The 576716-nt window shown below is 40.2% G+C and overlaps 20 protein-coding genes, 4 long non-coding RNA genes and 1 other non-coding gene across 65 annotated transcripts in view; 13 read left to right on the top strand and 12 right to left on the bottom strand.

Moving 5' to 3' along the window:
* Positions 1-4445, bottom strand: part of peak3 (PEAK family member 3) — an 8023-nt gene extending 3578 nt beyond the window's left edge. The window contains exons 1-3 of the mRNA XM_037769647.1: positions 3828-4445; positions 2072-2220; positions 277-827 (exon numbers count right to left, since the gene is read on the bottom strand). Of these exons, the coding sequence (XP_037625575.1) occupies positions 277-827; positions 2072-2220; positions 3828-3892 (765 nt within the window). The 5' untranslated portion in view covers positions 3893-4445. The remainder of the gene's footprint in view (positions 1-276; positions 828-2071; positions 2221-3827) is intronic.
* A 6180-nt stretch (positions 4446-10625) lies between these two features.
* On the top strand, positions 10626-14611 carry org (oogenesis-related gene). Its single transcript, XM_037768896.1, has 6 exons — positions 10626-10785; positions 10872-10925; positions 11006-11225; positions 13851-14008; positions 14276-14380; positions 14479-14611. Exons 1-6 carry the CDS (start codon positions 10726-10728, stop codon positions 14524-14526), a joined length of 645 nt encoding a protein of 214 aa, XP_037624824.1. The 5' UTR covers positions 10626-10725; the 3' UTR covers positions 14527-14611.
* Positions 14612-18404: 3793 nt separating this feature from the next.
* On the top strand, positions 18405-96599 carry lingo3a (leucine rich repeat and Ig domain containing 3a). 3 transcript variants are annotated; one of them, XM_037770479.1, is made up of 5 exons: positions 18405-18477; positions 53862-54509; positions 73137-73235; positions 73363-73493; positions 93732-96599. In XM_037770479.1, the coding sequence occupies exon 5, from the start codon at positions 93783-93785 to the stop codon at positions 95613-95615; it is 1833 nt and encodes a 610-aa protein (XP_037626407.1). In that variant the 5' UTR covers positions 18405-18477; positions 53862-54509; positions 73137-73235; positions 73363-73493; positions 93732-93782; the 3' UTR covers positions 95616-96599. The 3 variants fall into 3 exon arrangements, with proteins under 3 accessions (XP_037626407.1, XP_037626408.1, XP_037626406.1); XM_037770480.1 differs by lacking the exon at positions 73137-73235; XM_037770478.1 differs by lacking the exons at positions 73137-73235; positions 73363-73493.
* Positions 88904-102546, top strand: LOC119488650. Its single transcript, XR_005207000.1, has 3 exons — positions 88904-88917; positions 102262-102271; positions 102466-102546. It is a non-coding gene; the product is annotated as an uncharacterized LOC119488650 (long non-coding RNA).
* A 3448-nt stretch (positions 102547-105994) lies between these two features.
* On the top strand, positions 105995-167634 carry atp8b3 (ATPase phospholipid transporting 8B3). 4 transcript variants are annotated; one of them, XM_037770981.1, is made up of 32 exons: positions 105997-106460; positions 114680-114798; positions 132061-132206; positions 139014-139265; positions 139474-139562; positions 139843-139907; positions 141768-141859; positions 142024-142137; positions 144756-144854; positions 145492-145553; positions 147201-147273; positions 147526-147596; positions 149419-149510; positions 149649-149807; positions 152274-152362; positions 152447-152640; positions 152722-152930; positions 154499-154530; positions 155365-155521; positions 155867-156055; positions 156202-156314; positions 158178-158345; positions 159061-159172; positions 159301-159376; positions 159455-159578; positions 161118-161304; positions 161427-161650; positions 162703-162786; positions 162912-163136; positions 164785-164923; positions 165195-165325; positions 167222-167634. In XM_037770981.1, exons 6-32 carry the CDS (start codon positions 139883-139885, stop codon positions 167453-167455), a joined length of 3474 nt encoding a protein of 1157 aa, XP_037626909.1. In that variant the 5' UTR covers positions 105997-106460; positions 114680-114798; positions 132061-132206; positions 139014-139265; positions 139474-139562; positions 139843-139882; the 3' UTR covers positions 167456-167634. The 4 variants fall into 4 exon arrangements, with proteins under 4 accessions (XP_037626912.1, XP_037626909.1, XP_037626910.1 ...); XM_037770982.1 differs by having other exon boundaries at positions 139474-139566; XM_037770984.1 differs by lacking the exon at positions 164785-164923 and having other exon boundaries at positions 105995-106460; positions 167222-167352.
* nfil3-4 (nuclear factor, interleukin 3 regulated, member 4) lies at positions 113490-121023 on the bottom strand. The gene is made up of 3 exons (XM_037770986.1): positions 120814-121023; positions 115045-115134; positions 113490-114943 (listed from the first exon to the last, which is right to left on the bottom strand). The coding sequence occupies exon 3, from the start codon at positions 114902-114904 to the stop codon at positions 114161-114163; it is 744 nt and encodes a 247-aa protein (XP_037626914.1). The 5' UTR covers positions 114905-114943; positions 115045-115134; positions 120814-121023; the 3' UTR covers positions 113490-114160.
* Positions 124002-127462, bottom strand: si:dkey-172o19.2 (nuclear factor interleukin-3-regulated protein). Its single transcript, XM_037770985.1, has 3 exons — positions 127391-127462; positions 126215-126749; positions 124002-125538 (listed from the first exon to the last, which is right to left on the bottom strand). Exons 2-3 carry the CDS (start codon positions 126738-126740, stop codon positions 125138-125140), a joined length of 927 nt encoding a protein of 308 aa, XP_037626913.1. The 5' UTR covers positions 126741-126749; positions 127391-127462; the 3' UTR covers positions 124002-125137.
* A 2381-nt stretch (positions 167635-170015) lies between the features above and the next one.
* Positions 170016-196809, bottom strand: onecut3a (one cut homeobox 3a). The gene is made up of 2 exons (XM_037771346.1): positions 195509-196809; positions 170016-174825 (listed from the first exon to the last, which is right to left on the bottom strand). Exons 1-2 carry the CDS (start codon positions 196557-196559, stop codon positions 174533-174535), a joined length of 1344 nt encoding a protein of 447 aa, XP_037627274.1. The 5' UTR covers positions 196560-196809; the 3' UTR covers positions 170016-174532.
* Positions 178601-193007, top strand: LOC119489140. The gene is made up of 3 exons (XR_005207104.1): positions 178601-178872; positions 179112-179197; positions 192377-193007. It is a non-coding gene; the product is annotated as an uncharacterized LOC119489140 (long non-coding RNA).
* A 31512-nt stretch (positions 196810-228321) lies between the features above and the next one.
* On the bottom strand, positions 228322-231383 carry foxq2 (forkhead box Q2). The gene is made up of 2 exons (XM_037770675.1): positions 230006-231383; positions 228322-229028 (listed from the first exon to the last, which is right to left on the bottom strand). The coding sequence occupies exons 1-2, from the start codon at positions 230516-230518 to the stop codon at positions 228654-228656; spliced, it is 888 nt and encodes a 295-aa protein (XP_037626603.1). The 5' UTR covers positions 230519-231383; the 3' UTR covers positions 228322-228653.
* A 3734-nt stretch (positions 231384-235117) lies between these two features.
* On the top strand, positions 235118-250915 carry pias4a (protein inhibitor of activated STAT, 4a). Its single transcript, XM_037769968.1, has 11 exons — positions 235118-235253; positions 237808-238189; positions 238311-238395; positions 238499-238540; positions 239476-239566; positions 241056-241184; positions 243550-243655; positions 244346-244419; positions 244558-244718; positions 246618-246769; positions 247523-250915. Exons 1-11 carry the CDS (start codon positions 235227-235229, stop codon positions 247786-247788), a joined length of 1515 nt encoding a protein of 504 aa, XP_037625896.1. The 5' UTR covers positions 235118-235226; the 3' UTR covers positions 247789-250915.
* Positions 250916-255752: 4837 nt separating this feature from the next.
* map2k2a (mitogen-activated protein kinase kinase 2a) lies at positions 255753-269487 on the top strand. The gene is made up of 11 exons (XM_037770117.1): positions 255753-256442; positions 257577-257787; positions 259288-259434; positions 259600-259677; positions 260569-260620; positions 264442-264566; positions 265147-265360; positions 265475-265539; positions 265654-265715; positions 267136-267181; positions 267297-269487. The coding sequence occupies exons 1-11, from the start codon at positions 256354-256356 to the stop codon at positions 267405-267407; spliced, it is 1200 nt and encodes a 399-aa protein (XP_037626045.1). The 5' UTR covers positions 255753-256353; the 3' UTR covers positions 267408-269487.
* Positions 269488-270843: 1356 nt separating this feature from the next.
* LOC119488925 lies at positions 270844-287014 on the top strand. Of its 2 annotated transcripts, XR_005207058.1 has the most exons (4): positions 278744-278753; positions 281515-281518; positions 284741-284745; positions 286797-287014. It is a non-coding gene; the product is annotated as an uncharacterized LOC119488925 (long non-coding RNA). The 2 variants fall into 2 exon arrangements; XR_005207059.1 differs by lacking the exons at positions 278744-278753; positions 281515-281518; positions 284741-284745 and adding exons at positions 270844-270855; positions 274993-274996.
* An 18-nt stretch (positions 287015-287032) lies between these two features.
* Positions 287033-297831, top strand: zbtb7a (zinc finger and BTB domain containing 7a). The gene is given in 5 exon segments (XM_037770220.1): positions 287033-287038; positions 290370-290885; positions 290887-290934; positions 292555-293480; positions 296199-297831. Coding segments are annotated over 5 exon segments (1932 nt in total). The 3' UTR covers positions 296635-297831.
* A 21712-nt stretch (positions 297832-319543) lies between these two features.
* tcf3b (transcription factor 3b) lies at positions 319544-364790 on the top strand. 11 transcript variants are annotated; one of them, XM_037769628.1, is made up of 22 exons: positions 319544-320007; positions 323058-323154; positions 323383-323455; positions 325841-325913; positions 335409-335482; positions 337344-337416; positions 337921-337961; positions 338197-338329; positions 340125-340171; positions 347935-348034; positions 349403-349503; positions 351603-351729; positions 351878-351936; positions 352994-353069; positions 353663-353724; positions 354566-354751; positions 355896-356007; positions 357071-357209; positions 357528-357581; positions 359128-359369; positions 359490-359641; positions 361263-364790. In XM_037769628.1, exons 3-21 carry the CDS (start codon positions 323453-323455, stop codon positions 359633-359635), a joined length of 1848 nt encoding a protein of 615 aa, XP_037625556.1. In that variant the 5' UTR covers positions 319544-320007; positions 323058-323154; positions 323383-323452; the 3' UTR covers positions 359636-359641; positions 361263-364790. The 11 variants fall into 11 exon arrangements, with proteins under 11 accessions (XP_037625556.1, XP_037625553.1, XP_037625550.1 ...); XM_037769625.1 differs by lacking the exon at positions 323383-323455 and having other exon boundaries at positions 349406-349503; positions 351633-351729; XM_037769622.1 differs by lacking the exon at positions 323383-323455 and having other exon boundaries at positions 349406-349503.
* Positions 329557-350260, bottom strand: LOC119488198. The gene is made up of 3 exons (XR_005206892.1): positions 349972-350260; positions 338412-338416; positions 329557-329566 (listed from the first exon to the last, which is right to left on the bottom strand). It is a non-coding gene; the product is annotated as an uncharacterized LOC119488198 (long non-coding RNA).
* Positions 364791-366231: 1441 nt separating the features above from the next.
* On the top strand, positions 366232-371415 carry LOC119488814 (cytochrome b-c1 complex subunit 10-like). Its single transcript, XM_037770746.1, has 3 exons — positions 366232-366370; positions 368778-368917; positions 371016-371415. Exons 1-2 carry the CDS (start codon positions 366309-366311, stop codon positions 368896-368898), a joined length of 183 nt encoding a protein of 60 aa, XP_037626674.1. The 5' UTR covers positions 366232-366308; the 3' UTR covers positions 368899-368917; positions 371016-371415.
* A 2238-nt stretch (positions 371416-373653) lies between these two features.
* mbd3b (methyl-CpG binding domain protein 3b) lies at positions 373654-384585 on the top strand. Of its 6 annotated transcripts, none has more exons than XM_037770741.1 (8): positions 373683-373808; positions 379000-379071; positions 379657-379816; positions 380395-380532; positions 381055-381145; positions 381782-381959; positions 382399-382551; positions 383267-384585. In XM_037770741.1, exons 1-7 carry the CDS (start codon positions 373795-373797, stop codon positions 382544-382546), a joined length of 801 nt encoding a protein of 266 aa, XP_037626669.1. In that variant the 5' UTR covers positions 373683-373794; the 3' UTR covers positions 382547-382551; positions 383267-384585. The 6 variants fall into 6 exon arrangements, with proteins under 6 accessions (XP_037626672.1, XP_037626669.1, XP_037626670.1 ...); XM_037770742.1 differs by having other exon boundaries at positions 373699-373808; positions 379003-379071; XM_037770739.1 differs by lacking the exon at positions 373683-373808 and adding an exon at positions 377040-377438.
* Positions 384586-385767: 1182 nt separating this feature from the next.
* On the top strand, positions 385768-408598 carry si:dkey-110c1.10 (unconventional myosin-Vb). Its single transcript, XM_037770738.1, has 35 exons — positions 385768-385937; positions 386742-386852; positions 386968-387136; positions 389223-389367; positions 389531-389687; positions 389768-389911; positions 390011-390092; positions 390231-390338; positions 390657-390769; positions 390893-391161; positions 391291-391372; positions 392764-392904; positions 393128-393259; positions 393972-394055; positions 394145-394267; positions 394348-394445; positions 394539-394625; positions 395332-395652; positions 396628-396784; positions 397455-397694; positions 397806-398015; positions 399136-399229; positions 399341-399489; positions 399593-399796; positions 400164-400264; positions 400375-400489; positions 401382-401487; positions 403207-403335; positions 403941-404092; positions 404394-404483; positions 405233-405365; positions 405458-405755; positions 406921-407095; positions 407189-407269; positions 408078-408598. Exons 1-35 carry the CDS (start codon positions 385911-385913, stop codon positions 408237-408239), a joined length of 4989 nt encoding a protein of 1662 aa, XP_037626666.1. The 5' UTR covers positions 385768-385910; the 3' UTR covers positions 408240-408598.
* Positions 408599-410565: 1967 nt separating this feature from the next.
* Positions 410566-467120, bottom strand: unc13a (unc-13 homolog A (C. elegans)). 16 transcript variants are annotated; one of them, XR_005207036.1, is made up of 46 exons: positions 466604-467120; positions 460155-460184; positions 459496-459595; positions 457133-457250; positions 455792-455915; positions 454839-454909; positions 454515-454569; positions 453827-453856; positions 453127-453322; positions 451166-451285; positions 448823-449641; positions 447821-447914; positions 446797-446843; positions 446552-446630; positions 444270-444275; positions 443945-444019; positions 443620-443839; positions 442594-442821; positions 442193-442334; positions 441224-441393; positions 440957-441072; positions 439786-439949; positions 439493-439646; positions 438136-438204; positions 437676-437765; positions 437209-437343; positions 435203-435336; positions 434958-435043; positions 433879-434005; positions 433664-433760; positions 432720-432863; positions 432527-432604; positions 432218-432295; positions 431152-431240; positions 430890-431036; positions 429659-429782; positions 428411-428416; positions 423838-423867; positions 422116-422172; positions 421910-421990; positions 420405-420552; positions 419494-419550; positions 414657-414749; positions 413856-414015; positions 412119-412617; positions 410566-412006 (listed from the first exon to the last, which is right to left on the bottom strand). XR_005207036.1 is itself a non-coding variant. In XM_037770720.1 (45 exons), exons 1-45 carry the CDS (start codon positions 466623-466625, stop codon positions 412329-412331), a joined length of 5499 nt encoding a protein of 1832 aa, XP_037626648.1. In that variant the 5' UTR covers positions 466626-467120; the 3' UTR covers positions 410566-412328. The 16 variants fall into 16 exon arrangements, 15 of the variants coding, with proteins under 15 accessions (XP_037626648.1, XP_037626652.1, XP_037626653.1 ...); XM_037770720.1 differs by having other exon boundaries at positions 410566-412617; XM_037770724.1 differs by lacking the exon at positions 444270-444275 and having other exon boundaries at positions 410566-412617.
* A 2973-nt stretch (positions 467121-470093) lies between these two features.
* On the bottom strand, positions 470094-477131 carry hmg20b (high mobility group 20B). Of its 4 annotated transcripts, XR_005207060.1 has the most exons (10): positions 476278-476299; positions 476092-476196; positions 474549-474749; positions 472927-473047; positions 472732-472784; positions 472583-472643; positions 472186-472401; positions 471638-471770; positions 470643-470775; positions 470094-470207 (listed from the first exon to the last, which is right to left on the bottom strand). XR_005207060.1 is itself a non-coding variant. In XM_037770976.1 (9 exons), the coding sequence occupies exons 2-9, from the start codon at positions 476170-476172 to the stop codon at positions 470763-470765; spliced, it is 879 nt and encodes a 292-aa protein (XP_037626904.1). In that variant the 5' UTR covers positions 476173-476196; positions 476983-477131; the 3' UTR covers positions 470094-470762. The 4 variants fall into 4 exon arrangements, 3 of the variants coding, with proteins under 3 accessions (XP_037626904.1, XP_037626902.1, XP_037626903.1); XM_037770976.1 differs by lacking the exon at positions 476278-476299 and adding an exon at positions 476983-477131 and having other exon boundaries at positions 470094-470775; XM_037770974.1 differs by having other exon boundaries at positions 470094-470775.
* A 4529-nt stretch (positions 477132-481660) lies between these two features.
* On the bottom strand, positions 481661-491048 carry LOC119488168 (elongation factor 2-like). The gene is made up of 13 exons (XM_037769537.1): positions 490896-491048; positions 489175-489389; positions 488067-488248; positions 486846-487054; positions 486429-486607; positions 486121-486226; positions 485573-485825; positions 485261-485456; positions 484759-485125; positions 484299-484652; positions 483992-484174; positions 483709-483841; positions 481661-482222 (listed from the first exon to the last, which is right to left on the bottom strand). Exons 1-13 carry the CDS (start codon positions 490896-490898, stop codon positions 482029-482031), a joined length of 2574 nt encoding a protein of 857 aa, XP_037625465.1. The 5' UTR covers positions 490899-491048; the 3' UTR covers positions 481661-482028.
* Positions 485913-485980, bottom strand: LOC119489155. Its single transcript, XR_005207118.1, has one exon. It is a non-coding gene; the product is annotated as a small nucleolar RNA SNORD37 (small nucleolar RNA).
* A 40636-nt stretch (positions 491049-531684) lies between the features above and the next one.
* On the bottom strand, positions 531685-534148 carry rxfp3.2b (relaxin family peptide receptor 3.2b). Its single transcript, XM_037770466.1, has one exon. The coding sequence runs from the start codon at positions 533292-533294 to the stop codon at positions 532089-532091; it is 1206 nt and encodes a 401-aa protein (XP_037626394.1). The 5' UTR covers positions 533295-534148; the 3' UTR covers positions 531685-532088.
* A 13068-nt stretch (positions 534149-547216) lies between these two features.
* Positions 547217-557226, bottom strand: creb3l3a (cAMP responsive element binding protein 3-like 3a). Of its 2 annotated transcripts, none has more exons than XM_037769010.1 (10): positions 557070-557226; positions 555949-556065; positions 555543-555786; positions 553272-553411; positions 551923-552033; positions 551716-551822; positions 550880-550948; positions 550590-550674; positions 549504-549597; positions 547217-547742 (listed from the first exon to the last, which is right to left on the bottom strand). In XM_037769010.1, the coding sequence occupies exons 1-10, from the start codon at positions 557076-557078 to the stop codon at positions 547426-547428; spliced, it is 1293 nt and encodes a 430-aa protein (XP_037624938.1). In that variant the 5' UTR covers positions 557079-557226; the 3' UTR covers positions 547217-547425. The 2 variants fall into 2 exon arrangements, with proteins under 2 accessions (XP_037624938.1, XP_037624939.1); XM_037769011.1 differs by having other exon boundaries at positions 553272-553405.
* Between the last annotated feature and the right edge of the window lie 19490 nt (positions 557227-576716).

Here is a 576716-nt window from a genome sequence, read left to right as displayed (position 1 = left end):
GATGTCTAGCCTGGTCTTCCTGTTGCAGTTGTGACACCTGATGTCAGTTTAGAGGAAGTGTTTCTGGTACCGCAAGTTGGTGTGACAGTTGCCAATCTCGATAAAGATCAGGTCTGTATTGTGTGCAAAGTGCATGTCACTTTGTCTGCCCACAATTTTGAAGGGCAACGTGTCTGCAAGTGAATATAGTGTAGTGGAACAGAACATTTTAATGCATCATGCATTATCACACAGAACATGCTGTAAACTAGGTGGAGTGAATAAAAGTAACATTACCCTTAAACCAAGCATCCTCCCTGGGAGCTTGGGGCTGTGCACGCTGTAGTAAACCGTGTCTCCGACCTGCTTTGGCTCGCTGCCCTCAAAGAGCAGGAAATCCTGAGGCTGGTATGAGCTGACGTCCCTCTCCGTGGCCTCTCCCTGCAGCAGGATCCCAGCCTCCACGCTCAGCGCCATGCTCCTCAGAAAGAGTAGATGTCGATGCTGGATCCCCTGAGAAACAACCCTCTGGTCGTCAAATCTGCTGAAGAGGTAGGGCAGATGTTCGTCTGGGGTGTCAAAGGTCAGCTGGGAGAAGGACAGTAAGGGGACGGAGCTCCCGCTGACTGGTTTAAACTCTTCTGTCTCCTCTTGGAAGCAGGTGTCGGGTATGGGTGCCAGCATGTACAGGGGGTTGTCAAAGTTTTGAGGGTGTCTTTGGAGTGGAGACAGGGGAGAGAGATGGGGCACATTGGTGCCAGGGAGGGAGAGGGTGCGAACTAACCTCTTCTTTGGAACAGGGGGCGGGGTATCATCGGAGAAAAATCTTACCTTGTGTCGGGAGGGATCTGAGCAACACAGTGAGAGAGATTTAGGTCAGACAGCAAGAGCAATGAACATGCAACAGTTTGGAGAGTCTGCATCCACAGTCGAGTTACACTTGTCTGTATGAATAGTCTGCAAGTGCACCCGATTCGACTGTAATCAGGCCATTAAATAGGCGTTAGCAGTCGCTATAAGCACCATATATGGATGTATATAGATGTGGGTCATTAGGGACCTACTTCACCTACTACGTTGTGAAAGTGAAACTTAAAAGCAACACATTCTAACATGTTGTAAAATTGAATAATATGTCACTTTTTGAATGCAAACAAAAAGGCTTCTTCAGGTTTACACAACAAAACTACAACTTCTTTAACTTTAGGAACAAAACCACAACTTCTTTAGGTTTAGACAACGAAACAACAACTTCTTTAACTTTAGGCAATACAACTAAAACTTCTTTAGGTTTAGACAACAAGACTACAACTTCTATAAGGTTTAGACAACAAAACAATATCTTCTTTAACTTTAGGCAATAAAACTACAAATGATTTAGGTTTAGGCAACAAAACTACAACTTCTTTAGGTTTTGGCAAAAATAAAACCTGAGTTAAGTTGTGGGAAAAACATTGTTTTTTGGGTTAAAATAATTACGAACACAGAGACAACTACCCATTGTTGGTTTCACACAGGATGTGAACTCCGGTCTCCTGTGTTTTGTGTCCCATCCATCGTCCCTGACCTCTTATCCTTATGGAGTTTCACGCTGCCTATACTACAGCGCCTGACTTACGCTTCTGCTCCTGTCATAATTACTACGGTCGCTAGAGGTCTCTGTCGTCTTCTTTCATACCTTTTTTCAGTGATCTACCATGAGAATAGATGATAAAACCTACTAGTGGGTGTAGTAGGCCCCTATTGATCCACATCTATGGGGCTTATAGCGACTGATAACGCCTATTTATTAGACAGTCTCATCGGCTGGCAAGTCATTGTCATCTGCCTGTTATGGAAAGTAAGAGTTTCAGATGGTTACTTCCTCTCTTTCGGTTCTCACAAGAAAGACGAACTGAGAAGACTGAACCACACATTATTGTAAGGTATGTCTCTTTCCATCACACTGAGCTGTATATACATCAGTGATGTTTCCAGAATTGGGGAACTACACAACAGTAAATAATGCAGAAAGTTACATGACATTCGTGACATTTAGATCATGTGAGTAGTTTCGCTCACCTAAACTCACTTCATCATTCTGTGAACCTACCGTAGCGCTGGTGTATGGGGCACTGGGCTGCGTGACAATCAGTGGGTTCGAAGACGTCGTTGTGTACGTAGTTTGGATGCTGTAGTCCGACAGGGCTGCTGAGCATCACACAGTCAGACTCCATACTGGAGCATCTGGAGGAAAGACTCCTGTAGAAGAAGAAGATACACAGAATAACAAACACCATTTAAGTGCAGGGTTCTTGACATGACCAGGGTCATTCCTGTTATGCAACATCAGCCTCATGAAATAATATGGATTTTTCTTTTCTTTTTTTAGCATTATGTAAGAATAGTGACACGTTCAACTGTCAGGAAAACATATTGACCAATCTCAGGCACTCCAATAATAATCCTTATGGGTAGACTGGTTTATACTGGTCTATAGACCTAACAAGGTGGAACATTTTGAGCTAAGTCAGCCATAGCTCTGTGAGTGATCCAGGTTTATCTAGCTAACCTTCTACACATAAACAGAGCTTTTATAACTATATCAAATGTTTTCAAAATGTTTTTGATCGGACCAACTTTCTTCATAATTTAGCCGAACAGGGTGGAACTTTAAGAGTGTGACAAACCGATTAACATCATGAAACATGAAGTAAAAGTTTATGCTCATCCTACTTTACTCCTTCGAGTTCTCTCCCCAAAACATTATTATCACTTCTTGAAATGTTCTTAATGGAACTGTAGTCTTTCTGTTTTTTTGGAGGGGGAGAACTACTAACTAACAGGGTGGAAAATGACTTCAGGGACAACGCAACTTATGATTTTTAGGTTATAGTGGGCTCAGTTTTAAAGCTACAGTGAAGATACTGGCATCATATGAAACTAGAAAAACCCAAGGAATCCATTGGTACCAACCTTGTCATACTAGCTTGTTGAGAAGGAGTTAAATAGTTAAATAACACTCCAAACTTACACTAAATTTTGGCGAAGAAAAATTTGCATAGCCATTTTCAAAGGGGTCCCTTGACCTCTGACCTCAAGATATGTGTACCAGTGAGGGTTTCTGGACAATATTTGTTATTGTTTTGTGTTGTTAATTGATTTCCAGTAGTAAATATATACATACATTTGCATAAAGCAAACATATATGGTACATTTTGAACAGACAAAAAATGTATGATTATATATATATATATATATATATATATATATATATATATATAAATATATATATATATATAATATATATATATATATAAATATATATATATATATTATATTATATTAATCACATTATTTATCTATATCTATATAGATATATATCTATTATATGATGTTTTAACATGGCAACAAGTTAATTAAAGAATATTTTGCGCATTTTATAATTTTATGGCTTATAGTTCTTGTAGAAGTTGATTATTTTGCACTAGAGACATGGTAAAATCAAGCACAAGTACCACAAAAGTTGTTTTAAAAAAAAAAAAAGCATTTTTAATGTGCATTATTTTTTGTTTATGTTATAAAGAAGACCTTAATCTACAATTTAAGCCATTTGTTATTAATATTTGACATGTTTTAAAGAAAATATGAGGAAGCAATTCATGGGGACAGAAATGTTGCTGCATAATAGGAATGACCCACCAAATAAATTATATTTACATGAAATATCTGTGCAATCTACTTTTATCCCAATTAAGTAAGATCTTTTAATGAGGTTTATGTGATTATGAATTAGACCTAATTTAAACCCAATAAGAGAATCTGTAGAATAATCATGAACTTCTGAAGAGACAGTTTGTTGGTCTTACCTGTGCTGTTTGACAGGCAGCGCTGGTGGCTGTTCCTCCGCTCCGCTGCCAGGACCAGACGCCATCAGGAACCTACAAAGTTATAGCCTGTTCCTCGTCCTCTCTAACAGTTCACTGCTGCCACTGAACACAGTGTGTGTGCAGTTTACAGGTGGCTCACTCAGTGCCTCTCTGACATACTTCCCGTTTAGCTCAGTAACTCCCTCAGTCTCTTTTTCTCTGTGTCTTTCGCTCTCGTCTGTGCATGTTTTAAAGTGAATTTTCTGCTCTTGATATCTTTTGCATTAATCAGCCTGAGCTTGAGGTTGGAACCGGAAAAGTGGTGTCTGTTCTGAGGGTAAAACATTTCTCTGAGCTAACCTCAACTTTGACAGAACGGGGAAGAGCAGCTACAGCAAAGCCTCTTCATTTTGCACTCTCTTACTCAGTTGATCTACATTCGCCATGTGTAGCCTCAGCATGAACTTCTCTCTCTTTTTGGATGATGCAGTTTGAGCCTTCACACATGCAATGCCCTCTGCAGGGCTCGATGCTCTCACGTAGGAGTGTTTGCTTTCACTGACTTTAGAGGAAAGGTTCCATATTTAAGCAGATAAATACTGAGATGAGTTAACAAGTCAATATCTTGCACAACTGGGGGATTTTAGACAAATATTTATAGTTTCATTTAGTGAATGTAAATTATGTATGTCATGTAAATGATGACATATAAGGAACACTTCTTTTAGGAAGCATTACTATGAAAAATATCAAAGCCATCTGCTTGTGAGGGAAGCTGTGCAGTGCATTTTTTAAGTTAGTAACACAAAGAAACACTTCATCGATCTCTGCATAGAGAGCTCTTTTGCTCAGGTCAGAGGTCAGTCTTGCTGATGAAAATAGTTTTGATGGCAAAAAGTCATAATAATACAATTATTTATTTATTTATTTTTGCATTTATTTTTTATTTATCTTATATTTATTTTTTATAAAAAAATAAAAGGGGCAATTAAAGAGAAGAGTAAATAAATAAGGGAATTAATACAAACATAAATAAATAAAGAAGCAAATTAAAACAGAAATATAAATTTATGTCACATTTTAGCAATTAATAAATGGCTACATTTATTTTTAATATTATGTTTGCCACATTTCATGATATATTTATTTATTGAGTATTTTTTTATTTGTTCATTCATTTTTTATTTTGGCAGGTTTATACCTCAATATTTGGTCATAAATCAAAATAAAGTGTTTGACAAATTGAAATTTTGACTTGATGATGGCGGATGGAAATCTATCTAATAGACAAATAAAAATGTGCACCTCTCGAGCTGCTGCTAGCATGGCTAAACATGCTGCCATAAATGGTGAATATGTGGAGAAATACAGCCTACGAAGCATCTTGAAATAATTAGGAGCATTAATATTCATAATCAACAAAGAAATCAGGTCTCACATCATAATGTGACAGTGTGAGAAAAGCCTTATACATAAGTATAAACCACTGACAATAAGTGACCCAATTTCAGATATCCTGATAGATGCAGTGACACCTGTGTGATGTCAGTGATACATAGAAAACAATTATATAATATTCTTATGTATGAGTGCTGTCATTATTTGTGCTGTTGTGTTACCTAGAGTCTATTATTGAGGCGGAGCATGCACTGCTGAAGTACTTGCATCCCAGAATGACTCACACATCATCTCTGTTAAACGGATGTCACACTATCAGTTCTGCTATATTTACACCACAACAGTCACCGTTTCATTGAAAAACATGATGACAATGTGTAAACACGTTGTGACTGACAATGATGTGAACCCCAGTGTATTACCAAATCTAAAAACTGCCTAATAAGGAGCTTTTGTCATAGAAAATCTGCTTCTTCAGGTGTAATGCTTCTCCCTATATGAATCAAAAAGAATCTGATTCATGTGAAAGGGATGTTAAGCACTTGATGGACAAATGTTTTACAGGGGAGAAAAGACAAACTGGTGATGTTCATCAAGCAAACATGTCAAATTCAAAATATGAAGAAGCCAATCATTGCTTTTGAGTTCTCTGTCAATATAACAAGAGAGAGCTACTATGACTACCGGACGCCAGTAAAATGCCTGCCTAAAAAGTGCCGTAAAAAAGTAAAAAAAGTCAAACAAAACTATGTATATTCTATTGCCACATTCTACTAAAATGGCCTGTGTTGAACAATAAAATATTATATAAAATATAATAAGCATTTCCGTCCAAAGTAGCGGCAACGGCTGTTGTAAAAAAATAAATAAAACAAAGTTTTGTCTATTTGCTTCTATGCTCTTTGCTTCTGTTGCTCCCTTTGCACTCAGCGGCTCACGTTGCCGCAGTCTTGGAAAGGGAGGAGTGAGCGGAAGGGTACTCAGTTGGTTGTAATCTGCAACCACCACTAGGTGCTGCCAAATCCTACACACTGCACCTTTAAGCGGCGCTGGATTATGTGTGTTACAATATTAACATTATATAAATATTCCATTTTTTTTTTAAATATCACGGTTATCGTCAATACCGGCATATTGCGACACCCCTAATCTATATACTGTGCATCAATTAGTCAACAGAGGTAGGTTGAGGTTGCCAGTTTATTGGAATAAATCCTACCATCATCATGAAGGTTTGGTATTTTGTATTTTGTTCACCCAATTTATATCATTGGGTTAGGGTCACTGACAGTAACTTAAATACTATAAAACACTTCTCAGTATAACTCAATATAGTTAAATACATTTTAATGGATCAAAATTACAAAACTAGATTTTTCTCTCTCTTTTTAAAGAATGCTGTTAGTGCTTTAAATGAGAGCGGAAACCCTTATTTGGCTTAAAGCATTCATGTAAATGGACTTATGTCATGCACATAAACAAACATGGCGAGTGATTATAAATTCAGACCACCTTATATCATCTATTCTTGTGTTCAGGGCCTCATTCTTGTGTTTTCATCACCCTCCACTTAGAGCCGAGCACTCTGCATTATAATGATATTCACACACTAAATATCAGTGTGTGGGAGTGTTGAGGTAGGCGGCTACGAAGAGGATGTATTAGCCGACCATCATTAAGGGGCCTCTCCACTGCAGCTCTTCATATGCTAAGGAGCAACAACTGCTCGGTTTCTCTGCCTTGAGGGGCGAATCAGCACACATTCATGCAAGTTTACAGTTCCGACTAACTGCGGAAACTCTACAGACGTATATTCAACGAGGGGCTGAATAGGAGCAGACGGCTCGAGAGTGAGTGACATTTAAGATCCTGAAAGCGGTGGAGGAATTCATTAACCTTAAACCTTATGGCTGATAGGAAGTATTCACTCTCTGCCTGTTATGAGAATCTTAAAGGTGACCCTCCGTGCTCCTCAACAGAGTTGCAAAACAAACTTCTGGTAGACAAGAAACAACAACTTTGAAATAACATAAGACTGTGAAAGACTCAAACTAGGGCTGTCAAAGGTAACAAGATGATAACGTATTAACGCAAAATTGTTTTAACGCCACTAATTTCTTTAACGCATAAACGCAATTCGATCTGTCGGTGGTTGTTGTGGGCTCAGTTTTAAAGCTAGAGAGGAGATCCTGGCATCATATGAAACTAAAAACCTAAGGAACCCATTGGTACCAACAATGTCATACTAGCATGTCGCGAAAGAGGCTAAATAACGCTCCAAACTTACGCAACATTTTGGCGAGGAAAAACGGTCATAGCCGTTTTCAAAGGGGTTCCTTGACCTCTGACCTCAAGATATGTGAATGAAAATGGGTTTTATTGGTACCCACGAGTCTCCCCTTTACAGACATGCCCACTTTATGATAATCACATGCAGTTTGGGGCAACTCATAGTCAAGTCAGCACACTGACACACTGACAGCTGTTGCTGCCTGTTGGGCTTGATTTTGCCATGTTATAATTGGAGCATATTTTTTATGCTAAATGCAGTACCTGTGAGGGTTTCTGGACAATATCTGTCATTGTTTTGTGTTGTTAATTGATTTCTAATAATAAATATATACATATATTTGCATAAAGCAGCATACTTGCCCACTCCCATGTTGATAAGAGTATTAAATACTTGACAAATCTCCCTTTAAGGTACATTTTGAACAGATAAAAAATGTGCAATTAATTTGTGATTACTCATGATTAAACATTTTAATGGATTGACAGCCCTAGCTCAAACATAACACACACAACATCGCAGCAGTCTGTTGAAGTTGGTTTATTTTTTTAAAGTGACAATTGGTACATTTTTCATGATTTTCACAGCTTAATCAAAGTGACATTTTTGTCTACTGACACAAGACAAAAACTTTGTATTTCATAAGAAAATTGATGGGAAATTTTACATGAATAAATGCACAATGTAAAGTTAAGTTGTATTAAAGCACGTGGCATTGTTACAAATCAGTCCCATGATTTCATTCCTAATGGCGGGAGGTGAATTGTTTCCTTATGACCTCGTAGAAGCGGCGTTTGCGTTTGCCGTCTGGGTGTTTCGGCGTAGAAGAGGATGAAACTGTAGCGTTGATGGAGGAGGCAGAAGAAGCTTCTATCTCTCCCTTTACTGATTCTTTATTCTGTGAGTCTGTTAAGTCTTTAGATGCCATCTTCTTGTCTCCTGACAGGTGAGAGGAGCTGCCTTTGTTGTCTACTGTCCTCGTCACTGGACAGGATGCAGTCTCCTCATCCTTGTTTGAGCGCCGTAGCCCAGCTTGGCAGAGAAGAGCCTCCTCGCTGGCCATCTGTGGGCTCTGGCTCAAGGTGACGAAGCCGTACGGGGTGGTGACTTTGGTTAGGTGAGGCAGGGAGAGGGCGGCTCTGCTGGCGGGGTCCATGCAGTGCTGGGCCTCGGCGTCGGAGCAGGGATAGGACACCTCCCTCTGAAGAAGAGGTCTCCTCTGGGTGAAGGGGTCAGAGACACTGCGCTCAGCTCTGCGGTCTGACAGACCCAAACTGAATCCTGAGGATGATGAGGATGATGAGAGCGTGGAGTAAGCCGCCAGCGAGGCAGATAAAGATGACTCAGTCCCAGAACTCCCGACATCTGACTCTGCATCCTCTGTCTCTTTGTCCAGTGATCTTAAGCTGTTCTGCACAGACAGACTTGGTATAGTGAACTGTGGGATGCTGTCAGGTGTCAGGATATTTGGATAAACGCTCTCCCGGCTTGTCTGGAAGTCTGATCCAAAAGAGCACCCGAGGGACTTTGCACTGCTGGTGGCCCACAAGAGTGCACGGATCCCTGCGCTGCTGTGTCTGCGTGATGTAGAGAAATCATCTTTGGTTCCACTGCAAATAGCTCCGATGCTGAACGTCCTTGTGACTGTGTCCTTCTCCATCACTGTCTTTTAGTTGTAGATGGCAAGAGGACGGATGACAAGCAGCTTTTATACGTCCCTACTTCCCACAGTGACATCAACAGATACGTAAATGTGACGAAAGCCAGAGGCGGAAATGGTTCCCAATTAGGGAGCTCGTCAAGTATGGAGGCATAATGATGGACCTCTCTCTTAATAAACCTCTTCATATGCTAAGGGGCAGGCAGAGATGCAGCATCTCCCTGCGTCATGCCGCAACATGTTGCTAATTTTAGGGAACTAACCATTTAACTTAATGGTTTCGGATATATAGTATGTTAGTATGTTAGTATGTTTGCGGTTGCAGTAAGGCTGCAACTATTGACTATTTTCATTAATGATGAATCTGCTGATTTACTATTCATTTACAGTCACATAAGACTGTTTTTTTGTATGTTCTGTTTGTTTTATTTTTGTTTGTATTATGGGGAATTCAGTGCTGTTTCTGTTTTGTCTGTATTATATCTATATGGTGTAAAATAATTAAAAAAAATAAATAATTAATAAAATAAGATAACACACTACCTTAAATTACATAACATTATGCCAATAATATTTGACTAACCTATAACTCTTAAGGATTGCCATTTAAGAAGGATATTCAAATTTAGTAGCCTAATGGCTTAATAAATATTATATTCTATTGTCATATTCTACTAATTCTACCATTCTGAACTTTAGTCTATTTAAAAAAAAAAAACTATCTCAGTTCTTATTCTGCATTATATTCAATATTTGACATTTCTTAATATCTATATCTCCTACATTTTATTATCGAGCACTATATGACTTTTTGCACTATATTCACTTTTTTAATAGTCCTGTATCTCAGCTGTTACTCTGCACTATATTCATTGTTAACAGTTTTCTTCATCTGCTGGTATTTTTATATCTGGTATATTTTGTATACTCTGTACCTTGTACTAGTAACTTGTGCCTTTTTACTAACATGTTTTGCACTATGGAACTGTGATGCTGGAAACTTGAATTTCCCTCGGGATCAATAAAGTTACTATCTATCTATCTATCTATCTATCTGTCTGTCTATCTATCTATCTATCTATCTATCTATCTATCTATCTATATATATCTATATATCTATCTATCTATCTATCTATCTATCTATCTGTATGTCTGTCTATCTATCTATATATCTATCTGTCTATCTATCTGTCTGTCTGTCTATCTATCTGTCTGTCTGTCTGTCTATCTATCTATCTATCTATCTATTACAAATAAAATAAGCGTTTTCAGTCCAAAATGGCGGCAGCCGCCCTTGTCAAAAAAACACCTGAGTTTCGCCTCTTCCAAACTGGTCACGTGACCTCCATCTCGCGGCGTTTTGCAGGTTTAATTGACGGGATTCGTTCATTGGTCCGCTCTGATTGCAGCCAGGTGCATTCGTCCCTGTTGATTGGCTAAACAGGTGCAACTTCAGGGTACATTTCACCCTCCAGAACCAGCACACACACAGAGAGACAGACTGCAGTCCTTCAGCTCCTCTTCCTCACCTCAGATCCACCAGCAGCAGGATGACTTGTGAGATCCAGAGAGACTCCGTGGAGCTACTGGAGCAGCCCGAAAACACTGAGGTAAAGGTGGACGAATCAAAGCTGTAGTCTGTAGCTGGTTAGACTACAGGTTGTGGTAGTTCTCACGTGTCTTGTCTGCTCTGTAGGAGGAGCTGGTTGTGAGGAGAGGCGGCGTGTTCTGGCTCTTCAGCCTCGTGGTACGACCAGCTTGTTTACTAACGAACCTGTTTAGAGCTTTTACAGACAAACCTTTAAAGTGGCTTGTCTCACTTCACAGGGCCGCACATACCGCGGGTTCTGGTGGGTGTTGGGTTACCGGCAGCAGGAGAAAGCAGCAGCAGCCGTCGGTCCGTCGTCCTCCAGTCCAGCCCGGCAGAGCCTCGCCGGACGGAAGCGCCTCCACCGGGTCACCAGAGTCCTGCTCTCCATCCTGCCCCGCTGGATGCAGGGCGCTCTGGGCTACCCGGTGTCCAGCAGCATCGGCCGCACACTCTCTCCAGGTGAGGCAGCTGATGGTGGATATTTATGATTTTCATTAAGTTTAACACTTTTATTTTATTTTTTCCATTTTGTTTTTCCTTTTATTTGGTTTTATTCAGACATTTGCAAAAACACTTAATTAGATACTACTACTACTAATAATAATAATAATAATAAAAAAAATTAAATGAAAGGAGTGAGTTTGGGGAAATATACTTTTTCCACTCCTTCCAAATTTCCTCAAATTTAGTTTCTTGAAGCCTCATTGAGAAAGGAATTCTTTCCATTAAAAAGATTTCATAAATTACATCATACCAGTTCTCTAATGATGGGGTATCTGGTTTAAGCCATTTCTTAGTAATTGCTTTCCAAATAAGTATTTTGTTTTAATATTTGTAGATGTTGAAAGTAGAAGACCCAACAGGAGTTTGTCCCACTTAAAAACTGTTTGTACCAAATATAGTAACTAATTCTGTGTAAATCTTACACCAAAAGGACTTTAGTTTTGGACAGGCCCAAAACAGGTGATGGTGGTTAGCTACCTGGGAGCCACAGTTCCTCCAGCAGCTGGAAGAGCCTGAATGATGAGACTTCTGAACAGGTGTAATAAAAAATCTACTAACAGTCTTCCAGGTTGAGCTCGATATCTTCCATTGAAATTCACAATATTGTAACCAACTTCTTCTGGAATGCAGCTTTTAGTTTTGTTCCCATTTTTGTGGTACTTGCTATTTCGGCCTCCTGAAGTCCTCTATATATTCTTGAAATTACGTTAAGCCCCAAATCTGTTTTATAGGCACTTATAAAAACTTTCAATAGGTTGTTTTTGAATGCCTTGTGACTCTCTAACATAGAACTGTTTATGTGATGGCGTACCTAAAGAAATCTAAAAGAGTCGCTATTATTTAACCCATATAGTCTTTTCAATGTCTGAAATTCAGTCAATGTCCCCTTGTTGAAAAAGGTACAGTATGAGGATGGGCCTCGATTAGCCCAACCCTTATAGCTTGCATCCAATTTAGAGTAACACTTTTCAATATTATTTTACATGTGTGGTTTCTCCATCAGGGGCCTGTAATATGAGCGACCAGTCATGTGTTTACAGCACATGAAACTGATTTCAGAGGATATGTTGAGTGATCCCTAACTTATCCAACACTTATGCATTTCAGATATCAATTGATCTATTCTGATAATTTATATCAGTTTTAGTGGACAAAACAACCCATTAAAGATGTTGCAATGGATATTTATGTCACTTTAGAGTGAACACTTTAATTCTTAAGGTTATTAGAAGATGTAAATGGTTGAATAGAAACCAAAGGATTTGCAACAAATGTAATGCCAGTTATTTGGGAGACGAGTATCATATTAGAATGTAAATCTAACTATAGAGGTATTTGCCAAAATATTATTTAAATCATCCATTTGTTTAAAGGGACTGACTGTAACCTCTTACACGTATAAATCAATCTGGGTCGGTGTCCCATGTGCGCTCTCGTGTGGCTACGCTGTTCAGACTCCAACACAAACTACACGGAAGCACCAAAACCGCAAAGTTATATCTAGTGAAGCCCGTCTTGCAAAACGGTGTTGGACGCGGGGGACACCGTAGCTTTGGTCTCCAGGGCCGGAGTCTCTGCTGTACTCTGCTGCCTGCTTGCCTTCACTCACACACCGCGCTCGTTCTCACTATTTCACTACACACTACAGAAGAGTTTAGCTCTGAGAATATCTAGTGAATGTACAGTGGACGTTTGTGCAGAAATAAATACTGCAGCTCCTCCAGACCAAACGAGGTTTCCCGTGTCTTGTGAAGTGACGGGGCTCCGCAGCGAGAAACGTTATCATCTCTGACCAAAACTCCAGTGTCTCCCCTGTTCCCTCCGGCCGCGGTCAGGAGGCTAAAGTAGGAAAAGCCAACATTAGGATCATCATTGATTCATGGAGAGACATTCATCTGGTCAGCTAACATTACTGCCAAGCAGGTGAAATATAGAGTGATATTGTGCTTTTAGCTGACGTGTGTCGCCTCACTGTTTTGCGCTATGCTCGTTCATGTCTATGTAGCGCGAGCAACAGGACGCAGACTTTCGTTGACTTAACGGCAACAGGTGTCGCTGTTGACGAGCATTTCTGATTCTTACAAACAGTCCCTTAAGTTAATTTTGTTACTGCAATCACATAAGACAAAAGTTATTTGTAAACTAGGTGCCTTTTTTGAAGAATGTTCTTCCTTTGTTTAAGTAACATATGTTATACTTTAGCTATGCCGTGTGCCATTGTTTTGTTATACTTTGTTCTCCATACTATGTGATCTTGGTCCTGAGCCACATGACTAAATGAAATGAGAGAATTTAAGGCTTTTGAAAATGATGCTTACTTGTAGCACTAATTAAGATAGTCTAGGTGAGGCTGATCATCAGTTTCTGACTGGGGAAAACACACCACTTCATTTGTTAACAAATCTTTCAACTAGGTTTCTGTTACTAAGCAGGGCCAAAACATACCTTGTTCAAGGTATCCAACTCCACTGTAACAGTGCATAGCAGTAGTTTTGCAGTAGAAGTATGATTTACGTTTTTCGAAAGGTATGAAATATTGTAGAGTCCTAATTTCTAAAAAATGAGCTTGTTTCCAAACAGAAATCCAAGTCTCTCCTACTAAACCTTGTGGAAAGGGCAGCAAGCGAAAGCAGGATGAGTTGGATGAGGAGGATGACGAGCAGAATCAGACCTGGGTGGAGGCGCTCCATCAGGAGCTCGTTGACGACGAAGGCCTCGAGGAAGATCCTAACTATGAGGTTGGTGCTCGGGTTTGAGGCAGCAAAATACCTCAAAGACATATGCTGTTTGGTGAAGATGTTGTCTCTAATCTGAAGGGACATGGAGGTATATCAGGGTTTTTATTCTCTACATTACCACATGTTCAGTTTCGAGTGGTAATGTGTTCACACTTAAAAAATACTGAACACCTGCAATAATGCAATAAATCTTCTACTAAACTATTTAAACTCCTTTTGACACAACATGATGGCGCTGTCGTTATCCTAATGCTGACCGTCTCTCAGCCCAGTACCATAGAGACTGAGAGTGAAGAGTACCGCTCGCACAACAGCACAGAAAGCGACATTGAGGTTGAGGAGAAAGGCGTGGTCATTGAGGACGTGAACACGGTAAGATCCATGAAGGTGCAAAGTTTAAGAAAAACAAAACGTGTGAATAATGTGGAGATGAGTGATGCACTTAACTTGACTTTGTTTTGTGTTTACAGAGTGTTGAGATGTCCTCTCCATCTGAAGTCTGTAGCCTGGCTGTTTAATGTGTCATATTGACAAAATGATGTATTGTTCCAGTGTTTTTGTATGTTTATATATTAATTCAATAAAACTGTCCTTTTGCCTTGACATTGCTGTGTTCTCCCACTAGATGGCAGTACAGATTTTTCTATTTCACAACTGAGCAGACTCAAAGTGTGAGGAAATTAATGTTAATACCATTATTAGTATTTCATAGGTTTGTTTGAATGCAGCTGGTGCTAGTTCATTTTTAAAATGTTTGGTATTGCAGTATTTCTCAAATTATTCAACTTTGTGGTTCTAAAATGTTTAGTGGGTTTCTGGAACCATCTAATTTGACTACAGGAATAATATAATACATGTTCACCTAATAATTGCTCTGCATTTGTTCCATTAAACTTGAGATTTTTTTTTTATTTTCACCAGTGTGTTTATGCTACCTGCATTAGGCAGATTACAGCTGTGCATATGACCACTGCCACGAAGCATCTAAAAACAACCCTACACTATAAGCGTGGAAGTCTTCAGCACACAAAGCGCACACATCCTCATTAAGCTAAATGTCTAAATAGTCACATCTGAAGTTTTTAAGATGCAGACTTTCAACCACTATTTGGCTCTAATGAATACAATTTACTGGAGCAAATAAACTCCCTACTGAAGGCTAACAAAATATAAGGTCACAAAGTTGCTTCTCGTACAATAAGTTGGCTGTTCAGAACAGCATTTAAGTATGTGTCCATTTTGAAGTCTAGTTCAGACCAAAGAAGCCATAATGAGACTGATGTAGAGTCAATGTGTGCTAAAAACTGACTAAAATAAAAGTGTGAGACAGGTTTAGGAGTTAATCATCAGAGGAGAATTGCTTCTGATGTACACAAATCCTTAAACTCTCCAAATGACGCAGACCTCATTCACATTTGTCCAACAGTGTCTCATTTTGTAGTCTGATGTGCCAACAAAACATCAGCTTGTCTTTTAATGATCGTGTATTTGGCCTCAGAGAGCAGCGTTACATTCAACTATAATATGTGATAGTTTTTGAATATAATCTTTTACATTTTCATCCCTAATGCAAATATATAAGCATATATTATGTAGGGGTGATGGTGGATATGGACCAAGGTTAGAATAGTTTTGAATTTTCTATTTTTATTCTAGTTTAGTTGGTTTTCAGTGTTTGCTAGTTTTAGTTTAGTTTATTTTTTTCAGAAATTATTAGTTTTTATGTTTAGTTTTACAGTAGTTTTTGTTCGGGCCAGGTATGTCTCAGAAGTAGCTACAGGAATGGCCTTAATGTTTAGTCTTTGCACTATGTCAGTGTCCGATGTGAAGCAATTGCGTCATAGCGCCATCTCCTTGAAGGTCAAGTCCGTTCAGTTTCTGGGGTTCAATGTCACAGGAGTTTTTTTCTGTAGTGATATGTTATAGCTATAAATTTAAAACTGAAATGAATTTTTGATTCATTTTTATTTTATTTGTATTCGTTTTGAACCAGGCAATATTGTTTCAGTTTAGTTTTTCTTAAAGAATATAGTTTTTATTTAGTTTCAGTTTGCTGACAATATTTTTCACTGCTTATTTCTGTTTCAGTTTAGTATAATAACCCTGATCTGGACAGCCAAACATATAAGTACTGTTGACTTGAAACCATATCACTGTGACAGTGGGTGAACCGCTGCTATTTTTGACTTTAAGCCTGCGACTTTCAGTTGTTTGACCCGAGTTCATCCAAGCAGTAAAGGAGTGTTTTCACAGCGCTCACCCTCCCGCCGAATCTGTGCTGCAGGTGAGGGGTGAAGCTGCTACCCTGTGGCTCTCCTGATGACTGACATCAGGAGAGGATGTGGAGAGAGTAATCTTGTGCTGCCCACAGAGTCGTACCTCTTCTGTCCACCTGGCACACATGCAGTGTCTCTGTTCACTGCTGAGTGCGAGCTGTGTTTATGGGAGTAGGTGGCAGGCTGCTGTGAAGAGCCCCACGAAACCCTCTTGAAAATGACCTGAAACAGCGCTGCAATCAGCACCCGCTCTCCCACGCTGTAGCTGGAGCAGATCAGGGTTATGAGATAATGCTGCTCTTTTGTGCATCAGTCTGTTATTGCTGCACATGCACAAGGTTTCTGCTGTTTAGATGCAAATTGTACACTTCAGGAAGAATGTGAGAGAGGAACCACTGTGTGTTATTATTGTTATCAAGGAAGTTAGAAGGGGAACTTCACAGATTTTAAACATAAAGGTCGGTTTATTAGTCATGAGGAGTTCTCAGACCGTGAAAACATTTGTATAACGTTCGCTGTGGCTCTGGAGGAGCTTCGTCACGTCTTAGTTTGGAGACAGAAAAACCTGCGTTACAGAGTGGAAGTTTTGAATTTGAAAGACGTGGGTGTTTACCAAGCAGGGAACGTCTAATGAACAGATGCTATTGAGTTGCATTATGGTAAAAGTAGGATCCAGACCCATACTGGGGACTAAGGGGACATCTGCTGCCTTTTTTTCCTGCAATTTTGACTATTCTTTTTTAATCTTGTGTGTTGATTACCCAACTGTATGAAAGTGCAATACTAAATCACTGTAACGCCCCCTTTAAAGGATCACTGTGTAACATTTCAGGAGATCTATTAGCAGAAATGAAATATAATATTCATAACTATGTTTTCATTAGCGTATAATCACCTGAAACTAAGAATCGTTGTGTTTTCATTACCTTAGAATGAGTCGTTTATATCTACATTGGGAGCGGGTCCTCTTCACGGAGTCCGCCATGGTGCTCCGTCATGTTTCTACAGTAGCCCAGAACGGACAAACAAAAACACTGAGGCTCACTCAAACTGCGGCAACATGAGCCTCAAAGTGCAAAACCGTGGTATCGCCAGCCGCCGTCTCACTTCCGTGGCTCCTAAAGTAGTGTTATTATGGAAGGGATGGCCTCTGAGCGAGGCGAACGGCGTTACCACGGTTTTGCACTCGGCGGCTCACGTTACCGCAGTCTAGGAAAGGGAGGAGTAAGCATAGGGGTACTCGGTTGGTTGCAATCTGCAACCACACCACTAGATGTCGCCAAATCCTACACCCTGTACCTTTAAGACAGCAGTAAATGAAAGGCATGTGAAATAGCACACATAGTATGAGCCATACAACATGTTTCTAGGAGAAAATAAGAATATAATATTTTAAAGTACTTTTAATTGAACTTTTATTTAACCAGGTAAGTCCCATTGAGATTAAGATCTAATTTTCAAGGGGACCCAACTACATGTCAATCGATTCAAATATCAATCACGATTAATCGCATGACCGTCCATAGTTAATAGTGACTCATCGCAAATTAATCACACATTTTTTATCTGTTCAAAATGTACCTTAAAGGAAGATTTGTCAAGTATTTAATGCTCCTTAACTTTGACAGCCCTAGAAATAATAATTACATAATACACAAGTTAAAAAAGCATTGTAGGTGCCATAATGTGGATTTCTAAAGTGAGTTGTATAATAGCCTTTTGATAAATGCTTCTTTCTGATACTTATACGTATACGTATACTTTTAAACTTCAGAGAGGTGTCTGAATTGCTGGCGTGTCTGTTGCAACCATAGCTAAATTACATAAAATATTGCCAACATAACAGGAAAGTCATCACCTCTGACTTTCTCAACAAACATTTAACATTATGAGATTCCTCAGACTGTATAGCGCTGTATGGTGTCTGAGTTAAGTTCTTTGCTCTGTGTGTTTGCGTGATGAGAGTTCAGAGTTTAAATGAGACTAGATGTAATATAAGTGGAAAGTGATTCAGATGTTGACTCCGAGATGCAGCTTCCTTCAATTCAATTAACTCCTGAAAACACTTGAAGATGTTTTGACAGTGAACTTTGTCTCTCTCTCTTTTTTCTTTTCCTCTCAGATGTTTTTCACCTCCTGACGCTCAGGTGCAAAGGCAGCCGCCACCTCGCTGAAGCAGCAGAGCGCACACTGGTATGAATTAAATGCTTGATGTGTGTGTGTGTGTGTGTGTGTGTGTGTGTGTGTGTGTGTGTGTGGGAAGGGCAGCAGCAGCAGCAGTGAGAGACGGATACAGAACAGGAACTGCTGGTCTCTGGGGGTTCTCGTGGCTGTCTGTACGTTTGAAGGGTAGACTGCTCAGCGGAGGCAGCGATAGAGAGCATCGACCTCTATCTCTGGTGTTTGTAGCCAGCTGGAGACCGCTTTTAAACCAAAAGAGCTCCGTCTTTGCCTTTCAACATGCAAGGTGAAACACAGAGTCTGGAAGGGGTTATAAATTTCATGCACAGTCCCAGGTGTGCTGCAGAAGAACAAAAGGCTGCCTGCCTCATGCGGTGAATGTTGTGGAGGTCTGTAATGGATGGCTGCATGCAGAGTGATGTGTTGAGATGATCAGTTTAGATGCAGGGTGGTTATGTTGCAGGCAGCAGGGGAGCTTCATATTATTTTTTGGCTGGACTGAAGAGGGCCAGCCCTACAAACATAAAAGTCTGTCACTGAGCGATGGAGTTACACGATTGGTTGGCCGAGTGTTGAAGTTTCCTCATTGGCTGTAGCTCCTCATTGCTTTTAGACAGTTACCTCTAGTCTTGTAAGGCAAGAGCCTGGAAGACGTTCAAATAGGCAGTAAAATAAAAACCCATGATTGGCATCGTCAAGGTAACGTGATATGTCGCCGCAAAGTGCTATCCCATTTGTATTTAGACCATTTCAAGCCCTTTGCAGCCTCAACTTTTTATAAGGTGTCGTCAGTCAAGTCCCTGAGGGTTCAGGGCTTAAGCCCTTAGGGGGGGTCATTGGGATTGGGCCTGGCTCTAGAGAGAGCCATTTGCGTTTTTTACGTTACCTGAAGGCCACCTTAGTTCTCCAACACACTTCTGAAACTGCGGTAACGTGAGCCGCAGAGTGCAAGACCATACCAGCTGGCGTCTGACTTCTGTTGCTCCTAAAGTAGCGTTATTATGATAAGGATGACCTCTGAGTGAGGTGAACGGCGTTACCACGGTTTTGCACTCGGCGGCTCACGTTACCGCAGTCTTGGAAAGGGAGGAGTGAATGGAGGGGTACTCAGTTGGTTGCAGTCCTTTGTTTACCTTATTCAGGGGGACGTCTCAACGCAGCGCATCCCCTAGTGTCCTTGCCAGACCTGGTGGGCACGTACCGCTGGATTTAACATAGACATGACCACTGACTATTTGTGTAACAATTTAGCCACAAATTCACAGACTGATCATACACGGTCCAGACATATGCTCGGTTTTGACATCTTACCTGATCCAAGTGAGCAACTCTAGTGTTGATGCAGCACAGATTGTTATAAAAAGCTCTCTGTCAACCACCCAGAGGCTGGACAGACACGCTGCAGAGCCACAACTAGGACTCGACATCGGCTTATTGTCACCTTGAATGAATGGCAGCAGGTGCCGGCTGCTCCCCATGCCCCCCAGTCTGACCTGCAGGCTATTATCTGCTGCATTACAATGTGACTCCGTAATGTCAGCCAACAAAAGAGCTCAAACTCACTCCCTTGCCTCTAGCTTTTCCACCGCAACCTGCTTTACCGCCCCCTCTTTACACGGTCATGCGGCGTGTTTCGCTTTACCTCCAGCCTAATGACCAGCTGTCCCCGTAGATTTCAGGAGCATCCATCATCCTCAGAGAAGTAGAGCAGGAAAAGAGGCATGAAAAATGAAGCAGACAGATGGAGCCCTCAGTTAGTCATACACTTTGATGCTGAGGACAGTGAGGCTTCTAAAGTAACCTGCATGGCAGTCCGATGTTGTGCAATCGATGTTGATTTAAGCACTGTGGAGTGAGTGGACTTCAGGGCACTGTCTCTCAAAAAATCAAGTTTTCAGAACAAGACAGAATCGAGTCAATCTGTTTTAGAGATAATTTGACAGCGTTTTTCATTTCCTTAATGTTGGTTTTATCTCTTCAAATAGTTTTACATGATAATCTGATGCTCTGAACTACCACAGGCCAGCAGCTTATCCTCAAAGTCCCCCCTGAGCTACCCGGCAGCTTTACCTCAGCTTCTCATCTGGACGAGTGTATTTTACTTCTCACCGCGCTCCTTGATCAATCCAGCAGGATTTAAAGGCTTTGCTGCTATCTGTGATTGTGTTTGCCCTTGTCTGTGCAAAGGTCGCCAACACCTCTGACTCACAGAAGACTGTGCAGAGCTCTCAAAATGTGTTAGGTCAGCTCCTGCTGATGCTGAAGAGCAAATCCATTCACATTTTTATGATGCTGTTTTGAGACGCGGCCCAGAGACCGGCGAGGTTCGTAACAACCGACGGAGCCGAGGCATTCAGACAAACCGTTAGAACAGTTCAGTAAGTCAGACGGCTTGTAAATATTTATTTACAGTCAGGAGCTGCAGTGCATCTGATTTGTCTGACCTTCGACTCTCTCTTGTTTATTTTGTTCAATTCTGTCACTTTGGGTCTTTCTCATTTCCCCGATTTTGTGCCTCCTCGCTCCTCGCTCCTCTGGCTTGTGACCCGAAAATCAATCTCAGCGCTCCATCTTGAAGGACGTCCCAATTTCTAAAATGCATCTTGAGGAGAGAGGAGGCTTGCAGGAGGAGCTATGAGAGAGTGTGCACGGGGGTATTCTTTGCGGATGTCTTTTTGGCACCCCCCAGATAAAACAGGCGTGACACATTCTTGGAGAGAGGAGTGGTGGGAGTGGTCAAATGTCAATCATATAGGTCTCAACAAATAGCTGTATGACTTAAAGGTTCTTTTTGTGTGTTTTTGATTGCACTGTTTTCATAGTCAGCTTATGAAATTTATTTTTCAAGTTGAAATATGGAGCTTTTGCACATTGTTGCCCTCTGGTGGTGAGGTGGAAGATTGTTTGGAAGCTTGTTTGAATGAGCCACTTTTACTTTTAATACTTCAAGTACATTTTCCTGATTATACTTGCATACTTTTACTTAAGTACCTAGTAAAAGAGTATTTTCACATTGTAGTATCAGTATTTTTTACTTATTTTTATTTATGTAAAGGATCTGAATGCTTCCTCCACCACTGGAAGACTCGGGTCATGTTTACTCTGGTTATCAGGCTAATTCTGCCTGGGCTTTTGCTGATCTTGGTGTTTGCAAATGTAGACATGGTGTGAAACCATTCCCAGGGCGGCAAATACCGAGGCATTGTCACGGCCGTCAGCGTGTGATACCGCCGCACAAGGCACCCTTTAGCACCAGTATGAGACTGACCGGGCTGTCCATTAACTATAATGTAAACCCATCCACGGCAACAGCTCAGGGAAAGTGCGCTGGGAGAGTGGTTACGTAGTTTGAAGAGCAAAGAGACACGACGGCTTTCATCCAGGAGACCGGTGTCCCATGCGTTAAGTTTCACTTTCACGTTACAATCTGCTGTTCGTTCGTGTCCCGTGTTCACAACATTCAGTGTCATTTTCACTGTGCAAATGTAGTAGTTTTAAGCCCGACCATGTAGTTTTTTCCTAAAAACAAAGTGGTTTTGTTGCCTAAACCTATAGTAAAGGGGTGTGATAAAGCGGCGCTATGTGACGAGTTGGGAGTGAGAATGTGTTTGTGAAACATACACTTCCAGTTATGTGGACAGATTTTATTGGACAGGAGCTAAACGACAAACTGATCCATATTTCTTAAAAGCAGAGTGTGGAGAATTGCTTCGACATACGGACGGAGAATAAATATTTTCGTACCAGATTTAATTAAGCCTGTGACTCAGAAAATACGTGGAATAAAAATGAAGTTTAAATTGACATTTGCACCAGAGAATGTCTTGAAGCTTGTTAGTCTAGCACACGAGTTTAACTTCTGAAGTCCTTCCAAACTAATCAACTGGGATGACTCACGTTCACCTGATCTGTTGGTGTCTTAATCATGAATACTGAGCAGCAGCAGCAGCAGCACTGTAAGCTGCTTTGGATGAGACCGTCTGCCACATTCTGCAGCAGATGTAAATGTGAAAATACTTAATATCTGAATTTATATTGAACACTTCCAGATAGCTGAATCTTAGCTTAGCTAGATAGCTTATCAAGTGTTTCTTATTTACAAAATCTTTGTGATTTAACATAAAAGATGGAATTGCTCTATATGTGGTAGGAGTATACAAAGAAGTAGTATAGAAGTATTAACAGTAAAGTATGTTTTGATTAAGTATTGATGAATATATTGATAAACTGTGACATGTTATTCAATGTAGGTGGTATAATATGCCTTAAACTGTACACTTCAAAGTATAGAAAATGCATAACATGTCACAAGTATGAGTGAGTTCAAGTGTCAAAGCTTGAAAAGTATAAAATCTTCTAACCTGCAAATATAAAGTGTCAAGTGTCAGCACCTCAGAGCTGTGCTGACAGCAGGTTCAGCTGTTGAATAAAGACACTTTGGCACTTTAGTTTCCACCTTGTGTTATCTTCAACTGCAGCAGAGGTCGTGCCTGCAAACGTGCTCATAGCTTCTAAATTTCGATCTCTCAGCAGGTTTTAATCCCAAACAATCACTTCACCAGCTCATTTTGCTGAGTAACGGGCAATACTTTCACAAAGAGATAGAGAGAAGAACGCTTCAGCTGGAATTCAGGATTTTATTTTTTAAATCAGTTTACACAACCTCGTCGCATACTGACGCTTTGTCAGACCCCTCGGCATCACTTTTTTGGTCGCAGTTAACACGTAATTAATGTTGTTAATTATACAACAACTCTTACTTAGGTTCAGGCAACAAAACCACTTAGTTAGGTTCAGGTGTTGGTGTCCCGTGGGAAACTAAAAGTAACGTTGACTTATTTGTCACTTCACTCTTTATCGTCGGTATCGTCAGTCCCGTGAGTCACGTGAGTCGCTAGTCAGTGACGTTAACGTCAACCACAACCGTTTCCTAACCCTAAAACTAAGTGGTTGTGTTGCCTGAACCCTAACTACCTGTGAGAAAGGAAGTTTATTTTGAAAGGACACTATGCATGCAACGAGCGTATATTGGAACGTCCTCCTTGGTCCGTCGAAAAGTAACGTAAGAGGGGTACCCTGTGCGTTGGTCTCTGATGCCGAGTGGCGGTATTTTACGTTTTTTTTTTATTTTTAATGATTTTGAAAAGGTTATGCATGCTTTTATCACCACACGTCTTGATTATTGTAATGCACTTTACATTGGTGTTAGCCAAGCGTCTTTGTCTCGCCTGCAGCTTGTTCAGAACGCGGCAGCTCGTCTTTTAACTGGCACACGTAAACATGAGCACATCTCCCCTATTCTGGCTTCACTTCACTGGCTCCCTTATTATTAATATATAAATTGTTAAATGGTCAAGCTCCAACTTATCTCTCAGACCTTTTAAAACCACATCTTTTATCAAGGACACTCAGATCCACTGAGCAGTCGCTTCTGACTGTCACGAGGTCTAGGTTGAAGCTCAGGGATGACCGAGCCTTTTCAGTTGCAGCTCCAAAGCTCTGGAACACTTTGCCTCCATAATTGTACTGCACTTTGGTCAACTTTTGATCTTTTTAAATGTGCTTTATAAATAAATTTGGATTGGATTGATGAGTTGGGAGTGAGAATGTGTTGGCCCTTTGTGTCCCTTTCGCTCTTTAAACTACCACAGCTCTTTCCCTGTGCGTTTACTGTTACTGCGGATGGGTTTACATTGTAGTTAATGGAAAGCCCGGCCCAGGCGACGTGGTGGTTTACACTCAGATGTTTCTTATTCACAGCAGAAATGTACAAAGTGGAGTTGTTGGTCAGAACGTGATTAGTTTTGAATTTAATTTCATGTTTGGGGCGGTGAAGCGAGTGGACCGTCTTTGGCCACTCGCGCAACAGCTACATGCAGTTTCTACAGTGTGACTGGTAACTTTCTCAGTCGACCATATCGGTTCCTCGAGTGACGATGGGAAGGCAGCTGCTTCCTCTGACCCTGCCATCAGGGCACCCACCTGTTCACATATTGTGTGTAGACAGAAGAATTTCATTTATGAGATCACTATGATCTTCTCAACTCCGATCATTCACCAACATGCAAGCAAGATTGGTGTATTTATTATCACGAGCAGTTTGCTGCCATTCAAATGTCCTTGACTTTCTAGCACAGCAGATTGTGATGATGATGATGATGATGATGATGCATTATCCTGAGTGAACTGGGAATGGAAAGCATTGAAGTAGTAGCTACATGAGTCTCAATAGCTCTTGACTTAAATTGTCCATCTATTAGTTTGCAATGATGAAAAACAGGAAGGCAGTGGTGGAAGAAGTATTCAGCAATACCAAAGTGTAATTAAGTAGCACAAAAGTGTCAGTGTTATACTGTTATGTATTATTGATTTGTGAATACTGAAGCATTAAATTAGGCTATAAGTAGCATTTTAATGTTGCAGCTGGTCGAGATGGAGAAAATTCGTACTACTTTGTTATGCTGCTTGGTAGTTTAATAATTAATAATACATCCTATTCCATAAAGTGGTCATATATTTTGTATGTAAAAGCTTAAAGCCCCTGCACACCCATTAGTCCACTCACACAGGCGTTTTTCACGTATGTTGCCTAGTTAGACATCTTGTCAGGACAGTGTGCGCGTCTATGAACTGTACTTAATTGTGCATCTGGTGATTTTGTTGTACTTTTTGGGCGGTAAACTCCACCATGTTATCATTATTATATCCAGTAACACTCTGTTACTTTGACAATTTCAGGGTCGTCTTGTCCACTGTCTGTCTTAACGGGAGTTTGATGGACGGGAGTGGCACACAATGGTTATTCTCTACTAAAAGAAGACGAATGCGACTTCAGGTAGGTAACTCCTATGTTGGTTCATTTATATATTGTGTTTTACTTAGCTGGCTTGTTAGCCATTAGCAATCCTACATTCAGGTATTGGCTGGTTTTGTTCAGAGTTGTAGAGAGTGTGAATCCTGCTGCTGTTTCAATGTGAGGATGGGACTGATGTCTCTGTAAGCTAGCTGTTAATGGTCGGTAACCTCCACATCTGTCAACTGACTGCTCATTAAAACACAATATCTGATGTCAGAATAGAATTAATTCTGCAGTTGAGTGATTAGTAAAGTAATGTAGGCTACTGTAGTTCATGACTTTTTCAATGAGTCATTATTTACAACTGTTAAATAAATGGAGTGAAGTAAAACATGACAGTATTTGCCTCTGTGGTGGAAAGTATACATTTACTCAAGAAAGTTAATGTAGGCCTACTAGGCTACTTAACAAATTTTAGTATATTATTTCCATTTCATGTGACTTTATAGGCTACTTCTACTCCATTACATATTCAGAGGAAAATATTGTAGGCTACTTCACGTTATCTGACGGCTTTAGGTACTAGTTGCTTTAAAAACGAATAAACTCAGAAAAAAAAGTTTGGAAACTTGTGTTTGATGGATTATTTCTCTGTTGTTACAATGCTAATTGGCATTGTATTTTACATCGTTGGAAAGCCTGATTTGTATACTTCACAATGATGTCCAACTTGTAAGGATCATGCATTTGTGGGATGAGCAGCACAGCTGATTATGTGGGTAGCGCCCAAAGTAAAATTTGCCAAAATGCTCTGCCAATACTAAACAGTGTATTCTCGTGTTGGTATTGACTCTTGTTTTGAGTTGTTTGGTGGATTGGATGATTGAACTCTCTATCAGTAACAAGGAACAAACAAGACATATTGGCTATTTTACACTTTATTCATTTAATACACCGTCATGAGCCTCAGTAGCGGTGGAAGACCAAGTCAATACCAACAGGAGAATACACTGTTTAGCATCGGCAGAGAATTTTGGCAAATTTTACTTGGGCGCTACCCACATAATCAGCTGTGCTGCTCATCCCACAAATGCATGATCCTTACAAGTTGTACATTATTGTGAAGGTAAATAAACAGGCTTTCCAACGATGTAAAATACAATGCCAATGAGCATTGTAACAACAGAGAAATAATCCACCAAACACAAATTTCCAAACTTTTTTTCCTGAGTTTATATAAAACATATGAAGAACTTAAAATACGATGCACTGTATAAGATTAAACTACCCAGCAGTATATTAGATAATTTGTCAATTATTTAAAAAGAAATGACCAGCAACTGTTTTGATAACTATCAGTTGTTAGTAGCCTTAGAAGTATGAAATAATTTTTTATTCAAAAAAACATTTCATTGTTTCAACTTCTCAAATGTGAGGCTTTGCTGCTTTTTCTTGTCTTAAACTGCAGTAAACTGAATAATTATGAGGTTTGGACTGTTGGTTGGAAAAAAAACACATTTTTAAGATGTCACTTTGAGTTCTGTTTCATTGTGATGGGAATTTCTCTCTTTTTTTCGTATGTTTTACAAACCAAATAATTAATGGATTGATCAAGAAAATAATCAGAAGATGAATCCATATAGAAAATAATCATTAGTTCGAGCCATCTATATAATAGTAATAGTAAAAATGAGCTCCAACTCAAGCAGCTATACGAATAAAGCGCTGTAAATATTGTCTCCTGAGTTAATTCCCACTGTTGGAGAATGTAAATACTGTATACTGTTGGTAACTGTGAATGCTGAGCACACAAAGGCAGTGAGAGACAGCAGAGTGTGAGGGCAGCGACAATATAAAAAGAATTAGATGTGATATCGGGGACCGACACAAGGAAAAGCTTTTGTGATTACGGGATTACGAGACAACATTGGAGGAACATGTTTCATTCAGAGGTGTGAAAAGTAACGTTGATCCCTGTCGTCTCTGCTCAGTTTGACAGTGAGCATCTAGTGCGAGGACCAGCTGGTTCTTTGATGTGATTTTTTTTTTTTTGGATGTCTTACATATTTTACATCACACCAGAGTGTTTTTAGGCCAGCGATATTCTCCTAAATCCCCCACTTTCCTGTTCCCTCTGATTACTGTCTGTGACAGCAAAGAGACTTAAGCGCTCCAATTACCAGCTGTCCAATTAACCCGTATCTGTCTGCTGTTTCTTCTTGTTGTTGTTGTGGTGAAACTGTGTCTCTTACATGAGTAGAGTTTGTGTCGGTGATGCTGGTTGCAGAATGTAGGACAGTAAATAAAAGGATGGGGGGGCTGTGATGGGGAAGAGGCTGAAGGATCCACTGCAGAGGATTTTACCAGAGCTTCAGATTTTCTGGCTTATGAAAACAGTATTTATTTTGCGGTTATATAACCTGATGTATCTTGCAGAAATTACACATTCTTGTTGTAGCTCTCTCTGCATCTCCTCGACACCGAGGTTGTTTCGGCACGTTGTTCTCTGTGGTTTCGCTGTCTGCTACCGTTTTGTTTGTCATTATGTTTTCCCCCGCAGCTCTGTGTAGTCCTGCACTTTTTGAGAATGTGCCAAGCACAGCTGAGTGACAGTAGTGATAACATGCAGTGAATGTTAAGCTTCCTCTTAGTCACAGGGAGACCTCACACACACGCACACACACACACACACACACACACACACACACACACACACACAGACACATACACACACAGACAGACAGCGAGTGAGTCAAATACTAAACCTGCATCTTTGATGTGCCCACTGGCACTAATGAGATTTGTCATCTTTTCCAACAGAATGACTGCAGTCATTGTTCGGTGTTCGCGTGTATCCCCACATGCAGACACACACACACACACACTGGTAAGAGTTAAAGGTGCATGCTCCCTAGCTGCAGCCTTTGTGTCTGCAGCTTGTTTGACTTCCAATCAGTGATTCAGCTCATTTCAAACATGAATTTCCCTCGTGGCTGCAGAGCAAACAGTGACTATGTTTACATGCACACTAATATTCCAAACATGACAATATTCTGAATTTAATACGGGTCATGTAAACAGCATATTCCATTTTGGGATTTACATATCATTACTACATACATAATGTATATATATATACATATACTTCTAATGCATTAATGCAACTTGCATTTTTAGGTCGTAGCGGGCTCAGTTTTAAAGCTAGAGTGAAGATACTGGCATCATAAGAAAGACAGAAAATCTAGAAAAATTGTAGAAAACCTAATGAATCCATTGTTGCCAACCATGTCATACTAGCTTGCCACGAAGGATGCTAAATAACGCTCCAAACTTAGGCTGCATAATGGTGAGGAAAAACTGGCATGGCCATTTTCAAAGGGGTCCCTTGACCTCTGACCTCAAGATATGTGAATGAGAATGGGTTCTATGGGTACCCACGAGTCTCCCCTTTACAGACATGCCCACTTTATGATAATCACATGCAGTTTGGGGGCAAGTCATAGTCAAGTCAGCACACTAACACACTGACAGCTGTTGTTACCTGTTGGGCTTGTTATGATTTGAGCATATTTTTTATGCTAAATGCAGTACCTGTGAGGGTTTCTGGACAATATTTGTCATTGTTTTGTGTCATTAATTGATTTCCAATAATAAATATGTACATATATTTGCTCACTCCCATCTTGATAAGAGTATTAAATATTTGACAAGACCCTTTAAGGTACATTTTGAACAGATAAAAAATGTGAAATTAATCGCAATTAACTATGGATAATCATGAGATTAATCCCGATTAAATATTTTAATCGATTGACAGCTCTAGTTTTTTTTCAAAGTTTTCTACTGGTGCTGGAGTTGTTGGACTCTTTCATTCCTTCAACCAACTTCTTGAAAAGGTCGGAGTTGCGATATTTGCATATATCCAGAAACCTGTTGATATTCAAGTCTTTCATAATGTTTAAAAGTAGGTGCGTCTCTCCTTCTTTTCTTTCGGTCATGCAAAAACCCCAATTGAGATGCATATTCTGAATGTGCTGTTTATATGTCCAAATAATGCTCCTAAAACCTGATTAATATCGGCATATCCCACGTCTTAATCGGAAAATGCTCCATTCGGAAAAGGCCTAATTCAGAATATCCAAAAGGACTATGCTGTTTACATGACCCGTATCAAATTCCCAATATTGTCATTATTCATAATAATAGTGTGCATGTAAATGCTGTCAGTGACACAGGACAAAGACCGCCTTGATTTTGAGTTGAATAGATGAATACAAGGTGAAATGGAGACAAAAAGATACAGGTACGAGCAGCACACTGTGTGTTATCGATTTAAGTGGTATATTAATGTTTCCCTCAGACCTCCTCAGGCTCCTGTCGGTGTTGATGATATCTGTGATTGGTGAGTCAACAGGAAATTAAACCACAGAGGTAACACCTCATAGCCTCACCAGCACTTCAAGGCTGAGACAACTCGAAGGGCCACAGAAAATAACATTTCCACACCGGCGTGCTCTTTTTTTGTGACATATTTCTTTAGAAACCCTACTGTCTGGAGACCCCAGCGTTTAATAGGTTTTCATTTCTCCTCACCTTGGCTGTCTGGCTGCTGGTTATTGGCCACAGTGAGTTTATACCTCCGATCCTTCAGAAGGTTTTTCAGCTGTGTGATTGATTTGACTGTGAAAGGCCATGAAGGGCAACAGCCTGTTTGGCCTCTTCATTGCCCGCGCACTGATGGAGATTTAGAAAAGAGCCTCGGTGTTATTTGAATTTGAAATGAGAACAGAAGTGAGGCACGACGCACAAAAAGACTAAAGCATCCAGAGTGAGCAGAGACTTGTCAGGGGTGAGTGTGCGCTTTTTAAAAAAACTGGCTCGCAGAGAGAGAGAGAGGGAGATATGCAGCGATTGAGAGTGGCGTCAGAGTAGCTTTGTAGCATTAGTAGCAGGAACAGAACCTGGCAACTGTAGATGTGCTACTTGGCTCCAGCCTCCTTACATAACATAAAAAGCAGGAGGAGAGTAGCCAGAGGCCTGCGAGCACGGCTGATGAACTGCTGGGCACGGAGCGCTCCTCTGATACCTGGAGGCACCAAAGCGCAGGCCACTTGACAGGTCTAAAAATAGGCAGGAGACGAGAACAATGTGGTGACAGAGCGAGCGAGTGGGAGTACAACGGAAACACCTTTTTTTTGGTCTTTATTGCCATCTCTGTGAAGTGTACTCGGGGGCCAAAGAGGAGCCTTTTGTGTGGCTTTGATGGTAGCTGGAAATAATTTCCTGTTGACTCATGAAGCTGAGTTTAGTTTGTCGCAGCGCCCCGCTGTGATGCCTTCTATTTGCACCTTTAGTGGTTGCATAACTTTTGATTTATAGGGGTGGACTTCCCGTCTTTTTCCACTCTGTAATCCCCCTAAACTCTTCCCCCTCGCTTCCTGACATTTTGTACTGATGTTTGTGTGTGCATTGCAGCGCTGAGCTTAACTCTGCCTGCCACCCATCCTAATCTGCTCTCCTGGCCTCAGAGCTAACAAGCTTAAAGAAAAAACAGAGCAGTGGTCAGCAAGAAAAATCAGCCCGGCTGTCACGGATATTTTCACCCTGCAGTTGACCATCGGTGCTGAAACGTGTGCGTGGGATGCAAATGAGGAGGTGCATGTGTGTCTAACCCAGTGGGCTACCTCTGGGGTCTGAGAGGTGAAGCCAATGCAGAAGTAAATCGGGATGTTTAATGCTATCGGTTAAACGATTAAAAAAAATATTCAAAATCAAATAAAAAAGCTGAGCAAAACTCAGAAGTGTGGCTTGTCACTTAAGGGAGAATAGCTTGTCCACCTTAACAGCCCACCTCAAGTGAGTCTGAGGCGACGTTGCAGGATACCTACAAATTCATCGACAAATAAACTGTGCACACACTGCGCTGCTACGTTCACAGCTATAACGGCACCGGCAACCCCACACTCATCGCCGCCACACAAACACGGTCTGTCGGACACTCGCTAACTTTACTCTGACCACCTCGCAGCTAAACTAAATGATGCGGTGGAGACTTTTACTGGAAAAGTGGCTGCATGTATCCTCGACAATACACGCAGCGTCGTAGCTGCTACAGTAACTCTCCCGGTCGGGTGAACTGGGGACTCAGTTGTCTGTTTTGCACATGCACTGCAGCTGGCACGGGGAATAATCGGTTAACGAGGGTCGATTATCGGTCAGGAAATTCAAAATTAGCATCCCTAGCCTAAAACTTGCATTCTTACTAACAGCCAACAGGGTGCGACTCCTCTGGTTGCAAAAAGAAGTCAGATTGTATAGAAGTCTATGAGAAAATGAGCCTACTTCTCACTTGATTTATTACCTCAGTAAACATTATAAACATGAGTTTATGGTCACAAGCGCTAGTTTCAAGTCTTCTTCAATACAGCATGATGTTCATTTAGTAATTTATGGTCCTATTTAGAGTCAAATAGACCATAAAGCAGGGGATGCTTTAGGGCTTGGCTACCATGTGATTGACAGGTTGCTACCACAGCATTTTCCCGTCTGGGAGTTGACCCTCTTGTGTCATTTCTGGTTGCAAATACCAGGACGGCGACAGCCAAATACCAAGACGGCGACGGACAAAATGCCGAACTGGTGGCTTCAAAACGGCAGTCCACAAACTAATGGGTGACCTCACAGTGACCTCTTATATGCAGTCTTTGGTTCAAGAATACTTTTCCTATTGCACAAGACATTCTGCATATAAATATAGCTACATATATCAGCTGCAGCAGTACATTGTGTTATAAGTTATAAGCAGAACATCAGAGGCCAAAGAGAGAACATGATCTCTCTGCTCTCTATAAGTAATTTAAAAAATCCAATTTCTGAAATGTACACTTACTGATAACTTCTTCTTTTTTTTTTTTCACTTCAGCAAAGCCAGAGCATGGAAAATATCTCCTTTTGTATTCCTCTAATTGGTTTTTATTGTATCTTTTTCGTGGTTCATTCGCTTGTAGCATGTGCAGTGATTAGGATTCCTCTTCTTGTCTGAGCTGTTAAAACCGGCTGGAAACCACAGCAAAGAGAAACATAACCCCAGAGCTTTCTAATCCACCCACTATCCTCTGCTCTGACTCCATCTGCATACGATGTGGGAGGCTATTGTGTGAACTGCCTGATCTGATGCCACATTAAATATGGACAACGCACACACACACCTCACACACATAACCACTTTAATAAAGGTACCAGAAGTATAATCAAGACCCCAAATGAAAAGGAGCAGGGAGAGATTTCTACATGTTTTTGCGCAATTTACAATCTGTTTTGTACTGCCGGCAGTTCATTGTTCTCTGGGTAGATCTGCAGTAAAATGTTTCCTAACGAAAATAAAAAGCTTTTGTTGTTATTGCACATGTGCAACAAATATGGCTAGAGGCTGAAGATAGCACTTTGGGGATGTTGATGTAGTGTAATATAGTTTGGGGACAATATTTCTGCTAGCTTTTAATTTGATGCAGCATGCTTTTCTCAATGAGCTTACATAAATGTGGTAGAAAGCTCAGCGGAGTCTTTATGAGCAATTGTTGCCTCCAGCTGCGTGCAAAAACTCTGCGTTAATGTCTGATTTTGTATGTGCATTTATATATCACGCTTGACCTCACCGATTCAAGTACGAGCCACAAAAATGCCAGAAAGTTGTGACAAAAATACGGCTTTACTCTCCAGCTCCTCCCCCCCAACTCCCCTCACTAACACTAAGCACTCTGATGATTTCTAACTTACTGCTCAATATCACTATGACCAAGCTCCTATAATCCCCTCTGACACGTTCCACAGGCTGCATATTTTAACATCAGAGTTGAAGTTATTTTTGTCTGGGCTAAGAGGTTGCAGAGTGTGACATCACATCACATCTGCAGCTGAGATTCTCTGAAAGAGGAAAACACAGATTCACGAGCAATGAAGGGATGCATTATGATCCGCATTTTGCTTGTGAGTTTTCACCGCCATGCATTAAGAAATCCATATATTTTCGTTGGCTTATCCGGCCTCCTGCTGGTGTTAAGCAGTTTAAAAGTATCTCAGTCTTAGGGTGTTTTTTTGTAGTAAAGGTGGAAATGAGCTGCAGCAGAGCGAGGCTCAGTAATCCTGCCCTCTGCGCCTTCCAGCCACACACTCCTTATTTACTCCTGACAGCTTCAAATTGAAACTGTGATCACATTTTCCACACTGTTCCTCTGCCACGCTCACTTTTAGAGGCGACCAGCCTTTACACACTGAAGGTTTTTTTTCCCCCTCTTGTTTCTCTCCCTGTCTCTCCCTCCTGATATCTCTCTTTCTCCCGTCTCGCCGCATGCAAGGCTGGCTTCCTTCCTTCAGGGATTCATCAATAGCTGACCGACCCTGACATCGTTTTTGTTTTCCGTGAGTCCTCCAGCCTCTCTCTCTGTCTCTCTCTCTGGATTGAACAGTCCATTTGTTAAGACTGAAGATAAAAAAAAAGACAGATTGGATTTGAGATTGGATTAGGAGAACAGAGAAGGGGAAGAGGTGGATTAATCAAGGCCAGTGTGTTTCTCTGGGTGACAGCTACAGACAGTTCTGTCATTACCGTCTGATAAGATGGGAGCAAAGGCTCCTGCCTGGCGAGTAAATATAGGCTGTTTGTCTGAACTCTCTCTCTCTTCTTGTTTGTACTTCAGCGATAGTAGATTTATCTGAGGATTGCCTCCAGGAAGAAGGACATACAGAGTCATTGTATGAGAGTCGGCTAAAACCTGCAGGAACTCTCTCTCAGTTCAACCTTTTAGATTTAATTCAGTTAGTTTTACTGGCATGGTTGCACATAATTCAACTTGTAGACTCCAGTGGTACACAGTAAGAGTGGATAATACATTAAATCCATAGACTGGAACAGATGGCTCTGTCTGAGCACACACACACACACTTAAAGGGCAAAGACATCTAAATCCCAAAATGAGCTAAAAAGTAATCAATAGCTCCCTCCCCCTTGTTTACTCACTGAATAACCGTCTCGATACACTCCAAACACACACATTCAAGCTTAAACTCACACACAAAATGTCACTGGTGTCTATTCACATCCTCCCTGTTAAATGGATGACTGAGGGCCCACCTATAGCCTGCAGCCAGAGCGTATACATACACAGCGTAGCCGTGACAGCCAGGCACTTTGTTTGAGTCCTGGCTCTGTGCCCAGACTCGCTCTACCGTGATGTTGTGGGCAGCACATCGAGCGCTTGGCTGGACTTCACATTGCTCGTTAGCCGCCCCAGTGCCACACAGGCCAGCAAGCAGAGAGGAACATGGGAACCCATGCTCGGGCCCAAATGGACTGCAAGACTCCTTTTCTGCTCGTGTGCTCCCATATCGTTATTGCTCACTAGGGATGTCACAAGAACTGATACTTAGGTACCAAGTTGATGACAAAATTCTGAAAACGTGACTTCTCTGCAATAGGTACGGGGGATCAGGGCTCGAGACTAACCTCACCCCGTCGTCCCAGGGACAATAGAAATTTTCCCTGATAATGCTGCGTTGTGAACAACCAATCCATGTTGAAATCGGCAGGAGGAGAGTTAGTTAACGTTGTCTGTTAGCAGCCGGTGGGCAGCACAGTGCTGCTTGGCTAAATAACGGAGCCAAAGAACACACTTTATATTGCCAAGAAAAGAAAGTCAATTGTTCGTTCCATTGTAATGTCAGCGCCCAGCAGCAGATCTACGCTTCCGCCATTTACGACTGAAAGCGACTACCAGATGCCAGTAAAACGTCTGCCTAAAAAGTGCCGAACAAAAGTAAAACAAAATTATTTATATTCTATTGTCATATTCTACCGAAATGGCCTGGTGAACAATAACATTTTATGTATATAATAACCATTTTCAGTACAAAATGGCAGCAGCAGCTGTTGTCAAAAAACATCGGAGTTTCGTCTCTTTGCTTCTATACTCTTTGACGGCAACAGAGGCTGCATTGAGTTACATTATGATGCATTCAGGCTCTATTCAGTAAATGGGTACTGGGCAAAGGTGAATTATAATATCATGATGTGTTCAAATATAATTTTGTTTTTGGTGCTAATCTTGAGGCGGATCATCAGGAATTAATAATAAATTTGCAAAAACCAGTGCGCAAACATTAATAAAGGAGTGTAGGTTGAAGTGCTTTGGATTTATTGTTTTGTTTTTGTTTTTTACCTTGGTATTGAATTGGGTATCGAGAATCGTGGAATTTCACTGATATTGGTATCTATTACTAAATTTCTTATTAAATTAAATTAAATTAAATTAAATTAAATTAAATTAAATTAAAATAAAACAAAAAGACATGTTTCTAAAAGATTAGATGGGGAATGTATCAGTATCATCAGTATCTCTCGATAGCAGGTAGAATGAACGCAGAGTCTTTTGTTTTGATAGGACCCTTTTTCCACCAAAATTAGTGCGTATATGCAGGCTTTTTAAACACGGGAAAACCTGCTAAAATAGGTGATCGACTCCATTGCCCATTGCCAGTAGACAAGTAACCTTTCTGTTTTTCTTTCTTCTGGTATTCCACATTTGACGTCATGAACACGCCTGAAAACAGGACTAGCAAAGAGTGAAGATATTACGGTGACTACTTCTTTTTTTGTATCTGTTACTTATTCAGTCTCTCTTTCAAACTCTCAAACCAGAGTTGGTGATTGTTGGAACATTGGAAAGACTAACAACAACAGTTCTGATGAGTTTTATTTTGTTTTCTGTCGAGTAAAGAAAGAAGTGTTTTTTGCGACAATCGGCGACGTAAAATTACTGTTTCTGTCAATGGAGTCTGGTGGCACAAGTAACGGCTGTTTCTTTTCACATCTAACTCTGTGAATTAAGGGTTTATTTCGACCAAACTAAAGTTGGTGATGTTGGAACAGTGGAAAGATTAACAAAGACGCTTTTGATGAGTTTAATTTTGTTTCTGTCGAGTTTGAATGAAGTGTGTTTCGATGATCTGCGAGGTAACATTGCTGTTGTCTGACTGGAGTCTGGTGGCTTTGCGGAGAGTATAATAATTGTAGGTTTTGTACATTAATACATTATAATAATTGTCAAAATCCCTGTTGATTTTATTCAGTATATCTTCACCTCAACGTGCGCATCTTGCCGGAAAGGGGGCGAAAATTAGCGTGCCCACCCGGATGTCATGTTTCCATCACTGCAGATAAATACCCGTGACTGCTGCAGAGTCATTTGTCCCGGGAATGAATGCTGATTGTAACCTTTCCCACTAAAGACAAAAGCCAGATGTTAGTGGGTGTTGGTGTATTTCTTGTCCAGTGGGAAACGGCTCTTTAGAGTGTGTATGTTACTGTAGAGGTGTAAATCTCAGTGGAAGTCATGTACATCTTGTGTGTCAGCGAGAGCAGATGGTACAAATATAACACAATAACACAGAGATGAATATGCATTAGCAGAGGCCAGGCATCTCAATTTCACTTCAGTTAAAAGAAATGTGAGGTCATCAAGCCAGATGTATCCGAGGCAAAATGAGCATGTGGAAAAAGATGAATCTATAAATAACACTTGATTTGCAATTAGTGATAAAGTCCCCATGAAATGAAAAATACATTTTACCAGTTTTAATCCTGTGTTAATTGTTCATTTATCTCTTGTTACATGAATCAATCAATCAATCAAACTTTATTTATATAGCACCTTTAAAACAAGACAAATGCAGTTCAAAGTGCTGTACAGACGATTGACAAAAATATAGAGTGTTAAAAATGTATTTAGAGACTAATGCACACCAAAACAACAAATATAAAATTTCATTGAATAAAAAAGCAATAAGAGATGGGTATTTAAGATAATAAAAGATAAATAAAATACAAGGAAATAAAAATAACAATAAAAATAAATAAATACAAATTATGAAACTACACAAAATAAGCAGATTGTATTAAAATAATAGAATTTTAATAAAATAAAATAGAATAAAGGAGATAATAATGATCAGCAATAAAAAAAGTTGATTAAATAAAATAGAGTAAAATAAACACTATAATGATGATGATAAATAAAATAAGTATTAAAAATAAAAAAACATAAAATTTTAACACTAGACAAGGCAGCTTTATTTGTAGAGCACATTTCAGCAACAGGGCAATTCAGAGTGATTTACACAAACATTCAAGAACATTGCGACAAAGTGCAAAAGAACGTTAAGACATAATTAAAACAGTCATAAAAACATAAAACGTTAAAGAAAGATAGATAAAGGAAATAAAAAACAAGTTAAAAATAAAAGTTAGAATAGAAGCTAAAATAGAGTATAACACACGAGTAAAAGTTCTAGTGCAGTATAAGATAATTATTTGGTTTAATAAAAGGCAGCAGCAAACAGGAAAGTTTTAAGCTTTGATTTAAGAGAACTAAGAATTCATTCATTTTTAGCGGCCCAATCAAATCCGAATTATTTGATTTAAATCCCTCTTGTAACTGTACACCGCTCAAAAATTCTACTTCACAATACAGCATATAGAGACGCTCTAACTTCCCTTTCATGGGGACTTTAAAGGCTGTTTTCTTTGCCAACTTCACTTTTAACATTCAATAACTGTCAGCAGTGAGAAACAGAGACTGCACTGCTGAAATGTCAAGCTTGTTGCTTTAATAATGACACAGGCTCGTATTGCCAAAATAACCATTGTGTCATGCTCACGCCGCAAATGTGCATGTCAAATAAAGAAAGAAGCAATTAAAGAAGACTCCCGGTGACAATACCTCGTTTAAACCTCATAAGCATTTTGTTTTCATTTCCCCCGTGTATAAGCAAAATACCATCCTGTCTCTATATGGCCGTGCTTTGTGGATTCAAGAGTGAGATTAAGATGAACGCTCTACCCCTTTTTGATTTGATATGATCCATGACTTCATGTAGCTTGGAAATGAACATCCAGCTGTGCATTGTCTGTGAGATGTGTGTAAAGTCAGCATGATGCAGTTTCCTCTGCAGATAATGCATCTTATTTGTTCACGGTCTTTCATAGCGGTGCAATAATCTGAGCCATTTTTAAATGCCACGTCCGTCTGCTCAGACTTGTTTGTGTGAGAGAGAGAGAAAGAAAGAGACACAAGGATGATGATGACCTGGAGCTGCCAGTCTGTTAAACTGGACTGGACAAATAGTTTTTGACGTGACATCGTATAATTAAATATAATTTGGTTTGCTCTTCACTCGGGCTGTTTATTTATTCTGTTGCTTCCATGATCTCAACATTCCTGCAGCTTACTGTATGTTGCTTCCTCCTCCTCTTCCTCCTCCTCCTCTTCCTCCTTCGCCTCGCTCTCTTTATTTCTGCCAACCTCAGCTTCAATGAGGCACGAATCCGTGACTGATTCTCACCTGCACCTTCATTTGCTGCCTCAGCTTGTTAGGGGCTAAAAGCTTTATATGATGGATAATCTCAGCTGTTGTGTATTATCCTTGAGTTGCGGTCATGTTTTTTTGTGTACTATATCATTTTGGTTTCCCACAACAGTACAACCTTTCTATAGGTTATTGCTTACAATAATCAATAGATCCATAGGATACAAATGAAAATAGAACAAAAATAGAAAAATAAATGTTTCCAAGAATAAAAAGATTAGCTGGGGAATGTATCATCATTATCTCTGGAGGGCAGGTAGGATGGACGCAGCAACGGGGTCCTCATTCCGCGTGTCATAAGTAAGCATTTTAGCCTTTTTGCGTGTCATTTGTACACCACACAGATGTCTGCAGTTAGATTTAGGCAACAGAATCACTTAGTTAGGTTAAGGGAAAAACATTATGGGTGGGCTTCAAATAAGAAAGTAAACTAAGTCAAATACATACGGAAACAATGTAACACAACTACGGAAAATACGTCACACACGTCACTAAAAAAACACGTGAAAATCGTCACATGGCAAACGTCGCTGACGTAAATTTCAAAATAAAACGCCAGTCTCAAACACGTTGGTTAAAAGTTCGGTGTGTGTTGGATCCATCCACTTCCCCTCCCGCCTACCATAAGCGGTCTTTCTTGCTTTTTATACTACGTCACGAGCTCTTACTGTAGCATTTATAGAGTGCTGCAGGGATGACGTATTTTTGTATGCCAACCAGGAAGTTAGCATCGCCCTGGTTCCCTCGACAAAAAGCCAATGGGATTTTTCCACTGGGTTTTGGATTATTGCAGAAAATAAGTTCTGTGGTAAACAAATGTTTATGATACTTACACGTTTTGTTCAGCAAGATAATCTCCACAAATGAACACCACTTATATGATTTTTGGAGTGTGAACGCAATCGTCAGAAGTAAAAAGCTAACGTTAGTCTATAAACTACATCACCGTTACATGAGCGCGAGTATAAACAACGAGGCTGTAAAGGCGGAGGAGTCGGCATGATGATGTTTAGTAGTCTCATTTAGCCACTTGTTAGCAAACCGCCTTTTTTAAGACACTTCAAGGCTTCAAAATTCGCAAGTGGAGTATTTACTGACGTATTTTATGTCGTAGAACAAAACGTTAAAATCTCTTCATCTTGTGTTAACACAGACCGTATTTCAGTCATCTAACTAAAAACCCATTAACTTCTAGACGAGGGAACCAGAAATGCTAAAATTCTAACTCATTTCCGTGTTTTAGGACTCATTCCTGTAGCATATATGCGTTTCCATTGCAGTCAATACAGGATACATGGTGTACAAATGACACGCTGGAATCAAGAAAGGCGTTCTTATTGCATGTTAAGTGCTTTGCACGTTATCGCAGCATTCATAAGCCTTTTCATGCGAACAGGCTGATTTTTTCCTCTTCAGTGTGATGACTAATTTCCAGCTCAGCGTCTTTAAACTAACACTCCAGTATATCTCTCCCTCACCCTCTCTTACATACATACACCATCCCTACATTTTGTTTAAAATTAAACATTCATTTAACTTAACTACGACTGTGTGATAAATAATTGCTGTGATTTAATTAGCTAACCCAGCAGGGGAATTTACTCATCTACAGGGTTTGGTTAAGTCCCGAAGCCTCGACTTAATGAATTCATACGCTTCCTCATATACTAGAAACAGCATTCACACCTGCTACTTTCTTATCGCCACGAGGCAACAATCAATTATTTAACATTTCATTGAAGCTGCCTGCGTGGCTCTGGATCTGTCAAGCTCAGCTCGCCGTCCCGCTGTCAGCTACACAGACTTGTGCACTTATGCAGGAAGAAATTAAATACTATATTTGTACGTCTGTGTTTAATCAGAGATCTGTCACAAATGTGTCCTCGTGTCACTCTTGGTTCCTCTCTCCCTGCTGTCGCTGTGGGTGTTTATATGCCCCGTGTGTCCCTGACATTGGCAGGAAGCTGCTGGGGTTATTCATGTGACGCAGTGATGTGTGCAGACTTGGAGAGATATTCCACTTCCCTTTTGGGAGGCGTTGACCCTCAACACTAGAGGCCGGAGACCGTCTCTCAAGTGCAGCGCCGACCTCTCACTGTAACACGGCTGACATTGACCCAGAAACACGCAGCTTGCAGTCAGATTTATTCCACTATTTTGTGTGTGTGTGTGTGTGTTGTAGTGAAGAAGAGTGTGGGCAGTTTCATCCTTTAGGGGTTGAACATTTTTTATTTCCCATCCCTGCAGGCTGGACTGTAGCGAGCGATGTGATGGACAGAAAATGTGAAAGTGGGTTAGACAGATATATCTGCTCTCTCAGTGTGTTACTAAATCTATTATTAAAATAGACTTATTACTAATTGAATTTTGGCTGTTCGTGGTTGCCCAACTTCAATAAAATGGAGCAACAGAAAAGAGAAGAGAGAAGTTAATTTGCACGGCTTTAAGGTTGGGACTGAAGTTTCATGTAAGGAAATAAGGGCTGTATAACAGGGTTTTCCTACTGTGCTTTTCTTTAAGGTGAAAAGAAACCAACTACAGTTGATTATTTATGGTGTTTTAGTTTTGGAAGTACAGTCTAAAATCAGGTATTTGAAAAAAGTATTGTATTGAACTGGTTTTGGAAAACAGTTAGAGTAGCCCTACGCTTATATTGTACTGTTATATCAGTTATGAAGATGTTCCATTCAAGTTTGCATTGATCGTCTTTTACATCATAAGAACTTTTTTAATAAAGAAAAGATGGTCTTCACTAAATTGCAGAAAATCATAATCGCCTGGAAGCCAAATTGGTCCATTCACAGTGACCACATGGAAGTAACTGTTCTTCAGAGGTGCAGTTTTTATATAATCCTAAATTGACTCAGTAATATTTAAGACAAGTACAACTAGTTGAAGACATTCTTCTACTTTTTTTTTTATCCTAGTTTTATTATAAACAATGTAAATGTAAATTAATTTGAATTTGTTTTATATATTTTTCCGTCTAAAACCCATTGTGCATATCTTGTTCTTGTTCGGGTCAAATTGATCACTATTAGCGGATGATTATTATAACCAAATTTTTGTTGTTGTGCATCATTTCTCATGCAGATTACCTTCTAATTAACATTTGTATATTTATTACATGAAGTTATGAAACGGACCGCTTTGCTATTTACTGGCTCGTTGAAGATTCTTCTGCCTTTTCCCTCACCGAGGATGAGGCTTTGCCTTTTTTTAGGCCGGCTCTGCAGCACGAGCCCCTTTGCCGGGGCTCCTCGGTTGCTCACCGTTAGGTGGAGGGAGACGGGCGCCGGTCTGCATGTGTGCTGCAGAGCCGGTTGAGGATCGGCAAAGTTTCACTCTGGGGGCATTGCGTGATCAGGCATTATCAATCCACTTGATGAGGGTGAATAAACCACAGGTGCTTTCCCTAGGAACATTCATTTTTTATTCAGAGAAATTCCTTTTCCCGTCATGATTTCAATGTGCACGCAGCATCAGCCTCAGGTGTCCAGCCGGAAAGCAGATGGTCCGAGAAGCAAAGTATCAAAGGAGTAAAGTAAAAATAAAAATAAAAATTCAACCGTTAGTCTAACATAGTTTTAAAATATTTTTCCATACATTGTCATGTATGAAAAAACCCAAAATGAACACTGTAAGTGGATTACTTGATTACATAAGCAAATTATTCCCAAGCTTTATGATCCATATAAGTTGTAACCGTGATCACTATAAGAGGTTTCCACTGTGCCATGCACTACATACCCAATATGTGTACTATCGTAGCATGTATGCACTGAGCAGTAATTTATGTCTTCACTTCCTGAGAGCCTCCCTGCCAATTGGAGACGCGTAACCATGGTAACCCATGCCAACCTCATGTGACCAAACCAAAGTCTGAACTAATTTAAATATATATATTACACCTAGTAAAGTGAAATCTTATACTTACACTTAAATTGAAGCGTTATTGACGTTAGAGAGTTGTCCGTCAACGTTTGTTATGAACGTTGTCGTCACTACCGCATTGCATTGTGGGATATTTATGCCGACGTAGTGTCCAGCGTTAGTATACTGCAATATTTCACTAGACATAGTATGCAATTTGCCTATAGTAAGGTTTCGGACATACTGAAATATCTCACATACTGTTTTAGTGTATTAAAGAGCATGTTAGTATATTGTCCTGGCAACCTACCAGGAAGCATCCCTCCTCCCTCTCTTACATGTGAGGAAGGGTCGCTTCAGGGCCAGTATGGACATTACAAATGATTGCAGTTTTTTACCTTGGCCTCTGATCTTTCTTCTCCTTCTTGTAAATTACCACCACCAACTAGTACCAAATATTTACTACTTCCCTCAGAGATCCACTCATCAAAACTCTGCTTTACATGTAAAGCACCACTAGGGGTCAAAACACCAGGGGGTGCCTTTTAAGATGATGTTCAGACTCCACAGCACAGAAAGCAAGAAGAAGCCTTTTTAATCATCACTGTTATTCCCAGTGGAAAGTTAAAGCTGCGTACCTTTCTAGTTTCTGGCTGCGCTGATTTGCAAAAGCGGTCTGACATAACGTGAGAAGTCAGAAGCTGCTCGAGGCCCATGGCCACTGCAGTCTCTGGTTCCTGTTGATGTAAACACCGCTCTAAGAAAAGAAAGTGTGTAATTGCACACAACACAGTCTCTTTATTTACTCGAGCAAATCTGGTCTCCTGCCCACATCCAAAAGAAATTTTGGTGTGTGTTTGTTTTTAGTCTCCAGAGTTCCTCCAAGCCGTCTCCTCTCTTCCTCCTTGCTGCTTCCCTCTGAGTCCCAGCGGGTGCTGCTAGCCTCCCCTTTTGGTCTTTTATTCACTTCATCCTTCCCTCGCTCCCCACAGATCAGTCTTCAGGCGGGAGGCAGACGTCCCCTCTTTGCCTCCTCCTCCCTCTACTCTCTGCTCACACATTTCTCCTCTCCCTTTGGGTCTTTGGGCTCCTTTCCTCTTAGAGTCACCACTAATCCAGTCCCCTGCCTTCTCTATATCACTTTGTTTTTCTTCCTGCTTCGGCGGAGCTCCGGTGAGTCACCAACCTTTGTCCAAGCCGGCGGGTGTGGGACTGTCCAGCCTACGCTCATAATAATAATAATGTCACGCTAACACTGAAGCACCAGCATATTACTCATCCTGCCTCTGCCTGGCCACAGCATGGAAATCCTTACTTCAAGTCATCACATCATATTAAGAAGAAAAGTATTTAAATAAGCCTGTTCACACATATCATTTACACAGAGCCATGTAACGGAGGAGACATTACAGTGAGCAGGACATTGAGTCACAGGCTGTAAAGTTAAATTTAGCAGAGACCTTAATGAATCATTTGTTTATAGCCACAATAATTAATTGCATCATGTTTCTAGCTTAAAATTTCTTTCACGTCTCATTTGGTTTTGGCTTGTATTCTGATGATTCCTGCATAGTAGAGATGTCACGGCGAGGAAATTTTCCCACCGGTTATTAACTTGTGACAACACCGGTGTTGCGATTACACCGGACATTTTACGAGAAAAGGCACTCAACATATGCAGAGCGCTTACTTTGATCTTTAACGCTGGATGGCTGTGTGTCTGGCCTCTACGGTTGAGCTTTTGCGCTGCGCACACCAGCTGTGAACACTCCGTCCTCCACACGCCAATTGCCTCAATAACCAGGACCGGCCCTGGCCCTTTTAGTGCTCTAGGCGAAATTTTGGATTTGGAGCTAGGGTTCAAACCCCCTAGGACCTTAACTCTACCACCGCAAACCGCAACACACGTCATACATCACAATGGGTTTAACACAAAAATAAAGATTTTTATTTTCATAAATAACTGTATTTATTATAATATAAATAAAAAAATGGTCTCTGATATTGTTGGCTTAAAAGTAAGGTCACTACAATGAGAGTTACAGGGGTGAAAGTGTATTTCTTTCTTTATTTCTTTCTTTCTTTTTTCATTGGGTGTCAAACTCATTTTAGTTCCACATATTGGCCCATGTATAGTCCAATTAGATCATAAGTGGGCCGGACCAGTACAGTAAAACCATTGCATAGTAATCTATAGATAATTCAGTGTAAAGAAGTACAAGTGCATTCTGAAATTGTTCACAATTAATGACAAATCCATTTAAGAGATCATGAACAACTGGAGATGTCTCGCTGATCTCTCTGCTAAGATGAAAAACAGTTTCCTCAATCCTTCCAACGATTCATTTATCTTCTCTGTTCTTAGTTTTCCTGGCAAGTTCTTGAACTTTCCATCATGATGAGTCTTACAGTAGTTCCTTGAGCACTGAAAGGTGCTGTGAACACACCAAGCAAACCGGCTTCCCATTTATCTCTGTGAAGAAATAAGAACTGGTCCATTTTTCTTAGAAAATCCAACACTCTGATTCCACTTTTCTCCTTTTTGACATTTTCCACCGGCTGCTCCTGCATGAACTTGACAGTGTTGTCACGTAGCGTAGCCTGTACGTAAGCATGTAGGATCTATAATAGCGTATCGAGCATATCCTACTACTCTTATTAGGCCATCGTAACCCCCAAATAGGAATAGTAAGGAATTATTGACTTCTCTGCAATTCTTACACTTTGCAAAGTCATCCAACGGGCCAGATTTGACCTTTTGGCGGGCCGGTTCTGGCCCCCGGGGCGTATGTTTTACACCCCTGCTTTATAGCATTGAGTATAAATCCGAAATATCATCAAACAGGTGCTTTTGCTTTTCGCTTTGACTCAAAATCCTCCGCCATCATCTTGTCTGTCAACACTCTTGTCTTGTGTGTGTTTTTCTATAAAAAAAAAAGCGAAACGACTAATTGGTGTATGCCCAAACCCCGCGTAACACCGGTAACACCGATTACCGCAGCAAGCCTACTGCGTAATGCGTTTCACATGCAGCATTGTCACTTAATGTCTGTCCTCGTGAAGCATGTCCTCCTAATCGCACCGCAGATAGCACAGAGGAGAAACCAGCAGCTCACCACACCAGCAGAGACAGGTGCTTTTTGTGCCTACTTTGTGTACATCCGTGCTCGTGGTGTGAAGAATGTACTTGCTGCCTGAATATGTCGGCGCCGTTAGTGAAGTACATGTGCCACCTCTGAGCTCGCCTCACCCGCAGGGAGTCCGAGGCAGGGAGACGAGCTGAGCAGCAAAGATTACTCACGCAGCCTTTTTCACGGCTGCAGTGAAGATCTAACACTGTGCTCGCATGCCTACTCACACACACACACACGCGCACACACACACGCACACACACACACACACACACACACACACACACACACACACACACACACACACGCAAACACACGCACACACAGACACACACACACACACACACAGACACACACACACACACACACACACACACACAGAGCTTGTGGAAGTAGTGCGATTGCTCTTTTCGTCGGCGGTTCACAGCTGCAGCGGTCTGGCCGGTCCAACGGCAGCCAAAGGCCAGATGGGCTCAGCACGGCACTCAGTGTAAGGCTGCAGGACACACTCCTGAACACACACTGGTGTGCATGCAAAGCAGGTATGACACACATGGATGCACAAAAATGTGATGCCTCATGCACACCCATTTCTAATCTAATTTTATTCCTGTATCTTAATTTTTTATAGTTTTAACATTTGGTTTTGACAAGTGCAAATAAACGTTGTAACACACAGTGTCGTCATAACGTCACGTGACAACGTCGTCAATAAAAATAAGCCGACCTTTGGTTTCACACGGGACACGAACGCCGGTCCCCTGGGTGAAAGTCCTGTGCTTCTTTGACCCATCACCCCTTCCTCTCTCCCCACCCACCCTTAGCGGATTTTCTCGCAGCTTTACAGTAATAATTTATACAATTCCAAGACTGTTTAGGGACCTCATGCAGAAATTCAAATACACCATTTTAGAATTGGTGAAAATAACACATTTATACTGCGAGGGGATTAGCATAAAGTGGGCATGTCTGTAAAGGGGAGACTCGTGGGTACCCATAGAACCCATTTTCATTTACATATATTATTCTTTTTTTTAAATTATATTCGTCATACATTCTGGTACATACATGAAATTTGACCTCTAAATTTAACCCATCCTTAGGAGCAGTGGGCTGCTGTGAAGCGTCCGGGAAGCAGTTTGGGGTTCAGTGTCTCGCTCAAGGACACTTAAAAAGGATTAAAGGACGACTCGCTCTACCCACTGAGCTACAGCCGCCCAGATATATTAACATATACAGTATATATATATATACATATATTGAGGTCAAAGGTCAACGGACCCCTCTGAAAATGGTCATGCCAGTTTTTCTACCCAAAATATAGCGTAAATTTGGAGCATTATTTAGCCTGCATAGTGCAAGTCATAATGCAAGTATGACATGGTTAATACCAGTGGATTCCTTTTTAGTTTCATATGAAGTAAGTCAGTATCTTCACTCAAAATCGATACAGCGTTTTGGAGAATCGATACAGTATCGCAAAACATAATATCGCGATACTCATGTGTATCGATATTTTCTTACATCCCCTACCTACTAAACATCAGCACGTTAGTATTGTCATTTTACAGCCTCACAAAGCTGCTGGTATGGCTGTAGACCTTTTTATTGTGAGATAAACAAGACATCTTCAGGCTTGTAAACAATTTGATAAGGGAACAGCACATTTTGCTTAGAGCTGCTTGCACCTCATATATAAAACACTGTTACTGTGGGTAGACATAGCTTCACTTTGAAAGGTCACAGGCCACCAAACTAAACACTCACGTCTTGATGTTTTCTACCATTTACAAAAAAACAAACAATTCTATTAACATAATGACATTCATATATTCATATGCTGTTGTTTTTCCGCCCCCCAAATACTCTCAAACTCACCCACTCGCTCTCCGAATTCTGTCAGAATTACTTTTCAGGAAATGTAAAGTAGGCGTGTGCCACATCCCACTGCTGTGCTTCTCTTTGTCCTCCATTCACTTAAAATCTTTCCTCCCTATGTTTTGTTTTGAGTGAGTGGGCGTGCATTAATGGTCAAAACTGCTTTAATTTGCTCAAGGCCATTAGCTTGTTGTTTGTCTGTATGAGTGGGTGAGTCTTAGTGATTTAACACTGGCAGAGGGGTGAGGGGTTTGGTAAGTCTTTTCTAATGACCTTCAGTCAAAGGATAGGGGTTAAGCTTAGAGCTACAATGCTGTAGTAGATAACTGTTTTGTGAAGCTCATAATGTTTTCCTGTTTAGACCGTGTTGATAGTGTTAAAGTGTTGATGGTCATTTTTGAGGCTGTGATGTTGTTAAAATGTCTTTCATTCAGTGTTGATGAGGCTCTACCGGTGACCACTGTAGTTTTCATTCTATTAAGACTCACTTTTAAAGGCCATTGCCAGTTATTTATTAAAGCTGACACACACTGTACTGCTGATTGGTATTCAACTTAATGTGACTCACTTTGGTAGCTGCCGTTGTTATTGTGATTTACTGTAGTCGCTGCTTGAAGTGCTGCTGCACCAGTTGCAAACGCTGCAAGATTAATGATGTGAAGGGGAAGATATTTCACTAACACTACAAAGCATTTTTTATTGGGACAGTATTTCTGCCTGTTCAGTTAATATTACCATCCATTCATATGTCTACAGAGCAGACATTAACACCAAATCAGATGATCTAGTAAAATCAAATATATTGGTATCCTATATAACATACAGTAGTAGAAATTTGAGCTACTCTCTATTGTCCACTCAGTTGCGTTTTTGATCAGTTAGTGGAGGAGTTGAGAGTTTGTGTAGGTAGAAGAAATGTTATACCTACTACAAACTCAAATCCTTTATAAACGTATTTATCAAGACGCCAATTACATACATTAATTTTAGAAATATTCACAGCAAATATAAAGTATCAAAAGTGATACTACTTACTCTAAAAAAGTGTTTTTTTGTTTTGTTTTTTTTACAATATTGCCATCCAGGTCCCAATTAGTAATTACTGCAGTCTGTTCTCCTCCACTGTTCACACTACGAGAGACAAAAGCAACAAAACGGCCAGCTACATTGTCACCGAGTCGCTGTTGAAGTGTTGCTGTTGAAGTGTTGCTCTTACGGCATTTTTTGAGAAGGGTGAAACAGGGTGAAACAAGAACATACGATGGTTGATGCTTCACCGCTTCATTGGAGCGCTAAAAAAAGTTGAGACCAGCCTGTTGACAGGAAGTCAAGTGACCTAGTATAAAGAGCGACAGAGTCCGCGTATGGAGGCGGTCGGGGTGGATGGATGGGTCAACAAACACATGCCGCTGTTCATGTCCAATGTGAAACCAAATGTCAACGTTGACTTATTTTACCTTACTTTTGTAACGTAAGTTACGTACTTCACTAACGGCACATATGTTATGTAACAAATGCAGTTATTTTACGTAACAAACATACTTATTTTAACCCAAAATTAAATAAATAAAAGAGGTTGATCGCCGTCATGTCCCTTCAGTCTTCCCCCGTCCAACACAGTGGCCGGATATTGCTTATCCAGACTTCTCTGCAGATTTGATTGAATCCCGTTAGGCTAAGTGTCGTCTGTAAATAACCAACCTGTTAATAGCCAACTGTTTGATCTATAGGCTGAGATTTAGTTGGAGACGACAGTCTGATGCTGCTACAACGTTAATTTATGACTGTATTACTGCAGCAGCCTCACACTCAAGCTAACGTTAGATAGCCATGCTAGTCACTGTCACTAGCATCATTTAGTGATTCACCACACTGACAGTGAATATTCACGTATCGTATGTGCCTCAGATCTCAGTGTGAAAGCCTCGGTTGACCCGCTACACAACAGCTTTTCACCATTTCCTCTCCTGTGACAGCAAGTTTCTTTCCCCCAAAAGAGAGCGCAGCCTCTGTGATGACGCCATGCTGGTCTGGTCTATAGCTTGGAGCCATAAAGACCCTCTACTCTTTGGTTTAGTGTTATTACTATCACCGGTTTGTTTAAAGTAGAAGTTTGGAGACATGTCTCGACTTCTTCTCTTTACTCTGTTAGCGTCTATGAGGGACACGGATTGGGGCGTGGTGGTCATGATAGCCTACTCTGGATGACGTGTTACTGAACTGATGTTTGTCAAGTGACCTTCATCAGGTAGAATTCATAATGTCAAGGAGCATAATAATACTGTATGTGGTGCTGCTTGACATGTGAATTTTACCAGATGAAGGTCTGAGGACTGAAACTTTATTGATAAAATTAGTACAAGTGATCAACAGTGTGCAGGGTGTTTTTGTTTCTTCACAATATTTCCCTCTGAAATGCTGTGGACTAAACACAAAGTATGTACCATCACTACAAAGCTGTACTTAATGACCGTACTTACATAAATGTACTAAATTGCTTTATATCTCTGCCTGAGTACCACAGTGTTTGGATCTCAGGACCATGACTGACTTTTTCTTTTCTTTTTTTGTAACTCAGCCCCTCACACCCACACAGAGAAAGCGAGGGTAAGCAGTACTTTCAATTTGACAAATGACTATGGAGCCCTAGAGTTGATGTACAGCCTTTTCAACCTGCACAGCAGGCAGGTACATTGCCTTCATGTTTTATGTATAACGTATTTATCAACACCCACCCCCTCAATTCTTCTGCAGAAATCCTTGAAAATATTAAGCCAGAAAAACCCCAGGAACCCAGAGCGGACTTGGTTTCACTGCCTCCCTCAGGTCTGAAGCACGGCGGGAGGCATGGTGATTATTACTGTGCTGTATTATTATAAAGCTGCCTCAGAGCTACTCAGCCAAGTATTGTATCCTCCACCTCACAGCAAAGCTTGTACCTGGAAATGGTTGAGGGGGAAATGACATTCATGAAGGTCGTTGTACTACGGGCTGTTGCAGCACAACAGTTTGGCTTTGAAAATGCAATAACCACTGGCAATACTCAGATCCTGTAGTAAAAATTCCCCCCTGTATTTTCTCTGTTTTTAATTTTTCATTTGGAGAGTGACACCGTAGCGTTCAGAGACCACACATGCGAGCCTGCAGCACAGGAACGCTCCATTGTGGCTTTTTGAGGACAGCAGATAGGATGAAACATGGCACAGCCTCCATTTTCACCTGGATATGACACTCCTGCACTGCCTCGGGCTCCGATTTATGCTCTCTTAAAAAGCTGCAGTGAAATGTAAAAGATGTGTGAGGATGCCGGGAGGAGGAGTGCGAGTCTTCCCGTCCTTGTCGCCATCTGAGTCTTTTCATTAAAGACACTCCGAGCACTTTAGTTAAGAATGAATGGTGTGGGGGGGAAAGTGCCCAGTCTGCTTGAAACTGTAAATAAATCTCTACATCTTTTTACTTCACACCTACTTGATATGGTAATGTGATCTTATTGACTGTTCTTGTAGGCTGGAGTGTATTTTGTGTGGTCGATAATAACATCAATATACTGAATGTTTTCTTCTTGTATAAGAAAATATTTTTGGCTAACAGTGTCTTGTAAAAATAATTCTACATTAATGATGTAGTGGTTCCAACAATAAATATCCTTAGAAAGAAGCGCATATGACCTGGAGGTTACAAAACAACTTCTTGGAAAAGTTCGACTGTCCACAGGATTCGTCCTTTCCACACTTCTCATTCATTTTTATTAACGCAGCCGTGCAATGCATTCTGGCAGCGTTGCATTTCAAGAGACGGATCGTCACGTTCACTGCTCCTCATTTGCATAAAGTTTGATGTCTAGGCTACTTTATGCAAGTCAGGAGCGTGCTGCGCGACTTGACTAACCGTTGTCGATCTAAAATGAAAACATATTCAGACACTGCATGGCTTATTTCTCGCCTACAATGTTTTCGGAAACACATTTCGGTGAACTATTTTCGTAATTTGTGAGAAAAAAAGTTTCCAAACGAGCCTCCATGTTGGTTCCGGTTCGAAAGCTGGGAGCAGCAGCCCATGGAGGGAAAACGGTTATCCAATCAGGTGCCGAGTGGCAGCCCATCAAGCGTCCAATGCTGGGAAGCGAGGCGATCCATGTGGACACTTACAGTACCCGCAATCAATTAGTCGACTAATTGTCGCTTTGGTCTTAGTCGACTAAGATTTCTTTAGTCGATTTGTCATTTTTTATGCTTTTTTCATGCTGAATGACTTATTTTCTAGAAACTTATGAGCACATCTCTGGTAAACACAAGATTTAAAGTTGTGCTTTTGTATGATTCTTTGTGGAGAAACTCAGTTTTACAGATCTGTCGATTAAATCAACTAATCCATTTGTCGACAAAGTCGTATGAGTGTTAGTCGAGAAGAAAATGTTCTTTGCTTGAGAGCAGCCCTAGACTAAACATGTTGCCTTTTAATAGACAAATTGTTTTGGCTTCAGTCCCATATACTGTAGCAGGGCAAGAGCTTCTTTCTACACTCCACCATAAAATGAAATACAATCCACCCCTCAACAGCCTATAACGGTTTCAACCAACTGGCACAGCTCACCACCACCCTCTCTCCACTTTCACTGCAGTAGGAGCAGCTGTTGCTCAGCTGGTAGACTGGAGTTGGTGGTTGGCTGTGGAGTTGGTGGTTCGATCTGCGGCTCCTCTTTTGTGTCCTGGAGCAAGACACTGAACCCCAAAGTGTGTGGGTAGGACATAGATTCAAAAAAGCTCAAATGAATGTAATATAATGTTGATATCACTGAGTTGATGTATCGAGACTTCTTTTCTCTGATGGTTGTCTAAAGTCATTGAATTGGTCCGGGCAGGTTGAGGAGAAAGTGGGTTCAACACTTCCCTTCAGCTCTGTGGAACGTTTAACGTCTTTCAGCTCATTGTTTTTGTTTTTACGGCCCACAACTTTACTATTTTGGTTCACTCTCTGTTTTCAGTTGGGGGAAAAATACCATACTAAATACCAACTGCTCGGCACCACACAGCAGACAGACAATGTTAGCGACTAGCTGGTGAAGAAAATAGGGCCTTCAACAGTGAAATAACCAGATATTTCCCCCAGGAGTTCATAGAGACCAAAGCAGAGCTAAATAGAGAGTGTTCCACTGAAACACAACTTGACATGAATGCTAATGTTTCTCTGTATCTGTTATATGTATAGATACGAAACAGTTTGCTACCATTCATCACATCAACTTTATAAAGTGTTAATATGTCAGCGTTGGGTTTTTGACATTTCCTTTAACCCCGCCTCCCGATCACTCGGTCTCCGCTCGCTCACATGAACGGCAGTTCATTATGCCGAGGAAAGTACCTTTTAGGAACTAATGATTTAAAAAAAAATCATCAAATCAAATAATAATCATGATTATTAAAAAATGTTATAATCCGCTGATGTACAGACATCTCGTTCCCTTTTCTATGGGAAAACTTATTTTTGGGTCCAATGTCTTGTCAAGAAGGTAACCCGCAAATTGCAAAAATTAGCAAAAATGTGCAAAAACTCTTGCAAGACACGCCCGACAACCTATCCTAACCATAACCATTCAAGGTCAATGCCTAACCTTAACCATCTTGTGAGAGTTTCGCAATTTGCATGTTACCTTCTAGACAAGACCCTATGAAAATTGTCTCCAAAGCCCGGTGCTTCCTGGGTCGTGTCTAGACTGTTACCCTAGATTTGCAAAAACAAACTTGCAAAAACTGTCACGAGACTCGCTGCTCGACGACTCATCCTAACCTTAACCATTCGAGGTCAACGCCTAACCTCAACCGTCTTGCGAGAGTTTCGCTAACTGAGGGATACGATCTAGACAAAACCACTGAACCCCAAGTTGCTCTCTGGGCGCTTTACAGCAGCCCATGGCTCTGAGATGCTGAGGATAGGTTAAATACAGAGGTCCAATTAAAGTTTTTTTATATGAAATCAAAATGTTTTGAGAAAATATAAAAAAAAAACAAATTTTGAGATTAAATCTGCTTTTAAGAAATACAACTAAATAAATAGTGAGGAATAAAATTGTTTCATAATAATAATTCTGTTTAAATAATATTGAATTATTACCAAATCTGTTGGTACATTTATACATTTCTCTGCATTTATTCAGATATTTATTTTATAATTTATTTAAATGCATTTAACTGTCCCATCCAGTGTGTCCCTGCAGAGTATTGTGAGTATGGCCACCACCTGAAAGCTAAAGTGAGCTGAATTTTTAAGTAGAGAACTCATCTTCCTTTTTTCCCCCACAGGACGTGAATGCAGCACCAAACAGCCCGAGTACGAGAGAGAGATAGAGGGAGAGAGGGAGAGAGGGAGAGAGAGGGAGGCAACAGCGCAGATGAGCCCCAATGAACAGCACAGCAGCCGGCTCCTCTTTCAAACCAACACACACACACACACTACGCTCCACATCCCACACACACACACAAATGCCAGGACACTCATACACATGCAATCCAATAACGAGAGCACCGTCAGTCCGAGCTGCCTGCCGCTGTCGGTGGCAGCCCTCACCGCTTCTCAGAGACACAAAGCTGGAAGCCCGTTGTGAGAGGAGCTCCTGCTGCCGTCCTAGCACAAAGGAGAGGAGAGCGGAGAGCCAGAGACTTCATTTGGGAGGAGGTGGTAGATAATTCAACAGCAGTGCCGGGAGGAGAAGAAACAGAGAGGAGGGAAGGTGAGTGAATGCGGTCCAGTCCAGCTGCTGTTGCTGCTGCCACTGCTGCTGGAGGAGGAACAGGAAGAGGAGGAGGAGGAGGAGGAGGAAGCTCAGTGTCTGGAGAGACTGGAGGAGCAACATTATCCTGCACAGATAGTCAGAGCAGACGGCCAGCAGTGATCAGAGCACCTCCAGGCTTGCAGATGTGGAAGGAGCGCTGTGCAAGTTCTAGTCCTGGGTGAGCCAACTTCACATACACACACACACACACACACACACACAAACACACACACTCATCTGGTGGTCCACTTGATGTGCTGTCTGACACTTTGACACACCAAAGCGAGATCAGAGCAGAGAGATCATGCACATCTGGGTTAATCTTGTGTGCTCCTTTCCCATGCTGCTGCTGTCTCTTCCCTTTCATCCAGATCTCAGAGGTCAGTCGAGTCTCACTTAAACCGATGACCTGACGAGCGTAAGATTCAACCCTGTGATCATCGTGACACTAGTTTACCCCCTCAGCCTCCTCTCTCACACTGTCATGGTGCAGTCCCGGGTGATCGATTTGCTCTCTAACTCAAATGGACATCGGGTCTCATTATCTCACACCGCCTGTGCTTTTTCTATTGTCATCCTTGAGATTTTGCATCCGTGCGAGCACAGCCGCTCTACGTGCATGCATGCATGCATGTATGCGTGTGCGTGTGTCTTTCGTTACTCAATTAGCTTTTAATGATCTAAACGCGGGGCAGAAAGGGGAAGGCAGCCTTTGATCGATCCCTGCAGTCATCTCAGTGTGAGAGGCTCGGTGCCTGTCGTCGGCGTGACACATCTAAGCCTCTGCCTATGTTTGCTGAGCCCCTCTCCCTCTCTGCTCCGGCTTTCATTGTGCCTCTGTTCAGTTCTTAGTGCCGTTCTAGAAATAAGCTGTTTTTAGAAGGAAGGTTTGAATACAGTTTTTCCGCTTTAATCTCATTCTTTGTCTGTCAGGGACGATGGTTTGCCACTGTCCCGGCTATTCTTGCATACATTAGCCTACATACATTACAAAAACATGTCACTAAAAGCTAATTATAGTTGAGATCGTACAGTTGTCTTTCTGTTTCTAAGGGCACTTTCATGAGCCATCTGTTTGGCTAGTCCGAATCAGAGTGAAATTGAAACTTTTGGTTTGTTTTCTATTTATTCTGGTTCAGTTTCACAGTGCACAAATTAAAGCAGACCAAAAAACAAAAAAATATTTGCTGCTTATTGGAGCAAATGTATCTTTTTCGTCTGGAGAGCTGCCACTTCTACGCAGGGAATCACAGACTTATTGAAATATTGCTGTCAACGTTTTTTTTTCCACTTTGACTCGGCACTGATCGACTGTGCGAACGAATCCCCTCTCCTTCAGTTTACTGCTTAATGACTTTATAGGCTAAACGTCACTATTTTTGTGGACTTTATTTTAGCATATTCTGTATGTTCTCTTCAATCCAGATGTCAAGCAAACATCACGTCAGTCCTCTCCACTCATGTTAACCTGTAACAAGGCGAGGTGAAAGGAGAGGCCTCGATTAACAACTGTAAAGGGAAACTTATTTTCTTGTCCATCTCAACAAATGCCCGCACAGGCAACCTGCGTTTGGGTTGGTTGGAAACGGGCCGCGACCGCCTCTCGCAAGCGGTCTCAGACTGGTTGTTTTGGTCCGCACCAGAGTGCGATTACAGCGTTCACAGCTGTCCGAAGGAACCGCACCAGAGTTTCATTAAAATGGACTAAAACGGTTTGTGAAAGCACCGTTAGACAATTGAAAATAGAAATGCACTTGCTGTGCATTTGATGATGGCCACAACTGTAATGGTTTTTCTTAAAGCAATTTTGAGGGCACTAGGAGACAAACTAGTAGGGGTGTAAATCAAAAGTTTCATCATGATACGATATTATACCGATTCTTTGGACAACGATACGATATTTGCTGACATCCCAAAGTCTGTCATGATAGGATTTTGATTCAGTTCAATTCAGGGACCTGCGATCGATAGGAGACGATATCATATGACTATTTAACACAGTCGATAACATTTATATCAACTCACAAAAAGCAACTAAAATATGATTTGACTGTTTTCATTTCACTGTCAAGGAAATGGTGACACAGACGTGCCATGGGAATTTTAAAACAAAGGAGTATCTTAAAGATGATATGTGTCAATGTTTTCACTTTGCGTCAATGATATTGGATCAAGATGTCAATTCAATTCACGGTCAAAGCCTTAAACCCTTTGACTACCAGTTCTGGCAATACTTTTAGTGTATCCCTTCATGGGGCATGGAGATTTTTTACTAATGTCACTGCTCTCTTATTGTGCATCTTTTAATTTTTCATTGCCGGTACATTTCTGTAGCTTGCTTCTTGTGTGCAGTGACTGAGGCATCAGCTGGTTTGTTTACCGTCCAATTACCTTAACGGCCCACCTTAAGCGACCCTGAGCCGAAGTCGTGGCTAACTTCGGGGCTAACCCCTTCACTAAACAGACCGTGGCGAGCAAGACACGGGAACTTGGCTTGTGTCTTGTTGTGACGTTTATTCACCGACAGCCTAAACCGTACACACACCGCACTGCTATACTTACAGCTTAACGGTACTGTTAACGTCATACTCACTGGCGGAAATCCTGATCAGACATTTATCCTGTGAGATGATTAGGTAAAAAGTTGGTGTATGCACCTCATGGGGGGACTGGATGTTGATCTAGATTGTGGGCAGATGTTGCTCAGGAGGTAGAGCGGGTTGTCCTGTTTGTCCTGTTGTTTTTAAGCAACTGAATCCAAAATTGTTTGTGCTGGCCTACAGGGATGCCATTGGGATTAATGAAAAGCACATTGTAAAGTTCCAGTTTAATACCATTTTTGTCTCATCAAATTTAGATTAAACATTGTGTCTTTTGTCGTCTCCTGGATTCCCACCTGCTCGTCAAGAGCCACAGTAGCTGCTACTGTCTAAAAATCAACAGGAGAAAAGCAGCATTAAAGCGAATGCAATTATACAACAGCACTTAATGGCACCCGAGGTGCCACTTAGCCTGCCAATCTGACAGATTTATGTGTCAGTAATGAAATGTCTGCTGACAGGTCTATGTGGCCCAGAGTGCATTGTTGAATCAGGCCTGTTAGTCTTGTCCATTACTACTCCTACACTTACCTTCTCATTTTGATGCTTTTCTGCTGCACATAAAGCTGTCAGCCGTGCTCAATAGTGACATTACCTCAGCTTAACGCTGCCAATGCCCAGCCTCATTGTTTTCAACTCTGGAGTATTTACAAGGGTAGTAAAGCAGGGATGCATCCGCTGTCAGCAAGAAGAGGGCATCGCTGGTCTTACGGAGAAGGGAGAAGTGAAAGGAGCCCCTGTGAGTGGCTGTCAGATACCTGCAGGCACGCTGACATGTCAGCTGTCGCGGTTAAGAAGTCCAGCTGGAGCGATCATGGGCCTGTGTACGCTGGCCGTCCTCCCACTCGCAGACTGCTGTAATGCCATTATAGATGTTCAGATGAGGATGTAACCTTAATGCAGAGCTTAGAGAGAATTTGGGCATTACAAGTATTTTATTTCCAAACATGATTGCTTCATTTGACATTTTTCGTGACGATAGAGGCTGGCTGACCTCGTTACCTTAGAGCAGCGGTCACCAACCTTTTTTCGTCAGACGAAGTGACTCAGGCCTTTTTTTTCCTTTTCATCGACGGCCAGTCGTGATGTTTCGAAATGTGCTCATGGATGTGGATTTTGTTTAACTATTCATGATAGAAAATGTGGATATAAAAGTGGGATTTGCAATATCTTTTTTTATAAACTCAAACTGTCAATGTTTAGGTTGGTTTAAGTTTGCATTCGTATTACTACCACTTTTATCCTGTACTCTTAGCTAACTATCAACCATCTATCAAGGTCTTTTAACCATTTATCCATTACTTTTAGATAACTGTTTCTCTGCTCACTTGCTAACTAGTTTTCTCGTACTCTGAATTGCAACATGTGGTGTCCAGGTGTTATAGCTGACTCAAATAGGGCTGCAACTAACAATAATTTTGTTGATTATTTTGTTGATTATTTTCTCGATTAATAGATGAGTTGTTTGGTCTATAAAATGTCAGAAAATGGTGAAAAATGTAAATCAGTGTTTCCCAAAGCCAGAGATGACGTCCTCAAATGTCTTGATTTGTCCACAACTCAAAGTTATTCAGTTTACTGTCATAGAGGAGAAAAGAAAACAGAAAAATATTCACATTTAAGAAGCTGGAATCAGAGAATTTTTACCTTTTTTTTCTTAACAAATTACTAAAACCGATTTAATCAAGTATCAAAATAGATACCAATTAATTTAATAGTTGATAACTAATCGATTTATTATTGCAGTTCTAGACTCATAACATGGATATATGCTTTTTAAATTACATCATAATTTCTATTTAATCAAATTAGTTGAGCTACTCCACAATCTTACCACGTAACCCCTGGCAACTGCAGAAGTAGAACCTGCGGGTGCAAGTATCCCTCGTTGGCAGTCACTGCCGTAGAGAACGATTAGCAGCGTGACATTAGAATCGGCCTGAGTCTGTAAAAGACATTTAGTATTACTTTGTGAAATTAGACTCAAGTATGTTTTTCCAGGGCTCAACGGAGGAGTCGACCATTCTGGAGAAAGTTTGTTGATATTAGAACTGAACACTCAATAAATACCCCCTCCAGATTAACCGTCCCTCTCACTCCCACTACCTTTGCCTTTATACATCTATGGCCTTCCCTCTGTCCTGTCTTGTGTACGAGCATGAACGCCTTCTGTTGCTGATTGGCTGGAATAGTGTTGTGTGGCTTATTGCGAGCCACTTTGTTTCCCATTTACAGAGCCAGGGCCGCGTATGAACCACAGACTGTATATAAGACGTGGACGTAGTCACCGTGACGTCACCCATTAGTTTGTGGGCTGCCGTTTTGAAGCCTGGAGTTTGGCATTTCGGCCGTCGCCATCTTGTTTTTTTGCAGTCACAAAGTGACACGAGAGGATGGAGCTAAGTACAGCCGAACGCTGAATTAGACATTTTTAGGCGACCAAAACGGTTATAATTAACTTTAATGAACTGAAAACACACCGTGAAAGGGTTAAAGCTCGAAAAACACGGACAACTCCCAGACCGGACAACGCCATGGTAGCGACCTGTCAATCACAAGGTAGCCCCGCCCTAAAGCATCCCCTGCTTTATGGTCTATTTGACTCTAAATGGGACCATAATTTACTAAATGAACATCATGCTGTATTGAAAACTTGAAACTAGCGACTGAGACAATAAACTCATGTTTACAATGTTTACTGAGGTAATAAATCAAGTGAGAAGTAGGCTCATTTTCTCATAGACTTCTATACAATCAGACTTCTTTTAGTAACCAGAGGAGTCGCCCCCTGCTGGCTGTTAGAGAGAATGCAAGTTTAAGGCACTTCTTTCAGCGCACACACAGAACCGACAGCTAGCAGACTGTGACGAGATATCTATAGATATAGATAAATAGAGTTTTAATTCAGAATCATGCTGCTGTTCTCGGGGAAATAGGCTGAGGCTCTGGACAAATTATTTCGGCAGTGCATTCTGCAGTTTTTCACTGTAGTGCCATTTATTTAAATGACTCTAATGGAGCCTCTAGTAACTACAGAATACTTCTGTTGTGTGAAACCGACAGGATCAAAGCCAAAGTAATACGTCAACCCAGTACAATATAGCAGACTAATAAAAGTGCTCTGATGTTGAGGAGTCCATTTATCTTCTGCTGAATGTTTTTGAAGGAAAAAAACCCTCTCAGAAAAAATGTCTATAATTCAACACTATATGAGCTTGCATACATTTTTAGTTGCAAAACCTATTTATAGATTGTATGACAGAGTACACACCCTGCCATAGTGCTACAGTATCATCCAGCACAAGCACTTATCCAAGCTCTGTGACCATTTACATGTACCCGGATGGTTGTCTTACACTTTTCTAATCTACCTCTGAATGCTTTTCCCCAGTTCACTCCTTCTCTGTGTTCCGTTAGAAGTCTTCTCTAAACTAAATTGGCTCGTTTAAGCCGATGATAGGTCCTGTGTGATTTTACTGGACCGGCTCAGGAGGACTGAGATGAGATAGGAGGCAGAGGGGTGAGAAAGAGCAGTTTCTGCTCTTTGGATGCTGCATATTTTATGTTTTTCGGAGGTCTCTGGATGAAAGAATGTGTGATGAGATGACCGTAGCATTACATAAGTACTAAAAGGGAGGCCAGGGAATCTCAGGAATGTAGGTAGGCAGTGGTTACGCACGTAAGAGGAGTTCAGAGTCTACACTACATCTTTTGCTTCTTGCATTTTCATTTTTTTTTTGCCCAGTACTCCACAGGACTTCTTAACAATATGAAGCAACAGAGACAGTCCTGGTTATGTTCATTTACACTTAACACCAAGTAAAGCGTTTGGTGTGAGTGAGCTGATATTTGAAGTCCTGTAATGGAGAGCAAATTGTCTCCAACACTGAGGATGAAGTGTCGGGTATTTGGGGAGTTTATATACTTGTCACTCTCTCCGGCTCATTTCATTTTATGTATTTCTATTGCTGCTGGCAGCTTGAAGTGCTGCGACCGTCCAGCCATAAAACAATATTCTCCAGTATGGATCGACCACCGTGACTGAGTGTGCTGGAGAAAATGGAGTTCGAGGCTTCTGCCTGTGCTGTGCCCTCATCAGGAAGGAGGTAGCATCCTTACCAGTCCACGGATTACATACTGCGTTGTATTGTTAGTGCTGACACAAGATTGACTGATTTTGACTGAAGTGGGCTACAGTTTCTCATGAATAATCTCCTTCAATCCTGTCTGGGAGTTGTTTTCATTTTATAATTCAAACTTAAAACTGAAATAAAAAACATTAAAATATTGTGTTCTAAAAAAACAACAACAAAAAAACATGTTCGTCGTGACTCAACAGACTCAGTAAACCTACGGGGAAAGTTCCTGCCCTGTCGCAATCCTAACGAATCCCTGCAAGCCAGAGGAAGCAGATAACAAAGGGAGTAAAGGGCATTTGTACTGCAGTATGTTCATTACATGCTGCCCTATTAGCTCATGTGATCCCTGCAGCAGCCAGCATTATCTCCACTAACTCACCTGTACCACAACAACGCTCGATCCTTAACAAATTGGTCCTCAGTCAAAAGCGCTTCAGCTGCATCAGCGAACAGTACGATTCAATTAGATATAACCTTACCTGTCTTAAGTATAAACAATGAGCACTGAAAGGTTGTTTTCATCCTCTCAAAAATATCCTGAGAGCTATTTGTTTCTTTCATCAGACAGTTTTGAGAAATGCTTTGCTGCTTCAAATGATCGTGAGAGCTGCTGAACTTATTAAGACAGTTTGTTTTATTTCCCCTGAAACTGTCACACCATTAGCTGCATTTATATTTTGTCAAAAAATATAGTCCATATTTTAAAAGAAATTAACTTGTGGATAAAAGTGTATATTTAGAGGAACTTTCAATCACTAAAAAAAACTTTTATACTTGGTATAAACCAAGTGACAGATTCCAGGGATTTTATTGCTTACTATTAGGGCTGTCGATCAATTAAAATATGTATTATTTTATATATATATATATATATATTTCAGGATTAATTGCATGATTCCCCATTGTTTATCACAATTAATCGCAAATTGATCACACTTTTTTTAACCTTAAAGGGAGATTTGTCAAGTATTTAATACTCTTATCAGCATGGGAGTGGGCAAATATGCTTGCTTTATGCAAATATATGTATATATTTATTATTGGAAATCAATTAACAACACAAAACAATGAAAAATGTTGTCCAGAAACCCTCACAGGTACTGCATTTACCATAAAACAATATGCTCAAATCATAACATGGCAAACTGCAGCCCAACAGGCAACAACAGCTGTCAGTGTGTCAGTGTGCTGACTTGACTATGACTTGCCCCAAACTGCATGTGATTATCATAAAGTGGGCATGTCTGTAAAGGGGAGACTCGTGGGTACCCATAGAACACATTTTCATTCACATATCTTGAGGTCAGAGGTCAAGGGACCACTTTGAAAATCACCATGCCAGTTTTTCCTAGCGTAAGTTTGGAGCATTATGTAACCACTTTCATGCCAATCTAGTATGACATGTTTGGTACTAATGGATTCTTTAGGTTTTCTAGTTTCATGTGATGTCAGCATCTTCACTCTAGCTTTAAAACTGAGCCCGGTACAACCTCTGAAATATCGGTGGCCCGTCCGATTTTTAAGAGGTTAATTAAAAATCGCAAGTTGCGTTAATGCGTTAAAGAAATTAGTGGCGTTAAAACCGAATTTGCGTTATTAACGCGTTAACTTTGACATCCCCAGTTTCTACTTGATATAAAATGATAGATTCTTGAGATATTATTACTTTCCATGCTTCCTCCCAGCTCTGTTATTAACCACAGTCGTAGCAGCTGAACCCCGGCAGACAAGGCTCGCTGTGAAGAACCAGCTGTGTCCTTTGGGTTGACTCAAGTTACACACATCTTTCATGCCATCTCTCCGTGGGCCCCGCACACCAGATAGCTCTTTAATCAGCTCTCTTCAATTATGTAATTATGAAGCAAGATTGGATTAACACACGACATGCAGTGTGTTTCTGTTGTAAGACAGACTCCAAGGTCTCCGCTATGACACACACACACACACACACACAAACTCACCGTGATTCATTTTTCTTTGCCTCGACCCTGAAACGTCACACGCCTTTTGTGACATTTAGACAAAAAACTGTGATTGGATTGAAATGTAATTAAATTCAGATGCCTGTAGCTGCACACACACACATATAGAGTATATGCACACACTCCTCACCTCACCAGCCTCTCCTAATTAATTTTAAAGTGCTTGACGATCAAAAGAAGTATTTCTTTTGTCATAATCCCCTCAGTCCTTAACCTACTAATGACTCCGACTCAAATGAGAACTTTTCGTGTTGTGGTCAGATGCACTTAACACCGTACGAGGGTAATAAGCACATGATTAATTAATCATTCCTCTAATGGGTCCTGTCGTCCTCTACGGTTAACAGCGTGTTGGATTCAGCTGACGCATTCATATATTCAGGCGTTTGTGGGGTGATGGTGCATTTAGATCAACATTAATGTGATTGCTTGTGCAAAATAACATCTGTTTTTTTGTTCATCTCAAATATTGTCTGCTCCTGTCACTCCTCCTCATTAAGAAATTGGTCTTTGAACCCAGTGACCCTATTTTAGATATCCCAGTGAGCCGTCTGTATAAGTGAAGATTAAACATTCATGCCTCTTTGCATCTTCATATCAGCCCATAACCTCTCAACGCTCCCCCTATCTCTCCGCTCTGTGAATCACGCTGTCAGAACTAAAGCCGACTTTTATCTTCCTTTTCAGCCGCTGAACATAAATCAGATAATCAGTTGATCGAATCATTTTCCTGAAGTGGAGATCAGTAGAACAGAGGGATGAGAGGGAGCTGCTCAGTGAGGCCGCTCTCTCCGTTTGACTTCACTTGATTTGCCCTCTCTGTTTGTTGCTTTGTGTGTTGCTTTTTTTCCAAGCTTGCATGTGTGCTTGGTTGCTTCCTGGAAGAAGAGAGGCATGAAACTGGAGAGTAAAAAGTATTATAAGGGAAATACGCTTATTTGTTATCTGGAGTTAGGTGAGAAGATCATGTCTGTATGGTATGGTATATATTTAGCTACAGCAAGCAGCTGGCTAGCCTATGCCTAGTTCACACTACATGACTTTAGCCCTGATTTTCCGCTCTCAGACAGCTTTTGGAGCTCCCCCACAAAAGCCCCAGATCAGAGGCAAATCGGTGTTGAGCTGAGAGACTCGTCGACGCTCTCCGATGCCTCACAGACACATTCCAGATAGCTAGCGTGCTAAATATCTGGACCATGGATGTATTAAGAGAACTGGATACAGCGTTGGAGGCGGGGCCCCGTTCATTCCTATGAAAGTTGCTCAGTGGCGCATGAAGACAAAATGGCTTGACTTCCGCCTGGAAAAGTACCCGGATCTTGGGCACATGGAACATGCGCAGTAGCGTCCGCTCGGTCACATGACTCGGTCACGGGGGTCCCAACGTCACGCCGTCGTCACGGCTTGTGGTCCAGCCTCGGTCTGGGTCTCATTCACATAAACGCAGGAAGGGAAATAACTCTGGATTTAGCTATTAGTGCATTTTACATGTTTTAAAACCAAATGATTTACATAAGGGTTATTAGAGTGTTCGTACTGGGGAGTTTATTTACCTAAAAAAAATGATCCCCTGAGTTACAGATGTCTCTTCCCCAATGGAAGTCTATGGGAAAAAGTATTTTTGGGCTCAGTCGCATTACGTGACGGACACGGAAGTTGCAGTACTGCCATTTGGCCACTACGAAAGTCGGGATCAACGACCGGCGCTCTTCCTGAGGGCTTGATCTGGACCTGTCGGGGACTCTGGCCTCGAACTACAGCCAATGAGAGTGCGACACACGGGTTGAAGTGAAACCCAGTGGAGGAGTGGGAAGGAGGGGTTGCCTGTAACAATAGGAACTTAATGTTTGTGCTGCATTTGCAACACAGAGCAAAGATGTTGTTGCACCTAGAGGAATAAATAGAAAAAAAAAGCGTGGAAAAGGGCCATTTAGTGAACACGTACCAACGACAACATCAGCAATGTGTCTTGTGTATGGTATCACATTATTTACCATGTATTTCTCGCATGTGTTTTCGTGACAAAATGTAGTTTGGAGCCCTCATTGGGGATTCCTCCCGGTGAAAGATTTTGTGTGTGACCTCCTGTCTCCGGTCAGTCACGTAATGTGAAAACTATGACTTCAATACTCCCGATTGCAAGACGGCAAGTTGTGTAGTGTGAACAGTACTGCGATCTGCTGACTTTGAAAGTCGTGTAGTGTGAACTTGGCTTTAGCTTATTTTAGTACAAAGGCTGGAAACAGCTTGCCTGGCTCTGTCCAGAAGAAACAAAATCTGCCTACTAGCACCTCTGAAGCTCACCAACAAACACATTGTATCTTGTTTGTTTAATGCGTGCAAAAAAACGTAGTGTGAAAAGGACAATTTGCTGTTTTACGGAGGGTTATGTGCTGGACTATTTCTTGCATTAGCCACACGTGTTCAGGCTACTGTTGCACACAAGCGTTTTCTTTGGTGGAACAAATTCTCTTCAACACCAGCTGACATGTAACTACCGACCTACTGCGAGCTAACTGCTACCTGCTTAATGCATGTGAGAGATCATTTATATCATCACTTGAGATTTTGAGTACCAGAGGTCAGAAATGTACTGTTGTACTTACTGTGTTCATTAGTGCTTTTCAGCTTGTAGCCTGAAGGTGTTAAGGCCATCTGCCAGCTGACAAAAGGTGTAACACATTACTTCATTATGGAGATGTTAATTTGAGCTGGGCTGCTATCTTCAAGTGACCTTTTAGTTTGACGAGAAACAGAAGTGTTTCCACTCTGGGTATTTGGTGAAAATGTTGAACTTGGCAGCTTGATGATGTTGGTGATGATTTAAATTAATGAACGTGCCTATTAATTAATACCAGTCCAGTGTGAATAGTGTATTTGGATTAGAGCTGCAACGATTAATTGATTAGTTGTCAACTATTAAATTAATAATCGATTAATCGGTTTGAGTATTTTCTTAAGAAACCACCTTCCACTTTCTTAAATGTGAATATTTTCTATAGTTTCTTCTCTCCTCTATGACTGTAAACTGAATATCTTTGAGTTGTGGACAAAACTAGACATTTGAGGACGTCGTCTTGGGCTTTGGGAAACACTGATCATCATTTTTCACCATTTTCTGACATTTTATAGACCAAACAATCGATTAATAGAGAAAATAATCAACAGATTAATCGGCAATGAAAATAAAGGACCAGTGTGTAACAATTAGGGGGATCTATTAGCAGAAATGGAATATAATATTACTAACTATGTTTTCTTTAGTGTATAATCACCTGAAAATAAGAATCAAGTTTTGATTACCTTAGAATGAGCCGTTTATATCTACATAGGGAGCGGGTCCTCTCTCCACGGAGTCCGTCATGTTGCATTGCCATGTTTCTGCAGTAGGCCAGAACGGACAAACCAGTCGATAACGTTACTCGCTCCTTTCGCCGCCGCTCTCCCTCTCTTGCTTCATCACTCACTTCTCACATATACACGCGCTTTAAACACTCTACTCTTACAACAACTGGCTCTAGAAAGGGCCATTCGAGTTTTCCCGTCGGCCACCGTAGCTCTCCACGCTTGGCACACGGGAGAAGTTGTAATCTGCAACCTCACCGTTAGATACCGCCAGATCCTGCACACTGTTCCTTCAATCCTTAGTTGCAGCCCTAATCTGATATCCTGACAAGCTAATACAGGAAATCCAATGGCATATTTTTGGTTTCATATTGCAGGACCAAAATCATTTTATCATTTTATTGTGCAGGCATGTTTGTGCATTCAAGCATATGAGAAATGAGTCGGTCCCTTAATGCAGCCCAGAGAGGGGGCAGCATATTTTAAGCCTCCCTTTTGAAAAGGATGTCAACGCCTGGAAGAAAAGCTCTCCCATACTTTGTTTCTGCATCATTTGAACTAATAAATCTGCAGCTGCATGTGTGTTCGTGTGCAACCGTGACAGATGGATGTGATGAGATTGTGCTTAACGGACCTCTTCTTCCCTCGCCTTCTTCCTCTTTGTTTTCCCCTCTCTCTCTCTCTCTCTCTACTCATGAGCGTATGGATTCGGTTTGCTTGACAGAGGTGTTTCATCAGAGGTACTCTGCTTTGCTAAGGATCTTTTCTTTGAACTGACTTCCAGCTGTGGCCAGTTTTTACTGTACTGTTGTGTGGGGCATCGTAGAGGCTGTGCTCTGCTCGGAAAAATAGCTGGAACACTCTGCTCGGTCCATTTTTATCTGTGGAGGCGGATTGCATGCTGTTTCTGAGACGTATAGGGTTATGGTTGTCAGTATAGATCACAATCTGTGGATCTATGTGTCTATGAATATCTCTGTGCATATGAACATGAATGTGTCCCGTCATATTCCCTCAGTTTGACTGGTGTACTTCCTGATCTGTGCCACACTTTGAGGTGATGAAAACAAGCCGCTCCTGGCCTTCAGGGTTATGAATTTCTCATGGGAGACAGTAGAGATGCAGTGAAACGGTGTTGCACGGGGCTGACGCTCTTCTCGTCTCCACCAGCCTGTCATTGGTTAGGGCTGATTTATTCATCTTTTTTTATTTTTTTATTAGAAAAACATTGATCGTCCTGCCTGCGTGACAGTCGGCCTGCAGCACGCTGTCAGAGCTTACCTCATCTCGTTCAAAGACAACCCCGCCTGCTTTCCTTTCCCTCTGTCCCATATAGTGTACACCCATAGCTTTTCTTTCAAAGAATTTTCTTTTCACCCTCCCACTGCCTCTCGCTTTTGTCTCCCGTCAAAAACGTCTCATCAGAACCACTTTCGGTGGATCTCTCGGTGTCGGGAAGGCGCCGGCTGCATGTCAGAGTAAACACTTTCAAAAGAGGCTGTGAATAATTTCTACGTCAGGATGTAGCTGCGGTTGTGTCTGTTTGCATGGACGAGGCTTTTTTTTTTTATTTTGGTGCGGTGCGGCAGTGTGTGTTTCTAACTCTATCCAGCATGCTGTTTCATCCCAGTACATCCGATGCTGAGTTCCTGTGTGATGTCAGAACAGATCTATGTTTAATGCGCAGGCAGGGCCCAATTACTCGGTGCCCAAGGCTGTACCTAGAGACTTTAAAAGAGGCCCCTTTGCATGCCAGATGATGTCATAATCCGCCTCAGATTTGGTTGGTGAGATGGCGTGGCACAGCGGTCCCCCTTTAAGGACACTGTTTGCTCATCCCCTACTCTGGTTTTGTGGACATTTGCTGTTTGCTTTGGGGGTAAACTCCCCCATGACGAGTTATTTGAGGCCCCTTTCTTTTTTATTTTATTTCAGAGAATTTGAGATTCTCTGTGAGAGAGAAGGAGCATCAACACCCCTCCTCTTTGGTGCCTCTTCATCCCTCTCTTCCTCCTGGAGGCCTTTAGGGAGAGCAGCTGAGTCACTCTCTCCTCCCTCTCTTCATCCTCAATCTGCTCTTGCTCCTCCTTCCTCCACCTTCCTTCTGTTTTCTCTCACTAAGCCTCCGTCACAGGAGCTGACAACCTGTGTCATTTGCCAAGGTTCACTTTTAACTCCCTGCAGAGCCTCAGCTGAGCGAGTGTATGTGTGTCACTTTTTTTTGCATTTAGCAGGATTTGTGTGTGTATATTTGTGATTTTTTTACTGTCAGCCTGCCTGTCCCCCTATTAGACGCTGCTATTAGTCAGAGTTGTAGCACGGACAGCAGCAGCTCCCTCGCTGATGGAATCTCTCTTGAGTTGAGATTTACGCCAGAGAGATAAGAGAGTGCGGCTGTCAACCAGCAACCATCCGATGACACACACACACACAGTTACAGTCTATGTTCCTCTGAAGTGCCTCACTTTCGACAAATCCATTTCTGCGGCTCTCCTCCTTCCATGGCTCTGTCAGGATGTATAATCCCTCATCACCTTCCCTAAACCATCTTGCATCTTGCTTTCTGTTTTCATCTGTCATTCTTCTCTTGCTTCTATTTTCAATTTATTATTGCATAGCCTGCTGCTTTCTTGTGTCTAATAAATGTTTGAAGGCATTCCCGTTCTCTTTCTTCTCATATTGTTGACTCCTTTGTTGTTGTTTTTTCCACGGTCAGCACCTTCATGCATGCTGTTCTTCTCTGCCACCTCTTCCCTTCTCTTCAAACTCTTGACTTCTTGCCTTCTTTTAACAAGAAGACTCGTTGTTGCATTAGCTAATCTCTCAGAAGACATGGCACAGATACGGGATCTTACTACCTCTTCTACTTCAGCTCGTAGCTATAAACAGGCAGCCCTGCATTATTTAACCGCCACAAAAAGAAAAATAGGATACATTTGTGATTTAACAAATGAATGATTATCTCCGCCGCCGTTTTCTGTGAACTGCAGAGCACTGAATGTGATATTGATGTTTTTTTAGATTAATCAACAATTAGCTGCTGTGATGTGCCACGAGACTCTTTCTGTGTCTCTGTGCCGTGAGAGCAGATTCAGTGCCAGCGTTGTTGCTGGAGATCCTTTAATTGCTTCCGAATTCTTCCTGTAATTAACACTCTTGGATAATTACGCCAGAATCCCAGACATCGCCATTCTCACATTATCGGGCTCAGCGCGGTGGGATGGAAAGCATGCACATGAGTAAGCAGACACACACACAGTATGCAAGATTCGATTATTTACTTCTCTTTTCCCTGAAATAAGTAAAGAGATTCCATTTGTGTCTCACAAACGTGGTCACATTTTAGCCGTGGCTTGTTTTCGACAGTCAGTCACCCCCAATTCAGAGCTCGCCGTCTTGACTGCAGCGAGATTAAAGCTGAGTGGAGGGGAGATGGGAAGTGGACCGGGCAGTGTGGCAGTTCCCAACGGCAACAGGATTAGAGGGTGGGACAGTGAAGTAGGCCATACAAACAAGGCTGAGCTGAAATATGGACAGCAGACCATAACATGGACAGAGCTAGATGGCCCAGTACATTTGATCAGCATGTCATTATGCTGTAATCCCGGGCCAGCCACGGTACTGGGCTGGCTGCATGTGTGTCACACAGGGATCGTTATTGGTCAGGGACACTTGTGGATATTGCTGTTTGCACCAAGACTTTGACCACAGATGTACCCTGTTTGATCAGAAAGTGTATTTTGGTGCAAGATTGCTTTGTGTCAAAAATTAAGAATCTAGATATACGCTTCCTTTTTTAACAACCAGGGCTGTCAATCGAGAAAATATTTAATCGCAAATTAATCGCAGATTTTTTATTTGTTCAACATGCACCTTAAAGGGAGATTTGTCAAGTATTTAATACTCTTATCAGCATGGGAGTGAGCAAATATGCTGCTTTATATAAATGTAGGTATATATTTATTATTGGAAATCAATTAATAACACAAAACAATGACAAATATTGTCCAGAAACCCTCACAGGTACTGCATTTAGCATAAAAAAAATATGCTCAAATCATAACATGGTAAACTGCAGCCCAACAGGCAACAACAGCTGTCAGTGTGTCAGTGTGCTGACTTGACTATGACTTGCCCCAAACTGCATGTGATTATCATAAAGTGGGCATGTCTGTTAAGGGGAGACTCGTGGGTACCCATAGAACCCATTTTCTGACTCATATCTTAAGGTCAGAGGTCAAGGGACACCTTTGAAAATGGCCATGATAGTTTTTCCTTGCCAAAATGTAACGCAAGTTTCAAGCGTTATTCAGCCTCTCTCTCGACAAGCTAGTATGACATGGTTGGTACCAATGGATTCGTTAGGTTTACTATTTTCATATGATGCCAGTATCTTAACTATCTAGCTTTAAAACTGAGCCCGCTACAAGCTTAAAATTGCAAGTTGCTTTAATGTGTCAATGAAATTAGTGGCGTTAAACGAATGTGTGTTAAACATTATTATCGTGTTAACTTTGACAGCCCTATTAAAAACAGGTTGACAGTTTACATTTTATTTTAAGAACTTTGATTTATGTTGTTTGTATTCATTACAGAAATGCAAGAAAGACAGAAAAGAGATGTGTCTTCTTATGGTAGTGTGGGTGTTGCTCGAAGCTTTGTTGCCAGGTGTTGATTGCGGAAAAAAGTTTGTCTTTGAAGGAGCAAAACATTTCAGCTCATGAAGACCTGTGCTCTGCAAATTTAATGGCCTATTCTGAAGAGTGAGAAGGGAAAAAATATTTAAAACAACCTCTTCATTTTTGCTTTTTTTGCCATTTGAATTAGGATGTTCAGATGATCTTCAAAAATGTCCTGTAAGAGAGGACAAAAAAAAAATTATCCAAATGAAAACTGATGTTGTGTTCACTTATTTTGAAGCCGATATTAGTTTTCAGGAGATGATTGATGGATGTTGACGACCATCTCAGAGGCAGAGGGGATTAAACGAGACAAACTACATGAACTGACATGATACACACTAACTACACAGCACCACGGTTCCTCGCTTTTCAGTGGAAATGACGAGCCTGTGCTGCTCCGAGTCGGTGAAGACGGATGAAAATGAGAGAGCCGAAGGAGGGGTCAGGAATGCCAGCGAGCATCATGTTACAGTTAGAAAGGCACAGAAAGAAGCCAGCTTCATCTTTCTGCTCATGATGGGCTTTAATGACTTATTTCACATCAGCTCTTTCAGCCTGAATACTAACTGACACTAAATGTAATTAGCATATGTACGAGGAGCTGACAAAGCACATGTTGCAGTGAGCTCTAACAAGTACTCAGGAGGTAACATACTGTACGTATGTCTTCACAGTATGTCTGCCCGCCTGGCTATAATCACAGAGGTCCTCTCACACCTTTCAATTCATCTTTTCCATCATATTCTTGTTTCAACACTGCCTAAAAAAGTGTCCACCTCTATCTCGGTTCTTAAAGGAGTAGTTCGACATGTTGGGAAATACGCTTATTAACGATTTGCCGAGAGTTAGATGAGAAGCTCAGTACCACTTTCGTGTCTCTTAGCTTAGCTTAGCATGAGGACTGGAAACAGGGAAACATTACAACAACGTAAGTGATAACCCCAAATTATGGGGTGAAGCCAAAATATCCTGGATACTGGCGCTGCTATGTTGTGATCTTGACGTCATTTCGAGCCAGTAGTGATCAGTGGGGGGGCTGCAGCTGCGTTATCGAGGTCCCGCCCACACACCCACCCGAGCCAATCACAAACCAAGCACGGCCGCAACTTGCTAGCGTGAGACACCTAGCTGCAACAACTGACCATAATATCTCTAACTGCATTTATGATCAAACTGACACATGTTCTATTACACAGACTTGTGATGGTTATGGAAAGTTAAAGTTACATCTCCTCTCATACAATACTGGAGCCTCTGGCTCCACGACTACTTCACTCAGAGCAGCTGTCGATCACAGCTGTCTCACCCTCTTTTTATAGAATCAAATAACTAATTAAAACCAAACTGATCAGAAAAATGAACACTTGAACAAACACCAGCGTGATCAGAACTACCTAAAATGACAGAAACCATGTTTGGGAAAATGTATTTGATGTGTACTTTGACTTTTTAGTGTAACCCATGTCCCGTCCACTAACATAGAGGAGGCGGGCTTTATGAGCTAAACTGCAGCCAGCCGCCAGCGGGCGCTCGAGATGTTTTGGCTTCACTTTTGGGGATCTGTCATGTCGTCCATCTTTATATACAGTCTGTGGTCCCAGCCAGGAAATAGTCCAGCACATAAACCTCCCCTAAAACCACAATGTGTCATTTTTACACTACACATTTTTTATATATATAAAACAAAGATATAACATGTCAATTTGGGAGCTTTAGAGGTTATAGGCTACTGCAAACTTTGTTACCTTTACATTAGAGCCAAGATTGTTGTTTCTCTTTGTTTGCAGTCTTTGTGCAAAGCTAAGCTAACCAGCTGCTGACTTTAGCTTCTTATTTACCGTACAGACATGTGGTATCAATTTTCACAGCTAAGCACATTTCCCAAAATGTCAAACTATTCCTTTAACCCCCCCGTTGGCATTTGTGCTGGTGTACCGTAGCTCACTCCGCCTCAGGGCTCCATCTTCCTCGGCTTTCACCTTCTTCACTTCCTCTGTTTCCCTGCTCACCTTCAGGTTACTCTGGTGTCATAACTCTGGGTGGCCGCTCTGTTGCAGGTCCCGCCAACGTCCCGACAACCAAAGTCACCTCCACAGTGTACAGTATGTGTTGACACTAGACAAGCTGTGCGTGTTTCAGCATTTCAGTGAACTTGGGTAGGTGACTTGTGAACATGTGCGTTGAAGGTGAAAAGCCTCTGCAGACTCAACTTTCAATGTTGTGTTAGAAGGTTTGTTTTATTTCCTGAACTTGTTTTAACTTTCATAACGTTGTCTGTTTCAGTCGAGTTGAGCTTAGTGAGGGTGGTCCGTGAGCTGTCATCTTGTCTGTCATCATCAGTCGTCTTGAATCGCTGTAGCTGTCCTCCAAAACTGTCAGCATTGATCTGCTAAAGGACTTCTTGTATCCCATGAGTGAGTTACAGTTTCAGCTGCAGTTACGTTCATGCTTCAGATCCACTTTGAAATATGATGAATTTGTTTCTTTGAATTTGTCACAGATGCAGCTACAACCACTGTGACATTTCTTGGATATTATAGAGTTAAACTCTGTCCTGCTGGTCCTATATATTTTAGGTTGCAGCGGGCTCAGTTATAAAGCTAGAGTGAAGATACTGACATCATATGAAACTAGAAAACCTAAGGAATTCATTGGTACCAACCTTGTTGGTTCACCTGTCGCGAAGGAGGTTAAATAACGCTCCAAACTTACACTAAATTTTGGAGTGGAATAACTGTCATACCTATTTTCAGAAGTTTGCCATGTTATGATTTGAGCATATTTTTTATGCTAAATGCAGTACCTGTGATGGTTTCTGGACAATATTTGTCATTGTTTTGTGTCGTTAATTGATTTCCAATAATAAATATATACATATATTTGCATAAAGCAAGCTTAATAATAATTTTGCTATTAATTTGCAATTAATCGCGATTAACTATAGACAATCATGCGATTATTAGCGATTAAATATTTTAATTGATTGACAGCCCTACAAATATTATAATGTGTGCAACAATATATTGTTAAAAGAATATAAATGATAGCATTGCTAATAATTAGTAAATATTAATTACCATTTAGTTTTTTGTGAACTGTAAAAGAACTATTAACTAAGTTTAATTAACTAACCAATTACCATTTATAAATGACGTTTCCACATAATTTCCACTGCCCCCCAAATGGCAAGCATTTTTTGTTGCAGGTTCAAGCTTTAGTAGTCATCCCTGTTTCTATTATTTGGTTTGATGAACGCACTTGCAAGAAGACTGAGTAGGCCAGTTTGAATCCCTTATGGTCGTGCAAGTGAAAGCTTAAATGGCTCCAACTGGAGGAAAAGTGGCGTCTCAGTTATAAAAGTCTTTGCTATCCTCTGACAGTCCATGTCAGACTGACAGTGGCCCAGTCAGCTAATCTCTAGAACTGTGTGGACGGACAGCTGTAGGATCTAATATGATGTGAAATACGCAGACCCCCAGCTATCTGCTCCATCTGTCTCCCTGCTTATAACAAGTGCCGGTCTCACCTGGGACCTTCAGCAGTACAGAGGCTGATCTGCCTGATTCCATCAGTGCCTTTCAAACATGTCTCTTCCTGGTTTATTACACGGACAGAACTTTCTCCACCTCACTGCTGTCGAGTGATGAATTATGAATAGATGCGCATGCAGCAGCAGCACCGCCGGCCAGGCCTGAGGATTACTTTCAATTTGCACACCGCTCGCTGGCTCGCTCCGCTAGTCAGACTTCTTTCTCGAGGGACCTCGAAGGCAGTATTAGATTGCCGCCTGAAACTCTAACCCCGCCAATCATGTAAAAAGTTTGACAAATGAATCTCAATGGATGCTCAATGCACTGTATATAGTTACACAATGAGCGCTCCTGTTGTTGCCCCCTTGCGTTTGACTCTGATGTGAGTGGCATCGCTTCTCATGTGTGGATTTCTCAGTTCCCCTCTGAAAGGAAGAGGAAGGAGCGGTGCATGTGTGCCCCCCTCTCAGATACGCGTTGACTCCAGATAACCGGTTGTAATTGGCCCGGTTGACGAGCAGGCAGCAGGCAGTGAAAGGGGAAGCAGAAAGGACAGGGATCCTTTTAATGAAGCCAATGAGAAGGACATGGAGAGCCTGCGGGCTTCGAGAAGGATTAGAGCAGGCTCCAGCAGATTTAGGCTTATGATGCTTCCACAAGTCTCTTAACCTTGAGGGGCTGAAAAAGGACAAGAAAAGTGTTGGAGTCAGAATATAGAATGAGAGTTTACATCTTTTATAGTGTACGTGATATGCAATACTCTATTTATCTCCTCCTCTGTTATACCTTGATCTTTAGCTGCTCTCCATCCAGAGATGTTGGTAAACAAAAAGATTTTTCTAAAGGTCATTGTCCCCAAGACACTAACCTTTTAATACGCAACTCACACACATTCCCCTGCAGATTGAGGACAGTGTGTGTGTGGGTGCGTGTGTGCGTGCGTGTGTTTGAATTTGCATGCATGCCTGTTTCTGTATCTCTGTGCATTCATCTGTTTTCATGCGTAAATTGGAACACGTAAATCTGTGTTGTGTGTGGGATGATGTGAAGTGCGAGGGACTAAGAGCGTGTGATGAGTGATTCCGGCCTAATATGTCACCTTTCTGCCTCTCTGGGACGTGGCGGGGAGTGCGAGAGTGACGGAGAGTCGAGCCAATTGGCATGGAAAGAGCCTGGGCTGAAGAAGTGATGGCTGGTGACATGGCAGACAAGGCCGGCCAGGCAGGAAATAGATGCCAGCAGAGACACTGATCACGCTCACCTCCACCTCTTGATGACTTTGTCTTTACTGGTCCTTGTCGCTGTGCCATATATCCAAGTGAAAAGTGCTTCTGTGATACCGATAAACAGCTGTAGTTGTGCATTTACGGGAGAAATGAGGTCACATTCAGGACTCTGTGTTTATAGGACGTAAAGTTGGCTGCTAACACAGTAGCTGGACATTTGAGCTTGTGAGGACGACTCTTATTAACCTCTTATTAACCTCGTGCTTGGATGGAAAATCACTTCTTTAGGGCTCATTTTGTTTGAGACAAGAATTTGCTTCTTGATTTATTACTTCTGACTTACTTTTATATGGAATAACTGTGCTGAAAATACCCCCATTTGTTTATTTCGCCATAAAAATTGATGCCAGATGATGAATTTGGATCTACTGTGTCGGAACTAATTGGGAAGGAGGGAAAACAACTAAAGTATTCTGTGTTGAATTGCTTCTCTATTTCACCACCAACATAATGGAAATGAAAGAGAGCATATACAGTAATAGGTTGAACAGGTGCCATGCATACCGAAGCAGTCAAGGCAGAGGAGTTGACAACCGCCATTTACTCTAAAGTTATGAGAGTCACAAAGCAATGGATGTACTTTCCAAGTCATTACATTTAGTATTTGATCACCGTGCTTTCAAGGACACAAATCTCGTAGCTAAATGGCCCGTGATGCCTTCAAACAGGATTGTGTTATTATATCAATTTATCAGTTACTGCCAGACACAATCAGGCCAGCGACCTAATAACAAATTCTATTTCATTTCCTTTCTTTTTTTTAAAAGCAGCCCCAAAAGATTTGGACAAGGACAAATGAACATTTTTGATCCGTTCACCGATCGCAAACAATCCGTCTGTTCTCCCAATTCTTCCAATTATGTCCTCTCTGTCCTGGTGCTCTGTCACTTCTCATCCCTGCTGAAGTCGAGTAAGTAGCCGGAGAGGCTGCCTTGGGGAGGGGGGGGGGGGCTGCTGGTTGACTGACACACTCTGATCACGGAGGCTTAAAGACACGATGGACATTTAATACGCTTGCTGACAGTGGCAGCCTGTCCACAAGGAAAGCTGGCTGAAAAGACAGACGGGTCGTTCCACCGTGACACCCATATTGTCCTGTCCAAAAGCAAATGTTCCAGATGCCATTTATTTTTTTCAGTTTTGTGTCAAAATGGCATGGCTGCCATTTAAAAGAAGTGACACAAAATTACTGATAGTAAAAATGGAAGCATAATGGCCTGTGGTTTAAAAAAAGAATAGTTGGACATTTTGGGAAATGTGCTTAGCCTGTTCGCTTGCTTGCCAAGAGTTAGGGGAGAAGATCGATGTCACTCTCATGTCTGTCCGTTAAATATAAAGCTAGAGCCAGGAGTACGGTGACCAGACGTTGTCCTGGTTTCAAGCTGGGTGTCCCGAGTCCCGACAAATATCTGTAAAACACTTAAATGTCCCAGTTTTCCACAGTCACAAACAAATTGTCCCGGTTTCACCACTTAAAATTAATAATAATATTATACTTGTTTTCAGCATTTACAGAGACATTTATGTTTACATTCATGCCTAACCCAATATAAAAACATAAACAATGCACTACATGTCTGAATTCAACACTAATTTGTTTGTATGTGTGTCAATCAATCAAAGTATCGTTGTCAAGGCTGTTGCTATGATGCTTACGGCTGTTTCTGACAGGACCTGTCAGTACGGTTAGTTGTCATGCCGAAGAGAAAGTTGGTCTTCTCTAAAGAGCTCCAGGAGGCTTACTCCTTCCTTCGTAAACAGTGTTGCCAGATTGGGCTGGTTTTCATCCAATTGGGCTACTTTTGATGAAGTTGGGCTGGGAAAAATAGCGTTGTTCAATCTGCCAGCCGTACAGTAGATGAAATTTTGGCTGCTTTTGTCAACATTTGGTGGGGTTTTGGAGATATTGTGAAAACAATATTACTAAACAAGCTGTCATTTTATGGTCAAAAACAGAGATACAAAATCCAGTAAACTTTGTTGTATCCACTCACTCTATTGACTCATTTAATTTGAGAAATATTTGATTGAAATGAGTGACGTCATCATCATTGACAATGACGTGGCACATTTGTGTATTTGGTTGTCTGACTGCCCTCTTTGTGGGATGCGATAGCCTAATTATCTAACATTTTATCTTTGGTAATTTGATGCTGATACAGCAAATTATTTAAACAGCATTTTTATTGGAATGATTTTTTTTTTTATCCATATAAGCTGCTAGCTGTTTCCTTTTGTTTCCAGTCTTTATGCTAAGCTAAGCTAACCGTCTCAAGGCTCCAGCTTCATATTATTTACCGTACTCACATGAGCGTGGTACTGAACTCTTGCCAAAAAGCGAATACACGTAAATATTTTCCAAACTGTTGAACTATAATACCATTTGTTTAGACTGGATCCATTCACAAAGATGTATTGCTGAACATTATTTTTAGACACACATTGAAAGAGAAATGACTGTTGGCTTAATGGAAAGTCTTCAATGCTAAAATATCAAATACTTAATCTGAATCATTAATTACTATAATTGGATTTTTTAATCATCATTAGTTTATTCACTGTGAGCTCTCAAGTCTCAGGAGGCCTTGAAATAAACAAGCACAGGATAAATAAGTCTGCCACCCATGTAATAGGCCTAAATTGATGGAGCACAGTAATGAATTACTGTAACAGAACGTTGCTAATGAAAGTGTGTTAGGTTGTGTGTCGATACGATAACACCGCTCAGGGTCCTATAAGCCTCGACGGGCACCACTGAGTGTTTGTATATGCGACCGTACGAAGGCGTGTCACCCTGCATTACAGTGACGGCCTGTGGCCCCTCGAAAGAGTGGCGTCGAACTTAATGTTCTTTTGAGCCACGGATCCCTTTGTGTTAACTCAAACTGACGCTGCGCTGCTCGGAGGGTTCGGATTGTGTGGGAGTGTTTGTGTAGGATCCTCAATATTTGTTTTAACCTTCAGCTGTGAACATGCCTCGGTGCAGATTGATAAAAAAGAAACCAGGTCAGACCCTGACATGATAATGACTTACATCATAGCCCCACCTGTCCTCTCACGTTACTCCTATGAGATGATTTCCATGAAGAAGCCTTGATAAAAACAAGGCAGTATTATAATGTGTAGTTATATATTGAAGTTTTTATTTAGAATATGTGGACAAAATCAAAAAGACAAAAAAGTCACTTTTGTGTGGAAGTGTTATAATTCCCTTTTGATTGTTCCCATTTTCGCCTCAGCCATGTGCCGTGTGAGTATTTCTTAGTTTATTGATCTCGTATATTTCCCAGAACGGGAACCTGTCTCAAAGATGCATTGCATTCTGGTCTATTGTGGTTACAGTTATTGATGAAACTGGTATTCTCTGTAGTGAATGCGCCTCTGTTGGATCGATAACTGTCAATACTGGATAGTGGGTCAACACCTTGTCCTATTAACCTGAGATGTACTGGTGCAATTTGATTAAGGACTATTCTAATGGAATGAGGTTTATTATTGATCCGAGTGTCTTGGAACCGATATCAAACTTAGCAGATCTGATTCAGTCTTAACTCAAGCTGTTGCTAAATACAATTGTGAGAATATTTTTTCAGGTGGTGGTGAAGCAATTATCCATGAGTGTTATACAACATTTGCAAACAAGCAGATTCATACTCATATATGCAGTATAATAAACATAGCCCGGGTCTAAAGATGGAGCAGCTTGGAGAAACAGCAGACATTTCTGTTCAAAATGTACCCTCAAGGGAGATTTGTCAAGTATTTAATACTCTTATCAACATGGGAGTGGGCAAATATGCTGCTTTATACAAATGTATGTATATATTAAATTTTGGAAATCAATTAACGACACAAAACAATGAAAAATTTTGTCCAGAAACCCTCACAGGTACTGCATTTAGCAGGCAACAGGCAACAACAGCTGTCAGCGTGTCAGTGTGTTGACTTGACTATGACTTGCCCCAAACTGCATGTGATTATCATAAAGTGGGCATGTCTGTAAAGGGGAGACTCGTGGGTACCCATAGAACCTATTTTCATTCACATATCTTGAGGTCAGAGGTCAAGGGACCCCTTTGAAAATTGCCATGCCAGTTTTTCCTCGCCAAAGTTTAGTGTAAGTTTACAGCGTTATTTAGCCTCCTTCGTGACAAGCTAATATGACATGGTATACCATCACTCTACTTCACTCTAGCTTTGAAACTGAGCCCACTACAACCTCCAAAAGATTGAATGCGCTAAAGAAATTAGTGGCGTTAAAACGAATTTGCATTAATGTGTTATTATCGCGTTAGCTTTGACAGCTCTACTTTATTTGAAAAGTTTTACTTTGTTTAGAATCAAAGAAACATTACAGACTCTCCTGGCAAGTTGCAAAATAATTTGATTGTGAACACAAGAACAATTCATCCCAGAGTTCCCCCTGATGACCAGACGATCTGATTAGATTTTGGAGCACCTTGCTACATAAAACATTATTTTAATGGGAACGAAACAAAACCTCGGACAGAGGGTGAATACAGGTTTATTCAGACACACAGTATGAGAAAAAACATGAAGTAAGGCATGTAAACATGTTCTAGTAGAAACCCAAAATACAAGAATGAACCTGAAAATGAGCATATGTCCCTTTTTTAGTAATCAAAAGAAGGGAATAACATGACATAACATTCATAACGACATTGCCCTCGTTGTAGACATTCACATTAATTTGTGTGATTAATGACCTCATTAGCATAGATTTTATTTTTAGAACATCTTGCAGATTATTGTGAGATATTTGTCAGCTCACATTCCTCTTGTTTAATGATGTTTGTTTTTAAAAAAGGACATATTGCAAGCTGTCAGGAGGTTATTATGTCTAAAAAGATTGAGGACGTGCAACACAAAGGTCTGTGTGGTAGCTTGATTAATTGGACTGAGAGACGCAGGCTGTGTCGCATGAATCCTTTATTTTTTTACACCTTGGTTGAAACTAAAATGTAGCACAAAAGTTTAGTTTATGCATAACAAATGGAGAACGAGTAACTGTATCATATGACTGAGGTGTTCAGTCTGCCATCAGTCATGTAGGGCCATGATGGTTATCAGTGCTGTCAGTGGTATGAGGGTATCATGTGTTTGCCGCGCTATGTCTTTGGGTCTGGGGCTGTTGCCGCTCCACGTAAGGTCAAAGTCTCCATGTCTGTGGGACATGACCATGCAGCATAGCGTTTTCAATTATTTAGCTTCTGTTCATAGAAGCCTTTACGTCCATAAGCCCTGAAACAGTTCTCTCTTATTAAAGATTCATGGCACATGGCAGGACACATTCTTAATCACTTCTTTGTGTCCTTTGGTTTCACTGCTCATGCTTTGCATAGGAGGACAGAAGTGCAATTTAAGAATCTCACTGTAATCCATTATTATTATGAAAATCCCTTTTGGGACCTTTTTAAAATAGTGTTTCAAATGAATCTGCATGCGGTGCTATACGGTGTACTGGAAATGTTCGACATATCTGATCAGTTAAAGTGGCAGTAGGCAGAATGTTTTTGGCATCATTGGGCAAAAGTTCCATAATAACCTTTCAGCATATTGTGATACAAGTGCTCTGAAAGAAAACTAGACTTCTCCACCTCATCATGGTTCTGTTTTCCAGCCAATTAGACTGTTGTCAGGCTATTAAATAGGCATTATCAGTCACTATTAGCCCCATAGATGTGGGTCAGTAGAGGCCTACTACACCCATTAGCAGGTTTTATCATCTATTCACATGGTAGATCACCAGAAGAAGGTATAAAAGAACATGACAGTGACCTCTAGTGACCGTAGTAATTATGACAGGAGCAGAAGCAGAAGTAGTATAGACAGGTCTTTCAACCAGAAGACCGGAGTTCATATCCCGTGTGAAACCAACAATGTGTAGTTGTGTAGTGTGTTCATAGTTATTTTAACCCAAAACACAAACTTAGCTTAACTATGTGTTGCCTAAACCTAAAGTTGTAGTTTTGATTCCTAAACCTAAAGAAGTTATAGTTTTGATTCCTAAACCTAAAGAAGTTGTAGTTTTGTTGCCTAAACCTAAAGTTGTAGTTTTATTGCCTAAACCTAAAGTTGTAGTTTTATTGCATAAACCTAAAGAAGTTGTAGTTTTGTTGCCTAAACCTAAAGTTGTAGTTTTATTGCCTAAACCTAAATAAGTTGTACGTTTACTGCCTAAACCTAAAGAAGTTTTAGTTTTTTTGTCTAAACCTAAAGAAGTTGTAGTTTTGCTACCTAAACCTAAAGAAATTATAGTTGTGTTGCCTAAACCTAAATAAGTTGTAGATTTGTTTGCTAAACCTAAAGAAGTTGTAGTTTTGTTGCCTAAACCTAAAGAAGCCTTTTTGTTTGTGTTCAAAACGTGACGTTTCATTCAGTTTTACATAGGCGTAGTAGGCCCCTAATGACCCACATCTATGCTGCTTATAGCGACTGATGACGCCTATTTAATGGCCTGATAACAGTTGAATCTGGTGGTCTCATGCACTACTGTCAGGATTTAGTGACCGTTTTGTAAAAATAACTTTTTTTTAAATCATATTTGCTCCAACTTGCCTACTCCAGCTTTAACTGCAGCAGTTTTGTTATGCAGGGCCGAAGGACAAAACCACATTAAATAAGTGGACTGTTTCCACCTGATGCCCCTCATCCATCTTCTTCTGACTCACCTCAGTGTCCACAGCTGCTTGTCAAATACATACACATATATACTCATGTAATGCATACACATACTCGTGCCCAGCGCTCTACTCTCCACCCAGCAGCTGGGTGTCCTTGCCGGTGGTGGGTGGCATGGCCCTGCCAGTACTAACGATCCATCACCAGACTGCAAGGTGGATGTTTCAGGGTCATAAAAAAGGAACAAGCAAGTCAGTATTTTCTCTCTCTGTCTGTGCTTTTCTCTCTCATCAGGTGAGCGTGAGTGTGTGTAATGGCCTGTGTGAGTATGTGTGTGTTCCCTGGACCATGCACTGCCAGGGGCTTCAGGGTCTCCCTACACGGATTGATAGACACTGACATTGGCTTCCCTCGGTGTACATGAGTAATGTGTTTTCTCTGGTGGGAACACACACACACACACACACACAGAGTGTTTGTGCTTACGTAAAGCCCGATGAGTGGGCATGGTTGAAATCAGTGTGAGCAGCCATTTGAGGAGCTTTTGTGGATGTTATGCCTCGGCCTGTGTGCCTTTTCTGAAGAGCGCTTGGCTACACCTACACACTCTCAAACACGCTCCTGCTCATTTGTCAGCTGTGTCCTACACCTGCAGCATGATTATCGGTATGGCAATCTCACCCTCTGTTCTGCTGCTGTTGATTCTTAAAGACCCTTTCTTGCTATAGATAACACATACAGGAGAGAGCTATATATACGCTTGTATTTGGAGGCTCTTATATAGATAGAGAGCTGTACAGGGATTAAGATGCTTGTGAACAATACTGTTACATCATGGTGCATTTTTAGCCTCTTTCCATGATGTTAAAGGATAGGTCTAATGATAGTCTATATGTTTCTTATTGTCAACAAATCCCATGAAAAGAACAATCTGCGTATCCAAATCCAGATATAGCTTATTTAATTGTGCCTTAGAGCTCCATTGTTGTCCAAGAACTAATAAAAACACATAACTGTTGCACTGGGTGACAAAAACCAAGATGGTGACGGCCAAAATGCCAAACTCGAGGCTTCGAAACGGCAGTCCACAAACCAACGAGTGACGTCACTGTGACTACGTCCATTTCTTATATACAGTATTAATGGCGTCTGTGACCTCATGCGTCGTTTTTCCTCCTCTGTTTCATTTATATATTTAAGGAGAGTTCAATTGCACTTGCCAAGAAAACATCCGTTTGTCACGGTCAGACACGTTTTTTTGTTATCGTTTTGGCATCGTGCAAAGTTGGAAATTTCAACTGGGAAAATTCTGACCTCCGACTTTGACTGTAGCACAGCATTAGACACGCATAGCTCTGCATTTGAATACACATGCCCAGTCTACTTACTGCTGGGCTGCATTTAAATCCCTTGTCTCTACACTCACACATATACACACACTTTTCACCTTGTTAGAGAAGTCTTATGCATACATTAATAGGGTGTGTGCGTGTTTAATGTGTACGATTTGGCCGAGCATCAGCGGTGCCCTCTGTCTGCTCCCATCCTAATGTCCTCATGCTGAAACATGTGGGGGCCTCACGATCCATTATTTTGAATAGCTGAGAAGGACAGCGTTTGCATAAGGCCCATTAGCGTAATTTGCTGTCTTTCAAACCCCCTAATAGCTTCTGTTTAAACAAAAAGAGGCCAGAGAGGAGGAAAGGCTGGAGTGAGGGTAGTCTCAGAAATCTGTGATGTAGCGGTTTGTTCAGGGAGAGGTGGTGAGGGGAGGAGGGGGGCAGAGAGGTGCCAGAACATTTCACTGAACCCCCATGCCCCTGCAGCTCCACAGCCCACTTTACTGTCTAAATCTGGCTCTGTTGCTATCTAACCTTCACTTGGCTTCTTCTTTTTTTTAGCTCAAAGGCCACACTCTAACTCTAACTCACCGGGTATCCGCAGTGTTTTGGATGCTAATTGAGCTGCGGTCAGAGAACGCACGAATACCAGGTCATCCACTCTGTACTTTACAGACTGTGAGCTCAGGACGACCCACGCTGACTGAAGCTGCAGAGAGGGCACACCTGGCAATCTGAGGAGACATGGACGGCCGTAATCGTTCGATGATTGCATACCACTTAAGCAATTAAACTCCAACTGTAATTAAGAAGACATCAACTCAATCAGTTAGCATCTTTAATTTTGTAGCACAGCGATCAGAAATAAACTAAAAACAGCTAGCGGCTTTGTGAGACTCTACTTCTACTACTAAATGCTAACATGCTCACAATGACAATGCTGACATGCTGATGTTGAGCAGATAAAACCACGGCTGTGGTCGAAAAAAGTCAAAAAATTACGTCCTAATGACTTTCCTAACCACTTGTTCTTGACCTCTATGGGAAATGTCATGAGGTCAAGAAAAGATGTGAAGAAGAAGGACTTAGGAAAAGACAACCACGGTATTAAGAGAATCAGACTGCACTTTGGCCTACATTAGTCTCCGTAATTATGATGCGAGAGCGGAGGTTAATGACGTGGGTCTGCCGTGGTGATAAAACTACAATGTTCCGAACATGGACTACAAAAAGCGCATCTTACACTTCGCCCCGTGCGTTCTTACCATCCTATTTCATGCAGGCTAAACAGCTCTTTTCGTGACAGGCTGCTTCACCCGTGGTGTGTGAAGGGGAGATACCTCAGGTCCTTCTTTTCTGCTGCTGTCACACTTTATTATCAACACTGCTCCAGTAGACCGTACATACCACAACTGACTGATTCACTCTATGTGCAATATCAATTAAACTGTTCAATATCAATATTTCCTATGTGCAATAATGTGACTTCAACCGTTCAGTTTGTCTACTTATTATAATATAGAGAAACCAAATGGTTGTCACTGTCCACTCATATTTATTAACATGAATCCCAAATATTACTGTAATTGTTAAATCTATGCAAGATAGGCACGATGTTTTGTTTTCATGAACGGCCGAATGGTGCGTCAATTTAAATGTTGCGGCCGCAAGGAATTGTGGGATGGCATTATCTCCTTTCCTTTTATAAAGGATGGTCCAGTGTGTTCTTTGCTAAAAGAGGTAAGAAAGGAAGCATTGAAGCACCTTTCCTTAGCATTTGGAGAACAACTTTTATGGCTGCTATTGAGATACTTCCGGGTCATTTCACTCCGTTAGGAACCTTCCTAAGCAAAAATTACTTTTCGACTGCAGCCCACGTTCACCGCCTCAGTTTAGCGTGTTAGCATGCTGACATTTGCAATTCAGCACTAAACACAAAGTACAGCTGAAAGTGATGGGATGTCATTAGTTTCGCAGGTAGTTGATCATAAAAAGCTAATTTAAACTTTGACCCGAGGATGGCACTATGAAAAGTAAAGGTATCCCCAAAATGATTCCATTTCATCCTGAGGGAGACATGTCTGTATAAAAAATTACAGCAATTCATCCAAAAGTTGCCGAGACAATTCACCTAGAACAAATGTCAAACTCATGGAGTTGCTAGAGGAAAAATCAGAAGTCATTAGGAGAGGAAGCATGAATGTCTGCACAAAATGTCAAGGCAATCCATCCAAAAGTTGTTGAGATATTTCAGTCTGAGCCAAAGTGGTGGACCCAAAAAGATCAGTGATATCCACCATATTACAGCCATTGAAATCGTAAAATCAATTCTCAACTTAGTGTTTAATAGATTAAACGCTGAGTTGAATATAAAAATGGCTTACGTTAAAATAGGAAGTTTAATCTAGACGAGATGGGGCATTCAGGAACAAGTGAGATAGTGGCACTAACCACTAATCATCAGCAGTCTCTATTTACTGTACGACATCATGAAAAACGGGGCATAAACAACGGCTCCGCTCTTAAATGAAATTTTAATAACCTCATATTCCCAGTTGTTTCCATCAGCTCCCGACTAAAGACTGCTTACTGTTGATGCCATTGCAATCACGGCAGACGACTTCCATTACCCCGGCGTGTACTGAATGTTGCTATCTGACTGCTTTACTAGGCAGTGGTTTATTCATGTGCATCAGTGATTTGAATAAAATATGTATATTAAAGTTACTACAATGAACTTTTAACTGGTTATGAAACGGTCTCAATGTAATATTGATGCTTCTATATGACCTACATCAGCAAACAGGACCATCAGCGAGAAGATTGTCTGTTTCTATATCGTTATTCTTAATGCCTGTCATCGAGTCCGATTCCCTGCGACGTCAGACGGAACAATTTACCTCATGCAGGTTCATCAGAAAGGTCGCATCTAGATGGGTAACTTTGATTTGCGAAACTTTCGTGAGATGGTTGCATTTAGGCATTGACCTAAGAAGCTGCAGCGGGGCAGCAGGGTCCGTCTGCGGCTGCAGGGTCCGTCTGCGGCTGCAGGACCCGGAGCTCACCGCCTAATTTGGCCGTATTAGTTGGCCCGCTGGAGGGAAGGGAGGCACAGGAGAACCAGAAACAGAACCAGGACTGAGCGGGGCAGACTGTCAGGCCCTGCTGCAGTAAAATGAGAGGTTTTCTAAAGGGAGTCTGGCAGCTGCAGATCTTGTGCTGATAGAAACACTACTGCTTTTGTCCACAGGGGGCCGCCAAAATCAACACAAAATGAAAGTTCTTTGTAGTAACTTTAAGCTGTTCTTCAATTAAATTTGAATACTCAAAGTTACTTAGGTGTTCACATCAATCATAGCCAACTTGTACACTAGAACATGCGAAATAATCTTTGACTATAGCAAAAGTAGAGGATTTCTGTACTGTGGCTTTTATTAAGCCAACATACCCTTAAGTATTTGAATGCTTCAGGCAACATGAATGTGTTCCTTGAACGTGTCACCAAAACTTTGTTTCACAATGCAAGCGTGAGCTGCAGTTTCAAGCATCTCAAGAGCCGACAACAACAGTATGAAGCCATCTTCTTTGATCTGTGCTCGTACTCCGTCTTTCACTGTCATGGCAGTTTGAGTCTCTTTCTGTAGTACCTAGTGGAGGATGTCCCACGTGGTGGCAGTGCGTAAAAGGCTGTTGTGATTTTACAGAGAGTATGTTTCACTTTTTCTTTGGTGATACCCTTCTGAGAAAGTGTCACTGTTACAGCTGTATGGAAACATACAGCTACAGATAAAAAGTTTTTACACTCGCTTGAGGTGTTTTTTTGCCTTTGTCGAGAAAGAGTTGATGCAATAAACGGATTATAGAAACGCCTCCACCGAATAAATTCTGCATTCACATAACTGATCAACTGTTTCATCAATTTCTCTCTTTAATAATTTGCCTCAAAGTCTCTGCTGCATTGTTAGTAAATCAGCGTTAAAAAACAAACTCAAATTGTATCGAAGACCGTAATTTGTTTGCTACGGTGGTGTTTGTATATTTGTTTTGTTTGGCATGCTATCGAAGCCTATAGCGCCAACTTCTGACGAAACTGAGCCGAGTTTATTGGAAACGTGCCTAATTCGCATTTCTTTTTTTGCAACATTTCAAAAGTTCGCTTAAATTTCGCTTGAGGATTGAATGGAAACACGTCTACAGTCTTTGCTCAAAAGCCTTTTTCACAGCAGACATTTTGAGATATTGCAGTAGGAAAAGCACGGGTATAAATAATAAAATGAATGATGGCTGAATACCATTTAGCTGCTTCAGTTTAAGGGTCCTGATATTGTGCATGCTGGCTCACTGTCATGACTTAGTAGGACACTTGAATATAACGGAGCCATCTTTAATGATATTAGTAACTCATTTTCTTACTATGACAAGTCAAAATGTCTGCTGTGAAAAGGTCAATCAGCCTCTTAGCTCAATACGATCTGATTCTATACCTTTTAAGTATAACATCTGTTCAACTTTCATGCACTTGAAGGCGGCAGCAAACTACCTGATGATGCTGGCAGTGTCTCTTTAAGCCCTTTGGCCTTACAAAGTCATTACATATAAAACTGTACAGTCGACACCTGAGATGTCCAGCATAACACTCCAAACTGAAAGGTATAAATATTGAGCCATTTCCAGAATAGAACATTACTTCAGGCACTTTTTCTAATAGCAAGCACTGGATGACTAAATGTTGCCTGGCAACCAAATGATAAGATAAAGAAAACTGACCCCTTGCCTAATGCTGCTGGATGTGTGCACAGTATATACTGACAATGATTTCATATATAATTCATCTGTTCAACAATGACAGACAGTAGCCATCTGTCTCGTCACAGTTTTTTGGCAGCAGGTGACAGGAAACGGGACCTAAATGTAAACACCAAGAAGATGCAACAAGTTGAGTTAAGGCACAGAAAGGCATGAAAACAGCAACTAGGAAATATTAACTATCTGTGATATGAAAATACCAACGTAGATATTTACTGAAGATGAGCAGCAGTGGTGCAGGCTGGGAAACTTGCTGAAGGCGTCTAGTGGACAGGTGTGTTTCAGCCGGAGACTATGAAGAGAGTTTTAAAGGGGGTGGGGGATTGTGAAGGGAGATGGTGCAGGCGTCTCCATGACAACATTAGACACCTACAGTATTGTCCTTTCGAAGCTGATCCGAGCATTGCGGTTTATATCAGAGCTGCATATTGATTCTGCCTGCCACACATAGCTGGTGCAGTTCGGCCTGGTGAACATCCTGTGACTTCACAGACGAGCTTTTACATAACTGAACTTTACTGCAATGTTCAGTAAAGTATAAATGTAATACGAGGACTGAGGACTGAGGGATGTGGTGTTCAGACTCTCTTTTCTCAGAGCAAACAGCTCCTTCCCGTCAGCAGCACCTCTGTCACCTGCATCAGCTGAAGGTCAGCAGGGAAGAGCACCGTTGTGCTGCGTAATCAAAGATAACAATGGTTATTTTTGACTTCAGCTTACTACCAGGCAACAGTAGCCTCTGTGTGGAGCTGCCGGTGCTCACAGGGGGGGATCATGCTGTATACAGTAGAGTGCACACAGCTCTATCCACCTTCTGTTGACCTGTGGGGCATTAGGTGGCCGGGGGCCTCTGGGCTCATTAGTGAGTGACTGCTACCAGATATGGGTTCGGAAAACCAAACACGTGACTGACATTTTTAAATATGGGGTGGCGGCGGTGGGCGGTGGGCGGTGGGTGGGGGTTGGAAGAGTAGGAGGAGGAGGAAGTTTGTGGTTACTGTTTCAGTCGCTGCCCACCTGCTGTTTATGGAAATAGCTTAACAACTTTCAGATGTCACTGCATCTTAAAGTACATGCAGTTTTATGACATTGTTTTCAAATATCACAGAGATAAATGCTGTAGAATATTTACAGCCTTGCACACCATTAAAAATTTAGATTCTTAGTTATTGTCTAATGAGAGCAGCCACTCACACACATGCAGTTTTAAAGGGTAACTTCAGTATTTTTCAACCTGGATCTTATTTTGCCATTTGTCTGTGTATAAGTGACTAATGGGGACAACAAGTTTAGAAATTGGACCAGTATTGAGGAAGAACACTGTAACCGGCAGCTGCGAAACAAGCTGCGAGGGCAGTGAGCAGCGTCAATGTAACGATAAGTTCACTAAAACTGTTTGTTTTTGCCACTGACAGGCTCAGATTGTTATTATCAGTGTCTGACATTATTATGGAAAGGACCCTAAAGATATTTTTTTCTTACCTTTCTCTTGATCTGGTCTGTTTGTTATTGTGTCCAAGTCCCGCTCAAAGAGAAGTCTCATTGTGAAATCTGAATATCCGTATACTCTGGCTCAAATAAGTTTGGGCGGCCATCAAATTCAAAGACCTCGTCCACATTGTGGAAATCATTTAAATATTCAGCCATGACATTGAACATTTTTTAGATAACATTAAGCTACGCTTTCTGTTCTCCAACACAACAAAGTCTGCCCGGCTGGAACGCACATTTCCACCATGGATGTATTCCACTATTCCACCTTCCGGCAACACGTCACCTCACCAGATCTCAGAATGAGATTTGTCCTTGAGCTAGACTCTTTTCATAATGTCAGACACTTATGATAACAATCAGAGCCTGGCATGGCAAAAACAAGCACTTTTAGTGGACCCAGTAGGATTATATTGCAGCTCGTTTCACAGCTGCCGTCTACAGCGCTCTCCCTCAATACTGGACCAATTTCAGAAATTGTTGTCCCCGTTGGTCAGTTAGACACAAATGGGAAATATGATCCAAGTTGAAATATACCAAAGTTAGCCTCTAAGCCAATTTCCTACCTGCCAGATGTGAGAAGTGTCTCTGTCACTGATGATAGCACACTTAAAAATTTTGATAACATCAGATTCCTAGCAAAAGAAATCCAAGAAATCCTTTTTAGAATGAAGTAGATTAAACGTTATGGATTACGAAATAAATGATCAAGTAGCTAGTATGCACATTATGGAAACAGTCTGTTTGCAGCATCAGAGAGATTAGTTTTGAAAATATCTGTATCAAGTAGGTGAAAGCTGGTCCACTCAGTGAAGAACAGAGGTTTAGATCATGATCATCTCACTGTTTACTCTTTCTGTTTCCATTTTAGTTATTATGTATTTATTTTTATTTTTTACATTTATTTATTTATTTTGTATTTATTTTGTATTTATGTAGTTATGCCTCTGTAGCCCGATCCTCATCTCTGGTTGAGGCTAGCAGCTTGAGGTTACATTACCGAACTATCGACACTCTTGCATTGTGGGTAATGTAGGCACCAGGTCTAGACAACGAAGAAGAATGTGTGGGATAAAAAGGATGATATTTCTGGTTCTGCTGCATCGATTTTGATTCTTACATTTTTTTTTTTTATAAAAGTGCAATGATAAATCGGCACGGAATTTAGCAATGCCTGAGCTGCCTGTTTTTTCATTTATAAAGCATGAGCCAGTGACTTCCTTTGGCTACAGAAGGAGTTTTTTCTTTTTCTAGTGGGCCTTTTTAGACCACCGAGAGTGACACAAAATGTGTGAGAGGCTACGTGTCAGGCTGCTATGTCTGACACATGTATGTGTGTGTGAGGTGTTGGCAGCCTTTATTACTGTCTGCCACAGTGTCTTTTTTGATACTACTAATGGGTTTGCAAAAATCCGAAGTATTCATATTTAGTGTCTTTAACAGATTTTTTTTACAATGTTCTGCTCATTTTGAGCCTGTCTGCTATCAGACAGTTCTGCTCACATTTCAGACAGTTAATTTCATTCAGTGGCAGATCGGCTAATGGGAATATTCATCTCTGAGCCAGGGTGAATTGTAAATTGGAACATGTGTAGAGGTGAGGGACATTACATGAGTTATGAAGTCATCTGTAATAATAGCAGGTGGGATTTTAAAAATGTAATACTGTCTCCTTATTTTTAAAGGGGCTTTATATGATATCCAGAGCATTAATATAGCAGCAAACAACTAATGTCTATGTAAAGATATAGAGGAGTAATATCTACCTGAGCAGAGAAGGAAGTCACTCTCCCTATGTGTGTTGTAATCAGAGCTTCTCTGTGCTTTGTTGACATCGCCAGGCGGGCCGTGCATGCTTTTAGTGCATGTTAGTGCATGTGAGCGTGCCTCACTGGCTAGCTCACGGCCCGCCGCTCTGCTCTGCTCTCATATGGCGGTTACAGGTGACAACACAACAGTATGTGACGAACTGGGCTTTCAACTAACTCCAATGTAAACCCACACGTGGCGTTATTTGATAGTCGGAGCAAGTAGTATTAATAGTATGAGAGTCCGCTAAGGCTGGGCGGGAGTGGTGGTGGACGGGTCAAACAAGCACAAGACTTTCAACCAGGACAGCGCAGTTCGTGTTCCGTGTGAAACTAAAAGTAACCTTTACGTATTTTGTCACCCCAGTCTTTAGTCACGTGACTCATTGGTATCGTTAGTCACGTGAGTCGTTAGTCAGTGAAGTTAACGTCAACCACGACCATTTCCTAACCCTAACTAAGTGGTTGCGTTGCCTAAACCTAACTTCCTGTGAAAACAGAAGTTTATTTTGAAAGGACACTATGCATGTAACAAATGTATATTGACACGCCATCCCTGGTCTGTCCAAAAGTAACACAAGTAGCCTGTGTGTAGGTCTCCGATGCCGAGGAGCGCTGGCCAAGCGGCGGTATTTGACGAGTTGGGAGTGAGAATGTGTTGCACCGTGCCGTGACGTAACCAGCACATGTTATAGGTTGGAGACCTCCTGATGTGTGAACTAGTTATAGTCACAGTGGCCTTTCAATATCATTTAACACACTTGTCAGCTTCACCACTCAATAATGACGATGTTATGGAACATGTTTCCTGAAGTTACTTTCCGTCCCACTAGTTGGTATTTCACAATGGGTTTATAAAGGGATTACCACTCTGCTGCCAGCAGACGGAGGGGTGGAATTGTGCATGTGTGTGTATGTGTCATATGAAACCCATAGGCAGGTCAGGCTCCTCATGATAAGCCTCATGCCTCAGAGACTTATGCAGATGATGTGATGGACTGAGCTATTGTGATGCACTGAGTCGTAGCCTTCTGCTATGGCCAGTGACCTTGTCAGGCAAAGACACAGCGCCTGGATATACTCTGCTATATGATCCAATCTGGTGATTGGATTGTTCAGTGTCACTGTCATATTTTATTTAGCCTTTTTACATGCTGGTATTTTCTCCCACGGAGAGTTTATTTGTTAATATTCTGCTTCCACATTGTATAAATGGACCATTTGAGTGTGTTTCGCAGAGCTATTAGCTGTTAAAGGCGTTTGCGAGGCTGCAATTGTTTCCCTTTTTCATGCATTTTAAGATGTCTCACATGAGTTCTTATGAATACAATAGATTTTCAATTTCCCTGTTTCCCTTTTTCATTTACAATGTATGAAATAGCAAGTGAGCAAAACACCTATCAGTTATAAAATTGACTCAAAGCTATTAGCGGAATTTTTTACTGGCATATGATTTCAAAACCTGACTGCTTTGCAAGGCCATTGTAAATCAAACTGTTTTCAACTGAATACAGACTCTCTCTCCTTTGAGGATTATCTTGGAGCTCTAGCTTTAATTTTGCCGCTGTGCCGGGTCAATTATAGTTGTATAATAGTAATTCCACTCATTTAGAGTGTCTGATAGCTGCTGTTGGAGGGGAATTGAGTTTAATTAATTTGTCTCACTGTCTGTCTCTTTGTCTCTCCCTCTCATTCTTTCTGACCTCTCCCCATTCTTTTTCTTCTTCCCATACTCTTCTCTCTCCTCAGGTGTCTGGCCCAGTGATTGAGGAGCAGGAGGAAGCAGAGGAAAGCAGGGCCATGGGGGTGAGCCTGGGTCAGGACGTAGGCTGGCTCCTGCCTTTCCTGTTCTTGCTACTGATGATCACCGTGTCACCCACCCAGGGTCAAGGATGCCCCCAGCGTTGTGAGTGCATTGCAAAATTCAAGACTGTGTCCTGTTACGGTAAACGCCTGTCCGCACTGCCAGATGGCATCCCACCGGACACCAAGGTCCTGGACCTGAGTGGGAATAAACTTCGCTGGGTAGAGCAAGGTGACATGCTTCCGTATTCCCGTCTTGAAAAGCTGGACTTGAGCGAGAACATTATCAGCGTCCTGGAACCGAACGCTTTCTCTAGTCTCCAGAACCTGCAGTCGCTTTCACTGAGGGGTAACCAATTAAAACTGGTCCCCATGGCCGCTTTCTCACGTCTGTCCAACCTAACTTCACTGGACCTCAGTGGGAATAAGATTGTAATTCTTTTGGACTTTACTTTCCAAGACCTGAAAAGTCTGAAAAACCTGGAAGTTGGAGACAATGATTTAGTTTATATTTCCAACAAGGCCTTTCTGGGTCTAGTGGGGCTGAAGGAGCTGACCATAGAGAGGTGCAACCTGACGTCTGTGTCCGGCCAGTCTTTGTCTTACCTGCATAACCTGGTGGCTCTGCGGCTCCGCTACCTCAGCATCTCCACCTTAGAGGACCAGAACTTCCGTAAGCTGGGAAACCTGCGGGGCCTCGAGATCGATCACTGGCCCTTTTTGGAGCACATTTCCCCTCACAGCCTGCAGGGTCTGAACTTATCCTGGCTGTCTATTACTCACACTAACATCACCTCCGTGCCCACCTCTGCCCTGCGCAGTCTGGCTCACCTCACTAGCCTCAACCTCTCCTACAACCCTATCTCTGTGCTGGAGTCCTGGGCGCTGCGGGACCTTGTCAGGCTGAAGGAGCTGCATCTGGTCAACACAAACCTGGTGGTAGTGCAGCCGTATGCGCTTGGCGGTCTACGGCAAATCCGCCTCCTCAACCTCTCCACTAACGGCCTGGTGTCCCTGGAAGACGGGGCCTTTCAGTCCGTTAACACTCTGGAGACGCTGCGTCTGGACGGGAACCCTCTGGCCTGCGACTGCCGCTTGCTTTGGATCCTTCAGCGCAGGAAGACCCTCAATTTCGACGGCGCCTCCCCAGTTTGTATGACGCCCGTGGAGGTGCAGGGCCGCGCTCTGAACGCTTTCTCTGACTCGGCTCTCTTTGATCACTTCACCTGCCAGAAGCCCAAAATCCGCAATAGGAAACTGCAGCAGGTGACTGCCCGCGAGGGGCAGGTGGTGTCGTTCATATGCAGAGCAGAAGGTGAGCCGACACCGGTGATATTCTGGATCTCTCCTCAACGCCGCCGCATCACCACAAAGAGCAGCGGCCGCTTAACTGTGTTACCAGAGGGCACATTAGAAATACGTTACGCCCAGGTGACAGACAGCGGAACGTACATCTGCATAGCGAGCAACGCTGGTGGAAATGACACCTATTTTGCCACACTTACAGTCAGCGGGCTGCCACTAGACGCAGCCCTTATGGCCAACCGCACGTACTACGCTGGTGACCTTAATGACACGAATCTGAATGACACCAGAGTCTTCTTGAAGTTCACTCTGGACCTCAAAACCATCCTCATATCCACAGCGATGGGCTGCATCATGTTCCTGGGGGTGGTCCTCTTCTGTTTCATCCTGCTGTTTGTGTGGAGTCGAGGGAGAGGGCAGCACAAGAACAATTTCTCAGTGGAGTATTCCTTCAGAAAGGTGGATGGACCCGCCGCCAGCGGAGGACAGGGTGGGGCACGCAAGTTCAACATGAAAATGATTTGATTACTCGGATCTGTTTCTCTCATTAGTATTCTTTCCCTGATACTGTTTACAAGCTCGAGGGACGAGACACTGGAGTGGACCTTTGTGCTTGCAAAACACTAAATGCAGTTATTTATAGGACATTTTATTGAGAGGTTTTGTTATAAAACTACTGTATATAAGAGCAAAAGGAAAGCTGCATGGATTTGATATATTTCTATTCCTTCGTTGTGTGTTCACATTATTGTGCAGAGGAATTATAAAGGTATGAAGATGTCTCAAAATCTTGAATAGACTGTTAAAAGACCAAGCAACAAAATCACTCAGAGTCCCACCAGTCTTTAACCTCGACAAATCTCTCGCCAAATCCGTCCTTCTTCCCTACAAGGAACTCTGTCCTCTGCGTCTTTAAAGGACTTCACCTCTCCGCTCCATCCGAGGCGATTCAAGCTCTCTATCCCCAAACTCATGAATACATTATAACAGGGTGGTGCTCAATGAATGCCAAGGACTTGCCAATATGTATTAGAATAGTTCCAGCTATATACTGCATATTTAGACTTATTTACAGTCAGGATTTTAGAGCACTATTGTGACATAAATATAGAGGCTCTGTTTTTTTCGCTGATGGTGGGTTTATACAGAATACATTAAGACACCAAGAGACTCTGCAACACTGCCAATTTGACCGTAAAGCACCATGTAATGTGGTAGAGAGAAGCTACTTCTCATTGGATGCCACTAAAAGTAGGTCAAAGCCGTTTGAAACAAAAACAGGACTCTACAGGTTAAGCTACAGTTAAAGGACCCAATGCTCACTTGTGTGGTGACAAATCAGTACATGCAGATGCACACCAGATTTTCCATTGTTTATTCAGTACCAACACGTTCTCATCCCAACTCGTCACATACTTACCCTTTGTCTGACCCCTCGGCGTCACTTTTTCGGTCGCACTAAACACGTGCTTAATGTTGTGAAGCAAACAAAAACTCTTGCTTAGGTTTAGGCAACAAAACCACTTAGTTTGGTTTAGGAAAAAACAACATGGTTGGGCTTAAAATGACTACGTTTTTACAGTGAAAACGTGACTTCACGTTGTGAACACGGGACACGAACGATCAGCTGATTGTAAAGTGACAGTGAAACTTAACGCACGGGACACAAACAGCCGTCTCCTCGGACGTACATGAAACCTTCCCTGGTGGAGGTCTGCGCTCATACCGGCGCTAAAGGGTGCCTTGTGCATCGGTATCGAACGCCGACGGCCGTGACAAAGCGTTGGTATTTGACGCCCTGGGAATGAGAACGGGACTCTTGCCCTCTTGATCTGAACAGAACTGTGTGTGTAAAAGATGAACGTGTGTACAGAGTTCCTACTTTGAATAACATGTATTATTTGTAAATTTGTTGGGGTGCAATCATCCCAAAGTTGAATAGATCACACTGTATAGGTAGGATATATACTGTATAAGATGTATTATATATTTTGTAATCATTGACATTGATATCCTTGTGGTTGTTTATAGTATTGTTGAGTGATCAATCCAATTTTTTTTTGTTCTACTGTAATTCTACCGTTAAAAGTCTCTTTTTCAAATCATCGATATCCAGACATGTCATCCGATCCCTGAGCTCACACAACAAATCATGAAGGGCGTTTTCATCAGGTTTCAGCTCACCAGCCTATTTCTGGCTGTAAGTGTGACGGTGGGGAGGTTTGGCTGACCAGCGGGGGAAGTGATTCTCCTCAGCAACCTCGATGTCTTTGAGACACGCAGGGGAAAATGCAAATGTAATAAAGAAAACTAGCAGACTGGAACAAAGGTCATAATGAAACTGAGCCAGAGAGGAGAGGGAGTTTTCTAGGAAGACATCGCCACTATAATAGGGCGGGAATTATTTTCTCAATTAATCGATTAGCTGTTTGGTCTATAAAATTATGAAAAATGTTGATCAGTGTTTCCTAAAGCCCAAGATGACGTCCTCAAATGTCTTATTTTGTCCGCAACTCAAAGATATTCAGTTTACTGTCAGAGAGGTCAGAGAGGAGTAAAGAAACTAGAAAATATTCACATTCAAGAAGCTGGAATCAGAGAATTTTGACTTTTTTTTCTTAAACCATTACTCAAACCAATTAATCGATTATCAAAATAATTGCCGACTAATTTAATAGTTGACAACTAATCGATTAATCGTTGCAGCTCTACTCTATAATACAAATGGCTGGACGCTAACTTAACGTAACAATATATGCCTCTTAAGATCGCTGTATAGCATTTTGTAAGTAGAAGTGGTTATGAAGGTGATTTCAAACTGTTTATATACAGTATATATATATATAGAGATGGGTAACACTTTATAATAACCATCATTTATAAATGGTGAATTGATAGTTAATTAAACTTACTTAATAGTTATTATACTGTTATAATACTATAATTGCCCACATTATAACATTTGATATACTATATATGTATGTATTTGTTAATAATTAATATATATATATATAACATAGATAGTTGGGCCAGATATTTATAACACTTTGTTAATTGTTAATGGTTATAAACATTATTTGGATGACTATTATAAAGTTGCGACTGATGATTATATTAGCCTGTTAAATGGTTAATAAATTATTTGTAAATTGTCTATAAACATGAATTGGATAGATAGTTAATACTTGGTAAATAGTAAATTAAATTCTGGCCCATACAAACAATTTCTTAAAGATTTACTAATCATTTGGTAATCAATAACGAATACTTAATATAGCATATCAAATGTTATGTGTACAACAATAAACGGTTAATAAATGCTTTTCTAATGTAATCAGAATGTAATTGTTATCGTCTCTTATCAGCTATGATACAGTACATAATCTATAAACTAATTATTCTGATTCACACAAACTAATGATACAATAACTAATAATTTAATCAGTGTTTATTATCATTATCATTGTTAACAGTAAAATAACTATTAACTAAGTTAAATTAACTCTCAATTCACCATTTACAAATGACAGTTATTTTAAAGTGTCACCTATTGATGAATACTGTTTCTACTGCAAAGAATGTAATTCAATGTTTTTGGTTCTTTTACATGAATTCACGGCACGTACAGTAGATGCACAATGAGTCAGTGTTGGGCCTTTGCAAAGCAATCTGTGGTAGTTTTAATAATATCAAAACCAGCATTGAATCCAGTTTCCGTCATAACTTCAGACATAATTTGGAGAGAAAGAGAAAACAGGTGAAGTACTGATAACTGTATACTGATAACCTCGAGGTTTACTCCTGATCTGAAGGGAAGTGAAACCTCTCTTCCTGTCTGCTCATCGACTGCAGCTCTAACTGTGTTACTCTGCTGCCCTCGGTTGGTTACAGATGGTACTGACTTCTACACTTTTAATTAGAGTAGGATTTGACCTCCACAACCTTTAGACTTAATAGTAAACAATTTATTCCATTTCCCCCAAAGGCAGTTGTGAAGTTGATGGAGGTGCTGACCTAGATCTGTATTAGAGGTGAAAACTAATTTTTAAGTTACAACTTAGTCCCATATTACTTCATTTAGTGTTCATCCACATTAACACTGCACAACACATTTGACAGATTAAACTCTAAATTATTAAACTGTGACTGTGTTACCCGACTGATTTGACATCAGTCTGCATTTTCAGTAATGTCTGGTGATAATTTCTATCGTCCTTTACTGAATTCATCCTGTAAATATGGAAACCATTGTGTCTGGAAATTGTGCTAGACTGTTTTGTATTGTATTGTTTTATAAAAATGAAGCACACTGTTTATAGAGCATGCTATGTTATCTGCTACGATGATGTCTTTGCCCTGCCCCATGTTTTTATAGCAGTCATCCGGTCACTCAACCCTCAATACACCTGTGACCCCGTCACTGTGAAACTTTGTGTTGTACATTTTTATTTTAATCTGTTGTTTTTCTTTCCAGGGGGTTTGTCATATTTTCATTTTTTAGATACCAGTTAAATCAGATGGATGGATGTCTCATCTACACATTAAGATATACGGTCATGATTCACTCAAGTTAATGATTTACATACTGCATATACTGTATGAGGGGCGTCATTATTGTTCATTTTCTATGCATTCATCAGAACACAAGTTACAAAAATAAATGAAACTTTGTGAGCAGATTAAAATAGCGTCGCAGTCACGCTTTGATGAGTTTTTTGATCCCGACTGTTGAATCTTTAATGACTGAATCTTTTGTGATCAGTGTAACTTGTCATTCAGTGGGTGAAGTGAATTCATGCTGCACTAAAGACAAGTAAAAACTGGTACACGCACTTCAAGAACACCTCAAGGAGGAAGTACAGAGCAACAGGAAGATGTTCAGTGACCTTAAATTTATCTAAATTTGCTCCAATTATATAATCTTTTAAAGTCCCTCCACTCAAAAATGTGTTTTGCTTCACATGGATGTTCAACCTTCACTGTGCAGAATGATGTATCACAACTAGTTTGTATGAAAATTGTAATGCAACGCACTTACTGTACGTGTGATGTGGAAACTTGAAACCTCAATTTGCATACTGAGAAAGGACAGAATCGACATCACGGTCCAGTAGTTAAACTTTAAATTTAACATTCATTTGCATATTCATCAATGAGGGGAGACATGGAAAAACATATTAGACACAAATTATTATTTCAAGCAGGGTTCTTTTATATGTCTTAAAACTAGGGCTGTCAATCGATTAAACTATTTAATCGCAAATTAATCGAACATTTTTTATCTCTTCAAAATGTACCTAAAAGGGAGATTTGTCAAGTATTTAATACTGTTGTCCACATGGGAGTGTGCAAATATGCTGCTTTATGCAGATGTATGTATATATTTATTATTGGAAATCAATTAACAACACAAAACAATGACAAATATTGTCCAGAAACCCTCACAGGTACTGCATTTAGCATAAAAAATATGCTCAAATCATAACATGGCAACTCAAGCCTAACAGGCAACAACATCTGTCAGTGTGTCAGTGTGCTGACTTGACTTTGACTTGCCTCCAAACTGCATGTGATTATCAGAAAGTGGGCATGTCTGTAAAGGGGAGACTCGTGGGTACCCATAGAATCCATTTTCATTCACATATCTTGAGGTCAGAGGTCAAGGTACTCCTCTGAAAATGGCCATGCCAGTTTTTCCCGTTTAAGTTTAGAGTGTTATTTAACCTCGGTATCTTCACTCTAGCTTTAAAACTGAGCCCGCTACAACTTAAAAAATTTAAATTCGCGTTAATGCGTTAAAGAAATTAGTGTCGTTAAAACTAATTTTCTTTATTATCTCGTTAACTTTGACAGCCCTACTTAAAACATGTCTAGATTAGCTCTCTAAAGTATGTTCTTTTGCACAAAGGTCAGTTAAACAGGCCATGAAGTTCTGCATTGACAAACGTGTCTTTGCAAAAAGCTTCAATGATTCTCGGCACCGATCAGGAACTCTACTGGAGGGTTGAACATCATTCTTCCAAAAGATTTTCCCTCATTTAGGGGAAAAAAAATTCTGTCTAACACATCAATCCAAAATCTCCCGTAAGGGTTCAGTTAGCCACAGCATGATTCATTCATCATGCTCATCAAACCATTCAGCGTCAACCCTGTGGGTGCTGGTGTTGCCGTACAGACCTCTCAGAAATGTTTCATCAAAGGATAAAGGTGATCACTCAGAGTAACTGTCTATTGATCTGCAGCGACCCTCTCAGAAGTGGATCCGAACCATGCCAGGAAGATGCCCCTCGCTGCGGGGGTCAAGCATTCACGCCTGAACCGCTCTCGCTTGGTGTTCGTCACGCTTGCACCCACTCACCCACGAATGACTCATCTGACTATATCACTTTTTCCCACACACATCTAGACCAGCATGGTTTTAGCAACTCTGATCTCTCAAATATGCGTTTGACTTTGTATTGAGTCACTTAGATCTTTACCTTCTTGATCCAAAAAAAATCAAAGTCATCTGGATCTGCTCGGCATTTTTATACATGATAGGATGTCTGTGATTTTCCGCTCATTTATTCAGGTTTCTCCTATAATTCTGTACGCTGACAGAAAAAGATTATAACTCCTCTTGTTCACCACTTACAAAATGTCTAAAATATTTTGAAATTGGGGCAAATATCTGAAAAGAAATGTTTGTATTTTATGATTTTGTAATCTCCTGAAAGCTGCTTTTTAACTGAGTGACTGAGAGGGTGAGTTGGTTTAGAGCAGTCGTTCTCAGCCTTTTCTGTGTCAAGGACCCCTAAATTGATACACATTTGGTCACGGACCCCCATTTGATAAGATTTCTCTTCAGGGAACTACATCTGAAATGATTTTGTTTTGTTGGATATGATTAAGACCAGCATTCTATAGTTGTCGACTACAGTTGAGGAGATAAACGTGAAGGAAGTGAAAACTATGATCAGAATAGTCACTCTTAGGACTGTTATGGTGCCTTCAAATGGGGTCGTGTTTACCGTGTTCACGAGAAGAGTCCATAGGAAAACACCCCTCTTGTCGTATTCACAACATCGTAAGTGGAAAGTTTCTGAAAGCTCACAGTTCACAACTTAAGACGTGTTTGTTGACGTCAGAAATGGCGGAGGCCATAGAAGTTCATTTTTCGGCGCATAATAAGTTCTTATATTGTAATTTAAGTTGTATATTGTTTTTCTTGGTAATTTTATAATATGTCTGAGGAAAATGTTGATATTCCCAACGACCTCATCTTTTTCCTCTGTCATTATGCGTTTGCATTTCCTGCGCTATGTTACCCGCTTGCTAGCTTGCTTAATTGTTCGCCGCTGTGGCTTCTGGACACCGACAGTAACGTTAATACGAGTTAACCACTTCAACGCCAAACATATTGTGGACACGACTTCCCATGTTGTAAACACAAGTTCATGAGTTTCATTTGAAGGCACCATAACACACATTGGGCTTACTTCTATAGTGAAATAAATAGTGAAAATAAACCATTTCCCATTTTTCTGCATCCAAACTGCATGTGATTATCATAAAGTGGGCATGCATGTAAAGGGGAGACTCGTGGGTGCCCATAGAACCCATTTTCATTCACACATCTTGAGGTCAGAGGTCAAAGGACTCCTTTGAAAATAGCCATTGCCAGTTTTTCCTCGCCAAAATTTAGCGCAAGTTTGGAGCGTTATTTAGCCTCCTATTATGACATGGTTGGTACCAATGGATTCCTTAAGTTTTCTAGTTTCATATGATACCAGTATCTTCACTCTAGCCTTAAAACTGAGCCCACTACAACTTTGACAGTCCTAGTTAATATACATGCATATGCTGTGTTGTATAGTAATGTGCATTTCACTGTTCTTAACTTCCTGTGAAGACACCAGGTTCCTTGACCTTCAGCAAAACTGAAATGGCATTTGATCGGGAAATTCATTTATTTCTTTGCTATAAAATCACTGTGGATGATTTCAGTTTGTGAGTACTCTTCCAAGTAATACACCTGAAACCCCCCCCCCCCCCCCCCCCCCCCCCCCCCACACCTCCTCCCCCACCCCTTTGTTCACAGTTGACTGTGGCTGTCTAGGCAGAGGAGGTGATCTCTCTGAAGAGGAATTAACGTGCGTCACCAACAATTTCAGATGAAAGATGTGTCATCAACAGCGCATTAGGCACCACCGTCAGACTGTGAAATTGCAACTGCATTTTATCCATTTTATCATTTATTTCATTTACTTGGAGCAGACGGCAGCGGTAGAGTGCACACGCCTCTGAAACCCTCTCCTCAAGTATCGCTTTCATTCGGTTAAGAGAGGAAATGATGTCAGAATGCACAGGCGCTCTACTTCTGCTTCACCAAAGCTATTTCGAGCTTATATGATGGGAACATTGATGGGTGATTGAAATGATGTAACTCAATGTGTGTATAAAGTTTGTTTGTGTGTGTGTGGGTAGTAATCACACGTTTTGTGTTACCGTGGTGTTGAAACGTGGCGGTTAGCAGCAGTTGCCGCACAAACAATTCACCTGCAAAGGCTGTGCACACATCTTTTCATCAGGACATGTTGATAAGCTGCAGTCATTTACATGTAATCATCATCATTTCATTGTGTCATTATGACTGCACTGTGCCAGAATCACTTGGGTGACTTAAATGTCATGTAATTCATCTCTTGAATTTGCATTTTAGACCTTTTAAACCAAAGTTTAGTTTTGGTTTTCTGAACTTTGTGAGTAATTTGTTTCAACCCAGAAGGTTTGGTGGTGACTGGTGAGGTGTGTCAGCTACCACATTAGCTTGTTGTTGATGGAGAGGCTGCAAAAGGGTGAAAGAGAAACTAAATGTAAGACCAAGTAGGTATCCATGTTTAGATATAGAGGACAAATGACAATGTACCATCGAGACTGGATTCATTTCCATGCTTCAAAATCACAAAATTATGTTTAAAAGAAAATATTTTAAAGATTTCCAACCATCATGTTTTAACAGAAATAAAAATAGTGGGAATAAAGAGGGACCAAGAAGCATTTTGGTTGAAAATAGGTTAAAACCTGTAGCAGCCTTTTAACAAATGATCATTTAGGTCTGTTATTTTCATGTCTGTCCAGGGCCTGCTCTATAGCCCTTTTGGTTCCCTAGGGGAAATTTGGATATGTCTGTAAGTAGATATGATTGTCTTTTTAATAGGAACGACACTGGATGACTGCCATGGCTTCACATTATAATTCTGTTAAGAAGGAATATAATGCCGAGGGCTGATTGCTCTGGGCAATGTAGCCCTTAGGGAGTCTGTCTGAGCTGAGGTATTTCACCGAGAGGGATTTCAACTGTGTTTAAATCATCTTTGTATTAATAGTATTTTACCATCCTGGTGATTTTATTATTTAGAATCATATATGTTGTCTTATATGGTTAAGTTGGCCTATAAAAACAGGATAAGATCAGATTAAACCATGTCTGTACAGGGATATGGAGATGTTATTTTATGGTTACATACAGGGTTGGAAGAATTATATTTACACTTGTTACTGTAACAAAATCATTTTTGTGTAGGCCTATGTACTTTTTTGAATATTTTTAAAAATCTGTCATTTTACTTAGGCTAAATAGCCTAATAATAATCACAAGTAGGCCTATTGTTCTTTGCTATATTTCAAGTTGCATCCGTTACAGAATAAAAACAAAAATCACATGAAAAAGTCCTGATAAACTGTGAGAGAAAGGAACAGAAAGGAGATAAACCAGCAGAGAAGAAGCTGCGAGGGGGGCGCTATCACTTTAACAGGAAACAGTAAAAAACAAATCTTTGTTTAACAAGGACTGGATGGATAAAGGAATTTGGTCGGTGACTCACTTAGTTGATAGTTGTATCTTAGCTGTATCATGTCGTATGAGAATTTCTGTCTTAGATATAATTTAATTGGCAATTGTGACATATTTAAATCCATAACTAAAGCCATCCCCAACTCTATTATATGCTTGATTAGAGGAATTTTAACAAATCCTACTCCTATCACACCTCGTCTCCCACAACTTTTAGTTGGTGGCTGTGACTTTAGTGAAATCAAAATCCCAAACAAAACAATTAGAAATATGTTTAATCACATCTCATACCCTATAGTATCTTACAGAAACTCAATTTCACAAATCTATCAGAAAGAAACTATTCACATGTTACAAACTAAATATCTAAAATTCCCCATAACTCCCAAAGCAAAAGAAATCCATTTTAAAATATTAAACGGAGTGTATCACCATCCATCCAGTGATTTGTTGCGACAACGATTTGGAATTGAAACCAATAACTGTGTATTTTGTGATGATACTGAAACTACTGATCATTTATTTTTTCATTGTATGTATTCTGGAGCTTTATGGCTTGATATACATGACTGGCTTTTCCCAAAAGTTTCTCATCTGGGAAACTTCTCTCAAAAGGACATTGTTTATGGACTTGTCATTGACAATAACAAAGATGACTTTCTGGTGAATAACATTCTTATTCTTGGAAAATTTTATTTGCACAAATCCAAGTATATGAAAGTGAAACCTAGGTTTAATGTGTTTCATTCTGACTTTCTTTTTAACATAAAAGCCCTTAAAGTCAAGAAAAACAAAAATACGTTGACATTTCTTAGTATAATAGAATAATATGAATTACAGGTTCAGCCCTATAGCTCTTAATTTAATTTATTATTATTTTCATGTATAATTTTACATATTTTATTTGTTCTTGTTCTGTATGCACCTTGTCCTTTTACTCTAATGCAATGATCTATGAGCCATGCTGTTTGTAAATTTGAATTTGTTCAATAAAAAAAAAAAAAAAAAAAAAAATTAAACAGGAAACACTATTTGACATTGGGGACAGACTTCGACGTAACACCGGAAATGAGCCTACGTTAATGTTTTGTGTTCATGAAACCGGCATACGCGGGCTAGCATTTTGAGAAAAATATGAGCAAATTAATTAGCATAAGGGATGCGGTTATTATTATTATTAGCGTTATTGTATCACGACATAGTTAAGTAATCTATCTTAATGACTTTAGATTGTAATGCACCATCGGGAGCAGTTAAGTGACACGCCAACGGTCCGTCACCATGACGACCGTGACCTGTAGGCCTAGGGGCACTGGCTAACATGCTAAATGCTAACATGCTAATGACATGTGCTTTGAGGTGTGTGAGAACTTTCTGCTGTTTGAAACTTGTTAATTCTTGATATTCAAAACGTTTTGAAGTTGAGGAGTGCACTGGGACTAGAGAGACTCAGTTGCACTGGTTATATTATGCTAAGAGAGGGAATGAGTAAAGAAGTTGAACATGGATGGATGCAGATTGTGGGAGTCAGACAGGTGAGTGCAATAACACAACGCTGAAGTCTCCAGATGAGAACAATCTTTGCTTAAAAAGCTGACTGACTGTTGATGTTTTATTCTACTGTTGATTCTCAGAGAAGTTTAATAATGCTTGTTGTTCAGTTCAGTTCAGATAACTTTATTTATCCCCAAAAGGGCAATTCATTTGTAGTATTCCCAGTCAATATATCTATACATACATTCAACAGACAACCAATAATTAGTTAAGTCAAAGGAAACATATAAGATAAAATAAGATAAGATGAATCTTTATTAATCCCTGGAGGGAAATTCAGGTGTCAAAGCAGCAACATCAGCAAACAGAGTGAAACACAGGAGAGGTAAAGGTGTACAAAAATTATAAAAACAATAATAGTGAATGGGTGAACATAGTTTATGCAGTCCGTCAATAAATAAATGTAGTATGTGCAATAAATAAATATATATTATATTATAATATATTATAATATTAAAGGCATGGGGCAGTTGGAGGGACAAGATACAATAAGAACCATATAAATACATAGGATTATAGCAATAAAAGCCCCCAAAAAAAGAAACAATATATAAGAATAACATATCTTAAAGTTCCTCTAAATAACAGTCATATAAAATGGGTATGGTCTGTGTTCAGCAGCTTAACAGCAGAAGGGATAAAGGACTTGGAGTAACGATTTGTTTTCCTTAAGGGCACATTATAACGTCGGCCTGAAGGCATCAGAGAGAATTCAGCCGAAAGAATGTGATCTGGTTGGCTGATAATTTTTTTTGCTACTGTGAAGTACTTTATGTGAAGTACTTTATGCTACTGTGAAGTACTTCATGCTACTGTGAAGTACTTCATGCTACTGTGAAGTACTTTATGCTACTGTGAAGTACTCTATGCTACTGTGAAGTACTTCATGCCTACTGTGAAGTACTTTATGCTACTGTGAAGTACCTCATGCTACTGTGAAGTACTTTATGCTACTGTGAAGTACTTCATGCTACTGTGAAGTACTTCATGCTACTGTGAAATACTTCATGCTACTGTGAAGTACTTCATGCTACTGTGAAGAACTTCATGCTACTGTGAAGTACTTTATGCTACTGTGAAGTACTTCATGCTACTGTGAAATACTTCATGCTACTGTGAAGTACTTCATGCTACTGTGAAGTACTTCATGCTACTTTATGCTACTGTGAAGTACTTCATGCTACTGTGAAGTACTTTATGCTACTGTGAAGTACTTAATGCTACTGTGAAATACTTCAGGCTACTGTGAAGTACTTCATGCTACTGTGAAGTACTTCATGCTACTTTATGCTACTGTGAAGTACTTCATGCTACTGTGAAGTACTTCATGCTACTGTGAAGAACTTTATGCTACTGTGAAGTACTTTATACTACTGTGAAGTACTTTATGCTACTGTGAAGAACTTTATACTACTGTGAAGAACTTTATACTACTGTAAAATACTTCATGCTACTGTGAAGTACTTTATGCTACTGTGAAGAACTTTATACTACTGTGAAGTACTTTATACTACTGTGAAATACTTCATGCTACTGTAAAGTACTTCATGCTACTGTGAAGTACTTCATGCTACTGTGAAGAACTTTATGCTACTGTGAAGTACTTTATACTACTGTGAAGTACTTTATGCTACTGTGAAGAACTTTATACTACTGTGAAGTACTTTATACTACTGTGAAATACTTCATGCTACTGTGAAGAACTTTATACTACTGTGAAGTACTTTATACTACTGTGAAATACTTCATGCTACTGTGAAGTACTTTATACTACTGTGAAGTACTTTATGCTACTGTGAAGTACTTCATGCTACTGTGAAGTACTTTATACTACTGTGAAGTACTTTATGCTACTGTGAAGTACTTCATGCTACTGTGAAGTACTTTATGCTACTGTGAAGTACTTTATGCTACTGTGAAGAACTTTATGCTACTGTGTGAAGTACTTTATGCTACTGTGAAGAACTTTATGCTACTGTGAAGTACTTTATGCTACTGTGAAGAACTTCATGCTACTGTGAAGTACTTTATATTACTGTGAAGTACTTTATGCTACTGTGAAGTACTTTATGCTACTGTGAAGAACTTTATGCTACTGTGAAGTACTTTATGCTACTGTGAAGAACTTTATGCTACTGTGAAGTACTTTATGCTACTGTGAAGTACTTTATACTACTGTGAAGTACTTTATGCTACTGTGAAGTACTTTATACTACTGTGAAGTACTTTATGCTACTGTGAAGTACTTTATACTACTGTGAAGTACTTCATGCTACTGTGAAGTACTTTATACTACTGTGAAGTACTTTATGCTACTGTGAAGTACTTTATACTACTGTGAAGTACTTTATGCTACTGTGAAGTACTTCATGCTACTGTGAAGTACTTCATGCTACTGTGAAGTACTTTATACTACTGTGAAGTACTTTATGCTACTGTGAAGTACTTTATGCTACTGTGAAGTACTTTATGCTACTGTGAAGTACTTTATACTACTGTGAAGTACTTCATGTTACTGTGAAGTACTTTATGCTACTGTGAAGTACTTTATGCTACTGTGAAGTACTTTATACTACTGTGAAGTACTTTATGCTACTGTGAAGTACTTCATGCTACTGTGAAGTACTTCATGCTACTGTGAAGTACTTTATACTACTGTGAAGTACTTCATGTTACTGTGAAGTACTTTATGCTACTGTGAAGTACTTTATGCTACTGTGAAGTACTTTATGCTACTGTGAAGTACTTTATATTACTGTGAAGAACTTTATATTACTGTGAAGTACTTTATGCTACTGTGAAGAACTTCATGCTACTGTGAAGTACTTTATATTACTGTGAAGTACTTTATGCTACTGTGAAGTACTTTATGCTACTGTGAAGAACTTCATGCTACTGTGAAGTACTTTATGCTACTGTGAAGTACTTTATGCTACTGTGAAGAACTTTATGCTACTGTGAAGTACTTTATGCTACTGTGAAGTACTTTATACTACTGTGAAGTACTTTATGCTACTGTGAAGAACTTTATGCTACTGTGAAGTACTTTATGCTACTGTGAAGTACTTCATGCTACTTTATGCTACTGTGAAGTACTTTATGCTACTGTGAAGTACTTTATGCTACTGTGAAGAACTTCATGCTACTGTGAAATACTTTATGCTACTGTGAAGTACTTTATGCTACTGTGAAGTACTTTATGCTACTGTGAAGAACTTTATGCTACTGTGAAGTACTTTATGCTACTGTGAAGTACTTTATACTACTGTGAAGTACTTTATGCTACTGTGAAGAACTTTATGCTACTGTGAAGTACTTCATGTTACTGTGAAGTACTTTATGCTAGCTGTTTTAACCTACAAAACAAGACAAATACATTCACTAAAAAACTGTATGAGGAAAAAAGTTAAGGGGATGAAGAAGAAACATACTGAATGTAATGGCTTAATATAGATTGTTTGAGGGCACCTGTATTTTACAACATAACTGCTAGCAAGCTGTCACTCTTGGTGTTCCTACAGTTATCTGCCTAAAGCAGGGGTCAGCAACCTGCAGCTCCTTAGCTCCTCTCCAGTGGCTCCCTGTGGATTATTAAAAATGGAAATGAATAACTGTTTTTCATTTACATTTTCATTTTTATTTATCATTGTTGTAGGTCTATGGTACGACAGTACGACAGAGTATAAGGGCCACATTGAGGAAAAATAAATAAATCTGAGATTTCGAGAATAAAGTCATAATATAACGAGAAAAAAGTCATAAGTTTAAGAGAAAAAAGTCGTAGTATTATGAGAATAAAGTCAATATTATAAAGTAGTAATTTTACGAGTTATTTTCTTTTTTCTCGTAAAGTTATTACTTCATTCTCGTAATATTAAAAAAACCAATTCTCATAAAGTTATGGCTTTATTCTCGTAATATAACGACTTTTTTTCTTGTAAAGTTTTGACTTTATCCTCGTAATATTACGACTTTTTTTCTCGTAAAGTTATAACTTTATTCCGGTAATATTATGACTTTTTTTCTTGTAAAGTTATGACTTTATTCGGGAAATCTCAGATTATTTTTCCCTCAATGTGACCCTAATCCTCCGTCGCACATTTGCACGTTGGCCCTCAGTGCATTAGACTTATATACTATATACTTAGACTATAAACTGTGTTACCTTCATCACAATGCTCAAATGTTTTGCGGCTCCAGACAGATTTTTTATTATTATTATTTTGCCTAAAATGGCTCTTTTGATAGTAAAGGTTGCTGACCCCTGGCCTAGACTAACATCAACAACCTGTACCTTCAGTTTCTACTGCTAATATAACCTTACTAAATTAGCTTTAACAAATGAATTAGATAATATAAGGACACAATGTAGTATTTCTAAGGAACACAGTATTAATTTATGGACTCAAATAACCAGTACTTGTGCATAGTCTATTTGAAAAGATTTCCATAATGCTCTGAGTATTCCCATTGTTAGTAGTCAAATTCTTTTTAGATTGTTTGAATTGGGATTAGTCAAAGGATTAAGATAAATGAACAAAAAGAAAATGTAAAGGTATGCTATGTAGGATTTTCCTAAATAACAATGTATAGTCATACAAAAATAATCCCTCTCAATCATCATCACTTTTGACCCACTAGAAGTGTTTGGCGGTGTCTGTGTCTGCAGAGACCCTACTGTACGTTCTGCCTCTATTTTCTTATTTTGCTGTGTTCAGGACTTTTTTGGCCATCAGCCTTTGGGTACTGGTTGGGTAGCCCCCACGCACGGTGGACACAGTGCTGAAAAAAACACAAATATAGCAATGCAAAATGCCAAGCGGACAAAGCTTTTTCCAAAACCAGAGTGAATCTGGGGTTGGCTTTAACTTCTGCTACCGTATGTGATACTGCAGGTGGTAAACGGGGCTGTGTTCTGGCAACTGCGGTCAGGGGATGTGCGCTTCTGGTGTCGTTATATAATAGGGAAAGGAGGGCCCAACTTTGAATATTGTGTTTACAAACAGTAAGCGATAATTCTTTCCTTCTTTCAGTATGCCTTAGGGATGTCACGAGAACCGATACTCTGCTACAAAGTTGATGCCAAAATTCTGAAACTTGAATAAATTGTTTGAAGGAGATGTTTTCACACCAATATAAAATACATAATAGAGAAGGAATTATAAACTGTTTAACTTGTTTCTCAATTTAGCCCTGTCTCCAGTGTATCATGGATCTGCTTATAGGCACTTTTAAGTACCTGCTGCTATAAACAGCTTCATTAGCTTCACAGCAGCTGATAAGTTATTGCATTCCTGGCCATAAACGAAAATGTTATATCACAAAAACACTTACTCAGTAGTCAGCTGCTGTCTTGTTCCTGTACTGGCACTGACTGTTTCTTTGAGTTTGTCTCTGAGCCAGCAGGACTGGCTGTCTGCCTGGCCAGCAGCAATGTTACCATCAGCGCTGTCAGGCGAAGAGCCAGCAACCTATAGCCTGGGGTGTTGCTGACTCACAAATACACTGAAAGAAACAACAGATGCCAACTGGAAGAAGAGAGCAGTAAGCTACTGTCTCTGTACCTAATGCAAGTGTTTTACTTCTCTGGACCATGGACAGCAAGCCTTCGGTCTCCCCAAGGCTATACACAGCATAGCAGCTGGCCTCTGTATTCAGACACAGCTTTTATCTCTTCTTCCTCTGTAAGGGAAGCAAGCAGCATGGTGATTTAAACATCAGTTTCTGGGTAATGGAGGAAGAGAGGAGTGCTTTTTGACCTTTGTTAGCCATGCAGGGTTTAAGGTTTGTAAAAAAAAAAGGAAGAAGAAACTTAAAGATTTAATTGTTTTAATCTTTTTTTTTTAATGTGATATATATTCAACACAATGTCGTCCCCCAAGCTTATTTGAATATTAGAAGATTCAAACACACTGTGGCACAGTATGGAGGAAGGTGACTACTTCTGCCCACACGGGAAAAATGAAGAAGTAGATCATCATACTTCTTTGTTTCCATTTTGATGGAGGTTGTACTCAGCAGTTTGTTAGGAAAAAATAATATCAGTCTGGGGTGAAAACACATGATGTCTTTTTTATTGTCCACAGGTTTATCTTTTTAAAATTTAAAACAGATTTGATCTGGATTAACACATGTTTTCAACTGCATTTGTATGAAAAAGGAGGAAAATACTTGATTTTACATTAATCTAGCCAAGAATACTACAACTGATGGTTAACAGATACTACAGAATAGGTGCATTAGCACCAAGTAATGTTTATCCAATAACAAAATACAAAGGACATAGGACATACATCTAGTTCTGTCACAGTTGTGGTAAACATTCCTACATGTAAAAAATAAGTCATGTTTTTGCTGCTCAGAGTGGTTCGATAGTTATCAGTCCTTTAAAGCAAGAATGGCGAGCTGAGATCAGTGAGTACTGTTATCTTATTCATTACCCAACTTACTCAACTTTAATATAAGAGCACACACAGAGAAGTAGATTCAGAGCTCTATTTTTGTGATACTCACTGTGACCTTGTACATGAATGGAATCTATTCAAACACCTACTACCTTTTTTATGGGTGAAATGTCCTTCATGTGGCCGTAGCGTGAATGATAATCATCCAACATAGAACCGTCAACGTGTGCTGTGACACAAAAAGTGTAGTGCGGAGGTTTCCACTCCTTTGAATGCAATATGCACCGTTAATTCACAGAAATAGAGCTCTTAAAGTTACAGTGTCAGCAGGAATTTTTGACAGTATGTAAAGAGAAATTAAAGAGGATATATTATGCTGATTTCCAGGTGCATACTTGTATGCTTTAATGTTCAAAAAAAACTTTACTTTTCTTATTTTCTCACACCGAGCAAGGTGTTTCAGGCAGTTCAGGAGCAGTGTTTCTGTGGGGGAGAATAACTCTCTTTGGCGTAGACTTTGGGATTTGTAACCTTGCAGACACTTTACATGGACAAAAAATGTATAAAACACACTAAAGGAAACGGAATAGGCACAAAAGCATAATAGAGTGCTGCAGGGATGACATATTTTTGTAGGCCAACCAGGAAGTTAGCATCGCCTTGGGTTCTCTCGACAAAAAGCTAATGGGATTCTTCCACTGGGTTTTGGATTATTGCAGCTTTGTGGCAAACACACATTTATGATACTTACACATTTTGTTCAGCAAGATAATCTTCACAAAATAACACAACTTTTATGATTTTTGAAGTGTTAATACAATCGCCAGAAGTAAAAAGCTATAGACTATAAATGAACTACACCACGGTCGCATGAATGCAAGTATACACAGGGCTGTAAAGGCTGTAAAGGCTGTAAAGGCTGTAAAGGCGGCGGAGTCGGCGTGATGACGTTCAGTAGTCTCATTTAGTCATTTGTTAGCAACCGCCTTTTTTAAGACACATAAAGGCTTCAAAATTCACGAGTGGGGTATGTATTGAGGCATTTTATGTTGTAGAACAAAATGTTAAAATCTCTTAAGCTTGTGTTAATCACAGACCTTATTTCAGGCATCTAACTAAAAACCTTTTGACTTCAAGACAAGGGAACCGAAAGTGCTAAAATGTGAACTCATTTCCAGGTTTTAGGACTCATTCCTGTAGCACTCTATAGGTCCTCTTTAATTTGTTTCTCAGTCAATCAGTCTGTACAAGTAGACACACCCCTCTGTGTTGGACAGTCAGTCGGACATGTATTGTCTTACTGGAGAGTAGTTTCTGTCTTCTCTGGAGGTGATTTTGCGAGGTGGAGGACGGAAGGACGAGGACAGCACCCCTGGAACCTGCTGCTCCTCCTCCTCATCTGAGGCAGCTCTCGTAGGAATAGGCTTCAGTAGGGGAGCTCCCGGATGGGGTGAATGGACGGGCAGGAGATTTCGAGGGAGGACAAGGGGAGCGAGGAGGCCAGAGCCTGTAGGCGTGTTCAAATATGAATAGCCTCTCATGGTATGGAGGGCATATGCAGGGATGAAGACAGGGTGAGGTGGTTGGTGTCTCGGCATAACAGAGGAGTCTCTGCCACCCCAGTAGTAGTCTCTCTGCAGGGACTGGTGGTGTGTGCTTGTGGGCTGGGTGCTGCTGTGGACATGGTGTTGCAGTTGGTTACTCTGGTGAGCAGCGTAGCCTGCAGGGTGGACCAGGCCAAAGCGCAGCTTGATGGCCATTAATTCAGTACTAAGCTTGGTATTTTCATCTTTCAGGGCCATGAGATGAGTCTCCAGCACGTAGTCGCTCATCCTCCTCTTCTCCCGTGACCGTTTGGCTGCCTCGTTGTTCTTCCGACGTTTCTCCCAGTAGAGGTCGTCCTTCTTCTCCTCAGGTATGAACTCCCTTTTGCGACGTGGTCCCTTACGTACCAGTTCCTCTTCCACTTGTAAAATATGGCCGTCTTGGCCTCCATGAAAAGGTGACAACAGGGACTCCATGGTACAGAAGATGAAAAATAAATGAAAACCAACTGAGACCTGAAATCAAGAGGAATAGAGGAGAGTTTTTAGTCTCGTGTGGGAGGTTGAGTAATACAGGTACTTCATTCTTGTATAACCTTATCTGATATGCGTTTTACCTCTTCTTATCTTGGTTTTTCTTCGATGAAAGCACCGTAGTATTTGTGAATGCAGTGATGACCGGAGTCTGTGATATACACAGCTGTTAGCTATGGGGGGAAATAATGAAAATGTCAACAATGAGTCATGTTGAGAAGTCTATACCTTTTATAGCAGCAACAATACAACTACTGAGACTGAGTTGGTGTTGAATGTCATTGTAAAAATGTAATTGGATTGGGCTGAGATGATAAATGCTGTAGAGAATCTTGGATTATGGGAATATTTATGATATCTACCTTGATTTGTGAATTTACATCCACTTATGTGTTTGTGTGAGCCATGTAAAGCACCAAAGGACCCTCTTGCCAGTCTATGACAAAACCAGTTGCGGTAATACTGTAAGTCTGTGCATATGTGGTTTATCTCTCCGAAAAGCTGCAGAGGGTCCGACAGCACACTCAGTCGTACCTAAAACCCCCTTCCTGACCACACCTCACCTCCTACCTATCTAGACCACATGTGAAATGTGACGGGAAACAAGCAGACAAAGAAGAATGTGTTTGATAATCAATATGCTGTTATATAAAGTTGTTAACAACAATAAGTTCATGCAGCAAACAATAGATAATGTACTGATCTGCGATTAATCGAAAATGAATCTCACATTTTTTATCTGTTCAAAATGTAGCTTAAAGGGAGATTTGTCAAGTATTTAATACTCTTTTCAACATGGGAGTCGGCAAATATGCTTTTTTGATGCAAATGTATGTAAATATTTATTATTGGAAATAAATTAACAACACAAAACAATGACAAATATTGTCCAGAAACCCTCACAGGTACTGCATTTAGCAATTTAGCATAAAATATATGCTCAAATCATAACATGGCAAACTGCAGCCCAACAGGCAACAACAGCTGTCAGTGTGTCAGTGTGCTGACTTGACTATGACTTGCCCTAAACAGCATTTAATTATCATAAAGTGGGCATGTATCTAAAGGGGAGACTCGTGGGTACCCATAGAACCCATTTACATTCACATATCTTGAGGTCAGAGGTCAACGGACCCCTAAGAAAATGTCCATGTCAGTTTTTCTTTGCCAAAATTTTGCGTAAGTTTGGAGTGTTACTTAGCCTCCTAGTAGCTGGTATGACATGGTTGGTACCAATGGATTCCTTACTTTTTCTGTTTTTTTATGATGCCAGTATCCAGCTAAAACTGAGCCTGCTACAAACCTAAAAATCACAAGTTGCGTTAATGTGTTAAAGAAATTAGTGCAATAAAACAAATTTTCGTTAACAAGTTATTATCACGTTAACTTTGACAGCCCTAGTTGCAAAATTGCATTTTAAGGTTTTTTGTAGCCAGACAGTTGCCGTTGCATTTGGTTCACTTGAGTGGAGAGGTGATTAATTGAGCTTGTCATATATAAATGATATACTGTATATACAGTTTTTCACCATCAAGCCCATTCTTAAGTCGAGTTTGAGTCTAACAACGCTTTGTGTTTCTCACTTTATCCCCCCCCCCATCTTCCTCTTTGATGGACTTATCCACCCAGTCACCACTTCCCCCTTTCTCCATCTCTTTTATCTACTTGCCTCACTTCACTTTTCTACATTGCGGGGAAGAAAAGGCAGTCAGTAATAAGGGCTCGTCCATTTTGTCACATAAGGCAGGAGGTAAAATCAAACAGGAAGATATTTTGAATAACAAATTAGCATATTTTCAACACCGTCTCTTTCATTCGCGGGGGTTTGTTGGTGGTTTAATGGGAAGCTGTGCAAGAAAGATGAACACTGTTGAAACCACAGTCAGCCCCTGCCAGCCTCTGTGCATGCAATCATATGCACACATTGAGCTTACACACACACCTTTTAACTCATTGATGTTTCCCCTACACCTTATTCTCGCAAACAGCACTATAGCAGATAAGTTCATACATCATACACTGCTTTATGCAAGCAGCTACATGCAACAACTCATAAATGAGCTGCGAAATAAACTGTCACTCAGAATTTCCCACATGAGGAACCAAAGTACAAACCATTACTTCAGTCTATTACCTCAAATATTATCATGCAGTGTCCTGTTTAGTTGGCAAGTTCTCATTTTGTATTTCTGTTATTCACATTTAGAGCAACTTCTCAGCATATTCACTGACCGTACAGTCATATTTAGACGTGACAGTCAAGCTGAGACAGAGGCATCAAAAGAAAAGTTTCAAAGGGGCCATGCGCCCTGTGTGCGATGGTGAGAACGCACATCAGGTTAAAAATATTCAAGCCTGTGCCCAGTGAGGAACGTAGACCCGAAGCCCTGGTGTGTTTGTTTGTCTGTGTGAGAACATGCACACCTGCATATTTGTGTGTGGCACAAAGACTACTAAGCGTTGTATACTCTGCTCGCAAACCCCAAAATAAGCAACAGCAGGAAGAGAGAAAACAATAATCATACAGGGAAACAGAGAGAGAGAAAATAAAAAAAGACAGGGTTCCTGAGTGAACTCTCTCTTGAGGCCGAGCCTGCTCTCTACTCTACTCTGCTGCATTTGCACCTGTTTCTTATTGACTAATTATAGCCAGCCTGCTTTTTAGTAAGGAACTATCAAACTTCTTCTTTTTGCGTCTATCCGTTTTCTCATACTCCATACCATCTGCTGTTGTGTTGCTATGCACCCTGGCAGCTATTGTTAAAATACCCATAGGAGGAGAATTTGGTCAGTCCCTATTTTGTGGCTTTCCACCTCGATGTTTATGTGTCTTGTAAACTGCCATTGTGGAAATATGAGTGAATGAATACTCTCTTGAGGGAATATAAAGAATTTGCCGCAGTTCTTGGCTTGAATTGTCCGTTGACGCATAAATTCCTTGAAGGCCAATGCTTATAGCACCATCGTTTTACCCGTACTTTATACATAGTAAATGGAAAGCACCATAAAAACCTTCACTTTTTTAAACTGATGACTATACGTGTAAATTAAACTGTAATCAAAGTATTTACGGCATTATGCAAAGAGGAAACACGTCTATGCAGAGAGTATGGTACTAAGCCGTCAATGTTATCATGTATGAATGGATGGGTGGACAGTGTCTTTTATTGAAGTCTTCTAAATTATGTGTTTTTTACAATCATATATTGTATGATGGTGCTTTATATTGACGTCATGTACAAGATTCCTCCTTATACCCAATAATCTACACTCAGTGGTCACCTTATTACGTACATCTGTACAATCTAGTACAATCCAATTGATTACAACTGTTCTGCCATAACGTTTACTTTTGTGATGCCTATCATAGAGGTGTTAATTCAATTGTATGTTAGTGTTAGTGGTGGTTGTGTAATAGATGCATTGTATTGAGAGGTGTTTCTAATATTATGCCCCTCTCATTAGGAACACCTCTCAATATTATATAGTCCAGTACCACATCACTGCAAACTGCAATCTCAATAATAAACATTTAATTAAATGTACACATTCCTGACAGTGCCAACAAAAACTGTCAAGGTGGAATTTATGGCAGAGCTGCTGCTTTGAAATGCATTAGATTATACAGGTTCAAGGTGCTTTACTTGTCATTTGTCAATTCCAGCAAAGCAGTCATTGGCAATGAAAATATTAGGTTCCTTCAGCAATGCTCATAAAAAATGATAATCTAAGACATTAAATGGTGCAGTTGAAAGGGATTAGATATAAACATAAGTAAATATAAAAAAGTAATGTAAATTTGTAATGCAATTTTGTTGAAGATGGGAAAACTGAATGTAACAATACTATACATGTAGTATATATATGCATGATGAGAAGTAATATATGTACACAGAGGTGTAAACAGGAATGTAGTATGTAATAATGAGAAATAGATGTACCTAATAAAGTGGCCACTGAGTATATATAGTTACTAGGGATGTAACGATGCATCGATCTGGATCGATATATTGAGTCAATGATCAACGATCCTTTATTTGGAAATTCCCACTTTATATTTGTTCTTTTTAGTAAAAATAATAGATTGTTTTTCATTTAAATGTCTGGATCATCAAATTTGTCAAATCATATTTTAGTTGCTTTTAGTGAGTTGATATAAATGTAACTGATTGAGTAAAATGGGCAGATGTTATCATGTCATATCCATCACAGGCCCCTGAATTGAATTCGAATACAAATCTTAGCGTGGCAGTCTTTGTGATATCAGCAAATATTGTATTATCGTCCAAAGAATTATATTGTGATGAAACTTGTGGTTTACATAGTTACCACTATAGGAGGTTGATTTATACTTCGTTTTTTGGAAACATCTAGATTGCACTTAAAACCATCCATGTTAGATGTGATGTAATGAAAGCTCTAGACATTACTGTAACTTGTCTGTCAGATGGGTGAGTTGAAACACCTGTGTGATGAAGTACAATACAATAGCAGGCCAAGAAATACCACTTTACTTAAAATGTTAACTTAAAAATGTTTTTGTTGTGTTGGACATTGATATATTGAAAGGTATTTTTTTACGTCTTCTACCTCACGTATATGGAAGATAGTCAAAAATGACTGTGACCTCGAGGGACAAGGCCATGAACTTGACTGGGACAATATTTGGGGTAACATATTTATCTCATCACAAACCAACTCATCAGCTCATTCACTGTAAGTTTGTGCATAAATGTTATGCCACACCATACAGGCGCTTAAAAATAAAGCTCACAGATAGTCCAAACTGTACTCAAAGTAGCCAGAATACTGTTGGTACATACCCTCATGTTTTCTGGGGATGCCCTTCTGTATCTAAACTCTGGTCTAAGCTTGAAAAATATCCTAGAATTCCCAATTCCTAAACAGCTTATTATTATTACTCAATGATGACTACGCCCTCAGTGATAACACCAGGTTAGCCCTCAGGAAAATCATATTTGCGGGTTTAACTGCCGATAAGAAGACCATAATACACTCATGGCTTCTCCCCTGAGCCTCCATCGATGATTGAATCATTTTAGGGATATTACTCTCATTGAAAGTTCATTAGCTGTAATTAACAAAGCACGGGCATCCGCTGCAGAGGCTTGGGACATCCTCATTTGTTATCTTTCGAAACCACATTTTCTTGCACAGATGTGTCGCTTTTATAAAATGTATGAAGACCTACACACATATTATCTAGCATCTGGGAATTTCTATGTGATAGCATGTTTTTGGGCTGTCCGTCTGCACCATTCTCATGAACGTAATATCTTTTGATCTTCCATATCATGCATAACAATTTGATTGTTTTGATTACATATATATTTAAAAAGTTCAGTTACTTGATTCGAGCTTTGGTCGATTTATAAAAACATTAGCAACATTTTACTGTAAGGACTTTTACAGTAGAAACACGCCCTGTCCAAAACTGTCCTTCTGAATTATCTAGTAACACTTCCTCTTCCTCAAACAATTCTTGACAGATAATAGAGTAACATTTTCTGGTAATCTATTCTGAATTAATTGATTTTGTTTTGATAATATATATATAACAAAAATATGAACCGAAAAGCCCGGTCACTTGCTCCTGTATTTTGGCAACATGAGAAATGTTTGATGATTCCAAAATGTTTACCGAGTTGACCAACGATTTCAAAGCATACAACGCTGGGTTGTTGTGCTGCGTTCAGCACAATATAATGATAGTATATGTGTAAAAACCCTCTGGTTACAAACACCCAAACCATTTCCTCCCCTGAATCCATCAGCTGTTTACATACATGGTCATAACCACTTTAGATGTGAAAATGAGCTTGAGGCCTTACCTTCAACTGCTGTATGTAGAACTGCCGCAGAGGTGCCTACGACCTAATTCAGAGTTACCTCGCTCTCACCCAGACCAGTATTAATATACTAACTTAGAGCTGTGAACTGTTCCTTAGAGACTGCGTCATGAGATTGATGCACATACAAGCAGATGGGGGCTCATAATGTCTCGTTGCTTTCAGTCCTACCCTCTCCCCTTGTCTGCTTTCTCTCACTCTTTCCTGTCTAACTCAGACTGTCCACCTCTGTTGTCACATGGAAAGTATCTGACTGGTCCCCCCTTGATCTTGATAGTGTTGTGGTGTCCGTGGGTTGCCCACACAGGGGTCTCAACTATGCTGTCAGTTTCAAACAGAGATATTTTGTGTATTGTATTGCAGATGGATATGCATTTAACACCGTAGTGTTTGGTAATACACCAGTATTTCATGAAGTAAATCAATTTGTTTTGTCTTTGCAGTGTGTTGCTGTGTTGTTTTCTGCACTGTAGCAACAAGGGCTGCACGATTTAGAAAAAAATATATAATTGTTATTGTTTTGACTGATATTGCAATTGCGATAGGATTTGCGATATAAGAGGGTATGACAATTTTTAATTGAAAAACATATTAAAATGATTAGGCCAGGACACCTCTGCAGCACGACAATATTTAATTTAAAATGGTATTTTGACACACATTTCACCTCGAACAAATCCTCCTCATCCTGCGATTTGAAAATTGCAGTAGGCCATATTGCGATTTCAATAAAATGTTGATTAATTTTGCTGCCCTACCTGTAGCTGCATTATGATGTGTTGTGTAGTATTCAATGTTTCCTCCACACAGACATTTAGAAGTCAGGTGCTCACCTCGTGCCTCGTTCCAGAAAAAAACTTAGCAGCGGTAGTAGTAGTAGTAGTAGTAGTAGTACAAGTATTACAAATAGTTGTAGTACAGGAGACTAAGCCTCAACACCCAGTAAAAATATATCACTCATATCAGTTATGTGTCTTTCAGATATTTAAAGCAAAACTGAGATGAGTGAAGTGACTGACATTTTTCTGTGAGTGTTAAATAAATCTTTGGCACCTCAGATTCTCAGAAAAAAAGGAGAAGTTGTTTGTCACTTATCAGCGTAGATGTCAAAGTTGCGACTACTTGTTTGCACATTTAATCTCCTCTCACAGATCTGCTGTTTGCAACACACGTTAAAACAATTTGTAACACATTATAGGAAGACAAATTAACTTTGTACAGTAATTGGAATTATAACACACTTTTGTCGTGACTGGAAATTGTATCTCAAACCCCCCATTTCTATGTATAGACACCGTCACATGTAGACAAGTAAGATGTTTGCTTCCTGTTGTGATGCGCTTTAGCCGTTAATGTTAAAAAATATGCACCGGAGGTCCATGTGGACCTTTTATTGTTGTTATACGGCAAAGAGGTCGCAGTCTAACCTGTACGTCTATAAAGTCATTTTCAAGCTTTAGTGTATGTTTAGACTTGTTTTCAATCTAAATGTCAGTTGTGTCCAAGGGATGGATGAAACTGTGACAAAGTCAAGAAAGTATATTACATAACTGTTTGAATTCAACAAAATTTGACATTAAACAAAGTAGAATAATATTTGCGAACTGTATGACCCGGAATTGATGATTTAGTGGACTGACATATTGCATTTTGTGTTGAAATTGATTTCCAAATTAAGATGAACCATTTAATCAGACAGTGTCTTCTTTATGTCCTGTTGCAAAGCTCCTACATATCAGCAGAAATCATGAAATACATTTTAGTTTTATTCTGTGAAGACAAGCTCAAGGTATGTTATATTACAAATGATTGTGCACAAAACCTGTAAATTGTTAAGCTTCATTTAGAATGCTAAAGAACCTTTTTGAAAAAAAAGGATGCCTTCCTTTCTAACGGGGTTAGAAATATTCGTAACGCCACTTCTGGTGTTATTTTAACCCAAAACCGTGATCTTTTCCTAAACCTAACTAGTTTTATTTAGAAAAGACTGGAGCGGTAATTGACACATGTGTGTCACATGTTGCTGGACATTTGTAGGAAAACGCACAAAAAATATGTTGTTGAAAGGCATGCTGAGCATCACGGGAAAAAAAGGGCAATTCGTGTCTGTGTACACGAATCAAATAGAATTAATTTTGTGACTATTTCACGAACTGCCGTGAGACTGTGTTGAATATTCAGGGGTCAAACCGTCTCATTAATGCACCAGCTGATATCAAAAACAAATCGTTCTAAAAAATAATTGGATCCAGCTGCCCTCGTGTGTATCACTGAATTGAAGGCTATGTGCCAAAGCATATTTCTATTGTTCTACTTCTAAAAACAAGTGAAATGTGAGTGTTTTGTCCTCCTTGACTTAGAAATCTGGGATTTGCTACCTCTTCACATTATTTGAAATTTTGTTCGAACTCATTGTTTTCTATAAAATCTGTGTAAATGTTACATAAATATAAATAACGTTGTTTACTTAATTTACTTCTAAGCTTGTTCACATTTTATCCCACAAGAAAAAATATATACATAAATACGGGAGAGGCAGAAATGTATTTATTTATTTATTTTTAAACTGTATTTTTAGGAAACAATAGCCCCACTGGTTTGAGTTCACTCAACTACCACTAATGTTGTGTTGTAGCGCCCTCTGCTTGTGGCCTCGGGAACAGGTCCTGACAGACTGCGCACCACCTGTTAACGAGGCCACTACACAATGTCTTCAGAAATGACATGATAACCATAAACACATTTTAAAGAAATCTTTTGTCACAACAGCAATAAACAAAACATTTAATGTAATGGTTGGCTTGTAATAATTCATCAGCCTGGTCTACTGTTTTATGTAATTTAGATGGATTTCCCTGCAGTGCATGCAGCAGAATAAAAGCTTTAAGGTTTGATCACAGTGTTGTACCAATGTTGCTATATGCAGCCTTATATAAATATAGTCTTAAATTAACATAAACTGCAGTAAATATTCAGGAGATTACTATATTTTGGATCATCGTGGTATTTTCTTTTTTAAAACTTTGGGATTCATTTTATTTTATTTTTCAAATGCCATTTTGGGCCTTTAAAATATTATCAATTAGTCTTTCATTTATCTAACCTTTGCTAAAAAAAAAAAAAAACAACTTGCAGAGAGCTATGATATGACATTTTAATTAATTGTAATTGTATTGATATCCTGCAGACTTTGACAAGAATTAAGTACACCAGAATGGCATAGCCAGATGCAAGAGAGGATGATGTCTCATACAGAGCTGTTAACCTACAAAATAAACGGTTCAACGTTTGGTTTTCCATTGAATCAGAGGCTGCTGGGAAATCACACAGTGTGGATAAATAAAAGGGGAATACCAAGTCACCAACTACATAGTTTCACTGGCTCAGTTGCTGATGTGTTTCTCACCACAGATAAACAGTGAAAAGGTCAAAATCTTAACCTTAATGTATGTATCTAATATACCAAATCATGACCAAAATAATGGAAAAGGAGTGACTTTTTTTTTTTATTATCTCCAGCTGTTTTATTTATTTCTTTTATATCAATATAACTGATAAATGATTTGAAATAGGCTGCATTATTGTTTCAAAAAAAAAAAAGCGTAGAGGGTTTCTGACAGCACTGGTCTGTGCGTGCAATGTAACCGCTGAGAAAAACACATTTGAAACCACAGAAAGTCAGACAGTAAATCTACAGTGTAGGTTGCATTAAAATATTGTTTATACACCTATAGGCTATACCGAGCAAATATGACATAATACAAAAAAATTAATTTGTTAATCTATATGCATCATAAAGTTATACACCAGCTGTGTACTATCTGTACTTCTACATGGTGCTGGAGAATGACTGAAAGAGACATAGGCAAGCTTTCTAGCTTTCACAATACCCGCCTCAGAAAGATCATGAGGATATTCTGGCCTATAGGAAGATTACAAACCATGAACTACACAAAACAACACGGTGCTTGGACATGGAAGCAATATTGATAAGAAGAAGATGGAGTTGGCTTGAACATGTATTAAGGAAACCATCTGCTGACATGACAAAAGTGGCATTGCGTTGGACACCAGAGGGAAAACGCAAAAGAGGGAGGCCCAAAACAACCAGGAGGCGAACCATCGAAGGAGAAATGAAGACGAGAGGATACAGCTGGAACAGCATTGAGAAGAAGGCAAACAACAGAGATGAGTAGAGATCCTTAGTCCTTGCCCTATGTGCCACCAGGCGCAACAAGGACTAAGTAAGTAAGTATATGCATCAAAATAGACAGTATGGCTAAACTTTGACAGTCAGACTGTCCTGTTAGCGTCCATCAGGACTGAGGTGCATCCCGAGGGGAGACGGCCAAGCCGGTGTGCTGCTGAACCGGCTCCTGAACCCCCCCTGCATGTCTGCCTCCACACCCAGACCCTGGCCCTGTCTCCCCTCGTGTATGTAGAGAGGCAGGCCTGGGTAGACGGCCGGTGGGGCCAGGTAGGAAGACCGCCAAGGCAGCAGGAAGTTATTGCACACTGCAGAGTGATTAAGATGGGGCACCTGCAGCCAGTTTCTGGGTGACAGGATGGAGGCATGGTGGAGCGTGTCAAATGCTCGGATGGAAGAAGATGCATCGGTGGAGTTGTGGATGTCATCGCTGGAGGAGACCTGTCGCTGAGCATCCATTTCTGACCTCCCTGCATCCAGGACTACTCGAGGAGAGAGGACTGAATACAAAAGAAAACCTGTTAAATTACGCTCATAGGCCGTTTTTTTACTGAACTATAATGCTTCTTAAAAAACAGCACTTTACTGCTGATCAACTGTCTAAAGTATCATCAGTAACCGTTTCATGCAATATTTTTTAAATTCTGGGACCTGATCTGCACATGTGAGGCTTGTACATTGTACATGATTGTAAAATCAGTGAATTAGCTCTGTTCTTCACTCACATGTTGTTCTGGTTTGCATTCTGTGCTTGTAGTGCAGCTATAGACAGACATTTTGGGAAAAGTGTCAACAAGTCTATTATAGCCTTTTTCCTAACAAGTGCCTTTAATTGTATTTAGTGTGACTATTCCTATGTCTGTAACCTGCTAAGTCTATTCATCTAGGCAAAAATAATGTTTATTAAAATGTATGTAAAAAATACAACCTAAATAGTGAATTAAAACAAATCAGTAAGATAATGTAGAATAAAGGTGCTATATAATGTATCTTTAAACAGTAAATTAACTGTAAAATACTGTGAAATTAATACAAAAAACAGTATTTTTCATTAACAATACAAAGCTGTAAATTTCAGCGACATAATAATAATGTTAATTTTACAGTAACATAAAGGCAACCCTGCTGCCATCAGTTCTTTACTGTTATTTTACTGGGAAATTCTTAACAGTGCACCTCTAGTTGAGCCAAAGCCGGATGCTTCTTGATGCCTCACACCCAGGACAGAAGCTGGGTTGTTGCTCCAGAGTCCAGGCTGGAAGAGTGCAGGAGAGTGAGCAGGTCTGGGTGAAACAGCTGCAGCTTTGCTCTTCTCTGCTCTCAGACTGCCGTGGTACTGCATGCTGAGCATCTGAGCTCGCAGCCGAGCGTTCTCGTCGCTGAGAGCCAGCAGCTGATTCTCCAGCATCAGGTCGCTCAGCCTCCTCTTCTCTCTGGACCTCTTGGCCGCCTCGTTGTTCTTGGTCCGCTTGTCCCAGTAGCTGGAGTCCTTCTTGTCGGTGGGGATCATCTCCCTCTTGCGGCGCGTAACAGGGCTGCTCGCCTGGCTGCTGTATGCCCGGAGACGAATGAGACGTCGAGCCAGCAGAGAGGACCGGGTCACCGGGAAGAGGAGGCCGGGGTCAGGCTCCATGTAGCCGCCAGACCTCTCGTCTGAGGAGGAGGGCTGGCACGGAGCAGCAGGGCTCCTCGAGGTGGACATGGCACTAGACTGGGGGCCATCAAAAGTTTCAATTAAACACTCATTTCATTTTTAATTAAACAACTTGTTTTATTTTATAAAAAACAGATCTTATCTTATCTCATTTTGAGGTACTATAATATTAACATTTTACCTAGGTTAGTCCATTATATATTCAGATTTTAGCCCCTTATACAAAATAAATTAGCTAATGGAATGATTCATTGAAATATTATACTACCCAATAACAGCTATACAACATTAAATATTGCATATTAGTTAATGCATTATGAGGCCTAATAATAATGAAATAGGCTAATATAACTTTACGCATGAAACAAGCCATTCTGGATATACTTTTTAGCACAAAAGTACGTTTTGCTTCCTGCAGTTGAACGTTCATTTTACATTTAAAATACATTTTACTCGAGTAAAACTTTTTTGCTGCAGGATTTTACCATGTGTAGTATAGTGGAGCACTTTGCATTAGACTTAAAGGATTCTGAATACAGAAAAGACGACAATGACGCGTCGTCAGATTTATTTTGATTACGATCAACCTCAGGTAAAATTGAGTAAGTGAGTAGATTGATTATTAGCATTAATGTTTCCCACAAACCGAGTCAGAGCTGCAGGTTAGATCGTTACAGTGTTCAACTCGCCGCACTGACCTGAATGAAACAGATGACACTTTGTGGGATGAATCTGGAACACAGGATCAACTTTGAGAAGACTTTCTTGTAATTCTGCAACACACAGTAACGCACAGAGTTTGCACTCAGATCATTTACTTAAATGTATTAAAAAGTTTGTATATGTTAACGCGCACTTACCTGTCAATCACAACATGCGGTGCTGAAGAGAGAGGAGCTGCAGGGTGACGCGTGTAATATACTGAAAGCGTGCAGCCAATCGCGTTGTGTCCTCGCTTTCTCTGTCTGTTTAATACTGTGGAAACTGATCGGCAGTGTGGTTACGATCAAACCAACAGGTGATACTGAAATGAGTCACTTTGGATCAACTGCCCTACTTACTTATTGTTTGGTTAGACTGCTGCACATCGATTCACATGATCATCCGTGCACTGCCTGCAGAACAGTGCATCTGTGCAACCCTAAGCTTTAGTTACAGCATAGCCTATATTGGTGGTTCCCAAACTTTTTTCACACATTAAGGAACCTTAAACTGACACAAACTAGACCGCAGACCCCCCATTTGATAATATGTTGTCCTCCATCTGATAGGATTTTTGCCTTTCGATGTTTTACAGAAAGTGTACAAAACAAATGACCAGAGTACATCCTGTCATTGTCAACCATAGTGAAAATAAATGATTCCCCTTTTTGCTGGGGAACCCCTTGGAATCCCCACATGGTCCCACTTTGAAAACACCTGGCCAATAACAGACATTACATGGGAGTTTGCATTAAAACAAACAAAAATACAATTTATTGGTGAGCAGTAGGCTATAGCTTATAAAAATCTGATAAATCAGACTGAATTAATAAGAAAAACTGAAATAAATGAGAGATGTTATTAGAAATGTTTATTTAGTGAGGTAATTTGAATTTGCACCATAAAGCATTATTGACATCCTCCGAAGTTGCTCGGCTCAACATAGCAACTCGTGGCTACTACGTCTCTTCAGATGAAGGACTTGTTTCATTTCAATGGAAAAATTATTTTTCGCTGAATCTGAAAGCCCAACTGGAAACCTATCTGTAACTCCTCCTCCGTATTACTGCAAATGTGCCCACAATGAAATTTAAGGAGGGATTATGAATGGGGCAGTCTAACCCCATATCAATGTATATAGGATGCTGCCAAATGGGAGCTTTATGAACTTTAAGGTTATGTGTTGCATTCTTGCTTTTCAAGATTTTTTTAAATTGGACAAATTACTTAAAGGGTCATCATTGGTCACAACACAATGCGCATTTCTTTGACACCACTTAATTTTACTTTTTATATGCCCGCGACAACGTAGTCGGGGGTATATAGCGCTCTGCGTGTCCTTCCGTCTGTTTGCGTGTCACACTTGTTTCTGGAGCAGAACTCGGAAACTATTTTACTTAGGAACTTCAAATTTGGTATGATGGTTGACAGTGTGCTCTAGTACCATTAGTTCTAAAAGGGAAAAACCCTTGGCCCTATTTTAGTAGGGGTCAAGCAGTGAGCGGGCGTATGTGAGCCATGCCCACTTCTTGCCATTTGTTTGGCGGTGCATTGCCCAATTTGTGAAGGCAAAATTCCTCACTCACATGGATGTATTATGGCAGCTTCACATGGTCCGTCACTTTGATTGGTCCATTGATTCATCTTTCAAAACTACACTTCAAAGACTTTATGTTGGCCTTAAAACCAATGAGTTCTAATTCTTTTTCTCAGCTGTTTCAGTTGGCTCTATGCTGTCAACTACAATGCAACTCAGATGTCACGTCAATCTCTTGCAATTCCCATCCATCTTCACTCGTCCAGATATCATCCATTGTATCCTTGGATAGCATTTTAGCATCTGGGATCTTCTTGTATCTTCAATCCTTGCATTTTTTTAAATATGAAAGTCTTGGAGCCTTACAGACTACAAGTATGTCCCCACCTTCCTCACCTCCTCAGTAACTGTCTGGGTGTACAGGACAGGAACAAACTGCAACAAGTTATCTTGTCATTGGAAAATACCAGAAATATCAGCTGCAAACCTGCCCAACCCCTCAAGACCTTAGCAAGTTCCGGTCAATGCAAGAAGCGCCACCGTAAGATCACGATCCACGTCTTCCATCCTGGCCATCTCCTATTTCAAGCCCTGTCATTTTGAAGACAGATAGCCGGGCATGAAAACAGCTTCTACCCCACCAAGTGGTGAAGAGACCTGATCTGAATAGCACCACCACACTAAACAATGCCACCAAAATGGAAAACCACACGACATTGTACACGATCACTCTTGTGCAGTTTGCGCTGAAGATTTCACTGTGGTTTGCTGAGTGTGGGGGCTGTTCAGATCAGTAGAGGGGGGGATATCAGCTCTGTGTTTTTAGAAAACTCCAGCAGATTTTTCTTTCTGACTCACTGTAACCACAGACGCCACAGTCAGCCATGTTCCAACAGTCAGGTTGGTCTTCCAGTAAAAGTTAATCTACAGATTTTTAAAGACATAGTAACACGTATATGTGCTTGTATTGATTCCTGCTGATTAGTTTGATGGTTTTTGATGAGAAGTAAACACATAAACATGTTCCAATACCTATACTACCATACTATTTAGTATGTCAGAAAAAAAGATATAGTATGTCCCAATTAGGGTAAAAATGGCGTCTGAATATTTGTTCTACAAAAAACACATAGGTTCGAACTATTTGAATATCTATTTTTGCGCACTATGTCCATGACACTGTGTCCTAACTGGCCGTGACCAACGCAGCACTGCACAGCAAGAAGAGCTGAACTTTTGTCGGACGCCCTATTTCTATTTATTCCTGTGGCTCGCTTTGAGAGCACCACAATAGACGAGGAACGGCTGATTGGTGAAGTTGAAATGAGGAGTTATCTATACGATACCTTTTTTTTCACTACAAAAACCTAAACAAGGTGGTAGCTGGCTGGAGGGAGATCACCTGAAGGTTTCCTACTTGTGAATCGATTATTAATTTTCATATTCGAATATAATTTTCTTTTGTCAATTCGGATATACTTTCGAATTTAGAATATTTGTTGACAGCCCTTGTACCTATACATAGTATGTCAAATGCAGTATACCAAAAATACCAGGATGTCCTACTGCATCCGGTCGCATTTTGCAGTATGCAAGCCAGTATGCTTTTCTGGCTATTCTGACCTACAATCCTCTGTGCAGCGGATATATGAGCAAGAGGGTCAAAGTTGAATTGTATGAATTGTACGCATACTGCATGCAACAAAATGTACTTTGTCAGGGCAGCTGCAGTACATACTATAAAGAAAAAAGAAAAAGTATGCGATTTCAAAAACACACACACAGGAAGGGCACATACTTGTAGCAGAAGCAAGACGGTGTATTTATAAAGGTTATGCCATCCAGTAAAAATGTCAAATGATGCAGCTAAGGGTTAATTAATAAATGCAGCACTGATATTTTAAGTTATTCAGCTTTGACTGACTGTATTGTTCAGTACTGACTGCATCTGCTCTCTTTGAGGATGACTCACTGTTAACAACTCACAACTTTCGGAAAGCATTGTGGTATATAATGGTATGCCTGCATAATGTTTTACCACAATACTTTCTCATTGCGTGGCAGCACCCACATCCTGACTGCATGTTGCAGATGATTTCTCTGTATGTGGATGATTTATCTCGGGCAGTAAATGTCCTGTTGGTTTTATGACAATACAGTGACCAGTTTAGTCACACTACTGTAAGAGAGGGAATCGCACAGCTGATTAAAGGCTGTCTCATTTACATTTCTCTCGTATGGGAAATTGTCCGAGTAACACCTTGCTGCTCATAGCTTTACCCAAAATATAGATGCAGTGGGTCTTTCTCGTGAGCCTTTGTTAAAGAATTCAGCTGGTTTTAAATTATACTTTTCTTATCGTCAAAGAATCCCATGAAAAGATGAATATCCCCAAACCAATAATGCATTCGTATTATACTTTCTCGTTAGTTTCAATACCTAATTTCTCAGCCTGCTTGTGGCACTCAGTCCATTTTTTCATACGGAAGACATCAATCTTTAAGACAGATCACAAATGTATTGTTTGATTTTTTTTTATTTGTCCTATTTACACTTTTTATGTATTTCTAACCATATTTGTCATTGGTTTGTTTAGCCAGTAGTTCATCTTAATCTGTACAATTGCAAGCACTTACTATCTAGAGTTTGTTTGTGTTAGCATTAGTTTTGCTACATTTTCCATCATTTCCTGTTTGATTGAAAACAAGTATTGTATTAGTTTAGTTGTTGTTCATTGATTTTGTTTTTAGTTTCAGTACTTTCCAGGAGTTTAAGGGAATGCCAAACAAACCTGCTGTTACGCTTGGGCTGATGTCATTAGGATGTCATGTGTTGTACCAGTAGAATATGGACGTAGTGTCCGTGGGGTCACCAATAGGTTTATGAAGAGCCGTTGTGAAGCTCAATGTGGGGGGGGCTAAGTGAAGTTGGACATTTTAACATGAGCATGGACGCCAGCAATACTCATGTTAATCCTAAATAAAAGCATTGATAACCAAATTTTAATTTGAACTATAATATTCACCATTATTTATTAAAACAACAGAAAGAAACACTGTATTTTGTTGCTTACGCAAAATGCAGCCTGTTTCATAATGAAAATGAGTCTTTCTTCTTTTTTTTTGCTAGGCCTGGCCACCCTGTACGCTCAGGGTCGTGACAAAGTGAGTGTCAATGTTTACAACATCGATGAGAGGATGAAGTGGAACTATTATTCTGGTCACGAAAGGAGGAAAAAAAACACCATGAGAGTGAATTGTTGGAACAGCAATCAGGTACATTTTTGTTCTCTCCAAGTTTGATGTCAGCAAATAACAGTAATGTTAAGTTGATGTAGTTTGCAGGTCATCTCTCGAGTATGTCTGTCTTGCTGACCTAGCTAGCTTGGCAGTGCATCTCTTGGTCTGTCTGTGTCTTGCTTGCCAGCCACTTACAGAGCTGTTCTGTGTCTTTGTGCCTGACAAAAGTGAAAGAAGTAGGGTTGTTAAAGTTAACGCGATAATAACTCAAATTTGTCTTAATGCCACTGATTTCTTTAACGCATTAACACAATTTGCGATTTTTAGGTTGTAGCAGACTCGAAGTGAAGATACTGGCATCATGTGAAACTAGAAAACCTAAGGAATACATTAGTACCAACCATGTCATACTAACTTGTTGCAAAGGAGGCTAAATAACCCTCAAAACTTACACTCAATTTTGGTGAGGATAAACTGGCATGGCCATTTACAAAGGGGTGCCTTGACCTCTGACCTCAAGATGTGTGAATGAAAATGGGTTCTATGGGTACCCACGAGTCTCCCCTTTACAGACATGCCCACTTTATGATAATCACATGCAGTTTGGGGCAAGTCATAGTCAAGTCAGCAAACTGACACACTGACAGCTGTTGTTGCCTGTTGGGCTGCAGTTTGCCATGTTATGATTTGAGCATATTTTTTATGCTAAATGCAGTACCTTTGAGGGTTTCTGGACATTATTTGTCATTGTTTTGTGTTGTTAAATGATTTCCATTAATAAATATACACATATATTTGCATAAAGCAAGCATATTTGCCCACTGCCATGTTGGGGAAAAGTCGCCAAAAGAAAACTGTGTTTTGCCGCCAGACTTATCCTTGACCTTTAATTCAGGCATCTTGTCAAGCTGGCTTCCTGCATTTTATGATTAAAATGTCAACAATGGATGATAATATCTGAGCTGTTATGCAGAAGAAGCAATGGCATGATAAAAGGGAACACTGTTCATTGTTTTCCTCCAGAAATTGTGGTCACATACTTGCATTTAAAGGTCAGGTCCATCTGCAGTCTGTTCCGTTTTTTTTTCAAATTGAAAAGCCCACTCAGCTGTTGCAAAAAGTAGGTTACCAAAGTAAGCTATTTGAACTACTAAATTAAATAAACTAAACTAGGTGAGTCAAATTCTCCCGTGTTCTGTGAGGTAAAATTACTGCTTTAGTGAATGTTGTCTGGTGGCTTTGTAGAGAGTGATATAACGGCTTCAGTTCCCTGCCTGGAAGGGCGGTCTGATGGCGAGGTAAAGCGGCTGTGAATGTCACCAGCAGAAAGACGATTTGATAGGCTTTGCTGCCAGTTAGAAACTGCCATAACATTATTTGAGTGCCTCTCAGATTTGCCCCCCACAAGACCACACAGTCCTACCAATACCATCTATACAACAGTTTTATCATTACTGACATGTTTCTGTGCACCCACACATTTCACGAACAAAATGTTACCACGCTGCTCAGATGTAAGCACGGTCAACAATGACTCAGTGACTCATAATTGGGGGTTCGTCTCAGTTTGTTCTTGTGAACTTGTTGTGATGTTGTTATGTCACCCCAACCCCTCACACACAAACACACACACTCTCCCATCAAACACCACCATGTTCTACTTTCTGCTATACACTGAAACTCCACTTCAATGGAAATACCGCTGCTTTGTTTTGGCTTTACTTAACCTATTTCACATCTGTTTGTATGTCATGTCCAACCATATACTTTACAACCCTTTTAAGGGGTTCATTTGTGGGATTTTTTTGGGGTCTGCTGGCCTGATTCCTTCCTTAACTCACAGCTGTGCAGTTAACCACTTTTTACAGGAAGTTGAGTTGAGGGTATTGCCTCTCATAGTCGGCTGCAGTGTGACTTTTGCACAGTGCCACTTGAAAACCTGTTACAGTAGTAAAGTAGGTCCCTTGAGAAAGAGGAGCATTGAGAAGCTTCCCACAGCTCAGGGCTTTCTCACACTCTATAGCGAAGCAAGGGGTGGTCTGAGGGTCACACGCTGCTGAGATCCTGTGAGATACAGAAAAAGAAGAGAACAAACATGCCCGCATGTAGTGGAAACTTGGCCTGTATTTTTAACTGTGTGATGAATCGCGGAGAGATAATGAATGTGTCTGCTTTGGGTGCTAATTGTGGTTTTGATTGTCGAGTGTAAGGTTTGTATAAAGTGGTAATTATGATGCAGTTCAAGTAGACATTTCAGTGACTCCCTCTATATAACCATCAAGATTTCAAGAAATTAATACATTTCTGATATGTAGTTTCTCGGTTACTGCAGAGGGCATTGCGTTTTTTTTAAGCCGTTTCAGGAACACGTTTGTTCATATTTCCATTTTGTAATGTACAAAACATGGGGAAGTAAAACTTGTCATCTCCTCCTCTTGTGTTTTTCTCACTGGTTGCTGATGCTGCGGTAAGAATGTGAATCTTAGCGAGATGTGACCCTCAGTCAGTTCCAAGAACTTAATTGGTGTAGAAATAAATAAGAAGTGCTTCTAATGATGGCAGCGCTTCGGTCTTGTTTCCAGCTGGCTCATAAACTGGCACGAGTAATGTAAGATTATCTTAAGATACTCACTGTTTTTGACTTGCCAGTTTCTTATTTTACTACCTCTAGCCGGGACAAAACTAGGAGTATCTTTGCTTTGCCCTACCACAATCTGCGCTGGCTAGACATAGCTTTTATGTATTTCCTTTTTAGCTATAAGAGTCTCAGATGTACAACAACATGTATATTTATTTATTAATAATAGTAATAATAATTATAATAAACTTTATTTGTATAGCACCTTTCATACAAGAAATGCAGCTCAAAGTGCTTAACAATAACGACATTACATGCACTCAGTGCTTCACATGAAACCATAAGATGGAAAATAAAACCAGAAAAAACACATGAACGATAAAAGATAAAATTAGTGACTTAGACAATCTGCTAAATGCAAAACTGTGGGTTCCTCACCCTACATCAGTGACCTAAACAGTTGCTAAACAGCAAACTGTACAGATAAGGGATAAGTTCACACTTTTTCAAGTCTTTCTCAAAACATTACTCACATGTCTTAAGGGTGTTAATTGCTGTAATCGTTCCTCTTGTCCATACTGGCTGTGAAGAGATTCCTTCCTAATGTTATTCCAATGTAAGTGAAGGACAACAGTCCGTTTTAGAAGATGCCAGCTTAATTTTAGGGCTGTGTATTGGCAAGAATCTGGCGATACAATACGCATCATCATTTTTTTTTTTTTTTATAAAGGGACTGTTTGTAACTTTTTAAGCGTATAAATGTAGCGAGTCGCCACACATGCGCGTTCGCGTGTGGCCACTGCCTCTCCTCCTCTGCCTGCCTGCCTTCACTCAGACAGCGCGCGCGTTCTCGCTCAGCTCGCTCCACCTCTAGACGTGAACGCGCGCTCACTCCACACTGCAGAAGAGTTAGTTTAGCTCTGAGAATATCTAGTGAATGTACAGTGGACGTTTGTGCAGAAATATATGCTGCAGCTCCTCCAGACCAACAGAGGCTTCCCGTTTCTTGTGAAGTGACGGAGCTCCTCAGCGAGTAATGTTATCGTCTCGTTACCGACCGGGTGCCGGTGTCTCCTCTGCTCTCTCCGGCTGCTGGCGGAGAGAGCAGGGAGACACGCTGCAGAGCCCCGCTGCTTCAGCCTGCGCTGAGGCAGGAAAAGCCAACACTAAGATCAGATCTAAATCATGTTCATGGAGAGACCTTCATCTGGTCAGCTAACATTACTGCCAAGCAGCTGAAATATAGAGTGATATTGTGGTTTTAGCTGACGTGTGTCACCTCACTGTTTTGAGCGATGCTCGTTCAGGTATATTTAGAGCGAGCAAGCGCGAGCCCGACGCTGACTTTCGTTGATTTTGCGGTCACAGGTGTCGCTGTTAAGAAGCATTTCTGAAAGTTACAAATAGTCCCTTTAAATCAAATTTTAGGAAAACTGTCATAGGGCGGCTGTGGCTCAGGAGGTAGAGTAGGTTGTCCACTAATCGGTTGGAAGATCGGTTGGAGTCGAGTAAGAGCAGATTTGGATGGTTTGTAAGTCAAAGGATCCTTTGCCAAGCTACTTAACCCCAAATTGCTCCCGAAGGCTGTGACATCGGTGTGTGGTTGTGCATTAGATTAGATCCTGATGGGCAGGTTGGCACCTCGCATGGCAGCCTCTGCCATCAGTGTATGAATGTGTGTGTGTGTGTGAATGGGTGAAGCGCTTTGAGTGGTCAGAATACTAGAAAAACTCTATATAAATGTAAGTTAATTTACCATATAAAGAACACACTGCCATATGCATAAAACATCTAATATCATAACACTACTTTTTGTGCAATCTGAGCCACTGTCTGCCACAAATCTTTGCATGTAAACTATTAACTAAATAGCAATAGTGTTTTTGAGGATCAGTACAGTATCACAAAACATAATATCACAATACTCAAGTGTATTCATATTTTCTTACACCCCTACTTGATTTGGCTAACTTAGACTGCTGAAGCCTTGTTTTTTTGCTTTAGCTAAACTTTGAAATGTGTTTTTGCACAGAATGAGGACTGTGGATTTTGTCCCCCATCTCTTACATTTGAATCACGTTAGGAAGGGATCTCTTTACGGCTAGTATGGACAGGAGGAATGATTATAGCGACGATTGTTTCAATGTACATAGTGAGTAACCTGTTATTTAAGTGTTTTATTTATGTTACAGACTTTTGCTTTAAGATTTCATTTCAGTTTAATATTTGGCTTGGATTTATTATCACTTGAATTGTGATTGTGAAAGATTGTTTTTTTGTATCTTATTTAGTAATATATAAATGTTTGATATAGCTTGATCCCCTCTCTAGTAGAATAGAAATTTGTGACAGTAACCCACCGACCCAAACAGACCATTCTGCTGCGTGTTTAAAGTTGTGAGGTTTGGCAGGTGTGATGGGCAACAGTTAAACTGTGGTGGAAAAGCCTGGCCTATTGACTGTCATTGTTTTTGTAGACCTAAAGAGCACTCGTGCCACGCCATCGACACGTCTCCCTAACCACTGTGCTGCGCAGCCCAGCTGTAAAAATAGATAGGAAAGATCGCCCTAGATATGCACAAGCACTCGCATACACACACACGTATTAGACGTAAGATACACACACCTTCAGCTGTTGATATGTGGCATTTGTGGGGACAACCTCACTTACAAAGGGGAAGAGAAATGAGACAAAGAGATATGAAACCACAAATAGTACATTTAACTGACATTGAGCGAACATGTAAATTCAGCGAGCTGCCTTTTGTTCAGGTGCCATTGTTGTCAAATTCACCCTTTTTGACCTTCATGTGATGGTTACATTGCAGTGGGTGATTACCTCCACCAGGTGGCATTAGATTCATGAAGAAGGCAGAAAGGTTAAACTACAGCCCTTAAATAAATAATGCATGGCTTGACTTTTATCTAAAGACAAAGATTAGTTTGAATAAAATCAGCTATGTGAAAAATACTTATATATTAATGTTGTCTTAACTGAGTGACTGCATATAGTGTATGTACCTTTTGAACTGAATTCAAATACTTTTACCTTTATATACTGTAACAAACTGTTATACCTCTGTGTGTAACTGTACATATTATTCTCCTCTATACATACTACATTCCTGTCTACACCTCTGTATATATATTTTATTCCTTCTCATTATTACATACTACATTCCTGTTTACACCACGGTGTACATATATTACTTATCATCATGCATATACATACTATATCCTGTTTACATTCAGTTTTCTCATCTGAAATACTGTCAGCAACTAAATTACAAATTTACATTACAATTTTATATTTACTTATGTTTATATTTATTGTAACGGCATTATCTAATGCCATAGATTATCATTTTGCTTTTACATTTACTTGTGTGATTTCCCCCTTTATATATACTTATATTATGAACATTGTTGAAGGAACTTGAGATCAAAGATTTTCATTGCCAATTACTGCTTTGCTGGAATTGACATATGACAAACAAACAACCTTGAACCTTGAAATACTAAAAAAAAAAAAATAGATACCTTTTCTGTTTGAGAACATATGAATGAAAGCTGTCATTTTTAAAAGATTTGGTTCAGTGTTTCATTTTAATCTGAAAGTATGTAATTTATTAATTTAACACTAGAAGCCAAGCCACACTTTATTCTCAATGTTTTTGTTTGTTTTTTGTACATATAGCACAAAGAAAACTGCGAATAACTTCAGTTATGTATAAAGTATCATTTTTGAGTGTTTTTGGAGGCACACTGTTAATTAGGTCAGGGGCATTTACTCATTCAACATAACATAAACCTGAGTGGAAGACTTATTTAAACTATATTGCATAATACACATCTTTTGTCAGATTAGATTTCTATATATGTTAAAATATAGTGATAATAATGTGTATATATAGAGAGATTGCATGGGAAAGGACAAAAAAAAACCAGTAAATGAGAACTTGAGTTAGGTGTTAGCCCAGTCTGAATGCAAAGTTTTACTGCTTCCACATTCCTGTAAACCAATACTCCCACTGTATCAACATTACCATAGTTACAAAGGCTTTCTAGGACACTGAAGTTATAAAAGTTCACCGAGTTAGTATGTCTTGAATCTTAGTCGGTTGTAGTTTGCTCCCAAAGACTAAAAAAGTTTCTGTTTTTACAGTTTAATAGCTGCAGTAAATGACATAAACAAAACAGTGATTTGATATGCTTATACTCCGCTGGCCTTGTTGCCCCTCCTCCATTCCTCTCCCTCTCCTCAGGTAAGGTGCTCGGGGAGTTCAGTCGGTGATACCGGAGCCTACACCTGGGAGCGAGAGGAAGGCGTGGCAGGGAGCATACAGAGAAAGGAGGGGGGGTGGATGAAACAGGTGTCTGTGAGTGTTATGAAAAACAGCGAAAGAATGGTTATGAAAACAACCATGTTAAACTACATCTGTGGTCGGTACGAGCTTCGAGATTGATGGCTCAGCTGTGTCACCTGACTGCACGGACAGGACTGGCTAACAATGCAGGTAAGTGATGTGCGTTATGTATACGCTGCTGCTTCTGATTCATTTCAACAACACAGCTACTATTAACAGCTTTACAAACAGGATCCATTAATAGTAATAGAGACTATTTAATGTCAGGCTTTACTCTGTTTATTAATTTGTTGACAAATGTGGTTAACAACAGGTAAAATATAACGTGACTCATCAATCTCTATGTTTGTCCTTGCAGGTTTGATTCAGATGTTTGGATCTGAGCAGCCTCGGCTCTCTCTCACCAGGATCGCTCGTCCGGCTTCCAGCAGAGATTCAGCCAGAAGAGTTGGTACATTTCTGAGTATTTCATCATATAGAAAACAAGCCTCGAGTTGCCTTCGATTCACCTTAGTAGCATTTAATCAATGTAATCAAATGGTTAATTGAGGACGGGTAGAGGTTTGTAGAGCCGCAAGTCTGTTTAGATCAGCATCAGTGATTTATAACCGTTTGTCTGTTGTGCCATGGTATAGGTAAGCGAATAGGTAATGAGTTACAAGATTGTTAAGTGTATCTTAGAGAGTGACACAAGCAGCCATTTCACTCTGTTGTCTCCTTCGTTTAGCATAACCCACGTCTACAAACATTGGAGTCTCCTCTGCATCATGGCCAAGGAAAGTTTTGAATCTGGTACGTCTCTTTTCATCTCCATCCTTCATTTTCCTTTTTCTTCACTGTCTCGTTATCTCACTGTGTTTACTGAGACACATTCAGAGGCCAGTAGAGTTTTTGATGTGTCATGAAATGTACTATGACATTCAAATCCATGAACACAATCTATCACTGTCATATTTACAGTATGTAGGAACCTGCATGTGATCTTTAATCTAGATTGAAATCTTCTCCTATAAGGCAGTGGTTCTCAAACGTTTTCTGTCATCCCCCCTTTGGAGGAAGAAATATTTTTTTTCAGACATAAAAAACACACCAGTCTCTCCTCATCTCCCGCCACCTTCATTATTATTTATATTTATATAAATGTAATTTGTAGTGCTGTTAGATTACTGCTAGACCGCCCCGTTAATACAGTAGCATGCGAGAGAGAAAACAGTTTTTAACCGCAGTGAAACTGTTGTTTTTAAAAAAAAATACGGATTGAAGCAGAATATTATGTTAGATTAAAACATGTAGTGAATTTTGGAAATGATTACGATATCTCTGTTTTCAATAAATGTTGGCTTTTGGACTGACGAGGACTGAGGCAATTACAGTAGAGCTGTCCCGAATACCATTTTCTTGGCTTCGAAGCTTCAATGAGAAATATTCGAAGGTATTCGAATGTTTGAGGTGCGTCAGGCCGACATGTTCTTCTGTCTGTCTGTCTCCATCTCCCCTGTTTCAGTGCCCGGGACAGCGCTGCTGCCGCACTACTGTGTACACACACCCCCTTTACACACAACAAACAATGATATCCGTCTGAAAATTACTACTAATAATTATTGTTGAATATGAATAATGAATAATGCTGTGGGATTATTCCTTTTTTCATGCGCTATTTGGGGATTTATACATTATTATTACATACTTATATAAATAGATAAAAACAAAGCATTCGAATAGTGATTTGGAGGTCGAATACCATGGCAACGGTCGAAGCTTCAAAGCATTTTTGGCAATTTTGGGAATAATACGATCTCTCTTTTTTCAACAAATTTTGACTGAGGATTGAGGCAATTACAGACAGACGGAGCGCCGCATCGCTCGCTCTGTGTGTGTTTAAGAGAGAGGAGGGAAGAGAAGGTGGAAGATGGGCTAATGTTTCTGTAAGTTTAATAATAATTAGAATGTCATTGTTATGAACGAACCTTCAAGCTACTCGGTGCAGCCCTACTTTTTGATTTTTATTTTGATTACCGTCAGCTGAGCACGTTGTCTTGTTTGTCTCTGAAGCGTCGTCTGTTTTTCTTTTTGTCCCTGTCAAATATTTGTCTCTGTAAACTTACAAACTAAGTAAGTAAGTAAGTAAAACTTATTTATATAGCGCTTTTCACAGACAAACATCACAACGTGCTTTACAAGATCCTTATGCAAAACATACAAGAAATAACTCTAATAAAAATGTGGTCTATCTGTCTGAATGAACACCATAGCTACCATTGATGTATAAAGAAATCATTTGTTTACTCTTCAGCCGTGAAAAAGATTCTGACGTCAAAACATTAATTGCGCATCACATTTTCCCCCGGTCACGTGCGCCCCACCTGTCATGCCAGTTTGAGAACCACTGCTATAGGGGATCATGTTTCCTCAGCAGATGCTATTAAGAGTCATTTTTGCCTTCTTGTGGCTCTGAAAAGGCAACGCAAGACTCCCTTTGAGATATGGTTAACAGCAGTAGGCTACACTACATAGGCTTGCATATTAATACACATTCACAATAGTGCACACACACACGTCCATCTGTTGTCTGCTGATGTAAATGATACATTAAAATCATTGCGTGTAAATGGTCTCTGTGAGCTAAGATTCAGCCTAACTTGTGTCTGACAGGCCTCACATGGGAGGTGAGGGCAAACAGCCGCCACTACCACAAACACAAACAGAAGAAATCCTTGCTGTGCTTCCGCTGGGGGCGATACGCGGTGAGTCAGTCACGCATGGGTTTTCTTTCCCTCCACATGGTAACCTAACACCTGTTGGCATGCTGTTGCATTGAGGAACAGGTTGATGTGCTAATACATGTGTCTCCCTTGTGCTCTTCTCTCTCTCTCTCTCCCTCTCTGTTGCTGTTCGTGTCGGTTGCCAGGACAATGTGGTCCGCAGCTACAAGTACTCCCCCCTGACTTTCCTGCCCATGACACTGTTTGAACAGTTCCAGCGAGTGGCCAATCTCTACTTCCTCCTCATGGTGGTGTTGCAGGTCAGACAAAGACTCTGCTGTTGTCTCTAAAAAATCCTGCTTGGTTTTGAGTTCTTTTATGGACTCAGCTTTAGTCTTAATCATGTTTACAATATTATCAAGATTGTGGGACTAATATGATTTTTATTAATGAGCAGACAGTCTGAATGATGTCATGGGAATAATGCTGATATGTTACTCACACTGTGATCTACATATCCAGTTCTTTTAGATTCAATGCACCCAAAATCATATCATAGTGTGTCATGAGCTATTTGTGACCATGTGCCTCATGCAGCAACATTAGCCCCGTTCGAGATGAGCCAGGCCTGCAGAATCAATCACCGGCGATCGGGCGTACATGCATGCCGGTTAGATTTGTGTCCGACTTGATCCCGTCTTGCTCTGACGTCATGCACACGCAGGCTACGATAACCTCACGAGATCAAGGCGACCGCAGTTTTTAGAGCCAGACGCCGCAGTTGCTCTCCACAAAACCCAGGGCATGATGGGAAACACCTGGCTGTCGCCTGATCAAAGAGCTGATTGGGTCCTAGTTTTGACATCAAACACCACGTCTTGAAGAAAGTACTAACTTTCTATGTAATTCTTATATTTAACACTAGATTGTAGACTATTAGTTGTTTATAAAGCACTTATCAAAACTTTATACTCCATCTTCATTTTCTGTTAAGAGAAAAAAATAAGAGAAGTCAACTCCTGCGACCTTCCAGTCTCAAGCTTGCTTCTCTAACACAACACACCTCTTAACCAGGTGAACTGAATGATGAATCACACATGATCATAAATTGGATGGGTGTGGCAGACTGTTTATTATTAGCATGGGTAAAGACCCTTAAACACTGTATAATGGCAGGTTTTGAGATCATGTTAAATATACTTACAGATAAAACATGTAATTTCCCAGAGCGTCAGTACTGGCATTACAGGAAAATCTACTAGGAGAAGCATCTAAGAGTAGTATGTAAGCCATTCAAGAACCTCAACCCACACAATATCAGTGGATCAATAGCATTTCTTTAGCCCACAAATTTAATAATCCAGTTTTAATAATTACTAAAAAACATATAATAATCTAAATTTGATTGTGATATTCATTTTTAATTTTTCTCAAATTTAAAACTTGCATTTCCTTGCATTTGACAGACAATTTGACTGTGAAAACTAGATGTTTTTTCCTTATCTTGGTGAGAGTGCTCTTGACCACTCGTAAAATGTTCACTTACCTAAGAGAAGAGCAAAATTAAGAAAACACTGGTGAATGGCAGAAAGCAATGGGTACTAACAAAACAAGAACAAATCGTGGATACGAACTAAAATAAGAGGAAATTTGTTCCTATATTGCTTCCTGCATGAGGCCCTAGCAGTTACCTATACCTACCTGTACCTATAGATATTATTTTTCTCTATATGCAGTGGAGCAAAATTTGCCTATCACATGACACACCATAAATTATCTCAGTTTCTGCCTCGGAGCGGAAAATTACCCTCAACGAAAAAGTTCAATGGGTTGTCATGCTGTTTTATCACTTGCTGACATCATGTCATCATCAGTTAAATGTTTTTAGCATAAGCCCTGTTTCCATCGCAGGAATTTTCCCCTGGAGCTAGGAACCTTTTGAGGAACTCATCGCGTTTTGACTGCAGGGACCAGGGTCTAAATTAAGTTCCTGGGACATTTTACGGGGCCTTTTTACCCCCCAAAAAGGCCCTGGTCGTGGGGGAGTACTTTCTGAAAGTACAGGAACTTTCAGGGTGGAATTTGCAGGGATGACTGTCGCTGATTGGTAAAACACACACAGCGCTGCTACTTCAACGGCTTCAACTTGTGAACTGCTTCATTCGTAAACAAGGAAGTACTCTAGTATCAATTTAGGAGTATTTTTGGATGAGGGGAGAGCATTTCTTTTTGTTTGATAACATTGAAAGTACAGTAAAGCCTCTGGACACTCTATTCCCCCCCGCTCTCTCTCTCTCTGCCCGCTGAGCAGATCTCGTTCTTCGGTGGCAGACCATTAAATTAGCTAAATAAAATAACAACATCGCCCAACCCCAATGCGTACTATTGTTTATATTCTTAGGAACCTCTCGCCTGCCTTCTTCGTGCTTTATCACCCATGGCCGTGTAGTTGAGAGGATGAAATTGACGCATGCTGCACGCATATACAGATTTCGGAAGAGACCGGCAGCATTGAAAACAGCCCTTTCAAAACTCCTTGCTGATTGCTTACGTTACTTGCGTTAAATAGCAGTCCTCTTCCGTGTTTTAGTACAGTTGGCTTTCACACCTGATGCGAACCGTACCTGAGTACACATGAACCGTACTCCAGACCACCTTTTGAAGTGGACTCGAGTACGGATCGACGAATGGTGCCTGAGTACGGTACGGAGCGTTCACACTAATCAAACGAACTGGACTTTGGGGTCAAAGGTGGGTGTTTTTGGGGTGTACTCGGATCCGGGCCTCGGTCCCTGATGTGAAAGCACCCTAAAAAGTGAACTTTTGGTGGAAACCCGGCTATAATCACTTGTGGAAGCTCTTTGTGTGTGTGTATGGTTTATACGGTATGTGTTTACTTTTCCATCTGTGTGTATTCATGCTTTTGTGTGGTTTCCAGTGTGTCCCTGCCATCTCAGCCATACCTTGGTACATCACCATCATCCCGCTGATCATTGTACTCTCTGTGAGAGGGATGAAAGACCTTGCCAACGACATGGTGAGACCACCAGCCACTCCGTAGTCCCCCCCCCGCCTCCCCTCCTCTCTCTCACCCTCGGGGAGTCTGGGAGGGGGAATATCCCTCAGCGATGAATCCACCCGCTCACACACAAATGCACGATCTTAAACACAAATATACGACCGGCCTCTCACGCATGCATTTATGCACCTGGCACTTAAGAATGTACGCACTCTTCTCTCCTTCATTGTCCGCATTGACTCCTTGTCCTCTCCTCATTGACAAAACCAGTCATCCCAGTAGCATTAATTTTCCCTCCTATCATTAAAGCTTTTCCTTTTAAATGCAGGCGTGATGTTTTGCATGGAGAATTCTCTGGTTAAGTGCATCACTGAGTTACGGTCGTTAACAGCTCTGGGTGAAACGCTTGCTTGACCCCTCTCTATTGACTAATCATTTAGTGGAGGGTGTAAATCTCCCAGCTGGTGTCACTGTAGAGCCCTGTAATGGCGTTTCTCCTTTCTCCTTTCTCCTGTTCAACCTTTCACGGCCACCCTCACTCCCTCTCACACGCTCCCTGTCCATCACTCTTTTCCTCCATCTTTCACGTTTCTCAGTCTCTTCTCTCGTTCTCTTTTTGGGTCCGTCTCTCTCTCCATCTCCATCTCTGGTTCAGGCACGGAGACGCAGTGACTCTGAGATTAACTCCCGACCCTGTGACGTACTCATCTCCCAGAGGTGAGGACAAAGACAGGGTGTTATTCTCTCAGGACTTCCAGTTTGAAACGGTCCTCTAATGAAGCTCTAATGAAGTGTGAATGAGTGAATCCCTAGATGGTCCCTTTGAGCATTAGAACCGAGCAAAAACATTTTCCACACCTATTGGAAGACATGAACTGTGACCAACCTCTTGATGACATCTTCTCCTGTCTTCAGACATACTTTTGCCTCAGTCTGTTTTTAAAACTGTTAAATTCCAGATGATATGATTTCCCTCGTGGACTAAGAGACAACTTCAAAAAATTATTTGTGTACTACCCTCAAAAGTGTGGTAACTTCTTGAGAACTGCAATAATTGCAAATATTTAATCGTGATTAATCGCACATTTTTTATCTGTTCAAAATGCTCCTTACAGGGAGATTTGTCAATTATTTAATACTCTTATCACAAAACAATGACAAATATTGTCCAGAAACCCTCACAGGTACTGCATTTAGCATAAAAAAGTAGCCTTTGCTCAAATCATAACGTGGCAAACTACAGTCAACAACAGCTGTCAGTGTGTCAGTGTGCTGACTTGACTATGACTTGTCCCAAACTGCATGTGATTATCATAAAGTGGTCATGTCTGTAAAGAGGAGACTCGTAGATACCCATAGAACCCATTTTCCTTCACATATCTTGAGGTCAGAGGTCAAGGGACACCTTTGAAAATGGCCATGCCAGTGTTTCCTCGCCAAAATGTTACGCAAGTTTTGAGCATTATTTAGCCTCCTTCCTGACAAGCTAGTATGACATGATTTTTCTAGTTTCATATGATGCCAGTATTTTCACTCTAGCTTTAAAACTCTAAAATCTCAAGTTGCGTTAATGCATTAAAGAAATTAGTGGTGTTAAAACAAATGTGCGTTAACGCGTAATCGTGTTAACTTTGACAGCCCTACTATAATTTTAATTAAAGGCCCGCAGAGACATTTGATGTACACTGTCGTGTAAAGCACTGATATAGTCACATATATATATATATATATATATATATATATATATATTTTTTTTTTATAACTTTTTATTTATTTATTTCAGAAATGTAACAAAAAGGTAAAAACAAACAAAAATAAGTAATAAAATTAACATATAGCAACTCTTAATATATAAATTCTCATAAACAATATAAACAACGTAAATTAATATTATATGTCCGAAAAGGAGTAGAAGGACTTATCAAACTTATATGATCCTATCCCTTCTCCATAACTCAAACAATTAACTTAATATTTATTATATATACAACTCATAAACAACTACCCCAGCGCTATTATGTACAACCCAAATATCCACCCATTGTCAATCAGATAATACTGAAACAATTAAAGAGTTTACTTACATACAGATGAAAAGATAGAAAACATTGTTGTGTACTGTTAGATTGTATATTTAAAGGCAATCATTTTGGGATAGGGTATTTAAACATTTGATAGTGGATTTAGTTTACATTTGTTTCTTTAATATGAAATCTAGTAAAACATTGCTTTAGATCTATGAAAAACAAAGGTTTTGTGTTTCTATAATTGGTATTTTTGCATGTTTAGGAGATTGGTGACCAGATAATGATGTAAAATTGCAGCAGATTTTTTTTCCATTTGCTCACTCCTCATCTGTCTCAGTTTCAGCAGAGAACAGTGGAAGGATCTGCATGTTGGAGATGTGCTGCGAATCCACAAAGACCAAGTCATCCCTGTGAGATTTTCAATTTGTAAAACACAGAAATTAACAGCAATATAGAAAACAAATTCTCTGAGTAATCATTCCTGCATAAATAGATTAAGATTACGTGGATAGGTAGCATACTTTAGTATTTTTTTAAAGTGGAAAATTTCATCATATGCAATAGCCAAAGTTTTAAATATTTTAATAAATGCTTCCAGACAGTAACTTTCTACTTCTACTCCCTCTCTCTTTTATTTGTCTGTTTTCTCTCCTTCCTCCTAGGCTGACCTTCTCCTCTTGTGTAGTTCAGAACCTCACAGTCTGTGTTATGTGGAGACAGCAGATATCGACGGGTGAGAAACCAATCTGTTCCCTCATTCTACCTCATATTGTTGAAAATGCATCATTTAATTCATCATATAATTATCAAATGCATCAAGTAAAACAATTCCACAACATAAAAACTACGAATATAGTGCAAAAAATCTTTAATTGTAAAAATAATAGCAAGAATAAGGAGTTAATAAGAAGTTTCAAGATGTGATATTGATTTTAGAGGCCCAAGATCTTCAGGCTCCTTGTTCTGTTGCCATGGGGACAACAAAAACTTGGTCACCTTTTTAAAGGTCTAAAATTATTTATACACTCTGGGACAACCAGAGGGGCCCATCTGAGGCTGCGTGGTGGCTCACAGAAGGGTAAAAGGTGTACGATACATTTGGGTCAGATACAGCATGGGATCAGTGAAAGAATGGGATCAGTTTACACCATGTGATTTTGTCTTTTTGTTGCCAGTTTCAAACCAGTTAGAACCAGTTTGAGAAGTAAAGGTGCCTCGTGGTTAATTGCAGATTAAAGACCTTTTAACTATTCTGTATTATCAAGTTAATTTCTTCCGAACGACTAAACAGCAGTCATTTGACTAAAGTTATTTGGTCCAGGTCTCAAGTCCCAAGTATTTTTTTCTTGGACAAGTCAAGACAGTTCCCAAGTTAAGTCCCTTAGAGCTGCAACGATTAATCGATTAATTGATTAGTTGTAAACTATTAAATTAATCACCTAATTTACTATTAACTATTAATCAATTTGAGTATTTTTTTTTTTTTATTCTCTGATTCCAGCTTCTTGAATGTGAATATTTTCTGGTTTCTTTACTCCTCTATGACAGTGAACTGAATATCTTTTAGTTGTGGACAAAACAAGACATTTGAGGACGTCATCTTGGGCTTTGGGAAACACTGATTGACATTTTTCACCAATTTGTGACATTTTATAGACCAACCAATTAATCGATTAATCAAGAAAATAATCATTAGTTGCAGCCCTAAAGTCCCCCCCTAAGACTTAGTCTTACCTGCAGTATTATAAAGAGAAAAGACTAGGTGTTAGTACCTGTTTAATAATTATATTATTGGCCAGTCTAACTAACCTGTTCAAAATATAATTATTGATATTCAGTGAAATAAATGTAATCAAACAAACATCACAGACTACTGGCAAGTCATTCGAGTCATCATGTCTTAAAGGACCAGTGTGTAACAATTAAGGGGATCTATTGGCAGAAATGGAATATAATATTAATAAGTAGGTTTTCTTTAGTGTATAATCACCTGAAAATAAGAAACGTGTTTTCTTTACCTTAGAATGAGCTGTTTATATCTACATAGGGACCGGGTCCTCACTTCATGGAGTCCGCCATGTGTCTACAGTAGCCCAGAACGGACAAACCGAACACTGTTAACTTTTCCTGCTTGGGCCGGAGTCGATAACGTTACTTACTCCTGACGCTGCCGCTCTCTCTCTCTTGCTTCACCACTCCCTTCCCACATACACCCACTCTACGCACTGTGTAGAGTGCTCCAAATGACTCTAGAGAGGGCCATACGCCATTTTCACGTCGGCCACCGTAGCTCTCCAGCACGCTTGGCACACGGGAGAGGCTTCAGTTGGTTGCAATCTCCTCACCTCACCGCTAGATGCCACCAGATCCTACACACTGGACCTTTTTAAGTCAAGTCCAAGTCGAGTCTTAAGTCATTTATTTTCTGTCAAGGCAAGTTGCTAGTCATCAAAGCTGTGACTGGAGTCCTCATCTCTATTAAACAGTACTGAAACTTCCTCATTCAACTATTTAATGTTAATATAACTTGTAAATGGGGTCTTTTCTTCATACAGAGAAACTAACCTCAAGTTCCGGCAGGCACTCAGTGCTACGCACAATGAGCTGACCTCTGACCCCTTAGAGGAGGCGCTGGCTGACTTTGATGGTGAATAAATGTTTTTTTTATTAACAATACAAATTCAAAACATACTCATTTTAAAGTAGAGCAAAAATGAACAAATGCACATTTTACAGAATTGCATTAGTTGTTTTAAGTAAGAGCAAATGTAACTTCATGTTACAGGTGTCGTGCTGTGTGAGGAGCCCAACAACCGCCTGTACACCTTCAGAGGCCAGCTGCACTGGCAAGGAGAGTGTTTTCTGCTGGACAACGAGCACATCCTCCTGAGGGGAACAGTCCTACGCAACACAGAGTTTGCCTACGGCTTGACCATATACACTGGTACATGTTGCAGAATTTATTCAGGGGATATCAACATGGATTTCTGTACCTGAGAGTTGTTAGTGAGGGGAAGGATGACACAGTTTTTGTTTAGAAAATGGGAACTAGCCTCCGCCAAACTGGTCCGTTGAGTCTAAATATGACACTGAGGCAAACAGGGCGAAGAGAAGCCCTCATTTATGGCACAATGCCCTATAGAGGTGTATGATAACAGAGATAAAAAATGTTTTTGTGTCCACGCCACCTATCCTCATGTCACCTTCTACTGAGGCCTCCACTTGTTTCAATGACAAATTTTATTATGTGGAATACATTATACTGCTAATTATGGACAGTACTTAACTCTTGCAGCTGCGTCTTAAATGTGGGTCTGTTAACGTCTGGCAGATTACCGGCTCCTCCTGTCTTTTAAGTGATCATTGATCGGATATTACCGGACCAGGCAGAAGGTGTCATGGATCTCGCTGCTTATGACCCTTTTCAGTTCTGGTAAAGCAGATCAATAGATCAAATTCTTCCAGAGATGGGTTTTATACCATTCATCAGAGACTGTCTGTTGGTGTGACCCCAGTTCAGCCTGATTATAACTCTTAACCCTCCTCACACACACTCGACACAACCTACTTTACATTATGCATGATCAAGGTTGACATATTGTTGTTGTAATAAGTTGGAATCAGTTTCTGTCCTTGAACAGTTTGATGGTATGGCTCCGGTGTTCATTTTGGCAGCTATTTCAGATTTAGTCTTAGTCTAAAAAAGGAAAATGCTTGTTAGTTTTAGTCACATTTTAGTCATTTTTATCCTTCATAGTTTTAGTCACCGATTTGATTTTAGTCAAAATGTTTTCTCTGTTAATTTTTGTCTTAATCTTAGTCCTGTTTAGTCATCAAATTATATTGAACATTTCTGTCATTTTAGTCAAACTTCTTTCACCTGAAATTTTATCTTGCAGTGTATGTTATATTTAGAATATTTTCACCGCTTTACCTTGCCATCAGACAGCCCTTTCTGACGGGGAAATGAAGCTGTTTTATCCATCTACGCTCTCTTAAAAGCCACCAGACTCCATTGACAAAAACAGTAATTTTACCTTGCAGAACACGGACGTTGCTGGTTAATTTGTTTGTGTTATTGTGTGACTTTGGTCTTTTAAACAGCTTCAGTTCCCCCGTCAGAATCAGCTGTCTGATGGCAAGGTAAAGCAGTGAAAATATTCTAAGTAAAGACGCTTGAACTGATTATTTTTTGGAGGCTAAAACACGTTGAAATATTCTAAATATAGCGTACATTTAAACTGACATTGATTTTTTTTAATTTTTTTTTTTAGGTGGCTAAAATCCATTTTGCTGCTGCCCTGTTCCACAGTAGTACTTTGCTTTGCTTTCGTGCTGGTACTCCTGTCTATAGATCAGCATTGACTAAATATCTTGTAAACAAGCTTAGTAAAAATGTTTGATTTCAATTCAATGCTTATTAGTTTTAGTCACATTTTAGTCATTTTTATCCTTCATAGTTTAAGTCGACGACAACTCAAAATGTTTTAGTCCAGTTTTAGTCACTGAAAAGTCATTTGATTTTAGTCAAAATGTTTTCTCTCTTAATTTTGTCAGGTTTTTTTTTTTTAATTTAATCTAAGTTCTGTTTAGTCATCAAATTATATGAATTAAATTAAATTATATATCATTTTAGTCACACTTATTTCACATTAAATTGATCTTATCATTACATGATGAAAAACACAGGTTGAGTGATTAAGAATGCAGCTTTGCAGTTAGTTCGAGTCCTCCTGACTGCGCTCATCGGTCCGTTATGAGAGCCGGTCCACCTGCCCAACATGTAAAAATAAGTGTTACTCAACCACCCGAACCAGACACGACCTGCAAACTGCCAACTTTATGCATTATAGTAGCACAGAGAGAGGGGAAGAGAAGGTGACAAAAATAAAGAGAGATTTCATTCGTTTTTGTTTTTAAACTACATTTTAGTCTCGTCTTTTTTCGTCAATGATATTTTATGTTTGATATCGTCACTGTTAGTGTTTAATGACGCTGGTGCCATCTCCTCATTGTCCCGTCTTAGCCATGGAAAAAAAGGTCGTTGATGACCATATTTCGTCATACTTTTCGTTAACTAAATTAAGACTGTATGGCACAGATTCTCAGTATGTGTCATTTCTACACATGCAGCTCTCTATGTGAGATTGAGACCACATCACTGGAAAACATAATGTGATACTTTATTGATCCCTGCGAGGGAAAATCTGTCTTCCCGCTGACCTCTCGGCAGCGGGGTCAGACACCCCTGGAACTGGTAGGGATTCAGCATCTTGCTCAAGGGTACGTCAGCAGATGCTCACTGACATGAGGGCTTGAACTTTCACCCTCTGGCTGCAGGATGGTCTCCCCACTCGCTAGGACAGGCCACCGGAGCGATAGCGTCTAACAGTTGTCTGCTCTGTACCAGGCGCGGACACCAAGATCCTGAGGAACTGCGGGAAACTGAGAGTAAAGAGGACGCAAACGGAGAAAGTTTTCAACAGAGTGGTGGCCGGGGTGAGTGGGTAAAGGGCCGGTGGGTGACAAGCATGAGACATCTCATGGAGTTATTCTAAACTGTGTGTGTGTCTGGATCTCTAGATCGTCCTGTGCGTGCTGTTGGCAGCTCTGCTCCTCGCCATCGGCGCTGGCGTGTTTTCGAGTTGGGTCATGAGCCACACAGAGGTTCTGTCTGCTCTGGTGGTTAACGGCAATCCCGCTTACACCGGGTTCCTCATCTTCTGGAGCTACATCATCCTGCTCAGCCCGGCCATGCCCATTGCTCTCTACATCACGTTAGTTCCATCTACAATACTGCTCTCATCTGAGGGTATAGGCAGGAAGGTTGAAATACACCTGTGTTTGTGTGTGCACAGGTTTGAGATGATCCACACGGTCCACAGCCTGTTTATTGGCTGGGATGTGGAGATGTATTGGCAGCAGGCAGACAAACCGGCCCAGGCCAGGAACACCTCACTGAATGAGGAGCTCGGCCAAGTGGGATACCTGCTGAGTGACAAAACTGGGACACTGACCCAGAATCGTCTGCTCTTCAGACAGTGCTGCATAGCCGGGGAGATCTATGGTAAAAATATACCATCTTATATATCTATCTATATATCTATCTATCTATAATTTACCATATCCATTTAATTTTCCTTAGAAGAAAACAATAACCCAATGCCAGCACTAATATTTATTAGAAAACAAGTTGTCTTCATCTGAGCTCATGCCGCACGGCTAGCTTGAAATTAATATTCCAACCACTCACAGACTTTTGAACAGCCTCACCCTCTGCCCAGTCCAACAAATAAAATCACCTTTTTTTCCTGTTTTTTATTTTACCTCGACATCCACTTTCAACAGAATGCACATCAAATTATGAATTCAACATGCCCTCAAAATGCATCTTTACAGGACCTAAAAGGTAGAGACACACCAATTGAGTATGGCTTTCTCATCCCGATTTTGGCTGATTTCTTTCCAAGAAATATAATCGACCGTCCCAAAGCCAGGTTGTAAGCCATCAAAAATTCTAAATTTTATCCTTTTACTTTTTTAGTGTCCTCTATCGTGGTTATTGGCATAAAAACCCACAATTCAAATGATTAGGAAATAACTTTTTGCATTTTTATTTAAATAATTGATTTGATAAAAGTAATTCTTGGCATTATTAGTTCTAATTACATATCATAAGCTGCTTATAGCTTGTGTTAGGAAGTTAATTCCATCTCTAATATCTATTTTATATTGCTGTGAAAACATCTCCTCCAAACTGTATTTATTGAAGTTTCTCACCAAAGAAAACTAAATTTTACAAGGTTACATTTGAACACAGCGTGTTTACCTCGCAGAACACGGGAGTTGCTTCCTTGATCGTTAGTTTGTTTGTGTTATTGTGTGACTTTGGTGTTTTAAAGTTTTCACCAAAGTCACACAATAACACAAACAAACTAACCGAGGTTGGTTCTGCGAGGTAAAATTACTGTTTTTGTCAGTGGAGTCTGGTTGGTCTACTGTAGGTATTACACTGAGAAGTACCTCATACAACATTTCTACTATCCCTTTAAGTAACTTTAATTGTCACCAGAAAGTAGTCATGTTGTCTGACTGTGCTAACTAATGTCCCCTTCTCAGGATGACACCATAGTGAGACACTTTTCATATTTGTGTTCACTCAAAATTGTTCAACAATCCAGTCTTTGTCCAATAAAATGTGTGACGTTACAAACATCCTGTCTAATTAACACATTAATGTACTTCCTTAAATATTAATTTCTGTAACAGAGTATGATAATGACCACAGAGCCAAGTTTCCTTGCTGGCTCACAGAGGAGCAAAGATCCCTCCGGGGAGCCGACTTTCTCCAGAGAGAGACGACAGGAGACACTTAACATGCTCATATCTAACAGCCACGAGTCCATCTACTAAATATTTAACACCGGCCCTGCCCACTGAAGACACACTGTAATTGAAACCTTGTCAGAATCACATCAACCATATGTCGTATGTCTGAGCCGCTTCCTGGTTCAGCCCACATGTCTGTTTTCTTTCTTTCTTTTTATTTTATTTGTGCATATTCTAATCTCCATTTCAAATGCTTTTTGCAAGTCATTAAATATCATTTAATAGATCATTTCTCTACTTTCCCAGGTGATGCATCAGTCAGGGCAGAGGACATACAGGTACCGTATAAATACTCTCAAATCTGCATCTTTGGACTGTATTTTGTTCTTTCTTTGCCTCTTTCTTGTATATTTCCAACCTATTCAGGGTTCCCACGTGTCCTGGAAAACTTGGAAAGCAGTTGAGCAATTTTACAGTTGTGGAAAACACATGGAAAATGAGAGAAAAAGTCAAATGTCCTGGAAAATTATTTCAACATTCTCCTATTTTCCTTTAGCTGAGAATGAACAACCCATACTAGGCTATATATCAGGGCTCCCCAAGACGGATAACATTGCTGAAAGGGCTAACATTAAGTTATGTTCAGGATTAGTTAAAACGTTTATGGAAAAGAGTATTTTGAAAAGGCTGCTCTCGGTTATGTTGCGGAAACGCTGGGAACACACACCCAAGTCATGTCACGTGATAGCACATGCAGGTTGGATGAGATAACGTTGCTTTCTTCCTAACTTTTTTCCTAACAGTTGAATAACGTTAAATTGTTTGCCTCTATCTGCAGGTGTATATTTATTATCCTATGAACAATTTGACATAATTTCTAAGCATGTAAAAGATGATTTCATAGATAGGTTATAGCCATAGACTGTCATACCAGCTAGATCATCATGAAAATGTCCTGGCAAATGATCTCTAGAAAAAGAGTGGGAACCGTGCTAATTCAAAGCTGTTCTTTAACCTTCCTTCTTGGTAAATCTTTTCTCTTTATGTGCTTGTTTTTGTCATAATTTCAGCTGACATCAGCATGAGACTGTATTCATGTTAGCCACGCTGTATAATGGCAATGCACAGTAACATTTGGTGCTCCATCTTCTTCCCCTGTTATACGTGTGCAGCCCATGGACTTAAGCTGGAATCCGTTCTCCTGTGGTGGTTTGCACATGTCGGCTCCCAACCTGGTGGAGAAGCTTCGAGGACAGCAGTGTGCATTCAGCAGACAGTTCCTCAGGGCGCTGTCTTTATGTCACACTGTCATGGCGGAGTGGAAAGAAGGTTGTGTCTCTGTTTGTTGTTTACTCCATACTCAAAGTCAAGGTAGAGGGGGAGAAAAAAATTATCTCAGATATATAACACAACACTATCAGCACTTTGTTCACAATACAAAACAGGTAGACAGGGAGGAAAAGAAATCATTCACTGTTACTTTAACTTAATGTACCAATTTGGCGATCTCTCCTCCAAATAACCCATATATGTACAGTATGTTGACGCAACTTGAAAGGATGATGCTTTTTTCCAACCCCTAAATCACTGGTCTCACATGATTATAATGACATTGCACATTCCTTGATGACAACATGTTTACATCTGCCTTGCGTGTTGGCTACATTCCTCCAGAGGCTCCAGTTTACCAGGCTGCGTCCCCAGATGAGGAAGCTCTTGTTGGTGCAGCCAGGGAGCTTGGCTGGGTCTTTCTTTCCAGGACGAGAGACTTTGTCGTCATCTCTGAACTCGGTGTCTCTCGCCAGTATGAACTGCTTGCACTGCTGGACTTTACCAGCCAGAGAAGACGCATGTCTGTACTGGGTGAGAGGAGCCCTCTAAATACACACTAACAGCAAATCTGCAACCTTTCAATCTCTTGTTAATCTTTTATAATTGCCCTTATGCTAAGTTCTCCCATGTCAACTTCTTTTCTGAATAAATTATCCAGACTGGTTTTGTTTTTTCAGTGCGGGAGCCGGAGGGTGGGTTAAAGCTGTACTGTAAAGGGGCAGACATCGTGATCCTGGAGAGACTGCAGAAGGACTGTCCATATCAGGAGAGGAATGAAGGAGCCCTGGAGGTGAACTGGAGTTTCTACTCAACTGTTATTGAGTCTACTATTTATATGTCACTCTGTTACTATCTTTTGGTTTCAATTTCAGTATTTAAGAGTTCACAGTTTCAAAAAAGTTCCCCATCTTAACTTAGTGTGTTAGTAGGGGGTTTGTAACGTACTCTCAATTACTTACTTAATTACTTACAAAACACACAATAAACTCATATGAAATGATAGCCTCCGAATATGAGTTAGACCAAAAACATTATTTACAGGTGAGAAGTTACCTCATGAAACATTTAGAAGAGGACACATAAAAAAATATTTAATACAATACATGATTGAAAATTTTAAATAAAGCTAAAGGAAATCTTTCATATATGTATAAAATGCTGCAAAAGCTCACCATTGTAGATAATAAAGTAAAAGAGAAATGGGGGGAAAAAAATTAGAAATTAAGATATCAGCAGAAGTTTGGAAAGACTCCCTATGTGGAAAGTTAAAGATATTACAATCAAATTACTGGAGATGGGATTATGCTCGGAAAGTGAGTATGAGATATTTAATGACGCCTTATGTTACCCTTTAGCAGGGACTAGTTGCTGGAGAGGATGTGGGGAACAAGTAGAAAACTATACACGCACTTTACATGTTCAATATTGATTCTCTTTTGGGAAGAAGTGGAAAAAAAACCTTAAAATATATTTTTGACCTAAAAGAACCTCTGAAACTAGAAAATCTTTTGGGCACTGACTTAATATGAAAGATAAAATCGGCGGACATGCATCTCTTTAACATGAAGCAGGTGACAAAGACCTGGAAACAGACAAATACACCAAAACTAAATGCATGGCTATCAATAATAGAACACTTTGGAGGTGGAAAAATGAATCTTTACAATCAGAAATCATATGAAAAAATGGAATAAGATTTATCTCAAAGCTAGACTCATATTATTTCAATGTAGCCCAAATTTGTAATAAACAGGTACTCGTCCCCTTTTTTGTTTTGTTTTGTTTTGTTTAAGTTTCATTTAGTTTTTGGTTTTGGTTGAGTTCTGGTATTAATTTAACTTACATAAACAAGTATAAAAATGCACAATGAACTGTGAATAAACAATTAATAGGAAGATAATGAAAGAAACATTGCGATAAAGTAAATTTAAAAAGCTTAGTGTGTTAGCATTGCTAGCATTTGCATTATCTCTACCAAATTCAATGGCAATCCATCCTGTAGTTGTCAAGATTTTTCACTAAAAGTCCAACATGTCAACCACATGCTGGTGCTAAACCAAGGACAATAGGATTCATCCTCTGGGGACCAAGAATGTCTGAGCCCGTCAGTGGCAAAAACAAGCACTTTTAGTGGAGGTAAGTTGCCAGGTTGCCCCAAGCGTTTATATTACAGCCCGTTTACTGTCTGGCGGCTGCAGCGTTATCCTTCAATACTGGACCAATTTCAAAAATTGTTGTCCCTATTAGTTACTTAGACACAAAAACATGAGAAAATCCAGGTTGAAAAATACCGAAGTTCCTCTTAAAGACCACCTTTGTGCAGTAAAGGATTTCCTCCATTAATAGTCAGTCAAATAAAACAGTTTATAGAGTCTCTTTGTCGTGATCATCGTTGTTATCAATGGTCTGATCATCAAAGCTTGTACACACTGTATTGAGCATCTCAGAGAAGTTAAACGTTCTTGATCAATGATCAATAGACTTTTCAAGAAAGGATCAGGCCAGTGATCTCCTACTGAGATAGTTGAGGCATGCCTGCCAAGACCAAAGTGTTTATCTCATGTTTTCTTTGTCAATTCTTCAATTCTGCCTGAAAGATCACTCAGTAAATAACATGCAGCCTGTAATAATGTGTTAACCTATCTTCTGTCAGTTGTTTGCCCAGGCCTGTCTGAGGACTTTGTGTGTTACGGTTCGATCTGTTCCTGAGGCATCATGGGAGCAGTGGAGTAAAACTCTTGCCCAGTCTGCTGCCATGACGACCGATGACCGTGACGCACTGCTGGAAAAGCTGTATGATCAGATGGAGAGAGAGCTGCAGGTGGGCTCTTACACGTTTATTGTCAGTCCTCCATTTAAAGTGGCAAATCTGATCATTGACACTGATAAAGAGGGCCTATTATGCTCATTTACAGGTGCATACATGTATTTTTGGTTTCCACTAAAACATGTTTCCATGCTTTAATGTTCAAAAAACACTTTATTTTTCTAATACCGGGCTGTGCTGCAGCACCTCTTTCCACCTTCTTTCACCGAACCGAACTCTTCGGACTCCGCTCTAACTAGCTTTGTTTGAGGGCTTGCCAAACTTGTCGCTAGGCAGGTATTATGCAAATGTCTTACTTGGTGACATCACCACGCTACAGAAGAAAAGGCGGGACTTCAAGCAAGGCGTTTCAGGCAGTTCAGGAGCAGTGTTTTTGTGGGGGAGAGTAACTCCCTTTGATGTGGACTTTGGGCTTTGTAACTTTGCAGACCTTTTACATGCACAATAAAACTACAGTATATAACACACTAAATGAAAGGGGGAAAGCATAACAGGTCCTCTTTAAATCAAGCTTGTGCTTTATGGTTTCTGCTCTTTACTTTTTTGTACATGTGGAGCACAAAGCGACTTTGATAAATCATCTGCATTTTTTTCATGTTATGAGATTGAACGTCACTCATATCTTCTCTTTGTCTCCTTGTCATGCTGCGTAATAAAGCCAATATCCTTCAGGAATGCTAACCTAACGTTCACGTTTCATGTTTTGCAGCTTATAGGGGTGACGGCGATAGAGGATCGGCTTCAGGAGGGAGTTCCTGAGACTATTGCTCTGCTTCAACAGGCTGGGATTAAAGTATGGGTACTTACTGGGGACAAAAAAGGTATTGTGACATATATTGTAACAGTAGATGGGAGTGGGATTGGCACCACTTTGAATGCTGTATATTCATATCTCACTGTGGTTTCCTCTCTCTTTCCTGCTCCCTCTTCTCTCTCCTCGTTCTTGTAGAGACTGCAGTGAATATTGGATATTCTTGCAAGCTACTGGATCCTGATACCAGATTACTGGAATGGCAGGAGCTGAGGTTAGCAATGATAAAAATACACAAACACACACACACGCTCACACCAGCTCATTGATCTTTGTATGTTTGCCCCTGCAGACAGATACTCCAGTCCCCAGACCCAGGGGTCAGTTTCTTCAAGGCCAGGCAGACAGAGCTGTGGGCTGTAGACAAGCAGGCGGCTGGAGCAAAGACTGCTGTGGTCCTCACTGGACCTGAGCTGGTAAACACTGGACATACTGGAAATGGGGTTACTCATATAGTTTACAAATGGTCGAATAGCTGTCTTCAAATAGTTTGCAATTGTCACAGATTGGGATAGGACTCTACTGCTGTTTACATTGTAATTATGTATTGGTCGCAAAAGCCCTATTTCCACCGCAGGAACTTTCCCTCTGAACTAGGAACCTTTTGAGAATCTCATTGTGTTTTGACTGCAGGGACCAGGGTCTAAATTAAGTCCGGTGGCCTTTTTACCCCCTAAAAAGGCTCTGGTCAGGTGGGGTAGTACTTTCTGAAAGTACAGGAACTTTCGGGGTGGAGTTTGCAGGGATGACCGTTGCTGATTGGTCAACCACACACTCAGCGTCGCTGCTTGAACTGTACCGCTTCATTCATAAAACAAGGAAGTACTCTAGTATCGATTTAAGACCATTTTAGGACGAGGAGAGCATATTTCTTTGTTTGTTAACTGCTGTCGGCTTCCCGACTCATTTTAAAAAAAGACAGAGAGAAAAAGAAAGAGAGATATCACGCGAGCGAGCTGAAAGGGCAAGCGGTAGAAGAGACAAACAGCTTGGCGGTGCTGTAAATGAAAGGAAAAAAGTTATTTTCTGATTGTTTCACAGCGGTTACGTTCTAAAGCACAAATAAATAACCATCAAACACTCAACAGATGATTTACTGTGCTCTTATTTTCTTTTTCCTCTGCTGCATTTTATTCATTACATCCAACGTCCATCAGTACATACTGTGCAGCAGTAAATTATTATTTTATTTTTTGAACATGTTTTTTAGATGAAACGGGCGGACACACTGAACTGCGGGCTGCAGACTGTGTGTCTTTAGACCGCGGCGGAAACGCAGACAACAGTGAGCTGAAGGAACCTTTTAGTTCCTTAAAAAGTAGTCCTGTGACTAAAATTTACCAAGAACTTCTTGGTGGAAATTGGGCTAAGGTCGAATTTTTTAGACATGAATACGTTTTTCCTTAAACCTGCAATACTTGCCATTTGAGGAAACAAGCTGTAAACACAACACTGACATTAGTTGATACGGCAAACTAGTTAGCAAACTGTTTAGACACCTAGTAGATAAGGAGCCACATTAGCATTCATTTGGAGTTTGTGCCGACCTGATGATTGTAAGTCCAATATTCACTCTCCTTTTAGCTCTGGGTTTTTTTTGGTCTCTACCAATTTCTGAGAAAAATATCTGCCATATTTTTATCAAACCAAAACAATGAGCTGAAACACTCCAGTAGATCTGAGAGTTGGGTGACAATTGTCTATGGGTATTGCACAGAGTCATCCGACCCATTGTTACTATAAAAATATTGATTATAGCAGCTTTAAAAAATGTATACTGGCAGAACTAAAATTCCTTAAAACAAGATTTCTGAGATGTCAAAGCTGTCAGCAGAGACTATCTGAAACCCAGAAGCAACAGTGAAGACTCCTCTAAAGCTCATTTAGAAGGTACTATTGGACCATTTTATATAAACCTAACCTAAACTGAGCTGTTTGATGTTGTTGTGTTCCAGGCAGAGTTTGACCAGAGACCAGAGTGGGGGACCACGTTCATGAGCCTGGCAGAACAGTGTCAGTCGGTGCTATGCTGTCGTGTAACACCAGGACAGAAGGCTGACATCGTCACGCTGGTCAGGAAACACTCCCGCTCAGTCACCATGTCCATCGGGGACGGTGCCAATGATGTAAACATGATCAAGAGTAAGATGTAGAGAGAAAATATGTGTTTGTAGCTCTTAATTGTACTTTCTGCTTCCATGTTTTTACATTTGTTTTTCCCTCTTTTTGGATCCGTGTCTTTTCTTACTGTTCCCCAACACCAGCGGCTCATGTTGGTGTGGGAATAGCAGGAGTGGAGGGAGGTCAGGCGGTGCAGAACGCGGACTTTGCCTTGTCCCAGTTCAGATTTCTGCAGAGGCTGCTACTGGTCCACGGGCGCTGGTCCTACAGGCGCATTTCCCTCTTCTTGCGCTACTTCTTGTTTAAGACCTGTGGCTTTGCTCTCGTGCACATATGGTTTGGTTTCTTCAATGGCTTCAGTGCTCAGGTTAGACACACATGGATGAGACTTAAAGGGATAGTTCGGATTTTTTGAAGTGGGGTTTTATGAGGTACTTAGCCATAGTCAGTGTATTACCTAGTGGATTGGCTTTCATCAGGGGACGAGTGGCTGTGACTCACTGATCGCTAATGAGCACAGTCAGGAGGACTCGGAGTAGCGAAGCTGCATTCTTAATCATTCAACCTCTGTTTTTCATCAGATAAAGTTAAGATAAAATCTTATGAGAAATAAGTTTGACTAAAATGACAATTATTGGTTTTGGCTAGACTAGATTAACTGAAATGTTCAATATAATCTGATGACCAAAAAGGACATTTTAGTGAATTAAAAAATAGCTGACAGAGTTAAGAGAGAAACCATTTTGGTTAAAAGTAATGGCTAAATGTTGACTGAAATGTAATGACTTTTCGTTTACTAAAACTATGAAGGCAAAAAAAAACTAAAATGTGACTAAAATTAATAAGCATTTTTGTCTTAAAACTAAATCTAAAATAGCTGCTAAAATTACCACCTCTGCCTCAATCGGATAGTTTGTTTGTGTTATTGTGTGACTTAAATTAATCCCAACTAACCCTGTAAAACGCCAAAGTCACACAATAAGATGAACAAACTAACCGATCGAGGCAGCGGTAGACCAACAACTCCCTTGTTCTGCGAGGTAAAATTACAGTTTTTGTCAATGGAGTCTGGTGTCTTTGAAGAGAGAATAGATAGTTCCCCATCAGAAAAGGCTGTCTGACAGCAAGGTAAAGCGGTGAAAATATTCTAAATATAGCGTTAAAGCTTAAACTGATATTGATTTTTTTAGGTATCTAAAATGTGTTTTGCTGCTGCCCCCCGTCCACAGCAGTATATTACTTTGTACCCCTGCTGATACTCCGCCATCTACTGTAAGTAATACACTGACTATGGATAAGTACTTCATACAACCCCTCTTAAAAAAATCTGAACTATCCCTTTAAAGACACATAATGAACTGATGTTAAACATGGAAAAAACCTCCTGCATTCATTCCACCATCTATTTGTCTCCTGCAGTCTCTGTATGAGACGTGGTTCATCGCTCTCTACACCGTCTTCTACACAGCGTCCCCAGTTTTGTGTGTGGCCTTCTTTGAACAGGTGAGACAGTGGAAGAGATGGATGTCTTTATGAACTCAGAACTCTGATATTTGATGTAATTATTATTATTTGAAATATTTATGTTCTAAGTCATAATGCTTCATCCTGTGTGTTTTGTGTTGTAGGACGTGAGTGCAGAAAGCAGCCTGAAGTGGCCGGAGCTGTACAAGACTGGACAGAGACAGGAGCTCTCCAGCCCTCTCATGCTGTTCCTTTCGCTGCTGTATGCCGTCTACACGTCGCTTGTTCTCTTCTTCATCCCGTTTGGAGTCTTTTACAACACAGCTTATGACTTCCAGACCATGGCAGTCACTGTCGCCATGGCAGCCACGTTCACTGCCACCATTGAGGTCAGGATCACACTTTTCATAGATGAGAGTAAACCACAGAAACAATCACAAGTAAAAAAAAATAATTATTGATCTGTGGAAGTCATAATGTGACATTATTTCATCATATGCAATGAACGAACACATCTATTTTGAAAGAGCTGTTAGTCCGATTACATCAAAATGTAGCAAATCACAAGATGATCGTGTGTATTGTATGTATATTATATGCACAAAAAAATATCTGTAGACAACTGTAACATTTTCAACTCGACACTTAAAGGGACTGTTTGAAACTTCTTACACGTATAAATCAATCCGGGTCGGTGTCCCATGCACGCTCACGTGTGGCTACGCTGTTCAGACTCAGACTCCAACACAAACTACACAGAAGCACCAAAACCACAAAGTTATATCTAGTGAAACCCGTCTTGCAAAACAGTGTTGGCCGTGGTCGGAGGACGCGGGGAAGACCGTAGCTTTGGTCTCCGGGCCGGAGTCTCTGCTGTACTCTGCTCCTCTGCCTGCCTGCTTGCCTTCACTCAGCTCGCTCCACCTCACATGCATGCGCGCTCACTACACACTGCAGAAGAGTTAGTAGCTCTGAGAATATCTAGTGAATGTACAGTGGACGTTTGTGCAGAAATAACTGCTGCAGCTCCTCCAGACCAACAGAGGTTTTCCGTGTCTTGTGAAGTGACGGGGCTCCGCCACGAGTTACGTTATCATCTCCGACCGGGTGCCGGTGTATTCCCTGTTTCCTCCGGCCGCGGTCGGGAGGCTGAAGCAGGAAAAGCCAACACTAGGATCAGCAGTGATTCACGGAGACCTTCGTCTGGTCAGCTAACATTACTGCCAAGCAGGTGAAATATAGAGTGACATATTGGTTTTAGCTGATGTGTGTCGCCTCACTGTTTTGACGGATGCTTGCTCACATTCACGTCGCGCGTGCACACAGGCGAGCGCGAACGACAGGACACTGACTTTTGTTGAGTTAACAGCCACAGGTGTCGCTGTTACAACCAATTTCTGATTCTTACAAACAGTCCCTTTAATTTATCATATTCAGAAAAAGGTTTAACTCAAAAAGAGTGTTAATTTAGAAATTAAAGAAATCTACTTTTACAAACTGCAGCTGGAGTAGCCAACAATGAGGCAAATTATCATAACAATTAAAATAATAAGAATAATAATCTTTATTCATATAGCACTTTTCAAAACAGCAGTTCCAAAGTGCTTTACAGTTAATAATAAAATGCATAACAGTACACAGTATGAAAACATATACAATTTCTTTCCAAGCGGACCCCGAGGCAGTGATTGGTAGACGTTTTTACAGGATTACAGCAGCTACAGATGCCGGCTCTTTTCCGGTCCTTTTTCAGAGTTCATAAGTAATGGATCGCTGTCGGGTTGTAAAGACCATTTCAACCAATATAACAAATAGTGTAAACTGGATAACATCGTCAACCCTGCCTTTAAGAGGTATTAGGCCACAGTAGGATTTGGTAACCTGAACTGTAAATACAGGAGCAAGCTGGGGAAGTTCGCCAGTGCGGTGGCCAGTAGGATAATCAAAAGACCAGCTGGGGAGTCTTTGGGAACAGAGTGTGAGGAGGAAGAAGGCTTTATATCTCCTCTGATTACAGTGTTTCTTTTCGTCTTTCAGGTTGTGCTGGTGACCAGATACTGGACGAAGTTCAATGTAGCCACCGTGTGTGTCTCTGTGGTGCTTTTCTTCCTCTGTACCAAGATCACCCACAGCACCATCCTGTTTAAAAGATCACCCAGCGACTATTACTTCTTCGGTACTCATCTCATTGCACATCTACTCTATTCATTCCTGTCACTGGAGTGATGTCGCTCCTGGCTGTGGCCATTTTTTAACATCCATCACTGCTGGAACTGCTCGACTTGATTCCCTTGGAGGCAAATAATATCAAAACAACTGTCAACAAAAACATTCAGCCAAACTGTGAAGAAGAAATGTCAATTTTAACGATTATTTAATGTTGATCTGTTGGTCTGTCATCATGCCTGTGAAACACGTTTGATTGCTCTGTGTGTGCTTTTCATCAGGTGCGGCTGATAAGGCCTTCATCGATCCACTTGTGTGGCTCGCAGCTCTGCTCACTACCTGGACGGCTGTTTTGCCCTCAGTGACCGCCCTCGCTCTCAATGTCATCCTCACCATGCACGACAAACACAAGGTGAGACATCTGCATGATGGCGAGACACTACAGGCAGAAACATTGGGTTTTCATGCACTGGTCAGTTTTGGGCTGTTTTGCTTCCATGTCTTTTTTTCAGACTAGTGGAAAGAAAACATCCAAAATACACATTTAGGTGTTTATTTTACTACTTTGTCTGTTAGCGTCTAAATTCACCAAAGTTATCATTACATAATGCCTCATTTGCATATTTAAACATAACATTTCAGAAAACTTGTAATACAAAAAAAATAATTGTCTTAATGTCAGTAATCAACTGGGGAAGTTTCATGGTGATATCTAATTGTTTAAAAAAATACTTTATTCACCTGTAGTGTTATTAAATTAGTTTAAATTAGCCAGAAATCTCCACTTCAGTAGCACTTACATCCACCAAACTTTCCAGTATCATTTCTATCTATATTCTGAAGGTTTTTACAGAGGGGTTTGTTCATCCATCATTCATATCCTGATTTATACAACATTTTATTTCTAAAAACATGGGGAAAATGGATTTTTTATGGCTGTTGACAGTAGTTTCTGATTTATAGTGATAAAAAGAGAAAAAATGTCCTCTGTAGAAACCTTTGACTCTAATATGTCAACAAAATGAAACCAGAATTTTGAACCTCGCTTTATCTAATGTTCAGATTTCTGTTCTGAAAATGTATGCAAGTTAACACATATTTAATAAGATAATGTCTCATTTGCACATTTAAACATAACATTATCAGAAAACTTGTAATACAAAAAATAATTGCCTTAATGTAAGTAATCAACTGGGGAAGTTTCATGGTGATATCTGTTAGTTAAATTTTTACCCTATTCGCATGAGATGTCTCCCCTCAAAGTGATAGTTTTGAAGTGGGGTTGTATGAGGTACTTATCCATAGTCAGTGTATTACCTACAGTAGATGACGGTCGGCATGCCTACAGCTTGGAGAAACAGACGGGAGCACCGGAGCAAAGCAATGTACTGCTGTGGACGGGGACGGCAGAAAAACGTATTTTAGCCACCTAAAAGAAAGGCCCACCTAAAATAATTGATATCCGTTTAAGTGTACGCTATATTAAGAATATTTTCACAGCTTTATCTTGCAATCAGACAGCCCTTTTTTTCTACTTTCCGACGGGGAACAGAACTGAAAGTGAATCTATGCGCTCTCTCCAAAGCCAGCAGGCTCAGATGACAAAAACAGTGAAGATACGTGTCACTTTCAGTTCAGTTTGCCGTCGGAAAATATTCTAAATATAGCGTACATTCAAACTAATATTGATTTTTTTTTTTAGGTGAGGCTTTATTTTAGGTGGCTTAAATATGTTTTTCTGCCGACCCCGTCCACAGCACTGTATTGCTTTGCATGGGTGCCGGTGCTCCTGTCCGTTTCTCACGACTGTCATCTACTGTAAGTAATACACCTACTATGGATAAGTACCTCATACAACCCCACTTCAAATCACCCAAACTATCACTTTCAGACAGTAAGAATGAAAGGAATAGTTCAAAACTAAAACTGGAAATGAAAACATTTAAGCAGTCACCTGGATGTTAGTAAAAAAATTATCCATTTAAATTGGTGGGACGACTAAACACACAGCAGGTTAGCTCCTGTACATCAATCTCTAACTTATGAAGACTTTCACAGTTCCATAAAATGTCATTTATGTAATATTTTCAGTATATTTCTCAGTGATGATTCTCCACAAACTGACTTGAGGACCAACTCAACATGTTACTGAATTTGGTTGCTATCTTAGGTTATTTTGGAGCTGTAAGAAGGCTGAGATGTTTCCCGTTCGCCAAGTTATTGAGCTTTCATTCCTATAAAAATAAAAGCCTGAACAGTTGTAATGGTAAATGGTCACTGATGTCACTCTTACCTGGCTGTGATGTAGGTCCACAGTGCGTCCCTTCAGCCGGTGGAGCTGAGGTCACAGTTCAAAAGGACGTCTCTTCGCCGTTCCTCTTACGCCCTCTCTCAGGGGGCCGGGACCGGACGCCTCATCACGTCAGGGACCTTCATCCGCAGCACGGTGCCGACGGTGGATGAGAAGGTGACTGCTAGTAAAAACTCCACTGACTCACAAGTCCTAATTCACCTAAAGGACAATAATCATCTCCCAAAATAGCACATGATTAACGATAAATTTAAGGGAGAATATTTGATCACATAGATTGTTGCTGTAACATAGATCTTATGAGATGATTCGTTATGTGTTTGCACTTAAAACATGTTTTTGTGGCCAATTCCAGCACTTATCTTTTGTATAGCTACCATTTTCCAATAAATGATATGATATACAAAATACATTATGTTCTCTAAATCGTGTTTATTGTCTTTACATAGACAGTTTTACCTCTACATGAATACCTCTGATCTTTGTTGTTTGAGACCGTTATTGTGGTAAAAAATCAGATTTCCATCTGCTGGGAGGTCACAGGGGGATTTCCTTTGAAGATCAAACCAAACACAATAAACCGACAGCACCGCTTTTGTTTTACAATTGTTTTATTTGTTAATTTATTTCAAAACACGCAATTTTTACCCATATTATCCTTTTAAGTTTTTATTTTTCTGTAACAGTTATTACTCAGATTTTTTTCCTTCACAAAAGTCTCAGCTAGAGTGAAACTAAAAGTCCTCCACAGGCTCTCCGGCTTCTGCAGTGGGAGGAGGGAAAAGAGGCTTTCTGACCAGACGTCGTGAGTGGGTTTATCCCTTGTTTCTGTGTGTGTGTGTGTGTGTGTGGGAGTTTACACCAGCGTATATGTATGTATGTGTGTGTCTAAGTGCAATAGGTGGAATGTCCACATGGCCGGTAAATCACAGGACCCGTAGAGCAGCCCAGAGAGCTCAACATTGTCTTCTAGGTTTCGGTAGCCAGATTGTCATACCTCTGATTTCATCTTTGGTTTTCAGCAAACACTCTCAAAAGGCAGACTCACCCTCTCCAGCATGTGCCTGTGTCTGTTTGTGTGTCTGTCTGTCCGTCCGAGTGCAATATAAGCCACTGTCTCCAGACGACTTTGTAAACTTAAGTAAGTACAATGTAAGTGTCTTTGCATTGATTGTGGCCCTTCCTTGGCGCTGGGGACAAAGACAGTCGAACATTGTAGAACAATGGAGCCATGAGCGGGGGAGGATCAGCTTGCAAACATCAACATGGACTCCATTTTGATGTCAATGGCAGTTTGGGGCGTTCATGTAAAGCTGTGTGACATCAGTGTGGTGAAACATGGGGGGCGCTGTAGTGCTCTCCTCTCCCCAGCCACTCTCTACTGTATACCCTGAGTGACTGGGGGTTCTCCGGCCGCTCTGGGCTCAGGGGAGGAGGAGGAATGAGGGGGGAAAGGTCATGGAGGTCAAAGTGGGAGCGGGAGTGTCGTAATGTCAAGTGGGAAGGGAGGGAGGGGGGGTTGAGGGTTGTACACTCTGACCCAGCAGCAACGATTAAGATTGGGGGGGTCAGGTGTTTGCATAGTTCTCTGTGCAAAAGCCACCAACCGGAGCCATTTTTATTCCTCGCGGTTGGTTACATCATCATTAGATTAGCAGGAAATTGTGGTGGGTGATGGGAAGTATGGTCTTTGCACCACAGCTCTTGTTCTCCTGCAGTGCACTACATTGTGGCAGTAGGGATGCAGGAGGGTGAAAGGTGACTGGTGGGGGTGAGGAGGGAGTGGATTTATAATGTTTTGTTGTGTAACCGCGTCGTGTGGAGCTTGATGAGATGGAAGATGTTTTGAGCGGAGGGGTTGATGGGGCAGTCGTTTGGCAGTCGGGCACTACAGCTCGTCACATCTCAGAGAGCCTCTTTTCCCTTGATTTTATTCTTCCGTCCTCCCCTTCCTCCTCCCCACTGGCCTGCCCTCTCTCTACCTTTTTTCTTGTTTTGAAACTGATTGTCTTCTACCATCACAAAGACACTTGGTTCTGATTGATTAACAGGTAACAGAAGAGGGAGAGCACAGTGTGACTGGGGGTGTCTACATCAGTCCCATCGGCAACGTCCGATCCCACGGCGAAACGACGCACGCATCATGCTGTTTGACAGCAAATGCTGGCGACATTTCGGTCGTTGGACTATCAAGTTGCCGGATGGTTCTGCGGTTGGTTGGTCGGTCAGTCAGTAAGAAATGGTTTCAAATTTTTCGCATGACAAATATTGCAACCCATAGTAAAGGAACATAAAAAAAAAAGTCTTCCACATAGGTACAAATGAACACACATACACAGATTGAAGAAAAGCATGTAGACAGACATACAGGTATATTCAAGGCCGCTCGGGCCTGTGTGTGTCCCTCTGATTAACTCCAAGTAAACAGCCCGTCTTTGGAAAAGCAAGACACACATTTCAGGACCCGAGTGAGGACCACAAGCTGAGGAATGAAGATTGAATGCTATTGATTGGGAGGAGAGGAGTTTGACCTCCCCCAGCACACACTGCCCCCTACTGTCTGGATTTATATACATCAAAGAAACATGGGGAAAGGGGAAGGGTTGCAACAACACATGCACACAACCAGTGAATCCAACAGTGACGGAAATTCTAAAAACAAGGACCCCTCCAACGCCTAAAACCCAAATCCTCCCACCCTTTTTTTTTTTTTGATAACCAAAATATCCCCCACCCCTTCTCCACCCACTCCCAAGTCTTTCCATCCTCCTCCTCTCCCCACAAAATCACAGGTCATTCCTGTTGGTTTCTATACAGTTATACAATATCCATGCACAAAAGAAAAAAGCGCACCTTCTTTTCAATAGGAGGTGCTGGTCTTTAATATTCTAAGAACATCAGGAGCACTTGAACACACCCAGGAACCTTCAAAAGTAACTGTGATTTTTTTTTTTTTTCAGAGAAAAGACAACTTAAAGGCAGAAGAAAGCTAACAATGAGTAAAAGGTTATTCCTCCTTTGGTTTAACATCAAATTTTTGGTTTTAAGAATTCAGCCCAAATCATATTTCTTTGTCATTTCTTTCTTTTTTCTTGTGTGTGTTGTTTTCCTTGAAGCGTATACCCGCCTTGGACAGAGCTTTGAACTAAACATCTAAAGTGAGTAGCTCTTGCCCCTCTCTCTCTATTCTAGCCTTCTCTTCTGTCTCTTCTTTTCTCGTGTAACCCTTCACAGAAACATTCACAATGTCTTTTTCCTTTATGAAAACAGTAAAGTACATGCCGTAGCAAAAAACAAACAAGAGAACGTACGAGAAAAATGAGCAAACGAATAAAAGGAATTTAACAGTATAAAGCTTCAAGTCACAAGTTCCAAAACTAACTATCATAGTATCATAGTTTCATAATCATTGTTATCATTAGCAGTATTATTTTCAGTCTAAATTACATAAAGTTTACATGAAAGGTTTTTGAGGTATTTCAGAATTAATTGTCAACACATGCCTACCGGGTCTTAGCACTAGCCAGGGGGAGAGGTCGACTGGACAGACAAAGGTGGAGGGAGGAGAGAATTTGTGTCTAGAAACTGTCGGTGAGTCTTCCACACTTTTCTAGTGCAGCCTCTGTGCTTGCACGCAGTGGAGAGAGAGAGACATTAAGTGGTGAGATTTTACATCTACAGCCCTGCGAGCGCCTAGAGCCTCAGCCCTTTTTTTACCCCCCTCTTTCTCTGGTACACAAAAATATCTCTGATGCGAGAGAGGTAAAGTGGCTGAGAGTCTGAGCACACCGAGCAGAGAGAGAAAAAAAACTAAAAAAACATAAAGGCTGCGAGCTACTAGAAGATCAACAACAAAGACTCTGACAGATTAAGGAGTAACATATAATTTTGTTTTCAAATAAATAGTGTATAGAAAATGTTTTATAGACTTTCTACATGATAAAGTGCTTGTATTCTAGTGTATCAAGATGGAAAGTCAATATGGGAGAAAATGCTGACACAGCCCCCACTCTGTGTCCCTCTCTTTGGCCCCCCTTTCTGTCCATCCAATTATGGGTGTGTGAATGTGTGTTTGTAAATGGGTGTGCAGCTATATGCATGCACCTGTGTGTGTATGTGTGTGTGTGTGTGTGTGTGTGTGTGTGTGTGTGTGTGTGTGTGTGTGTGTGTGTCCAGTGCAGTCCCACCCGTGGTTGAAGGGAAAAGGCACTCAACTCTGTCTGCAAGGCAGCCACCTCCTCCTATGTGGCACGATGCAGTCCGACTGCGCTGAATGTGTGTGTTGAAATATCAGTGTGTCGGTCTGTAACAGTTCTGGGCAAAGAGGGGGGGCTTTTTTTTTTTTCTTTTTTTTTTTTGGTTTGTGTCCCCCCCTAGGCAGTTTGGGACCGGTAGGCTGCAGTATCTTTGGTATTAGTGGCGGTTTCACAAACCACTCAGCTTAGTGAGGTAGCCACATTGGTTCTCACTACAAACAAATGTCATTTTGTCAGCCTAATACCTAGAGCTGAATCTAGCTATTTACCTATGCTCACTGAACTGTATACCACAAATCGATTTTAGCTCATCATCCTTTGGCGACGTTAACCCACTGCTTACAGCAACGTGAAGTTAGTCAGTACCTCTCAATCAACTCCTCCACAAATGACCACCGCTCATCTAATCTGCACCGCTAATCTGACTACATTGTTGGAAATGCTACAGTTGCATCTTAAGACCAGACAGATAACATTTGAGTCCCGAGCATCACACCCCCTCCGCCCGCCCTCCGATAACACACTGTGAATCAGCCAGGACATTTGGAGGTCGTGTTTTGTCCCCCACCCCCCTTCCTTTTTAAACCCCAGTCTTGGGGCTCAGTTTAAAGGGGGGGGGGTTAAGGGTACCACAGTTCTGACATGAAATGCCAAAAGAGAGAGAGCGTCCATCGTTTATTCTTCTCTTCAGCAGCTCCCTGTTTTTCTTTTTCCTCCTCTTTCTCACGGTAAATGTCTCCTCCCGAGTCTTATATTCACATAGAATGCAAACAAAAAAACAAAAACAAAAAATCCTTCATTGGCCTCGGTCCTTGCATCCCTCCCATTTTTTTTCCTTTTAAAAAGTCCTTCCTTTTTTGTTTTTGATTTATCAACAAGGTGCCTTACTTATGCACAACAGAGCACAATAGTAACAAGAAATAGAAACTTTGTGTCTATGGTACTAATTAAATACCCGCATCAATATAGAGAGGAAGAGAGAAAGAGAGGAAGGGGCAATGGGGTTAGAGGGACAGAGGAGGTAGAGAACCAAAGATAGAATGAGAGATTTTTCTTCTGCTTCAAAATGTGTCCAGTTATGTGTTGGAGACATTTTCTTTTTTTTTGTATTTGTAACACGTGTGGTTGTCATTTGAGGTTTGGTTATTGTATGCCTTAAAATCTGATTCTTTTTTTTTCCATTTTTTTACTAAAAAAGTATATTTTAATTCAGATAAAAGCTGATTGTTGGCTGCTATGGCACACACCGCCCGTCGTCAGTGGGGCGCACTGTAGCTGTGTGTGAACCCTAGTACCATATTCTCTGATTCGCATTAAGGCAGTAAGCATTGGCACTAATTATTGTAGCATTTTGACAGCTGAGTATGGTGGTTAGCTTCGGGTTAGCTACTGATAACCCTTGTGTGGGAATAACCAGGGTTTTGAATCACATCTGTTGAGAGCTTTTTTTTTTTTGCAAACAGATGGGATGGAAGAATGAAAATATGAAGCCTCCCAAAAATTAATTTCAAATGTGTCTGTCTCAGTAAGCCTTTCTGTTACTTTTTACTCTGTTGTACTTCTCTATTACTTGTATTTTTGGTGGATTCTTGTAGATTTGGATTGGCTAAACAAATCCCTGCCTTTGCTAAATCCCTGCGTTTTCAGCAATCAGTTTAACCATCCCCCCCTCCTCCGGCTTCACCAGTGCTGGTTGGATGAGGAACAACAATAGGATAATGGTTAGCTATTGATCTGCCTTCAAAGAGCTGCGAGGGCCTGAATGTGTTGTGCCATGACTTCTCCTCAGCATCTAGTGGCTCTTCCCTCCCTCTCCTCCTCTCTGAGCCCCGTCGGTCAGGTCTCTGCTGTGAACAGCAGGGGGCACTGTTGCTCTGCCAGCACAGGCCGGAACCAGGGAGGGAGAGGTGTGCTGCTGCTGCTGCTGCTGTTATGAGGCCTTTGTGTCCCCATCTCCAGTGGGTTCCATGTGCTCCTCTTACATTCTGCTTTTCATATGCAGCTGTAATGTAGTTGGCTGGATGCCCGAGCGTGTTGTTGTCGCTTGGTTCTCAGTTATTGATCAGAGGAAAAGCTCCCAGCAGAACAAAGAGCATGTCCAGACATCTCGCCCGCCTCTCCTGTTGGTCAGAGAAACACAGACTCTAGGCTCAGGCTAAGAGTAACAATGACATGTCTCCCTACAGGCCTTCCAACATCTGTGCAAAAAATATAGACCTGGGCCTGGAAGACCTGAGTATCTACTGCCGAGCATCTTGAGTTTCACCTTCAGGAGGGGTCAAGGCCCCGCTCTCTCTGTCTGCATCGATTCATTTTTCAATTCATTAGTTTGCCGTATGATCAGGCTGAGCTGCTCTCTGAAATGGCTGGCCATCAGGGAATACCTTTGGCCGAGGAATGAAGGAGACTACAGGAGGAGAAGGGGTGCGGGGGGGAGGTAGAGGCGGAGAATTGGAAAGCCTTGTTGTTTTTTTCATAGGCTGCGTTGTTTTCTTTATGACGGCCTTGTGTGTGCAGGATGGGGCTTGGATAATAAGGCTATGTGCTGTTCTGTTGTCAGATTTATTGCCGTTCTTTCGCCCTTGTTGCTTCCGTGTGCCGGCGTAGAGGGGATCAGAGAGAGAGACTAAAGAGGCAGACACAAAGGAGGTGAGTTGGAAAAAATAAGCAGAATCAGTGGCTACTTGGGTGGTGAAGGAGGCCGGCGATGTGTCTGATACCGTCCAACGAAAACATCAAATCTTTGGTGTCTCTTTACTTTGTCAGATGCCATAAAAAAAGACAGAATCAATGATTGTCCTCATGTGTAGTAATGCAGAGTGGACCTGACTTCACAATTCACCTTTCAGATTATGCTTGTTTCAGGTGAGAGCTTGAAATTCTGACTGACAAAAAAGATGATTGCATGGCACAAAGGATTTCTTCGGGCAGAGGACACATTCAGACGGTCCAGGCCAGGTAGGGATGTTATCGACAGGTTTCACAGCCAATTTCCCATGATGCCTGTTGTTCCAACCTGGTTCCCCGGCCCTCTGAAGGTCCTCTCCTCCTCTCAGGCCTTGGAGAAGGTGGTGGCGGATGTGCCCGGCTGCCCGGGGCTGGCACCGTGGTCATCGTGCCAGCGGTCCACGCAGCGGCGCCGCGCATTCATAAAGAAGTTGCTGACGGTGCTGAGCTCCAGGCCGAGCTGCTGGGAGATGGTGATCTGCATTTCTTTGGATGGACGCTTGTTCTCCTTGAAGATGGCGATGAGTGTGCGACGCTGCAGGTCGGTGAAGACCAGACGCTGTTTCTTGGGCGCCGTGTTGCGGTCCTTGTGTTGCTCCTGTTCTTTGCGCTTGCAGGCTTGGTGTGGATGGCAGCGGTGGGAGGGATGGGGATGAGAGTGGGAGGCAAAGAGGGGAAAAGAGAACACAAAGCAAGGTAAATATACAAAAGTGATTATTTTCACGATTAGACGGCAAAGACAGAAGGTGGAGGGAAGTAAGTAAATGTATCATTAGCCAATACTTAAACACATAAAAACTAGTTTATACACCAGCAGAGATTCTACAGCTCCATCTCTATTGCCATATTAAAGTTGATTTAAAGCTAATCCATGCCTCCTGCCCAGTGGGAATATTCCTTCCATCCTGCAGAGTGCAGACAGGGAGCCAGCCTGCGGTGAGAGAAAGATGGGTTGAGGAGGAGGAGAGGGGGGGGGCGGTGGGACTGGCTGTTGCCTGCTAGCTGGAGACACTGCTGTTTGATTCAATATTAATGCAGTTTGAGTCGCAATGGGGGACTGAGTGACTGTTGCACAAAAGTAAGCATTTTGTGTGTGTGGAAATGAGAGATAGAGGAGGGGCAGAGACGCAGGGAAAGAAAAGGTTGGAGAGAAAAGAACAGAAAAAGGTGGAGGAGTAAGACAAAGTGTGTGTGTGTGTGTGTGTGTGTGTGTGTGTGTGTGTGTGTGTGTGTGTGTGTGTGTGAGAGCCAAAGAGAGGAGCTTGAGAAGAGGAGGGAGGGGCGGCGAGTGAAGGAGAAAGAGAGATATTGACCGACTTTGCTGTAGGAATTGGGGGGTTCTCTGTAGGGACTGAGGTCAGAATCCCCCCCAGCAGGTCTACAGTCTGCTACTTCAAACAGAGCCCACTGGAGCCCACTCTATTGAGCTCTGAGAGGGTATTTATAACCCACCCACCCCCCCCCACCCCTTCCCCAAACACAAACACTCGAGAGGTGCATGCACCGGCTGCTATGAGCCCCTTCCCATACACAGAGCAATTTTCAAAAGAAAACACGCCGAGTGTACTCTTTTACGTTGGGGAGGGGGTTGTAGGCAGCGAACACAGAAATGAATAGTTAATAGAATTGTGTGTTGTAACTCAAAGTATTCGTAGGAGACGGGTGGAAAGCAGTAGCAGACAGGTGCAGGGTGGAAAAAACGGCGCCCAGAGATGATGTAGGAGGCGTGCGTGTGTGTGTGTGTGTGGAAGGTTAAGGCACCACCTCTGCAGCCACATGTTCCCCTGCTGGCTGAGGATCGAATCCTGCCAGAATGGACTGTGTGTTCCTCTCAGCTTCCCTACTGTCTCAATAAAACGAGAGCAAATTGGAGAGAGAAAGAGAGAGAAAGATGCCATCCCTGTGGGGTCTCCACCTGCTGCCGTTGGTATTGTCTGATACTTTCATACTCGCCTTCAATAATGTCTCACTCTCACGCTGGGTGTGTGTATGTGTCTTGATGCATTTAAGGACAAATTTTTTTTTTTCTGTCTCATGAGTGTGTGTGTTTGGTGGAGGTGGAGGTGGTGGTGGGGTGGAGGGAGGTGGGGGGGGGGGGGGGGTGGAGGTTGTGATTATGCTGAAGTGGCTGGAGCCAAGCAGTGGCGCTGTGTGTCTAATTACAGTGGAACAGAGCCCATTGATCAGCCATTGCAGTCCAATCTGTTTACTACAGATGTCTAACCTGCACACGAGCCCATCCATCATATTCATATTTCACATCAACACTGCAGCTATATATATCACACACACATGCTAACACACAGATTTGTCTAAATGCATGCTTGTATGTACAGTATGTATATCATCATGTGTCTTTGATTTATTGTAGGATTAAGGGGTAGTCATGGCGATGAGGAGGAGGAGGATGAGGATGTTGTTTAATCATCTGGACTTTTGTGAGTTAAAGATACTACAGGATGAAGAGTGTTAAAGCTGTGAGGAAGATTGAGTTTGGGAATCGTTGACACTGATGAGGCACTACAATTATCATTCTTTTAGATATTATATATTTTAACAAAGTTGCTCTAAATATAATGACATAACAAGCACTTCTAACCCCGGAACATGCATGTCTTCTAGTGACGCTCACCTACGTTATTATCCAGTTTTTCCCGGAAGAAACGTCAGCAGGCTGACTCATATGATAGATTTATTAGAAAATAGATTTACCAGTTCACTCAGTTCATTCTTCATATTCAAGCATACATCAAATATGACTGATGGACATCAAAATTCATCAATTCTTGAGAAAAGCTTGCAAAAAAAAATGAGACTTTTTCCATATATCACTTGGTAAGGTTTTCTCAAATTGTTGACACCAAACATTCAACTAACATATATGCTCCTTAATAGCGTGAATTGTTTTGATCATCTAATTACTTATAAACTAGACACTGTGTATTTTAGCCTGTTGTTTATTATTATTATTATTATTTGTTTAGGCTGCACACGTTCTTTTGGTTAACATCACTTCCCGTAATTGGCACAGGGGTGTGGTTTCACACATTTTTACCTGTTCACTTGGACCGTGGGAGTTAGACAAAGAGGGTGAGATAGGCTTGGATATTTTCTGTTGACCGTCACGTCACATACTTTAGTTATTCCAGTTAGCCTTTATTGTTTGTAATTCCTTTCTTTTAATAAACAGTAAAACGCGTCCAGACTTTTGGACTTTTAAGAACAAGTCACACAGTAAGAACCTATTTAAGCTTCTTAGCTGCTTTCAATTGATAATAGTCGCTACAATACACTGACTAGATTATATCGTCATTAGTGGTACAACGGTTCAACAAGTCTACGGTTCGGTTTGTATCGCGTTTTTTGGGTTTCGGTTTATTTTGCACATTAGGGAGAAGAAAAACATAAGCATTTCTGATGTGTTTGAACTCCAAAATATATAAATAGATTGACTGATAGTAATGAATAATATTATTTCTATATTATATGAAGCCATAACACTGATTTTATACATGAAATAAGGCAGGTTACTTAATGGTCAAGTAGGCCTATGTTCAGATAAGTACCTCTTTTATGTCTCTGGCACCTCATCAAATAATTAGCAGACCTGTATTTAATAGTAGTGCAGCGGTTCAACAACCCCACGGTTCAGTTTGTACGTCATTGAAAGGTTTGGTTTTGCATCCCTAATAGTCATATATACTATATATATATGATAAAATAATCCTTTATTAGTCCCACAGCAGGGAAAATTGCAGGATTACAGCAGCAAAGGGGGACAGTGTAAACAACAAGAGGCATCAGTAAAAAAACAAGATCTAATAAATAAGTAAGTAAACGGTAAAAAGACTTTTAAAAAAGAGATATGAAGAATAGACTGAATTAGTGGTTGGGTTTACATTATTGCACGTATAAATATGAAATGTTGATATTGCACAGAATAATTAATATAATTTAATGCAGCTGTTGATGCATCATTCTGTTTTATCTGTTAACCCTGTCAGTGTCAGAAGACATTAAATTAAACCATCTGAGGTCAAATTGTTTTCTTCAGTGGTGAAAATCCATCCCAGCAACTAACTGCAGTTTTATTGAACGTATATATAATGAGGTATTTTCAAAGCAAAACTAATAACAGTAACCAGTAACAACCAGTATATTAAGCTGATATCTTTACGAAAACATCTGCATCCAAGAAACAAAACCAGCTGAGCAAGAAACACATGCTTTAGTTGGTAAAACTAGTCATACGGTGGTTGGGAATGTGCAGCCTTGATGGGGGGAATAACCATTTCTTCAACAGCAAAACAAATCTAACATTTATCATTTGACAAAAATCCTTGTTTTTTGATGATTCTAGAAATGTCTACATGTGAGGATGCTCTGCTTATTCCACGTGTAGGGACTTGCACTGCATAAAGCTCCCCCGCTGACGGAGGAGAAGCTACCAGTCTATTCAGCAAAGACGTGCCATCCCCTCTGGCTTTATCTTGTGTGGAAGGAGGATTCGTTTCCCAGCAGGACGATGAGCCCAAACATGCAGTGAAGTCTGTTTGAAGACCAGAGAGGAGCAGCAGCAGCAGTGCTGACATGGACTGCTTTACCTCCACCGTCACCAGACTTCAACCTCACTGAACAGACGGTCAACTGTGATTACTGTAAAAGGTGAAATTACTAAATATTTTACATAGTTTGAAACATTTTTTTACTTTTCCCAACATTTTAAACTTGTATAATTAATATATAACATTAAATACAACAGTAACTGATGCAGCAGTTTTATATTGCACTTTGCTTTTTAGAATAACTTCCTCTAGAGCAATATAGTTAATATTATTATCAATATAGATTTATTACTATCTCAATATTTAAGTCCGCTCTGACTTTCCATTTATTTTATGCAGCTTCCAGTTGGCCTGAATATCTTCACTCTCCTCCAGCGTGTCACCTTTTTCTCCTTTGATTCATCCAGATGTGTCACCTTGTACAGGTATGCACGTAATTACACACACACACACACACACACACCAATGTTGGAAATGAACTTTTTTGTCCACCTGCCACTGATTCCAAAATCTACCAGCCACTCAATACATTACCGTTGTTTTATTTGGCTGGTGATAGAAGCAAATCTAGCAGCCACTTGCATATTTTACCAACATTTGGCTGGTGCTAATTTACAACTCTGACACACACACACACACACACACACTCACACACTCTTGGCCATATAACTGAAAGTGTTTGATTAAAATCAGAATCAGTTTTTATTTGCAATGTACAAGGAGTTTGACTCTGGTTTTATGCATCTCTAAGCGTACTTACACAGAAATAGAAATAAAAGCAGCTAGGGACAAGGACAACGAAGCTGGACAAATAAAGGTGAGGATTGGGATTTGGGGTATGGTTTTCCTATATTTTTGCATACGTTTTTTTTCTTTTTGTGATATAAAAGTAAAGGAATCAAATGAGCTTTATAAATGGCAACATTTTGGCTAATTTTACTTATTTAATCTACTTTCCTCTAAATAGAGATAATTTAACTTGCCATGAATCGTCTCAATGTGTATTTTCAGGCAGTAAAATCAACATCTAGTAACAGAAAGAAATCTATTAATGGATTGCTTTTAAGAAGAGAGGTAAATGCTTTGGAAACAGTACACTTTTAACAGTATTTTTAAGTATAATTTTTACTTTAAATCCCCAAACTCAATAGATTACCATTGTTTTTTGGATGGTGAGTGAAGCAAATCTAGCAGCCACTTGCATATTTTACCAACATTTGGCTGGTGCTAATTTCCAACTCTGACACACACACACACACACTTTGGCCATATACCTGAAAATGTTTGTTTGAATCTGAATCAGCTTTTATTCGCCAAGTACAAGGAATTTCACTCTGGTTTAAGCGTACTTACACAGAAATAGAAATAGCAGCTAGGGACAAGGACCACAAAGCTGGACAAATAAAGGTGAGGATTGGGATTTGGGGTATGCTTTTTCCTATTTTTTTGCACAACATTTTTCTTTTTTTATCTTTTAATGTAAATGTAATGAATCAAAGGAGCCTTATAAGTAGCAACATTTTGGCTTATTTTACTTATTTAATCTACTTTCCTCTAAGTAGAGATCATTTAACTTGTCGTGAATCATCTCAATGTGTTTTTTCAGGTAGTAAAATCTAGAAAAGAAAGGGGATTCTTCCCAAAGAAAAAATCTATTAATGGATTGTTTTTAAGAAGTGGGGTAAATGCTTTGGGAACTAACTGTTTTTACAGTATTTTTAAGTACAATTTTTACTTTAAACCCCCAAACTCAATAGATTACAATTGTTTTTTTGGCTGGTGAGTGAAGCAAATCTAGCAGCCACTTGCATATTTCACCAGCATTTGGCTGGTGGCTGGTGCTAATTTACAACTCTGACACACACACACACACACACACACACTTTGGCCATAAAACTGAAAACGTTTGATTTGAGTCAGAATCAGTTTTTCTTTGCCAAGTACCTAGGTTGTATGCATCTCTAAGCGTACTTACACAGAAATAGAAATAGCAGCTAGGGACTAGGACCACAAAGCTGGACAAATAAAGGTGAGGATTGGGATTTGGGGTATGCTTTTCCTATTTTTTCCATAATAAATAATTTTTTTTATTTAAAGGTAAATGTAAAATAATGAAAGGAGCTTTATAAGTAGCAACATTTTGGCTTATTTTACTTATTTAATCTACTTTCCTCTAAGTAGAGATCAGTCTCAATGTGTATTTTCGGGCAGTAAAATCAACATCTAGTAACAGAAAAAAGATTCTTCCCAAAAAAAAAAATCTATTAATGGATTGTTTTACACAGTGGGGTAAATGTTTTTGAAACTAACTGCTTTAACAGTATTTTTAAGAACATTTTTTTACTTTAAATCCCCAAACTCAAACGTTGTTTGAATCTGAATCAGTTTTTATTCGCCAAGTACAAGGAGTTTGACTGGTTTTATGCATCTCTAAGCGAACTTACACAGAAATAGAAATAACAGCTAAGACAAGGACAACAATGCTGGACAAATAAAGGTGAGGATTGGGGTTTGGGGGTATTTTTATGCATACAATTTTTTTTTCTTTAATGAGCTTTATAAGTAGCAACATTTTGGCTTATTTTACTTATTTAATCTACTACTTCCCTCTCAGTAAAGATCATTTAACTTGCCATGAATCGTCTCAATGTGCATTTCTAGTAACAGAAAGGGGATTCTTCCCAAAAAAAAATCTATTTATGGATTGTTTTTAAGAAGTGGGGTAAATGCTTTGGAAACTAACTGTTTGATCAGTATTTTTATGTACAATTTTCCCCCAAAATGTTCATATTAAAGAGACAAAAATGTGGTATTTTTGTGTGTGCAATAAGCACATAATAAGTGAGTCCTGATGGGAGGGGTGTGTTTCTCTCTTTAATGTGCATGTGCCCCCACATCCACAACCAGCTCAGGCAGCCCTATAGCTCCTCTCTCTCTCTCTCTCTCTCTCTCTCTCTCTCTCTCTCTCTCTCTCTCCGTCCTGCCGCCTCATCGACCGGTCGGTTGCTTTGTGTCTCTCCGGTCGGCAGGTGTCGCTCTCCTCGTGGCCTCGGCTGCACGCGGGGCGCCACAGTGCGCTTGCCTTTGCTACAGGCGCTGGATTTACTAATCGATATCGATCGATCGGTGAGGAAGGGGGCCCTGATTACTGAACCAAGCTCGGGCGTAGAAAAGAAAAAAAAATCGATCATTGCAGCTTTTAGAGCTATACAGTAGGCACCGAGCAGAGAGAGACGGACATAAACTCATGCACAAAGAGCCAAACTGGACAAGAGCAGAAATCCTGGTTCGGTGTTGAGTGTTTTGTGAGGTGTGTAGCTGCACACCCTGCTGCTGCTGATGCTGCTGCTGCTGCAGACAAATGTGATTTCTATTCCTCCCTATATATGGAGCTGACCTACTTTGAATGCATCCCTCACAAACATGCATGTTCATTGTTTTAGTGCACATTTTTTATTTACTATAATATAATTTTATTTCCCATGAACACAAAGCAATTTATCCCCATGAATGTCTTTTCTTTTAAATGCTTCTGCTGCTGCTGAAGCTGCAGACAAATGTGATTTCTATTCCTCCCTATATATGGAGCTGACCTACTTTGAATGCATCCCTCACAAACATGCATGTTAATTGTTATAGTGCACATTTTTATTTACTATAATAATATTTTATTTCCCATGAATACAAAGCATGAATGTCTTTTCTTTTAAATGCTGCTGCTGGAGACAAATGAGATTTCTATTACTCCCTATATGGAGCTGACCTATGCATCCCTTACAAACATGTATGTCCATTGTTTTAGTGCACATTTTATTTACTATAATAATATTTTATTTCCCATGAATGTCTTTTCTCTTAAACTATCAAATTCCCTTTTTTTAATGAATGATTTTTTTTTTTCTCCAGCCTTTCTGCTCGGATGAAATCGGGTATAACTTAGGCCTATTTCTTTCTCCACTGATGACATTAATATTCTTTGCTTCACGACAAACCAAGCGAGGTTAAGAGAAAGGCCCTGGGTGTTCAATATCGATCGATAGATTCGTGAATAATTCGTGTGTGAAATTCAGTTCGTCCAATTAATTATGCCTCGCAGGGAGGGGGGAGGGGTTTGGAGAAGGAGATTTATGAAGCAAACACACCAGGAAGGAAGGAAGGAAAGGAAGGAAGGATGATCCAGCTTTCTTTGCAGACTAAAAAAAAAAAAAATCAGAGAGGAAGTGAATGATCATCACCTGTTCTGCGTGTGTTTACAGCGCGCTCACAGCTGTCTCAGGCCTTCCTCCTCCTCATGTCCCTGCAGATGTGTGAGTCCATCTATGAGCATTAATCACTTATTGATCACCACTGCCCTTCCTGCTCATTATGAGAAAGTCAAACGGCCTCTAATATGACGCCTATATGAACCCATGATGATACACATCTGCATCTAAAAACAACTAGAATCGTTTGGTTTGCAAACCTCCAGTCCTGCAGCAGTGGCTGCGTTTACACACACGAGGTCGTTTAATTAATTTACCAATAAACATGTTTACCGGTTATGGTTCGCAGTGCAGCTCGTTTATTGCATGAAGGCACTAATAATCTATGCAGTTTGGCCAGTTTGCTTGTAGTTGCACTCTTCTCCAGAAGCATGATTGGGCACTTTGATGTTTAAGCTTCAAGTCTATTTATTAAGTAACGTCTCTGCTGTTTCTCATGGGCTGTTGCCTTAAAGATTGATGCATATATCCGCACGGCCCTCTCTCTGTATACGGTGGCATTTATTTCATTCTGTGCTGCAGGGGCAATGCCAAGCTCTCTCTCTCTCTCTCTCCTCCTCCTCTCTCTCCATCTCTCTCTCTCCATCGCCAGGCCAAAACACTTGCAGCTCAATACCCCTTAATGTAATGAGTGAGAATTGGTGTTAATATACTGATAAAGCGACACAATTTGTTTGTTTGCATTCCTCCAGCGACTCAGCTGCGAGGCATTTTCTTCTCCAGCACTTCAATAACACTCAACCTGAACTCAGTTACACCTTCGCCCACATCCCAAAGTCTCAGCTGCCTGCAACGTTTTACCTTTATTTGCTTCTATCGTGTAATCACAGCATGCATGCACTGGACTTCTTACAAAAAAATAAAATAAATATATATCAACACAGTGTTCTCTGTCAGTTTGAGATGCACAAACCTGCAGAAATATAATTTTATCCAGCTCTGTTTTTTTGCACCAACGTGTTATTAGCAGCTCAGTGGTAAACCTAAGAAATGACATAGTGCTTTTAAAAAAAAAACTCAATAATCAGTGCAGGCTGCGATGATCATGTCTCCTTATGAGGTTTTAGATAATTAAATGCACTCAGCCATTTAAGCGCATGATTGAGAGAAACCGTGTGCATGCATTTTAACCTGCATTATTATTATTTGTATTATTTTTTTTGCCGGTTTAATAGCAGCCGCCTTGTGCCATTTATTTGTGTGAGTGGCTCCATTGTTGGAGTGATACTCTTATCTGCGATTATCATTGATTTCATTCATAATTGCTTTGACCAGTTATGCGTGATGGTGGTAATGATCATGATGCTTTATTTTGTGTAGAGAGGCAGCAAAGCAGGCCCACGGTTTCATTTCAAACAACAGGTGTGTTTTTATGTCGTTTATGAATTTATTAGGAGTTTCTTTACTTTGAGGAAATTTAGACGAAATTGTGCTCGAATTGAATCCTGATTGAAATTTGTGCGAGTGTGCCTTAAATAAAAATAAATAAGTGGCTTTTCATACTCAAAAAAAAACATTACTTTAAAAAAAAAAGGCAATAAATGAACTATTTAACTGCTTTAAAATTAAATTATATAAACAATGCATTACCATTTAAACAAATAACCGCCTCTCTCTGGGAGTCTTCATGCGGATGTGAAACTGTGCGACTCCAAATCCCTTTAAGCTCCTTTTCATTTGCTGCAATAGAGTTTACACACTTTGTTAAAAGCTGTAATTCTGTCAGAGGGCTCGTTTATAGTGAAACACAGAGAAAACAGAAAATTAAAAGAAAGTAAACCTGAACTAATTGACATTTTATCACCAACTTCAGAGTCTCCATTATAGGTGATTTCTTCTACATTTAATGTCGAGCTGTGTACAGATTCTTTTTATACAAAAGTTCTTTATCGAAATGTGTTCTTCAAATGTCAGCTGTCACTTCTCTCTGTTCATTTCTTAATTTTGTCGCATGGAGGATTAGCAAAGTGATCTGCAGTCAGTTGATACTGTTTACTCTCCAGACAGCTTTTCAATATGCAGGAATTTTTTCCAGATTCAATTCAATACAGTTCTCACTCAATCATGTGAGAAGAGTCAACAGAAGTGCTTCTACACACCACCGCTTATTGCGGTCACCTAATTGCATTTATAGACGGTCTATTTTCTCACAACGTATAGATTGAAATAAATAAAGTGTTTTTATTATTCTGCACCACCTTAGAGTTTATTATCCCGAAGCTTCATTTGTCACCTTTTGCAAATCAAATTGGCAAAAATAAAAGTGTCTAATAGTATTTATTTATTTATTTCAGGACAGTCCCAAATCATTTTAATTATTAATTCTGTGTGCAACAATTTCGACCACTATAATGAAAACAGATGTGGTAAAATAATAATAATAATAAAAATAATAATACAAATATAAAAATAAATAATAATAATAATAATAAAAAATAGGAAAAAAATAAGAATAAAAATAAAAATAATAATAATTTTAGAATTTATATTTACACATTATTAAATCTGCAGTACGTTAATCTGTAATAAATGTTCTTTTTGCCTGTGAAAAAGCAAAAACATTGTAGTCATCTCTTTCACACACACACACACACACACACACACCTCTGCAGAAAAACCTGAGTAACTGAGTGCAGAAACAATAGTCAGCGTTTTCATATCGGCTCAGTAAAGCAACAAATTATTAATTTCAGAATCACCCGCAGCCTGTTCGTTATAGGCTCTTTAATAACGTGTAATATAAAAGGCTATATGCGCTGGCATCGATTCATTCATCAATTGATTTCACAGTCGTTTTGTTCCTTTGTTGATCTGTGTGGGGTTGCCCAACCGGAGGTTCGGGTTGCATCTGTGGGTACGATGAGCTGTGCGTGTGTGTATGCGTGTGTGTGTGTATGCGTGCATGTGCATGTGTGTGTGTGTGTTTTGCGGTTTTGTTGAGATCGACCTGCAGAAAGACTTACAGAGGTTCCGTACAAACCATCTGCAGGCTCTCGTTTCAAAAAAGGCCCTGAGAGGTGGAGACACGATTTGTCACCATTTCTGTTTTTACATGCTGTTTTATATTTTACATTCATCTCATCAAGAGATTAATCATTAAAACCTAACTCAAACTCAACAGACTGCAAAAAAATGTTAATTTTAACACCTCATTTATAGCTCTTAAAATCTTATTTTTCCTTCAACTAGTGAACCAAATTTGAAAGATTTTATTTCATTTCTATTCTTCCTTTTCACCCCAAAATATTGCCACTTTTTTCAAAATTAAAACGTGAATTCCCGTAAGAAATAAGTGCTAACTCTACATGCAGACATAAGAGATTTTTATATTTTACATGATTCTACATGATTTTTATATTTTACATGAATCTCAGCCAGAGATTAATCAATAAAACCTAAAAGACACTAAACGACTATATACTGTAGAGACTGCAAAAAAATGTCCATTTTATGGCTCTCAAAATCGTATTTTTCCCTCAACGAGTGAAACTAATTTGCAAGATTTTATTTAATTTCTTTTCTTCTTTTTCACCCCAAAATATTGCCACTTTTTTTCCAAATTAAAACATGTGAATGCCTCCCCATGCAGACCACCTTTCTCTCGCTGTAAGAGATGTTTTATTGGAGATTAACTGACTCCTCGCTGTTTTAGAAACCTTTACAGTCCTCAGTTGGATGCGTGCCTTCACTTCTCTTTAATTGCGCGGACAATGTCCTTGCCTTGTGTTCTTAAGCTGCGCATTAAACAAGCCATTACGGGGCCTTTAATAACCGATGGCCTGTCAGGGCGTCAGATAAGCACGCACACACACACACACACACACACACACACACACACACACACAACCGCTGCTTCACCATCACTGCTGCTGCTTCAGCGCGCACTGGACTTATTATAACTACCCCAAAAAGTAATCCGTTACTTATTACTTCCCAAAGTATCAGACTCCTCACTCTGACACGTTACATCAGCAAAAAACACACACAATCACACCAAGTCACCTGAGTGTTGATATCTCATCAGGTAAAAGTTTGCTCAGTGAGAATAAAATCTGAAAGAGGGATCATCAGGTGTATGTGTTTGGATTAAAAAAAAAAAAAAGTGGGAAAATGTACCTTTTAAACCCCAACTGGTCAAATTACGCACGGAGCAGACCCAGTGTTTTTGGGGGCACCCCGGCGTTACATAACAGCGCTGAGCTCCATCGACACAATGCTGATGCGCTCCGGTCAACATTTTAATTGCAGTAGCAGCAGCAGCAGCAGCAGTCTGCAGCAACAGCAGCAGCAGTCTGCAGCAACAGCAGCAGCAGCAGCAATAACAGCAGTAGCAGTCTGCAGCAACAGCAGTAGCAGCAGCAATAACAGCAGCAGCAGTCTACAGCAGCAGCAGTAGCAGCAGCAATAACAGCAGCAGCAGTCTGCAGCAGCAGCAGTAGCAGCAGCAATAACAGCAGCAGCAGTCTACAGCAGCAGCAGTAGCAGCAGCAATAACAGCAGCAGCAGTCTGCAGCAGCAGCAGTAGCAGCAGCAATAACAGCAGCAGCAGTCTACAGCAGCAGCAGTAGCAGCAGCAATAACAGCAGCAGCAGTCTGCAGCAACAGCAGCAGCAGTAGCAGCAGCATTAACAGCAGCAGCTGCAGCAGCAGCAGTCTGCAGCATTAACAGCGGCAGCAGCAGTCTGCAGCAGCAGCAGCAGTAGCAGCAGCAGCAGCAGCATCAGTCTGCTCTTTTGCACCGTCCCCCGCTTCTCCTCTTGTGTAAACCACCGCAGATTGTGTCGGGTCAAAAAGCCAACAGTATGATTTGTTTCTTCTTCACACAACACCGTGTTCACCCTTCACTTGACTCGGAATAATGAGATTTAATTATGATTATCTTAAGTTTGGGCCCTTTTGTGTTTTTGCCTGGGAATAGTGGAGAGGGGGGGGGGGGGGGGTGGATGGGGTTGCGCACGCGGTGCCATTAACCCTTTGATGTTAGCCGCGTGCATTCAGTCGACTCTGCCAGCAATTTGATTTAAAGGTCATTCTCTCCTATCGATCCGGTTTGGCGAGGGGGCGACGGAGGAGCGCAGGAATTGATCATCTAAAATAGAAGAGACGGTGTTCGAGACTGTACAGAGTCCAGACCTCGACTGCATTTATAATGGCTAAGCACGCCCAGTGTATGTGTGTGTGTGTGTGCGTGTGTAAAGAGAGAGATGGGTGCAGATACAGTATATATGGAAGACGGTGCAGACTCCTGCCTCATGTCCTCTAATCTGATTTCTATTAAAATTACATTATTTTGAATAATAAGGTCGACTCGGTCAGAACAGTGTGGGGGTGGGATGTATAATGAGCGAAAAAGAGGTTGCACGACTGTGAACTTTAAGTCGTCTGGAGCAGCTAATCCGTCTCTTTCACACAATCAGAGAGGAGCTGCTCAAATATTTTGACTGTTTTGACCAGAGAGGTGTGCAACCAGCCTGCATGCGCAAAGAGAGAGAGAGTTTATTAGTCATTCTGCTGTGTGTTATGAAGGGTGAGCTGTTAATGGGAGAAATGGTGTTGCATGGTGGTGGAGATGGAGATGGAGATGGAGGGTGGAGAGAGCGAGAGCGAGAGAGAGAGAAAGAGAGAGGAGGGGGTTGCATGGCTGCATGGCTGCAGAGCTCCAGAGATGGAAAGCAGAGGCCGGGGGAATGGAAATCGATACAGATTCAGGGCTCGCCAGATCGGCCTTAACAATGTGGCGCAGACGCACTCTACATCCAGATCACATCCACACAGGAGAGGAGAAACTGGGGGAGGCGACACACGTATGCAGGAGATGATATTTTCCTCATGTTATGCAGGAGATGATATTGTCCTCGTGTTATGCAGGCTATGATATTGTCCTCATGTTATGCAGGCTATGATATTGTCCTCATGTTATGCAGGAGATGATATTGTCCTCGTGTTATGCAGGCTATGATATTGTCCTCATGTTATGCAGGCTGTGATATTGTCCTCATGTTATGCAGGCTGTGATATTGTCCTCATGTTACGCAGGCTGTGATATTGTCCTCCTGTTATGCAGGCTATGATATTGTCCTCATGTTATGCAGGCTATGATATTGTCCTCATGTTATGCAGGCTATGATATTGTCCTCATGTTATGCAGGCTGTGATATTGTCCTCATGTTATGCAGGCTGTGATATTGTCCTCCTGTTATGCAGGCTATGATATTGTCCTCATGTTATGCAGGAGATGATATTGTCCTCATGTTATGCAGGAGATGATATTGTCCTCATGTTATGCAGACTACAGTATGATATTGTCCTCGTGTTATGCAGGAGATGATATTGTCCTCATGTTATGCAGACTACAGTATGATATTGTCCTCGTGTTATGCAGGAGATGATATTGTCCTCATGTTATGCAGACTACAGTATGATATTGTCCTCGTGTTATGCAGGCTCTGATATCGTCCTCACCCCTTATGCAGGGTTGAATAAGACTAGCACAATCAAGGGTGCTCGTGTAATATCCCTATATTATAACTTCCCACGATGCATTCAGTTATGAATATTCATACCAGCCCACGACATGAAGATTTATGCAAATTTGCAAAAGTTGAATTGACTTTCCCTCAGCCTCCTCCTCCTCCTTCTCCTCCTCCTCCTCATCAGATAATGATGCAAGGTGTGAGATGTCATTTCATCTGGTGAGAGCAACACCGACCCCGGGATTTAAACCAAATAGCCTCGAGGTATAACCTCAAGAAAATGACTGTTGCTCTCACCCCACCTCTCGCTCCATTTCAAAGGCGATGCTTGTACACGATGCGTGTCTCGGTACTTACAGCACACGTTGCTGTGCTTAACGAACAACGAGGCTCTGAAAAACCGCAGCTGCTTCTGTTTATCCCCCCTATCTTCCCCTCACACATCAATTATTAAAGTAGCAATCGATCATTTCGCGGGCTAACATCAAGCCATCTCTTCATGGAGAGAGAAAAATAAAATGTTTGAGATTAACCCGCATCAATCACATCTTAATGTCCTCTCCAATTAAACCCATTATCCGGGCTTAAATGACCCCAAAAGAAGAAGCACCACCACCACTCCTGGTTATTTCTGTTGGTTTAGCATCCCAAAATAAACATTTACAGTTTGCATTCTGCACACAAAAAAAAAGGAGCTGGAGATTTAAATGGAAACCCCCCTTTGGCTTGTGGACTGGAAAGTAGGGTGCAGGGTGGTGTGATTGACGCGATTGTGGATTGTAATATTGATCGATGGGTGGGAGCTGTTGGATGAAATAATGGTGTTTAGGGCCTACAAGAATGCTATTAACTATGTATTGGTAAAAACTCTGGTTCTCCACCTTGAACTGTCCTCGAAATGGAGAGGAGATCCTGCAGCTCCGTGTGGACTGCATGCTTATTTCAGCACTCTGGACAGAGACTCGAAACCGGTTAACTATAGAAAACTGACCTGCAGGAATAAACTGGGATTAAATGATTTGTAGAAGGGAATAAAAAAGCTTCTTTAGGTACAATGCATATCAAAATAAATGTATTTCATTTGCAGAAAAAGCAATAATTCATGCCCCTTTTCTTCTCAAATATTAACCCCAACTTAAAATTAAGGACATAGCATGTAAGAAAGGCAACTGGTCAGCTCATTACACATGTTTTTACGCACTGGACGTTTATTTCAGCACTCTGGACAGCGCCTCGAAACCGGTAAACTATAGAAAACTGACCTGCAGGAACAAACTGGGATTAAATGATTTGTAGAGGGGAATAAAAAGCTTCTTTAGGTACCATGCATATCAAGATAAATGTATTTAATTTGCAGAAAAGCAATAGTTGATGCCCTCTTTCTTCTAAATTTTGTCCAACTTGCGACACCCTCCTTTCAAGCAGCTCACAACAAGAGCATGCTCAGACTTGCCAACATTATCTCTTCTGATCCCTTACATGTTTTTAAATGGGGAATATCCACTTCTGCCCTCCAAGAGGCGATTCAGAGTCCCTACTGTACATTTAACCTGCATCAGGCTAAAGAACGCTTTTGTTCATCAGTCCATCTTGTTGCTAAATAATAATTAATATGCTGCTAAAGGCATGTAAATCCAGAGGACAGATGGTCATTTTGTAATGGGTTATGTATGAATAATTGTGATGTGTATTTTTGTTTTTTTTGTCTGATGGGTCTTACTTGTCTGTCTGTCTATGGTAACAGTAAGGTCTATTGGATGTGTACTTTTTCTCAAACTGAGCTGCCTATGGATGCAAAATGAATTTCAGTGCAAACTGACATTAAAGTTGTATTGTATCGTAAAATATGAACCTCGGCTTAAAATTAAGGACATAGCATGTGAGGAAGGCAACTCATTACACATATTTTTACGCACAGAGGCGAAATAGCGCAGTGTGACTGGGATGCTGGATGTGGATTGCTCCAGGATTAGGCTCTTGTAACCTGCATGTAGTCCATTGAAACCTGAATAGAGGCCTCCCACCCTGCACCCTCATTCACAACAATGTTTTTCCTCCATGGCTCGTGGGTCTTGACCTGCGCACCCTGGCACGTGCTCCGGCCATTCAAATGGTAATAAACCAACTGCGCTTTTCTTTTCTTTTTTTTTTGCGAGGGAGGAAGAGGGACACTGGCATGCACCTCATCACTGTCACACACGAATGAAGAATGAAGGCGTATAGGAGAGGATATCTGGTGCCAAAATGAGAAATACATAGGCGCACTTTGTGGGAATAAACCTGGCATTCCGTCTGGATCCACAAAAATAAGCCACAAACGAGCTGTATAGGCACAGTAACTTCAGTCTGACGTGAATGACAGGAGATGTAATCCAGTTTAAACGTTTACTGAAAAAAAAAAAGTTAAATATTGCATTGTGTCACACTAACGCAACTCTCTGCCTTCTGACTCTAATGCACACTCACTCTCTCACTATATTAAAGGGAGCAAAAATCATCAAAATTCAATATACATGCATTTGTCTCTTTACCTTTTTAAACATTACCTAAGTCAGCTACAATAACTATTTTGACAAATGTCATATTAAATCACTTCATTTCCTCATTCACAGCATCTCTTACTAAAAGGCAGGAAAAGGGTATTCAATATAGGCTCTATATACCTACACAAATATACTATGAACTGTGCTTATCTTTGACCTTTGAGCATATCTCCTTGCTCGATTTGTACTTTGTGAACCAAAATGTATTATTAAACATACAGTATTTGTCTATATCGATGTTACTTTATATTATTTTAATTGTTGGTATATACTAAATAATGTGTTTTGGGGTTTGGCATGCACCTCATCACTGTCACACACGAAAGACTGAAGGCGTATAGGAGAGGATATCTGGAGCCAAAATGAGAAATAGGAAGGCGCCAGTTGTGGGAATAAACCTGGACGTTTGGTGATATAATTGAATACCCTCTGTGGTGTCCAGCATCATGTCTTTAGGCGCGAATATACCACCAGAATGACCGTATAAACCCAAACCCCACAGGACAAATGAGTGAGCAAATAACACACAACAAACGGAACATGATTACAGCAAAGAAAAAGGTGTGCAAAAGCGTTTTTTTTTTTGTTGTTTTTTTAACAGCTGTCCTCTTTCCTCCTCCTTTCCCAGCTCTCCCTCCTCTGCTCCAGGGGAGAGACCAATGGGAGAGAGTGCTGAGGCGGGATAATTGATAGATGCACTGGCTATCCTTATCGATCAGGTCTGTATTGACCCGACCAAATACATTGAGATGGAGTGTGGAATTCAACACAGATGCAAAGACGAATTGTTTTCATCGTTAATGCGATCTTTAAATGCCTCCACCAACCTCACTCTGCACAAGTCTTTCTTATTTTGTGCAGCTTTAACAATGAAGTATTTATTTGTACAGTAGAATGCATGATGCTCAGTAAAATAAAAGACATGCAAGCTTGGTCTGCATTCATGTACGAGGAGTACAATAGGTGGGATGCCTGTGGGGTCTTTGCCCTCGTTGCATTAGGAGATGTTGAGCGTGAAGGGCATCACACGTTCACCCCCCAAAGCAGGCCTCATCTCTGCTCTGCTTTTCTGTTCCAGGGCTGGATTGTCATGTGTGTGTGTGTGTGTGTGTGTGTGCAGACACTGGCATTTTCACATTAGCTAAGCAGGGCAGCTGCATTGATTTGTGTGACTGTGATGAATTTGGAATAGTAATTTGAATTTATTGATTGATGTGGCCGAGCGAGTATAGGGCCCAGCCTCACTTTCAGCATCACAACCCCCCCTCCAACCCAACTCCCACTCCCACTCCCAGCCCACATGCACACCGAGGATAATGGTGATTTTAAATGCAATAAGTAAAATGTTGCTCGGAGCATTTGCATACAAGCCATTTGTCATTTTTGCCCAACTGGCTTTTCATCTGCTACCTACTGCAGGTTAATAATGAACACAATCCTGCTGTCTCAAAACGGAAAATGTATTGGATATGTATAATAAAATATTTTATAATAGAATAATGAATATCACCACTGGATCTAATTAATAGTGTAGCCTTAATTTCCATTCTACAAGCAAATACGCACGTACACACATATAGGCTGCCCTGGGCCTGACCACATTAAAATATGCAGTAGGTGTGCACACACACAGGACTGTGCCACTCCAACATGTCAATTGAAATGGGGGGGTTTTATCCTGATGCCGGGTGTGGAAGATATAAAACCCCACAGCCCAATTAGCTTTAACAGCAGTGGCACTTAAAGAGACAATTGTGGAGTGTTTAAATCTTTATTTACCAGAACCCCACACTAAATGCGCAAAGGAACAATTTACATGCCATTAAGTGCTTTTCAATAGGGCATTGACTGGAACTAAAATATGCCACTATATCTGCTTAATTGAACTGTGCGCCTGAAATACGACACAGAAGAGCTGATTGACGTTTTGGGAGCTCGGCTACGTCTAAACAGTGCATTCAAATCACAGCGTTTAGTGGGATAATCTTTGCGTAATAAAACTCAAAACGATGGATGAAGCATTCAGAAAGACACAGGGACAGTAAGGTGTCACAATTTGTCTCTTACTAAACAGAAACGGATTTGTAGTCCTTTCTGTTATCACATCCCAACACACATTAAAATCTCACAAATCACAATTTTCTCAGTGTCAAAATGGCCAAACAGGCCCTGGACCAACTTTGGAGATCCCAGAGTGCACACATAGGAGACAACACAGGCCAGAGAAAGACGCATCTGTTTGTGTCTCCGTCTTTCAGATCCAAATCGATCATTTATCAGCGCGCTGCTCTGAAAGGGGACGCCTGGACCTGAAGTATTGATCCATAGGAGGTCATGCTCCCTCGACTCTATGGCCAGGCCTCAGACGATCCTTGTTTGCCACGACGCGCTTATTTGACAGGGGTGGAGTGGGGGGAGTGCCAGATTACTACATCAAGTTTGTTAGACCAAAGTAAAAAACTGAGTATTTGAGTTGCAGTGATCTCTATGTGTGTGTTTGTTTTACCTTTATAAAGTAATAGCTGCAAGATGCAATCAATTTTTTATCACATCCTGCTTTGATTTTCTTTGTTTGGTGTCTTGTTTTTGTGTGTGAGGTGAGGGAGACACACACACACACACAGAGAAAGACAGTGATAGGGATGTGTGTATGCATGCTGTATCCGTGCGTAAAAACCGCTGTATGTGTGCCTAAGAACAATCACATCTGTGCAGATTGCATGCGTTTGCACCTTGGTGCGTCCTCCCTTTTTGTTTATAACACCTCCAGTGTTGCACAGCATCTTGTTTATACTATCATGGATTGTAGCATCAATCAAAATATAGATTCCCCCCCCTCCCCCAATATTTAACACCCCAACTGTCATGATGACGTTTTTGTGTGTGAGGGAGACACACACAGAGAGAGAAAGACAGTGATAGGGATGTGTGTATGCATGCTGTATCCGTGCGTAAAACCGCTGTATGTGTGTGTAAGAACAATCACATCTGTGCAGTTTGCACCTTTGTGCGTCCTCCCCTTTTCTTTATAACACCTCCATTGTTGCACAGCGTCTGTTTATACTATCATGGAGAGACACACACACACACACACAGAGAGAGAAAGACAGTGATAGGGATGTGTGTATCCATGCTGTATCCGTGCGTAAAACCGCTGTATGTGTACCTGTGCAGACTGCGTTTGCACCTTGGTGCGTCCTCCCTTTTTGTTTATAACACCTCCAGTGTTGCACAGCGTCTTGTTTATACTATCATGGATTGTAGCATCAATCAAAATATAGATTTCCCCCCCCCCCAACATTTAACACCCCAACTGTCATGATGAAGTTTTACTCGATACAATCGACTAATAACTTCTAGTAATGTCTGTTTGAGCAGCTATTGACAGTCTCGCCACATTGACTTCTAATTGATCCCTCCACATCACTCTCAGGTTTGGGAGCTGTCTCCTCACTCACCTGCAAGCCTGAGCGCCGACATCCGCTGGAACTCTGGCTCCTGGAGCCACTTCCACATCCTCCTGAAGGTCTCCCGGCCAGACTTAAGTTTACTCCACGGTTTAGGATTCCTCAGCAGGTCGGACAGAGTTCCCTGGGACCTGCACAAGATCCTCTGAGCAAAGATGGCCTGGGGGATGCTGTAGCGCTTGAGCTCTGCTGTTATTCTCTGTGCCACCTCTTTGGTGTTTATCTCCTCCACCTGACCAGACCCTCCACCTCCTTGCCCTCCTCCCACTACAGTCTGCCTGTCTCGGTCTGACAGCATGGACCCGTTTGCCTGAGAGTGCGGATGGCTGTGATGGTGTAAGCCGTTCAAGGATGTCATGAGCCCGGCACCGTGTCCTCCAAGACCCCTAGCCAGGTGCTCCTCGTTTCTGGACAGCATGGCTGCATGGGACTCGAACCCACCAGAGGAGATCATCTTGTCGTTGGAGAGGTGACCTCCTGGGCCATATGCGCTGAGAGTCTGCTGGGAGCTGTGCAAAGACCCCAGACCATTGGACAAGGGGGACAGACTCTGCCCCATGCCGGACATGTCTTTAGGGTAGTGTCCATAGAGGTTGCTCATGGACGCGAGGCTCCGGTCGTCTCTCATCAGGGTGAAGCTGCCGCTCACGTTCCCGGCGCTGAGTCTCTGGTGCGCCGGATGATGGTGAGCATGTGCAGGGTGCGGATGGTGGAATTTCTCCGACACGGTGGAGATGGGAGGCAGGTGCTGCAGCGGTGTTAAGGTGGTGTAGGTGCTGCTCAGGCTCATCCCGGAGTCGCACGACATGGTCATGGCTGGATGCAAAGGGCCAGACAAAGCGTGGTCCGTGCGGTAGTCTCCCGCACCCTCCAGTATCGAGGCCATGCTGGACACCATGGCCGAGCGGCCGTGCGACACCAAGTTCCGATGCGACGCAGACGACTGGCGCGCGTGTTGGGAGTTCATTAAGTCGCTCGTTTGGTGGGAGTGGGAGTGAGACACGCCGTGCAGATTTCCAATGTTTTCCATTGTAAGCTCCATCGTTGAAAAAGAAAAGGATCTTTATTTCCACCCCTCTCTCTCTCACCACTCTCTCCTCTCTCCCTCCTCACTGTCGCTCTAATCTCACACTCCTTTCCAATAAATTGTGAACGATTTCAAAGCCAAGCCATTGATTGTATAGTTGCCTCTCTGCAGTCAATCCAGCATGGTTTTAGTAGATCTGGTCCTTGCCGCCACACAAAAAAACAGCGCTGCAAAAAAAATCTCAGCTGCATGAAGGTGTCTGCGCCTGCCTGGATTTCTTCAGCTCTAGAGCACCTTCTACTATACCCAAAGCGCAGCTCTGCTCTCTGTGTGTATATTGACGCTCAGGATGAGACCGCGAGCCTGTGCGCATGTGCGCGCCCCCGTGGTGTATCCTCGCACTCGCGCACTCCTGTCTGGGGGCCAACCTGACGTCACTGGCCCCCTATATATATATGTGTGTCATGGGGTTGTTCTTGTGTTGCACACTGGACCTCAAATTCCCTGCCTAAGATTGCATTAGACACTCGTGGAGATAATCTACACTGTAAACAATTGCTGTTAATTTACAGCAGGATTTCAACAGTATTAACCTGTTATTGCTAAAAACAGTGCTTTACTGTTAATGCAAAAGAAAACCTGTTAAATTACGCTCATAGGCTGTTTTTTTAACTGAACTATAATGCATTCTTAAAAAACAGCACTTTACTGCTGATCAACTGTCTAAAGTATCATCAGTAACAGTTTCATGCTGTATTGTTTTTAATTCTTGGACCTGATCTGCACATGTGAGGCTTGTACATTGTACATGATTGTAAAATCAGTGAATTAGCTTTATTGTTCTTCACTCACATGTTGTTCTGGTTTGCATTCTGTGCTTGTAGCCAGCTATAGACAGACATTTTGGGAAAAGTTTCAACAAGTCTATTATAGCCTTTTTCCCAACAAGTGCCTTTAATTGTATTTAGTGTGACTATTCCTATGTCTGTAACCTGCTAAGTCTATTCATCTATAGGCAAAAAATAATGTTTATTAAAATGTATGTAAAAAATACAACCTAAATAGTGCATTAAAACAAATCAGTAAGATAATGTAAAAGAAAGGTGCTATATAATGTATCTTTAAACAGTAAATTAGCCGTAAAATACTGTGAAATTGATATAGAAAAAACAGTTCAAACTGTATTTTTCATTAACAGTACAAAGCTGTAAATTTCAGCGACAGTATAATAATGTTAATTTTATAGTAACATAAAGGCAACCCTGCTGCCAGTTCTTTACTGTTATTTTACTTGGAAATTCTTAACAGTGTATATATATGTGTCATGGGGTAGTTTCTTGTGTTGCACACTGGACCTCAAATTCCTGACTAAGATTGCATTAGACACTCGTGGAGATAATCTACCCAATAATATCCTAATCATCTAGAATTGGCTCCATATTGACAAACTACAACATTAAAATACTCTTACATGTGATTAAAAACAAAATAATATAAATATTCTATAATAATATAACATTGTGAAAGGGGCCATTCTGCACAATGAATACTTCTGATATATCATATAGTACTTTTTGCTGATAATACTATACTACAATAATACTAATACTACCCCTTTATATACAGTATGTCTCATGGGGTTGTTCCTGTGTTGCACACTGGACCCTCAAATTCCCTGACTAAGATTGTACCTTAACCCATTGCCTTTGGTCGTGTCATAAATTACAGAAGTACTGGTCTGAAATATTGTGTGAAGTGGAAAAGATATTTGATAAGGATTTAGAAATGAATCCAATGTCTTTGATTTTAGGAATCCCAAGTACAAATATAATTACTGCAGTCAACAAAAACATTTGCTGCTAGAAAAAATATATTACTACAGTGGATCAGTGACAAGAAACCCTCTGTCCAAGGCTGTTGTAAAGTCATATTTGAGATGATCCCTTTGAAATATCTCACAAATATTCTACATGCCAAAGTAGATCAGTTCTACAGTATTTGGCAGCCCTAATCTGACTTATATTGGACCTGAACTCTCTTCCATTATCTCACAAGGAGTCTCTTGAACATGAATTCATATATCCTGTGACTTCCCTGCACTATGGACTATTTCCTATGACCTCCTATATACACTTTTTTGATCATGGGGTTGTTTCTTGTGTTGCACACTGGACCCTCAAATTCCTGACTAAGATTGCATTAGAACACTCGTGGAGATAAAGACACAGAAGCGCAATCCTCTGCAGTGTGTGCAACGTTTACACTCAGATGGATAAGGAGTCTTGTTTTCTCTGATAAAAAGCGTTGACTCGGCGCCAGACGCACATGTGATGCCTCTGTTGAAGGTTAAATATTAATTGACATGTGTCACATTGGGCTACGAGTGTAATAAGAAAAAAGCACAACTTGAAGAAGAGCTCATTAAATTGAAGATGCATCACCTCTTGATGCTACTGAAGTATTTTCTGTATTGGTAAGCCATCAGGCTCCAAAACCAAGGCTGACCCCCATATGAGAACTATGATGACTTTAAGAACTTTAAACACGCACGGTCTGCCTTTAAACATGCACTATCTACTTTTAAACATGCACTATCTACCTTTAAACGTGCACTATCTATCTTTAAACATGCACTATCTGCAACCATCTTGGACTCTAACCACTGGCGCACTTTACACTTACTTTACACTATACATCCTATATACACTTACTTTATATTATACATCCTATATGCACTTACTTTACACTATACATCCTATATACACTTACTTTACACTATACATCCTATATACCACTTTATAGACTGCACATATTACATTTATTTATTGCACATACTACATTTATTTATTGAAAGACTGCACACACTATGTTCACCCATTCACTCTGTATCTTTTATATCTCTATTATTGTTTTTATAATTTGTGTATACCTTTACCTCTCCTGTGTTTCACTCTGTTTGCTGATGTTGCTGATGTTGCTGCTTTGACACCTTTTAATAAAGGTTCATCTCTCTAATGATGTAAATTATTTAAGACTTTAAAACTCACAGCTTCAGACTGGATGACCTTTGACACTTTCAAATCATAACCACCTTCCCAATTAAATTACATTTGAGTCTATAATCTGAAAAGCAAAACGATCAAATCTTAACTTTCACTCATAACTTTTTTTCTCATAATTTTTTCTTTTCTGAGTTTCATTTCTTCATCATCGCCTCTGGGCTTTGACCCCTTTCAGCATCTTTGCTCCACGAAAAAATCAAACTCCCTCATAAACTCCCCCATAATGTTCCACAAAACTTCTATATCAAAACTTGCTGCTGCTCGCTGACGTCAATCCGGGTCAGCAATCCATCAATGTCAAAGCATGTATGGATCAGGAGATGCATCGATAGGTTGGTTGCCTATTGCAGGAGCGCCCGCAAAATATGGATGCGATATAGAAGCAGCAGCAGGTTGAGATCGAGGGATTGGATTCTGCAGAAGGGCTCACGAAGAAGTCACGCGTTTTTGGGGTGGAAACTGAGTAAATATAGCTTTTATTTATTCCAGGTATTGCTTTCTGTTATGGAGGTGGACGCAATGTCATGAGAACCTGCACAGTCCAGCACAATATATAGACAATATTAAATTAGTTAAATGTGATAAGGTTGCAATATAGCTACAGACATTTAATGACTTTATGGTGATATTGTATTTAATTTGCGTTATAATGTAAAGTGTTTCATGTTATTTTGTCTCTGTATGGCCTCAAAAATTACACCTATCTAGTGGTGGACTGTAACTAAGTACACATTTAACTTACTTGCATTTTACTTCCCCTTCTATGCTACTTTCCACTATATTTATTTGACACTTATAGTTACTTTTTTCATAAAAAATATATATTATATGCTTATATGATATGATACAGTACTATACTAGGCTACTAATCTACCCAATAAGCATCTAGAATTGGCTCCATACTGACAAACTACACCATTAAAATGCTCTTACAGTATATGCATTCGTTAGTGATAAAAACATAATGCATAATGAGTACTTTTGATATATCATATAGTACGTTTTGCTGATAATACTTATGTACTTTTACTCAAGTAACATTTAAAATTTAGGACTTTTACTTGGATTATTTTTAGACTATGGCATTTCTTTTACTTAGATAGAGAGACAGACAGACATACAGACAGATAGATAGATAGACAGATAGATAGATAGATAGATAGATAGACAGACAGACAGACAGACAGACAGATACTATAGATAGATAGATAAATAGATAGATAGATAGATAGATAGATAGATATACTGATATACTGTATGTACTTTATTGATCCCAGCAGCTGTCTATAGGGTGAGATGTATTGAGACATGAAGTAGCATGTGATAGTGAGCTGGAAAACTGTAAGAAATCCCAACATCAACACCTCTGTGAATCCCTGTGCATCTAGAAAGGGGCTCCACATTAACAAACTACAACATTAAAATGCTCTTATATGCATTTGTTAGTGATAACAAAACAGAATAATATCATATTCTATAATAATATCACATTGTGAAAGGAGTAAATCTGCACAATGAGTACTTTTGATAGGTTATATAGTACGTTTTGCCTATGGTATTTCTACTGATAGATAGACTGATAGATAGATAGATAGACAGATAGATAGATTGATTGATATACTTTATTGATCCCACATTGGGAAATTCTTGTGTTACAGTGGCACGTTATCCAGGCAATGCACAGGAGCAGTAAATACACAGTAAATATACTGCACATAACAATAACATACTATACACAATAGCAAAGCGTGCAAGCTTCTATCACCACTGCACCTATCTGGCACAGTTTAAACTGATCATTATAAGCTTCACACACACATATGATATTTATTGCAGGGTTGTTGTATTGTATTATTATATGTAATAATCCAGCACGTGCATCTGTCTGGGTGAGATGTATTGAGACAAGTAGCACATGAGAGAGAGCTGGAAAAATGTAAGAAATCACAACATCAACACCTTCTGCATGTTTTAGGCGTGTTTGAACACAGTTTGTCTCTGCAAGTGTGATGTATGTGTGAGAGTGTATGGGTGTGTGTGATGTGTGTGTGTGAGAGTGTGTGGGTGTGTGTGAGTGTGTGTGTTGCCACAGCATCCCTCAGTAGGCCTTCAGTTGCTCTGTAAACTATGTGAACACCTGGCATTTACACCGATGTTATGTAAAATGAGCCCATTAGGATTTCGACCTGGAGCTGGAACATAAAAAAAAAAAAAAAATCCAGGAAGTGGCATCACTAATCATTTGCAAATTGCATAAAATAATTTCCCTGACCAGTGTTTACCAACAGTTAGGTCAAGGCCATCCATAACTCCACTGATGAATTGTGATATCAGAGGCCTTGGCACACAGCTCCTCTCCTCTCCCCTCCCCAAATAATGACCCTAAAAACTGTGTCTTTGCTGATTGCCAACAGGGGGATGGTGGCTTTTGGCTTGTGCCATCAGGAGAACAGCAGTGTCCGCTTGGGTTAATGTCCCTGTATTGATCCCAGCAAACCACTGCTATCGAAAATGAATTACCGAAGCCCGCACAGCAGCGAATCCGTCATCTGTGCTCAGCCAGCCGGCCAGAGCAGCTTATTGGTCGCGGTGGTGATGGATGTTAACTTTCATTGCTGGCTCCTTTGCTCCTAATTCACCAGGGTTTACAACCCAAAACAACCAAGCTGCAAAGTTTTATACTTTCACCGAGAACTTCACACCAGTCTCTTTTTTTTTTTTTTTTTTTTAATATCCTCTCCATGGAGCTCCACGAGGTCATGATATAAACAGCTGAAAGGGTCAACAGGGTGTTGGGAACTGATCAGTGTACGTTTCCCCAATTCTCAATCAATTCTCTTCTATTTTATGCAGCTTGCTCAAATCGTTCATTCAGTCAGCCAAAAATAACAAAAAAAAAAAGAAAGCAAATTTTCCCCCTCACACACACACACACACACACACACACACACACACACACAAAATCCATGCATCCGCCTAGAGCTCAGTTTTAATTTGTATTTTAATGTACTGTTTTCGAATAGTTAAATAAGCATATCCTATGGCGAATACAATATGAAATATTAACTGTGTCGATATCTGCGGTATGACTGGGGCGATGCCGCAGAGACCATGTGATTTATTTCATATAAATAATAACAGTGTGGCCTCAGCACCACGATGGCATCGACTTCACACACACACACACACACACACACACACATCATCTGCAGTGATTGTTCAGCTTGTGCTTTAATTTATTTGTTAATATTTCCAAAAAAAAGTTAGAATATTTTCTATAGGACTTTTATTTTTATTTTATTTTTTTTATTGTGTTATAAAGTGATTACAAAACAAGTGAAGACATGTGCAGGAACATATATAAAAAAGACCAAAATATATTATACAGAGAAAGACAAATAACAAAGTACAAAAACAAAACTAAACTAAGACAATACAAGGGGATAAAAGCCGGTTGAAGAATGTGTGTGTGTGTGTGTGTGTGTGTGTGTGATGTGGATAATGGGTGTGTGTTTGGCATATATGACATATATCTACTCTTAAACACATACAGACATCCTTCCTTTTATGTGTAGAGCATAGGGGGAGCAAAAAAATAAATAAATAAATAAATGTGTAAAATATATATATATATAATACAGTATATACACATACACATATATGTTAATAATATGAATACTAATAATAAAGGTGATGATGATGGTCATGAAAATAATACCAACAACAATAATTATACCAACACTTACAATAATAAGTGAGATAAATAAATAATAACAATAATAAATAATTAAAAAATATATAGATATGTATAGATATGTATGTAGGACTTTAAAGCCATCGAGGCTCACCATTACAGCCTTTTTTTTTTTTTACGAGGCCCAAAGCATTATTTTTTTTTTTTTTATCTTTACGCACTGCTGTCGTTTTTGCTGATCAACTAATCAATACTGAACCCGGAGCTTCGGCGCTCGATGCATTTCTGAAGGGATCGATACAGCACCCAAAATGCATTCTGCTCAAATGGTTTAAGTTAGGTGTGTGTGTCCTGTTATGTGTTTGACCTGTCTCAACAAGCAGTTTCATTACAGGAAATGACCACACATAGCACTCAGCTGGAAAGTTTAAGCTGAGCTTTTCATTTGGCTGAGTGCTGCGTAAAAAAACGCATTACGTTCAATCTATATTTGCCTATTGTAAATACTATCTGCATTGTAAATTATTAGTAATAGTATTAGTATCATTATCAGTGAAAGTAATGTGTGGATTAAAAAAAAAAAAAAAGAATCTCCATATCAGGCGCGCAAAACACAATCTGTACCCAACTCAAAATATGTACTTTTATTTTATATTAAACACAGTGTGTGTTAGTGAGAGGTGTTTCCATAGTGGGTCAACTTCTCTCCCGTGCAGAGCGTGTGTATTTTCCCAGGAACCACTCGATAGAGACAGACTAATCTTTTCATGACTTCTTGAATGACTCCGTGGCTGATGCATCACGCTTAATGTATTCTAAAGTATATTTACTTGAATCTGGCTATTGGCAAAAGTTAAGCAGCAGTGTTTAGTAATGTCGCATTGATCAGGCCTTCTGAGCAAGTCTGCAGGACGATGCTGCTCTCATCCCAATCCACACACACACACACACACACACAGAGTGAGAGAGATGTGGCCTTGTTGGAGGGGGAAAAATCTGCTTTGTTTGCCAATGGCTCTACTTTAAGTAACCGTGTGTGTGTGTTTTAGGATGAGAGATATTTACATGAACACCCTTAAAGGTCCCATATAATGCTCATTTTCTGGATCATACTTGTATGTTGTGTTTCTACTAGAACATATTTACATGCTGTAATGTTAAAAAAACAACTTTATTTTCCTCGTACTGTCTGCCTGAATACACCTGTATTTACGCTCTCTCTGAAATGCTCCGTTTTAGTGGATTTCAACAGAATTGCAACGGAATTGCGTTGCTAAACAACAGTTTGGGTCCATGTTTACTTCCTGTCAGATGATGCCATTCACATACAATGCAACAGGAAATAAACTGGGACACATTAAGAAATTTTACATTTAAAACTGTGTAGTGGTCTAAATATTGTATATTTGTGACATCACAAATAGACAGAAATCCTGACAGCTTGTTTTAAACGCACAATTTCTGAAAACGAGTTGTGTGTATTTCTCTGTATATTGAGCATTTTGATACGTTCACAGTATTTATATAGCACTTAAACCTGCTTTATAATATAAAAGACATGAAATTCTTACGTTTTACAATATGGGACCTTTAAGTTCTTAGAAACCATATAAAGTGTGGAAATATGCTCATAATTCTCATATAAATTGCATTACTATTGGAACACAAAATCTCAGCAGGCTGTTTTTGTTCACTTGGGCTAAATAGTGTCAAGTTAATTCTTTTAACTTATAAAACATTTTCTCCAAACTTTCAATCTATATTTCTTCTTCCAGGCCAAATCAATGTGACCCTGCATTTTGAATGTTATACCTGTTTGTAATGTAAAATCTTTAAACAGCAGCCTATACTGGTAAAGCTGCTGGTTTCACAGCAAAAAAAAAAAGGCCTACAAATAAAATGAAATAAAGAATCACTTGCACATGTAATCTCAGTGTTTATAAAGCGTTTTCCTGCAGTTTGTTAAGGAATTAGCGTGTTGCCACTGATGATTATTTAGGTATATAGGCTGCATTTGCATTTGAAAGCGCCCAGCAATAGAGGACTGTGGTGATCAATAGCCCTGGTGCCATATCGATCCATCCGCAGTCTGATCGATTGGCAGAAAGAATTGGGCTCTTCTCTGCTCTTGGTTTCACTCAAAATGAAAGTCAATTTGCGTAGAAATAGACGCTTTAATAGTACAGCAGCGGCCTGTGTGTGTGAGTAAATGCTCCAAAAATATTTAGGACAACAGGTGCCAAATAAGCCTGGCATGGCATGGCCTCCACAAGACTAATCAATAATCCACACGGTAAAATGCTTCTTCATATATTTATTTATATATATAAATAATTGTTGTATAATACATTTTTATATTTATTATAGAGAATAGTTTAGGAGGAAAAAGCATCCAAAAACTCTTATGTTTTTTATTAAATTAATTTTTAAAAAAAGGACTGAAAATAGAAAAATTTAGAAAATAAATGTTACATCTTTTATTTTGTTAATTTATCACGTTTTTCCGTGTGAAGCTATTTTGCGTCCCTATGCTGCCATTTGTCAAAAGACGAATGTGCTGAAATAAAGGTTACCGTCTGTATGTGTCGTGTAATGTATCGAAAGGAAACGCAATTTTGACACAATAACAATTTATAAATAATATAAATATATATTTATTTGTCATAAAGGTCACTGCAACCCGAACAGCAGATATATTTTGATTCTGACAAGCTGTTAGTGAAATAAGCATCACTCCGGTGTGTTCACATGATGTCACTGAGATCAATAGAGCTACTAATCACAAACACATTCAATAGACTATCGATCCGATTGGGCTGGATTACTAAATGTTAGACGGATTAACTCGTTTTTCTTCAGTTTCTTTCGGACACCTCCAACTTCAGCAGCAGAGGCCTCAAAGTGTTAATGACACGGCTGGATGTTTAATGTGTTGACAGCAGTTGAAAATCAGGCCTTTCATTTAATTTAATTTTAATTAATTTAATTCATTATTTTTAAAACAGCCTTAATATATTGTACTGTTGAGAGGATGCTATTTTATTAAATATATATATTTTAAAATTATTGGGGGAAAATCCCAAACAATTAAAGTTAGAAGAGGAATAAATATTCTACACACTTCTGTGTTTTATCCACATTTTATCATTTTATCAATCTTATAATAAAAATAAATAAATAAAAGTGTTAGAGGACATTAAATTGCATTACTTTGTGTGTGTGTGTCGTTCCCCATTGTAACATATAATGCTAGTTGTTGCAGAATTGTAATTTATATTTAAATTAACTGTATGTCGATGCTTCAGAATTCCTACAAATTGTATATATGTCAATATGATAGATAGATAGATAGATAGATAGATAGATAGATAGATAGATAGATAGATAGATAGATAATGTGTTTTATTCCCCCTTGTACGAGTCTGCCTAAATCTCTCTTGTTTGGCTGATTTTAATCTGTTCGAGTATTTATTTTATCTTTGTAAGGTGTGCTGAAAGATGGCACCAAATAAAATGTATTACATTTGTAGATAGATAGATAGATAGATAGATACAAAATATAGAAAATATACATATTTTTTAATTGACAGTAAAACTCAATTGACTCCAGCTGAACAGATGCAAATGCAGTGAAACTGCTTTGGGCTCATTTTTAATGTTTTATCTTGTGTTTACAATCCATCAGCTGATGGCGATGCAGAATAACTAGTGAGCTATAGATATTCAGTTAAATGCTGGCATGTGTGTGTGTATGAATGCGTTTAAGTGAAAGCTGTACATCAATATAACTTGTCGTATACACAGTCCAAATGTATAATTATATATTGTAGTTTTTGAGTTCTACACACACACACACACATTTGTACTTCTTTGCTCATAGATTCTGGATTAAAGTGATGGAGATTGTAATATGGATGTATATGATAGCTTTGAGCCGAGGCACTAATATCTATAGGTTTACTCTGCTTCATAGATCGTAGATTAGAATGATTATAGATTGTAATGTGTATGTATTATCTCACAAGCTAGTTAAGAGCATTATTCATTGTTCTTCTCCCTCTGCCCTCCTGGTTCTAAACCGCACAGCTTTTTCCCCTCTTAAGTACTGCTAACGCTGGATTTATTAGGCTTAAAGAATAGCCTACACATCTTCCTCAAAGGGGATCAGACTTTAAGTGTAGATCAAAAGGATAAGGTCTTAAAAACAGAACAATGCCTCTTGCTCAACACTTATTCTTATTCCCATATGCATGTTAAGTCAGGGATTGTACATAGACCACTTTAAACAGGTTCAAATTATATTCATGCAATCAACATGGCCGCAGGGGTTTATTATATTCCCCACATTGTATTGCATTTTGCACCAATATAGCTGCTAGTTTTAATAAAAAAAAATGTTTTTTATAATTCTGCTTCTTTTCAAAGTGATAGTACAGATGTGGATTGTTTAAAAAAAAAAAAAAAGATTACTGTGTTCATGAGTCAAAATACCCTGGAAGTTTTTTCTTCCTTTCTTTCTTGTTTTCCCTTCGTGTTGTGGAGACAGAAAACAGCAGGCGTGGATAAATTTAAAGTGCAGGCATCGCACTGGTTTGCTTTTGTATTTTCACAGAGTATTTTCTCACTCACTGTATGAAACTGTGTGACACAGCTTCAGGGAAAGTGATGGACCGCTCGGCTGGATCTGTAACACACATACAGCAGAACAGAACAGAACCAGTGACCTACTACTACTAGTCATCCTGGCTCTGATATCAAACATTTTTTCAGTGTGCTACAACTGCAGTACTTTTTTTTTTTTGTGTGGAATAAATAGTGAAAAATCTCTCTGCCGGTATCGTTTTGTTATCTTGTATATCTTTTTTTCTATTTCTATTCATCAGCCGAACCTCACAGTCAAGAGTATGAAAGGGAAACATGCATCAGTCAGAATAAATGTGGAATCAAGTACAATTGGCTTTTGCTTAACCCCCCCACCACCCATCTACCCATACATGCCTCCCCTCCTCTTCCTCCCACCCCTCCCCTCCTCTTCCTCCCACCCCTCCCCTAGTGAAACTCCCACCCTCCACACCCGATAGAGCACCCGTTGCTAGGCGACAGAGGGAGAGATGGATTGAGGAGACATAGTCGATCAATTCTACAGAGAGAGAGCGAGGGAGAGAGGAAGGGAGGCACGAGGGAGGGAGGTAAAAGAAAGAGGGAGAGAAGAAGAGAGAGGAGAGGAGAGGAGGGGAGGACAGAATGCAGAGTGATTGCAGTCGTACCGAGGCTCCAGTTCGGGCTGAAGACGCTCTTTCCAAACATCTATCTTTGTTAACTGTATCGTGCCTCCGAAAATAAATCCATCTCTGCAGCTGTCCACCCTTCCATCTTTGTCCAAGTGCTTTACTTTAATACTTTTATCACTACAAATTACAGTCCGCACAAGCAGCCTGTGTTTAATATTCCCTCACTCAAAAGAGAGTTAATTGTATATTGCGTGCACTCTTTCTCTCCGGGCTCCCTCTCTTTCTCCATTAGTCACTGCTGCACACACACACACACACACACACACATGTACACACAAACATGCAGATGCCCGGCAATACCACATGCCCCTCCGTGTGTGTGTGTGTGTGTGTGTGTGTGTGTGTGTGTGTGTGTGTGCAGAGCTGGGTGTTGAGCGCATCGACTGAGTATCGATCCCACCACTCACCTCCCTGCAGTCAGCTCTTGTCCTACATAGCATGCCCTGTCTGATTTCTCCCTTAATGGCTTTTATCCAGCTCCAATCTTTATTTAAACTGAAAAGTAGGAATTAGCACCCACTTCTATCCTAGTCTCTCTTACCTTTTCTTTTCACTGTCATCTCGCAGCGAGTATCGGCAACTATCGGTCCACTGACCCTGTCTCCCTTCCTCCCCTGGCTATGATTACATTCCCACTCAGAAATGTGCAGTACAGTATGTTAACATGCATTCCTGCTGGTTTTCTCAGTGTTTGGTGCTATTTCTTTATGTGCATCATATACGTAGGCCTGCAACTAACAAATGGTTTCTACTATCGATTCAAATACTTTGTCTATTCATCGATTAAAGGAGCAGCGTGTAACAATTTAGGGGGATCTATTGGCAGAAATGGAATATCATATTAATAAGTATGTTTTCTTTAGAGTATAATCACCTGAAACTAACACATGTTGTGTTTTTGTTACCTTAGGAGGAGCAGTTTATATCCACATACGGAGTGGGTCCTCTCCACGGACCCGGCTGCCATGTTTCAGTAACCACTGTGTTAACTTTACTGCTTGGGCCGGAGTCGATAACGTTACTCGCTCCGGAGTTAACCCCCGTCACTCCACTCAGCCGCCGGGAAACAAGACACGGGAAACCTCTGTTGGTGTTGAGGAGCTGCAGCATTTATTTCTGCACAAACTGCAACTTCCACCGTGCGTTCACTTGATATTCTCAAAGCTAAACTAACTCTGTCTTCTGCTCCGCTAGCTCTCTTGTTCGCTCACACACATTCGCCGCTGCCGCTCTCTCTCTTGCTTCACCACTCACTTCCCTCGTACACACACACTCTAGGCACTGAGTCTGCTCTCCAAATGACCTACGCTACTCTTATAACAACGTTCTCTAGAGAGGGCCATTCACGTTTTCACCTCAGCCACCGTAGTTCTTCTACGTGCTTGGAACACGGTAGAGGTTGCAATCTGCAACCTCAACGCTAGATGCCGTCAGATGTTACACACTGGTCCTTTAAGAGTTTGCTCTGTAAAATGTCAGAAACAAGCTCAAGGTGACGTCTTCAGATGTGTTGTTTAGTCCGACCAATAGTCCAAAACCCAATGATGCTCAATTTACAATCATATTAGATGAAGAAAAGCAGAAGCCGCCAATTAGGGGATTTTAGCTTGAAAAATGACTAAATTGTTTCCTATTGTTTTTTCTGTAGAACACTAATCAATTGGTTCACCTTTTTCAAGTCTATCTTAAAACAATAATCCCGTATGTGTATTGAAAGAGTTACTGGTGGCTGTCATTTCTTTAGTTCTTTATTTGTGTATATGATACAAATAAAACAAAAAAAGAAACCCACATAACATTGAAATTAAAGACAGCTGTACTGTTTACTGTATACTTGCCACCAATTTACAAACAGACATAATTATTTTTAAAATATCTAAAAGAAAGAATAGGATACTATGTCCAGACAAGATATTCTATAGATAAAAAGTCCAAGGAAGTAAAATAAATAAAAACAAGGATTACAATAACAAATATTTGCACTGCTTTCATACACTGTATAATACCTCATTTACATAGTACAGTACTCCATCAAGAGAAGTCCATACTAGATGTGAGAAAGCCCTTCCTAATATGTTAATTAAGTGATGAGGGACAAAATCCTCACGCCTCACTCAGCAGAAAAGCATCCTAAAGTTTAGCCAAAGCCAATATGACGCTTCAGCAGTCTGAGTTGTTTTTAGTACAAAGCTTACCGAGAATTCTTTGAATGTACATATGCGAACCGATATCACGCCAAAGCCTGTAATAAACCAGCCTGTCCACCAGAGGATAACCTGTCAGTGTCACGTTTTGCTTCGCCGAGGTGTGAATATTACATGGGTGTATGTAGGCTACATGCTTTTTGAGGCCTCGAGTTCGACATTTTGGCCGTCGCCATGTTTTTTTTTTGGGACCAGAAGTGACACGAGAAGGTGGATCTAAGTACAACCACACTCTAAGTTTGACATTTTTAGGCAACCAAAAAGGTTATAATTAACTTTCACGAACTGAAAACACACTGTGAAAGAGTTAAAGTTCTAAGACGAAAACACGGACAACTCCCAGACCGGATAACGCCGTGGTAGCGACCTGTCAATCACAAGGTAGCCACGCCCTAAAGCATCCCCTGCTTTATGGTCTATTTGGCTCTAAATGTGACCATAATTTACTAAATGAACATCATGCTGTATTGGAGAAGACTTGAAACTAGCGATTGAGGTTTAGGGAACAAAACCACTTAGTTAGGTTTAGGAAAAACGTCATGGTTGGCCTTAAAATAAGTATGTAAACTAAGTACAATACATACGGAAAAAACATTTGTGCAGAAAACACATAACAAACGTCACTAACGTAACTTACAAAACAAAACACTGCTCTCCTGGTTGAAAGTCCTGTGTTTGTTGGACCCATCCACCTCCCCTCCCGCCCGTCACAAGCAGTCTTTTTCCCTTTTTATTCTACGTCACTAGCTCTGAGCGTAGCATATTCCCACAGATGCATTTACATTGAAGTCAGTACAGACTACATGGCGTGAAAACAACACGCCTAAAGCAAGGAGAGCGTTTCTTATTACGCTTTTGCCTTGCACATTATCGTGCCATTCACAGCCCCTCGCTGTATGGACACTGTATTTCTGTGTCATTTGAATTAAATGTCATTGATCAATTGTAAACAGGGTCACGAGACAATTCAACTAATTTAAGATGTTTACATCCTCATGCTGGATTGTCATGGCAACAGGGCGGACATCTCGGCCCTCAAATGAGCGGCATTTATTCTGCACAGACTACTTTTCATATTGATGGCCTTTCCCTTATTGTGATCAGCCAGCCACAGCCTGGGGAGGAACCCTCTGCGTGCCGTCATCCCCTTCGATTTGATTTGATTTGTTGCTCATAGAGGGAAGTGATGGGAGAGACTCTTATCTTGGCCGAGCAGAAACAAGCCATACCAAATAAGACACATCGGACTATCTGTGCTGGCACACACAATGGGGATTAATTGATCCCCTAATACCACAGATAAATCAATTCCTTCCTTCCCCCCCTGAGCTCTCTGGCCAATTGGACGGCCCCGCCATTTGATCAACAGAGCATCTCTAGCCAATAGGAGGAGGGTTGCGGGTTGACTGACAGCGGCACAGAGGTGAGCCCGAAAGAAGAGGTTAGGGAGAGGGAGTCCATCAGAAAGCCATTGGCAGCAAGAGTGCTGATATAGTCCGAGTATATACAGCAATCCACAGAAACATGCACAGAGGTGGAGCACATAGCATCGCTGTGTTGTTGTGCAATAAGTGTCATTTAGGCACATGCAAGGACCGAAAGAGGCTCAGACAGACCATACATGTGTGACAACAAAACATCAAAATGTTTAGATAACATAAATCTGTTCTTGACTTTACACTTTAAACACCCTCAAAAACCTCATCGACACATCTTTTCTCCTGCCGGCTATCACAGAGCTACATGGTCAAGAAGACATCAGCCATTTTCTCCCAGTTACCCCATCTTATCTCCACCTTCGTTTGATCCATCTCCATTAGACTCTCCCTTATACAGCCCACCACCATCATTCTCACTCTTTCACTTCTTTTGTACCTCTCCCACCCAATCTTTCTCTTATCAGCACCTTGGCATTTCTGTCTTTCCCACAAACACTGTTTTCCTCATACAGCTCATATAATAACAGGCTAAAAATATGCCTTCTTTTTTTTCTTTCCAGTATTGATTTTGCCCGTAGCATTGTCTATGGAGAGAGAGAGAGAGGAGAAAGACAAGAGGGCGGGGGAGAAAAACGAAGTAGAAACAACTGGAAAAAGAATTACTTTCTACGTATGTGGTAATGCTCTCACCTTTCCTATTTTACTTAAGTGGAGAACCATACTCTGCTTTACTTCGCCGCAATACCTTTCAATTGAAAGCTAACTGCATTTACTGAGGTCCTTTCTCAGCAGCTTTTCACCGCTCAACCTCACAGAGCACCGAAGCACTCACACTCTGTACGCTTTTAATAATAACCCGCTGAAATTAGAGAAACCTTACCATTGCAAACATGCTCCAGATCAGCTTTTCAGGGAAAATGGTTGGCTCTTTTGGCACTGGTGTGTAATGGGAATGGAGAGAGTTGATCAATAGGCTATTGATCGTAGCTGGCCAGAGTCTGGGGAATTGAGAGTGAGAATAGAGGGGAGTCAGGGTGGGGGTTGGCTCCAGGTTGAATTTTTAAAATGCTCTATTTCAGAGATGACAAATAGTCTATTTGAAAAGGGAGAGACAAAGACAGAGGGGGAGAGAGCGTCATAAAGAGATGGAGAAAGAGTCTCTGCTTGTTGTGCTCTCCGAGCAGAGAGCTGAGACCTCCCTGTTTCCCAGAAGTTACAGTATTTTGGACGAGAGCTGCTGAACTACAAAGACAAAGGGAGCAGGGACTTCTCAGGCTACAGTAGCTGCTGTGTATTCGGGCTGGAAGAGGAGGAGGAGGGGGGCTTATTATAAAAAAAAAAAAATCCTTCAGATCTAAAAGACAGTGCTTTAAAAGCAGCACATAGACGAATGATTTACACCAGAATCCTGCAACTGATATTACATTTAACCTCAAATCTACACTCATTATGCAGATCGCATACTCTGAATTTTACAGTGCAAGTCTTCAGCTCTGAATTCTTGCCAATATCTGATTTCTTTGGCCACGACTTTATACCAATTTTAAAAAGCGAGCAGCATCCAAAGCCTGAGTTTACACTCAAAGTCACGCGTATAAACTTCAAACATAAACCTAACCTGCGAGTGCAGCCAAATCTCCATCTGCAATGGGCACTAATGAGACATAACAACACAGTCTCACTGCAGTTCATGAAATAGTCATGAAATGTAATCTATTTGATTCGTGTACATAGACACGAATTTCCCTTTTTTTCCCTACGAATATGTCAATTTCCGCTCCGGTCTTTTCAAAATAAAACTACTTAGTTAGACTGGTTGGTTAGATTTAGGAAAAGATTGCGGTTTGGGTTTAAATAACAACGGAAGTAGCTTAGCTTAAGTATGGAAGTCATGTCATGTTTTTTCTGTTCATAAAACATCTGTTTAAACTTTTTTTTAATATCCCACAGTAACACTGTGAGAACAGTTGCTTATTTCAGAGGAACATGAATGCAAACAAAAAAAACAGTAAAAGAAAAAGTACAAGAAAAAAACATAAAAGTTTTTCCAAAGTTACCTTTCATTCGAGACCAGAATCATTCTGTAATCTGAGGCAGGTTATTTGGGGTTTATCAGTTTTAAGCTTGTGCACAAAAGAGCGTACTTTTGGTGTATATCTGGCAAACGAAAAGTGCAGATTGTATTCCTGCTTTCCAAATGCTTCTGTCCCTCACAGGAACGTCCAACAGCACTATTCAAATATCTCCGAGCTTCATGTTAAACATACAGGCGTGTAAATATGGGGAAACAAGCTGGAAGCATTACTTTTTGAAGGTCGTTCACCTCAACTGCAGGCAATGGAAAGCAGTTAGAGCACCAGTCTGTAAACACCCCTGAGAGAAACCTATACCTCAGTAAAAAATTCAGCTGTAAATAATGTATTGAATGCAAACTTAAGGTCCACGGGGAGATCTGGATAGGCTCATTACTCTTTTAGTTTGCTGGGCTTTTACGTAGTCTGCACGGCTCTCAACAGCCTACTCCAGATGCTCCCTCTCTGGTTTGATTTAAAGATGCTTTTACCTGCGGATATTGTTATGGATATAGGTATTGTTTTTTATTCTCTGCACATCACCCTGAGGATTGAAGGCTGTTAACTCATGCACCCACCCACATGCTCTGTACCCTGTTAAGGTTGCTGTGTGTGTGTGTGTGTTATCTATGCCGGTAGTAGAGGTGAATATGCGGCCTGTGTGCCCTGTCCGGGGTGCATTGATCTCGAAGCAGGATGTCAAACATTTTAACGCTGATCTTGTCCTTGTTATTGCCTCGCACAGCCGGGTTGTTAATGCATTAAAAATCGTTTGTCGCTATCTTTCCAAACTTATCTCACCCTACTGCCCTGAGCAACACAAGAATACCCCTCCGGCGTAACATACACACCACTCCCGCCCCCCCTCCCTCCACTCTCTGTTTCTAACCATGTCCCTCCATCCTCTGTCTCAATCAATCTTTACGACACCCGGTTGCATCTCTCTAATGTTTCCGGACTTGACCGTATCCCCGTTCAAAAATTCTTAATTAAGCCCGTTCTGTATGTTTACCGTTGGGCAAATTACAATCTGACAGGGCTAATAAAACAACATTGGCGAGAGAAGGCCGAGCATGTGCTATGACCCTAACCTCTTTCCCCTGTCTCTATCTCCACCTCAGCTTATCTCCCTCCATCCCCACCTCCCCATATCTCCCTATTTTCTACCTCACAGGTTTTGAGGAGGAAAGGGAGGGGATGGGAGGGAGAAGCGCTGGTTTGGCACCAGTTGGTCAGGGTCTTATATCCATCGCTGTCAACGCGACTATTTGTTTTAAATACTCACATGTCATTACGCTGACATATCTTGGTGATGCCATTCAACCTACTTGCTTCTCATCTTTGATTATTAAGATGCATGAAGCTGCCTGCCTGCATGTCAACTCGTACAGATATGAGTCATATATCTATGTTCGCATCAGCATCTTTCTTCATTTAGGTATTGACTCATGCACTCTTCTCACATTCTGCAATCCATAGCCCACACAGTGTGTGTATTATATCTCTATTTCTGTAGAGTTTTGTCTGGTCACTTGAAAACTGACATTTGCTTTATGTTAAAGCATGATGGAGAGGGAGGCCATGTCACAAGGATCTCTTCTGCTGCTCGGCTTAATGTTAAACACTAAGAGGAGCCAAGCTGCACCAAATATAATGACCTTAGTCTTTGTAAGCAGTATGCAGAACTACAGCAGTAACGTAATGAAATCAAAATGCCAAATAGAAGTTTTTATAGCTAGAACGCTTCTGTGACCCAAATCAATACTGCACACAAATTCTACGCCAGTTTTGAGTATGTGGTGTGTTCATACTGGAAAAGTAACTAAAGGAAGTGTTGTAAACTCAAACTAGTAGGATGCTGTCAATGGACATTATCACAACGCAATGCACAAAAGGAAACAAGAAGCTGTTTACAGCTGCAAAAATATTCAAATAAATTGTGGGTGGTAGTCATACGGCTCCAGAAAGATCTTTGAAAACATAAAATAAGATCTTTTCCTCTCTCTTTGTGAAGTTTAATTGGCGGTGATGTTCAAAAAATTGCAGTTTGATGTTTGGCAAGTGAGGTTAAACCTAAGGTGGGTATTGTGTTTTAGAAACACAGCAATCAATAAATCAAATGCTCTGACCAAAAAAAAGAAAAAAGATACAGTATGTGTAGCTGTCGCAGGACTGTAATAACTGCCAACCTGCCTGCCTACCTGTTCATACTCTGCCCGTGCACTCATTGCGCGTCACCGTAGTCTTCCACAAGCTGCTAGCTTGGCAGCTGTGAGTACTAACAATAGCCATGTTTGTTGTTTATGTTCATAACAGTGGGCTACCTCCAGGTCTGAGAAGCGAAGACAATGAAGATGTGCCTTAAACTTGCATTCTTTCTAACAGCCAGCAGGGGGCGACTCCTCTGGTTGCAAAAAGAAGTCTGATTGTATAGAAGTCTATGAGAAAATGAGCCTACTTCTCACTTGATTTATTACCTCAGTAAACATTGTAAACATGAGTTTATGGTCTCAATCGCTAGTTTCAAGTCTTCTTCAATACAGCATGATGTTCATTTAGTAAATTATGGTCCCATTTAGAGTCAAATAGACCATAAAGCAGGTGATGCTTTAGGGCGGGGTAACCTTGTGATTGACAGGTCGCTGCCCCGGCATTGTCTGGTCTGGGAGTTGTCCGTGTTTTCATCTTAGATATTTAACCCTTTCACAGTGTGTTTTCAGTTCCTGAAAGTTGATTATAACCTTTTTGGTCACCTGAAAATTGTTGTTCGGTTGTACTTAGCTCCAACCTCTCGTGTCACTCCTGGTTGCAAAAAGCCAACATGGCGACGGCCAAATACCAAGATGGCGACGGCCAAAATGACGAACTCAAAGCTTCAAAACGGCCGTCCACAAACCAATGGATGACGCCACGGTGACTACATCCACTTATTATATACAGTCTATGGTTCATAATGATAATTTACGGGAGTGGCTTAAGAGGGAGGCCTGAAGGTAGAGACTGTCAGTGTTGCCAACTTGGCGACTTTTGGAGCTAGTGCTGCTAGCTACTTTCATTGTAAACAAGTTTTCGGTTGGATACTTTCAAAATCTAACTTACTCTTGCTAGTTTGTCCAATGTTGCTGACCCAAGCTTTAAAGGTATAATATGCAAGGTATACATGTACTTGACAAATAAATCTGATTCTGATTCTGATTCCAGGTTTTCCCCAGGCAGCCTGGGCTCAACCTGCCTTTGGTTTCAGCCTCTGTGGTCTAAGAGTCTTCCATGCAAAGGTAATATTTATCAGGCAGTACTTATCGGTTTGGTGCTTCTGCTCCCGGCTCCTCCTAGGCACATGTCAAATGGTCAATGAGCAGGACACTGAACACCAACTTTCTCCCCAAATGTAAGTCACTTTGGATAAAAGACTCTGCCGAAGGACACATTGCTCTTGATTTTTCTAAATTGTAATTTTCCAGTTCTGTGAGCACCACAAACTAAATTCTATTCACCTTCATTGTACTGAGGAGACAGCAGTAAGTCAGAGGTGGATATTCTAAAACCTAAACAAATGAAACCAAAGCCACCTCGCATAGCTAGATACCAGTAGAGTAAGCTCCTCAAAACCAACCAAACACACCTTACAGAACCAAACCAAGTCAAACCAATGCCAATAAAACTCAAAAATAGCTCTTTTTACTTCACCAGAATCTGATCTAATTCCCTGTAGAGAAACCAAAATGGACACCAGTGACATGGAACCTGTAGAGTCCGGAAGGAATGAGTCTTAAAACCCGGAAATGAGTTTGCATTTTAGCACTTCCGGTTCCCTCGTCTGGAAGTCAATGGGTTTTTATTTAAATGCCTGAAATAAGGTCTGTGGTTAACACAAGCTTAAGTAAGGGATAATGTACAGTTTTGAATAAACCCCTTCAGGGCTATGCAAGACACATCACCCTGTCGGGGTTTATTTCACAACAATGACCGACTCGCTGTACATTATCCCGCTTATTACACGGCTACTTACTTAAGAAATCAATAATGGTCCGTCAGATTCCAACATCAGAACTGCGCCCATAGCAACGGTCTGTTATACATATCAACGGTCTGTTATAAAGAAATAACAGACCCTAGAACGCAGTGATTGACCAATCAGAATCAAGTATTCATCAAAGCCGTAAATAAGAGATTTTAACGTTTTGTTGTACAATATAAAATACGACAGTAAATATCCAAGACTACTAAATGTCATCACACCGACTCGTCCGCCTTTACAGCCTCGTTGTTTATACTCGCGTTCATGCGACCGTGGTGTAGTTTAGTTTATAGCCTAACGTTAACGTTTTACTTCTGGCGATAGCATTCACGCTTCTAAAATCATAAAAGTGGTGTTCATTTGTGAAGATTATCTTGCTGAACAAAACGTGTCAGTATCATAAACGTTTGTTTACCACAGTGCTTATTTTCTGCAATAATCCAAAACCCAATGGAAAAATCCCATCGGCTTTTTGTCGAGGGAACCAGGGCGATGCTAACTTCCTGGTTGGCCTACAAAAATACGTCATCCCTGCACTCTACGAAAAATACTTTTTTTGAACCAGTGGAGTCCATGTGTGGATCTTATGTTGTTTTACAAGGTATTAAATATGAAAGTGAGAAACATGCATTTGACAAAATGACGAATACATACAGTATATTGTGTGCTTACAGTCTTTTCAAACTCTGAGTCAATCAGAGACATGTGCAGCTCTAAAGAAGAACAAAACTATCAATTCTACACAATACATACATGATTGTTGTGTCCAGATTGATGGTAACATAGCCAGAAGCAGTGAAGCAGTGTGTTAGTGTGTGTGTGTGTGTGTGTGTGTGTGTGTGTGTGTGTGTGTGTGTGTGTGCATGAGAGTGACAATGTATGCCCGTGTGTGTTCTGCCGTTTGTATGTTGCACTACACCACCTGACAGGTGCAAAGCCCTGTGGGATGGCACTGTTGCATCTTACACTCGGCTGAACATATACAGCACATCAGAGGTGTAACAAATCCATTCCTGACTGCCAGAACCTTTCAGAGAGTTTCTGTGCCTGTGAACAACACATCTTCAGGTTTCCACACCTCAGAGCTGATGTGTGTCTGACACACAGATGAAGTGTAGCCTCACGCAGGAGTGTGTGACTTTGAGGGAAGAGAATGGGATTGGTAAAAGACTGTGTGGACGAATCGGCGGCGTGTGTGTGTGTGTGTGTCTGCAGGTTTCTGTGTGAAGCATCCGCGTCTCAATGACGTCTTTAGAGAGGTTAATCAGAGGAGAGGTTGAGGAGAGTGTCGGAGTGTCAGGCCGGCTCCGGTGAAGAGTCCTCGAGCCCTCTCTCTTTCTGTGTTGACACCTCTTAACCTCAGTCTATCATCTCTCACACTCACACACTCCACTTCTATTGACACTCGCTACCCCGCAGCTCTCCAAAGACCCGAGGAGAATCCACTACAGTGATTGTCCGTGAGAGGGGAGCCTCGGAGAAGAAAGGATTATATAATGCGCCGACATACAGAACAACAAGATGCGATCGGATTTAGTGGTTGTTTCTTTTTCTGACATTTCTGGATGGATGGAGGAGAAATAAATTACAGATAGGACAAAGAACGCATATTGCCAAGAAGTGAAAGTCAATTGTTGGTTCCATTGCAACATCAACGCACAGCAGCAAAGCTACGCTTCCGCCATTTTGGACTGAAAGTGACAACCGGACACTAGTAAAACATCTGCCTACAAAGTCCCGTACCAAAGTAAAACTAGGGATGCACTGATACTGGATCGGATATCGTGTCAATACTGACTCAAATAGCTGGATCGGGTATCGCTGACAATGGGCCTGATCCATTCAATGCAATTCTATTATATACTATCTAAATTATATACTGGAATTTTAATTCCTGTTTTAGTTTTGAACAATTTGTTGCTGCATTAAAAAGGTTTACACTTGAATTGTAATTAATGTAAATAATTCCTGTTCATTTGGAAGATTTTTTTTATCAAGTTGCTGATGCATGATTTATCATTTTAATAATAAAGCACAATTAAATACATTTTTATCTATGTATTTATTGGTCTAATTTTGTTTTACAAAATTAAGCAAAGCAATCTTTAAGTCAAGCCTGATGTTGCTTTACACATAAAAGAATGATCCCAGTCAATTCCACACAGTGAGGCATTCAGCTTATTAATTAAACACTGGTATCGGATCAGAACTCGGTATCGGCCAATACCCAAAGCCCAGGTATCGCTATCGGTATGGAGACTGAAAAAGTCAGATTGGTGCATCCCTAAGTAAAACAAAAATATTTTTCTTCTATTGTCATATTCTACCAAAATGGCCTGTGTTGAACAATAAAATATTATAAATATAATAAGTGTTTTCAGTCCAAAATGGCATAGTTTTGTCTCTTTGCTTCTAAACTCTTTGGATAGGATGAGACAGAAAATCCTCACATGCATCAATTTGCAAATTAATCTCTCCCTCTTTGTCTTTTCACACCAGGAAGTGTGCAGGATCTGTGTGTCCACCACTGTCACTGGCTAGTGTAAGTGGGGTCAGGAGCTCGGGGTCAACTGAGAAGAGGTCAAAGGTCATAGAGCAGCGGGCCTTGTTAAAATACCTTTTAGCCTCCTTCAGGGATATTATGTAATGGCTCTGGGAATAGGTTAGGTTCCAGGTTGACTGTTTTGTGGTGGACACTGGATGATATATGTGCTCTGCTTTATGCCAGATGTATATTCATTACCCTTTTTAAAAAATCAGGATGCAAAGGAAGTGCCGGGAGGTCAAGAGGGGTCACGTGTAAGACGTCGCATTTATGTGTTTTTGAGGGTGCATCTTCCAGGAAGTGATCATCTTATATAACACCTCTGAAGACGAACGGGTTTTCATTGTGTTACTAATTAAAATCTTCAAAAGCTCTCCGGGCAAAACATGTTTTTTTTTCCACCTATTGTCGCACCCATAGCGAAAAACTGGGTTGTGCTGATCAATATATTGGAGACCTTTGAATATCGATACAATGAGCGCGCTTGTCTTCAATCTTAATTTTTAATATGGTGATAATAAGTGTATTAATTTTCATAACTTCCATTCAATAGCCTTGGAATATGAGCGATGGTGGCCCATTTTTTTTCCACGGCGAATATGCATCTCTCTCCTCCGTGTTTCCATTGATCACCACGGCGTTGCCGTTTCTCCCCTTCGCTTTGTCCTCCCTCTTTCCTTCCCCTTCACACCATCGCACTGTAAAATTCATCCTTATTCCCCATTTCAGCAAAGCTAACTGTGCGCACTACCTTTTATCAGTCCAGAACTGTTAAATTAATAAATTGATATTGACGAGCTATCAGCCGGGGGGATAAATTATTTGGGAGCAGAAGGCGAGGGTCACATGACTTTTAGTACCCACGGTTCTGTAATTATTCCCCACGAGAAGAAGCACGGTGTGGTGCATTGCCCTCCTCCCCCCCTGGAAATGTACAAACACACACTATCACATGAAGAACTATAAATATCCTCACATACAGTGGATTGCTCGGGCCATGGGAATACTGATGATCATTACTGCGATCATAACCGTCATGATACAGGATGATAGCCTACTGCATTTTACCATCACAATTTACACGAAAACTGAAATGAACGAACGTAGAATGTATAGCGGCGTTGAATGCTAATGACACGATATTGAGCCTTGCATTGCCGTGAGCGTAGAACGAGCTACCTGCTAAGGTGTAAAACAGTGGGATGAACCTACCGCTGCAGCTGATGGTGTCTTCGCTCTGTAATATATGCTAATGAGAGGTGCAAACTGGGAGGGAGGTGAGCGCTGCAGATGAAGGGGGCAGCGAGCACGTCAAGAGTGCCAATCATGGAAGTGCTCTTGTTGCCCTCCGGCCATCGCTGACCTCTTGACCCTGGCCGTGGCCTAAAATGTCAGAGGTCACCAACCAGGGTCAGAGCGGATCCCTGCAAGACCCTGGTCAGGGATGCATCACCATGGCAACACTCCGCTCACTATAGAGGAGGAGAGATGGGGGTGTTTTGCATTCTGCATGCTGAAATCATGCACACGGAAACACACACACACACACACACACACACACACACACACACACACACACACACACACACACCAGGTTGAGCATCACATCTGTGCTTCTTTTTTTCACTTGGAGTCAAGCTGCCCCCCAATTGGTTTCCAGTGAACTAACAACACAGCTGGGTGAAATCCAAAGAAGCCTGGCATGAACACTGAGCAAACATACTGGTTTGGCACATCCCACATTAATTATGTGGCCCGCTACAGAGGCCATATTTTATCTGCTAAGATAGCTGCCATTATAGTCTTTTCACCCGAGGTGGCACTGGGTTGGGGGGGGGGCAGTGTATATATATATTGTGTGTGTGTATATATATATATATATATTTTATTATTATTTATTTATTTTTTATTTTTGTATTTTCTTAGTAATTATTATTATCTTTAATTTATTTATTTATGTTTACCTGATTTGTGTGCCTTAGGGCGTTGTATGTGGGTTTGTTGTTATTTTTATCATTTATACTTTTGTGTGTTTGCCGGTCTCTTTTTTTGTATATATATTTATTTTTATTTATTTATATATATACATATATATGTGTGTATATATATATATATATATATATCTTTATATATATATATATATATATATATATATACATATTTATATATGTATATATTTATTTATTTATTCATATGTATATATTTTTATTTATTTATTATTTATTTTATAAATTTACTTATTTATATATATACATATATATTTATATATATATTTTTGTATTTATTTATATATTTATTTTTATTTTTTTATTTTCTTTAATTCGTTTTAAATGTATTTATTTATGTTTACCTGATTTGTGTGCCTCAGGGCGTTGTATGTGGGTTTATTTTTATTTTTTATAATGTATTATTTATGCTTTCGTGTGTTTTGTTGTTACACATGTGAAATGAGGCATGTATTACTAATATGCACATGCTTCCTAATGAAAAATATTTTAAAGATAGCTGCCATTCTGCTCTATTATTATAGGGGTCAAAGTGTCACCATACAAAAGGGAAGTATCTGAGAATAAATAAATAAATAAATACTGATAAATGTAGACTAAGAAGGATAAATAATGTTATGCTACATATCTTTACAACAGGAACTACTAATTAAATAAAAAATAAAAAAAACTTTGCCACATGCACTTACATGAAATGTTCGAAGCAGTGGTGGAGATATTCGCTTGCACGGTGCGTCATCTAGTGGCCGGATCTAGTGCTCGGTTCCTCGGCTCCTCGGCTCCTCGTTGCGGTGCAAAGAGGGGGAAAAGAACCCCACTAGTCTGCTTTTGTCTCCGGGGATCCCGGTCGATGCCTCGTCCCACCATATGTCTGATCGCAGCTGCCAATCAACAGGTCAACGCGACCCTTGGGGAGGCAGACACACTGGTGGGGAGACAGAGATCAAACAGTGGACCTCGGGGATGACAGATGCAGATGGAAAAAAAAAAAAAAGGCAATAAAACATTGCTTCAAAGATGGCAACGGTGCACTAGGAGGCAAATTATTGTTAACAGTAATCTGCAGAATAGCGCCTCGCATTCTGATCGATTGACTATTATGGAGTCTTTGAAGCCGAGGTAACGCCAGGCTATTGTTCATGGTGGGACACAACCAAGAAAATAGCAGCTGGTTTGGATTCAACTAGAGCGTTTCCTAAGCCTTAAATACTACTTACTTCTATGCAATCATGCTTTATAATAGACTTGCAATTTGGACTCCTCCAGGCTTCTGGGCCGATTGAGTTATTCATAGGGCCTGCATGCATCCAGTATAGCACCACCATGAAATGTACATTTCTAAGACAAAAAAAGGCAAATTAAGTGAATAAAATCAAACAAATAGTAAGTATTTTATTTAAATTATTATTTAAAAATCACTTGGTTGTCCATTTATTGCTTTCAGATATTTTTAGATGCTTTTAATATTTTTTTAATACTCTCATTTTCTTAATTCTCTGGGTGTATATGCTTTTTAGAAATATTTTATATTATTTTTTAAATATTTGTATTATCAGACCTATATTATTAATTTTACAGAATACAAAACAGCCATCATTTTTTTTTCTTATTTTACAAGTTATACCTAAATTGTACTGCAGCAATCAAAAAGTCTAAATTAAAATAAAATAATATTACAGAGATTAATTAGTGCTGGACTACTTGAACTGGTTACTATTTCTGAATAATAATAGTAATAATAATAATAAAAAATAAAACAGTTGAATAGTAGCAAGTAATACATTATTGAAAGATGATTTATTGCCATTAGATGTGTTGGAGCTCTGCAGCTCTAACTGTCTAAAATCAGGTATCTATATCAAGCAAAAACCACATCATTAATTAAAAATGTGTGGTTTGTGGGGTTTAAAGTGTGCTTGGAGTCATGCAAAGTATTTTAAATATTTAGACAGTCCCCAGATGTAAAAATCGGACCATTAAATGTTCCTTTCTTACATTTATTAAATGCATTTCTTGAAGTATTCAGGTAGGCCATTATCAGGGAATTAAGGCTATAAATTAAAATAAAAAAAAATATGTTTTCAGACTTCTATTTCAAGTTATTTGTATAACTAATTTCTGTCTTGTCAATTTAATATAAGTGTCATTAAGATAAAAGCAGAGATACTATAGACTCTAAGTTACTGAGTTAATTTTATTTCTATAAATGTGTTGGGTTAAATCAATTCTACATTGCTGCTAGTGAAATATATTTCACACGATATGAGTTACTGAAAACCAACCTTTTCCTCTCTCCTGTGTATCTATCTCCAGGTTCAGACTCCGTCCTGTATGCAGTGTGAGCTGTGTTGTGTGTGTGTGTACGGTGAGTCTATAGCCAAATCAATGTAAGCTAAAGGGAACCAGCTTATAGGAATGCTGCTGCTGTAAATGTGTTGTATTAAAACACGGCCATAATGTTTCATCGCCGTCTCAGCACGACTGATCTTCTTACCTCACTCTCTGCTAATCAGGAACAAATCTTTGTGCCTTAATCTACGGCCCCCTGCACCCCTCCGCCCATCCCATTAGATTAACTAAATGACATATGAACACACACAAAACACACACACACACACACTCAGCTCATGACCTCAATCTCATTCTCCTAGAAAGGTAGTTAATTATAATTTTGTGTGAGTTTGTTGAACACAAGTGATGTTATTTGTAGTATTTTCAACAGGAAAAATGTCCAAAAAATAGCTCTTTATGGTAAATCTATTACAACTGCTAATATATTATTTCAAATGTAAACGAAAAAATCATTAATTGATTTGTAATTTGGACGATTGCGTGTGTTTCTGCAAGAGTTTTAGGAGTTGTATGTGAGTGAATTATTGTAAACTCTTGGATGTGTTTGTATGCCTCTCTCTCTGTCTATGTGTGTGTGTGTGTGTGTGTTTGTGTGTGTGTGTGTGTGTGTGTGCAGAAAACATATGCAACCAAATTAAAGCCTTAAAGCTGGTGAATTGAAGAGGATTTGATGCAGAGAGCAATTCATGGGAATTAAGCAAATTAGGTCTCCAATTAGCTGCCGACATTGAAGAGGAAGATTTGGTGAACAAAAATTAATTAGATGGATTTGTCATTGTTCTAATGAGCATCGCCAGAAAATAACTGCTGTGAATATAACTCCTTCTCTCTCTCTCTCTCTCTCTCTCTCTCTCTCTCTCTCTCTCTCTCTCTCTCTCTCTCTCTCTCTCTCTGTTAAGCTTTATCCTTCTGACATATTGTTTGTCCGTTTAAAATCTAATTTCACGTCAAATATTGCCTTATTCAAATATTCAATAATTTGCAAATAAGAGGCCCGCATGCGCTGAGACAAACAAAGTTCAGAAAAAGTCAATGTATGACCTAATCCTCTTAGGCTGCAGCACCGTGGATGTAAATGCCAACCTTTGCAAGTCAGAGAGGAATTTCACTATTGATGTGGGATCCGGACAGGTAAGAATTGACTTCATTCTTAGTATGGCAGCATTTTGGAGTCATCTTTTAACTGATCTGACAGTTCCAGTTATTATTGTTGTTAGGGTGTCCCTTTATGATATGTGGCTTTTTTAATATTTATTTTGACAGTGACTTTGTGTTCAACTTCATTATACCTTCCATTATTTCAGTTATATGTTTTCTAGGCAGTGTTTTTGGCATCATGGGCAAAAATTCTATAATAATCTTTCAGCATATTGTAATTCAAGTGTTCTGAGAGACTTCTGCTCCTCCTCATGGCTCTGTTTTCAGGCTTTTAAAAAATCTAGCCCGTGACGGGAGACTTTGACCAATCACAGGTCATTTCAGAGAGAGAGTGTTCCTATTGGCTGTGCTCCGGCTGGTAGGTATCATGAAACAGGGGTAACGATTCAATATATAGCGATACTGTAAGCGAGGCGAAAAAAACTGCATGTTTTTTGCCCCAAACTGCATGTGATTATCATAAAGTGGGTATGTCTGTAAAGGGGAGACTAAATGGGTTCTATGGATACCCATAGAACCCATTTTCATTCACATATCTTGAGGTCAGAGGTCAAGGGACCCCAGGGAAAATCATCATGACAGTTTATTCTCGCCAAAAGAATGGACTTTTAAGAGGTTAATTAAAAATCAGTAGGATATAGTATCACACAACATAATATCAAGACACTCATGAGTATCGATATCTTCTTACACCAATTGTGGGAGGTGCTTGGTATTTCCTCGACAGATCTCAACATGGCTGCCGGGTCACAAACTTTCTCATTTTACAGCTAAACAGTTCACTACATGATGTTTCTGAAAACATTGAGGAGAGAAATAGGCATTACAGTAACAAAATATTGATTCATATGCGCTGCCTAGTTTGACCGTTTGATGGGAGTTCGCGAGTGATTGACAGCTGCTTAGAGACGGCAGGCTCCAGCTCGGCTCTGATTGGTTGTTTTCCTCCAGTCTGTGAAATCTTGCAGATGCCATTAGGAGCACCGGAGGACACCAGAGGACACCGGAGGATACGGAGGCAGGTGATTTTGTTCAGATTACCTGTCTCATGCACTACTGTCAGGATATAGTGACCGTTTTAATCATATTTGCTCCAATTCTACGCACTGCAGCTTTAACAAATAAGAGAGTCCCTAAAAAAATCCTCCCACCTCTCTCCAATAAATCAGCATCCCCTCCCTCCCTCCCTGCCTCCGTCCCTTTCCTCTGCTTCCTTCATCCCTGACCTCCCGTGGTCCGACCCCTCCACCCCCCTTTCTGCAGCAGCGGTTATGGATTACACTGTGTGATAAGCTTCCTATTTCTTGAAACTATTTGGGATTGCTCAGATTATCTGGCCTCACATCCCTGGGAGTCGGCTTTGGAAGGCCCGATTTTAGACTCTTAAGGCAGAAGATTTTGCATCCCGACAGCTTTGACTAATTAGCATCTAACAGCAGGGGGGGGGGATTTTAGCATTGGGCTCACTTTTAGTGCTATCTGCGCACACCCACCCACAGGATTAAATGCTCTCATTTTCTTCATCCTCTGGGTGTTTTTTATTATTACTATTAACAGGCATATTATTAATCTTAATAATACTTAAAAGAATACAGAACGGCCATAATGTTTTCCACTTTTTACAAGCTATACCTAAAATATACTGCATCAATCTAAATCAAAATGACAGAGTGTTATAGAGATAAATTATTGCTGGACCACTTGAACTGGTTACTATTTTTTACCTTTTTAAAAAGCGGGTTGAATATTAGCAAGTTTATTCAAAGATGATTTATTACCATTCGTTGTGCTGGAGCTCCGCAGCTCTTAACTGGTCTACAATAAACACGGATACACACAAATCACAGCTGAGGCAGCTGAGTAAGAACATCACAAGGTGTTGAATTCAATATGATTTAATGAGATTATAACAAAGCATCGTGTGTTTTTTGTTATTCTAAAAACATTCAGAATACAAATGAAAGAAGTGCTCCATAAGATTCATACTACTCTACTCCTTTAAAGGTCCCCTACACCATCGGTTTAAAGTGGCAAACAGATATACAAAAAGGTTAATGAACATTACCTCGATTGGCCGACCACAGACCGGGCACATTGGGTCATTGAACACCCTTAAATTCCTTTAGTTTGCAGAATATAATGTAACATTGTCCACTTCAATTTGAACATCATCCAAATGAAATATTCATTAGCAAATAAGTCTCTAATATTTCTCTTTTTAACAGTAATTAAGGGCCAAACTGTGAGTACAGCACAAACTATTCCCTCTCAGGGTACAGAGGCATGCAGGCCCGGGTGGAACCCCACCTGTGGTTGCACACCGGACCACGGCCAGTAGAGTCTGGGCGCCAAGCAGGACAGAGGGAGCGTTTGGGCTTGAGGGCAGCACCAGTAGGTTGTTCTGTGGTGGCGGGCGAGGGCGGGGTGGTAGGGGTAGCTCAGGGAGGAAAGGGGGAGCTGTCCTGTCGACCTGCGTACCCTCCGCCGCGCCCTCCGGCAGTGGTAGTCCCCCTTAGAAAAGTCCTGGTAGTTTGTTGGGTGAATCGCCCAGAAGTGGCCTTTACCGTTGTCGCTGCGGCCTGCTTTGATGAAGCAATCGTTCAGGGACAAGTTGTGACGCACGCTGTTCCTCCAGTTTTTATCCTGAAAGAAAAATAAATATTATTAGGCCAAAACTAAGTAAGAGTTAGGGCTGAGCCCTGGTAATCAACCTTCAAATCAGTATTCGAATGCTTCGTTTTTTGCTTTTTTTATACATAAATATGTAATAATAATGTATAAATCCTAAAATAGCCCATGAAATAAAGAAATAATCCCACAACATTATTCATTATTCATATTCAACATTAATTATTCTTAGTTATTCTCAGACAGATATCGCTGTTAGTTATGTGTAGCGGTGCATGTGTTTACAGTAGTGCGGCAGTGGCGCTGTCCCGAAGCTTCGAATACCTTCGAATATTCCTCACCGGAGCTTCGTAGCCCAAAAATTGGTATTCTTGACAGCCCTAGTAAGAGTTAAACAAAGGGTGTCCCCAATTGAAAATTAACATAGGTGGCGGTTAAGTATCACTCATCCTCCTCAGGATGTCACCTTGTCCTTGTTGTTGGCAGGAAATGCGCCATAGCGTGTCAACACCGAGTATGATCGCGGTAAGACACAACACCCTCGGTTACCTTTTTAGCACGTCAAACCAGCGATCGACTTTAATCCACTAGGCTATACGTCCAATCTGTTGTTGCACCTGGTGAAACGCAGCGGCGGTTTGCGATCTAGCAACAGGATTACTTTATTTGTGAATTCGCCAACAAGAAGATCATCTCATGTCCCCGCGAGAACCTAATGCCTATCCACTCAGACAGATTACCTGTGTCAAGTAGGTCGCTTCGCTTGTTGAAAATGGCTGCCACATTGTTTTTCAGCGACTGAACGAAACACGCCGGAGCAAACTTGGGCAAAATCGCGTTATCTGTCTCACGATCGCCTTAGCAAAGCAATGCAGCATGATTCATTTTAAAGTCCCCTGTATCGTAGTTCTTCACATTATCACCATCATGAATTCCTCCACAACTACGACTATTGTGTTCTTGCCAGGTAAATAGAAGTGATGCGAACATACCTTACTCTTGAAGTACGGGTAGTGGTCCATGATCCACTGGTAGATGTCACACAGCAGCAGTTTCTTCTGCTCTGACACCAGGATCGCCTTGGATATGAGTGCGATGTACGACTGGTTGGGTTTGTCCGCAGACTTCTCTGTATCGGTAGATGTGGTGGTGGCGTTGGTGGTGGTGGTGGTCACTTCCTCCTCCCCCTCCTCTTGTTGCGCTTCATCCCCCTCCTCTTCTTTGACTTTCCTTTCTTCAGTCTCAGCCTCTGACCTTTGGAGCCGCTTCTCCTGTATCTGAGAGCGAATCCCCATCTCTTCGGGTGTAGGATTCTGATGAATTAGCATGTTGCTCGCCGTCTGCTCTGCCGTACGACTTCCTGTCGCTTCTTCTTTAGAACCTTTGACTCCTTTATTGAACAGAAGGTAGTCAATAGTGAAGCTCAGTCCCAGTCTTTCTCTGCCGCCGGTGCGGCTGCTTCTGTCCTCCATTGTGATCCCTGAATTAAGATATCTCAGACTCATTACAGAGGTTTTATTGGCTCCAAACTGACTGTTGAATCGGTGATAAATGAAAAGTCTCTCTCCCAAAAAGTCTTCTCAGAGTTTTGTGTCTGAGTTTCACAGCATGGCTATTTTTCTTGTGAAGTACAGGACCATTCATAAACTGAACGCCTCGCTTGTTTCGCTGAAGTCTTACCGTTGACAAGATCACAGATAAAGATGAGCCTCTCAACTGTTGTTAACCTTGATGCGCTCACGAGTGACACAATCTCAACCTGGGGAAATGACGTCACACTAAACGCGGCTCCTTTATTTAGCAACAAATTTGAATTAAACGTTTTCGCCTCTCTGAAAAAAAACCTGACGAAATAAAACCACTTTCTCAATATCCTACAGCCTTTTTGTGCTCCTGACTCGAAGAGTTGTGCTTCTCGGTTGTGAAGGTGTCTCTATTTATATGACTGTGAATTTATCCCTCACAGAAAGGGGTAAAGAAGGCACAGCGGAGGTCCACGTAGGGGGTCTCAATTGAGGCGGATTATTTTTATTAACCTAAGCAAATCTTTGTAATTACGGGAGATTAAACACTCGAGATTTAGCGAGACATGGTGTGCGGAGCACGGATGCTGTAGAATCAAAGGCCTTTTATATACCAGTGTTATCCTGTTAAAGTAGTTTTGGGATGCTGTCCAAAGGATCACTTCAATTACCAAAGAGCAGTAATTAATGGGTCAAGTTTTGGAGACAAAACACGATCAGTCGAGTCTCCTTTTTTGTAAAGAGCGCAACTAGACACTGATAGGTTGACTAAAAAATCCCGTGTCCAGAGTCCATTGTCCATGCAAAATGTATGTTTCTGATGATTTATTTATCCAAAAAGCAAGCAAGCAAACAAAGCACAAAGGAAACATGGATGTCGCTGCCTCTCTTGTTCTGGTAAAAAAGCCCACCTAGGTGCATGCTGGTGTTATACCTGCCTACCTACCTATGTAACCACAGGTGCCCACAGTTTTACCAGATTCATCAATAAAAGAAAACAAAATATTAATTACGCAATAACTAAAAATAGGGCTACTAAACAAGAAAATAATTAAACTAAAACAAATAATTAGCAAAAGAAAACACTATCAAAAATATAAATACAGTAAACGTCTAGAATAATAAATAAAAAAACATTACTTAGTATTAGTAAAACAACAACTAAATACTAACAACAAATAAATAGCTCTTAAACTAATTAATGAATTCCCTGTTGTTGACATAACCTGCTTTTATTTGTGTGTCCTGTGACCTTCTTTCCGAGTCTTACCAACTATTATTATAACATAGACTTATTTGTTGTTAGCCATTGGAAATGTCTAAGTTTATGTTTTTTTCTGCTTGTGAGTGAGTTCAACAAATACAATTTTAGATATCTTTTAAGATCTCAGAGATCAAAACTGAAATGCCTCTGCACTACTACATTGTTTTGTATTTTATTATAATATTTAATTGTGTAATGCATATTTTACTAGCTAATTATGGTTTATTTTTCTGAAAGAACATTTCAGTTATTGACTACTGCTCTCTAATAATGTGTTAGGACTCTACTACTGACTTTAGCTCTGAGTTTAATTAAACTTTGCCTCTGAAATATGATAATTTGTGCTTTGATTGTGATGTTTTAATGTCAATGATTAATTTACGTCCCAGTTTTTTTTCTATGGTTTTAGCTAGGACTGTCCCGAAAACCATTTTTTGGGCCCTCGAAGCTTCGGTGAGAAATATTCGAAGGTGTTCGAAGCTTCGGGACAGCACCGCTGATACACTACATAATAAGTGAATATATTGTAATTTTAGTCGTTTATTGTAATTCTTCATAATTTTATAATAGGTCTGATGGAAATGTTGATATAATGTGACCCCACTGTACCTATCTTTTACTTTTCTTTTAGAGTTTTGTGAATACTGTACATCTTTAAATAACAAAAATATTAAAATACATTTATGTTTTTTAACAATTTAGTTTTTGTATGTTTTCTGTCACATATTTGCCTCATTTCTAAGACAGGTACAGTGGGGTCACATTGACGACAGCCGCCAGAAATGGTGACCACATGTGTCTTACTCTCTGCAGTGTAACACACTGTATGAAATGTATACATACAAAACGTAATTTTCACAGTTAGCGTAACATCAAATGGGAAATTATCAATATCCATTATTTCTATTTTTTATATCCGTAAGTCTCTTGTCATCTGAAACAAATAAAGGTCTGGTTTTAACAGTGTCTGTGTGCATGAGTTTATACTGATGGACTTGTTAACGGTGGAGCTGTAGAGATTTAACCTCCCCATAATAAGATATACAAATTTTGGCCTACACCATTTCACCTCAGCTGTCACCACATTAGTGCAGATAACAGTGATAGTACCTGGATATATCCGCTTTGTTCTGTAGTTTACTGAGTGAATGAATTAAATAACAGTCAGATCAAATCATGGACCATATTGCCCTCTTCTGTTTAAATAATGGAACATGTAATATACAGCAGAAAGCACCGTGCTGTCTTTATATAAGCACGCTTTTGTATTGTAATTAGCTTAATTATCAACTCATATGTAGGCTTATGTCCTATTAATTAAAAAAAATATGAATCAATATTAAGAAATATTATTATAGAGTACAATGTTGTCATTTGGGTCTGCATTTGTGAACTAAATTTAGATAGATTGAAAATACCTAAATCCTGTATTTCCAATATATTTTTATTAATAAATCATAATCATAGTTAACCTTTTTCCATCAAACAGCACGGTGTGCAAAACCAGTTGTCCTGTCCTTTTTGGATACGCAACCCTGTTTTATTGACATCCAAAGTAAAGCCAAAACACTCCATGTTATTACATGATACTGCAATTCCTTTAATTGATTTTTTGTTTCCATGAGGCTATTCTTCACCACATATCAGGAGCTTGTGGAAAACCAGGACTGGATCACCAGAGGGAGTATACATATTTCACTTTGCATGCTTGTTTTCCATGTTGCTTAAAAAAGCGTGACACAACATTGTATTTCTGTTTTTGGACAGGGTATGACTGGTCTATACATTGACATGTAAGTGCATTACGTTAATTAGTCATTTTTTAATTCAATTATGAACATACCTCTTAGACCAGGGTTTAGCAACCTTTACTGTCAAAAGAGACATTTTAGGCAAAAAAAAAAAGAAGAAAATCTGTCTGGAGCCGCAAAACATTTTATCATTGTGATGAAGGTAACATAGTTTATAGTCTAAGTATATAGTATATAAGTCTAATGCAGTGAGGGCCCAAGTGCAAATGTACTACAGAATAATAGGGCCACATTGAGGGGAAAAAATCTGAGATTTCCAGAATAAAGTCATAATATTGTGAGAAAAAAAGTCGTAATATTGCGAGAATTAAGTCATAACTTTAAGAGAAAAATTTGTAATATTGCGAGAAGTCATAACTTTACGAGAAAAAAGTCGTAATAATACGAGAATAAAGTCATAACTTTAAGAGAAAAAAGTCGTAATATTACGAGAATAAAGTCATAGCTTTAAGAGAAAAAAGTCGTAATATTGCGAGAATTAAGACATAACTTTACGAGAATAAAGTCATAACTTTACGAGAAAAAAGTCGTAATATTGCGAGAATTAAGACATAACTTTACGAGAAAAAAAGAAAATCACACGTAAAATTACTACTTTATAATATTTAGACGTTATTCTCATAATACTACGACTTTTTTCTCGTAAACTTATGACTTTATTCTCATAATATTACGACTTTTTTCCCATAAACTTCTGACTTTAGTCTCATAATATTACGACTTTATTCCAGTAATTTTATGACTTTATTCTCATAATATTACGACTTTTTTTCTCATAATATTAAAACGTTTTTCCCATAAACTTCTGACTTTAGTCTCATAATATTATAACTTTTATTCTCATAAACTTGTGACTTTATTCGCATAATATTACGACTTTATTCCAATAAACTTATGACTTTATTCTCATAATATTACAACTTTTTTTCCTCATAATATTATGACTTTGTTCTCAAAATCTCTGTTTTTTTTCCTCAATGTGGCCCTGATACTCTGTCGTACCTTCGTACATTAGACCTACAACAATGATAAATAAAAATTAAAATGTAAACAAAAAAACAGTTATTCATTTCCATTTTTATAAACCCACATGGAGCCACTGGAGAGGAGCTGAAGAGCCTCATGAGGCTCCAGAGCTGCAGGTTGCTGACCCCTGAATTAGACAAAGCATTAACTCCACATCTCACTGTGGCTGCTCGCAGGACCCGGAGTGGAGTAATATGCTCGGACGGGATTTGAACGCACCATGCGACCTGATCCACTTTACACACCAATGCTTTTACATCCACGTTGAATTTAAACAATTTTTAACACACACGTTCAAAACATCACGAGACTATAAAAACGGATACATCATGGATATAAAAATGCTTTCACACCTGGTATCATTAATGCACACTGAGGCCTATTTGGTGAAATGAGACCTGTCTCTTAGTGTTTTTAAAAGAGTTGCACTGTGACTTTAAATCATCCTTGTCCCCGCCCATTTTATACAGCTCTAGGTTAAAGCCGCGCTGTGATTGGCTGACGACGCCCGTCAATCAAAGCAGGCGCCGCGTCTCATTGGTCAAAGACTAGCCGTCGTCTCTGACTCTCGCGGTACTGCTGCACGAAGATGGCGGCCGAACTGGTGGAAGCGATGGCAAGTAGAAGCTCGGCGTAGCTTTATGTTTTAAGGGGAGAAAGAGGCGGGAGTTTGGTCTGAAACTCAGCCCGGTTTTAGGGGAAACCGGCTGCTTTGTGTGACTACACTTAAAACTGTGTATTTTTGAGAAATGTGGCCTATTTCACTCACCACGAAAAGAACTAGCCTAGCATGCTAACCGAGCTAGCACGCTAACAAAGCTAGCATGCTAACTTATGTTAACCAAGCGGGTTTAAGCTAGCTAGCATGCTAACCCAGCTAGCATGCTAGGCTTATGTTAAACCAAGCACAAGTGCGTTGGTTTCAAGCTAGCTAGCATCACGCTGGCTCTAAAAGAGGAAGAAATGAATGACCATAAAAACACTTGAGGGGGTTTTCTGCTAGGATTCTTCTCTTTCGTGTTACTACTTGGTTATTTGGCTTGTAATAATAATGTGTGTCTGTAGTTAGATGGTTAGTTTGTGGAGCTGTGCACCTGTCAAAAGGTCCATGATTGAATGCCCACAGACAGCCAGCTAGTCAGCCGATTAGCTCAGGCTAATATTGTTCAAAGTGAGGCTGAAGAAATGGCTACCGACTTTATGGCTGCATTTGTTTTGCACCAGCACATCCACAGCCTCGTTATTGTACACATTTAATCCAGTTTGCACGACTGATGCCCAACTAAACAATGTCACACAAAGCTAAAAGCATGCTAACCAGGCTCAGGTTTTTCCAGTAACAACAACATTCCGTGTTGTGTCTTGCAGCCAAGATCACTGCGTTGCTGCTGCTACCTGGCAAATAAACATCCACAATGCTTGTGTATGTTTTAGTTTTATGTTGGCCATGTCTTCACAACTTATTGTGCAAGCATTGTACACATGTTTAGTGTAACTAAATGGACCCATTGTAGTGAAACCTTTGTGACAAAAGTGTATTCAAAAGTGAACATCTGTGCTTATTATGGTTTGTCTTCCACTCAAAGTTTGGTTATCACTGCTGCACAAACGAGTTCACCCATGGACAGACTATGCAAATCAGTGAATTACTCGGCAATTGACTGATAAACATGGTGTCCCATCAGTTATGGAAGATATATGTAATTACAGTGCAATTTGCAGATGTTGTTTACATTTAAAGGTCCCATATTGTAAAAAGTGAGATTTTCATGTCTTTTATATTATAAAGCAGGTTTAAGTGCTATATAAATACTGTTAAACTATCAACACGCTCAATATACGGAGAAAAACACACACATCCCGTATTCAGAAATTGTGCGTTTGAAACAAGCCGTTAGGATTTCTGTCCATTTGTGATGTCACAAATATACAATATTTACTGTAGACCATTACACAGTTTTAAACATAAACATAATAAATGTGTCCCAGTTTATGTTCCTCGAGTGAATGTAAATAACATCAGCTGACAGGAAGTAAACATGGACCGAAACTGTTGCCTAGCAATGCAATTCAGTTGCAATTCTGTTGAAATGTGCTAAAATGGAGCGTTTCAGACAGAAGGTGAATACAGGTAAAGTCAGGCAGACAGTGTGAGGAAAATGAAGTTTTTTTTTTAATATTACAGCATGTAAACATGTTCTAGTAGAAACACAATGTACAAGTATGAACCTGAAAATGAGCATGAAATGGGACCTTTAAGATGTATTCTACCTCCATAGGACTGTAAACAGACTTTGGTATACATGTAAACATTGTGCAACGCTGTCTCTTTTTTAAATAAATATCCAAACTGTAGGTTTTACCACATATTTTTAAACTTTTTTGTGATTCCTCTTTAATATATTGATTTATATGCTTGAGCTAAACTCAGTCCAAGTTGTTCATGCCTTTTATTTTTCAGGCTTATACTGTGGCTAGGTCTTGTCAGTCTAGTTTCTTTCTGTGTGCCTTACATGACTGTTTAGTGTGTATGTAATACATTGAAATGCAGAGGTGCAGTCATACATTTTTAATGTGCTGCAAATTCAGTTTGTGTAATGGTAACACAATTTGTTTAAGAACATGGTGATGAAAATAGACTAGGCCCGAGGCTCAAATAGTTTGAGACACAGGTATATCCTGTTAAATGCTTCATGTTAATTGTAAATAATTGTGTAGAGTCTATCATGGGTGAAATTTAGTTAGTTTGTTTAGGCAGGAATCTCCACAAGGAATAGAATTATTGTATTCATTTGGGGTTGTTTTTTTCATGTTTAAGAATGTGATACCTTACTGAATATTAACACTGATAAAGTGGACTGTATTTTCCACCTTGGGTTACACAGATAGACAAAGATTGTCCCTCACAGCGGGTGACACCTTAGAAAATAAGACTGAATACCTTCAGAAAAACTTCCTCTTGACATGCTTGGAAAAAGTCAGAAGTAGAAGAAATCCAAATCCATTAGCACTGTGTTAGTACATGTTTTTGCATTTCAATCAAGTATCAATATGCCTTGGATTGGGACTTGGCTCTTAAAATGAGTGTGGTCTTGTCACCCAAACCTTCCTTGTTTACTTTATTGTCTCTGTATTGTGTTTCTCATGTTTTCGTTTTGTCCTCTCTCTAGAACATGGTCAAAAGTTTCCGGGTCTCAGACCTGCAGACGCTGCTGGCCTCCATGGGCCGCAGCAAAAGTGGGCTGAAACAGGACCTAGTGGGGCGTGCGCTGAGGCTAGTGCAGACCGAGTACAGCCCAGAGCTTCTGAAGAACGTCAGGCAGCTCTACGAGTCGCGCTTCCCCAAAACATCTGGCTGGCTTGCGGCGCGCCGTCCAGAGGGCGTCCCAGTTGCCTACTCATCCCTCAGCTCCTCCCCCACTGCCACCTCTCAGGGCGCAGACTACCTCAACGGCATTTCCAAACCAATCCCCACTCCTGCAGCAGAGGTCAAGCTGGTGCCACTGCCCTTCTACCAAACTTTGGAGACACTGTTGCCACCAACAGAGCTAAGTGAGTGTATGAACTTTGATTGTTTCCGTATCCTTGTATTTGAAATAATTTGTTTCGTAGAAATGTTATGTCAACATACCGTGCTGTTTTTGTGATGGATTTTCTCTACACATATTTACAGTCGCCCAGAACAATGAGAAACTGCAGGACAGTCAGTGCATATTTGAATTAACACCGAACCAAGCAGACCAGATCAGAAACGCGAGGTAAGAAAATCAAAACTTTCTCTCCAGATCGGCATTGTTATCCTTAATTTACAAACTCTGTAACTAATGCTCATTTTAATTTGTGACCTTTTTACTTTCTTAGTGAGCTTCGTCCAGGAATGAGATCGATCCAAGTGGTTCTTAGGTAAGTTTTCGCTTAATTACATTTGAGATTTAATAGATATGTCATAATCCATTTACCTAGATTGTGCTGGTTCTGCCAGTAACTACGTTTACATGTACTCTAATATTCCACTATTATTCCAATTATGCCAATTTTCCGAATTTGATATGGGTCACATAAACGGCATATTCCATTTGGATATTCCAAATTAGGCCTTATTCCAAATGTAGCATTTTCCGATGAAGACGTGGGATATGGTGATATTATTCTGGTTTTAGGAGCATTCTTTGGACATGTATACAGCGCATTTGGAATATGCGTCTCAATTGTTTTCTTTACCACAGTTTGTACACTGCCTTTTGCCTGTTTACGGTCAGCTCTGCCAGCTGCATAAGTTGTATGCGTTGGAGTCTGTTCTTGTGCATAGCTGGTAAAAGAATAGCTTGTAGAACACAGTTTTGAAAAAACTCAAAGAAAACAGTGACAGCGAGGTTACATCATGGGAGCAACATGACTGCTGTTGGAAAAGGAGGAGAAGTAAAGTTATTTAATGGGCGTACGTCACAGGGGCGTTTTACATTAATCAAGTATGCACAGCGGCTTGTAAACAGGAATATTAGTGGAATATTCATTTTCATTAGCCATGTACAGTAAATGGCTTAGTAGGAATATTGTCTTTTTGGAATAAAATGGAATATTTTGTTCATGTAAACACTGTGCTGTGTACTGTACAATTAATTTCTCTCGCAGAAAAAACAGAAAACTGTTTTACCATGCACGGGCAAATGGCATTTGAATTTCCCCTTTCATGTACTTTTAAAATTGAGTAACTGATTAATTTATCTCGACAGTCAGGCTCTGACACCAAGACTTGACTGGTACAGATTCAGTCATGCTGAACAGTCGGCCATTCTTATGTCGCTAACCTTTCTCTCTCATATTACTCTCTATTGCAGAATCTGTTACACAGACTCCATTGGTGTCCAGGAGGACCAGTATCCTCCCAACATTGCTGTCAAAGTCAACCAGTCCTACTGTCATGTGCCGGTGAGTTGACTGACGAGCCACACCTTCAGAGTACAAGCATTGCTAAAGCTTGGCTGTTCTTCTGCTTTTGTCAAATAGTTTCCTCAGTCATTCCTGTAGGTCATTGAGTCATTAGTTTGGGTGTGACTTACTACCTGGTTACCACCAAACTAGCATCATAGTGTATGATAATGATGGATTAGGTGGATGTTGAATAAGGCAAGAAAAAGAAATATCCATGTACAGATATTGTTAGGTAGCCAGCCTGAAGGCATCCACTCACTGGCTAGACTTCAGTAGGAAACTCTCCATCTGGCAGCCTCAGTGTTCAAACTCTTCATGTGCTGGTGGGAAGCTGAAACATCCAAAACAAACATTTGCTGTTAGTCAGAAAATCAAACCGGAAAGACAACAGTCAAAAATCTGTATTGTGAACAAAAATTTGGTAGCTTTTGGATTCAAAAGGTTGCTATTGACAAAGTAACTCAGTTTTTGTGTGTTCAAGCTTCAAATCAAATGTAAAAACAGCGACATATTTAAGTATATAAGTTCTACAGTTTAACCACATTACTTAGTAGCAGGAAATGATAATACGGATACACAGATAAGAGATTAATTGTGGCTTTGATACTATATGTTTTTGTAAAAGTCGGCAAACGACAAATATCAAAATGTTACTTGCTGCCGATAAGAAAGCCGTATCAATGAGATGGATGAAGAAGTGCGTCCAGCAACATTGATTATTGTAAATAAAGTTTAAATTCGGAGAGATTGGCTTTCTCTTTGTGTCTTTGGATTGATCAATTTGTTTAATATTGGACTTCTGGTTACTTATGATTAGCAGGGTAACTGTGCTGAATAGAACCAAAGACACCCATATTAACATATTGTATTAATCACACATGACATTTGCTATGTAGTAACAGTGGTGTATAATCAAGTATTGATATTAGTAGGGCTGCAACTAAACGTTATTTTCATTGTTGATTAATCTGTTGATTATTTTCTCGATAAATTGTTTGGTCTATAAAATGTCAGTAAATGATGAAAAATATCGATCAGTGTTTCCCAAAGTCCAAGATGACGTCCTCAAATGTCTTGTGTTATCCACAACTCAAAGATATTCAGTTTATTGTCATAGAGAAGTAAAGAAACCAGAAAATATTCACATTTAAGAAGCTGGAATCAGAATTTTGACTCAAACCGAATAATTGAATATCAAAGTATTTGGAGATTAATTTAATAGTTGACAACTAATCGATTGATCGTTGAATCTCTAAATATTACAGGCTTCTTGGTTGTCACGCTCTTCTAATTTTGTTCTGCACAGTTTAAAAAGTGACTGCACAACTAACAATCAAGAGCCCAACAATGTTTTTTTTAAGCCTTTCAGAGGGAATTCTGATGCCTGTTATGTCAACAAATTACTCAAAAACAATTTGATTAAGATGATATATTGGATAATTTACCTGATTCTTATGTATTTGTGTGTGTCTGTGTGTGTTTACAGGGCTATTACCCCTCTAATAAGCCTGGTGTGGAGCCCCGTCGTCCTTGTCGTCCTGTAAACATCACTCCCTGGTTGCATCTCTCCAATGCCACCAACAGAGTCACCGTCACCTGGGGAAACTTTGGCAAGGTCAGAGTCTGATGCTGAATCCCATATTTTGGTGTAGCTTAGGGCCGTTGGTGGTGCACCAACACAATTCTTGTGTTTTATGGATCCCAGTATGGAGGCATTGCATTGTTGTTTCAATTTAGCATATTTCCTTAATGACATATGGTCATTTTATGATTTATTACACTAAATATATTACATATTGGTCCTTTTTAAAAAGAAACTGTAACGTCAGAGCTTATCAATACTCCGGTCTTTAATAATTTAGCCCCGCGGGCCTGTTTAATATCGGGTTTCGGTACCCAAGAAAGCTCCTGAGGGCCAAGAGTTGAACTACTTTAGCGTCTTGATCCAGCTACACAGCTGGAAGGCTGATGAATACACTCTTACTTCCGTTTGTACCTTCTTTAGAGCTCTTGTGTAAACCATTTAAGGATGAGCAACGTGAAAGTTGAAAGTAAACTCAATAAGAAACAGTTTTTTTGTATGCAGGTTTCCTTGTGTGTTAATAGTATGTTCTTTATCCCGGAGTTTTGGAAATGCCCAGATCACGATAGCCTGCACTAAACTTGCCTGACAGCTGAATAGCTCTGTGTTAAGAAAATATAGCCTGCACCAAACTTTCATTTAGCTGTTTTTGTATGATATTTTGTACAGCTCTCTATGGTGTTTAGTGAAATAGCCAAGGGGGAGAGAGGAGTGTCATTACAGATCTGTTCTGGTTTGATCAGTATTTCAACAGCCTCCTTTTATCCTTAACATGATCAAAATACTGCAGTTTTAAACCAGCAGCGGCAACACTTTAGAAGTGTGTTTCACTTGAGAAATGTTGCTGAATTAGAGGCAAACCAACCATTTTTTGGTTTGTTTGAAGTGGAACATGGGAATACAGAATCGATTGCTCATCATACTTAATCAATGCAAGTCCACAACCTTGTGGTTGGCCCAGAAGTGAAGGGTGTTGGGATTTCAGTCCATCAATGATGTAATGAATGTCATATTTTTTTTACATTCAAAGCTTCTATTAAGGTATTCGAATGAAGCTTTGAATGTCTGTCGTCATATTTTATGACGTCATCACCCTGGGAAAAAAAAGTATTGAGCGAAGGTAAACTATAACATTATCATGAAAATTTAGTTTTTAGTAGTAGTTACTTTAGTTAAAATAGATATTAGCGACCTGTTTAACTTCCTAACACTAGCTCTAAGCAGCTTATGATACATAATTAAAACTACTGATGCCAGGATTTTTTTTTTTTTAAATCAAAGCAAATATTTAAATAAGAATACTATCATTCATTTCCTAATAATTTGAATTGTGTTTTTATGCGAATAACCACTATAGATGACAATAAAAAAGTAAAAGGATAACATATAGATTTTTTTACGGTTTACACTGACTTCGGGATGGTTGAAATTATTTTTCGGGACAGTTTGTCTAAAGCCTTGTAAACCCGCTGCTATAACAAAACAAAACAAGACGATTGGTATCAGCCGATATGGCTCATCAGCAATCATATCGGTGGCAAAAAACGTGATCGGGGCATCTCTAGTTTAAACACGATTATTACACGGCTGTGTTGAATACTCGATTCGAATTGGTCAATCACGGCGTTCTGCGGTCTCATTTCTTTATAGCAGACCGTTGCTATGGGCACAGTTCTGATGTCGGAAATAGGCGGACCGTTTTTTGTGTCAAAATATTGATTTCTTAAGTAAGTAGCCGCGGGATAATGTACAGCTAGCGGGTCATTGTTGTGAAAGAATCCCCTTCAGGGTGATGAGAGACCCCTCCACTTCGCGTCGGGGTGCAGCATCGCCCTGTCGGGGATTCTTTCACAACAATGACCGGATCACTGCACATTATCCCTTACTGAATAGACATGCAAAAAAAGCATTTCAATTTTGATTTAGAACTTGAATCGCTATGAATGAAGCGTCGAACTACTCTGTACAGCCCTAAATTCTAAAGTTTTGTTAAGCATAGAGGCATATTTGCACTAAAGCGTAAACTGTTTTTTTTTAAGTACTCCCAGTGTTTTAGGGAATTATAACAAAGATCCCAGAGATAGCGAAAATTCATTGATGGAAAGAGTAAGCTGTGTTAGTTTTTCCTAAGATGTGTGACTTTTGTAATTAGTCCACATCATGTGAGAGGATATCTTGAATTAAATACAGTTTCAGGAGGGCTCCAGAGGGTAGATTGTCTTAAATTCTTCTTCTAATATAAGCTCAGAACGGTGAATCCAAGTTGATTTTTTTCACCATAATAAATCTTGTGATATAAAGTTTCTGTTTTTTTTAAAGTGGCTTTGAGATTGTCTTTGTGTATATGCTCTATTTTAGATTGGTAGCCTTTTGAACTTGTGAATCTTTGTGTTTCCAGCGGTACTCTGTGGCGGTGTATTTAGTGAGGGTTTTCACTGCAGCAGACCTCTTCAGCCAACTCAAACTCTGCTCTGTTGAGAGTGCAGAACGCTGTCGTGAACGCAGTAAGTGTTATCTTTTTATACTAAATTATTTTGCAAATGTGAAATTGAAATGTACACTACGAAGAAGTCATAAGCCATGTTTCCATTCACATAAACAAAAAAGGTTTTACGCTCACTTGAGTTCTTTTTTTTTTGCCTTTTTATCGATAAGATTTGATGCTCTAAATGGATTATAGAAACGCCTTTGCCGCATAAATTCAAACGTAGCGAACATTTAATTTACATGACTGATCCGGCATCTTCCCAGATATTCCCATAATGTACGAATGCTCGTCTTCGTCTCCAGACAGCATGAAACATGGCCAATACTAGCTGACAGAACAATTAAAACTTACCCAATTGAAACAAATTTCTGAAGACTCTACTTCTTCTACTACTCTATTTACTGGCAGATTACAGCCATGCATAGCCTACAGCACCAACCTCTGACCAAACTACACTTTAGCAGAGTTTATCCGCTCCAAACTAGTTGATGGAAACGCGCCTAATTCGCATTTCTTTTTTAGCAACATTTCAAGAGTTTGCTTAAAATTCCTTGACATTTAAATGGAAACATGGCTATTGACTCAAGCCTTTTGTTAACACTGTTTTAGTAGGACTATAATCTGTGTTTAATTTCACATATTGCAATATATTGTCTGATAAACTATTATGATACTTCATGATATTTTGTCTACCGTTTATCTATAGTCCAAGACAAACTACGCTTTGACCCAGAGAGTGAAATTGCGACCACAGGCCTCCGGGTTTCTCTCATCTGTCCAGTGAGTATTCTTTCATGATAATACCTGACATGATGAGATTCTGCAGTATAAAAGGCCTGTTTCATAAATGTTTGTCCTACTATGAAGCTTGATTACTTTAACATGCTTCTTCCCTCCCTCCTTTCTCCCACTTCGCAGTTGGTGAAGATGCGGCTCGGTGTTCCATGTCGAGTTTTAACTTGTGCCCATCTTCAGTGTTTCGACGCAGTCTTCTTCCTGCAGATGAACGAGAAGAAGCCCACATGGACTTGCCCCGTCTGTGACAAGCCCGCTCCCTTTGAGCTGCTCACTATTGATGGGTAAGTAAACAGAAACATGCTCTGACTTATCCCACCACCGCAGCACCATCTTCCCCTCAATAAATTCTGAAATTTTACACTTTTGTGTAATTCGAGCCATCTGTGTGTTGAAGCACAGCTTGGGGGAAATTATTCAAGCTGCACAGATGTTGTGGCATTTTAAGGACTCATGATACAAGTTGAACCATGCACGACCTACTATGTTTTAATTTTAATAGCTCTGAATGTTTTGCATGGCACGAGAGGGCGTTTACCCGTTGTGGTTTGTTTTTCTACACCTGCGGTCAGGTTGTATTCCAAAAATGTAATCATGTAAATCAGCTTTGGCAGATCTTTGGTCTAGTTGATGTAACAAGGCTATAGTTTAGAGAACCGTGTAATTGTGGGACTCAAGTGGGCTAAACACTTTTTTTTTTACAGTACTCATGGTTGTGTCTAGAAGGTAAAGCACAAATTGCAAAACTCTCGAGAAATAGTTAAGGTTAGGCATTGACCTTGAATGTTTAAGGTTAGGATAGGTCGTCGAGCAGCGAGTCTCGCAAGAGTTTTTGCAATTTGGGGGTTAAGGCCCTGCCACAGCCGGCCTAGTTTTTGCGGTATGTCCTGCACCGTCGGCTCTAGTCTGCTCGTGTCGGAGGTTTTTCGACAGATTCAGCATGTTGAATCAGCTGCGGAGCTCGTCGGTGAGAGAAATCACTCTGATGGGCTGTTCAGCTTAAACGAATCAGTGCACGAGAAGAGAAACGGAAGTGAGGAAAGCAAGCTAACGAGTAAAGTCAAGAGGGCACACACAGAAGGCTTTTTTTATTGTATTATTATTCGAATAATAATCAAATAATTCCCAGTGATTTTCAAATAGTATTTTTGCTTGTAATGCACATCCCTAATATCCACCATCCACCGTCTTTCGGTTTCCCATTTTGAACGACGAATACAGACTACCGCTACGGAGAATTATTTCATCTCACGCAGAACGTACAACGTAGTTGGCCGTCAGCTGTAGTCTTTGCGGCGTATTCGAGTGCAGCTTTTTGGCCAAGACAAAGGCGACGTGAGGCGACACAACAGTCGGCCTTCATTGCTGCTAGTTCTTTGATGTCGGTTAGGTGTGTCTGGGTCTTTACCTTCTAGATATGACCAGTACTCATTGCTGCAAGTGATTCTCAAGATAACTACAGTCGTTTGTACTGTCAACAAATGTAAGGTGCTCTATTACGATATAGGTGCAAAATGTATATCAATCATCAGCCTGCAGTGTTTCTACTAATGGGGACTGCATTTGAACACATTTTGTCTTCTCTTTCTGGTATTTGACTACCAACAGAATAGCAAAAAAAACACAAATGTTAAATACTTTAATCCACAACCATTTGGGCGTGTAGTTTCCTGCAAATCCTAAGCAACTCTCACAGGCACTCCCTTACTTCCACTCACACTGAAAGCATTGTGTTACAGTTTGGCTTTGAGGTATATTTGCATTCCTTAAATTAAACTTGTGTGAAAGTCCCTTCTTTAACTCATCTCTAGATTTCAGTATCAGCAGCCTAATTACTAAATGTTGTCAAGTTTATAGAATGGTGTTTTGAGGCCGAGAAATTAAAAAAATGAATGCAATTTTCAGATAATAAACAAGCTTATTTTGTTGATTTTCTGCATGAAGCCTAACTTGAATGATATCTTGCTATTTAATGGAAATGGCCATGGTTATAGTGGATTGGGTTCAAGTAATTTAAGGATTCAGAATGACAGACATGATCTGCAGACTGCAGAAAAGGACAACAACTTCAACCCATGCAGACCTCTGCTACGCTCCTGCAATTGAATTTGAATGGAGTGTTCTTTTTTTCTAGTGTGAAATCTGTTTTGTGAAGCGACTCTAACCAGCAGTGTGTATTTCAGGCTAATGTCTGAGATTCTGACAGAGACGAGTGAGGACATCGAGGAGATTGAGTACTTAACCGACGGCTCCTGGCGACCCATCAGAGATGAAAAGGAGAGGGACCGGGAAAGAGAACGCAGCAACACGCCAGAGTATCCTGTTGTTGATATATGTAAGTGTCAAACCCTGTCAGTTTAACCTCTTGTACTCAGTGTGTGAATTTCTTTTCTTTTTGTTCGTGTTGCTCTTTTTTAGGGCTGTCAATCAAATGAAATATTTAATCGTAAATTAATCGCGCATTTATCTGTTCAAAATGTATGTATGTATTTATTATTAGAAATCCATTAACAACACAAAACAACGACAAATATTGTTCAGAAACCCTCACAGGTACTGCATTTAGCATAAAAAATATGCTCATCATAACATGGCAAACTGCAGCCCAACAGGCAACAACAGCTGTCAGTGTGCTGACTTGACTATGACTTGCCCCAAACTGCATGTGATTATCATAAAGTGGGCATGTCTATAAAGGGGAGACTCATTGGTACCCATAGAACCCATTTTCATTCACATATCTTGAGGTCAGAGGTCAAGGGACCCCTTTTGAAAATCACCATGCCAGTTTTTCCTCGTCAAAATTTAGTGTAAGTTTGGAGCGTTATTTAACCTCCTTCACGATAAGCTAGTATGACATGGTTGGTACCAATGGATTCATTAGGTTTTTCTAGTTTCAATACATACCAGTATTTTCACTCTAGCTTTAAAACTGAGCCCGCTACAACCTAAAAAACGCAAGTTGCGTTAATGCGTTAAAGAAATTAGTGCCGTTAAAATGGATTTGCGTTAACACGTTATTATGGCGTTAACTTTGACAGCCCTAATCTTTTTGCTATTAACTTTAAAATGGCCTTCATGTCTGCAGGCATTCCTGAGGCAAACGGTCATTCACCGGCCCACAGCAGCACCAGCCTGACGGGCAAATCTGGAAGCGGTTCTGTAGGTATGGCGGGAGGAGCTGCCTCGGCACCGGGAGGAGGTGCGGTGGTAGATCTGACTCTTGACTCCTCCTCTGAGGAGGAAGGGGGCGGGGCAGGAGGAGACAGTGAGGACACTGAGGACAGCGCCGACAGTCCTGCCCCGAAAAGGGGCCGATACAACTACGACAAGGACCTGGTCACTGCCTACTGACCCCACAGCTCTGTCCCCTCATAGACTGACACACACACAGAGACAGAGAGGCAGGGGGCTGAGAGGACAGGAACACAGTAATCCACTAGATGCAACTACCCTCCCTTACGCCCAGACGTCGGAGCCTTTTAGCAGCTCTGGTTTATATCCAGTCAAAATAAACACACTCAAACATGCACTGTTCATGAATCTTCAATCTAGAGTGATTAGGATTCCTCTTTGTACTGTACACCACTGGAAGCAACTCTTTTTGGCCAACCGTCACCTTGCAGTGAATACCTGTACCGTCCTGCCTCTACTCAGAATGGACTGAATGGATCGTGCACCCAACCACCACCACCACCACCCCTCCTTCCTCCTCTCTCTCCAGACTATTCCCTCTCTACCACCCCACCTCTCTTTGTATTTGACTTGGAATTACAGGCTCTTTTAGCCGTGGGCGTTCGACGTGTGCGTCTCTGATTTTTTGTCACACTTGTGATGAACAGGCAAGTTGGAAAATGGAGGCTCCTCAGTAGTTTTTGGTAAAAGATCAAAAAAACAACTACATGGAAAATTTTTGGGGAGGACAAGGCCGAGACATCTGGAGTGTGATGCAAATTTAAAACTCTCCCATCGTGTTTATTTCTTTGTTCAGAGAATGAATTAAAAGCTTGAAAGGGTTTTTTCAGGAATTTATCCTTTTTAATTACAAAAGGGCAGAACACAGTACTGGCCTCAATGTGTGACGCTTTCCATTTTTATTTTGTCCTTAGCTAAAGAGAACCTACCTCAGTCATAAAAACTTAGCAGACTGACCAGAGAGTAGCTTAGAAAGAAGTGGAGGACAGAAGAATTGAGTCTTTCTGAAGCCAATTTTACACTGGAGATTATGTTTTCCTGCATTAATTCTGTTTGTTTTATTTTTTTTTGAATTCCATCGTTCCATGCAGCTCTGTCCCCTCAGCAGCAACAAAATCTTTGTTAAAGGGCGAGATAGTTTGTAAAAAAAAAAAAAAAAAAAGTTGTCGGTGGACTCTGTAAAACATAACTGCAGTTATTACGCTGTAACATGATTTAGTAGGAGTGATATATCAGCATTGCATATTGGCGTAGCTCATCGAAATTACTGTGCGGCAGCTGTTGCCAAAGCAGATCTATTTTAAGAATTCACTGACAGGAAATGGTTGTGAATGGTTCGGTGCCTTTTTCGTTAAGTGGTGAAGATCGGAGCCCGTTGTTTTACGGCTAGCTGAGCTGGCCAGCAGATGAGATCCCAGTCTGAGAGGGGGGGGGGGTGTATTTCATTAAGGATTAGATGTTTTTCCAGTTGGAGAAATTGACAAAGAAGAAGAATCTGGTAAAGGACAGTTAATGGAATAGGTATCAGAAGTGCTGTCATTCCTTTTCCCCCCCACTCCTCTGAAAGTATCATATTTATTTAATTGCTTCACATTTTCTTAACAGTTGTTTGCAGAAAGCAGGACACCTCTGCTGCAGTGGTTTGAGTGTTGAGCGTTACAATTGGTCCGGGCTCATGGCTGCGCTGTTGACGAATGCTCCCTTTTCTTTCCCTCTGAATGAATCCGACCTGGGTCAAAGCACCATTCAGAGTACTTTGCTGCGGTGGGTTCAACATGTCTGACACAACGAAACTTAATGAAGTGTCAATAAGTGCAACCCCGCCACGCTTTAAGTCATTGATTGGATTACAAATGGTCTTGTCTGGAACAAGTGGAGCTGCTTCAACCAACAATCCCCCCGGCCTCCTTTTCAATGTAGATAAGGTCACGTCTATTTGCTGGAATAGAATTGGACTTTAATTGCTACATGCTGTAGTCGTACAACTAATATTCCTCTGCACTAGTGTTGTCTGCGTGTGATGGCTGCTCCTCAGAGAAGGATACTCGGGCTGCATGTCCAGGCTTTAGGTTTTGTCTGCAGTGTTTGCTTGGAAGAAGAGAAAAGATGTTGCTAGAGCTGTTTGCACTTTCATCTGACACCTTCATCCCAACTTTAAGGCTTATTTATGAGTATTAATCCATTGTGATCAGCTCTTCTCAACCATCTCATGCGTGGCATTCAGAAAATGTGAAACTAGAAAAAGATCTGCTCCACTGTGAGACACATGGCGGGAGTAGTAGTGACTCAGATGCTTTGTATGTTTCCCTCTCTCATCATGTTTTTTTGTTACATTTTGATCAGCACAGAACCTGGTTTTCTTTTTGCCTTGCTCATAAGCACAGAGGAATGACATTTACACATCGATCCGGGGCCTCACTGCTGCAAGTGCATCCTCCGATAAGGTTGATGATTGGAAAAGTAGGTCGAGTTAAATCTGGTCTTCCATTTTTCTCCTTCTTTTGACACTTTGATATGGTTTACAGGATCAATATACTGTTGAAAAATGTTGGATATTCCACACAAAATTGATTGATGGCACTTTGCCTGAAATACATCATAGTCTGTCCCTGAAAAGGATATTCTACAGAAGGCGCTTTAAAGCGAAAAATAATGTAAAGAAGAACTCTAATACCTTTCTTTAACTAGGCAATTTGTATTTGTAAGTAACTGCTATACATATAAAAAATGACTTTGTTCATTTGTTGATAGGTATAGAAGGTCATAATTTGAACGGATCTTTTCTTTGCCTTATGGTTAAAGACGAGAGGTGGTTGCTTCTGTTGATCTGAGCCAGATACGGTTGTTTGGGAGCCGGAGAGAGCTGAGGGTCTGGTCTTTTTGTAGTGGCATCTCTTCTTCTTATAATAATGCATAAGGTAGCATGGGCAGAGGCTTACAATCCATGATGTAAATGTTTTTGTTTGTTGTGTTTTTTTTATATGTTCATATTAAAAGACAATAAAATTTAAATAATATTTTATTAAGCCTTGAATCGCCTCCAGTTGTTCCTATAGGCAAACAGACAATAAGAAGCTGTTGAGGGGCAGCAGCAGCTGAAGCTGATGCCACAGAGGACTGGGAGGACTGGTTATGAGGTGGAGATTGTTATGTCCTGTACCAAAATGCTCAGATCTGGGGACACATTTGATGCCTGTTGAGGATAAAACTGTAAAATTTCAAATGATCGTATTCTAACAGCTGTTATTGACGTGTGGAATTAATTAAAATCAGTTCTTAAAAAAAACATGTCTGCCATCGTTTTATTTTGAAAATAGTCGGTCTTCAGCCAGACGGCCACTATTAACGACAGGATCCACAGGAACAAATGCATCACACCTACGCTCCAAATCAGACTTTTTCTATTTACTTTTAGTACATACTGCAGCTGCCCTTACAAAGTGCGAACTGTTGCATGCAGTATGAATACAATTGGGACACACTACTTTGTCATAGCATTGTGCTTTGAACTTTGACATTCTTGCTCATATATCTGCTGTGCAGAGGGTTGTGGGTCAGAATAGCCAGAAAAGCATACTGCAAAATGCGACCAGGTGTTGTTAGGACATCCTGGTATTTTTGGCATACTATGGCCCAATCCCAATGTCCACACTCACAGACTTTGAGATGCGTTCCCACAAAGTCCGTGAGGGTTTAGGGCTGTCCAACTGTCAAATCGTCAAGGGGCATGAGGGCTCTCTCGACCGCATTTCTTCGGTCTTTCCCTGATGGAATTACCCACAATTCATTGTGTTGTGACATTAAACACAAGGTTACCACGGGTTACCAGGGGAAGCCTAGAGGAGTAAAAAAAAAAAGGTAAGTCTCGGTAAAGAGGATGGCACATGGGTGTTCAATCTGGCATATTTAAATTTACATAGAAACATTAAGGATTTAAGATGGTAGATAAAAAAACATGAAATCAGAGGAATACAAGCGTTATTAATACAGACTGTATTACTCACCTGCTTTATTCATCAACCAGTTCTTTTAATTTTGCTTAATGAAGTTTGACAAAAACAAGTACATTTATTATTTGACAGTTACCTATAGTCTCGTAAGGCAAGAGCCTGGAAGACGTTCAGTTAAAAACGTAAACTAAAAACCCACAATTGGCGTTGTCAAGGTAACGTGATTTGTCCCCGCAAAGTGCTGTCCCATTTTTATTTATACCATTTCAAGCCCTTGCAGCCTCTCTCACTCAACCATTTACCAGGTGAAGTCAAACATTGGTATTGGGCCAGTGTATTGGGTTATACTAAATCTTCTGACATACTAAATAATATGGTAGTATGGGTATTGGGTGTTTCTTGACAGAAATGTAAAAGTACACAGTATCATTATGCAAAAATAATCATCACTTGAGGCTGGAAGGCATCACTACAGGCTTTGATCATAATAAGATACAAAGCTCATTATTTTAGTAGTAAAACAGGCCTACCATATTAAACACAATGTTAGCCCTTGTACCTCACTTTAATAAAAAAATGCTCTGATGTCCTTAGAGGACAAACATGTCTGTGTCAAAAAACTGCCATAAAATGATTTAGTAATATTGTTTTCAACTTCCACTGAGTTAAATCTTTTAACTAACTTCAGTCCTGATCATAACTACCAAATATTCATTCTTTTTCAAAATTGCAACCCTTTAAATGCCAGTTTGTTTACATTATCCAACTGTCGTTTCTTTGGGAAAAATATAAACACAAAAATTGAATTATTTTCTATATAATAAAATAAATGTTTTCACAGTCTGGGAATTGTCAGTGATTACCAACAACATTGATGTTGATGCATCAAACCCATAAAGCAGCAGCAATGCCCCTAGTGGAAACTAGGAAAATAGTATAGTATGTATTTGTCCAATAGGGTAAACATGAGAAAATGGCTCAATATGGTGTAAAATAGTAAAAACCTACAATTTTAAACACATGGCTCTAGATTGAAAGCCAGATATATTGAAAAAAAATAAAAGTAATTATTTTATGCTATAATGGATGGATCGAAAATTGTGGTTTTAATGGGGACATTTGAGCGGGGACATTTTGGCTACAAAGTTTATAATGGACTTTATATTATATATTATTTTATAAAAATATATATAAATATATATAAATAAACTGGAAAAACAAAGTTTGGAAACTTGTGTTTGGTGGATTATTTCTCTGTTGTTACAATGCTAATTGGCATTGTATTTTACATGGTTGGAAAGCCTGTTTATTTACCTTCGCAATGATGTCCAACTTGTAAGGATCATGCATTTGTGGGATGAGCAGCACAGCTGATTATGTGGGTAGCGCCCAAGAAAAATTTTCCAAAATGCTCCGTCAATGGTAAACAGTGTATTCTCCTGTTGGTATTGACTCTTGTTTTGAGTTGTTTGGTGGATTGGATGATTGAACTCTCTATCAGTAACAAGGAACAAACAAGACATATTGGCTATTTTACACTTTATTCATTTAATACACCGTCAGGAGCCTCAGTAGCGGTGGAAGATCCATACGCAGCCACAACAGCCTGGCATCTCCTCTTCATGCTGGTCACCAACCTGGTCACACGTTGCTGTGGGATGGCGTTCCATTCCTCAACCAGGATTGGTTGCAGGTCAGCCAGGGTGGTTGTGTCTGTCACTCTAACACGTACAAGCTGATCCTAAAAGTGTTGAATTGGGTTGAGGTGTGGACTCTTGGCAGGCCGTTCCATTGTCTCTACTCCCACATTGTGGAGGTCGTCTGTGATAACCCTGGTTCTGTGGGGGCGAGCGAGAGTTAGGTCCCAGATTGTGGAGATATGGGATCGCCATTGGCTGCAGAATCTCATCTTGATATCTCACTGCATTGAGATGGCCTTCAATGATAACAAGCCTTGTTTTGCCAGTGAGGGAGATGCCGCCCCACACCATGACACTGCCCCCACCAAAAGCTGTTACTCGATCGTTCAACAATCAGCATAGCGTTCTCTGTGTCGTCTCCATACTTTGACCCTGCCATCCAACTTTCGCAGACAGAACCTGGACTCATCACTGAACTTGACATTCCCCCACATGTTCAGGTTCCATTGTCTGTGTTGTCAACACCAGCGCAAATGGGCCCGACGGTGAAGGGCAGTCATTGCAGGCTTCCTGGTAGCCTTATGAGAATACACTGTTTACCATTGGCAGAGCATTTTGGCAAATTTTTCTTGGGCGTTACCCACATAATCAGCTATGCTGCTCATCCCACAAATGCATGATCCTTACAAGTTGGACATCATTGTGAAGGTAAATAAACAGCCTTCCAACGATGTAAAATACAATGACCACTAGCATTGTAACAACAGAGAAATAATCCACCAAACACAAGTTTCCGAACTTTTTTTTCCCAGTATATATATATAACCCTTGTGCCTTTTTAATTTTAGATCATTTTGGCTGTGTTAATGCATATGGCACACATTTTTTAATTTTGGAAGTTCAACCTCACTTCCTATAATATATATATATATATATATATATATATATATATATATATAAACTTGCCAAAATGTGTGCCATATGCATTAACACAGCCAACATGATCTAAAATTAAAAAGGCACAACGATTAAAGAATTAAATAAAGAAATATAAATGAAAGTTTTTACCTTAAAGAAGTGTATTTTTTATTTAAATTTGATTTAGATATTATTTAGATATAATCTATCTAAATATACTAAAATCTTCAGTTCCCTCTTGTCACCGCTGGGTGGCAGTAATGTACTTCGCAGCTTGTTTACTAACTGCCATTAAACACATAAGAAGAAAGCAGCAAACTGGACTTTTTTACCTCATTAAAAACAGCATACCGGAGAGGTGTTATAAACAAACTGCAGATGTCGCGCATCTCCCAGTGAGATGTTCTGCATCATCTCTCGGTATCAACTTGTCAGTCTCAGCCTCAGTCTCGCGCTATTTATGAAGGAAGGGCTCTCCCTGTGGGTGTCACACACTAGTGATGGGAATTCCGGCTCTTTTTAGTGAATCAGATCATTTGGCTCAGCTCACCAAGAAGAGCCGGCTCTTTCGGCTCAAAAACGGCTCTTCATTTTACCACTTCTGCATTTTATAGCCAAATCTAGCTTTAGCTGTTTTGATCTGAGATTAGTATGTGTGCACATATATCACTTAAATTATTCAATTTTAATTATACTAAACCTTATAATTTCCAGAATACCATAATTTTACATGCTGCTTTTTTTCCGACTGTCACTCATCTTGTCTGCTATTCGCACACCGCACTTCTCTCTCTTTCTCTCCTCCTCTTCCTCCTGCTCTGTACCTGCAGACCGTCAGTGCGCCCCTCCCTGCTTGATGGTAGTGATGTCCAGCGGAAGCTTCATGAAGCATTGAAGCTTTCCAGCAAATTGGTTCGGCAAAGGGTTAATTTCTCGAGGCTTCATGTGCACACAAAACTACCTGGCGGTCAAAAAGTGTAAAACAGGCAGACATGATCTTAACCATGTGATCTGTGATATACTGTATTTTGCGCCAGTAAAGGCTGTTGGGAATGACTGGAAACAATGAAAAAATATATATATTACCATGTAATCCATTTATATCTACATAATATATAATATAATGTCTATTTTCCAGTAAGTATATTATGAGTGTGTATAATAAACTGTAATTGTTTTGTGAGCAATGCATCTTACAGTATGTGTAAACCAATCCTTTGGTCAATAATTGTATTTTAGTGAAATATAATATAATAATGGCAGGAGGGGTAGTATTAGTATTCTGTGTCACTTCTGGTAGCATTGGTTTAACCGGTGAAGATCTGAACCACTTCTTGAACCAGTCACGCGGTATGGCCGGATAGCGAGGCTTCGGACGTCATCAACTACGTCATTGGTCTAAAACGATACAAGCCACGATACGCTCATCGCGGAAAACCTCCTGGATTACTCGACACACGCTTCGAAGCCTCGGCACAGCACGTTACATAACTAGTCCTATTTTTCTGCCTTGAATAAGTAAAAAAAAAAAAAAAAACGTCTCTCGGACGGGATCCGGCTCTTATCGTTCACTTAAAAGTGCCGGCTCAATGAACCGACTCGTCCGCGACCGACACATCACAGGTCTGATGCTGCAGCTGCTGCTTCCTGTATTGAAGCACCAACAACCACAGAAGAGGAGCCTTTTTCTCGCTTCAGAGCTCCACACCCTGACCTGAAACACCGAGGAATAATAGTTGCTCCTGTCCTTTAGGAGGGGAAGCCAACCGGAGTCGGTCTCCCGGTGTAGCTGCCCGGTAAAACACCGTTTAGTCTCGTTAAAAAGCTGAGAAGAGGCACGATTTTTTCCTGGAGTTAGCTAGTGCTAGCTAGTAGCGAGCTAAGTGGCTAATGGCTAGTAGCAGCAGCAGCAGGTAGATAGATAACCCAGAAGAAACCAAATAATGTGTTTACTCCAAAAGCTTTAAATGCAAATTAAAGAGCACTTCGGTATGAAAAGATTTACCCAAATATATCCTGACTGACATGCTACTGAAAGTAGACTAACTTTGCTAAAAGAGCTGAGATCCTGTTGCTCCTTTTTTTCTCCAGACTTGAGCTTCTAACAAGGATAAAAAGAAAAGGCTAGATTCATTAGCAGCTTTCACCAGCTCACTGCTGCAGGTTAGTGGATTCATTTGAGACTTTCTCGGGTAAATTAGTATTAAAAAATCAAAATGCCTGCTAAAAGAAGACCAGTTCCCCTGAACATAACGCCCATAGGAGAGGGACAGGCCACCTCCAACACCATCGATGCTGCATCTGAGTGAGTAACCCCTATAATGTAATTGTACCTGTGTTGTTATTTTTTCAAGGCTGTTTTCATATATGCAATCCACTGTTTGTAATTACAACAGTCTATAAACCAACTTTTAAGTTGATGAGCTTTACAGACAAACCCATCAAGTACACTATAGAGAAAACAACCTCAACATTCAAAACCAAGAAAAGAAATAACAATAATAATAACGACAAAAAGAAAGAATAGAGTTAAAAAAACAAAAGCAAACAAAAAAAACATAAAAAAAACTGAGATTTGTTTATAATTGCTCTCTGTGTGTGTGTGTGTGAGTTATCACCATTCACAATCACTGTACCACCATTTAACTGGAATAAATGTCCCATATCATGTTTATTTTTATTTTTACATTTATATTTTTTATTTTTGTTTATAGCTTATTTTGTATATTGTATATTGGTAGAATTTCAATTTTTTTTATTCTTATTTTATTCTAACGTTTTTATCTTATTCTTTTGCTATTATACTGCTTACTTGCACCAACAAAACCAAAGCAAATTCCTAGTGTATACCTCTTACGCCTGGCAATAGACACGATTCTGATTCTTGTCATTTCTACAATAAGCTACAAGAAGACTGGTGGCAAAGGACATTAAAGAGGGACACAAATATCCAATACCTCACCTCCATATCATTATTGACACACAGTACACCTGAACTGAATGTACTGAAATGCTGTGCAATATGTTGCCTTCCACTGTGTAATTGTCTGAAATATATTAATTATTATTATTATTTTTTTTTATATTTGTATGAGAGCTACAAGTTCTTTTAACATGGTCATGGAGCATATATACTGTACATTTGTATTCTGGGTGTATCGTTCCTATGCAGAGGGTAGTTTAGTTAATTTATTGACTACACTAAGGGCGTTGCATTTTTAATAATTTATTTATTTATTATGTTGAGTTGAATGTGCTATTTATTTTGTACTGTAATTACCTTGTGCCTTTTCTACCTTTTTTCTTTTTCTTAAAGCTGACTCGGTGTAAAGTGCTCAGAATTCCAATATACTTAGGTGCAAATGGCAAATAAAACTCTTGAATCTTGAATCTTCTCTCTCCCTCTCTGTGTGTTAAACCAACTGTCTCCTCATTTCAGAGCCAACCTTGAGGCCTTACAAAAGAAACTGGGTGAGTTGGACCTGGACGAACAACAGAGGAAACGACTAGAGGCCTTTCTCACCCAGAAAGCTCAGGTCGGGGAGTTGAAAGACGAGGATTTTGACCCCATATGTGAGTTAGGCGCTGGAAACGGTGGAGTGGTCAACAAGGTCCGCCACAAACCCTCGGGTCTGGTCATGGCTCGGAAGGTAAAAAAAAAAAATCAAAATTTGTTTATTTTTTCTTTTGTTTGCAGGGGACAGTTGGAGGGAGCTGACTCAAAACACATTCCAGAGGTGTTAGATTTTGTCATCGCACCATAGCACCCACTTCTACCCACACTGACACTTTCTGCGTTGAGAAAAGCACACAATGCACCATTATTTGAATGCAATAATGGTGCCTTCAAATGGAATTTGTGATTACAACATGAGAAGTCGCGTACACGATGTGCTTGGGGTTCAAGTGGTTAAAGTCGTGAGAACACCGCTGCTCAGCAACTGCAATATTAACGTTACTGTCGGCAATATATTAACTTATTATTAAGAAAAATTAACTGCAATGGGCTCCGCCATTTCTCACAAAGTCAACAAACACGTCACAAATCTTGGACTCTGAGCTTTCAAAAAAACTATCCACTTACGAGGTCGTGAATACGACATGAAGGGGGCGTTCACATGGACTCGTCTCGTAAACACGGTAAACACGACCCCATTTGAAGGCACCATAATAACAAACTCGGAATTTTTAACATGAATAACAATTTTTAAAGGGCTGTCCATAAGCTGCTATATTTCTCATCACCTATACTTGACTAAGACATGAATGTGTCCTCATAAATCATCTGGGGCCAGTTGCATAAACTTAGTTCAAGACTAGTCTTGGCCTTACACTGGTCTTTATTTGGCAGGTTAGACTAAATAGCATATTAAGACTGACTTAATTTGAGGTCGGAAAGTTAGCCACCTCTCCCCCTGGCTAAACCTGAGATGAGAGCTTTGTTGCCATGGCAACAATCTGTTATGTCAGTTAGCTTACTATTTCAACTGTTATCCTTATCACAAGTATTTTCCTGTTTTACATGTTTATTTAAAAAAAAAAAATATCCGCCAAATTTTTCCCTCAAATATAGATGTGTATCTGTCTAAAAAACAAAACAGTATTGTTTGGGCATTTAAAGCTATCTTTGTGCAGCGTTGCAGCGGTTCGTTAGCCCATTTTCCCCCTAATTTGATCATAATGAATAGTGTACAGTTTATGAGACAGAAAGTTATTGGGCCTCTATACAGACACTGCAGCAACAAGTCAAGCAAGCGCAAGCTTGCAGCCTGTCAAGACTTTAAGTGTGTGTTGACACGCCTATTCAATTCCCCCCTAAAAGTCATACAAATGATTAGAAACAATTTGTATTTATGAAAAGTTGTCTTTGCTATATTGTGGTTATCATTATTTAAAAGTGGGTGTAAATTCTGCGACGTTCTGTGCGTATGTATGTAGACTCGTCTTGTTTGTGTCAGTGAAACAATTTGAAATGAAATCCCAAATGTGTTGAGATTACTACACACAAAAAAACATGAAAGTGTTATAGTTATGCCAACCACCACCTCTGAAATGTGTTGAGATATAAAGTCAGTGAATGATGTAACTGCATCTGTTGCGTTTGTTTTAGTCAGAACAGCAGTTTATGGTCTCATCCTTTCCCTCCTCAGTTGATCCACCTGGAAATCAAGCCTGCCATCAGAAACCAGATTATCAGAGAGCTGCAGGTGCTGCATGAATGCAACTCCCCCTACATTGTGGGCTTCTATGGGGCCTTTTACAGCGATGGGGAGATCAGCATCTGTATGGAGCACATGGTGAGAGACAAAGACCTTTAGCGGGGCAACCTACCATTGGACATGGAACTGATGTGGTTGGATACCAGTATTGTCTTTTTTTTAATGACAAGATACTTGTTCCCAAATGTTTAGTTTTTATTGATTTTTAAATGTCAGATTTAATTGTGCAACTTGTCTCAACAGGATGGTGGATCCTTGGACCAGGTCCTGAAGGAAGCCAGAAGAATCCCAGAAGAAATCCTGGGGAAAGTTAGCATAGCTGTATGTATTTCACTAATTCTGTTGCATTTTAAAAATATAGTGTCTGCCTCTTTAAGACACGTTTGTCATTTTAAAATCAGTTGTAGTGATATGAAGATTCTTAAAGCTTGTTACTATACATGTTTTTGCAGATAGACAGATTATAGTGGGTGTGTGTCTTATGGTGTTGCTGAACTAGCTGTGTGTTTCCCAGTAATACATGAGTCACTACTGTATTTTACTCAACTGAAACTCTCGCATCAATTCCAAATAACTCAGTGTAATAATAGGATTGCCAAAATAATGTGTGTTTATGCCTCTGCGACGGCGACAGCTGTGGCCAGGAGCATTATGTTTACGGGTTGTCCGTCCCTTCCAATTCTAGTGAGCGCGATATCACAGGAACGCCTTGAGGGAATTCCTTGAAATCTGGCACAAACATCCACTTGGACTCAAGGATGAACTGATTAGAATTTGGTGGTCAAAGGTCACTGTGACTTCACATCCGCCCCATCCTCATGAAAGCGATATCTCAGGAACGCCTTGAGGGAATTCCTTGAAATTTGGCAAAAACATCCACTTGGACTCAATGATGAATGGATTATAGTTCGGTGGTCAAGGTCACTGTGACCTCACAAAACATTGGCCATAACTCAAGAATTCATATGCTGATTATGACAATTTCACATAAATGTCTAATAGGATAAAATGAAGTGATGACATTTTGGACAGACATGGATGTAAACTGCAACTTACAACTGGTTGGCAGAGGCATTCAACTGCGAGGCGGCAATTGTAGTTTTAAATTGGTGTATATAAATAGGGGAAGCTTATTTTTATGTGTATATAGACACTTATTTGAGATTTGTCCCCCTGTATATTTATGTTAAATGTTTCCTCTCTTGTTTACAGGTATTGAGGGGATTAGCCTACCTGCGGGAGAAGCACCAGATCATGCACAGAGGTAAGGCTGTTCTCTAGTCACAGTAAATTACATTTGCTCTCAAAATCCCCTCTGCAACATTTACAAATCACTGCAGTACAAGAGATACAGAGTGTGTAGTTTACAAAATCAAATAAGTGATTACACAATTTCTGGGTAGTGATGATGACGATCAGGGTGTATGTGGAGTGTTGTGTAGCACTAATAATTAATTTGCACATCACAGAATTTTATCTCAAGCATTTTATTTAATGCAGTGTTTATCACACAATCACATTTTAGGTCTCAACTCCTGTCGGTTGTTCTCAGAATGAATAATTCTAAAACCAGGGTGCTATTTTTCCATCTGAAGAGCCTTTGACTTCAGATATCCAACGAGCAAGATGGCTATAAATTTGATGGATACACTCCTAATTATATTTCATGGCATAGTGACAGTTATACTCAAGTACAGTTTTTCACTACACTCACCATTGTTTAGTGTCTGGACAAGGAAGGCCATTAGGCTTAAGATTTCAATTAACTGTAATTTTGATTAGTCAAATTCTCAAAGTAGGACTTTTATAGCCAAAAAGTATTGAGTACATTAGGGCTGCAACTAACAATCCATAATTTTAGTTTTTTTGTTTTATTAATTACTCAAACCCATTAATCGATTATTAAAATAGTTGCCAATTAATTTAATAGTTGACAACTTATCGATTAATCAATGAATCGTTGCAGCTCTAGAGTGACTTCTTACAACCTTCCTGCAACAATTAATCAGTACTACGGGGTGTTAGACTGAAGCATATTGTTATTTTTTTTAGGACATACAGTTTCGTAGCCACAATGTAGTTAAAGACAGAGATACATCTGAAATATATATTTGTTTTTTTTGTTAGTAATAGCCATAAAATGTATAGAAATGCCATATGGTTAACCCATTAGGATAACTTGTTTCCAGATTACAGAAAAGTAATCCTCATTTAAAAATATGATGTACATGTTTTTCATGAACGTTTGTTGTGGTTCCTGTAATGAGTCCCATCCCTTCAGTATTAGTGGTGGCGAAATTTTTGCTGATGCTTGTGAGGCAACCAGCTGAGATTCAGACCCTCCAAATGTCGCAGTCTAAACATTACATTTTAAAACATGCAGGGTTGTCCTTTAATTTTCCATTCACATTATCCTTCCTAGTCTGGAACAGGCTGAACACACACTAACAAAAAGCATGTAGGTATGATTGCTATTTCCAAATGTCTGTGAAGTTTTTTTGTTAGTGAAACCACTTTAAATGCGCCACATTAACCAGACAGTCTCCAGTCGTTCCTGTATGATTTGATTCAAATTTATATTAATTGTCTTCATGCTTTTCCCCCCATATGCGCTGCATCAACATCTTAAGAGCTTTGGCACGCTCACCACAATGCAAGCTATTGTTTAAGAATATCACGAGTTCCTCATCATAGAAGTTTGTAGCATGACGGGAGAAAAAAACGAGCTTAGTAAAAACAATTATCTTTGCATCCAAACAAAATCACAAGTCACACCATAGCAAAGTCTAAAGGCAGACAAGTTTTCCACAGCACACCAGTGAAGAACTCATGGGTGTATTGTGATGAGAAGCAGCAGTGAAGGCAGCGTTGAGACGTGCATAATGCAGAGAAGTCTCACAGCGCTACAGGGTCGGTGGTACTCTAGGACAGTTGTCTGTGAGCTCAGGCGGTAATTACAGCCTCTCAGATGTGATTATACAGCAGCCGCGCCCTGCTGACCCCTCCCTCCGTCTCCCTCCATCGTTCTCCCGCTCTTTCATGCCACCTCGCTCTCAGTCACTCCTCACATTTCCTTGGCCGGTGGGAGGGGGTCACACCACAGAGGATAGATTGCAGGGCTCAGTCTTACCCCATTATTTCTGCAGGATGTTTTTCAGCGATGGGCGGGAAATGTGGAGGACCGGGCTTGTTTATAACAGGGGCTCGGCTTGAGTTGTAGCTATTTTCTCTCTTGCTCGATTAACACGGCACCACAGATAAAGCTGGAGGGGTGCCGTGCTTACCACCCGCAGGCCTCATGGCAGCCCTCGGCTAAATATTTGTTTCTTAAGTCATTCTATGTTGCAAGAAAGATTTTATGTACAATATATATATTTGCTTTCTATTAGTTATTAGTAGGTAGTAGTTTAATCGCATGATTGTCCATAGTTAATCATGATTAATCGCAAATTAATCGTACATTTTTTATCTGTTCAAAATGTACTTTAAAGGGAGATGTGTTTTAATACTCTTATCAACATGGGAGTGGGCAAATATGCTTGCTTTATGCAAATGTATATATTTATTATTGGAAATCAATTAACACCAAAAAACAATGGCAAATATTGTCCAGAAACCCTCACAGGTACTGCATTTAGCATAAAAAATATGCTCAAATCATAACATGGCAAACTGCAGCCCAACAGGCAACAACAGCTGTCAGTGTGTCAGTGTGCTGACTTGACTATGACTTGCCCCAAACTGCATGTGATTATCATAAAGTGGGCATGTCTGTAAAGGGGAGACTCGTGGGTACCCAGAGAACCCATTTTCATTCACATATCTTGAGGTCAGAAATCAAGGGACCCCTTTGAAAATGGCCATGGCAATTTTTCCTTGCAATTATTTAGCATAGGTTAGGAGCGTTATTTAGCCAAGCTAGTATGACATGGTTGGTGCCGGTGGTTTCCTTAGGTTTTTCTAGTTTTGTGTGATGCTAGTATCTTATAAACTGAGCCCTACAATCTAAAAATTGCAAGTTGCGTTAATGCATTAACGAAATTAGTGGCGTTAAAACAAATTTGCGTTAATGCGTTAATAAATTTGACAGCCGTAGGTTCAGGTGGTTCAGGTGACTTTATTTGTACCCGTAGGTAGATTTGTTTTGCAGCAAAAAAAAAGAGGATGACATCCGTATTGACAATGAGGTAGAGCACAGACAAGAGACAGACATACGAAAAAAAAGACAAGGGGTACTCAAGGGCTTACTGGAAACAGGACCCAGCAAAAAGAGAAGGCCACAACAACAGTATAAAACACTACTGAACTATCAGGACAGAAAAGACACAATAAAATGAGAAAAGGGATAAACTTCCATAAATAAATATGTGCAAAAACTGCTATGACTTATTTAAGTGAACTATTGCAGTTGGAACAAAACTGTTCCTGTAGCGCTTTGTTCTGCACTTTGGGACCCTAAAAAACTTATTAGATACATAGTTTTTCTGTCAAAGGAGGACACATGTTTGTGTCTCACATGAATAAATAGATACATCACAGACATAGTCCTATATACACACATGCATTCATATCCCCTACATATGCTTACATACCTAAGCCCACGTATATATATTAACATAACAGTGTCGCGGTGTTCTTATTAGCTATCTGGTTAGTCTTGATTTCATGTTCACATTATATGTATACATTTTTGTCATATGGATTGTCTATGTTCTATTTACATTATGTTGTTACTCTGTACACACAACATCTATTGCACGTCTGTCCATCCTGGAAGAGGGATCCCTCCTCTTTTCCCTGTTAAAAGGGATTTTTTGGGGCGTTTTTCCTCATTAGATGAGATGGCCGTACTGTAAAGGACCGAGGGTGTCGTATCCTGTATAGATTGTAAAGCCCCCTGAGGCAAATCTGTGATATTGGGCTATAAAAATAAAATTGACTTGACTTAAGCAGTCCCCTCTAATCCTGGTGTCTACAAACACTGTATAGCTCAACTGATCAATAGTAAGGTGTTGAGTGTGGACATACAGTATGAAGACGGCTCTTACTGAAAACTTAATATATATTTGTTTGTCTGCTACATAGATGTCAAGCCCTCCAACATCCTGGTCAACTCTCGTGGGGAGATCAAGCTGTGCGACTTTGGTGTGAGCGGCCAGCTCATAGATTCCATGGCCAACTCCTTTGTTGGAACGCGCTCCTACATGTCGGTGAGTCAGCGCTGCACGCCTGCGCCCCCACCCCTTCTCCTCTGGCCCTATCCCCACTTTCCTTCTCCTCTTTTCTCACATTGCTCTTGTTCGCTGGCCCCGCCCTCCGCCTTCCCTTCCTCCGGCCCTCCCTCACTCCCCTGCCAAGAACCGAGGGCCGTGCCCAGGAAAGGGCTCTTTGGCAAAGAGCGAGGCAACTGCGCTTGCTCTCCTCTCGTCCTTCTTTCCCCTCACTCTTAGACACCTGGTGGGTGCAGTGCCGAAAGCTATCCCATCCCTTACCCACAAAGCACCAGGGGTGTAGAGAGACTTGTCCTTTCATCATAATTCCCAACACACACACACCTGTCCTTGCCCACCCTTCAGAAAGCTACTCTTCACTTCCTGCCAAACCCTCCCATCCTCTGTCCTCTTGCCCTCACCACACCCCAACTCTTCTTGCCATAACACCCCTCCTCCCATTATCCTCTCCACCACTTCCTGTGCCTTCCCCACCCAGCCCTCTGCCCAACCCTCTCTCCTGCCTGGCGTCTTGGCTCTACCCTTCTACCTCTGACGTAGATTGTGTGTTTCTCAACAGCCGGAGAGACTGCAGGGCACTCACTACTCGGTTCAGTCTGACGTGTGGAGCATGGGTCTGTCCCTGGTGGAGCTGGCGATTGGCCGCTACCCCATCCCCCCACCAGACGCCAAAGAGCTGGAGGCCATCTTCGGACGGGCCATTATGGACGGGGCCGAGGGAGAGCCTCACACCAACATGCAGAGGCCCAGACCACCGGGCCGACCCGTGAGCGGTAGGGAACGCAAAACATTTCCGAAGTACAGACTTAGTGACAATATTTTACATTCAGGATAAAGGCTTTCAAATATAATTCTAATTGTGTCCATGATATGCAACTTCTCCACAGGACATGGAATGGACAGTAGACCTGCTATGGCTATCTTTGAACTTTTGGACTACATTGTGAATGAGGTCTGAGAAAACGCTGATCAGCATAAACACACACATTTCTATTTCTCTGCACACAATGTATGTTTGCATTAATTGTTCTGCTTTTTGACCTTTTGATTCTTGGTTCCTCCTCAGCCGCCCCCTAAACTGCCACTTGGGGTCTACACCAATGACTTCCAGGACTTTGTGACAAAATGGTGAGCATTGGCAGGGTTCAACATTGTATTTTTTACTTGCCCCTATACAAATTGTTTTATTTATTAGCAGTTATCAAATAATAATAATAACAACAAAGACTAAAGTTAATCGTCATGTTTTATCCGCCTTGCTCTCAAACTTGCAGCCAACTGTGCAATACATAGTTGGAGTTTTGCCCACATCCTCTCTAATGCCATACAGCTAAACTCCTGTTTCCAGGATAATTGAAATGCTTGCTTGCACTTCAGCTCACAAACTTTTTCTGTACCCAGTGCCCTTTTCTTGCAAGTTTTTGGTTAGTACTGCTCATGTGCATCTCTCAACAGAGATGAGAAGGAAGCAAGATGGCTCAAGTTTAGTTTATTTATAGAGAACGATTAAAAAACAAAGAAATTATTATAATAATAATAATATATAATAATAGCAATAATAATCCATTTCATTTATAGAGCACTTTGCATAAAAACTCACTTCACGAGTAAATATTGTCATAAAGAAAAACAACATAAATATATAAAACGCGCTGCTCCACTCAACTGGCTGTGCAAGCGGTGACGTACCTGATCGTGCAATGCACCTGATCGTGCAATGCACCTGATCGTGCAATGCACCTGATTGGTCCCTGGTTTTCTGCTTGCTGTTTCAAACAGGAAACAACATGGGGCTCCTGTTTGTGAACGTTCTATTATTCTGTCTAAACAATCCACCAAAATCTACTTCTGAAAATATTTTAAGCAAGAAATAGGCGATGCCACTGCTCTCGTTTTAAACTTAGAACTAGATCGCCCAGTTTCACAGCTTGGTCCAAGTTTTGTGAGCTAGACGCGTCGTGCTGGATTGGCTCATTTGCATAAATGACTGTTCCCGCCTTTTCATTTCCCGCAGTCACTCAGTGACAGACTTTTGCATTTGTAGGGCTGGCCCTCTGCGGTCCAGCCAACAATACAATACATAACAAGGCTCACTCCTTAGCTACTTCCATCATCAGCTCCAGAAAAAAAACAATGTCTTTAATTATTTTTGAGCGGCTAGATTTACTAGCCCAACGTTGCATTTTACTTGCCCTGGGCAATCGGGCAATCCTTATTGTTGAACTCATGATTGGCAACAACATTTTTAGAATGAGCTACAAAAAATGCGCACTGCTCTTAGCTGCTTTTACGCAAAAGTGAATCATGGGAAGTAGATAATGTAGAGAGCTTAAATTACTTGTGTATATATTGTCATGACATGATGATAACAGCAGGTGGTGTTGACTGAAATACATAAATTGTGTTGCATACGAGGTGGTTGCAGAAACCAGTATAGTGAGATCTGAGATTGTTTGGAAAAACAAAATCCAACTTGATCCTACATTGACAGAAGCAGTTCTATCGTCTGTCATGTCTGTAACCTTTTTGGTGTCATATGTGTCTGCAGTTTGATCAAAAACCCAGCTGAAAGGGCAGATCTGAAGATGTTGATGGTGGGTACCTGAACTTCATTTTTATTCATCTGATAGTTTGTTTACTAGGTTATTATTTTTGTTTTAATGATGCTAGCAGTACAAAAAATGATTTTCCCTGTTGGTTTTCTTTCAGAGTCACACGTTCATCAAACGATCAGAAGTGGAGGAAGTGGACTTTGCCGGCTATTTGTGCAAAACCATGGGCCTCAACCAGCCCAGCACTCCTACCCGCGGCACTGAGTGAACCGGCCTTCACTGCCCTGACACACCTCTGGGTCTCGCTTGCATACACCTAAATATACTGCACATACATGTACACAAGCCATCTAACACATTGGCACTTTTTTCCATCTTGCTCTTGGGTAAAACAGTTTTGGTCCCCCCCTCCTCTCCTCATTTATTTCTTCACCAGCAGCAGAGCCTGTTCAGTCATTGTACTGTAAGACCACAGCTTCACCATGCCAGTGTCAAGAGTAGCCACAGCTCACTTCTCCACACTGCTACAGAGGATGTAAAGCACTGAAGGGCTGCCAGGGTGTCAGCTGAATTTGCATTGATTGACAAACTTCTTTTGTATTGTTGATTGTTGAATATATGAATATTCTGTATTAATCTTTTCTATGGAAGCAGTTGATGGCTTGTGGGACTTGTATTTTAATAAATGACCTGCTGTAGAGATTTCCAAACGGAGAAATCTGAAAAAACATCACGACTTGCAAATTCTAAATTGGTTTTATTGAAGGTGAATGCAGCTATTTGGATTTAAAATCCCTTTGTTAAACTTATTCGTGCTAAAATATTCTCCGCAGAGACCTTTACAATTACCTCCAACGTGATAATTAAATTTGTAGTGCAGGACAAATGGGCGTCATCACTTTTTGGTACAAGAGCGATCACTTTGTGAACAATGTCACAAACCAAAGAGGGTACTCAAAGGTTTTTCAATGCCTGATCAGTTTGTTTTTTTTCGTATGCACATTCATGATCAGTCTATAAGTGTACTTTGAATGTTTTAATTTTTTTCATTCAGTGATCTACACTCTGATTATGTTGACATTGTTTCCTCAACATCCATTTCAATGCGCATCCCACACTGTCTCTCACACTGGAGGAGGCATCTGCTGTGGAGGCCTGACATATGCCAGAATGTCATTATTGGCATTGAGAAAACAACGATCAAAATGTATTCATGGGATGATATAGCATGGTTTATTATCTTTCTAATACCGTATGTGTATTTTCTTTCCCAAGATCATGATGGGGATGATTAGCTGGTGTTTTTATCAAAAGCCTGAATCTCTGCAATGTCAATATGAAATTTCAATCACGTTGACTAATTCATTTTTTTGTCTCTCTCTTTGTTGTTGATCTGTACTTTACCCTGAAGTGTATTTGGTTATGTTTTCACTGTACTGCTACGTGTGGCGCTCCAAGCTTTCTCTTGGGACTCAACCAGCCTAGAGGCGTGCTTTTGGAAAAGACTTGGGTTGAAATACATTTGAAAACCTTTTCCCTGTGATTTAACCCAATTCATTGTGGTGAAAAATACGACCCAACGTTGAGTGGAACTTCAGACGTTTCCAGTAGTACAAAGGGATTGACTGAACATTTTAGCCCAGGTCAGTGTTGGTCACATGGTGGTGGTGGTGTTACTTGCTAGCCTGCCGTCTTGCTAGAGCTCTTGTATTCTCTCTGCTTATGGCTACCCTTTTTTTATTCCCCACCAAAATAATGTGCATTTGTTCAGAGCAAAATTAATGCATTGTCACTTGTATGTGTACAAAGCTATATACAAAAATTACAGGAGTACTATTTTGCAGTCTTAATATACAAATTTTTGATTTATGTAAATGACAAGGGTGAAGAGTCATTTTATTATAATATAAAAATGTGTTGGATATGGTTCTAATGTATAAAAAGATTAAAATAAAACTTATTTGTGAATGTACTGTAAGTTGTTATTCATGACAGCTTGATTCCTATGCATCTTTGTCTCTGATAGATTTACCAGAATTTGTACCACATTAATAAATGTATTTATTCCCTTTCAGCAAAACAATATTAACCGTACAGACAACAACAATGAAGAAACAAAGACAGTACATAGATATATTACAGTTAATACAATTGCAGACTCCTAATTTTTTTGTTTTTTTTTTGTTTTATGTTTTTCCTTCATTCAGGATTGACATGGTTGTTGTCAGGGCCGTAGCTACCATTGAGAATATTGAGATCATGTTCTTGGTATTGTTCCAGCACTGTTTGAGTCATTTAAATTGGGTTACTTTTGGGCCAATGCAATAAAATAAAAATAAAAAATGTAACCACCACAACTTTATTCTTTAGTGTGAAGGTTTTAACAGCATGTTGGGAAATCAAATTATAAAAAATTATGTTTTTGCATGGGCGACTTGACCTCTGGTTTTAATGTGTATTTATTCTGGACAGTTTAATATTCAGACTCACTCTCATACGTGCATGGATTACTGAACGGACCTACTGGGTTCAGGTCCAGGGGCCCAAAGTGTAAGGGTCCTCCCTGGCCTTCACCTACAAAATGTCACTCAAAGAGACACGTACCAACCAGGAAGACACAAAAAGACTGCAAACAGACCAAAACAACTATAAAGGGATACAAAACAGCTGCAAAGAGACGCACAATGACTATGAAAAGGGGCAAAATAACCATAAAGACACAAAATTACTACAAAGCAGAATATATATATATATATATTTTTTTTTTTGTGATACATTTTTTATTGGTATTTAAGCATAATTATATAGGGTGGGGTCACAAATTGATAGAGTAAAATAATATAATCACAAATGTACTAACCAATACAAAATTGGCAAGCCGCCAAAGAAAAAGTGGTCTTACAGAAAAAAGAAAAAAAAATATATATATATGTATATGTATATACATATATATATAAAAAATATATATATATATATTTATAATTAATTATAATACATAATTCATATATATTAGATTATCTTTTATTATATAATATAAATTATGGTATTATATAATATTTTTATATAATTTATAATATATAATTGTATATAAAAATATATATATATATATAATTTTCTGATGCAAACTTTGTTCCCATCAGTCTATTAACATAATTTAATTGCTACTCTCAATGCTGCTTCCAGTGCAGCTCATATTAATTGGAGCTGTTATCCAATCAGATTCCCCCCCTGTGCTGTTTCCGGATTGTCATAATTCTTTAACCAATCAGATTTCGAGTTTGTTATAGTGGGCGTGTTCTGTTGTCACGCAGGTGCCTTCTAGCCTAGCTTGAGCGCACCTGATTCAACCTTCACCTGGATAACCAGACGAAAATGAAGAAACTAATGGAGTACCTGCACAGTATTGGTCTATGGTATATAAAAGAATTTAAATAACTGTTAAGAGGATCATTTAATAATCAGTAGAGAGCAGCAATACGACACTATAGTGTCTAGTCTGCCAAATCCAACGAAGAAGAGCTGATGTGATGTGATCAGCCAATTAGCAGCTAATTGAAGTAAAACTAGAGATGTAGCTAGCTAGGTAGCATGTAATGTTGCATTCATTCAAGTTCAAGTTCTGAGATTTAATATAACTTTCTTTAGTGATATTTAGTTAGCTGTAGTGCTTTAGTTTTTTTGGTTTGGATGTTAACTTAGCTATGTTGTATTTTAATGTAGGGATTTGATGGTGGATTTACATTACTGGCAAAGCCGGGTTTTTTTTATCATTGAACTCCTGTTAAAGGGACTGTTTGTAAGAATCAGAAATGCTTGTTAACAGAGACACCTGTGGCCCTTAAGTCAATGAAAGTCAAGGTCCTGTTGCTCGTGCATGTGCTCGCTCTAAATAGACATGAACTAGCATCGCTCAAAACAGTGAGGTGACACACTTCAGCTAAAACCACAATATCAATCCATATTTCAGTTGCTTGGCAGTAATGTTAGCTGACCAGATGAAGGTCTCTCCATGAATCAGTGCTGATCCAAGTGTTGGCTTTTCCTGCTTCAGCCTCCCGACCGCGGCCGGAGGGAACAGGGGAGACACCAGAGTTTTGGTCGGAGACGATAACGTTTCTCGCTGCGGAGCCCCGTCACTTCACAAGACACGGAAAACCTCTGTTGGTCTGGAGGAGCTGCAGCATTTATTTCTGCACAAACGTCCACTGTTCATTCACTAGATATTCTCAGAGCTAAACTAACTGTTCTGCAGTGTGTAGTGTGCGCACATGCACGTGAGAGTGGAGCAAGCTGAGTGAAGGCAAGCAGGCAGAGGAGCAGAGGAGCAGAGACTCTGGTCCTGGAGACCAAAGCTACGGTCTCCCCCGCTTACTACGACCGTGGCCAACACTGTTTTGCAAGACGGGCTTCACTAGATTTAACTTTGCTGTTTTGGTGCTTCCGTGTAGTTTGTGTTGGAGTCTGAGTCTGAATAGCGTAGCCACACGCGAGCGCACATATGGGAAACCGACCTGGGTGATTTATAGGTGTAAGAAGTTACAAACAGTCCTTCTAAGGAAAGAAAGGACGACGGACTTTGTCATGAAATGATGAGCAGCTTTGGTAAGTTTCATGAATCTTTATGTTTCTTTATTAGCTATTGATTATTGCTGTTACTCCTGTTATTAATGATGTTCAGATTCAGCGGCCTTTAGTGTGTGTTTGTGTGCTTTTTGCCCAGCAGCTTGGCTGGAATCTATATGGAAGCCTGTTGACTCCTGATTGTGTTATTTGTGTTGTATGTCATTTTGTGCTCGCTTGGATGGTCATATATTTGCAGAGAAACAGCTTTTGCGCAAGGAAACATCAGCTTGTCACTGTCTGAATGAGCTGCATTAATATTGTAATTCACAGCCCGGTTATTGAGGTTTTTGAATGTCTGTGTGACTTTGTCTGTGTGGCAAGCGGGAGAGCAGTTTTGCTGTGAAAATGTTGTTTTTGAAAGGCTAAATGCCAACAAATAATGGATTGAAGCACAATATTTTGTTAGATAAAAATATGTTGTGAATTTTGGAAATTATTACACCTATCTATTTTTGATTTATGACTACAACTTGACACACAACTTGAGCTGCATCTCAAATTAATCTTCAGGTTCCCAGCTTTCAGATGATGTACACCACTTCTATTGACCTGCTATCTCGCCCTAAAGACCCCCTGTATCCCCCTAAAAAGGACAAAAACTTGTCTATTGCGGGTTTCAGAGGGTTAATAAGGAAATGGTGTTAAAGTTAACTACAAAAAATAATTAACTAAACCTTAATCTCGACATTTATTCAGTGAGTATTAGCTGTTTCCTCCTTCCTGTAGCCTAATGCGATCTACTAACTTTAACTGTTTTAGTCTTTGTTTGTAGGTCAAAGGGTGATCTGACTACAGGGATTCTTGTTAGCAGTTAACTGCCTCCTTTTTTTTGGCTAGCTTTAATCAAAACATCATTCAGACAGTAATGACAAACACAGATTTGATGTGGGGTGTCTGGACTTGGAGAGGACCAGTTTATATTGGACTGAAAGACGACATTGCCATAAAAATGTCTGACATCATCTCAGCCATGGGCTCAACTTATTTTGACTGTGGGTAATTAGGCCAAAACTGAATAGAAGGCAACTTGTGTAAATATTGTGTATTTATGTGAAAGTGTATCCTGCTGTTTTCAACTTACCCACCTACATCCTCTTCACTTAGCTCTGCAAATTATAGCAAGCGATGGCACCAAATACTGCAATTCATGTGTGTTTCTCAAGTTTGAAAGCTGTGACTCCCCTGTGCTTCAGCAGAGACGGTGCTTAACAGTGCCCTCTAGGCAGTGGGTGTGTCACTAACTCTCCCTGCCAAATAGCCCCTTGATTCCTCTGCATGGTTATCTGTGCAGTGCCAAGCGAGTGTCAAGCCCTGCTGCACTGTGGGACACGGCTCCTGTGAGACTTGAGCCAAAAGGCAACAGTTTACAGGCACCAACATTGTGAAAAGTATATTTTTTATAGTGTGTGCATGAAATATTTGACTTAAAGTTGCTTTCAGAGGTGTGTTGGGAGGATTTATGGTGCATCAGAATACATCTTGTACTCCATCCCACTCCGTGGTACAATGGCTGGCTTGCACTCACTGAGGGGGCGTGCGGGTGGGCGGTTGCAAGTGGCGCAATATCAAGTGCAATAGCTGTAAATTTACACATGGGATCTCGCCATTTCCCACATTGGATAAGGCGTTTTTTCGATGTCTCCTCTGACGCCTCACCTGTTGGAGCCTGGCAGGTATTATGTACAGAGACCGGGCCGTGCCAGAAAGTGTATCAAGGGGGTTGCTGGCAGCCCCTACTGTATGTGCTGGAATGTGCCATGGCTTGCTTTTGGGGTGGGACACCATGACCTCAGGCAATAGGATGGGTGGGTGCGACTCACATAGAAAGGGAAAGGAGCAGTATGAGATGAGGTGAATTGACGACTCATTTACCCTTAAACCAAACATTTGAGTGTCCATACATGGAAACGTTGGCTGACGTTCACAGAGAGTGGGAAGGCATGGGTTAATGATTTGTGTCGTCTCTGATTGAGTTTATGACTTTGACAACTGTCCACTTTTTGGCGCAAATAAATTTCCACTTTACTTTTGCTTCACAGAGGGAGGTGGGTGAGGAGACGGAGGGGGAATGCTGTTTCTTTAAGAGAGAGGGAGTGAGAGTGAGTGAGAGAGAGAGAGAGAAAGGGAGGGACCTCTTTGCCCTCCAGAAACCAGGAAGGGAATTGAGTTGATCTGCTGCTGCTTGGTTAGCGCATACGGGGCTTTAAGCTGCACAACAGTGAGAGGGAGAGGAGGAGAGGAGAGGGCTGAGCTAACCCACAACAAGCTTCACCACGGCCATCGCAGGTGAGCTAAAAGGTACCCTGACATCCCCCCCGCTGTCTGCCCTGGGCCTGGCGACCAGAGGGGAGCAGGGCAGAGGAGGAGAGGAGAGAGGGAGGAATGAGGGAGGGGGACAGAAAGGAGAGCAGGGTGGGGGGGTTGGCCGGAGAGGAGAGGTGGGTCGCAGTCCCCAGTCAAGGTTCCTCTTTTTTTAATCCTCCTAAAGTACTTCCTCTGTACTGCTCTTTACCTCTGGGGAACCTTGAGATAAAGTTTATAGGATGTGTTCAAGGCATTAACTTTTCAGGCAGGTGGAAGCACTTAGAGGAGGAGGAGGTGGGGGGGGCTCTGGAGAGAGGGTGGGGGGGTACTGAATGAGGGGAAGGAGGAACCAAAAATAATGTATTGGACAAGGTATAAGCAACTTTTCGGGACAGTGGCGATTGAAATGCTCAGTGCGGGGCAAGTTGTGTGATGCGTGCGCAGGGCATGTTGTAGTGGCATTACACTGTTTGCAATAAGTCATAATTTAGGTCAGGAGTTTTAAGTGTGTCTGAAATGTCACTCGAGTACGAGCCAATGAGAGAATCCACCTCTGATGTTACTGCTCTGACAGTTGAGGCTGATTTTTATTTATTTTTTTCATACGAAGCTCGGCCCTGCTTGATGGCTGGTCTGTACTTTAATACCTGGCAGCCTGCTAGCAACATACTGTAGTGTATAATTCAGCCCCTGAGTGCTTACGTTAGAGCAGGCTTGGAGATAGTGGGGGTGGTGAAGGCACAGAGAGCTGGGACTCGTAGTCCACAGCAGGGGCTGCGAAGCAGGTCGAATGAGGTTTCAGGACTCTATATCCCAGAGTGCCTTGCCCTTGGCCATCCAGGAAAGGGAACAGCTGCCAGCCTATCCCGGCAAGGAGGTGTGGTGAGTGAGCAGCTGTCAAGCCAATGAGAGCAGGGGATGCGGAGCCGAGTTGTGGGCTGAAAACGGAGGGTGGTGGTGGTGCTTGGGGGGGTGGGGGTGTGTGTGGGGAGGGGGGGTAGGTGTCTGTTTGTGTGGGATCAGGCAAGGGCTTGCCTGTATGACTAGGGCCACTCGCAAGTTTCCTGTCTGGTAAAGCTCTAGCCCTGCCCAGAGACGGAGGCAGCAGAGCTGGCCGGCAGGCAGTGGAGGCAGATAGGGCCCAGGAAACATTTTCTGCCTATTTGGTAAGCACTCCAAAGACATCCACACACACACACACACACACACACACACACACACACACACACACACACTCTGTGTCTTTAGACTGTGACTGAGAGGAGAGGCGAGCAGAGGAAATAAATACCATAGCGTGTTGTGTGTGTGTGTGAAGGAGAGTGAGAGAGATGGGGCTTGATAGAGTTCAGAGTTCTTGACCCACTTGCAGATAAAGGAGGGAATGGCAAATAGGTCAACGCTGAGTGTAAGGTGCTGCACAGCTCAGAGAAATAGTTTGTGTCATAAAGTTTTCATCCACATCTGGCTAACTCGTGCATTCATCGTGCACCACCGTTGTTTCCATCTCTATATTCTTTTAATGCTTTTCTCTACTGCTGTGATTAAATGGCACTGCTGCTATTATTAGTCGAGTGAAAAAATGAAGACAGTTGCACATCCTGTACTGCTGCTTCTTTAGGGGTGTTAAAGTAATTCCACTAAAACCACCGCATCAAATGTTTGCTAGGCTGTGGCGGGGCGATCGTGCTGATAACTGGCAGAGTACAGGTGGGGTGTTGAGTAATAGTTTATTTGAGAAACCTCAGACACCTCTTTTTGCTGAAGGGAAGAATCTGTGACACATCTTGTGACAACTGGGTTTCACTGCCTCAGCTAAATCCATGCAATATTAAAATACAACTAAAGTAACTTTGTGCATGCTGGAGAGCTTGTGTACTTGCTGATTAATTTCAATTTTCTCTCACACCATGGTCAATCTCATGACATCTTTTTCTCCCAGTCCACTCGCCCCCCCTTCCTTACCAGCATCTTGTTAAAAGCAGATTGTAATCTCAGCCGTCATGTCCTGCTTGCTTGTGGCTCGTGGTTTAAAGACTTCACAGGAACCCTGACTGCCTTGCTCGATAACCAGATGCATATTTTTTGGCTTTGCATACTTGTTAAACCCGTTTTTTTAAACGTGTGGGCACGGAGAGGGTACAAGAAGAGCACGGTACACGAAGACGCCCAACTGCTGGGAAAGTGTTTGGAATGCTTCTGAGGAGGCGCCAGCAGACAAGGTTGATGACATTTTTCATTCAGTTCAATGTCGCAGATAATATTAGTTGCAGTAGTAATACAGCAGCTACCCTCTATGCTACTTCATAGGTGCTACTATAGAAGAAAAGTATAGTTAGTTCAAGTAAATTCCAGCAAGAGGTTAAACTAGGACGCCATATGTGTTTGTGTGTGCGAGTGTGTGCTTGTGTGCATGCATGCATGCATGCGTGTGCGTCTGTGTTACCAACAATAGACTCCAGGGGAATTGCAGGGGACTTCAGTGGCTGTGGGCAGGTCCAAGACACCACCCATCAATTTGGCGGTGAGGCTGAATACAGTTTGATATTCCTGTATGTTTGTGCCTACACCACTATGGCCTGAAACTAGCAGGTTCAGTCAGACTGAGAAGACAGGTTGCGTGATGTCTCCGTGGCAGTTTGAGGCTTTATTTTAGAGTGAAATGTTAGCTGTATACAACGCACTACATGTAACAGTCATTACATTTGTTCAAAGTTTTGTTTATATGGTCAAATGATGTGTTGTGGATTTAAAAGTTGAGTTGTTTTGTACTTCTTACCAAACATCCAAACATGTGCTGCTGCTGCTTTTTCACCTCTATATTCGTTTGTATAAGTTAAAACTAGGGCTGTCAGTCCATTTACAATATTTAATCACATGATTGTCCATAGTTAATCACGATTAATCTCAAATTAATCACACATTTTTTTTATCTGTTCAAAATGTACCTTAAAGGGAGATTTGTCGTATAAGTATAAGTATTTAATACTCTTATCAACATGGGAGTGGGTAAATATGCTTGATTTATGCAAATGTATATATATATATTTATTATTGGGAATCAATTAACAACACAAAACAATGACAAATATTGTCCAGAAACCCTCACATGTACTGCATTTAACATAAAAAATATGCTCTAATCATAACATGGCAAACTCAAGCCCAACATGGAACTAGCGTTGTTCCGATAAAGATACCATTATCGGTAATGCGTCCGAAATTGCCCAAAATTCGGTATCGGGTATCGGCCAGTACGCCAGTCTATACACCAATCCAATACCATAATTTATTAACCCAGAAAAACAACTTGTTTAAACGGAAATCAATTATCATTTGCTGCTCCAAAACATGCATTTAGCATAAAAAATATGCTCAAATCATAACATGGCAAACTGCAGCCCAACAGGCAACAACAGCTGTCAGTGTGTCAGTGTGCTGACTTGACTATGACTTGCCCCAAACTGCATGTGATTATCATAAAGTGGGTATGTCTGTAAAGGGGAGACTCGTGGGTACCCAGAGAACCTATTTTCATTCACATATCTTGAGGTCAGAGGTCAAGGGACCCCTTTTGAAAATGGCCATGACAGTTTCCCTCGCCACAATGTAGCGTAAGTTTGGAACGTTATTTAGCCTCCTTCCCAACGAGCTAGTCATGCTTGGTACCAATGGATTCCTTAGGTGTTATAATTTCATATGATACCAGTATCTTCACTCTAGCTTTAAAACTGAGCCCGCTACGACCTAAAAATCACAAGTTGCGTTAACGTGTTATCATCACGTTAACTTTGACAGCCCTAGTTAAAACATTTTCAATACTTTCATCTGGCTCTTCTTCGGTGAATGCAGCTTCACTTCCCCCTAATGTTTGGTTCCCCTGATCAGCTGCTCAGTATACCACAGCTTCCAGCCCGACTAGGCAGATAGACAGACCCCTCTCTGTTGTTTTTCTGTTGTTGTGCTGAAGTCTAGGGGGAGTAAAGGGGCTTCTTCTGTTCTCTTCTGGGACATTTGTTATGGAGAGGCCAACACAACCTGATCAAATTAGAGTAGGAGAGGAAGAGGCTGGGATGTTTTTCAGGGTGGGGGTGAAGCTAGACTTGAGTTTTCACACTTTGGATGATGTCTTTTGGTGTTAATTGAGGGTTTTTACATTTTAAGTATACTGTAAAAAACATGAATTAGTTGAAGGCAGTATAATTGATTGTCATATTGATATCAAACACTGATCAGGAAGAGGTTATGTGACCAATCTGACTCCATGTTGATGTAGTGAACTGGTTTGGGATGAAACAGGAGCGAAGATGGGTGGGTTGCATTGATGGACGCCGAGACACAGGAGGGTGGGTGGGTCTGCGATGCTTTGCCTTCGCAGCAGTGGAAAGGGGAAGTGGGTGATGTGGTGGGTACTGTGCAGTGAGTCTGAGACGGAGATGGAGCAATGATGAGATGAGAGCGACAGATGAGAGGAAGAGAGAGAGAGAGAGAGGGTCAGACATTAGGGACAGAGAGAGAGAGAGAGCTGGTCATCTGATAACAGAGCGGGTTCTGTTACACGCCTGTCACAGACTCACAGGAAGTCCTCTTCCCCTGCGCATGCACAAAGTGGGCGCATCCAGGGCACGTTGGGCCTGCGGGCCGACCGACCGGCCCGCTCGAGTCCTGCAGCACGACGCTGCATTGGGTTGTAGTGCCGTATCTGAAGCCATGTGTTAGATTTTGTTACACTTCCTGGTTGGCAGCATGGCAGCGTCAGAGCATGTTACTCAAGCTAAAAGGAACTCAGACCGTGGATGTGGTTTTATTACACTGCAGCTTGTGAAAGTTTTAGGTTAGGTTATAGGACTCATGACCACAATGAAACTGGCGTGCAAATAAGGAGTGTTGTTTATGGTTTTACTTAGTATTGATGTATTAATCTTTACTCAACAAAAACTAACATTATGAAATGAATAGGGCGGTGTAGTGGCAAGAAACTGGAGATACGATACGTATCATGATACAGGGGTAAAGATTCAATACATTGTGATTTATTGCCATGCTGTAAGCAGGGCGATTATATTGTGATGCTTTTTTATTTAATTTTAGGAAAACTGTCATATTACAAAGAACACACCAGAAATAAACCAGTTTAGAAGAGGCAAAAATAACACTTTTATACTGCATGCATAAAAATGCATTTTTTTTGTTGTCCCAAACTGCATGTGATTATCATAAAGTGGGCATGTCTGTAAAGGGGAGACTCTAGGGTACCCATAGAACCCATTTTCATTCACATGCCAGCTTTTCCTCACCAAAATTTAGCGTACGTTTTGAGTGTTATTTAGCCTCCTTTGTGACATGCTAGTATGACATGGTTGGAACAAATGGATTCCTCAGGTTTTTCTAGTTTCATATGATGCCAGTAACTTCACTCTTCACTCAGCTTTGATACTGAGACTGCTACAACCTCCGAAAGATATGATAGCAGCCGGGCCCGACGGCGGTTAAATGAGGTTGTATTATGTATTTTTACTTTTTCTTAAAAGCCTAACCAGCGACAAGGTCTGCAAATTAGCTACGGCTAGAAGTCCTATATACATTGCATCGGTTGCACTTTAATTAAGTGTAATAATGCCTACATGTATTGTCCCTGTCAAAAAAAATCAATAAATAAAAAAATCAATACAGCGTTTTAGAGAATCAATACCGTATTGTACAACATAACATCGCGATACTAATGTGTATCGATATTTTCTTACACCCTTGAAATGAATGAATTATTTAATTTTGTAATGTCCATACACTGTTGTGTTTCTCTGTATGGAGTGACCACACAAGTAGAAACACCTGCACAATGCTGTACAAAAGCCAAGCATGAAATACTACCTTACTTAAAATAATGACTTTTTGCTGAGAATACTACCATAGCTGTTTGTATGTTGGCTCAACTCAATTGTAATTTTCGACGCTGTACATTTTAGTGGAGTGACATTTAACTGCATTATATTATTATCAGGGTTGTCAAAGTTAACATGACAATAACGCGTTAACGCAAATTCACTTTAATGGCACTAATTTCTTTGTCATGCGATTTTCAAAGGGGTCCCTTGACCTCTGACCTCAAGATATGTGAATGTAAATGGGTTCTATGGGTACCCACGAGTCTCCCCTTTACAGACATGCCCACTTTATGATAATCACATGCAGTTTGGGGCAAGTCATAGTCAAGTCAGCACACTGACACACTGACAGCTGTTGTTGCCTGTTGGGCTGCAGTTTGCCATGTTATGATTTGAGCATATGTTTTATGCTAAATGCAGTACCTGGACAATAATTGTCATTGTTTTGTGTTGTTAATTGATTTCCAATAATAAACATATACATACATTTGCATAAAGCAGCATATTTCCCCACTCCCATGTTGATGTGAGTATTAAATACTTGACAAATCTCCCTTTAAGGTACATTTTGAACAGACTAAAAGTGTGTGATTAATTTGCGATTAATCACAATTAACTATGGACAATCGTGCAATTAATCACAATTAAATATTTAATATATTGACAGCCCTATTAATTATAGATATGATGTTTCTGATATTTTGTCTGCTTCTTTTACATATGGAGGAGCAATTGTGAGAAAGTAATACAGTATAATGCAATCCAACACCACAAGCTACAGACTCAAAAACAACCATATAGTTTAATCACCACCTTCCTGTTATTGTGTCCAAACTATTTTGAAAATGTTTTTCAAAAGCAGTAATTCACCGCTGTTGAACTGGATTGAATTACGATGTGTGTTTTTATTTATTCCTTTTTAGCCTGTGGATATACAGTTGGTCTCACTGATGCAAACAAGCAAGAAAACAATAAAATTACAAATTATGAACCGTGTGAGAGTTCTCACGAGTGATTAATAGCAGCTACAGGTTTCACTTTTCCAATTGCTAATCTGGCAGAGCAAACACAGACCTTTACAACGTGGTATAAAACCCCCTGCTAGCTTCCTCACATTAAACTGTGCCCATCTTGTGGGTGGTTACCTTCCCTCTTATTGAAAGAGGTTACAGCAGGTAACTGAGAGTTTATCATTGACATCTGAGCCGGATTCCTTGGCCAGCATACTGAACACTCAGGAGTTATGATTGAGCTTGTGAGTTTAACGCCCTGCCTCGCCCACTACCTTTTCACTGGCTTTGTGTCAGTGTTTTTGGCGGCACTTCCTGGTTAGTTTCTAGTAAAAGCTGCCAGGGCTTAGACCAGCCCATGCAACTTCAGTTTTTTATCAGTCGTTTGCCCTCTTCCTGCTTCGCTCCCAATACCAATCGGGGTTTCCTGCCACTATAGGCAGCAGTGAGTCACTTGGCTTGTTTCAAAATCCACTCTTCCAAGGAACTGACTACCCCTCCCCATTGCGATTATCTTGCATTATCTTGGTCCGACCTTGAACCCACTCGACCTGAGTGAAGTGATTCCCGAGCGGCAGGGCGGGCTAGGCAGGTTTGTTGCCATAGAGGCCAGTCGAGATAGTCAGTGAAATGAGGACAGGGGAGGAAAGTGGAATGATAAAGAACGAGTCAGGTAGAGCAGAGGGCCAACCAAATCCTTCAAGTTGTTGTTTAATGTCTACATTTTTTCAGTCCTGACTTTGCTGCTGTTTTTCTGTTGCACTTCAGTGCACACATGCATGAATAAAGCCTTCACCTGAGTACAATTGGGAGTAACCTGATAGAATTGTTCTCTTGTAAAAAAGCAATAAGCTAATAACACTTCACAAGGTGTTATAAAAAGAGCTCTGTATTTCACTACTAAAAAGATGACCCATCTGTGCTCCATCAACATTTATGGTTTAAGGGCTCAATGATTCAGTTATGTTTGCTCTGATTTGCTCCCACTTTTAAGTTGGGCTGCTCAGTAGTTTTGCATTATTTTCATGATCCAATCACTTTTTTTGCAATTGACAGTTTTAAATAAAAAGAGACCAAAGGGAGGATATTTGCTTTAATAGTCAGTAGAGTCAAATTAAAAGGTTTCTCCAAAATGGAAATATTAAAGCTGGCAGATTGGAGCAAATATGATTAAACAAAAGTTATTTTTATAAAACGGTTACTATATACTGACAGTAGTGTATGAGACAGGTAATCTGAAAAGAATCATGTGCCTCTGTGTCCTCCGGTGTCCTCTGGTGTCCTCCGGTGCTCCTAACGGCATCTGCAAGATTTCACAGACAGGAGGAAAACAACCAGTCAGAGCCGAGCTGGAGCCTGCCGTCTCTGAGCAGCTGTCAATCACTGACAAACTCCTGTCAACTAGGCAGCGCTGATCAAATATGAATCAATATTCTGTTTCTGTAATGCCTATTTTTCTCATAAAATGTTTTAAGAAACATCTTGTAGTGTACTGTTTAGCTGTAAAATGAGAGAGCAGGCATCACAGTAACAGAATATTGATTCATATTTGATCAGCGCTGCCTAGTTTGACAGGAGTTTGTCAGTGATTGACAGCTGCTCGGAGACGGCAAGGCTCCAGCTCGGCTCTGACTGGTTGTTTTCCTCCAGTCTGTGAAATCTTGCAGATGCCATTAGGAGCACTGGAGGACACAGAGGACACATGATTTCTTTCAGATTACCTGTCTCATGCACTACTGTCAGGAAGCCATAAAAATAACTTTTGTTTAATCACCTTTTCTCCATTTCTACCCACTGCTGCTTTAAGCGGGAGCAATCAGCGCAAACGTAACTGAATCATTGATCCTTAAAAAACGTAAATGTTTATGGAGCACAGTAACAGAATATTGATTCATATTTGATCAGCGCTGCGTAGTTTGACCACTTGATTGGAGTTTGTGAGTGATTGGCCAAAGTCTCCTGTCACGGGCTCGATTTTTTGAGCCATGAGGAGGTGCAGAAGTCTAGTTATCTCTCAGAACACTTGAATTACGATATGCTGAAAGGGTTATTATGGAATTTTTTGCCCAATGATGCCAAAAATATTCTGCCTACTGCAGCTTTATAGTTGGGCTGCTGTGTAGTTTTGAATTGTGCATTATTTTTATGAGTCAATCACTTTTTGCAACTGAATAAAAGGGGACCAAAGGGAGGATATTTGCTTTAAAATTCAGTAGAGTCGCTGGAAATATTAAGTGCAGTACCCATAGGAATAACAGATGTGATGAAAAAAAGTGGCAGTAAGGTATTTCTTTCTTTGTCTATCTTAGAAACATCTGAGGTTGCACAGGGTTAACAGTTTGTTCCTTTTGTATTTAGGAATGACTGGTATGTGTCAGCCAAAAGGCAGAGATACTTAGAGAGTGGAAATTCTGCCGGCCCTTAGATGAACACATATCAGGCATGATGAAACCACGTTTACTAACTGCTACCCCCAACCTGATGTCGATGTGTTTGTCAGTAAATGACAAGCAAATTGGGTGTGACTTCCTTGAGGTGGATATTAAGAACACACACACGGCACTGAAGTAGCAACAGCAAACTGCTTTACAGGAGACCGTTGCGGGTTGTTTCGTCCCTGAAGTGTAATTTTTATATCTGCCCTTGCTGTGTGTAGATATTTGGGAAGGGGTAGAGGGACGTTACGGAAGAGCTGTAGGTGATGAGGGCGGGGATGGGATGGGCTGGTTAAAGCAGTTGTTTGACTTGCAAAGCAGGCCCGGGTGCTCTCGGAGTGGGCATTGAGACGAGGCCCTTCCCTGGAAGTGGAACACCGGGGACTCGGACAGCTGCTGCGCCGCTTTGTGCCGGGTTGCGAGCCTTGTCACCCACAGGCATGAATTAGTGATAAGGAATGTTTCAAGCCATGAGGAGGTGTCGGGATCAGGTTTGTTGCACTGTGTTTCCTCTGTCCTTAGTGCTCTTTGCGGGGTTATCCGGGGACAGGTGGCTGCTGCATGCAGAGTAGTCCCTCCATGCGTTCGCTGGCACTGAACTGCATTCGTGCGCGGGTGTGTGTTTGTGTTACTGTGTTTTATCTCCTCTCAGCTCAGCGTCTTACCCCACAAAGCCGTGACCCAGGGTCAGCTATATGAACGGGGGATAACGCGCTACACAAGCTTGCAGCACAGCTGGTCTAGTGCAGGTGCTGCGGTTGTGTCTCTGTTAGAGGAAAAGCAGGTTGGCTCGGGTCTGGATGGGCTCGCAGAGATCTATTTCCACCTGTGAAGGACGTGACCAGTAGCCATGCGGTTGCCCTTTGTCTTGCTCTTTCTTCCATCTCATTTCACTCTCCTCTCTCTCTCTCTCTCTCTCTTTCTTTCTCCCTCCTGTGCCGTCTCTCTTTGTCTTTGCGCTCGCCTCCCTCCCCTCAGCATATTCAGATGAGGGCTGGGATAATAAAATTTGCTCATGCCATATTTGACAGTCCGTTTTCATCAGAGCTTTGTGAAAGACGTTGGCGGTGTTTGCAGAGGCTTTGTGGTCAGCTGCCTATTAAAACTTATTGAGTTCAAGGGAGACGTACAGTAAGGAGCAAGAAACGGTGGAGCCGTTAAACATTTTACAATTAATCAAACGAAGCCCTAACATATGATGGGGTGGGGGGAAAATTTGATTCACCTATGTATCGCAATTTTATTTTTTACGATTTTGAAATCAATTTTTTAATGCCAGAAACTATATATTTGCTTCATTTGAGTCTATGCAGAGGTAGAAGGAAGCTACTGCTTTTATTGTTGTAGTCTGAGTAACGTGACGTCATATCCGCTCCATATCCGTCAAAAAAACAAAACAAACCACAGCGAGCCGAAACAAGAAAGTAGAAAACAGCGGAGGGTCCGCATGGATACGACCTGCACCCTCAAATATACTAACAATTATGTTAAATGCATTCAAACAGCCCCGATGGAGCTGACCAAGGATGTATAAAAACAACAGAGCTGATGTGAGAGCTATACATGTGTGACTACGTCCAGCTTTCAAAATAAAATGTTAACAAAGGGAACTGTATATACAAAATACATATATGTAAATAAGATTGATTGGATTATATTCACCAGAAGTATAAAACCATAAAATACCACTAATTTGTGAGGGTCTTTATTCTTTGATTTTTGGGTTGCTGGCAAAAACTGCAGTAAATAATTCCTGACAATAACTGATCTATTTGACCTCAGGACATTACTACATACATGCTGAAAATCAAACATTTTTACTGTGTCAATTTAGATATTTTCCAAACTAAAAGTGTATGATTCCACTTTTCCCATGGTGTAGTGTTAAAAAAGTGAATGCAATACTTCAAAATTGCACTACATATCGAGAGTTGGGAGATATCCCAGCCCAAACATATGACCTGTGTAATTTGAATGAACAAACTTTTAACTTTATTACAATGTTTTGCCTAAATGAAAACAGTCATTGACCCATTTAGAGGATCATGATAAGTTTGAACAAACTCTCCTGCCTGCCTGCTTCCCTATTGAAGACTTTTTAACGGCTTTACCTGACACTCACCTGTAGACAGAGCTGACATGTTGCCAGATCTCAAGGTGTGGAGATAGGCGTTGCTTTTCATGGGGGAGAACAGAACAGAGAACCAAGGTAAGAAAGAGGAGAGGCAGCCAGGTTAGGCAGGTTTGGTAGTGGGGTGTAGCGTACAAACATACCAGGAGGGCTGATCTGAAGGAATGTCATTTCAATGCCTCGCTCTTGTCGAGAGCAACACGCTCAATGCATCCTCCACCCACCCCCCTCCCCCACCCCCCGGCCTCACCCCCTGCTGGGTCTCCCTGGCAGATGGAAAAGGTGGTGGGAGGAGGAGGGTCGGATGAGGTGAGCGTCCTATATGTGTGTTTATGTGCGTTATTGACGTCTCCGTGATGTTACAGTATTTGTGTGAATGTGTTAACAGAGAAATCGAGGATGGCTCGTTCTGCTGAAACCCCCCTCCCACTGCGCAGGCTTCAGTCGATCATTTAATCTCCCCCCCACACGTGAGCGAGGGGACAGCCTTTCCTGAAACTTGGCACACAGTACAGGGTGGGGTAACCAGCTCAGACCGGATTGACAACCTCCCTTTTTAATACTGTTCCCTCGCAGCTTGTTGCGTGTCCTCTTCCTCCTCCTGTGTGGAGTTTTTCCACAGGGGCTGCTCTGGCGGTCCCCCTCCCCCCCCCCCTTTTCCTCCACCTCCCTCGCTCCCCTCCACCCCCAGCTCTTGACTGACACAGAGTGAACAAGCTGCACAGTCCAGCTCCCAGCATGCACTCTGATCCCCACTGCCCTCTGCCTATCTATCCTCCACGACCTCTTACTTGGTTTCTTGCATGCGCACACACACCGTAGATGTAGGCGTGTATGTACAAGGAAACAGCCACCTGCACACACACATATACTGAATAGTGCATAAACCAGGGCTATCGATTGATTATAATATTTAATTTTAATTAATTGCATGATGGTCCATAGTTAATCGTGATTATTCACAAATAAATTACAAATTTTTATCTGTTCAAAGTGTACCTTAAAGAGAGATTTGTCAAGTATTTATGATACTCTTAGCAACATGTGAGTGGGCAAATATGCTGCTATATGCAAATGTATGTATATATTTATTATTGGAAATCAATTAACAACACAAAACAATGACAGATATTGTCCAGAAACCCTCACAGGTACTGCATTAAGCATAAAACACATGCTCAAATCATAACATGGCAAACTCAAGCCCAATAGAGAACTAGAGTTGTTCCGATACCGATACCAGTATTGGAAATGCGTCCGGTATAGGGTGAGGAAATTGCCAAATAGGCGATTTTGCTTTTCGTTTTGACACCAAATCTTCCGCCATCGTCTTGTCTGTCAACTCTCTCTCGTCCTGTGTGTGAAATCGGATTCCTGTTACTCTGTGCTGAGACAGCAGACACTTTCAGTTTGTAGCGTCCATTGTCCGGCAATGTATTGATAACACTGCGCTGATACGCTAAAATGGACTAAATGGGTTTTATTTCTGTAAAAAAAAAAGAAGCAAAATGACGGTGGGTGTGGTGGGCAAGTAATTTAATCGGTGTACACGCAAATACCCTGTAACACTGGTAACATGACTACCGTGGCAAGCCTAGTCCGATACTGTCCAAAATATTGGTATCGGTTATCGGCGAGTACGCCAGTCTATACACCAATCCAATACCATAATTTATTAACCCAGAAAAATCAACTTGTTTAACTGGAAATCAATTCTTCTTCGCCGCTCCAAAACAGTAGCATTCACTGTGCTGTCGCCCTGGATGTATCATGGGTGCCACTGGCAACTACTGTTTTAGAGCAGCGAAGAAGAACTGATCGGAGGTTGTTTGTCATGTGACGATTGCAAACAACAACAACAGTGCGGTGCTAATGGAGATTGTAATAACTATATATTTTTTTTAATGACGCTGGTATTGGATCGGTACTTGGTATCGGCCGATACCGCAAGTTCAGGTATCCGAATCGGTATCGGGAAGGAAAAAATGGTATTGGAACATCTCTACAGGCAACAACAGCTGTCAGTGTGTCAGTGTGCGAATTGACTCTGACTTTCCCAAAACTGCATGTGATTATCATAAAGTGGGCACTTCTGTAAAGGGGAGCCTCGTGGGTACCCATAGAACCCATTTTCATTCACACATCTTGAGGTCAGAGGTCAAGGGACCCCTTTGAAAATGGTCATGACAGTTTTTCCTCACCAAAATTTAGCGCAAGTTTGGTGCGTTATTTAGCCTTCTTGGCGACAAGCTAATATGATATGGTTGGTGCCAGTGGATTCCTGAGTTTTTTTAGTTTCATATGATGCCAGTATCGCAACTCTAGCTTTAAAACTGAGCCCACTGAAACCTAATAATTGCAAGTTGCATTAATACATTAAAGAAATTAAAACAAATTTGCGTTATTATCGTGTTAACTTTGACAGCCCTATCATAAACATCTTCACTTAGTCATTCACCCACTCATGGTGTTGTAGCAGGCAAAGTGCCTGGCCAAATGCATTCAAAATTGTTGTGAGCCACTATTTATTCAGCGCCACCAGAAACTCATTTATTGTCTCACTTGTGCTGTTCTAGTAAATCTGTAAATACGCCTGTTGTGCCAGTAGATTTGCTTTAAAATCAGTTCCAAGCAGTTGTGATGTGCAGCACTGTGGTGTTATTGTTTGGCTTCTTTCCAGACACTCAGTCAAGGCTCTTGAGTCCAGTGAAATGTTTGAATTAGCTGTTTTTGCTATTATTATATTATTTGAGCTACTCGTTACAAAAGATTTTTTTCAACGTTCAACATACAGTATGTGTTAAATGCAAAGCCTTCAGTGTGAAGTTCAGTTTCAGGTCAGGCACTAAGAGCACAAAATGATTAAATGTCGTAAACTGGATGGCTCGGGTAGAAAAACATATTTTCATGAAACTGTCAATGTGTTGATGTGAAAAATCAGTAGAGAAGTTTTTGCATTGCATAAATACTAATGAATAAAGATGACTCGTTAGAGTGAATCATCTTAAAGTTTACTTAGAGACCGAAAAAGTTAGTACACAGTTTACTTGGATGAAGGTCATAAGCATAGATTATATATTGGATAGAGAAAAATTATATCAACAGCAGTTTCAACTTGTTTAAAGCAGTGTCTCATTGTCGTTGCAGTTTGTCTGTTTGCCAGATGTTGTCTTGATTTTTTAGACTTTTATGACTTTTGTCATATTAAATCATTTCGCAGTCTTTTCTTTTTTTCTGAGCTGTGACATCTCGCTTTGAAAGCTCATCCATTAAACTACCAAACCTGTTTTACAGCTGATAACAATACTAACTGCCACGCAACCTGATATGACCGAACAGGTAGATTTAGCTGAGATACTTTAGAGTCTGCACAGTATGTATGCATTTTGTCTACACGCTGTACATTATGGACTGTGCACTAATCCCTTGTGATAGATATACTGTATATGTATGACAGTGTATACTACTATTGGTACCATGCAACACATTCTTGTACGGTTTCGCATGATATCTTACGAAAAAGTTATTCCTCCTTTTTCGTTCGTTTTCCTACGAATGTCCAGCAACGCGTGTCAATTTCCACTCGTTACATGCATACAGTCTTTTCAAAATAAACTTTCCATCTTCACAGGAAAGAACTTCCTCGGGTTTACGGAACAAAACTACTAAGTTAGGCTTAGGAAAAGGTCAACTTGGTTAGGTTTAGGCAACAAAACACCCACACCCAAAAAAAGGCTAGCAAGGCCGGCTCTAGCTTATTGGGGGCCCATATGCAAAATCTTGTTTTTTAACCAAATGCTACTTTTTACACATAAAATAATATTTAAATGTAACTTGGCTGCATTGTTAACATCAAAATCAAAACAAACATGCAAATTCATTATTGATTAAGTTCTCTTAGTTTTGTACTCAACATAATACCTTATTAATAACTTAATGAAATGTAGTGAAACAGATGTATATGTGACACAAAAAAGGCAATTTATTATTTCGGTCGGTAAAAAAAGATGCTTGGCTGGTGGATTTTTTCATCTACCAATTCCCTTGGCCAGTGAGTCAAAAAGTTAATTTCAGTCACTGGTTAGGTTTAGGAAAAGATTGACTTAGTTAGATTTAGGCAACAAAACTACTTAGTTAAGTTTAGGAAAAGATTGTGGTTTGGCTTACTTAAGGACTGAAGTTACGTGACAAATACATCAACGCTGACTTCTGGTTTCACACGGAACACGAACGCCGGTCTCCTGGGCGACAGTCCGGTATTTTTTGACCCACCTATCCACCCCGACCTCCTCCCTATGCGGCGATCGCCGCTCTTTATATTTCCTGGTTCACGATTACGTGAATTACACACTAATTGATTTTGTGGGATATACAGGAATTACAGTGCAGTTATTTATCTTAGGTATAGCTATGAACAGTGTATGAGACCAGCCTTTATGGTATCCTCATGGTTCTTACAGTAGGACTCCTTTCATACCCTCACCTCCATAAGGCCCTCTTCATATATGTTATAATAGGGGCTCCTGTTTAGATGTATAGAATATGACTTAATAAGGATATGAGGAGGGGTTGTTAGACCTGTAGGATCTTAAGACCAGGATACCAAGACTATATAAGTGTGCTATGTACTTAGTATAGTTTAAGAGACTGTATTTCTGTGGTCTGTATTTGTGTGTACTGGGTTGCGTTCTGAAGCATTCTGGTGTATATTCCTGACCGTGGTGGATCAATTAATCAATATTCCTCTCTGTCTTACCCACATGAAGAATGTCATGAACTGATCTATTATTTTCCTCTTTGTCTTCCCCCTCATCTCATCCCTCCATCCAACTCCTCTCTTCGCAGACAGGCAGACGGACAGACGGCAGGACGGATACACGGGTGGGGGCTGTGCTAGGCGGCTCGGCGGCAGGCTGGTGGAAGATGTCGTCAGGAGCCGGCGGTAGGGGTGGAAGGCGGCTCAGGGGGACAGCAGGCAGCGGCGGTGGAGGAGGGAGAGGAGGGGCGGGAGAGGCAGAGGAAGGCCCCGTGGGGATCCCGTTCCCTGAGCACAGCGCAGACATCCTGGGCAGCCTGAACAAGCAGCGGCTCAGCGGCCTGCTGTGCGACGTGCTCCTGGTTGCCGAGGACCGGGAGTTCCCGGCTCACCGCTCCGTCCTGGCGTCCTGCAGCTCCTACTTCCACAAGCTCTTCACTTCAGGGGCCGCCGCCGACCAACAGAACATCTACAACATCGACTTTGTTGCGGCAGAGGCTCTGGGAGCGTTGCTGGACTTTGCCTACACAGCTACATTGACAGTCAGTCACAGCAGTGTGGCTGATATCCTTGCTGCTGCACGCCTCCTGGAAGTCCCACCTGTCCCAGGACGTCTGTACACACCTGCTGGACACCAAAGTGCTCTCCCCGCCGGTACAAGACCATTACAGAACTAGAAGTGACGTGTTCAAGTCAAATTTTAAGCTTTGAGATTTGATCTGCTCTGCGTGTTGAATGCATTTATAGCAAAGCACAGACCATAGGGGTGGGAATCACCAGAGGCCCCGCGATATGATATTATCACGATACTTCAGTCATGACACGATGTTATTGCAATTTTCAACATTCCGCACTGAGTATTGCAATAAGATATATTGCGATTTATTACCTTTTTTACAAGCAAGTTATACAGTTTGTCAACATCTGTTTTATCTAATAAGATACAGTTTCATGAAGTGAGAGGTCAAGGGACCCCTTCGAAAATGGCCATGCCAGTTTTTCCTCGCCAAAATTGAGCGTAAATTTGGAGCGTTACTTCACGATTGGTTCGTAACAATGGATTCCTTAGGTGTTCTGGTTTCATACGATACCAGCATCTTCACTTTATCTTTAAGAGCCCGCTACAAACTCTGAAAGACCCAACTCTTACAGACTATCTAAAGGCCCAGACACACCGAGTTGACATCAAAGAACTAGCGGCGATGAAGGCCGACTGTTGCGTCGCCTCACGTTGCCTTTGTCTTGGCCGACAAGTTGCACTTGAACACGCCGCAAAGACTACAGCTGACGGCCAGTTAGCACATATGTTCTGCTCCTGCGTGAGAGGAAATAACTCTCCACACCAGCAGATGGCGTTAGTCTGTATTCATCATTCAAAAAGGGAAACTTGAAGACCGAGGACGGCGGATATACAAGCCCTTGTTATGATATGTACATGAAACAAAGTGCCGTTTGCCGACCATTGTCACTCACCACTTAGCTTCATTCCAGATGGCCATGTTGTTGTGAAAATATCTGTGTATTGAAATGATCAGATGAGATGAGATGAAAGATGCTTAAGCTGAATAGCCAATCAGAGTGATTTCTCTCACTGATGGGCTCCGCCGCCGATTCAACATGCTGAATCAGTCGAAAAACCTCAGTCACGGGCAGACTAGAGCCGACGGGGCGGGACACACCGCAAAAACTAGGCCGACAGACGCTCACCGACGGCCCCAAACTGTCCGACGGCCGACCTTTGGCTCGGTGTGTCAGGGCCTTAAGATGCAGTTCATGCTGGTCTTCATACCAACCCCTTCATACAATAGTCAGCATATTCAAGCTTACATCATGGCCTTTATCAGTCTCTCTCACACACGCCCACAGCCTTTGAGTTCAGCACTTACTCATTCTGAGCCAATAGTGTGTGTGGAAGGACAGCATGCTATTTCTCCAACTATAGACACAGCACATCGCAGCTACACTTCAACATAATCAAGAGTAGCTGTGATATGCACATGCATGTACTCATAATGAACCCCTGGGTGTGCATCCAGGATACCCAGAGAGTGATCTGCCTATGCTGATAGAACTTCAGGTCTTTCTCGTCAGACTTCACCTTAGCTGAGGTGCTTTAGGAAGTTGTTTCTTATTTAGTTTTTCTTTTCTAAATTACTACTGTACTTCTGTGTCTCTCTTTCTCCTTGTCTTCCCCTTTCTTTTTTTGTGCAAACTTTCAATGACATTAAATTTTACCTGCACTCACTCTCTTTGTTCCCCGTCATGTTTCACTAGGCGGGCAGTGAGCGAAGAGAAGAAGATGAAGATGAGGAGGGGAAGGGCAGAGGAGGCAGGGAGCAGGGGAACCGGGTGCGTGCCCGGGAGTACCTGGAGTACTTCCAGAAAGGGCCGCACTGGAGCAGCAGCTGCAGCACACCAGAGCTCAGGGACCTGCCCACGCACCTGCACTTTATCCACGGCAACGGTGGGGCCCCTAGCAACGGGGCTCCCGCTGGCCCCGGTGAGTACTACTCCCCCCTGGCCATCGCCTTGGCCCAGGCCCCCACACAGGAGCCGGATGATGATGACGAGGACGATGAGGAAGATGAGGACGGGGAGGCGGTGCATGGGAACGGAGCGAGCCCGGGGTCATCTTACTACCCATCATCGCAAAATGGGCACTTCTACCTCCCCCCTGAGTCCAGGCTGGGGCAGGACACGGAGATGGAAGATGGAGGCAGGGAGGCGACTGCGAGGGAGAGGGGTTCGGCCAGTGCCCTCCTGCAGCAGATGATGGACTCCATCGAGAGGCAGAAGGAGCGTGCAACAACCGGGGAGGAACAGGGAGATGGGGATGACCCCGACATGGAATTTTACTTGAATTATTTTAACAGCACGCAGAACGAGGATCCAGCTTCTGCTGCCGTGACACAGGGAGTGCCGCCGCTCTGGTTATCACGGGGCAGAACAGGCCCAGACAGAGGAGGAGGAGGAGAGAGGGGGGTGGGAGAGAGAGCCAGCGGGGGTGGAGGAGGAGAAAGAGGAGGAGGAGGTGGAGGAGGAGGAGGTGGAGGCGAGAGGAAGATGCGCTCTAAGGCCTTCCAGAAATGCCCCATATGCTCCAAGGTCATTCAAGGAGCAGGCAAGCTACCCCGCCACATCCGAACACACACGGGAGAGAAACCTTATGAATGCGCCATCTGCAAAGTGCGCTTTACCAGGTAAGCCCAATTAATGAAGTCACTACCCCGTGTCACATGTACTAACAGTCTCGGTCTTGGCACTGCGGACAAATCGCCCAGCAGTGGGAGACACCACAAAGCCAGGAGCATTAGCGCTAACCAACTTAGCTTTGCATTAAGGAGGCAGTTAGTGAAATGTTTACCTTGATCATGGACTTACCGAGTATCCCTAAACGACATGTAGAATATTCCAGCTCTGTGAGAGAGGGGGTCAGATTGTAAAGGTTATAAAGGTCTGTTTTATTGTGACAACCGTCATAGCAAAGTCCTGGAAGTTTAACATAGGGGTCCTATAAAAGAAGGCTGTGCCATGGCGGTGTTATCTAGTGGAGGGCTGCTATAAAGTGCTGTGCTCTGATACAGAGGGGGATTATAGGCCCTGGATGGTGCTCTATGTGCTCCAATGCAGTAATTTGAACTTTTGATCTCTGGTTATGTTGATTATTGCCCGCGGCAGAGTAGTTACACCACCCCTTCTCTCTCTTTCTCTCGCTGTCACTCCTTTACCTCTCTAATGAAATCTGCCATGTACCGCTCAGATAAATGTGGCGGCTCTGCAGCAGTGGACTTGACTGAACACGGTTTCCCTGTATTTAGGAGTCCTGGCCTTTCCTTGAAATTATTCCTTTAATTAATTAATCAGTGGACTTGTGCTGGAAATAGATGCAGTAGGGCTAGAAATACCCAGAACCTCTGCTGGCATGGCAGGTAGGGAAGACCAATCTGAATTTGCCTTCTAGCTAAATTCGACCGGCAGTGGGAAGGGGGTATTGTAATCTTAATCCTGTTTGATCAGGGTTAAGAGTGTGCCTCGCACGGTAATAAATCACTCCTGTCCTTTAAATAATTCACCTCTGTCAGTGTTCGGCTTCGGCCTCTGTGTGTACGCACGCATGTGTGTGTTTCACCTCACTTATGTACATGTTTCTTTGTTCATTTTTATATTTAGGGCACAGACTGGTACAGTAAGGGTCGCAGTGAGCTTATTTGTTTGCCTGTATGACAGCTAATCCACTTACATGGCATGTGTGTAATAGAGTTGTCTTAACTACGCTTGTTTGTTTAGAAGCCCTCTGCCCCGAGTGCAGAAGGGTTAGACGATTAAAGAGCTCGGGAGCTGGAGAGATAGTAAGGGCTAAAGGGGGGAGGGAGGGACAAGAGTCAGATGAAGTCTAAGGCAGCCTGATAAAGTTTAGTGGGCTGCGGTGTACAGTACCACCAGCGCAGAGTAAAAAATGTTCCAGGATGTAGTGACATGATGTTAGATTTGGAGAAGTCAAGTCTTAGTTTGGTCTTGTTTTGACCAGAGTGTGATTGTTGTATTTGGAAAAGTAAGTCTTCTATATGAGCTATTTGATATTCTTAGAAGTGACAAATTACGGCTCGTGGGGATAGAACTAGACTGCTAAATTTACAGACTCATCTATAATTCACTAATACTCAACGATAAACATCAAGTTTTCAGCTGCAGAGGACATCTAAGTCCTCTTTTTCTATTCACAAAACACATTTTTTTGCAATCTGTCAATTGTTACGGTGCCGTCCTCAAAGAAAAGTTAACAGAAATCGTAAAAGTGCCAACTGACACAGTGAACGTTGAGCCTTCTCGTCCGTCCACAGTTGTGCTCTTGTGTGCAATTACACAGATAAAGATGTAAAGTTTATGGCTTCTCCTCAGTTGGCCTGGCTGCCCTCACAGAATAATCCCGTTGGAAGAGATCCAAAAGATGGCTGTTTAATAGGAAATAAAACCATCCAAAGCTTATTAAGCTGACCACTTTATGAGAATTATTAATGTATTTTGAGTTTATTGTATATTTGTAAATGATATTACATAGCCTGATTTGTAACTGAGGCTGAAAAGACAACCTGAGTGTATTCAGATAGGTATGAGCTGATCCTGTAGTGCAATTTTTTGGCTGGACCACAGAGGGCCAGCCCTACAAACGCAAAAGTCTGTCACTGAGTGATGAAGTTACATGATTGGTCGGCCGAGTGTTGGAGTTTCCTCATTGGCCGTTGCTCTTTCAAAATGATAAGTTGGGAGCAGTCCGTCTTACAGATGAGCCTGTCCAGCGTGACGCGTCCAGCTCCCGAAACTTGGACCAAGCTGTGAAACTAGGCGATCTAGATTTAAAATGAAACGAGATTCAGCAGTGTCAGAGCCTATTTATTGCTTAAAATATTTTCAGAAGTAGATTTTGGTGGATTGTTTGGACAGAATAACAGAAAGTTTACTCAGCAGGCGGACATGTTGTTTCCTGTTTGAAACGGCAAGCAGAAAACCAAGGCAAAGAACGTCTGCTAGTCGCTTTCAGTCCAAAATGGCGGAAGCGTAGCTTTGCTGCTGGGCGCTGATGTTGCAATGGAACGACCAAGTGACTTTAACCTCTTGGCTATATACGTTCTTTGGTACTATATCTATACTCTGGGGACCAATCAGGTGTATTACGTGATAGGGTACGTCATCGCTTGAACGGCCAGTTGAGTTGAGCAGCACGTCCCCTAGTGTCCTTGCCGGACCTGGTGGACATGTAGCGCTGGATTTAACATTATAGACATGACCACTGACTATTTGTTTAACAATTCACAAATTCACAGACTGGCCATACATGGTCCAGACATATACTCGGTTTTGACAGAGTCTTGTTGTCTGTGTATTCTGTTTGTGATTTTGTTTATTTTTCTTTCTTCCAGGCAGGACAAGCTCAAGGTTCATATGCGGAAGCATACAGGAGAGAAGCCTTACCTTTGTACGCAATGTGGAGCTGCCTTTGCTCACAACTACGACCTGAAGAACCACATGCGTGTACACACCGGCCTGCGCCCCTATCAGTGCTCAAGCTGCTTTAAGACTTTCGTTCGCTCGGATCACCTGCACCGCCACCTCAAGAAGGACGGCTGCAACGGCATCCCCTCTCGTCGAGGCCGAAAGCCTCGGGTGCGAGAGCCAGGGCTCCTCGATGCCCCGCTGGCCCTGCTGAGCCCCGGCTCCGACACGGGCCCCGGGCCTCGTACCATCAGGGGACGGCGGCGCTCGGAGGCATCCTCAGCAGCAGAGGTGGAGGGGGCTGCTGGAGCCCATGCACACAGTCCTCAGCTGCAGGAGTTTGCGGGGGAGGCAGGGCCCTGAGAATGCAGGGGCGACAAGGACACTGCTGGACACCATAGTCACTCTGCACCGCCTGTGAGACAGGCCAGTGAACACAGAGGAGAAGAAACACACAAAGGCAAACTTTTAAAAAAAACAACAACTAACTATTCCTCTATAAACCAAATCAGGGTGTCACAAAAAATCTAATCTTTATATTTCTTTCTCCTTTTACTTTAGGAAATGGAGTAGACTTGCAAGCACTTGAGTCGGTTTATCTGTTAAAAGAGCAAAGAACGCTTCAAATCATGCACCCATGACGTCCACTTTCTGGGCCATTTCTTTCTTTATAATATTAGGGGTTTTATACATTGGCATATGTGCTTAGGCAAATGTATGATAGATACAAAGAAACTCGGAGCAACTATGCAGTTGATTTAGATTTTTATTGGTTTTGTCCTCACAGCCTTCAAGCTCTAAGCAAGGTGTCTATCAAGCATCTTCTGGCTGCTGTACGGGTGAAGCGAGGACAAATCCTCCCAGTGAAAACAACTCTTTTTCTATTCTTTTGCAGGTCTGAAATGTACAGTTACCATAGAAACAACATTGCCACAATATGGCATATGCAAGGAAAACTCACCACAATTTTGATGCAACAGTTTTTTCCTCTCTAAATGTTCCAGAAAGAATCAGACGAGGGTTTGATTGAAGTGTTACTTACTCTATAAAATGCGTCTATGGTTTGTCTTATTGAGAAACAAATTCACGTCGAGTCAAATCCACTTTAACGGGGGCTCTTCTCTTGCAGGACTCGGGAATATGAGGGGTGGAGGGTTTGTGTTTTTAAAGCACTACCATCGTCAATGTACCTGTTGGCTTGACTACGTTGCCTCTTATCCCTCACAACCCTGCAATTTCAGCATTTCTGTTTTCTCTTTTTTTTGATTTTGTCTTAATTTTTTTTTGTCGTTGTTCCTTTTTGTTGACTGCTTCGGGTACTTGACACTTTATAATTGTATACATGTATATACAGCAGGTGGTGATATGACATTAGTCCCCTCTTAATGCTGAGGTGTACTTACCAATCGGGTTTTTCCTCTTAGGCTTGATGTCATATTTCTCACAGAGTGAAGCTTGTGGGTGAACGGGAAAAAAAAACCTGTATGAATGTTTGATGAAAAAAAAAAAGAAACATTGAATCACCCATTTTGTCCTAAACTTAACACTTAACTTGTATAGTTCCTGCCCAAAGGATGAGGAGGTCGGATGAATGAATGTGCTTAAAACTTTGTGCAGTTTTTTTGGTCCTTGTGTGACAAGGCGCGGGTAGCATTTAACCAACCGCAGGTTAAAGGAATGGCAGGGAGCCCGAGTGAGAGAATGACAAAGAGTACGAAGACGAGATAGACGAGCACCTTTTTTTCTATGTTTGCACAGCTTTACTAAAGATATCCAACAGAGCGAGAGAGAGAGAGAGAGAGAGAGAGAGAGAGGTATATTTAAAGGAAGTGGGCTGGTGTTTGGGAGGGAGTGAGAGGAGGTTTATGTATCATGCTTATTCCGATCGTCTTTGCCCTAGGGACCACACAACCGTGAGGCAACCTGTATGATGAAGAGAGCAATAAATACCTGTCCAAGTTGGGAGGCCAAATAGGAGCGCAGCTGCAGCTGGTTGATGGGGGAGGGGAACAAGGGAAGGGGAGGGGGATCTCACAATGTCTGTTGCATTCCAAAAAATAATCTCCCCCAGCTCAGCCACGTTTCCAGGCAGGAGGGGATCAAATCAGGCCTTTTCTCTCCCTCTGTAGTCCTCTAATGCCCCCGAACTAGCCTGGAGGGGATATTATTATATTAGAGCCTGGTGTTAGTGTGGGTAGGACGCCTGGTGCTGGCAGTTTAGTGTGTTCATATGTCCGTGTGTTTGTGCACATGTGTGTGCGTGGCAGCCGGGGTCGCTCTGGCCACATCATCACTGTGTGAGTCAGCCACAGCCTGTTCAAACATGCACCCTGAGCTGCCAGCCCCAATGCACTTTCTCTGTCTCTCACACACATGCTCACACACACACACTCACACTCTCCGCTCACTGGGCGCAGGTATCCTGTAGAGAAGGGGAAAACACCAGAGCTGACAAATCTGTTTGAATATTGTAAGTGACTCCGTGCATCTGGATTTGTTAGTATCTTCAAGTTGTGCTATTGTACTCCAATTCCAATGTTATTTTCCTAACTAGCACGTTTTGAGTCGAGAGAACATTAGGGCTGTCCCGAATACCATTTTTTGAGCTTCAAAGCTTTGATGAATAATATTCAAAACTTCGCGGCACCGCGCAGCACAGCAGGCTGACATGTTCTTCTGTCTGTTGGTCCCCATCTCACCTGTTTCAGTGACCCGGGACAGTGTTGCTGCCGCACACAAACAGTGATATCCGTCTCAGAATAACTAATAATTAGGGCTGTCAATCGATTAAAATAGTTAATCACGATTAATCACACAGTTTTTATCTCTTCAAATTGTACCTTAATTTGTCAAGTATTTAATACTCTTATCAACATGGAAGTGGGCAATTATGCTTGCTTTATGCAAATGTATGTGTATATTTATTATTGGAAATCAAATAACACAAAACAATGAAACATATTGTCCAGAAACCTTCACAGGTACTGCATTTAGCATAATAAATATGCTCAAATCATAACATGGCAAACTCAAGCCCTACAGGCAACAACAGCTGTCAGTGTGTCAGTGTGCTGACTTGACTATGACTTCAAACTTCATGTGATTATCATAAAGTGGGCATATCTGTAAAGGGGAGACTCGTAGGTACCCTTAGAACCCATTTTCATTCACATATCTGGAGGTCAGAGGTCAAGGGACCCCTTTGAAAATGGCCGTGCCAGTTTATCCTCACAAAAATTTAGTGCAAGTTTGGAGCGTTATTTAACCTCCTTCATGACAAGCTAGTATGACATGGTTGGTACCAATGAATTCCTGAGGTTTTCCAGTAAAAACTGAGCCTGCTACAACCTAAAAATCGCAAGTTGCATTCAAACAAATTTGCATTAATGTGTTATGTCGTTAACTTTGACAGCCCTACTAATAATAATTAAAGGAGCATTTTGAATAATGATTTGGAGGTTGAATACCATGACAACGGTTGAAGCTTCGAAGCATTCGGGTCAGCCCTAACAGAACATGCATGTGATTTAGAGTCCCCCCCCCCAAAACCAATCATGTAATATCTGCAGTAGTTCAACTATCAGTCCTTTGCACCTTAATTGGAGAGAGGCAGGTGGTGAATGCACTTTGTTACTGAGGAGGGCACTTTTGTCAGCGAAACGGGTACTTTGAAACAAACCAGTTGCAAATGAGATCAGTCCTTTCTTCTTCTGTCCGCGGTGGTGAAGTTCCTCCGCTGGGTTTGTTCAGGTTTTGACGACAAGCTGCCAAAAAAAAACAGAAATATACGAGTTCAGATCTCTAAAAGAGACGCCGGGTGGGCTCCGATACAAACACGTTGAGTTTTGTGACCTTAAGAAAAGTTAAATTAATCCATGTAACTGATTGAACTTGAAGTTGCTGATACCTAGTGAGTTGTCTTTATGTCTTAATGCAAAGGAAGGGGCTAGGAGGAGGAGGAGGAGGCGGAAGAAAGGGCACTGTGTGTGTGTGTGTGTGTGAGCGTGTGTGTATGTGTGCATGTGTTGTTGCTGGCTGGCAGGGTGGAGGGTCTCAGGACAAGCTTGGATAAACAAACTTTGCCCCATCTGTTCACCAGCTACTCTCATAACTACACGTGTTCTCCGAGGAGCCGCGGTGATAATAGGTTCCACGGTACCGCGGAAGCAGAATATTGTTAAACAACTCATCGGACAGTTGCTTGTTTACTTCACGGCTCTCTCGGTGCAGATTTGCATAACTCTTTGTTTACCCTCGTTGGTCGTTGACAGTTGTTGGCTCGGTCTTGAGAGCTTTAGTTTCTATTTTTGCTTCTCCGTTATGATATAGATGGGGTTTATTAATGCACAGTTTGACTCCCACCGGCGGTGCAAGCTGGGTATGTGATCTTTATGTAGCGGTACTTGGTATGGACCACGTAAAGCAATTTTGTGTTGATGTGGCAGAAGGTGAGATCTGTTTGCCATCTTAAAACGTGTTGCTTTGGACCTTAATATTTCCCCCAAAAGTCTTATGTTGTTTGTTGATTAACCAAAGCTTTTTTGCCCTCAATCTTCTTAGAGATAGATATAGATAGATAGATATAATTTATCCAGACTGGGCCTCCCTGACTAAGCCACACACACAGATGCCCTCCTCTTGAATACATATGCAGAAACGTGTGTGAAATCATACAGATATTTACTTGAGTTTGCTTTCTCTCGCTCTTTGTATCCTTGTGGACGATAGAATCAGAGGTTTAAGGATGTATAGTTTTTTTTCTGTCTGTCTACACTTTTCTTAAAATAACGTGTTGTTGCTACATTTTTTTTCTAACGATTTTACATGGCTGTGCGTGCGTGTGTGTGTGTGAGTGTATGCGTGAGTGCGTGCGTTGGGGGTTACGGTTTTTTGGGTTGCTGTGCCAGGAGGGTGGGGTAAACGGGTGCTTGGGTGGGGTTATGGATATAAAGCCTGATAGCACTGGAAATGGTGCTTTAGCTGAGAGAGCAAAAGTTTGCACTAATGTTTAATGTCCTTGTCCTGCTTATGGGAGAAGGGCAGGAGACCTCAGAACGGCCTGCGAGTTTCCATGAGCACAGAGCAGTGTGGTTAATACTCAATGGTCTCTTAAAGAGTCCATCCAAGCCCTCCATAGAAATAATCATGTACAGTATATTAAGAAATATACAGACGTCCAACAACAACAAATACCAAAGGAGAAGAAATGGCTTGCATTCAAGTCGTTGGACATTTTAAGCTACCAATCTCATGTTGGATTAATAGAGTTTTATTGTTGAATCTGAAGGCTCTTGAAAAGAGGACTTTTGATGGACACTATAAATGGTGTGATAACAGCAAATCATGTTAAGAAATATTCCAAATGTACAACATTTAGGCACTTAGAAAGTAGAAAAAGCCTCTCCGAAACCATTTGTCCTGGTCTGAAGGCTGAGATGTAACTGTGTGTGCAGGTGCCAGAGATGTTGAATCCAGTTCTTTTAAAATTTTAGATGATGATGATGATGGGATTTTTATGTCTCATGTTCAGTCAGCTGATGAATAATGATATGAAATGATAATGAAAAAAACATTGTTATTGTTGAACACTGTTATTTTGATGATTGCTGAACTGGATGGTTTCAGTTAATTGAATTTAAATGTTCTCTCGCTGAAGCAGACTGGGACTCTGTGGCCTCGTCTGAGCAGCACTAAGCTTGTTTTTTTTATTTAATGTTTCCAGACAGTTGTATTGTGCAGTTTGGGGCTGAGGCTCACTCCCACCAGGTGGACAGCGCAGACATCAAGGGCCGGCAGTGTGCCTTACGTGGGCAGGAGCTGACAAAACTCACAACTTCTTCTTCATATTTTAAAAACCAAATAGAGTGCTGCAGGGATGACGTATTTTTGTAGTCCAGCTAGGAAGCTAGCATCGCCCTGGGTTCCCTCGACAAAAAAAACAATGGGATTTTTCTATTTCTGTTGAAAATCTATGTTTATGATATTTACAATGTTTTGTTCCATAAGATAATCTCCACAAATGAACACCACTTTTATGATTTTTGTGAATGCAATCGCCAGAAGTGAAAAGCTAACGTTAGGTTATAAACAAACTACACCACGGTCGCACGAGTAAACACAACGAGGCTGTAAAGGCGGACGAGTCGGCGTGATGACGTTGAGTATGGTGCCTTCAAATGAAACTCGTGAGCTCTTGTTTACAACATGGGAAGTCGTGTACGCGATATGATTGGCGTTCAAGTGGTTAAGTAAGGGATAATGTACAGCGAGCTGGTCATTGTTGTGAAAGAGACGAGATGATGATGCCACACCCCGACGTGAAGCGGAGGGGTCTCTCATCGCTTTCTCTGGGTTTCTTTCACAACAATGACCTGCTCGCTGTACATTAGAACTGCGCCCATAGGAACGGTCTGTTATACATAGCAACAGTCTGCTATAAAGAAATAACAGACCGTATAGAACGCAGTGATTGACCAATCAGAATCGAGTATTCAATAAAGCCGTCTAATAAGTCGTGAGAACACCGCTGCTCAGCAACGTCAAAATTACCGTTGCTGTCGGCGTCTAGAAGCCACAGAGGCTAACAATTTAGCAAGGAAATGTAAAGGCATAATGACAGGAAAAAGATGAGGCCATTTGGAATATCAACATTTTCCTCAGACATATTATAAAATTACAAAGAGAAACAATATACGACTAAAATTACAACATATTAACTTATTATGCACCGAAAAATTTACTTCCATGGCCTCCGCCATTTCCGACAACATCAACAAACACGTCACAAGTCGTGAACTCTGAGCTTTCAGAAACGTTCCACTTACGAGGTCATGAATACCACAAGAGGGGAGCATTCATATGGACTCGTAAACACGACCCCATTTGAAGACAACCAGTAGTCTCATTTAGCCACTTGTTAGCATCCGACTTTTTTTAAAACACATAAAGGCTTCAAAATTCACAAGTGGGGTTTTTATTGATGTATGTTATGTCGTAGAACAAAACGTTAAACTCTCTGAAGCTTGTGTTAACCACAGACCTTATTTCAGGCCTTTAACTAAAAACCCATTGACTTCCAGAGGAGGGAACCAGAAGTGCTAACATGCTAACTCATTTCCAGGTATTAGGACTCATTCCTGCAGCACTCTATAGTAAAAGCTGATTGGCTCGGTACTGAAATTGATCATTTAGACATGAATAAATTCATAATAATGTCACTACTTCAGAGCTTTGTCTCTGTCAGCCTCTGCGGATCCTCTTGTGTGACGCCAGCCTCAGCCCCAGACTAAGGTTACTCTGACCTAGGCTACACTGAGACAGTCTCACTTCATTGCAAGTGTTTTTCCAAATTGACCTTGATATGTTTTTTTGTTTTGTTTCGTTCCTATGCTGTTATCAAAGAGTTTTGGTGAATCTATCTGAGAAGGCCATAAAACAAAGACGACCAACAACTATGATAACAATTCTAACTGTAAATAATCAAGCGAAGATGCAGGACGGGGTGACTGTTAATATTTGAGATTCGTGGCGGCAGACTATTCGCTTTGCTTCGTCATTTTCTTGCACATTTTTTTTTTTTTTTTTCGTGTTTTCCATCAGGCTCTTGATGCACAGCAAGCTGAGCGCAGCATATGCAGTACGGCACTATGCGCAGCGTGGCTCTGGCACTTACACAGACAGCCCTGGGTCCTTCAGAGGGGCCAGGCTGCTGTCTGTTGGCTGCTCTCAGCCGAGTGGGGACAGTTTGCACTTGGAGTCTCTCTCGGTCTCTGGGGATGCAAAGGCTGGCATACAGGGAGGGAGGAGGATTTAATACGGGTGGTAGGGGGGAAAGCTGGATGTTTGTTTTTCAGGGATGAGGTTAGAAAGCCCCAGGTGATGGGACTATTTGCTGAGCAAGGGTTCAGCGTCGGTCCTCTAAGTCAGTGGTTCTCAACCTTTTCTGTGTAAATGGCCCCTACATTTATAAGATATCGCTTCAGGGACCTCCACCTGAAGAGATTTTGGTTGTTAGATATGATTAAGACCATCATTTTATAGTCAACAGTGGGGGAAAATGAATCCTATGATCCGAATAGTCACTCTCATGTCTCTTATTCACATTGGGCTCACTTCTATAGTGAATTAAATAGTGCAAATAAACCCCATTTTTTCTGGGGAACCCCTGGAACTCCCTCAAGGACCCCTGGAGGTCCCCGGACCACTGGTTGAGAACCACTGCTCTAAGCTGGTAGGAATTGCATGGCCACAATATGATAAGAATTGTAACACAAAGGAGGTCACGCCAGATTCACAACAATGCGAGCGCTGGCTGATCTCTTTTGTCTCTATGTAACTCAGGTGGAAAATACACTGCTATGCATTGGGTTTCAATGTCTGCTAAGTTATGTCTAATCACCCTCCAAGTCTCCGTATTCGCTTTTCGTACCGATATTTAACATAATAGTTCCCAGAAAGATATAAAAGCAGGAACAGTTCCCTCGTTGTAAAGTGGCTGTGACCAGCCCTATCTCTCCATCTAATATTGATCCGGTGAATTGTTTGTTGGAGGGAAGGAAGCCACTGGAGATTCAGTCTTATTAGTCAGACTGTAACATTTTTTGAAAGGAGATGGGGTTGGAAAAGCACGGAGGAGGAGGAGGAGGGGGGGGGGGGGGGGGGGGGTTCTCTTACTCTCTTCTCCCAGCGCTCTCTCCCCCTCTCTCTCCGGACTTCTACATCTTTGCTGGCCTTTGATCAAAGATCACACACCTTCAGCAGGGGAGTCGACAGGAGGGGAGAGGAGGGGAGAGGGGAGATTGGATGAGGTGCGGAGGAAGAATTTCAGTTTTCAGTCACCTGAACCTAATTTAGGACACATTCCATAACTTCATACTGTGATTGGAGTTTTTCGGCAGGTGTAAAGGATGCAGACGGCAGCACGAAATGGTCAACTTTTTTACTAGTTGGCTGTTTCAGTCAGTGCGTCTAGTCTCGCTATCCCTCCACTGTGTGACAGACAGACAGTTTAAAACAGTGATTCTCAAAATTGGGTCTGGGGATCCCCAGGGGTCCATGATACTCTGTCAGGGGGTCCGCCAAATAATTAGCTATAAATGATAAAATTGTGCTGTATCATTAAAAAGTGCATATCTAAAGATGAAAGAAGAAATATCAGTGTTATAAACATTCAAAACATTGCAAATTTCCCTGCCGTGGGACGAATAAAGAATGATCTCATCTTACCTTATCTTAAAATGATTCAAATTGAAATGTGTTTCTGGGGTTTTGGAATACAAATTGTTTAGCATCTAAGAGTACAAATGGTGGTAAACATATATGCTTTAATCGGTGTTACGATTAATAGGGAGCATATTCTCCCCTTTAAGGGGTCCCTGGCCCCAAAAAGTTTGAGAACTGCTGGTTTAAAAGACCCCCCTTGGTGTCCCGCTATCCAACTGCCTTTTTTCAGCTTCTGCGATTGTAACAAAAGCACTTTGCGAAACGGCCATCCTGAATTTTGTGTGCTTTTATTTTATGGTTATCACTATTGTTGTTATTTTTGTTGTTCCTGTTGATGTTTTTCTCAGTGCAGATGATTATTTAAATGCAAAAAAACAAAAAACAATTTGATGAAAATGAAAAAAAAACTTGAATATTTGGATTGAAGGTGGTTCGAGCTGCCGCCTCATCTGGACATGAACACACACATCTCTGTTGTACTACCACCATACCTGTTATATGCAGCTTATTGCATAGTCACACAAAGGCAGGGGGCTCTGGATGGACCTGCCCCTACCTGCTCTCTGCTTTCTGTCTCAGATCTCGTCGGGAGAAAGGTCATTTGATCTCATTTTTGGGAGACTCCTTTTCTTGAAAAAGAAACCTGTATAACAGTTGCAAAGCTTTCTGAGAAGGCTAGCTGTGCTGAATGTTAAACATGCAGTGTTGTATCCACTGCAGAATCTTTTTTTTGTCTGCAATAACGCCCTGTCTGTAGTTAAAAGGCTGGATCTGGTATCCATATAGAGCTTAAATGATTATGAAAGACGGATGAAATGGCCAAACGACCATCATTACACTTTTGCAAATCAGTACAAAAACAAATTTTTGGCCTTAACATCTTTGTCAAATCAAGATTAATAGAGTGATATTGATCATGATAAACATTCAATAAATCCATAGTTGAGTAAATGGTTTTGACTTGGGAGAGAAAGAAATAGACTATTTATAATAGATTGATTTGTAATTGTGATTATTATGATAATCCTTTACAGAGTTTGTTTTCTGATGTACATTTAAAATGGCAGAATATGTCCCAATTCTCAAACATGGACATTAATTGTAAACACACAATCACAGAAACTGTTGCTCTTCTCTGCGTGTTAAAACGTTCTTCCTTGTTGCACATCTGACCACGCCCCGCTGTGTGCATCACAACAAGTGCACCTGCTCCGGCGGCATCACTAATTGAATGGAGGGCGGCCAGAAAGTGCAACGCCATCGAACGTTTTAACCCGCAGAGTGCAGCCGCCGTGTGATTCAGTGCGAGTTTGCTTTTTTTTTTTTTTTTTTAATAACTCCTTTCTCTCTTCACAAAGGTTTTTTTCTTAGCGTAGCAGTCTGTCAGTCCATATCTGTTGGAAGCTGCAGGGGAGGGGGAATATAGGTGATTTCTTTTGAGAATTTGCACTTTTTGGCGATGAAAATAAATTGTATTGTATATGAGACCACTAAATCCACACAGTCTAAACCATATAATTCCATTTTGTGTCATTTTTTTTGTTCTGTTCTTCTTCTTTTTTTTTCTTTTTTTTTTTAATATATCCAAAAATGTCTGGCATCTGGTTGTCTGGTTTAAAGAATATAAAAATCTTTCTATTAAAAACAATGGTTGCAAAGATTTGTGGTGGGTAATTGTGTCTCTTATTCAAACATTAGTTTGTTACAATAATCAAAACAATAGTCGTGGGTACAGTGCCGTGTCACGTTATCCTGTCAAATAGTTTAATGACTTTTTAATTTGTTGAGTTACAAGGGTGTTCAAAATAACAGTCAACAGGTGTGTAGTCCTTTATATAGTAGCAGGACTGCTGTATGGGTTTACATTATATTGACGTGTTTATGTAATATTTTTGGATGTCAAAGTTAACGCAAGTTCGGTTTTAACGCCACTAATTTCTTTAACGCAACTTGCAATTTTTAGCCAGAGTGATACCGGTATCATCGCAAAGGAGGTTAAATAACGCTCCAAACTTGCGCTAAATTTTGGTGAGGAAAAACTGTCATGGCCATTTTCAAAGGGGTCCCTTGACCTCTGACCTCAAGATATGTGAATGAAAATGGGTTCTATGGGTACCCACGAGTCTCCCCTTTACAGACATGCCCACTTTATGATAATCACATGCAGTTTGGGGCAAGTCATAGTCAAGTCAGCACACTGACACACTGACAGCTGTTGTTACCTGTTGGGCTGCAGTTTACCATGTTATGATTCAAGCATATTTTTTATGCTTAATGTAGTACCTGTGAGGGTTTCTGGACAATATTTGTCATTGTTTTGTGTTGTTAATTGATTTCCAATAATAAATATATACATACATTTGCATAAAGCGGCATATTTGCCCACTCCCATGTTAATAAGAGTATCAAATACTTGACAAATCTCCCTTTAAGGTACTTTTTGAACAGATAAAAAATATGCAATTAATCGCGATTAAATATTTTAATCGATTGACAGCCCTAGTTATATTGTTCTGTTGTTATGTACTGTACATAATGCAACCACTTAAGGACAAGACAGTTCTCTACACCAACCAGAAGGTGGCAGTATTATCACTGTTATCATCGTCTGAGGATGCAGTGATCCTCACAGTGCAGCCACACATCACTGCTGTGTGTGTGTCTCTCTCTCTCTCTCTCTTTCTCTCTTGCTTTCTTTCTTTTGCTCGCTCACTCACCCTCTTTACTGACCACGACAGCACAGATCAAGTTCCACATTTCATCCGATGCATAAACATGCACACAGCCTCGTACGTTACAAAGAAAGCATCCATATCCAGGGGAGACACAGTGTGGATTTCGGCCTGACATACATAAAGAGTATACTGTAGTTATCTGGTTCGGTTTCAAAGCATATTTACTAATAAAGGCAAAGGTTTAATTTGAAGATATATGTATATATATATCGAGGTTAGGCTACCGATAGTGTTAAATCTGATTGGTCCAGCGGCAGACTGCAACCATGGGCTTGTTGTCACCCTGTCTTCCTGTTTGTCTCGGTCTGTCTCCCTGAGGCGATCCTGTGGGGTGACAGAGGTCACAGAACAGCTCATTAACCCCACCCCGACAGCCCACACATTGCTGCAGTCCTCAGGCCCCGGCTACACACACTCACACACACACACACACACACACACACATTTTATAATTCTCCTCTAATAGCACTTAAGTCGACTTAAGCCCACTCCATAAGCAGTATGTTTTCAGGGATGCACCATGCATGTTGCATATCGTATCATGCATTTAAATATGTTTCCTCATTCTTTATATGTATGAAAAAAAAAAAATGCATTTATCTTCAAATAAAAAAAACCTTTTTCAACATCTAATATAATACAAATCCACACTGAGTAATATATTAGAGAATGAGATGTTTTATTCAGTCGTGTTGAACCTGTTGGCCAGATGTCTCGGGGCTCCAAGTCATTAATTGTTATGTTTGTAAGGTATCTAAAAACACAGTGGGATATGGTGTTATTTTCCATGTTCAGACATCATTGTTGCAGTCAAAACATATTGGATAAGAGGAACAGCAGCACTTCAGGGGCTGGGAGATGCCTGGGAGCTGTTGTCTGCCGTCTCTAGTGGTATTATTCCCCCAATCATGCGTGTGTCTGTGTGTACGCGTGTGCTTGCAACTGTTTTCTGTTTACATGTTTGTCTATATGCTTATGCGCAAAGGTTTTATAATCTTACTTGCTTGTGTACATGTGATTGCATACCGACGTCATTAAGGCTCGCGGTAAATGAGCCTCTTACTGCCCTCACAATGAAGAGACAGGCTGTAATGTAAAGGAAAACAGCGACACACACAAACGCACACACTAGCCTCATTTTCACCGGCACACACCTTTCTCCAGGGATATAAAATGCCCCTGCCTCTGCACACTGTGGGACATGAGTTTCATCCAAACTAGCTGCCGTCCTCAATAAAAACCCACGTGAGCAATCTCTGCAGTATAGATTTCCAGTTTCTCTGAGGGTATATTTTGTTCAGATCAGGTGTTTAAACTGCTCAATATGACAATAATTAGGCAGCGCTGAAGACATGTGTTCTTTCTTATGTTGATAAGGGATATTGACCTTTAACCTGTGCACCCCTGTAGTCCCCCCCCACCACCACCACCACCGCACCCCACCGGCCCCATATGCCCCCGGCCATCAACCCCCCCCCCCCCTCTGTTCTGCTCTGTCCAGCTCCCATCAGGAAGGATAGCGGGGGGATTGGACAGGCTTGGAGCCTCGCCTCTGGCCATCTCCCCTCCTCCCCGGAGAACAGAGGACTGAGGTGCCTTTAAACCACTGCGGCAAAAACCCTACCAAAACCCTGCAGTCATTAATATGCAAAAATGCAAATGAGTAGGTAATTAAGAGCTGGAGCTCTCTGGAGGCTCTTTGATTGCTAATGAATTCTAATCTGCAAAGAAAGGGGGGAGGGGAAGAGGGAAAAGAGATGAAAGAAAAAGAGAAAACAACGAAAAAGAGAAGCCTAAACCCGAAATTTGTCATATCCATAAGTTTTCATATCGCATTTGTTTTTACCTTGAAGCTGTAATCTAAATCAGTAGCTTATACATGATACAGGCCGAGAGTATTTTGGGGGGAATATAAATGTGTAATGAACAACCTTCAAAACACGTTTAAATCAAGTTAGTGTGATGGAAATCTTGTGAGCAAGTAGAAGCAACAAGAGACCAACGAATGTCTTAAGACTGGAGGTTTATTGCAGCTTGAATTTAAGGAGAACCGAACGACAGCAGTGATAAGCAAGTAGTCACAAGTGTGCTGCCACCTCAATTCTGAAGGACAGAGCTAGTCAGAAGGGTATTTAAACCTGCAGTAGGTAGAATATTTTTTGGTATCATTGGTCAAAAATTCCTTAATAACCTTTCAGCATATTGTGATTCAAATGTTCTGAGAGAAAACTAGACTTCTGCACCTCCACATGGCTCTGTTTTCAGGCTTTAAATAATCTAGCCCGTGACGGGAGACTTTGGCCAATCACAGGTCATTTCAGAGAGAGAGCGTTCCCATTGGCTGTGCTCCGGCTGGTGGGCGGTGCTTGGTATTTCATCAACTGTTCTCAACATGGCTGCTGGGTCACAAACTTTCTCATTTTGACAGCTAAACAGTACACTACAAGAAGTTTCTGGAAACATTTGAGGCGAGAAATAGGCATTAAAGTAACAGAATATTGATTCATATTTGATCAGGGCTGCTGACCGTTTGATCGGAGTTCGCAAGTAATTGAGAGCTGGCTCAGAGACGGCAGGCTCCAGCTCGGTTCTGATTGGTTGTTTTCCTCCGGGTCTGTGAAATCTTGTAGGTACCATTAGGAGAACCGGAGAACACAGAGGCACATGATTTTTTTCAGATTATCTGTCTCATGCACTACCGTCAGGATATGGTGAATAAAAAAACTTTTTCTAATCATATTTGCTCCATTTCTAGCCACTGCTGCTTTATCCTGTGTAGATGCACAGAAACAGGATAACCCAAATATGTTTTTTTTTTTCTATGCAAAACAACACAGTGTTGTCACTTGCATGCCTATGTGTGTGAATGTGCTGTGAGAAAGACATCTACTCTCCTGCATCAACCTTAAAGGATAGAGCGGAGACAGAGATACAGACGTGTGTGTCGCTATCAGCGGCCTTGGGTCCGTCAGGCTTGAAGCCGAATGCTGTGAGCTATGTCTTTGAGCTAGGGGGGATCATGGCCTTGCTGATACAAATTAACTAGTGACCGGCCGGTAACCTGGAGTACCCAGTGGTTTTAATTCTATTGTAGCACCAAATGGTATTGAGATATATTACCAGGGGAGGAGTACGACAGAGTATTAGGGCCACATTGAGGACATTTTTTTTTTTTTCGAGAATAAAGTCATAGATTTACGAGAAAAAAAGTCGTAATTTTATGAGAATAAAGTCATAATATTATAGTGTAGTAATTGTATGTGTTATTTTAGAGGGGAAATAAAGCAGCGTGCCGCCTGTGTGAAAATGAGGAACGTCGAGCATCTTGTGAAGTTATACTTTAGTTTAGGTTTCACAAATAACAAAATACTTCATCTTTTGGCCCATCAGCACCACATTATCATCAGCATCAGGACCTTGAAAAGATTGTGCAAGAAAGTGTTTATTCCGAAGAAAGAACCACACAGACCTGATGGGGAAACTACCTTTTTTTTGTCTTTTGACTTTATTCTCGTGATATTATGACTTTTTTTCTCGTAAAGTTATGACTTTATTCTCCTAATATTAAAAACAATTTTCTTGAAATAGTTTGACTTTATTCTCATTAAATTACAGGTTTTGTCTCGTAGTATTATGACTTTATTCTCGAAATCTCCGATTTTTTTCCTTCAATTTGGCCCTAATACTTTCCCTAACAGTTAGGAGATTTATTTGTTGAAGAAGTCATGTTTTTCCAATGCAGATTATAGTAAAGACACGAGTATCAATGGGCAGGGATGTGTTTGTAATGGACACAGTGCAGTCTTTGTCTAGATATAGCTAATTAGAGGCGAACATGACAGGCGAGCAGACACTTCTGACCAGCGGCTACCAAAGAAAATAGAAGGTCAGATATCTCAACAGTGTGCTCTTTGCCGCAATAGCAGCTGTGTGCTGAAGTAAAGGAGATGTCATTTCATCACTTTTGTGTGAGCCATAACACATCCCCACTTCCACTCTAACTCATTCACTCTGTCAAACACACACATACACACATATATATACACACACTGCTGTTATTGTTGTTGCAGTGCTCCCACGACACCAACAATCTCTGCTTCCCTCCCCCACACGGGGCTCACATCTATCTCCCTTTCACTCCCTCTCTTCCCCCTCCTGTCCTGGGCAGCCCTGACATGCCTACTTCAATTGATTTAGAGTCAGTTCAGCGTGTGATCTGATTGTTATCATGTGACTTTTCGCACACCTCCCCCTCGATATATGACTACTGTATTATTTTCAGATTAGTGTAGAGATTTTTTTTTGGGGGGGGGGGGGGGCTCAGGTAGGAATGCTCCTCTACTTTGCACTCTCTGTTTCTTCTTCCCATACTATAATTCAACCATCACCACTGTCAGGCCATTAAATAGGCGTTATCAGTCGCTATAAGCCCCATAGATGTGGGTCAATAGGGGCCTACTATGCCCACTAGTAGGTTTTATCATCTACTCACGTGGTAGATCACTGAAAGAAGGTATAAAGGAACATGACAGCGACCGTAGTAATTATGACAGGAGCAGAAGCGTAAGTCAGGGGCTGTAGTATACACAGTGTGAAACTCCATAAGGGGTGGAGGTCAAGGACGATGGATGGGACACAAAACACAGGACAGGGTTTTATCACCGGAGTTCGCTTCCCGTGTGAAACCAACAACGTGTAGTTGTCTTTGTGTTCATAGTTATTTAGTTCGTAGTAAGGTACAATGTTGTTGCCTTAACCAAAAGAAGTTGTACCTAAACCTAAAGAAGTTGTGGTTTTATTGCCTAAACCAAAAGAAGTTGTAGTTGTGTTGCCTAAAACTAACTGTTGTTTTTTTTTGCCTAAACCTAAAGAAGCTGTAGTTTTATTGCCTAAACCTAACTGTTTTTGTTGCCTAAACCTAAAGAAGTTGTAGTTTTGTTGCCTAAACCTAAAGAAATTGTAGTTTTATTGCCTAAACCTTAAGAAGTTGTAGTTTTGTTGCCTAAACCCAACTGGGGTTTTTTTGCCTACACTTAAAGAAGCTGTAGTTTTATTGCCTAAACCTAAAGAAGTTGTACTTTTGTTGCCTAAACCTAAAGAAGCCTTTTTGATTGTGTTCAAAACGTGACGTTTCATTCAGTTTTAAATGTTAGAACGTGTTGCTTTTAAGTTTCACTTTCACTTTTGCAACATAGTAGGTGTTAGTAGGCCCCTATTGACCCACATCTATGGTGCTTATAGCGACTGATAACGCCTATTTAATGGCCTGATAACAGTCAAATCGGGTGCCAGTCTGCTATCTGCTCTTTCCTTCAGCTGTACAGTCTGGTGATGAGGCTCTCAGTTGTTTTGTAAACAGGAAGCTGGTGCTCTTTTCACTGTACCTGGGGCGTGGGTGGCAGGACAGGGGGCACTGTAATGGGAATCCAAGATGGCAGGGAGGAGTCCCATAAAATCACCAGAGAGAAAGAACAGAGGAAGAGGGGGAAAAAGCCATTGTAGGATTGCTGATTTAACTTTTCCTTTAGTAAATAGATTGTTGTGTTTGTCTGGATCCTGTCTAGAACTGTAGTGTTCGGGAGGATTAATGTCATGGACAATCCCTCAAACTCATTTTCTTTCTCACTGTGGAGCTCTGTGGGAATTACAGTTTCAGGATAAAGGGAGAGAGAGAGAGACATTGCATTTCCTACTAGCGATGGTCCCATTAAGTGATGAAGTGAAATCTGGTTCCATTGTGTCCCTTTGGCTGTTTTGAATACTTGTTTGAAGATAATGCCATCCTCACTTGTTCCAAAAACAACTGCATAACCTTGTGGACTGTTGCTTAAATCACTCACTTGACACATTTTATTGTTGTTTAACATGTTGGAAGTCAGTGCAAGTTTTTTGAGGTGTTTTCTGCCAGGCCAGCTATAATAGGGGGGAAGAAGCTTGACGGGAGTCAGTTTATCATGAGCACGGAGAGCACAACAGATAGATTCCCCCTGTCTCCTCCCCTTCAGCACAGATAGACTCAGAGCATGGGCACTCAGCCAACGCTATCAATCTATCCGCTCCTACCCCCAGCCTCTAACTCTTATTGGAGGACAGCTTTCCAAAGGGGCAAGGAAGCATGAATCATAGCCCGGCTATGAGGAGCTGTTATGCCTCTAAATACACATGTTGTGGCCTTAAAATGACTTTTAATGACAACGTTGTCAAGCCCCTTCAACAAAGTTGTAGCGTTTAGGAAAGGGCTGAGGCTGTTCAGGGAGAGGGATTGTTGGTCTTGGCCTAGTTTTCTTGTCTGATCAGAAACCTGTGCACCTCTGCCCTTCCCCCACCCAAACCTAAGCCTCTACTATTACAGGCTGTGAGGGGCTCAGTGTGGAACGAGGTGAGCAGCTTGCCTCGCCGCCGAGCTCTGTGTGCGTTATGCGTGGTGCTGCCTATACTGTATGTTTACGGGCTTATCATTGTGTGTGTGTGTGTGTGTGTGTGTGTGTGTGTGTGTGTGATATAACCCGGTGATGTGGTTTGGCTCGCATGACTGGCTTCCTATGAGCGGAGCAGGATGGCAATGAGGGGCTAAAGGTGTATAACACGTGAGAGTGTTGAGGCAGGTAGCAATAAACCCAGAGACTGTGGTTGCAAAACGTTGCTAGAATCAAAGGCATCTATACTATGATGCAGGATTTGCCCTCTTTATTTTGTTCCCTACAAAGCATTATTGATTAAAAAAATCCAAAGAGGATTAAATACATCATCATTTCTTGTGTGAATTTATATAACTCAAAATATGTGCACATACATTCCATCATTAATATGCACAAATATATGACCGATTAGCACCAATGTGCCAAACATATGCTAATTCTCCGCGTGCATCTGTTGTTAATTACACATATGAAGCCGGGAATGGCTGGAAGGAATCATCGGGGGCATATGTGACAGCATCCCTCCCCTATTCTGCCTTTAACTGTCCATTGTACTGTGAATGTATTTTTTTTTTAGATTATAGATGACATTTTTTGTGTGTTTTTGTTTCCTGTATAATGATGCTGTACGCTTTTAGGTTTACCATGTGGTACATTACCCATAGTTACTGTGGATAATGGGACATCTTTTTTTTTTTTTCATAAAAATTGAGCCTTTAGAGGTCACTATCTGTTTGTTTATGTCTGTGTTCATTGTGAATCAAACATGTAAAATTGCTCAATATCAGGAATAATAACATTTCAAACCAGCTATTGCCCCTGGCACCAATGAGAAAGTGGTACCGCCCTTATTTACTTGTAAAATAAATTATAGGCATGATGGAGATATAGATCAAGAGATGATTTAAAACACATTTCTTCTGTCTTCCTGTTATACAACCGATTTCCGTTTAACCTCGTGTCGGTGAAGATCCTCACTACATTTTTTCTACCGCCCCTTTGACTGTCCAATGAATGTATTTTTGAGATTATAGATGACATGTTTGTGTTTCCTGTAAGCTTTAAGGTTTACCATGTGGTACATTACCCATAGTTACTGTGGATAATAAGACATAATTTTAGCATAAAAACAGAGCTTTTAGAGGTCACTATGTGTTTGTTTATGTCTGTGTTAATTGTGAATCAAACAAAATAGCAACGTTCATATATTCCTTATTATTTTGTAACAGCTGAATGTAAAATTGCATCACTCAATATCAGGAATAATAACATTTTAAACCAGCCGTGGCTCCAATGAGAAAGTGGTACCACCCTTATTCACTTGTAAAAGATGTCATTATAGTTCAACAGAGGTTTTAAAACCCATTCTGTCTTCCTGTTATATTACTGCTAGTGTGTTCATTAAGGTGAAGATCCTCACTACATATGTGTTTTTTTTTATTATTTTGCTATCGCCCCGTTAACTGTCCATTGTACTGTGAATATATTTTTGAGATCATAGATGACATATTTGTGTTTTTGTTTCCTGTATAATGATGCTACCGTGGATAATGAGACATAAATTTAGCATAAAAACTGAGCTTTTAGAGGTCACTATCTGTTAGTCTATGTCTGTGTTAATTGTGAATCAAACAAAATAGCAACGTTCATATATTCCTAATTATTTTGTAAAAGCTGTAAAATTGCATCACTCAATATCAGGAATAATAACATTTTAAACCAGCCCTTGGCTCCAATGAAGAAAGTGGTACCGCCCTTATTCACTTGTAAAAGATGTCAATATAGTTCAAGAGATGATTTAAAACCCATTTCTTCTGTCTTCCTGTTATACAACCGATTTCTGTTTAACCTCGTGTCACCGTTAGACGCACTCAGTGTTCATTAAGGTGAAGATCCTCACTACATATGTGTTTTTTTTATTCTTTTTCTGCCGCCCCCTCCCTCTCTTCAGCCTGGCTGCCCTTGTACATGCTCTCCATGTCAGACCCAGCTGTTACTACAAACTACTTGGAGGGCTTACAAGCCTCATTGCTAATACTGACAACAGCACTATTCTTACTCAAGGCCTAACGTCTACTGGAAAGCGAGAATATGAGATATTTTCCTCTGCCTCCACTAGAAATTCATTTCCCCAAACAGATGTTTCCATCTGTTCAAATCTAATCTTTTGATTAATACATTCCTCAGTGAAAGGATTCCAAATAGGTGTTAGATAAATAACTCAAGATGCTCTTTCTTTGATAGCTGTGATTATTTTCTGATGCCAAGGCTGTCTTTGGATTTTTTTGTTTGTTTGTGTGAGAGTACCTGTGACCAAATGTGAATGTGTGCATGGTATGTTTGTGAAGGTATTTACGGCCCATATGTGCGTTTGTTTCCGAGCAGCAACCCCATTACATTCCTAAGACGGTCCACGAGACTAATTAATGTTCTGTGCCGAGGATTTTCCTTCACCCATGGGGACACCCGATGGATTATTTACCTATAGGTCCTATTGACAGCAAATCTCCACTTCTCATTGGTGACCTCTATGCAAATAGACAGTTTTGAGGCATTAAGGCAGCTAAGTAGGATTTGCATTTGCCATGTCTTCATTTTGTTTTACAGCTCACACCCAAAGACATGGGCACCCTGCCCACATAGTGACTCAAAAGATACTTGACTCACTGTGGCCGTTGTAGCGGTCGATAGTGATAGCTGTGTGCTATGAAATATTTTTGCATCTGAAGGTTTCTGTGTTTAAATAACGGTCAAAAATTGATGCTAAATTTTGGCGAGGAAAAACTGCCATGGCCATTTTTAAAAGGGGTCCATTGACCTCTGACCTCAAGATGTGAATGAAAATGGGTTCTATGGGTACCCACAAGTTTTTTTTATGCTAAATGCAGTACCTGTGAGGGTTTCTGGACAATATTTGTCGTTGTTTTGTGTTGTTAATTGATTTCCAATAATAAATATATACATATATTTGCATAAAGCAGCATATTTGCCCACTCCCATGTTGATAAGAGTATTAAATACCTGACAAATCTCCCTTTATGGTACATTTTTGAACAAATAAAAAAAAACGTTTGGAGGTTGTAGAGCAGAAACAAAGCAGGGTAATTTTCGCTCTTCTTTGACGTGGTTTGCCCTCATGTTAAATAACAACACCTACATACACTTTTCAAAGGAGTGTGTGTTTTTGTGTAAGGGATGTTGTGTGTGCATTAAATAAAGGCAGGAAGCGCATTAGTCATATATCAGGGTCATCTAAACTTATTGCATTGTGTGTAGTTCTTTATCATCACGGTGACTGAACTGCAGCTCATGTCAACTATCAATCTACTGGTGTTGTTATCATGTAAAAGCAGCATTTTAAAACATTACAGACACATTTTGCGTTGATCATCCGGTGTGCCCTCCCTGTTTGAACTGTTTTCTCTGAACTATTTCTCCCCCTCCTCCTTCTCTGTGATCCTATACTCTGAGCTCTCCCTCCTCTCCACTCTGCTCTGGAGCAGGCAGTTACCAGGGCTGCGTTGGTCTCATGTTTATCAGCTCATTCACAAAAAAGACTGGCTATATAGAAATAGAGCAGAAACAATTAATCTATTAGTCGATTGACAGAAAATCAGCTAATGTATTAAATGTTCCAGTCAATTTTGTAGCAAAAATGACAAACATTTGCTGGTTCAAGCTGCTTAATTGTGAGGATTTGATGCTTTTTCTTTGTCATATCTGATAGTAAACTATAATACTGTGTGGGGTTTGGAGTGTTGGTTAGATAAAACAAGCAATCGAATACATAACCTTGGTTTAGATTCTGATATTTTGTAGACAAAACAATTAATTGATTAACTGAGAAATAAACAGAAGATTAATAATCAGTAATATAAATAATTGTTTGTTGCAGCCGAGTGGAAATTATGCTTCACAGTGACAGCGGTTGAGCATTTTTAAGTATAGTCAACTGAATGAAATATTATTTTGGAACCAGACAATGTACATATATATATATATATTACCTAGCACTTACATGCACATGCAGCTTATGTCATACAGTTATACTGATATAGAAAAACATATTATAAATACATGATTAGACATGTAAGTGCTAGGTTGAATTTTTTTTTATATATATATATATATATATATATATATATATATATATATTATATTTTTTTAAATAAATAGTGATATATACATATACTTAGCATAATTTATATATGTATATATATATCACTATTTATTTATTTATTTAATATATATATATATATTGACATATAATATATACTTAGCATAATTTTTTATTTATCTAAAAATTCAGCTTATATCATACGTTGTATTGATATAGAAAAAAATATAAATATATAAATCAATGTTAAGACAAAAAAAACAGACAAAATTTACAGTAACAAAATTGAAATTATAATTTAGTTTACAGTTGTTATTATAATGAAAACCAAATAATTTAAAGCATTGGGGTTGAAGATGAGATACATTTTTTTGTTTTGTTTTTAATATAGGGAAAAGAGGACACAGCAACCAAAGTAATAAAATGATGTCAGCGGGCATGTCGGAGCCCCCCCCACCCCCCACCCCTCAGCCAGCTTCCCTGAGCACACAGGGAAAGTGAGCGTCAAGAAGAAGGCGGGTTCAAACTTGGCTTTCCAGCCTGTTGGTTGGCTACTCTCGCTGTCAATCAAGCGCACACGCTCCTCCATTGGCTGCGCTCTTTCGCATTTATCGTGCCATCTCGTCAAGCTGCTGCTGTGTAAATCGCAGGTAACTTTCTTACGATAGCCTTCCGCTGGACGACCTAGTGCTCGTAGCGCTCTTGCATTTTGAGGACTGCAGGATACTGTACACAAAACTGCACTTCGGCATTAGACATTTCTGTCTTTTTAGCAGCAGAAAACGCTAAAAGCTGTTTTTTTCCCCAATGTGAAAATACACCCCGTCTCTCAAAGGCGTTTGAAATCGGACACCGCTGGCATTGAGGCCCTCACTTTTTTTTTTTTTTTTTGGTGGCGGAGGGATACGTTGTTGCGTCTGACAATGTGGACGGAGGTGGTGAAGATGTCTACGAGAAGAATGAAATCATCTCAGTTGTAACAACAAAAAAGGAAGACGCGACATTAGTTGCTACAATAGAATTCGATTTTGGAATCTTTTGAAACATTGTAGCAAACACGTGGGCGCTGCGTGGAAGAGCAGGTTTTTTTATAACCACTGGGACACAAAAGGAAATCTACGGCTGCTTCCAATGCGTTTCATGCACTGAGGTCGAACATTTCTCTTGAAGTTTTTATGTTTTTCCCCTCGCGAGTCTCCGCTTTTCTTTTCACTGTTGGATATCACACACTTGGAGAGGAGAGGTAAAAAAAAAAAAAAACACCTTCTTTCAACTTCATGTTTCGTGGGGGGGGAGAAGAAAAGTTGCATGATGGGTTTCCTCACTGACACCTTTTTATTTTGACGCCTGCAAAATTTGCGCAAAAGTTTTTGGGAATGTGGTGGTTTAAAGAAGCTGGGGCTGAGGGGGTGAGGGGGGGGGGGATGTTAAGTTTTTTTGTCTGGGTTTTGAGGTGGCGGAGCCAAGTAGTGTGTGATGGTCTCCGCATCGACCACGGAGAGGAGGAAATTACTCCTTTGTTCTGCAAAAAAAAGACCACTCACTAAGTCTTTGCCTTAACAAGCCTCATTTTGTTTTCTCATCGTGTGTGTAGCTGTAGCCAGAATGTGGATAATGCTGTTGAGCATTTTGAGCTAAACTTTGTGTGTGGTGGGCCTACACATGTATTTTCCATACCAGCCAAACTTTCCATAAAAAAAAAACCCTTAAAAACATTCCTTTATGGAAGTGTCTGGGCCACAACTTTTATTTTTATTGCACATTTGGCAGGAAATTCCTCCTGCTCCCCCCCACCCCCCACCTCCACTCATATAATGCACCCTAAATATGTTGAAAAAGAAAAAGAGCTCACTATTATTTTGTTGCATGGAAGTTTATAGCTCTTCTTCTTCTTCTTCTTCTCCAGGGTCACGACCGTTGCACTTGTTTTTTTTTTTACACATAATTTGTTTTCCCCCTTAGGAAGCCACAAACTGGATATTATGTTTTTTTTTGTTAGTGTTCAGGATGATGATGTCAACATGCTTGGAAGATAAATGGTGAATGTGGTTGTTAGTTGTCAAGCAGTATAGCTTTGGCCCTGGATGTGTGGCCTAGAGGAGATGATCAAATAATGTACATCCTGTGGATGTTTACTGTCATTGTTAGAAACTGACTCAAAAGTGGTTATTATTATTATTATTAATAATAATGCTTTATGCTTCTGTTCAGTACGGCCCCTTGTTGTTCCAGAAGTAATAGCATTGACATAAAACACATGTTATGGTTACTTTTCATTTATTTTCACATTTGACATGTGCAACACATGCATGTGCTTTTAAATTATACCTATTTTTAATGTCAACAACAGTTATTACATAATTGTTATTAATAATAATGTGACTCTGGCACAAGATGTTTTTCTTCTTTTGAATCAACAGTTGAATATGCTTTCTTCTGTTTAGTACGGCCCCTTCTTGTTTCAGAAGTAATTGACATAAACACATTTTTTATTTGCATTTATTTTCACATTTGACAAAAAACATGTCATGCATGTGCTTTTAAATTATACATATATTTAATGTCAACAACAGTTATAACAATTATTACACAGGTTAGAAGGAGCTTGATTTTGGCACATTATTGTTATTGTTATTATTATTATTGGTAAAATAAAAGGCATGCATTTAATTTATATTCAGTTTTTGGTGTAAAGCATGTGTTTACCTCAGTGGTTGTGCAGGCTCCTTTTGTGGAGAATGACCTGCCTTGTGTGGGGTGACAAAGACCCCTTAATCTGCTTGCTTCAAATATTGATCCAGCAGTAGCTGAAGATGCCATTTTGTTATATTAAGCCCCCTCTGTGTGTGCTCCACTCCATTTAACTCTGTGGTTTAAATCATATTTGCAGGTTTATTTTAGTGGCGTGTGTGTGACCTATTTGCCCCCTTGATTGGCCATCTTATCCAAAAGTTTGGAAAAGCAATGACAGCTTAGCTTATTTACACTTGAGGCAATGTGTTGTGTGTGTTGTGTGTGTGTGTGTGTGTGTGTGTGTGTTCACTTCCTTTCCTTGTCTCAAGGTTAAATTAGTTCTGCTCGTCTGAGTTCACCAGACTTGGACTGTTTGTCTCCCCCCTGAAGTGTTATTTTTCATACATGCAGAAAATCATTTATGACATTCAATACTTTTTGTTTGTTTCAAGTGGTTCCTAGTTTTATATCTTGACATACATTTTTAATATTCTGAGCTCCCTTTGTTTACATTTTACAACTTGCATTTCCCTTCTAAAACATCCATCTTTATTTATTTTTTTAAATTGCATCAATTTATGTTAGTGCTGGATTACAAAAGAGGCTGTAAAAGCACACCACCTGTTGGTGTCCAAGTGCCTCTATTCCTCCACTCGCTCCCCTTACCACTATAGTTCCCCTGTGAGGCTCGCAGAACCGCCGCTCGCTCAGCATCAAGAGAGCGGCCTCGGGCTTGCGTTGGAATGCAAAACACAGGGTAAATCCAGTATTCACGCTCACTGTGTCATTTGACAAGGTTCTTTCTGAGTTGACATATGGTAATTTGGTAATGACGTGTTTGCATACAGTCATTAGCTCTGCCTTTCACCCCTATTTCCTTGGGCTAACAATAGTCCCAATTATGTCTGTAATTGTAAATGTATTACATTCTCTTTTATGTAGCAATGATCGACATATGGCCGTGTTATTTGCCAGGGTTGCGTAAAATGAAAGGCAGGTTTTTAAAAGTCATTACTTGGTAGTGATTTGACTGAGGGGCAGAGTATTCATCATGGCAGTGTCTCTTCTCCTGCTTGGATGGGAAGGCAGTGTCTGACTGAAATTAACATTTATAAGTGTGTAGTGTTAAGTAGTTTTCCCTCATCGGTCCGTAGCGATTGAGGTTGTAATTTGATGCTTTGGCCAGCTGAGACTCAATTGATGATTGTTGATTTTTTTTTTAAACTTTTCAGATGCACAGGATCTTTGCCTCTCACCTGGATGTACATTTTATTTCAATATATTGGGAGTTTTGAAAACCACAAACACAATTTTGATGCGTTTGCAATAATAAGAAAGTTTTGTTTTTCCTCAAGAAAAATGCTGACTTAGCTCCTGCATTTGGTATCTTATGGGAGACTAACAACTTGCCAATATGACTCATCTCTAGGGTTGCAAAGATAGAGTAGTTTGAATCATTCATTACCATCACCCTCTCTGTTTTTTTAAAGAGCTAAATGTAAATTCTCTTTGTGCTTGCTAGTGCCATTAAAATCCTGTATCTGCAAATTTCTCTCATAGGGTTTATTAGAGACTGAAGGGTATGAACGAACAGCAGCAAAGAATGGCTGCAGTGGGAACTGACAAGGAACTCAACGACCTCCTGGATTTCAGTGCGGTAAGAGAGCGGGAGAGCAGTCTGGGTGGTTCTGGGTGGCAGTGGTAGGTGGGTGGCATTGGGGGAAAAGAGCTAAAAGAGAGTGCGATACAGGTCTGGGTATGAGCTGAAGAGAGGAGAGCTGCAGGTCTGAATGAGAGAAGTTGGGGAAAGGGACGAGCAAGGAAAATCAGCTTAATTTCTCACAAAATCTGTAACATAACATTTTTTTTTTTTTTTAACAACTAGGTTGTGTCAGCCCAAGATATTTCCATCCTTCATTCTTGGCATGCAAAGGTAGTGCTGATTACATCAAAGCATGGCAAGTAAAATACTGCTGTACCTCAGGGTGACTGGTAAAAATGAATTCAGATTTGTATAATAAATAAATCAAATATGTAGGCGATGCAGGATACAGCAGCAATGAAGTGGATCCTCGCTACAATGAGCTGGTAGGGCTGCACGATTATGGTCAAAATGATCATCACGATTATTTTGATCAATATTGAGATCACGATCATTTATCACGATTATGCATTGGATTTTAGTGACAACAATTTTTTATTATTGCACTTTCACATTAAAATAAACAGAGCACTGCTTTCTCGTCCATGCTGTGCTACATTCCTGCTAATGTAGGGCTGCATGATGTTGGAAAAAACTAAATATCTTTTCTTCTGTAATATGAAAAAGTACAGGTATATTCACCATACCCTTTTTGCTAGCATTTTAAAGTTAAATGCTTCAATCAGGTGCGCTTCGAGAGCAAAATTAGCAACAGTAAGAGGCTAGATAAACAGTTTTATGCACTTAAGTTAATCATAAACACCTTGGTTGTGTAGATAATATCTATCCCCAAAAGTAAAGCCAACATCTCGATCACCGGCTGGTGGCTGGCTGTTAGTTTAGGAAGTTTTCTATGAGCAGAACGTTCATTTTAAACGTCAATATTGCAGTCGATCCTATTTATTTAATTGTGGGAAAGCCAAAATCGTGATTGTGATTAATATTCGATTAATTGTGCAACCCTATGAGCTGGTATCCACTTTTAAAATGTAAATAGTGAATCAGGAAACTGCGGAAATAATTTCGCCCCTGTTCGTCTTGTTAACAGAATCTGAGGGGGGAAATATATGAATTAGGTTGCGCAGACAGACATTTCTTTTTTTGTCATATTTTTAGTCTTTAAGAAGACATTTTCACAGAGATGCTTTCAGATGTATCCTCTAGACATTATATACAAAGTGCATAGAGGTATTCTGTTCAGCTTTTATTTACCTGTGTTTCATTTTGTTGTGAAGCCTTTGTTGAGCTGACATAAACATCTCACAGGCCCAATGGAGCTGTGTTACTTTTTTTTTTTTCTCCTAAATAAATTGAATAGCTGGTATAAGGCTAAATTGCCAGCGCTGGATAATTACTATATATGGGGGCACAACAGGTAATTCCAAACTGAGGCTCCTAATGAATATTTGTCAGCAGACTTAATGTCCCATGAGGTTTCTCTTGACAAAGTACAGTTGATTAATACTGAAGTGTTTATCATTGCAAGAATCATTGACATTTTATGAAGTGTAACACAGGGGAACAACAGGACTAGCTTTATTTTTTGTGATTTTTTTCTTTTTTTTAAGCATTGTTGTGCATGAATTGTCGGTGGAGCTTCATTTACTTGCATGATTCAGTCAGCTGCTTCGTTAATGTCCTATTCTCTGCCACACCATCGGTATTTAAAGGGAAACCTTGCCCCCCTGAAAGAAAAACACTCCTTGTTGTGAAGGGGGGGCTTTGTGGGAGGTTCTCATTAGACAGTTGGGTTTGTGTTTAGAAAAGCTCAGATTGATCAGCTGCCAATTTGTATCAGCAGATGTTCCGTTTAAATATGACATCGATAATTGGGTGAGAAACTGTCGAAAATTGTACAAACAAATTTCCTCCTCTTTGTTCACGTGCTGGCTAGTCACGGAAATGCATGATAGATTGGACGCGGAATAAAGGAAAGCGACCAAATGTAACGGAAACAAACATGGAGTCCAAATCGGTTGTTGGACCGCGTAGATCTACCCTGTTAAAAAAAAAAAGGGGAGAGAGATCATATGTGTTAGTGGCAGATTGTGTTTTTGTGTCCTACTTACAAAAAAGGTTTGGATTGTACAGTAGAGTTTGGCCACGTCATTGAAAGATGCCACATAACAGATATTTAGACCACACCATAGCCTCATGGTAAAGCCCACAGTGGCCCACTGACAAAACCCACAACCTCATCAAAGTGTTTTGAACGTTTTAAAGTTGATACTGCAGGATCAACTTCATATGAAAATATGTCTGAAAGGTTTAATTTTAAAATGCTGTATATTTGTTTGGGAGGGGGGGGAAACGTGCCTCTTTATTTTTGATGTAAAAAAAGAAGCATTAGTTATTTCTTTAAATGTGGTGTGTTGCAAATAAAGACATCAAGCATGTTTATAACTTGATAGTTTTGCTAGAAGTCGTCTTATCAATGGTGGATTTGCATGTTTTTGTTTATAGTTTTTAATTTAAATGTCACTTTGATCCCAAACTGAAATGCCTGCAAGAAAAAAAAAAAACATACACAAGAACTGAACGACATGTGTATGTGATGTCGTTTATTAGTGGAAATAAGATGTGTGAAGTGTGCCATCCTTTGCTTTTTCAGTTACGGTGTCTTTCCTCTTTTGTCTTGTAGATGTTCGCGCCTCCAGTTGCCAACGGGAAGAACAGGACAATGACACTCGCCAGCAGTCAGTTTGGGGGATCAGGTAAGCTCTCAAAGCAGTAACGCTGGATTACTGTTCTGTGTATATGTCTTGGCAATGTTCATTTTTATATAATTTTGTGGATGTACTTTAGAGCTGGGTTATATGGTCAAAATCTTCTATCACAATATAGGTAATTTCATATCTGGATAACGATATACAGTCTATCAGGATATAGCATGTTTTCTGGTAATTCAATAAATAAATAGTTTATATGAAATAAGAGTGTAGACTATTTTTGTATACTCCTGTGTAAATTAAATACTTGGCAAATGAAAAGTACCTAGAAAGGCTGCATTATAAGAGGAAAATATACGATATGCTATTACTTTGTTGAATATTGCGATAAATAAACAGATATTAATGTATATTCAGTTCTGCCTTTGTGCTGCCTTCAGTGTTTTGGTAAAATACAACAAATTGTTTGTTGAATATAAAAAAATTAAAGGATATCATTAATTAATGTCTGTAATTGAACTGAACACAAAATTCACCAATAAAAACAAATGATAGTTACATTTTAAAGTGCAGTTTTCTACTAATACTTTCTTTCAACTACCTCAAAAAAATGCAATATTGCAGTCCTTCGCTATGTGTTTATCGCGCAAATTTACTTTGCGATGACTACAAAAAAACAATATATTGTGCAGCCCTGAGTATTAAAGAAACATAACAGTTTTATGTGAAATTATAAGAAAAAAAAATATGTATATAGTTCTAGAAAAATGTATACGATATACATTTTTATATTGTTTTGACGTTATATATCGTAATATTACTCAGCCCTAATGTGAATATACTTGTTTCCGCAAACGATTTTCGCTGACATGACTGCGGCTGCATGCATGTTCTGGCAAAGCAAGAATATACTATTTAATGTTAAATCCAGGATGTTTTGTCACATTATATGCAAAAAATGTAAAAGGTCTGCTTATCCAAATCATATAAACCGTAGTTTCTCACGTAACTCTTTTGGTATCTAGCATGCGGACAGTTTCAGTTTTATTTGTCCCAGTTTTGAGATTACCGCCTCAGTGAATTTTATTTGTGGTGCTCAAAGCTTTACAAAATTCAAAAACAGCCACACATATTTCCAGAAACAACATCCAGGTTAACCCCATAGACTTTGCTCATAACAGATTTCATTGGAACAATTTTCTACAAAGTAAAAAAACTTAGGAAATTAGTTGTGCTTGTATTTGTTTATTCAACTATTGAGTAGTAATTTCAGAAGAAATTTACATTTAACGACATGCTACAGTTTGCTCTAAGCCTGTTTTTATGTAGTTATTCCTTGATTCTTATCTTTATAAGACAAATTATCCATTTAGACGACAACCCTTATGAAGGTTTGAAACTGTTCAGATTTATTAATATCTACACAAGTTTTATTTTAAAATCTGTCTGATGTTTTTTCACCATTTCTTTAGTCTTTGTTTCACTATTTTAAAGTGCAAAGTAAGTGCTGCAGTTAACCCCCTCGAGCACCCGAAGCCTTTGAGTGAGCTTTTTCTCTCTTCCTGAATGTTATTAGTAAGTCGTGTTACTTTCGTTCCTCTGTCACCCTTCCAACCTGGCGTGTGAAATCGAGTCACACTCCCCAGTGTTCCCCAGAGTGAGAACTTGGCCACTGAGGAACAAAGGCAAAAAAGGGGGCTTATGGACTTGAAACGACTCCCCCACCCTGAAGTGTAAAACACTCCTCCCCCAACACGGCACAGGGCCCTTACCCCCACTGATCTGCAGGAAATGGCTTGAGTCCGAGACAATGTCCCTCACCCCTCGCTCGCAGCCTCTTAAACTGGCCCAGCATGCAGTGAGTGGCCAGAGTGGAAGAGAGAGCTTGTTGAATAGAGGGATCAGCCTGTGGAAGGCAGGATTCTGTTTGTTTCTATTACAGCAGGCAATTACTAAGCAGTGAGGAGTTAATTCCTTCCCCCCCCTACACACGTCCCAAAGTGTGGCCCTCGGTCATTGACACCTATTTTAATGCGATGCCTCAAGCTGTCCCATTTAACTTTGGGAGATCTGCAGGTACCACGTAAATAGCACTTGGGAGTCAAAATGCTAACATCTGTGAATTCCAGCCCAGGAGTTTCTCGTAGATCTGTGTCATGTAATAACATACATAGTGTATATATATATATATATATATATATATATATAATCTGTGTTTATATGAGGAAGAAAACTCATATTAGGACTGGACGATGTGGAGGAAATCAAATATCAGGATATTTTTTGACAAAATACCTCGATATCAATATAGAGGCGATGTTTGAAGGGTGGACTATTGGTGCTTTCACAAAATATTTACACAATGATATTTTTGATAAATAATTATCAGTAATGTGGAAATAATGACTAGGTGGGTAAAGGGAAATAATAGAACAGCTAGAACAGTCGGGTAAGTTCAGAAAAACATATCACTTTTCTGTAATGCAGTCTTTAAAATAATTAGATTAGATGGATGTACTTTATTGATCCCAAAATGGGAAATGATTGTGTTATAGCAGCAGGTTATCCAGGCGATGCACAGGAACAGTTAATACACAGTAAAATACCCACACTAGAGAAATATATTAATGGAATACACAATGTAAAGAATATTGGAATACACTATAAATATACCCGACTACTATGACTAGCATAAAAATCAAAAGTATAAACATAGAGTAACATACTATGTACTTTTGCAAAGTGTGCAAGTTACAATGCTTTGTTTTTAAATAAAAAATAATTGAGATAGTAAATGCGTAAATGTAGATGTGCAAAAATTCAACATGTGCAAGATAAAACCAGAAAAAGACAACACTAAAATCCAAGATTATATCTAGACTTATATCAGGATATCAATATAATATCGATATATTGCCAGCCCTAATGTATAACACATACTGGTTGTATGAGGAAGAAAAGTTAGTTAAACATTAGTTCAACTCCAAAAGATTGCTTATTATTCTAAAATATGATATGGCTGTTGGGGCAGTGACGATACACCTATCTCTTGATTCGATACCATCACGATACTTGGGTACCGATTCGATATGTATTGTGATTCCACAAGTATTGTGATTTTTGTTAACTTTTTTAACACTAGGCCATGGGAAAAATTTAATCATACTCTTCTAGGGACTTTTACTTTGGAAAATATCTAAATTAGTACAGTAAAAATGTTTGATTTTCAGCATGTATGTAGTCAGAGATGACCTGAAGTCAAATCAGTCAATCAAAAAATAAAAACATTTCCCTCCCAAATTATTGGTATTTTCTTTTTACTTTATAAGGGCCATGTAATGTTTTGTACTTCTAGTGAATATAATCCAATCAGTCTTATTTCCATATTTGTATTTTGCGTATACAGTTCCCTTATTTTGAAAACCAGATGTAGTCACACGTGTATACTTCCCTGACTTCACCAAGTCCGTCGCTAGCTCTGCCGTCAGCTCCGTTCTTTTTATACATCCATGGTCAGCTCCATTGGGGCTGTTTGAATGCATTTAACATAAATGTCAGTATATGGGTGCTCTAGAGTTGTAGCGTTGGCCGTTTTGACCACGGAGATGAGAGTGACGGCTGGCTTGACCGCACGTTACTGCAATATGATAACGTTTCCTGTCCATGTCAGAGTTAGCATGCAGCTTTAGCCGTGATGTCTAGCTCTGCTTTTCCTGCAATGTGTGAAGCCCAAAGTGTTTCCATACTTTACTGTATGTGTAGTGTTTACCACTTTGGATTAAAAATGTGAGGGTGCAGGTCGTATCCATATGGACCCTCCACCGTTTTCTACTTTTTCGTTTCGGCTCGCTGCGGTTTGTTTTGTTTCTTGATATGATGTCACGTTACTCAGACTACAACAATAAAAGAGGTAACTTCCTTCTACCTCCGTATAGACTCAAATGAAGCAATTATATCGATTCTTGCGTTAAAAACTCAATTTCAATATCATAAAAAAAAAATGTGGATACATAGTTGAAATGATGGGCCAGGAAAACTATTTATTATAGAAATGATGACCATTAAAGAAACAATGTCTATCTATGACGTCAGTTAGGCGGCTTGTATATTCAGGGATCCAGCAGCGCGGGAACGGCAGCGAGCAGCCTAGTGGCCCACCAGACCACCTCTATTCATCAACACAAAAGTGCTCAGAGGGGTGCTAATTGCATTAGGCGTCCTTCTCCCTTCCTCAGTGGCCAGAGTGAGTGTGTGTGTGTGTGTGTGTGGGGAAGGGTGTGTCGGGTAGAGGAAAGAGGAGAGGATTGGCAAGAAGTGTGGGATGTTTGAGAAGTAGGGGAGTGTGATGGTGTGTGGTGGGAGCTGGCCAAGCCCACAAGCCTTCAGGCAGGCGTCCCCTCTGTCACCTCTGCAGCTGCTGGCAACGTCTCCAACCCCCTTCACACAAACAGATACACGGGACGCGACAGGCTCGCTTCCCTTAGATCACAACAAACAACGTTGTGAATTTACACATGTGGTCTCTCTCGATTACTCGCCCTTCCGTATGTTTGACTTTTGCACCCCTCAGTTGTTGTGCCATGTATTTCACTGTGCATCGGTGGGGGGGTTGTAGTTGGAAAAATCTTAAGCCCTCCAAAAAAGAGGAAATCTCAAAGGAGAGTGGCTTCCTTCTTCAACTAAATTAGATGTTTTCAGAGCCTGTAGCCGCGAGGAGGCTTTGTGGCAGAAAATAAATATTTTTCTGGGTGACTTTCACTGGAAGCTCATTCACACTAGCCATGCCAGAGTCTGGATGGATGTGATATACGTCCAGAGAACCTGTTGTTTTCGCTTCTTATGTGCACATCTAATTAGCAGATAAATCAGGGTATTTTTAATCTTTTAATCTTATTTTTTGCCAGTTATCATGTTAATTGACTGTTTAAATGTTCATCACTTTTGAGCTTTATGTAGCTAATTGTCCACTCTTTGAATATGGCATAGGTTTTGTATTAGATTTGTTAGTTAGCATGAGCTAAAGTGCTTTAATACTTTAATGCTGCTGTCTTTACATCATCTTTGATGTCATACTGAGAAGGCTTATTGACATTAAGCATTAAATGGAATAGAACTACAACAATTCATCCATTAGTTGTGAACAATTAAATTAATCGTCAAATACTTTGATAATCGATTAATCGGTTTGAGTAATTTTTTTAAGAAAAAAGCTGACTCCAGCTTCTTAAATGTAAATATTTTCTGGTTTCTTTACTGAATATCTTTGAGTTGTGGACAAAACAACATTTTGAGGACGTCATCTTGGGCTTTGTGAAACACTGGTCGACATTTTTCACCATTTTCTGACATTTTATAGACCAAACAATGAAAATAATCGTTAGATGCAGCCCTAAATCAAAGAGTTACAGCAAATTAAATAATAAATAATTAAGTAGGTTATTATCAACCAATAATTATTTAAATAGAATAGAATAGAACAAATAATACTTTGTTGGGCAATTGTATTTTTCTTTTTTCTGTCCTAGTTTTATTTGTGGTTGCTCTTCCAAAAAATGGACTTGAGAATTGCTTGAACCTTTAAAACTAATTAAATTTACTCTATTAAATTAATCTATTTAATAATCAGTTTGTGTAATATTTTAAGAAAGGAAAATAGAAAAATTCTCTGATTCCAGCTTCTTAAATGTGAATATTTTCTTGTTTCTTTACTCCTCTATGACAGTAAACTGAATATCTTTGAGTTGTGGACAAAACAAGACATTTGACATCATCTTGGGCTTTGGGAAACACTCATTTTCTCCATTTTCTGACATTTTATAGACCAAAAAACTAATCGATTAATCAAGAAAATAATCAACAGATTAATCAGCAATGAAAGTTATCGTTATTTGCAGCCCTAAAGTGGAAATAGCCATTTAAATTTGTACAGCATCATTTTTTCAATACAGACAGGAAACATTTTAGCATATCCACCTATATTTGTAATCCAAGGTAATGGTTTGTTTCATTGTATTGTGTTACTAATGTGAAGCAATACCTCATTTATCCATGATTTAAAGAAAGATTGTTGAAGCATTGAGAGCTTTTTCTGCTTCCACAAATATGATGTAAATGCAGAAAACTGAGCCGTCAAAGTACGTAAGAACGGAGGTGTGTTAACACTGCTACGTAAGCATCACACTTTTTAATGTCATGATAATCAATTGCAGCTATTTAGAAGTAGCTGAGAAGTGCAGTGTGAGCGAGCTTTGTTTGTTCTTTAGTATGTGTTGGATAGCAGCACCACTAGGCAACGGGAGAAATAAAAAAGCTCCAGAGTGAAGTAAGTGATGAAATAAGGATGAAATAAAGCCCAGATTGGGCAGATCTGTGTTTAAGTTTCATTGAGAATGCAGACTCTTAAAGTTTTCACAGCAAATTTTTTTAGGTCACAGACAAAGGGGTTGGTTTAAAACAAAGTACTAAAAATATTTTTACTGGCCAAAGTAATGGATGTAGGAGTATATCTCTGACCTACTTTGAATGGTACAAAACATATCTTGTTTTTACAATTAGACTTTGCTTACGTGCTTGTACAAGAGCAAGCAGGATATAAATATTATCTCAAATGTAGTGCCTAGTGTAGCATTTTGCATAGTGGGAACTTTATTTTGCATTATTTAATCATTTTGGTCATCTGCAGTGACTGTTTGTGTTTGATATTACACGTGACAAGAAATTATCAACAATAGAAAGGTCTCTCTTCTGGCATAGTGGGGCTCTCCTAGGCTGGCTGAGCGTCAGTGTCACCTCAGCAGCTCTCCACCTTGTTTTAATTGCCTCAGAGTTAATTACTCCAGCAAGTGTGAAACAATGTTGTCAGACTTCTCCTGCACAGCCGTGCTTTCACTCTATCCTCGGCACCCCCGCTGGCCAAATGGAGGCTTCATAGGCGAATGAGTGGTGTATTGAAAATAGCTGTGAAGAAGATTATGAAGTTACTCTCTTCACTCTCATGGTTGGCTTTGTAGGGCTACTCAATCCAGGTTGCTGTTGACAGTGATGTGTAGAGCTGCAACAATTTATCGATTATTTGTCAACTATTAAATTAATCGCCAACTATTTTGATAATCAGTTTGAGTCATTTTAAGTAAACATTCTTAAAAAAAAAGTTGAATCATACACTTCTAGGGACTTTTACTTTGGAAATATCTAAATTAATACAGTAATAATGTTTGATTTTCAGCCTGTATGTAGTCAGAGATGTCCTGAAGTCAAATATATCAGTAATTGTCAGGCATTATTTATTACATTATAAAGACATTTACTTCACAAATATGAATATATATATATCTTATATATTTAATATATAAGGGACATGTAATGTTTTGTACTTCTGGTGAATATAATCAAATCAATCTTATTTTCATATACGTATTTTGCATATACAATTCCCTTTTTTTGAAAAACAGACGTAGTCACACATATATACTTCCACTATCTTCGCCAAGTCCGTCGCTAGCTCTCCTTGTCAGCCTCTTTATACATCCATGGTCAGCTCCATCAGGGCCGTTTATATGCCTTTAACATAAATGTCAGGATATGGGTGCTCTACAGTTGTAGCGTCGGACGATTTGATCACGGAGATGAGAGTGACGGCTGGCTTGACTGCACGTTACTGCAATACGATAACGTTTCCTGTCCATGAGAGAGTTAGCATGCAGCTTTAGCCATGATGTCTAGCTCTGCTTTTCCTGCAATGTGTGAAATCCAAAGTGTTTCCATACTTTACTGTATGTGTAGTGTTTACCACGTTGGATTTAAAATGTGAGGGTGCAGGTCATACGCATGCAGACCCTCCACCGTTTTCTGCTTTGTTGTTTCGGCTCACTGCGGTTTGTTTCAGTTTTTGACTGATACGGAACAGATCTGATGTCACGTTACTCAGACTATAACAATAAAAGCGGTTACTTCCTTCTACCTCCGCTTAGACTCGAATTAAGCAAATATATTGATTCTGGCATTAAAATATATATATATATAAATAAATAAATAATTAATAATAAATATCGGCTGATACCTATGTTTGGGCGATAAATCGGCACATCCTTAGTAATTTTGTAGGTTACCTGTAGATGTGAAAATACTCCGTGGTCTACCAGCAAATTGGCTGAAGCGTGTCTTGAAGAGGAACAAAGAAAGGTGATTTAGTTAAGATGCATCCATTCATTGCTAGACAGGAAGTAGCTCATTGTTGATGTCTCTCCTCTAAAGTAGATTTCTATCTCACTAATTTGGTATTACTTCTCCTGGCACCAAAGCTTTGGCTGAAGAGTGTCTTCATACAAAGTCTGTCATCTTTATTTAGCAGCGAGCCCGTCACCAGTGTCCTGTGCCATTGGACGTGGTTGACGGTGGCGGCGGCGCTTTATTAGCGCTGCTGTGGCCTTTCAGCGGGGCCGATCTGACAGTGAGCGAGGCTGATCTTTTGAGGTCCCCCTCTCCTCCCTGCTCGCCTGATTCTCCATGCCACTGGCATCAGCTCCATAGATCACGGCTGTCGCAGCGTGTGTAGGTGCTTGCACCGCTCTGTTAGTCTCATCACTCATTCTCGCTCGTCAGCCAGGCTGCTGATCTCCCCCAGACCTCTCTCACTCTGCCATCCCTCTTGTTCCTCCCTCTCTCTCTCTCTCTCTCTCTCTCTCTCTCTCTCTCTCTCCCTCTCTCCCTCTCTCCCTCTCGTCCCCTTGCTTTCTCCTTCCACCCGCTCTCTCTCTTTTTTTTGCTTTCTCACACACATTTTTTTAATTAGGCAAAAATCAAAGACGAAATATGAATATTCATAAGGAAACCGCATTAATATGCACAATTATGCAAATCAGCATGCAATTAAGGCTTGTGTCTCCAGAGAGCCTGGATAGCATTAGTGCATAAGACAGGGAGAAGGGGATGATGGGGGTATTTTGGAGTTTTCTGCTCCACCAGTCTTTTGGCTGTGTTTTTCCTTTGTGCCACACATCGCTTCTTTCTTTACCTAAAACATTGTGATTCATGTTTTGGCTTTTTGTTTTTGTGTTATTTTACGTGTTTAGTGGAATTTTAAATGTGGTTTAGATGACATGTTTTCCTCTTTAGGGATGGAAATGGTTAATTTTCTGCTATTCAGTGACCGTAATAAATGCTAATGGGTACACTGAGCAGCATTTCATATGTTTATTTTTTTTTCCAGAAATGGTGTAACATTGCATCTAGAATGCGACAGCGGTGTCTTTGATCAATAGTGATGCTCTCTCCTGGCTCGTGCAAGCCCATTGTGGCCACTTAAGGACATTGAATGTTCAGAGTAGGACGTGGTGACAGGTTCCCTTGATATGACTCCAACATCAGGGGCATTTCTACATATCTGCAGTGACACATAGGATAATAATTATATACTGTCATTTGCTAACATCGTTCGTGGCATTAGTCCAGTTTGCTTTTTTTGATTCTTTCATCTCTACTCCAGACTAACTTGCTGATCTCCCTACCTGTCAGTCTAAACAATATGTCTTTTCTCTACAGCAATAGATGAGCGCAGCGGCTCTGGGTCTTGGGGCTCCGCAGAACAGAACAGCCCCTCTTTCAGCCAAGGACGGGTAAGATCTAAACACACACTCAAGTCGCACACGATTTTAAGTTTGGAGATCTAAGCATTAACACCAGATGCCATGATATTGTCACACACGTTCAGTTAATCACTCTGCCATAGTTGGAACACACACACACCCTCTTCCCCCCCCCACCACAACAGCTTAGTACTTTTTCATGCTGTGTGCCATGTTTGATTTTGAAGTGGTAGTTTTTACTCTCTACCTAATAACCTTGGCTCGGGATCCTGCATTGGCAAGCTCTCTAGTAGCCCAGAACCTCTGTGGAAGCCCACCGGTAATTGCAGCTTCACATCCGCTGTAACTGTCTTGGCACAACTCTGTGTAAATACAAGGAACAGGGGGTGAAATAGATGCAGCGGGCTTTGATTACCACAAGTTGATAATTAAGAAAGTCGGTTTGAATCCCCCGAGCTGATGCAGATTTGTTTGGCATGGATCCTGTTAGTTAGACAGAAAAGCAGAGGGAGGGTAACCACTAAGCCATATAGCCTAGGTGTGCTAACAAGATGGGGATGGCCTCAAGCTACGTCCACACTTATACGTTTTAAAACGCATAACTTTTGCTACGTTTATGCCCAGTGTCCACACTACTCTGGCGTTTTGGAGCCCCTAAAACGGAAACGTTTGAAAACACTGCTGACCCCGTTTTAGTTTTAAAAGTCCGGGGTTGCATTTCAGTCTCGACGGACAGAAACAGAGACCTTTTAAAAAGAATGAAGCACACACCCACGTTCACTTGATTGGGACTTTTCAGTCATGATGTGACCTTCCTACGTGAACCTTTTCCAGAGGGAAACAAACAGCCTCGACCATCAGTGGTCAATTTCAACATGGATAACAAGTTACAAGCGTTGCTGACTTTGTTGTCTATGCTAGCAGCTGTTGTACAGTTAAATTCTGCATTTTATAATCAGCTACTACTGCCTACATGCGCAGGAGGCAAGCTATTATTCGAGCGCTTTGCATCAATTCCCATGTCCCGCGCTGCTTCCTGTTTACACCGGTATGCGCAAGCCCAATGTACGTGAATTGGCATGTGATATGCATTTTCAGACGAGGTAGTATGGACAGAGATTAATTCTGAAACAGCCCTAAAACGCTCGTCTGGACGGTGTTCGTTTTAAACGCATAACGTTTGCTACGTTTATGCCTAGCGTCCACACTACTCCGCCGTTTTCGAGCCCCTAAAACAGAGACATTAGAAAACAATGCTGACCCCGTTTTAGTTTTAAAACTCCGGGGTTGCATTTTAGTCTGGACGGACAGAAACGGAGACCTTTTGAAAACGATGACGCAGACACCCACGTTCGCTTCTTGATTGGGTCTTATCAGTCATGACGTGTCCTTCCCTGTTTCGTTACGCCCCATCACGGGAACTTTTTCTGGAAGAAAACAAACGACATCAGCCTCGATCACCAGTGGTTAATTTCAACCCTGGATAACGAGTTACAAGCGTTGCTGACCCTGTTGCCTCTGCTAGCAGCTGTTGTGCAGTTAAATTCTGCATTTCATGAGGCTACTACTGCCTGCATGCGCAGCAGGCAAACTATTAATTGAGCGCGTTGTATCAATTCCCGTGTCCAGTGCTGCTTCCTGATTACACCGGCACGCTCGTCTGGACGGAGATCGTTTTCGTTATAAAACGCCGTTTTAAAACGAAATCATATTAGTGTGGATGTAGCCTTAAACAGTTGTTATCATTTAGGTCTGTGTCCAGTCTTTAATTGTTAAGCCTGACTGTGTGGAAGTGACTGATCCGATCTGGTATCGGTGCATCCCTATGCTTTTTTCTTTGCTTTTCTTTAAGGTTACTCATGTTGTTTTGTGTGTGACGTTGTTCCTACAGGGCTATGGCGAAGGATCCCACTACAGTGAGCATGAAGGCTTGTCCTCTCCGTTTATTAGTACAGGGGTTGCAGGTATATTCTTTTTCTTTCTTTCTAAATATCTTTTAACAAGTGGCTCTGACGTGGTTTTAAAAAAAAAAAAAAGCTTGATGGAAATTTTCAGCGTTATGTGTGTATACATTTACTTCTCAGTGGTGGAGGACATGTTGCCTTGTCACACTCCAGTTTTTAAATAATCATGTTGATAATGGCCGATTCGACTGTTGTGCGTACTTTGTTTTCTGGGTGGCAAAATGTGTATGTGTCTACATGCGTGTGTGTGTGTGTGTGTGTTCATTCGTTGAGTGTTGGGGATGTTAGGGCACTGAAGCAGAAACCTTCCCTAGGGTTTTGTCTGGCAGGCGGCTTTATGCAGCTGAGCGTACTGAAAAAGGGGAGGGCATCCCTGGACTTTTTGTACTTTTAGAAAAAGCTACTTTTCATTTGTTTTAGCACACACCATTGCCTCTTAATGTGTGTGTATATATAGCTCATGGTTTCACTCGCATTAACGTTTAAACAATCTTTATCTTGTAGGTAAAAATGACAGGCCACCGTACCCTCCTTTTGGAAGCCAGGTATGTAGCTTATTCCTTGAATCTACCCACATGGTTGTATATGTGCGTGAGAGCTAATTTCATGTAATGTGTCATGTAAAGGAAGCCTTGTTTTCTCACTTCTCTTTTCATGTTAAACACTTTGAATGAACTGTCTTCATTTCCTAGAAGTGAAGCTGTTTGTGCCATGCTGTCCCACGCCCCTCTAAGTATTATTAGTAAAACCTTGTTTCACCTTCTTACTCTCTTCTCCTAGCCTGGTTTTCTTCCTAGCGAAATAGCGATGCCCAGCCCAGATGCCATGTCGCCCTCTGGCCTGAAAACTGGCTCCCAGTTTTACCCGTCATACCCCAACAACCCCAGGAGAAGGCCGCCTGATGGAGGTATAGGTAAGATGACTGGACAAGACATGTTCTTTGTTTTTATTTCTGCCACTCCCCCTGAAGTGTTTTTTTTTTTTTTTTGGTTAACTGAGGCTGCAACAAATTATTCAATCTATGGATTATTTTCTTGATTAATTTCTTGATCTATAATATGTCAGAAAGATGAGGTCTTCAAATTGTTTATGTCTGAACAATGGTCCAAAATCCAAAGATATTAATTTTGATGGCTAAGAAAATCGGGAAATACAAGTTACGTCCTAAAATCCATACTAACATGCTATTTAGTACACTAAAACAGTATGTGAGATTTGTTTTATATTAGTATGAAACCAATAGTACGTGTATTGCATACTGTTTCTGGTGAAATATTACAGTATGCAAACACTAGACACTACGGCGGCATAAATATCCCACAATGCAATGCGGTAGTGACGACAACGTTCATAACAGACGTTGACGGACAGCACTGGAACGTCAATAACACTTAAATTTAACTGTAAGTATAAGAATTCACTTTGCTAGGCGTGATATTTTTTTTAAAATTAGTTCAGATTGATTCTCACAAACCGTCATTTTGGTCACATGAAGTTGGCACGGGTTACCATGGTTACGCCTCTCCAACCGGCAAAGAGGCTCTCAGGAAGTGACGACGTAAATCACTGCTCAGTGCGTCCGAAAAGAAACATACTACTGTTTATTCACACAAAAGTATGTTGAACGATAGTACACATATCAGGTATTTAGTGCATAGTATGCGAATTCGGACGCAGTCATTGACATTTGAGACACTGGAAAATATTTTTTTATCAATCGACTAACTGAGCTATTGACTAATTGTTTCAGCTCTACTGTTAACTGTTAACTTTTTATAAACTTGTAGGAGCAAACTAGACCAAAAGTGCTTTTCTTATAACAGGTTCAGAGATTAGGTCTAAAGCACACTGGAGCACACAGATTTAAGGCAACATCAACTTTATTAGAAGATGAACTTTTCGACGCCGTCTTCATCAGAGTCAAGCCGATCTGAAACTCACATCCTCTTAAATAACCTCTCCTTGTTGGGAACCTATTCAGCATAGGCTGGAAAAATGGGGAGGGAACAATAAGCTGCATGTAGGCAGGGTAAACAATCATATAATAATAAAAAAAAGGGAAGTAGAAGTAGATGTATAAATAGCTATTTGTGTCTTTTCATCTGTGACAACATCCATGTACATGTATCAGAAATTATTTATTATTATTAATAATAATAATAATAATAATAATAAATAAATGACATGTATCACAACAATAAAGGTAAATTCACAACATCCAAATATCGTAAACATCTTAAATATCTTAAATACCACCTCCTAATGAGGAGCTCCAGTCTACAGTGGGAGTGTGGGCTACATTTAGATTATAAATTGATAACACAAATAAGGGGATACTAAACGGTTAGAAAAAAAGTGCTTTTCTCATTTTTGTGTAAACATGTTTGTACAATTGTGTTTGATTGTTATATCTTTTGTTTGTTTTTAGTCATTTTTGTCTGCATTCGACAGATCTTTTCAATACAAAGCTTTAAACAGATGAATGCATCGTTCACACTGACAAACATGCCACAAACAGAAAACATTGAACACAATGTTTTCTGTTTTCTGTTCTGCAGTTGGATTTAGAGCACACGAAGAAAACTGCACCTGAACTGACATAACATTGGCAAATGTGTCTTTTGCTAAGTCCTTATTTGTGTTTTTGTCTCTGTGTCACCTTTTCTCTGTGTGTGTCTCTCTCTCTCTCTCTGCCTGCCTGTGTGTAGAAACCCAGCCAAAGAAGATTCGGAAACCCCCTGGCCTGCCGTCCTCGGTGAGAGCTTATTTCTGCTCGCCTTCACAGCTCACAGTCCTTTCTCTCTCATTCTCTCTCTCTCTCTCTTCCACCACACACACTTGCTGCACATAGACACACAGACAGACTCACGTACACACTGCTCTCCCAGCTCTGCTTGAGCAGCTCTGTGACAGACAGGGGTAAAGACCCTCTGCTCAGTCAGACTCTCTGTGAGCTGACAGTCGGGCAACTCGGGCCCCAATAAACATCATCACTGTGGTTGTCTCTACACTACACTCAAGTGGTTTCAAGTGGTGTTCAGGGTCTGGTTGTCATGTAGACGAGCAATTTTATAGGATTTTGAGGTACTTTGTCAAGTCTGGTAACTCACCTTCTTCAGTGGCCCCGATTTGAATTATATGTTTTGTAAGAACACAGAGGTCCTGGATTTGGGTATTGAAGGTGTAAATGTTTCGTTCAGCCAATACTGATATATTTAGTAGTTAATACTAGAGATGCTAATTTTGAAAAAAAAATTTAACCGATAACCAACCCTCGATTATTAACCGTTAACCGACAAGATTTTTGCCTCACATGCAGCTGCAGTGTATGAGCACAACAGACGTTCCCCAGTTCACCCGTCCGGGAGCGTTAACTTGGCAGCCACGGTGCTTCGTGTAGTGTCGCGAACATGCAGCCACTTTCCCAATAAAAGTCTCCACCGCACATTTATTTTAGTTTAGCCGGTTGTCAGCTGTGTGTCTGCTCGGCGTAACGAAAGCGATTGTCCGTGTGTGTGTGTGTTTGTGCTACGTTAGCATCTGTAGCTCTGCTGGTAACTTCGTGCTCCCCGTAGTCACACACATATGGTACCTGTGTGGGGTTGTCGGTGGCGCTATAGCTGTGAACGTAGGTGTAGCAGACAGTGTGTGTACAGTTTATTTGTCGCCGAATAAATGCTACGAGGCTACAACTCCTCCGCTCAAGCGAGCTATTGACGGGAGCCAAGTTCCTGTATCTGTAACGCTGGCTCAGACTCTCTTAAGGTGGACCAGCTTTTCTCCTTTAAGTGACGCGTTTTTGTCAGCTTTTTAATTCATTATTAACATTTCTTTTAACCGATAGCGTTAATCGGTTAAAATGCTTAATATCGGTTAAACGGTTAATTATTAACATCCCTAGTTAATACCAACACCATTTAATTTCAAATTCTCTATACCAATTTGATACCACGGTAAAAAAAACAAAAGCCCATGTACTTGAACATCCACTTCTTTATTACTGTTTGCATACTGTTTTTTGTTAGGAAGTTAAATATCATAATTCCCACTCTATTATTATTATATTTTATATTGCTGTGAAAACATCTCCTTCAAATAACGGTGTTTATTCAAGTATCTCACCAAAAACTTAATTTTACAAGATTAAATATGAACATATCATGATAACATTATAATTTACGTTTGCCAAATATCAATGGCTCATTTTTACCGAATAGAGTCTGAACGATTCATAATGTAATGTGACACCTCCCGTGCTGAAATCTGAAGTCCTGCTGATTTCAACACGGATTTGTTGTTTGCAGTGTTGTATTTTCAGGGGAAAAAAAGGGTGCGTCCCCTGGACATGTTGATAGTGAGTTTACTGTATCGCAAAAACATTTTCTAACGCCCCTGGAGCTCTGATGGTACCTGATGGTACCTGATGGTACCTGCGGTACCGTGGAAAAACAAGCACTGTTAACATTTTCTGAATTTTGGCATCGACTTTGTACCGAAGTATTGGTTCTTGTGACTTCCCTACAGCCAATGCATGAATGGTTCAAGTAGGTTGGGTTCTGGTGGTTCTGGTTCAATTTTGGATCCAGTTTGAAGTTTGTAAGAAGAGATTTGTGAAAGGAGTACTTCATCCACAAAATGACCAGTTGTATATTAATTACTCACCACGTGTTACCTTGAATACTCGAAGAAATCTTTGTTTTTAATCACATACCTCCATGTTGAACAAAGAATCCAAAGCCAGAGAAAAGTCTTGATGAATTGAAGTAAATGGAGACCGTGTTTAACCACAGCAAAACTATAACAGAACATCTGTTCACACACAACTCATGCAATATAGTCAAAGTCTCATTTATCCAGTCGTATGATCACTACTTCCCAAACACATGCATCTTTGCTAAAACCTTAATATTTAAAACAGTTTGGACTTGCACAGACGAGCAGCACTCTGAGCAAGTGTGAGACTGTTTATGCGGAAGTGTTTTAAATAGTAAGGTTTTAGTGAAGATGCATGTGTGTACAGCTGGATAAATGAGACTTGAATTATACTGCACGAGTTGTGTGAGAGTTTGTAAAAAGATGCTTTGATATGGTAACTTTTCACAATTTTTTTTTATTTTTTGTTCAACGTGGAGGCAGGCGAGAATAACATTTTCTGAAAGAATGCAAGGTAACAGGGCGAGTAGTTGATATACAAATGGTCATTTTGTGGGTGAAGTATTCCTTTTAAAGGACAATGTAGAAACCATTCTGGAAGTTGTTTGGCAAAGTTTCACTTCTTTGAATATCAATGTTGGAGTTTTAGTTCCCAATAGATATTAGGTTATTCATAACTTTTGTTCCTTAAAATAGTAAAGTTCAACCTAAATAGATTCAGTTGGATTTCAATTTGTGAAGCGGATTTGATACTGGATTCAACACAGTGCCATCGAACCCCAACCCCCCGATCCCAGCGCTACAAAGCACCATATAGTGCTTTGATTTACTGAACCAAGTGTCACATTTTGTCAGTGGGCCCAGAATTCCCAGCAGCTGATGTGTGGATGATGGCACACCACACATAGCTGGAAACACAAGTCACCGTGACATATTTGAATATATCCTGAATGAATCTCACTGTTAGTTTAAAGTGAAGAATTGAATCCGACAGCAGTTGTGCACATCATTCCCATTTATAGATTATTTCCACTGAGTCCTGTGTGCTTAATACCAGCCAGTCCGTCTATACAGTTTCAGCTGCTGTAGATGATTCAGAGGCCATTTGCTCAATTTGAATACAACACCACACCAACTTCTTAACATTTTCCTCTGCCGATACATGTAAGTCCGTTATGGTCCTGAGCCAACTTTGCTGTGTTAAATAGCAAACATGATATCTCACGTCAGAAGAACCCCACTGGCTAGTTGCCCCTCGTGTTGCTGTTGCTATTAGAGCCCAGTCTTGCTGCTTGAGCTGCCACTGGATCATCAATGTGAAATACTGCCTTTGCACAAACATTTTCTGTCACCCAGTCCTCACGCTACCGCAGTTCTCAGATGACAAGAGTGACCTAAAAGATAAACTGGATATGGAGCCTTTGCATCCCCTTACTTGTGGCATCTGTGTCTCAGCACGGTGCTGTGAAGCAGTACACCGGCAACACTTGCAGAGGAGAGAAAGATTAAGATATTTACCAGTTTTTGTAAACATTTATGCACATTAGCCCCCAGTCTTTGCCCTTATGATTTCATCGTCTTATCAAAATTTGTGCAACATTTACTACCAAAAATTTAATATAAATTGACTCATGCCTATGCTGATGTTTTTTCAACGCATGGATGAAGTAAATTCAAAGGATTTATATGGCTGACTAGGTCCTAATCACAGAGCCATGGATGCGTAATCTGGCAGGAAATGAAGTCAAGCATTAACAGTGCTGCGGTCAGACTTTGTCTTAGTTTGAGATATAGAGTTGCAACAGATGCAACTGCTGTAGCCGGCTGCATTGATTAGGTGGGTTCATATCAGATCAACCAAGGCTTCATCCACACTAATACGTTTTAAAAAGCATAACTTTTGCTACATTTATGCCTACCGTCCACACTACTCTGGCACCTAAAACAGAGACGTTTGAAAACGCTGCTGACCCCGTTTTAGTTTTAAAACTCTGAGGTTTCGGTGTGGACGTACAGAAACGGAGGCCTTTTGAAAACGATGATGCAGACACCCACGTTGGCTTCTTGATTGGGTCTTATCAGTCATGATGGAAGAAGAAAACCACCATAAGCCGTGATTACCGTGCGACTACCAGTGGTTAATTCAACATGGATAACGAGTTACAAGCGTTGCTGACCCTGTTGTTTATGCTAGCATCTGTTGTGCAGTTTAATTCTGCATTTTATAATGCTACTACTGCCTACATGTGCAGAAGGCAAGCTATCATTTGAGCGCTTTGCATCAATTCCCGTGTCCAGTGCTGCTTCCTGTTTACACCGGCACGCACATGCCCAGTGTACACGAATGGTCATGTGATATGCGTTTTCAGGCATGGTAGTATGGACGGAGATTAATTCTGGAACGGCCCTAAAAACGCTCATCTGGACGGAGATCGTTGTCGTTTTAAAATGTTGTTTTAAAATGCTGTATTAGTGTGAATGTAGCCTAATAGTCGGTAAGGAGATGGATCAGACCTGGGGAACTTGCTGCTCATCTTATTGAAATTCAGAAATCTGTTTTGTCTTTTTAAATGACATCGGCGCTGTCCTCCACCTGTGGGTGTTGTCATGTTGAAGTGGCTGCTGAAACCTCGTCGTGTAGACACACTTCGCCGCGGTGACTACATCACAGAGATTGAGTGTGAACACTCTGTCTGGCCGAGGCCCCCTGTTTTTCACTGTCTGAACCTCAGTCATTCCCCGCAGTGTGAACGATGGGCCGCGTGGTTTTAGTGCGAATGATGAGATGTCTGTGTGTGTGAACCCCCCTCCCCCACCTCACCCAGCCCTCAGCCTACGCTTCACCACATGATGGCCTGGGTGGGCCTCCCCCTGTGAGTGACCCAGTTGTGAGGCGCGGTGCTTGCGAGGCCTCTTAGCCCCGTGTCTGAGCCCAGATTAATGACTGCCGATGATGATCCTGTGGTCTTTCGTCCCTCCCACACTCCCTCCCTTCCTGCCTCACTTCACCACCCCATCGACATACTCTTCTTTTTTTCTTTATCTACTTTTGTTGCCTAAATCATGTTGCCGTAAATCAGCAAACGGACAAATAATTGCTGCGCTGTAAAGGCTGTTTTCATTTCCCGACACGGTCCCTAACTTCTGTAATGCCAGGTACACACTACACGAGAATCAAGCTGATTTTGAGCCTGATTCTCCCCTCCCGACAATAGACAGCAAAGCCCCAATTTTTTTTGATGGATCTAAAGATTATCTTTCCAGATATTCCTGTAGGGTGAGGTATGTTAAGAATGTTTTTTACATCCCCGATCGGCCCGGATGTCCATCCTGGCCGCATCGATTTCAAATCGTAAATATTAAACATGTTCAATATTTGCGATTGGATATCCTGTTGTGTGTGGGGAACCCTGAGGACAGCCGATGACGCAGTCACGTGGGAAAGAACGATAGCCAATTGAGAACCAAGCTGATGGAAGGACAACCAACGCAGTCATGGCGGCCGCGGCTAATGCAAAACGCAAAGCATAATGTAGTAGTAAGATGGACCTCAGAAATGGAGGACCAACTTGTTGAATTGTGGCAACAACACGTGTTTATTTAACGTGTCGCCGTGACTTCATCCATCCATCCTTCGTGAATTTTCAGTAGAAAGTAAAAACTAACATCACTAATTCTTACTGCCTGTCGTCCGCCATGTTTGTTTACATTAAAGTCACGTTTGGTTGCGAGAGATTTTGTGAGATTTTCATTGTTTTTTTTTAGTCTTGTTGTTCAAAGTAAATCCTTGCTGTAATTATAATGAATGGCCTTTTTTAAACATCCCAAATCCACTGAGCTTATAATAAATATTTTTGTGGATTTGACCAGTAGCATATTTTATGTGCTTCACTCTGCATTATTTTTAAACAACGCTGGCCATTTCAAAGACCTCTGAAATGTTAGAAAAGCTTCATGAGACTAAATCAAATGAAAAAGAGGAAACATAAAGCACTCGTCACAGTTCAATAACCTGATTTTCAAACGCACCATATATGATGATGATGACAGTTTTGCCTCCTCTGGTTGTCATGCCCTCCGCCCTTTACCCCTTTAGCGTGTGTGGTGTGCTGTTTCGGCCAAATCGTTGCTCTCCACACGCTACAGGAACAAAACTGTTGAATTTAAAACATGTGTGGGGTCTCTCACATTTTCAACATCTGTTAAGTTTTGAAAAATCTGTTGGTGTGGGCCAGCCTGAACCCACCACTACCTGTACACCAGATCCTTGCCCTAACGCCATGAACCTTCACCCGCTCTCATCTGCAACAATCAAATGACATGGAGGAACTTCTCTTCTGCCCCCTAGTTGTCCAGTAGACAAATCACAAAACCCTCGTGGTTGAATAAAGCGGTTTGAGGTTAGTTTGATGTTAATCTTCATCTACTCCCCACCCCTCTTGCCTCAACCCATGTTTTTCTAGTGTAGAGACCTTTACACGGTTATAACCTGAATTACATTAAACCCCTATTAGTTGAGGATTTTACCCTAGAAATCCCCTTTCTTCCTGAGAATACAATTATCCAGCAGCCACCAGTCATTGTGTGGTTCTCTGTTCCCATCTAGAGCAGCAGGATTCACTCGACATTGTTCCCCGTGAAAGAACAACTCAAAGCCTATTGTTAAATGAAGCCATCTCCGTCATGTTTTCCCCTGAATTAACCGTGATCATTTTAAATCCCCTGTTTCCTTCACACTCCCCTGGCCATATCAAGCTTTGTTTAAGTCATTTAGATTACCTTCTCCTGTCCCCCCTCAACACCCCTTATCTCTCTACCCATTTCATAAATCATCAGGGCCTTCATTTTTTCCCCTCAATCCTCCCCCTTGCCCCTTTACCACCCCCTACCCACTGCAATCTCTCTCTCCCTCTCTCCCTCTCTCTCTCTGACTGGATCCCAGCCCCCATCTCTCTCTCCCTCTCTTCGCTCCCTCTCCTCAGCCCAGCTGCCTGTGGAGTTGGATGTGGTCCAGGAACAGGCAGATGGCTCTGTAATTAGAAGTGCATCTCTCCATTCCCTTTCCACTTCTCCCTGTTAAATCAAATTACAGAAAAAATCCCTTCTCTGGATTAGCATTCTTTGCAGCATAGCCTCCATTCTCTTTCTCTCTCTTCCTCTATTTTGCACAGAGGAGGAGAGGAAAAAGACGGACTGAGTGGTGGCTGATGGTGTTGGGGGGGGGGGGAACTGAGGGCTTCTCATGTCCGTCTTCAGCCTGTGTGTCACTTAGAGCCCAGCATTGTGTAGAAAGGATATGTGACTCCTAAGGTGCTAAAAATGTCAGAGCTGTCCATTTTCATGTTTTCAGAAACCCAATCCTGTCTTGATGTCATATAGAACGTGATAGTGCTAGTTTGAGTGTGTGTGTATGTGTGTGTTGGCCCGCTGAATGCATGGTATGTGTGCGAGCTGATACCGAGTGTGTTATAGGGAGGGGCTGCAGGCTAGGCAGGGCGATGTCACTGGGGTCCTGGGAGCTAGAGGAAGTGCTCACTGTGCACTGGGATTCAAGCCGCCGTCGCTGTGCCCAGCATGGCATGGCCGCTGTGTTCTCCTCCACAGGCGAGGAGCCGGCCTGCCTCCACCGCCGGCAGACTCCCTCTTGCCATCTTGTGGCCACTTGAAGCCAGTGTGATTTTTAAATGGTTTTCAAAAGGATAGGGTGGATCGATACCTTACTATGTCGTCTCTCATGATGCTCAGGGCCACAAATTGAGAACACTATCTTTTTAAAAAAACATCCAGCATCATACAAAGTCCATGTTTAAGTGTTTAGCTTTAGAAATCACAATCTAACTGCTCACTGTCTGCATGTTTGTTTAGGTGTATGCTTCCACATCTGGTGATGAGTATGCAAGAGACAATGGAGGATATCCTGGTGCTAAGCCTGGAGCAGTCTACCCTGGTTCTTTCTATATGCAAGGTAACGTTTCACATAATATCACTGGAATGAATTTGTTGGGTTGTTATTCTATTTGTGAAGATGTTTTCATATTTGCACCCTGTGTATGGAATAATTTACAAAAAGACTTAAATTAGAGACATTCATATCCGTTGATGAATTCAAAGGCATCCTAAAGAATGTGGTGAAAGAGGCATGTGGTTGTTTTTCTTGAGAGGCCACTGTGAACTAGGGGTGGGGGAAAAAATCGATTCACCGATGCATTGCAATTTTTTTTTTTAATGATTTTGAAATTGATTTTTTAATGCCAGAATCAATATATATTTGCTTCATTTGAGTCTATGCAGAGGTAGAAGGAAGTTACCGCTTTTATTGCTGTAGTCTGAGTATCGTGACGTCATATCGGTTCTGTATCCGTCAACCAAAACAAACCGCAGCCGGCAAAAAACCCTCACATTTTAAATCCAAAGTGGTAAACAGTATACGTACAATAAAGTATGGAAACACTTTGGGTTTCGCACATTACCAGGAAAAGCAAAGCTAGACATCACAGCTAAAGCTGCAGGCTAACTCTGTCATGGACAGGAAACGTTATCACATTGCAAGAACATGCAGTCAAGCCAGCCGTCACTCTCATCTTCGTGGTCAAATCAGCCGACGCTACAACTGTAGAGCACCCATATACTGACATTTATGTTAAATACATTCAAACGGCCCAGATGGAGCTGACCATGGATGTATAAAGAGAACGGAGCTGACGGAAGTATACACGTGTGACTACGTCCGCTTTTCAAAATAATGTGTAAACAAAGGGAACTGTATATACAAAATACTTATATGTAAATAAGATGAATTGGATTATATTCACCAGAAGTATAAACCATTACATGTCCCTTATAAATTAAATATAAAATGGCACTATTTTGTGAGGGAAATGTCTTTATTCTTTGATTTTTGGGTTGCTGGAAAAAAATAATAAATAATGCCTGACAATGACTGATGTTTTAGACTTCAGGACATCTCTGACTACATACATGCTGAAAATCAAACATTTTTAATTTAGATATTTTAATTTAGATTTAACTTTTTCCCATGGCTTAGTGTTAAAACAGTTAACAAAAAATAAATAAATCGTGATATCAAATCGCAACACTTGTAGAATCTTAATACTTAAAAATCGCAATACATATCGAATCGGCACCCAAGTATCGTGATACACAGCTGTTCTTCTGTTTTATGTGAATTATTGTATATCATGTTGTATTTTATTGTGTGTGATTTTGAAGTGCTGCTACCTTGGCCATGTCTTTCTTATAAAAGAGATTTTTGATGTCAATGGGACTTCCTGGTAAAATAAATAATTTGCAAATGTGTCTCTGTTTTTCCCAGAAGACCCCTGGTCGTCTTCTGGCTACTCTGCCATGCTGGGTAACTCTCCTCACATTGGACAGCCAGGCTCCTTCTCTGCAATTAACCCACAGGACAGGATGGTGCGTATAAACGGCCTCAGTCTCAATCATTTTTGTTTATAATGACTCATATCTTCTAGTGTTGCTTGTAAGGAAATTATGTGGTGAACTTTGGAGCTGGGGGAGGCAGTTTATTTTTGGCATTATTGGGTAAAAAAATCCATAATAACCTTTCAGCATATTGTAATTCATGTGGTAGCCCAGGGTAGGCAGGTTTCTGGAAAAGGCAAAAAAAAGCTTGAATTTGGAAATAAAACCCTCCTCCTGCAGTGCTCCTATCGCCTCTTGCTGACCTAAACCCCTTCCACCAGACGAGCAGGGGCACATGCACGCGCTTCATACAGTAAACCTGTACGAGTACTAGTTATTCATTTCAAACATCATCCCGATCGTGATTGTGAATCCTGATGCTGTTATATTGCGGCGACACTATAAGAACTACCGTCTTGTTTTCTTTGCAGACTTGTGGGCCTGTAAAGCCCTTTGAACTGACACACTGTGAGTCGAGGCTTTAGCGAGGTACAATATCGGCGAAGCGTTTCAGACATGGAGAGAAAATGTTGCTATGGATTTAGCCTTTTGCTAACTAGGGCTGTCCTAAATACCATTTTTTTGGGCTTCGGAGCTTTGGTGAGAAATATTCGAAGGTATTCGAAGCTTCGCTTCACAGTGCATAAGGCTGACATGATCTTCTGTCTGTCTCCATCTCCTCTGTTTCAGTGCCCGCTGCTGCACTACTGTACACACACTTCTACACAAAACAAACAGCGATATCTGCCTGAGAATAACTAATAATTATTAAGATATGAATAATGTTGTGGGATTATTCCTTATTTGGGGATTTATACATTATCATTACATACTTATTTATAAAAAATAAATAAAAACAAAGCATTTAAATACTGATTTAGAGGTCGATTACCATGGCAACGGTCGAAGCTTTGAAGCACTCGGGTCAGCCCTATTGCTAACTGTAGGTGTTGCGCTGCAGCGGTGAGTAGAAGGTTAGTAGCTAACTATTGGCAACATTTTCTCTCCATCTCTAAAACACTTCGCCAATATTGTCAGACTCTTCTTGATAATTCCGTCTTCTTTTTTGGGGTTCCTCTGCAGTGTAGGCAGTTGCTGCTAATGCTGGAATAGCAACTTTTCCTGCAAGATGTTCCGCCGTTGAATCAGTCTTTCACTATCTAAAGAGACATGCACGCGCATCTGTACTTCTAGAACAGCCAGTAGGAACCTCCTCTATTCTGAAATGACCTGTGATCGGCCAAAGTCTCCCGTCCTGTCAAAACAGAGCCATGAGGAGGTGCAGAAGTCTCTCTCAGAACACTTGAATTACAATATGCTGAAAGGTTATTATGAAATTTTTGCCCAATAATGTCAAAAATATACTGCCTACCCCCGCCATAAGGGATAACTTTTCATTGAGAGCAAAGATTTTAGCATCTGTTTCTTTTTCTGTAAAGGTCCCATATTGTAAAAAGTGAGACTGTCATGTCTGTTATAGTATAAAGTAGGTTTAAGTGCTATATAAATACTCTGAAAGTATTGAAACGTTTAACATACGGAGAAATACGCTCAGCCCGTATTCAGAAATTGTGCGTTTGAAACAAGCCGTCAGTATTTCTGTCCGTTTGTGATGTCACATATATACAATATTTAGACCATTACACGGTTTTAAGCGTAAACATTCTTAATTTGTCCCAGTTTATTTCCGGTTGCAGTTTATGTAAATGACATCACCTGACAGGAAGTAAACATGGACCCAAAATGTTGCCTAGCAATGCAAATCCGTTGAGATCCGTCTGAAATGAGCTAAAACGGAGCATTTCAGACAGTATAAGGAAAATAAAGTTGTTGTTTTTTTAACATTACAGCATGTAAACATGTTCTAGTAGAAACACAAAATACAAGCATGAACCTGACAATGAGCATAATATGGGACCTTTAATTAATAAAACCACATATCTTGTGAGATGCATGAATTAAATTCTGTTAACATAATGTTGAATAATTAAACCTTCACCAGCTTCCTTCATGAAGCATTTTTGTCATATTTGTTTATTTCTCTGTGAGGGGTTTGTGCCTTATGAAGCTACTTATATCCCCTTTTCCAGAAGCGTCAACCCCTGCCTCTGTCCCCACAGAACTATCCTCTGCACAGCAGCGAAGTCAACGGCTTCCACTCAGCCCCCACCACCTACAACCACGCACCCGCCGCCATCAACGGAGAAGGCATCATGGGTGAGGGGAACCTTTTTTTTAAAATGAACTTATCACGCAAGTATCTTGGTAGCGTCTGTCTCATGGTCATTTGATTGTTTTTTTTTCTTTTCTATAAAAAACAAATAAACCGGTCATCTGACTCACATTATTTATTTTGTCTCTGCAGCCAGCCGAGGCACCACAGCTGGCAGTTCAGGAGATGAAATTGGGAAGGCTCTTGCCTCAGTGAGTTTCTGTTTGTTATTGGTTTTTCTAAATTAGTGCTGGGCAATGGAACAATTACAGTCATTTTGTTTTATTTCCTCTGGAGTGAAAATATGTGATGTTGGGTGGTGTGTGTTTGTGAAGGAAGAACAAATAAGTGCAAATTTAACTAAGAATGATGACGTTGACAAAAATGTTCTGTAAGTGGTTTAGCATGATTTTGGTTGTTCATTCAAAACAGATGAAACATGCTGAAGACACATGTCAATAAGGACAAAACAGTGAAATTCAAGGACCTACTAATTGCTTTATTGTATTATATGTATTGTGTTTTGTATATCTGTTAATACAAGGGCTGCATTATTAATTATTTTAATTGTTGATTACTCTGTCAGTTACTTTCTTGATTAATTGATTAGTTGTTAGGTCTATAAAATGTCAAAAACAAAATATCCACCAGTGTTTCCCAAAGCCCAAGATGATTAGTTGTTTAATTATTTTCTCCAATGGTCGTTTTGTCTATAAAATGTATTATTTTAATATTATTATTATGTAATTTTGGTTGATAATAACCTACTTAGTTATTTCTTATTTCATTTGCCGTAACTCTTTGTTACTCTATTATTTTCTTGATTAATCAATTAGTTGTTTGGTCTGTAAAATGTCAGAAAATGGTAAAAAATTAAATAGTTGATTCATTTAATAGTTTACAACTAATAGATTAATCGTTGCAGCTCTAGTGAATACGTAATCAGTTTTAAAGTGTATAAGCAATTCTCAAGTCCAATATTTTGCAGATATACCACAAAAAAAACACATTTGCCCAACAAAGTAGTATTTATTCTAATAAAATAATTATTGGTTCATAATTACCAACTTTCTTATTTAATTTGCCGTAACTATTTGATTCTTCTAGTAAACGTTTTATGACATGGCGTTTGACTGATTCAAGATAAATATTTGTATGATTTAGAAAACATTGTAGAAAAAAATCTATTGTCGTGACACATTGCCCAGCACCAGTTCACTATTGCAGCTAAAATCAATAACGTTGGGGTGTTTTGATCAATTCTTTCAGATTTACCCGTCGGACCACAACAGTAATAACTTCTCCTCAGCTCCATCTACTCCTGGATCTCCTCAGGCCATCGCAGGTACAGTTGGATTCTCACATATAGATCATATGAGCATCAAACTGTTACTACTTATATAAAAAAAAATAACATTTTATGGTTTTAATGTTTTGTCGAGGCACTTATAGGCATTTAATCTCCAATCAACCCGTGATGTGTTGTCTTTAACACCAATAAAAAGAAATCTGCATTTCATAAAAACATCATTTAGTCTTTTTAAAAAGACCTCGTCTTCATTTTACCTGCATCATTTAGGTGTTTTGATATAAGATTCATGTCAACACAGCTGAGTAAATTTTGCCAATCAGAAGGTTGGTAAACTGAGTTCAGGTGTTTTTTTATCCTGTGCTTTATTCTCACACATGCAACCTCAAATTTGGATAATATTTCAATTTCAGCCACAGAATACCTACATCAGTCCAATTGATTTAACGTGTTCAGTTTGATTGCAAGCTTGTTTTTGGCACACAAAAAAATGAATCAGTTGAAATTGTTGGAGCAAAAATGATCCTCTGCATGTTTAATGTTCTTCAGCACAGAAATGTGTCTGCAGCTCCATCTGCTGTAAAGTAAAGAATTAGCACTATACACTATCCCAATATTTCTCTCTGCAGGAGCTCAGTCTCAGTGGCAAAGACCAACCTCACCCAACTATGAAGGGCCGCCACACACACTGGTATGTCAAAACATTTCTCTGCTACATCCAAGTTAATTTGAAACAAGATGTTGCCTGAATATATTCTTATATTTGTATCAGGGCTGTCAATTGATCAAAATATTTAATCGCGATTAATTGCATGATTGTCCATAGTTAATCGCACATTTTTTATCTGTTCAAAATGTACCTTAAAGGGAGATTTGTCAAGTATTTAATACTCTTATCAACATCGGAGTGGACAAATATGCTTGCTCTATGCAAATATATGTATATATTTATTATTGTAAATCAATTAACAACACAAAACAATGAAAAATATTGTCCGGAAACCCTCACAGGTACTGCATTTAGCATAAAAAATATGCTCAAATCATAACATGGCAAACTGAAGCCCAACAGGCAACAACAGCTGTCGGTGTGTCAGTGTGCTGACTTGACTATGACTTGGCTCCAAAACTGCATGTCTGTAAAGGGGAGACTCGTGGGTACCCATAGAACCCATTTTCATTTACATATCTTGAGGTCAGAGGTCAAGGGACCCCTTTTGAAAATGTCCATGCCAGTTTTTCCTCAACAAAATTTTGCGCAAGTTTAGAGCGTTACTTAGCCTCCTTTGCGACAAGCTACTATGACATAGTTAGTACCAACAGATTCCTTAAGTTTTCTAGTTTCATATGAATAATATATAATTATAAAATATATATATATATATAATAATAAATTAGTGGCGTTAAAATGATTTTGCGTTAATGCGTTATTATTGCGTTAACTTTGACAGCCCTAATTTGTAAGTTTTTACTTTTATTCTGTTTTGTCATCACATTGATATCTGAGTGCACGCTCGTTGTGTTTTATATAGCAGAGTAAAATGGAGGACCGTTTGGAGGAGGCCATCCATGTACTGCGTAGCCATGCTGTGGGTCAGGGCTTAGAGGGCGCCCCCGACATGCACAGCCTGCTGTCCTCCTTACAAAACGGCCTCGGGGGCCTCTCTCCAGCTTTCCCAAATGCAAGCCTCGCCCTCAGCAACAGACATCCTGCTATGGTGAGTCACCTACTCGCCTCAAATTTGTGTTTCATTCATGTTTGAAAAAGACATGGACTTCTGATGGTGCAACATGAAGCAAACAGGTGTTCATTTGTGTTTGTGGTTAATTTTTATCATGTACAAAATATCAACACTTCAGAATTTACTCAGCAAGTTTGTTTTCATGCTGACATAATGGAGATTGAAAATGTGTCAGCCATTCAGCCATTGATAAAGAAACTGTCAGTATCAAGGTTGAAGTAACTATATATTGTTTGTAACATGGCCTACTAGAACCATAACATGGACAATACACTTTGATTTATTGATTGACAGGGTACCTTGATTTTATGTTGTATTTCTTTGTTCCACATGAAATTAGTTTTCTGTTCTAATTAGCAAGAAAATTTGAGGAACAGGATCAAAAAATGTCAAATGTATATTTGTGCCATCTGCTGGCCAAAAGTAAAATCACAAGCAATTAGGAGTAAATAGTATTTTTATGCATCTTGAGTTAAAAAACATTGGTTTCACAAAAGATGTTGGCAAACAACATGTATAACATTTTTCATTTTCATAAAGTAAACTTTTTCTCCCATACAGTTGTGGACATGTCAAGCAGGAGTGGGCGATATATCGAATATACTTCATGTATTGCAGCTTGTTGTACGTGGGATGTAGTAAATGACATCGCCAACATCGAATATAAATTGTAATTTTTTTGCTTTTTTTAAACTCGCTTTAGCGTTTCAAAAAAGGCATTACCGCTTTTAACAATCGCCACCGTCTCTGAACATATGAGATATACTGGTTTTGAACTACTTGTGGGAAAGAATGAACATGTAAGAGTCTGGATAAAAAGCTCTGTTTTTGCTGTCTACTTTTCTCTTTACAGCGTGCCACTTATTTCTCTGACTCAATAATTTATCGGTTATAGGTCTGATATATATACATATCGCGATATAGCCTAAAAATATAGAGATATCATTTATAAACCATATCGCCCAGCCCTAATGTCAAGTTATTTTTTTCTCTGTATCTACTCTTAAAGTTGGACCAACGCATTTTGTTTTGGGGAACCTTTGCAGCCTGCTTTCTAGGGGTGTAGTTGTGATATGTCTTTCTGTGAGAGGTTCACATCATGGTTCTCCACCTTCATCAGCAGGGAGGGAAACACGAGGAGCCCACAGGCCTTCCTCCCAGCAGCACTCTTCTGCACGGTCATCACGCATCCGGACCCACACCGCCAGTTGGCCAACCAGAAGGCTTTACCAGTAAGTCCAATTAGATATCTTGTCACTTACAGTAGAGCATGTCAAGTGTTGTTCAGTGAAACTAAATAACAGTCTTGAAAACAAACATTTCGTTTTGTGGCAATTAGGGCCGTCAAAAATGACTTTCGAATATTCGTTCTTAAATAACACATAGGTTTGAACTATTCAAATATCTAATTATGCGCATTATGTCCATGACACCGTGTGCTAATTGGCCATGAGCGACGCAGCGCTGAACTTTTGTTTGTCGCCCTGTTCCAATTTCTTCCTGTCGCTTGCTTTGAAAGCGCCGCAACGGACGAGGAACGACTTATTCGTGAAGTTGAAATGAGGAGTTATGATACCTCCTCTTTTAACTACAAATACTTAAATAAGGTGGCAGTTGTCTAGAGGGAGATCGCCTGAAAGTTTCCTACTTGCTGTATGTCATTTCCAGTAAATATCACAATATAAAGCATATGTTTTCTGTTTAAAAAGTGCAAACGTCGGTAGATAGCAAGTACTACTCACCCATCTAAGTGATTACGTCTCCAGTCTGACCTCGAGCGCACAGCTGATGGTTTGTTTACGTGACGCAGCGTAATGCTTGCTGTTAGGACCGTTAGGACACGGTGTCACTCTTTCTGCGGCCGGGTTCTCTGCCATCATTATGGTTGTTGTTGAATTATTCCTCGTTCAGCTTGACTTAACGTTACATTTCATTTTCAATCAATGAAAGTGACATTGTGTGAATCCCGTCATGTGGTGCATTCAGTGTGCACCAGTCAGACAGCCACGGTAGTGCTTTTTTTTCTCCCCACAATTGAATATTAATTTTCATATTTGAATATCTGTTTTATTTGTTTTTATTTTACTTTTCGAATATACGTATATTCAAATTTATATTTGTTGACAGCCCTAATGTCAATGCTAGTGTACATACACAATGATACGCAGTTGAGAATTCTTCAGTGATCTCTGCTTAACTTCATTAGCTTTTCTCGTTCATCTGTTGTATTACATCCCCTCCTTAAAGAGGTTTCAGTACTTTGGAACATCCTAACATCTTTGCGTTTGTCCCCAGGTCTCCCTGGATTGGCCCGCTCCTCGCACTCCTCCAGCAGCTCAGACATCAAAAGAGAAGATAAAGAGGACGACGAAAACTCATCTGCAGACAAATCCGACGACGAAAAGAAGGACGCCAAGGCAGCACGCCAACGACGGTAAGGTCGTCCTTACTCTGTCTTCTAGTCTTTGTACTCTGGATTTACAAACCTGGCACTTGAATTTAACGGCATGAAAAACTTATTTTCCAGAAAGAAGGAGATTGTCTTGACACAATTATTGAAGTGTGAAAATAAAAAGGAACCTATTTGAAATTGGAAATATCTGCTACAAGGTTCCACATGTCAGCTGTTAAATTAGACAATGTAATTCATCTTAGTCATCTCCTCTGTCCTGTGTTCCCCACTGATTGCCCCGACATATGTTAGGTATTTAACAATGTTGAAATCCCCCTTCCCTTCATGTCACGTTTTCAGAAAGGAGGCGTTGACCCTCCAGATGCTCTCTAGCCTTTCAGACCAGAAAGATGAGTAAGTTTCTCTGATATAGAGGGTCGATTTCTTGTGCTTTTGACATCACTCAAAGCACATGTTCATGAAATCTGACTTTTGATTGGCTGAACCGTTGTAGTAAAACTTTATGACATTCTGAACTTTACTATCCATCACTGGCTTTCAATATTTCTGTATTCATGCTGCAAAGACATTATGAGATTTGAAGTTGAAATGGAAATGTATTAGGCAAAAACATTTACCCCTAACAAAACAATACAATAGGAAGCCGTACAACACAACAGAGATTATTTTTGATGAACCAAAAGGTGCCGGAAGTTACAGCTCATTATGCCTTCCCTTCTTAAAAGTACATCATTTGTTGTTTTGACGTTTAAACACAATGCAAACACAGTGTAGTATACTTGCATAACATAATACTGTATAACCAACTACGGTAAGTCGTTTTAAAATCTATTAACTAAGCTTGACTGTCCGGAATTAACATTGGAGATATCAACAACGGCATTTTGACTAGTCATAATTACATTGTGACTAGTCAGAATTTGTATTCAAGACATCTATAACGTCATTCTGACTAGTCAAAACGACAGAGATATCTGTAAACTCAGTTTTGACTGTCCCAAATAACAGTTATAGATATCTCAAACGCCATTATGACTAGTCAGAATTGTTGTGCATCACGTTGCTCGAGCAAGGCTTCCCATTGGATGTTGGCTGAACAAAGCACTTGTTAGCTTTTGCTGTTGTTGATATGATAGAAAATGGATGAAATAGAATGAGCTTCTTCAGCAAGGAAGTGATTGAAAAAGGAAAACGAGAGCTTCGTTCACTAGAGTTGTGGTAGAAATTTACAGCATATTGTAAATTTATTGTGTCTCCAGACACACTTGATAAAACCATAAGGTTACAGTGCAGTGCCATAGTATGCAACATCATTTCGCTATAGTCAAAACTCTAATTCAAGATATCTGTAATTACATTTTTGACTAGGCAGAATGAAAGTTAAAGATATCTCCAAATGAGATATATCTCTAATGAAAATGTATTTCAAGATATCTATAACTTATAATAATAGATATCTACAGTTAAATTATGATTAACCCTAATTCCAGTTTGACATACGTCATTTTGACTAGTTAAAATGTAATTTAAGATATCTAAAAAGGACAATGTAGATATATTCAATTGAGGGGAATAACAGATATCTTGAATTAGAGTTTTACGAGGCAAAAGACGCTGTAATGAATATCCGGTCTAGCTAATAGATGTTAAAACGGCTCGCCATACTTTTGTGGAACAGCTATTTTGATCATGTGAAGTGGGAGATGCTGCTTTTTGATAATGTTTTTCCAGTATTATCTTTTATATAGTTTGCATTTAACTTCTCACATGTCTTATTTTTTAGTGCATCCATTCAGTACAAAGCTTAGCTGTGGGTGTACAGTCCCTGCTCTTAATGCTAAACTTAAAGTAACATGAACACACTATGTGTGTGATGGTATGTCTTGACCTTTTTTTTTGTTTCTGCCCGTGGCCTCATCATTTCATCTCTATTTGTAAGCAGTCTGGACGACGAAGAAGATGACGAGGACCTTCCCCCCGAGGTGAAGCTGGAGCGCGAGAAGGAACGGCGAGTGGCTAACAATGCCCGCGAGCGTCTCAGAGTACGGGACATCAACGAGGCATTTAAGGAGCTTGGGAGGATGTGCCAGCTGCACCTAAGCCACGACAAACCTCAGACCAAACTTCTCATCCTGCACCAAGCCGTCAATGTCATCCTCAATTTAGAACAGCAAGTCAGAGGTCAGTCTGCCAGCAGCGCACCGTGGATGGGAAGCACAGTTATGTTTACCTCCTGTTAAAATATACAGTTATTCTTTTATACTGAGTAATCCTGTTTCCGTTTTCCCTTTTCTCTGTCAGAGCGTAACCTTAACCCCAAGGCAGCATGTTTAAAACGCCGTGAGGAGGAGAAGGTGTCCGGGGTGGTGGGTGAAGCAGCCATGCAGCTCTCAGGAGGCCATCCTAGTATGGGAGGAGATGGCCACAACCCAGTTGGCCACATGTAACACCAGGTAGGCCTTGAATTGATTTTTTAAGACTTAACCCTGAGTATGTTGTAGGTATTGTTTTGAACCTCAGTTACATTAAAGTTATAATCCTTAAGACTTCAGTCCTGGCTGATTTGGCAACACCCATGGTTACTGGTATGGTTCAAGACTACAGGTCCCAGAATTCTTTGGGCAGCAAACACTGGATGTGGTCAGAAATACAACTAGAGTAACCAAACAAACTGTCATAGTTTTAATAAAAAAAGAAAGTCAATAACTGGTCTTTTTCCATCATGCCACGTGCAATTGCAATCTAATTTAACCCTTTAAAAATGGAGCGAGGTCGCTGTTTGCACAATCCTGTTTAAATCGATGTAAAATAAAAAACCATAATAGCTAGAGCGTTCATCCTATTTGCAGCCAAATATGCATAGTTCAAATAACTTATGGAGTGTTAACAAATATTTTGTTCATGGGTCTACATTTAGAAGTATTTTGGATCAATATGTTTTGTGTGTTTATCAAGTTACATTTATTTTTGTCAATTTTTTTAATTATTATGGTTTATTGACTTATATACCTTTTTAGCTTAGATTGTATAGATTATAGAGATATGAAGAATTTGAAGATACTCCAAGCAATGACCTCACAAAAATACCAATGTAGGCATTGGCGGACCTTTTCTATTGCAGAGTTCAGAGGGTCAATGGTGGACATGCTGCATGTAGTTATCCACACAACAACAGGACACAATAAAGTTTGCTACCTTTAGGGCTGCAACTAACGATTACTTTCATTATCGATCAATCTGCCGATTTATTCTTAATTGTTTGGTCTATAAAATGTCAGAAAATAATGAAGAATGTTCATCCCAGTTTCTCAAAGTCCAAGGTGATGTCTTAAAATGTCTTGTTTTGTCAATTCAAAACCCAAAGATATTCAGTTTAATGTGATATAGAACACAGAAAAGCAGGAAATCTCCATATTTGAGAGGCTTAAAACAGCATTTTCTGCCATTTTCCCATGAAAAATGACTATCATTTACTTTATTATCAAAATAGTAGGCGATTTATTTTCTGTCCATCAACTAATCGTCGCAGCTTTAGTTACTTTGATGAGGAGATGGAGGTATGCGGCCTGTCACCTGCAGCTCTTCCTGAAATATCCAAAACTAATCCTTTATTGCAAAATGCAGAAACAACAGTTGTCTTGTTTTGTAGATTGTCTTTTTGATAGCTGATCGCTCCCTGCCTGTGGCTGCTTCACAATTAATGCCACTCCGTGTTTCACCAGTTTAATACTTTTTAATGTTAAGTAGCGGAAGTACAACATGTTTGGTTTGCAAGAGCAGGAATTCCCCTTGAATCCCTCATGCGTGTGAGGGCAACTTGAATCCAGCATGGGACGGCAGAATCTGCCACAAACAATGAAAACATAATTGCTAGATGTAAATGTCACTGAGTGGCTATTGCTGGACCATAAATGAGGTTTGATTTTGGGAAAATCTTAAGGATTTTAACTTAAAACACAAATTACACTAGTTTGTTGGAGTCATTGGGCTCTGTATTATCCTCTATATCTTGTTAAAGTCTTTATTATACAGCAATACGACAACATAATGTTTTTGGTCCTTCCTTTTTTGCAGATCTGGTGGTGTTTCCTTGGCTGTCAGAGGATGTGGCCTTAACAGATTTCTTCCACCCATTATTCTCAGTGTGTGTGTGTATATATGGACATGTCTGTGTATTGTCCGTTCAAGTTTCAAGATGCACATTCACACACTCGTACACACATGCATACTGCCAAAACTGACACAGCCTGTTTGTCGCACTCCCAACCATGACTACAAGCTCAAATGTGAAGAACTTTTTTTAGTTTTGCTTTGTTTTATACATGTAAAAAAAAAAGATTCTTCTTCTTCTTGGTTTCCACAAGATGATGGAACACCGGAGTACTTTTTGTCCTGCCACAAATTGGGACTCCACACACTGCCGAGAGGTGCTCTTGTGAAAGAAAGGAGACCTAAACAAACACAAATTGAATCAAGGATTTGTGCCTAATTGTTACATGTTTTCTATTTGACATTTAAGCAAATTGCTTTACATGTGAGGAACATTTATTGTGAGGGATTGCTTATGTGTATGAGCAATTATTTTTAATGTATGTCATTCCCAGCGTGATGGTACAGTCTTACATATGTTATGTAACCAAGCCCATAGTTGAAGTTGAATTGTCTAAATTCAGTGACCTTTCCTTGATCTTATCAGCAAGTGTTTGGGGGGAAGGTCACAACGGAAAGGTCAAAGTTTTGACAGTTCAAAAGCAGCTTATGAAAGACGTGAACTCTGACCTAGAGGCAGTCTCTGACTGATGCCCGGTCTCGTCCCACGAGGCATCTGGAGACTTGGAGAAGACTCCTTCCTTGAAGATTATGAATTATCCAAGTGGTAGAGTCTGTCAACTACAAACCCGTTCTTCCTATTTGTTGACCACAAATTCTAGTGTTAACTCAGTAATCCCGTGTCATAAGTTCAGGTTTTTGTACTGCTTAATGTACTAAAGCATACTTGGACAAGACAAAGCACAGTTGTAAAGGTTTAGGCTGAAAGTTAAGTGTCGTCCTTGTTGTGCATTTCAGTCCCCGAAAGTCTAAAAGCCATTTGAGACGCTTGCTAAGTGATCAGCACCACTTAGTGCTCTTACTTACCTAAAATGGTTTACTGACAATGCCAGCACACTTAACAGCTCCCCTTAATTGATGTTCTGTAAAAGACAAAAAAATCTGGGTTCCTTTTTTTGATGAAGGGATCTCATCAGTCCGCGGTTGTTTGAAGCAGACAAGCCTTTGTGTAACGGAGGCTTTCCTTTTTCCTAAACGAGCATTCCCACTGAATTACAGCCCCTCACCTTCCTCCTGAGTAAGTTTGTTCTCACGTTTCTTACCGAGCGAAGTGTGACGTGTAAATTCACTTCATACATTACTCTGATATGTTTCATTTTTCAAAAATTAAATATATATAAAAATATATATTTTTTGTTAGTCTATACATTGTAGATTTTTTACATAAATGGCAATATTAGTTTGAAGTTTAGAGTGTATTGTAGATGAGCTGAATAAGGGGGATATTTGACATTTAAATGAAATTGTTCAAAAAAATTAATTCAAAATTGAACGGGGATGGCAGAGGAAAAAGGGTCGACAGATGATAAATGAAAAAGCGTTTGGTGTAATTCCAGTTTTAGTTGTAAGGCGTATCATCAGCTACCCAGATGAATTTTTTCTTTCCATTTGGGGGTTTTGTGGACAGAGTTTTGTGCCACGGTCCTGTTGAAGTCTTCAGCAGCGAGGCACTGAGGAAAAATGTGGGAAGATTTTTGTCTCCAACAGTAATTATGCAAACTGGTTTTTGAATGTAGCTACCATACAAATGTGGATCACCTTCATTTTTCAAAGTTGTGTTCCTGGGTTTTTTGTCAGTACTAGTTTTCATTTCACCTTTTTTCTAATGTTTGCCCTCAAACAAGTGGCTCTCAGTGTGCAGCTCACTTTCTAGTAGCCCTGCACATTTATTATTGGAGGCAGACGTCCGTATTTGGGTGTAAGGTAAAAGGATAATATGGAGAACAAAAACAGTGTTATTGTGATGTTATTTCCCATGTCATGTCATGTTGTGAATGGTTTTTACCAACATGTAATCACAAATGGGAGGTAGAGCATTTTGTGTGTTTAATTTCTACAAAAAGAGATGAAGAAAAAGACCTATACAAATCAATAGTGTGGCCTTTTCATTCTCAAGACTTAAGATGACATGATGGGAGAGTGATACCTTATCAGTGCCTGAACTTGTATTTTTTCATTTAAGACAGTTTTTATTTTGTGAACCATATCATTTCATTTATCATGGAGATTAAAGAGGTACTTGTTCATTCCCCCACCCTCCCTTCTCCTAATGCTTTTTTCAATTTTCAGGAAGAAGTTTAAATGGTATAAAGAGATTTTCTTTCAGTGTATCTAGTTAAATAAATAAATGTTACGTAGATCTTGTTTAGTTTTTATTCCCTTTTTTTCTAATTATTCAACTGGATTATATTGTCCAAACTGCTGTTTTAGTTGAGGTCATGGGTCCAGGTCATGAGTTTTTCTTTCTGTCCGCCCTATATTGCAAATATCACTTGACATTACAGGGTTCAAGACATGCTGCTTTTGGCTCTGATTGTCTGCTTTTGATGCACATTAACATGTTTCAGTGTATGTGTTGCTTCAATTTCAATGTAGGGAGTGAGTTTTAATTTTCCGTCGTAGCTGGAACCTCTAATGACTTGGAGCATTTTAAAATTTCTGTATATCAGAGTGCAAGCCCTTTGCTGCAGTGACTTTCAGTATATTTTAGTCTCCAGTGACTATTCTCACCTCTGACCTTTCACTCTTCCAGCTCTTTTGACGCCGTTGACAGTGACTCTTTGCGAGAAGTTCTAATCACTTCTTTCAAAAAGTTGTATTTGAAGTTTTTTCTTTTTATTATTACAAGATCAATAATTGTACTGAATATTTGTTCCAGGGGAGGGGGGAATCTGACTTGATGTCATTTAGTATTCTGTGAGCATCCCATTAGCCTACAAGCTACAAATTATTTGTTTGGGGGGGGAACCTTATTTCTTTAAACACGAGTCTTGACAGTTTGAAATCTGCAGAAAAAGCAAGCCGACCACTGCAGGAGCACATGATGTCAACAGAAAAATCACAATATTATGATGGAAAAATGTTAAGTTGACGGGCTTGAACTTGTTTTGGTATAAGAAAGCAGTAATAAAACACTTGCTTTCAACAGTTTTGTCATATCTTTGTTGAGACTAAAAAGGGGGAGACTATTGAGTGTTGAATACATTCGCAGGTACAGAGCCTGACATCTTGGGAGTGAGGACGCTGTTGACTCCTGCAGGGTCCTCAGAGTGCCTCACTCTATATCTCTCTCTCTCTCTCGCTCTCTCTCTCTTTTTTTATATATATATATATATATATATAAATATATATAGTTGAGAACTGTCCTGTATATAACAGTAATGTAGCAATAAATGTGCCATTTTTAATAACAGATTATACCTTTTCCAATGTCTGGCTTTTGAATATTGTATACATAAAAAGGAAAATAAAGGAAAACATTGTAATAAAGGGTTTATTGTAGTTCGGAAAATGAATTTGTTCATATTTGCCACTGTTCAATAACCGGTTAGGGAGCAAATGCTTTTTTATGGCAGCTTCATGATTATGCAACCACATTAAATTCAAGATACCAGTTAATATATGTTGTTTTCATAAAGTCAACATGCACAGGGCTGGATTATTAGTTATAACTACATGGTTGCCTAAGATAGAGCACATAAATATTTAAAACAACTGTGTTGTAAACAGAGACCTTTGAAATGGTGGCCTGAAATGACCCGTAGTGATGTGTTGGTCGCGAACGAGCCGGTTCATTGAGCCGGCTCTTTTAAGTGAACGATAAGAGCCGGCTCCCGTCCGAGAGCCGTTTTTTTCTTTTTCTTTTTTCTTTAATTAATTCAAGGCAGAATGATAGGACTATCTTCTCCGCGCCACGGGCACTCCATGCACTGACTGTGACTGAATGTTGTGTTAATGACGTCCGTGTGACCAATCAGGTGATGACAGACAAGGATCATACCATCAAGCAGGTAGTGGCGGGAGTGCGCGGCGCGCTGACGGTCTACAGGTACAGAGCAGGAGTAATGGTACGTGTCCACAGGGGCATTTTTTATCGCGAGGGGGCGCGACGCTTCCCAACATTGGACGCTTGGTGGGCTGTCACTAGACACAAGGCCTGATTGGACGAACGCTTTCCCGCCGTTGGCTACTGCTCTCAGCAGGTTGGAGGCTCGTTTGGAAACTTTCTTCTTATTTCACGAAAATAGTTCACCGAAATGTGTTTCTGAAAACATTTGAGGCTATCAATAAGCCATGCAGTTGCTGAATCTGTCTTTATTTTGGATCAACAACGTTTATTTTAAAAGATTCTCGGGAGTTTTTGAGAGGTGGCGAGTCGCGTCGGACGCCTGTGATTTGCATAAAGTAGACTAGACCTCAACTTTATGCAAATGAGGACTGCTCCGTTCCTCGAATCGCGACGCCACGCTACCAGAATGCAGTGCGTGGCTGCTTACATAGACAATGAATGGGGAGCGTGGAAAGCACGGAGGCTGTGGACACGTACCATCACAGGTACAGAGCAGGAGGGAGAGAAAGAGAGAGAGGAGTGCGGTGCGGTGCGCAAATACCAGAAAAGATGTGTGACAGTCGGAAACAAAGCAGCATGTAAAATTACGATATTTTGGAAATTATAAGGCTTAGTATAATTATATTGAATAATTTAAGTTATATATGTGCACACATACTAATCATAGGTCAAAACAGCTAAAGCTAAATTTGGCTGAATTATAAAAGTGGTAAAAACGAAGAGCCGTTTGGGAGCCGAAAGAGCCGGATCTTCTTGGTGAGCTGAGCCAAATGATCTGAATCACTAAAAAGAGCCGGAACTCCCATCACTAAGCCGTAGTGGGTTGCACAGCAGCAGCCGGATGGTTATTTATAACAGGCATAAGAAAAGGCACCTCAAGAGGTCCTTAACGGCCATCAGAGAGAAATCACAACAACACGTCGACCTGACAGAAGGTCAGGATGGTCCAGAAAATACTAAACAAACTCGTCGGTGCCAAGTACATTGGTATTCTGAGGACGTGGTAAGTTAAACCGACAACAGAGGAGGAGTAATGTACCGGAGATAATGATCTTAAATGCTCTAAAAGATGGTAACAACGCCTCTGTGTCCTTCTGGGTGACCTGCTGGGTTTACTAGCTAACGTTAGCTTAGCATGCTTGTTTACTTCCCACTGATTTAGCCTGCTGGGCTAGTTAGCATAATGCTACTATAACCTGAACAGCTGGGTTAGTGGTGGAGGAGGAAACTGTTTACATTGATACTGAACATATTTGTTTTTGTGATTATGATGTCTTTATTGTGTCTGAGATTTAATTGCTATGGTTAGTATTAAAATAATCTTTAAATTTGGAGACTTAAATTCCCTTATTAATCTAAATAGTCTACAGAACTGCTCATATTCCTTTGCTAACATATAAGATAAGATAAGATAAGATGAATATCTATTAATCCCCGAAATGAGAAGGGAAATGCAGCTGTCAAAGCAGCAACATCAGCAAACAGAAACACAGGAGAGGTAAAGGTACACAAAAATAATAAAAACAAAACTATAGTGGTGTCTAACAGTTTATTTATGAAATATTAAACCAGTTTAATGATAGTTTATATGCCTGATAAACATCCTAATTATGCTAAATCACAATAAATATGATCAGAATTCAATATGTGCATTAATGGCATGATGTTTTTATGTAACATTATTTATTTTCTCCCTCAAATAGTTTAGGTTTGCCTGACAGTGAACACTTCTTTATACTTGACAGCTGTTTGTTTCTGTATAAACATATTGTGAGCACAGCACTATACTTGACCTTGCAAAGTGCACTCTGAGGAAAAACCACTGCTGAACAGTAATTTATAAAATATGATGTATTATTATTATATTAGTGGAGGAGGAGGAAACTTAACTGTTTACATTGACATTGAAAATACTTGTTTTTGTGTGTATGATGTTCTCTTAATTGTGTCTGAGATTTAATTGTTAGTTAACCATATCATAATTATTTATAAAATATCTAAAAGTACAGAACTGCTCATATTCCTTTGCTTACATACAGTGGTATCTCACAGTTTATTTATGAAATATTTGACCAGTTTAATGATAGTTTATATGTCTGATAAACATCCTAATTATGCTAAATCACAATAAATATCATAGTTAAATATGTGCATTAATGGCATGAATAGGTGTTTTTATGTAACATTATTTTCTCCCTCAAATATTATGGTTTGCCTGACAGTGACCACTTCTTAGAATTCAAATTAATTATACTTGACAGCTGTTTGTGTTTTGTATAAACATATTAAGAGCACAGCACTATAATTGACCTTACAAAGTGCACATAGAAAAAAACTCAGATGGCCACTGCTGAACAGTAATTTATAAAATAGTATTATTATTTATTAGTACCTCACCCAAAATCTAATGCCTTAAAAAAGACGGTCATTTACCGCGCCATCACTCACTGGAATAGCTGCCCTCTTCACATCCGTCAATCCTCTAACAAATCCTCATTCAAATACCATCTAAGAATACATTACTTAAGCAGCTGATCGATAGTCCAGTGTTGGTCATGTATGGTTTTCTTTGTTTTCTTTGTTCCTTTTCCCTAATGATGGGCCTTGAGGCTAAACAAAAATTGTGGAAGATTGTGTATGAATTTGAAATTTGAAATTTATATATGTTTGAAAATTTGAGTGTTATTGGTGTAACACAAATGTGATGTTGTATATAGTATGTATGTGATAAATTAATGTACATGATTTCGGACCCCAGGAAGCCTAGCTGGTGCCGTTGGTATCAGCTAATGGGGATCCTTTTTAAATAAATAAATTAATTTATTAGTAGTAGTATTATTTGTAATCAATTAGTTTGCTGATTAGCTAATAAAGGAATATGAGTAATAACTAATAAATCATCAATACCTTTTTTTTTCTTTTTATCAGCTCACTAATTATTTGACTCGAATATCATTTTTGCCCATGGACAACAACTTAAGCCAGTATTGAAGCTAATTAATTTTGTTCTTGTTGTCCGTAATGACCAACAAAGTATTTATATTATTATTATTATTATTATTATTATTATTATTATTGTCATATATAAAAATGGACTTATGAAAATAGCAGAAATTAATTGACTAAGTTGGAAAAAAATCTGTATTTTAAGTTCAAACTGCTGCAGTTGACAGATCTTCAGAAGATGAATTTGTTATCTTTTTGTGAGTCACAACCACCATGACTGTGTCAGTTTGTGCATAGACTTACTACTAAACCTAAACTGTCTTGACACTAGTATCTCTTGTAAGACTATCATGCCACCTGACTTAAGGTGTATAATTAACCAAGTTTCTCTTGATGTGTGTATTGCAGTCAGTTGTGTAGTTAAGTTTCTCATTTATGAATCCACATTGTTTTCTTCCATCTAGGGTACCAAATATGGTTGCCTGGGGAACGGTTGGTGGAGTGGCCCTCGTTCACTTCACAGACTGGCGGTTGATTCTGGACTATGTGCCATACATCAAAGGGAAGTTCAGCGACGATGAGTAAAGTCCAACACAACAAAAATGTGAGTATATTGTTATTATATCCAACACCTGTTGAACTGAGCTTTTGTTCACACACTTTTGTTTGCAATGTTCAGTTGCTCATTAGCTTTAGCCACACCCATGTATACATGATAACATGCAGACAGGTGTTGGCCATGCCAGGTGTTGGAACTGCACATTCAAAAAACACTCTTGATTATAGGTTAAAGTTGCTGTCACTGTGCTTACACCTGGCATACACCTGGCAGTTAGTTGTAACTCTACTCATGCATCTGCACAGGCAACCCCATACTGAGGCCAGAAATGCCTGTTACTCATCAACATCTGAAGTGCTGCTCACTAACCAAAGTTTACTGTAGGCTGAGAGTAAAGGCCATTGAGTTCTTGTAGCTCTTATAAGCTTGTTAGATGACAACTGTGCAGACGTAAAGGCTTTATGCTTCTGTCTAATCTAAAGCTTCGCAAAAGGGTCGGATTAGTTTTAAAATAGAATCAGTATCGGTTTATGAGAAAATAAAGATTTAGAAAAATTATGCATTCAACAGAGCTAGCTCAAAAGATTTCAATTGTATCAATTTCAATTGTTCAAATGTATTTTTTTGGTGTAGTGTTTAGAGCTTGATCATTTTGAAATGATCAATTTAGCTATCTTTTACTCTCTTCATAATCAATAATAATCATCAGTGGTTGTGGCAACACTTTTGGTACTGGCCGTTTGTGCTCTCCTTCAATGATCAAGTAAAATATCAGTATTATTATTATTCCTATATTGCAACTAGGGTTGTAACGGTATACTGGTATCAAGGTATACAGTATGAAAGTTATCATACTGTGTACTGTGTTCCTTATCTAAGGTATTGAAAAAAAACTGTCATAAATGAGTGAGTGTGTCGGTTAAAAGGTGCAGACAGGAGCAGTCAGGTTGTGCTGTCGCGCACCTACAGTATATGTTAATTGATAATAATCACAGGACATTATTTTAAAAGCTAACAGCTGACATTACTTTTCATTTAGTAGTTAATTGCATGCTATAACGCTGCTAACATGTAAACTAACATGCTAACATATATATTATAGTTACATGCTTACATTTTAAAAGGGTTTATAATTCTGTTTATTATAATTATGTTCTCATTCCTTTATTGGTCATTGTAACTGATACTACTACTACTACTACTAGTACTAATAATAATAATAATAATGATAATAATGATAATAATTAAAAAATGAAATGACACCACTGTATAATTCTGAAAGTTGCTCATTTTTGATAGTTTCATCAAGTTTCCTTACATCAAATTGATTTTTAAATGTGTGAACAATCTCGCCGCAGCTGTACTTTCTCCATATGTCATAAAAATGAATACCAATAGATAACAGCCACCAGGGGATCAACAAATGGTAACTGCAGAGCAGCACAGTGCAAAACAACCTTCGGTCAGTCATCTTTTTCAGTAAAAGGAGTACATTTTTGGAATGGCTTACCAACAGAAATAAAAATACAACCTGACCTAAAAACGTTTAATAAGAAGGTTAAAAACTGGCTGAAAGTAAACCTGTGATCACTGATTTCTGATTTGGAACATGCATATGTCAATTTTAATGTACAATGTTGTATTATGTGATTTTATGTTTGATGTGGTATTACGTATTTTTTCTTAAAAGCCTAACCAGGGACAAGGTCTGCAAATTAGCTACGGCTAGAAGTCCTATATACATTGCAGTGAAACAATGCCTACATGTATTGTCCCCTTCTAATAAATTAATAAATAAAATAATATTAATAATAGTGTGATACTGTGAAATTAGGATGTTTTCTGAGACGGTTATCAAACCGTGAAAATCTCATAGCATTACAACCCAAATTTCAACCTAAATCCCAGATAATATCCATGATATCCATTCTGATATCACACTACAGATATTGTGTTCATCATTTCAAGCTTTATTAAAGTGTATAGACCTTTTGGAGCCCTCCTCACCATCCCAAACCCTCTGCCACCATACCCCCTGAACCCCTTTCTTGTCAGAAATAAAAAAGTGCTTTTTTACACATTCAAACAGATGTTTTCATGTACATTTTTTACTAACGAATGGGCTGTGTGTCTTGCCCTACAGGACCAGAGCTTGGGAATGGGCACATGGCTGGATTTCTTTCACATCGCAAGCTTAAAGTATGATGCCCTGGCCAAAAAAATCCGTCACTGAGGGGCTTGTTAGGAGTTTGGACTACGAGGTGCACTCTGTATAAATGATCCAGTATTATTTAATGTGAATAAATCTTTAATTTTGCTCCCAATGTGTCCAGTTATTCTGCAAAAATGACAACTATTAAATGTTTGTAATTGCTTGGTGAGAGGCTTTTTTTTTAAATAATTTTTTTTGTTTAATGCTGAAAAAGGTGGATTTTCTTTTGCATGACATGAAAGACTTTGTACATCTGATATTTGCCAACTGGTCATGACTATTTGTACTTTTTAAAAGTAGTGTAAAATAAAAAATATATGTATTGAAGATATGTAAATCTGTGATAATATAATTTCTTATGCATGCTTATATCACACACATTCACCGAGGTATTATGGGCTTATAGTGGCAAACTGACAATAACGCCAGGTTCGCCCCAGACATTATACTAATTTATTTATAAAATATTATGTATTATTATTAATATTTGTAATCAATTAATTTGTTTAGCTAATAAAGGAACATCAAAACCTTTTTTTTCTTTATCAGCTCACCAGTTATTTGATCCTTTGGAATATCATTTTTGTCCATTTTTGTTAAACCAGTGTTCGAGCTAGTTTATTTGGTTCTTGTTGTCTGTAATCACCAACGTATTAGTACAGAACTGCTCATATTCCTTTAGCTAACCTATATGGCCTAGTGGTATCTCACAGTTTATGAGATATTTGACCAGTTTATTGACAGTTTATATGTCGGATAAACCTCCTAATTATGCTAAATCACAATACATATTATTAGCAGAATTCAATATGTGCATTAATTGTAAATAAATAACCTTGCAAAGTGCACACAGAGAAAAAACTTAGATGGCCACTGCTAAACAGTAATTTATAAAATATTATTTATTAGTAGTAGTAGTATTTTTAATCAATTAAATTGCTGGTTAGCTAATGAAGGAACATGAGTAATAACTAATAAATCATCAATACCTTTTTTTTCTCTTTATCAGCTCACTAATTATTTGACTGGAATATCATTTTTGCCCATGGACAACAACTTAAGCCAGTGTTCGAGCTAATTAATTTGGTTCTTGTTGTCCGTAATGACCAACATAGTATTTGTATTATTATTATTATTATTATTATTATTATTATTATTATTATTATTATATATAAAAATGGACTTATGGAAATATCTGAAAATAATTGACTAAGTTGGAAAAAAAGCTGTTTTTTTCAACTGTTCAACCAGTTCAAACTGATGCAGTTGACAGATCTTCAGAAGATGAATTTGTTATCTTTTTGTGAGTCACAACCACCATGACTGTGTCAGTTTGTGCATAGACTTACTACTAAACCTAAAAATGTCCTGACACTAGTATCTCTTGTAAAACTATCACGCCACCTAAATTAAGTTGTATAATTATCCAAGTTTGCATTAATTGTAAATAAATAACCTTGCAAAGTGCACACAGAGAAAAAACTCAGATGGCCACTGTTGAACAGTAATTTATAAAATATTATTATTATTATTTATTAGTAGTTGTATTATTTGTAATCAATTAATTTTTGCCCCAATGTGTCCAGTTATTCTGCAAAAATTAATTTAAATATTTTTTTTGTTTAATGCTGAAAAAAGTGGAGACATTTTCTTTTGCATGACATAAAAGACTTTGTTCTCCCGATATTTGTCAACTGGTCATGACTATTTGTACTTTAAAAGTAGTGTAAAATAAAATGAAGACAATGCATATGTAAGTCTGTGATAATATAATTTATGCATGCTAAAAATCACACACATTCACACATATTATGTGCTTATAGTTGCACACTATGACAATAACACCAGGTTTCTCCCCAGACATTATACTCATTTTATCAGCACAGACTGCGAGGTGCACTCTGTATAAATGCAGTTTGTAATCCAGTATTATTTATTTTATTATTCTTTTTAACTTTTATCCAGTTATTCTGCAAAAATGACAACTATTAAATGTTTGTAATTGCTTGGTGAGAGGCTTTATATATATATATATATATATATATATATATCTATGTATTTTTTTTTTTTTTTTTTTTTTAATGCATGGCATAAAAGACTTTGTACACCTGATATTTGCCAACTGGTCATGACTATTTGTACTTTTAAAAAATAGTGTAAAATAAAAAATATATATATTGCAACGCATATGTAAATCTGTGATAATATAATTTCTTATGCATGCTAAAAATCACACATTCACACATATTATGGGGCTTATAGTTGCACACACTGGCAATAATTAAAAAAATTAAAATGTGTCCAGTTATTCTGCAGAAATGACAACTATTAAATGTTTGTAATTACTTGGTGAGAGGCTTTTTTAAATATATTTTTTTGTTTAATGCTGAAAAAAATTGATTTTCTTTTGCATGACATAAAAGACTTTGCAATGCATATGTAGATCTGTGATAATATAATTTCTGATGCATGCTAAAAATCCCACACATTCACACATATTATAGGCTTATAGTTGCATGCACACACTGACAATAGCACCAGGTTTCTCCCCCAGACACATTATACTCATTTTATCAGCACAGACTGCGAAATTTGCGTGGATAATAGTCTTTCATTTCTCCCATCGAAGGGGGAGGGGACTGAAAGAGGAGAGGGGAGAAGGGATTTAACATAGCGAGAGGGAGAAAAAAGCAGATAGTGTGTCTTCAAGATGGATAAAAACGAGTAAGTACATCATCTGAAGGGGTTATTAAACCACCACCAGCTGCATAAGATGTTATTGTAGCGTTTGATGCAAGATATGTCGTCCTCATAATGTATCTGGGAAGTATGTTTATCATCGAAATGCACTCTCGCATTTGCAAAGAGCAATAGCTAGGATGTCGGTCTTTTTTTAGCATCATTGTAATGTGCTTTTTATTGTCCTGATATTTAACAAGCTAATGTTGCATGGAGGTCGGAACCAAACTGCGTCGAGTGTGCAAATGTCCGACACCTTACAAAAAGAATATATAATGCTGCACAAAGCCTCCATAAAATGCATGATTTTTTAAAATGGTGTCTGTGTTTTATCAATAAGATTGTTCATTCATAAAAAAAAAAGCCGGCTCCCAAGTCTGAATGATAGGCATTGTCGGTGTCGGTAGAGGAAAAAAGGGCTCTCCTATTTCACGTTTAGCTAACATGAACATGAAACTTTCACATTTTGTGTGTTACTGGAGCAGAGCTACAAGTGAGGGGTTCTACTACATGTAGTGGATTTAATTATTCAGCGGCGTGCATGATTGTTGTCACTGCATCTGGCGTGATTTACTATTTACGGGTCGATTTGTAGCCTAATTTATGTTTCCCATAGGTTAACTGATGTTAGTGCTATCAGCGTCAAGCTCACGGTCAAGCTCATGGATAGATAGACGGAATAGAGTGTAACACTTCCGGTGAAACGTTTCAAAACAAAAGTCTAACGGACAAAATTGAGGGTTTTGTTTCGTTTATTGAACTGAAGGACCGAATTAAGTTAAATAACCCGAGATAGTTTAAGTAGCTCAAGTTGAAAACAAAAATAATATTGTTAAAATACTTTTCCTATGGTCAATAAGCCTAATTTGTGTTTCCCATAGGTTAACTGATGTAGTTGCTATCAGCGTCAAGCTCACGGTCAAGCAACCGGTGAAACGTTTCAAAATAAAAGACTAATGGTCAAAACGTATTTTTGAGGGTTTTTTGTTTCGCCTTTATGCGACTTCTCTCGGTTTATTGAATTTAAGGACAAGTAGAAAACAAAAAATAATATTGTGAAAATACTTTTCTTATGGTCAATAAGCCTAATTTATGTTTCCCATAGGTTAACTGATGTAGTTGCTATCAGCATCAAGCTCACCATCAAGTTCATAGCTAGCCAGACGGAATAGAGTGTAACACTTCCGGTGAAACGTTTCAAAACAAAATACTATTTAAAAAAAAATGTATTTATTTGCACATATATAAAACTGCACAAAATCCAATCAAGGAGAAAAACAAACAAGAAATGTGTCAGGAGAGGTCAAGAAGCCACAGACTTATACAAGGGACCTCCCACCAACCCCAGGAGAAAAATAAACAATAACAAAAAAGGAATAAAGATCTAAACTAACATCATTTTAAAAATACAACAAAAGTTAAACAACAAAAAGAAATACACAAAATGTGCAGAAATATCTAACAAAACAGTGGAAAACAATCCAATAAAAACAATGAAATACATACAGAAAAACTGTACAGAAAAAAGAGAAAATGTATCTAAACATATCAAAAGATAATTAGACATCATGAATTGAATGTGATGATAATTTCCTTTTAAAATGTTCTAAGGATAACAAGCTCTTGATAACATGTATTTTGGTGTTCCATATTTGTACACCACGATATCTGAGGGAGTACTGGCCATGTTTTGTTTTGTAAAAAGGAAGGTGAATATTCATGAGTGGGGTGTTTATTGATGTATTTTATGTCATAGAATTAAACTTAAAAATTTCAGGCGTCTAACTAAAAAAAAACTTTAAAAAAACAACAATTGAATTCCAGACGAGGGAACCGGAAGTGCTAACATGGTAACTAATTTCTGGGATTTAGGACTCATTCCTGTAGCACTCTAAAGGCTTCAAAACTCATGAGTGGGGTGTTTATTGATGTATTTTATGTCGTAGAATTAAACTTTACAATATCATCATCTTGTGTTAACCACAGACTTTATTTCAGGCATCTAATTTAACTAAAAACCCATTAAAAAAAACAAAAAAACATTGAATTCCAGACGAGGGAACCGGAAGTGCTAAGATGCATACTCATTTCCGGGTTTTAGAACTATTTCCTGTTGCACTCTATGATGAACTTTCACACTCATTCAAAGAGTTAATATAGAAACATTTTTCAGTACTCACAATTTAACTAACTTTTCAAAAATGTTTCCTAATTTTATCAAACCGGATAAAGTTTTATTAAACATTTATTCCGTGACAAAATTTGTGCCTAATTTCCAGTCTCATCTGGGCCGTTGACGCAACCCGCGTTGTCCTATGTTTTTCCAGACTAAACTTTAGAATCTCTTCATCTTGTGTTAACCACAGACCTTAATTCAGGCATCTAACTAAAAACCCATTAAAAAAAACCCCATTGAATTCCAGACAAGGGAACTGGAAGTGCTAAATGCTAACTCATTTCCGGATTTTAGAGCTATTTCCTGTTGCACTCTATGATGAACTTTCACACTCATTCAAAGAGTTAATATAGAAAACCATGTGATTTCTTCAGTACTCACAATTTAACTAACTTTTCAAAATGTTTCCTAATTTTATACATGAAGTTGCTGGACCCTCATTTGTTAATTTTATCAAATAATTCCCATTGAGATCTACATAAAACTACAAGACTGGGGAACAACAAATACATTGAGTGTACTGAATATAATGTCAGGGCTTTACCGGAGCTTTTGGGAACTCTAGATTAAACTGGGCACAATTTTATTAAACGTTTATTCTGTGACAAATTGGTGCTAACTTCCTATCTCATCCAGGCCGTTGACACAGCCCGCGTTGTCCTATGTTTTTCCTGACTAAACTTTAAAATCTCTTCATCTTGTGTTAACCACAGACCTTATTTCAGGCATCCAAGTAAAAAACCCATTGAATTTCAGATGAGGGAACCGGAAGTGCTCAAATGCCACCTCATTTCCGGGTTTTATGACTACTTCCTGTTTCACTCTATGATGAACTTTAACACTCACACTCATTCAAAGAGTTAATAATATAGAATTTTTTTATCAGTACTCACAATTTAACTAACTTTTTAAAAATGTTTCCTAATTTTATCAAACCGGGTAAAAGTTTTATTTATTCCGTGACAAATTCAGCTAACTTCCTGTCTCATCCGGGGACGTTGACGCAGCCGTTGACGCAGCCCGCCGCGTTGTCCTATATTTTTTCCTTTTTGCGGATGTAGCCCTCGTTGCCCCGGCCACACCAGATGGTAGGCAAGGTAGTGATGTGGCCGGGAGGTCCGCGGCGGAATGATTTGCGCGACGACAAAGAGACGGGATGTTGTTAGCAGGCAGATCCCATTACAGAGAGAGGACACGCATGTTGTAATATGGTCGAAACAAAAGCGTGAGAAGCGATAGGCCAAAAAAAACATTTAATATATAAATCCAATCTTCTTATTAACTAGTAACTTTAGTAGTTGGATTTATAAAGCTACTCTCGTGGGAGATATGGAGAAGAAAAGGTGGGATTGCACTGCTCTCCCCAAGGGCTGGAAAATGGAAGAAGTGACCAGAAAGTCGGGTTTGTCAGCTGGAAAAAGCGATGTCTATTATTTTAGGTACTAAACGAAACGAGTTGCGGACGGAAACAGACAGGAGTGTGATAAGGGAGGCTGTGTAAAGTTTGGGACGGGTATGGGAGGGTTTAACCCGGGTTAACAAGGCCAGCTCCTCTCACTAAGTGTGGAGATGGGAAGGAGTCTGTCCAACCTTTACAGGCTAACAGCAGCAGCAGCAGCAGCAGCAGCTACTCAGTGTCATCTCAGTTAATACTCTTTATTTATGTTCTCTTTTTTTTTTTAACTTAGTTTTTATTGCAGTTTCAGCAACTTATACAATCATCAACACATTCTTTACCACTGTATTTTCATTTTACAGCTGTCTCTTTGTTTTTACACAAAATTTCACAACTTAAAGGTCCCATATTGTAAAAAGTAAGATTTTCATGTCTTTTATATTATAAAGCAGGTTTAAGTTCTTTATAAATACTGTGAAAGTATCAAAAGCGCTCAATATACGGAGAAATACACACAGCCCGTATTCAGAAATTGTGCGTTTGAAAACAAGCCGTTAGGATTTCTGTCCATTTGTGATGTCACAAATATACAATATTTAGACCATTACACGGTTTTAAACGTAAACATTCTAAATGTTTCCCAGTTTATTCTTGGTTGCAGTGTATGTTAATGACATCAGCTGACAGGAAGTAAACATGGACCCAAACTGTTGCCAGGCAATGCAATTACATTGAAATGCACTAAAACGGAGCATTTCAGACAGAGGGTAAATACAGGTATATTCAAGCAGACAGTAGGAGGAAAATAAAGATTTTTTTGAACATTGTAAACATGTTCTAGTAGAAACACAAAATACAAGTATGAACAATGAAAATGAGCATGATATGGGACCTTTAAAACAAGGGGGGGGGGGGGGGATTGCAACAGAATTGTGTTGCTAGTTAACAGCTTGGGTCCATGTGTACTTCCTGTCAGCTGATGACATTCACATACACTGCAACCAGGAATAAACTGGGACACATTTAGAGTGTTTACGTTTAAAATTGTGTAAAGGGTTTAAATATTGTATATTCGTGACATCACGAATGGGCAGAAATCCTGACAGCTTGTTTCAAATGCAGAGTTGCTGAATACGGGCTGTGTGGATTGAGCGTTTCGATACTTTCACAGTATTTATATAGGACTTAAGCCTGCTTTATAATAAAAAAAACATGAAAATCTCACTTTTTTATAATATGGGATCTTTTAAATCAATATAAATGTGGTGAAGGGTGGCAGGAGGTCAGGGAGGGGAAGGGTGTGGAAGGGTGTGTGTGTTGTATGGGTGTGTGTGTATATGCTTAGAGAGATGACCTGGGTCAGGAAGACAAAGATACAAGTATGATCCAGGCTGTATACAAATATTCAGATCACCAATCACTGTATTAGTATAATCATGGCACCTTTTAATAAATGTGTCTTTTTGGAGTCTTAGGGAATAGGTTATTTGTTCCATGTGGTACATTTCCCATATCTTCTCAATCCATAAATTGTATTTTGGGGGTTTATGTTCCCATTTTGAAGTGTGAAATATCAACAACACAACAGGTTTGTTTTCATTTAGCAGAGGAGGAGAAGAGCAAGATGAGGAACAGAGGCAAGAGAGGGGGGAGGCGGGTCGGTTGTATAGTTTGTGGTAGGCTAACTGTACATATACTCATATATATATACTCATATATATACTGGTGGTGTTTAACTGTGGTGGTGTGTGATGTAAGATATACATTTTGCATGAGTTTACTAGCACGTATCCACCCACAGTTGTTTCCTTTTTGTTGGTCATTTTTCAGGCTTATAAGATAGTGTTTTGCTCTCACATGTGGAGCTACATTTGTTTACATTGTGGTTCTAGGCTGTATATATACAATGTTGTTGTCATATCTGCTCATGATACTAAAATGTGTGCAGCTTGTAATTGCTAACAAGGCTTTAAGTATTCATCAAGGATTGCATTCATTTCCTAATGTGATTTCAGTGTCATTGCTCACTTGGATGTGCTCTGCTTCTGTTTGCTTTTTTGACTTGTTGCATGTTGTTGTTGTTGTTGTTGTCCTTGTTTGTAATTTTTTCTCTGTCTGCTGTGTTGTGTGATCTGTCAAGTTTTTGTTTCCCCTGCCGTCGTCGTCTCTTGTTTGGTTTTTCTGTCTTTCTGTTTTTCTAAGAGATGATATGAGTATAATGGGTTTCTGTATATGTCTCTGCTGCCCTCCCCTCCGAACAGTCCATCTGGGAAGAAGTTTCGGAGCAAGCCTCAGCTGGCCCGTTACCTTGGTAACCAGATGGACCTCAGCTCCTTTGATTTCCGCACGGGGAAGATGCTGATGAGCAAGCTGAACAAGAACCGCCAGAGATTGCGCTATGATAACAACAACCAGAACAAGGTGAGACAGCCCACTTAGAGTTCTTTCAATACCGATACCAGTATCCGAAATGCATCCGATACTACTACAAATCCCAACAAACCAAATGTGGGACAAAGAGTATGTTTGTGTGGGACAATGTGGGACACGTTACCAAGGCTGAGAGGTAGTCTACAATCTTGATACATTGCCTATCTAACTTAAATTATAAACATTTCTACTCTGCCCCTTATCTTGTGACATCTCTCTGCTTAGATCCGCACATCTCTTTTTGACGTTTCTCGTGAGACTGTGAATAGGGGATGAGCAGTTCAGAGATGTAACCAGGTGCCAGTCAATGCAGTGCTTTAAAAACAAATAGCCAGTGAAGAGAGGCCAGTACAAGGGAGATATGGTCTGACTGACTGATTCCTACATAAAGAGAATTGCCGTAGTCGAGAATTGCAGTAGTCAAAGTATATATGAATGAGATACATGTCTTCTTGCATAGTTGTAATCAACAGTTTTGTGGAAAAACATATCATATTCTGTCTCTTTGCTCCTTTACGTTCTCCTGTCCGTCCTGGCCTCATCCTCCCTCTGTGTTTGATATTTTTAAGGGCAAGCCGGACTTGAACACGTCGCTCCCAGTCAGACAGACGGCCTCCATCTTTAAGCAGCCTGTTACCAAGGTTACCAACCACCCAAACAATAAAGTGAAGACGGATCCACAGAAAGCTGTCGACCAGCCCAGACAGGTGAACAGCCTCCGCCTTTTACTAATAAAATCATCCCATACAAACAGGAAACACAGGTTATCTGATGATGGGGTGTAGCGTTAGGTGTATTTGTGTTGAACCGTTCGGTTCGGTATGAGACATAATCAGAAATACCGGGGAGATATAGGGCTACATTTACATTGCAGACATTTCTGTCATTTATTTGTGTTATTTATTTATTTATAATTGACAATATGCCAGTATTTAAGTGCCTTAACTATCAAACTATCGACATATCGACACATTGATACTGAATATTTGAAACCGTTTCGATACTCATTTTCTGCAGTATTGATACACGAGTACCACCTGTGCTTTCTGCTCTCTCTTCTCTCTTCCAGCGAGACACACACACACACACACTGCTATTTATCTTAATAAAAATCTAAAATTTAATGGCCTGAATATTATGTAAATTTTCCCCGTAGTATCGAAAATGGTATTGAATATTGTGTCAAAACTGCCTGCCGCTAACATTACGCTTATTTCTTTTGTCTACAGCTATTTTGGGAGAAGAAACTCGGTGGTCTCAATGCTTATGACATTGCAGAGGAGCTGGTGAAAACAATGGAACTGCCTAAAGGCCTGCAAGGTAATATACACATTGATTCTTCAGACAAAAAACAGTTTATAGTGGTGTGAATTTGTGTGAATCTCTGGTATAAACTAATATTCATTGGCTTTTATTCATTCATTCATTTTCTGCCCCTGCTAGAGTATTTCTTTCTCTTAGTACTCTCAATTTCTCTCTCCATCTCTCATTGGGAACCCATTATTTCCAATGGCTTGTGCTGCATCCAGCAAAGTCCTCGAGTGCTGCACACTGTGGCGAGCGCAGCTCAAACCGGGTTGTGTCGCGAGCATCTCTTCCACCGGGAAACGACATTTTGTTGTAGCTCAATTCTCGTCTGGGTGGAAACAGTAGGGGTTTATGCACGCTGTACAGATCCAGAAACAGGTTGAGATAATGAAAAGGAAAAAAGGTGTGAACATTTGTCATAAATCGGGAGAAATACGGGAGAATTGTGACCCCGAGAGAGGGCAATGAAAAACGGGAGGCTTGGCATGTATGGTTTATATTCTGAAGTGACATTATATTTTCATCATGTCCGTATCGCTCAGCAAAGTTTTTAAAAATTTTTTTATATAAGATGTAATTAATCCTGAGCAGAGCTACAACTTTAATGTTCCGTCAAAATGTCTTCTAACCTCCCGTTTGATCCTTCAGGTGTTGGTCCAGGCTGCACAGACAAGACTCTCCTGTCGGCCATTGCGAGCGCTCTGCACACCAGCGCTGCTCCCATCACCGGCCAGCTGTCTGCGGCCGTGGAGAAGAACCCAGGAGTCTGGCTCAACACAACACAGCCGCTGTGCAAGGCCTTCATAGTCACTGATGAGGACATCAGGTGGGCAACCACAGAACACATCCACACATGGATCACCTGTTGTTTTGTTTTTACAGCGGTAGATCCTGATTATTAATTGCTGGTGTGTGTTTAAAAACAAGAAATAACTACTAATGCAGTGTAAATAATGGCACGTTATCTGTTTCACCAGTTCTTAAAGGTATTGGCTTCCAGTTTATATGCTGAAGCACAATAACAATTATAAAAAGCAGTCGCAAAGATGTAATGGAGAAATCTTCCAAATTTGAATTTTGATACTTTTTGTTGTCTTTGATTCCCCCAAAGTTGACTGAGTTGAGTCTGTCCAGCAGTTCCACAGTCCATAACAAGTGACCCTGCTCTTTGTAAAAACCCACCATCTGTTCTGTGCTGATTCAGTGGCTGTTGTAGGCAGCTGTAACTGCCAACTGTAACAGCTTCCTGTTGTGTTTGTGTGTAGGAAACAGGAGGAGCTGGTTTACAGTGTGAGGAAAAGGCTGGAGGAGGCTCTGATGGCTGATATGTTGGCCCACGTCGAGGAGGCTACCAGTGACGGAGAGGCTCCTAAGGACGATGGCAACGCCAGTGAAGATATGGAGAGTGTATAGCACAGGTTGGTTCAGGTGGTGATTTTCAAAGTGGGCATCCCCCCAGGGGGCTTTAGCAAATTAGAGGGAAGATGAGGGAAATGCTAAAATATAAATTTAGGGCTGTCAATCGATTAAGATATTTAATCGTGATTAATCACACATTTTTTTTTATCTGTTCAAAATATACTTTAATGAGAGATTTGTCAAGAATTGAATACTCTTATCAACATGGGTATGGGTAAATATGCTTGCTTTATGCAAATGTATGTATGTATTTATTATTAGAAGTCAATTAACAACACAAAACAATGACAAATAATGTCCAGAAACCCTCACAGGTACTGCATTTAGAATAAAAAATATGCTCAAATCATAACATGGCAAACTGCAGCCCAACAGGCAACAACAGCTGTCAGTGTGTCAGTGTGCTGACTTGACTATGACTTGCCCCAAACTGCATGTGATTATCATAAAGCGGGCATGTCTGTAAAGGGGAGACTCATTTCATTCACATCTTGAGGTCAGAGCTCTGGCCCTGCACTCTCTCTGCTACTGCCCTGCTACTAGGGGGTGGAGAGGGGGATGGCAGGTTAACCAGGGAGTTGCATTTTGGTTGTTTTGCTATCATCCCCCCTCAAATCGCCTACTAATAATTACACAGTATAAGCATGCAACCTAGCAATAAAATAAAACCTAGAGAATATGTTTCTTCTAATTGCCAATCCTCTCCTCTTGTAGGGATTTGTTCAACACCTGCACACACACGACCATGAACAGTAGGAGCCATACAGCAGTCCTTGCCCTGATGAACTGTCCCTGAGTATCCGCGTCCAACTTAAACCTTTAACCTGACTCACACCAGTCCAGTACAACCTAAAGAACTGTCTTCCCCCTCGCCTCAACCCAAAACACACTGGAGTCTCAAGTACGTCTATTCATCATTAACTCCACTGGATGGGACTCCTCGACTTCAACGGCAATTAAACATATATTTCTGACCTCGGTTGATTTTTGACTAGGACATTTTTAAAGAAAATTCCCTTGAACTTTCAAATATTAAAAAATAACTTATCAATAGTGTGTCAAAATTAGTGTTTGATGAGAAGCGTATTTTTTACTGAAAGGCTTTGAATGGGTTTGTATTTTTTTGTGACAATCGTCAAATCCGAACATTTTATGTCAGCAGAAAGTTGATCTGGGTGCTCTCTTTTTTTTTTTGGCAGATTGGAAATGAATGTTTTGTATTTTTGGCATGTCTCTTTCTTGAATTTTATGAAGCACTACATGAGTAGTCTGACACAAAAACACTGTCTTTTCTATAGTGGAACCGGTTGAAGTGTAACTACCGACGAGTTTGAGCTAATTTAAATCAGCGTCCGGACCGGCTGATGAAATGCTGATGGTGTAGTTTGAATCCCGTGTACATCCATTTGGAGGGGTCAAGTTTTTATTGTTGTAATTTCAAGGAAATATTGTACTTCATGACGGTTGTATCATCCTGTGAGTCATGTTCAGTATTGACCAAAGAGGAGACATGTCATTTTGAAGAGGGTTGTGTGACGTGCGTGTAACTAAAGTCTGCTTTACTGTGAGCGATTCTGCTGTTGTACAACTAAACATGAGGAAAGTAAAAAAGTACACATGATGGGGCTGAGCACAATGGGAAAGAAATGACTTGAAACCTCTTTCTATTGTAAAAATATTTGTTTTTAACTCTCATCATTATAGGTGCTTACTAAAGCTGTGAAACATGGCTATCACAGTTTCAGTCCACGTTTTTTATTTTATTTTTTTTTAAACGTGTCAATGTTACCACACACATGCTGCCTCCTCGTAAACCCACGCACAAAATTGGTGACACTGCAAATTACAGTTTTAATGTCATTTATCATCTGAGGAATAATGTTTTTTTTTTTAATTTTTTTTATCCCGTCTGTCAATGTTTGATAGTGAATAGTGTATCCAGCTGAAATCATGAAAATCCCTTCTAAATATCAGCAGGCTGATTGCTGAAATGAATTTGATTGTATTACTTATTAAAATGAATTGATATGTCACTAAGTCTGCTGTTTTTTTTTTCCTTTTTAAAAGTATGAACTATGGTTAAACCTGTTTTTTTAGACCCCCGAAAAGTAAGTCTTATAGAATAGAATAGAGACTTTATTGTTATTGTCATTGTCATTGAAAACAACGAAAAGCAGTTTAGCAGCTCTTTGCAGTAAAAACAAACATTAAAAGCAACCATAAAAACATTCAATCACAAAGTACACAAATAAATAAGTGGATCATCATAAAGTGCAGGTGCCATGATTATGGTTCAGCAGCTAGTGTCCTCAGCCTTTGGTGGGAGGGGGTTCTACACACTTGACAGCCTGTGGGTAAAAGCTGTTTCGTAGTCTGTTTGTGTGTGTTTTAATTGTCCTGTATCTCCTACCGGAGGGAAGGGGAGCAAAAAGTACTTGTCCAGGGTGGGTGGGGTCTTTGGAGATGCAGCTGTCTTTCTTACAGAGCCGGCCAGCGTATAGGTCACTGAGGGGGGGTAATGTGGTCCCAATCACTTTTTCTGCCATCCTCACCACCCGCTGCAGGTCCCTCCTGTTCTCCACTGTGCAGCTAGCAAACCACACAGTGCAGCAGTAGGTCAGGAGGCTCTCAATGGTTGCCTGATAGAAGTTGATCAGCAGGTTTTGAGGAAGGTGAGCCTGCTTCAGCTTCCTGAGGAAGTAGAGGCTCTGCTGGGCCTTCCCCACCTGATGAGCGATGTTTTTGGACCAGGTGAGGTCTGATGAAATGTGGACTCCGATGTACTTGAAACAGTCCACCCTCTCTACCTCCTCTCCACGTACGCAGAGGGCAGAGTGCTCCACCCGCCTGGCTCTCCTGAAGTCTATTATCATTTCTTTTGTTTTAGTTGTGTTTAAATCCAGGTTGTTATGGGAACACCATTGTGTCAGATGTTGGATCTCCTCCCTGTAGGCTGTCTCGTTGTTGTTGGTTATCAGTCCTACTACAGCAGTGTCATCTGCAAATTTGACCATGGTGTTAGTGGGGTGAATAGTTGTGCAGTCATATGTGAAGAGGGAATAAAGAAAAGGACTGGGGGCTGTCCTGTCTGGCAGTGATGATTCACACTCTGCACATTCAAAAGGAGAAATCCCTCCTTCCAATCACTGCATCCTCCTGCAGATTAACAGTTAACTTGACCGTCCTCATGCCTGTGAGCCCGGACAAAGTGCAAAATACTGTCACCAGGACACAAAGTGGCTCTTCTGCGGAGGTGTGGAGGATACAGACTGTTCCTTCAGAGGGACGTGCAGATGTTATTACCTCTGTTGATCTTTTTTTTTTCTAATATCTATTTGCATGCTTTGAAGTAGTTAAGATGACGTCGCTGGAGCTATATAGCAAGGTAAGACTGACTTGAATTTGCATTTTTAATGTGATTATCATTCTCTGCTGCAGGGCCTACTGTTTGTTGGTCCTTAAAAGAAGAGCACAAACAATATTGCTAATGATGTTTGCATTATTGTGTTTGTATGACATATCTAGTGTGTGTGTCAGCCTTTCTCAGTCATGTACATTTTCAGAAAATGTTTCTTTCCTGCTTTTTGTATGTGTTCTTCAGCCAATGTTACAGTTAATGATAGATTTTCTGTGATAAATTCTCCCCAAACTTTTTTTTACAGTCTTTATTTCTGTAAACGTCATGCTCAGTAATGTAAAACAATGTAGATTAAAGCTAAATTTGTAAAATGGACACATCAATAAGCAAATTAGACATGTTAGAAGTAGGTATGTTTTGGTGTATGTGTTCTTCAGCCAATGTTACAATTAATGATAGATTTTCTGTGATAAATTCTCCCAAAAATCTTTATTTCTGAAAACTTAGTGCTCAATAATGTAAAACTACTGTGGATTTGTAAAATGGGCACATTAATAAGCAAATGTCAGAAGTAGATAATGGCTAATCCATGCAGGCAGTTTAGAGTAGGATGACCAGTGTTAATTTTTAACACCGTTTAGGAGCCTTTTATGCTGATGGGTGACAAATGTCTTGTCTGGGTGGGGACAGGAAGTGTTGCATGTACCTGAACAGTGTCGAGAGAAAAAAATGAAATGTTATGTAATAAAAATCCCTTCTTACTGAGAATATAAATGGGTCCAGTACATGCTGAGTGTGTTCAACCTGCAGTATCTCTTTCCCTTGCTATAGGGAGCAAGTGTGTGGATTCCTGACCCAGATGCAGTTTGGGTGTCAGCCCTGCTCCTCCAGGACTACAGCCCCGGAGAGAAATATCTACTGCTACAGCTCTCTAATGGAAAAGTGAGACAGTTCCATTATATTATCCAAAAATCAATGCTCAAGTATCATGATCCTCATAAAACATTATAATTTCCACTTTAAATTTCCCACAACTAACTTCCCTCTCCATTGGCAGGAGGCCCGTTACGCAGTGGCGCCCCCCTCTGATTTCCCACCGCTGGGGAACCCCGCCATCCTGGAGGGGGAGAACGACCTGACCGCTCTCAGCTTCCTCCATGAACCTGCGGTCCTGCACAACCTGCGGGTTCGATTCCTGGACTACAACAGCATCTACACATACTGTGGTGAGCACTCAGCGGGCAGAAAAAGCAGAGGAAAAAGCAGACGGCCGAGAGGGAGATTTAAACCTGCAGTAGGCAGAATATTTTTGGCATCATTGGGCAAAAATTCCATAATAACCTTTCAGCATATTGTAATTCAAGTGACCTCCTCATGGCTCTGTTTTCAGGCTTTAAAAAAAATCTAGCACGTGATGGGAGACTCTGGCCAATCACCGGTCATTTCAGAAAGAGAGAGAGCGTTCCCATTGGCTGTTCATTCAACGGAGGAAGCTGTCAATCACTCGCAAACTCCGGTCAAACTAGGCAGCGCTGATCAAATATTCTGTTACTGTAATGCCTATTTCTCGCATAAAATGTTTTCACAAATATCTTGTAGTGTACTGTTTAGCTATAAAATTAGAAAGTTTGCTCCGGCTCGTGGGCGGTGCTTGGTATTTCCTCAACTGATTTCAACATGGCGGCCGGGTCACAAACTAAAAGTGGAACAACAATAGTGAAAGTAGGACTGGGCGATATGGAGAAAATTAAATATCACAATATTTTTGACCATATACCTCATTATATCAGTATTGCGACGATATTGTAGACTATTGTTGCTTTCACAAAATATCTACAAAATGAGATTTTTGATAAATAATCATCAGTAATGTGGACATAATGACTGAGCGGGTAAAGGCAGAACAGCTAGAACAGTCTGGTAAGTTCAGAAACACACATAAATTACAACACTTGTGCCATATTATGACGATATCCAAAATCTAAGACGATATCTAGTCTCATATCACAATATTGATATAATATCAATATATTGCCCAGCCTTAAGTGACAAAAGGTCTTTGAGATTTATGCTGGCAAAGTGCCATCAACAGGAAGCTCCTGTGTGCTTCTGTCTGTATGATTACAGCTCATAATGTCGACTATATTACAGTAGGTCAAAGGTTGACTCCCTCACTGCCACCTGTGATGTGATTACATCATTTTTCTGTTATTGAGATGACGCAACGTTTTCTAGAAGTCACTCTGCCCATTTTTATTCATGACAATTTTTTTTAAACCTTTAAATAAAATAAAATGAGAGGTTGTGTGTTTATATTCACTATAATTATGAGGGACATGGTTTAATTTAGACTTAAAGTAGACAGAGTGGGTTTTAGAAATTGTTCTTCATTTGGGTTTGTATTTAGATTTAGACTGTAAATGCTAAAGTTAATACATGTATGATTCCAAAACATTTAACTTTTTAAAGAATTATATTTTAACTACATGTTCTATACAGATGAAAATGATATAGCTATTACAAAATATTGTGATGTGACTTTCTTTTCCACTCCCTGCCCGAGAGTATGAGGCTTGCAGAATCAGTGACATCTTTTAAATCACTTATTAAAAATTATCCTTTTAAAAAAGCCTTTTATTAATTTTAACGCACCGTTTTATTTTCAACATGTCTTATTTATTTATTTGTTAGTCCTGAAATGTTTTAATCCTTGTTCAACCATGTAAAGCACTCTGTAACTTTACTTTGAAAAGCGTTTTATAAATAAAGTTTCTTCTCCTCCTCCTCCTCCTCCTTCTTCTTTTTCTTCTTCTTCTTCTTCTTCTTCTTCTTCTTCTTCTTCTTCTTCTTCTTCTCGTCCTCATCCTCCTTCTCCTCCTCGTCCTCCTCCTTCTTCTTCTCGTCCTCCTCCTTCTTCTTCTCCTCCTTCTTCTTCTTCTCCTCCTCATTCTTCTTCTCCTCCTCCTCCTTCTCCTCCTCCTCCTCCTCCTCCTTCTTCTCGTCCTCCTCCTTCTTCTCCTCCTCCTCCTCGTCCTTCTTCTTCTCGTCCTCTTCCTCCTCCTTCTTTTTCTTCTTCTTCTCCTTCTCCTCCTCCTCCTTCTTCTTCTTCTTGTCCTCCTCCTTGTCCTCTTCCTCCTCCTTCTTTTTCTTCTTCTTCTTCTCCTTCTCCTCCTTCTTCTTCTTCTTCTTGTCCTCCTCTTCCTCCTCCTCCTCCTTCTTCTTCTCCTCCTCCTCCTCCTCCTTGTCCTCCTCCTTCTTTTTCTTTTTCTCCATCTTCTTCTTCTTCTTCTTCTTCTTCTTCTGTCCCTCCAGGTATTGTGTTAGTGGCCATCAACCCCTATGACCAGCTCCCCATATACGGAGAGGAGGTGATCGATGCTTACAGCGGCCAGGACATGGCCGACATGGAACCTCACATCTTTTCTGTGGCCGAGGAAGCCTACCGCACTATGACCAGGTCAGAGGTCAAAGGTCATGTTATGACAACCTTTCAAACTGTACAGTAAAACTAACATCAATTTGAATATTTGCTGTACTTTCTTGCTTACTGCAACATCAGTGATGGTCTCAGCACAACTTCACTGTATGGGATTTGATAGTCATGCTATCTGTGTGTATAGGGAGGAGAAAAACCAGTCTATCATCATCAGTGGAGAGTCCGGCTCGGGGAAAACGGTCTCAGCCAAATTCACCATGCGATACTTTGCTGTGGTCGGAGGAGCAGCGCAGCAGACCAGCGTGGAGGACAAAGTTCTGGCCTCCAACCCTATAATGGAGGTGATGGATGGTTGTTAGACATTTTATCCCATCAATGATGTTTTTTTAAAGATACAAACAACACATTCTTTTGCCTACAGTCTATTGGGAACGCTAAAACCACTCGAAATGACAACAGCAGTCGTTTCGGGAAGTACATCGAAATCGGCTTTGGCAGAAAAGGGGACATCATTGGGGCAAACATGAGGACGTATCTGCTGGAGAAGTCGAGGGTTGTCTTCCAAGTAAGCTCTTTAGCCAGAGTGATATTTGTGCACATAAGAATCCTTCATTTATTATACATCTGTTCATGAACATTGTCTGTATGTTTATTTGCATGTAAGGCATCAGCAGAGAGGAACTACCACATCTTCTACCAGCTGTGTGCCTCCAGAGAGTTACCTGAAATGAGATCTCTTAAACTGGGTGAGATTTGATCACAGACCACTCCCTCAGCTTGTCTTTAAAAATATTACCACGTCCATTCTCTGTGTCCTTAACGTTTTGTATATCATGATGTTCATGTTTCATGCAGTCTGACTGTGCTCTGTGTTTTTCCTCCAGATTCTCCTGAGCATTTCCGCTACACCAGCCAGGGAGGAGAGATGCAGATTCCTGGAACTGATGACTTGTCGGACCTGGAGCGCACTCGCAATGCTTTCACCATCCTGGGTATACGCACGCACGCACAATTTAATATTTTAACTTTGCAATTCACAGCAGATTCATTCATTTTTAGCTGAGCATTTATTTGATATGATGTGAATTAATGCTTCACAAATATTATATTATCTATTGTTTGATGTTATTCGATTCTCCATGTAACATCCACACATAAGCCTAGGTTCTGTAACAGAAATAACAGTGTAAGTGGTAAAATTACTGAACATGGATTGCACATTTAGCCTCGAGTGTTTCCTACATTAATTAAGATGATTTAGGCCTTCAACAGATGAAACTAAATTGTTGATGTATTTGTTGACATTGCAGGTGTGCAACCCGACCAGCAGATGGAGCTCTTCAGGATCCTGTCAGCTGTTCTGCACCTGGGAAATGTCAACATCCAAGCCAGTGGGAGAAGTTCTGACCGCAGTTATATTGATGTAAGAAATGTATTTATGTCTCCTCTCACCTGGAGTGCTTAAGCTCTTCTATAAACATCTCAACTGCCATCACATTTCCTCTATCAGTTCATGTGCTGTAACAAGTCTTGTGTTTTTTCCCAGGCAGACGACCGCCCTCTGGCTGTGTTCTCCAAGCTGTTAGGAGTGGAAGGACCTCAGATGGCCCACTGGTTGTGTCACCGCAGACTGGCTGTAGGAGGAGAGATGCTGGTCAAACCCGTGTCCGGCCAGCAGGCCTTAGAAGCCAGAGATGCACTGGCCAAACATATCTATGGTCAGCTGTTCACATGGACCGTCCAGAGGCTCAACTCTGCTCTGCGCAGCCAGAGGGGACAGGCCAAATCCTTTATAGGGGTACTAGACATCTACGGGTGAGTGATGAGCTTTGTGACAGTGGATACGCATTCTCTTCTTCTCTTAGTATAGTTAAGTGTGTTGTTCATATCTTCAGTGTGTTATTACAAAGTTGGTCTGACACTTCTTCTTCTCTCTCGGAGCAGGTTTGAGACCTTTGACCGGAACAGTTTTGAGCAGTTCTGTATAAATTATGCGAATGAAAAACTGCAACAGCAATTCAACAGGGTAAGTCATGTGACAGGAAGACGTGTCCCTCTGTCCCTCTGTGTATTGGTGTGTTGTTTCTGCAGAATAGACTGTACATAAAGATGGACGACATGACGACATGGGCCAAATGAAAAACAAATCAAAGTACACGTCAAATACGTTTTTCCTAAAGATGGTTTCTGTCATTTTAGGTAGTTCTTATTACGCTGGTGTATGTTCAAATATTCATTTGTCTGATAAGTAAGTAGCTGTGGAGCCGTTGTTACCGAAATCTGTGACCGCAGAGAGCCAGCAACGCAAGGTCACAATGTTTGACGGCCGTTGTCAGAAAATGTGACCCACTGTATCTCTCTTTTGCTTTTCTTTTTGAGTTCAGTTTTGTGAATGTATCTTTAAAGTAAAAGGTACAGTGGGTCACATTTTCTGACAACTGAAATGGTGACCTCATGTGTTACTGTCTTTCTGCGGTCACAGATTTCGGTGTAACACCGGAACTTTCCATAACCTTCACAAGTCTATGTCATAAATGTCATGGCATCTACAGTAGGTGGTTCACGGTAAGAAGCTGCATCCGTGCTCGGCTCGTGATTGGCTCGGGCGTGATTGTCGGCGGTACCTCGACCTCGCGGCTCCCTGCCCCGATCAGAGATGGATCACAGGTCTATATCGGTCTATATAAGATAAGATATAAGTCTCCGAGAGGAAAACAACAATGTCTATTCTACGCCTGTGGGAGGCAGCAATGCACTAATCTGTGCCTAGTCTGCCGGAAAGAAGAAGAAAAGGAGGAAGAAGAAGAAGAAGATGGCAGCTCCCATATCCGGGACAAATGCTTTGGCCGGGATATTTTGGCTTCACTTTTGTACAGTGGGAGGAAGTGGAGACGCGTCATCCATCTATATATACAGTCTATGGTCTGCAGCCAGAGTCACTGTACTTGCATGTGCCAGTAGCCAAATTATTCCTGTTAAACTCTGCAGAGAATCAGCCCGATCACCACTGCAGTCTACCATCACAAATTCTAACAATACTACAAATAATACATGTTTTTTCATCGTTTCCTTTCACAGTTAATGCCCTTTTTCTTTTTTTTCTTTCTTACTTTTGCAAGTTAATGCACATTTTAATGCATGTGTGGCATACTCCTTCTCTCCTACAGTGTGGTGGTGTACTTTTTTTAGGGGTGAAAAGTTTTCAAACTCATTTGTCTTTCTCATAGTACCAACATGCAAGTGATGATCTGTCCTTCATGGCATCACTGTTGATCTTTTCAAGCAGTTTTTTATTTATCCTCATGATGGTTGGGTCGTCTGCCTCGTTTAAATTTCTCTTTAGAGTCATTGCACTCTTTTAATTGTTTTTCTCTCAGACTTTAAAGTTTTATATATTTATTTTGTGTTTGTCTGCAGCATGTGTTCCACCTGGAGCAGGAGGAGTATGTCCGGGAGGAGCTGGCCTGGAGCAGGATTGAGTTCAGTGACAACCAGCAGTGCATCAATCTCATAGAGGGACAACTGGGCCTGTTTGACCTTTTAGACGAGGAGTGCAGGGTCAGTCATGCTGTCTCACTCTCTCACTTCCATTTGTTAGTCTTATTTTTATCCGACTTTTCCTCCGTCTATTGCTTCATCTCTCTCACACACATTTGGCTGAATCTTCACATGTACACTAAGTTAAACGTAAAAGTGTTAGCTGTTATTTTAAACACTAGATCTTTTAGTGATAATCTCCCAAACTCTGATCTCTGTAGTTATTGTCTGTGTTTATGATCAGATGCCTAAAGGTTCAGATGAGAGCTGGGTGCAGAAGCTGTACGACCAACACCTGACCAGCAGGCCCCACCCTCACTTCCAGAAACCTCGCATGTCCAACAGCGCCTTCGTCGTTCTGCACTTCGCTGACACGGTGAGTGATGAAGGTCAATACACAGAACCTGAAGTGAATCTGTTTTTGGACTGTCTCAATGTGTGGACAAAGTCTCTTTTAAAGTTTGCGCAGTGGTTGGTAGAGAGGCCCAAAATTGTACTCAAGTAGAAGTAAAAGTAGTCATTCAAATAAGTACTTTAGTACAAAAGTATTTTCTGAAAAAGTTACTTGAGTAGTGAGTAACTTTAGAAATGAAGTAATAATAAACTAGAATGGCACTCGGAGACCGCAGACCTCCGCCAAGCTGCCGGAGTATGATAGCCCCCCCCCTCTCCGTGCAGCTTAGCCATCAACGTGTATTTTTGTTTATGTTGAGATCAGCTGTCTCATATCAGATGACTCATTTAGGCTATTTAGGAAATAATGGTGTGATGTTTCATCATTATGAGTCACATATTAAATACAAGTGTGTTCACTTTAACCTGAGAAAGACCATCTGTGGTAGAAACATATCAGTGATGTCCACGTTAAATAAAAGCAGTTTGTCTTTTACTTTTTTGTCTTTTACATAATTTTGTCTCTACTTTTCTGTCTCTCTTCATCAGGCTACACCAAGCATAACGAGTTAAATGCACTCGCAGACCGTTAGCTTGACTATTTTCATTACGACAGAAAGCAGGAGTGGTAGTTTGTGTAAATGTAAGTGAGTTTATGTTATTATTATTATTAACAGTTTTCCTTTTTTCATCAGGTGCAATATGAGTGCGATGGCTTTTTAGGCAAGAATCGAGATACAGTCTTTGAGGAGCTCATTAACATCCTCAAAGCAAGTCAGGTAAATATATGTTACGTATTAAATTAAATGTAGTTTCTATGTGACTGTGTGATCACTAACTTGTCTCTGTGTGTGTGTTCATGTGTCAGTCTGAGCTGGTGGCTGAGTTGTTCCAGCAGCAGCAGCAGGGAAAAGTTTCCTCTGTGGCTAATGGAAGCGTTCGTTCAGGGAAAAGAGCGGCCAGAGAACATAAACTGACGGTGGGCTTCCAGGTGAGCTGTTATGACTTCAGTTCATTTTCATATTCTGTGCAGCAATCTGTCTTTAACGCTGTGTTTTTGCTGCCTGTCAGTTCCGTCAGTCCTTACAGATGCTAATGGAAACTCTGAACAGCACCACTCCTCACTACGTCCGCTGCATTAAACCCAACGACCTCAAAGAAGCTTTTAAGTACGTCTTCGTTTTGTCCCGTCTTCACAAAATTCAAAGTTTATGCATTTGATTTTGTGTTTATTTCTGACACTGTTGTGTGTGCTTTGTTAGGTTTGACCCCAGGAGGACGGTCCAGCAGCTGAGAGCTTGTGGGGTGCTGGAGACAATTCGCATCAGTGCTGCAGGTTTTCCATCCAGGTAACGGAGTACTTCCTAGACGTTCATCTAACTCTCGGTAAAGCTCTCATACAGTCTGAGAACTTAGTCTTTAAAAAAAAACTTTCACCAGTCTAAAATATCCTATTTTATTTTATATATGTTATTTTATTGTTTTCTCCACAACCATCTGGCGACCCCTGGAGATTATCTTGTGACCCCCTTTGGGGGTCTCGACCCCCAGGTTGAGAACCACTGATGTAAAGAATGTAAGAGGATATCAGCAGCTGCACATCTTCTCTTCTAAGTCACTGATAGAAGAGACACATTTATTAGAGTTGGGTTTCTTAAAGCACTTTAGGACTAAAGCAGGGGTTTTAGTAGCTATAACCATTTGCCATTAACTACAAATGATGTGTACCTTGTATAAAATAAGGTCTTAGATGTATTTCCTACTTTTTAGGCAGCATTTGTTTCAATTTGTGGTTATATGGTATATCAATTTGCTTTGATTTTTTTAGAAACATAAAACATGTTTAAGATAGACAATCCATGACAATGACAATTTAATTGTCTGTAATATTTGTCTCTTTATTAATGCTTTATATTTTTTCAATTTACACTTTATTGAACTATTCACTTGAGTCAAATTATGTAAATGAATTGAAATAGAAAAGTCGACAAAAAGAAAAAGACACAAACTTTCTCAACAGAACTATCAAGTGTTTTTGTGTTTCTTTTTTTCCAGATGGACGTACGAGGAGTTCTTCAGCAGGTACCGTCTGCTGCTTCGAGGTCCTCAGGGCCAGGAGCAGGCCCAGGTCTCCTGCAGACTAGCTCTGCCTGAGCTCATCCAAGACCCAGACCAGTACTGCTTTGGAAAGACCAAAGTGTTCTTCCGGGCCGGTCAGGTGGCTCTTCTGGAGCGGCTGAGAGCCGAGAGGCTTCGTGTTGCTGCTGTGATCATCCAGAGCCGGGTCAGAGGATGGCTGGCCCGGATCAGATACACCAGGATCTGCTGGGCAACAGTCACCATACAGAGATACTGCAGAGGAGCTCTGGCCAGACGGTGGGCATAGAATAAGATATGTCTGTGTGTCTGTGTGAGAGAAGTTGTTGCACATTATTTTAGGGCTGCAACTAACGATTATTTTCAGTGTCGATTAATATGTTGATTATTTTCTCGATTAATCGATGAGTTGGTTGGTCTATAAAATGTCAGAAAATGGTAAAAAAAATTCGATCAGTGTTTCCCAAAGCCCAAGATGACGTCCTCAAATGTCTTGTTTTGTCCACAACTCAAAGATATTCAGTTTACTGTCATAGAGGAGTAAAGAAACCAGAACATATTCACATTTAAGAATCTGGAAACAGAATTTAGACTTTTTTTTTCTTAAAAAAGTACTCAAACCGATTAATCGATTGTCAAACAATTGTTTGCAATCAATTTAATAGCTAACAACTGATCTGTTAATCGCTGCAGCTCTACATTATTTATGCATTTTCTCTACAGATACAGTTTAGCCTCACTGCGTCATTTTATTTCTTGAAAGGAAAGTGAAAAGAAAGATTTTTAGATATATTTATATATTATATATTTCTAAAGATTATATGTTTTTAAAGATAGTGTAGATAATGAAGCCAGGTTCTATACCAGGTGAGCTACAGTGTATTTTACACTGCACAATAATCTGTGGAAACTATGAAAATAGTTTTTTTTCTGTATTTTGTGTAAACAATCTCCATCTCAAAATTGTCAGAGATAGCCTTTAACTTTAAATTAAAATATTCTGCACTTAAATTTCCTCTTTTTATATATCTCATAATCTTAAGGTAACAAATATCCATTGTATTAGGATACATTGTGAAACCAGAGGGGAGTTTTTTTTACTATAAAACCTTTGGGGTTTCTTACCTCTCCTGCACAATCTATGTTGTTTGTTGTTACATACTTTTGTTCTTTTATGACTTCCTTTACATCCTTTCCTTTCTTCTCTAAACTAAAACTAAAAACTGAATTCCCTCTTTGTCATTTTGGCTGCAGACTGGCCCTGACTCTGCGCTACACCAAGGCTGCTTTAGTAATCCAGAAGACCTACCGCATGGTGGTGGTCAGACAGCTGTTCCTCATGATCCGACAGGCCACCGTCACCATCCAGGCCTTCAGCAGGGGCACGCTGGCTCGACGCAGCTACAGACTGGTCAGCATCTAATTACCTGCTGTAGTAGATCTTTAAAAAACAACCTCCACCTGCTCATTTTCAATGTGTTTTTAGTCACTTTTTCTTTGACATTCTTTGTTTAGAAGAGATGTTAATTGTGACGACTAAGTTAAAGGGGACATATCGTGCTCATTTTCAGGTTTCTACTAGAACATGTTTACATGCTTTAATGTTTAAAAAACCCTTTATTTTCCTCATACTGTCTGCTTGGATATAGCTGTATTTACCCTCTGTCCTTTTTAGTACATTTCAACGGAATTGCAACAGAATTGCGTTGCTAGGCAACAGCTTTGGTCCATGTTTACTTCCTGTCAGCTGATGTTATCCACATACACTGCAACAGGAAATAAACTGGGACCCGTTTAGAATGTTTACATTTAAAACTGTGAAATGGTCTAAATATTTTAGATTTGTGACATCACAAATGGACAGAAATCATGACGGCTTGTTTCAAAAGCTCAGTTTCTGAATATGGGCTATCTGTATTTCTCTTTGGATTAAGTGTTTCAATACTTTCAAAGTATTTATATAGAACTTAAACCTACTTTATAATATAAAAGCCATGAAAATGTCACTTTTTACAATATGGGACCTTTAAGTTATATAACATAACCTGATGAAAACAGTAAACTCTTTTCTCCTTCCTCAGCTGGTGGCGGAGCGGGCTGCTGTGTTGCTTCAGGCGAGAGTGCGTGGGTGGTTGGCGAGGCAGGCGTACAGGCGGGTACGTGCGGCGGTGGTGTTCACGCAGTGCTGTGTGCGCCGCAGGGCTGCCAGGAGAGAGCTGATGAAACTGAAGACCGAGGCCCGCTCAGTGGAGAAGTTCAGAGAGCTCAACAAGGGCATGGAAGTCAAACTGATGCAGCTGCAGTTGAGAGCCGACCAGGAGGTTAGTGAAGGCGGTTTGATCCTGTCATGGGATCTTTGTCAGCTCTAAAAATGTCTCTTTCAAGAGGTCATTTTATATTCAAACAATAAAGTTGTGTTTGTATGTGTACAGGCGAGGGAGGGTGCAGCTTTGAGAGGGACCTTGCATGCAGAGCGAGAGGCCACCAGCGCTGAGCTGGAGGCGTTGAGGGCGACGGTACAGAAACTAGAGAGCCAGAAACAGGAGAAGCCTCAACCCGGCCCCGTCATCAGCGAGAAGGAGGTGGAGGAGAGGAGGAGAGCTGAGGAGAAAGCGGCCCAGGAGATCCTTCAACTCACACAAGTAGGTCTACCGACCCGAGAATAACCTGACATGGTTATTATTATTAAGAGGAGACACTCCAGGTGAATAGGGTAAAATTATATATTTTTAAATCTATTAATTAAAACTAGTAGATATCACCATGAAACTCTCCAGTTAATTACTTACATTAAGACTTTATTTTTTGTATTACAAGTTTACTGAGTAACGGATTACTGTACATGGAATGACGTAATGTAATTAGGATACAAAAAAAAAGGTAACTGTAGTCCGTTACAGTTACAAAAAAAAAAAAAGACGTAATCAGATTACAGATACATTTGGTAAAAATTGGGATTACTAGCAGGGTTACAATTTTGAAATACATTTAATATAAAGAATGATATATCATGCAGATGCGCACACATTACAACACTTCAGGGCACGAGTCTCAAAAAGTAAAAAAAAAGTACTTCCACTTGGTGGAAATTCCACCGTTATCTTGTATGTAAAGCAGAAAAGAGGGCACCTTCCAGTTCATAAAGATTATTCTTTTTTGTCTAGAGGCATCCCAGCGTAAAATGAAATAAGCGAACCGCTTCATATATTTCTGGTTCTGCAAACATAATACAGTACAAACCGGGAAATTTGTAGGGCTGTACCGAATAGTTCAAAGCTTCATTCATGACGTTGACATTAAAATTATTATTATTATTATTATTAACATCTTACAGAAACATTGTGTGCAAAGTCCACCTTCTCTTCCCCTCCTCTCTCTCTCTCATAGAGCGTCATAATTGTCTCAGTCTAAAAGTAAAAATTTAGCAGCATCTAACAGTACCATAAATTACATTTATATAACCACAAAAACACACGGTAAAGCCCTAGAAATTTGATTGTATGTTAATTTAATTGAATTTATATGGATACTCCTTGGATGTTCTCTTTCCATTATTCTGAACGAAGACATGTTATGGAAGCAAAATAGCCCAAAATCTAAAAATTGACCAGTGCATGAAAAAATGATGTTTTTGCGTGTAGTGTCTCCCCTTAAAAATGAAGAATACCTGATGTCTCTTCTTTTCCCTGACCAGCTGTTGCAAGCTTAGTTCTTTTCCAGGAGTTTTAATTGTTTATTCTCATCCTCTCTTATTTTTTTAAGGAGTTGAAAGTCCTGCAGAGAGAAAAGGACAGTTTCTGCAAAGAGAGAGAGGATCTCTCTGCTCGCTTGTTCGAACAAGAAAAAGCACAAGAAGGTAGGCTCTTCTCACTTTGCAGCATCATACACAGTCTGCATGGCTTCATACATGTAGGTAAACCCTCGGTCTTCTCTTTCTCTCTGTGTGTCTCTCTTTGTGTGTGAGCAGAGTGTGTGCATCAGGCCGTGTCTCAGGCGAGTGCAGCTCTGAGAGCGGAGGTGGATGAGGAGAGGAGGAAGTATCAGGGTCTCCTGAGAGAGTTCACCAGACTGGAGCAGAGATACGACAACCTCAGGGAGATGAGTCTGCTCACGGAGGTTCATAACTACACCCACACACACTCTTAAATACTTTTTAGATGAATACTATTTTAGGCTAAAACGTGGTCACTGAGGGTATTTTTTTTTCTCCTCACAACAGCGCACCAAAGGCCACAGAAGGACGGACTCCGCCCAGAGTCTGAGCTTTGAGCCTCCCTCGCCCACCCCGCTGTCACCCCAGTCTTTCACCCCACTCTCACCCTTCACGTCCGCCTTCCCGTCCCCGGAGCAGGTCCGCAGGGTCAGCGTGACGTCTCCCTCCTGGGAGAGGAGAGTCTCAGTGTGGAGCTTTGACACACCAATGGTGAGAGAGTGAAGGAGGAGAAAACCTCAAACAGAAGTTTGGTGGCAAAAACATTTTATGAGCCCTTTTTCCCCCTTATGATTTTTATTTATTAATTTATTCATTCATTCAACCTTTATTTATACTCGAAAGATCGTTGAGTATGCCTCGTATGCCATGACAGTTTTTCACGCCAAAATTGAGTGTAACTTTGGAGCGTTATTTAGCCTCCTTCAAGACAAGTTAGTATGACATGGTTGGTACCGATGCATTCCTTAGGTTTTTCTAGTTTCATATGATGCCAGTATCTTCACTGTGGCTTTGAAACTGAGCCCGCTACAACCTAAAAATTGCAATATGTTAAAGAAATTCATGTTTGCGTCAACAGGACCAGTTGATGGAGACGATGGACGTGGCCAGAGACCCGGCAGTGAAGATGAAAGCAGAGGACCTGGCTCATGCTTACGATGCTGTACGAGTGGCCAACAAGTCAGTCTGTCTCTAGTGTTTCAACTTGCTTCATCCATGCTGTGATTTATATTTGGTGGATGAACTCCTGTGATGCCGTTTTATATCTCTCTCCTCTTCGGCTGCGTTAGGTTTCTGGAGAGCCAGCTGCGTAGCCAGCACAGTCAGAGGGGGGAGGAGGCAGAGGCTCTGAGGTGCCAGCTCAGTCAAGCGATCTCTGGTTCTTCCTCTGCTGCACAGCGACAGGTATCGGATTATGAGGGCAGTCGTCTGTGGTGCATGAAGGATTCTACGGAAAGATGATGTATAAATTGAAAGAAATTGGTAGATGAGTCCTAATGGTGCTTGGCCCTGTTCAGACCTGGTATTAACATGCATCCTGAGTGATCCCAGTGGACAGCTTTAAGTCACTCAAATCACCAGGAATTAAGGTTAATAAACCTAATTTTTTTTGTTAAAAAAAAAGTTTAAAAAAAAAGAGATATTATGAATTATTTTGACTATAGTTATTATCAGACAGACATAATGTTGATGGATTATCACATACTGGTATATGTAAACTTTTAGTCAGAATATTGTTTTGAAAGTATTTACATTTTTTTTTTAATAGCACAGTAGCTATAGATTTGAATAAAACACACACAATTCTACGAAAGTAGTGGTCAATATATACTGTATATATATTTATATATATATATATATATATATTTTTATTTTTTTTTATTTTGCAAAGACCACAGTAGGCAACCATCCATGTTATTTTGGGGCAATTAGATTAAAGAAATTCCTATTTATGTAATAATGAAGTTTGAAAACGGGTCAAATTTGACCCAAGGACAACTTGAGGGTTAAAGCTGTCCACTTGTGATCGGATCACTGAGGACGCATGTTAATGCCGGGTCTGAACAGTGCCTTATGTTGATGTTGCACCTTTTCTTCCCCTGACCTTATAATGCTCCCATCTTCCCAAAAGTCATCCCATAATCGCTCTATAAAGTAAGAGCCAGTGGATTCCGGCTGCTTATATAATCTTGTTGAAAAGATTTTTTCTACCGTTTCTGCTGAAAGTCAGTTTGGTTTAGAGCGTTTGGCTACAAGCCACAAATCCCTAAATGTGTGAGTGTGTTTGTGTGTGAAGGAACTGCAGGAACTGCTCGAGGCCAGAGAGCAAGAGTGTGTCAGATTGAGGAGAGAGCTGAAGGAGCTTAAAAACACCGTCTCACTCAGACGACTCCTGACACAAGGTAAGACTTCATCAGAGGCTTAAATTCAGAGCTTTTGGTTTACTGTGCAACTTTCAGAATAAAGCGTTTGGTGGTTTTTAATTCATCACTGAAAAGACGACATTTATGAAATATGAAGTTTTCACTTGACATCACAGTATAGAGCTACTTTATTTTAAATCTTTATTTATTCAGGCAGTGTCATTGAGATTAAAGTCTCTTTTCCAAGAGAGATCTGAGAACAATAAACAGGAATTAAAAACAGTTACAAGAAACTTCAGATAATGAAGTTTTAAAATCTCCAAGGGGAATGTAAGACTCTAGTTTGAGGGCAGTTTGCAGTTTATTCCATTTAAAAGGTGCAGAGTACCTAAAACCAGTTCTACCAACATTTGTGCATCAAAATGTTCTGGGGGGGGGTCGATATTTACCAACAATGGTCACACGCATATCCTCACCGAGACAGAGGTCCAGCTCAATATATTCATATTTCTTGTGCTCCGTAAAGTCCACGGAGACCAGAAGCTGCTATATTTAACTCATTAACTTATATTGCTCCGGCACATAATTATGTTAAACTGTACTTGAGAGCAGATGAGTAAACACTTTATCATTATTAGATCAAAAGTTTCTATAAATGAAATTTGCCTTTGATCCATTGACCTTTTCCACGCAGCAGGTTAATTCATGAACTTAAATATAACAAGTTTATTTATACAGCATATTTCAGCAAATTTAAAGTGTTTTACATAAAATGTTAAAAGCATTGAGACAAAGTGCAAAAGAGACACATTCAAATATAATTAAAACAGCCATTAAATTTAAATTAAATTTAAATAAATTATTTAAATAATAATTTAAATTAAATTTAAACAAGCAAAAATAGAATAAGGCAGGTATAACATACAAGAATAAAAGTTACAGTGCAGTGTAAGGAATTAATAATTATTTGATTTAATAAAAGGCGGCAGCAAACAGGAAAGTCTTCAGCCTCGATATAAAAGAAGTGAGAGTTGCAGCGGTCCTGCAGTTTTCTGGGAGTTTGTTCCAGATATGTGGTACATATGAAGTAGGGTTGTGGTGACAAATTGCCATTTTAAATGCCATTTTTTTGGGCTTCGAGGCTTCGGTGACAAATATTCGAAGGTATTCGAAGCTTCGCGGAGCAGCGCGGTGCATCAGGCTGACATGTTCTTCTGTTTCTACTGTTCACACACACACACACACACACACACACACACACACACAGCGATATCCTAAGAATAACTAATAATGTTTAATTACTTAATTAATGTTCAATGTGAATAATGAATAATGTTGTGGGATTATTCCATATTTCATGGGCTATCTGTTGGTTTATACCTTATTATTACATACTTACATACTGATTTGGAGGTCGATTATCATTACAATGGTCGAAGCTTCGAAGCATTTGGGTCAGCCCTGATATAAAGTGAACGCTGCCTCTCCATGTTTAGTTTCAGAAAGCAGATCTGATCCCAGACGACCCGAGAAGTCTGGATGGTTCATAATGTAGCAGAAGATCAGAAATGTATTTACGCCCCAAACCATTCAGTGCTTTATAAACCAACAGTAGTATTTTGAAGTCAATTATTTACAGGATACATTTTATAAAGTATCAACCTTCCAGTTTTTATATCTTCTCTTACATCTCTGTAGTTTTATTTTGCAGTTTTTTTTTGTTTCAGTTGTTAGTGTTGTGATATTTTGTCTTTCCAGTTCTCCCATCAGCTTTCACCCCTGAGACGTCGTCCTCCTGTCCATCCCGACCGAAGCCTTCAACAGTCACCGGTTTGCTTGAATGTAGGAAGAAAGACGAAACCAAGCTCATCAAGAACCTCATCACAGGTCAGACAATAAAAACATTAATTCATTTTTTAGTTTTTATTCAGTGGCTTGGTACTATTAACATAAATTAAAAAGCATAACTGTAGAAATAACATATGATAATAGATATTTTGCTCTCTAAACTTGCATACAGTTTCATGTTGACTTTAACCAGGAATACAAGAATCAAAAAATCTACAAAAATCAAAAATCATCAATTTGCTATCACATAAAATATATATATTTTTTTGTCAATTTTAATCAACTGAAAGTTTCAGCTCTAAACTAATTGTGTCCAAAAAGTGTCCATGCTGTGTCTGTGCACACTTGTGATTTAAAAAATGAATGGTGAGTAAGTGTGGATACGTGGGACTGCATCATAGTGACTCCTTAACGTTATTGTGCCATTTTCACTTGCTTATTGAATGACGAGAGACGGTTCTTTAAATGCTGTAGAAACCCATCTACGGGATGTTGAGATCACAACTTTTGTAGCGTTGCCTCTGAGGATGATGTGACGCACAAGAAATAAACTTTAACTTCAACTAACTCTGCTATAGCTGACAAATATGACCTGGCCGTGTTCTCACTGTGCCATTGCTGCTCTCTCTCTGTCTGTGGTCCAGACATCCGCGTTGACAGCGCCCTGTCTCTGCCTCCTGGCCTGCCTGCCAGCGTGCTCTTCCTGTGCGTTCGTCAGGCCGACTGCAGCGGAGACCAAACGCACGCCCGCTCCCTCTGCAGCGCTGCTGTCACCGCTATGAAGGCAGCTCTGAAGGTAACCTGAGTCTGCTTGGTGCACCATATGGTTGAGGTTTTAATGTGTAAGGGCAGATCACATCATGTCGGATAGCTTGTCATTTACAGAGAAGCATTGACAACTGACTTTGAACCACTTTCATGTGATTGTTGTTTTGTCCAACAATCTGGCCCCTAAGGACAAAGTAAACCACAGCAAAGCCCACGTATACCTCTCTCACACACACACACACATATATACATAATAGCACTGAGATTTCTTTTATCTCATCACATTAGTGTTGATCTCCAAGTGACATTCATCCTATCTCTCCCTGCAGAAACACAGTAACGATGTGGATATGACAGCTCTGTGGCTGAAAAACGCCTGTCTGCTGCACGACCTGTTGACCCAGCACTCCCCGAAACAGGTAGGATGAACATGTATTTATTATTATCATTATTCAGAGTGAAGATACTGGTATCATATATAAAACTAGAAAACCAAAAGAATCCATTGCTACCAACCACGTCATACTAGCTTGTTGCTAAATAACGCGCCAAACTTACACTAAATTTTGGAGAGGAAAAACTGGCATGGACATTTTCAAAGGGGTCCCTTGACCTCTGACCTCGAGATATGTGAATGAAAATGGGTTATATGGGTACCCACGAGTCTCCCCTTTACAGACATGCCCACTTTATGATAATCACATGCAGTTTGGGGCAAGTCATAGTCAAGTCAGCACACTGACACACTGACAGCTGTTGTTGCCTGTTGGGCTGCAGTTTGCCATGTTATGATTTGAGCATATTTGTTTTATGCTAAATGCAGTACCTGTGAGGGTTTCTGGACAATAATTGTCATTGTTTTGTGTTGTTAATTGATTTCCAATAATAAATATATACATACATTTGCATAAAGCAGCATATTTGTCCACTCCCATGTTGATAAGAGTATTAAATACTTGCCAAATCTCCCTTTAAGGTACATTCTGAACAGATACAAAATGTGATTAATTTCTGATTGATCACGATTAACTATTTTAATCAATTGACAGCCCTAGTATTTATTATTATTTACATCTAATTGACTGAGAGCATCTTTGTCATCTTGGTGATTCATTGATATCAATACATTTTACTACATGAATGAATGAGTGGATTGATTACTTTTCAGACCCTTGACTCAGATGAACTGGTTACTCTCACCGCTGATCTGAGTGACTTGATCCGCACCCTGAGTGACCTCTGTATCCAGGCCTATCAGCAGCTCCTCTCCATCACTGAAAAACGCCTACAAAACATCATAGGTACCATTATAATGAAGACAACGCTGATGCTATTAATGCTCTTCCCCTCCACTGCTCCTCTTATCTTACCTCTTGCTCCTTCTCCGCCTCAGTCCCTGCTCTGTTGGAGAGCGAGACCATCCCAGGTCTGTCCGGCTCGGCAGTAAAGTTGGGAACATCCAGAAAGCGAGCAGGCTCGGACCCCAGGGCCGTGGGAGGTGATGCTCCCACTATGGCGGCGGTGCTGAGGGAGCTGGGAGCCCTTCACACCGCTATGTCCCGTCAGGCTTTGCCCCCGACACAGATGGAGCAGGCCCTCCACCAGCTCACCTACCTCATCTCTGCCTCTGCCCTCAACAGCCTGCTGCTGAGGAAAGACATGTGCTGCTGGAGTCGTGGCATGCAAATACGGTAGAAACATGCACAGATAAATCTACATATATGCAACATTCTTGCAACTTTACAATTATTTATTATTATTTGTATCTATAAATTGGTTTTCTATTGAATATCCAGATATTCTACTATATCATATCATATTATGTTATATAATGACATATACAGCGATTGAACATTGTGTAATCCAGGTTTTTGTAGCTCAAATCTTTTTTTTTTAGATTATTTGTTTCTGCATTTTTTTACCTTTATTGGACATTTGATAGACAGGAAACAAGGGGAGAGAAACATTTGACATTTTTATGATTTGTTTTATGACATACTATACGATTACTTTTTATAGTAAAAGGTTAGTATATTAAAAAAAATCATAAATAATTCATACTATATTATGTCGAAAAAAGTAAAAAAAAAAATCAGAAAAAAAGGCCATAGCATAGCATTTCAAACAAAGTCACAGTTTAGTATGTTGAAAAGAAATCAAAAGTCATAGTATAGTAAAAAGTAATAAAAACGTCATAGTATGTCAAAAAGTGGAAAAATAAAAGTCATAGTAAGTCCAAAAAGTCATAAAAATGTTATGGTATAGTTTGTCAAAAAAAATGTCAGTGTAGTGCTTTGAAAACAGTCATAATGTAGTATGTCATAAAAATATCATATTATCGAATGCCATAATGAGTGTCATAAAAAAGTCAAAGTATAGTCATAAAAATTTCATAAACAGTGTAGTGTGTCAAAAAAAGTCACAAAGTCATAGTATAATGTGTTGAAGAAAGTCATAAAAATGTCATGGTATAGTTTGCCAAAAAAACATATTATAGTTTGCCTAAAAAGTTCATAGTATAGTATGTCGAAAAAAGTAAAAAAACAAAACATGAAAAATGTCAAAATATCGAATGCCATACAAATGTCACAAAATAAGTAATGGTATAGTTCGCCATAAAAAAGTCATATATAGTATAACCTATTTTATGTCATACTATGACATTTTAACATAACTTATTTTTTTATAACATTTCTTATGACATACTATATACTATGAAGTATTTTATGACCTACTATACTATGACTTTAAAAGAAAATCCGTGTATATAGTATTGTGTCCACCCCTTTCAGATTAAGTTATATGTACATATTAAATGAATAATTAATCAGCCTTTTTTTTTCTCCTGTCACTCAGCTATAATGTGAGTCTGCTGGAGGAGTGGTTGCGGAGCCGAGGCCTGCAGGCAGGAGGCGCTGTGGCCACGCTGGAGCCCCTCATCCAGGCAGTTCAGCTGCTGCAGGCCGCTAAAAAGACTGAGGCAGAAGCACAGGCCCTTGTTCAGACCTGCACTGCCCTGTCCAGCCAGCAGGTGGGTCTCTATAAGCATCTGGCTTGAAGAAAGAACAAATTGTTGTGCAGTTAAAGTGTATATAACTTCCTGTTTATCTGTGTTATTTAACAGATTGTGAAGATTCTGACTCTCTACACTCCCAACAGTGACCTTGATGAAAGAGTCACACTGAATTTCATCCGTACTGTCCAGGTACTGTCTTACAGCTGCAAAGGTTTCATGTGTTTTTTAGGGCCGGTTAGTCGATTAAAATATTTAATTGCGATTAATCACGATTGTCCATAGTTAATCGCAAATTAATCGCACATTTTGTATCTGTTCAAAATTAACCTTAAAGGGAGATTTGTCAAGTATTTAATACCCTTATCAACATGGGAGTGGGCAAATAGGCTTGCTTTATGCAAATGTATGTATATATTTATTATTGGAAATCAATTAACACAAAAAAATGACAATTATTGTCCAGGTACTGCATTTAGCATAAAACATATGCTCAAATCATAACATGGCAAACTGCAGCCCAACAGGCAACAACAGCTGTCAGTGTGTCAGTGTGCTGACTTGACTATGACTTGCCCCAAACTGCATGTGATTATCATAAAGTGGGCATGTCTGTAAAGGGGAGACTCGTGGGTACCCATAGAACCCATTTTCATTCACATATCTTGAGGTCAGAGGTCAAGGGACCCCTTTGAAAATGGCCATGCCAGTTTTTCCTTGCCAAAATTTAGCGTAACTTTGGAGCGTTATTTAGCCTCCTTCAAGACAAGCTACTATGACATGGTTGGTACCAATGGGTTTTTTCTAGTTTCATATGATACCTTTTCTTCACTCTAGCTTTAAAACTGAGCTCACTTCCACCGGAAAGATTGATTGCGTTAATAAAATTATCATTAATTAAATGCCTTAAAGAAATTAGTGGCGTTAACTTTGATAGCCCTCGTGTTTATCAATCAAAAGTAGTGTCTCATGTGAGCGCTCTCTGTCTTCGCTCTTTTAGGGTCTTCTCAAAGGCTGCTCTGGCGGTCAGCCTCCACAGCTCCTGATGGACGTGAGGCGAGTGTTTCCTGTCACATTTCCCTACTTGCCTCCCCCGGTCCTCCACGCTGAGCAGTTAGTCATCCCAGACTCCCTCAAGATCTCCTTTCTACGCAGAGCCTAGAAGAAGAGGATGCGCTTCCTTCCAGGAGGTGTTGTGAACTTTAAGATTGTTTTTTAGTGGCGCTAACTTGTTTAATTAATCTGTTAATTATCAGTGGATTAGTCTGTACACAGCAAAGGGGCAGCTATGTGACAGTTTGATAAACAAGGAAAGAGATGAAGCTTTTTTTCTCCCCCATATTTTATTGGAAGCAGAAACACGAGACTGCAGTCCCAGTAACCTCAACCCCCAATAAGAACAACCAGAATAAAAAAAACGCAAAAAATTAGAAACATCTCGTGTATAAAAAAATTCTCATGCGAGTACTTTGTACCACTACACATCATCAGTAATACATATTTATATATTCACAAACATTTGAAAAATAGAAAACAATAATGAAATATCAAAATAAAAGGAGACAACAATTGGCAATTAACATCAAATAATTATGCGTGCTGGCACAATACATTTTTTTCTTTTTTCTTTTATTGTTCCCATCATGCACCTTTTCTGGAAGTACAGGACCGGCGTCTGTCTGTGTGGCCTGGTCAGCTAGAACAGATCATGCATGTCTGTCTGCTCTTTTTCTGTGTGCTTTTCATTGTGCTTCTACATTTATCTTTAAAGGTGCTAAACATGAGATTGGGAGCATTTCTATTGCCTCTCAACATGGCGACGGTTAGCCGGTGGCTCGTAGCTAACGGTGCTAACAGCGGCGAAAGTGCTGACAGGGATAACCGTGTTTACCTGAGGGGGGAACCGGAGGGTGGGTGCTGCGCTTCCGCAACGAATCAGCTGTAACCGCCGTATGAGAGCAGTGCAGAGCAGCGTCCGTGAGCCAGCCAGTGGGGCACATGCGGCTGGCCCAGCGACGTCAAACAAAGCGAGGAGAAGCGAGAGCGACTTCATTCTTTGCTCAGGTAGACATCACTCCTCTATATCTTTACGGCTATATTAATGTTCTCGATGTCGAATTTAGCACCTTTAACTTCTGTGTGCATTCCTGTTCCACATGCCAGTCCAATAGAGTGCTACAGGAATGAGTCCTAAAACCTGGAAATGAGTTAGCATTTTACCACTTCCTGTTCCCTCGTCTGGAAGTCGATGTTTTTTTTTTTTTTTCAGTTAGATGCCTGAAATAACATCTCAAGCTGAAGAGATTTTAAAGTTCTGTTCTACGATAGAAAATACGTCAGTAAATATCCCACTCCTGAATTTTGAAGCCTTTGTGTCTTAAAAAAGGCGGCTGCTAACAAGTGGCTAAATGAAATTACTAGTCATCGCGCTGACACGTCCGCCTTTACAGCCTCATGTATACTCGCGCTCATGCGACCGTGTTGTAGTTTGTTTATAGCCTAACGTTAGCTTTTCTACTTCTGGTGATTGCATTCACACTTCAAAAATCATAAAAGTGGTGTTCATTTATGACGATTATCTTGCTGAACAAAACGTTTAAGTATCATATTTGTGTGTTTGCAATAATCTAAAACTCAATTAAAAAATTCCATTGGTTTGTTGTCGAGGGAACCAGTGCGATGCTAACTTCCTGGTTGGCCTACAAAAATACATCATCCCTGCAGCACTCTATACTCCAACACGCAAACTGAGCCTCTGTAGGAGGAGACTAAAGTATCATTGTCAACAGCAATAAATAAATATTTTTTTTTTCGTGGCATTTCCAGCTTTGTGACCTGTTATTTAAAGTTATTAAAAGGCTGTGCAGATGTCCCCTTAAATAAAAAAGACCTTGTACACACCAGAGAGTGACAACATGTTTAAGTAGATGGGTAGTTTTCCTATAAGTCAGAAGCTAGCTGTGTATTTATTTGGCTCTTAATCAAGCCCATGAAAACTTGTACAAATTGCTTGTTATTCATCTCCAGTGTGCACACGGCCTTCTTATAATCTTTCAATAATAGCTACATATCCAGATTGGGCACCCACCCACACACGCACATAATCCCCGACTGCCCAGTCACCGAGAGCAAATATTCAAGTCTACAAAAGAGCAGCGAACTTCACTTCACATAGTCTGACGTGTTTGTTACATCTGAGCTATTTACAACGCCCAACAACAATCGATCCCTCCAGATTATTTTCCTCAGCGCTGAAAAGCTGTACAAACAAATTTCAGTCTCTAATCAGCTCTACTACAGCTGCGATATTTGGCCCATTACAATAGAGACAGCGTGTACAACATATCAGACAAACACTTGTGCTGATATAATAAGAATAATCCACAATGTAAACATTATAAGACTGCTTCAAAAATTACTCATCTACATAGATTTTTTTTTTTATAGAATCGATGCATAGAGTTCAGTTCTTACACCTTTGTTCAAAAGAGGGGGTCTGTTAAATTATTCATTTACGATCAAGTGCTTTTGGGGGGAACTTAAAAAGAGGCAGAAATAGAAAAAACAAACAAAACACCCTGTCGTTATTAAACTTGGACTCTAGCTTCCAAACAAACATACACACCTCTTATAGATAAATAAACCAATCTTTTTTTTAAAAAAGGGCATTCATGAAAATAGAAGTTGAATTAAGAGACATGCTGGACAGTCAAGAGTCAAGTCAAAACATTTAGTTTCACACAGATATATAAAGAAATTTAAACTGTAGGATGATTTGAAGCTTTGTAATTCCTGTCATTCCATAAACATAATAAAAAAAGATCAGAGTAGAAATGTGTTATTATGGGTGCATTAAAGACCCTGTGCTTCTAAATCTTCACACTATATCTCTACTAAGCTGTAGGCCCTCTTTTAAATGTCAGCGCCAGACCTGGTGTGGGTCTGGATCTGCAGCCCTTAGCAGAGGTCTGACTTCTCGGTATCAGAGATCAGGGTTACAGCACCTGCAGCTGGATCACGGATGGTCATTAGTGATTCTCCGTGGAGTGCAGCGTGTGTTGTTTGGTGACCCGCGTAGATTTTTTGCCTCAGAGCATGTTGCAAAAATAGGATTTCAGGTCTTTATGATCTCCTTACATGCAGCTTTTGATTTGGCAAATTGTTGTTTTTTTTTTAAGAAAAGGAAGTGGCAGTCAAGTTTTCCTTTCTCTATTTCACACACCCAGTACAGGGCTGTTGGGAATGTTTACAGTAACAAAAAAAACAATGGAAATATTATCTTAAGATATAAGATGCATCCACCCCCAGAGTTAAAGACACTTTGAAAATCCTCTAAAATCTAATCTGAATATGAACACCCCCCTCTGTGTGATGGCTTTCTGTGATTACATTTGCAGGTAACAGGCAACACGGGCAGCTACATGAGGTCAACATTGGAACATCTTACAAACGCACTCGCACATTATACATTCTCACACACGTACCCTGATGAATCACAGTGCTTGAAGGCGTGTTTTCATCAGGTTATACAGTCGCTATATAGGAGACATACATAACCGTACGAGGGTCAACAAGACAGAAGGCATTGAGGGTGTCAGGCAGTGTGCTCTGTTACAGGGTAGACGGACATAAAGACAGACGAGGACAATCTTTCAAGGACCTCACGTCCATCGAATAATCCTGTATATAATTTTTCATATATTATGACATATAGAATTATTTAAATATAAATATAATTTGGAAGAGAGCAGTAAATAAATATTAAAATTATCTTAACTAAATAGTGCTTTGTTCCCGTGCCCCGATATCTGGAATGTTTGAGGCCTTGCAGGCGTTGTCGTTGTTGTTAATGGGTCAGTTGGGCAGTTGTGCTTAGGGCTGGTCTTGGCATATTTCAGCGGTTATCTGTTGGCACTTGCCGTCCCTTCTCTGAGCGGGTGCAGGCCAGGGAAGGGACGAGAGGAAGCCAAAAATATTAAAGGCTACAAGATATTTCTCACCTTAACCAGTCAAACGAGGTGTGTATGTGTGCATGACTCACCTCTACGGACAGAGGGAAGTATCCTCTATGATTTAACTCAATGTATTGTTCATCAGGATGGCTGATAAGATCTGCAACAAGACACTGGTTCTTTTTACAACACTGGATCAGCAGGGCAGTGGCTAGCAGTGGCTCAGGAGAGCTCCAGGGCAGTAGGTGGTGATGTCTGATTGAGCCTCAGATGGGTAGTTTTATATTCTGTAGTGTCTCTTAGCTGCGGCCCTCCTCTGCAGAGCGCTGGTCCGACTTGAGCTTGACAAACTCCTTGGCCACGTCGTCGTTGTTGCGTTGGGAGAGGATACGCAGGACGGTGAGGCCCGTCTCGTCCATGTGGATGCGTTTACCTAGCGGCAGCCAGCAGGCGACGCTGCCTTTGGAGGCTAAGTCCTTCAGCTGCAGGACGGCCATGCCCACGGTGCGGTCCTCTCGCGCAAAGCAGTAGTCCTTCACACACACCTGCAGCTCGTAGCACTCAGGACCCGCCTCGCTACTGAGGGGGCTGCAGTGGAGAGGAGAGAGTTAACAATTAGTAGGGCTGTATATTGGCAAGAATACAATACGATATGTATCATGATGCAGAGGTTATGATTCGATATAGTGAGATACTGTAAGCAAGGCGATATATTGCGATTTGTTTATCTCTAATTTTAGGAAAACTATTATAGTATAAAGAATGTACCATCATATGCATAAAATCAGAGTTAAAAAAAGTGTAAAATATAAAAAGTGTACTTTTATATGCAATCTTAAAAGTGGGATCTGCATTTATCACAGTCCCTGTAACATCCAACGTCATAGCAGTACTTTGAGAGGGCACATAACTTTGCAAATTATATAAAGTATTGACTGAGTTCATCTTTGCACGTAAACTATTTATTAAAAATCAATAGTGTTTTTGAGAATATATACAGTATCACAGAACATAATATTGCAATACTTGATATTTTCTTACACCCCTAACAATTAGGACTGTCAATCGATTAAGATATTTAATCGCGACTAATCGCACATTTTTCATCTGTTCAAAATGTACCTTAAAGGGAGATTGGTCAAATACTTTTATCAATATGGGAGTGGACAAATATGCTTGCTTTATGCAAATGTATATATATATATTTATTATTGGAAATCAGTTAACAACACAAAACCATGACAAATATTGTCAATAAACCCTCACAGGTACTGCATTTAGCATAACAAATATGTTCAAACCTTAACGTGGCAAACTGCAGCCCAACAGTGAACAACAGCTGTCAGTGTGTCAGAGTGCTGACTTGACTATGACTTGCCCTAAACCTTCATGTGATTATAATAAAATGGATAAAGTCTGTAAAGGGGAGACTCGTGGGTACCCATAGAACCATTTTCATTCACATATCTTGAGGTCAGAGGTCAAGGAACCCCTTTGAAAATGGCTATGCCCATTTTTCCTCCGCAAATTTTAGCGCACGTTTGGAGCATTATTTAGCCTCCTTCTCGACAAGATAGTATGACATGGTTGGCACCAATTGACTCGTTAAGTTTCGTATGTCAGTATCTTAACTCTAGCTTTAAAACTAAGCTTACTACAACCTTCTGAAAGAAAGATTGCGTTAATGCATTAAAGAAATTAGTGTAGTTAAAATGAATTTGCGTTAACACGTTATTATCACGTTAACTTTGACAGCCCTATTAATCTGTTCACACATTTTCTACAACCTTAAAACAAAACAACCAATTATCAGTATTATTACTCACAACATGAAGGTTTCATTGTATTTGGGAGCCCAACTGTTGTTCTTCGACTTGGTGGCGTACTTCCGCTTCTTGTCGCTGAGGTGAGGGCCGATGATATAGACCTCCACAAATGGCCGGAATATTCCCTGCGTCTGCCACCTCAGGTCATTGGCAGCCACCACTGAGACAGAGCGAGATGGAGGGGAAAGAGTGGGAAGGTGTGGTTGAGAGAGAGAGAGATTCATGTGGAGGAAATGTGTGAAAATGTGGAGCGAACAGAAAATTCAGAAATTTTTTGACATACTATAACAAGACTTTTTTATGTCATTTGTCGACATACTAGTTTAAAGTTTTTTCGACATACTATGACATTTGACACATACTATACTATGACTTTTTTCGACATACAAAACTATGACTATACTATAGTATAGTAGTATAATAGTATAATATATAGAGGTTTTTTTCTCCATGAAATTAATCAACATACTATACTATGACTTTCTTCATGAAATTTTTCGACATACTATACTATGACTTTTTTTCCACGAAATTAATCGACATGCAATACTATGACTTTTTTTAATGAAAATTTTCTACAAACTATAGTATGAGTTTTTTTTTCTCCATGAAATTAATCAACATACTATACTATGACTTTCTTCATGAAGTGTTTTGAAATACTATACTATGACTTTTTTCCCATTCAAAGTCTATAAGCTGATGAAGGTCATATGATATGGTTAAAATAGAAAAAGGTAGTAAGGGGACCTTCAGTTGGGATTGTTTGAATGGGAGGTGAAAATAAAGGTGGTCTTTTACCTTTTACTGTGATCTTGTGCTCTCCAGTGTTGGGGTGAGTGAAAATCTCCACATGGATGGACACCTCTCCCACAGCATCGTCCACCCCAGAGCCTGACAGGACAGACAGAGAGGGACGGGCATGTCAAAGCCTTTGAATGTGGAAACATGTACCCTTGGTGCTCCTATCACAGACCAAATACTCACACAAACCACTGTGCCTGAATTGTCCTCCTCTTTTTGAAAAGGTTACAGACCAATTCCATTTCAATTTTATAAACTGAACATTGAAATGGATTTGACTATAACCTTTTGGATATTACACAGAATATTTACGGGGCAAACATGTGTTTATACTAAACAAATCACTGTGTAACAGGAGGACTTAAAATAAGGCATAGTGACTGTTTGTGCATATGTTGTAGTCTGGAAGTGGACAATCAGACAGAGCTGCTATGAGTGGGCATACATTTTTAATATAGGTAGTAATGGCATTTGCTAATGCAGTATAACTACAATACATTTACTGATGAACTTATGAAGCCTCTTGGAGTGGCAAAACATCTTTCAACAACTCTACAGCTACAGTCCAGTGGATAGATTTGTACTGACCTGAAATAACCGTATTAATTCCTTCAGTAGGGCATTCTGCATAATGATTAGACACCAACTGAATAGCCTTTGTACAGATTCAGCAATTGAGAGGTAATAATTTGAATCCAATGAGGACAGCAATTTGTGCCCACTCATAGATGCAAGTTGTCTGTTAGGATGCAGGGTGGTTAGTAAGAGGCAGAGAAGAAGACAAGAGAGAAGCTGGAGAAGGTCAACTGACAGTGTGGTTCCCCCGACATAGATCAGGTCAGGACATGCTCAGATGGATCTAGACAGGTGGACACACCCATTCCTTGGTAAAGACTTTTACCCAAGCATGGCAAGAGGAGGGACACGAAGGGGGAAGGAGCTTACGGAGAGAGAAGCAGCTCATCCCCTCAAATCTGTCGGTGAAGGACGGCAATTCTAATACCCAACTCTCTCAAAAAAGCTGTACCGTGTGAAGAGTGTGTGGATGACTCAAATTCAAATCAAGTTTAAGCTGCAGATCCATATTTTTCAAATTTGTTTTTACTCTATTTACCTAATATTGTCATTATGTTTCTCCAAAGTCTAATTTTACTACTGCTTTTTCTATCTATCCTATACATAGCACATTATGTCCGTAGGTCTGTGTGTCCTGGAAGTGACATTCTGAGGATAGATGTTCTGTTTTATGGTTTATGTAAAGCCCTTTGAGGCAAATTGGTGATTTGGGCTATATGAATAAATTTTAAGGACAGGACTCAAATTTGACTTATAATTAGGGCCATGAAATCTAACACGTTAGCTCAAATTTGTTTCAACGCCACTAAATTCTTCAATGCATTAAAGTACCATGTGATTTTTTAGGTTGTAGCAGGCTCAGTTTTGAAGCTACTTGTATCATATGAAAGTAGAAAACCAAAGGAATCCATTGGTACCAAACATGTCATACTAGCTTGTCATGAAGGAGGTTAAATAACGCTCCAAACTTATGCTAAATTTTGCTAAGGAAAAACTGTCAGATATACCTTTGCATTTTAACCCCAAATACATTTGAGTTTGTCCACCACCCATCCAAGATAACTCAACTCTAGACCCGGGTCCAAGTTCAGGTCTTGGGTTTCTTGGCTCCATAATTCTAGCTGTATGACTATTTTAGTGTAAAGAAGACAGTGATGGCTCCACTCAGGTTACAACTCTTTTGTCTGGGAGGGAGATGGTCGACAAATCTTTCCTCAGTGTCTCTGCGTGTGGTTTTGTGCTGCATGTGGTTGCGATCCACATACAACTCCAGAAGGATACAGTGACAGATGGGCATTCATTTTCAGTGCTTTAATTAGTGTGTTCACTTTGTCAACGGTATCTTTGTGGCGACGACCAGCAGCCTGTGTGTGTGTGTTTTCAACCAGCCGCCCACTAAACAAGGTGTCTGTGGGAGTTAGACGGCAGAGTGTTCCTGGCATGCAGCTCTCCAGGGAGCATTATGGGATTGTTGGTCTCGCTGCCAACAGGACCAAAGAGAGCAGCAGTCATCCATCTGGCCTTGTCTACTCTATGGAGGACGTCCATAAAAGATGAGAAAGAAACTTTGCTGGCTGGGAGGCAGGAAGAAGTTGCCAAGAAAACACAGGCTTTTCTTCTTCAATAAACACAGCAATCAGAGGTGCACATTTCTTCTACCATATTGCAAATCTTCACCAGAATAGACATTAAATCTCAAACTTGTACTGTGATTGCGTCAAAGCCCCTTGACCTTTGATTACTTATATTACAATAATACAGCTCATAGCCTGCAATATGTAAGGATGACAGTTATCACTGATCAGCATCAGTCGAGTTGATGAAAATAAATTCCACTCAGCCTCGATCAGTCACTCTGCTCTAATCATCTACTCTAATATGGTTGGAAAAACTAGGCAGTGAAAGCTGCTCGGCAGGAAGATAATTTGCATCCTTGTTACAGTCAAGGACATCCAGCAGCTGGCGGGAAGGCTGAAGACACACTACTTTGTTTTCTATATATACCTTCACTTTGGAAGCAGAGAAAGACAGTGATAATGAATACGTGACTGTGAAAATAATGCTAAATGCTAAAATTTAAATACCAGAGTGGATAGCGATGAAATATTTACTTTGAAAACCATCTGTCTGGCATTTGTGTGGTCTGAATTCCCCTCGTTGAAACTTCCAGAAGATTTCAAGCATTGCGATTCAAATTTGCAATTTTCGACTCTAAAAAGTCAAGTAAAATAAAGTAGCTCATTTTGACTTGGAAAATCAAAAATCAAGATGAAAAATTCAAACTTGAACATCCTACCAAGGATAAGCAATTGAGTCTCATTGGAATTGATCAGACTTCTGTCCAATCAAGTAATGCTCTGTCAGTCATGTGATCCAACATAGACCAGAGACCAGATCGCCAAGGCCACGCCCCTTTTTTGGGGATAGACAACAGAAGATCCCAAGGACGTCAGTGCAATTTGACATGTTCGCGATACCTTAATAAATTAAGGTTGATCGCCATCTTGCCCCTTCAGTCTTCACCCATCCAAGTGGATGAATGACCCAAAAGAGTGGCCGGATATTGCTAATTCGGACATCTATAACGTTACATATTTGATTGAATCACCAGGTATTGTTAGTCTAAGTGTTGTCTGTAAATAATCAACTTGTTATTAGCCAACTGTTTAATCTTTGAGCTGAAATTTAGTTGGAGACGACAGTCTGATGCTGCTATACAGTATGACTGTACTGCAGCACCATTCAAGCTAGCTAAGCTAACTTATCCATCAGAATCAACTGTTGTAACATCATTTAATGATTTACCACACTGACAGTGAATAGTCACATATCTTATGTGCCTCAAATCTCAGTGTGAAAGCTTTGGTTAACCCGCCACACAACAGCTTTTCTGCATTTTCATGTTTCTGTCCATACAGTATGTAACAGCGCGTTTCTTTCATCCAAATGGGGGCGCAGCTTTGGCGATGCCGGTCTGGTCTATAGAGGAGCTCAGATATGCGACTGAAAACCCAATAAACATTCGAATTTGTGAACCAGAAAAAAATAAAATGAGGATTTTGAAATTGCAAAATTTTAAATGACCTTGGAGATTTCAGATGGGGCAATTTAGACCACAGTTTCAACATCAAGTTTTCAGTAGTATTCAGCTGCTTAAACTGCTTCCATATGTTTCGCCATGGCTTCTGTCCATAGGAAACAACATAACTTGGTATGCAATATATTTTTTATAAATCTCTTACTGGAGCCTTAACCACTTTATATAACACTGTTGTCCATTTAGAGAACTGTCAGTATGCTGGAGCTTGTGCAACATCAAATGAAGTCATCCTGTGTGAGTGTTTGTGAGCAAGACTCAAATCTTTTGAGACTAATCTAAAGTGACAGAAATCAGACCACCTGACCTGAGGGACTGTTTCTGATTGGCTCAATCTATGGAGGGGGGGATGAGTTGAGCAGTCTTTCTCATCACTGCTGTAGGGCGGGCCGCGCTGCACGTGGGAGCTGTTTGTGTTTGAATGTGTCCGTCTCTGTCTGTGTTTGTGTGTGGTGACGGAGCAGGCGAGGACAGGGAGCCCTCCCAGACAAAAACTGAACAGCCATCATCATTCTTCACAATAATCCTAGTCCTCTTCATCAGCATCTTTCACTTCAGACACAGTGGCGGTAACGCGGGGGAAAAAGGATTTCCTCTCTGTTTTCCTCGCTGGAGACAAACAATACACTGATACACTGAGCTTCTGCTTCAACAACCTTAAGGACAGTCACACTCAGTCACATTGGCTCTGCTCAGTCACTCGCTCTTCCTCTCGCCCACGTGTACACGCACACACTCGGCCCTCGGGCCTCTCTGGGTGACATCATGCTGGATCAGGATTCCTCCACACTTTAATGCATTTTCTATTCTTTTCGTCTGATGTCAGCACATCATGCTTTAGTGTCTGCTCATACATACAGTCCATGGCGTATGTATTCAGTGCAGTTCCGCACATACAGACATCAGTGTGTACATTACATGCATGAATGCATAAAGTCTATGTTCTTCATTGTTGCATGTGCAGTATGTGTGTGCAAAAAGGCAGAGATAGAGAGATGTTCAATCTGTGCATTGTATTTGTCTGTTGGGATGAGTTTGAGCAGGCAGGGGAGTTTGGGGATGCACATGGGGTGGGGTGGAGGGTGGAGGGAGTTGGGCTTTGGTCTGGAGGCTTTCCGGTAGTCCTGGATGCCTCAGGCCCTGAGCCTGAGTGCCACATACCCTTTTCTGGGTAAACATCCTCACTAGTGGTGAACCTCACCCCCTTCCCGCCGAACACTGGCCCACAGACGGGGCAGAAGGAGGAAGTAGACAGAGAAAGGAGAAACACGTAGAAATGTGAGGTTTGCATAGAGTTGAATTTAAGAAAAACAGAGTAGAAAAACAGACCAACATTTATAAATCTTTACCCTAAAGAAGGGAGAGATCCTGATAGATACATTGTCATATTTCAATCAAATCAGATTATTTTGATCTGCTGTGCAATCCTGCAACATGCAAAGCTCACACAGATCTCCTGCTGTAAAAAGTACTTCGCTATGCTCCAAAACCCACATGGCATTTTGCTAATCAAATTTTAAACGATCAACCGCTCAAATGGCATTTCTACCAGCGCCGCTCGGGGACAGCGTGTCAGCATCAGCGCTTCCACAAAGATGATGGCTGCTATGTAGACATCTGACGGTAGGATGGAGTCTGAGCAACACAAGCAAAAGAGCGAGAGAAAAGAGGGGGCGGGTATTTATTTTTTCATTGCAAATAGCTGTCAGATCTTGTAAAGAATAGTCTCCGTGTTTCCCGAGGCTGGCTACCAGGAGACTCAGCATTTCAGAGCAGAGAGAAAATATTGTGCAGCTACAGTCTCGACTTCATGCTCTACAAAGCATGAGAGATATTTTCAGGATATAGAGCTCAGCATTTGGGAAACCCCAATATCAACAGAGGAGCGGGAGACACCGAGTAGAGTGGCTCCTCTGAGAGAGCATGGCGCAAAGAGAGCTACGCTGATCTCAATCAGAGAATTACGTAACATTAACTTCACACTTGAAGATACTGGAAATAAAGAGAATCAAAAGTCTCCCAAAGACAGAGAAAGGTAAGAGTGTCACAGAGAGAAAAGACCATTAGGTTACCTTGTGAGTTCTGTGACTGGACAAAGGTCCTGATGAGTTTGTCCGTAGCCTGCGTATAGAGGGACAGGGCGTAGTGGAGAGACTGGAGGTCAGGACTCTTCTCCAGGAAAGTCTTCTTCAGACCCACACCACCAGCATGGAAATATTGCTAACATACACAAAGACAGACAAACAAAGTAGAAGACAGCTGTTAACTTACTTCCTGCTGCAAAACATTCTTGACAGGAAATTATTCCAAAACCGTTTTGATAATAGATGAATAATTATTTTTGCAGCCCTACATTAATCCAGCTTGCAAACTCTGCTACAAGTGATGATGGCTTCTGTCTCTGTAGGACGAGTTGCTAGAAATGATGGACCCACTACCAACAGCTATTAATTAAATATGTACATAATCTCTAGCATGTTACAGGGCTCCTGTCCAGCTCTACGCCTCCTGGATCATTCCCTGTGCTCCTGCTCTGTGGATGCTCACGTTATTTTGTAAAAGAGATGCTTTTTTGATTTAAATCCATCCATCCATCCATCCATCTTCAACCGCTTATCCGGGATCGGGTCGCGGGGGCAACAGCTCCAGCAGGGGACCCCAAACTTCCCTTTCCCGGGCCACATTAACCAGCTCTGACTGGGGGATTCCGAGGCGTTCCCCCAGTCCCAGTCCAGCGTTTGATTTAAATGTCCATTCTAAATATGTCTTATTTTCCCTTTCTTAACCCAGTCACGGGAAACTGATTACTTCCTGTTTACTAATGATTCCTTCCTGGTTCAATCTCTGAGTTTTAAGCCTGTCTGGTAATTTTTTTTCATCGTGGAAAACAGGTCCAAAGAGGGAACATGCTCTCACCTGGACTTCTTGTTTCCATGGTCATCAATGACTTTAATTGCATCTAATTGAAACGCCCATAACGTCAATACACTGATTTGTTGTTAATTTTTTAATGTTTTTTGGTACTTAAAATGCTTAGTACGAGTGTTCTTATGTACAAAAAAGGAAGAAACATGATTCTAAATTAAGTTTTCTGTAACTTAAATTTGCTAAATGCAATGATTTGGAGCATTTCTATTCCCTCTGCACAGCTCTCAACATGGCGACGGCTGTGGCTAACGATGGTAACAGCGCTAACAGTGAAAACATCCCTGCTGACAGAGCTAACCGTGTTAACCTGGGGGTGAACCGGAGGTTGGTTGATATGCTTCCACAACGGCGCTGTCGGTCGGAACAGCGTTACCAGCTGCAACGGCAATGCAGTAGCCAGTGGGGCACGCTCACATGCATGAACATGCACTAAAAGCACGCACGGCTGGCCAGGCGATGTAAACAAAGCACGGAGAAGCTCTGATTACAACACCCACACACAGAAATTTGACTTGACAAATTTGACTAGTAAACCAAAGCATATACTGTTATTTACTGTAATTTCCACTTGTCATACCTGTTCATTGTCAAACAGTTACCGTTGCTCCTAACAGTGACAGTCTGTGCACATATAGCAGAGTGTTTCTACCTTGATGGTGTCCAGGGCCAGCTCTATCACAGCGCACTGCTTAGGGGTGAGTGCTTTGGCCTCCTCTCGAACCATGTGCTCCTGAAGACAACAATAGAAGCACGGACCAACAATGATCCATCTGTCCATTCATATGCCCTGTCTTGTATTTTCTAGGCAATTACAGAGTCTTGATGCCAGGCCCAGAGCATACTGGTGAATTGTACCTTCAGTTTGGACAGCTGTCCCAGCTCCTTGGCAGCGTTAAAGATGAGCTGAGTGCCCTGGAAGAGACAGAAAGACAGATTGAAGAAAGGTGGACAGAAGGAGAGAGAAGAGTATTGTTATTATCACGACAATGCAGGGCAGCAGTAAACGGCTTAGTGTCACACAGAGGACAGCAACGTTTCTGACACACACATTCATAAACAGTAACTCTAAGCCGCTTTACAGATATCAAGGTACTTTTTCCTTCAAGTGCTGTTATCACACTTATCTGTGTTTTAGTCATTCCAGAACATCACACTTCGCTGCACAAATCCACACACACACACACACACACACACACACACACACAGTACAAAGAGAAGGGAAAGTGGCTCAGCTCGTAGTAAGGGCAAGAAAGAAGACACACTCGTGCACTCATGAACACACACGTGCAGGAACGCACACACACGTAGCAGCTATGCAGTTGCACTGTGGTGTACGCAGGTATTTACTGGATGTCCGGCCTAATGCAATACTCTGGTAAGAGAATATATCACTAAGTGCTGCTGACTGCACCTACAAATCCTAGCCTTGGTCACAGCCTCAGGCATGGAATAAGCTTGTATTATATACTGTATGAGGCTAGAACCTATTGAAGTTAGGGCTGCACTATTAGTTGAATATTAATCGTGATCAGGCTTGTGGCTTCCCACAATAAAATGAACATGATCGACTGCAATACTGATGTTTAAAATGTGTGCTCCGGCCATAGAAAACTCCGCTGCATATCAAATCAAGTGCTTTCTAAACAAACAGCCAGCCACTAGGGGGCGATCGAGATGTTTTGGCTTCACTTTTGGGGAGCGGTCTTGCCTCTACAGCGGCAGCCTGTGAAAAACTTTCCTGAATGTTGTGGCTGCAGTCTGGAGTAGAAGAGTAATATACTGTATATTACTCGTTTTAAACGAAAAATCACTGAATTCAGGTAAAGGAGAACCTTATTTTAAGTTTTATTTTGATGCAAAGATTTGTGCATTAGCAGGAATGTAGCACAACTTGGAAGTGAAAGCAGTGCAGTGTAAATGTTAAAGTGCAATAAAAAATATTGTTCCCAAAAATCAATCAACTTTAGATTCAGTCAGGCAAGCGATGCTTGACAAGGTCATGTGGGAGTAATCCAGCCAACCTCCACTGTTACGTGAGGTTAAATTGACAGAAAATGAGGTATAGTTGTGCCTTTGGTTTGCAGGGGCTGCTGCGATGACAATAACTAATTTATGCCAAATATGATCACCCTACGAGCACACTTTTGCGGCAAATTACTAACGATCACTTACTTTGGCTCATGAGACTTATGCAGTTCAGCCACTTTAACTTGCAATGCCACTTGCAGCCCAACCACGCCCTATTTTTTCTTCTTCGTTGCGTTGCAGAAATTAACAAATTAAGTGACGATTGAACTCCTTGACTTATGGTTTGTGGTGCATTTGAGCCACAAATGTCTGCATGCAGATTAGTGTATGACCTGCGGTGAGGCTGGGAGTGCAGGCAGCTACTGCTACAGCATTTCTCACAGCATTTAAACAGCACTATAGAGGAATGTTGTGTAAAAACAAAAGTGAAAAATCAATATTTCCACTGCTTTGTTTGACTGGCGAGCTGAGGGAGAGAGACGGAGACACGGAGAGGAGACATAGAGGAGAGAGACGAGACACATTGAGCTAAAGGGGTTTAGTCCTTACATCACTGTGAGAAGCATTCTTCAGCCTCCCCTGGAAAGAGAGCATGTGGTTAATATTTCAAGCAGTGGCCAGTCCCTGCAGTCTGATTTCACCCTCACTAGCTTTATGAGAATATGCAATCAAAAGTGCAAATGTTGCTTTGCAAAATGTAGAAAGAACTTCAGGATACTCGTCACTGCTTATTAGCTGTCCCTCCAAAGCAACAACATCAGATTGTGTGCCTTATCACAAAACAAAGAAAACATAGTTTAATAAATTGCCGGTTGGCAGAGCAGAGAGGTTAGCATACATGATACATGCTGACAGGAGTAAAAGGATGCTGACAAAATTTGCTTAGAAATATGCAGGTGATATTTGCTTTCCCTGCATTATGTTCAAATCCATTACTGTGCTATTTTATGGGAGGCTACAATTACAGGACCGCACTATGTGGTCCGATATTGGGGTCAGGTCACTTGTAGTTAGTTTACATGCTATTTACTGCAAAAACAGTGACAGGAAACAAAGGGAATACCGTACAGTAAAAATCCAAATGTAACTTATAAAACATGATGACATCAAATGTCCCTGTGAAAACAAAAATCTTTCCCATTGATGACACAAAATATACCCCATTAGTGTATGATAAAGAACTAGTAAGACATTTTGGGGAATACGCTTAGTTGTCTTCTTCATCGTCGAGGTAAATGAGAAGAAATCAGTGCTTTAAGTACAGAGCTAGAGCGGGGAGATGAGTAGCTTAGCATACAGACTGGAAAAAAGGGGAAACAGCTAGCTTTGCTTTATCCACTCCATCTATCAGCACCTGTAAAGCTCACCAATAAACACATTATGGCTGTATTTGAAACCGCCGACCACATGCTAGTACATACTCAGTTTTAGCCTTTAAACAAGCTCTTAAAGCATTGGGCAAAAAATCAACTCCTAACGCTATTGCAATAATATAGAAAAATACAATTTATTGAGCTTTGATTTTTTTTTTTGTTTATGACCAATGTTTTTTTACTTTATAATACTGCATGGTTTAGCTCCACCACCACCTCTATGAAAGCATAGGTTGCAGGCAGCCAAGAAATAGTTAGTGTGTACTGTAACTCTCAGAAATCCACAATTGTTATTTTTAACAGTTCTGTTTGTGTAAACAAACAAGATATAGCATGTTAATTTGTGAGCTTTAGAGGTGCTTGAGGTGGACTTTTAAACTGGAGTATGGCAGGCCAGCGGTTTCCCCCCCGCTTCCAGTCTTTAAGCTAAGCTAAGCTAAGCTAAGCTAATCAACTCCCGGCCCTCGCTCCACACTTAACGCACAGACATGAGAGTGGTATCAATCTTCTTATCTAACTTTTGACAAGAAAGCAAATAAGTGTATTTCCTAAAAAGTCAAACTATGTCTTTAAAATAAAATAAAACTCAGAACATCATAGAATCCAAAACATTAAATCTCCATGTGACAGAAGGTCAGAAATCATTCATTCAACGGTTGCACTCAGTGGTGAAATGTTACTAAGTGCATTTACTCAATTATTGTAGTGAAGTCCAATTTTGAGGTACCATATGATAAAATCTTATAACATTTGTATAGATATAATTACCCTACAGTATATTAAATAGTTGAAGCACTCACAGGCACCATTTTTCTGCCTATTATGCACTTTTACTTTTGATACTTTAAGTGCATTTTACTGCCAATACTTGCATACTTTTATTTGAGCAACATTTTTAGAACAGGAATTTCACTTAATGGATGGTGTGGTGTTGCTTCTGTTACTTACGTAAAGGAACTGAATACTTCCTCCACCACTGGTTACATTTGACAATAAGAAATAAACAAGCGCTGCAGATCACGTGGACCGAGAAACGCACATCAATTCTGTTCATTAGAAAACACATCACTTCCTGTGCGGCTCTACATTTTTTGTACTATCAAGTACACCATAAAATATACAAATCTAAAAGGGCCTAATTTAAACTAGATGCTTCGTTATATCCTGCAGGACTCAGTTTCAACACTGGTGAAAGTCATCACATACAGTAAAGCTTTAAGACATTAAGAGTATTTGTTGCATTGAATGCACTTTTTTTGACCAACATCAACTCAAACCAATAACGTCCTGGAAGAAAAGCCATTCTGTGCATCAGGACCAGTGACATAATACCACCATTACAATCATCAACAGAACATGAAATCAAACCAGGACAGACCAACATGACAGGTCTGCAGAGACATACAGTACAGTGTTGTACAGTATACTGAGAAAAGACTGCAGTGTTGAAATAGATCAGATGCAAGCAACAAACCCACAGTGGGCGGTGGAGGGGGACACAGTTCAAACAGGTGGGAGAGGTGGGGACAGTGGGGGGGAGGGCAGAGGCTTAGAAGGAGGGAGAGGGGCTGGGGATGGGGCAGGACACCAGATACCAAGCCACCGAGAGATCAGAGTCACCCCACCAGAGTCCCAGTAAAAAGGACACAATGCATGAGGAGAAAACAAGGCAACACCAGGCGCAAGAGAGGAGTACCACTTCCTGTTTGAGGAGAGTGTTCAGGAAGAAGAGACAGCAGAAGAGGGGGGCACTGATTGGTGGAGATTGTTGAAGGGGGTGTGGGACCTATCAGAACCAGTCAGGAATGCACCATGCTTCTGTCTTCTCAGAAGAGAGACAGTGTTGGAGGAGAAAAGAGGAGAAGAAGAAGAAGAAGAAGAAGAAGCAAAAGAAGGAGAAGAAGAGGAAGGCCCAGTTCCAATCCGGCCCCTACTACCTCCTCCTACCCACTACCACTCCATTTGCGCGTTCACATGGAGGGTACGCCATATTAAGTGCCATCCAAAACCAAGTGCGAGTCCACATCGATGCTGACTTAACCAGCTGCCCTTACTGACGACGTGCAACGTCGTTTTGTGTCCATCATGGAACACACTCCAATGTAAGCTCTGTGCGACTACCGGTACAAAAAATTTACTTGTAAACTGCTCAAACCAAGATAGACATAATCATTTATTTATTTAATTTATTCTACTTTATTGTCATACAGACATTAACAATTGTATTTTTACAAGGGCTGTCAAAGTTTTTTTTTTTTTAAAGTTATTTTTTTTTGGGGGCATTTTCCATTTTTTTATTGAGAGGACAGTGGATAGAGTCTTGGAAAGGGGGGAGAGAGAGAGAGAGAGTGGATGCGGAAAGGGCCACAGGCCGGATTCGAACCCGGGCCGCCGCGGTCAGGACCAAGCCTTGATACATGGACGCCCGCTCTACCAACTGAGCTAACCCAGGCGCCCAGGGCTGTCAAAGTTAACGCGTTAAAGCAAATTTGTTTGATCTCATCTCATCTCATCTTCAACTGCTTATCCGGGGTCGGGTCGCAGGGGCAACAGCTCCAGCAGGGGACCCCAAACTTCCCTTGCAAAATCGTTTTAACGCTACTAATTTCTTTAACGCAATAACGCAACTTGCGATTTTTAGGTTGTAGCGGGCTCAGTTTTAAAGCTAGAGTAAAGATACTGGTATCAAATGAAACTAGAAAACCTAAGGAATCCATTGGTACCAACATGTCATACTACTAGCATGGCCATTTTCAAAGGGGTCCCTTGACCTCCTACCTCGAGATATGTGAATGAAAATGGGTTCTATGGGTACCCACGAGTCTCCCCTTTACAGACATGCCCACTTTATGATAATCACATACAGTTTCGGGCAAGTCATAGTCAAGTCAGCACACTGACACACTGACAGCAGTTGTTGCCTGTTGGGCTGCAGTTGTGATTTGAGCTAAAGCACCTTTTTAAGCTGAACGCTATGCTTATGAGGGTTTCTGGACAATAATTGTCATGGTTTGGTGTTAATTGATTTCCAATAATAAATATATACATACATTTGCATAAAGCAAGCATATTTGCCCACTCCCATGTTGATGACATGTACATTTTGAACAGATAAAAAATGTGCGATTAATCGCGATTAACTATGGACAATCATGTGATTAATCGTGATTAAATATTTTTTATCGTTGACAGCCCTAAAACTAATATTCTTATTTATTTATACTTTATTCTTACAGTTTTTAATTCGTAATGATAGATCCTATTTTTCAGCATAATTATTTGCACTGTTTTTATTTTCTTATAATTTCTCTATGTTTATACAGTATATACTGTATATGTATATATTTCTAGAATGGGAGCAAAATGTAACTTAATTTCCTTCCGGGGATCAATAAAGTATTTCTGATTCTGATATTTATTCATTCTTTGCCGGAGGAAAGTTCGTCCCGAAGCTTGCCGCTGTATTTATACCCTGCACCTTAAAGAGGGGTGCTTCACTGAGCTGCGAGTGTGACTACAAACGGAGTTCCCTCCATCACGGAGTGGGAGGGTGAAGGGACCGGACTGGAATTGGGCTGAAGAAGGAGAAGAGAAGAAGAGGAGACAGATTGGGACAGATCTGAGAGGCTGTGAGAAGGGAGAGGGTGTGATGTGGGGTAAAAAACAGGGGAAGATCGCAGCCACATATAGCAAAGAACCAACCACCGTGGACGGACAGACAGACACACACGCAGGAGTGCTGTACTTACAATCATCTGTGGAGGGAGAGCGGTGGGAGCGGGATGTAATAGTAATCACAACAACAACAACCAGAGAGAAGGGTCAGTCAAGCTGCAAAGAGCCCCACATCAATCAAAAAACACTAGTTTGGGCCTCAGGGCTGGAGGGACGTGGACCAATTGACACCTGTCTAAAGCCTGGACTAAGGAAGGTAGAGAGGTGAGAGGGGCCAGCGAATAAGAAACTTTACTTGAATGAAATTTCTTAGAATAGAGCCAATAGGAGATGAAAAGAGATGATCATGTGGTATTTGCACACATTCAGAGCTCACTATCTTCTCCTGTTTTCTCTCTTTTTCCTAATTGGAAAAACTAAATTGGACGGCTGCTAACTGCAGACCGATGGCTACTGAGGCTGAACCAGTTGTGTTGCTAACTGGTTAGCACCGTACATGGTAACCAGAGATTAATTATCACCTTATTAAATAGTGATATGAGGCTCTTTAGTTAATAACCAACACAAATAAGAACACATATATCAAAAACAAAAGAAAACAAGAGGCTGCTTTCCAAAATGCATGATTCCTTTTTTTTGGAAATGGGCCAGATCCTTTGGGCAAATATTTTCTGCCACTCTGTTATGAGTTACTCATAAATCAGAAATCTCTCCAGATAATTGTTGGCTGACATACTGGAGAGCAGCCATGAGCTGGTGTTAGAATGATATGGTGCACTCCTTTTGTCTTTTTTTTCCCAAAAAGGGGGTTTCATCTTGATTGTTTGGATGAATGAAGGCACTGGGGGCGATGCTAAATATAATGTGTGGATGGGATGCCGTATAGATGTGCTGCAAAAGTAGATTGATCTTTTGTTTATAAGAGGGACATCTTGAATCGCAACACACACAAAATGTCTGCCTTTGTATTCCCTTTCCTTATTCTCCACCTCCTCCTTTTTCTTTTGATGCTGCCTTGGCAGTTGGAGGTGTGTGTAAGTGTGTATTTCTGCATGTGTGGGTGTGTTACATGTTTTGTACATCATGTTTTCTGCTGTCTACCTTATTGCTGTGGTCATCATCAGATCGTAGCAACATCCATGCTTACTAAAAATAATCAGTAAGCTTTCTGGACAACAGATCCTAGTGATGTGTACGTGTGAACAGCACACACAGTCAGCAATGAGTGCCAACGCACTTAGCTTAGCATCATTATTGTGTGTATTTGTATCACTGTGTGTATTTGTATCACTATGTGTATTCATACATCTGTGCGCTCTCACCGTTTGGTCTGTGAGTGGCGGCAGAACGATGGTCTTCTCCATGGTGTTCATAACCAGCTTCCACAGCTCCTTCAGCACACGTTTCAGCACAGTCTTCTCGCAGATCTTAGCAAACAAAGTCAGGCTGGCAGGAGGGGAGGGGGATAGAAAACAGGAAGGAGTGAGGAATAATAAGCAGCAGAAGGAGGCAAGCGCTGTTTTCCTGAAGAAAAAAACCCGAAGATAAATAGAACAGCAGATTGAACAAAAAACGGGTCGTTGCTTGAAATCCCTGTACACCCCCAAAAAAGGAAATTTCTCTGCTGCTTTTACTCACCTAGATTCAGGCAAAGCCATGGATGCACTTTCTTAGTCCTTCTGTCTTGGTGAGCAGTTTCAGTGATAATACTAGCTGGACACAATCCATTACATGACTATGGAATCAAGTGGAAATTCCACTCAAAAGTAGAGAAATTACATAAAAATATAATATACTTGGTTGTGTGGATTTCTGGTATACCTCCTCCTGAGCTGGAACTTAACCTCACAGGTAAGGCTGTATATTGGTACCTTTTAAGGTATCGACCGAAATAACCTAGTACCAAGTAGTATCAAAACCTCTCCAGTCAAACGATACCTGTAGTCGATCCTTTTTGTACCCAAATCTAGAAAAAAGGACTATTTGTATGTTTTTGCTTGCAGCCAATCACTGCAAGGTAAGCGTTCTTCGATTTTAATGCGACATGTGATTGATCCACTACTGCAGCAGCTCCAACCCATACAGTCTGGGATGTGATGAAGTCGAGCGCAGTGTGTTCTGCAGTTCAACGTGCCGAGATGCCACCAACATGTTCTTAAGTATGGCTATACTACACGCCTGTGGCATGTGATAAAAATAAATGCGGTGGTGGTGGCCTTTTACGCATCTGAGTGCTTCCATACATATGGTCGATGGGAATCGAATGAAGTTGAAAAAAAGTATCAAATTAAGTACTCTACTGATATCTGTATCACTTTAAGGGTATTGGTACTGGTATCTTAATTCCTTAAACGATACCCAGCACTACACACAGACATCTACACGTTGACCTAAACTATAACCATTCAACATACCTTCAAATTCCTGTCAGAGACAAAAACAAGCATCTATGAGTTTGTCTAACCCCGGGTAAGATAATTAAAAATAATAAAATGCCCTCAAAGCTGATCAATCCCCTTTAGAAGACTCCATTAAAATGGCAGACTGCCTCACTTGCTGTCCAGGAACTCCATGATGGGCTGCAGGACGTTGTCAGCATCCTGAGCCACGCTGCTGGCATTTCCTACATTTGCAGTTCCCTTCACCTGAGCCAAGATGTCTCCCATCTGCTTCACATTCTCCTCTATGTGAGGCTGGAAACTACAGAGGAAAAATAGAAGGTAGGCTTATTAAACGAAGTCTGGTCTGTCGAAATATACATCACATTAATGTCAGACTTATGTATGAATGACTTTGTGTGTGAGTGTGTTTCTACCTGACAGCAAAGACCCTGCTGAGATCATCCATTACATTGTTGAGCTTAATCTGCAGGTCTTTCAGGATGTCGCTGGCCTCAATACACAGCTAAAGTACGGATATGGAAACACACACACAGAGCTGGTCGGAGTGATTGGACACGGGGTTATGGAGTAATAATGACACCAGTGGACACATTTAGATAAAGATGATGAAATATACCTGAAATAGGCCACTGTGACCAAATACTAACATCTGCACACAAAACTAAAGGCCCTTTTCAACAGCAGGACAGCGGGGACATCTCACCCCCCCAAAAAAGGCCTTGGTCTGCGGGTAGTACTTTCTCAAAGTACAGGAACTTTCGGGGTGGAGTTTGCAGGGATGACTGTTGCTTATTGGTCAAACACACACACACACAGCACAACTGCTTCAACTCGCGCACCGCTTCATTCATAACACAAGTACTCAAGTATCGATTTAGGACCATTTAAGGACGAGGGGAGAGCATTTCTCTTTGTTTGATAACATTAAAAGTAAAGGTAAGCTGTGCTGTTGGCTTCCTGACTCATTTTAAAATAAGACAGAGATTGTGCGAGTGAGCTGACAGGGCGAAATACTCAACAGATGGTTTACTGTGGAGGCAGACACTCTTAGTTTTTTCCTCCTCTGCATTTCATTCATAACATCCAATGTGCATCAGTAAATACCATGCAGCAGTAAATATCGTCGCAGTGAGACAGAACCTAAGGTTTATTTTTTTTTCCAATGTGTTTTTTACATGAAATGGGAGGACACACTGAACTGCAGGCTGCAGAGTGTGTCTACCACTGCGATCACCAGCAGCCCTCGTCTCATGTCATGTTGCCTTTTTCATACGACAACGGACTAATTTGTCCAATCTTCACAGGTCTTTAGATCGCTATGGAAACGCAGAGTGGGCTGAAGGAACCTTTTAGTTCCTTGAAAAGTAGTTCCGGGACTAAAATTACCAGGGACTTCTTGGTGGAAACGCGGCTTAAGCGTGAATAATACCGTTTGGAGTTGGAACTCGAGAGGGGACAAAAAAAAGGAGAATCACTCACATCTTTTCCACCCATGGCCTCAAACATCTTCTCCAGCTGAACTCTCAGCTGCTGGATGTTGTTGATCAGGATGCAGGGCTAAGGACAGAAAGACAAATTGATCAGCCTCCTTGTTGGTATAGGATTCAAAGAAACCATTCATACAACAACCATGAATATACTTCACAGTTCTGTTTATGATGTAGACATAATGTTATCAAGCAAATAGAAATCAACAGTGTTAAACTGAAACATATTTTTTTTTTTTTGTCTTTTCTTTTAGAATTGACCGGGCTGACACGCGGGTTCATCAAGTCTTTGACCACTCACCACTTTCTCCATGGTGACATAGTTGGCAAACAACTTGGATATGATATCAGCATAGGACAGAAGCACATTGCTGATGGTCTGGAGAGGGAAACAAGAAAGAGCAACAGGTCATCAATCATTTGAAAAAAGACCCCTTTGTTGTACATTGATTATTTTAAGGTATGATTTGACTACAAAATTGAGCTGAATCTACCTTAGCAAATCGCTTCATATAGTGTCCTACGATCTGCGGATCCGGACACTCTAGCTTCCTGATGATCTCAAAGCTCTGGTTGAGCTGGGAAAACACGTCCACCACCGAACAGGAGAAGAGAGCATGTTCTGATGTGACCTGGAACTGTAGGGCAGAAAAGGTGTGCGAGAAGATTAAAAACCGGGAAGAAGCATAAGTGATTAGGGATGAGTAGGAGTAGCAGGTGAGACGCTGGGATTCGAGGGAGTCTAGCAAGATGTGACCCCTGAGCACCTAAGACCATATAGACAGACCATTAGACGCTATTTTAAACTGAACCTTTGATATCTTTGACCACATGTACTGCGCCTCAGACCCCCTAGAGCCAACCAGCCAGTTAAACAGCCATCTGGTGACAGGTGGGAGCTCCTGTCTGTCTCCTTGTAATTGGCTGCTGGTTAGCGCCTGGTCCCTAATTGGCTAGAGGTGAGCGTGTAGGTGCTTCTCTGGGGAGTCTGGGTAATGAGTCGGAGACAGATTTCCTGCAGTCAAAACTTTGGAATAAGGCCATTAATTCACAATATCCTGCTGTCACAGAGTTGTCTCCCTCCTTAAGTACATGCACGTCTCAACCACGCTTCTTTGAACTGCCAAAGAGTCGCTTTATACAACGAAGCACTTTGACTGAAACATCCTCTTAGCCCAAACACACGTTCTGCTTTGAGTCCACATCTGTGCTGCTGTGTCCATGCTTCTATTGTCGCCTTTGAAGAATGCAGGACAGGCTCGGTGGAAGTGTGGGAGGCAGAGCGGCAGGGAGGATGAAACTTTGGCTGATAACTTTGAGTGTGACAGAAGAAGTACAAAGGATGGATTACAGTAATTCTGCCTGAACAACAACAGCGTCTCAGCGCTTCCAGAGGAGTGAAGGGGAGATAAGGAGAAGAAGAGCTGGAAACCTTTACCCCATCTTTTTTGTCTCTCTCCAAAGCACCGTGCAGAAAGTCCCGAGACACTTCCTCGTTTTCGTCCAGCCACTGAATAACAAATGGCTCAAACCACCTATGGAGAGCAGAAAAATATATAGTGTGTACAAATTAGGAACTCAAATTTAGACAAGATGAGGACTTTTATTGCTTTATTTTCTGTTTTCAGTATAAGTCGACGCGTTGCTACTCACGCAGGATATTCAGGCACTCTGCTCTTGAAGAAGGGCAGATCTTTGCAGTACTCGTTGTACAGCCACTTGACCTTGAAGTGCAGGTTCATATAATCTGCACTCTTGCACAAGCGATTCTTTTCATGTTCTGAGAGAAAGAATAAGGCAGATAAATGCATGTTGAGCAAAAAAGCAAATTTCTCTCCTGGCTATATCTACCTGCAATTTCCACAGATCCATTGTGCATACAGAGGAATTGACCCACAGTCAAGAACACATCCTCACAGGCTCGATGAATATGATCAATCTACACGATTGCGTTATGTGAAGTTGTCATAGCTCAGCTCAAGACCAAGATTATGAAAAGAGGACACCAATCACACCAATTTTATTAAAGAAATCAAATATTAATCAAACCTAACAATTGTGTATATGACCTTTCAGGCTTGGCATCATTTAGAAAAACTTTTTTCACAACTTTTTCATTCATCAAAACCAAACTTTTTATGTGGAAAGGGACATTTAGGATCCAGGAAGCTCGAACTAAATCAGATATATCCCTCTGATATCTGTTGGCTGTTTGCTTGGGTTAACACAAAATCATCCGCAACTCACATCTGTGTACAATCAGTATGATACTGCACTCGGTGTGCTTGTTCAATAGATGACAATGAGCGTTTCATCAGCTATTGTCAGTATATAGCTTAATGGATAAAAAGCACAAAGTGTGTGGACCCCAGGAAGACTGGTGACCATTTTGTGGAAGCTAATGGGGATCCGAATAAAGAATAAAGTAAGGCAAATAAGCGGTATCTCCTAATCAATTTGACCAATTGTCACTAATGCTTAATAATACAAGTCTTCCAATACTTTCAGCTGGTGTGGTATACTACATATCAGGATGTATGTTTACTTGTAAATGCTCAGTAACTATAAAATCCTCTATTTGAAACATTCCTACCAGGAAACCTTTTCATACTGTTTTGTGTGTCACTAGTGCCGTAATCGCAGTTAGCGGCTACATTTATCTGATGAGTCTTCGGTGCTTTGGCGAGGCTCTGACAGTTCAGAGACTCAGTATATCATTGACTTGCACTCACCCTCCATTGCGTACTTCATATCCTGAGCAAACAGGTTCCACATCACTTCAGCACTGATTTTACCAACGTTGAGCTCCTGGGGAAATCTTGATGGAGGAGAGAAGGAGAAAGGCTTACTGTATATGCACTTAGAGAGAGAAAGGAAATGATACCGAGCGAGCAGATAAGAGCCTAAAAAAAGACTGTGGAGAAGAGATGGAGAGGAAATGTGATCACATACATATAGAAGAAGTATAGAGACTCACTGGTTTAGGCAGGGAGTGTAGGAGTTCTTGTCCTCCTCAATAATGGAGACGATAAGTGTGATGAGTTTGGACCAGAAGTCCAGATTCTTGATGCAAGGTCCCTGCTCCTCCGGAGGCACAACACCCTGTTTGGCCTGGAAAAGCAGTGACACAACTAGAGTCACAAACACAGACTTTTTGGGGGGGAGATTAGCCTGCTGGTCACTTTGTTCAGTATATGATGGGAAGATCGATACCTCTGGCAACAACTGTCAACCTGCAGATAATTGTATTCTGCTCCAGTTTTTAAAGCTAAAACATGTCTGTTTTTCTTTTTTTCACATATTATATAAGATAACTAATGGGCCAATCTTCTAAAAAGTAGTGTAGTTACTTAATTGTGTGACCATTTAATGGTCTTAATGTGAATTTTACTCGTGGTATTTTTCATTATATGAGACGGAGAGACTTTTCTGGGGGGAAATCTTCACTGTGTTGTAAATTCAACAACTGCTCAAACAACTTTAAACAGACTCAGAATGTCAACTGTCTGGACGACTTCTTTGAAATAACTGAAGATGTGCTGGAAGGGAAAAACAAACTAAGCCGAGCACCACAGGGGTTGAAGAGTGAAGAATGATCTTGCAGAGATTTTTCGACAAAATATAGCGACGTCCCTCAGGATGAAATGTTTTATTCAAAGGGAAAAATGCTTATTTGAAATTCACGAGAGAGTCTGAATGGAGTTGCCGCTTTAATGAGGACACAAAGCAAGTTCTAGAAATCCCTGTTGAAATCCGATGCGGGAGTGATGGATGGGAGAGCCTGGCCTACCCAGACTGAGAGGATGATGGGGGACTCAGAACAACACTGAGCAAAATACAGCAAAGGAGGTACAGTGATGACACTCAAAAATGATTTTCAGGAACATTTTTAGCCAATCTGTCTAATTAGTCAAGGAAACCTCTCTTTGTAACGGTTATTTAGAAGAAAAATGCTGGTCCAGTTTTAAATGATTAGTAAGTCAGTGAGTTTGGAGTTAGTCAGTGATTTATCTTGCTCGTTTCTTCAGAGAGAGTGAAAAGAAAAGTACATCAATCATTGAACATCTACAACAAAACGATAGAAGTAAACCTCACTGCTTTTTAGCACTGAACAGACTACACATAGTGGCAGATTATCAGGGCAGCTTGAGAAACCAGAAATTCAGAAAGACCTCGTCTAAATACATTTGAGTGACCACAACCTGGCCATTGACACTGGTGGACGTGCATGCTGGTCTTCACCGAATGAAGAGTTAAGAACAATGTTATATTTGCCTATAATGAAACTCAAATACCAGGAATTTGACCACAATTAAATTCAGTATTTACTTGACAATGTCATGTCAGTCTGAGGGAAAACCAGTGGCTCTATCGACGTAGCGAGGCACCCTTTAGCGTCTGTATGAGACACACCAGGCTTTCAACTAACCCCAATGTAAACCCATTCACGCATCATTAGATGCTCAGAGCAACTAACGTAGTGTAAAGAGCGAGAAAGTCAGCCTAGGATGGGTGGGAGGAGAGGTAACTTACAAGTGTAGTTATTTTGACCCAAACCCTGGTCTTTTCCTAAACCTTACTACTAGTACTTTTGTTGCCAAACCTAACCACGTAGTTTTGTTGCGTAAGTAAACCTAAAAACTAAGCAAACCTATGTTGGAAGTTTACTTTGAAAAGACACTATGCATGTAACAAGCAGAAACTGACACACCACCCCTGGTGTGTCAGTTTTTTTTAAATTAATTGTTTGCAACCATTTGTTTTTTCTTTTATTATAATGGACTATGCAGCAAGGCGCAAACCATTTGTTGTCTCTTTTGGTCTTACACTTGGAACTATTATACTTACATGACCTTTGGCAATACTGTACTTAATCACGGCCAAAAAAGCAAACTGAAAATTTGAACATTTTGAGAAGGAGAAAGAGAGAGACAGACATTCACTCACACCTACACAGATGTGAAATAAATTGCTCCTTCTTACCGGGTCTGTCTGATACTCGCGGCTGTACAGCTCATGACAGTTATTGAAGATATACTCGTAGGTGGAGTTGAGACAGGCTTTGACACAATCCTTCACTACCTGACTGGCTCTGGGAGGAGACTGAAGCTCTTGAACCTGAACACAAAAGAAAAACAGTTAATATAGGCAAGTGCACTGAAATTAATTCACCAAATTATGGCATTTCAGAATTGTCTTCATGCGCGTCTTGATTGCAAAGACACATATATATTTTTTAATTCTAGGTTAATTTCAAGAAAAATATTTCAAACACCAAATATAGATTATACAATATAATAATAATATTATATATTGAATTCTGCTTTTTAAATCAGAGGAAACTGTGGATGAAGTTTATTACATCCTATATGTGTAACACATTAAGCAAAATGGCAATCTGATGGGTGGGCGGAGTGCATGAAATACAGAAGAAAAGGAAGGGATGTTACCTTCATTCTGAAGAAGGTGATACTGGTGAGGAGGTCCACTGTGGACTTGAGGTCCTGCAGCCTCTCAGGACTGCTGGCAGGGAAGTTGTTCTGCAGTCACACGAAAGAAAAACACAAAATACAGTGAGGCACAACACATGACATCACATCCATCCTTGTCCACTGTGTGTTTGTGTGGCACGATCCATCATGGGCAACACTTATTACTGTGTGGGTGAGCAGTGTTTCCTGAATGTGTCTGTGCATGTTTCAGAGGAACTGTCAGTCTAATTAACACATCCGCCCGCTTTGTTTTACTGTTTTTCACAAAGAGAATGATGAGGAGAAAGAAAAGGAAATGAGAAGTACAATAGAATAAAGAGGGGAGGTGGGTTGAAGTCATGCAGTTGACTATCCATCTATTAAAAACTTTTCACAGATAATATATGAGTGCAAACAGTAAGACGGAGAGCAATCTTACCCGGTACATGGACAGGTCAATCCTCAGAGAGTTGTGAAGCTGGTCTAGAAGCTTGACAAATCGCTCTTTCTGTGGGAATTACAAGCAAGCAGACACACCACACTGTTTTAGTGCCAGCACCAGGATAACACATGAGCATATAGTAAAAAAATAAATTATGATTGACTTTTTGTTTGCAGAGCAAAGACACAGGTTTTTACTTTTTAACCCTGCGAGACCAGCACGATTGCCGGTGATCCTGGCCAATATTACTGTCTGTCAGAGGCTGTAGCGGGCTCGGTTTTAAAGCTAGCTCGTTGGGAAGGAGGCTAAATAACGCTACAAAGTTAGGCTAAATTTTGGCGAGAGAAAAACTAGAATGGCCTTTTTCAAAGGGATCCCTTGACTTCTCACCTAAAGATATCTTAATACAAATGGGTGCTATGGGTAACCTCGAGTCTCCCCTTTACAGACATGCCCACTTTATGATAATCACATGCAGTTTGGGACAAGTCATACTCAAGTCAGCACACTGACACACTGACAGCTGTTGTTGCCTGTTGGGCTTCAGTTTTCCATGTTATGATTTGAATTTCAGTTTTTGCCTGTTCTAAAAATAGTCTATTTGAATATTTCTGTATACTTGGGTTCCTAAACAGTCTTAGAATTTCATAAATTACTTTAAAGCTGAGACTCTTGTGGATCCAATGAGCCCAACTGTATTCATGTGTGATGATGTTAGTCCCCATAGTAGCCATTTCATTGTAGTGAGACCATTTTTTACCATTTATACCCTGTATAAAATGACCTGTGGTGACCTCTAGGATAATCACAGCCTCATGAAACTTTACAGCCACAAACTAGAGACCTAGAGCATTCAGAGGATGGCTTTCCTAGGTAGACTGACAATAAGGGGGTTTCTGAGCAGGTTCCAGAACAGAAGTGCTCGCCATCCTATCGCCAGAAATTGCAATTCTTACAGAAATCTCCAAATGTCAAAAGTTTTTGATACCAAATCACAGCATTGCTTTTTCTATGGTGTTCCTTAAGGTCTTGGTGTCTTAATGTGGTATTTTGGAGGGATTATTGATCATTTTTATCAATTTTTGAGTGGTAAAATATTTTTAAATCTAGCACAAAATCTGTGTAACAAATGGTATCTACCCTAAAATTGCTGCAACAACTTATGAGACATAATTGAGCATGGGGATGGCCATCATATACTTCTATCATAATGTTCTAAGCCATTATACACTTTAAACTTTAAGAATTTGAATAGACCTAACCATAACCCAATGTTTATTATAGATCTATGACTAGAAAATCTGTTCAACTGTTGCATTTATTGATTCTGTTTAATATTTCTGCAGTGACTCACCCCAAAGTTAGAAGCAGCAAAGCGGTCGGAGGCAGAGACGTTGTTTGTTGCTTGGGTGGTGTGAGCGTAGTAGGCATTGATGTTAGCCAGTAGGGTGCTCATCACTGCAGGCACACCTGGGCACATGTACTTAGATGACAGGCAGGCAAAGTGACTGCAAAAGAGGGACAGACGTGTGAGCAAAGACAGGATACTTTACATAGAGCTTGATCCTAGCAATGCACGCAAACACACAGGGTCTTTTTTTTTAAAACAGTCATATTCTGAAGTCAGGCATTCAGACGGTAACATACGTCATGGCCTGGTAGATGGACTCCACTCCATAACGCATGGCAAACTCATCTACAATCTCCTGGGGAGTTTCTTCAAAGTAGACCTTCCACGCGTCATCCCCTTTGGCATCGGGAATCTTCACCACACCATTGTTCTGGATATCGGTCACATAGTGGAAGAGGTTCTACACAGAGGAAAATAGGATAGAGTTAGAGAGACAATTGAAGGAGGTTTATAGAAAAATAGGAGAGGGAGTGAGAGAAAATACAGAAGAGAAGGCAAAGAAAGTAAAGACTAAGTTCAAAAGAGAGCGATTAAGAAGTGGTAAAAATTGTCAGGCATCTTTCAGTTGTAATCAAAGTTTCTATAGGTTTTATTGTACAAAAACAGATAACCTATGATCTGTTTATCTTTAAATGGCTGTGCCACATAAATAACCATTAAACTACATCGTGAGGCCAACCCCCGGTGCTGTCTTGACTGCTCAACCACAACGTTGCTGTGAAACATTCTGAGTCAGCCACGTGGTTTATGGCCACTTATGTGCAGCAATAACAGTGGTCATTTGTCTGTTAAGGTTCAGCTAATACGCTCTGCTGAGTAATGAGCGGAGTAATGACTGCGTACAAGGCTGTGATTGGTCTACGATCAATCAGCCGAGTCTTCGTCACAGAGCCAGACTATAAATGTGTCTGATGTCTTTGCTGTTGGAAGTGGTCTTTAGAGCAAAGCAAACTTCATGGAGTATTAACTTAAGTTTCATTTGGAACGGATCTGAACATCGGTCAAGTAAATTAACCTGTTTGGTATGGCTCATTAGTATGACGTGGCACAGACAAACATTGTGGTAGAAAAGGTACTATAAACCTACAGTTAAAGTAGCAATGCACTGATCAAAAAAGATTCCCAATTTTTTTTTTTTTTTTATTTAAATGCCCAATCTGCCATTAGTGTGCAGTGTACACATCCCAGAGTTGGGACCAAGTCATTGTTTTGAACGTCACAAGTAAGAGTGAGTAGGTTTGTTTGGTAGTTTAAAGTTAGTGTAGTGTAGCAAAAATTACAATATTCCCACAGATGTAGTAGTAAAGGTATAAAGTCTCACTAAATGGACATATAAAAACACCAGTACCTCAAAACAGTATTTAACAGCTCTTGAATAGATAGATACACACAAAACACTGAGCTTACTTCATGCAAACAGGTGTACTGAACGTGATAGGGGGCGACCGTCTCCTCTCCTTTGATCTCTACATTAATATGCATGCGGATTGCTCCAGACACGGCTGACTTGTCTGTACGCTTGTCTGTGAAGAGCACAAGAGATACAGCAACACAGTTACCAAACTGAAGACAACTAAAATAGAGAAGTTAGTTCAATCATATAACTGCAAGGTGAACTGTGGTATCAATGCATGTATATGTGACTATAAATTGACACAATGTGGTTCAACTGACCCAGATTGTACCAGACGTCCATCTCTCCGCTCAGAGTGCGGACCTCGATGATAGTTTGACCAAGGAAGTCGTCCGATTCCCGCTTGAACTTCTGCTTTACGCGAGACTTGATGTCGTCATCCTCATCCCACACCCGCACCTTGATGCGGTCTGAGGAGTTGTGACATTCACTGAAACAGACAGAGAGTCAGACACAGCTGCTAAATATAGTAGTCACATTGACAGCTGGCCAAGAAGACCAGATGGATTACTATCGTGATTCATGACTCATCAAAAACTAGCCTTAAAAAAATGCATTGAATCGGATCAACAGAAAGCAGATAGAAATGTTTAACTGCATCAGTCCAAATGTATTAATTAAAAATATTGATAATCGCTGAGTTCACACCTAGCGTCAATCCTATGTGTGACCGATGCAGGTAAAACACCAGACACCCTTTCACATACGTTTTGGTTTTGTCAAAAACTAAATAGTTTCCGGCTATTTTGAAGTATCCATAACTTTCTCCTACTACTGCAGTATTTGGAATAGCTCCACAAGATATACATCTTAGTCAGCAGGCAAAAAATCCGATAGCTTTTGCATCTCTTTTAGCCAAACGACTTATACTGCTTCAATAGAAGGACAAATTTCATAAAACCTGAAACATTGAGCAAAAAAACAACAAAAAAAAGATAAATCAGTTTAAGTCCTTGCCAAACATTTGCTGGTTACAGCTTCTCAAATGTTGTGATTTGCTAGTTTTCTTGGTTTTCTATCATTGTAAATTGAACATCTTGGGTTTTTGACTGTTGTTTGGAGATGGGCTCTGAGAAATGGTGATTAGTATTTTCTACTAATATATATTTCATTGGCAATAAATCGATTAATTTGAAAAAATAACCAACATATTATAATGAAAACAACTATTATTTTCAGCCCCCAACTCTTACAAATGTGACATATGTTTCCAAGAGGTCTTCACTCACAAATTAAATGTCTCCTCCCAGACAGGGTTGAGGTTGCCGTAGATGGTCTTGGTCCTCTTTTTGGTCTTCCCCACCTGGACGGTGACATAAGGATCACTGGAGCCGGTTTTATCCTTGGCTTGTAGACCCTGGGCGCACAACACTAGGAAGAAGAAAAAAACATATCAAGCTGGTCAGCCACTATGTGTGTTTGGATGCGAACAGATGCCTGTTAAATCATCTGACCTTCTGCTCTACTGCCCCACAAACGCCACCTGTGCTCTCTTCATATAAACGCAAGCTTGCCTCTTTTTATAGACACAAACACCTGAAACGTGCCGTCCCCTCTGACTTTGATGTTGACAGTGTTCGCCAGCTCCGTTCATAGCTACTGAACTGTACTAATTTGACTCTGCTCTCACCTGTGATGCAGATCTTGGCCGACCATTTAGAGGTGCCATCGAGCACGCTCTGTTTGATCTGCTTCATGTGGGTGACGTGGGTGGTCTTGGGGGCGGTGAACACCTCCTGAATGAGTTCGAAAATCTCAGGTTTGTTCCTCTCGCGGATCTTCATGCGGTCTTTAAGAACCATGATGATGTTCTGGGTTCGGTCCTCCGCGCCGTGTTTGGAGCTCTTCTCTGCTGCTCCTGGTTAGCGTGGAAATTAAGACGACAAAGAAAAGGATTAGACGTGTAGAGAAAATAGAGGTGGTATCATACGAGAGGCGATACATGTTGGCTTATAGTTGCCATACAGTGTTAGTTAGGAATAACAATAACAGAGCAGAAAATTGCATGTAGGATACATTTCTACAAGTTATAAGAACATTTGAATCTGAGATCCCAATTTGAAATACAGAGCAGAGAAGAAGACTGTGTAGGTGATGAAAAACTTGGCTATATTTCATGAATGAGAGGCGGACACATTTGCAGAGCTATGAAATGCTGAGTAAAAGAGAGATGAAAAGGAGAGGCGGATGACAACAAAAGACAAATGGCTTTTAATATCCTCTCAAGAAAACAAGGAAAATAAGAAACGAGGAGTGAGAGGAAGAGTAGGAGGACTCTATGCTTGGCATTGACAAATAAAGATAAGAGGAAATAGATGGACTAGATAGTATACTATTATTAATAATAATAAAAAAACAGCAGCACTGACGCAGCAAGTCTAAAACATAAAGTCAGCAAATGGTTGGTCAGCTCCGGTAAATATATTTTAGCATCCTTTCACACTGAACACCATGTGAAGACAATGTGGCATCAAAGCTTTAGCTCTTATATATCCTATGAAAAGCCAATTTTAGGCCAAGCTGTAAATATATAATTACACAATTAAAGGAATGGTTAAAGGGGACAAAAAATGTAAATAAAAAAATATGTGAATGGAAACACGGTTAGTGTTTTAGGGGCTAAAATAGGGGTAACGTCGTCGGACATTTGGCTTACTTTGCAGGCAGTCAGCATTGAGTAGATCTTGGCACTTCTCGTGGCATTTGACTCCACACTCGGTACAGCGCATTCCCTGGCGAGCAATACCCCACAGCAGCCCCTCACACTCGTAGCAGTAAGTGGGCGTGGTGGCGGTCCACACCTCAAAATTGTGTGGGGTGGTGCAGGAGATGGGATATATGAGGGCCTGGAGGGTCTTCTTGTAGACATGACTCTTCTACCAGGGTACAGAAGAGAGAGGTGCAAGGTCAGCAGAGTGTGTCAGAATGACTTTTGGTATGACGTGCGATGCTTTGAATTAATAATGTAAATGAGTTCTGACCAGTTCTTCGTTATGCAGGGTGCTGGACGTCAGAGCCGAGGTGATGCCTGCCTTCCTGGAGTTCTGGACCAAGGACTGAGTGACAAGAGAGAGAAGGGGTCAGTTTCTCTCAGCTCAATATCTTTTTTTTTTTTTATCAAGACAAGATCTCAGTGCAGCCTGTGAGGCAATGTGTATTATTACAGTCTGTCTGGCAATCTTCCCCTGAACAGTTACTGCAAACTGGAGGCGACAGCTGCAGAATTTAAAGTGCTTCCTCTCATAAGAGCGATCATACCTTCATAACCTAAGTGTTTTGAAAGCAAATGGTGCTGGTGTTACTCACCATAGCCTGTGGCAATGCAGTGAAGGTGGGAGGAACAAGGGAGAGATTTAATATTAGAAAAAGGCAAGAAAGAGGGGGGATATCTATAGAGAATTAAAAATGTTGAGACAGGATGCATTAATTGTGCAAATATACTGTGATTATACAAGAACAGACATCCACAATAAAAGCATGGTGGGGGAATCAAACAAGGTGAATCTAAAGCCAGATGTGGAGACTTTAAGGGCAAGGAAGTCACAGCTGCCACCTGACTTGAGTATTTGATATATGAATGAAGTAACCCGCGGTCACTGCTCATTAAGCCAGGACCCCGCACCCTGTCCGATCAATTACCTGAGACACTCTGACAAGTTGTGAGTGTGTGTGTGTTTGTGTGCGTGAAAGCAAGAGACAGAGAGAGGAAGAGAAACATCGGTGCACCTGCCTGTGACTGTCTGTCAGTGCGTAGTCACTGTGACTTTGTGACAGCAGGATGTATTAATGAAGACAGCATCTGAGCTAATTACTTGTGTGTGGTAACGCTTGGATCTGGTATGTTTAGGAAAATGGCAGACTGAGCGTTGCCTGGCACACAGTTAATGTAAAGAGCCAAATTGCTGTCCGGTTTCTAAGCTGCCTTCTGCTCCACTACAGAACGTGTTTATGTATGCTTCTTTGCTTTCTTGCCGAGAGTTAGAGAAGATTGAAACCACTCATCTGTCCGTTAAATATAAGGCTATAGCTTGCTGCCAGTTAGCTTAGTTTGGCACAAAGACTGGAAACAGGGGGAAACAGGTAGCCTGACACTATCTGAAGGTAATAAAATCTGCCTACCAGCACCTCCATAGCTCACTAATTAGTTAATTGCATTTAATTTGTTTAATCTGCACAAAAAAACAAAGTGTAAAAATGACAAGTTTGATTGGAAGTTTTTCCCCCCGCCTCCAAACTTAAGGCTGCTCAATCAATCTTCTCTTCTAACACTCAGTAAGAAAGCATCCAAGGGTATTTCCCACATGGAAAACTATTCCTTTAAGGTTTCTTTCATTTGTTTTGTTTGTTTGTTTATTTATTTATTTTTTCAAGGGAAACATATTTTCTAGGGCTGCCCCCAATTAGTCGATAAGTCGACTAATATGTCGTTTTGGTCTTTGTCGACTAAAATTTCTTTAGTTGATTAGTCGTTTTTTTCATGCTGAATGACTTATTTCCAAGAAACTTCTGAGCGCATCGCTGGTAAACACAAGATTTGAAGTGGTGCTTTTGTATAATTCTTTGTGGAGAAACTCAGTTTTGCAGATCTGTCGATTAAATCAACTCATCGATTATTCGACGAAATCGTATGAGTGTTAGTCGACCAAGGATTTCTTTGGTTTCTTATGTTTCTACTCATAGTCCGCAAAAGACCACGTACGGAGGAGGTCGGGGTGGATGGGTGGGTCAAACAAACAAATAGGACTTTCACCCAGGAGACCGCTGTTGGTGTCCCATGTGAAACCATAAGTCAAAGTTGACTCGTTATAATTTACATTCGTGACTTACTTACATAACAAACATACTTATTTTAAGTCAAACAATGATGTTTATACTAAACCTAACCAAGTAGTTTTGTTGCGTTTTTGTTTTGTTTCAATTTACAACGTTAACCACGTGTTTGAAAGTGTATAAAACGGCAACCATTATCCGGGAGAAAATATGTTTCCCTCGAAACGTAATTGAGAATGCAGTTTAGTTGTATGGGAACATAATTTTGTAGGAGACAGGGTTGGTCTATCCATATTCTGATCGTATCCATACTTGCTAGTGTAATAGTACAAGATACTCTTTACTCTAGGAAGTGACATGTAAGAATCAGTTAAGGTTTTCTCCAGAGGATTTATATTCCTCACTGTCTTATCCTTAATGAGGCAGTGTCAGAGAGGCATGGGGACGATGGCAGCATGGGGTAATGAAAGGTCTGTTATATGACAGCAGCTAGCAAACATCAGTGTCAGTCAGAGGAAACTTCTGGCCTCGCCAGTGGCCCCTTAGCCCTACAGCTCACCCTGTCGGGCTGAAACAAGAGGCAAATGAAGTGGGCTAAAAGACAGTGAGGAAGAGAAGTAAAAAGAAAGCAAAATGAATAAAAGAGCAATGAGGTAAAGAGAATAAGCTGTGAAAGCAGAGACAGCAGAGAATCAGACAGCAAGCAGGAGCAGGCTTAGTGGATGAGAGCTCTCACTGCTGAGCTGAGTGATAGATGGACTGGGGAGATGTGAGACACTTACTCAGGGGAATATAAAGAGATTAGTGCAGAAACTCACCAGATCTCGGACGAGAGGCATAGCTTTCCTCTTCCTGAGGTCTGGCATGCTGTCAATGCTATACAGAGCGCCACCCATCCTGGAGACAAAACATGCACAGAGCAGGATTCAACACCAGCTACATGTTGTTAACTAGAACCTGGACACGACGAATCAATTAGACAATAAATGCGTTCAGTTGCCTTTCGGTTGGTAAGTTATAGATTTCCAATGTCCGTAGTAGTAACAGCGTCATGGTTACTTACCCTGCTGATAAAAGCAGAGAGGCGATGCCAACACTTTCTCCTCGGGCCTGAGGAGAAAGAAAAAAATTAAATGAGGAACAGAGGCAAGCAGGGTGCCATTAGAGCTGTGGCTGGAAACATTGGAAGCATATCATATTATAGTACTGTACATAGTGCTTTCATATAAAAAATCAAGAGAATTTAAACATGAATAATATAATAATAGTGGTACAAGTGGGAGATAGAAGGAAAACGTGGGGAGATGAGGAGAGTGGTATAGCTGAGTTGTGTCTTTCTGAGTGAGTGTGGTGATCATTGACATCAGCAGTGGCTTCTCTGCGTTTGAGACTCATAGTAAAAGTAGATTACAGCCAGATGGCCATCCGTGTAATCACTCTTCTAATTCTATCTGCTCTATTATTGAAAGTCATGTTCTTTGTCTGCCCTGCCTGTCCAAAGAATGACACACGGCATTGATACTCACGTCACACTGACAAACAGAAATAGTCATGATTAGTATAAACGACAGGCTTTTAAACTGACACTTGGCAGGCTTGCAGCAGCTTCCTATGTGTTGCTTGGCTCCCCATAAATATCTATGAGCCGCACTGGATACATAAAATATAAATTATAATCAATCGATTAACACACTACTGGGCACACCCACCTGAGCGCCCGCTCCAGCCATGGGTAATCAGAATGGACTACATGCAAATCGCTACGAGGATGGCAAACAACTGAAAAGAAAATAATGAAATGGCAAAAACAGTACAAGGGGTAAACAGAAACTATCAATTAAACACAAGACAATATAATCCACAGCAATAACAAAAAAACTGGGAAAAACAAAAGCTGGATAAAAACACAGTAACAGTAGGACATGCAAGGACTGATGCAACAAGTCAGTGTGCTCAAATAGTAGACTTATCAATTAAACCAGAGCAACAACAGAAGACATTACCAACTCTTATGAGCCCAGGCATTCACGCTGCACGAATGCACACCTAAAGGTACACTAAGAAACACACACACATGCAGGTTGTACCTCTTGCAGCTGTAGTCGTACTCTACTGAAAAGTCGAAGCCAGTTGGCTTTGGCTCTGGCAAGACCAGGTTCCATGAGTTCCCTCTTTGGGAAGCTAAAAGAATGATTGAAGGAACAGCATTTAAAAAATGTTATTCATATATGTGCAGGTATGTGCTCTATTAGCTAATGTAGTGAATGTACAGTAATTATGGAGATAACTATCTAATAGTAGTAAACACATTAAGACGGGCACTCCGTTGATATTGCACACTACGTAGGAGAAAACATGATGATTAAAAAATGTAGTTTGTTATTTTAAAACTTTTATTGGCTGTATTGTTAGAATGTATAGAATATTTGTGGTGCAGAGAATAACATACGGTACCGAAAACTAATTCCACTGGCCTCTATCTATCTATAGCGCTGGTTCATCTGGACAGGCACTGGAGCTGCAACGATTAGTCGACTAATCAATCAGTCGAGAGATAGAAAAATACCCGCCACTATTTTGAGAATCGATAAAAGCATTTTTTCATGTAAAAATGTCAGGAAAAGCTGTTTTCAGCCTCTCAAATATGGAGGTATCCAGCTTTTCTCTCTTTTATATCATATTAAACTGAATATCTTTGGGTTTTGGACTGACAAAACAAGACATTTAAAGACATCAACTTGGATTTTGAGAAACTGGAATGGACATCTGTCACTATTTTCTGACATTTTATAGACCAAACGATTAATCTAGAAAATAGGCATATGAATCGATAATGAAAATAATTGTTAGCTGCAGCCCTAACAGGCAAATGTTTTCTCCTATTCCTACCCCTTCCCAAGTGTCTGTTTCCTATGTTCCTTATTTGGATAATTAGTATGTACTGTATACTGTATGTGCTTATTGTTACTTGAATGAACTACCAGATGAATGTCTTTGAACCGAAATGTAACTGCCTTAGTGTCGACAGTGAGTGAAAGCTTATTTAAATTTTTCCTCTATGGAGCTGACAGTGTATGAACAGTGTTCACCTTGGAACAGGTCGCTCCTCTGTTCTCTCTTCAGGAGCTGGAGGGACGATCTCTGCCGCTGGAGGCTGCTCGGGAGTTGGAGGTTCCTCCAGCGGCACCTCGGACTTGGGTTCAGGCTCCAGGGGCTTGGTATCTGGAGCTGGAACCTGCGATATAGTCGTGGGGGTGGATATAGTGGTGGTCGACAGAGCCGGCTGGGTGGGTGCGAAGGGAGGCTTGGTGGATTCTGCGCTGAATGGGGGCAACGTGTCGTCCTGCGTGACTAGAGGTAGACTGGGAGCTGTGCTGGGGGGCTGGAGCTGATCATGGGCTGGCCGCTGCTGATGCAACGACGCCTGCTTCTCCAGCGGTGGCCTGGTGGAGGACAGACTATCAGAGGGGGGCATGAGGGTGGGGGCAGTGCTTGTGGGTGTGGGGGTGTAGGGCGGCTCCTGGTCTTCACTGAGTGTGCCGTCAAGTGGATACATATCTTCGTCTTCCTCAAAAGGCATCTCTTCCTCATCTTCGTAGTTGTACTCTCCTTCCTCCCCGTACATGTCACCCTCCTCTTCGGCATACAGGGCCCCCTCTTCCCCTCCATCTTTGAGGTAGCCTCCCTCGTCGCTGTAGACGGCTTGGGGGTCCTCGCCCTCGCCCTCCCACACTGGGGAGTCCTCTTTGCCGTAGCTGACGGAGGAGTGGCAGGAGTGGTAGGAGTCGTTTTCATCGTAGAACTCCGAACCTCGCAAGCTCTCGCCGTCCTCGGCGACAAACTCCTCACTGAGCTGAGAGCTGCCTCGACTCAACTCGCCTGACGAGGCGTAACGACTGTCTGTGGGACTGAGGGGAGGGGGAGATACAGACACCTGTTACATAAACACACCCACACAGGTTTAAAAGTAAACTAGGGGAGTTCCCATACTTGCACAATAAGGAGTTTGGCTGCCACAGTGACACTTAAGGAACTTGTGTTGGGGCCACAGAGGGAGATAGCTGACCAATAGGAACAGAGGAGTGACTTTAAACCAACCAATAAGAGCAGAGCAGGGGGGGTTTGGGCTAGTGATGCATCTATGTAACTACAAGGGGAAATCATCTTTTTAGTAATAGGTAAGGTTACTATGGATACTAGTTCACACACAAGTTAATACAGAAACACACACCATACAAAAGCACACGATTAGCAAAAACACATTTTTCATAATTCTAAGATATAAATAGACCTATTCAATGAACCTGGAAAGGCTGAGGGTAATTTATTAGCCTGGCAGAACAAAAACAGCCTCTTTTTACAGATAAATAAGTGAATCATATTTATTCACGATGATGAATGAGGCTATTAGACATTGAGACAGACTATGAGTCAGAGAGAGATTTGAGACGCATGCAAAAACAATTTCTCACACACACACATACGTACGTACACACACTCTCACTTTATTGTTTCGTCTCTATTGATTACGGTCATGTTGGTTCAATAATGCATGGTGCAGGAGCAGTAAAGGAGAGAACTGTATTATGGCTTTGGGCTGTGAGACAGAGGGAATACACAAGTATGGATGTACGGACACAAACACACAATCACGACACCCTTGTTCTTTTCTATTCAACGCCTATCTCTCAATCTCTCTCTCATCCAACACAAAGACTGACACAGACAGTGACAAATGCCTCATAATGTTCGAGTCTAAATACATGTCTGCCCTCTTTCTTAGCGAAAAAATATAACAAAAAAACATGATGAAATGAAGATGAAAATGAGCGTAATCTGTCTTGGCCTCTCTGCTGTCCCATTATTGAGCTGACAGCCACCTGCTGTTTTACAAGTGAAAATTAAATGTGTGTAATTAACAAGCAGGGGACACCCAGAATAAGACAGGGCTCTTCTTAATGTCTCACATACAGGATGAGGCTGTAATAACAGGCTGCCGCGACAACAGATTCACACAGGCTCTCACACAAACTCCAACCAACAATTAACCTCTCCGTCTCTGACCGTTACGAAACAACACACACACACATACACACATCTCGTCAATCACTCACCCACACACAAATACAAAACTGCGCAAAACTTATAAGAGTTTAACAATGGCGAAGATGAGTATGATACATCATTTGTGATACTGATTCGTGATTCTTCACCAGGAGGAACACAGTAAATATAGATGCAGAACCAGTAGTTTTCTATAAAAAAAAAGTATAGAATATACATATACAGAGATAGGGTAAGAGCGCATGCATGCAAGCACAGCGAGCGAGGAGGACGGGACAAGTCCACCACTGACGTCACAGCGAGACGGAGTCACAGGCCGGAGCAGGAGAAGGAAGAGGAGGAGTTGGAGAGGAGGTACAGAGACCCACCTATCGGACAGTGAGTGCCTACTGTCTAGAGAATACTGACGACTGGTGCGCCGGCTCGACCCTGAGCCTGAGTCGATATCGCTGCGCCCGTTGGTGGCCGAGTCTAAACTATCATAGCGTCTGGTAAGAGGAGTAAGGAGGGAGGTAGGGAAGAGGGGAGAGGTGGGAGAGGAGCATCAGTAGAGCTCAGTGCAAATCTTTCAAAGAAAGCTCTAACCAAACTGAGCCTCTGCACTGCCCGGTTACAGGAAAGGTTCACAGTTTTTCAAACCTGTCTTAAAACAATGGTCAGGTGTTCATATGAACACTGAAGCAGGTTTTGTTTGTTGCAAACATTCCCTTTGTACATACTAGCGGTTAAAAAATCCCTTCCTATTATGCTCACAATGTAAGTAGGGTATGAATATTGACAGTTATCATACCGTGTACATTTGCTTATCTACGTTATAGAGTGGTGCAGGGATGCCGTACTTTTTTAGGCCAACCCGGAAGTTAGCATCGCTCTGGTTCCCTCGACAAAAAGCCAATGGGATTTTTCAATTGTGTTTTGGATTATTGCAGAAAATAAGCTCTGTGGCAAACAAATGTTTATGATACTTAAATGTTTTGTTCCGTAAGATAATCTTCCTAAATTAACACCACATATATGATTTTTGAAGTGTGAATGCAATCACCAGAAGTAAAAAGCTAACATTAAGCTATAAACAAACTACACCACTTTACCATCACTTTAACGTGAGTATACACAATGAGACTGTAAAGGACGAGTCGGCGTGATGACGTTTTGTAGTCTCATTTCGCCACTTGTTGGCGACCGCCTTTTTTAAGACACGTGAAATTCTAATGTCACGAGTGGGATATTTACTGACATTTTATATCGTAGAAACTCATTCCGAAGTTCATAAAAGGCTTCGGCAGTCCGAGTTATTCAAATCAATTCAATTCAATTTATTTTTATATACCGTTAAATCATAACAGAAGTTATCTTGTGACGCAAATCAAGTGGGTATCGTCTATCTATCGTTTTTTAGTGCAAAATTTCCTTTTTGTGTTACTGTCCCTCCCCTGCAGCTCAACAAGAAAACACTGAGACACAAAGAGGGAATTTTGCACTCAAAAGACTGCAAATTTGGAATATACCCACTTGATTTAGTCCCACTTCACTTAAATTAGAAGAGCAAAAGAAAGGATCTTTTAATGGCCACTATGAACATGAGGAGTGATTACAGCAAGCAAAACCTGTTTCAATGTTCATATAAACACTTGACTATTGTTTAACAACAAGACTTGAGAAACTGTGAACTTATCCTTAAGTTTCTGCACAAAGACCTCTCACTGAGGTTGAATACTTGAAGATGTGTTTTACCCATCTAAATCTAACCAGATGAAAAGGTCAAACTTTCTGTTTCAGCTTTTCTGAGCAATGCAATGACTTTGAATCATCTGCCGCCTTTAAAACAAATGTCCAAAAATGTTCAGAATTACTGTTATTTTCTGCACAACAAGTTAGCGCAGAAGAGATCACATGGGGTTTTTGATGCTCACACACTCAACATGCACACAAAGATGCACGCACGCTTGCACACAAAAGATAACCACAAAGGCCCACTTCATACATGACCTGTATACAAGAACTGTGCGCCCCAGCATGCTTGTATACACTGAGGCCATGGTTATTCTCTAGAGGAGGAGAGCACAGTGGGACATGTTACCATGTACAATACAGTTAAACAAAACAACGCCGCTGGGGCTGAGCAGTCTCAGAGGCTAAATGCTAGACTCCAAATGAGAATATCTGCTTAAGATGGGGAGTGTGAATTACAACTTCAACATTAAAACAGTTAATCAAACCCTTTCTCCCTGTTGCTGATACATTATGACAACCCGCCATGGTAATCTCATGAAAAGGAAACCACTCAGTCTCAGTTGTGGCTACATAGAGCCTGTAGGGTGCTTGTTACCTCATGGCTCTTTGATCGTAGTCCAGCTCAGGGATTTCGTCGTTGTAGGAGTGTATATACTGCTGCTGCCTCATGGGATACTGGTGCATGGAGGCGTTGGGCTGGGAGGTGGTGTAGTAGGGAGGCGGGATGCTGTTACTGGTCTCGCTGCGGTAGTCGCTGTCCCTGTCGTCCACGGCGCTGTCTGGATCCTCGTCTGGTCATGCAAACACAGTGACAGACGGAATGAAGTGACGAGACGAGAAGAGTATGATGGCTCAGAATGATTGTATTATACAGTATTTGCATAGTGTTTGGGAGGCACAATGACGTGAAAAAAACAAAACTTGTAGCAAATCAAACAAATCAAATCTTTGTCTTTACTACAAAGACCATTATTACTATCTAATAATCCCCAGTGGTAATTACGCCCTTGGAAATCTCATATGTATCTTCACCAAACACCACAGAGATTCATTTTCTGTAACTTTATTGGATTTAATTGTACTGCAGCTTGACTTTAAATCCATCAGGAGAATATGGATACGAGCTGAGAGGAAGTTCAGAGAGGACGAGTGGAGAAAATATATATATATATTTTCATGGCAGCTAATGGTCTCCGAGGAAAACTACACAAGGAGATCATTACATTAAGAGAGACATGGACAATAAATACAGAATTACTCCAAGTCATTAGCAGAAGCGCATCAAAGAAACTTACTTTGCTGATCTCCCCACAGACTCCAATTACCTGGAAGGAGATAAAGGGTTGGAGAAACCAAATTAGGTTTGCAGGTAAGCAAACATGTAGAGATTTGTGGCCCTGAGAAATAATTATTTTAAGATGTAAATATGTGTGCAGAGGGTTCACAAGCGAGTGTTTATGCACATGCGTGTGAGTAAAGAAAAGCACCAAGGTCTTTAGAGAAGCTTAGATCAAAATCAGCTTTTGTTCAGATGCTGGAGGCCTTGGTGCTGCCAAGTTACTAAGAACAGAAAATATCACATCATCCCTGCACACATAAGCATCATGCCACCATCCAATTCCCCTGTCCATGGATTTATATCACACACGCTTGCCCCCTGTGTCATCATCACTAGACAGACAGACAGACAGTCAGTCAGGGTGGTGTGTGTCTGACAACCCATCGTATGTCAGTTCACATTCATCAGACATCTAGCACCTATAAGTCATTCCACTCAGGCGGGCTTGCATGCATGATTCGTCACATCAGCTTTCCTCCCTCACTTCCTCCATCCTTCGCTTCATCCATCAGCCTCATTTTCTACCTCCCGTTTAGTCCCGTTCTCAGTGCGATGGAGCAGAGGGGGTGAGGAAAGGAAAAAGAGGAGGCATAAAAAGGACACAGCGGGGGACAGAACAGGAGGAAGTGGGTTGTGACACTCACAGCACTGTGTGGTTGGTGCATGGAGTGGTCGCTCCTGTTCTTCTTGATAGGCATACTGAGGGGGGGAAAAAACACAACAACAGACATCTTAGAAAATAAGATCCAGCACTACTTCGGAGGAAAATTGCTGGTAAAAATATTGACTCTGTAATTCTGCAGTTATTGGCAGCCATAGAGTGTAATTAGAGAGAGTATAGAAAATGAAGAAAGAGGCGGAAAGGAAACAGAGTAGGAAAGAAAGGAAGGAATAGACAGATGAGGAAATATAGAAGACAGATGGTGCAGAGAGAGTTACGGGAATGTGGAAGAGAATGATGTTCTTACATCTTGATCTCTCATGGCGTTTAGTTGTTCAAGTTTCTTGGCCCAGTATCTAGCCTCTTCCTCAGGAATGTCTGCAGCACACAACACAAACACTCAACATGTTCCTCTACGCAGCACATCAAACATATGCCTCTCTGTATGTTCCTCTATAAGCATTGGAATAGAACCATAGAGCAATTGATTTCTTTCAATGTCATGGCAACAGGATAAGATAGTAATAGCATTACAAAGCAATCTGTAGTAGTAGCAGCAACGCCATCAATAGTAAATGCAGTACATTTAGGACTAGCAGTACTAGAGGTGTTACTAATGGTACAAATGATAGAGGTTGAAACAGAAGTTGTATGTTGTAGTAACAGTACTAATACTAGTAACAGTAGAAATAGTATCTTCCCGTTTTTTTCTCTTTTGTATTGAAACATATCCATATATCTAAAATCTAGCATTATTAGAGTGGTGCGGGAATGAGTCCTACAACCCAGAAATGAGTTAGTATTTTAGCACTTCCAGTTCCCTATATGTCGGCAAATATCCCACTCGTGAATTTTGAAGCCTTTATGTGTCTTAAAAAAGGCTACTCGTCCGCCTTTACAGCCTCGTTGTGTCTACTCGCATTCATGTGACCGTGGTGTAGTTCTTTTATAGCCTAACGTTAGCTTTTTACTTCTGGTGATTGTATTCACATTTCAAAAATCCTTAAAAGTGGTGTTCATTTGTGGAGATTATCTTACGGAACAAAACGTGTAAGTATCATAAACGTTTGTTTTCCACAGAGTTTATTATCTGCAATAATCCAAAACAAAATGGAAAAATCTCATTGGCTTTTTGTCAAGGGAACTAGTGTGATTCTAACTTCAGGGTTGACCTACAAAAATACGTCATCCCTGCACCACTCCATAAATAAACAATAAAGCACAAGGTAGGATAAATACAACTATGGTGAAAGGCCAAACCTAGTGGCAGTTCAAAGCGGGTGTCGAGCAGCAGCCTGTGGAAGGTCGGGTCTTTGGTTCCACAGATCTCATTCTCAGCCATGATCGCATTGGAGTCCAGGGTCAGCCATTGGCCTGGACCGTCCTGGAAAAGATAGAGGAGCAGAGAAATATGACTGCAACTATACTTACTGCATGATAAATATGGTGTTTGCCATATGAAATGGTAATTCAGCCTGATTATCAGGCTGTCTTAACTGCCTCACAGTGACAAAACTCCTAGAAGTCAGTCGGCTTGGCCACAACTTATACGACAGACCTTTTTCATAGCAGAGATTTTGGCTTGTCATAGTAGGAAAAGCACAAGTATAATTGATGACAACCAAATCGTCTGCATCCCATTTAGGTGAGCTCGTTCCTGGTTGTTGGTATGGCTCACTGTCATGGTTTACTGGGACAAGTCATGGAAGTGAGCCATTGTTAACAGAATTAGTTTACCTGTATTTTTCTTACTATGACGAGACAAAATGTCTTCTATGACAAAGATCTATACAGTATACAGTATGCATACTGTGTTCCTCAGTATTATGCAGTATGAAACTGTTAAATTGATTTATTTTGCAGTATGCTAGGCCAGGCTTTAGCCTTTAAACAAGCTCTTAAAGCACTGTACTGTTTTTGGCCACTGTTGTTGTGACCATTAATCAAGCCCCCAGGAAGAGCGGCAGGCTTTGAAGCAAATTTTCGTAGTGGCCAAACGCCGGTACTACAGCTTCCGTGTCCGTCACATGACACCATTGGGCCCAAAAATACTTTTTCCCATAGACTTACATTGGGAAAAAGACGTCGCTATCGCTAACGCTGTATCCAACGCTGTATCCAACGCTGTATCCAACGCTGTATCCAGTTCTCTTTATACATCCATGCCATAGACCTGTACCGTTCCAGCGCTTTGCATTGTGGGATACAGTAGGCAAGGTGGACTAGTGCATACTGGAGATTTTTTTCAAATCAGTACGACATCAGGGTTTTTTGGAATACATATTTTGACTTTGTTTGCATACTGCATGCTACATTTTGGCCAAATCAGTACGTACTATTAGTATAGTATGCGGTTGTATATGTATATATATATATACATATATATATATTGTATATATACATATATAGTATATATATATACACACACACACATTTACCTGCAGTTCCTGGCAGATATCTGACAAGAACTTGTTACTTAATTAAACTCATATATTGATTAGGACATTTTTAACAATTGCATTCATCAGTCAGACTGGAGAATTGGTGTACATGGTCAGCAAGCGTAGCTAATAAACGCTGGGAGCCAGAGAGAGAGTGTACCTCATTGGACTGCCGTATGTTGCGCAGAGGGATCCATAAGGTGCCCACCATGGTGTCCCAGATCAGCCCTTTATTCCACATCTCCACTGTCAGGCCCAGATCCAGGCGGTTTATTTCACTGCTCGGCAGAAAGAGGAAGAGGCGGATTAAGAAAAAGAAAAATGAGTTGGGGAAAAAAAGCAAAGGGAAGAGAGTAAAATAATACAGAATGTTATAAAACGCTGAGTGGAGACAGGGTTGTAAAGGGCTTTCAACAGAAATACAGTCTATGCCATCAGGAGCTGCACTTAAATCCGGCGATGGATATGCACTGTGATTCAATCTGCTGAGGGAAATGAGTCATTCAGCATGAAGATGGAAAGAGTAGGTGATTGTCAACTAGGCTGCTGGCAGGATGGAAGAGAGAGCAGCAGAGACTATCTATATTTATATGTCTGCATGACAAACAAAAGTGAACTCTATGCCTCATATACAGCAAATATAGCTAAAGTCTGGACTAGCTAGGATTTGTAAAGTGATTACAAAAGTGATTATCAGATCACTAAGCATCTCGAATTGTCAAGCACTGCCTCTTCCCAAGCCCACCGGCTGTCTTTAGAGAAACCCTAACAATAACCACAGCTTTGATATGAAAACACATCTTTCTGTTTCCGTGGGAGCCGAAGAGGTAATCTGGCAAATGGCTGAGTGATGTGTTGCTTCACAAAAGTGAAAAAGGTGAAGGGGAAAGGAGCAGGAGGACAAGAAGGAGTGTGCTGTTTTAGTTTAGTTTAAAGATAAGACTGTGGTAGATTAAACATCGAAGCAGTATCTGTTGTGTTTGGCTTTTTTTTCCTGTTCAGTCAACTTTCCGGAGGTGTATTGAAGCCAAGAGAAACCCTCTTCACTGGGTGTTTGAACTCTGCTGGAGCAGGTGTTATATCACCCCCTCACTCTTCAAAGGGAGAGACAGAGGGCAAAAATAACTCCTTTTAGGAAGTATAAATGTCACAGCTGACCCTGCTGCTCTGTGTTGCACAACATCTGTGTGCTGAATTGAGCCCCTGAGGTGATATCTCTATTCATGTGAATTGACAGCATTAATTCTTTATTTAATGCCTACATTGAAACTGTTTATATATTAATATGGACTTGCGTCAGCCAACCGATATTGGTGTAGATTTTTTGGAACTACGTCAAACTAAATTTCCGACCATACTAGTTGCAACAGAAAATATATACAACTCTTGAAATACCTTTAAGTATAAATACTTTAATTTTCTTGCATGAAAGCCCATTTAACGAGAGTTTCACTGTTTAAGAGTAAAAATACCTAAAAATGAGACCTTCTGTTCCGTGACTTTCTGGGTTTCCTCTATCAAACTGTAAACTGCTTTTAATGTGAAAATCCAACGGATGTGACATCATGCTTGCTCGCGGGTGCCTTTATTTTCATCCCCGCTTACAGGGCTAACAGTGTACAACCATAGCTAACGTTTGAGCACAAACGCGAGCAATAGGATGCTGACTGACGTTGACATAACAGCCAAAATCAATGCAGCAGGACCAGAGATATCATGTTTGTTATTTTCTGCATTTTTCTTCCTTGTCAAAACCTGGCGCCTACATTACCCACAATGCAACTCGACTGCCAACAGTTCAGTCGGAGATTCAGGGGTGTTATATGCCAAGCAGCGGCTAATGTAGCCTTGAGCCTTAAGCAGAGATGAGGAGCGGGCTACAGAGGGCTGGTCAACTCACTTTTTTCGAACTCCACACTCCCAGATATTATTTTTCATTTTCAAACTTCAGCCGCGACTAACGCTGACTTGAGTATCATTATGTGAGACAATTTATCAGACTTCACACAGCTCCCTCTGGAGCCACAAAAGGTTTTATACAAGCTGTTTCACATATGCAGTAGTACTTCTCCACCAAAACCTGTTAACAGACTTACTCATTGCTTAACTGACACCTCCTTTGATTGATCTAAAGCCTCTTTTCTTGGCCACATAAACTTTAATAGTCTGCCTTCTGTACAGTATGCTGTGAGCCTTTCTCTGCCACCTGCCTAACTTCAATGGGACATATGAAATAGGAAGCAATGCTCTGCCAACCTGTGAAGACAGAAGGCTCATTGCACTACAGGTGCTATTTCAAGGAGAAGGCAGTGGGGGGGTAGAAAGCGAGAGAGAAGGAAGACAAGTGTGAAGAGGAGGGAATGTAGTAAGAAATAAGAGTCGAAATTGTGCAGCAAAGACTGTCCCCCAATTAAGCAACATTGTACGGGCAGATTTACAGAAGAGCCTAAAAGCCTAAAAGAGGGAAAGATGTAGGGAGATAAAACAGGGCAGAAGACTTGAGAGAGGGCAAGAAGCACTCACAACATGAAGTCCTGCTCCCAGCATGGCTGACTGCCACGCACGGCGATGGTTGTGCTCTTAACATTCTGCACCTTCAGGGTCACGTATGTGTTAAATTTCTCTGTAAAAAAGTAAAATCAGAATCAGGTTTATTTTGCCAAGTGTATACACACATGGAATATGACTCTTACACAGAATGGAAATAACAGCTAGGAATAACAACGACCAACATTAAAATAAGAATACAATAATATAAATAAAAATAAAATGTCTATATACAAGTCAAGTGTTCTGGAACTTGTAAACAATACAAATAGTGCAAAGAAATAAATACTGGATGGATATAGATGGACTGGATAATTACAGTATGTACATGTGAAGATGTCTATACACTGTATGTACAGAGAGTAGGATTTATATTTACATCCTTGACAGATATGTACATATTACAATATGTACATAAAGTGACAGATGATATGTACAAAATAAAATGTGTTTAAGACAAAAACTTAATCTAAAAATGTGCATTAAAGACTGTAAATTATAATCTATAATGGCAGCAGCGGGTATTTGGTGTTAGTAAATACCATTGGTCATGCTATTGTGTGTGTTCATATGAAACAATCTGATTCAATAAAAATAAATAACAAATGGGTCCATATCCACGGGTCACAACTGACCTTGGGGTCCATCGAGCTTGGCTTTCTTCACTGAAAACAAATAGAGAAAAGAAATTAGTAAGTGTGGAAAAAATGAGTTAAATATCAAATTTCCAAACATGATAACATGACAGTTTTCAAAGATTTCACATTTTCATGCTGCAAATATAACAGTGAATCGTCAAAGGCTTTTCTCAGGCCTAAGCTTGCTGTGTGATGTGACTTTAGCCTTCAGTCCAGACAGGCCTCTGCCTGTAGCTCATGTGTCTGAAAGTCTGGTTGGCTGGTGATTGACAGGAGCCTGGCATTTTAAAAGAAAGGAGGGAGGACTCCTCTATCCTCTTTGGGCAGAATGCCAGGATCTCAATATGAAAGACTGCATCCGTTCAGCAGGAGATGCCACAGAGCCAGAAGGACAGTTTGTGCAGGTGAGAGTAAAAGCCGATGCCAGGGAGGAGAGTGGCCACATGCCTCGTCCTCTCTGAGTGATGTATGTGTATGTATTCCTGCATGGTTGACAACAGGGGGGTGGGGGATAAAAGACGGAGCAGTGCTGCTTTTTGTCCAACACAATAGATGAGGCTCTGCTGAGGTGCTCCTCCACGCAGGGACCTCTGGAGCTACCAGACTGACTTTTAAAACCACAGTGACGTCAGCAGCCTATTCATTATTCATTCAATCCGGCACCCTGCCGATGCCCAGCATCCCTATGTTCAGCAGTGAGTTATTAATATTCAGAGCTCTGTTTTTTTGGGTTGTTTTTTTATCCCTGCTGATTGCCTCTTTTCACTGACGTTAAATTTCAGGAAAGCAAATACAAGAAATAAGCATAATTTAAATAATTGGACCTCGAAAGCAAGCCCTTAAAAATGCTCTGAGCATGTGTGCTTTATAATGTATGACCTACAGTCCAACTCTCTAAATAGAAAGCACTAAATAAACAAACACTCCCGGTTATTCAATCAAGAAAAGCCTAAAAATGATGTGAGAAGAAAATGACGCTGATAAAGAAACACATTCTGAGTCAGTGACGGCAGAACAAGCATGATAATCATTGTGGACAAATTGGCATCTAAAAATAGCATCACCCCAGCAAACCCTTGGGTTAATGCTTATCACTTAAATATCATTCTGATTCATGAGGCAGGTGGAGGAGCAAGTGGTGTGGTGGAGCATGTGCTTCAACTTCAAAGTAAAATCCACATCCTGATCATAGGAGCAGTTTGAACTTTAAGGTCGGGGGTTCACAAAAGAAAATCTAGAAGGAATGTAATGTATACAACGCAGAGAGGTCTAATGTATTGGGAATGCGTGTAGCCTACATATTACAACCTCCAAACAGAATGTGACGCGAGAAAGCGTCAGTGACAAAATCTGTTTGATTGCATTATTTTCTATTAGAATGTCCTAACTGGCCATGAGCGACAAAGCGCTACGCAGCGTGCCGTTTTGAGCTGAACTTTTGTCGGACGCCCTGTTTCTATTTATTCCTGTCGTTTGCTTTGAAAGCGCTGAACGGAAGAGGAACGGCTGATTCATGAAGTTATCTATACAATACCTCCTCATTTTACTACAAGATCCTAAATAAGGAGGCAGCAGGCTCGAGGGAGATCACCAGGAGATCGCCTGAGAGTTTACTTAGGCTACTGATGGCTGTATTGTATGTCATTTTCAGTAAATATCGCAGTATAAAACCTGTGTTTTCAGTTTGAAAAACACAAACGTCGGAAGATGGCAAGTACTACTCACCCATCTTTTAAGTGGCTACGTCTCCAGTCTGATCTCGAGCGCACAGCTGATAGGTAGGCACGTGGTTTGTTTACATCGCGTAACAGAATGTGTGGACAGAGAGTGTCCGATGTTATTGGACTATAAGTAAATAAAAAGACTACACATCTATCTTCTTATCTTGTTTGTTTGGTATTTTGTCAATATGAAGACACAACAAGGTTGATATTATTTATCATTACAATAAATGTTTAGTTCTGCATTATTATAAAAAATATAGATGCATTTCTATGGGTTCAGTGAGCCTCCTGAACCAACGCAAACTGCACCTGTGATCCTGATACTTTAGCTGCTGACTAGGCAGTCACACCTAAGTGGTGAGGAAGGTTCTTTTCCATGGAAGCCCTGAATATACATTAGACAAAGAGGCGTTCAAATTAGTAATTTCTTTGCTTTGAATAGACAGTAAATGACAGATGCACCTTGGCTGCAGCCTTGCCAACACTCCCCCTCTCTCTCATACACTGCCCTCTCCTCACCATCAACCAGTCATCAACCTCTCTCTCTCTCTCCCTCAATCACTCACTCCTAGAAGCTCCCTCTGCCATGTGGTGAGTATGCACGTGTGCTCCCTTTCTATCTCTTTCTCTCGTGCTCCATTAATCTCTCTGTGCAGCCGGATGCGGGCAGAGCGAGCTGCATCCCCAACACTAAAAATAACCACTTCAGTGTGACAGGGGTGGGGGGTGCTGGAAAGGGGTGTGTGTGTGTGCGTGTGTGTGTGTGTGTGTGTGTGTTTAGGGGGGTGCGTACAGCTCACAGGCATAAGACTAAACCACCATTGCTGCAGCTACAGCACAGGGGCACGAGTGAAGGGGAGTAGGTGAAAAAAAACAAAACGAGTGTAACATATTTTCTGCAAACCCTCAACAGAAAATGTTGAGTCTCTGCCACGGCAATTACAGAATCTCATTTTCGCTTTCTTTGCTGGGGAAAATTGGACAAATACATTCACTCACGCCCCGGTGCAGACGACCTAAAGGGGCTTTTCTATTTCCTGAGGTTTTCCAATCAAAAGCTTTCAAAGAGCCCACACTTCAGAGCAATTCTACTGACACCAGGAACAACAATATAAACCGGCAGACAGAAAAGACGAATCTAAAGATTATGATAAAAAGAGAAATGACTCAAATGCACAATGAAGTGAAAAACAGTTACAAACACTGAGGTCATTATAGCATGTCCCTATCACCTCTGCCAGATAAAATTCAGTCACACACAGTATTGAAAAAAATGTTTTTGTCCATCTGCCACTTTGGCTAGTGGATTCAAAAATCTACCAGCCACTCAATAGATTATTATTGTTTTTTTGGCTGTGAGTAAAGCATATCTAGCAGCCACTTGCATATTTTACCAGCATTTGGCTGGTGGCTGGTGCTAATCTCCAACCATGGTCACACACTAGGGATGCGCTGATCCGATACTCAGTATCTGTATTGGTCCGATACGGGCCAAAATCACTGGATCGAATATCGGAGGGGAAAAAAAGTACAATGAGAGATGGAAGAAAAACTCAGATCTCTAGTAAAAGTAGTAATACTACAGTGTAAAATACTAGCTACAAGTAAAAGTCCTGCATTCAAAACATTAGGCTACTCTAGTAAAAATACATAAGTATTACAATCAACATATACTTAAAGTACCAAAAGTAAAAGTACTCATTATGCAGAATAATATATATTATATCATTGTATTCTAATTATTGATGCATTAAAGTGTTCATCACTTTAATGTTGGGGCTGGATGTCATTTTAATGACTGTTGGGTAGTTTAATCTATAGTAATATATCATTATTTATTAGTTCATTATATTGTGTATTAATAACCTGAATGACAGTAAACTGAATATCTTTGAGTTGTGGACAAAAAAAGACATTTGAGGACGTCGTCTTGGGCTCTGGAAAACACTGATTGACATTTTTCACCATTTTCTGATATTTTATAGAGCAAATAACTAATCAATTAATCAACAAATTAATCGACAATGAAAATAATCAATTGCTGCAGCCTATGCAAAACATAAAGACAGTGCAGACCTTCAGAAATCTGCCTTCAGAGAACATTTACAGCATATGTAGCCTTGGAATCACTAGCCACAGAATATGAATGCTGCAGTGTATCTTCTGTATATATTTCCATTAGAAACAAAATTGATCTTTGCTCCTAACTATTCCCAGACTCCCCACTAACCCTAGTCATTATTACAGTAACGCAGCAGTGTGTTTGAAATGGTAATAAGATACAGAACTAGCCAAGGACGGTTTGCTGCTAAATTATATCCATTTCTAATGTTGGACTTTCTCTTTCTCTTCTTTTGCAAAAACATCTTCCCTAATGATCTGCATACATACATATATAAATAGTCTTAAAAAGGTGTTTGTATAATGCCTTAATGAGAGAAGGTGACACTAATGAGGATGTCTCTCATTGCTCACTCTATTATAAAAGTTAGAATGCATGAATTGGCACCTCGCTACAGGGGGTGACAGTAAGAGGATGGTTGCCAGATCTGAATACGCTTATTCAGCTTCTGTGGCATAGGCTATCATTTCAAAGACTATGTCTAACATCACGACACATGGAAGTAGAGAATACACACACAAACATCTCTGACCAGGCCATACAACATCACTGCTACTGCAACTCATGTTACCGTGCAGCTCGAGGTAAACCACCACGCTCATCATCCTCTATATTTCTTCATTCTATATAGCATAATATCAATATAAACCTAGCTGCAGGCCTATAACACAGTGTGTAGAAGCTAATGACAAAATGCCAGCAGAGAGCTAAAATACCATTGGAGTTGCTATGCCAACAAAGCCTGAGGACATAAAGGGACCACCAACGAGCCTGGATCTCAATCCTGACATCTGTGCAATCAGCTCTAGCATTGGTGTCAACAACATAGCAGCCTCTTCATACACACTACAAGCCTGCTCCAACCTCGCCGGGAATCTGGAGAAGAAGCTTAAAGGAGTCAATTTGACATCTTTCCTTCACTGCTCCCTGATAAATCAGGCACCGTATCTGTCAAGTGTCTCAGAGTAGGAAATGAGCCCAAACTGGCATCAAATTCTCAGAGTGCAGGTGCAAATTTGTTCCTAATTTTAGGCACAGGGGTTGTTATTAAACTGTGCAACTTGGGAAACTCATTGATGATTTAAGAAAGCGGCAGATTTGTTTAAACATGTTTAAGAGTAATACATATTTTTTTTCTGCTTCAAATTAGTCTCTTCATAAGCCTGTCAGTTTTTTAATGTGTTGAATGAATGCTGCAACAACTTGAATTTCATTTTAAGGTTCTGAGTGTTGGGTGGAGAACTTCTCCCTAAGAGGCAGTATAAAAAAACATTAAATAATTACTCTAAAAGGGAGGCATTTATAATCCTTATGAAACTTTAAGCATTACTTTGGGATTTGGGAGGTTATTGAGAAGGTTACATGAGATTCACAGGATAGTGGCATTTCACTCCCTATACATTTGCACAATCTATCCATCTGGTTTCCTCTTGTACAATAATGCAATTCAATTGAAATCATATCCGACAGCAAAGGTCTCAGATCAGGTTAATTAGAAGAAATAAAAGGTCTTTTGCTCCTAATTGGAGCTCCTGATACAAAAATGTGTAGGAAAGCCACAACTTCACCAATCAAAACCAACATAACTTTACATTTTAGAAATGACCACATTAACTTCCTCCTGTAAATGCTCAATTATAACAGTGACTGAATGACATTTAAGGGCTTATCACTGATTCACAGATAAGCCCTTAAATCTAAAACGGATCTCTTTGGGGTCCATTTTTGTTTCACCGTAGAAATACATCACAGACAACATGAAATGACAAACACACCATCAATGACTGAAGGAAGAGATTTGCCCAGCAGTCATAATACAGTACAATGTGATGAGTCGTCTGTTCATACAGTAGAAAACCAATCTGGACACCATTGGGGAATATTGAATTATTCAAAGAAAGAGCAGGTTGCGGCTGTCATTATAGAGCTCAATCAATGGGAGAAATAGAAATAAAGAATACTGCAACTAATCACGTGGCTTAAAGAAATACCCTACTCTAAATAAACTCGGTAGGGTACTGCACACACCTTTCTTTTTTAATCCGCGCAATTACGCATGAAAACTGAGATGAAATGTCTGCACTGGAGATGATTTTCAATAGAAACGCTTTCTTTGACATGAGACAAAAAAAACACCCCACGCTTCTGTTACACAGGGGGGAAACAGAGTGGGTTACATCTAGTTTTACTATGTTTGACAGCGGCTGCCAGAAAGCATACACCTACTCCATAAATCGATCCGGTTGTAGAGATGGCAGGTTTTTGTAAAATGAGCACAGGCTGTCACCCTATAGTAGGACAGTAGGAGTGAAATATTTCAGGGTATAATAGCCAAACACAGATTAAAAATATGCCAAATCTCCAAAAGGGGATGTGAAGTATTTCCTTATTAATGGGATTTGTATTAAACTTCCATTTAATAGCGTTTTTAAAAACATTTCTGTGCAAGAATGGCTATACTGATGGATGGATCGTTATCCTAACAGGTGAATTCCCAAAAAGCTGTAAAGATAAGAGCTATTTAAGCTGCTCACACCAGCCGGTCGAGGAAATGCACAGCAAATCGTGCCAAGAGATAAGATTGTTAGTTGTTCTCTTACCTCCAACACACAGCAATGACATCTCTTATATGTGCCTTTAGTACAGGGTCCAGCTTCTTCACTTCCAGCTTCCGTATAATTGAGCTTAATCAGTGCAATATACAGCCTGGGAATGTATCGTTGGTTCTGGGGATGGATGGATGGATGGAGAAGCCTGCCGTCGCTGGAAGAAGACTCAGGGCCTGGCAGTGATTGGTGGTGCCTGGCAAAAATAAAAAAATAAAAAATCTTCACACTTCGAGAGTGAACGCCAGCGTCGCAATCCTTTCTGTCTTTTTTTTTTTTTTGGCGTGTCTGTCTAAATGTGAGACTCTTTCCCTCCACTTCTCTCTCTCAGCTCTCCGCTCCTCGACACACAGCCATCTTTGTTCAGCTTCAGCACCGCCGCTGCGTGGAGAGAGCCTGGCAGTGACGTCAGGGCGACGGAGGAGGAGGAGGTGGAGAACTAGAAACACCTGATTATTAGCCTCTCCCTCTAGCCCAGGGGTCTGCAACCTTTACTATCAAAAGAGCCATTTTAGGCAAAATAAAAAAATCTGTCTGGAGCCGCAAAACATTTTTTCATTGTGATGAAGGTAACACAGTTTATAGTCTAAGTATATAGTATATTAGTCTAATGCAAAGAGGGACAAGGTGCAAATGTACTACGGAGTATTAGGGCCACATTGAGGGGGGGAAAATCGGAGATTTCCAGAATAAAGTCATAATCTTAAGAGAAAAAGTCATAATATTACGAGAATAAAGTCATATCTTTACGAGAAAAAAAGTAATATTACGAGAATAAAGTCATAACTTAACGAGAAAAAAAGAAAATAACTCTTTATAATATTGACTTTATTCTCATAATACTACGACTTTTTTCTCTTAAATTTCTGACTTTATTCTCGTAATATTATAACTTTTTTTCTCGGTAAGTTATGACTTTATTCTCGTAATATTGCATCTTTTTTTCATCATAAACTTGTGACTTTTTTCTCGTTATGTTATAACCTCATTCTCTAAATCTCAGATTTATTTTTTCCCCTCAATGTGGCCCTAATACTCCGTCGTACCATAGACCTACAACAATGATAAATAAAAATGTAAACAAAGAACAGTTATTCATTTCCATTTTGATAAATCCACAGGGAGCCACTGGAGAGGAGCTAAAGAGCTGCAGGTTGCTGAACCCTGATCTAGCCTATATTTCCAATGTATTTCTAAAAAAACAACGTAGGAAGTCCTCAAATAATACCACACTATCAACATGGAGGTATTCAGTGAAGATGACGTGATTATTGTCGATAAGCCTACTTTTAAAGGGACACCAGAGGGGACTTACTAGTGAGTCAGTTAGCTAAAAGACATAAACATACACTGACAGCAGGAGTGTCAGTTCTCTCATTCAGAACAGAAAACAACTATTAGTTAAGTAAAGATAAAGTGGAGTAATACATCTACCTGAGAGAGAATGACGTCTCTGCGTCTGTGTGGTTAAATCCGGGCTGGCCGTTAGTGGAGCTAACCGCCGCTCTGAACTAAGCTAGCTCATACAACGGTTACCGCTAATAACCGCTAATAACGACATCCCGACCGACGGCTTTGAAGAGGAAAAGTAGCGCCCACCCTCCCTCCAAGTTAACACTATTAGCTCGGTTAGAACTATTGTCGTTATTTGCACTGTTAGCACCGTTAACTAGCTGCTAGCCGTCGGCTCAGCGGTCATGTCTAGAAGAACCCGCAAATTGCGAAAACTGATGGGATCTCGCGAGACTCGCCGCTCAACGACCTATCCTATTCAAGGTGAATGCCTAATGTTATCAATCTCGCGAGAGTTGCTGGCTCCCATCCTATCAGCCACTAGGCAATCACTTAATCACAGATTTGCACTGAATTCTGTATAAAGTTAATTTAGCCGAATTTCACCTAGAAAGCATGTTTTAACATTTTTTTTAACAGTAAAACGGTAGTGGTGACACATGATTGATGCAGCTGCTGGGGGTACTTAATTGACTAGAAGCAGATAAAATGTGGGTGCCCAAGGTTGCAAAATACAGAAAAGGCAAATCAGAACAATCTATATATTTATACCTTGATGTGACCGAGTATCCCATTCAGGGAATGAAATTAGCATCAGCCACCTGCCAAATACAGGATAAATGTTGGCTGTGGCAGGTAGAAATTTCAGGTCACCTGCCACTATGGCAGATAAGTATTCCTTATATTAAGAAATGTTATTTAAAAAAAGTAATTCATAAGTTAAAGGTGCTAAATTGAGAGCATATCTATTGCCTCTCAGGCAGTGCACTGTGGCGGCCGTGAGCTAGCCATGGGGCATGCAATGCACGGCTATGTCAACAAAGCATGGAGAAGCTCCGATCACAACAGGCACACAGAGGGAGAGTGACTTCATTCTCTGTTCAGGTAGACATTACTCCTCTATATCTTTACATAGACAATAGTTGTTTGCTGCTATATTAATGCTCTGAATGTCGAACAGAGAACAGGGATTAAGGTTACATGATATATTCCATATATTTCTACTGTCTGGTACCACTTACATAGATTTCAGAAGTGGCAGACAACAAACTGAGTGGCTGGTAGAAATGTTAAGTGGCCTGCCACAGTTGCAGGTGAAAAAAATTAATTTCAGACCCTGATCCCATTGACAAAATCAGTCGTGTTAAACTCTTTTGCATATTCACCTCACAGGTCATGCCACCTTCATCCTTCCGGTTAAAAAAAACGCCAACAACCCAAAATTTAAGAGTTGTTCCAGTGTGGGCCAACAGCTCCCCCTGCTGGGACACAACATCCACTGCATCTTTACAGACTCCTTTAGGGTCAGTTCAACAAAATCACACAAAGCCATATTTTGCCAGTTACTTCTAGTGTGTTGCATATTTGAGAGGAGAAAACAAGTTATTGTGATTTTCTTAAAGGTCCCATATCATGCTCATTTTCAGGTTCATACTTGTATTTTTTGTTTCTACTAGAACATGTTTACATGCTGTAATGTTAAAAAAAAACTTTATTTTCCTCATACTGTCAGCCTGAATATGCCTGTATTTACCCTCTGTCTGAAACGCTTCGTTTTAGCGCATTTTGACGGAATTGCAACGGAATTGCAACAGAATTGCGTTGCTAGGCAACAGCTTGGGTCCATGTGTACTTCCTGTCAGCTGATGACATTCACATACACTGCAACCAGGAATAAACTGGGACACATTTAGAATGTTTACGTTTCAAATTGTGACAAGGGTCTAAATATTAAATCCTGAAAGCTTGTATCAAATGCAGAGTTTCTGAATACAGGCTGTGTGTATTTCCCTGTGGATTGAGTGTTTCGATACTTTCACAGTATTTATATAGGACTTAAGCCTGCTTTATAATAAAAAAACATGAAAATCTCACTTTTTTTATAATATGAGACCTTTAACTTGAGATGGGGCATTTTAAATAATTAGACGTGTCTCACAACATTTAAAAAAAGCAACATTGCACACATTACTCCTTTTTGTTGGAAACATTTTCAGTATGGTTTAATGAACATTTCAGAAAATACAAATATACTTCACAAATATATAATATTCTGACATGTGAAACTGCTTGTCCATTCACCAACCTGCCAATATCAATGTAAATTCAAACATGTAAACCCCAACATTTCATTTTCACCCTTTCCAGTTATTTTTTCATGCATTCTAAATAACACTACGTACACATTCCCCACCCACCAAACGCCAAACGGCATTAATTGTAAACAAATAATTAGGCTTGTCCTATTGGACAGGTCATGGGCCTGTAGGTAACTGCTGATACTACACAATAAGGTTGGGGTAAATCCAATTTCACTTAATTAAAGCAGAGTTCAAGAAGATAAAATTACTTTACATTTAATTAAATTCCTGAACTGTAAAAACCCTCAACCCTGTCACACAGATTTACATTCACAAAAACTCATGTGCGTGAATACACATATTCCACAGAATACACATATTCGTAAAGAAGAGGCATGTAGACATGGACTGTGTGTGTGGTGAAGTGTTTGTACCCTTGCCTTTACTATCCTTGAGATATCCACATGCTCTGTTGAATGGCACTGACTTGACCTAACACCACCGAGCCCGTCAAGCGTCCCTCTGATTCAGGAATGAAAAGGTATCTGGCTGGAGTCTCCTCATAACTTCTCACTAAAAAATCAAAGCACACAGTAAAAAAAAAGAAAATATTCAGATATAAATATTATATATGAGTTAGTCCAATAGCTACTTCAGGGTCTTTAAGCAGGTCGCTGTTCAGTATTATCCTCTGTTGCATAGTGTTAACATCACCTACTGTAGGCTGTAATATTCTCTCGTCTAACACCTCTATGACTATAATGTCCCCTTGACCACCTCGCATGTTGGACCTCTTTGCTTTAGAAAGACGTTTTTAGCATCCAACCTCATGTTTTAAACCATTCCCTCTTTATGTCTGTCACACTGCAGCGCTGCTCTGATGACACATCGTCGGCTGCTGTACTATTAATATTCTGTAAACTGCTTTAGGTCAAATACTACTACACATACACTACTAACTGCAATTTTAGGTACACTGATTGTGCTAATGATCAAATCTCTTGAACGCATATCTCCTCATGAACAAGTGGCATTCATCAGGCCGAAACTAGCAAATTACAACAAGTTTGTGCTGTTAAGAGAGTTCTGTAAATCCGACTTGGAGCACTCATACAAGTAGGCCTTATGTAAAACGTTTAGGATAAGATTAAAAAATGTTCTTGCATGATTCACAATATTTTAGCAACCACTCCTAAAGATGATGCAACTTTTAAAACCCAGTTTAGCACATAGAATTATAAATATCTAATTTAATCTTATGCTTTGATGGGAAAAAGATGAGTGTGCGCACATCCAATCCTATATTTAGACAAGGTGAAGGACAGCTGATTCATTAGAAGAAGCAGAGAGTATCAACACTGGATTATAGCTCCCAAGCTCTTTTTTTTTTAACATGTCAGCCCTACCAGGTTTGAGTGTGGGAGACATTAGTTACCTGTCCAGATGAGAGAGGACTTCGCAAAGCTGGGAGAGCAGTGCACGATGCTTGTGAGGGTTTCCCTCCAGCACTCCGCTGAGACGACTCAGGTATGAGTCCAGGTTCACATGAGACGCTGTCTCACCTGTACCTATTCAGAAAAGACAAAGAAAAAAATAAATATCCCATATTTACAAAAAGCTAATACTAAACACGTTGAATAACACTTTACATATCAAAGGACTGAATCCAATATTTGTTATGTGTTAATGATAATAAATTTAAACAACAAAAAACAAGAAAAGTCAAAGAAGAATTAAATCCACATGTCCTCTCCAGATGAAATATCACCAAATATAAGCACTGATATTGCAATCCACTTCTAGGAGAATTAAGTGTTTTTTTCCCTGGTGGTTTAAGAATGCCAACATTATCAATACATTTATACTATGGGACTAAACTAAATAAATCTAGCGTGAAAATATAACATACTATCAGAAGATTTATCTAATATCCATCTGTCTTGCATTTCTCCTCTGAATAAATACAGCCAACTGACTGCTGACCTGGCAGGGGGACCGATGACAGACTGTTGACCAACGTGTGTTTGATGGCCAGCAAGTGCTGGTGAAGAGCCTGGGTACGCTTCTCGTCCAGCCCCAGTTCAGCCTCCAGGCGCTCTTTAGCACTGTACATGTCCTTAATGTGCCGCTGAAGAACCGCATTCTGCTCTTCAAACTCAATGTTGGCCTTACGGAGCCGTCGCAACTCGGCCTCACGAGCTGAAACCGCAAAGAGAGAAATAAAACAGGATTTAATGGCAATATAAGAATATGTCTGGCATGATATGTTGGATGGGACTTACTTTACAGTGTCAGGAGATTTGTTAAAATATCCTACTGGCCTATTTGTCTTAGCTTTAGTACTCACTCAGCCATATTAGAATGATCATTTCCTGTTTACCTTTGTTCTGATCGAGGAACTCCTCAGTGAAGATAGGGATGTCGAATCTGAGGTCAGTAGCCTAAAACAAATCATCAGCACATGTTTGAGATTTATGTGAAAATGACATTGCAGAATATACAGTGACAAGATATGGATGTGTCATGTACCTTTGATAAAGAGGGCTCTGAACTAGTACTGATGATGACAGATGGAGTGTCTTCTGAAACAGAAAATGTATGTTCATATTACAGTGCACATGGCAGAGTACTGAAATAATAAATATACAGTATCTTGCTATTCGCCCTTGTGATGTGGTGTTCATCACATGTAGTATGATGTAAGTAGAGCTCAGTTGTTGTCACCTTTCTTGATCCTCTTGTCTTGGATCTTAGCAGTGGTGATCTGAAAGGCCTCAGTCTGCTGATAGTCCTTCAGTTCCAGCGCATACTGCATCTTCTCCCGTTCCGCCTCGTCCAGGTAGCGCTGGCAGTGCACAAATAATGTTGTGCTGCTTTACTGAGGCAACAATTCTGTATTGCTAGCGGCCGAGACGCACTGGACGCATGAGCAGCACGTGACGTCTACCTCGCTGAACTGTTGCGTCTCTCACGCCTGTGGTGTCCACACAGGCAGCATTTCTGATTTTCTTTCTACATAGAGATTGCCTTTCATAATGGCCATTTCATTTCATTATAAATGTCATTTATATCTATTTTAGACAGAAAAAAGGTTAAGAAGCATATAAGCATGTAAATAATAATAATCCACAGTTAAAAGCAGGTATTCTATTAATTTATGGAGCCACAACACTGTCTTGCAAATATTTCAGAATAAAAGCCTTGTGTTACAAATGAAGGAATTCGGTCCAAAGAAAAAAACGCTGGAGGGCTTTTATTTTGAAATGGAAACAGGAAGTGTTGAGTTAAAAATAAACTTGAACTTTTTTTCATGTCTGTGACGTATTCTACAGATATAGACATTGAAACATTTAACAAAAAAAAAGACAAAAAAGGGGAAAACTGTTGTTAAGTTGCTGAAATAAAAAGCAAGAGGTTCCACAACGCACCCGCGCTGCTTACTCATGCTATGTGGCCAGGCCGTAACGTAAAGGTTTTTAAAGGTACAGTGTGTAGGATTTGGCGGCACCTTGTGATGTGGTTGCAGATTGCAACCAACCGAGTACCCCTCCGCTCACTCCTCCCTTTCCAAGACTGTGGTAACGTGAGCAAGCAAGTGCAAAACCGTGGTAACGCCGTTGGCCTTGCTCAGCGGTCATCCTTACCATAATAACACTACTTTAGGAGCAACGGAAGTCAGACAGCGGCTGGCAGTACCACGGTTTTACACTCTGCAGCTCACGTTACCGCAATTTACTACTATGGTGGCCTTGAGGTAACGTAAAAACACAAAAGGCTCTCTCTAGAGGCAGAGTTTGGTTTGCCCGTTCTGGGCTTCTATAGAAATATGGAGGAGCAACATGGTGGACTCCGTGAACACCCGCTCCCTATGTAGATATGAACGGCTCATTCTAAGCTAACGAAAACACAACGATTCTTATTTTCAGGTGATTATACACTAATGAAAACATAGTTATAAATATTATATTCCATTTCTGCTAATACATCCCCAAAATTTTACACACTGTTCCTTTAAAAGCATGTTTTTTGGAAATTGGTCATGTAGTACATTTTATCATAAAAATGTTTGCCAGCATGCAAATTTCGCAACCGTCGAGTTGAAAAACACCACTGATGAGATACAGCTTAAAAAAAAAAAGTAAATCAGAATTTGATCTCTGCAACATCTTTATGAAAGTAAACAAGACAGATGATGATGCTCCTTGATGCCAAAATACAGCGATAACACCTGCAAATTCTATTCTTGACTGTGGTTTCTGTGTGTAATTGTGGATAACAGCCCAACTGGCCCAGTAATAAAGCATCTTTGAATATACCATGTTAAACAATACATGTAGCATGCCTACCTGTTTGTCATTCAGAGCTAGTCGCGTCCACTCTGCTCCAAGTCTCTTGGTGATTTCTGGGAAAGGTAAGTCAGGGTACCTGGCCCGCATATGTTCTCGCCGTTCATTCAGGAAGCGGACATATCCTGTTACTGGTGCCTTGGGACCATTTGGAAGCACCTTCTTTCTTTTCTTTCCCTTCGGCCAGCCTCTCTTCTTTGGCTGCAGAGAGGGGGGGAACAACACTCACATGAAGGCAGGGGCTGCTCACTCATCTGTGCTACTCCTCCTTGCTCAGTACACAACTACAATAACTACATACTAGGGTTGCAACTAACAATTATTTTCAATATCAATTAATATGCAGATTATTTTCTCTACTAATCGTTTGGTAAGTAAAATGTCAACAAATAGGCAATAGACTGTTTATTTTGTCTGACCAAAATTCAAAGATATTCAGTTTAGATAAAGGTGACCTCTGCACACTACTCCATGCCACAATATGACTATGTTCTGATCCTGCTTGGATCTTCGTCAGGTCAAAAAGATCCAAGCAAGATCAAAAGGTAGTCAATACAAATATTGTGGCATGGAGTAGTGTGCAAGCGTTGCCTTTTTCTTTACGGACACTGTTCTGATAGCCTCGCAGAACTATGTGATGTGCATATAATTAATCTTCTTCAAAGATATTCAATTTACCATCACAGAAGACTAAGAGCAGCAGCAAATATTCACATTTGAGAAGCTGCAACCAGAATTAATATAATAATAGAATTCAATAATTAAAATTGTTTACCATTAATCTTATGTTGATCCACAAATTGATTAATTACTCCAGCTCTACGCTATACACTCTAATACAACAGCCCTGTAATAACTCCTACCCCATGAAGGTTATACTGTTAGGTATTAGTTCAAACAGTTGTTATTACGTTAAAGAAGTGTTATTACGTTAAATTGAGAGGTATTTTTCTGTTGATAGTGAATTTCCTGTTTTATTTACTGAGTGTCTGTCCTTGTTATTTTGTTTCTACTGTTCTGCACAGCTGTTAACGGGACATTGTCATAAAAGAGCATAATGTGCTCAACCAACCTACCCTGTAAAAATAAAAAGAATTTCTCATAATTTGTCCCCTCCACATTATAACCTTTATGAAGGTAGGATTTATTGCAAGGTGGTTGTATTAGTATGAACAGTTTAACTCCTTTTTTTGTGCAATTTTTTTAATAGTCTGTTTATTGTCAATACTGTATATACTGCTCCTATTTTTTATACTTCCTTCTATTTAAATGGTTCATATTTTGTTTCACTTTGTTTAGCGCTTTTTTTTTACTGTGTTAGCTGATGCATCTTGTTTTTTTGCCCTATCCCCTTTGCTGCTGTACACTGCAAATTTCCCCACTGTGGGACTAATAAAGGAATATCCAATCTTATCTAAACAAAATGGTCCAATCAAATCCTTGGTTGCAAAACTTGACAACCTTATTCCTCAAACTAAAGAGGCACATTTAAAGTGCTTCCCAAAGCCTGATGATCCTGGTCAGATGTAAGTGTAGTACTCACCTCATCTTGTTGTTGATCTGCTGAATGCGAAGGTTTGGACTGCTGTGATGCATCACTCTGCTCTTGTTTGATGCCTCCCATGGTCTCCGTGTACTGGACTATGGACTGGAATTGTGGAAAATGGGTGTTAATCAGTTAGGGGGAATAAGTCTAATTAAAGAGGGACACAAATACCCCACAACTCACCTCCATGCCATTATTGACACACGGTAGACCTGAACTGAATGGACTGTAATGCTGTGCAATATGCTGCCTTCCACTGTGTAATTGTCTGAAATATATTATTTATTTTTAATATTTGTATGAGAGTTCTTTTAACATGGTCATGGAGCATATATACTGTATATTTGTATTCTGGTGGGTATTGTTCCTATGCAGAGGGTAGTTTGGTTTATTTATTGACTAAACTACATATCTTAATAATGTATGTATTTATTGTGTTGTGTTGAATGTTCTACTTATTTTGTACTGTAATTACCTTGTGCCTTTTTCTACCTTTTTTCTTTTTCTTAAAGCTGACTCGGTGTAAACTGCTCAGAATTACAATGTACTTAGGTGCAAATGGCAAATAAAACTCTTGAATCTTGAATCTTGAAGTCTGTGCAGAATAACATGGGAGAAATTGTGAAAAAGATGTAAAAAACAGCACATTTCAGCTTTTGTTTTCCACGCAGAGATGAGCTAACCTGATTGTTTGCTAGCAGTTCAATGCAGCTAACCAATAGACAATATCCAGACAAAACAGGCTATCCAAGCTGCTCACATTTTACAAAGAGTAAAATAATTACAGGAAAATGTGTATTCGTTCATACAATGATGTCTAGTCACTCCGGACAGAGACAGTTTTATAGTATTATTTTACTTTTTGTAGATAAACGTCTTGTAACTCACCCGATAATGATTCCCTCGGCCAAACAGGAAGAGCAGACAACTACCTGCAATCTGATTGGTCGAGCTCGGAGAGTCCTGATTGGTTGGCTGGATCCCAATAAAGGGAGTGTGGTCATTTCTAGAAGGTACCCCTCAAATTGCAAAGTCTCGCGTGACTTCCTGTCCGAGGATTTATCCTAATCTTAACTATTCTAGGTCAATGCCTAACCTTAACCATTCTAAGTCGGTGCCTAACCTTAATTATTCTAGGTTAATGTTTAACCTTAACTAATCGAAATGTAATGATTTATTTTAAGCATCTCGCGAGAGTTTCCCAACTACGTGGGTTACCTTCTAGACACGACTCTGTGGGTGGAGCAGAAAGTAGCATAAAATGGAAATACTCAATTAAGTACCTCAAAATTGTATGTTAGTACAATACTTGAGTAAACGTTAAGTACTTAGTTTTAATATTGACCGTTCCTAATGAATTTTATCAAAACTCACCTTTTTAGAACTGCTTTTAATGTGTAATTAATATTGTATGTTTTATATTTTTATGATGTCCTTGTTTTTATGATCATTTTATCTGTGTAAAGTGTCTTTGAGTATCAAGAAAAGTGCTATATAAATACAATGTATTATTATTATTATTATTATTAATATTAATAATGAGTTTTAACTAATTGTGAAATCCATAGAAAGCACAGAAATGTTATACACTTTGCACTTTACTATGTTAGTAAGGCATATCCTATATTATCAGAGATTTTATTTTCTTTTATATTTAGTCATTTGTATTATGTTTACTTTTTTTATCCTACAGTACTCCCATATGTTTAGCTATAAAAAATGTTGTTAGTATTTTAAGGTTGATAAGATGATGTTGTTATGCTTTTATAATAAGGATGATATTCTGTAATTGTTTCTATATTATGAAGCATGGATAAAGTTTAAATTAAAAGGCTGGATGTTTGTATGTCTCGCTTCAATAGGCCAAAATCACGTGCTCACCTCGAACAACCCCATTCCAGTAATCATAGGGCGTTTCTGAGAGAGCTTTATTTTGGAAGTCTTCACCGGAAGACGCCCTGGATTTGACTGGTTGTTACGTCATCGCGTTCCTCAGTGATCACAGTATGTAACTACATCTCTGCCTGTGTCCCAAATGAACCCCTTGTTCACTTATTCACTATCAGAATCGGCTGTATTTGCCAGGTACATACATACAAGTTTATGTTTATTTTATTTTAATTACATTACTGTAATTATTTTATGTAGTATGCTGCCTGGAGAATGACACTTTTCAAGCCAGTGGAGGGTTTTTAGGCAATTCTCCCTCACATACCCTTGTAAATTATATATTGTATCTTTCTAATTTTTTTTTAAATATGTGTGAATAAAGAAACAAACAAACAAGACAGATAAGCTTGAGAGCATTGTTTGTAGAGTGTGAGCCTGTATTACAATTCAGAAACAAGACCATGTCTTCTAATATCGGTGTCGGTCTGTTAAAACTTAAATAACACACTAGAACAACTAAGGTCATAAAGTTTCAGAAGACTGTATTTATGGAAAAGAGGTTCAGTGGGAGCATTTACTTAATTGGAACATGATATGGCACGTATGACTTTCTTCATATCCGTAGAGGTTGCCTCTATCAGTATATACACCTAAAAAAAAGATTACACCCTTATCAATCCACAAGGCGTCAAAGTAACGTGACATGTCGCTGCAAAGTGCTGTCCCATTTGTATTTATACCATTTCAAGCCTTTGGCAGCCTCTCACACTCAACCATTCACCAGGTGACATCGGTCAAGTCCCTGAGTGTTCAGGGTTTAAGGCCTTAGGGGGGACATTGAGATTGGGCTCACGCTTCTCTCTATTTAGAAAGTTTGGAATCAGTGAGTGTTCACTGCCCTCCACTGGTCACAGTGAGCAACAAAACTTTAGATTGAATAAAGCCAGAGTCAATGTAGGCCTGGTGGCAAACCTCCGGTACATACTTCCAAAATCAGAAACAAACCAACAGAAAATATCATGAAATAATAACATTAATTGATCTGTGAATATGATAGGCTGTTCTCTACTAGGCTGTTCTGTCCTAATGTTAATTTGCATGGACAGAATTGGTATGAGAGGCCTACAAATACATGACAGCAAAAATGTCACCCACTGATTTCAGAAACAATTACACAACAGTGGTTGTGGATTACTGGCTCCACGTTGTACCGTTTCATATCCACGAAGCAATTTATTTTCACTGAATCCAAACTTAGATTAAGAAAGCATACCGGTATTGCTCACCTTGCTCCAATTTCTTCTGCCAAACTCTCTGTTTTTAGACTCTTACAACAAAACTACTTCTAAGTTTTAAAAGAAGTCTCTAACTGTTGGATGATTCTCCTGTTTGAGTTGCTATGAATACTGAATTTGTTCATGGTTTCTTGTCTGGGAAACAAGTGAACTACAGATCTCACAGAACATGTTTGTCAGGGTTGGGTTCGGCTTGAACCCAAGAACACATGTTCGCAATAGATTAGGCTTCAATTCAAGAACACATGTTGCCCCGCAGCAACTCCAACTGCCTGTTAGGTTGCCTTTTAAGGATAGAGCCCTACCAATGTTGGGAAGATTACTTTAGAAATACAAGGCAAAGGTGAGCATGGCTCACACACCCACTGCTCACTATTTGACCCCTACTAAAGTACGGCCAAAGGTTTTGCCCTTTTGGAACTAATGGAACAAGTTCTACTCCGGAAACGAAATTGAAGTGGAAAAAAAAACACTTTTTGTCCAAAATTTTAAAGATTTTGGGCACATTGGACTTTTAACCCCACGAAAGGCACAACTAGACCACACTGTCAACCATCATACCAAATTTGAAGTTCCTAAGTTAAATAGTTTCTGAGTTCTGGTCTGGAAAGGAAAGTGTGACACGCGAACGGACGGAAGGACACGCAGAGCGCTATATATACCCCCGACTACGTTGTCGTGGGGTTATAATAATAGGTTACAGATTACTAGCTACCCTGTTAAAATGCAATTCAATTTTGGCATTTACAACAGCTAAATGGATATTACTGAGACCCATCCCCTTACGAGTAATGGGCTACAGCAATGGCTCAATTGGCTGCTTATGAAAGGGTGACATAGTCACTTTCACTTCCTGGCTATCTGTACCTGTAACTTAGAGGTCAACTGAAGAGGATGCCAGTGTGTTGGTTTTTGTTTTGTTTGTTTTATTTACCCTTTTAGCACATGTATATATACAGTATAGGAGTCTGTTTCTGATGGATCTCCTGTTAAGTGAAGTGTCTGTTTTTGTCTTAAATTTCAATAAAATGTTGAATATATATATATATTAAAACAATGCAATTAATATCATCTTAATTACTTCAAAATAATTCAACTGATTACATTTCATTATTTTTCTAACAAATGTTTTAAACTTGTACAGTGTAAACTCAATTCCAAAAATTACCCAACCAGATAGGCTGAGTATTTTCATCTTCCTTTGATTAAAACATCCTGTGGTGAGTTTTCTATCTAACTTTGTGGAGTTTTATTATGGAATGAAAATGGCCATTTAATGGATTCCTGTGTGTCATTGTCGATGTATAAAACGAGACTTGCTCTGCTAACAAAAACATTTGATTTGTTTTGTTTGAACTTTACACTATATTTTTATATGTGAAATGTTTTGGACACTAATATCTAAAATGTACTGGTGATTTTTGTTACGGCAGCATTTTACCTATTGTATGTTCTTTGGGTGTGGTTTTTATATGAGCCATTATAGGTTTCTACCATACCCTCACACGTATTTTACATTCCTTTCATGTGAATGGTGTTTTACTTGGGAATCTTTCTATCATGTGGTGCCAGAAAATGGAATAACTTACCTTTGCACAGTAATTGGTAACCATCACAATCCCAGAAAGGTAAAATTATAGTTTACCAGCCTGATTAAAAAAATAAGGTTGTACGCAAGGCTCGTTTTCTCAATTAATAAATTGTCTACAAAAACAAACAAAAAAGCCAATCTCAATTAACCAGAAGCTTTAAGTGACATTTGATTAGTCCGACCAAGAAAATGTAATGATTCTAAATTTACAATGATATAAAACTGAAAGCAGCTGGGAACTAATAATTCTGTCATCTACTAGTGGGAATAACCAACTAATCTTTCTAGATAGAGGAAATAGTCTGGCACTTAGTTTTATCATTGACATGTTGCTTAATTTGATATTCTTTTAATGTTAGATCTAAAAAATACAAATAAGTGTGGATTACACTACAAACTATGACCACGTATAAATTTAATAAGCTGTATGTGGCAACATCATTGTAAACCTTGAAATAAACATTAGTTGACATCCAACTTTCAGCTGTGATTATATATAAGGCTGCCTGCTACCCATCTGTAAATATTGCACACATATTGTTTAAGTGTTCTGTCCTAGCTGACACTTAAGCACAATTCAACTTGCTTCTTAGTACACCTGTAGTTTCTGCTTTGAAAACCGAGCAAACTCTCGTCTTCCACACATGCAGTTTACATCCTGAAAATTAACTGCACCCACCATAAATATAACTAGATATTTAATGTGCTTAAGGGAAGAAATTTGCATTCTTTGAAAAAAAATAAAATAAATGAAGTCTATTGTTGAACACAACACACAAAAAGGGCCGACTGCGTTAGTAAATGTTTAATGCATCATATTTGGTTAATGTGAGGACATAAAAGTAGATTGAGCACCTCAACCCTTTATTCTTGTTTAATTGTAGCCACCATAGATAAATTTAAGCAGCAGTGGAAAAAAGTCTTACATAGCTTCCACATGATCATTCATTCCCATAAAGAAACAAAAATGAACAGCCTCAACCTTTATTTTTATTTTATTTTATTTATCGTTTACAATTTTTGTAGTCGTTTATCCATTATTGTCAATCCTTTTGGCAAACCTTAGTGCTCACTGTGTTCTGTACAGTCCACTCCCACATAGATTTAACTTTGTTGGAAAGGGAGGAATGAGGCATGAGCCAAGTGGGGTCCAGGCGTTTACAATTTGTCCAGGTAGTTTTCCAAGGCTGGGATACCTTCCTTGAGACCCTTACGTTTGCGTGTCTCCGTGACAACAATACCAGGCTTGGATGCAGGGTCAAATGGGTCTCCGGCAAGGATGTTCCAATGGTCGAACACACACTGTGGGAAGGCCTGGCCACCAGTGTGGGAACGAAGGTCAGCGGTGAAACCTGGGAATGGACAGAGCAAAGTATGCTTTAATACCTTCCTGCTAAGCATCGTTTACATTATGGGTTAAAGGGTTGCAAGGAGTGATGGTACAGCAGTCACAGATGTGGGAACATTCGTTTTCCCACTCCGCTTAATAAATCAGGGCTGATTTTGACTGTTCTGATTATTAAATATAGGCTAAATAAATAATGCTTTGTTTGTGATGAAACTTTTGTTTAGTTTTAACAGCTAGCATCTCAGCTTTATCAAAAGTGCTCCAGGCACTGTGGATTTTTGATGCGTAACAGCATTTCTTGACTTTTCCTCTCCCCCTGACCTGCCGGAAATCCCCTGTAAGAAAATCATGTGTATGCACATTTTGACTCTCAAAGATTCCCCAGTCTAAAATATGTTATTTTATTTTTAACGTCATTTGACTGAGTCCTCGGTTCACCCTTCCGGGAGAGTTACTGTAGCAGCCACGGTGCTGCTTGTAGTGTCGAGGACACATGCAGCCCCTTTCCCAGTAAAAGTCCGCCACCACCACTGCATCATTTAGTTTAGTAGGTTGTCAGCTGTGTGTCTGCCTGATGTAACGATACTCTCTCTGTCGCCCGGCATAACTTTAGTGATTGTTCGACAAACAGTGTGTGTGTTTGTGCTACGTTAGCAGCTGTAGCGCTGCTGGAGGCTTTGGGCTCCCTGTAGCCACACACATACAGTCTCTGTCAACGCGGCGTAACTTTAGCGAGTGTCCGACAGACCGTATGTGTGTGTCGGCGGTGAGTGTGGGTTTGTCGGTGGCGTTATAGCTGTGAACGTAGCTGTAGCAGTGTGTGTACAGTTTACTTATCAGTGAATAAATGTTACGAGGCTACAACTCCTCTGCTCTGTGCTCCACTCAAGACCCGAGCCAACTTCCTGTATCTGTAACTCCGGCTCCGACTCTCTTAAGGTGGACCAGCTTTCTACTTAAACTGACTAAGCCGCTGCTGAGTTTTGCTCAGCTTTTTAATTAATTATTAATATTTCTTTTAACTGATAGCGTTAAATCGGTTACAATTCTTAATGTTGGTTAACGGTTAATTATTAACATCCCCAGTTTTAATACAAAGTACTTTTTCCAACTACCTGCATTTGCAAAAGCATCTCCTTTTTAGTTTAGGTGGCTTGATACATGTTGAATGTTTCACTAAAATAAGCATCTTGGGTTTCAGTAACAATATTAATTTAATGTTTGCTACTGGCTAATAAACTTAGACCAACTTCTACAATCCAACTGAAAATTGACACCGCAACAAAGCACAAAAAGTAAGCATATCATGTCATTAAAATGATTTCTGCTGAGAGCTTATCACATCTTCACTAAGGAGTGGGAGAATTGTTTGTAAACTTGACTTCTCTTTAAGACTATAAATCATAATCAGGTGACAAAATCAACACGGGCTAGAGAATTAATGTTTTGGCTGCTCGGTTCAGAACAGCCTTTATTAAATGAGGACTTACCAAATGACTCATTGACAGGCAGATAGGCCTTGGTAACACGCATTGGTGTGCCCATGACAGTGACCTCCTCAAACACGTGACCACGCCTCCTGTTCAACACACCGTAGATCCCACCCAAAGCAGCTTCAGGACACTGCAAAGTAGACAGGAGATATTGAGTCATACAGACAACACTCCAATTTGTGACATGACGGGCAAGTCAACTATGGAAAATAGTTATGGTAAATACCTGTCAATGTGCGACAAGTAAAAACCTTCCTACTACATCTCCAGTGGCACTTACCTGGATTTCCACCAGGTAGATGGGCTCCATTATCCTGGGCTCGGCAGTGAGCTCGCATGCGTACAGAACTCTGCGAGCTGTGGGAATAATCTGACCACCACCACGGTGAATAGCATCTGTATGCAGGGTCACATCATGGACGTTGAAGCGAATGGCACGCATGTTCTCTTCACAGAGGACACCCTAAAAACAATATGGAGACACCAATTGTAGATTTAAAAAAAAAAAAAAAGAAGTATATTCAGAAAACAAGATTCTCTCCGAACTTGACTGTTTTAGCTCAGTGCAATGGACAGTGAATTCTTACCTCCTTAACTGCCCACTGGAAGCCAGCCACGACACTGTCCTTGATCTCATTGAGGTACTGCACTCCCTTGGTAACGTCGACCAAAAGGTTGGGGCCAGTTCCATCGGGTCCGAAGCACCAGATCTTTCTGGCCTCACCGACATCCCACTCGTACTTGTCAGCAAGGTAGCGGGCACGGGTCTTGAGGTCTTGACGATTGGTAACTTCACCCTTCTCAATATCCTCTGCCAGGCCATCTGACAAGGGACAGGCCTTCATGAACAGACGGTTGTGCTTGTTGGGCGACTTTGACAGACAGACAACACTTGATTCTGCCTGGACTGTCTCCCTGTAGGACACCACTGGATCGGATTTCTAAAAAGAAAACAAGTTTCAATGCAAAAATGTTCACCTCGAGGGATAAGATCAAAACGACATCTTTCACTGCTAGAAATTAGATTTTTTATTTGCTTTTAATTACCTTGAGTGGAACGCAAGCATGATCCTCCTCCAGATCCTTCAGACAGATCTCCAGATGTAGCTCTCCAGCCCCAGCAACGATATGTTCTCCAGACTCCTCAATGATGCACTGCACCATAGGATCGGACTTGCACAGACGCTTCAAACCCTCCACCAGCTTGGGCAGGTCGGCAGGGTTTTTGACCTCCACAGCAACTCTCACCACAGGGCTGACGCTGAACTTCATCACTTTCATGTTGTGAGCCTGCTCATAGGTGGTGATTGTTCCAGTCTTGATAAGGTACTGGTCCACTCCAACCAGACCCACGATGTTACCGCATGGCACATCTTCAATTGGCTCAACATAACGACCCATCATCAAAATGGTCCTGGCAAAGAGCAATGGGTGTAAGTGGTAGAAATAAAAGACAATTCAGATGTGACAAATATCTGATAAATTGACTTCACATAACTGATTATACATATAAACTAATGAATCCAACCGATCAGATGTTGAAACCAACCTCTGAATTGGCTTCAAGAAGAGATCGTCCTTCTTTCCAGGGACAAAGTTTGGTCCCATGATGCGTACTTTCAGGCCAGTGGAGACGGTACCAGAGAACACGCGACCAAATGCGTAGAAGCGACCCTTGTCAGTGGTGGGGACCATCTTTGAGATGTACACCATCAAGGGAGCCTTGGAGTCACAGTTCTTGATACCTGGTTAAAAAAAAAAAAAATTGGTCTGACAATCAGTTCAAGAACTACTACAATCTGGCTAACCTACCAAGGTCTCGCCTTGAGAGATTACTGTTATTATGCAATAGGCTTCATACCCATGGCAGCCTCATCATCTCCAGGTCCTTCATAGAGCAGTTCGCAGCGGTACTTCTGGGCAGTGACAGGGGAAGGCAGGTGGATGGTGATCATTTGCAGAAGGGCTTCTCCGGCAGGCAGCCAGCGGCGCATCACAGCCTTCAGGAGTGGCTTACCCTCCTTCTCCTTGTCCTCAGTATCCAACTTGATTTCCAGCTTCTCGATCAGTTTGGCGGTTTCCTCCTTGTTGAATTTCATGATGGCATCGAACACCTAAAAGGATGTTAATTTGAATTAGTAGACTGCAATTTAACATGACCAAGCCAAGAATGTTAAAGCAACCCACAGTTTCTGTGCCCTGCTCAGAGTGAAGGTTATCATCACTGATTAATCAGGTCAAAGTGAAGAATATTCAAATCATCACTTGCAGGGCACACAGTAACCCATCTATTTTGCTCAAAGTTTACAGATACAGATTTACCCAATTACAAAATTTACACATTTGAACAATGCTGCCTTGTAACTGAACCACAACAATAATATTTTAATAAAATCACAATCATGTTACCTTGTAGATGGGGTCCAGGATAAGAGCAACAAAAGTACGGGGGAACTTGGTGCCATCAGCTCCATTAGCAGACTTCAGGAACTTTCCAGTGGATGCATCAAAGAACCTAGAGTAATACAGAAAAATGATTTACAAACGGCTACATCGATAACAGACCGACATTCTGTTCAAAATTAATCAAAAACAAGCTACTTTCTGTGTGCTCCCATCCCTCTTTTAAGTGGGATTTGTGAGAGATGTCCCACTTTGCTATGTTCCCCAATTGCGTGGGCTTCATTTGGTAATCAAGCTCTGGTTTAGAGACTCACCTATCACCCCACAGCTTCTTCATCATGTCTTCCACCTTCTTGCAGTGCTCAGCTGCTGTCATCTGGGTGTTGCCCTTGGCAGCAAACTTGGCAGCATACATCTCAGCAAACTGCTTCAGGGTGAAAGCCCAGCCATGGAGTCCAGAACCAAAGCCAACGGTACCAATGTCTGGCTCGACCTAGGAGAGTTGACACCACCACATAAGAACATGAGTATATTTTAAGAGATTTTTCAGTTTTTTAATTAAAAAATTATGGTTGTTTCAGAGTGGTACAGTCTATAAATTGGGAAACAGGAGTTAATTGATCACAACATCTTTGTTTTGAAATGCACCAGACAGAAGTTTGAGTCCTTGATCCAGACATAACAAGGCAAGTGTGTTGTATTTCAGATGAAAGGTTCAGACAGCCTCTAACCATGATTTTTCCCATGGGTCCATCTTCATCTCCGTAAGTGCAGATGATGACGTTGACTGACTCAACAATACGCTGGAATGTCTGGTAAAGGTCTTCAGCTTCAAGCTGCAACTCCAACAAGGCACGGTCCATCTTGTTCATCATCAGGACTGGCTTGATACGCTCAGCAATGGCCTGACGGAGCACGGTCTCAGTTTGCACACACACACCTGGCAGGGTTACACAATGAGACAATTTGACCTATGGGAAATGCAGATCAAGTAATTTCACACAACTTTCACACTATGGTAAACATAGTGGAAAGGACACTGCCAATTATTTACTTAGCAAATCAGCACTCAGTTTTGATGTGCACATTTTAACACAAGGAAACTTCTTGTGAGAAGAAAAAGTGTGCACTCTTGAAGTCAATGAATTATTAGCAAACTGCCCATGGGCCAAGATGAGCACATATTTTGTAGTCTTTTTAGAGTTCATTTTTAACACAAAACTAAAGTCAACACTAAAACACATCAACCTACTTTTACATCATTGTGAATCTGATCAAGCAGTCATGTCTAATTTTATATACCTGATAAAACACTGACTGGTATCGTAAACGTTTATTTGCACTGGTGTCCCCCTGTGTTTTTTTTGCTGAATGGAATAAGAAAAAAAAAGATAGTGAAAAATTGAGAATCTAGTTGGAGCGTGCACATTGGCTACTAGGGCTGGGTGATTAATCAAATATAAAATATCAATTGCGATTTTGGCTTCCAGCAATTATGAAAACAAGCTAATCGAGATAAAACTATTATTGTGCCGTATTCTGTTTCACAATGATGCTCTTGTTTTGTCTTGTTATAGATCCAGCGCACCCTTTTCCTTTATAACTGTGCTGTCCTCAGTGTGGTGATGTTGGCAACCCACCCAACCCCGTCTCTTTTACCATGCTTTGTAGGTGTGACTTTTTGCCTCGTCATCACCATTCACATCTATACAACCAATGTGTTTATGATTAAATTGTTTACTACAGAACAAAGTTCTTCATAGATCTAGCGTCTTAATTTGCTCAAAGTGCACTACCTTGACCATTTAACTTTAAAATGTTAAAAGTTTCTTTCTAAATGCTTGGTCAGTGCTTTGTGATTTCAACATTGACCTAAAATAATAGTGATTATGATTGTTGCCATAATTGAGCAGCCCTATTGGCTACTGAGGATTGTTGAGCCTCGTCCTTACCAGACACGCAGTCCACTACAACCAGGGCTCCATCGGTGACACGGAGAGCAGCAGTCACTTCAGAGGAGAAGTCAACGTGTCCTGGTGAGTCAATCAGGTTGATCAAGAAGCCAGTGCCATCCTTGCTCTGCTTAATGAAGGCCAGGTCATTTTCGCTCAGCTCGTAGAATAGGGAGATAGCGCTGCAAGTCGATGACAACTTGTTAGACAAAGTCAGATGTCAAATGGAACAATTCAAATGTCACTAAACTTGTGTTTTTCTACTAATAATTCACACTCAAAGATTACCTGATTTAAAAAATAAAAATAAAAAATCTTTTAAATTGTAATATGATGCAAGTATTTCTTCAGAGCGGATACACAAAATATGGTTAAATAAATGCAAATATCAAAATAATCAAACTAATATAGAATGCAATCAACATGTGTTACATTCCATAAATGCATTGTAATTGCATTTGCTGGGAAATATAGATTTGGAAGATACACTTAATGAATATGATGAGCTGAAAGAAAGGAATCCTACACCAAGCCCTTAGTGTCCCAACATGTGTTCAGTACAATGTAGCATCACTGGAGGTTATTGAAGTACAAAAGAGCCAACTTCTTCTTTTCAGAAGTGTAAAACTTTGAAATTTTTAAAAGCCATTGAAAACAATGTTATGCTAAAATGCCAGCATACTGAATACTGGAGTAACCCATTAAACAGGTGACCAAGACAGGGATGTCCATGTTGATTCATTCTGGCTAGATGTGCAGACATTAGGCAACACCAGTAATGTTGTTGAAGCACAGATTGATTTTAAGAAGTCCGATATGCATTACCTCGTAATATCGCATTGACAAAATCTGATGCAGACTTGACATCCACCGGTATGAACTACACAGCACAAGTCTGCTGCTTATTTTTTAATACTGTTGCTGAAACAACTTGCAAATCAATAGTAGGCAACTGAAAAAGCAAGCACATCCTTCCACAGTTATCAGCAAATTGTGATTAGACTGGCTGAAAGGATTGCAACAAGGAGACCGCCATGGTAGGATACACCTACTTTTAATGGGAAAAAAAACAGAAATTTGGCAGTGGGCCAAATATCAAAATACTTACGTAGACTTGATGGTGATGCAACGTTCCTGCTCATCTTTGCGGGTGTCGGTGAAACGGGTCTCTCCAGCACGAGATGAGGCGATGATGCCAGCCTTTGACACAAGTGAGTCCGTCAGAGTTGACTTTCCATGATCGACGTGCGCAATCACAGACATGTTACGGATGTTGGCCTTCTTGTCCATGATGGTACGGATCTGGTCCACGGTAAAGTTCACCTAAGAGAGGGAAAAAAATCAGATTAGAAGATTCATAAAAACCACCAAAGTGCTCATGCGGCACAACAACGTTTAGACTATTACCACATCCCATTTGCACAGCAGCAGTCAATATTATATTATCTTTTTTTGGAATAGTTCAAACAGTAATTTAGAAATGAAAAATGTGACAAATGTGTGTGAACACTGGAATTCTTCACTTCCCACCTTATCTGTATTCTTTGTACATTGGGACATCACTTTATGTGATATTGCTTTTCAACTATCACCTATTACCTTGTTATGTATCAATGATTACTTAAATTCCTATTTATTTCCCCTAAATGTCACTAAACCTAATAAATGGGCATTTAGTTAACTCAGGCTACATTCCAAATTGCATAATTTCTCTTTTTACTTTAGTGCAGCTGCCCTTACAAAGTACGCATACAATTGGGACATACGAGGGTGGGAACATCAGATTAGAAGATTCACAAAGAAAACACAAAAGTGCCCACTTGGCACAAGGAAGGGCATCCACTGCATATCGAAAAATGTGCTGCTGACGCATCATAAATAGTTCAACCCAGGGCGTTATCCGCCATCATCACAGCAGCCAGGACAATACCGTTACCTCCATTTAGCCTATTATATTACATAACCTCTTGTCTTTATTCACCAATCTATCAGGTGAATAACTCATATCTTTAATAAACTGACAATATAACCCATAAATAGATGAGCACTTCCACCCAGGGCGTTATCCGCCATCATCACAGCAGCCAGGACAATACCGTTACCTCCATTTAGCCTATTATATAACAACCTCTTCTCTTTATTCATCAATCTATAAGGTGAATAACTCATATCTTTAATAAATTCACAATATGACCCGTAATTGGTTGGTAAAAATAGGATTCAACCCACGTAGCAGCCGGCATACTGTCGGCACAAATAGGCCACGTGTACAGACTTTGACACTGTGCTACATGCTAATAGCTAAGCTGAGAAAACGCCGGGCCAAGACAGCAAGAAAGGCCGGTAAATAACCTCCACCAGCTCGGTACAACTTCAACAAACGTGTCGCTAACACCACAACAGACATCATCTGTAACAGCCACGTGTCTTAATTCAGCCGTTATTCATGTTTATCGATGTGAGCTGTATTTCCCGGTTTAGTTAACGTCGGCGCTAAAGAGCCGCTGCTGTTAAAGCTAGCTACCTAATGTTAGCCATTTCAACCTCGATGAGACAATCAGCCGGCACATTACCGCTCAGAACCGTCATAAATGCTTTTAACTTTGTAAAATAAGCACATAATGCAGGTTGTCTGGAGTCTCGGAGGACTGGCGGTGAAGAAGACAGAATGGCTGCCATTTTGACCAAAGCCAAAAAAAAAAAAATCCCCCAGATTTTAACATCAAAGTACGTATAATATCCGTTAAATGCCGGTGTTAATATTTACACAGATTGCACATTGGGTGTTCGGTAATGTTATAGTACTCAGAGAAGTATGATTAAACTCACCATTTTGACGGATGGTTTTGGATCCGCTTTGGTGGCGAAAAGAGACAGGAAATTTTACAACTGCCCACCTTACGAGGTCTTAGGCAGGGAAGAGGCCGCTGACGTCAGAAAACAAGGATTTATACTACGTGCAGCAGGGCCTGTGCGTCATCACGCAATATGACGCTCAAGACCATTTTTTCTCCCAAAACTTTATTGTTAACATATACGTAATACAAATATTGCAGACATGTACTCAACATAAATGTACAGTCAGGAATACGACTTTAGATAAGAAAAACAGAAATCAAGATTCAAGATTCAAGCCCTTTATTGTTATTGTGTAGTACAACGTAATTAGATTGTGACAATCCCATAGTTGCTAATGAAAAGATAATACAATAAGAGATAGTGCAATATAAATATAAAGAATATAAAAGATAATGCAATATAAAATATAAAAATACAATATGTATATTGATGAGATTACAGTTTTGCCAGATTATTGCACAAAGTGTCCGTCAGATAATTATATAATTATTGCACAGTGATCAGCATGTTATTGCAAATATCCGTAACAGTAGATTTACAGTATTTACATTGCAAAAGTGACCAACGTGTTATTGTACATTTATATCGCATGTGTGTATTCAACATAAATGTACAGTCAGGAATACGACTTTAGATAAGAAAAACAGAAATCATAATGACAATTAAAATAAAGAAGCTTCAGTAAAAAAAATAACAAGGGAAAAAAATACATAATTTTTTATTCACAATACAGTAAGACAGTTTTATTGCTTTTTTCATTTTTATAAGTTTGAAAGTTTTAATATATTCTTTAAATTCATATAAAAATCCAGTAAAATTGGTGGTATTGGCATTTCTTTCTTCTTTCATTTGTGTATGTGAAACATTTACCATGCATAATGAGTAAGTTAACAATGAATGCAATGTTATATTTATCATGGTCAAAATGTAAAATTACATTTTTACTTTCAATTTCAATATTATGATTAGTTTTACACAATATATAATCTGTCATTCGAGTCCAGAATGTAATTGAATGTTTACAATGGAAAAAATATGTGTGTTAAGGATTCTTGCTCATCATTAGGCCTACAAAAATTACATTTGTTTTCAATATCTGATAATTTTGAGAAATATAGATTTATAGAATATTTATTCAAAATAATTAAAATTTGTATATGATTACTCTCAAGCCCATGTAGCTCACTGCTGCTGCTGCTGCTGCTGCTGCTGCTGACCAAAGCAAGCTTACTTGTCAACAAAATCAAAGGAGCTTTATCATCATTCATTAGGCTAAAGTAATTGATTATTGTTCATTAGCTATTTATGTGAATTACTCTTTATATCCTTCCTGATAGTAGCCTGTTGGCCTAATTATGAATTCAGCAAAGATTAATTTTGTAAATACCTCACTGATCATACCTACAATACCTTTAAAAATGTGCAGTTTTTTAATTGTACATCAATAAATATAATTAGCAGATGAAGAATGGCTTTTTACTATGATACATTTATATATAAGATACCCTTTGCTCCAATAAGAAAGAGAAGTAATGACTTGCCTAGCAGCCAAACTAAGTTCTTCCCAATTTACAACAGATTGTGATTAGTTTCAGACACCAGGGACTAAATAAGTCAAACATTTTGAGTCTGAGTAGACTATTACCACATCCCATTTGCGCAGCAGCAGTCAATATTATGATATTATCTTTTTTTGGAATAATTCAAACAGTAATTTAGAAATGAAAATTGGACACAAATGTTTCTCCCTCGACATAATCATAAAAACAAACTTGAACCCTGAAGGCTATTTGTCATGGAAAATGTGTGTGAACACTCTGACATTCTTCAATTCCCACCTTATCCGTATTCTTTGTACATTGGGACATCACTTTATGTGATATTGCTTTTCAAAGTACCTATCACCTATTACCTTGTTGTGTATCAATAATTACTTAAATTCCTATTTTTTTTCCCCCAAATGTCACTAAACCTAATAATAAATGAGCATTTAGTTAACTCAGGCTACATTCCAAATTGCATAATTTTTCTTTTTACTTTTAGTACATACTGCAGCTGCCCCTTACAAAGTATACTTACTGTTGCATGCAGTGCGTACAATTGGGACGCACTTCTTAGTTATAACATTGCGCCTTGACCTTTGACCGTCTTGCTCATATATCCGTATATGTTACTTCTCATATATTACTTCTACCCTGGGTGTTGTGGTGTCTGACCATTTGCGTGTTTCTGTTTTGTAATGTACACCTTTCACCGAAATCATACTAAAATTTGAAGGCGTGGCATCACTGAGAGCATCACAGCTTTCAAGCCCTATCTCCAATCACCCTCTTCATCACCTATAAAAACTTAAACTTTATTACATTCACCATACTGTATACATAAATTGAACCTCTGCATTTAACCCATCCTAAGCATTAGGAGCAGTGGGCTGCTGTTAGGTGCCCTGGGAGCAACTTGGGTTTCAGTGTTTTGCTCAAGGACACTTCAACATGCAGTAGTAGCAGTACGGACAATAAGAGCCGGGGATCAAACCGCCAATCATCTGGTTAAAAGACAACCTGCTCAACCCACTGATCTACAGCTGCCCAAAGCAAAGGGCCATGGCGTTCCACAAATTACTGTTGCTGGCCAGTACGGGGTCATAAAGCTGAGAGAAAATGGAGTAAACAAATATGTTAAATGCATCTAGATTGTTATTAAAAAAAACAAATAGAATAAAAATGACAATGAAGAACCATGTTTGACAGTTGCCTATAAAAATAATGCAGAATTTCTCTTTTCAACAAACTCCCTTGCCCTCCCATACCCACCCTGAGTGTTGTGTCACCATGACTTTGTTTTTTCCCTCTTCTTCTCCACTAGGTGGCTGGAGCTTCACATATTTCCCTGCCGTTAATTCTGGGGAGCCTAATAGCATTAATGAAGCTTACTTAAATGCCTTTTATGCAAGTGTTGGTGGCCCACTGCAAGTCCCTCGCTTCAGTTTAAAATGTAGATCATTTTGATTAACTAAGATCTGTTTCCTCTATTAAATGCCAGTAATCGAATCTCAGCACTAAATATGTAAAATTGGCCTTTACAATCTGAACACAGCAATAATGCCACACACAGAACTCCTTGAATTATTAAAGTAAAGCCAGAATATCAACGGTGTACATATACTCAAGTACTGTGTTAAAGTTTGAAGTTGTACTTTACTTTAGTTTTCCCCATTTTTTGCTACTTTATACTTCTACTCCACTACATTTGAGAGGCAAATAATGTACTTTAGTTACTAGTTAACTTTCAGATTCATATTATTTACACAAAATATAAATAACCAATCAACCCTTATGCATTATCATAGATTAAAATCCCCCAGAAAGTGATAAAAATGACCCAACCTTTACCAGCTGCAACATTAAACTAATGCATTGCCTACACATGGATGCATCAATAATCATAATACACTATAGTGTATTGATAAAAAAATACCAAGAACAGTATATTTTATTCTTATTATGATTATCAAACGATTATTAGATCTGATTGTTATAAAGATTAGTGTTGTGTTTGGCTACAGATTTCTATGTATTGTCAGATTTATTCACATCATGCTGCCTGATTATTTTATCTCCAGCAGATGGTGCCCCAACTTCACCTCCAGAAACTCCAGCGTTCAGAACACCAGTCCCATAAAAACACATGTTCACTGTGTTATTGAGATTATCACTTCACCCTGTGCTGAATTAAACTGGATTATGTTGTACTCACAGAGGTGCTTTAAAGGGTAACGTTAATTTTCTTCATGGGCTCTGTGATAGAAAAACCCTTGATGTCTTCTTTGATCATGCTGGAATTAATCCACCATTAGTCTCCAATGCAACTACCCTAACAACGTTTGGCAGCCAACATTTATTCTTCTTCTTCTGATTTAATTGAACCTGGTGTACATTTGCTTTATAGCCAAGGCTTTCTTCAACTGTGTGGCTTTTAAGTACATATATGTTGAGACACAGAGAGGGAGAAGCAACAAAACAAGCTGTGTGAGAGCTAACAGTTTGGTGGAGAGGGAAATCATTGAGAGCTGCTGTTCTGTTTTCCTTCAAAGGACATGTTTGCTTTAAACTTTCCGTGGCAATGAACAGAGGGAACATGAATGAGGTTGTTCTATGTTAAAAATCCTCCAGGAATCTTCTTTATAATTCACTCAGTCTGCAGGTGGATGGGTTTCCAGTACCCCATGTCATAATACATGTGCATAGCTCCAAGGTAATATGCTGTTTAATTTTCCCTTATTAAGTCTTCCGTAATACATCCAGGAAAAGACAGGCTTTTATCTAATAATATCAAATATAACATTTTATAAATTGCAATCCATTTTTGTAGAAATATTGTTTATATGAATTTCATTCAGCATTCAGGGTTACATTCAATGGATGTTTTCTAGAAAATACTGTATCTGCATAATTCCCAAGGATGCATACACAAAGACAGTCCTGGACTCAAATTCTGCTTAAGTCATTAATAATAGATGCAGTTACTTTTAAATGTATAGTACATGTACATAGTACATTGAGTGTACAGTTTTTTTTTTTGTGGGTTGTTGAATTTCACTTATGAATCTTTCCCCTCTTTGCAGATGTGTACAGCTTCAGATGCCTCAAATTGAATCCCAGTTTTAAAATCATACTTCAGGTACACCTTTCATTATTGATAAAAAGCACTTTTGCCAGAGCAAATCATTTTTTTGTGGGACATTTCCTTCCATCTGTGTGCTGCAGTTTTCTAATTGAATGTTGAAAGTCAGCCCCCTTAACAAGCTACAGACGAACACATGGATGTAAGAAAGACAAGATGACTCCTCATTTCTATAGAGCAGTGATTCTCAAAGTGGGATTTGGGGATCCCCAGGAATAATTAGCTAGAAATCATATAATTGTGCTGTATCATTAAAAAGTGCATATCTACAAAAGGGGACCATTTGCACCAATAAAACAAGCACATGGTGTCCATTAATCCCACCCATGTTAGCTTTGGACCAATAGAACTCTGATATGATTGTGACACACAGCAATAAGTTCATTATTTTTTAAGGCGTCAGTAGGTAGAATATTTTTGGCATCATTGGGCAAAAATTCCATAATAACCTTTCAGCATATTGTAATTTAAGTGTTCTGTGAGAAAACTAGACTTCTGCACCTCCTCATGGCTCTGGTTTCAGGCTTTATAAAATCTAGCCCGTGACAGGAAACTTTGGCCAATCACAGGTCATTTCAGAGAGAGAGCGTTCCTATTGGCTGTTCATTCAACGGAGGCAGCTGTCAAATCAAACTCCAATCAAACGGTCAAACTAGGCAGTGCTGATCAAATAAGAATCAATATTCTGTTACTGTATTCAGAAACAGTATACAACAAAATGTTTCTGAAAACATTTGAGGCGAGAAATAGACATTACAGTAACAGAATATTGATTCGTATTTGATCAGCGCTGCCTAGTTTGCCGTTTGATCAGAGTTAGTGAGTGATTGACAGCTGCTCAAAGACGGCCGGCTCCAGCTCGGCTCTGATTGGTTGTTTTCATGCACTACTGTCAGGATATAGTGACCGTTTTACAAAAATAACTTTTTTTTTTATCATATTTGCTCCAACTTGCCTACTTCTGCTTTAAGTTGAAGCACTTCCTGAAAGACATCTTTAGACTGGTGAATTTAAATGTCTGGACTTATTAGGACTATGCCAGTCTTGCTACTGTTCCTTTTCAGAAAGCTTATAAGATCAATTACTTGAAATGAAGACTATAAATGCTTCCAAGCTGGGTCCAAATGCAATTTTAATAAAATCCACCTCTGTTTAAAGGTATATCACTGGTATTAACATTCATTAGCAATGCAAATTGGGATAATAAAGGATTATCCCATCTTATTTTATCTCATCTTATTGATAACATCCTGAAGACTCACACTTTATGTGATTAATTGTATGGACACGCTAGAGTCACAAAAGCGCACTCTAAAAAGCATAAAATGAATCCATGATTCATATTCTGGGGGATGAGGAACAGAATTAGAAAACAATTAGGACTAAAATGGATACAGACACACATGCATGCTCAAAAACCACAAAAATCGAACAAATGTGACAGTGTTAATTACCTGTGAGAACAGGGACCAAACTGTGTTAAATTTGCTCATTTAACGCCATCACACTTGATCTGCTTGGCGAGCCTCGTGCTGTAGCTCTCAGCGTGCTGTCATATCTGAAAACACTCACACGGGATGATTGACAGGGAGAAATGGCAGCCTGAGTAATTGACTATGGATTGAAATGACATCAAACTTTTAGAGCGGTATGATTTCTCCCACAACAGTTATCCCTGGGAATGTTTTTGGTCTTGTTAAAATTCAAAGTTGTTGTGCTTACTTTAAGAACAGTCCACGTTCTGCTGGTGCTTTGTGTGACAGAAAGAGACACAAGTCTGACATACCGTGTCCACATATTTGCTTCAGTCTGATCCTCAAAAATGCACGCATTCCTGAAAGTCTTCAGATTTATCAGCCTCGCTCTCTTGCCTTGATCCTCATTTACTCCTCATGTGAGAGCCCAAACACCACACGCGGTGTTTAGAGGAAAATATAATATTTTTAATTAGTTTACAGTCAAAAATGTAGCTCCTGAAAGCAGTGATAATACTTCACAACATTGTTGAAATTATGTGCTTAAAATATTCCGAACACATAACTACATTGACTACAAATGATGCTCAGAAAGAGAACACAAGCACCTCGTCCCCCAGAGGCTCTCCAAGGTATCATTATGGCAAACAGCAAGTATGCACTATAAATAATAAATGAAGCAAACAAACACATGTTTTACATCAAATAACGGAGTACAATCCATTGTCATGTAAGCATCTATCTGCTTCTACTGGAGAGCCCTTTGGGTCAACCCCTGTTGTTTTTAAATGTGCAAATTGTTGGAGCAATATCTGCCTACAAAGTGCCGTACAAATGAAAAACAAAATTATTCTATTATCATATTCTACCGAAATGGCCTGTGTTTTCACAAGCAAATTGTTGGAGCAGCTCTACTTGATCCTTTTGGTTGGTGGTGGAAAGTTATACGTTTACTCAATATTGAGGAAACGTATAACTTCCACCAAACCCAAAGACATTTCAAATCAAACCATAGCAGTACACACAGGGAGAGATCCATGTTACTATAGATCATACAGACCTCTATCCATCTACAGCCATCCACTGGAGCTGCACATGGAGTTGGGAGTGGAGACGTGATTTTTACAGCTTGCCTTTAAGGTCAATACCAATCATTTTCATTCCACCCTTGGCAATTTAAGTACCATCAATTACTCCAGCAGCTCCTGAATTCAAATTGTTTTTATCTCAGATCATTATTACCTTGAAGAATAACTTGCATGCTTGTTTGTGCCGACCAATCTCTCTGCTCCGCTCAGAAACATAATTAACGGTGGTGTGAAACTTGTGCTCAGAATTAAATTATCATGCTCTGTTTGCAGCAACATCTCCGAATTAGTAAATGCTATAACGTCATCTGATGCATGGGTTGAAGTGAAGGCTGAGCAGGATTTTATGGCATGTCACCTAAAGGTGGCGCTACAGCAACATGGTCATTTTAAATGTCCATTAATCAGTGCTAATTATGAGTCTGAGCCATTTAAAATTCTGCACAGTTCAGTCTTGTATAAAGCCCAAACATTCTTGGAGATGAATTAGGCATTCCTCCATCAGACAATCAACACAATTGGCTATCCCAGTGTGCATTTTGATGAAATCTGGATCCACATACAGACTTTCAAAGCATTTTCTATAATTAAAATAGCTGTCTGTATTTTACTTTTTACCAAGCGCATTACTGCATGGACAACAAAGTGGCTCATAAACACTGTCGCCTCACAGGAAGAAGGTCCTGAGTTTCAGTTTCAGCCCTGCTTCAACCTGTAGAGTTTCATGTCCTTTCTGTGTGTTGATGTGGGTTTTGTCTAGAGGTGCAACGGTTCAACAAGCCAACGGTACGGTTTGTACTGCGGATTTTGGGTCACAGTTTTGGATTTGCACATTGGGGAGAAGAAAAACATAACCATTTCCAAAGTGTTTGAACTCCAAATTATATAAATTAGGACTTTCAATCGATTTAAATATTTAATCGCGATTAATTGCAATTTTTAATTGCACATGAAATGTACTTTAAAGGGAGATTTCTCAAGTATTTAATACTCTTATCAACATGGGAGTGGACAAATATGCTGCTTTATGCAAATGTATGTATATATGTGTTATTGGAAATCAATTAATAACACAAAACAATGGCAAATATTGTCCAGAAACCCTCACAGGAACTGCATTTAGCATAAAGAATATACTCAAATCATAACATTGCAAACTCAAGCCCAACAGGCAACAACAGCTGTCAGTGTGTCAGTGTGCTGACTTGACTATGACTTGCCTCAAACTGCATGTGATTATCATAAAGTGGGCATGTCTGTAAAGGGGAGACTCATGAGTACCCATAGAACCCATTTTCATTCACATATCTTGAGGTCAGAGGTCAAGGGGGTCAATTTGAAAAGGGCCATGCCAGTTTTTCCTTGCCAAAATTAGTACCAATGGATTCCTTAGGTTTTTTGGTTTCATATGATGCCAGTATCTTCACTCTAGCTTTAAAACTGAGCCCGCTACAACCTAAAAATTGCAAGTTGCGTTAAGGCGTTAAAGAAATTAGAGGCGTTAAAACAAATTTTCGTTAACACGTTATTATTGCATTAACTTTTAAGCCCGAGTTTTATTGGCAATCACAACATCCTTTTGTGGGATTGCAGGAAAATCCAGTGGGAGAGAAAAGAGACAGGGATAAATACAGAGAGAGGAACAGAAAGAGGGATAAAGAGAGTACGGGATGACAGAGAAAGAGGAGGTGAGAGAATATAACAGCAGCATGGCAGGTTACAGGTACTACCAGTTGCCAAAAGTGTGATGAGTGAGAGGACACAGACTGCTGATTAATGATAATGGCAGCAGGTGGCAATGGTTGACAGCTTGTATTTAGTCTCATCTCACTTTTTTCCTAGTTTGTGGGCAATAAATCACTGAATGCAAACAAGCTTAAAAAGGCATTATGAAAACGAGCCCAAAAATTCAAAATGACTAATGAGCCACAGGATTCTTTCAGACAGCGACGCCACTTTTCTAGTAACTTTTTCTTTGAATAAACATTACTCAGCTGAAGCTGTACAGCTCCTGGTAGTATGCCTCTGATAGCAGCCAGGTGACGGTGCTGCACTAAAGTCAGTAGGAGGTTTTTGTATGGGGCAGGTTACAAATACATCACATGACAGGGAAGCCATGGGTGTTTATTTTTATTGTGTTTGCAGTGTGTCATCATGATGTAAACAATGCCAACATGGCTTTTCAAAATCCAAAAGCCAGCTTGGAGCCAGTGCCGTGGACAGCAGGCGGCTTATTTGAGCGCTGGGGTTAAACATTCACACAGAATTGAAAAGCTGCTGACATGCTGACTTTGAGCCAGCTTTTGTCATCGTTGAAAAGGGGCTTCGAAGTCATGCTACGCTGCGCCATCACATTTTCGTGACCTGATTTTGCTCATGCTTGTATTACTGTAACACTTTACACTGATATAAGCTTTGCTATTGTTGTTGTTGCTGCTGCCTCCCAAATTCCACCTGTTTCAGTTCTGCTCTTTTTCTGTGCACCCTGAAGGGTCGTCATCGCCAAGATAATTGCCATTGGGTGATTATGTGCAATGCTGCCTACATGTTATTTATAACGTTGGCGTGTGGTCCGTGCTGTGCTCTATTGCCTCTGCAGGGAGCATAGAGTACAACTAAACTGCCAAGTAAACCTGCATTGCTATTTCAATTTGCAATATCTGATCTAACAAAATAAGTTATTCCTGACTGGGATATTTTACTTAAAAACTTCTTCTTTACTTTCTTCAGAGGCTGTAGCAGGCTCGGTTTTAGAGCTCGGTACCAACCATGCCAATGCTAGCATGTTGGGAAGAACGCTAAATAACGCTACGAAGTTAAACTAAATTTTGGCGAGAAAAAACTGGCATGGTGATTTTCAAAGGGGTCCCTTGACCTCTGACCTCAAGATATGTGAATGAAAATGTGTTCTATGGATACCCACGAGTCTCCCCTTTACAGACATGCCCACTTTATGATAATCACATTCAGTTTGGAGCAAAATGAAGTATAAATGTGTTATTTTTGCCTTTTGTAAAATGGTGTATTTGAATATTTATGCATACTAGGGCCCCTAAACAGTCTTGGAATAACATACATTGGGTATCACTGTAAAGCTGAGACTCTTGTGGATCCAATGAGCCCAACTGTATTCATGTGTGATGATGTTAGTCCCCATAGGAGCCATTTCATTGTAGTGGGACCATTTTTTAAAATTTGACCTCTCTGTATAAAATGACCTGTGGTGACCTCTAGGATAATCACAGCCTCATGAAACTTTACAACCACAAACTAGAGACTTAGAGCATTCAGAGGATTGACAATAAGGGGGTTTCTGAGCAGTTTCCAGAACAGAAGTGCTCGCCATCCAATCGCCGAAAAATGCAATTCTTCCAGAAATCTCCAATCGTCAAAAGAATTTTATACCAAATCACAGCATGGCTTTTTCTATGGTGTTCCTCAAGGTCTTGGTGTCTTAATGTGGTATTTTGGAGGGATACTGATAATTTTTTATCAATTCTGAAGCGATAAAAAATTGTTAAATTTAGCATCAAATCTGTTTAACAAATGGTATCATCCTAGCATATCATCATATACTTTGATCATAATGTTCTTAGCCCTTATACACTATCACAATTTATTTTAATTCATTCATTCATTCATTTTTTCTTATTTATGATTTATGACTAGAACTATTTGACACACCCCTAAAGACCCCCTGTCCCCCCCTAAATATGACAAAAACAGGTCTATGAAAAAGAGGGGAACATTTTGTTTGTATTTATTCATTTATTCACTTCATTTTCAGTTAATATGTGGACTATGTACTTTGACATAACGTTATTTTATTATTATGTTCATTATTTTCAGGTTATGTTGCTGTGGTTTGGGATGGAGGGAGGGCCTTTATGTGTATGTCCTTGATGTTACTATGCTGATTGTTTTGTGTCATTGGATTGTTTAAAGTTACTGTGAGGAACTTTTAACTGGTTATTTAAGCTGTTTAACTTTGCATGTCCTTAAACTTTAAAAAAAAAGAAATGAAGCTATTTTATCATCTAATCACAAGTGTATGGAAGGTTTTCTGATTCCCAATGGAGAGCATTCTGGGCTTTCTAACACTGTTATCAAGTCTAAAACATCAAGTTAAAGTGAAATTGCTTTTGTCTTTTATAGTCTGTATAACGCACGATAAGAAATTATTTGGAACAAAACGGTCTATTGTGGGTCTCAGAGGGTTACAGCTAATAGATAAATAGAAAAAGCAGATACAATCATCACGGAACTGATAACAATTTTATCAATCTCTGCTGCTATAAGAATAAATTGATTTACCTGCCAGACAGCTATCTGAACAGTGTGGGACAATATCCTCTGAGGCATTTTCTCTCCTTTCGTTTTGGCCACAATATTGAAAAATAAGAACGATGGAATGAAATTACTGATTATTATCAGACTGCCAATATAAATGTAATTATTTTTCTAACGACATTGGGATTAATTTAATTTTAAAGAAAGCTCTCAATTTAGAGCCTCAGGCAACACTGGGCTGATGACTAATATACTGTATATAGACACTTGATGATGATGTTTGGGCTTTGGATATAGACACAACCTACTTTAAACATAATTCCTATACTTAAAGCTGTTGTTGTTGATTATCTTTAACATATTTTCACATCTGATTTTATCCATGAAAATTTACCAGAAGAAATTACCTTGGAGCAGTCTAGACTACTTGATTTATGAAATCATTTAATTAAAATATAGGGTCAGAATTTGAAGCAATAAACTTGAAGAGTTGAATGATGATTTCATGCAGGCAGCCCAGTCATTCAGGGAAAAATGTTGACATTTTATGTCCCTGCAAACCACGGATATGTTGAATGTCGATGTTTTTGCATTCGATCTGATCATGGATGTATAAAGAGAACTGGATACAGCATTGGAGGCGGGCTCCTGTTCATTCCTATAAGTGTTGCTCAGTGGTGCATGAAGCCAAAATGGCTCGACTGCTGAGTGATAAAGTACCCGGATCATCCGGCAATCTTCCACATCCATTAGGCCCATAGAGCAGGAAAGGAAATAACTCTGGTTTCAGCTGTTAGTGCATTTTACAACTTTTAGGACCTAATGATTTAAATAAGGGCTATTCAAGTATTCGTACTGGGAAGTTGATGTACCTCAAAAAACATTATCCGCTGAGTTACAGACATCTCTTTTCCAATGTAAGTCTATGGGTAAAAGTCTTTTTGGGACCAATCCGCATCACGTGATGGACACGGAAGTTGTAGTACCGCCGTTTGGCCACTACGAAAATTTGCTTCGACACCTGGCGCTCTTCCTGGAGGCTTGGGTTGGAGCAATTGACGTGGTACAACGAGCGTCACGCAGAGCAAGTGACACAGTATATCCAGCGACCGTTATTGACCGTGGTATAATAACGAGTATAACAATCCAGAAAGTCCACTTAGGGCCGGCAGGAGGGGTCAAACTAACACAGGACTTTCACACAGGAGACCGCTGTTCATGTCCCCTAGTGAAAACAAAAGTCAGCATTAACTTTATGCTTGTAAGGTAACGCTACGTAACGCTACGTAACGCTACGTAACGCTACGTAAGAAAGTCAGTTGTTATTTATTTGCGCTTGTTATGTTGTTACGATTGTTACGTACTATTATAATAAAACAAACCATAATATTTTTTCTCACCTTCACAACATTAACCACGTGGCATTGTACGTTTCTGCAAGCGTGATACGAGACTGATATGAAACTTATTTATAAAACATATTTTTAATTCAGAAAAGTCAACATTCAACGTATCCATGGTTTGCAGAAACGTACAATACCAAAAAAATTCTGGCGACTGGGTTGATGCAGGACATGATGGAGAGAATATTAACAATTGCAAAATTTTGCTTTATTGTTAGGAGCAAAGTTGGTCATATCTCTTCATACCCGTTGTTTTTGTCATACTTCTTCCTGCCATCACAGTGTAAGCAACCGTTCCTGCTGCTGCTTAGCTTAGCGTAATAGCCAGCTTGCTAATATTTGAATCAATCTGCATCGCAAGTGATGCTAAACCCAAACTAGCTCAATTGAGACAATATGACGACAATTATATTGAGCGACAGCGACAGGAGACCAAAATGCCTCATTTGTCTTCATGTGCTAGTGAACGAAGCCATGAAGCCGGCCGAGCTAAAGCCACATCTGATTGCAGAGCACCCGAAATATCAGGGCAAAACTAAGTGGAGTTAACATGATTCAAATTAAAATGTGATTCTGTTTTAGTATTTAGGTTGTAAAGTTTTAGAATACAAATAATGGCATCTAAGAGTATAAATGGTAGTAAGTATTATGCTTAATAATGCAGTGTTAAGTTTATGAGGGGGTTCTTGGAAAATGTTCTTCCCTTTAAGAGGTCCCTGACCCCCAAACAGTTTGAGAACCACTGCCTGAAAACAACAAATTTTGGGTGTCAGTCCCCAACGACTGACGGCCTATTCTGACTCAGCATTTTTGCTTTAGTGTTCAACATTCACCAAGGCAGAGATCCATTATATAAGCAGCAGAGATAAGTCTTCATTGACAGTAGTCTCAATAGACCACGGTGGGCTGAGGGAAAGTGAGTAAACATCAGTTAGTTATTCTGAGATAACACTGAAAGCTGCGATGCACTGATAGTTTTACAATCTGATGATTTATGACTGTGAAGGAGGATGTAAACATTTTTATTAGGGCTGTCAAAGTTGACGCGATAATAACCCGTTAAGGCAAATTTGTTTTATAATATATAAAATATTATTTTTCATTCTTTATTTCTAAATAATGCACAAAACTTACGCTAAATTTTGGCGAGGAAAAACTATCATGGCCATTTTCGAAGGGCTCCCTTGACCTCTGACCTCAAGATATGTGAATGAAAACGGATTCTATGGGTACCCACGAGTCTCCCCTTCACAGACATGCCCACTTCATGATAATCACATGCAGTTTGGGGCAAGTCATAGTCAAGTTTGCACACTGACACACTGACAGCTGTTGTTGCCTGTTGGGCTGCAGTTTACCATGTTATGATTTGAGCATTTTTTTTTTATGCAGTTCCTGTGAGGGTTTCTGGACAATATTTGTTGTTGTTTTGTGTTGTTAATTGATTTCCAATATTAAATATATACATACATTTTCATAAAGCGAGCATCTGCCCACTGCCATGTTGATTAGAGTATAAAATACTTGACAAATCTCCCTTTAAGGTACATTTTGAAGACATAAAAAATGTGTGATTAATTTGCGATTAATCACAATTAAATATTTGAATCGTTTGACAGCAAAAATAATGATGTTTTCCTGCATAGCTTACTAACTTCTAACCCAAATACCCATCATCATTATGTTCTAAACTGTATTTAATAAGCTTCATGTTTGTGTGCAGTGTGCTCTCTTTTGAAGCTGAGCTTTCACACTGAATGCTCTGCAACAAAAGAGCCATTCAGCTCCACTCCATTTGACTTGGCCTCCATGTAATGCGAGTGTGAGAGTCTCTGAGAGGTTTTTCTCCTGCGTGCATGGTTTCACTCCAGTGATCTTACTGGCCACATTTGGATGAATGGCTTGTGTTACTGGCACCTGTGTTACATCTCCCATTTTGGTTTTGTGATGGATTGGTTATCAAACCATGCTGTATGGAGAAGCCATCGGAAGCATCACTGATGTGCAGATATGAAGCCCGCTTCCTGAGGGAATACAAAATTGTCCCTGCTGTTCTTTTTAACAAAATGCTGGCATGTGGTTACATATGTTTGCCAGCTGCTATATTAACCTTCTATATTCAGAAAAGGAGAATAAAAACACATATAATAGATGAAGGATATATCTCTGAAGTGAGCTGGCAGAAGAGTAGAACTGACTTCTGCTAGTCAACAATCAAAAATCCATCCTATAATAAAAAAAATTTGCACCTAAAATGGGTCAGCAGTTTCTCTGCCAGGATGTGAGGTTAAATCATATTAAAAGCTGAAGAAACGCCAACATATAAGTGTTGCAGGGAATTTTAAGCCTTCCAGATCCTTTGAGGGGATATTGAGCTGAGCGATGGCAGCGTCCAAATCTCCTCTCTTAGTTCAGTAAACAAACTGCAGGAGGAAGTTTTCCACAGTCCCCACTCAATTTTTCACTCATTTTGTACCCTAAAGAGTCGTATGAGAACTGAAGTGAGAGCACGCGTCTCATTATAGCGTTGAAAAGAAATCTCAGACACCGTGAACCTCTTGTACAAAGCTAAGTTGTTCATTATGTGTGTCATTTGAAAATCTAGGTTTAAGTTTTGAGTAGTTGCCTCATGTCTGAATATGATTGTTTGTCCCTTAAAGCAATAGAGAGGCGAAGTCCCGCCCCTTCTGGTGGACACCATGGAACTTTATTTTGGAAAAAATATGAACGGTAGTCAACGGCGAAAGACACATTTTTTTTTTAAATAATGAAAATCATTATTGCACGCAGGATTATAATAACAGCAGTGTTATTTAATAAAGGGTACATTAAATTAACATGTATTACATCAATTGAATATTTTAACATTTTAAATTTTCATTTATTGACATTGAAATCTTGTTATGCGCTCTGTACGGCACACCATTGGTCACCTGTACGGCACACCGTTGAGCTTTATGATTTTCTGTTCACTGGCGGAGGCATTACTTTCCCCCACTTTTCTCAAAAACTATTGGTCCAAAAGATCAAAGTTTAGACTGTCCAATGGATATTCCCCCAGAGAATGAGCACACAAACATGCTTGTCTGGCTCTTAACAACAGAGGAGTGCTCGCTGGCTTGCGCTGAAGGACGAAAACGTGTACGGAACACTGTTATTTCCCAAAATGTCGGACTATTCCATTAAAGCTACGTTAATTTATCTTTGTCTCAAAATTGGGTAATAATCGTCTGGGTTTATCACAACGAGGAACCTAGACATTAATTCCATTATTAATATTAAAAAAATCATTTAATTCAATCAATCTGAGCTCATTCCTTTTTCTTTTTCTTTTTTTTTTTGTGCACCGATGTCGCTCTTCTGTGGTTTCAAACATGCTCTTCTTAGGCAACATATATTCAGGCAAACGTGTGTTGTATTAACGAGTGAGAGGAGGATACCGAGTCTCAAACATTATCATAACCAGAGGGTCCAATTTTCACTCAGCCAGGCAGCCAACACCATCCTTGACAAGCTAAATAGCAGTTCTATAAGAGACTTTCCAGGCACTCCATGAATAGAAAATAACATCCACTTCAAGGCTGTACATGCATAGAATTTTTTTTCATGCCAGGCACTCACACACAGGAAATTATATTGCTATAGACACCAAGACTGACATGTCTTGTATTTCTGTTCAGATAATAGAACTTGTTAGCACTGGAATAAATTATAGTCAATGACGTTGCGGGCCATCACGGTGCTGTCTCCTTCATTACTTTCTGTAATGACTCCATTTTTCATAACAACCCCTTTGCATTCATTCGAAAGACTCATTCTTGAACTGCGGGAAATACAGGGTTGTGAAAATTGTGGTTATTGTGGTGTAGAGAGCCTGCTGGAGGTTGACTCATTGGAAATGTACAACGCTGCTGTTGATAAATGATAATGGGAATGTCCCTGGACAACATGACATCCGTTGATTATGTGTCCCCACTGACCTACATGGAAGCACTCGGATGTTGTCAGTTTAAGCAGGCTTTGATTATAGTTGTTTTTTTACAATTGGCAACACAATTGTTCACTTTTCAAAACAGGCCGCATAGGGAGGAGGTCGGGCTGGATGGGAAAAAACCTGTGTAAAACCAGAAGTCAACGTTGATTAGTTTGTCACATAACTTCTGTACTTAAAGTGGCAGTAGGCTGTACATATTTTTGGCATCATTGGGAAAAAATTCCATAATAACCTTTCAGCATATTGTAATTCAATTGTTCTGAGAGATAACTAGACTTCTGCACCTCCTCATGATGCTGTTTTCAGGCTTTAAAAAATCTAGCCCGTGACGAAAGACTTTGACCAGTCACAGGTCATTTCAGAGAGAGAGAGAGCGTTCCTATTGGCTTTGCTCCGGTCATTTGACCGGTGCTTGGCATTACTTCAAGAGATTTCAACATGGCTGCTGGGTCACAAACTTTCTCATTTTAAGGCTAAACCGTGCACTACAAGATGTTTCTGAAAACATTTGAGATGAGAAATAGGCATGAACTTAACAGAATATTGATTCATATTTGATCAATGCTGCCTAGTTTGACCATTTGGTCGGAGTTCGTGAGTGACTGACAGCCGGCTCTCATAGACAGCAGATGGACAGCAGATCCCAGGTCAGCTCTGACTGCTTGTTTTCCTCCGGTCTGTGAAATCTTGCAGATGCTGTTAGGAGCACCGGAGGACACAGAGGCACATGCTTTTTTTCAGGTTACCCGTTTCATGTACTTCTGTCAGGAGATATCAACCGATTTTTCACATTTGCTCTAATCTCGCCTACTTCAGCTTTAAGTAACGCCACTTAAGTAGCTATTTTAACCCAAACCACGACCTTTACCGTACCCTAACTAAGTGGTTTTCTTGCCTAAACCTAACTGCGGACGTTTTCATGCAAATGACATGCAAAAAGGCTAAAATGTGTTCTCATGACACGCAGAATGTCCGTGTAATGTCGTGGTATTTATACGCCTTCCGGTGAGATGGGGTTGGATAAATTATATGATAACATGATATTGGATCGGTGCATACAGTTGTTTTTAACAACTCTACTTTCTACACAAAAGTAGAACCACCACAGAAACTTCAGATCAATAGTCAACAAACTTCAAGTGACAATGGGCTGGGGCTGTAAAGAATTCTTCTCCTGTTTCACTGAAATGTCAGCGCTATCATTTCACTACACGCTTCCAACTTTGTTGGATTGCTTTATATTGCCTTGTAATCCATAGTGTTTTTTTTATTATCTTGGAAAAACAATGCGTTACAGAGTAAGATAGGAGAGACGGCCGCTTGCAGCTGAAATGGCAATGCCACTCTTTTGACAAACAATAATGCTGAGTCATCACGCTATTACTGCAAACAAAAACAAGTCTACCTGAGATAAATATTATGAAAAGGAATACATATAAAAGAAGTAAAGAACAATCTATAAACTTTTCATTTTGCTGAAGGGAAAAATTCATCTTCAGCTGTTGCTAACCAGCATCATGCATTGTAAATGTTGAACACAGTCCAACACAACAGACGGACTAATTGAATCCTGTCATTAGTAACCTTACAAACAAATTGCTTGATGTTTGTTTGACGTTTTATTGTGTGTAAATCTTTAATTATTTCCCTGATCAGTCATGCAGCCCTCCCCTCTTGCTGCTTGCCCGCTGTTACATCTGTTTTCTTTCTTTCATACAACTTTGGACGCTGCTTTAATCATCACATTTGCAAATCTTCACATAGTCCAGGTCAGACAGAGCGGGAGGAGGAGGAGGAGGAGGAGGAGGAGAGGGATTTTTCCCTGTCATGCTGGTCGGTTATGTTGCTCTCTTTTTTGATTTACAGAACACTGATTGCTGTCCAAAGGAGAAGTTTGTGTTGATATTTTGAATGTCTACACTCCGTAATTCAAAGCATATCGCAAACTAGAGAGACTTAACAAGGATGAGAGGTCCCGTCGGATTTGCAGAGTTAACTTGCTGTAATAGAAGGCAACACAGTCGCTCATTAAACTTTCTTGGACCTCTTTTACTTTATTAATCAGCATACAGAGGAGGAGAGACACTACAGGGTAAAAATCTTAACTAATAGATATCACCATGAAACTTCCCCAGTTGGTTACTTCCAGTTGGTTACTTACATTAAGACAATAATTTTATTTTAATTAATAGTTTTCTGAAATGTGATGTTTAAATAAGCAAATGAAGCATTATCTTAGTAAAAGTGTGCTACATTTCCAGAACAGAAATCTGAACATTGGATAAAGCCAGGTTCAATATTCTTGTTTCATTTTGTTGACATAGAGGCAAAGGTTTTCACAGAGGGAACTTTTGGATATCACTTTGTATCACTCAATAAATCAGAAAATATTGTCGACAGCCATAAAAAAGAATCCATTTTCCCCATGTTAGTAGGAATAAAATGTTCTATTAATGCTGCTATGAATGATATATGAACAAACCCCTTCATAAAAACCTTCAGAATATAGATAGTAATGAAACTGGAAAGTTTGGTGGATGTGAGTACTACTGAAGTGGAGATTTCTGGCTCAGAGTACAATATTTTTTTTGGAGAAAACGGCCTTTAAAGATATGGATTGTAAAATTCCATATATTTAACTAGACACTACAGGTGAATACAGGTGCATTTTAAATGTACATTTTATCCGTCTATTAATTTTTGCATTTATTGTTATGTATTTATTTATTTTTGCATTTTTAAAATGTATACAACATAAATAAATAAAAAATAAATAAAAATAAATAAATAAATACATTTTAAAAATAAATATAAATGTATACATAAATAAATAAAATTGAAAATTAAACAGAAGAGTATAAATAAATAGGGGAATTTATACAAAGATGAATAAATAAATAAATAAGCAAATCAAAACAGAAATATCAATTTATGTCACATTTTGTCAATTAATTGATGGTTACATTTATAATATTATTTTTGCTACATTTAATGACATATCTATTCATTTATTAAGTCATTTATTGATTTATTTATTTTTTATTTTGGCAGGCTCCATCCTCCATACCCGGTGAGAATAGGTCATGTGAAACATCATACAGTGAATCTGACATTTCTGTAAAAGAACTTCACCCCTGTCTTAATCTCAGTCCACATCAAAACCATTTTCCCTCCCGAGGTGACCTTGTTTCATCTCTCCAGTCAGTGAGCTTGGGATCTCACAGAAGTGCATTGCACAGCAGCGTAGTTGGTTGATCTGGTTTCTCTCAGTGACTGAAGATAAAACAGAGCGCTCTCCAGGCACCGTCTCAGAGCTCTGTGAGGTCTCTCTAAAGAGACAACAAACAAACCCACAACAAGGGCAAACTGAGTCGACTCACTAAACTGTATTTTTAATCTCCCTGAAATGTTTCGATGTGAGTGGATGTGTGCATGTGTATTTTTTACTCTTATCATTTTTCCTCGTTTTAATTGCCTTGTTGTTGTCCAGTAGGGAATGATGATTTATGCAGATATGCCTTATATTTTCCTTTGCCAACAGGGAGAAGCAGGATGTTTTTTTTCTTTGCCTTTTGACACTAGCATCTGTCTTTTTCCTACTTACTAATATGGGCATGTGACAAATACGCCTGAATCCCTGAGCTGACAACAGATCATAGCTGCAGTATGAGCATTAATATTCAGCTATACATGCTGTTGTATCACAGTGACGTATTTGTCCGTCACAGCCTAACCTACACGTCACTGTCACAGAATACAGAATAAGATAGATAGATCGATAGATCGATAGATCGATAGATAGATAGATAGATAGATGGATAGATGGATAGATAGATAGATAGATAGATAGATAGATAGATAGATAGATAGATGGATAGATGGATAGATAGATAGATAGATAGATAGATAGATAGATAGATAGATGGATGGATAGACTTTATGTAACTACTATAGACAGACAGACAGACAGACAGACAGACAGACAGATAGATAGATAGATAGATAGATAGATAGATAGATAGATAGATTTATTTATTTGTGCTGCTGAGTCCCATGAGGATATATGAAATTTGATTCACAGCAAGCGAGCCTGACCTACATTACGGTGCTTTCAGTCTCTGGAGGAATCTGACTTGTGAATCCTTCTCTATTTGAGAAGCCCCCCATGGAAAACCACACGCAGGGTCCCATCCTCTTCTGAAAGGCTGAAAAACAATTGTCTGGGGGAAGGTTAGGGAGCTCAATCTCACCTGTGTCTGTAAAAAAAAAAAATGCAATAACTGCAGCAAACCACTTGTCTTTCTGTCTTTAAGCTCAGAAGTACACAAGTATGTCTCGCCTGGCAAAGTGGAGGATGATAAGTGGGGTGATTCTGGGGTTTGGGATAATACTTTCTCATTGGCAAGTCATTTAAAGGGCATATTTGTGGACTGGTTATTATCACATTCTTATCCAAAGTAAAACAGAGTTCTGTCATGAAGCTGGAAATGAACAACATATCTCAACAACAAAAGTCTCCGCAATAGAAAATCCTTATATACTTTATGAAGTAATTAACATAACCACCGTCCGTGTCAGGGTGATAGGAGCACACGTCAATACTCACCATGCTTTAAATATACATTAGGGCTGAGAGAGGCGAGAACATAGACCTGTAATCTGTCAGTCAATATCTGTTTCCATTTCTTGAAAATCTGAATGCACAAAACCTGCAGTTGACCAAGGTAAGTAGGTCACCATCTTTGAAATTCTTTGGCGACAAATACTTCCTTCTCACAAAGACTGACTAACCTTCAAATGTTCAGTCTTTCAGCTTCCACACAACAGGTTATAAAGAAATAGGCAGCACTAACAGCTTGTAAAGTGCCGTATGTTTTTCTGTATATCCAGTATTACATTCAGACCGTGAACCTTTCTGACCCAGCCACCAGTCTTAAATGTTCACATTATTTTTCTCATACTGTAGGTCTGAATATACCCGTATTCACCCATGTTCTATTTAGCGCCTGTCTCTTTGAGACCTGTGAAAATGTCCTCTTAATAGAATATAAAAGCTGAATTCACAGAAAGTCTTTCAGAGTTTTATTGCAATGAATAAGATTCATATTTGCAAATTAATGAGTCACATATTTTCTGATATAGACAGCCCACAAAAACTGTCTGGGTTGTCTTATTTCACAGTTTGTGGGTTGGTAGGCACTCCAGATACATATTTGGGTATCTGGATTTTATGTATTTCTTTGTTTTTATTGGATTGTTGTCTACTGGTTAGTGGTTTTGCCCATTTTGTGTGTCATTTATGTTTTGTTGTATTTTTCTTAATTATGTTAGCTTAGTTTTTTTTTCTCCTCTTTTGTTACCTCCGCTAAGGCCAAAGGCCTGGAAGGAGGCATTGTTTTCACCGGCGTTGGTTTGTTTGCTTGTCTGTCTGTCTGTCTGTCCTTCTGTTATCAGGATTACTCCAAAAGTTGTCGATGAAATTGAATGAAATTGGAGTGAAGCACGATGAACAATCCGTTCGATTTTGGTGGCGACCCGGATCATGATCCGGATTCAGGAATTTTTTTAAGAATTCCGATCAGCCTGAGCATTAAGACCACAGGGTATAACACATGTGAAGTGTAACTGATGACGCGTTGATGACACATGACCACCCCTTCTTCCTCCTTCTGAGAGCAGAGAGATACGTGTGTGGATGTGTGGCGAGACATCAAGGTGCGGGATCTGCTGGCCGTCCGCGGTGAGAATGGAAAAAGCCGTAGAAACACACCGTGTTAATAATAAGCCGACCACCTCACAGTACCGCCAGCTGTGAACTGTGATCTGTTTTTAAAGTTACGCACCTTGGCGGAGGTCTGCGCTCTCCAGGTGCCATTCTACTTATTGTTTGTTTTCTGCTTTTTTTTGGCTTCTTGACCTCTTGACATTTCTTTTTTTTTCTCATTATCTGGATTTTAAGAAGTGTTAAAATAGAAATAAAAAACTAAAATTAAACATGTTCAGAATATACTGAAAATGACATTCAGTAGTAAATCACATAATTAGTACTACTGATTAGCAGAGGTGCAGTTACAAAATCTGGCCTTTACAGGACAGAATCTGACACAAATTGATTGAATTAATCTCTCCATTAATCTGTCATCTTGATAGTGATCTGTGGGGTGATAATATTACATTTACTGTAGTTTCACAGAGGCTTTGCAACTTTTCACATTTCTTTGCTGTGTCAAGTGATATTTAATCCCAGTTGCTTAATGTCGAGCTGATTCTGGTTTAGGGTTCTTGAAATAGATCAGAGCCCTGAGGAATATTTCAGTGACAACGTTTTTTTTGTTTTTTTTCAACTCAGCAGCATCAGCACCAGCTTTGCATTTGCAGAAAAAGCATCCATATCACGGCATCATTATATCTCTGAGAGGTAGCAGTGACCTGTGGTGCATGATGATGATTATGATAGTGGTGGCAGCCGTCATCTTTAACAGCAGCAGCATCTGCAGTACCTTGGTATTTGTGATCCTTTGTCCTCATTTTGAAGACATTTGAACCCTGAGATGATAATGATCATCTTAATATGGAAAATAATCCTTTATTCTTGAAAGGCTGCCCCATCTTATAACAAAACTTAAGAGTCTGCAGCCATGCTAGCAGCTCTGTAAGGCTTTGCTTAGTGAAGGACAGCCTCGAGTTTGACATTTTGGTCATCTTGTTTTTTTGCAACCAGAAGTGGCACGAGAAAGTTGAGCAAAGTACAACCGAATGCTGAATAAGACATTTTTAGGTGACCAAAATGTTAATTAACTTTCATGAACTGAAAACACACTGTGAAAGGGTTAAAGTTGTGATACAAAAACACGGACAACTCCGGACAATGCCGTGGTAGCGACCTGTCAATCACAAGGTAGCCACGCACTAAATCATCCTCTGCTTTATGGTCTATTTGACTCTAAATGGGACCATAATTTACTAAATGAACATCATTCTGTATTGAAGAAGACTTGAAACTAGCGATTGAGACCATAATCTCATGTTTACAATGTTTACTGAGGTTATAAATCAAGTGAGAAGTAGGCTCATTTTGTCATAGACTTCTATACAATCAGACTTCTTTTAGCAACCAGAGGAGTCGCCCCCTGCTGGCTGTTAGAAAGATTGCAAGTTTAAGACACTTCCACATGGCTTCACTTTTCAGACCTGGAGGTTGCCCACTGTTTAAAACCTTTTAATAAATTGCTATTTATAGAAAGAGGAACAACAAGATACATCATGAGAAATATGTCATAAAATATCATCATATAGACCCAATACTAAACCACAGTATAAGTTTAAGGAAGAGATATTAAAGAACCACTATAAAAACTCATTAATTTAGAAGTCCTCATCCATGCACCCTGGAAATAATCTTTTAAAATCCAAAATCCAAAATGCTTCTGTTTTTCCTGAGAAAATTGACATTAGCGTGTCTTTGGCTGGACTTAATCTCCAAAAATAAAGATGAAATGTGGTCGCTTATCTGCTTTTTTGCTTAGCAATATTTTTGAACTAAATGCTAACGTCAGCATGTTGTTGCTCACAATGACAATGCTAACATATTAGTGTTTAGCAGATATAATATTCACATTGTTCATCCATTCAAGCATGCTAATATTTGCTAATTGGTGCTAAACACAAAGTACAGCTGGGGCTGATGGGAATGTCATTAGTTTTGCAGGTATTTGGTCAAAAAATCAGACCAACTGAAAATTTGACCTGATGATGGTGCTGGAGGGAAAGTCAAAAGATTACCAAAGTTATTACACATCATCCTACGGGTGACATGAATGTTGGGACCAAATTTTATGACAATCCATATAACAGTTGTTGAGATATTTCAGTCTGAACCAAAGTGGTGGACCGACCGTCCGACACTGCCAATCATAGAGCCATGCCGCCAACGTGGCTAGAAATAACTTCATCAAATTATCTTTCTTCATCATCACTTTCAACATCTGTTAAGTATTATGCACTGTTACAAACAGGATGACAAAATGACAATGTGTCAAAAAATTAACATTGCTGTTTCACATCTGACAACCATACCTCCAAGCGTATGAGGTTGATCTGCGCTCAGTCCACCTGCCTTCTCAGTTTAGCCTGGTGTGTGTGATAATAATGGCTCCAGATATGGATGACAGCATCTGTCCCGTTCTGGCTTGATGTATCTAAAGCTTTCTTTGTCTTGACCCGGGCTTCATTACATGGCAAGGGACAACAGATAAAGCTTGAAACACTGGCTGGTATTTTAGCTAATCTATGTTCCTGAAGGCTGGTTGAGATCAGCATCAGCAGAGAAAGGTCAGCAAGCAGCCGTTGAGGCTCATCCTGTTGCAAGAAACCTGAAAAGACTTTTTGTGAAATGAGCGCAAAGTCAACTATCACATGGACTGCCATGACATTTTGTGTAGACATTCATGGTCTCCAGAGGATGAAACCAACTGACCTTGGTGATCCTGAAGTTTGCACTTATTTTGCGAAACCTGTCAACATATCACCGTTTGGTAACACCATGACATTTGTGATTTTAAGTGAAATGTCATCCAATTCAACTATTGGATGAATTGCCATAAAATTTGGTACAGATGATTATGTTCCTCTTATGAATTGTAATAACTTTGATGATCCTTATATTTTCATCTTACATTATCATCAGGTCAACATTTTCATTTCTCCAATACTTTGGTTTATGACCAAACACCATAGACTGTATACAAGTGGGCGTGGTCACCGTGACGTCCCCAATTGCTTTGTGGCCTGCCATTTTGAAGCCTTTAGTTCGTCATTTTGACTGTCGCCATCTTGGTTTTGGCCGTCGTCATGTTGGCTTTTTGCGACCAGATGTGACACAAGAGGGTGGAGCTACCTGTGGTAACGACCTGTCAATCACAAGGTAGCCACGCCCTCTAAAGCATACCCTGCTTTGTGGTCTATTTGACTCTAAATGGGACCATAATTTACTAAATGAACATCATGCTGTATTGAAGAAGACTTGAAACTAGTGACTGAGACCATAAACTCATGTTTACAATGTTTACTGAGGTAATAAATCAAGCGAGAAGTAGGCTCATTTTCTCATAGACTTCCACACAATCAGATTTCTTTTTGCAACCAGAGGAGTCGCCCCCTGCTGGCTATTAGAAAGAATGCAAATTTAAGGCACTTCTGCATTAGCTTCACTTTTCAGACCCAGAGGTTGCCCACTGCCAAATATCAGCAAAACTAACGACATCCCCCATCGGCCTCAGCTGTACTTTGTGTTGAGTGTTAAATGTTAGCATGCTAACACACTAAACTGATGATGAAGATGACGATCATGTAAACGATTGGTGATGACGTGGTGAAATCTTGTCAATTAGGAGTACTAGGAGGAGGCAGAAGAACATGATTTTTTCACAGATTATCTGTCTCATGCACTACTGTCAGGATATAGTGACAGTTTTATAAAACATAACTTTACTCTGTTTCCCCCTATACGAGCCATCCTCGCAAATAATGCAAAAGACTGATGAAGACCTTTTCTGCCACAAACTTTCTCTGTTCCACTTTCAACTAAATTATCATAATGCAATTATGTTTTTTTTTATTTCTTTTTAAAAGTAAGAGAGCATGCATGGTTTGGCTGACAACCCATGTAGCCTAACCCAGGTGAGGTTATATAGGCTACACCGGTAGCATGGAAGTCTACCGGTGTAGCCTATATAACCTTCCCTGGGGGATTTTCTGACCTGATTTCAAGATGCTCCCTGAACAACACCATAAGGCAACTTCCTTTTATAATCTACAGGGATTTCAGGTTCACAGAGGAGTTGCTTGACATTGACTTGTTTCCGCTGGGGGCCCATAAAAGAAATCAGGAGTCTTGCAACGTATCTCTCCAAGGCGCCTGCAGTATATGGGCCTCACACTTGAGTGACTCAAACAAGTGAAGAGTCAGACAAGTGAAGAGACAAAACGGGATTAATGAATGTATCATTAAATCAATCTGGAAGTTGGGTTATTGCTCTGATATACAACAGTGTGTTTGTGCTCTCTCTGTCCTCTTAAAGAAGCAGTGGGTAAAAATGGAGCAAATATGATAAAAAAAAAGTTATTTTTATAAAACGGTCACTATATCCTGACAGTAGTGCATGAGACAGGTAATCTGAAAAAATCCCTCAGTGTCCTCCGGTGCTCCTAATGGCATCTGCAAGATTTCACAGATCGGAGGAAAACAACCAATCAGAGCCGAGCTGGAGCCTTGCTGTCTCTGAGCAGCTGTCAATCACTCTGAAATGGTGAAACTACGCAGCGCTGATCAAATATGAATCAATATTCTGTTACTGTAATGCCTATTTCTCTCCTTAAATGTTTTCAGAAACATCTTCTAGTGTACTGTTTAGCTGTAAAATTAGAAAGTTTGTGACCCGGCAGCCATGTTGAGAAGAGTTGAGGAAATACCAAGCACTGCCCACCAGCCGGAGCACAGCCAATAGGAACGCTCTTTCTCTCTGAATGACCTGTGATTGGTCAAAGTCTCCCGTCACGGGCTAGATTCTTTAAAGTTGAAAACAGAGCCATGAGGAGGTGCAGAAGTCCAGTTTTCTTTCAGAATACTTTCATTACAATATGCTGAAAGGTTATTATGGAACTTTTGCCCAATAATGCCAGAAATATTCTGCCTACTGCCACTTTAATTATGTTAAAATAAAAACTTTAGTCTCAAGCTCTCTGTACGTGAAAGCAAAAAAATGTCGGCCAGATGAAAATGGCAAAAGTTTCCTGTCTCGCTTAGCTGCACTCACACAAGGACGAAGAACCCATCCAGTATGCTACACCCGCTTATCTGAGGGTCGCAGGGTTGCTGGAGCCGATCCCAGCGGACATCAGTAAAGCAGGAAGCTATAGGAAGGGAGCGAGAGAGGAGGAGAGAGTCAGCCTCTGACTAACTCTGCGTTAGTGCTCACTTATGAAGCTTCTTAATAGTCACAGCGATAAGCATATTCTGTTGCTTTGGGATAGTAAATTGAATTCCATGATGGACTTTTGAAGATATGGGTCGGTGACTGTGCATCTGGATATGACCAGAGAAAAATGGAGCCACTCGCAGATGCGCTGATTGAAAAATCTTCAAAACCTTTCACCTTAAATCTGCAAAAAAAAATATCTTGGAAATGAAAACAACTCCCAGAGAGAGTAAGATGCTGCTCTGAATGATTAATTGGTTATGACCCAAGTATAAAGTGTGGCCTGCTGAGTTTGTGGGGGAAAAAAGAGGAAAGTGTGTTTTTCAGGAATTTAAGAGAGCTGTTTTTTCAGAGATAAATGCCAATTGAAAAGGGGATTAAATTGCAAGAGGACTTTAAATAGAATAGATGAGGGAAGTTGATTATAATAATTGAGAGACAAGGAGGCACAAAGAAAAGGGACAGGATTAAAGTAACGAGAGACATAAAGAGAGAAAAAAAACTGCATAATAAAGTGACACTGATTAATTATAGTGGATGTGGACTTTATTTTCAGGCATTTTCAGCCTCCTTGTGCTCTGCTTTCTTAATGAGCACCCCACATTTCATGAATATACTGTATGAGCTGTCACATCTCTAAAATCTTATTTATTTTATATTATCTTTTTATATTGCCTTTTTTTTATCTCCTCTTAAAGCACTTTAAATTGCCCTGTTGATGAAAGCTACTACACAAACAAACTTGCCTTGCTTTGACTTTCATGAGGTGCCCAGTTTGCAGCCTTACATGCATCGATAATTGATTTCGCTGTATGTGGTCTCTTTCACCTCGGGAGCTTTTGAAGGCCACTACATGAGATTAACATGCTATGTGTCTTCCCTTGCTTCTAAATAAGCCCATCCATGTTTGTAAAAGTCAACCCGAGTCGGGCCCCTGTGTACCGCTAATGAGGGGACAATTAAATATTCCAGAGATCCAAGTGTCGCTGGGCTATCATTAGTCCTTAGAGAAAGGTCAGCGCCGAGGGTGTCTTGCAACCTTCTACTATCACTTCCTGTCCCAGGGGACACTCTGGTGAGTATTGATCAAACAGCCCGACATGAATGGGAGTTAAGTGCATGTTGATTCAATTACTGTTAAAACTGCAGGAGCTCCTGTTACAGCAGGACACTTCTGTGTGTGAGATTTGAATCTGATCAAAAACAGTGGCTGTATTCAAAACCTCATACTATGCTAGTAGTACGTACTGATTTTGCCAAAATGTAGCATGTAGTATGCAAACAACAATGTAACCTACAGTATGCCAAAAAATACCCTGATGTCGTACTGATTTTGAAAAAATCTCCAGTATACATCAGACCAGCACATACGGGGGATTTTGGGGGAACCAAAAGATCCCGTAGACTTCAATGCAATTTGAGGTATGTTTGGATTGTAATTTTGACAAATTCGTATGCATTCATTCAATTTGTTTTAAACATGTGTCTAATAATTTGTTTGCGACCCTGCCTGATCCTAAGTATTTACGTTACCTTAATAAATTAAGGTTGATCGCCGCCATATCCCTTCAGTCTTCCCCCGTCCAACACAGTGGCCGGATATTGCTAATCCAGACATCTATACATATTTGATTGAATCCCGTTAGGCTAAGTGTTGTCTGTAAACCAACTGTTTGATCTATAGGCTGAGATTTAGTTGGAGACGACAGTCTGATGCTGCTATAACGTTAATGTATGACTGTATTACTGCAGCAGCCTCACACGCTTTACACTACATGTCAGCATTCACCAATTCACACACACATTCATTCACTGACGGCAGAGGCTGCTATGCAAGGTGGCAACTTTGCCCATCAGGATCTAATCTAAATATACTCATTCACACACCGATGGCTATGCCTTCGGGAGCAATTTGGGGTTCAGTGTCTTGCTCGAGGACACATCGGCATGTGACCCGGAGCAGCTGGGGATCGAACTCTACCCTCTGAGCCACAGTTGCCCCTTTTTTTTGAGAGCCCCGGTTACAGCTTTTCATCATTTTCTCTCCCGTGTCAGCGAGTTTCTGTCCCCCAAAAGGGAGCACAGCCTCGGCGATGATGCCATGCTGATCTGGTCTATAGCTTGGGGACAAAAAGACCCTCTTTTATATCTTTTTTTAGGACATGGCAGGGGAACAGATCAGAGATCAGCATTTTTGGATTTATTGTTGGTGCAACCAACTACACAGCAACTCTTCAGCATAGCGTTATTACTATTACCGGTTTGTTTAAAGTAGAAGTTTGGAGACATGTTTCAACGTCTTCTGCTTACTCTGTTACTGTCTATGAGGGACACGGGATTGTTTTCCCCCAAAAGGGGGCATAGTCATGCGAGCCTGTACTCTGGATGACGTGTTGCCGACGTATTGGTCTGATGTATATGTGCTCAGCTCACGTGTAAGATTTGTTGCACAGGAGTATAAATCTAATCTACAGCACCTCAACTCTTGATTCTCACATTTCCTCGAGGACAACATTTATCTCACGACTCGTTCCACTGAACCTTGTGACGTGTGATGTCATATTGTCTTACCTTGACAAACAACAGGAAGTTGATTGAAGTGCTCGTATGGATTTCTTTGCTTTGTATTTTCTCAGGCATATTCCAGGCGTAAGCCTTTTATCCAAGACAATGCAGCAAGCAACTATTATGCTATTCTGTGCTGCTAAATAATTGCACAGATGCTGTACAGTGTTCAGCTTTCAACAAATATATACCATTAGGCTTTTAAGTGATTTTGTTCTTTTGTTGTCTTTCAGACATGGTAAATAATACTATTCACAGTAACACTTTATAATAACCATCATTTATAAATGGGGAATTGATAATTAATTAAACTTAGTTATTTGACTGTTAACAAACAATGAACAATTTGAAGTAGAAGTTTGGAGACATGTTTCAACGTCTTCTGTTTACTCTGTTACCGTCTATGAGAGACAAAAGATTGTTTTCCCCCAAAATGAGAGCGTGGTCATGCGAGCCTACCCTGGCCAAAAACGGGACGTTGATGCTGTTTGTCTTACTTCACCTAGAATAAATAGTTAAAGGGTTGGTGGAGCTAAACCTGCAGTATCGGATAAAGTAAACAAACATTGGTCTCAAACAAAAATAAATCAATGGTATATTTTTCAATAATATTGACATAGTGGTACCAGTTTGATTTTTTGTCCAGTGCATGAAGAGCTTGTTTAAAGGCTCAAATCTGGCCTAGCATACTGCAAAATAAATCGCTTTGTCTCAAAAGAGATAAAGTGAGAAAAGGAAATATGACCCCTTTAGATGAACTCAGATGTGAGTGTATTCTGACACTCAGTTCTTTGAATTACAGCCGAAGCATGGTGTAAATATAAAAGATAAACCCCACAGCACTGTAATAAAACAAGAGCTCAAAGTCCTCCATGTCCTGCCCTACAGGTATCTTTCCCCGTTTATTGTTAGAAGGTTTGGGAGTATTTGCTCCATTTATTCTCAGGGGGTTGACTCTAACAAAACATCTTTTTACTTTAAAAGGAAAGCTTTTGCTTGCCCTGTTGTAGTTCCTGTGATATGCATGATCAGTCTAAATCTATTCATTTATATGCACTACATGCTGGCAAGCTTTATGCAAGAAATATAAATCCATGGGAAGTTGTATTCTGTGGGCAAAGCTGCTGATGGCAGAGAGTACTGTGTGAAAAATATTTACACAGGATGGCAAAATATGGGTCAGCCGTAATTAAAGAAAAAAAACAACAAACTTTCTATTTTCCGTCACGGGCTGCCGTCTGGGGACAGTAAACCTGTAAATGCTAAACAGTTTTCCTCGACATGGCACTGGTTCATTATCATTTTATGAGCTTTGCAAGCTGAGTTTTCATTGCGGACCATTTGGCGGTCGGCCAGAGGGCGTGCCAGTTATTATTGGAGACGAGGGTAACCCCGAACTGTATTCTGTGTGTTGGTTGCGCAGCGGGGTTTACAGGATGCACACGCTGAAAGCTGCAAATCTCAGTTGTGCAGGTATGGGTAATTACAAACGTGATTCTCTAAAGCTGAGAGTGAAAACAATGGTCCCAGTGTGTAGATAAGATAAAACCCCAGTCTGATACCAGTGTTTTTTTTCCTGGAGAATCAGCAATGATGTGAGTCATACAGATTTTAAAAGTGGATGTTGGATTTTCAGGGGTAGATAAACAGTCAACAGTAGATGTTACATAGAAGTGGTGTTCATCATCTGAAAACTGGGAACCTGAAGATTAATTTGAGATACAGCTCAGCCATGTGTGTCACGTTGTTCTAGTCATTAATAAGAAATAAAAATGAATTATAAATGAATTAATCAATAAAAATAAATAGTGAAAGTGTATAAGGGTTTAGAACATTATGATGGAAGTATATGATGGTCATGTTCTGATATGTCTTATAAGTTGCTGCAGCAATTTTTGGGTTGATACCATTTATTACACAGATTTGACTTTAGCTATTTTTGCCACTCCAGGATTGATAAAAATGATTAAAAATCCCTCCAAAATGCCACATTAAGACACCAAGATCTCGAGGAACACCATAGAAAAAGCCATGCTGTGATTTGGATTCAAAAACTTTTGACATTTGGAGATTTCTGCAAGAATTGCATTTTTCGGCGATTAGATGGTGAGCACTGCTGTTCTGGAAACTGCTCAGACACCCCCTTATCATCAATCTAGCTAGGAAAGCCATCCATCCTCTGAATCCTCTAGGTCTGTAGTTTGTGGTTGTAAAGTTTCATGAGGCTGTGATTATCCTAGAGGTCACCAAAGGTCAAAAAATTATCTCACTACAATGAAATGGTTACTATGGAGACTAACATCATCACACATGAATACAATTGGGCTCACTGGATCCACAAGAGTCTCAGCTTTACAGTGATACACAATTTATGTTATTCCAAGACGAGAAGATAGGCGAAAATAACATATTCATACTGCATTCAAAAAACTGTTTTTTTGCCCCAAACTGCATGTGATTATCATAAAGTGGGCATGTCTGTAAAGGGGAGACTCGTGGGTACCCATAGAACACATTTTTATTCACATATCATGAGGTCGGGAGTCAAGGGACCCCTTTGAAAATCACCATGCTGGTTTTTCCTCGCCAAAAGTTAGTGCACCTTCATAGCGTTATTTAGCGATCTTCCCAACAAGCTAGTATGACATGGTTGGTACCAATTGGATTCCTTATGTTTTTTAGTCTCATATGATACCAGTATCTTCACTCAGTGTCTGGGCCTGCCGGCAGGCCGTTGGGGATTTGCTGTCATAACAATAAATAGAGTTTGAGTCTGCTTCTAGAAATGTTTGGATACACAACTGCTCATTAATCTTCTCTGACTGACTGTCCAGAGTAAATGATACACGAGTCACTGATTCTCTTACTTGTTCAGTCCCCAGCATGGCCGGATTAACCCACCAGGGGGCCCTGGGGCCAAAATGAGCTGTGGGCTCCTGTCAACTGCCCTCCTCCGGCTCTTTGTGCATTGTGTATGTACCAGTTTCTCTTCCAGTGCAGCACACACAGCAGAATACCCATGGCAGATTAATTATTTTTTCCCTGGAGTCCCAGAAACCAACCAGTGCTTCTTAGCTGGATTACTGTCTGACTCAAGGTTTTCTGTATGTCAGTTAGGTAATTTTATGAAAATGTACCATATACAATATAAATTTAAACTATAAATGTCTTATATAGGACTGTCAAAGTTAACACGATAATAACGTGTTGTTTTGTGTTGTTAATTGATTTCCAATAATAAATATAAACATACATTTGCATAAAACAAGCATATTTCGCCCACTCCCATGTTGATAAAAGTATTAAATACAAATCTCCCTTTAAGGTACATTTTGAACAGATTAAAAATGTGCGATTAACTTGCAATTAATCGCAAATAAATATTTTAATTGATTGAGAGCCCTAATCTTTATATAAGTTTTGACACACAAGACTGAGTATCTAGATTAGGTCCTAATACAAGACCCTTAAAGGTTCTCAATACGATATCCAGAGCATTAATATAGCAACAAACAACTTTTTGCAATGTAAAGATATAGAGTAATATGTACCTGTGCAGAGAATGAAGTCGCTCTCCCGCTGTGTGTGTTGTAATCCGAACTTGAGCAATTAGATTGCAAAAATCAAAAACAAGCACTCCAAGATTGTTAGTACTGCCGGGAAGGAGACATTTTGACGAGTAAAGCGCAGGTATAAATAATAAAATGAATGACGGCAGAATTCCATTTAGCTGATTTCAGGGTGCTGGTGCTGTGCATGCTGGCTCACCGTCACCCTCACTGGAGCACTTGAACAGAGCAGAGCCATCGTTAGTGTTATTAGTAACACCTGTGCTTTTCCTACTATGACAAGTCAAAATGTCCGCCGTGAGGAAGGCCTATTGGCAAGTCACAGAAACAACTTTTGCAGTAAGTTATTTGACCATGCCGTACACAGAGGAAGGCTTAACATGTAACTCCAGATACCTCACATCCACTACACGTCGATTTAGGGTCCCAAGGGTGAGCCGGAACATAAGAAGTCTTTTATTCCCCTCTGCCATACAGGCATTGAACTCAGGATGATGGCACCAGGGAACACTTGTTATTTTACAACATGTGCCCTCTTTTATTATTTATACAACCTGCTGCTACCTGCCCATTGTACTATTGTATAATGTGAAGCTATATTTGGATGTTTTAACCTCTTTTACCCGACGGCGGGTTCAGCTGAGCTGTGTGTTAAAACACTGCCTTTAAAAACTTAGTAAAATGCTGTGGTGGTCTTTTTTCCGAATTGTTTCTAAAAGACGAGGCTTTAACGCTACTAAAACAACACTCCAAGTGTATAACCTCCAATCAATGTTTGTTTGGAAATGATTTCAATTTTTTTTTTATCAAAATCAACACACAAGACATTGTATTTTTACTTTATAATATTTTTGTTTCGTTTTTTTATTGAATGTACGTACTAGATTTGGGATTATTTTTTGTTGTCTTATTTACATTGTTATTGATCGTATTTGTTATTATCTAAGTTTTACTTGATTATATTTCATTATTATAACAATAAAACTACTCCATTTGGAGTAAAAATTATACAATTTAGTTGTTTTTTATTGATTTTATAATGTGCACAAAGGTAGAATCTGATGATGCACAGGGTAAATGTCATGGCCAAAGGCTCCATTGTGTGCATATAGCCTCCTGTAGTGGATATCAGTAGTATTTTATAGCCAGATTCCCTTTCAAGAGGTAGAAAACCTATTTGGCACACTCTGGGTATCCAAGTGGCAAAATGGAGAGTTCGCCTGGTCCTATCCTGACTAAAACCTTTGTAGAATCGATGTGCTTTGTGTTATTTAAATCTGCTTTGGCACAACTGTAGTCAAGGAGTTGCTGAATGAATTCAGTGGCATCTCTGTGTATGGCATCATTGCTATAATGGTGTTATCCACTGTCTAATCTAGAACACATTTTAGGCGAGGATAAAAATGTAATTTTTTCCTTTGGTCCATCACAATTTACTCCGGCATAGTAACAGTCAGAATGTTACTTACACTGGGGATGAATTCTCTGAGGTCTTACCTATCCATAGAGACCGAGATCATGCATATAGACCTGGTAGTTGTGGAGCTATTCTTGATTTATTTTGGGTATGTCTGTTTAGGCGAACCACACCTTCCAGCACCCTGGAGCATAAGATACACTGCGCTCATACGGCGGTTAAAGCTGATAACGCCGACGTTGTTGTTGCGGAAACATACAGTAACGTCCACCCTCTGGTAAACACCTTTAGCTCTGTTAGCACTGTAGCCATTGTTTGCACTGTTAGCGCTGATAGCACCGTTAGCTGCGAACCGCCATTCCTACCATACCGTATTTCAGAAAAAATATGAACGGTAGTCAACGGCAAATCATTTTTTGATCCTGTTTGAAGTGCTCCATGAATCACACATATGATGTTTGTCAATTTAAAAGATAATTTTGCGAGTCAAGAAAGTCACAGTTTGTTGTAAAACTGTTGAAGTATAAAACTGTGAATATACGTAATTAGAAAGACGATACACCCAAAAGTCACGTATGAAGCTACGATGCCTGAATGTTTCATACTGGGATGAACTCACACGAGATAACGTTACATTTGTGCGTGGAACATAGCTAAGTTAGCTAGCTAGCTAGTGTCGGTGTACTGTGCGAGACGAGAGATGTAGTTCACTGAGCGGTTTCACACAAAACTAAACGATACTACAACAAACTGCGACTTTCTTGACTTACAAAATTATATTTTAAATTGACAAACATCATAATGTGTGATTTATGACGCAATTCTTTTTTTTTTTAAGATTATTTTTTGGGGCTTTTTTGCCTTTATGTGACAGTGATAGTGATAGTGGTGAAAGTGGGGGAGAGAGGGGATGACATGCAGAAAGGGCCACAGGTCAGATTCGAACCCCGGGCCGCTGCAGCAAGGACTCGCCTATTTGATACATGGGGCGCCCGCTCTACCCGGTGAGCTACCGCGGCGCCCCCATGACGCAATTCAAACGGGATGAAAGATAATTATTTATCTCTCTCCGTTGACTACCGTTCATATTTTTTCCGAAATAAGATCCCATGGGGTCCACCAGAAGGGCAGGACTTTGCCTCTCTATTTCGTACTGAGCATGCTCTTAACATTTCCTACTGTACCTGGGGCATATTCTCAAAGAAATGAGCAATTAATTTAATTACCACAAATCAATTATCAAACAGTGACTTTGGGGCTTTTTTGTAGGGCCTCGTTTGTCTACGTCCTTGGGGCATTTCTAACCAAATAAATATCACTCCTCTTTCTCATCTTTAACCGCTAAATATCTCCCCATGTTCAAATATTTTGAGTATGCTTTGTTATATTTTTCCCTCCATGCATCCACAGGAGCTTTGATTCAAAGTGAAAATCAATTTCTCACAGAGGATTTAAGAAACGCTATTCCCTCGATCAGACAGCAATTTCTTGTTGACGGCACTTTTCTCAGCACCTTTGTTCAGAGATTATTTGTGGTGCAGTGCTGATTGTGATGGAAGAGGTGTTGTGCAAACACAGGATGAGAAAAAATGAAATCTCATTTATAAAAGAACAGAGGGGTGAGTCTTTGTCCATCATGCCATGATGCCCTTTCTGTCACTGTAGGATTGTTTTACGTCAATCCCACTTCATGCTGCCTATTTCATCTCCCCGTGTATATGCTCTGAATTCTAACTTGACCAATTATACCAAATAGTTCAAGCTGGGGGCTTTTGATTTAATATTTACTTCGTTGATACATTCCATTGAAACATCAAATCAACAACAGTGTGATATAAAAGATCATGATTATGGCCACAGTCATGACAGAATACAGAGAGACGTCACATTCACAGAAGATCACATTATCACGTCAGGTTTACTCAGTTACGTGCTCCTTCAACGTGTTATTTAACAGAGAAGCAAAGGCTGGTGTTCTTGACATCAATGGACTGCCCACAGAGAAATGCTTCATTTGTATAAATGACCTGGTTTGAATGTGCTGCAAAGAACACAAATCTGCAGAGTTGATGTCTAAATTATTCATAAGGTTGTTCATTCAGACACAGCTTTGAGAAAACTGCACCCAGATATATTTTGCATGTATGTGTGTGTGAAATAGTGAGCATAAATATTTCTCTTTGTGTGCATACAATACAGCATACATCAGACCGGCACATACATCGCAAAAAGTCAAGGCCGCGCTCCCTTTTTGGGGGATGGAAAACCGAAGATCCCATAGACTTCAATGCAGTTTGACGTATGTTTGGATTGTAATTTTGACAAATTCGTATGCATTCATCTCTTGTTATACAAAGGTTTGTTTTATACACATGTCTAATAATTATTTTGTTCGCAATACCTTAATAAATTGCAGTTGATCGCCGCCATGTCCCTTCAGTCTTTCCCCGTCCAACACAGTGGCTGGATATTACTTATCAAGACTTCTATACATATTTGATTGGATCCCGTTAGGCTAAGTGTTGTCAGTAAATAACCAACCTGTTAATAGAGATTTAGTTGGAGTCGACAGTCTGATGCTGCCTCCCTCTCAAGCTGACGTTAGCTAGCCATTCTAGTCACTGTCACCTGCATCATTTAGTGTCACTACACTGACAGTGAATATTAATGTATCGTATGTGCCTCAAATCTCTCTTCTCCTATGACGGCGAGTTTCTTTCCCCCAAAAGGGATGCCTCGGCGATTAGGTGATGCTGGTCTGGTCTATAGCTTGGAGCCTTAAAGCCCTCTATTATATCTTTTTTAAGACACGGCAGGGGAACAAACCGGAGATCAGCGTATTTTGATTTATTGTTGGTGCAACCAACTACACAGCAACTCTTCAGCATAGCGTTATTACTATTACCGGTTTGTTTAAAGTAGAAGTTTGGAGACATGTTTCAACGTCTTCTGCTTACTCTGTTACTGTCTATGAGGGACACGGGATTGTTTTCCCCCAAAAGGGGGCGTAGTCATGCGAGCCTATACTCTGGATGACGTGTTGCCGACGTATTGGTCTGATGTATATGTGCTCAGCTCACGTGTAAGATTTGTTGCACAGGAGTATAAATCTAATCTATAGCACCTCAACTCTCGATTCTCACATTTCCTCAAAGACAACATTTATCTCACGACTCGTTCCACTGAACCCTGTGACGTGTGATGTCATATTTTCTTACAAACAACAGGAAGTTGATTGAAGTGCTCGTATGGATTTCTTTGCTTTGTATTTTCTCAGGCATATTCCAGGCGTAAGCCTTTTCTCCAAGACAATGCAGCAAGCAACTATTATGCTATTCTGTGCTGCTAAATAATTGCACAGATGCTGTACAGTGTTCAGCTTTCAACAAATATACACATTAGGCTTTCAAATGATTGTTCTTTTGTAGTCTTTCAGACATGGTAAATAATACTATTCACGGTAACACTTTATAATAACCATCATTTATAAATGGGGAATTGATAATTAATTAAACTTAGTTATTTGACTGTTAACAAACAATGAAATGATAATCAATGATGTTTACTAATTATTATTATTAGATGGTTATAATAAAATGTTACCAAATTCACTATAAGCCTACTTTTTAAATAATTTGGTTTCATTTTTGCCAGTTTGCTTTTACTGTATGAAACAATGTACACAAATGCACCATAGAACAAACACAAACCCCCCTCATTACATATATTCTATTCATGTTTTTCAAAACAATCTTGGTCATAATTTACTCTTGTTTTTTTCCGAGTGAATCCCTCATTAATTCACAGTTTGAGAGTTTGACGTTCTCGTGCACTGTTCGAGTGTACAGAATGGTTGATCCACTCGGGATGCCGATGCTGTGGCAGATGTTAATCGAGGTCAAGCTCATCTCAGACAACTCCTGCAACTGTTTAAATCTTATTCTAGATTGACATCTAACACATGACAAATTACCAGAGAGCAGCACACGTATTGCCTGTCAGAGGCAGAGACAAACAGAGAGAGAGAGAGAGAGAGAGAGAGAGAGAGATAGTCATTGTATAACAAAATATTTTCTGAGTGAATCTTAGAGCACGCAGTCCAGGAGGGTTAAAAGAGGAGACGTCACGGCTTCATATCGTGTCATGTCATCGGGGTATAACACATGCAGAAGTAAAATCTGGTCTGCACTTGTTGGAAGGCTTACTAGCGGGCGCACGATCATAGAGCAATGAGGATGATCGATTTGTTTCACTGAGACATCCGCAGCGAGGGTGTCAAGGTAGCATGCTTAATGGGTGAGAATTACAATTCTGCAATTATTGAAAAGATCTTTAATAAAAGACCATAAACCAGATGCTTTCTATTTGAAATTTGTATATCGGCCGCCATCCATTGAGCGTACCCAAAAAGTTCTGACAGGCTGAGTGCACCCAAAGAGCCCCTGAGCAGGCACCATCCCTTTATTTCAGCCCAGTCGCACAGCAGTTCGTGAAATAGTCACAAAATTGAATGTATTGATTCGTGTACATAGACACAAATTTTTTTATTGCGATGGTCAGCACAAAATCAGAGAGGAAAGGAGGTCAGGGTGGATGGGTGGGTCAAAAAACACCAGACTTTCACCCAGGAGACCGGTGTTTGTGTCAAACCAGAGGTCAAACTTGATTTATTTGTGATGTAACTTCCATACTTAAGTTACAGCACTTCCGGAGTTATTTTAACCCAAACCATAATCTTTTCCTAAACCTAATTAAGTACTTTTGTTGCCTAAACCTAACTAAGTTCATATTTTCCTAAACCTAACTAAGTAGTTTTGTTGCCTAACCTTAACCAAGTTGATCTTTTCCTAAACCTAATTAAGTAGTTTTGTTGCCTAAACTTAACCAAGTTGATCTTTTCCTAAACCTAACTAAGTATTTTTGTTGCCTAAGCCTAACCAAGTTGATCTTTTCCTAAACCTAATTGAGTAGTTTTGTTGCCTAAACCTAACTAAGTTGATCTTTTCCTAAACCTAACTAAGTACTTTTGTTGCCTAAACCTAACTAAGTTCATATTTTCCTAAACCTAACTAAGTAGTTTTGTTGCCTAACCCTAACCAAGTTGATCTTTCCTAAATCTAATTAAGTAGTTTTGTTGCCTAAAGCTAACCAAGTTGATCTTTTCCTAAACCTAACTAAGTAATTTTGTTGCCTAAGCCTAACCAAGTTGATCTTTTCCTAAACAAAGTAGTTTTATTTTGAAAAAGGACTGGAGCAGAAACTGACACGTGCGTCACGTGTTGCAGGACATTTGTAGGACAGCGCACAAAAAATATGTTGTTGAAAAAAAAAGCGAATCAAATAGAATACATTTCGCGACTATTTCACAAACTGCCGTGAGACTGTGTTGTTTATTTCTAGCGCCGTCTGCTGTAACCCTCCAACATCGCAGCTTCAGAGACACTGCGCATGTGTCGTACCCCACAGCTCCAGATCGTGTCCCAGCGTCCAGTTGCATGCAGTGAAAGCAGGGCACATCCCACACGTTAGTCCATTATGATGATGTTGTTTTCAAAAAAACATGTTGTCAGGGTTGAGATGGATGCACCTTCATGGTAAACAACTCCAGATCAATAGTACTACAGGCAGCTTTCACTCATTTACTGTATGAGTTAGTCATTCACTCCTTCAGCTCCTCTGTCACAGTAAGCCACGTCATCCAAGTCAGACATCCATTTGGACCAGCACCAGAACAGGCGGCGCCTCGGCCACTTTGGCCTTGCGGTGCAGCACATGGGTCAGGCTCCTGAAGGACGGCGTGGCGTGGAGGAGAAGCTCCTTGAGACCTGCCCGAAACTCTTGGCGAATCAAGCAGTAGAGCACGGGGTTGAGGCAACTGTTGGTGTGTGCTAAGCACACCGTCAGGGGGAAGGCGTAGGCCTGCACATTGTAGAAGGCCTTGGTGAAGGGCACAAGGTCAAACTTTATGAGCACTCCCCACAGTGTCAGCGCCTGATAGGGAAGCCAGCACAGAAAGAAGGACAGAACCACGATGACGATGGATTTGGTCACTTTGGAGCGACGCTTTTGTCGGCCCTGCTCGACCTCAGGGCCCCCTGCGCCTGAGATGCGTCGGCTGAGGATGAAGCGCACTAGCAGCAGGTAGCAGACGGTGATTATGATCAGAGGAATGAGGAAGCCCAGCAGGACCTTTTGCAGCTGGTAGAGACCCAAAAGAAGCTGTGGATCCCAGCTGCCTGAGTCTGGGAAGCGCACCAGGCAAAGCTCTTGATCTGAAACCTGGACGCTGTCGGAGTAGATCGCATGGGGCAAAGTGGCCAGCAGAGACACAGCCCAGATGCCCAAGCTCGTCCACTTGGCCGTAGTGGCTGCCGCTCGCCGGCTGTGCATCTTCATCGCGGAGGAGATAGAGTAGTAACGCGCCACGCTCATCGCTGTGAGGAAGTACACACTGGCGTACATGTTCATGGTGGTGACCGAGCTGATGATTTTGCACATCACACGGCCAAACGGCCAGCGGAAGTCCAGGGCCGTGTCCACCGCCCAGAAGGGCAACGTCAGAACAAACTGCAGGTCTGTGATAGCCAGTCCCATCACAAAGCAGTTGATGGATGATTGCTTCTGCCTGTATCGTGAGTGCAGCAGATACAGAGCCAGAGAGTTTCCCACCAGCCCAAGCGCACACACTATGGAGTAGACACAAGCTATCATCACACGCACCACTAAGCTGGAGCTGTCTCCTTGAAATTCCATGATCGATTCCCTGGTGAGGAGCTGCAGCCAGCAGTGCAGCGACAGGTTGCCGGTGGAGCCTCCGCTACAGTTCCCGGTGCTGTCCTCCTGTAGTATCTGCTGCTCACATGGCTCTGGAGCCAGTGAGCAGTGAACTCCAGTCTCATTCAGCTGCATGGCTTGGACTCTCTCTTGCTCACATATCACACCTGGACATCAAAAGTTGGACACCTATGTGTTATCAAAGAGAGTTAAAAGTTGTGATGATGGGATTCTGAGCATCCCCCTGCTGTATCTGTGTCTGCTTATCTCCCACTGCGCTGTAGATGCTGTCCTCTGCCACGATTATCCTCCTCTCCTCTCTCCTCTCTCCACGACTACGCACAGCTCTGCGCGCCACGTCTGTTTATAGGCTCCCCGTGAACGCGCAGGAGCTGAGACGACGCTCACTTCCTCACCAGACAGATTATTGGACCAGAGCAAATTCCCGCTCTGACAGACGCAGCCACATCAAAGTGTCCCAGCTCGTCTGTCAAGGGTGAATGTGAATGACACCTTCCACATAATCATGTTTGTGCTGCGCTGCTTTTTTTTTTTAAAAAGGGAGCTTTGGAGGCGCGGAAACAATGGTGCGCGTAAAATATGCAAAGATGCGGAGAGGACGCCGGCATGTGCTGAATTCCGATTGTACATCAACACACATACAGTCATGTGTTTGATGCTCTCACTCTGCACATATGATGAGGAGGAGCAGGCACTTTAATGAAGGCTTTTGAAAGAGGAAAAACCTCTCTGGATGCGCATGATGCGCTCTGGATTTCTATATGATAAATCAGTTTTGCGCATTCCTTATATATGTGCTTTTCACAAACCCCCTGGCTGTTGCAACTTCTTAAAGGAGGTCAGGAAGTTCTGCAACTGAAAATAAAGCTGTTATTACCAATACTACTACTACTACTAATAATAATATTATTGCACTTTTTTGAAACATTACAAATGATCCTAAACACGTGTCCAAATGTTTATTTTTTTATCTTTGCAATAGATATCTTCTGACTGTAAAATGATCTGATTTTATTCATAAATGGCTTATAAATATTAAAAATAGGATCCAAACTCACTAAGGAATTGTATTTGATTCAAATCATAAAGTTTTATTTTATTTTCTCAGCACAAATCACTAGAAGTAAATATACCAAAAATAAAATCACAAGGGAGTTCATTACAAACAAGGTGAAACATTTAGAAACCCCCTGCATACTGATTATAAAATGTTTCTCTGGCTCAGAACTGATTTACTTTGCATCATGACTGAAATACACCCTGCAGGCAAACAACATAATTTTTTCATGCACTGGTCAATTTTTATATTCTGGGCTATTTTGCTTCTATAACACGTCTTCTTTCAGACTAGTGGAAAGAAAACATCCAAAATACACATTTAAGTGTTTATTTCACTACTTTGTCTGTATGTGTCTGTAGATTTCTCCTAAATTAGCATTAGATAATGCCTAATTTGCATATTTAAACATAACATTTCAGAAAACTTGTAATACAAAACACAATTGTCTTAATTAAAGAAGTTTCATGGTGACATCTTAGTTAAAATGTTTTACCCTATTCACCTGTAGTGTCTTGTAAAATGTATGGAATTTTACAATACGTATCTGTCAAGGCTGTTTTCTCAAAATCAGTCTCTTCTCAGAGATTTCCTCTTCAGTAGCACTTACATCCATCACCAGTTTCATTCCTATCTATATTCTGAAGGTTTGTACAGAGGGGTTTGTTCATATATCATTCCTAGCCTGATTTATAGAACATTTTATTCCTACAAACATGGGGAAAATTGTTTTTTACTGTCTGTTGACAGTATTTTGTGATTTATGGAGTGATACAAAGAGACAGTATGGGGAAAATAGTGGGGTTTTTTAACATTAAAGTAAACATGTTCTAGTGGAAACCCAAAATATAAGAATGAACCTGAAAGTAGCATGATATGTCCCCTTTAAGGTGAGACACTACAGGCAAAAACATGATCTTTTCATGCACTGGTCAAGTGCTTGGGCTACTTTCTCTTCTACTACTACTTCCTCTACTACTACTATTACTACTGCTTCCAAAACATGTCTCAGACAAGTGGAAAGACAGCATCCAAAATACACATTTAGGTCTTTTTTTTACTGCACTTTATCTATGTGCGTCTGTAGATTTCTCCATTCCCACTGGGCAAGTTTCAGATATCTATTAGTTAATTATCTTTTACTCTATTCCCCTGTAGTGTCTTGCAAAATGATTTTTTTCTCTCCTACTCTGAGGCAGAAATCTCCACTTCAGTAGCTCTTACATCCACCAAAGTGTCCAGTTTCATTCCTATCTATATTCTGAAGATTTTTACAGAGCGGTTTGTTCATACATCATTCATAGCCTGTCTTATACGCCATTTTATTCCTACAAAACATGGTGAAAATTGATTTTTTTTCATGCCTTGTGACCATATTTTCTGATTTATTGAGTGATAAAAAAAAGAAGATATCCAAAGTTCCCTCTGTAAAAACCTTTGACTCTAATATGTCAACAAAGTGAAACAAGAACTTTGAACCTCGCTTTATCTAATGTTCAGATTTCTGTCATGGAAATTGATGCAAATTAGCACATATTTAATAAGATAATGCCTCATTTGCATAAAAAAGCATCCATTTTCTGAAAACTTGCAATACAAACAAACAATTGTCTTAATGAACGCAATCAACTGGGGAAGTTTCATACCCTATTTCTCTCCCCTTATTAACTATCTTTCTGTAGTTTTCTGTCCATCTAAATTTGAATAATATGATTCCTTTACCACATGATGAGCTGCAAAATCACAGCTGCAATCAAAATTCACTTCTCTTCAGTTCTCGTTGGCTTCCAGCTGACATCAACAGAAACATGCTGTGCCACTTGTTGAAGCTGATTGTCCAACAGCGAAGCCCAGGTAGACTTCAGAATAACAAACACAGACTAGAACAGATATTACTGGTGTATTAGTCTGTTAGCTGGAGGTTTTTTGGAGTCACTTCCCTTGTCTGTAAGTAATCCCTCCCTGTAAGTTTTTTGAGAAAATTAAAAAGACATGACTGGATGAAAAAAAGTAATCTGCACTGTTTTAATCCGTTGTGACCCAGTTCTTGACATTTTAACAACCCCTTAAACCTCCAAAATGCACAAGCGCTGACAGTGTGCCTGGTTTAATGTTCTAAGCGTTCAAATCTGTGATGTAGAATAAGTCTGCACAGGCTGCTTACTAAGCACCTGACATCTCATAGTTTGCATACCAAACCACTTTTCATCAGCTCCGAGTTATTATGCAACTGTGAAGGACACCTCACATTAACGCTGTGATTGAAATGTGGATAAAGCCTTTACTGATGGAAAGTCGCCCACTTGGCATATCAGTAAATACAGTTTGGTTCCTTTTTCGTTTGGGCATTGTAACCCCTCTTCTGTTACCCCAGGCGGAGCTTTCTGTCAGGCTTTATAGGCTTGCCAAGTTACTTCTGCAGATTCTGCACATTGAAATATGAATAAACTGTTTTGGACAATCAGAATGAACCCTCCATTATATTCCCCTCAGGGCTGTTTACACAAACCTGGCAACCACAATGTCAGCAACTTGAGGAACGACACCAGCTGTGCTCATATGACTCGGGGTGTGATGTGAGGTGAAGTTCCCTCCCAAAGCATTATGGGATAGCAGGTGAGGTGGGAATGAACAGCACTGGAGGGTGAAACTTTATGCAAATGATTCAGGAAGCTTTGTAGAGATTTGCTGAAAAAAAAAAAAAAAGATAAACCGAAAAATTGATGCGGTGATGGGTCAGGAAGTTTAGTCGGATGTGAATAAATGTCTGTGGAAGAGAAGACCATTACTGCAGTTTCTGGGATTTTGTGTCTCTTGTGCCTCAAAGATCACAGACAAAAACAAATTGAAGTGCTGCTTGGCACAAAGTCATATAAATTGCTGAAGAGGATCACAGATTTCCTATTTACACAATGCTCGCTAATGAGAGAGCTACTTGACACAGCGACAACTGAGAAGTGGAGGAGCTTGTGTCTCACAATTTGTTGGCTTCAAGTGGGCCTTTATGATATCTATAGGCTTAAAGGGTAACTTCAGTATTTTTCAACCCTTTTTTACCATGTTTTTGTGTCTAAGTGACTAACGGGGACAACAATTTCTGAAATTAGTCCAGTATTGAGGGAGAACGCTGCAGACAGCCCTTCAGGGCGATGAGAGACCCCTCTGCGAGCGGCATCGCCCTGTTGTGGATTCTTTCCCAACAATGACCGGCTCGCTGTTCATTATCCAGCTTATTACACGGTTACTTACTTAAGAAATCAGCTGTCGCTGTCGTTGTCATCGCCAACATACATGGGGTCATTGAGGCCACTAACAAAGCCTTCTGTTGTCTGGACAGTCCGGTGATCCTGTTTAAGACAGGTCTAACAGATGTATTATCAAGGATCTGTTGCTGTGTTGCGACCGGGGCAGGAGGGATAGTGTCACATCTAAAGAGAAGACCACGGGTAACCGTCTTAGTTGTTGTGTCACTCTTTTACTTGCTGAAAGGAAGTGAATGTGAGGTTAGGGTATGACTGGTTCAGGGGAGAGCGTTGTTAAGGCTGTCGGGATTGATCATGCAAATCTGAATGCAGTGAGTGAGCAAACTGTAGCGTCTGTATGTCACAACCTTTTTGTTTTAGTACTGATGATGCTGTCCTGACCCCCCCGTCTTACTGACCCAGGAGACAAGTTTGTATCTTTGTTCATTCATCCTGCGTTACAGAATCATTAAAAAAAAATGAGAGTATGATTAGATGGACATGATGTTTATTTGCCTGGAGTGCTGACTGACTCCTTGAATGAATGATGAGTTTACTATCTGGTCCCAGCGGGGGGGCAGAGATAATGTTCACTGCATACTGACATATTTTTGATGACATAAAATACCTTATGTTGGAGCGGCAGGCTACCGGTTCACAGAGCTGGCCTCGGGCTCGCAGTCAGGATCACCTTGAGAATGATTAGTATTCCAGGACGGAAAAAGAACAATTTCATATCATCATCCGTAAGGCTAATATTTGGTGTTACTCTGGGGATGCAATTCTGCTGTCAAACACTCATCTGGGCCCAGACATCTCCTCATAAATTCAGAGTGCTTTAGGGACAACGTATATGCATGTTTTTTTACCCATTTGTAAACAGTGATGTGAATAGTGTGTGACTCATTTGTGTCATTTCTGGTCATTTATGTGGTTTAGTGCCAAGTGGAGCCATCGGCCGTGACACAGTGCCCGGTTAATGAAACCTTCATTTGTTTGCACTGTGTGTTGACTCACCCTCACCACCACCCACTACACCTCCACCCATTTATCATGTTCTATCTGACTGACTGGACTGAGATGTAGTCTGTTTTGTTTGTAATGATTCATTTGCCCACAGGAAAGTGAATTTTCTCTATCTGTGAGGTCTACTTAACAGATAATCTCTAAATTGGCAATAATTATCTAATAGAGCCCACAGAACACGGTGTCTTGGACATGACGATAAATTAACATGTACCTTACTTAAGATTACAACTATGGCTAGAAGTAAAACAAAAAAACAAACTAAATTAGAAAGTTCTGCAAGGATTTGCATGTCATTAACTTCTTCGAAGCACTGGGAACTTTAAAAACAAATTGTTTTAGGTTGCAGATAGGCTTTATAAACTTTTAACATGTTGATGCGAATCCAACCGGGTCTCACTCTCAACTTGTCAAACCCAGCTGATTGGGCAGCGCCCTTCGGCATTGGAAACCAATGTATGGAGGAACCCTTTAGCGACAGCATGTGACAAACCGGGCTTTCAGCTAATTCCAATGTAAACCCACCTGTGGCATTATTTGATGGTCAGAGCAAGTGACATAGTATTAATAGCGTGAGAGACCCATCCATCACCCCTGAAGTGGGTCGGTGGATTGGTCAAACAAACACAAGACTTTCAACCAGGAGGCCGGTGTTCATGTCTCGTGTGAAACTAAAAGTAAAGTTGACTTATTTTGTCACGTAACGTAATTTGTGGTCAGTCCTGTGAGTCGTTTGTCAGTGAAGCTAAGGTCCAGGGCTGGCTTAACATTTAGGCCATATAGGCGTTCACCAATGGCGCCACCGTCTGGGGGGGCGCTGATCACCCTCTAAAAGAAATAAAATAAATTGGCCACCATTTCTCATTTTCTGCGTTGAGGTAACAAATGAACAAATAAAAAAAAGAAAGAAAGAAAGAAATACACTTTTCACTCCTGTAACTCTCGTTGTAGTGGCACTGACTAAACACTTTTAAGCCAACAATATCAGGGACCAATTGTTTATTTGTATTATAATATATACAGTAATTTATGAAAATAGCAATCTTGGTTTTTGTCTTAAAACCAAACTGATGATGCCCTGCTAAAGTCAACCATGTAACGAGCTTATATTGACAAACCGCCCCTGGTCCATCTGAAAGTAACAAGAGGTACCCTGTGCGTTGGTCTCCGTTGCCGAGGGGCACTGACCAAGCGGCGCTATTTGACAAGTTGGGAGTGAGAATGTTTTGGCGAATCCGCCTTTCAGGAACAAAACTCTATGTTTCATTTATTTATTTCACCGACCAGTAAACATATGTATTACTCTTATTAACAGGGGAGGAGCAATAAATATAATTTGTGTTTAATTACCTCTTAAAGTCTAAGAGCGCACCAGTTATACATAACGTCTAAACTGCCAAACATGAAGGATCCAAAGCTGATTTAAAACGCTTCCTATTCACAGCAAGGTGTCTGATCTGCTAACTTTTTACAGTGCTCGCCCGGCCTACGCCTCTGACACAGTGATTAGAGGCATAAGAAATTGAAGTGACTTCCAGACCGTCTGTGCCTTCAGTATTTATTTAGATTTCTCCATCCAAGACAGTTAGAACAGCTAACTGTTGTGTTTTTAGGCTACAGTCCATGCCTTGGTAAAAGATATGCTGTCGGGGGTACTTTTATCTTTTTCAACAAAATATGAGCAACAAACTGCTGCACCAACTATCCGTGGAGAAACTCTTCAGAAATGTTACAATGCTGCTGATATTTCTGGCACAATTGCTGTTGAGACAGTTGTGATTTCATATAAATTTAGCAATAATGACATGTATTCAGTTCATCCTTGGATGAAAGCTATTTTGTCAGACTGTCGAGTAAAAACTGAAAGCCTGTCAGGCCAGTCTGTTTACACAGCTTACAAAACTGCAGTTATGTAAACAGACAAACGAGAGAGAAATAGACACTGTATGTTTGCAGCAAGTTTTCTTCTTATTGATTGTGGTTGAAGACCTGGCTCATGCACAACTGTTTAATCCCCTTTTCAGACTATTTTTTTTTTTTATAAGGCTGTATACATCCACCTGCACATAAATCCCCACAAGTTAAGTGCACAGATGGGGCGCTTCGCTAGCCGAGTGATTGCAGCGCACACTGTCATCTGTCAAATTAAGGCGAAAATTAAAAAGAAAAAATAAGTTCACCGATTAATAAATGACATATCAAGAAGCCCATCCCATTAATTTACTTGAACGGGCATAAAATGATTAACTCATGGTGCAGTGGTTTTGATTTAACTTATTTTTCATCATCAGTCAACAAATTGTCTGTCTGGAGTTGTTGGTCGCACACTGAGAGATGTATGAAGCTGAACACAACACAACAGCTGGATTGTGTATGAAGAGAATAAAAGATTGTAGTGTCAGGAAATACCGTATAACATACTGTACGATCTCTTATGGCAATTATCTTATTCATACATTGCTGTTTTTACATGATTATATTCGAAAAAGACAAAGGTAAATCTCCATGACTGTGAACAGTGAATGTAACCTGATTTAATGTAAATTCAGAGTATAAGTAACAAGTGGCTGATTTGTTTTCTTCGCTCGGACACTGCACTACGGCCCCTTTAAAGCGTCAGTAGGTAGAATATTTTTGGCATCATTGGGCAAAAATTCCATAATGACCTTTCAGCATATTGTAATTCAAGTGTTCTGAGAGAAAACTAGACTTCTGCAGCTCCTCATGGCTCTGTTTTCAGGCTTTGAAAAATCTAAGCGTTCCTATTGGCCTATTCCAGCTGGTGGGCGGTGCTTGGTATTTCCTCAACTGATCTCAACATGGCTGCTGGGTCACAAACTTTCTCATTTTAAAGCTAAACAGTAGACTGCAAGATGTTTCTGAAAATTTGAGGTGAGAAATAGGCATTACAGTAACAGAATAATGATTCATATTTGATCAGCGCTGCTTAGTTTGAATGTTTGGTCGGAGTTCATAAGTGATTGACAGCTGCTCAGAGACGTTAAGGCTCCAACTCGCCTCTGATTGGTTGTTTTCCTCCCGTCTATGAAATCTGGCAGATACCATTAGGACACAGAGGCACATGATTTTTGTCAGATTACCTGTTTTACGCACTATTGTCAGGATATAGACCATTTTATAAAAATAACTTTTTAAAATCATATTTGCTCCATTTCTACCCACTGCTGCTTTAATCCCACCATTTAATTCATACTTTAAAGGAATTTTTCTAGTTCACTGTCACGGTGTGGTACAGGTGGACCTGAACGCAGGACACTGACAAGAGGTCGGGGAAGTTTTAACAGGTTTATTGAGAATCCAGGCTGAACGAGAGTGAGTGAGGCAGGCTGACGTTGAACCAGGGTAACAGACAGGGCCACAAGGATCCTGGAGCACAGGAAACAGACACGGATTAGCACAGGTTTACAGGGATAGAAGGAACTTAATTTACTCGCTTGGTCTGAGCGTTGCTACCACGGTAGTCGAGATAAAGATGTGGCTAGGAGAGGAAGGAAAGCCAGCATTGAAATACTGAGGAGCTGACGAGTGGATTGATGACAGGTGTGTTTGCAGAGCAGAGAGCCGGGAGAGGTGACGTGCTGATTGGCAGCAGGTGAGCAGGTAGACTGGGCCCAGGTTGACTGCAGGACAGGAAGACACACACACACACACACACACACACACACACACACACATACAGCCGGAGTACAGCCATGGCCGTGACAGTTCACAAAATTAATAAATGCCAAATCCATAGAAATAGAATTAGGAGTAGAATGGACATTCCCATTCAAATCAATGTAGCAGGATGGTCAGGATGACACCCTCGCTGACTCACTCGTGCCGGTGTGATGTGTAAAACAACAGCGTTGGTGTTTAGTGTGTGTGTGTGTCTATGTCCCTTTAGCGTAAATAAAGGCTTCAGTTCAGGTGAAACACAGCTGAGACGGAGCCGTGCAGACAGCTGCTGCACCGATTAAAATGAGAGCGTATCTGTAGAGTAAAAAACACCTCTGACACCCTCCAGTCTTGACATGCTCGGGGTGGATGGGAATGATTGAAACGTCTTTTTTTACCGTGTTTTATCGTGTTGTAATAAAGGGGCATTTGCGGGGATACAGTGATTCGCAACCTTAAAAAGAAAGTGGGATGGTAGGGGCTACTTTACGCTGCCCATGGTGTAAAGTAGCATAAAATGGAAATACTCAAGTAAAGCACAAGTACCTCAAAATTGTACTGAAATATAGCACTTGGTTAAATGTTACATTCCGCCGCTACATTTTTACCTTTGACAACAGTTCAATGCCCGTTCTACTCTTATTCTATTTCTATGACCAAATCATTATGTGCAAAGATATTAAGTCACTACTGCAAACTTATAGTAACACAGTATGACTCATCTCCTTATCAGTATAGAGCTCCACACATGTCTGACGTCAAATTCACAAATAAGTCACTCATTTTGAGTAATACGCCCTTACTATAAGCTGTCTTAAACAGATTGTGTTAGTATGAATAACATGTTATTATTAGAGGCACACTTTCTAAGATGAATTACATGCAGCCTATTCATTATGTGCATCCGGTAAATGTAATTCAGAGACATTCATTATCACACGGTTAATCAATGCCAGGGCAATGCCACTGATAATTTCCTGTGCTGATGTGTGCCTTGGGTCGAGTGTCGGAGAGGTTGTTCATGGCTGATATTTAGACAGGTTACAGCTTATAATAAAGATGGAAATAAGTGGCATTAAGAGACTGCAGAAAAATGGATTGCGGTTAATACCAGCTCTACAAACTACAAAGGTTCAACCGACTCATTAACAAAATGAGCTCATCTGAAAGCAAATCATTTCTTATCCTGCAGGTATATTTCATACACTGCATATATTTGATGTTAGAGATTAAAGTGCGTACTGTATGGTACAGTTTTGGGGAGAGACAACCCTTGTGCCTACAAAAACCTTTTAATATTTTATTTTTATTTTTTTTTTTAAAATTGCAGCTGGAGTCTTATTAACCTGACACAGTTTTCAAATTAGTGCTGCAGCAGAAAGGCACATCGCACTATGTCTTAAAAAGAAAGCAAGTAAAGTATGTGATGTTTTAATTCCCTCTTTCTTCCTTTGAAGTTGGAGAAAAAAACAATTTGGTTAATAAGAAAGTTTGGAGGTGCTCAGGAATCTTCCACCAAACAAAGGTAACACACTAAGTGTATCTGGGTCAGCTTCACACCTTGAAAGAGAAAGCCCATTTTGTAGATTAAAAAGGTCTCTTTCTGATAGACACTCAGTCTCCCATCAGTCCTTTACAGCTAACAAGCTCAGCGGGAGCCGATCTATAGAGGCCTCCCGGCTCCGTAGGGATTACAATAATCAAAGGGATGGTTTAAGGAGCTGATTAGAGACGCTGGTGTTCAATCACCCTGATTAGAGGAAAAAAACAAGACAGAGTTAAGTAAAAGATGAAGGGGATCAGACGGAGGTCAGAGATAGAGAGACGGACACTGAGATTTAAAATAATTAAGGTATTGCTTACTTTAAATTAGTAGTTTTAGAGACTACGCAACCCCGTCCTCTGCAGACAATTATTAGTATGCAAATGAAAAACCCCACACAACCCCAGAGCAGAGTCTTCCATTAATCAACTGGATGGTGACAGTCGGCTTTGACGTGATTGTGACCCTTCATTAATCACATATGAAAGTAATATGAGAATTCAGTGTCAGAAAAATGTAGGTTGGTTGGGCGGGGGGAGGGGGTCTGTTTAAACCACAAAAGTTAAATTATGAGAAGTTAAAAATCAACAGCTGTGTTTTATTTGAGTCAGAATCAGAATTTGCTTGTTAACAGTGACACCTGTGGCCGTTAAGTCAGCGACGGTCAGCATCCTGTTGCTCGTGCTTGTGCTCACACTACGGACACACAGGAGATTGAACGTGATCGACAGATAACACCACAATATATCACATATTTGGCAGTAATGTCACCAAACAAAGGTCCCACCCCGATGTTGATCCTTTCCTGCTTCAGCCTCCCGACCGTGGTCAGAAGGAACGGGGAGAACCTGTAGTTTTGGTCTCCTGGGCCGGAGTCGATACCGTTACTCGCTCCGGAGTTAACCCCCGCCGTCACTTCACTCAGCAGCAGGACAACAGAACACGGGAAATCTCTGTTGGTCTTGAGGAGCTGCAGAATTTATTTCCGCACAAACTGCAACTTCCACTTTACATTCACTTGATATTCTCAAAGCTAAACTAACTCTGTCTTCTGCTTTGCTGCTCGCTCGTTTTCTCACACACTCGCTTCTCTCTCTCTCTTGCTTCACCACTCACCTCCCACGTGCACACGCATAGTTTTCTCCCATCGGTCACATTCCTGTTTTGCAAGACGGGCTCCACTAGATATAACTTTGGGTTTTTTTTGTACTTCCGTGGAGTTTGTGTTGGAGTCTGAGTTGTGGTGGGGGCTGGTCGTATGTTGGCGTTATCGGACTCCATTTCTAACCAAACGTTAACTATGGTTGCACACTTAGCGCCGAGTAAAGGCACTTACGAACATGCCTGAGATCACGTCCGTTGGATTTGCCCAGAAAAACCAGCCCAGGTTCTTCCCAGAAAGTCACGGAAGGTCTCATTTTTTAGATTAGGTTACAACCTGTTCACACATTAGCAAGAAAAAACAATTAAAACAAGATTATATAAGTAAAAACATACATACATTCCTTTTAAGGCCAACATATTCATGAAACATTCATACATTCATTAGTGCACAGAGCAAAAAATCTAAAAAATAGAGCTTGAGAGAGAACCGTCTGCTGGTCTGTCGAGTAGTCCGCTATTCTGGTCAAGTCCTAAATATCACTATGGATTAAATTGCAATGAAATGTGATGCAGACATTTATGATCCCCTGAATTATAATAACTTCCTCTGACCTTCAAGTGGCGTCATCAGGTTGAATTTTTCAAATTCGTTGTGTCAATTAGTGAAAAGCTAATAAGGTATTGTGGGGGTTGTGAAATTCCCTTTGTTATAAAGCTTCTCATGTCAGTTTTGATTCATTATGAAACACAGATCTATTCTTAAAAACCTCTCCATTATTTACGGTTTCCATTGTTTGATAAGGTGTTTAAAAATGCACAATACTTAAATGATATGTCTCTTCGTAAGCCAATGTCATACGCTTTCTGAGCCTTCAAGGGATGTTATTATAAATCCAATTTTAATTATTATTATTCTTTATTATTCTGTTCAGTCGGTTTCATTTAATCCCAGAATTGAATCTCCGGTCCTCCTTTGAAGTGAAGATAGCTGACCACAGAAAAATGTCAACCTGAACATGTTTTTAGACCTTTAGGTAAAAGTGTTGCCCAAGTGGCAGCGAGGATAAGAACACTTTCATCCCATCAATGTGTGGTCTGCACTGACAAGCCAGACATGTTGAGGGCTGTGGACACAGCTGTCTTCAGCAAGTAAATACATCAACATGTCAATTATTGGGTAAGAAGTCTGAGTCATGCGATAAGAGGTCATCTGAACCACCTTTGGCCCAGTTTGCTGCTGTCTGTCTCTTTGTCTCTTCACTGACATCCAACCTACTGTACTCGCCATTTGATAGCTTGTCTAGACTTTGGATCATATCTTTTCAGCCCCTATCAGGAAATATTGTACCCTGTGCTTTGAGTTGCTTTTTAATTTTTATTTTGATCCCACTCATCTTGTTTTGACATGTTTTATTTTTTATCCCATAATTAATCCAAACATTTCTTCAATGAAAACATCTTTCAACATTTTACAAATTATCAATCAAGATCAAAACTGTACACATAATCACAGCTCTATTTAACCAGTTTTTGACAGTTTCAAACACACTAATCCACACTGGCATTTCATCAAAACCAGGAGACAAAGGATACATCTTGACAGTCAATTTCAATGTAGGATTCAGATCCATATACGGATATAAAACAGTATCACAAATAAGGAAAAGGCATACACACTGATTGATAACACTTTATAATAACCATCGTTTGTAAATGGTAAATTGATAGTTAATTAAACTTATTTAATAGTTATTTTACTGTTAACAAACAATTAAATAATAAATAATAATGTTTACTAATTATTGGTAATGTTATAATTTCTGCTGTTTTGTTATTATTTTGTCTTTCATCATTAGTTTGTGTTATATGAAATAATTGGTTCATAAATTAAGAAGATGATAACAATTACATTCTGATTACATTAGTAAACTATTTATTATGAGTTTATTGTTGTACACATTATAACATTTTATATACTATCTTAAGTATTTATTAGTGATTAGCAAATAATTTGTAATTATTATAAATGAATATAATTACAATTATATAGAGTTATATAACTAGAATTATATATAATTATATAAATATAATTAGCATAATCATCAGTTGCAACTTTATAATAGTTGTTATTATAATGATTTACAAACAGTGTTACAATAATCTGGTCTATCTATGTAATGTTTATAGATGTTTTACAAACAATTTCTTTAAGGTTTACGAAAAATATCTTAATCATTAACAAATACTTATATATATATAGTATATGAAATGTTATAATGTGTGTAACAATAAACTGTTGAAATAACATAAATTATAGCATTACTAATAATTAGTAAACATTATTACTTATCTTTTCATTGTTTGTTAACAGTAAAATAACTATTAACTAAGTTTAATTAACTATCAATTTACCATTTATAAATGATGCTTATTATAAAGTGTTACCAACTGAATATAAACTATATTTAAGGGAAAACAGAAATGATTAAAAAACATATTTCTCTGTCTGTGTAAACAGCGGATTATTCCCTGCTCTACTCTTGAGGAGGAGGATGATTTGGGGGAATTCATGTCGGCATAATTTCTTAATTTCTTTCACATGTCATCAGCATGTGGTCGCAGCCTGGCAGAGCGGTGGGGATCCAAGGTCACAGTAGCTATGTGACCAGTTATTGGGTCTACTTGGAAATGACCCATCCTTTCTTCCTGACTGCTGTTTAGAGACATGGGCTCCAAACCGGCCTGGTCTTGGTTCACTCCCAGCTTTCCCATCATGGCAGTAATATCCTCCAATCGCCAGTCTCCTGGGGGATGCTGGTGCAGAGGCTCAGATTCATCCTCAGCGGAGAATGGGGATTCAATGACATGCAGCACACGGGAAGCCTGTAGGTTCTGCAGTGACCGTGACTGGACTGTGTGAGAATAAGACACGGATAGAAGCAAGATAAGTTAAAGTCTCTGTGGACATGTAGCTCTGCTTATTATTGCAGTGCCATGTTTTCTATGCTGGCACCGTAGTAAGCAAGCGGGTGTCAGTGTGCTGTGTGTATCACCGTGACTCGTGAGTACAATAAATTCAAACCTAAAGATATTAAAGGGGAACTGCGCACATTTTCAAAGTTCATACATTATTGCTATGGTCCAAAAATATAATATATATAACAACTCTCTCCCAAATATTTTATTGATGGATTTTATATCGTAAAATCTCTTCAGCTTGTGTTAACCACAGACCTTATTTCAGGCATTCCTAACCTTAACCCTAACCCATTGACTTCTAGACGAGGGAACCAGAAGTGTTAAAATGCTAACTCATTTCCTGGTTTTAGGACTCATTCCTGTAGCACTCTATTGGGAGAGATGTTATAGATGACACTGAGGCTACATCCACACTACTGTGTTTTCGTTTTTGAAATGAAAACGATCTACGTCCAGACGAGCATTTTAGGGCCATTTCATGAATTAATCTCCGTCCCTACTACCACGCCTGAAAACGCATATCACATGAGCATTCACGTACACTGGGCATGCGTGTGCCGATATAAACAGGAAGCAGCACTGGACACGGGAATTGATGCAAAGCGCTCGAATAATAACATGCCCCCTGCGCATGTAGGCAGTAGTAGCTGATTATAAAATGCAAAATTTAACTGCACACCAGCTGCTAACATAGACAACAAGGTCAGCAACGCCTGTAACTCGTTATCTATGTTGAAATTACCCACTGGTGGTCGAGGTTATTTGTTTTCTTTTGGAAAAAGTTCATGTGACGAATCAGGGAAGGACATGTCATGACAGATAAGATCAAGACGTGAACGTGGGTGTCTGCGTCAGTGTTTTCATTGTTTTTAGGTGCTCGAAAACGCTGGGGTAGTGTGGACATTAGGCATAAATGTAGCAAAAGTTCTGCATTTTAAAACGTATTAGTGTGGATGTAGCCTGAGAACACCCAGGGGAATGTTGTGAGTATATGGGAACATTTTCTGTTTCACAACTGAGAAGAAAGTACAATAGAAGAAAGTTCATTTGGATATAAAAAAGAAAATGTAAGATGTATGCCCATAAAATCTATGACATCACAAGTTTGAGACTTACTTGGTTTCTGGCTTTGAGAGAGAGGAGCTCATGTTCATAAATATTGACTGAACGTTCCTAGACCATGGAAATAACATACTGAAATTCTTAATTTAGGTTGCTTTCCCTCTAAAGACTCTTAAAACTAGTAACATAGCCTCTAGCACTCGGGGGGAAAATGCAGCATCAACTGCTTTCTCAAAGCTGTAAAACAGCTTAAGGTAAGAAATTACACCTTGGCGCTCTGCAAATCCTGACCTTGCCTCATAATTAAAAAATGACAGTTGGATTTTTTTTTGTGCCAATAAATCTAATGATAAAGTCATATTTAATGGTAATTCATCAGAAGCTGTTGACAGAGCAATAGCTTAATGATCATAATGATAATACATGGCTTTGGTTCTCAGTGCATTGGCTCTAATCTTTAAAGTTTTAAGTTGGAAGTAAATCCTCAGGCAGGCTGTGAGGCTCTGCAGGAGAGAGCCCTTCCAGCAGCGGGTGAGACAGCAGGTCTAACAAGTGCCTCAGATGTGACGGAAAGGTGCTGGATTAGTTGGCAGGCGGGCGAACAAAGTTATTCGGTGCTGAAGGTTACTCACTTCTGACTGGACTGAAGTCTCCTTGGCTGACCTTGGTGTCAGAGAAAGGCTTGAGGTTGGGGAACAGGATTAGTGAGAAGGACAGCAGAAGCACCTGTGATAAAAAATGCAAAGGGATGGAGAAAAAGTAAGAGTTAGATAAAGGACAACGCTGGAAAAAAAAGGTTGTACTTGAAAATCTTCTACATTGTTGAACTTTTTTTATGGCTCGTGGTTTAGATATTCCCTCTGCGAATATGCTTTTTATGCTCAGAAGAAACAGTAATCATTTTCTTGCTGTGCTTTTCGGGCGAAGCAAAGAATTCTGTGGCAGGAAACTGTGACTCATTCATATTTATAGATTAAATTCTTCTACACTCATGTTGCCTCAGGTGTTGCACTTTCTTTCATTGGAGTGATCAAAGGCGATGAATGGCTTCTGTTTAGACAGAGTGGTACTGGGACTTTTTATGTCCTTTGTGCCATCTTGTCCATTGTGCATATCTAGATTGGCCTTGATGGTTAATCCAGCTATAGACCCTTTAATTGCCGACGTCATCATAAATATGTGCACCCACCCAGATGAGCAAAAAATCCATATTAACCTTTCAGCATGTTGTAATTCAAGTGTTCTGAGAGATAACTAGCCTTCTGCACCTCCTCATGGCTCTGTTTTCAGGCTTTAAAGAATCTAGCCCGTGATGGGAGACATTTGCCAATTACAGGTCATTTCAGAGAGAGAGAGCGTTCCTATTGGCTGTTCATTCAACGGAGGAAGTTGTTAATCATTCGCAAACTCTGATCAAACGGCCAAACTAGGCAGTGCTTATCAAATGTGAATCAATACTTTGGTGGCTAGTGCCCTTGCATCATTCCGTACTTCTGTTGCCAAAATGCATGTGCACACCTACCTACATCATCACTGTTTGCAAACAGTAAAGGATCTATAACAGTTGTTGCTATTTGGCTTGCTATGACTTGCTATTTAGCGATGAGTCATACAGTACAGTATGGATTGTCTGGGTTTGTTTATCTGCCTGGCACACACACACACACACACACACACACACACACACACACACACAGACACACAGAGGACGTCCATACCAGTACACATGTCCCAGTCTGAGCTGGCTTTTTAGATGTATTCATGACCATAGCCTGTAGTCTGCGTAGCTGTTCCATTAGTGTCCTGCAGAGAGGATTGGGGGAGAAAGGAAACACAAAGAGAAACAAGCGAGGAAAAAATCAAAAATGGAAAAGACATAAAAAATGAATGGATTAACAGGGAACAAGAGGGCGACGTAAGATGCTGAGGTTGGTTTCTGAGTGGATGAAATGTCATAGCGATCATTGTCAGGGAATGGAAAGAGAAGTCCTATTTTAAAATCTCTCACATGTTGCATTTCTGCAGCTGAGACACCTTCCTCTGCAGCTCCTGGTTGTGTACATTGCAGGCAGTCATCCTAGAGGAGATGATAAGGGCAAAGTGAAATCCCTCACAGACAAAAAGAATATAATTGATGGTGCATGTGCATGTGCTGCAGGTGCTAACAAGTGGCTAAACGAGACTACTAAACGCCATCACGGCGATTCGTCCACCTTTACAGCCTCGCTGTGTATACTTGCTCTCATGCTGTCAATGTGTCTGTAAAGGGGAGACTCGTGGGTACCCATAGAACCCATTTTCATTCACATATCTTGAGGTCAGAGGTCAAGGGACCCCTTTGAAAATGGCCATGCCAGCTTTTCCTTACCAAAATTTAGTGTAGGTTTGGAGCGTTATTTAGCCTCTGTTGCAGCAAGCTAGTATGACATGTTTGGTTCCGATGGATTCCTTAGGTTTTCTAGTTTCATACGATACCATATGATATCTTCACTCTAGTTTTAAAACTGAGCACGGTACAACCTAAAAATCGCTCATCTAAAAGCCGGTGATGAGTTAGTGATGGAAAAATCCCATCGTTTTTTTGTTGAGGGGACCAGGGTGATGCTAACTTCCTGGTTGGCCTACAAAAATACATCCTCCCACCCGGGAGTACTCTATAGAGAGAGACAGCAAATATGGGGAGTCAGATTGAGACACCAGGGAGTCGTGGTTACATGGCACGACGGGCTCATTGGGATGCCACAAGGTGACTTTCTAATGAAATGAACTGACAAAGAGCTGCTTACTTTAGGATATATTTAGCCTGTTGAATATGTTGCTCAAAACATGTAAAACGATTCTTACCTGCTCTCCAGCCCATCAATGTACTCCTTCTTCTTCTTCCTGCTCTCCTGAGCAGACTGCTTATTGCGAATCTTTCTGCGTATTTTCTTCAGAATCCTTTCTTCGTACTAGATTGACAGAGGAATGAACATTTTGAGCCCCAACAAGATTTAACTCTGGGAGCTGATAATTGTTTTTCTTTGTTGAGGTATTGGTAGCAGTTTATACCTTTGTGAGAGGTAGTTGGCTGGGTAGAGTCACCCCCTCTTTTGCCAGAAGCTTCTTCTCATCTTCATTGAGAATCAGCTCCTGAATGGACTGCTGGGATGGGTGTGGGGCCTGGTGGAGAAATATGAATACTAATATTCAGATGTGATTACATTTTCTCTCCTCCTCCACCCCTCTCTCTCTCTTTCTCCCTGGAGCCTCACAGGAAGTAGTTAAATGAGTGCAGAATATCAGGCCACCTTCATCACTCTCATTTCACGGCTATTTCAAATCAATTACGGTGAGAACCTAAGTTGCATTCTGACAGTTTCTCTTCATTTTATTAAACTGGGCTGTGGAGATGGGATCAATACCCGGAGTGTGCTGAAATCCGCTGCAGACCCTCAAGTTTCAGAAGCACAAACAAATTATTCACATATTCTGCTTGTTGTGATCTTGAGTGTTCACTTGATAACATCCACTTTAAGGATTATTTGCTCTGGGAATAAAATGATTGTGACAAATATTTAACATTGAAGGGATAGTTTGGGTGTTTTGAAGTGGGGTTGTAGTCAGTCCGTCTTCTTGTCTCAGACCTTAGTCCTGACAATTGTGCTACTATAATGCATAAAGTTGGTGGTTTGCAGGTCGGGTTCGGGTGGTTGAGTAATATTTTTACACGTTGGGTGGGCAGATTGGCTCTCATAACGGACCGATGGGTACGACCAAACCGCGCATCATTAATGAGCTCAGTCAGGAGGACTCAAACTGCAAAGCTGCAGTCTTAATCATCCAACCTGTGTTTTTCATCAGATAATGATAAGATAAAATATGTGAAATAAGTTTGACTAAAATGACAAAATATTCAATATAATCTGATGACTAAACAGGACTGAGATTAAATAAAAAAAAAAAAAAATAGCTGACAAAATTAAGAGAGAAAACATTTTGACTAAAATCGAATGACTCTTCGGCACGGTTGTGCAGTGGTTGTCGCCTCACAGCAAGAAGGTTGTTGGTGAATGGTTGTCTAAACTAATGGATGGTGCAGCATAATACTTTCTCTCCAAACTTTAAAGAGGGCGTATCTAAAAAAAAACATAAAGGAATTACAATCTGAGTGCTACTGAGAACTTTCCTTTAAATAAAAGTTTAAAAATAGTAATTTAATTTGCAATTCCAAAGGTCTCACCCAAATACACATGCACACACAGTGACTCACACAAGCGGAAACAACCATTCCTGTCAAAGAGTCAAGCAGCCAAAGAAAGAAACAAAAACACCCATAAGACACTATCGCTCCCCCATCTACCATTGCTGTACCATCCCTCCCTACTGACAAACTCCCACCACAACTAGGCTACACTTACGGGCTCTGGTGTGCCAGACAGTAGCAGATCCTTGACAGTTAGCGGGAAGCCAGAGGACAGCTGCGGTCTATGTACATCAGAAGGATATGGTGTAATCCTCGTCCTGCCCGTTGGGAATCCGGACCCCCAGCCATCTGCACCAACACAGACACAAGGATACACATAAAGCATCGTCATTGTTTGGATTGTGCGGTAAACAACAATAAAAAAATTAGAAATGACATTAACTTTTTCAGTGCTTGTTAACACACATTTTGGTATCTGGATTGTCTACCAACCCACAAACTGTGAAATAAGATGACCCAGTCAGTTTTTTGTGAGCTGCCTTGATCAGAAAACATGTGATTCAACAAGCCATTCATTCGAATATATCGCCCACAGCTTTTGAAAGGTGCACCATATTTTTCTCGCAAGCCAATCAGAGCAAACTGGTGATTTTTGGGAGGGGGGTTTAAAGAGACAGACGGTAAAACTGAATGTTTAAGACAAAGGGTGAATACAGGTATATTCAGACAGACAGTATAAGAAAAATAATGTGTTTTTTTAACATTAAAGGGACTATTTGTAACTTTCAGAAATGCTTCTTAACAGCGACACCTGTGGCCGTGAAATCAACGAAAGTCAGCGTCGGGCTCGCGCTTGCTCGCTCTAAATATACCTGAACGAGCATCGCTCAAAACAGTGAGGCGACACACGTCAGCTAAAACCACAATATCACTCTATATTTCAGCTGCTTGGCAGTAATGTTAGCTGACCAGACAAAGGTCTCTCCATGAACATGATTTAGATCTGATCCTAGTGTTGGCTTTTCCTGCCTAAGTGCAGGCTGAAGCAGCGGGGCTCTGCAGCATGTCTCCCTGCTCTCTCCGCCCGCAGCCGGAGAGACCAGAGGAGACACCGGCACCCGGTCGGTAACGAGAGGGTAACGTAACTCTCTGAAGAGCTCCGTCACTTCACAAGACACTGGAAAGCTCTGTTGGTCTGGAGGAACTGCAGCATTTATTTCTGCACAAACGTCCCCTGTGCATTCACTAGATATTCTCAGAGCTAAACTAACTCTTCTGCAGTGTGTAGTGAGTGCGCGCGTTCACGTCTAGAGGTGGAGCGAGACAGCGAGGACGCGCGCGCATTCTGAGTGAAGGAGAGCAGGCAGCGGAGACGAGGCTCCAGCCACACGCGAGCGCGCATATGCGAAAGCGCATGTGTTGCGACCCGCTACATTTATACGCTTAAAAAGTTACAAATAGTCCCTTTAAAGCATGTAAACATGTTCTAGTAGAAACCCACAATACAAGAATGAACCTGAAAAGGAGCAGCAAATGCACCTTTAATATAGTTTAATCAGAAGAAAATTGGCAACAAGGTTGATAATCAATTAACTGTAATTTTTCTTGGAAAAATAGCAAAAATTCGCAGGCTCTCAAATGTGAATATTTTAGTTTTTCTTATTCTTCTATGATAGTACATGATAGTAAATGTTTTGGGATTTTGGACTGTTGCTCAGATGAACATCTCTTTGACTCTAACTTCTGACAAGAATTTTTCACAATTTGCTGACAATTTCTAGACCCAACGATAAATCGATTAAACAAGAAAATATCCTGTAGATTAATCAATAATGATCTTAATCATTAGATGCACCCCTAGATGTTATAATGTGTCCCATTAAAAATGATTTTCTTGTGGATTATGGTGTCAACGTTTTGCCACTCTGACCCTCTTCTCTGGAACAGTCTGCCTTAAGATCTGAGGGACTCCACCTCTGTGGACACTTTTAAAAGAAACCTCAAGACATATCTTTTTAACCTGGAGAGCAACGGTGGCCGACCGGGAAAACGCGAATGGCCCTCTCTAGAGCCAGTTTTTGTAAGAGTAGCGTAGGTCATTAACCATTGCTTAGACCGTTTGTGTACGTGGGAAGTGAGTGGTGAAGCAGGAGAGAGAAAGAGCGGCGGCGACAAGAGTGAGTAACGTTAATAAACATTAATAAATCCCCCTAATTGTTACACAGTGGTATCTTTAATGGACCACATCATTTATCGTCTTCGTTTTAAAGTCTGAATCAATGGTTTTCATACTATTTCTATCTCTTGACCCTATCTATTCTAGTGACTTGTATTTATTTTAACATTTTATTGTTTATTTTTTTGCTTTTTTTTTTTTATCTGTGCTGTTTTAATCTGGCTCTGTGAAGCACTTTGGGCTGCGTGATTGTATGAAATGTTCTAAAATAGCAAAAGTTGAGAATTGAGTTGGATATTTGTGACTCACTGAGGTCAATGGAGACTTTGGCTTCGAGGTCCGCCTTGGTTTGTGGCCTCGCACTGAAATACTGAGCGTCCTCGGGGGGGCTCTCGGGACGCTGAGGGCTGTCCATCTGGTCTGAGGGGGGGTCCTCGCTGATCCCACTGTCACTGGGAGAAGGGGACCAGAGAGGCGAGCCTGACGCAGAGTCACTTCCACTCAGGAGGGCGTTGAGGAAGTCGTCGTCTGCCTGTCCGGCCGGCTGCAGCATCTGCTGGGTGAAAACACTGTCATTATCTGTCTGTGTGAGATGAGTCTTTTAAAAACAGACCCTACAGAGCATGTGAAGGAGAAACTATAGCCGTACACTCAAAGCAAACTAGCTATTTGTAACACGCATGAGTGACATTAGACATCCCACAGTCACACGCACATTTGGGTCCTGGATTGGCCAGGTGTGATGGTTGCCATGGCGTCCCGTTTCCTCGTGACGGAGAATTCCATCGTCTTGATCAAACAGCCAATCGAGCAGCTCAATGCCATCACAGCCCTGAAATGAGATCATGACATTTAATGACAGCACAAAGTATTATGTGTCTCTCATGCTTTTAGAAGAAAAGACAGCAACACTATCAAGGTTTCACATACTGACACAGCTGGGGACTGATTTTTACTGCCAACCATTCACCGTGATCCTCCCTGAACACAATGTACTGTACAATATGTCCGCCCAATATGCCTAGATAGATCTGTCAGTCTCTGGTTGCGTTTTTTAGTAGTCCAAAACCTTAGTATAAAACTAATATTAGGCGAATTGCATACTATTTCCAGGGATATATTACTGTATCGTTCGAAATCGCATACTGTGCACTACATACCCAATATGTGTACTATCGTTTAACATACTTTTGTATATATTTAATAAACAGTATAGTATGCATCTTTTCGGACGCACTGAGCAGTAATTTACGTCGTCACTTCCTGAGAGCCTGCTTGCCGGTTGGAGACGTGTAACCATGGTAACCCGTGCCAACCTCATGTGACCAAAACGATCTCACGTTTGTGAGACTCAAAGTCTGAAATAATTCTAAATACATATCACGCCTAGCTAAGTGAAATCTTACACTTACAGTTAAATTGAAGCGTGATTGACGATACCGAGCTGTTCGTCAACGTCCGTTATGAACGTTGACGTCACTAGCGCATTGCATTATGGGATATTTATGCCGCCATAGTGTCCAGCGTTTGCATACTTTAATATTTCACCGGAAATAGTATGCAATTTCGCGTCTTATTGGTTTCATACTAAGGTTTCGGACATATTAAAAACTCTCACATACTGTTTTAGTGTACTAAGTAGCATGTTAGTGTGGAACCAGTTTACTGTAGTAATTATGTCCTTTCAATGCCGTTCTAGAGCAGACATTTCTCTTAAGATTTTGATGCTTTTAATTTGCCCTCAAGCCTGAACTTTGCTCTGCCGGCTTCCCCCAATTACTCATAAAGAGAGAGACAAACTACAATGCAATAAAAAGGATAAAATTGGTTATTTACCTGCTCCATGGTTTCCTCGCTTGAGTGGAACACCAAAGAAGCCCCCAAGACAACAGAGATTCAGCCAAAAGATATCCAATTTTAGTTTTGTCTCCGTTCCTAAAGAGCCTCCACTGTGTCTCTCAGCTGTTCTTCTCGGGTCCAAAGTTTAAACTCCAACCCAACACACCCAGTCAACTAGCTTGCTTTGTCCCCATTGGCTATACGAGGAGATATAATCTGATTGGTAGCCAAGAGTATACAACTAAGGAACTTCACAAGTTGTTCTGTCCGGAGACGGAGGACATGAAGTCTACACTATAAGATGGAAAACACCAGGAGGGTCAAAGTCTGTTGTTTTTGTTTCCTCTTATTTTTTTGATAGCTTATTGACAGAAGGATAGCTCTGACCTTTGGCATATATTCATAACACAATGGACACACAATGGCCAGGGTCTAGAAAACAAAAGCCACACTGGTTTTAAAAAGATTATAGAATTATACCGAGCTTTAACAGCAGTTGATGAAACACACTTTACCTACTGTGCATCACTGAGTTTGGTACATTTCTCACTGTATCACGCTGTATTATTTTATAAAAGTAAGGTGAAGTTACTTAAGTGGTATTTATTTGACTCGCTCACATTAGAGCAAATAGGATTCAGTACAATCAACAAAGTCCTTCAACATAAATACAATGTAATTGTGTGAATTTAATCAAGACTGTTTGATGAGATTTGCTAAATAGCATGTAGTAATATTCAATTGTTTAGTCTTTTTCTCATTTATTCAACACAGTTTCTTAGGACCGGTTGACTATAAATACTGTGTATGTGTAATATAAAACTATTAGACTAGTAGTTTACTGAGAGTATACTGTAAAGTGTACTTTCATAAACTAAAAAGTGGGCTACAAGTATAAAACTAGTAAACTATCAGTACACTTAGTATAGTATAGTTGCAGTACAAAATAAAACTTGTTAAACGTGTGTAAACTAGTTTTGTACTTCTTACACTTAAAGTATACTTAAAAGTTTACATTTATAAACTAAAGAATGGGCCAATTTAGTCCCAAGAAGTATTAAAGTAGTACACTTAAAAGTATACTCCTACTACATTGATATTAGTATACTTACTTCACAAAGTATACTTGGGAAATATATACTTTTCTTAAGTATACTTCGTCAAAATAAACTTGAATATAGTATACTACTATTTCTTAAGGGTTAGATTACACACACTTCTCAAATCATATTGTTTAATTGAAAAAATGTTCCATTTAGTTGTTTGGTGAAGTAAATAAATAATTACACAGTTTGCATATTAGCGTGTCATGGCTGTTGTTGAGGACACTGTTTATTGAGGGAATAATTTATTTGCAGAATAAGTGGGAACAGTAAAAAGCGACCAGAGGCCTCTTAAGGCTAATCAGCCTCTATGGTGGATTTAAAAACATGAATGTACTGCAAAGCAGTGGATGAAAACATAATTAGACAGAAACAATTTGTTCCTTCTCTTTATAATGAGATTTGTTTGAGGGTCTAATTATTTTTTCTGAAACAAAGCTTCAAAACCCAGACAGTACCTCAACAAGTGCACACCTACATGAACTCATCATAGTGGAAACATGAAAGCACAAAGGCAACCGTCGATGGTGTACTTATAGATGAAGGATGATATACAGTTTTCATGTTAGAAGAAAAAAAAAGAAGACAACATACAAAAGAGGAGCAGTGTGTTCTGAGGATAGTAGTGGGTCATGTAACTCTCAGATTTTTTATTTATTTATTTCCATTAGCTAATGCAGTTTTCATACAGAATGTACTTGGCCATCAACAGACCACCCAATGTTTTTGCATTTATTAAAGGTACAGTGTGTAGGATTTGGTGGCATCTAGTGGTGTTGTTGCTCACTCCTCCCTTTCCAAGACTAATGTGAGCAAACCGCGGTCACGTCATTCGCCTCACTCAGAGGCAGTTTTGGAGCCTGCGGCTCACATTACCACAGTTTCTCAAGTGTGTCAGAGAACTACAATGGCCTTCAGGTACAATCCGGTATCACGCCAAAGCGTGTAATAGACCCGCCTGTTCAGAGGATAACGTGCCAGTGTCACGTTTTGCGTCGCAGAGACGTGAATATTACACGCCTGTATTAACATACAGTACCAGCAGGGAGCACCAAAGCCATGAACGGATCAGGCAAGAAAACCACTTAGTTAGGTTAAGGGAAAACATCGTGGTCACTGAGTTAGGGTTAGACAAGAAAACCACTTACTAGGGTAAGGGAAAACTTCATGGTTGGGCTTAAAATAAGTACGTAAACTAAGTAAAACATGTACGGAAACAACGTAACATCAGTGCTGAAAACATCACTAAAAAACACGTGACAAACAAAGAAATCATTAACGTAATTAAACAAAACAGAACACCGGTCTTGAACATCGGCCTACCGATTGAAAGTCAGGTGTTTGTTCTCACTCGCCCACCATAAGTAGTCTTTCTAACTTTTTATACTACATCACTAGCTCGGAGCTTTGTACGGAGTACGGAAAACACGTGATAACCGTCACTTAATAACACTGCACCTTCATGCAGGCGTGTAATATTCGCGCCTCAACGAGGCAAAACATGACACTGACACGCTTTGTTCTGGTGGACAGGCGGGTCTATTACACGCTTTGCCTAAGCTAACGAAAACACAACGATTCTTAGTTTCAGGTGATTATACACTAATGAAAACATTATTGATTTAATAATATTAATATTATATTCCATTTCTGCTAATAGATCCCCCGAAATGTTACACACTGGACCTTTAATTTGACTTTTGAAGGTCTGTGTAGAAATGCACACGAAAATGTACATGTTCATGTACAGATGAGACTGATAAAAAGCACTTTCTTCATCAAAAGTCGGCCTTTAAATGCAGTGCTGTTCACAACTGTTTGACATTTTGGGAAATATGCTTATTTGTTTTCTTGCAGAGAGATAGATGAGGAGATCGATATCACTCTCATGTCTGTCCGGTAAATGTGCAGCTACAGCCAGCAGCAGGGTGGCTTAGTTAAGCACAAAGCCTGGAAACAGGTAGTAACAGCTAGTAAACTTCCTCCACCACCACAAATCAATTTTGAAAAATGCTGTAATAGTTTTGGCGTGAAAATGAAAACCTTCACGATTTTGCCTGTGCGGCACAAAATATGTCAGAATCACACCTTATTTCCGTTCCACCAAAAATCTCCCCCCTCAACATCCTATCTGAGCTCGCTGCCGTGTGGAAAGGTAGAATGAGGTCACCGTCTGTAATCATCATTTTATCAGAGTCACTGATGTCATGCATTGCAGTTGGAGACGGCAATACGTTTTTTTGACGTGGTGGCATGGAGAGCTGGTGTCGGGAAGGCTCCCTGCTGCAGCATAACACACGATAAATAACGTGGAAGAAGCAAACAAGCTCAGCGGGGAGGATGAGAACAGCCAGAGGAGGTGGAGGCGCTTTTGTGAAGCAGCGTCAGTGAATATGAGCGCTGATTGGTATGATAAGGTAAAGCTGTCAGCTGACACAGCACAGAGTTGGAGCGTCTTGCCGGGACTAGTCTATTGGGTTTTCATAAAAGAAGCATTATGTAATCGTTATTGCTTCATTATCTGATTGAGGAAAGTTCCAAAGGGCGAAAAGCTCTATAATTACTCCGCGAGCTGTTTTTCAAAACTTCAGCTTTGAAAAGCAGCTCTGTGAGAAGAAAATGTTCAATACAAACACGGCAGAGTTTCATGGTCCCATATTCATATTATTAACAGCATCAGTGTGTGTAGTTATTCCCATTTATCTCTCACTGTTTGTGTGTGTTTGTCACTGACTGCCAGTGTCTTCGCTCCAGGAATCCCCCTCATGCTGTGATACATTCACTCAAAGGAAGTTCTGGCATAATGTAACCTTTTCGGTCGTATTTTGTGCCAAGTTTTGTAAATTGTAATTTTAAAATGCAGCAGTAACTGTTCAATAATGTGAACATAGACAAATATAAGATAAGATAAGATGAGATAAGATATTCCTTTATTAGTCCCACGGTGGGGAATTTTGCAGTGTACAGCAGCAAAGGGGATAGTGCAAAAAACAAGAAGCGTCACACAGTAAAAAAAAGAGCTAAAGAAAGTGAAACAAAATATGAACAATTAACTATAAGGAAATATAAAAATATACAGTATTGACAATAAACAGACAAAAATGATATTGCACAGTGAGAATGACATGAATTTCCACCTGAAAATATTACACAGTATGAATTATACTTGAGTAGTAATGGTATTGCACAGTCAGTATACAGTATAGTGCAGTTATTGTCAGTTTTTGGTGTGTATGTGATCTACTGGTACCAGTGCTGGTTGTGGAGTCTGACAGCTGCAGGAAGGAAGGACCTTCCGATAGCACTCCTTCACACACTTTGGGTGATGATGTATACTATAAGGTGTGTTATGAAATGCTGTAAGTTACACGATTGGTCTGCTGAGTGTTTGAGTTTCTTCATTGCTCTTTCAAAATGAAAAGGTGGGGAACAGTCTGTAATGCAAATGAGCTCCGTCCAGTGTGACGCATCCGGCTCACGAAACCTGGACCAAGCTGTCAAACTAGGCGATCTATTTCTAAAATGAAACGAGATTCAGCAATGGCATCGCCTATTTCTCGCTTAAAATGTTTTCAGAAGTACATTTTGGTGGATGGTTGAAACGTAATAACAGAAAGTTTCAGAGCAGACCGCCATGTTGTTTCCTGTTTGAATCGCCGAGCAGAAAACCAGGGACCAATCAGGTGCATTCTACGATAGGGTATGTCACCGCTTGAGTGGCCAGTTGAGTAAAGCAGCGCATCCCCTAGTGTCTTCGCCGGACTTGGTGGACACGTACTGCTGGATTTAACATTATAGACATGACCACTGACTATTTGTGTAACAATTTAGCCACAAATTCACAGACTGACCAGACACGGTCCAGACATATATTCAGTGTTGACAGAGTCTTGTTGGTCAGTCGGTCCACCACTTTAGAAATATCTCAATAACTGTTGGATGAATTGCTATGAAATTTTGTACAGACATTCATGCTTACCCAAGGATGAATCCTATTAACATTGGTGATCCTTTGACTTTTCCTCTAGTGCCTCCAGCAGGTTGAAACTTGTGATTTTCTGTGAAATGTCTCAACAAATACAGATTGGATTGCCATGAAATTAGCATCATACATCATGTCCCCCTCAGGCCAATATATTATAACTTTGGTGGTCCCCTGACTTTTCATTTAGCAGGTTTTAATCATAGACTGTATATAAAAGTGGACATAGTCACCGTGACGTCACACATTGGTTTGTGAATTACAGTTTTGAAGCCAGGAGTTTGGCATTTTGACCATTGTCATCATGTGTTTCCCTGTGTTAACTAATCCTCTGTCTTCCATGTCCCCAGTCTGTCTCTCTCTATGTGTGTGTGTGAGTGGGTGTGTCTTCATGTCCTGCCATCTACCTCAGTCTACCTGCACACCTGCCTGCAATCGGTTCATCACCTTCCTCAGCTCACACACCTACCATTCATCAGTTCCTCATCTCTGCAGTTTATCTTCCCCGGGCTCTTCACTCACTCACCGCCAGATCGTTGTTTCAGCTCCTTCAGTAGAATCACGTCTCAGGCGTCTAGAGTTTATTATTCTAAGACAAGTACTTTGTTTTTGTGCTCAGTCACTCGCCCTCCTCGCCTCTGCTTCATTCAAGCACAGCAACGTTCTGGCGTTCCCCCATACCACATCATTCCCTCCTGCTGATCTCAGGACATCATTCCCCTGTCTCCATCTTCCAACTCAGCAATAAATCCATTCTCTTTAAACCATCACTCTCTGTGTTTGTGTTTGTGTTTGCACCATAAATGTATAAAGAGAACTGGATATGGCGTTGGAGGTAGGGTCCCGTTCATTCCTATGAGAGTTGCTCAGTGGTGCATGAAGCCAAACAGGCCTGAATGCTGAGTGATAGTGCCCGGATCATCCGGCGATCTTCCGCATCCATTGGGCCAATAGAGCAGACTCCGCTTCCCAGCTCGCAGGCCAGCCTCGGTCTGGGTCTCATTTACATGTACGGAGGAAGGGAAATAACTCTGGATTCCGCTATTAGTGCATTTTACAACTTTTAGGACGTAATGACTTAAATAAGGGCTTCTTAAGTGTTCGTACTGGGATGTCTGATTTACCTCAAAAGAAATTATCCGCTGATTTAAAGACGTCTCTTTCCTAATGTAAGTCTATGGGAAAAAGTATTTTTGGGCACGATGGCATCACGTGACGGACACAGAAGTTGTAATTCCACCGTTTGTCCACTACGAAAATTTGCATCAAAGCCCGGTGCACTTCTTGGGGGCTTGGTTTGCACTTGGGTCCTCATTCACCGGTCGTAACATCTTGTTTTTTTGGAACTAGAAGTGATCATATTTGCTTAACTTTAACCCTTAATATAGTTTAAATGGGTGAGTTATAAAAAAAAAATGAACCCCCCGTACAGTTGTCAAGAACGGGTAAATTGACTATAGAGACCAAAACCGTTTTTGTACCAGGCTGTTAGCATGTTTATTTCTGCTGTAAAGTTGGTCATTTTAACATGGGAGTCTATGGTGATTGACTCGCTTTTGGAGCCTCTATTGGCCATTCGAGAAACTGCAGTTTTTGACACTTGTGTGTTGGCTTTATTTTTCAGACCAGGAGATTGCCCTTTGGTTTTAATTTGTTGTTTGTGACCAAATACCTGATAAACTAACGACATTCCCATCAGCCTCAGCTGTAGGCCTACTTTGTATTTAGTGAAATGTCATGTTAAATAAGTTGAGAAGTCATAGGAAGATACACATTAAAGACAAAATGTTTATTTACAAGGTTATTGTAGTACATTGTGTACATAATATCGCAGTGAAATTAAATTTCCATCTGCTCCTACACAGATTACAAAAACTACACAGACAATACACAGAATCTTTGTAATAAATATTTGAGCTAAATGACTTATTCCTGGCTGAATCTTTGCTTTGTTGGAACTGCATGCTCTGACTGACAATTTCTGGGTACAAACAAACAAACACAAACAATACAATTCCAGGTGACCTCCCTCCAAAACACAGATTTTATTATACTGAATAAAAGCTACCCAACAGAATTAACCCATTTTTGTGCTGTGTGAGTCTCTCGTTTGTGGGTGTGAAGTGCTTGTTGGGCTGGGATGCATCAATACCGAGAACATAGTGTACCGCCGTGCCCATGCTTCACCTGTGCCTCAGGAGACACTGCCTTCAAACTATAAGGTCAGCAGTCTGACAGCACTGTGAAATATTAATTTGAAGGTGTGTGGATGGACGCAGTTGGGTACTTTACTAGCTGTTACTACAACACCTACTTTTTTATGAATTGACCGTATGTCAGACCATTTCAATTCCAACTCCCACGGTGTGATTTTGTTTTTTTTTCAGTCATGAATAGTTTCCATCCTTGTGCAGTGATGAGAGCCCTGCAGGGGAAATAAAAGCTAAGCATGCATAATGAATGCCTCAGTGCCTGTTGTTGTTATTGTTGTTGTTGATGAGTTGATATGACATTTGACAGCTATTAATTCCCCATTTGAACGCTACTCTCTACTGTGTTTCATATTCCAGAAGTCTGAAACGGGGGTCAGATGACAACCTATTCCTAATTGGAAGTTGTGGAGGGGAAAAATATGGTAATGAGCCTCTGAAAACAACACCGTACCGAGATTTAAAGATGCTGGAGACCAAATGCCAATCATTACAGTAAATGCCAGTCTGACAAGAGCTGTCACACTGCAAGACCCCCACAAGTGGCATGCATAATTTAAAATAAAAATCCCACAAAACACTAATTTCCCCTGAAATAAAACCAAAGAGAATCCCCATACCATAATAATATGGACGATAATCTGTCTGTGGCACAATAGCTTGGCTGACAGATGTGACATTTGGTGGCTGACTTCATACATGAATATTGTAATTGGTCTGTTACAACACATTCTCACTCCCAACTCATCAAATACCGCCGCCTGGTCAGCGCCCATCGGCATCGGAGGCCGACGCATGGGGTACCCCTTTTGCGTTACTTTTTGACGGACCAGGGTCGTCGTACAAATATATGCTCGTTACATGAGTAGTGTACTTTCAAAATAAACTTCTGTTTTCACAGGAAGTTAGGTTTAGGCAACACAACCACTTAGTTAAGGTTAGGAAACGGTCGTGGTTGATGTACGTGACTCACGAGACTGACGATACCGACGAGTCACATGACTAAAGATTTTATGTATTTTAGGAAGACTTTTAAATTGCATGCCCTGTTTTTGTTCTGATGTTGAAAGCCTGGTTCATCACATACTGTTGCTAAAGGGTATACGTGCGTTGTTTCCGATGAAGGGGTGCTTACCAAACGGCGGTATTTCACGAGTTGGGAGTGAGAACGGGTTGTCTAGTGGCATCTTCTCATCTAAAACCTGGCACTTTTATTGTGATTCTTGAACATGGGTATGTTTCAGTCATATAGATTTTCATTGGTACATGTTTAATAATGGGTGTACTGTGTTGCTACATCAGTACTGGTGCTTTTATTACAACCATTAGAATATTTTTTATCGTAAAATGTATTCATACAGAAGGATTTCAGACAGCTGAGCTCATCTGTCATTTATTCTAAACTCTTCTAAAAGGATCTTGACGATTTTATAGATGCTTTTTATCAAAGCCTCCCAAGACAATTCTGCAATCCAATAAAGGAGGAAAAAAACATTTCTGTTGAACAATACACCACAGAGGCAGCTAATACTGCATCTACCAAGCAAATTACCATTCACAGTCTGGGTCTGAGAGACTATTAGCATATCAGATCAGCAATGTGACAATAGGCTCATTTGCATAATAAACTCTCTTGTGCGAGTTAAGGTCGGCATCAAGGCTGTGTGATTAACTCAGACCTGAGATCTGTATGTCATGTTTTTAAGAGAGAGTCTGTTGTCGGATGTGTTATACTCTGGGAAAAAGAAGGAAAACGGCAATTTTTGTTAGATTAATTCAATAAGTGAAGATCACAGATGCAACACCAAGATGCTTTTGTGTGGGAAGTCAAAATGTGTCACTGGCTTTTCATCATGATTAAAATAAGTGAACGTTGACTTTTGGTTTCACTCGGGACACAAACAGCGGTCTCCTGGGTGAAAGTTCGGTGTTTGTTTTTGACCCACCCACCACCTCGACCTCCTGCCTATGTGGACTTCCACGGATAATCATACAATGTATTTGTGATACATCAAAAACAAAAGTAATCCCCGACAAAATCTGTTTCCCTTGAAACGTAATGCACAATGCAGTTTTGTTGTGTGGGAACGTAATTTTTAGGAGATAAGGCTGACGTCTGAGGCGGCGGCTTGCTGCTTAAACAACGGCAACACTGCTGACAAAGATAACAGTGTTTACCTGGGGGGGAACCGGAAGGTGGGCCCCACGCTTTGACGAGGACGCCGCCAATTGAGATGACATTATCAACCGCATAAGCACAGTGTAGAGCGGTGGCCGTGAGATAGCCAGTGGGGCACGCTCACATCCACTAATATGCGCTAAAAAACACGCACGGCCAGCCCGGCTATGTCAACAAAGCAAGGAGAAGCTACAATACAACATACACAGAGGGAGACTTCATTCTGTGCTCAGGTAGACATTACTTCTCTATATCTTTACGTAGAAAATAGTTTTTTGCTGCTATATTAATGCTCTGGATATCGTATAGTGCACCTTTAAGTTCACAATAAGTATTGGGTGAATTTGATGAGTCAAAAATAGCATAGAAATCATATAAAATAGAGGACGCTTTAACTTTTAACAAAGTTACATGAACTTTCTACCTGTGTCAGCATTTCCTCTGGTTTCCTCCCACAGTCCTGCAGACATCTGTGGCTAAAACTCGCTGCAAACAGCAACTCAAAGTGTTCAACTGTCTATCTTTCACTTGAGGTTTTCTCTTTTCTTTTGCCAAAAGCAGCACTGCAACTTAAAGCAGCTGAGCTTCTCAAAGAAAAGTCGAAGTGTGGTATTTTTAAAATTAAAATGTAGGGTAGTTATTGCTGACGTTTTCAATTGTGGTTTAAGCTGCTAATTTTTGCAAGTAGTGATAACACTTAATTCCTAAGGAGCCCAAAGCCTGATTTCTACTCCTGCGGTTATGAGCCTATGTGTTCTGTGCAGGCACCTCTAGCGCACGCAGGCACATGGGAGAAATGTGCCTTCAGGGCTTTCTGCCAGAAAGGATTTATTTTAACCCTAACCATCATCTTCTCCTGAACCTAACCACGTAGGTGTGTTGAGATTTCTGGCGGAAAGGGCTTTCTGGAAGAGCGCCCTGAAGGCAAACTTCTCTCATGTGCGCATAGATCAGCTGATTGTGCGTGGCATGTAATTTCTTTTTGAGGCGGTCTTTGATTTATTTGATAGATATTAATTTGGCCCAACACAAGGAGGAGGAGCTACTGTGCCTGGAATTAATAAGTTTGTTGTTGTAATGAATGTGAGGTACTTGACTGGAAATTCCACCCCCCGGCTCTGATATCCAATCAAACTTCTGCAGCTTCTGCGGTGCCTGGCGCGTAGTCAGGGGCCGCGTAGTCAGGGCTGTGTTGTGCATGCTGGATCACTGGAATGGCTGTGACACACCTAAACAGAATGGGACGATAACTAATTTGATCAGTTACACCTGTGTTTACGCTGCTACGACATGTCAAAATGACTGCTGTGAAAAGGGCATTAGACCTGCCCATGAGCCTCTTTCAGCTCATGTATTGAGGTTCACTGGTCTGTATGGCTGACTCAGTTACGCTCAGACAATCTAAATGGATTAGCTAGAGCTAAACTAGACAAGGGACTGGCTAAAACAACCAAAGGAGTTAGGGGATCAAACCAAGGCTAAAAGGTGAATGAATATTGGACTTACATTTATCAGGTACACTGTTGCTCTTTGTCCCCTGAATGTTTAGAATTAGATTTATTTTGAACATGTAACAAATAATAAGAAAACAACAGTAAACATATACAGCAAATTCTAAATAAACTAAATAAATATTATGTTCGAAAAGGAGTAGGCAGAAGTAAACACTTATAAGGCCCTAAATCTTTCTATAACTTAAAGAATTTAAAGGTGCAGTGTGGAGGATTTGGTGGCATCTAGGTTGCAGATTGCAAACAGCTGAAAGTTCTCCCCGAAAACGTTAATGTCTCTATCTAGAGCCAGTGTTTGGTTTGTCTTCTCTTCTGTTCACACTGTACACTATTGTTAATTAGCCACTGTCGCCTAGCAACCTCAACCATGTGCGAGTGTTTTTGTATTAATCATTTTGTCATTTTGAATGCACATCTGTTTGTGTGCGCCTCCTTTAAGGGAAAAAAACAACTTGTTATTAGTTTTTCTTTTGATTTATTTGATTTTTTTTTGTAACTCCAGATGCTTTGAACAGCATCTGCTTTCAGAAAAAAACTTAGACTGAAGATCAAGTTTACTATATCTTCCAACATGTCATCTTGCTGGAGGGAGTCTCTGCCCCATGCAGAGAGGAGTCCTTGCTCAGAGCTGCCCGCTAACCTGCTGCAGGGACTTCTTCTCCCTCCTGAATGGGAATCAGCCACGGCACAGCTTCAGGGATTCTGCTCAAAATGACATCTGGGTTGATTTGCGCTCTTGTCACAGTGCGGGGCTTATCTGCCAATACAATGAATGAATCGATTTTTTTTTCTTTCCATTTATTTCCGTTGTTTTGATGTAGACTGTAGCACCTTTTTTATATTAAGGTCCGATATAGTGGAAGACACTGTGCATGATAATTGAAGAAACACCAGCTTACATTATCAAGTTTGCTGTATTTAGAGTTTTGTAGCAATCTTGTGTTACGTTGTGAGTTGTCAGTTGCTTTCCTCACTTGCAGTGTTTCCGGCTGAAAGAAAAGTAGTGAGTGAAGGATGCACAGAGTTGGAAACAATAAGTTGGCCTCAACCTTGGCACACTAACACGCCTGCGGCTGACTCATAGTAAGTCTACTCACTTGGAGGGCTCTTACTTAGACATAGAGTCTAATAGATGTTGTGTCTGCCTCGTGTATGCAAATTGCAGTTGACAAAATGTAGAAAAACGTTTTCAACCAGCACTAAAAAGAGCCTCAAAATCACCAATAGAGATGAATCATTACCTCTGAGAAATTGCACATAATTGCACAAGGTATATTATTGCACACAAGCAGTAAAATCTATTCATATACTGGTAATGCAATGTTACCAGTTACATGTCAATTATGAAATTAACCCAATTATGAATTAAACTACTACTAGCTTTAAAAAAAACACATGGCTACAACAAACTACAAACAAAGTTTAGTAATGTGAGCTGAATAAAACACTGTGTGGTGTCCTGATATAAACAACAATTAACTCCACCTCATGTTGTGGTAAATAGTTTAAAAAAAAAAAAATTATAGCTGTTGAAATCAACAGAGATGGCTGCCAAACAAAGTGAGTATCAGTTCCAATTTATATCTTTGCTTGTTTTTTCTCCATTTTAGCAATCATGGATGCACTTGATGCTTCCATGTATCCCACAGTTCATTGCAATGTGAGATCACACAGATCAGACACTGCAGTTGCACTGTTAAAATATATAGATTCATTTTGTAATTTGAAAGTTTCAAAGCTGCACTATAGTCAGGTTGTAGTTAAAATAAAGAAAATGGGGACTTTCAATGGGGACAGTTGAAGCAACGTGATCTCATGGGAAGGCATATAAATAGCACGGCATTACAAGGACATTCCTTGTGTCATGAGAATGTGTTTCAGCCTTTTCACGTGTCATTTGTACGCCTCTTTTGTGTGTAATTTTTTATGCCACGTAACAAAACTACCGCAGTAACTGTTAGGTAGCAAAACTCTTTAGTTCGGTTTAGGAAAAACTAAATAAGTCCGGAAACTTAGTAAAATACGTACAGAAAAAACGTAACAGAAGTACGGAAAACACGTCACAAATGTCACTAAAAAATAACTCAACAACACTTTGGGACACAAACACCGGTCTCTTTGTTGAAAGTGCTGTGTTTGTTGGACCCATCCACCTATTGACTGTTCTGAGTAGAGGCAAGTTGTTTTTTCTCTTGTATCTTGTTTTCTGAATGGTATATTGTTCCGTAAAATGTTTGTTTTTTTATGGCATTTATTTACTTTTTAAATGTATTTATTTATTTATAGTTTTGGACCTCAGCCACTGTAACCATATGTGTTATTAATATAGGAATTGAAGTCGTCACAAATAAACTTTCCTGAATTGTATAGATTGTAGCGAAATAATGAAAGCCGTCACACACTGACATATGTGTGGAGGAGTGTTCGGACACCTTTCCTCATTGTCTCCTATAGAGGCCTGAACACAGCAGCTGTTCAGTGGGACTGAAACAGCCTCATCTCAATATGCTCAAAACTCACCGGATCCAAACTCACTTCACAATACCAACACCTCTACACCTCTACTGTTTTGATAAAAGCCTTCCTATACGTGTACTTTTTGGTATTTCAAAGAGCTCGCACTGTGCCAGAGCAGAGAGATAACCCGAGGCCAAACATCCACAGCTATATCTACTAAGCCCTGCTATGGCTGTGTGGCTGGCACTTTTCTGTCTGAGAATGATTTCTTTCGATATGCGATATTTAAGATACAGCTTTAGGGGAGCTGGCAATAATTTATTACAGTTGAGTCATTATTTAGACACGGGTGTGTGCTTACATGAGTGGTGGGATTGGAGAGGAGATCACAGTGGAGCACAGCTTCCATCTGGTGGTTAGAAAATGAAAGTACAGATTAAACATTGGATCAAGAGTCACTGATATTTTCTTATATGCTGATGAGCTGTAGTGGTGGGAATATAGCAGTGCAGGTCCCAGATAATCCAGAATATAATCAAGGAAACCCCCTCTCTTAAAATCTGTGTTTAGTCGGAATTTAGTTCGTCAGTCCAACAAGAGATTTTTGTTGATATTGATGAGATATGTAGATATATTGTTGTTTGTATTGTGTGCTTTCCACTATTCTAGATTTCTATTAATTTTTCAAAAGGAAAGTAGAACCCTTAATCATTTAGTTTGATGGGTTTAAACAACCTGAACACATCCTCTCACTATTCTGCGTCTTCTGTTCAGACATATATACCTTTGCATGATAGGAAAGAAGACAAATAATCTCTCTACAAAAAGCACAAGATTGAGCCAGGGATGCAGGGAAGGGACACAGGAGTTTGAACACCATGTAGTCTGTTGATATGATGATGTCTCTTTTGGAGATAATTGTATTAATATCAAAACAACAGCAGTTCAGACAATCTTGAAATTGAGGTAGTTGTAGAGGCAACTCAGATCACAGCAGTAACTTAGATTAGCACAAGAAAGAAAAGATTGCGCTGCAGGCTGACTATTTCTCTCACTGTCATACAACAAAACTGCAACAATCACAGCAGCGTCTGATTGAATTTGGATGATAACAAATTATATTCAATATGTCAAAATTGGCTCATTATTCCCAATCATTTCTGCCCTTCTCTAATCCAGCAACTACTGCAGGAGAGATTTGTCTGCTTCCCTTCCCTCTGTGGACCGAGAACATCCTGCTCAGTAGGAGGAAACCACATCCTGGATTTGGGTCGAAGTTTGAGCCAAATCAGCAGCGGTGGAGGAAGTACTCAGATCTTAAGTAAAAGTAGCAATAACACAGGGTATAAATACTCTCTGTTACTCTGCATTCAGAATAACTTTCTATTATCATCATTATGCAGAATGGCCCATTTCAGGATGATGTATATTATATTATTGGATTATAATTATTGACTCACAGATGTGTAAGCATCACTTTAATGATGTAGCTAGTAAAGGTAGGGCTAATTGTGATTATTTTATATACTGCTGGGTAGCTTGTGAATCTCCCTGAGGAGTTCAATAAAATCTTATGTTGTCCTAATAACACATCATCATTTATTTGTTGATTATATTTTTTATTATTAATCTGAATCTGCAAAGTAACTGAAGTTACCAAATAAATGTTGTGGAGTAAAAAGTGCAATATTTAGTGATGTAGCAGTATAAAGTAGCATGAAATGGCATTATTCAAGTAAATTTACTATTACCTCAAATAGTATAGTACTTGAGTAAATGTAAACCTACTTAAGTATTTTCCACCACTGGTAATCAGCCAGCTGCCATAAATCAACCAGAACCAAATAATATCTAAAGAAGGCTGGGATGACTGGTAATTTGAGAAACGATCAAACATTATAATCTGTAAGATATTATTAAATGTTTTAGGCTATATTTTTCTAATTCTAAGAAAGCAACACTTTTAAAATTCCTGTGGTGCAGTTCAAGTCTAAGATTTCCATAAAGAAGGTTTTATTTAGTCTCTAGAGAGTGAAGCAAGGTCAGAGTAATCATAGCTGAGCACATGATTATTAAGACAGCACGTTACAGAGAGCCCAAATACAAGAGCCAGTTATCTTTCTCACCTAATGAATACATCCATGTTCTAACTGGAATTAAAATGTGAGGTGCTCACATGCTTGAATAGTTTATGTGCTTTTAAATTCACATTTGTCTGTTGATTATTTACACTCCACAGAAAGAGAATGTAAACATATATATCACACATATATATATATATATTCCTTTAAAGGTACAGTATGTAGGATTTGGTGGCATCTGACAGTCAATAAACTAGTTAGTCAAACTAAATTGGCAAAAATTCAGATAATCGATTAATCTTTGTTATTATTTGTTAGTTCTAGTATGATAATAAACTGACTACCCGCTATATTTTTACACACATGAAGTGAAATTAAAATGCACTTTAAAAAAGCATACTAATAGTGTATCATAAGGGACTTGAAAATAATTATACTATTTATAAGTTCACTAAATTAGCCCTATAAGTATTTTCAATTTAATATACTTTTCCAGAGTGCACTTAAGTACAATTCACAATAAAGTACAGTTTTTTTATAAGTACACTGGAATACCATTTTACATGTAAGTATTGCAGAATTAGTATATTTATTTTTAGTACATTGAAGTTGAACTTAATGACATCTGTTTTGAAGTACACTTTTCAAAAATACATGGTAAATATACTTTACATTAAGCACAAAAAGTAAAAGCATACTTGTAATAACTTTTGTAACCTTAAATTACATTTCTAATACACTGAAGTATACTACTTTTTGACATGGCGAGTAACAACCAACTGAGAACCCCTCTGCTCACTCCTCCCTTTCTAAGACTGAGGTAACGTGAGCCGCCGAGTGTAAAACCGTGGTAATGCCGTTCACCTCGCTCAAAGCGTCGTTACCATAATAACACTACTTTAGGAGCAACGGAAGTTAAGATGGTGGCTGGCGGTTCCACGGTTTTGCACTCTGTGGCTCACATTACGCAGTTTCACAAGCGTGTCGGAGATCTACGGAGGCCTTCAGGTAATGTAACAATGCTAAAGGCTCTCTCTAGAGCCAGTGTTTGGTTTGTCCGTTCTGTACTGTAGAAACATGGCGGAGCAACATGGCGGACTCTGGATTATACACTAATGAAAACATAGTTATGAATATTATATTCCATTTCTTCAAATAGATCCCCTGAAATGTTAAACACTGTTCCCTTAATGGTTGCAAAAGGAAAACATGAGGAAAGACATGTTGGTGTTCTTTAGTGGAAAAGCTTGGATCGATACCAAAGAGCTCTGCTCTTAGACCAGGGACCTGCTGTAGAGCCTGAGGAGAAAGGTGCGGTACAATAACTCCACAGTTCAGCCCACTCTTATCACATCTCATCAGCCTGTTAAGTCAGCGGTCCATAAAACTGTCTCCAGTGTGATACGCCATCATCACATCGCACCCTAATTTCCTTGAACAACACCTTACGGTCGAACGAGCATGCTTTGCAATGCATAACCAGAGTGCGATGGTGAATTAGGCACCAGGGGACACCTCCAACTCTTACCGCTTATTAAACCTCAACTACACTTTCAGAACTCCGCCATGCCAGCCCAAGCAGAGAAGACGCTTCCCCTTATCAGCAAAGTGTTGCACGTATTGTTTTGTCAAGTTCCCTCACTCAGTCGCTGACTTCCAACTCCTAACTGGATGACATATGGCGAGTTAAATTGTGTGTGCTCATACCCACTGTATGCTGTGTGTGCCTGTGTTTGCACAATATACTGGATGTGGAGAATAATGTTGAATTTGGGTAATTAGGAAGTGTGTGTGTGTGTGAGCGTGTCTTCCTGCCTGTCTTGACTGTACGTCTACAAGTGCACACAGAATGCAAAATGACTCCCTTAGCTGCCTCCGTCTCCCTCTGGGCCTTCCCAGACTTCCCAAGCTGAACAGATCAAGCCAGGCTGCCTCCCTCTCAGGGTCCAGACTGGTTAACAAGCAGCAGAATAAACGCCAGCCAGTTAAATTGTATGTAACTTTTTAGTTCGCACTAATAGTGTGACCTTTATTGATTTCTTGTCTCTGCCTTCAGCTTGGCGAAACACTAATGGCATTGGTCAATAAAAAAAAAAAACCTCGAAGTGGAAGTTCTCAATACCCCTCCCCCCCATGTGTTGACCACATCCCTAAAAATAGCCACTCAACCTCCCTCAGAGGTCCGGAGAGCCATGACAGCCCAGTGCTCTTATTCAATATCTGATTCCCTGTTTGTTTCCTCGCTACACATGTAAGAGGGCTAACACGCTGAGCCGTCCGCCAAACACTTTTAACTCCTGTTCCTGCCAACTCCCATTCAGATGGCCGGCCACATCCAGTGAATACCCTGCCTCTTTTAATCAATACATTTATAATAACACGATGAGCAGAGCATGAAAGTAACACTGCGACTTTCAAAATCGAAAAAACAAACAGCAGTTTCAGCATCTCGCACAGCACTCTGGGACCTACTGCTTCAAAGAATTACATTCAAGAACAAGTTTACAATAATAAAAAAATGTCTGTGTAGCCACCACCCACTGTTTTATTGACTGGTGATGTCAATGTGTACCCCTGCCTGCTCCCTCTTATTGAGCTCTGCAGAAAGAAATATTATGAGCACGAGTTCAATAGCTGAAATTATCCCCACTTCCCTCCCAGTGCAAACAACCATCCACTCTGGAAAGCCCACGTCTTTTCTCCAAACTTCTCAGCCCTGAACTTTGTTGACAATCTTTTCCTGCTCCATGCCGAGGCCCTGTGGATGTGAGCCTTTCCTTGCTTTACAGGTGTAACACTGAATTCAGAGCAACGGAGGCAGCTGAAGGCGATTCTCTCTCACAGTGCTGCAGCCATTCGTAAGTCAAAGTTGTGTGAGGGGACCCCTGTGGTGCTGCTCCCCCCCTCCACAGTAAGAGCAGCAGCCAGCAGCTCGTATTGATTCACCTCGCAGCCTTGAGCCTGCTGTCACAGACAGTATATATCACTTTATTTAATCCACTGTTAAATAGGCTGTAATTAGAAATCTGCCCAGCGGATGTGTTTTAGTTAAAGAGTGCTTTGTGGCTAAGTTGCAAGTCAAACTATTTATACTGCCTGTATCACTTCTGTCAGTGTTAGTAACAGTTAAATGATAATTTTATTATTAATGATGGATTTGGATCTATTGACAGTGTCTGCAAAGAGGAGGCAAATGATGCAAATAAAGCCTCTCTTGGGGGGATTAGCCTGCTTGCTATTTGAAAAGTACTTACAGTAAGTCTGCTAATTGTGGTTAATGTTTGCTGCTCCCTTGACTCAATCTAATGACAGATTGCAGATAGCATTCACTTAGAAATATAGTGCACTTGTTACTTAGCAGCGCTTACTGTACAACATGCATGATCACCTCTGGTAGTATCTTTTTACTTATACCGTGTTTAAAGGTCTTATTGATAACATTTTTATGTAGACGAATATTTAAAAATATATATACAGTATATCTACAGCGCTTGTGGAAAGGTGACGAATAAAAGTACGGCTTTTCCTGAAAAAAATATTATAATGATTATCAATTAATTTATTTAAAAAATGTTGACGGTTCCAAAATGAATGTTTTGTTTATCTCAGTGGAAGATATCTAACATTTGGTTACCACTTCTAACAAGGCTTGTGAGCCAATAGTATGATGACGTTGGTATCACGTGGTATCTCTGTCATCAGCGTTCAAGTTGCCAGTTAGTGTGGAAAGAAAAACGGCTACCACTATTTTATTTCATTTATTTACAAAGTTTTTATAACATTTTATCCAACCGCTGCAGTAACTTTGTAGATTTTACTTTACTTAACTACATACTACGTACAATTTCTTGTGCGTGATTTTGTAACTAAAATATTGAAATTGTTGCCAAGCAAACATTGTTTGGACAAAATACACTAGGTCTTTTACAAACAATTTTTGAAAAAAGATAAATCGTCAGATAAAAGAGGTTAACAGTCTTTGCTGTAGCTGCTCTTCCTTTTCTTTGTGGTAGTTTCCATCATATTCTGCCTAAATCTGCATAGCTTGTGACTTTTCCCCGTTGGCTGTAGCGTATCAACAACAGGTTAACCTGCACTTGACCCACGTGATGACAGCCTTC

The sequence above is a fragment of the Sebastes umbrosus genome, chromosome 5 (genome assembly GCF_015220745.1).
Source record: "Sebastes umbrosus isolate fSebUmb1 chromosome 5, fSebUmb1.pri, whole genome shotgun sequence".
NCBI lineage: Eukaryota > Metazoa > Chordata > Actinopteri > Perciformes > Sebastidae > Sebastes > Sebastes umbrosus.
The sequence above is the reverse complement of the archived record's forward strand: the minus strand, read 5'-3'. Positions and strand labels throughout refer to the sequence as shown.

What these genes read in the sequence shown, in the direction of transcription:
- lingo3a (XM_037770478.1), top strand. Translation starts at nt 93,783, where the DNA reads ATGGGGGTGAGCCTGGGTCAGGACGTAGGCTGGCTCCTGCCTTTCCTG.
- mbd3b (XM_037770739.1), top strand. Translation starts at nt 377,329, where the DNA reads ATGGAGAAGAAAAGGTGGGATTGCACTGCTCTCCCCAAGGGCTGGAAA. An exon ending in ATAACAACAACCAGAACAAG is followed by an intron (nt 379,817 to 380,394) that starts GTGAGACAGCCC and finishes GATATTTTTAAG; the next exon opens with GGCAAGCCGGACTTGAACAC. An exon ending in ACTGCCTAAAGGCCTGCAAG is followed by an intron (nt 381,146 to 381,781) that starts GTAATATACACA and finishes TTGATCCTTCAG; the next exon opens with GTGTTGGTCCAGGCTGCACA.
- si:dkey-172o19.2 (XM_037770985.1), bottom strand. Translation starts at nt 126,740, where the DNA reads ATGTCCACCTCGAGGAGCCCTGCTGCTCCGTGCCAGCCCTCCTCCTCA. An exon ending in CGGCTTTGGCTCAACTAGAG is followed by an intron (nt 125,539 to 126,214) that starts GTGCACTGTTAA and finishes TTTTGTATTCAG; the next exon opens with TCCTCTCTCCTCGAGTAGTC.
- si:dkey-110c1.10 (XM_037770738.1), top strand. Translation starts at nt 385,911, where the DNA reads ATGACGTCGCTGGAGCTATATAGCAAG. An exon ending in AGTCGAGGGTTGTCTTCCAA is followed by an intron (nt 389,912 to 390,010) that starts GTAAGCTCTTTA and finishes TTTGCATGTAAG; the next exon opens with GCATCAGCAGAGAGGAACTA. An exon ending in ACGCCTACAAAACATCATAG is followed by an intron (nt 405,366 to 405,457) that starts GTACCATTATAA and finishes TCTCCGCCTCAG; the next exon opens with TCCCTGCTCTGTTGGAGAGC.
- LOC119488168 (XM_037769537.1), bottom strand. An exon ending in TGCATCACCATCAAGTCTAC is followed by an intron (nt 488,249 to 489,174) that starts GTAAGTATTTTG and finishes ATCGACTTGCAG; the next exon opens with CGCTATCTCCCTATTCTACG. An exon ending in TTCTTGAAGCCAATTCAGAG is followed by an intron (nt 485,126 to 485,260) that starts GTTGGTTTCAAC and finishes GCTCTTTGCCAG; the next exon opens with GACCATTTTGATGATGGGTC.
- nfil3-4 (XM_037770986.1), bottom strand. Translation starts at nt 114,904, where the DNA reads ATGGAGTCCCTGTTGTCACCTTTTCATGGAGGCCAAGACGGCCATATT.
- pias4a (XM_037769968.1), top strand. Translation starts at nt 235,227, where the DNA reads ATGGCGGCCGAACTGGTGGAAGCGATG. An exon ending in AGTCCTACTGTCATGTGCCG is followed by an intron (nt 239,567 to 241,055) that starts GTGAGTTGACTG and finishes GTGTGTTTACAG; the next exon opens with GGCTATTACCCCTCTAATAA. An exon ending in GTATCCTGTTGTTGATATAT is followed by an intron (nt 246,770 to 247,522) that starts GTAAGTGTCAAA and finishes TCATGTCTGCAG; the next exon opens with GCATTCCTGAGGCAAACGGT.
- org (XM_037768896.1), top strand. Translation starts at nt 10,726, where the DNA reads ATGACTTGTGAGATCCAGAGAGACTCCGTGGAGCTACTGGAGCAGCCC. An exon ending in AGCAGCCCGAAAACACTGAG is followed by an intron (nt 10,786 to 10,871) that starts GTAAAGGTGGAC and finishes TCTGCTCTGTAG; the next exon opens with GAGGAGCTGGTTGTGAGGAG. An exon ending in AGGAAGATCCTAACTATGAG is followed by an intron (nt 14,009 to 14,275) that starts GTTGGTGCTCGG and finishes ACCGTCTCTCAG; the next exon opens with CCCAGTACCATAGAGACTGA.
- foxq2 (XM_037770675.1), bottom strand. Translation starts at nt 230,518, where the DNA reads ATGAGTCTGAGATATCTTAATTCAGGGATCACAATGGAGGACAGAAGC. An exon ending in ACCCGTACTTCAAGAGTAAG is followed by an intron (nt 229,029 to 230,005) that starts GTATGTTCGCAT and finishes TTTTTCTTTCAG; the next exon opens with GATAAAAACTGGAGGAACAG.
- rxfp3.2b (XM_037770466.1), bottom strand. Translation starts at nt 533,294, where the DNA reads ATGCAGCTGAATGAGACTGGAGTTCACTGCTCACTGGCTCCAGAGCCA.
- onecut3a (XM_037771346.1), bottom strand. Translation starts at nt 196,559, where the DNA reads ATGGAGCTTACAATGGAAAACATTGGAAATCTGCACGGCGTGTCTCAC. An exon ending in GTCGGCGCTCAGGCTTGCAG is followed by an intron (nt 174,826 to 195,508) that starts GTGAGTGAGGAG and finishes ATCCACACCAAG; the next exon opens with CCTGCAAGCGCAAAGAACAG.
- LOC119488814 (XM_037770746.1), top strand. Translation starts at nt 366,309, where the DNA reads ATGGTCCAGAAAATACTAAACAAACTCGTCGGTGCCAAGTACATTGGT. An exon ending in ATTGGTATTCTGAGGACGTG is followed by an intron (nt 366,371 to 368,777) that starts GTAAGTTAAACC and finishes TCTTCCATCTAG; the next exon opens with GGTACCAAATATGGTTGCCT.
- hmg20b (XM_037770974.1), bottom strand. An exon ending in CAGAGCCCTCTTTATCAAAG is followed by an intron (nt 472,644 to 472,731) that starts GTACATGACACA and finishes GATTTGTTTTAG; the next exon opens with GCTACTGACCTCAGATTCGA. An exon ending in GTTCCTCGATCAGAACAAAG is followed by an intron (nt 472,402 to 472,582) that starts GTAAACAGGAAA and finishes TTGCGGTTTCAG; the next exon opens with CTCGTGAGGCCGAGTTGCGA.
- creb3l3a (XM_037769010.1), bottom strand. An exon ending in CAAAGTCTCCATTGACCTCA is followed by an intron (nt 553,412 to 555,542) that starts GTGAGTCACAAA and finishes GTGTCTGTGTTG; the next exon opens with GTGCAGATGGCTGGGGGTCC. An exon ending in CAGCTGCAGAAATGCAACAT is followed by an intron (nt 550,675 to 550,879) that starts GTGAGAGATTTT and finishes TCCTCTCTGCAG; the next exon opens with GACACTAATGGAACAGCTAC.
- unc13a (XM_037770720.1), bottom strand. Translation starts at nt 466,625, where the DNA reads ATGTCATTGCTGTGTGTTGGAG. An exon ending in GTCATTGCTGTGTGTTGGAG is followed by an intron (nt 460,185 to 466,603) that starts GTAAGAGAACAA and finishes ATTTGTTTTCAG; the next exon opens with TGAAGAAAGCCAAGCTCGAT. An exon ending in CCAGTCACAGAACTCACAAG is followed by an intron (nt 419,551 to 420,404) that starts GTAACCTAATGG and finishes TCTGTGGGCCAG; the next exon opens with TGTTCGGCGGGAAGGGGGTG.
- tcf3b (XM_037769619.1), top strand. Translation starts at nt 323,080, where the DNA reads ATGAACGAACAGCAGCAAAGAATGGCTGCAGTGGGAACTGACAAGGAA. An exon ending in TATTAGTACAGGGGTTGCAG is followed by an intron (nt 337,417 to 337,920) that starts GTATATTCTTTT and finishes TTTATCTTGTAG; the next exon opens with GTAAAAATGACAGGCCACCG. An exon ending in GCCGCCTGATGGAGGTATAG is followed by an intron (nt 338,330 to 340,124) that starts GTAAGATGACTG and finishes GCCTGTGTGTAG; the next exon opens with AAACCCAGCCAAAGAAGATT.
- map2k2a (XM_037770117.1), top strand. Translation starts at nt 256,354, where the DNA reads ATGCCTGCTAAAAGAAGACCAGTTCCCCTGAACATAACGCCCATAGGA. An exon ending in GCACCAGATCATGCACAGAG is followed by an intron (nt 260,621 to 264,441) that starts GTAAGGCTGTTC and finishes TCTGCTACATAG; the next exon opens with ATGTCAAGCCCTCCAACATC. An exon ending in CAGATCTGAAGATGTTGATG is followed by an intron (nt 267,182 to 267,296) that starts GTGGGTACCTGA and finishes GTTTTCTTTCAG; the next exon opens with AGTCACACGTTCATCAAACG.
- atp8b3 (XM_037770983.1), top strand. Translation starts at nt 139,883, where the DNA reads ATGGCCAAGGAAAGTTTTGAATCTG. An exon ending in CATAGCCGGGGAGATCTATG is followed by an intron (nt 152,931 to 154,498) that starts GTAAAAATATAC and finishes CTACTTTCCCAG; the next exon opens with GTGATGCATCAGTCAGGGCA. An exon ending in TCAGGGCAGAGGACATACAG is followed by an intron (nt 154,531 to 155,364) that starts GTACCGTATAAA and finishes ATACGTGTGCAG; the next exon opens with CCCATGGACTTAAGCTGGAA.